The 552,931-nt window shown below is 52.2% G+C and overlaps 29 protein-coding genes, 2 long non-coding RNA genes and 2 other non-coding genes across 76 annotated transcripts in view; 16 read left to right on the top strand and 17 right to left on the bottom strand.

The window, feature by feature from the left end:
• UNC93B1 (unc-93 homolog B1, TLR signaling regulator) overlaps positions 1 to 5,806 on the top strand; it is a 10,759-nt gene extending 4,953 nt beyond the window's left edge. Inside the window, exons 7-11 of the mRNA XM_059932203.1 lie at positions 478 to 602; positions 1,131 to 1,313; positions 1,949 to 2,222; positions 4,087 to 4,205; positions 5,050 to 5,806. Coding sequence (XP_059788186.1) covers positions 478 to 602; positions 1,131 to 1,313; positions 1,949 to 2,222; positions 4,087 to 4,205; positions 5,050 to 5,373 — 1,025 coding nt within the window. The 3' untranslated portion in view covers positions 5,374 to 5,806. The remainder of the gene's footprint in view (positions 1 to 477; positions 603 to 1,130; positions 1,314 to 1,948; positions 2,223 to 4,086; positions 4,206 to 5,049) is intronic.
• An 18,584-nt stretch (positions 5,807 to 24,390) lies between these two features.
• LOC132370248 (aldehyde dehydrogenase family 3 member B1-like) lies at positions 24,391 to 32,202 on the top strand. The gene is given in 13 exon segments (XM_059929974.1): positions 24,391 to 24,452; positions 27,567 to 27,617; positions 27,619 to 27,727; positions 28,116 to 28,226; positions 28,413 to 28,533; positions 28,854 to 28,874; positions 28,877 to 28,938; positions 29,040 to 29,121; positions 29,389 to 29,775; positions 30,479 to 30,645; positions 31,236 to 31,335; positions 31,572 to 31,815; positions 32,175 to 32,202. Coding segments are annotated over 13 exon segments (1,545 nt in total).
• A 2,262-nt stretch (positions 32,203 to 34,464) lies between these two features.
• Positions 34,465 to 34,537, top strand: TRNAG-CCC (transfer RNA glycine (anticodon CCC)). Its single transcript has one exon. It is a non-coding gene; the product is annotated as a tRNA-Gly (tRNA).
• Positions 34,538 to 52,085: 17,548 nt separating this feature from the next.
• Positions 52,086 to 54,199, top strand: NUDT8 (nudix hydrolase 8). 3 transcript variants are annotated; one of them, XM_059932201.1, is made up of 4 exons: positions 52,087 to 52,370; positions 53,012 to 53,144; positions 53,711 to 53,788; positions 53,932 to 54,199. In XM_059932201.1, exons 1-4 carry the CDS (start codon positions 52,177 to 52,179, stop codon positions 54,115 to 54,117), a joined length of 591 nt encoding a protein of 196 aa, XP_059788184.1. In that variant the 5' UTR covers positions 52,087 to 52,176; the 3' UTR covers positions 54,118 to 54,199. The 3 variants fall into 3 exon arrangements, with proteins under 3 accessions (XP_059788185.1, XP_059788184.1, XP_059788183.1); XM_059932200.1 differs by having other exon boundaries at positions 52,090 to 52,370; positions 53,890 to 54,199; XM_059932202.1 differs by lacking the exon at positions 53,711 to 53,788 and having other exon boundaries at positions 52,086 to 52,370; positions 53,890 to 54,199.
• A 39-nt stretch (positions 54,200 to 54,238) lies between these two features.
• LOC132371047 (double C2-like domain-containing protein gamma) lies at positions 54,239 to 60,088 on the top strand. Its single transcript, XM_059932199.1, is given in 14 exon segments — positions 54,239 to 54,327; positions 56,060 to 56,166; positions 56,264 to 56,550; positions 56,553 to 56,642; positions 56,806 to 56,885; positions 56,960 to 57,031; positions 57,249 to 57,350; positions 57,438 to 57,566; positions 57,656 to 57,709; positions 59,077 to 59,164; positions 59,167 to 59,224; positions 59,323 to 59,404; positions 59,586 to 59,682; positions 59,762 to 60,088. Coding segments are annotated over 12 exon segments (1,131 nt in total). The 5' UTR covers positions 54,239 to 54,327; positions 56,060 to 56,166; positions 56,264 to 56,402; the 3' UTR covers positions 59,893 to 60,088.
• Positions 60,089 to 60,426: 338 nt separating this feature from the next.
• Positions 60,427 to 65,851, bottom strand: NDUFV1 (NADH:ubiquinone oxidoreductase core subunit V1). The gene is made up of 10 exons (XM_059932198.1): positions 65,692 to 65,851; positions 64,560 to 64,642; positions 64,316 to 64,486; positions 63,401 to 63,584; positions 62,386 to 62,575; positions 61,736 to 61,948; positions 61,426 to 61,592; positions 61,037 to 61,118; positions 60,682 to 60,827; positions 60,427 to 60,577 (listed from the first exon to the last, which is right to left on the bottom strand). Exons 1-10 carry the CDS (start codon positions 65,761 to 65,763, stop codon positions 60,491 to 60,493), a joined length of 1,395 nt encoding a protein of 464 aa, XP_059788181.1. The 5' UTR covers positions 65,764 to 65,851; the 3' UTR covers positions 60,427 to 60,490.
• A 17,694-nt stretch (positions 65,852 to 83,545) lies between these two features.
• On the bottom strand, positions 83,546 to 86,354 carry LOC132370086 (glutathione S-transferase P). Its single transcript, XM_059929839.1, has 7 exons — positions 86,268 to 86,354; positions 86,039 to 86,074; positions 85,635 to 85,735; positions 85,438 to 85,525; positions 84,951 to 85,054; positions 83,993 to 84,100; positions 83,546 to 83,814 (listed from the first exon to the last, which is right to left on the bottom strand). Coding segments are annotated over exons 1-7 (627 nt in total). The 5' UTR covers positions 86,269 to 86,354; the 3' UTR covers positions 83,546 to 83,625.
• A 32,458-nt stretch (positions 86,355 to 118,812) lies between these two features.
• On the bottom strand, positions 118,813 to 121,752 carry GSTP1 (glutathione S-transferase pi 1). The gene is made up of 7 exons (XM_059929838.1): positions 121,713 to 121,752; positions 121,550 to 121,585; positions 121,036 to 121,142; positions 120,868 to 120,955; positions 119,739 to 119,842; positions 119,537 to 119,644; positions 118,813 to 119,052 (listed from the first exon to the last, which is right to left on the bottom strand). Coding segments are annotated over exons 1-7 (633 nt in total). The 5' UTR covers positions 121,714 to 121,752; the 3' UTR covers positions 118,813 to 118,863.
• Positions 121,753 to 128,656: 6,904 nt separating this feature from the next.
• CABP2 (calcium binding protein 2) lies at positions 128,657 to 132,920 on the top strand. Its single transcript, XM_059932197.1, has 7 exons — positions 128,657 to 128,713; positions 129,267 to 129,440; positions 130,018 to 130,048; positions 130,887 to 131,021; positions 131,728 to 131,837; positions 131,950 to 132,097; positions 132,704 to 132,920. Exons 1-7 carry the CDS (start codon positions 128,657 to 128,659, stop codon positions 132,727 to 132,729), a joined length of 681 nt encoding a protein of 226 aa, XP_059788180.1. The 3' UTR covers positions 132,730 to 132,920.
• Positions 132,921 to 139,117: 6,197 nt separating this feature from the next.
• Positions 139,118 to 141,451, top strand: CDK2AP2 (cyclin dependent kinase 2 associated protein 2). Of its 3 annotated transcripts, none has more exons than XM_059932192.1 (4): positions 139,118 to 139,766; positions 140,072 to 140,172; positions 140,258 to 140,390; positions 140,922 to 141,451. In XM_059932192.1, the coding sequence occupies exons 1-4, from the start codon at positions 139,685 to 139,687 to the stop codon at positions 140,987 to 140,989; spliced, it is 384 nt and encodes a 127-aa protein (XP_059788175.1). In that variant the 5' UTR covers positions 139,118 to 139,684; the 3' UTR covers positions 140,990 to 141,451. The 3 variants fall into 3 exon arrangements, with proteins under 3 accessions (XP_059788175.1, XP_059788176.1, XP_059788174.1); XM_059932193.1 differs by lacking the exon at positions 139,118 to 139,766 and adding an exon at positions 139,783 to 139,908; XM_059932191.1 differs by lacking the exon at positions 139,118 to 139,766 and having other exon boundaries at positions 139,915 to 140,172.
• A 1,164-nt stretch (positions 141,452 to 142,615) lies between these two features.
• Positions 142,616 to 155,924, top strand: PITPNM1 (phosphatidylinositol transfer protein membrane associated 1). 2 transcript variants are annotated; one of them, XM_059932194.1, is made up of 24 exons: positions 142,616 to 142,805; positions 143,746 to 143,864; positions 145,348 to 145,562; positions 145,648 to 145,769; positions 145,974 to 146,198; positions 147,674 to 148,000; positions 148,078 to 148,173; positions 148,257 to 148,364; positions 149,078 to 149,139; positions 149,234 to 149,484; positions 149,801 to 149,990; positions 150,090 to 150,197; positions 150,441 to 150,598; positions 150,685 to 150,890; positions 151,347 to 151,517; positions 152,186 to 152,350; positions 152,583 to 152,731; positions 152,858 to 152,968; positions 153,393 to 153,509; positions 153,723 to 153,871; positions 153,958 to 154,078; positions 154,187 to 154,370; positions 154,665 to 154,793; positions 155,426 to 155,924. In XM_059932194.1, the coding sequence occupies exons 2-24, from the start codon at positions 143,787 to 143,789 to the stop codon at positions 155,809 to 155,811; spliced, it is 3,828 nt and encodes a 1,275-aa protein (XP_059788177.1). In that variant the 5' UTR covers positions 142,616 to 142,805; positions 143,746 to 143,786; the 3' UTR covers positions 155,812 to 155,924. The 2 variants fall into 2 exon arrangements, with proteins under 2 accessions (XP_059788177.1, XP_059788178.1); XM_059932195.1 differs by having other exon boundaries at positions 153,958 to 154,107; positions 155,426 to 155,777.
• Positions 155,925 to 156,493: 569 nt separating this feature from the next.
• Positions 156,494 to 162,975, bottom strand: AIP (aryl hydrocarbon receptor interacting protein). 4 transcript variants are annotated; one of them, XM_059932178.1, is made up of 7 exons: positions 162,763 to 162,974; positions 159,482 to 159,629; positions 158,994 to 159,046; positions 157,959 to 158,147; positions 157,393 to 157,569; positions 157,149 to 157,290; positions 156,494 to 156,816 (listed from the first exon to the last, which is right to left on the bottom strand). In XM_059932178.1, the coding sequence occupies exons 1-7, from the start codon at positions 162,859 to 162,861 to the stop codon at positions 156,611 to 156,613; spliced, it is 1,014 nt and encodes a 337-aa protein (XP_059788161.1). In that variant the 5' UTR covers positions 162,862 to 162,974; the 3' UTR covers positions 156,494 to 156,610. The 4 variants fall into 4 exon arrangements, with proteins under 4 accessions (XP_059788161.1, XP_059788162.1, XP_059788163.1 ...); XM_059932179.1 differs by lacking the exon at positions 158,994 to 159,046 and having other exon boundaries at positions 159,450 to 159,629; positions 162,763 to 162,970; XM_059932180.1 differs by lacking the exon at positions 158,994 to 159,046 and having other exon boundaries at positions 162,763 to 162,856.
• Positions 162,976 to 171,508: 8,533 nt separating this feature from the next.
• TMEM134 (transmembrane protein 134) lies at positions 171,509 to 179,872 on the top strand. Of its 8 annotated transcripts, none has more exons than XM_059932184.1 (7): positions 171,509 to 171,758; positions 172,723 to 172,787; positions 173,171 to 173,260; positions 173,416 to 173,492; positions 175,465 to 175,645; positions 175,861 to 175,914; positions 179,578 to 179,872. In XM_059932184.1, the coding sequence occupies exons 1-7, from the start codon at positions 171,585 to 171,587 to the stop codon at positions 179,681 to 179,683; spliced, it is 747 nt and encodes a 248-aa protein (XP_059788167.1). In that variant the 5' UTR covers positions 171,509 to 171,584; the 3' UTR covers positions 179,684 to 179,872. The 8 variants fall into 8 exon arrangements, with proteins under 8 accessions (XP_059788167.1, XP_059788169.1, XP_059788172.1 ...); XM_059932186.1 differs by having other exon boundaries at positions 171,510 to 171,758; positions 175,502 to 175,645; XM_059932189.1 differs by lacking the exon at positions 179,578 to 179,872 and adding an exon at positions 176,007 to 176,393 and having other exon boundaries at positions 171,510 to 171,758; positions 175,601 to 175,645.
• Positions 179,873 to 183,094: 3,222 nt separating this feature from the next.
• Positions 183,095 to 185,925, bottom strand: CABP4 (calcium binding protein 4). Its single transcript, XM_059929837.1, has 6 exons — positions 185,569 to 185,925; positions 185,145 to 185,175; positions 184,921 to 185,064; positions 183,739 to 183,848; positions 183,236 to 183,383; positions 183,095 to 183,123 (listed from the first exon to the last, which is right to left on the bottom strand). The coding sequence occupies exons 1-6, from the start codon at positions 185,923 to 185,925 to the stop codon at positions 183,095 to 183,097; spliced, it is 819 nt and encodes a 272-aa protein (XP_059785820.1).
• Positions 185,926 to 188,053: 2,128 nt separating this feature from the next.
• Positions 188,054 to 189,439, top strand: GPR152 (G protein-coupled receptor 152). The gene has a single exon (XM_059929836.1). It carries the CDS (start codon positions 188,054 to 188,056, stop codon positions 189,437 to 189,439), a length of 1,386 nt encoding a protein of 461 aa, XP_059785819.1.
• A 1,919-nt stretch (positions 189,440 to 191,358) lies between these two features.
• On the bottom strand, positions 191,359 to 193,746 carry LOC132370081 (uncharacterized). The gene is made up of 3 exons (XR_009504518.1): positions 193,549 to 193,746; positions 192,410 to 192,487; positions 191,359 to 191,386 (listed from the first exon to the last, which is right to left on the bottom strand). It is a non-coding gene; the product is annotated as an uncharacterized LOC132370081 (long non-coding RNA).
• A 241-nt stretch (positions 193,747 to 193,987) lies between these two features.
• CORO1B (coronin 1B) lies at positions 193,988 to 199,423 on the top strand. Of its 5 annotated transcripts, none has more exons than XM_059932174.1 (12): positions 194,009 to 194,077; positions 194,234 to 194,767; positions 194,885 to 195,084; positions 195,484 to 195,606; positions 195,716 to 195,845; positions 196,012 to 196,193; positions 196,281 to 196,400; positions 197,096 to 197,200; positions 197,282 to 197,427; positions 197,609 to 197,666; positions 198,496 to 198,774; positions 198,948 to 199,423. In XM_059932174.1, exons 3-12 carry the CDS (start codon positions 194,887 to 194,889, stop codon positions 199,071 to 199,073), a joined length of 1,467 nt encoding a protein of 488 aa, XP_059788157.1. In that variant the 5' UTR covers positions 194,009 to 194,077; positions 194,234 to 194,767; positions 194,885 to 194,886; the 3' UTR covers positions 199,074 to 199,423. The 5 variants fall into 5 exon arrangements, with proteins under 5 accessions (XP_059788156.1, XP_059788157.1, XP_059788158.1 ...); XM_059932175.1 differs by having other exon boundaries at positions 194,234 to 194,771; XM_059932177.1 differs by having other exon boundaries at positions 194,021 to 194,077; positions 194,696 to 194,767.
• Positions 199,424 to 200,023: 600 nt separating this feature from the next.
• PTPRCAP (protein tyrosine phosphatase receptor type C associated protein) lies at positions 200,024 to 202,186 on the top strand. The gene is made up of 2 exons (XM_059932172.1): positions 200,024 to 200,132; positions 201,335 to 202,186. The coding sequence occupies exons 1-2, from the start codon at positions 200,130 to 200,132 to the stop codon at positions 201,947 to 201,949; spliced, it is 618 nt and encodes a 205-aa protein (XP_059788155.1). The 5' UTR covers positions 200,024 to 200,129; the 3' UTR covers positions 201,950 to 202,186.
• Positions 202,187 to 202,293: 107 nt separating this feature from the next.
• On the bottom strand, positions 202,294 to 208,460 carry RPS6KB2 (ribosomal protein S6 kinase B2). Of its 5 annotated transcripts, none has more exons than XM_059932169.1 (15): positions 207,787 to 207,943; positions 207,378 to 207,592; positions 207,161 to 207,281; positions 206,744 to 206,812; positions 206,073 to 206,220; positions 204,943 to 205,000; positions 204,718 to 204,818; positions 204,549 to 204,639; positions 204,374 to 204,464; positions 204,149 to 204,256; positions 203,542 to 203,604; positions 203,321 to 203,398; positions 203,130 to 203,237; positions 202,918 to 203,030; positions 202,294 to 202,717 (listed from the first exon to the last, which is right to left on the bottom strand). In XM_059932169.1, exons 1-15 carry the CDS (start codon positions 207,862 to 207,864, stop codon positions 202,525 to 202,527), a joined length of 1,635 nt encoding a protein of 544 aa, XP_059788152.1. In that variant the 5' UTR covers positions 207,865 to 207,943; the 3' UTR covers positions 202,294 to 202,524. The 5 variants fall into 5 exon arrangements, 4 of the variants coding, with proteins under 4 accessions (XP_059788152.1, XP_059788153.1, XP_059788150.1 ...); XM_059932170.1 differs by having other exon boundaries at positions 207,378 to 207,418; XM_059932167.1 differs by lacking the exon at positions 207,378 to 207,592 and having other exon boundaries at positions 207,787 to 208,395.
• Positions 208,461 to 208,979: 519 nt separating this feature from the next.
• CARNS1 (carnosine synthase 1) lies at positions 208,980 to 217,644 on the bottom strand. The gene is made up of 10 exons (XM_059932155.1): positions 217,571 to 217,644; positions 217,081 to 217,120; positions 215,470 to 215,743; positions 214,578 to 214,667; positions 213,842 to 214,329; positions 213,435 to 213,609; positions 213,264 to 213,349; positions 212,296 to 212,527; positions 211,922 to 212,202; positions 208,980 to 211,234 (listed from the first exon to the last, which is right to left on the bottom strand). Exons 2-10 carry the CDS (start codon positions 217,081 to 217,083, stop codon positions 210,008 to 210,010), a joined length of 2,856 nt encoding a protein of 951 aa, XP_059788138.1. The 5' UTR covers positions 217,084 to 217,120; positions 217,571 to 217,644; the 3' UTR covers positions 208,980 to 210,007.
• A 5,354-nt stretch (positions 217,645 to 222,998) lies between these two features.
• TBC1D10C (TBC1 domain family member 10C) lies at positions 222,999 to 229,381 on the bottom strand. 2 transcript variants are annotated; one of them, XM_059932156.1, is made up of 10 exons: positions 228,858 to 229,381; positions 228,447 to 228,625; positions 227,599 to 227,698; positions 227,266 to 227,373; positions 227,072 to 227,178; positions 226,754 to 226,868; positions 225,996 to 226,061; positions 225,681 to 225,870; positions 223,964 to 224,118; positions 222,999 to 223,664 (listed from the first exon to the last, which is right to left on the bottom strand). In XM_059932156.1, the coding sequence occupies exons 2-10, from the start codon at positions 228,596 to 228,598 to the stop codon at positions 223,317 to 223,319; spliced, it is 1,341 nt and encodes a 446-aa protein (XP_059788139.1). In that variant the 5' UTR covers positions 228,599 to 228,625; positions 228,858 to 229,381; the 3' UTR covers positions 222,999 to 223,316. The 2 variants fall into 2 exon arrangements, with proteins under 2 accessions (XP_059788139.1, XP_059788140.1); XM_059932157.1 differs by lacking the exon at positions 228,858 to 229,381 and having other exon boundaries at positions 225,996 to 226,203; positions 227,025 to 227,178; positions 228,447 to 228,712.
• Positions 229,382 to 229,853: 472 nt separating this feature from the next.
• On the top strand, positions 229,854 to 233,199 carry PPP1CA (protein phosphatase 1 catalytic subunit alpha). Its single transcript, XM_059932166.1, has 7 exons — positions 229,854 to 230,002; positions 230,532 to 230,663; positions 230,815 to 231,045; positions 231,684 to 231,788; positions 232,233 to 232,456; positions 232,539 to 232,673; positions 232,753 to 233,199. The coding sequence occupies exons 1-7, from the start codon at positions 229,948 to 229,950 to the stop codon at positions 232,861 to 232,863; spliced, it is 993 nt and encodes a 330-aa protein (XP_059788149.1). The 5' UTR covers positions 229,854 to 229,947; the 3' UTR covers positions 232,864 to 233,199.
• On the bottom strand, positions 232,978 to 239,567 carry RAD9A (RAD9 checkpoint clamp component A). Of its 7 annotated transcripts, XM_059932163.1 has the most exons (11): positions 239,424 to 239,567; positions 239,268 to 239,338; positions 238,688 to 238,816; positions 238,133 to 238,247; positions 237,946 to 238,045; positions 235,568 to 235,674; positions 235,368 to 235,477; positions 235,214 to 235,278; positions 234,985 to 235,122; positions 234,011 to 234,218; positions 232,978 to 233,922 (listed from the first exon to the last, which is right to left on the bottom strand). In XM_059932163.1, exons 1-11 carry the CDS (start codon positions 239,455 to 239,457, stop codon positions 233,827 to 233,829), a joined length of 1,173 nt encoding a protein of 390 aa, XP_059788146.1. In that variant the 5' UTR covers positions 239,458 to 239,567; the 3' UTR covers positions 232,978 to 233,826. The 7 variants fall into 7 exon arrangements, with proteins under 7 accessions (XP_059788146.1, XP_059788144.1, XP_059788145.1 ...); XM_059932161.1 differs by having other exon boundaries at positions 235,368 to 235,674; XM_059932162.1 differs by lacking the exon at positions 239,424 to 239,567 and having other exon boundaries at positions 238,688 to 239,022.
• A 10,733-nt stretch (positions 239,568 to 250,300) lies between these two features.
• On the bottom strand, positions 250,301 to 297,647 carry LOC132371030 (uncharacterized). 3 transcript variants are annotated; one of them, XR_009504738.1, is made up of 3 exons: positions 297,308 to 297,647; positions 294,476 to 294,644; positions 250,301 to 250,812 (listed from the first exon to the last, which is right to left on the bottom strand). It is a non-coding gene; the product is annotated as an uncharacterized LOC132371030 (long non-coding RNA). The 3 variants fall into 3 exon arrangements; XR_009504737.1 differs by lacking the exon at positions 250,301 to 250,812 and adding an exon at positions 261,272 to 262,096; XR_009504736.1 differs by lacking the exon at positions 250,301 to 250,812 and adding an exon at positions 262,815 to 263,867.
• Positions 251,514 to 261,153, top strand: CLCF1 (cardiotrophin like cytokine factor 1). Of its 3 annotated transcripts, XM_059932154.1 has the most exons (4): positions 251,514 to 251,681; positions 254,886 to 255,025; positions 257,709 to 257,875; positions 259,712 to 261,153. In XM_059932154.1, the coding sequence occupies exons 3-4, from the start codon at positions 257,723 to 257,725 to the stop codon at positions 260,204 to 260,206; spliced, it is 648 nt and encodes a 215-aa protein (XP_059788137.1). In that variant the 5' UTR covers positions 251,514 to 251,681; positions 254,886 to 255,025; positions 257,709 to 257,722; the 3' UTR covers positions 260,207 to 261,153. The 3 variants fall into 3 exon arrangements, with proteins under 3 accessions (XP_059788137.1, XP_059788136.1, XP_059788135.1); XM_059932153.1 differs by lacking the exon at positions 254,886 to 255,025; XM_059932152.1 differs by lacking the exons at positions 251,514 to 251,681; positions 254,886 to 255,025 and adding an exon at positions 252,222 to 252,339.
• POLD4 (DNA polymerase delta 4, accessory subunit) lies at positions 269,011 to 270,824 on the top strand. The gene is made up of 4 exons (XM_059929835.1): positions 269,011 to 269,309; positions 269,547 to 269,636; positions 269,850 to 269,961; positions 270,321 to 270,824. The coding sequence occupies exons 1-4, from the start codon at positions 269,213 to 269,215 to the stop codon at positions 270,343 to 270,345; spliced, it is 324 nt and encodes a 107-aa protein (XP_059785818.1). The 5' UTR covers positions 269,011 to 269,212; the 3' UTR covers positions 270,346 to 270,824.
• Positions 297,648 to 299,604: 1,957 nt separating the features above from the next.
• On the bottom strand, positions 299,605 to 308,500 carry SSH3 (slingshot protein phosphatase 3). Of its 2 annotated transcripts, none has more exons than XM_059932150.1 (14): positions 308,312 to 308,500; positions 307,716 to 307,756; positions 306,913 to 307,144; positions 305,836 to 305,954; positions 305,685 to 305,756; positions 305,259 to 305,324; positions 304,984 to 305,172; positions 304,806 to 304,899; positions 304,422 to 304,550; positions 304,293 to 304,339; positions 303,452 to 303,598; positions 303,024 to 303,224; positions 302,652 to 302,925; positions 299,605 to 301,520 (listed from the first exon to the last, which is right to left on the bottom strand). In XM_059932150.1, the coding sequence occupies exons 1-14, from the start codon at positions 308,375 to 308,377 to the stop codon at positions 301,248 to 301,250; spliced, it is 1,950 nt and encodes a 649-aa protein (XP_059788133.1). In that variant the 5' UTR covers positions 308,378 to 308,500; the 3' UTR covers positions 299,605 to 301,247. The 2 variants fall into 2 exon arrangements, with proteins under 2 accessions (XP_059788133.1, XP_059788134.1); XM_059932151.1 differs by having other exon boundaries at positions 307,716 to 307,753.
• Positions 308,501 to 309,540: 1,040 nt separating this feature from the next.
• On the bottom strand, positions 309,541 to 321,633 carry ANKRD13D (ankyrin repeat domain 13D). 6 transcript variants are annotated; one of them, XM_059932143.1, is made up of 15 exons: positions 321,391 to 321,633; positions 320,681 to 320,816; positions 320,438 to 320,571; positions 319,522 to 319,567; positions 319,296 to 319,439; positions 318,856 to 319,045; positions 312,970 to 313,036; positions 312,487 to 312,568; positions 312,223 to 312,284; positions 311,985 to 312,115; positions 310,876 to 311,033; positions 310,670 to 310,786; positions 310,421 to 310,584; positions 310,253 to 310,341; positions 309,541 to 309,985 (listed from the first exon to the last, which is right to left on the bottom strand). In XM_059932143.1, exons 1-15 carry the CDS (start codon positions 321,478 to 321,480, stop codon positions 309,700 to 309,702), a joined length of 1,896 nt encoding a protein of 631 aa, XP_059788126.1. In that variant the 5' UTR covers positions 321,481 to 321,633; the 3' UTR covers positions 309,541 to 309,699. The 6 variants fall into 6 exon arrangements, with proteins under 6 accessions (XP_059788126.1, XP_059788129.1, XP_059788128.1 ...); XM_059932146.1 differs by having other exon boundaries at positions 309,541 to 309,907; XM_059932145.1 differs by having other exon boundaries at positions 310,253 to 310,287.
• Positions 321,634 to 324,427: 2,794 nt separating this feature from the next.
• GRK2 (G protein-coupled receptor kinase 2) lies at positions 324,428 to 343,564 on the bottom strand. 2 transcript variants are annotated; one of them, XM_059932142.1, is made up of 21 exons: positions 343,361 to 343,564; positions 333,227 to 333,303; positions 331,262 to 331,335; positions 331,029 to 331,130; positions 330,867 to 330,941; positions 330,680 to 330,741; positions 329,842 to 329,893; positions 329,503 to 329,594; positions 329,092 to 329,191; positions 328,928 to 329,006; positions 328,709 to 328,839; positions 328,406 to 328,500; positions 328,226 to 328,333; positions 327,953 to 328,019; positions 327,537 to 327,637; positions 326,871 to 326,937; positions 326,693 to 326,788; positions 326,294 to 326,456; positions 325,996 to 326,132; positions 325,787 to 325,897; positions 324,428 to 325,707 (listed from the first exon to the last, which is right to left on the bottom strand). In XM_059932142.1, the coding sequence occupies exons 1-21, from the start codon at positions 343,471 to 343,473 to the stop codon at positions 325,543 to 325,545; spliced, it is 2,067 nt and encodes a 688-aa protein (XP_059788125.1). In that variant the 5' UTR covers positions 343,474 to 343,564; the 3' UTR covers positions 324,428 to 325,542. The 2 variants fall into 2 exon arrangements, with proteins under 2 accessions (XP_059788125.1, XP_059788124.1); XM_059932141.1 differs by having other exon boundaries at positions 325,787 to 325,900; positions 343,361 to 343,563.
• Positions 343,565 to 354,267: 10,703 nt separating this feature from the next.
• KDM2A (lysine demethylase 2A) lies at positions 354,268 to 459,344 on the bottom strand. Of its 2 annotated transcripts, none has more exons than XM_059932140.1 (21): positions 459,247 to 459,344; positions 457,005 to 457,128; positions 398,009 to 398,147; positions 397,167 to 397,245; positions 396,726 to 396,772; positions 391,846 to 392,024; positions 386,460 to 386,566; positions 385,998 to 386,091; positions 384,635 to 384,788; positions 383,660 to 383,775; positions 379,597 to 379,723; positions 376,771 to 377,165; positions 367,814 to 367,897; positions 366,097 to 366,366; positions 365,421 to 365,552; positions 363,756 to 363,845; positions 361,121 to 361,833; positions 359,061 to 359,224; positions 358,308 to 358,466; positions 357,512 to 357,727; positions 354,268 to 357,075 (listed from the first exon to the last, which is right to left on the bottom strand). In XM_059932140.1, the coding sequence occupies exons 2-21, from the start codon at positions 457,044 to 457,046 to the stop codon at positions 356,894 to 356,896; spliced, it is 3,489 nt and encodes a 1,162-aa protein (XP_059788123.1). In that variant the 5' UTR covers positions 457,047 to 457,128; positions 459,247 to 459,344; the 3' UTR covers positions 354,268 to 356,893. The 2 variants fall into 2 exon arrangements, with proteins under 2 accessions (XP_059788123.1, XP_059788122.1); XM_059932139.1 differs by lacking the exon at positions 459,247 to 459,344 and adding an exon at positions 458,350 to 458,719.
• A 27,460-nt stretch (positions 459,345 to 486,804) lies between these two features.
• Positions 486,805 to 486,877, top strand: TRNAG-CCC (transfer RNA glycine (anticodon CCC)). Its single transcript has one exon. It is a non-coding gene; the product is annotated as a tRNA-Gly (tRNA).
• Positions 486,878 to 487,504: 627 nt separating this feature from the next.
• Positions 487,505 to 494,992, bottom strand: RHOD (ras homolog family member D). Of its 2 annotated transcripts, none has more exons than XM_059929833.1 (5): positions 494,818 to 494,992; positions 491,571 to 491,658; positions 490,694 to 490,803; positions 488,666 to 488,800; positions 487,505 to 488,137 (listed from the first exon to the last, which is right to left on the bottom strand). In XM_059929833.1, exons 1-5 carry the CDS (start codon positions 494,947 to 494,949, stop codon positions 487,970 to 487,972), a joined length of 633 nt encoding a protein of 210 aa, XP_059785816.1. In that variant the 5' UTR covers positions 494,950 to 494,992; the 3' UTR covers positions 487,505 to 487,969. The 2 variants fall into 2 exon arrangements, with proteins under 2 accessions (XP_059785816.1, XP_059785817.1); XM_059929834.1 differs by having other exon boundaries at positions 488,691 to 488,800.
• A 6,398-nt stretch (positions 494,993 to 501,390) lies between these two features.
• SYT12 (synaptotagmin 12) lies at positions 501,391 to 521,663 on the bottom strand. The gene is made up of 8 exons (XM_059932138.1): positions 521,587 to 521,663; positions 515,994 to 516,050; positions 511,088 to 511,281; positions 508,596 to 508,988; positions 505,786 to 506,001; positions 504,972 to 505,092; positions 503,971 to 504,104; positions 501,391 to 502,597 (listed from the first exon to the last, which is right to left on the bottom strand). The coding sequence occupies exons 2-8, from the start codon at positions 516,025 to 516,027 to the stop codon at positions 502,424 to 502,426; spliced, it is 1,266 nt and encodes a 421-aa protein (XP_059788121.1). The 5' UTR covers positions 516,028 to 516,050; positions 521,587 to 521,663; the 3' UTR covers positions 501,391 to 502,423.
• Between the last annotated feature and the right edge of the window lie 31,268 nt (positions 521,664 to 552,931).

Below are 552,931 nucleotides of genomic sequence, written 5' to 3'. Positions count from 1 at the left end.
CAAAAGAACCCTGCCTTTGCCGGCAGGGTCCTTGCCCACCCCCTCTAATCTTCCCCTCACCCGCCTGCTTTGCTGCATTTCTTTTTTTTTTTTAACTAATTAATTTTATTTTTGGCTGCATTGGGTCTTCATTGCTGCGTGAAGGCTTTTCTCTGGTTGCGGTGAGCTGGGGCTACTCTTCGTTGTGGTGCGCGGGCTTCTCATTGGGGTGGCTTCCCTTGTTGAGGAGCATGGGCTCTAGGCGTTCAGGCTTCAATAGTTGTGGCATGCGGGCTCAGTAGTTGTGGCACACGGGCTTAGTTGCCTGCGGCATGTGGGATCTTCCTGGACCAGAGCTCGAACCCGTGTCCCCTGCATTGGCAGGCGGATTCTTAACCACTGTGCCACCAGGGAAGCCCTGCTGCATTTCTTTGTGGCTCAGCTGAGAGTGTGCCCTGCTCCCTGCCTCACGATGCCCCCCACCCTCCCCTTTCTCAGGCACTAACAGCCAGGGCATCCTCATCGGCTTCAACAAGACGGTTCTGCGGACGTTGCCGCGGAGCCGAAACCTCATCGTGGTGGAGAGCGTGCTCATGGCGGTGGCTTTCCTGGCCATGCTGCTGGTGCGGCCCGGGATGGGGGTGTGACAGGGTCAGATCTGGGGACCGTGGCGGGGAGAGAGGAATGCGAGCTGGGCGCGCGGAGGGCGGCCGGAGGCTTGTTCTGAGTCCAGAGTTAGGGCTGAGTCCTGGGGAGGGGGCCTGAGCCTAGGAGCTGGGCTTGAGGCTCGGAGGTGTGGCTGATGCCTGCGGACTGAGAGAGGAATTGGAATCCCAGAGGCCTGTGAGAGGGGGTCCAGGCCTGGTCCGGGGTCGAGCTGAAGACAGGGTCCTAGAGGATTGGCTGTGACACGGGCTGAACCTAGGGCGGAGGGTCAGAAGGTGGGGCTCCAACCTGGGGGTGGGACCAGGAGGCAGCGCTGAGGCGTTGGGGGCGTGACTACGTTGTGTTCTAGGGCTGGAGGCGGGGCTGGGAGGCTCATCTGTGGATTTGCCTGCGGGCGGGGCTGGGGCTGAGGGGCGGGGCTGGGTCCCAGGGGCGGGGCCAGGATGCCCGGCTGCCCGCCCCCACCCTCACCTCCTTGCCTGCAGGTGCTGGGCCTTTGCGGCGCGGCGTACAGGCCCACGGAGGAGATCGACCTGCGCAGCGTCGGCTGGGGCAACATTTTCCAGCTGCCCTTCAAGCACGTGCGCGACTTCCGCCTGCGCCACCTCGTGCCCTTCTTTATCTACAGCGGCTTCGAGGTGCTCTTTGCCTGCACTGGTCTCGCCCTGGTAAGTGCAGCCTGAAGAGCGTTGCCAGATAAAATTACACGACGTCCGTTAAATTTGAATCACAGAATAACAACGAATAAGTTTTGAATATATATGTATAAGTATGTACAAGTACAGTGGGCCCTCTGCATTCGCGGATCCGGAGGGCCCACTGTACTACCCCATATTATATAAGGGACTTGAGCATCCGCAGGTTTTAGTATCCGTGAAGCGTCCTGGAACCAATCCCCTGCAGACGCCAAGGGACAATTGTAGGCCCAGATATTTCTCTCCTTCTTTTCCCTCTCTCCCCCCATCCCGCCCCTACCTTGGGAAAGTTACTTTCACCTCTCTTGAGCCTGTTTCCTCATCTGTGAAGTCTCTAATGACCATGCTCACTTCCAGAGGAGTTACACTGTTGAGATGGGATAACAGTCGTAAAGTGTTTGGCTCCATGCGGGTTTCAGCCTTGGTGTCTGGGGACACTGTCCAAGCGTCTTCTCACTGTCTGTCCCCGAGGAACCGTCCCACAAGCCTCGGAGGAAGCTGGCCCTGCGGTGGCCTAGAGAGGGCAGGACGTGGCCTGAAGTGAGACCTCGTGGGGAGGACCAGAGCCCGGGCCGGCTGACCTCCAACCCTCACCCCTGTTCCCGCAGGGCTATGGCGTGTGCTCGGTGGGGCTGGAACACCTGGCGTACCTCCTCGTGGCTTATAGCCTGGGCGCCTCGGCCTCCTCGGCCCTGGGCCTGCTGGGGCTGTGGCTGCCGCGCCCGGTGCCCCTGGTGGCCGGGGCGGGACTGCATCTGCTGCTCACTCTCAGCCTCTTTTTCTGGGCCCCCGTGCCCCGGGTCCTGCAGCACATCTGGATCCTGTATGCAGCAGCCGTGCTCTGGGGTGTGGGCAGTGCCCTCAACAAGACGGGGCTTAGCAGTGAGTATAGCCGTGGGCCCTGGATGGCTGGGCAGGGGACCCTGTGGCTACCTCAGGGCGGTTGCGGGGAGCACAGACATCCCAGCGACAGACACGGGGTTGCTGGGCACAGTGGCGGGCTGTTACGGGGTCCTGTGCACTTGGTGGAGGTAGGTGGGGATCCCTGTGCACACTCTAGGGGTGGAAGGAAGTCCCGTGGACACTGCAGGGACAGATGAGGAGGGCTGTGAACACCCTCGAGGCAGGTATGGAGTTGCACGCCATGGACATCCTGTGGACCCCCAGGGCGGGCATGGGAGTCAGGGTGAGACCTTGTGGCTCCATGGGCTGGATATGGGGCTCTGTGGACACCTCTTAGGGACAGTGTAAAAAAACACATTGGGGATGCCTCATTTCATACCAGGGGACAGGGCGCAGCCTGGCATAGTTTTCATGACACTGGAAGCAGATGTCAGGGTCTGTGCCCCAGGGAGCATGGGACGCAGCAGGTGGCCCTGTCCACACCCCAAGGGGTAAGTGCAGATACGGCATTTTTATGGAGAGGAGCTGGAAGCAGGCTGTAAAATCCCAACAGCAATCTGCAGAGTAGCGGAGTCCAGGCCCCAAGTCTGGGCTGCTAGGGTGGAGGCACTGGGGCCTGGGGCCCTGCTTGCAGAAAGGAGGGGGTGGGACAGAGTTCATCTGTGTGATGCTCTGGGCCCACAGGTGAGCTTTTGCCAGTGACATGCGGCTGGTACACATGGGTGCAGCCATTTGGGTCTCCCACGTTGGCATCTGTTCTGGTGGGCCGGTGCCGTTAGCAGTTTTGACCATCACCCCTGTATGGCGTGGTGGAGGTCATGCCTGCTGCGGGCCGGGCAGGGGATGGTTCAGGCAACCCCAGCGCCCAACATCTGAGAGAGAGAGTCAGACACTGTATCTGCCATAGGGGATGGAGCCCCACACCCTGGACCACACTGTCTTGGCTGTTTTGCCTCTGGACCTTGAGCCCATGATATGTCTGGACTTGGGCCAGATCCCAGCGTCCTCTTCTGCCCAGCTCCACATCCTCCCTCCTCTTATGCCCCACCCCCGGGAGGGGCCCTCCGTGTCCCTTCACAGCACCCCCATGGGGTACAGTCGCACTGCAGGACCTCAGGATGGGAGTGTCAATGTCCTGAGTGGCTGGCGAGGGTACAAATCGCCAGGTGCTGTGCAGGCTTTCTCCCATTAAAACCTCACGGCACAGCATATACGTGCCATCGCATTTTACAGATGAGAAAAGTGGCTCTAGGGAGTTCATTGACCCCGAGTCACCCACAGACCCAACATCTGAATCCACATCTCTGTGCCAACTCTCTCCACCTTTCAGTCCTGAGAGTGGAATCTGAGTCTCCTGATTCCCTGTCCGATGCTCTTTCTGCCCCACCCAGGGGAGGATGCTTTGGGAAACAAATTCCTCCCTCCCAGCTTCAGGTTGGATTTGCAGAAAGCTTGTTGCTACAGCGATTTGCTCTCCCTGAGCCCTGGGTGAGGAAAAACAGCCCCTGCAGGCCTGGCACCGCGTGCCTGGGGTTCGGAAGAAGGCAGGATGTGACTGCTCACGGAACTTCCCACTTTTGAGGCCACAGATGGGTCCCAGAGCAGGCCCATTGCATCCCAGCAGGGGGGCCCACTGTTCCAGCCTCTGCTCAGCTCCCAGGCAGCGTGGTAACCAGTGTGTACACTAGGGGGCCGGCCAGGACCGGTTTACAGCGGCTTTCTAGGCGCTCCTGCCAAGGGCTGGGACCAGCGCAGGGCATCGGGGGGTCACCAGTGGGAGAACAGCAGCTCTGGGCCCCAGCTGGCACCTCTCCCCTTTCTGCCCTGTCCTGCCCACCTGCAGCACTCCTGGGAATCCTGTACGAGGACAAGGAGAGGCAAGACTTCATCTTCACCATCTACCACTGGTGGCAGGCCATGGCCATCTTCACAGTCTACTTGGGCTCAAGCCTGCCCATGAAGGTGAGTCCCCTCCCCCACTCGACCCCCTAGACAACAGAAACTTCCTGAGTGCCCGCCCTGGCCTCACAGCCCCTGAAGGGCACCACTGCCCCAGGGCCCGGCCCTGGGCCAAGTCCACTGGGCGGCCCCACACCCATCACTGGCTTATTACTTACCGCTTCACCTCCTGCAGGCCTCAGTTTACCCATCTCTGAAAGGGTTCACAGTTCGCTCTGTACTTGTGGGCACATCCCAGCAGCCTTGTGGGTAGTTTGGTAACCTGTTCTCTAGACGTTGGGCTCTGAGCTGGATGCCGAGGGTCTGTCTCCCTTCTTGGCTCTCAGGGGTCCTCGTCCTCTGCTCTTACCTACTGGTGGGTCAGTTTAGCAGGTCCCGGCCAACTTTTTAAAAAATGAAATAGAATAGGGAATAGCAGGGAGTATGCCTGTGAACATGTGTGTACGTACTGAGTTATGATTTAAAATTATTTCTGACTGCCTGTTACAGTCAAGACCTCTAAGAAGCATTACTTATGATCCCATATGTAAGGGACAGAGTAATCTAAGCTCTGGTAAGGGAAGGCCAGGCCTCCCTTCACATCTACCCTGTGAGGCAAAGGGATTATCATTACAGTTAGGGAAACCGAGGCCCAGATGGATAGGGTGACCATAAGGGACAGAGCTGGGCAGGAGGGTGCCCAGGAAGCGTGGGTGGCGGGGCGGCTCCCAGGAGGAGGGAGGGACAGCAGAGGAGCTGCGGGGTTCGAGTCCCAGATGGGAGTGGGCCTATCGGGGCGAGGGGCTGGGCGGGGCGGGCGCAGGACCGGCCGCCCGCGTGTCCCCCGCATCCCTCCCTGTGTGCCCAGGCTAAGCTGACGGTGCTGCTGGTGACGCTGCTGGCGGCCGCGGCCTCGTACCTGTGGATGGAGCAGAAGCTGCGGCGGGGCGTGGTCCCGCGCCAGCCCCGCATCCCGCGGCCCCAGCACAAGGTGCGCGGCTACCGCTACCTGGAGGAGGACAACTCCGACGAGAGCGACGCGGAGGGCGAGCGCGGCGGCGGCCGGGGGGACTGCGCGGAGGAGGAAGCGCCGCTCGCGGGGCCAGGGCCGGGCCCCACACCAGCCGGTCTCTGCCGCCGGCCCTGCCCCTACGAACAGGCGCTGGCAGGCGATGGGCCTGAGGAGCAGTGAGGGGCCAGGCCTGATCACCGGCCTCGGTTTAACGCGTCTCAGGTCGGGGCCCCTATGATTCCGCGCCAATTTCTGGAAGGACCCTTGGCGCACCCCGGGTTCAGGAACGGCCCTCCCAGAGCCCTGGGCCACCGGGAGCTTGGGATCCTCCCCGCAGCCCCCTCCAAGGGAGGGTAGGGCCTTGAGACCTCTTGGCCAGGCCCAGGGTGCGAGGGACCGCACAGCCGAAACCCTCCGACCCCAGGGGCCGCTCTCCACGACCGCCTACCGGGCCCAGCCCCAGGGCTGGGACCCCGCCGTCCCGTCGTCCCAGCTCTCGGCTACAGGCCTGGGCCGTGCGCGTCGTCCGCTTTGCACATCCTATCCCCATGGACTGCCAAGAGGTACGACTTTAAGAAAATGAGCAATAAAGAGATTTGTGTATTGTCCTGATTGGGAAGTCTCCTGCCGTGGGAGGACATTGATCGCCCGGGGTGTGTGCCTGGCTGATCCTGCCCATTGGGCACTGTGGCCGTCTGCCTTGATCCGGGGTTGGGGAGGGGGTGGGGGGGCGGGGTGGTCGCTTAAGCCCCGCCCACCAGGCTGTCCTGGCTCCTGGAGGCACCGCCCTTCCACACACCCGCCGGCTTTTGCCAGTCGCACCCGATCCGCTCAGACAAAGAAGCGCCCTGGGTGGTCTGCAGGGACCTCAGCGGAGTGTGATGGGGCTGCCAGCCCCTCGTCTGTCTAGAGGATGGGACGAAGTCAAGAAACCCAGGTCCCGCTGCCCCCTCCTCAGGCGTCCCCAGCCCTCCTAACCACTCTCATCCTTTTTTTTTTTTTTTTTAAATCCCTTGGGATGCTTCTGCCCACAGCTCCCCAAGGGACTCCTTTGGGGGCCAAGTCCACTTCTGAGCCGAGTGCAGGTCACCCCGTGTCCAGTGTAGGCCTGGGGCATAGATGTCTGAGCCCAGGTAAACTTGGCTACTGATGTCTCTGGGCTACAGCCTCAGCTGTGACGCCCCTGAGGGATGCAGAGGCTGGTGGGAGGGGCAGACCCCCTACAGCCCGAGGGCGCCCCCCACCGTGGGGAGAGGGAACTGAGATCCCACTGCGAAGAGCTTTGAACAGCGGGGTGAGGACAGGCAAGGGGGCCACAGGAGGGTCCTGGAGCCCCCAACTGCGCCCCAGATCCGCACCACCAAAGCTGGGGGCCACACCATTCCTCACTCCTCACACGCCCTCCACCCCTGGCTGACTGCCGGACCCTGGTCTACACCCACTTCAGCGTCAGGTCTCCTAGATTCTTCCACCTGTAAACGGCAGCCCCCTCTCTCCTCTGCCTCATACAGTCCTCACTTGAGTTTGGTTCCAGCAGCCTCAGCGGGGGCCCCGGAGCCAGGCTCTGCGACCTCAGGCAGGGGGTCAACCCGTCTGAGCCACAGTTTCCTCCTCTGTAAAGTGTATCTGTGGTGGCACCAAGGTCCCCAGGCCCTGCAGGAAACTCACAAGGGCACAGAGGATATTTGAAATTTTCTAAAATTTGGACATCTACCCACTCTGAGCAAATTAATAGGCTCAGGTGGTTCACAGTTTCAATGTTAGATCACACCACGATCCTTTCATGTCATATCTTTGAGAAGCTGGGTTTCCTGTGGTTTGGGGATAAAAAGTGAAAATCTCTGTGTAATAGGAAGTGAGGCCGGGGGTCTCCAGTCTGATTCCAAGGTTTGAGAAGCTGGCCAGTGCACACAGCCAATTAGTAAGTCATAGTGGTTATTAAAGAATGAAGTAAACACCGTTTTTCTTTCTCTTGGTGTGTGTTATATTTTCTAAGTGACTACTAAGTTATTAGAACCTAAGTACTTATTGGTTGGACCTAAAATATCTCACAAATAGAACTATTAGATATTTCTTTTGGCCTAGGAGCACCATGAAAAAATTCCTGAGACACTGAGGGTTCCATGAACAGGGCAAGTTTGGCTCTGTGTTAGCCCAGGGCTGGCACGGAGTAACTTAGAGTGAGTCCCTCGTTGGACCCCGTGCCTCCACCCCCAACCTTGTCCAGAGAACCGGCGGGATCCTTTCTGGACCCAGCCTAGGGAAGGTGATTAAACCTATGGTCTGTGATGCCTGGGAAGGGAACCCCCAGGGTCTGCTGTGAACCAACATGAACTAGTTGCCAAGTTGTTTTTGGCAGATTCGGGGGTCTTGCAGTCATGGGCGACGGTGAGGGACACAAGGCTCCTCTCCCCAGCTTCCCTACCCAGTGGTCGCTAGACCCAGACAGATGAAGGGCTGAAAACTGCCTGCCTCATACACAGACTTTCAGTGACAAGCAGACCAAGACCGGTCATGCGGTGTGACCAGCACTCCGTCCTTCCCATTCCCCACCAGCCTCTGGCATGGAACGGAACTTCTCTGACGGCAGATGTGGCAATATCCTCCTGGCAGGATTCCAGCTAAGTTCCAGTCAGAGATGGGCAACCAGATGCTTGGGTAATAGGCCTCTGAATGCAGGGCAGGGTGCCATTTGGAAGCGTGTGGGCCCCTGGGCAGGCCGGGCAAGGTGGGGGAGGGGATGAGGATGGTTCTACAACTGGTCTCATTTCAAAGTCATTTCCGGTGATGAGCAAATGAGAGGGTGGCCCAGGCACACGGAGGGAGCACGGCTTCTGATCGCATGCCTCACACCAAGGTAAGTTCCCCATCAGAAGACTCCACACCTCCTCTCGCTGCTCCTGGCACACGGACAAGACCCACAGACAGACACACGTAACAGGCCACACCCATGACAAGCAACACACACACACACCCCCAGGACAAGCAGGGTAACTGTCACCGCAGCAAGCCCCTGCAGGCTGGTTCTTTTGGAAAGCCTAATTAAGCCATCAGATGTGAATGATGGAGCCCCTTGGCAGCTCCAGGCCTGGTTGTAAAGTATGACATTGATGTCTCTGTATCAATAAGGTGGATAAGGTGACCTCTGGATAAGGTGACCGGGCAGAGGTCTGGACTCTGAAGTGGAAGGTCAGATTCTGTGTCATGGTCTCAGCTTCTGTGATTTTGTCAATCTTCCCCAGGGTAATTTTATTTTATCTATTTTTTTTTTTTTAATAGCTACTTTATTTATTTATTTATTTATTTATTTATTTAGCTGTGTTGGGTCTTTGTTTCGTGCGAGGGCTTTCTCTAGTTGCGGCAAGCGGGGGCCACTCTTCATCGCGGTGTGCGGGCCTCTCGCTATTGCGGCCCCTCCCATTGCGGGGCACAGGCTCCAGACGCGCAGGCTCAGCAGTTGTGGCTCACGGGCCCAGCCGCTCCGCGGCATGCGGGATCCTCCCAGACCAGGGCTCGAACCCGTGTCCCCTGCATTAGCAGGCAGATTCTCAACCACTGCGCCACCAGGGAAGCCCTATTTTTTTTTAAGTGAACACTTTTGTGATAGTACATTCACAATGTTGGTATTGAATGATTTTTTTAAAATATTTATTTATTTATTTATTTGGTTGTGCCAGGTCTTAGTTGCAGCAGGCAGACTCCTTAGTTGTGGCATGAGAACTCTTAGTTGCGGCATGCATGTGGGATCTAGTTCCCTGACCAGAGATTGAACCCAGGCCCCCTGCATTGGGAGCGTGGGGTCTTAACCACTGCGCCACTAGGGAAGTCCTTGCCCCAGGGTAATTTAAAAATTATCTGATTCCAAGACTCTACAGTGTAAGATTTTAACTATCTTTAACTTCTCAATAGCGTGTTAGAGAGCCTGAAATTTCTCCTGCTAGAAACACCTAGAGATCCTGGATCAGAAACAAACTGATTTTCAAATACATAGCTGAGCTCTCAAGAAAATAAGCAGTACCCCAGGGGGAGGGGCTGGGCTCTGAGACCGAAAGATGGCCCACTGAGTATTTCAGACCTGAGCAGGATCCCCCGATGCATGGCAGCGTCCCAGACCCAAGACGTACTGAAGGAATAGCCAGAAGGCTGAGCAGCGGTTCTTGTGTAACCGCCTGGGTTTAAAGATCTGCGGAAGTGGAAGGCCTGGACTTGGAATAGGCATTGTTTGGGGTGTGGGTGGGGGCTTGCTTAATATCTGCATGTTCAGGACTCGGGAGCACCTCCTACTGGAAGACACTTTATGATGTGCTGATTTTGATTCTCACCTGTACTGTGAGAAATTTTCGTTAGAATTGTTAATTATGCATTTTATATTTTTGATTTTTTTTTTTTTTTTTTTGCCACACCGCACAGCTTGTGGGGTCTTAGTTCCCCGACCAGGGATCGAACCCGTGCCCCTGCAATGGAAGCTTGAACTCCTAACCACTGGACCGCCAGGGAAGTCCATATTTTTGATAAATTATGCAACTTAGGTTGATCTACATCAGCAGGATACCAAAAGTAAAAGTCGATATTTAGAGGGTCTTAGGGTTTGTATTTAGAGGGTCAGTCTGGTCTCCATCCCTTACAGGATGCGGAGCAAGCTTGTAAACGTGGACATTTTCCTGAGTGTCTTGTTCAGGCTATGAGCCTTTTATGAGAAGATGAGACCTTCTGATAGTTGTTGAAGTTTCAAAATTTGGCACACAGGCAAATCATTCTGTGTTGTATGTTACGGCTTATGAGGCAACAGATGTTGTGGTTTTGCTTTTATAGACAGCCAACCCATCAGCACAGCCCAGGAGTCAGGAAAAGTGCGCATGAGGCCCCGGCTGGTCAGGGTCCTGCTCTGGTGCTAACAGTAGCACCCGCTTTGTCCAGCTGAGCTGCCCCGTGTTGATCAGGGAAGGCCCACGAGAGAGGGAACCACTGCTATCAGTGAGCCCCTGCCTTGTTTACTCACTTATTCCTAGGGGACCCCAAAGTGGCTAATGTCTCTGGGACAGGGGTGGCCTCCCCCAGCATCACAGTCTCGTGCAAGGGACCAAGGGCAGGGGTGGGGATGGGGAAGGCGTGGGGAGAGACTATGCCAGATGACCCAGGTCTGGCTTTACCCTAAAGATGTCGTCTTTACTGTAGCAAGGAAGCTTCTGTGGTCCACCTTCCTGACCCAAGGCATATGCGCAACTGTCTGAAAGGTAATCAGGTAAGAATCAGCGAGCTGTTATGTAAACAGAAGTTTTATATGCGCTGGGGAACCAAAAAAATTTCTTGTGAGACTTGCTCTATTACGATACTTGCTTCCTTGTGGGGTCTGGAACAGAACCTGCAGGGTCTCCGAGGTCTGCCTGTAGGTGATGGTACGGCTGGTCAAGCTCATACCCAAGACAAGGCCAAGCCAAGTTCAACCCGACTGGTTTGGCTGGTAAAGGCACAATGAGCCACTTTTAGATTTAAGGCGTATTATTTCCATAGACAGTGAAAAGGAGAATAAGCCCAAGGTGCCAGCCCCTGGAGGTCCTTGTCACTTACTCCGAGCTCAAGGGTCCCAGACTGCAAGGCCGCTGTGCGAGACCCTGGAGCTGGGGAGCTGATTCTAGACCGCTGCTGAGTGCCTTTTTATCCTGTGCTTTCTTCTGAGGAGGGCAGCAGAAAGACTCAGACCTCATCAGACTGGAGGTGATAAGAAGCTCTCAGGACAGCCTCCAAGGTGGGTAGGTGGGCGAGAGGCAGATGGCCTCACAGCAGCTCCCACAGGCCTCCCACCCTCCTGTGTCCTGGTGGATTATAGCTTCCTGCCAAGACTCAGATGAGCTGCGGTCCAGGCCTCTGCCTGCGTGGCCTGTGTGGACACGTGCGGGTCACTTGGGCACAATGGAACCTTGAGGGCTTGTGCCCAGGTGGGCTCCATTTATGACGAGCAGACTTCTGAGAACTTGTATAATTAGGTTTCTTTTTTCTCTTTTTTTTTAAATTGAAGTATAGTTGATTTATGATATTGTATTAGTTTCAGGTGAACAAGCACAGTGATTCAGTATTTTTTGCAGATTATATTCCATTATAGGTCATTACAGGGTAATGGGTATAATTCCCTGTGCTATACAATAAATCCTTGTTGCTCATCTACTTTGTATATAGTAGTTTGTATCTATTAATCCCATATCCTTAATTTGTCCCCCCCGCCTTCCCTCTTTGGTAACCCCAAGTTTGTTTTCTATGTCTGTGAGTCTGTTTCTGTTTTGCATGCACATTCGTTTGTATTATTTTTTAGATTCCACATGTAAGTGATATCATATAGTATTTGACTTATTTCACTAAGCATAATACTAAGTCCATCCATGTTGCTGCAAATGGCAGTATTTCATTCTTTTTTATGGCCGAGTCATATTCTATTGTATGTATATATATATATATACACCACATCTTTTTTTTTTTTTAAGTTATTTATTTTTGGCTGCATTGGGTCTTTGTTGCTGCGTGCGGGCTTTCTCCAGTTGTGGCGAGCAGGGGCTACTCTTGGTTGCAGTGCGTGGGCTTCTCATTGCAGTGGCTTCCCTTGTTGTGGAGCATGGGTTCTAGGCGTGAGGGCTTCAGCAGTTGCGGAACGTGGGCCCAGTAGTTGTGGCTCACGGTAGCTGTGGCTCACGGGCTCTAGAGCTCAGGCTCAGTAGTGTGGCGCACAGGCCTAGTTGCTCTGCGGCATGTGGGATCTTCCCTGACCAGGGCTCGAACCCGTGTCCCCTGCATTGGCAGGCGGATTCTTAACCACTGCGCCACCAGGGAAGCCCTGTTTTTTTTTTTAAATAAATTTATTTATTTATTTATTTATGGCTGCATTTGGTCTTCGTCGCGGTGCGTGGGCTTCTCATTGCGGTGGCTTCTCTTGTTGTGGAGCACAGGCCCTAGGCGCACAGGCTTCAGTAGTTGTGGCATGCGGTCTCAGTAGTTGTGGCTCACGGGCTCTAGAGCACTGGTTCAGTAGTTGTGGCACACAGGCTTAGTTGCTCCGCGGCATGTGGGATCTTCCCAGGCCAGGGATCGAACCCGTGTCCCTTGCATTGGCAGGCGAATTCTTAACCACTGCGCCACCAGGGAAGTCCCTATACCACATCTTCTTAACCCAATCATCTGTTGATGGGCATTTGGGTTGCTTCCACGTCTTGGCTATTGTAAGTAGTGCTGCTATGAACACTGGGGTGCATGTATGTTTTCGAATTAGTCTTTTCATTTTTTCCTGATATGTACCCAGGAATGGAATTGCTGAATCATATGGTAGTTCTAATTTTAGTTTTTTAAGGAACCTCCATACTGTTTTCCATAGTGGCTGAACCAATTTACATTCCCACCAACAGTGTACAAGGGTTCCCTTTTTCCCACACCCTCTCCAACATTTGTTATTTGTAGATTTTTTTATGATAGTCATTCTGACAGATGTGAGGTGATACCTCATTGTGGTTTTGATTTGCATTTCTCTAATAATTAGTGACGTTGAGCATCTTTTCATGTACCTGTTAGCCCTCTGTATGTCTTCTTTGGAAAAATGTCTATTCAAGTCTTCAGCCCATTTTTTGATTGGGTTGTTTGTTTTCTTGATATTGAGTTGTCTGAGCTGTTTGTATATTTTGGATATTAAACCTTTGTATGTCTCATCATTTGCAAATATTTTCTCCTATTCCCTAGGTTGTCTTTTAGTTTTGTTGATGGTTTCCTTTGCTGTGCAAATGCTTTTAAGTTTAATTAGGTCTCATTTGCTTAGTTGTGCTTTTATTTCTTTCGCCTTGGGAGACTGATCCAAGAAAATATTTATGATTTATGTCAAAGAGTGTTTCACCTACGTTCTCTTCTAGTTTTATGGTTTCAAGTCTTAGATTTAGGTCTTTAAACCATTTTGAGTTTACTTTCGTATATCATGTGAGGGAATGTTCTAATTTCATTGTTTTACATGTGGCTGTCCAGCTTTCCCAGCATCACTTGAAGAGACTGTCTTTTCTCCATTGTATATTCTTGCCTCCTTTGTTGTAGATTAGTTGACCATAGGTGCGTGAGTTTATTTCTGGGCTCTCTATTCTGTTCCATTGATCTATGTGCCTGTTTTTGTGCCAAATCATGCTGTTTTTTGTTTTTTTTAATTAATTTATTTATTTTTGACTGCGTTTGGTCTTTGTTGGTGCACCCAGGCTTTCTCTAGTTGCGGTGAGCGGGGGCTACTCTTCGGTGCGGAGCACAGGCTCTAGGCACACAGGCTTCAGTAGTTGCGGCACGTGAGCCGTTGTGACTCATGGGCTCTAGAGTGCAGGCTCAGTAGTTGTGACGCACAGGCTTAGTTGCTCTGTGGCATGTGGGATCTTCCTGGACCAGGGCTCGAAACTGTGTCTCCTGCATTGGCAGGTGGATTCTTAACCTCTGCGCCACCAGGGAAGTCCCACCATGCTGTTTTGATTTCTGTCACTTTGTAGTATAGTCTGAAGCCTGGGTGGGTTATACCTTCAGCTGTGTTCTTTTTTCTCAGGATTGCTTTGGCAACTCATGGTGTTTTGTGGTTCCATATAAATGTTAGGATTATTTGTTCTAGTTCTGTGAAAAATGTCTTGGGTATTTTGATAGGGATTACATTAAGTCTGTAGATTGCTTTGGGTAGTACGGCCATTTTAATAATATTGATTCTTCCAATCCAAGAGCAAGGGATGGCTTTCCATTTCTTTGAGTCATCTTCAGTTTCCTTCATCAATGCTTTATAGTTTTCAGTGTACAGTTCTTTCACTTCCTTGGTTAAGTTTTTTCTTGGGTATTTTATTCTCTTTGATGCGATTTTACATGGGATGTTTTTTTAACTTTCTCTTTCTGATGTTTCATTATTAGTGTGTAGAAAAGCAACAAATTTCTGGGTATGAATCTTGTATCCTGCTTGTATAGTTTTCATAAAATTTGTAAATGGGAATATGTCACCTCAAAAATCCAAGTAGGCCCAAGAAATATTATTAGAAAACTCTTTAATAAGCATTTGGGGGAACTCCCTGGTGGTCCAGTGGTTAAGACTCCACGCTTTCACTGCTGAGGGCTTCGGTTCAATCTCTGGTCAGGGAACTAAGATCCTGCAAGCCACACAGCACAGCCAGAAAAAAAAAAGCATTTGGACACTTCTGTGGAAATTGTAGTCAATAAAATGTCACACTTGGATTCTGGGGACAACTACATGTGACCGAGGGTCTGTCTGCATGGATTTCATGCCACAGCTGGGCTGTTCAGGTATCCTGGGGAGTGGAACACAGGTGTACTGTGCCTGGTCCAAGGTGAATGCAAATTGATGAGAGTGACGGTGTGCCACACGGGAGAGCCCCGATTGAACAGTGGGGCCTCCAGGAAGGTTAACAGGGTAATCCCTCAGCCCTCTCTGCTGGAACTCAAGAGAGAGAAGGACTTACCTCAGAAAGAACTGTGGATGTACCTTTCATCACATGGAATGAACTTCAGTGAGAGTCACAGAATTCCCACAAAGTTTTTGAGAAATTTTGCCAGCTTGGACTGAAAGGACGCAGACAATACAAAACAAAAAGAGGCCGTCAGGACCCTCCCCAGTCCATCAAATTCTACCGCAGGAAGTAGGCTGAGAACACCACTCAGCTGCAAACACATGCTTCCTTTCATGAAAAAGGAAGGACTCAGACGACCAGGACCCAGAGAGCAGAGCCAAGAGCCATGGAGAATTCTTCCCAAACCTTGGAAGCTGATCAAAGAACTTCCAGCATGTTCCTGGCTGGATTGCAGAATTGCTTTGGACCATGGGACTTCCTGGTGGTCTAGTGAGTAAGACTCCATGATCCCAATGCAGGGGGCCCAGGTTCAATTCCTGGTGGGGGAACTACATTCTGCATGCATGCCACAACTAAGAAGTCTGCACGCCTCAACTAAATATCCTGCATGCCACAACTAAGACCCGGCACAGCCAAAATAAATAAATAAAAATAAATAATAAATAAATTTTAGAAAAAAAAAGAATTGCTTTGGACCAGTCTGGTCCACTGTGCCTCACATTTTCTCCCTCTTTTAACAGGAATGTCTATGGCAGTTATCCTGCACTGAGGTTATAAGACTGCAGTCAAGGCATCAGCCAGAATTCCAGTCATCTCAGGGCTCAGATGGGAGTAAACAAGAGAAGAAGCAGAAAGAGCATGAGCGATGGAACAATAGTCTTTTATTTTCGTGGAAACAAAATTCAAATAACACGCAACTCACCATTTTAAAGTTGCAATTCAGTGGCATTTTCTGCATTTGTGATATTACGCAATCCATACCCCTCTCTAGTTTCAAAACTTTTTCGTCACCACTAGATGAACACCCTGTACCCATTCAGCAATCACTCCCCATTTTTCCTGTCCCCAGACCTTGGCAGCCAACAGTCTGCTTTCTGTCTCTATGGATTTGCCTATTCTAGACATTTCATGTAAAAGGAATCATGCAGTATGTTTGGTGTCTGTTTTTTTTCCACTTAACATAATGTTTTCAAGTTTCGTCCATATCGTAGCACATGTATCACTACTTCATTTAAAAAAAATATAGACTTTATTTTTTATCGCAGTTTTAAGTTCACAGCAAAACTTCATTCCTTTCTATGGCAGAATAATATTCTATTGTATGACTATACCATATTTGGTTTATCCATTCATCCACTGATGGACATTTGGGTTGTTTCCACATTTTGGCTGTTGTGAATAATGCTTCCATGAACATTTATGAACAAATATTTGTTTGAACACCTGTTTTCAGTTTTGGGGGGTATACACCTAGGAATGGAATTGCTTAGTCATGTGGTATCTTTGTTAAACTTTTTGAGAAACTGCCAAATTGTTTTCCAAAGCAGATGCACCATTTTATATTCTCACCAGCAATGTATGAAGATTCTAATGTCTCCACATCCTTACCAAGACTTGTTATTTTCTGTTTTTATGGGGTTTTATTGTTGTCATTTCATTATAGCTATCCTAATGGGTGTGAAGTGGTATCTTATTGTGGTTTTGATTTGCATTTCCATAATGATCAATGAGGTTAGACGTCTTTCCATATGCTTTTTGGTCATTTGTACATCTTCTTTGGAGAAATGTCTATTCAAGTACTTTGTCCATATTTAAATTGGGTTGTTTGCCTTCTTGTTGCTGACTTTTGAGAGTCTTTATGTATTCTAGATATAGAACCCTTACCAGATATAGGAATTGCAAATATTTTCTCCCATTCTGTAGGTTGTCTTTTCCCTTTCTTAATAATGTCCTTTGATGCACAAAAGTTTTAAATTTTGGTGAAGCCCAATTTATCTATTTGCTCTTTTGTTATTCGTGCCTTTGGTGTCAAATTTAAGAATCCATTGTCAAATCCAAGGTCATGAAGATTCACCCCTATGTTTTCTTTTTTTAAGTAGAATGCAATATATTTCCCTCTGTATTCTCTCTCTCTTTTTTAGAAGTTTTATTTTCTTTTATTATTTTATTAATTTATTTATTTATGTATTTATTATTTTTATTTTTGGCTGCGTTGGGTCTTCGTTGCAGCACCCGAGATCTTCTTTGCAGTGTGCGGGCTTCTCTCTAGTTGTGGTGTGGGGGGTTTTCTTTCTCTAGCTGAGGCGCGTGGGCTCAGCAGCTGCGGAGTGCAGGCTTAGTTGCCCTGCGACATGTGGGATCTTAGTTCCCCGACCAGGGAACCCACGTCCCCTGCACTGGAAGGCAGACTCTTTACCACTGGACCACCAGGGAAGTCCCCCACCCCTATGTTTTCTTCTAAGAGTTTTATTGTTTTAGCTCTAATACTAGCTTGTTGATACATTTTGAGTTAATTTTTATATGTGTAGTGAGGTAGGTACTCAACTTCTTTGGCATGTGGTTGTCCTGGTATCCCAACACCATTTGTTGAAGAGACTATTCTTTCCCTACTGAATGCTCTTGCCACCTTGTTGGCAATCGATTGCTCATAGATGTTTGGGTTTATTTTTAGTCTCTCAGTGCTATTCTATTGGTCTATATGTCTGTCCTTAAGCCAGAACCGAACTGTTTTTGATTACTGTAACTTGAAGTAAGTTTAGAAATCAGGAAATGTAAGTCCTCTAACTTTGCTTTTCTTTTTAAATATATTTTTGGCTATTTAGAGCCCCTTGCAATTATGTATGAGGATTGGCTTTTCCATTTCTGCAAAACATTGGAGTTTTGATAGAGATTACATTGTATCATAGATCGCTTTGGGGTATATTGCCATATTAAAAATTATTCAGTTTTCCTGCTCTCAGGTCCTGCTTCCAAGATGACCAAGAAAAGAAGGAACAATAGTCATGCCTAAAAGGGCTGTGGCAACATGCAGCCTACTCATTCACCAGCTGTGCCCAGTGTGTGCCCAAGGGCAAATCTGTTAAGAAGTTCATCATTCAGGGACTTCCCTGGTGGCGCAGTGGTTAAGAATCCGCCTGCCAATGCAGGGGACATGGGTTCAAGCCCTGGTCCGGGAAGACCCCACATGCCGTGGAGCAACTCAGCCCGTGCGCCACAACTACTGAGTCTGCGCTCTAGAGCCCCCGTGCCACAACTACTGAGCCCGTGAGCCACAACTACTGAAGCCTGCACTCAAGAGCCCGTGCTCCACAACAAGAGAAGCCACTGCAAAGAGAAGGCTGCACACCACAACGAAGAGTAGCCCCCACTCACCACAACTAGAGAAAGCCTGCGCACAGCAATGAAGACCCAACACAGCCAAAAAATAAATAAATAAAAATTAAAAAAAAAAAGTTCATCATTCAAAACACAGTAGAGGCTGCAGCCATCAGGGATATTTCTTTTTTTAAATAAAATATTTATTTTATTTATTATTATTTATTTTTGGTTGCGTTGGGTCTTTGTTGCTGTGCGCGGGCTTTCTCTGGTTGCAGCGAGCAGGGGCCACTCCTCGTTATGGTGCGCGGGCTTCTCATTGCGGTGGCTTCTCTTGTTGCGGAGCACAGGCTCTAGGCCCGCGGGCTTCAGTAGTTGTAGCACGTGGGCTTCAGTAGTTGTGGCTCGTGGGCTCTAGAGTGCAGGCTCAGTAGCTGTGGCGCACAGGCTTAGTTGCTCCGCGGCATGTGGGATCTTCCCGGACCAGGGCTCGAACCCGTGTCCCCTGCATTGACAGGCGGATTCTTAACCACTGCACCACCAGGGAAGTCTACAACTGGGTATCTTGATGGGAAAAACATTAAATTGGAACTCTACTTCACACCACTTACACAGTGCATAAATTCTAGCAGAACTTATTGTGAAAAGCCAACTTTTGGAAGAAAACACCAAAAAAAAATTTTTTTTTGTAACTTAGGGTAGAAAAGGATTTCTTAAACAAAGTATAAAAAACACAAATCTTAAAGAAAAAATTAATTGGACTATATTGTTGATGTCCTCCAGCCAAAGACCACTGAGAACACACTTATCTTTGAACAAGTTGGACATATTGCTCGTGAGACCGTGGAGAGCCGTGAGGCATCTCAGTAGGAGGGTGTTAGAGAGGACTTGTAAGACTCATGTTTATGTCAGGTGACTGGGAGGATTTGAGGAAGTTGGACTTTTCTCTGGATTGGGTGTTATCAGAAGCAGGGCTGGGACTTCCCTGGTGGCGCAGTGGTTGAGAATCCGCCTGCCAATGCAGGGGACACGGGTTCGAGCCCTGGTCCGGGAAGATCCCACATGCCGTGGAGCAACAAAGCCAGTGCGCCATAACTACTGAGCCTGAGCTCTAGAGCCTGCGAGCCACAGATACAGAGCCCGTGAGCCACAACTACTGAGCCCGCGTGCCACAACTACTGGTGCCCACGCGCCTAGAGCCCGTGCTCCGCAATAAGAGAAGCCACCACAGTGAGAAGCCTGCGCACCACAATGAAGATGGTCCCCACTCACCGCAACTAGAGAAAGTCTGCATGCAGCAACGAAGACCCAACGCAGCCAAAAATAAATAAATAAATTAATTAATTAAAAAAATACAAGAAGCAGGGCTATTTCTATGGTTGGGTATCTGAATAAATCTTATCTGTAGGGAGTATAGACTAGAATGAGGGTAAAGCTGTAATTGGTCCAGCAGTTACTCATATTAGCCAGGATAGTGGAACGTTTAGTCACTTTTGTGGTCTGGACAACGTTCATGTTTGGGTGATGATGGTGTGTCAGTGGAGGTTTGTTGGTTGTAACAAATGTACCCCTCTGGTGGAGGGTGTTGACGGGGTGTGTGTGGAGGGGGGACAAAGGGAACTCTCTTTCTTTTTTGCTCAATTTTGCTGTAAACCTAAAACTACTCTAGAAAATAAAGTTAATTAATTTAAAAAAGATGCTTGGCAAAGGATTACTGTTGCGAATATATAGAGAGTTCCTACAAACCAATAAGACAAAAGAAAAATTCCTACAAACCAATAAGACAAAAGAAAAAAAGACAAACCAATAAGACAATAGAAAACTGAGCAAAAAACTGAACTGACCAGAAGCCTGAATGGCCCACAAGCCAATGACAATATGGTCAACCTCGATAGCAACTGGGAAAATGTAAAATAAAACAATTGTAAATGCCTTTGCACATCTATTAGATCAATTTCCTAGGACGGCCGTAACAAATTACACAAACTTGGTGGCTTAAAAACCAGATATTTATTCTTTCACAGTTTTGGAGGGCAGAAATCTGAAATCAAGGTGTCACAGGGCCGTGCTCCTTCTGAAGCCTCTAGGGGAGGATCCTTCCCACCTCTTCCAGCTTCTGAGGGTTCCAGGCGTTCCTTGGCGTGTGGCGGCATCACTCCAATCTCCGCCTCGTGTTCATATGGCCTTCTCCTCTTCTGTCTCAAATCTCTCTCTTCCGTTTTCTTATGAGGACCGTTGTCATTGGATTTAGGGCTTTCCTGAACAATCCAGGATGATCTCATCTCAAGATCCTTAACTTGATTACATCTTTTTTTTTTTTTTTTTTGGCCACGCTGCATAGCTTGCAGGATCTCAGTTCCCCAACCAGGGATTGAACCTGGGCCACGGCAGTGAAAGCACCAGATCCTAACCACTAGACCACCAGGGAACTCCCTTGATTACATCTTGAAAGACCACTTTTCCAAATAAGATCGTATTCCGAGGTTCCACGAAATAAGATCTTCGTGGGGAAGGGTGGCACCGTTCAACCTGCTACAGTCATTGGCAAAAAGTAAAAAGTCCAACAATACCAAGTGTTGGAGACCATATGCAGCAAGGGGAACTGTCATACAATTGTCAAGAGGACTTTTAATTAGTCTCTTTGGAGACAGCATCCCCAATCCTGGGAAAGTTGAAGATGTACGAACCGCATCACCTAACTGTTTCACTCCCAGATACACAGCAAGAGACGTGACCCAATGTTACTCGCAGCAATGTTTGTAATCCTCAAAAAGGAAGCACTTCCACCAGCAGCGGAACGGGTAAGTAAACTGTGGTGTGTTTATTCAACCACCGTGTGAGTAAGTACGGACCAGGGTGGGAAAACCTCAGAAACAGAATGTTGAGGAACAAAGCAAATTGCAGAAAGATAAGTAGAATATGACACTAGTGGTCTAAAGTTTAAGCTATGCAAAGCAATCCTATGTAATGTTCAATGATAGCAGATATACACCAAGAGCATAATGACACTCACAGGGTGATAAACATAAGGCAAACGTCAAGATCTGACAAAGCTGGGTGGTGTGTACATGGATGATTATATGTTATCCTGTGTATTTTTTGTATGCTTGAAACATCGCTTAAGGCATAAAGAAAAAAAGAGGATTCTGTGTGTCCCAGATCCTAGTGTTCTCCCTATTCTGAAGTTTAGAGCGGCTAAGAAGAGCTTGAGCTCTCAAGACTACACGTTTCCCTGGGCCCACGGTGCTAAAACAGAGTGATTCTGGGGTCTTCGCACAATACGATTCAAGCCCGTCCTGGGACCACAGCTCCGCAGCTGCCCCTCCACCCCATGGCGTGAGGGGCATGCAGGCTCCTCTGGCCCTGCCTCTGCTCCTTGCCACACCCTCACCTGGCTGGGTCCTTGGGGCTGGAGAGGACACATCGACCTTTGTCCCTCCCACCACCCCTTAGGCTTCTCACTGCCTGCAGTGCTTTGAAGTTTCTCAAAGCATCCCACCTGGTCCTGTAACTACCTCCCAGCAAACTTGTCAGATGGATGTCACATTTTTGCTTCTTTTTCCCCATTCTATGGATGGGGAGACTGAGGCTCTGGGCATTCTGGACAGGGTTGGTTCCTGGCTGAAGAGCTTCCACGTGGAAGAGGCCCGGAGGGATGCTGCCAGGGGCCCCCAGATCTGTCACAAACCTATTGGGTAGCTTTTCCCAGGAATGACCAGGGAGCAACTACCTGCTCTGTCCAGGGAATCCAGTGGCAGTTTCTAAATCCATCTGAACCTCGAGATCATTTGGGAGCTGGTTAAAACCGCTGATGCCAGGGCCCATCCCACACTTGCTGGGGCAGAAACACAGAGTGGGCCCTGGAATCTTCAGGTCCCCAGGGAGGTTTGAGGGTCTCTGAATTAACCTGTTGAGTCCCACTGAGGAGCCCGGGGTCCTGGAGTCCTGGGCACTGCTGTTTTTTTCCCCCCAAGAAGGATCTCCCTCACAGGGCACCCAGCAACTTGGCTCTCTCCCCGCTCCTACCTGAGGGAATAGAGGGTCCCTTTCTCCAGGCCCCACCCACCAGGTGGAGAATCATGCCAGGTCCGTATCTTAGGCAGCTTGGGCTGTTCTAACAAAATACCACAAATATTTCTTTCTTGCAGTTCTGGAGGCTGGAAGTCCAAGACCAAGGTACCAGCTGATTCAGTTTCTCATGGGGGCTCTTTTCCTGGCTTGCAGATGGCTGTCTTCTCCCTGTATCCTCACGTGGCAGAGAGAGCCAGCAATCTCCCTAGTGTCTTTTCTTATTAGGGCACCGATCCCATCACAGGAGCCCCACCTCCTGACCGCATCTAACCTTAATCACCTCCCAAAGACCCCAGCTCTAAATACCACACATTGGGGGTTTGGGCTTCAACATATGAATTTGAGGAGACACCATTCAGACCACAGGAGTCTGTCAGATCTCACTGAAAGGTCATGGCCTAGACCAGAGTCTGCTGCTCTGCCCTCAGATTTGTCACAGCAAATCCCTCACTCCCCTACCCTGGCTGGTGGTTACTTCCTGGAAAACAAAGAAACCCCCAGAGGAAATTGCCCCTCGTTCTCCCACCCCCAACTCTGCAACGCCCCACCCCACATCCACACGCGCCACCCCCGCTGACATCCCCATCAAGGGGATCATCCTGTAAGCACCCAGCGTGTCCCTGGATCACCCCTCTCTACCCCACCCCGCCCGTCAGCCGTCACCCTTTCTCTGCTTCCCTAGAGCAGCAGAACTTCTTGAAAGAATCATCTAGGGCGGTGGCTCTCAACCGGGGCCGATGTCGTTGCCCTGGGGACACTTGGCAGTGTCTGGAGACCTTTCGGGTTTTTGAGGAGGTGTGTCCCAGTAAGAGAGAGGCAGAAGGAGATTCGACACACACGGCGGCGAAGGCCATGTGAGGACAGAGGCAGAGCTGGGAGCGGTGTGGTAGGAGCTGAGGAGTGCCTGCAGCCTGCAGAGGGGGCGCAGCCCTGGCAGACCTGGACTTCGGGCTTCTGTCCTCCGGGACTGGGAGACAGTCGCCCCGCTGTTGCGGCCGTTTGTGAGGGCTGCAGGAAGCTGATCCAATGGGTTTGCAGAGCAGCTTACAATTGTTTTATTTTGCATTTCACAATTGCTCTGGAGGTTGGACATATTTTCATTTGCTTGCGGGCTATTCAGGCTGCTTACCGGTTCCGGTTCCGCTCAGTTTAGTTTGTTTGTTTGTTTGTTTTTTGGCCTCGAGGTGCGGCTTTCGGAATCTTAGTTCCCCGACCAGGGACTGAACCCGCGCCCTTGGCAGTGAAAGCGTGGAGTCCTAACCACTGGACCGCCAGGGGATTCCCTAGTTTGTTTTAACAGCTTTACTGAGATACAATTCACCCGTTTGAAGCGCAAAATCCGATGGTTCCAGGGAGGTGGGCCTCCTCAGTCACCAGCCTCTGCGCCCTGCTCTTAGACTGGTCTTGCCAGCCCTGTCTTCCCTTCTGGTGTCTTGTGCGGCTCCTGCTGGCCTGGTTCCAGTCGCAGCCAGGGATGACCTCAGACACCCCACCTGCCCACGACGCAAGAGGGTTCTCACGCTCTGCCTGGAACGGCTCTCCACAGCCCTTGGCCGTGGGTGTTCTTGGTCCCTTGGGACAGGCTGGGGGTTGGTGGGGGGACAGGGTCAGACCATACATGAGGGATAGCGGTGGGGCCTGAGCGCATTCTTCTGCTTCCCAGAACCTAGCAGGTGCTCAAGAAAGACTCGTGGAAACATTAGTAGCCAACACTTAAGAGCACCGATTTTGCGCCAGGAGTTATGAAATGTCTTGTCTATTCTTTCATCTTCTCATGTGATCCTCTCAAGAACCATGACAATTAAGTGCAAATGTTACCCCAGGGAGGCTCAGGGAGGTTAAGTAACTTGCCTAGGGTCACACAGTAAACAGGAGAATAAGGGAAAAAAGCAACAAGGTGTGCCGCCCTGCAGCTACAGGTTCCCCGGCCCGTCCAGGCTCTCTCTGCAGCTGCCAGGGCCCCTCCCTCTGCCCCAAGGATGCCAGTCGGGCACATTAGGAGAGTGCAAATGAAGGAGTCCTGCAGGGTGGAGATGGGGGCATAGACATGAGGACCTGGTGCGGGGGCCTCGGTGGGCCGAAGAGCCCTGCAGGCTGAGGGCGTCCTGGAGGAGGCTGCCAGGGTCCCACTGATATTTTCATCCTGTAACCTTATCTTTCTCCTTATCAGGTAACTTTCTGCCAGGCCCTCCCAGCGATCACAGAGCAGCCTGGAGTTGCCAGACCTATTCCCAGGCCAGCTGTGCCAGGTCGGGTGAGGCAGCTGCCGGAGGTGCCGATGTGTAAACCAGGAGGAGGCCAGACTAGCTGGAGCTTCAGTTAGGTCAGCCTGGGTGCCACTCCACTGCCAGACGTGGGCCCGCGGCATCCGGTGGGGGGCTGCGCAGACTCCTGGGAGGACTGGCCGTCAGCAGAGGCAGCGGTGAGACGGGCCAGGAGCAGAGTCGGCACATCTGGAGGCAGCATGTCAGGCAAAGAGGGCAAAGGCTCGGCAAAGGATCCAGGGTCGGAGCACACACCTGCGGGGTACCTGGGGTCCCGGGGTGAGGGCCGGCAGCACGAGGTGTGTGGAGAGGAATGGGCTGTGAGGCCACAGGGTGGGGGGTCGTGGTCCCGGGGCCTGGCTCAGCGCAGGGAGGTGGGTGCTGCCCTGCCCCAGCCATGCACGTGACCTCCGGCCCGTCGTGCAGTCTAAGCCTCACTCCCCCCGCCACCCAAACCCCTGTGACACCCAGGAGTACCCTCGGAGGAACCCTCCATCCCTGGCCTCTGCTGGCCTGGCCCCGGGGGTAGAGGCAGACCCGGTCCTCCCTCGAGAGGCTCCCCAGGCTGGGGGAGGAGGTGGCGTGTGGACAGAGGGGGGCCAGCCAGGTGTGGCCCGGGCTGTGATTGGGATATGCCGGGGAGCTGGGACGAGGGAAGCTTCTTGGGAGGTTGTGGAAGCAACACTCACTGTTCATTTCTGATTCTGGAAGCATCGGATGCTCACTGTAGAAAATTTGGAAGCTGCAGAAGGATGCTGAAAAGTCAAAAAAAGTGCAGGGCACACATTGATGCTGGTGAGGGAGGTGCTGCAGGGCCACAAGGACTGGGACTGAAGCCACCATGTAGCAGCTGTGAGGAGGGCAAATCGGATCACCTCTCAGAGCCTCGGGTTGCTCGTCCTTACAACGAGGTAACAAAAAGACCTTTGAGGCTTAAATGAGACGATGCACGCTGAGCGCTGGGCCCCAGGTGCCAGCTCTGCTTCCCCTCCAGCCTGTGTTCTTATGCCCGCAGAATAGATCCCAAATCCCTATGTGAAGGTCCTGTCAGGCTGCTGACCTGCCCAGTTGCATCTTGTTTCTCTAAATCTGCCCCCACAGGGCCTTTGCTTGTGCCGGCCCCTCTGTCCCGACGCCTGCCCTCCGAGGGCCCTCCCCTGCCCCTTTCCCACTGCGGTCGGGGCCTCTGCTGGGTCTCCAGCCGGCCTCTCCCAGGGCCTGCGGCACCAATTCACGTTTTTGTTTTTGTTTTGTTTTGTTCTTAATATTTATTTATTTGGCTGCGCCAGGTCTTAGTTGCTGCACGAGGAATCTTTTAGTGGCAGCATGCGGGATCTAGTTCCCTGACCAAGGATCGAACCCGGCCCCCTGTACTGGTAGCACGGAGTCTTAACCACTGGACCAACAAGGAAATCCCACCAGCTCATGTTTATAATTATCTTGTTTTCAGTGTCATTATTGTTCCACGTCTAGACCGTGAGCTCTGCGCAGGCTGGCTAGGTCTGCCGTGGTCACCTCTGTGGCCCAGGTCCAGCCAGGGCCTGCCTGGTCAGCAGCCAGGGTCCTTAGTCAGCCCCACCTCAACAAGCACCTGGGAGGAGAAGGAGCCAGCCGTCCAGCTCCAGGGCCCCTGGGGACACGGCCGACCTCAGCCCCATTCAGCCGTCTGCCTCCTCATTTGACTGGGCAATGCTGGGGCTGGGATTTGGCCATGCACAAGCTAAGCCTGAGGCTGTCCCCGGGCTCTCCAGGTGTGCACAGTGAGGACACAGACAGTGACAGTGGAGAAAGTCAGGGAACCCCTGCCCTGCTTGCCTCACCTGGGAAACGTATGACTGAGCTGGGGCCAGGGTCCCTCGACAGACCTCAGGACACCTGGGTGCCATAGCTCACCCCAGACTCCTCCACTCTGGGCCTTGATTCAGCCCTAGAGAGTCTCTAGGGAGCCATGGACAAAGTTGGAGCAGGGCTGATCGGACCACGAGCCACTTGAACCCAGGCAGGGAAAGCCGGGTGAGACAGGTGATGCTGGCACCGCAGGCAGAGCTCTGGGGCAGCCCTGGAACGGGAAGGCCTGAAGGGGCTCCAGGCAACCCTGGACTGAGGGTGGGCGCTGCCAGTGGCCAGAGTTGGGCCCAAAGCAGCCCCAGCCAGGCCCAGCTCCTCCAGGATGCACTGGGGAGGAAACGGCCCCCTGCCCCTCTTGGCCCGGAGCCTGGGCCTAGGACTGACTTCCCTCTGCCCCTCTGCAATCTGGGGCAGGGGTCTAGGTGGGACCACCCCTGGGCCCGGCTGTGGGTGGGCACAGCTTTGGGCCCGTTCCAGCCCAAGACATGGTGGACAAGTCCTTACTGAACACCTACTGTGGGCCACGTCCTCCCCCAGGCCGTGGGATGGGGGGAGGGGATGGACAGTGCCGGGAATGAGGGCCTCACTGCCAGGCGGAGGGAGGTCGTCCTGCAGGTGTTGCCCAGGAACGTGCCCAGCCTCTGTTCCTATCTCCCCATACTCCTCAGCGTGGGTGGCCCCCTGAGCCGGGCACCAGTGCTTTCCCCGTCTTATGGCTCCTAAGAATAATAACGTCAGTGGCCAGGCCTGTGCTGCACACGCCCATGGAGGAGCGCTGTCCCCACTTCCCAGATGAGGAGACTGAGGTCCAGAGAGGAGGAGGGGGAGGTGCCGACGGGGCCCCGGCCTGCAGGTGCCCAGGGGGACGTGGAGGCCCAGCTCACTCCACGGCCAGCGCTCTGAGGCAGAGGTCCTGGGCTCAGGCCTGTGGGATGCTGAGGACGACTCACGTCCACACACAGAGAAAGAGAGACAGAGAGACAGAGACACAGAGAGACAGACAGACAGACAGACAGAGACGTGGAGGCACAGGCAATGGTATGGTTTTGTGGCCCCAGCTGGGGTGCTCAGAGCGCTTTCTTGCTCAAGGTCCAGGCAGATCCCCCCCAGAGGCCCTGCTGGGCTCCTTCTTCCCACCCCCATGCCCCATCCCTCTCCACTCTCAGCCCCACTGGGGTTCCCTTGGGCGTCAGGCCAAAGCCCGGATGGGCTCCAGGCCGCAGTCAGCCGTGCCGCAGGCCTTCCCATGGACGCCCCGCCTGCTCCAGCACCCCCTCTGCCCCTTGCTTTGAGACCCTATTCCAGGACCACCTCCCAAGAGCACACTGAGCCGTCCCCATGCTCCAAGGACCTGTGGCACACCCCGCCTCAGTTTCCCCATCTGCCACCACGAAAGCTCTGTGGCCTCTGAGGCAAGGAACCCTCCGGGTCCCCATGGGGCTGCCCGTGGGCCCACGCAGATGTAGGCAGGGGCGGTGGAGGGCGCCTGGACGTGGGGTGCCCCGGCCCACACTGCCCCGCCCGGCAGGATGGACCCCTTCGCGGACACGCTGCAGCGGCTGCAGGAGGCCTTCGGCTCGGTGCACGCGGCCGGCCGAGTTCCGGGCTGCCCAGCTGAAGGGCCTGAGCCGCTTCCTGCAAGAGAACAAGCAGCTTCTGCAGGAGGCGCTGGCGCAGGACCTGCACAGGGTGGGTTGGGGGGAGGGGGCGGGAGCTGGCTGCGTCCCCAGTTCAGTCTTGTGTATTTAGCAGACCCTTCCCTGGCCTGCCGTGCGTGGCAGGCGCTCTGCATCAGCTCAGCAAAACTGCGAGGCAGCTTTGACTGCTGTCCCATGTCACTGATGGGGAAAGTGAGGCACGTGGGAGTTAAGTCACTTGCCCAAGGTCCCACAGCCAGGAAGTGGCAGAGCTGGGGTGGGACCCCAGGACCCACGCTCCTCACGGCAGTTCCCAGGGGTCCAGCTGTGCTGCCCCTGGAGATTGTCCCCATACCCACCCTGGGGACTCCTGGGGACCTCAAGCACTAGATTCCCTCCCCATCCCGCCCAGGTCTGACCCCCGAATCCCACCACCGCAGTCGGCCTTTGGCGGGGACATTTCAGAGCTCATCCTCTGCCAGAACGAGGTCGACCTGGCTCTCAAGAACCTGCACATGTGGATGAAGGACGAGCCAGTGGCCAAGAACACGGTGAGCCCGCGGGCCAGGCGGGGGCAACTCCAGGGCGGCTCGGCCCAGGCCCAGGGAGAGTCGCTGACTTTCTCGGGACCTCTGTCTCCCTGTGGGGACTCCACTGCACAGGCAGCCCGAGGACTCTGGGGGGGTGGGCTTTGGGGTGATGCTCGGTGGGGCCTCACTGTCCGTCCCACACCCCAGCTCCCGCAGCTGGACTCGGCCTTCCTCCGGAAGGAGCCCTTGGGCCTGGTGCTCATCACCGCCCCCTGGAACTACCCCCTGAACCTAACCCTGGTGCCCCTGGTGGGCGCCCTAGCGGCAGGTGAAAGAGAGCCTCCTCCTTCCTGCCCCCTGCCAGTGCCCCCAGCCTCGTGGCCTCACAGCCGCCCACAGAGCCAGGAAAGCGGGGCACCAGGTGGCTAAGATGGCCTGGTTCCCATCTGGCCCACCATCCCCAGGCTGTGTGGCCTTGGGGCCGGCACGGCACCTCTCTGAGCCATGTTCTTCACCTGAAGGTGGAGTGAGGCCGGCACCTGCCCTGCAGGTGTGAGGACTGAATGGAGACGGGGAGTGGCTACAACTGGCCCCCTCCTCTCCCCGCCCCGCCCTGCCCCACCCCCCTCTCCCCGCCCCGCCCCTCAGGAAACTGCACGCTGCTGAAGCCCTCGAGATCAGCAAGAGCACTGAGAAGGTCCTGGCCGTGGTGCTGCCCCCATACCTGGACCAGGTGAGGGTGGGCCTGCTCCTTCAGCACCTGCGTCCCACACCCGCACCCCTGCCGGTAGGAGCTCCTGCAGTGTCCCCTGAGCCGTCTGTCCCCCCTTGCAGAGCTGCTCTGCTGTGGTGCTGGGCGGGCCCGAGGAGACGGGGCAGCTGCTGGAGCACAAGTTCGACTACATCCTCTTCACGAGTGAGGGTGGCCCCGGCCAGTGTCCTGGGGGAGAGGGACATTGAGAACGGGATGGAGAAGGCCGTGGAAGGAGGAAGTGGTGGCCAGTGGGCTGGAGCATCCCAGGTGGCAATCAAGCCAGGCAGGCGGGCCTGGCACGGTGGGATCCTGGGGCAGCAGGGCAGGGGGCATAACCCAGTGGGTGAGCCAGGATGGGCTGGGAAGGTGGTGCCTGAACCATCTGGCCAAGGGCAGTTGAGGCTTGGAGGTCAACGCTCATGTCCCCAGGGAGCCCCCGAGTCGGCAAGATCGTCATGGCTGCTGCCGCCAAGCACCTGACGCCCGTCACGCTGGAGCTGGGGGGCAAGAACCCCTGCTACGTGGACGACAACTGCGACCCCCAGACCGTGGCCAACCGCGTGGCCTTCTTCCGCTATTTCAACTCCGGCCAGACCTGCGTGGCCCCCGACTATATCCTGTGCAGCCCCAAAATGCAGGCTCGACTGCTGCCCGCCCTGCAGAGTGCCATCACCCGTTTCTATGGCGAAGACCCCCAGAGCTCCCCAGACCTGGGCCGCATCGTCAGTGAGAAGAATTTCCAGCGGCTCCGGGGCCTGCTGAGCTGTGGCCGAGTGGCCATCGGGGGCCAGAGTGATGAAAGCGATCGCTACATCGGTGAGTCCCGCCCTCCCTGCCACTGTGCCCCACTCCCAGCCCACCCCAGCTACGGCCCCTCCACGCTGGGGGCCACAGCTGGGCCCTGAGTCTGGGCCCAGCCTGTAACCTGGGGCCCTGAGGCTCCCCGACCCCACTGCTAGAGCCCAGCCTGGTCCACGGCTCTGGTGCCACGATTCTGTGTCACTAGTGTTCCGCCTTGCCGTGTCTGAGCCTGTGACCCCACGACTCAGCACTCTGGCCCAGGCTCTGGTTTCTCCAAGCTCAGACCCCAGAGTTCTAAGGCCCAGGCTCCAAACTTCAGCCCCAAGCTCTGCTGCTCCAGGGGGTCATGACCCCAGGTCCTATGAGCCCACGGTTCCTGGTTCTGAACTTCAACAGCCCGTGCTGAGCATCCCCTATGCTGTGAACAGAGCAGCCCCAGTTTCCTGGGCCGAACGGCTCAGAGGGTGGCGCTGCTCCCCAACAGGCTGGGACCTGGGACCTCGGGTCCGGTCACCCTCTGACTGTAAGACCAAGGCTCAGGGGCTCTCTGGGCCCCACGGGCTCTGGTCAGGCTGGGGAGCCCCTCAAGGTCACTTCCTGGGGGCTGTGGGGAGATCACCTTCCCCAGAACGTCCCTGAGCCTGGAGCCCTGGGTCCCTGGGCCCTGCCTGCCCGAGGCCCCACCCCTAGGGTCGAGCCGTGCCCTGTGCCCGGGCAGCTCCCACGGTGCTGGTGGATGTGCAGGAGATGGAGCCGGTGATGCGGGAGGAGATCTTCGGGCCCATCCTGCCCATCATGAACGTGAGGAGCCTGGACGAGGCCATCGACTTCATCAACCGTCGGGAGAAGCCCCTGGCCCTGTACACCTTCTCCAACAGCAACCAGGTGGGGCTGGACAGAGGTGGGGGCAGCAGAGGGGCCCAAAAGAGTGAGACTGGTCACCTCCCCTTTCCCGGCCCACTTGTGAGGGTTAGGGCAGCAGGTGCCTCCAGTGTGACTATAATCCAGGCCACTGGACAACGGCTCCCTGCACGCAGGTGCCTGGCAGGGACGGGGAGCAGCGTCAAGAAGCTGCCAACACGTGGCTGGCCAACTGTCTGCCCTGGCGCCGGGGTAGCTCCCGTCCGGACAAGGAGGTGCTCCTTCTATCTGGCCTGCCCCGGGGCAGCCCTCTTTTCCTCAATCGTGCAAAAGTTCTGTATGGGCGAGCAGAGCCCCTGAAGGGGGATGGGGCAGAGCAAAGGTGGGGCCCGGCAGGCAGGGCCAGGCTGGCCGCCATGAGGCCTGTGACCTGCAGCTGCTTGTGACCCTCGCTGCCGCTTCTCAGGGCCACGGACTCCCCTCTGTGAGCTCAGAGGGGCGACACTCACTCAGTAGAGGATGGAGACAGGGGAGGCTCCTCTGCTCCCTGTGGAATGACGAGCCTACCCCCCACCCACCCCCACCCCTGCCCCCCGCCTCCCTCCTCCCACCAGGTAGTGAACCAGGTGCTGCACCAGATCAGCAGCAGCCCCTTTGGAGGCAAGGAGGGCTTCATCTACCTGACTCTGCCGTCCCTGCCACTAGGGGGAGTTGGTGAGCCCTGCCCTCCTTCACCCTCCAGCCCCAACTCCCAGGGAAGCTCGGGTTGGCACCCCAGACCCAGGAAGGCCCAGTTTTGCCTTCCCTCACTGTTGATCCAGGCCCCAGGCCTCTCAAGGCCTCAGTTTCCTTATCTGCAAAATGGCTCTTAGAATGGCCTGGCTTTCCCTGAGCTCCCTGCTGGGTGGTGGGCTGCTGCTGAGCGGGCCCTCACTTCCGTGCCCATGCAGACAACAGCGGAATGGGCAGTTACCACGGCAAGTTCTCCTTCGACACCTTCTCCCACCACCGCGCCTGCCTGCTCTCCCCCTCGGGCCTGGAGGAGCTCAAGGACATCTGCTACCCGCCCTTTTCTGCCTGCAAACAGAAGTTGCTCAGCTGGGCCTTGGGCAACCAGCACTGCATCCTTCTGGGAGCACCCTGTCCATCTCCAGGGCCCCATCCCCACGACCCCCTTGCCCTGCTGCTGCCCAGGTGCTCAGTGGCCCCCCAAAGGCAGGTGTCCTGTCCAGTAACACAAAGGTCCTGCTCCTGGGGCTTTGTCTGAACAGACCCCTGGCTGGGCAGGACCTCTGGGACACTGGTCCAGCCCCTTTCAGGGCCAAAGTCCCCTCTGCAGCCTCCTGACAGATTTGTTGACCCTCTGCTTGAACATATCTGGTGACAGAGAACTCACCCCCAAGGTGGGGCAGCTCTGGTGGTTAGAAAAGACTCCCTCACGTCAGATCTATAAATAAGCTCCCAAAATACAGAGTGATTTCTAACAGCTCCAGTCACACCTGGTTTGGGGAGCTGGGTTTGTCTGACCTGAAGTGATCTGATCTTGAACTCAGATCTGGCCAGTCGGTGGTGTCGGCCTGAAGTGCGTTATTTACAAGGACGCTGATGGTGTGTGTGGAATCTATAGGAAGGAGTGCAATGGTTGATTAGTGATGTCTGCTATGGGCACAGGAGGGGGTTGTGCACATGCTGGCCACATCCATCATTCCTGCTCTAATCTCCCAGAAGGAGGTCAGGGCGGGCAGAATCTAAATCTGGTCTCTTCATCTGACACATGGGAAAACAGATTTAGAGCCAGGATAGGGCTGAACTGAGTTTATACGGTAAAGCAGGGCAGAGCTGAGTGACAGTGGGATTTATGGTCTCGTGGCCCTCATCTGGCTCACACAGAACCCTACCCATCCCTGCAGTAGCTCCGTCACCTAGAAAGCTCGGGTTTGCGTCAGTCCATGGCCATATTGTTACTGAGTGCCTTTGGGCATGTCCCTTAACTTCTCTGAGCCTTATCTTGTAGAATGGGGTTCCCACCTACCTCTTACAGTTGGTGTGAGTGTTAAATGGGATCATATGTGTCTGGGGCCCAGGGGCCCCCACCCCGGACATAGTAGAGTCCAGACTCTGATGTACGTTAAGCCAGCATTGGGCAGAGGCCGTGGCTGCAGAGGTGCCCCTGGCCACACACCTCCCAGTGCTTCCCAGGGCTCTGTCACAGTCACAGGTTCTGTGACAGCAGCCTCTGCTTGTCCAGCAATCATGGCATGCTGCTGTCCCAAGGCTTGGGGGTGGTCCCAGGCTCCCTTAGGGCTCAGAGGTCAGCTTCAGCCATAGATGCTGGTTCCACTCTGGGAACAGGCCACAGTCCCGAGTGGGTCATTAAGAAAAACAACAATATGGGGTGAGTCCTCCTCCCACCCCCACCCCAGGACACTAGGCCAGCAAGAAGGAGTGAGCAGGGTGGTCCTGGGGGGCATAAAGGAGCACCTGATATGAGGGCGCTGTGAAAGGCTGACAGGAGGGGGTGAGCAGAGGCCAAAGGGGGACTCAGAGCCTGGTCAGGATGGTAGAGGGTCAGGCAGGGGCTCCAAAGCCACTGGACAGGGCGTTCCCTGGCAGTCCAGTGGTTAAGACTCCGTGCTTCCACTGCAAGGGGCGTGGGTTTGATCCCTGGTTGGGGAACTAAGATTCCGCATGTCGCGGCGTGGCCAAAAACAACAACAGCAGCAACAAAAAAAAACAAAGCCACTGGACAGTGGCCCTTGGGTGTGGCTCCCAAGTCACGTGGCTCTCCTGAGCCAAGACTTACAATTTTGTGGGATGGTTCAGGTTCTGACCCCTCTCTGGGCCTCAGTTTCCTCAACTGCAGTGAAGAAGTTGGACCTTTGGATACTCACGATGCCTCTGCCCTCCATCAGGCCAGGGTCTGCCGTGCATGTGTCCGTTCTCCAAGCTTGCACCTGCCTCTTTGCTCCCTCACTCCTCACAGCTGCCCGGACCCAGGAGGGAGCCTCATTCCCATTTCACAGGCAGGAGCCAAGGCCCAGAGAGGGCACTGACTCCCCAAGTCACACAGCTTGTCAGGGAGGGGTGTCAGAGCCAGTGGGGGCTGGGGGCCCCCTCTACTTCCTGGGGCTCAGAGGTGTGACTCAGCAGGCCCACCTCCAGACTGTTCTCACTGCTATGGCTTGCACACACGTTGATACACGCAACACAGACGTGAATACACAGATCCTCAGACACACAGACACCAGTGTACACACGCACGAGCTTGCACACTTAGTTGGGATTGGGGGCTGCTGTTCCTGGGAGCTCTTGCCCTGGCTCCCAGATGCCCTTCCATTCTATAAACACTTTCTGAGGGTGTGGAGAAAAGGGGAGCCTCCTATACTTTTTGTGGGAATATAAATCAGTGCAGCCACTATGGAGAACAGTATGGAGATTACTTAAAGAAACTAAAAATAGAGTTACCATATGATGTAGCAATCCCACTCCTGGGCATATATCTGGAGAAAACTTTAATTCAAACAAATATATGCACCCCAATGTTCGTAGTGGTATTATTTACAATAGTCAAGACACGGAAGCAACCTAAATGTCCCATGACAGATGAATGGATAAGGAATGTACAATGTACAATGGAATATTACTCAGCCATAAAAAGAATGAAATAATGCCATTTGCAGCAACATGGATGGACCTAGAGATTATCACACGAAGTGAAGTAAGTCAGAGAAAGACAAATATTATATGATATCACTTATGCGTGGAATCTAAAAATTAGTACAAATGAACTTACTTACAAAACAGAAGCAGATTCACAGACATAGAAAACAAATTTATGGGACTTCCCTGGTGGTCCAGTGGTTAAGACTCTGTGCTCCCAACGCAGAGGGCCCAGGTTCGATCCCTGGTTGGGAAACTAAATCTTGCATGCATGCTGCAACTAAGAGTTCTCATGCCGCAACTAAGACCCGCACAGCCTAAATAAATAAATAAATTTAAAACAAAAACTAAAAAAACACACAACTTTATGGTCACCAAAGAGGAAGTGGGGGAGGGATAAATTAGGAGTATGGGATTAACATATACATACTACCATACATAAAATAAAAAACAAGGTCCTATTGTATAGCACAGGGAACTATATTGAATATCTTGTAATAACCTATAATGAAGAATTAATTTAAAAAATTAAAAGAATTTTAAAAAGAATATATATATATAACACAATATTGTAAATCAACTATACTTCAATTTAAAAAATAAATAAATTAAAAAAAAAAAATATATATATATATATATATACCTTCTAAGACGGGGACGCTGGACCCCAGCCAGGGGAAGTGAAACTTTCCAGGACCCCCTAAGGCTGTCCTCCCCAGAGCTGGGGGCCCACCACCTCCGGGCAGGAAGCATTCTGGTCTCCAGCAACCCCCCAAATAGCCAGGGCTGCTGCTCAGGCCCTTCCTTCCTTCCCAAGAGGCCCAGCACCGAGAGAATCAGCAGAACCCCGCCAGCCTGGGCGGGCCTCTCAAAGACTGCGGCTTCTGCCTTAGAAAGCGGGGCCTCGAGGTCCCCACCCTGAGCGAAGAGGGGAGCAGGGACCCGGAGGGAGGCAGACACCCCACTGACTCGCTCCGCCACCACTGGCCAGGGGGTCGGCCGAGTCGCTCAACCTCCCAGAGCCCAGGTCCAGCCCCACGAACAGAGCGAATTACAGCTGCCTTCCTTGCGGCCACCAGGGCCATCGCCCATGAAAATTCAGTGACCCCACCCCCCCCAGCTACCCTACTGAGGTGCCAGCAGGCCTGACAGGTCCCACAGCTCCACCTATGGGGGTGAGCAGGAGAGCAGGAGAGTGCGGGGTGAGCCCAGCCCTTGCGTGTGATCTGAGCAGCTGCAAAGAGGGCTGGCCTGGAGGGAGCCCCAGCTGCTGGGCCTGGTTCTGGAGCAGGGCTGACACCTCCTGGGAGGACTCAGCCTGGTCGTGAAGAAGGCCTGGGACCAGGCGCCTGGGGGAGGCCCAGCTTCAGGGCCCCAGTGCTGGCACACAGTAGGCACTGGTGACCTGACGGTCACTGCCCAGCAGTGCCTCTCTCCTCAGGGACCACTGGACCGCCCTCGGCTCCTGGGGAAAGGACAGGACTTGGGGCCACGTGCAGGGGACTTTTAGTCTTCATCCTTTCCCCCTTGTCCCTTGAGAGCAGCAAGAGGAGAGTGGGCTCAGATTGGACCCCCCCACCCCCAGGTTCCAATTCCAGTTCTGCCTCTAGTGCCCTGGGTACCCTTGGGCATCCTGTCTGAGCCTCAGTTTCCACATCTATAAAATGGATCTGAGGGTCATTTCCAAAACAAAGCAAGTTGAATCATTTGAGTCATACTTGTCCCTGAAAACGATCAAAAACAATGAAATATTTTGAAATTGTTTAAAGCATCAAAGAGCTGTAAAGCTGGGACCCCACAGCTCATAGTCCTTTAGGGTAAAGGGTGACCCAGGAGTGACCCTAGCCCTCTGAGGGCTGCAGGGACAGAAGCATGTTGCGGAAGGGATAGAGGGAGGGGGATATTCCTCATCTGGGTGGCCACCAAGGTGCCGCCTCAACAGGCAACTTGTAGCGGCCTGGCCTGGTGGTGGCCCATGGCTCAGCTAGTGGTGGATTCCAGGCCTGCCCTCCCTTGGCTGGACACCTGGGCAATGAACAGCCTGCACTTGGCAGCCCTCCAGGGCTCTCTCTGGGGGAGTAGTCTTCATCCCAGGCTTTAAAGAGTCCTTGCAAGCAATTTCCCAAAGCCTTGTGCAGCTCCCCAGCAGGAGCTCCAGCTGGCCCCAGGAGGCGGGGACGTTGAGATTCCCAGAGGAGGGACCAAGGGCAAGGGCAGGGGCCTGGCCGCAGGACCTGGACTCAATGGACCATGGCAGCAGCAAGCAACAGTGTGAGGTAGAGGCAGGCAGGGAGACTACGGACCTCTGGGTGTACCTCAGCCCATCACCCACTCCTGCCCCCTGCTCTCCACCAACTCAGCACAGACACTTCCTGCCCAGGGATCTCCTGGCCCGTAAATACCCATCGTTCCAGGAGGTGCACACCCCAGCCTTGGTGGCCCAGGAAGCTGAGACCTGCATTGACAGGTAACCACCCCTTCCCTAAGGCCCCTGCACCAGCTCAGAGGAGCATGGGGGAGGCGCAGGAAGGAGCAGGAGTCGCCTGGAACCCGACACTCCACAGCCAGCTCCTGTGACACCGTCCCCTTCCCGTGCTGGGCCCGGTTTCCCCATCTGTAAAATGGGAGCACAGCCCTCTTGCTATAGGGAGTGTGCCTTGGTGAATCCATCTTCCCAAGTCTGGGCCCCTTTTCTCAACTTGGGAGAAAGAAACTCCTTCTCTCCAAAGGGAGCAGAGAAATGATCTCCTCAGAGGAAGGCAGGGGAGGGCAATGCTTACCCTCGAGGGAAGGGTGCCAAGGGAGGGACTGCAGGCACCAGGAGGGACCAACCTGGGCCACTGGAGGTGCAGGTGGGACACCGCTGAGCTAACATCCAGCCACGGCTTTGGACAAGCAACCGCCCCGCCTGGCTTGGGCTCCTCAGGCCTCAGGGAGCTCACCACCACCAGCCCAGCGCTAAGCACTGGGGGTTGTGCTGGTGCCAGGGTTGCCTAAGCAGGTCCACCCACCAGGTGCGCCACCCCACACGGCGATGTGCTGGCTGCTGGTGCCCTGAGAGGCCCTGCACCACGTGGCAGTGACCAGGGCCACTCACGGCAATGAGACAGCTAGCGCCTACCTGGCCCGGCACTGGCTGCGGGTCCCAGGGGAGGTGCAGAGACTCAGCTTCTCCACCGTGCCTGTGCTGCTGGCCAGCCCGGTGGCCTCAGCCGCCTGCTGCCGCTACGTGGGCCATGACCTCAGTCATGCCTTCACCGGGTCCTTCCTCAGGTGAGCCTCCTGCCCCGCTGCTGTAGGGCCCCCACCTGCTAAGCTGGTCCAGTCCCTCCACCCGGCAGGAGGCACCCTTCTGCCTGTGATGCCCATTCCCCCCTTTTCAGTTTAGAGAAATTCAGATTGATGTCACCTCCTCCAGGAAGCCCTTCCTGATCCCAGGCTGAGACGGGGCCTCTTCTGGGTTCCCCAGACCCCGGGCTTGCCTCACATCAGCACCCCACAGGCTGCGTTTAAGCAACCACTGTTTATACCTTCCTTCAGTGGATACTGGCCGAGCCCCATCTCTGAGCCCCATCTCAGGCCAGCTCTGCTGAGAGAATGGGGAATAGGACTGAGGCGCTGTCCTCAGCTTACTGAGGACAGAGAAAGGACAGAGACAGAGAAAGGACTCAACGACCACAAACCAGGAGGCTAAATGCAGGTGTGGGGGCTACACGAAGCATCTAACTTGGTCAAGGGCAGTCAGGGAAGGCTTCCGGAAGGAGGCGGGATCTCAGCCAAGCCCCAAAGGGTGAGTATAAGTTAACCGGGTGGAGAGGAGAGAAGGAGTTCCAGGGAAGGGCCCAGCAGGTACGAGGCCTGAAGGCAAGACCAGCACAGTGCTTGGAGGTGTGGCCGCCGTGAGAGCTGATGAGGCAGGTGGGCAGGGCCAGGCCGAGGGTTTGGGGCCGTGCGAGGGGGCAGGCATCCACATGAGCCCTTGAGCTGCTCTGTCCCTCCTGCAGGGTCTCAGGGGCTTCACTCCTGTCGGCACAAGGCTGCCCTCCCCCGCACCACCCACACACTCTGACCCTCTGATCTCTGACTGAGACTGTCAGGGGCTGACACTACATTTTCGCCCCTCAAATGCCAGGGCCAACCCAGATGACCCACACGAGTTGTCAAGGGCCAGATATCTGAACCACCTGCTGGGGCCCAAGGCCTCGGGCTGGCCTTCTACTTATCCCAGACCTTCACAACACCACGGCCTCACCTGGAAGGCACCTACAACGTTTATGCCATGTACCTTTGCCACCACCTACAGGTGGCCCTAGCCTCCCAGAGTACACAGGAGGGGAGGGAGAGTAGGGGACAGAGGCCCTGACCGGCCACCTCTTCTGGGCTTCAGTCCCCGGGGCCTGCGGTGCTCCGGACCCTGTGGTCCCTCTCTCCCCTCCCCACAGGAGGGCACAGGGAGGCGAGTGCTCCCTCCAGGCTCTCCCCCCTCACCCCACTCCCGCCTCATCTTCCACCCCCCGAGCAGCCTGGGGCCCTGACCCGCCCCCCCCAACCCCCGGCTGCAGAGCCCTGAGCTCCCGGCCGGTCATCCCGCACCAGTGGCGGGGGGAGGAGAGTCAGGGCGAGCACACTGCGAACAAGAAGGGAAAGGGTAGGTGGTGACCTCAGAAGTGGACGGGCCCTGGAAGGGCGGGGCCAGACGATGGGCGGGGGCGGGGCCTGAGGTCTGGAGCGCCCCCTCTTCTCGGGCGTGGCCTGACCCCTCCCTTCTCGGTCCTCAGCCCTGGAGCTGCGCCCCGGCCTCAAGGGTGCTGCGGGCCAACCTTTTCACCAGGATGAGGGTCCTGGTGGCCGCAGCTATAGACTTCATCGAGCTGTTCAAGAGACCCCCGGGGTCTTGCTGGGAAACTAAGGCCCAGAGAGGAGAGGGCCTTGCCCCGGCGGGACCAAGGAACCAGGCTCCCCACCGCCCATTCGGCCCTGAGCCTGGAGGGAGGGACGGGCTCACAGACCCAGCCTCCTGCACAGGCATGGAGATGGAGGCATACGGAACCGTGAGCAGCGTGGACTTCCCACGCACCGAGGCCGGGGACCTGGCCGGCACCGTGCACCCTCAGCTGCGGGTGTGTGAGACTCCAGGGTCACAGCCTTGGGGTGTCAGGGGAGCCTGAGGCCCAGAGGGAGGGATCACAGGTGCCTCCCACAGGGTGTGTCATCAGCACCTCAAAATCAGGAGCAGGACAGGAGGCTGGGCCCCCCATGCCCGCCCCTACTGCCCCCCGGGGAACCCCACACGCAGGCCTGGCACTCGGGGCCACAGTGATCCTCACAGCGCCTGCGGAGAGCAGGGGGGGCTCCTCAACAGCCTGGACACGCCTCCCTTGCCTCCGAAGGCGGAGGAAGGGAGGGGATGTGGAGCAGGCAGGACCCAATTCACCTGCTTAGAGGTGCAAATACAGAACCCTCTCTTTAATTAAACCCTTCCAATTAATTCCGCGAGCATCCCTCTGCACGTTAGCAGGGAGTCCAGCATCTCCATCTCCAGGCCTCCCTTTCCTCGTTGTCACAGGAATGGGGTAATCCTGCTTCCACACCTAGCGAAAAAGGAGGTGGGGAAGAATGGGCAGCCCACCAGCTGCTGCTCTACTTGCTGCCACATGGGGTCGCTGTTGAGCAGTGCCCATGCCCTCCAGTGGCCTTTTATGTCCTGCAGTCCCAGGCGGCAGGGTCCTAGCCTGCTTAGTACCTGTTCCCCAAGCCCCCCAACTGGCCTTCAGAGGTGGGAGGAGCTTCAGAGAGAGCCACCTGCTCTGTTGGCACCGGCCCTCCCCCACCCACCGCAAAGCCCTGCTCCTGAGCCCGGTGACCATCCAGAGCCCCCTCCTTCATAATGAGTCTTTGTGGGCCAGCAGGGTTCTCTCCTGCCAGAGCTGACCAGGTAATGCTGAACCTCTGCAAGGATAGGGTTCCAGCTCAGGGGCCTTGCTTCGTCAGCCCTGCCCATCCCTGAGAGGGGCAGCTGTGGTCTGGCTCCCAAGGCAAGCAGAACCCCAGCCGAGGGCACAGCAAAGCATGGGCACAAAAGAGAGATAAATATTAGGAAGAATTTGACATTTCAAAAATGTGGTCCTTTTAAAAGGACCAAATAACAACGGTAGGAAAAATCAGAACTTGGCTGGACTTTTTTGCTCTTATTACAGCTTCATGTTTTATTTTGAGGTGTTATTTTACTTGTAACAGCATTATGGTGGAGGGGGCACCATCCTTTCAGTGTTTAGGGCTAGAGGCCCATCTTCCTTGTGGATGCTGAATAATAGTCATTTTGAGTGATTTCTCCCACAATTTAAAAATTTATTTAATAAACTTTTATATTATATTCACTATGTGTCAGGCACTGTCTTAAGCACTATTAGCTGTTTAATTTAGACTTCAGGATAATAGGAGGAGATAGAATAATCCCTATTTTACAGATGGGGAAGCTGAGGAACAGAGAGGTTAAGTAACTTGCTCAAGGTCACACAGCTAGCAAGGCTTTGAACGCAGCCTTCACTATCTGTGCCCGTAACCACTGGGGTACACTTCCACAATGACAAGCGTCTTTCTAAGGTGACCTGTGTCTCCATTTCTAGACACAGAGCCAGTTGGCATCTCAGCAGACACCCTGTTGCATTGATCGAGGAAGTGAAGGAGCAAGTGGGCAGGGCCATAAGTGAGGGGCATCTCTTAGGCAGTCCCTGCTGGGGTCGCTCGCACTGGGGCCAGGGCAGAGGTCGGCCCCAGCAACCTTGGCCCTTGGCTCTTCTCCCAGGACTGAGACTTCGAGCCACTGCGGCCTGGTGCACCCATCTTCCAGATATTCAGCGGTGAGGACGTGCTCTGTGAGGGGGAGTCCGCCATGGACCCTGTGTTCATCAACGAGGTTGCCTACTATGAGGAGGGCATTGCCTTCCTCCAGACTGAGAAGCTCACGTTCTCCGTGCCTGCCCTGCCCGCACTGGCCTCCACCCCGCCAGGGTCCCTAATCCAGGCCACACCTGCCCGGCCTCAGCCCGCCCTTCTGAACAGTGGGTCCTGAGGCACAATCTCGAGCCCAGGGCCCCCCCTTTGCCACCCACTGTGTACCATGTTTCTTGCCATATCCCCACACCTCCCTGCCTCAGTTTCCCATTCTATAAAATAGAAGATGTCCAGGGGTCCATAGTTCACGTCCTCTCACCTGCATGGCCCCTCTCTGTGACCTCAGGATCTGGGGCAGGTCTGGCTCAGGGTGCTCTTGGACATTCTGTGTGTACTGGGGCCAGGGGTGTCTGTCTCTGTGCCCATGCTTTTTCATCAGTGCCCAGGGGGAAGATCCCATAGCCATAGTGTGTGTGTGTGTGTGTGTGTGTGTGTGTGTGTGTGTGTGTGTTGGGGGAGGACTTGGAGAAATACTGTCCTGGGGCCAGCAGAGGGGCTTCCAGAGGAGGCCATGACCCAGAGGAGGGCTCCAACCCCTCTGCTTTCCCAGGGCCAGAAGGTCGATCTCTGTGTGCCCGTGTGTGTGTGTGTCCAGGCGTGTGCCTGCCCCAGGTGCTCCGTGGTTGTGTGTGTGTGTGTGTGTGTGTGTGTGTGTGTGTGTGTGTCTGCACACACATGTGTTTCTGAGAGCCTCAGTATCTTGGGCATTCTTCCGGAGGGATCCATATGTGGCTGATGGCACAGCCCAGATGTGCATTTCCAGGTATGTAATGAGCTCAGGGCTCATGGGGGCTCAGGGGGCATCAAGGCTGGGGAAGGGGTGCAGCTCGACAAGGCTCTCCCCACCCAGGACAGCCGTCCAGGCACAGGGATGCAGGGAGGAGGTGCAGGTAGGGCAGGCGGAAGTCTGCACCACCCAGGACAAGAAGTCAGCGTCGGGGAGGGAGCGGGCACAGGGTCTGCGGCGGGGTCCCCTCAGTCCTGCCCAGACACTCTCTGCACGGTGTCCGCAGCAGGGCTGAACTGGATGGGGTGGGATGGGGCCTGGACACAGCCTCACCCTTTCCATGCTCCACCCCCCGGGCCCGCACCCCACCCCACCCCTGTGTTGAGAGCATCGCTCCTGCCTGACGGTGGGGCTGGTGGAGCCCAGAGCTCCATCCTCTCCAGGCATCACTCCCTGGCCCCTCTACACCCCAGCCGCCTGGCCCATCCATCTTCCCGCGGGCACAGCTGCCACGCTGACTTCTGCTATTGAGCAGCGAGATGAGAAGGTGTGAAGGATATGGGGGCACCAGGGACAGGCTGGCAGGCAAGATGGATGAGGGGGCAGGGGGCCAGCAGGCGCCTCCGGCAGGAAGGGCAGACTGGCCGGGGAGGAGGCTGTAAAGGGAAGCGTGCCTGTGTGCATGGTGTGTATGTGTTTGTGTGCGTGTGTGTAAGAGGAGCTTGTGCACATGTGCACAGGAGTGGTGGCAGGTCATCAGGTCTTGAGTTCGTTTATGCATTTGGGCTGACATGTGAGTGTGCCCATGTACGCATGAGCATGTGTGTGTGTGGGGGGGTGTCCCATCACACAGACCAAAGGCGTGTGCAAGCACACACACATATCAGGAGCCAGTAGAACCCCGGGGCCCTGGGAATCCGGGCTGAGGGGGAGCCACTAGGACTGGTGCAGATCCCCCAAACCCCTCCATCACCTGCCTATTTCTCACCTGCCCCACTGTGCATCTTGGGACAGGGTCGCACCTGGGAGCCGCTGGTACCCTCCATCACAGGCGCAGAGAACTCTCCCCCATCTTGCCCAGCAGCAGACCCCAGTGCTGGTGCAGCCTTCCTCCCAAAGCTGGCCGTGGGTCTATGCCAGGGGTCGGCCCATGCTCTCCCCGAGGGCTTGCTCCCAGCCTGGCAGGCAGGGACCGGGGGCACAGGGGGTGGAAGCAGCAGGCCTCCCTGAGCTGAAGGGAGGAGAGGTCTGCCCCCAACATGCGACATGTGGCTCTGGGAGGGGCCAGGGTGTCACACTCGAGAGGAGCAGCCCCTCTCTGCCCCCTGTTAGGTATGGCCTCTGCCAACCCCTTGTTCCCATGCCAGACTCTGGAGGAGGTGTGGGGGTCCAGCCGCCTTTGGGGACCCCAGTCGAGCATGCCCAGCTCGGTGTGCTCTCACCTAGTGCCCCGGCCTGGGGGCTAGCCTGCGATGCTCCCCCCTGGAGTGGGCTAACCGGGGTCTAGCCCGATGACCCTCCTCGCACCACATGGCAGACACCAGCTTCGGGGAACCCCCCTCCTCTGCCTTCCTGACTGGAGATCTGTGTGTTCCCTGAAGGCCCAGCCCCAGACGGGCAGGGGCCACCTGGGGAGGGTGTCTGGTCAGGACATGCCCCAGAGACCTCTGACCTGGGCCAGCGTCCCCCCCTGTGGGGACTGTGTAGGCACCGTCAACCAGGATGGGGACAGCTTACTGCCCCCCAGGCTGGGCCAGCCCATCCCAGGCAGAAGGGATTATGCACTTAGTTCAGTTGGGGAAACCGAGGCACGGGGATGTCAGGGTCCTGCCAGCATTGCATAGCTCATCGGGCCGAGCAGTCAGGAGGACCTGGCTTCCTGCCATCCCCAGTCCTGGGGCTCTGCCTCTGCTAGTACTTGCGGCTGCTGCCCCCTTGCCTTTCCTGCTCAAGCTCCCTGGTGATTCCACACCAGCAGCCCCCGGTCAGGTGTCTGGGTCCTCGGGAGAGAGCTTCGCCTCTGCCATTCAGCCCTCCATGCTCCTGTCACCACCGCAGCCCCCTGACCTCCCCGAGGCCCTGTCAGCCCCGGCCCCTCCAGTCAACCAAGTGTGGCCCCCTGCAGATCACCCAGCCTGTCCTCGAGATGGGCCCCTGCCCTGCGTCTGGGCCCATTGATCAGGAATGGCTGGGGGGCTCCTAGCTGGGGAAGGAGGAAGCCGGGAGGGGAGACCGGGAGAGGGAGAGGAGGCTTTGCCACGTCAGAGCCTTCCCACCTGCCCTCCTCCCGCACGGCATCACACCTGGAGCTGGACGAGCCCATCCAGGGGCCTTGCGCAGTCCAGTGAGAGGGCGGCTTGGAGAAGGGGAGCTGCACACCCCAGAGCCAGGGTCCTGCCTGCAGAGACCAGGTGCCTGGCTTCGGTGGAGAACCAAGACCTGGGCGATTGAGGAGGGAAGGACAGTCCTGCCAGGAGACTGGGGACTGAGGGCCCGAGAGCTGAGCCGTGCTGCTGAATGGACCGGGAGACCGGGAGACACTGACCACAGGCGGGGCAGGCAGGGACCCCAGCTGAGCCGCCCTTCTCCTGGAGCCGGAAGTCCGGGCTGTCCCCATGGCAGGTAAGGGGCGGGCAGCCAAGGGAGCCCCATGGGTGGGCTCAGGCCCTGGGGTGAGTGGGGTGGGGGGCAGGCACTGGGCGTGGGGACCAAGGAAACCCCACTGGACCCAGGGCCTGGGCAAGGGCATGGGGCAGGGGCACCCCAGGCTGAGACCTCAGATTCCCCAGGGCGGGGTCGATGGGCTCACAGCCACCCAAGTGCAAATATAGGGGTGCTGACAGGCAGGGAGACACAGCCATTTCTGGGAGGTGAAAGCCTTATCAGACGTGGGTGACCTTGGGCCTGGCCCCGCCCCTCTCTGGGCCTCACCCCTTGAGGATCAAGGTTGTGGGGGGCTGGACAAGGAGCCTCTAACTTCCCCTCCAAACCTGACTTCATGCCGGTGGGAAACTGTCAACTCCTGACCCCAAGAGGTGCTGGCTTTTAGAGGAACTGGGCAGGCGCCTGCCCAGAGTTACTGAGGGTGCTCAGGGGTGGCACATTGACTGGGATGGGCAGGGTGTAGGCTTGTAGACTTGGAAGCCAGTAACCAGCCTGTGAAGCCCCCAGGCCCAGCAAAGCCATGAGCCTCCCCCACTTGGGACGCATCACCACGGACCCTGGGGGCTGGCATCGGTTACCTGGGTGATGTACATGTTCCAGCAGGACAGCTGGGTGACGGGCAGTTGCCCATGTGACGGCCTGGTCTAGGTGGTGGGGGACGTTAGCCCAGCCACCCTTCATGCCCCTCTGGGGGATTTGGACCCGATATGGCCCAGCCCCTCTCAGTGAGACCCACCCACCTCCAGACTACAGAACTGCCAGGGGCTTTAGTGAGGTGCCACTTCTCACACGTGGCTCTCAGGGCTGCTAAGGGCTGCCATGGGCCCGGAGCCCAACACTCTCACCAGGCACCTACTGTGCACTGACTCTGGCCAGCACATCACACGCTATACCATCCCAGGAACCTCCCTCTACCCGTCTATCTCTCCGTCCATGCATCCATCCATCCAACACCAAAATTCTACCTCTGCCCAGAGGATCTCATGGTTTTACCAGGTCCTCAGCCCCTTATGGGGCTGCTAGAAACTAACAGTTTGTTTTTCAGGATATTTTTCCTAGTTTTAAAATTGTAATTGTGTTAAAATATACGTAACATAAAAATTATCATTTTAACCACCTTTAAGTGTTCAGTGGCATTAAGTACATTCATACTGTTGTGCAACCATCACCACCACCCATCTCCAGAACTTTTTGCATCTTGCAAAACTGAAACTCTGTCCCCATTAAACATTAACTCCCCTTCCCCTCCCCCTGTCCCTAGCAACCACCATCCTACTTTCTGTCTATGAATTTGACTACTTTAGGCACCTCTCATGAGTGGAATCACACAGTATTTTTGTGACTGACTTGTTTCACTTAGCATAACATCCTCAAGGCTCATCCACGTTGTAGCCTGCAGCACAATTTCCTTCCTTTTAAAGGCTGAATAATATTCCATTGTCTGTATAGACACATTCTGCTTATCCATTCATCCATCGATGGACACCAGGGTTTCTTCCACATTTTAGCTATTGTGAACAACGCTGCTATGAACACCAATGTACACATATCTGTTCGGGTCCCTGCTCTGGATTCTTTTGGGTTTATACCTAGAAGTGAAACTGCTGGATCGTATGGTAATTCTATCTTTAATATTTTGAAGGACTGTCAGCAGTTTTCCACAGGGTTTACACCATTTTTAGATTCCACCAGCAATGCACAAGAGTTCCAATTTCTCCACATCCTCGCCAACACTTGTAATGTTTCATTTCTTCTTTTTGTTATTGTTTTGGATTTTGGTAATAGCCATCCCTGTGGGTGTAAAGTAGTATCTCGTTGTATCAATAGTTAGGATTTTTTTTTTTTAATCAGAAGGGTGGAGCTGTGGCAAAGCTTTTGGCCAAGCCTTGTGCCAGGACTGCAGATCAAAAGGTGGGCTCCTTAGAAAAAAGTGAGGAGGCCAGAGCAGAAAGATGTTAGAACCAGCTTCTGGAGGCAGGATTTGGGCCAGTTTTCGGGGTCAGAGATGGGTAAGAGTCATTCGTGGTAATTCGGGGATCTCCTTCAGCTCAGTATTCCTTAAGCAGCACGAGGCAGCCAGGTCTCCCCAGAGCTGAGAAAGACCCCCCACCCCCATGACCCCACGTGTCACATCATCCATAACAGATGTCCTTTATGAAGGGCCTACTGTGTGCCAGGCTTGTGCGTGTCCTCACAAATCCTCACATCAGCCCTATAAGGCAGATATTAAGAACCCCTTGTGACAAGTGTGGAAACTGAGGCTCCGGGAGGTGAAACAATTTGCTCAAGGCCACTCGGCCTCCTGATGGCTCAAAGATTCCCTGGGGAGCCTGACAGGTCCTGTCTCTGGTCTCCAGGAGCTTTAAGTGAGCATTTACCTCATGAAGTGATGCCGAGTTGGGGATCCTGTGGGAAAACAGGCCTGGCAGTCAGGGAGAGCTTCCTGGAAGAAGAGGCATCTAGGTGCAGCCCGAAAGATGAAGGCTGTCTGGGTGGAGTGGGGGTGGGTGAGGTGAACAGGGGCCCACACTCCGTCCTCTCTCCCCAGCTTTCCTCTCTGCTGGCCTCGGGGTATTTGCCCCCTCAGAGACCTACCCTTTGCCCATGACGAGCTCCAGCTGGGACCCCCAGCTGGACTCCCTGTTACCATCAGGCCCTTCCACCAGCTCCACAGGGGCCCAAGCCATGGCTGAGCCCACAGAGCAGGGCCCCAAGAACCCATGTGTTTCTGGTGTGACGGTTCAGCTGGAGATGAAGGCTCTGTGGGAGGAATTCAACCAGCTGGGCACAGAGATGATTGTCACCAAGGCGGGCAGGTATGAGCAGTGGCGGGCGGCGGCGGGTCGGTGGCGAGAGTTGGGGGCAGGCCGGAACCACATTCGGGCTGCTGAGCACCCCCTCCCGCAGGAGGATGTTCCCCACCTTCCAGGTGAAGATCCTGGGCATGGACACGCTGGCTGACTACGCCCTGCTCATGGACTTCGTGCCTTTGGATGACAAGAGATACAGGTCCGGGCCTGGCTGGGGGTCGCAGCTCAGACCTCAGGCACTTGGTCAGGGAAGTAGACCCCCACCAGCACCCTGGGGGAGGCAGGGGCCAGTCGGAGCAGTGTCGGGGGGGGGGGCCTATCCTGGGTAGCAGTGGGCGCACCTGGGCAGGTAGGGTGGGCTAGCCCAGGGCAGCAGATGCAGCCACGGTGAACCCAGGCCAGACAGCGCTCTGGAGCCTCCGGATCCTCATGTGCAGATGGGGCCAGTGCATGGGCAGTAGGAGAGGTGCCGCGTCAGTCTTGGCTCCGGGTGGGGGCAACAGATGAGGTGCCGTGGGCTGCAGTCAGGGCGCCCTCGCCACCTCACTCTGTCCCCAGATATGCCTTCCATAGCTCAGCCTGGCTGGTGGCGGGCAAGGTGGACCCAACCACGCCTGGCCGTGTGCACTTCCACCCCGACTCGCCGGCCAAGGGCGCACAGTGGATGCGCCAGATTGTGTCCTTCGACAAGCTCAAGCTGACCAACAACCTGTTGGACGACAACGGCCACGTGAGGCCCGGGCCACAGTGGGGAGGGGTTCGGCCAGGGCAGGGGACGCTGGGGCCTGATTGTGATGAAGCCCGAGCCAGGGCTGGCTGGGCCTTTGGTGCCCGAGTTCACCTGGCCGGGGGTTGGACAGCAGAGACTGCCAGGCGGGTGGGGCGAGGCCCACGTAGGTGCAGGAACCCAGCACCACTGACACTGTGTCAAACAGACAAAGATCCCTGCCCTCACGGGGGCTTACCTCCTGGGGTACCGGGCAGATGGTAAGCAAAGAATCCAGATGGCAGAAGGGTGATAAATGTCAGGAGAAAAAGGAAGCAGGGAGGGGGGCTGAGACGGAGGTGGCCGTTGAGTTCAGGGGGCTCAGGAAGCAGCTGAGGCGCTATTTGAAGAGGGGTCTGATGGAAGTGGAGGAGGGAGCCTGTGCATATAGAAGGGGGAGCCGTTGCAGGCAGAGGGAACAGCAAGTGCAAAGGCCCTGAGGCTGGAGAATGCTGGGGAGTTGGGGAAGCTGTGAGGAGACTCCCGTTTGGCTGGGGTGGAGCTCAGAGGGGCAGTGGGAGGGGAAGGGATCCTAGGGGTGTCCAGCGCTGCTCTGCAGGGCCAGTTGGCTGTGGAGAGGATTCTGGTCTTTACTCTGTGTAGCTTGGGAGCCACAGGAGGGATCTGAGCTGACTCACTGGGGCTGCTGTGTGAAGGGAGTGCAGCCAGGAAGCAGCTGCGGAAATCCAGGAGAAAGATGACGGTGGCCGGGCGGAGTGGTGCCAGTGGGGTGGGAGAGGTGGTCAGATAGTTCCGTGACAGCTGGGACGTGGGAGTGAGAGACACCAAGCAGCCTGGATGCTCAGACAAAGGGGCCTTTGATACAGAACTGCAGACTCTCAAGTTCAGACCCAGCACCGCCGCTATCAGATGGGGGCAGCGGGCCCTGGAAGAAGGGCTTCGGCCTCAGAGAGGGTTTGCTGCTGCCCCACCCCTTCCGCACCCCCCGCAGATCATTCTCAGCTCCATGCACCGCTACCAGCCACGCTTCCACGTGGTCTTCGTGGACCCACGCAAAGACAGCGAGCGCTACACGCAGGAGAACTTCAAGTCCTTCATCTTCACGGAGACCCAGTTCACGGCCGTGACGGCGTATCGGAACCACCGGGTGGGTCAGGCCACAGCTCGTGAGGCAGCTGCCAGCCGACCTCACAGGGGGGAAACTGAGGCGCCAGGCTCTTAGGCCCCACAGGCACACAGACCCCTGCCCTTCTCTCCTTCCCGGACTCAGTGGGCATCTACCCACAGTCCTTCCCCTGCCTTCATGCCCACTGGCTCTGTGGTTCCTGGGCTGGGGGGCCCAGGTCCCAGGGCCTCCAGATTGGGGATGGGGGTGTCCAGGGAGGAGAGGGTGGCTGAGCCTGGGGCCCACAGCCTTTCCCCAGCTCAGGGCTGGCCCATAACTACCCTTTCTCCTCTGCACACCCAGCTGAAAATCGCCAGCAACCCTTTTGCCAAGGGCTTTAGGGAGAGTGACCCGGACTCCTGGTACCGTCTGGCCCCTGACAGTCCCGCCCAGCTGCCCTAACCCACCCCCTCACCCCATCCCTATCCCCAGGCATCTCCTAAGGCCTCTGACCCTTCTTTCAGAGTCACGCCCACTGGCTTGTCCTGGGGTCCCACTGTCTGACTCTGACCATGACCCTTGGCCTGGGTTCTCCATCTTGACCCCCTGCCCCATTCCTGCTTGCCCCACCTTCAGGCCTATATCTCCACGGCCCCTGCTCAGCGTCCCGACCCGGAGTCGCAGCAGCCTCCGCCCCTGCGTGCTGAAGGGCTCCACAGAGCAGGAGAAAGGTCAGCCCCCAGGCTCACAGACACAGTGGGACCAGAGCCTGCATAGTGGACAGGGCCACGGGGCCCCCAGGAAGGGGCTTCAGCATGCTCAGCAAGCTCCCCGGGCATCTGTGTGGACAGAGAGGGGGAGGCAGAGATTTCTGAGACAATTTGGGACCCACGGCAGAGAGACCAGGGCCGGGACAAGGTGCTGAGAGCAGGGGCAGGGGGGTCGGGGAGACTTCCTGGAGGAGGTGGTTCCCGAGCTGGGCCTTGGAGGACTGGGAAGGGTTTGGACAGAGGAAGAAGGTGGGGAAGAAATTCCAGGCAGAGGGAAGAGCAAGAGCAAAGGCTAAGCGGTGGGCAACTTGGGATGCGAGGAGCAGGGAAGGGGACAGGAAGGCTGAAGGTGTGAGGGGAGGTCTGGGGTCCACTCAGACCATTTCCTCTCTCAGACCCCAACAAAGCTCCAGCCTTCACCTCCAGGACCCCTGCCAGGCTCCACCATCAGCTGCTGGCTCCCCCTGAGGCTCTGCTGGCCCCAGCCACCTACCGGCCCCTCACCTACCAGGGCCTGTACCCTGGAGCCTCAAGCCCCCTCCGAATCCCAAGGGCCTGACCGACACCATACCCCCTACCCAATATCCAGGCTGACAGGGATCAGGGGAGCCTCCGCTTCCCAGCTGGGCTGGGGCTCCTCTCCCCCACTGCAGTGCGCCTGGGGCCTGGCCAGGACCCGCAGTGACGGTAAGGCCCTGTGGACAGAGTGCTCTTACCCTGGAGCCCACCCTCGTCAGCCTCACCTCTGCAGAGACATCCTCACAAGGAGAGCAGGGCAGGTGGAAGCCAGAGAGGAAAGCTACCTGCCCAGAGTTCCAGCAAAGCTGGGGTGGTGTCAGGCTTGGAACCAGAGCCCCTACCTCCCAACCTGCCCCCTTCTGCCTTGGAGGTGACTCCTCCAAACCCTGCTTTACCTCTCTCTTCCCTGCAACACTAAACTGTTTGGAATGGGTGGTCAGCTGCACTTCTGTCCTTGGAGGCCAAGGTGGAGGACCTCAGGAGTGCCCACACCCCCGAGTCTGGGCTGCAGACATCGCAAAGCTCTGCCCAGTGCTGCTGGCATCCCTGGGAGCACAGAGTGATGGTAAAGGTGGCGACACATGCTGAGTGGCAGGGCTGTGAAGGAGGCTGCGTTCCTGCCCTCTGCCTCGTGCGCCCAGATGAGGACTGAAACTGCAGCTCAGGGAAGCACCTGCTCAAAGTCGAAGCAAAACATGGGACATCTGCCATTCCACGTTTAGGTGCTAAGTGCGAGGCTGGGGTGTGTGGTCCTCGAGGGGCCAGAGTCTGGCCGAGGGGTGCACAACACCACAGGCAGTGACCACAGGGATCAAGGTGAGGGTGGCGGGAGGAGTTTGGGAATCCGATCAACACTCCAGGTAGAAGAGCTTCTAGAGAAAGTGACATTTAAACCAACACCTCTAAGAGTAGAAATTGCGGAGGACGGGGGACGGGAGAAGACACGAGCTCCCCGGCGGCGGGAAAAGCAGGGAGAAAGCCGGGGGCTGGAGTGGGACCCTTGGAGCGAGAGGGCGCGGCGCGTGCCACCCAGTGGAACCAGGAGAGAGGGCCCGGAGGGTAGGGAGGGCCGGGCACTCCTCCCGCGGTCCCAGGCGTCTCTGCCTCGTAGACCCCCTAAACGTCGACCCCGAACATCCTGGAGCACTTCCTCTGAGGTCCCGGATCCCCGCGGGCGCGGAGAAACGCGGGACCCGGCGGGGCCTCAACAGCCAGACACCCCGACTCGAGAACCCCGCGGTCAGCACGGTCGAGCCCCGTCGCCGGGCCAGGCGCGACCCCAGCTGCTCTAGGCGCTCGGAAGGGACACTCTCCAGACCTTCCACTCCAGCTCCGCCCCGCCCCAGGCCCGCCCCTCTAACGGAAGTCCAGGCTATCTGGAGACGCCCCTTCTGGCCGCGCCCCACAACTCGCGGAGAGGCCCCTTCCCGGCATGGGCCCCGCCCCTTAATCGGGCCCCGCCCCATGGGCGAGGCCGGTGCCGCTACGGAGCCCCACCCTGTGGGCAGACTCCTCCCACGGCCCGCCCCCCAGATTCCCGGGACACCCCGGAGTGTGCGCTCTGCCCTTTCCCTCTCGCCGCCCGGTGACCTCGGTGTCCCGGCCGCGCTGGACCGGACATGCTGCCCGACTGCCTGTCGGCGGAGGGCGAGCGGCGCTGCCGGCGGTTGCTGGCGGGGGCCACGGCCCGGCTCCGCGTGCGACCTGCTGCGGCCGCGGTTCTCGTGCCGCTGTGCTCGGTGCGCGGGGTCCCGGCGCTGCTCTACACGCTGCGGTCCAGCCGCCTGGCCGGGAGGCACAAGGGTGACGTAAGGTACACCGGCCGAGAACTCCTCTCCCTTCTAGGAAGTGGCCGCTGAACCCGGAGACTGCAGGGTCGTGGGCAAGGCACTTAGCCTTTCCGAGCCTCGGTTTCCGCCTCTGTAGAATGGGTTCTGGGTCTGAGAGCCCGTCCGGCAGAGGGCTATGGCGGGAGTCAGCAACCCACGTCCCTCCGCCCCGAATCTGGCGCCGCAGGTGGTCCTGCCCGGGCGCCGCGCGGATCGCTCGACACCTCGCTCAGATCTGTGTCCCCCTCCAGAAAGGCAGGACTCCGCCCCCTTCCGGCGACTACTGGGAGATTCGTGTCCCCGAGCCGAGGAAGCGCGCGGGGCGGGGCTACCTGGCTTCCCGCCTGGCCCCGCCCCCGGCGGGAACTGGGGACGTCTTAGGGTCAATGTCAGCGCCTCTGGGGCCACCATAAGCAGAGTTTGCATGTCTGAGCCCCAGAGCCTCTCTCCCTTACTCCCGTTGTTCAGGGAAGTAAACCGGGCCTGGAGAGGTCGTGTGGCTTGCCTAGCCCTCTCTGCAAACTAGGGGCAGAGACGTTATTTAGGTGGGTCACTGCCACAGCCTCCACCCCCACCCCTCCACGGCCCCAGCAGCCCAAGAACCAGGCTCCCTGTGCCTGTTCAGTTTCCCAGGTGGCAAGTGTGACCCCGCTGACCGGGACGTGGTGCACACGGCCCTGAGGGAGACCCGTGAGGAGGTGGGCCTGGTTGTGCCTGAGGAGCACGTGTGGGGTGTCCTGAGGCCCGTGCACGACCAGGTAAGCCCGCCAGGCCCTGAAACCACCAGCGGCCCTTGCCCCTTTCAGCCCCTCTGCTTGCCCTGGGCTAGGAGCAGGGACCCAGGGACGAGGAGGGTGGTCATGGACTGTGGCAGTCACGGAGTGCGGTGGGGACACCCGCCTGGCAGTTGCGTTCCAGCCTCACACAGCCCGTCAGGAAGGGGCCAGGGGTATTTATCCCCTTTCACGAGGGATACTGAGGCTCAGGTCCTGGGGTGGAGGTGGCTCCAGGGTGAATCAGCTCTGCTCGGTGGACAAAGGTTGGGGAGGGCTTCGCAGGGTAGGCAGGGACTGAATGACCATTGGGAGATTTTAGGGTAGTAAAAGTAAGGAAAAGCGAAGGCCCAGAGGCCTGAATGGGTCTGGTGTGTTTGGGGGGCCTGAGTCAGTCAGTGTGGCTGGAGCAAGTCCAAGGGCAGGGGCCGGGTGGACCTGGCCTGCACTGCTTAAGGCCCCTGGAGTCTTCCTCTCAGTCTCCCTGCCCCAGCCCCAAAGCCCCGTCCAGGGCATGCCTCCCCTGACTGCCTGCCCTCCTCCTGCCTCAGCAAAAGGCCACTGTGGTGCCGGTGCTGGCCGGCGTGGGCCCACTGGATCCCCAGAGCCTCAGGCCCAACCCCAATGAGGTGAGTGGGGAGGTGCTAGGGGTGGAGTCTGGGTCGTCCGGATGGGCAGAGGCTGCGGTGGCCAGTGCTCTGTCTGCCCTCTCGCTGCCTCCTGCCCACAGGTGGATGAAGTGTTTGCACTGCCCCTGGCCCATCTGCTGCAGGAACAGAACCAGGGCTATACCCACTTCTGCCATGGTGGCCACTTCCGCTACACACTGCCTGTCTTCCTGCACGGGCCACACCGGATCTGGGGGCTCACGGCCGTCATCACTGAGTTCACCCTGCAGCTGCTGGCACCTGGCATCTACCAGCCCTGCCTGGCCAGCCCTGAACTGCCCAGGGGCTGATGACCTGGCCCTGAGCAGCCCCTGCCTTTGCCCTGCCACGCCAGCTCCACTCCAGGACTGAATAAAGAGCCTTTGCCAACTCCGCGGCGACTGCACCGTCTGCACTGGAGCCTTGACCTTGGGCAGACCCCATGGGACAGCTGGCCTCCTGGCTGGGGTGCCTCTGGATAATCACACTGTTACTTGCTGTGCCCACTCACTGTGTGCCAGGTGCCTGGAGTCTTTTTTCTCATTTCACTCTCACCACAACCCTGTGAGGTGGGGCCAACGCTGTCCCTGGCTGGTGAGACTGAGGCTCAGGGAGGGTAGACACCTTGCCCAAGGTCACCCCAGTTTGGGATTTGAACCAGGCCCTCTCTGACTCCAGAGACCAAACTCCTAGCCACTACACTGTACGAGCTCCTGTTCCATCTTCTGTGCCTGGCTGAACATGTGCTGGGCGGTAGGCATCCAGAAAGGAGCCCTGCATGCTACTGCAAACCTCTAACGTGCCAAGCTCCCACCATGTGCCAGGTGCTATGCTGGGGTCCCATCTGTGCACCAGCCAGATGCCACTCTGCCCTCTGGGGGTTCTCAGTCTGTGGGAGATCTTAGACCAGGTCACACAGATAATCATGTGATTGTACATTAATTACTCACAGATATGTAATGGAATTATGTATCAATTATGTAAATCTCTGTGAGAGAGTTGAAGGGGTGGGCAGTCTAACCTTGACACGGTGGACTGGGCAGTATTAGGCAGGACTAGTGATAGAAAACCCCACCCACTAGCTGACTTTGCCAAAGGAGGAATGGTGATTACAAACTCCAGAGATAGACCAGCTTCAGGCATAGCTGGATCCAGGAGCTCAGGAACTCTCTTCTTTCTGTGCTTTCCACTGTATTGGCCTCACTCTCAGGAGCATTCTCTACTCCACAGGGGTGAGAGGTGAGGAGAGGGCAACAGCTCTAGGATGGCACGGTACCAGCATCCCATCAACAGAAAACAGCTTCTCTTTCTGGGCCAGTCTATCCCAGAATTGTACTTTATTGGCCTGCTTCAGGTCACATGCCCTTCCCTGAGCCTGTCACGTGGCTGCTGGATTTGGAATTCATTGATTGGCAGGGTCTGGGGCACAGGCTTTGGGAGCAGGGTGAGTCTCCTAGAGTGAGAGTAGCAAAGGGGTGGCCCCCAAAAGACCCCTGGGAAAATACAGGGAAGGTTGAGCAGGTAAAGGCAGCCACGTTCCCCTGCAGAGAGTGACCCTGAGGCCATAGGTAAGCAGGAGCAGGCCAGGTCAAAGGGCAAGGGAGGAAAGTCGGGGCAGAGGGAGCAGCATGTGCACACAGCTTGGGGTGTTCTAGGAAACGGAGAGGAGCCATGGGGACGTGGGGGGAAGGGGTCCAGCACTCAGGGGGCCCCAGTGAGCGGCCAAGGGGGCAATCCTCAGTGATGGGTTAGGATTTTATTCCAGGCTGGGAGAGGGGGAGAGAGGTGCCGAAGTGATCGGATTCAGGTGTTAAGAAGCTTGAGCTCCAAGGGGACCAGGTTGCGGCGCCACCCCCGCCGCCTCCACAGAGCCCTCCCCGCCCGCCCATCTCCCCTCCCCCCCAGCCTGCCCTCCACACCTCTCCCCCTTCCCACACGCCTCCCCACAGGCTCTCCGCCGACCCCTCTGTCTCACCTACCCCTTCCTCCCCACACTCCCCTCCCATTGCCCCTCACACCCCTTGTGTCACCTCTGGCCCTCCAGCCTCCTCACCTGGGAGCAGGGCCACGTGATGGCGGTAAAAATAACTCTCCCCGGCTGTGTGTGAATTGGGGAGGGGTTGGGGGAGGAGAGAGGCTGGGCCCCAGCACTAGGGAAGGAGCCCTTGGGGTGGAGGGCAGGGAGCTGCTGGTCTCCTGGGCCCCAGAGAATTGTTCTGAGTCCTGAGTCCCGCCCCTTCCCGCTCCCCCCAGGGCCACACTCTGGCTCTCCAGGTCACCTCCGCCAGGCGCGTCACCTCCGCCAGGCGCACACCCAGCACCGGCAGCGACCCAAACCAGGTGGAGGAGCTCTCAGAGCGGTAAGTAGCCCAGCCGGCCTACCTGCCAGCCCACGGGGTCCCCCTCCAGGCTGGAGGCCCCCACCCCGCCGGCCTTGACCTTGCGCTCTGTCCTCAGGTCCCAGCTGCTGCCCAGGACCGCCCCCCGCCAACACCCTCAGTGATGCCTCCTCGCCCTGTTTGGTTGGCCTGTTGCGGTCCCCTCATCTCTGGTCCTCGGGGGCTCCTCTGAGTCCCCCCTCCATGTCCGGGCCCCCATGGCGGGCACGGCGGTGGCGGGCCGGGGGCGGGTGAGCGTGCAGGAACACATGGCTATTGACGTGAGCCCGGGCCCCATCCGGCCCATCCACCTCATTTCTGACTACTTCCCGCACTTCTACCCCTTCGCTGAGCCACCCTGCGCACCCGAGACCTACGCCCTCCAGTGACCCCCACCATCCGCTCTGCATCCCAGTCCCAGCCGGACCCAGAGCCAGAGGGAGACTCAGACGACAGCAGTGAGTGGGCGCGGGGGACAAGGGGGACCCTCTGGGCCCAGCCCAGCCAGGATGGGGTCTGGGGCCCATCCCAGGCTTCCGACCAGGGGAGGGGCAGGGCAGGAGGCGTCGTGCCGGGGCGGGGGTTGATGTAGAAGCTGACCTGCCGGCCACCTGCCCTTAGCCACCCTCGGCACCCTCGAGTTCACGCTTCTTTTTGACACGGACAATAGCACCCTGCACTGCACAGCTCACCGTGCCAAGGTGAGGATGGGGCAGCATCCCTGGGTCCCAGGCGTGGGCCCTGGGCCTGTCCCACATCCACTGTCTCTTCCCAGGGCCTCAAGCCACCGGCCTTGGGCTCTGTGGACACCTATGTCAAAGCCAACCTGCCGCCCGGGGCCAGCAAGGTGAGGGCGAGACACAGGGCCCTACTGCTGCCCCTTGGCCGCACACCCAGCCTGCAGCACCCACCTGGCCTGCCATGCCCCTCTTCCCCAAGGCCTCGACCTCAGACAGGGAGCCCCCCGTTGCTGGGATGTGCAACTAGAGGCCATATGAGGGAGGGGGACCAGGCTGGGGCCCTGGGGCCCGATGAGGCTCTGACCCTCCCTGCTCGGCCCCCAGGCCAGCCAGCCGCAACACGCACGGTTCGGGGCACAAGGGGGCCTGTCTGGGAGGAGACACTCATGGCTTCACCCTCCAGGACGCCTGGCGCAAGACCCTGCGGTGAGGATAGGGCCTGGGCCACAAGGGGGCAGGGCCGAGGCAGGTGTGAGGGCTTGCCTGGCCAGGTCTGACCTGGGTGGCCACCAGGCTGTGCATCTGGGAGAACCCACGGCAACGGCGGCGGCACCTCCCCTGGGGGAGCTGCGGGTGCCCCTGGGGAAGCTGGTGCCCAACGGAGCCAGGAGCTTCGATGTGTGTCTGGAGAGGCGGAGGCTGGTGAGTGGGCTGGTGCACAGGGTGCGGCAGGCAGGGAGGGAGACCTGGGCAGTGTCCAGCCAAGGGGACCGGGCTCTCTGCTCTTTCAGACCAAGAGGCCCGAGAGCCTGGACACAGCACGTGGCATGTCTCTGTATGAGGAGGTGGGTAGGACGGTGGGGCCCAGCGAGGATCGGGGGGGCAGGTCTGGGGTGGCCCAGGCTGAAGTGTGTCAGGCAGGGATTGATGTGGGCTGGACAGGGGTCCAGGCCCAGGCAGGCTTGGAGAAACCGAGGCCATCTCGCTCAGCGGCCCTGTGAGCGGTCATAGGCCCAGGGAACAGCCAGGCCCCAGGGGCTGGGCAGAGGGTGACTTCCCCTGCCAGGGCAGCCCAGGGGAGCTGTGGGGCGCTGGCACAAGCCCTCAGGGGGCAGAGACACAGGCCAGCTTGAGGCAGAGGCTGGAGCCGGTGGGATTTGTCCATGGCCTGAGCTGGGAGGGCAGGTCAAGGTCCCGGAGGGAATGGATATGGTGGGTCTCCACGGCTGCTAGGTCTGCCCGAGGCAGTGTGTGTACCACACTCCTGGGGCTGGTAGTCACAGACAGGCCCTTGGCAGGAGGCAGTGATGGTGATCGCAGGGGATTTGCAATAGGAAACCAAAGACCTGGGCAGAACCCCTGCAGCCCAGCAGGCCCCCGGGCACCTGCAAGGCTGAGGCAGGGCCCTCCGCAGCTCCTCCGGGGCCGGAGGGCCAGGTGCTGCTGCCCCGCCGCCTAGTGGAGCCGCTTGTTGCTGCGACTGTCAGTCAGTCAAGGCGAAGCTGCGGAGCCCTACCGGGTGGGGCAGGGACCCGCCACAAGCACTTCCTGGCCCAGCCCCGCACAGCAGCCCCTTGGCTCGTGGAGCACTCCCTTACTGAGAGCTGAACGCCAGCAAGGTGGCTGGGCTCTCGGCAAATCAAATCCCTCGTTAAGTGTGGGAGAAGCACATTCTCTCCAAGGCATCCTCCCAAGTCCTTTGGAAGCTCCGGGGGCCGAGTGTGGCAAAGGACATTCAGAATCTGGCCGCTTGGGCTGCAGGGTGTGAGGAGGGTGGGCTTTGTAGCTGAACAGACCTGCATGTCCTTGGGTAGCGAACAGCCTCTTGGAGCTGCTTCTGTGGCAGCAGGCTTACCCTGCGGGAGGGTGGTGATGGGTACCTAATGGAAGGCCACCTAGGCAGCTCCTAGCATGTTTGTGGCCCTTAGGGACATCAGTTCCCTTCCCCTCCACGACAAAGATGCCCCGAACTGGCCAGTCACATGGCCTGGGCAAGCCCGTCCCCTTCTCAGGCCCTGGAGGATAGAGCTGACCTGGAAGTTTCCTTCCAGGGCACTAAGCCAGTGACTGTTTTTGTAAATTGAATCATGAAATCAAACCACTGGCCCCTGACTTCTCTGCAGCCAGTTTGCGTTCTCACGTCCAGGCCAGCACGGGTGGGTGGCTGGGCTGCGGGCCACACGGGAGCTGACCCCAAGCCCACCCCCTGCAGGAGGCGGTGGGGGCTGAGGTGGCCGGGGAGGAGCGTGGGCGCATCCTGCAGTCGCTGTGCTACAGCTCTCAGCGGGGCGGCCTGCTGGTGGGTGTGCCCACCTCGCCCCCACGGACACCAACGGCTACTCGGACCCCTTCGTCCGCCGGTGAGTGACCAGGGGCGGACAGTGAGGGTTCCTCAGAGCCCCTCTGGGGCTCACCTCTCCAGGGCCGCACCTGAGCTGACCCCGTTCTTCCCCATCAGTTACCTGCATCCAAATGGGGGGAAGAAATCGAAATATGAGACCAGTGTTCGGAAGAAGACCCCGAACTCCGGGTTCAACGAGGTAGGCCAGGGCTGGGGGGAGGCAGTCCTGGCTGCGGGGGGTGGGAGGAGGGGGGTCAACATCCCGCCTCCGAGAGCACAGGCCCCAGCTACCCTGAGCCATTCACCTGTCTGAGTCTGTTTCTGAGGCTGTGAAGGACCCAAGGCCGCCTCCCTCCTGCCTTTCTGCCCCTTCCCTGCAGGAGTTCCTCTGCGCAGGCCCGCGGGAGGAGCTGGCGCAGAAGACACTGCTGGTGTCTGTGTGGGATGATGACCCGGGCACAGCTGACGACTTCACTGGTGAGTGGGAATGTCGGGGAGCTTGGTGGGGGGTGCCCAGTGGACTCCCACACAGCTCCTGACCTGTCCCCCAACCCAGGTGGGGTGCAGCTGAGTAGCTGGGCCCGTGGGGAGCGCCAGCAGTACTGGTGTGAATGCCTGGGCCGCAGTGACCACCAGCTGGAGCTGTGGCACCCGCTGGACGGCGTGCCCCTCCAGCTCAGCGGCTAGCGGGGGCCCCCGGCCTGGCCTTGCTCACTGCGCATCCCCCAGACTGACCCGCGGCCGCCTCCATGGAGCTCGGAGGACCTGGGGCTGCCTCACCCACTGTGTCCACCCCTAGTCAATTGCTTCCTTCCTTCCCCCCTTTCAAATTCACCCCACTGCCAAATCATGAAGCAAGAATAAACCTCTCCTCCAAACCAGACCGGACAGCTGGTTCTTTCCCTGCCCATCGCCTCACAGGGCAGACTGGGCCCTGTCCTCCTTGCTCCCACCCTCCAGAGGCCTGCACTGGGCCAGGCCCAGGTCTGCACCCCAGGCCACAGTTTCCCCCTCCCCACCCCTGCTTCTTGCACTGAGGGGTCAATGCTCAGGATGGTCTACGACAGACTGACGCACAGGAGGCCAAGTGTAAATTCACAACAAGACCTTGTGCTGACCTATCCCTCCCAAACCTCCACCTCCGTCTGGGAAATAAGCCTCCAGGAATAATGGGCCGCAGAGGCAGAGTGAAGAGCAAGGCCACAGAGAAGACGCGACGAGTGGGCAGCACTTGCTTTATTGTCCAGCCGTCCAGGCAGACGGATGCCAGCCCAGCGCCGCGGGCTCAGGAAGCGGCTCGCCTGGCCTGGTGCTGCTGGGCGAACCGCTGCATCCGCTCCTCGAGCTCCGGCCGGAAGTGTCGGATCAGGCCCTGGGGGTGAGGGTCGGGGTGTTGGGTGCAGCAGGGCCTGAAAGTCCCCCAACGCCCCAGCTCTCAGCACCGCCCCCAGCAGCACGCAGCAGGGCAGCGAGTACCTGCACGGGCCAGGCAGCTCCGTCGCCCAGGGCGCAAATGGTGTGGCCCTCTATCTGCTTGCTGATCTCCCACAGGGAGTCGATCTCAGCCGGCCGGGCGTCCCCCTTCACAAAGCGGGCCATCACCTTGTTCATCCAGTCCACACCTGAGCCGTGGCGGCAAGAGAGGGCCTGACGAGCTCCCTAGGCCGGCGTGGGGGGGATGGGACCCGAGGGGCGCGGGCCACAGGGAGGGGGGGTTCTCAGAGCAGCCACAGCAGGCTGGGAGGCAGCAGCTGTTTATTCAGGGTCCAGTGCCCGGCCCAGGCCCGGCGTGAGCCACCGAGAAAGCCCCCAGCCTGCCCAGCGCGCTTACCCTCGCGGCATGGGGTGCACTGGCCACAGCTCTCGTGCTTGTAGAACTCGGTGAGGCGGGCGATGGCTTTCACAATATCCGTCTGGGGGGACAAGGGACAGTGAGGAGGCACCCAAGGCCTGAGCCTCAGCGCCCCCCGGCGGCACACCCTCCTGATTCCAGCGGCGCTCTGGCTGTCTCCTCCACCCGCCCTGGGCATCCCGCCCTGCCCAGGCTCCACAGGCTTGTCGCTCAGAGAAGCCTTGCTCCCCGCCTCTCCCACCTCACTGTACCTCAGGTGACAGGAACCGGGACCCAAGAGCTGGCAGTTCTCCGAGAGGCCCCGGAAGGGTTACTAACCAGGCTGGCCTAAGGCAGGGACTGGGTGGGGAGCATGGGCCAGCCCTTACCGAGCGGTCCATGACGATCACGGCAGCCGTGCCCAGGCCCGTCTGCGCCTGCACCAGCGCGTCGAAGTCCATCAGCACCGTCTCACACACGGACTTGGGGATCAGTGGGGTGGACGAGCCGCCAGGAATCACAGCAAGGAGGTTGTCCCAGCCACCCGTGACACCCCCTGGGGCCCCAGTCAGTCCCCAAAAGGATGGATGGTCAGGGCTGGGGCCGGCACACCTGCCTAGCCCTGAGGCCAGGACCTCTGCTAGCCCCAGCCCCAGCTCCTGAGGCTCTCCCACCCTGCTGGCTGGCCCCAGGCCTCACCGGCGTGCTTTTCAATCAGTTCCTTCAGCGGTATAGACATCTCCTCCTCCACGGTGCAAGGGTGGTTGACATGGCCAGAGATGTTGAACAGCTTGGTGCCTGAGTTGCGTTCGCGGCCAAAGCTGGCAAACCACACACCCCCTCGGCGGCAGATGGTAGGGGACACGGCCACTGTCTCCACGTTGGCCACGGTTGTAGGGCAGCCGAACACTCCTGTGGGGGAATGGGATGAGAAATCGGTGGCTTCTTGTGGACGGGGAGAGGTTGGGGCGGGTTTCCTGGCAATGGGGTACATCCAGGGTCCTGCTCCGGTGGCAGAGAGCCCTGCTTTCACCCCTTTGTTATTCTCGTCCCCCACTGGACCCCAGATTCCAGCAGGAGATGCGCTGCCTTTTCACCATCCTGCCCCGAGTTCCCGGAAGGTTGGAGAGGACTTGGGTATCTGACGTGGGCGCTGAGGCAGGATGAGGGACTGCAGGTGGCACCGGTGAAGCCTCTATGTTGTTCCCACCCTGCTCTCTGTGTCAGACGCCCAGTGCAGAAGGGACTCAGAAATTCCCTAAGAATGACCAGTGGGGACCTGAAACCAGATCCCGGACTCCATAGGACACAGGACAAGGCCCAGGATCGGGCCAGGCGCCAGGTCTTACCCACGTCTGCAGGGAAGGGAGGCTTTAGGCGGGGCTTGCCCTGTTTGCCCTCGATGGACTCGATGAGCGCTGTCTCCTCCCCGCAGATGTAGGCCCCAGCCCCGCGCACCACAAACACGTCCAAATCGTAGCCGGAGCCGCAGGCATTCTTGCCAATCAGACCAGCCTCATAGGCCTCTCGGACGGCTACCTGTGGGACAGGGGTGTGAGGGCACGGTCCCCAAGAGCCCAGGAACACTGTGCGTGGGAGGGAGGGGCACTGGCCCAGTGAGCCCATCACCAAAGTCCAGAGCAAAAGCTCCCTTTGGACACAAGCAGAGGACGCTCTGGGAGGGGGAGGGGATTTTTACGATGCATGTGCTACTTCTGTAATAACATTTAACAAATTCTCCAACTATATGTATTTTTAAAGACTTTAAGGAAATAATGAAAATTTCAGCAAGTAGTTTCTCCAGGTGGTGGATCTGTGGGAGAGTTTTCTTTCGTGTGTGTGTGGTTTCCTATCTTCATAATGAGTGAGTACTGCTTCTGAGTAGAGGAAAAGACCCTGGAGGCTTATTTTTAAATATGTAATAATAATAATAATAACACTTACACATAATGCTACCATGTGCCAGGTTATTATTCCCACATCCTTCATCACTGTTGTGTAGGAGCCTAATAGAAAGGTGAGGCTTTGGCCCTGGACCAATTACTACAGGCGTCACTGAGCTGAGAATTACTGAAATGACCCCTTGACCCTTCAGGAAAAATGCCCATATGGGAGTTCCCCAGCCTACCCCTGCCCCAGGAGTCATGGAGCCCAAGTTGACGCTCTGGAACATACAGAAAGAGACAGAGGCATTGGGGGCCATGTCCCATTCAGGACACAAGGCATGCAGGAGTGATCGCCACTCTCCTAGTGCGACCCCAGACAGATCAGGAACTAAAATCTAAGAACAACTCTGCCTAGGATTGGGGCACGTAAGTGCACACTGAGCACCTTCTCCTCTGTTGACGCCCCGCCCCTGCCCACCTGCAGATTGGAGGCCTCATTGTAGAATTCCCCGCGGACGTAGATGTAGGCGGCACGGGCACCCATGGCCCGGCCCCCCACTAGGCAGCCTTCCACCAGCTTGTGGGGATCGTGGCGCATGATCTCCCGGTCCTTGCAGGTGCCAGGCTCCCCCTCATCTGCGTTCACCACCAGATACTTGGGCCTGTGGGGGCCAGCAGGTCAGTCGGGCTACAGGGCCACCAGGGTTGGGCCTTCAACCACATGCCACCCCACTCCACCCAGGGAAGCCTCCTCTGACAGCCAATCCCTCTTTGTCCTCCTGACATGTTCCCAGGGGCTCTGCTTGCTCACCACCGATGACAGGGAGCTCACTGCCTATTCCGTATTTGGGTGGCTATGACCACAGGAAAAGTCTTTGTTCTGTCCAAATGTCTCTCCTAGTGCTTTCCCAAGAGCCCAAATCTGCTTTTGGTCACAAAGAGCATTCCGTGAACTTCCACCATATCTCTGGAGCCAAAAGGAGGCAAAATAGCCGACATTTAGCCTTTGCTTTCTATGTGCCAACCAAAGGGCAGGCCAAAAGCTGTAAGAACATTATTTCTTTCATCCCTGCACAATATAATATCCATTTACAGAATAGAAAACTGAGGTTCGGTAAGGCCAGGAGACTGCCCAAAGCTATATGATTAAAAGGCAGAGCTAGGAATTGATCAGTTAAGTCTGACTGAGTCAAAATTTTGTGTTGATTCTGCTACCCCTCAAGTCTCCCCTGAGGAAGACCAGAGAGAACTGAGTCCCACCTACTTGAGCTCTGGCTATGTTTTCCCACTTCATTCACTTTCAGTTTCCAAGGAAACAGCCCAAAGGCCCAGGTAAGCCACAGCCACCCCCAAGGTCTCTCCTGCAACCCCATTTCTGCCTGCCTACACACACCTGCCATCTGAGGGCTTATTCATGAAGCTCCATTTAAGGCCAGTTGGGAAGCCAGCACCTCCACGGCCCCGCAAGCCCGACGTCTTGACCTCACCCAGGATCCAGTCAGGCCCCTTCAGCAGAATCTCCTTTGTCTTGTACCAGTCACCTCGACTCTGGGCACCTTTCAGCCTGGACAGAGTGGGGAAGGCAGTGAGGGGGAGGCCCTGCCTCGGGAACCACCGGCCTAAGGGCACCAATTTACCTCCAGTCATGGCGGCCATACAGGTTGGTGAAGATCCGGTCTTCATCCTTCAGCGAGCCAAATGAGGTTTTCTTGGGCGCTGTCTGGGGACACAGAGGGTCAGCAGGCCCAGCAGAGCTCTGGGGTCATGAGGGGCCAGGCCAGAAGGTACAGAGTTTTGAGTCCCCCTGATTAGAGAGGGCTGGGCTGGGAGGAGGGCAGGGGCCTAAGCTTAAGAACCCTTCGTAGTATCATAGCTGCCATCACCACTTAGTAAGCACTTCCTATTAGCAGGCACGAAGCTAAGCTTTCTATATCTAAGACCCCATTTTATCCTCATAACCTTGAGACAGGAATGATTGCCTCCATTTTACAGAAGAGGAAACTGAGGCTCAGAGCAAAATGAGCTTATGAAAGGCACACAGCCCACACCTGAGCCACAGCACATACTACCCCCGAACCCCGTGTGATGCTATGTCCATTTACTTGTCTGGCTGTGCTGCTGGATCAAAACTTGGTTAGGCCAAAGCCTTGTGTTACTAAACTCTGCTGGCGACAAAATGCACTTTCTGAAGGAAAAGAAATGCCTCACTGCGGCTGGGACACAAGATGACGGAGGGAGGCCCGCTCGGGATAAAACTGTTGAGGAGAGATGGGTCTGGAATTCCACGTGACCCAGTGAGGAGCACCCCAGCTGAGGGCTAAGGGGACCTGGTTTCCAGACACCCAACCCCTTAAAAGTCAATATGGGGATCGGAGCACTGAACGAAGAATGAGCAGGCGCACGGCCCTCTCCAAAACTATTGTCTGCATCTGTAAAGTGGGTCAGTGGTCCCTTCACGCCCTACCAAGCTGTGGCGGGAAAGGAATGAGACAAGGACGCTTTGCCACCTGCAAAATTTTCCGCTAAGTCGCGCGGCTGTTAAATAAGGAAAGCCAAGGTGCCGGAGGGCTGGGGGCAGGGGTGAGTCAGCCTCCCGTTTGGACCCGTTCCCCTTCTACACCCAGGCCGGATCGGCAACCTTCCTGCCGGGCTGCGGAGATGAGAATGTTCTCCAGAAGGCACTACAGACCCAAGGGATGGTGCGCGCACAGGCGCGGCAGCGAGAGCTGGCCCGCGAGCACCCCTGGCCCGAGCCAGGTCAGGCCTCACCGTATCGCCGCTGAATCGCACAGATACGCGTGCGGGGAGCGACCCGCCCAGCAGCCGCCGTGCCGCCAGCATCGCGGGGGCCAACCCGGTCACTTCCCGCTGTCACCTTCACGGCTCTGAGGCTGAGGAACCGGCGCGACCTAGACGCTAGGCGGCGCACAGGAATAACGTCACGCGCCCTGGCGCCGACGGCGCGCCCAAACTCCCCTGCACCGCTCCCGCCCCGCCCTTGGCCCCGCCTCCTCGTGGGGGGGGGCGGAAAGGCCGGAAGTGCCCTGTCTGGCGCTGAGGCTGCTGGGAGACGCAGTCCTGCGGGCTTTCGGACCTCCTTTCTCCCTTCGCGCGATTGGTATTTACTCTCTTGCTCCCCCGCGCTGCTCCATCGCATTAGCCCGTGGACCCTCAGCCTTTCAATCCCCAAGTAAACAAACCTCGCATGTCACCTTCTGCTGGTTCTGGTGTTTTCTGCAAGTTCCGCATTTCGCGTGCTCCTGTTGTATGCACAAATGTATGGGGGAAGGAGGAGAAATCAGATCGGTGACAGCCCGACCCTCATGACCGCCTTGTAATTATTCCGTCCCCGTCCAAAACCCTCCCAGACTATGATTTTCCCCTCACCCACTACGGGCACCCCTGGGCTCAGAGAAGGATTGCTCATTAGCCGCAGGGAGCCGGGGCAGACTGGGGGTTGTTGGCGGAGGTCTCCCCAGAGGAGGTGTGTCTAGAGTCCTAGGTTGGGGTGAGGCCAGGAGGGTGGAGATAGTCAGTGGGTGGCACATCCTCTTGCTAGTGCTGCTAAACTCTCCCAGCCATTCCTTCCTCAGCCCCCGTCAGGAGAGTTTGGCACTTGGTGCTCCTGCACAAAATCCTGGAGCCGCTCCTACTGCCTCGGCAACCTGGCATTTAAGGACTCAGCACTATCATGCAGGTCATCAGGCCCAGGCCACATCATGCCCACTCTCCCCAGGACCTCTTCCTCTTGGGGCTTTAGGGCATTTCTGCCCACTCCCTCCCCACCCCGCAATGCTCCCGTGACCTGAGGAGGGCCTCTGTTCTTTGCCTTCTCTTGAAGTCTTGGAAGCCTGATTAACTCTTGTTAATCAGTTTGTCAGTTCTCTGGAACCCTTTGGCTCTGAGTCCCATGATAAGCATGTCGGTTTTGGTCTGCCCTCCCCAGCTCCTCTATTCTCTTGTCCTGTAACCATCCTTTCCTATCTCTCAAGAGATGTGCCATTTACAAAGTAATATGCCCTTTTTTTCTCATATATTCCCCACAGTAGCCCTGGATAGTGTTAACTCCATTTTCTACATGAAAAAAATTGAGGCCCATGGAGGTTTCATCTCTTGTCCATGGGTATGAAGCTGCTGAGTGGTAGAGCTAGAATCAACCCCAGGCCTTTCTTCCTTCCCAAAGTGCCCCAGACACGGCACACATGGGACAGTCATTGCAGGATGTCAGTGGTGTTTCCAAAAGAGGCGGCAAGAGCCTGGGCACCTTGTCTGAGGGCTCACAGATGGGTAGGGCAGTACCAGGCCCAGGGCCCAGCAGTCCTGACTACCAGCCCCAGGCCCCCTCTCCTGGGCAGGGAAAGAGACTGCCCAGACAGAGCTGGGGATTACACGGCTAATCCGGAGCTCAGACCCGAGTCCATGGATCCCTCCCTCTGGGGTGGCAGAAGGGGGGCAAGATGGAGCCAGAGGGTGGATTCTTTCCTCATCCCTATCTAACAGGGTCAAGGGAACACAAGGCCATGGGGAGAAGGCAGCCGGGGGATGCTGTGGACGGGAGATGCTGGGCATGGGCCCGTGGGAAACTAAGAGTGAGGGGCAGGAGCTCCAGTTCGTCCAGCGCCAGGCTCTGTGCCAAGCACTTGCCATGTGTTATCTCCTTAACCCTCCCACAACCCAGGGCATGGGAGTGATAAGCCCCCGTTTTCAGAAGAGGACAGAGTATATTAGGCACGCTGAGTTGCCTGCCCAAGTCGGCACAGCTGCCAGAACTCGGCCTGAGGTCTCCTGACCCTCAGTCCCCCACTTAGTCCCCACCCATCTAGAGCACCCACTTGCCAGGCTCCACTCAGTATCACCTCCTCCAGGAAGCCCTCTTCCAAGGCATCCCAGACCCTGTCTCTCACCTGTCTCATCCTATGCCACTGTCCATGTCTGTCTCCCCTACCAGCCTCCAGGCCAGAAGCTGGGAGGCATCCAGGATGCCTCCCTGTCCCCATATCCACTGCATCCTGCCAACTCTGCCTTCTGAACACACCCTGTTCCCGTGCCTTCAGGCCCCGCCCCATGGCAGTGACCCATCAGCTTTTACCTGGAATTTTGCAAAGCCTCCTTGAGGTCCCCCAGCCTCAAGTCTCGGCCCCCGCAATCACTTCTTTGCACCATGGAACGAGCAGGATTGTTGTAAACCTTGGATCCATTTTGCCCCTCTCCTGCCTGAGACCCTTCGTGGTTCCCTCGTGTCTTCAGGACAAAGCCCAAGTCCCTGGCCCTGGCACTCAAGGCCCGTGCTGACCTCTCCAGATCCAGCTCAGATTTTCTCCAGGAGATCTCTTCCAGTTTTGTTAAAATGTGGTGTGCCCCTTTCCACCTTTTCCTATACATTGCAGGAGTTTTCTGAAGGTAAAAGTTATCATCTCCTGAAGTGTCACTAGAACTCACCGTAAGGCCATCTGAAACTGGGGACTCTGCTTAGGAGTGATCTGATCACCATTTCCATTTCTTTTATGGCTATTTGTTTATTTCCTTGAGCCAATTTTGGACACCTATACTTAATTTTATTTTAGTTTATTAAATATTATTTATTTATTTGGCTGCGTCGGGTCTTAGTGGTGGCACGCGGGATCTTTGTTGTGGAATACGGGATCTTTTGTTGCAGCACGTGGGCTTCTCTCTAGCTGTGGCGCGCAGGCTCAGTAGTTGCAGCATGCGGGCTTAGTTGCCCCAAGGCATGTGGGATCTTAGTTCCCCAACCAGGGATCGAACCCACATCCCCTGCATTGGAAGGTGGATTTTTAACCACTGGACCACCAGGGAAGTCCCTGAACACCTATATTTTAAAGAGTGTTTTCTTGATGGATCTTTCCTTTTTCTAATATAAAATATTTCTCTGCATCTCTTTTAACAATTTTGCCTTGAGGTCTATGATCTCTGATATTACTATTGCTACACAAGCTTTCTTTTTATTAGTATTTGGGGGTTTTTTTCATTTTATTTTCAATCATTCTCTTGTTTTAGGGATGGTTTTTAAAACAACATCTAATTAAATTTCATTTTGTTTTATTTTAACTCAATAAATCTCTGTCTTTTAAAAAGAGAGTCTGGCCTGTTTACATTTATTGGTATTGCCATTGGAACATATATCTGCCATATTATATTGTGTTTTCTATTTAGCATTCTTTCTCTTTATTTCTTTTTCCTCTATTTTCCAGACTCCTACTGAATTAATTGAGTTTTCTTTGTGCTATTCCCTTCTTCCCCAGTATTGGTTTGAAAGTTATACATTTTATTTCTATTTTTAGTGGTTTCCCTTACATTTTTTTCCTTCCTTTTTTTTAAAATTAATTAATTTATTTATTTTTGGCTGCGTTGGGTCTTCGTTGCTGCGCGCGGGCTTTCTCTAGTTGTGGTGAGCAGGGGCTACTCTTCATTGCAGTGCGCAGGCTTCTCATTGTGGTGGCTTCTCTTGTTGTGGAGCACAGGCTCTGGGCGTGCGGGCTTCAGTAGTTGTGGCGCACAGGCTTAGTTGCTCCGCAGCATGTGGGATCTTCCTGGACCAGGGCTTGAACCTGTGTCCCCTGCAGTGGCAGGCGGATTCTTTTTTTTTTTTTTTTTTTTTTTTTTAATGTCTGAAACATTTATATTAACATATTTCCATACATATTTCCATACAAATACAAATATAAGATTTTTAGAAATTTCATGTAATGTCTGAAACATTTATATTAACATATTTCCATACAAATAACCCAATGAAAGTTTAGTATTAGTTGTTTTGTTTGTTTTTTTATACTGCAGGTTCTTATTAGGCATCAGTTTTATACACATCAGTGTATACATGTCAATCCCAATCGCCCAATTCAGCACACCACCATCCCCACCCCACCGCAGTTTTCCCCCCTTGGTGTCCATATGTCCATTCTCTACATCTGTGTCTCAACTTCTGCCCTGCAAACTGGCTCATCTGTACCATTTTTCTAGGTTCCGCATACATGCATTAATATACGATATTTGTTTTTCTCTTTCTGACTTACTTCACTCTGTATGACAGTCTCTAGATCCATCCACGTCTCAACGAATGACTCAATTTCGTTCCTTTTTATGGCTGAGTAATATTCCATTGTATATATGTACCACATCTTCTTTATCCATTCGTCTGTTGATGGGCATTTAGGTTGCTTCCATGACCTGGCTATTGTAAATAGTGCTGCAATGAACATTCGGGTGCATGTGTCTTTTTGAATTACGGTTTTCTCTGGGTATATGCCCAGTAGTGGGATTGCTGGGTCATATGGTAATTCTATTTTTAGTTTTTTAAGGAACCTCCATATTGTTCTCCATAGTGGCTGTATCAATTTACATTCCCACCAACAGTGCAAGAGGGTTCCCTTTTCACCACACCCTCTCCAGCATTTGTTGTTTGTAGATTTTCTGATGATGCCCATTCTAACAGGAGTGAGGTGATACCTCATTGTAGTTTTGATTTGCATTTCTCTAATAATTAGTGATGTTGAGCATCTTTTCATGTGCTTCGTGGCCATCTGTATGTCTTCTTTGGAGAAATGTCTATTTAGGTCTTCTGCCCATTTTTGAATTGGGGTGTTTGTTTCTTTGATATCGAGCTGAATGAGCTGTTTATATATTTTGGAGATTAATCCTTTGTCCGTTGATTCATTTGCAAATATTTTCTCCCATTCTGAGGGTTGTCTTTTCGTCTTGTTTATGGTTTCCTTTACTGTGCAAAAGCTTTGAAGTTTCATTAGGTCCCACTTGTTTATTTTTGTTTTTATTTCCATTACTCTAGGAGGTGGATCAAAAAAGATCTTGCTGTGATTTATGTCAAAGAGTGTTCTTCCTATGTTTTCCTCTAAGAGTTTTATAGTGTCCAGTCTTATATTTAGGTCTCTAATCCATTTTGAGTTTATTTTTGTGTATGGTGTTAGGGAGTATTCTAATTTCATTCTTTTACATGTAGCTGTCCAGTTTTCCCAGCACCACTTATTGAAGAGACTGTCTTTTCTCCATTGTATATCTTTGCCTCCTTTGTCATAGATTAGTTGACCATAGGTGCGTGGGTTAATGTCTGGGCTTTCTATCTTGTTCCATTGATCTATGTTTCTGTTTTTGTGCCAGTACCATATTGTCTTGATTACTGTAGCTTTGTAGTATAGTCTGAAGTCAGGGAGTCTGATTCCTCCAGCTCCATTTTTTTGCCTCAAGACTGCTTTGCCTATTCGGGGTCTTTTGTGTCTCCATACAAATTTTAAGATGATTTGTTCTAGCTCCGTAAAAAATGCCATTGGTAATTTGATAGGGATTGCGTTGAATCTGTAGATTGCTTTGGGTAGTATACTCATTTTCACAATGTTGATTCTTCCAATCCAAGAACATGGTATATCTCTCCATCTGTTGGTATCATCTTTAATTTCTTTCATCAGTGTCTTATAGTTTTCTGCATACAGGTCTTTTGTCTCCCTAGGTAGGTTTATTCCTAGGTATTTTATTCTTTTTGTTGCAGTGGTAAATGGGAGTGTTTCCTTAATTTCTCTTTCAGATTTTTCATCATTAGTGTATAGGAATGCAAGAGATTTCTGTGCATTAATTTTGTATCCTGCAACTTTACCATATTCATTAATTAGCTCTAGCAGTTTTCTGGTGGCAGTTTTAGGATTCTCTATGTATAGTATCATGTCATCCGCAAACAGTGACAGTTTTACTTCTTCTTTTCCAATTTGTATTCCTTTTATTTCTTTTTCTTCTCTGATTGCCGTGGCTAGGACTTCCAAAACTATGTTGAATAATAGTGGTGAGAGTGGACATCCTTGTCTTGTTCCTGATCTTAGAGGAAATGCTTTCAGTTTTTCACCATTGAGAATGATGTTTGCTGTGGGTTTGTCATATATGGCCTTTATTATGTTGAGGTAGGTTCCCTCTATGCCCACTTTCTGGAGAGTTTTTATCAGAAATGGGTGTTGAATTTTGTCAAAAGCTTTTTCTGCATCTATTGAGATGATCATATGGTTTTTATTCTTCAATTTGTTAATATGGTGTATCACATTGATTGATTTGCGTATATTGAAGAATCCTTGCATCCCTGGGATAAATCCCACTTGATCGTGGTGTATGATCCTTTTAATGTGTTGTTGGATTCTGTTTGCTAGTATTTTGTTGAGGATTTTTGCATCTATATTCATCAGTGATATTGGTCTGTAATTTTCTTTTTTTGTAGTGTCTTTGTCTGGTTTTGGTATCAGGGTGATGGTGGCCTCATAGAATGAGTTTGGGAGTGTTCCTTCCTCTGCAATTTTTTGGAAGAGTTTGAGAAGGATGGGTGTTAGCTCTTCTCTAAATGTTTGATAGAATTCACCTGTGAAGCCATCTGGTCCTGGACTTTTGTTTGTTGGAAGATTTTTAATCACAGTTTCAATTTCATTACTTGTGATTGGTCTGTTCATATTTTCTATTTCTTCCTGGTTCAGTCTTGGAAGGTTATACCTTTCTAAGAATTTGTCCATTTCTTCCAGGTTGTCCATTTTATTGGCATAAAGTTGCTTGTAGTAGTCTCTTAGGATGCTTTGTATTTCTGCAGTGTCTGTTGTAACTTCTCCTTTTTCATTTCTGATTTTATTGATTTGAGTCCTCTCCCTCTTTTTCTTGATGAGTCTGGCTAATGGCTTATCAATTTTGTTTATCTTCTCAAAGAACCAACTTTTAGTTTTATTGATCTTTGCTATTGTTTTCTTTGTTTCTATTTCATTTATTTCTGCTCTGATCTTTATGATTTCTTTCCTTCTGCTAACTTTGGGTTTTGTTTGTTCTTCTTTCTCTAGTTTCTTTAAGTGTAAGGTTAGATTGTTTACTTGAGCTTTTTCTTGTTTCTTTAGGTAGGCTTGTATAGCTATAAACTTCCCTCTTAGAACTGCTTTTGCTGCATCCCATAGGTTTTGGGTCGTCGTGTTTTCATTGTCATTTGTCTCTAGGTATTTTTTGATTTCCTGTTTGATTTCTTCAGTGATCTCTTGGTTATTTAGTAACGTATTGTTTAGCCTCCATGTGTTTGTCCTTTTTACGTTTTTTTCCCTGTAATTCATTTCTAATCTCATAGCGTTGTGGTCAGAAAAGATGCTTGATATGATTTCAATTTTCTTAAATTTACTGAGGCTTGATTTGTGACCCAAGATGTGATCTATCTTGGAGAATGTTCCGTGCGCACTTGAGAAGAACGTGTAATCTGCTGTTTTTGGATGGAATGTCCGATATATATCAATTAAATCTATCTGGTCTATTGTGTCATTTAAAGCTTCTGTTTCCTTATTTATTTTCATTTTGGATGATCTGTCCATTGGTGTAAGTGAGGTGTTAAAGTCCCCCACTATTATTGTGTTACTGTCGATTTCCTCTTTTATAGCTGTTAGCAGTTGCCTTATGTATTGAGGTGCTCCTATGTTGGGTGCATATATATTTATAATTGTTATATCTTCTTCTTGGATTGATCCCTGGATCATTATGTAGTGTCCTTCCTTGTCTCTTGTAACATTCTTTATTTTAAAGTCTATTTTATCTGATATGAGTATAGCTACTCCAGCTTTCTTTTGATTTCCATTTGCATGGAATATCTTTTTCCATCCCCTCACTTTCAGTCTGTATGTGTCCCTAGGTCTAAAGTGGGTCTCTTGTAGACAGCATATATATGGGTCTTGTTTTTGTATCCATTCAGCCAGTCTATGTCTTTTGGTTGGGGCATTTAATCCATTCACGTTTAAGGTAATAATCGATATGTATGTTCCTATGACCATTTTCTTAATTGTTTTGGGTTTGTTTTTGTAGGTCCTTTTCTTCTCTTGTGTTTCCCACTTAGAGAAGTTCCTTTAGCATTTGTTGTAGAGCTGGTTTGGTGGTGCTGAATTCTCTTAGCTTTTGCTTGTCTGTAAAGCTTTTGATTTCTCCATCAAATCTAAATGAGATCCTTGCCGGGTAGAGTAATCTTGGTTGTAGGTTCTTCCCTTTCATCACTTTAAGTATATCATGCCACTCCCTTCTGGCTTGCAGAGTTTCTGCTGAGAAATCAGCTGTTAACCTTATGGGAGTTCCCTTGTATGTTATTTGTCGTCTTTCCCTTGCTGCTTTCAATAATTTTTCTTTGTCTTTAATTTTTGCCACTTTGATTACTATGTGTCTCGGCGTGTTTCTCCTTGGGTTTATCCTGTATGGGACTCTCTGCGCTTCCTGGACTTGGGTGGCTATTTCCTTTCCCATGTTAGGGAAGTTTTCGACTATAATCTCTTCAAATATTTTCTCTGGTCCTTTCTCTCTCTCTTCTCCTTCTGGGACCCCTATAATGCGAATGTTGTTGCGTTTAATGTTGTCCCAGAGGTCTCTTAGGCTGTCTTCATTTCTTTTCATTCTTTTTTCTTTAGTCTGTTCCGCAGCAGTGAATTCCATCATTCTGTCTTCCAGGTCACTTATCCGTTCTTCTGCCTCAGTTATTCTGCTATTGATTCCTTCTAGTGTAGTTTTCATTTCAGTTATTGTATTGGTCATCTCTGTTTGTTTGTTCTTTAATTCTTCTAGGTCTTTGTTAATCATTTCTTGCATCTTCTCAATCTTTGCCTCCATTCTTATTCCGAGGTCCTGGATCATCTTCACTATCATTATTCTGAATTCTTTTTCTGGAAGGTTGCCTATCTCCACTTCATTTAGTTGTTTTTCTGGGGTTTTTTCTTGTTCCTTCATCTGGTACATAGCCCTCTGCCTTTTCATCTTCTCTATCTTTCTGTAACTGTGGTTTTTGGTCCACAGGCTGCAGGATTATAGTTTTTCTTGCTTCTGTTGTTTGCCCTCTCGGCAGGCGGATTCTTAACCACTGCGCCACCAGGGAAGTCCCCTCCCTTACATTTTTAACAGTCATGACAAAATTTCTTTTTCCAGCAAAAGCTAGTTCATACATCTATCCTCCTGCTGAATATGAAACAAAAACAGGTATACTGCTTCCCTCTGTACTTACTTCCATCCCAAATTCTGCACTCCTGTTTTCTGGGTTGGCCCTGTTTGTGACCTGGCAGGGAGGGCATTTCTGGCCCCCTGCCTCATGCTCCTGGTGGAGACCTGGCCTCAGTCACGGGAGGCTCTCAGCCTTGCTCTCCAGCACTGGGTACAGACTGAGGACTTGGCCCCAAGCCTGTGCATTTGGCTTGGCTGTGTTCCTGCTTCCTGGCTAAGTCACAAGGCTTCAGCTCCCGCCCCAGGCTGTGGGTTTCTTCCTATTTCTTTCCTTCAAAGAGAGCCTTATGTCAAGTCTACACAGAATTCCCCTTTTCATTTCTATGTGGTTGGAATATCGTTATTAACGCTTTTTTTCCTTCTCTGATTTTGATGTGTTTGAGAAGGACAGGGTGCATTTCAGGTTCTACTCTAATATCTTGAACTGGAAATCTATCTTTTTTTCCATTAATTTAAATCGGAGAAAGTAAAGTCGATCAGTCATGGCTGGTGAGGTACACACAGGACAATGTGAGTGCATTTGGGGCAAGCAACACAATTAACGATGCATGTGACCCAGCCTCCTTCCCTGCTCTCCAGGGCAGGGTGCCCTCACATGCTCTGCAGACTCTCGTCCTGGCGTGAGAACCACTCCCTGTCAGGCTGCCAGTGTCTCAGGGTCCCTCTTTGGCTCATACTGGTCCTGAAGCACTGGGCACCATCATGCAGTCTCCAACAGGGAGGACCTGTGAAGTTTCAGTTGGGCACAGGTCCCAGGGACCGGTACAGTCCGCTCAGCCCACCCACCCTGGCACCTCCCTGGCAGCAGATCCACACTCAGACACCCAGTAGATCAGGTCTAGGTATCTGGAGTGTCTCCATGTTGGTCCTTTTCCCATCCTCAAGTTGTTCCTTGGCGTTCTGCCTACACCCCCTTTGTCCCTTAACACAAAAACTGTAGTCTCTTCTTTGCCCCGTGTAGCCCTTGACGGCTATTTGGGAGGACAGATACCAGGAAGAGCTTACACACCCCTTGACTAATCCCAAGCTGTTAGAAATGTGAGGCTCAAGGTTCAGTTTTTAGAAACGCCAGGCCCTACCTTATAAATCAGCAAAAAGAAAAACCAGTTGAGTGTTTATTAGAGACAGGTTGAGCTATTCATCTTCTGGTACATGTTCTTCTTCCCGTGACCACTTTGCACCTTCCAAAGACAATTTCCTCCCAACACACAAAACTCAGAGCCACAAAGGACACATGGAGGGGCGCCACTTCTGCAATGGGTCATGACACCATAGCCAGTGTTTACGGCTGCCTTCGTCCTTCAAGAATCCCACATTCCCTTTGCCTCTAGCCAGTACTGCAGCTGCTGAGGGGACTTTAACAGGTGGGTGACAATATCATAAAGATACCACATCTTTCCAAGTTAATTTACAAACTCTTTGCAATTCCAATCAAAATCCCATCAAGGCTTTTCATGGAACTGGGAAAACTGATTCTAAAATGGATATAGAAGAACAAAGGGCCAAGAAGGGCCAAACCAATTTTGAAGAGGAACAAGAGGGTTGGGGGGATCTGCCCTGCCAGATAGCAAGATTAATGATAAAGCTAGAGTAATCGAGACAAGCAGACCAACACTTCCGATTTATGGTGCTTCTTTATCATAATTTGCTAGAAGTTCTGCAATTCTGGTTTTGATTTCTTTTTTGACATGCCATTCTTTTTCGTTTTTTTTTTTGCCTCACACACCACGGCATGTGGGATCTTAATTCCCCAACCAGGGATCGAACCCATGTCCCCTGCAGTGGAAGCGTGGAGTCCTAACCATTGGACTGCCAGGGAAGTCCCATGCCATTTTAAGAGAGATTTATAAATATACTTATAAATATAAATATTATAACTGTAAACATTAGTCTTTTTGTTCCCTGGGTTTTACTATTTTTCATTTTATTGCCTTATAATGAGAGACTGTTGTCTGTACTGTTCCTCTCTTTCCCTCTGGAATGTTCTAAAACTTTCTCTGCACCATGACATATGGTTACTATGGTAAATGTCCCATGAGCAATTGAAAGGACAGTGCCTTCTCTGTTTTCTTATTTCAGAGTTGGACATTTGTTGTTTCCAGTTGCCTAAGTCCCCGTCTTCCCATCAGCTTTTGCTTTATGAACGTCAGGGTATGTTATTTGATGCATAGAAGCTCATAACTGTAATCACTTCAGATGTCTCCTACATACGTGAGAGATGGAGTGTGTGTTTGGTTTTTTATGGTCTTTGTGGCTTTGGGGTTTTGTGTTTTGTTTTGTTTTTTTTATGGCTGTGTCGGGTCTTTGTTGCTGCGCGGGTTTTCTCTAGTTGTGGCGAGCAGGGGCTACTCTATGTTGCAGTGCACAGGCTTCTCATCACGGTGGCTTCTCTCGTTGTGGAGCACGGGCTCTAGGCGCGCAGGCTTCAGTAGTTGCCGCACGCAGGCTCAGTAGTTGCGGCGCACGGGCTTAGTTGCTCCGCGGCATGTGGGATCTTCCCGGACCAGGGCTGGAACCCGTGTCCCCTGCACTGGCAGGCGGATTCTTAACCACTGTGCCACCAGGAAGGCCCCCTTTGGGGGGATTCTGAAAGATTAGTGGGAACACCATCTCCAACATTGTAAACCACTGGTCCTCCCTCCCCCGTCAGATGTGGCAAATATATTTCCTTTGAGTTGATCATTTATCTGATAATCTGATAAATAGTAATCATCATTGTACAAGAGAAATCCTCAGTTTTGATGTAGTCAAGTTCATTCATTTGGGGGCCTTGTTTAAGGAATTCATCCCCAGTCCAAGGTCATAAAGAAATCTCTTACTTTTTTCCTGTTATTATTTTATTTTTCTCGTTCACATATAGGTGAACCCTATGGCAGGGTTTCTCAATCTTGACACTGTGGACATTCGGGCCTATACAGTTCTTTGCTGTGAGTGGCTGTCCTGTGCATTGTGAGAAGCTTAGCAGCATCCCTAAGTGCCAGCAGCACCCCATAAGTTGTGACAACAGAAATATCTCCAGACGTGGCCAAGCATAATCTGGGGGACAAAATCACCCCCAGCTGAGAACAACTGATCTATCTGGAGTTTATTGTTGTAAATGGCGTGAGATAAGAATCCAGTCATTTTTCTCAATATGGTGAATCAGTTTTACTAATACTAAATAACTCTTCAAACTTATTCAGTATTTGTGATGGCACTGCTATCACACATCAAGTTCCTGTATATGTATAGATCTGATGTTGTATGTGGTAGGGACTGACTAGATATGACAAACTTATTTCCTCCTCCTGGGCACAGAGCCCCCTTGTATCTGGATGGGGCAGAAGTGAAGAGTGTCACTTCCAGGGCTGGGCAGCTGGGAGCAGGTGTGTCTTCATCACTGCTCCTTCCCTCCCTTTTTCTCCCCATCTCTGGTCTCTCCACATGGGCTCTCTGTGTGGCAGCCTCAGGGTGGCTGGACCTTTTGCACAATGACTGAAGCAAGTGTCTCGAGAGAAACTGCAAAGCTGTGTGACCTTCTCAAACTTAGCCTGGGAAGCCCCATCGTGTGGCTTCCACTGTTTTCTCTTCACTGAGGCAGCAGCAAAGTCCTGCCCAGCTTCCACGGGAGAGCATAGAGATGCCGGAGCGTCGAAGTATTTGTGGACATGTTTCATCACCACCACAAGATATCTGACGCGATTTCAAATTCTTTATCCCTCGTGTGTGGTGTTTTTCTCTCTCTGGAAGGTTGCAGGGTCTTCATTTGCCTTCTGGGGCTCTGGAATCTCATGATCTGCTTTTGTATCAGTCTTTGGTCCTTCTTCATTCAATGTGCTGGGCACTCATTGTGCCTTTCAACGTGAAAGCTCACCTTCTTCAGTCCTGAGAAAATGTATTATTCATTTGATAATCTGCTCCATCCGATTTTTTTCTACCCTCTTCTCTCCCTCTCTCTAGACTCCCTCGAATAATACTCTGTTTTTCTCATCTTTCCATGCTTTTATCTTTTTGTTCTATTTTCATATGTATTTTTCAACTTTACCATCTGAGATTTTTTTTTTCTTTTTTGATAAATTTATTTATTTTATTTCTTTATTTTTGGCTGCGTGGGGTCTTCGTTGCTGCACGCAGACTTTCTCTAGTTGCGGCGAACAGGGGCTACTCTTTGTTGCGGAGCCCGGGCTCTAGGCTGGCGGGCTTCAGTAGTTGTGGCACGTGGGCTCAGTAGTTGTGGCTCACGTGTTCTAGAGCACAGGCTCAGTAGTTGTGGCACACTGGCTTAGTTGCTTCTCAGCATGTGGGATCTTCCCGGACCAGGGCTAGAACCCGTGTCCTCTGCAATGGCAGGCAGATTCTTAACCACTGCACCACCAGGGAAGCCCCTGAGATTTTTCATTTCTGCTATTATATTTTTAATTTTTCCGGGAAACGCTCTTTTTAATAGCCTCCTTTTATCCTCCAGATGTAATAACTTTTCTTATCTCCCTGAAGATACTGATTAAAGTTTATTTGAAGTTTTCTCATGCACAGCCTGCACAGTATCTTCTCTGAGTTCCTTTTCCCCCTCCTGTTTATTATTGTTCCTCTCTTTTATGTTAGAGATTTCCCTCAAATATCTGGCAATTGTTTGTTGTCCGTTGATATTTGTCGTGTTAGGAGCGAGCAGGAAGTTTGACGTAAGTTCTGGGTGACAGAGGGGACTGTAAACTTCGTGGCAGGTTTGCTGGCTACAGATCCTGTCATTGGATCAGTTTCCACTTCTCGCAGGGGCCTCCGCTGCTCTCCCAGCCGGGTACGGACCTCTCTGCGCATGCTCTGGGCGGGGGTACGGCGGAGGCGCGAGTGGAGCTTGGGGACCCGCCCGCGGCTCGCAGGCTGCTAGCCCCGCCCACTGCATGTAGCCAAGGGCGGTAGGCCAGACCAGGCCTGTGCAGCATCAGGCCTACGGCGGCCGGCCTGGATTCCTGATAGAGAGTGATGCCACCAAGTTTGTTCTGCAGCAATAGGTGCCTGGAAACCCACCGAGTAGGCACTGGGTCGGCTGGGGTAGGAGGAAGCAGCGAGCCTTCTAGAGGTCAGCGCCCCCGATTGTTTGGAGCCTTGTTCTGCAGCAGGGTCATCCCACTGGCCACCCTAAGGCCCTCCCTTAATCCTTTATGCCAACAACCTCAACGCCAGCTCCTACCTCCCCCGCTTCCCCCCACCCCCATTTTGCCCCTTCCAAGTTCCTGAGCACTGGCCTCTCTCTGCCCAGGACTTTGGATGCTGACCTTGGCCTTCTCTCTTTCCTGGCAAAGTGGGCAGTGAGAGGTGCCACTCAAAGTTCTTCCCTGGGGAGAGCTTCCTTCTCCAGGGCCCTTCAGGGCTGCCCACCTTGGCCAGAGCCAGCAGCCCTGCTGCACGGAGCCCTGGGGAAGCCCAGCTCCTGGTTAGCCCCCAGGGCCCTCCAGGCCAGGTGTGGCAGGTGCAGGCACATTGGCAACGTGAACCACGAACTCCTGCAGTTTCCCGAGTCCCTCACATGTCCTGGAAGCAGTGCTGTTTGGCACACCATCTCTGACTCGCTGTTCTCATGGGCAACTCAGACTGATCCTCTGGTGCCCCCTGAGTGTTCAGTCTCCTCTAGGGCCCAGAAATGAGCCAGGGACTGTTCCTCAAAGGAGAATGTGTGGGCTCCTGCTTTCCCCCTACAGGATTTCTCCACTCAAGGTAAATGCCTGAGGAAAAGGCTTCCAGTTGCTGTAGCTGGGGTCACCTCTCTGCAGAGGAACTGAACACATAATGGACAATGGCCAGACCGTGTATGGAAAAAGATCTGACCCACAACCTGCAGCAACCTGCCTGGAAACCGACCTCTTATCTACAATAACCGGACAGGAAGCCAGCCCATTATAGGTCAGACTTGTAGGAAGTCAGAGTGCTATCTCTAGGAACAATCCGGAAAGCCAACGATAACCCTTTTAAATAATCATCACCCCAAATGTCCAGGACTTAATAAGTGACAGCTTCCTTAATTTTTATCCCCTTGTCCAACTTAGGACCAACCAGAGGAAGCCAAATCTGCTCCCCTAAGCAGTGACATAGGATGCCCCAACTTCCAGTCAGCCCACCTACAGCTCCCCAGGCCGACAGCCTCCATTCAGGGCACAGCTGAAGTCTCCCTTTTCCCCCATAAAGCTTCTTCACTCCTCTGCCTGCCTTTGAGCCAGCCTTTGGCAGTGGCCGATTCCCTTGCTGGAGCCAGCTCTGAGTATACAGCTTGCTGTCATTTGCTGGTCTTTATTTTCACAGAGGGCAGCTAGAACCAGCTAGGAGGGAAGTGGAGTTTCCAAAAGAGAGGTGAGGGAGGTGCTGAGGTCAGGAGATAGTGGAGTGCAGAAGGTCTCCATCAGTCCGTGGGGGCAGGCCTTTGGGATGCAGTGGATGAGGTGTGCAAGTGCAGTGTGCTCCCAGGCAGGAGTAGGCCCGGCCCGGCTCTGAAACCATCCTTTGCTCTCCCCAGTGGCCAAAGTCACCTAGCCATGGTCTCCAGGTCCAGGTGCTGTCTCCAGGAGAATCTGTCCCACTTTGGCCCTGCAGCCAAATGTCCAGGCCAAGGAGAGGGCTGAGCCCTTTAGTCTCTCTCCGATCACCTCCCTCAGCTTGCGTGTCTTCCTCCACTCCCAGATGAAGACATTTTCTCAGTTCCCCATCACTGACAGCTCTCAGGGGCTGGTCTGGGAGAGCCAGAGGGGCCTACTGTTGGAGTGGGGAGAATACCCCAGAGTCATAGCCCCCTCCCCTTCCCTGATCACCTTCAGAGGCAGGACAAAGTTGGGAGGTGACTGGATTCCGTTAGCCTGAGCTGAGAAAAAAGGATAGATCAGACAGGATGGGTCAGGTTATGCTGCAATAACAAATAACTGTAAAATGCCAGCAGTGTAAAACCACAAGGCCACTGCTCAACCGCACCACGTGTCCTGCTCCATGGTGTCCTTGGAAGTGATTCACCCACTCTGCCCACAGTCCAACATGGCCAGAACATGTTATATGGCCCCTCCCAACTGCAGAGGGGTCAGGGAAGTGTCATTTTCCCAAATATCATCTGTGAGCAATAGAAAAAAGTCTCTTGCAAAGAGGGCTGCACTCTGTTGGCTCAGCCCCATGCTCCCAAAAGGCCTGATCCAGGCCTCCTTGCTCTTTTTCACAGTAGCAAAATCCATTGTGTGTGCACCTAATGTACTTAGGCAGTCTCCTGCTGATGGACACCTGTTCTATTTTCAACCTGTTGTGATCACAAGCAATAATGTAATGATAACCCTGCTGGTGCCTCTATTCACTCTTCAGCAAGTTAAACGTTCTGTGACTCAGTTACCTCATTCATAAATAGGGATAAGAGTACCTACTCAAGGGTGGTGAGGACTAAGGAAGGTAATATACTAAGGCATTTAGTATAATGCCTGGCATCGAAGGTACTCCATTAGCTTTAGCAATTATTATCCTTATTTGCAAGGGCAGCTATAGATGGTTCAGGGATACATGCCTCTTAGTTTTGATCCACACTTCCTGAAGCCAATGTCCCCCACGGGCAATGTCTGTTCCAGCCTCTAACCCATTTCCCCAGCCACCTGCCCAATGGCACTGCTCTCAGCTGTTCTGTGCTCCTGGGGTGCTCCGAGGGTGTTTAGGCATGAACTGAATCATGGCTGCCCTGATGCTGGAGCCGTGATTGCTCTGACACCATGAATGGCCCCTCAACTGGGGCTCTGTATGTGGGATGGGTGCAGGTACCCCTCTGCCAACCCACCACCCCTGCAGCGTGCAGGCAGGACACTTTAGTCACTGCAGAGCTGCTTCCCTCTGGGCCCTTAAATAACATTTCCTGGAAGTCGCACCTACTTTGAGTTCTCTCAGCAATAAGAGAGGTTGACTTACTGAGAGGTTCCCTGCTTTGGGCAGGAGGCTCTGATGCTGGGCAAGGCTCCCCAGAGAAGGGTCTGCTCCTCCAGGCTGCACCAAGGGGGCCTCCCACAGGCCCTCCCCTCCAGCCATCCGTGGGAGCCCCGAGAGCCACAACCTGTTTGCACCCCAGTGCCTCCCCACTGTGGACAACCCACAGCCAGCTCACCCAGGCTGGGTCATTCTCTTTGCCCAGCTGACAAAGATGGTGAGAGAAGGCAGGAGGCGAGCCGCCTGGATCGCCCAGTGTGGCTCCCATGCCCACGACGCACAAGGAAGAAAGGAGAGCCCCATCTGAGCAGAAGTGACTGACCCTCCCACCGACCCAGCCCGGGGCTGCTCTGAGCGGCTCAGCTCCTCCCCACGCCCCTCCTCGGCCAAGGGCCCCTCAGCTCCTGCAGTCCTGGATGGAGGCCCTCTGGCAGGTGGCCTGCTGAGAGCAGAAAGCATGTTTATTTAAGTGAGCCTGTCCTCTGTAGACTGTGGGGATCTCCAGAGCGGGGACCATGGTTGATTTCTCTTCCTGTTTCTTTCTTTTTTTTTCTCTTTGTTTCTGGAGTTCAGTAAACACAGAGCTGGTTGAGGGCTCCAGGAGGACACTCTGTGTTTCAGGATTCAAGTATCCTGTCCAGCTGCCTGTCCCTCCCCCAAGCCTGAGAGGATCAGGGAGCCCCCTCCCCAGAAAACTCAATGCTCACAGCACTGCTTCTCTCTTGGAAACTTTATTGGTCCTGGGGAAAGGGAAGCAGGCAGCTCCCTGCCTCTTGCTGAGGGTGCCACAAGCCCTCACTGTTTCCTGTTGCCATTGATGGGGCGGTTCACGTGCTCCGGGGAGGCCAGGAAGGCCTGGAGCTTGGGCCGGGCGCTGAGGCGGGCCACGTAGGCCGAGAGCAGGGGGAAGGAGTCCAGGCAGCTGGAGGCCAGGACCTGGTGACTCCGCAGCAAGTCCAGCAGATTGTAGTCAGCAAAGGAGATCTGCAGGGCAGAGTGGGGCAGGGACTCAGTGGGTGTGGGAGGTGTGAGGCAGGGAGCCTGAGCCGGTCCCTTGGTCTGCCCAGCTTTGCTGAACCAATGGCTCACGTGCTCTCTCCGCACCGGTTTGCCATCTGTAAGAAGAGGGTGGTGGGGAAGGGGCGGGACAGGGTCAGCTCACCTGGTTGCCCACGATGAAGGCCTGGCCGCCGTGGTTCTGGGACAGCAGGGTCTCGAAAGGCTTCAGGTGCTGGGGCAGTGCCTTCACATAGTCCTCCTTGCCCGCCTCCTGCCAGAAAGATGCCACTGTGTACCATCCTCCTGACGCTCACGCTGCTGCACGCCCTGCCTCTGCCCCTGCCCCGAGACGTCCCCTCCTGTCTGCCCCATCTCAGTGAATCGCCGCTCACCCAGCCCCCGCCCCCGCCCCTCCTCTCCTCACCCCCCACCCCAGGCCATTGCCACATCCTGTCCATTTCAGCTGCCGATTCTTCGCTAGTTCACTCTTGCCACGATCGCTCACCAGACTGTTGCAAAAGCCTTGTAGGGTCTTTCCAGATCTCACAGATACCGCCCTGCTTAGACTCCCCAAAGACAGCATCCAAGCCAGCTGGTTCAAGGCCTTCAGGACCTGGGCCTGCTGCCCCCTCCAGCTCCATCTCCTGACACTCTCCCTCCCTCCCTCTCTCTCTCTCACACACACACAGGCACACACGCCTTGCCTCTGCTAAACTGGTCCCAAGTCCCTGAATGTGCTCCGTGCCTGATACCTCGTGCACCTGAAAGTGCCAGCACCCCTTCTAGAAGCTGACTGTAGGTGCTCCTCCTCCTGCACCTGGCTCCAGGAAGTGCTCCTGACCTCCCCCAGCTGCGGATCGGGGACCACCTGTGGCTGGATGTCTCCTGTCCTCACGCTGTTCTGCCATTGCCTGCTACTTGACTGGGTCCCTCCCCCAGGCAGGGAGGCCGAGTCTTGTGTCCAATCCATAATGGCTCTTGACCCCCCACCCCCCGCACAGCCAGAAGCAGCCCAAGGGAAGGATCAGTCAGAGCTGCGTGAGGGGTGTTGTGTAGGGTGAGAAGGAAGCCAGCCCCTTTCTTTCTTTGTCCTCAGTGACCGTCCCCGTGTCTGTGCTTACGTAGTTTGTGTAGATGAGGGTGCCGTATTTGCAGCGAAGGTCCTCCACGCCGTCATTCACCATGTCCACCAGGGCCGCCTCCCGCTGGTCCTTCCCATACAGCCCTGGGGTGGCGGGAGAGCAGACAGCATGACGGGGCGCCTGACCAGCCACTACAGCCTGACCCACCAGACAGGCCACGTGGCTGCCTGTGAGCCTCCGCCAGGGCAGAGGGAGGAGGATGTGGATGAAGAAAAGGACCATCTGAGTCCATGCTCAGAATTCAGCGGGAGGTGGCCTGCTACAGGGCAGGGATTGCTCGACAGACCCGGGCCTGACCCTAGGCGAGTGAGAGAACCTCCACTTGCCTCCGCTCCACAGGGCTGCAGGACAATTTGATTTAAATGGAAGAGGCTCGGGGGCCAACACTGAGCAGATGCTCAGGAACTCTGACTGATGCCCGCCGACCCCTGCCCCGGACTGGGCCCCCTGCAGCCTCAGGACTCACCGAGGGAGCGGCCCAGGTGACGCAAGATGGCATTGGACTGGTACAGGGTCAGGTCTCCATCCTGGAACTTGGGGAGCTGCCCGTACAGCTGGGGGGAATGCACAGCTCTGTCAGAGGTGCTGAGCTTGGCTGCCCCCCACCCTAGTTTTGCCCCCCAGTGCCCAGCCCCTGACCCGGGATACGACAGAAGTACTCACACAGGAGGCCTTGAGTGATGGCCAGGTCTCCATGGTCACCACCTCCTCCTTCCAGCTCTGGTCCTGGTCGGCCAGCAGCATGCGCATGGCCTCGCAGCGCCCTGGGGGAGGGGAGGACGGGGTAGTGGGGATGGGCAGGGACCCCAGCCTCGCAGCGCCCTGGGAAAGAGCCAAGGAGGTAAGGACTCCTCCGATGATCTCCCAGCACATTGCGGAGGGACGGGCCAGGGCCAGGAAGTTGCTTACTCCAGTAAGGCGCAGCTCTGGGGCACAGGGAAGGCGGAGCTAGTCGCCACGTGATGGAGGGAAAAGGGAGGTTGGGGACTCCCTCAGGTGGGTGAGGGGCGTGAGCTGCTGCAGCCTCCAACCTCTGCCTCCCCTCCCTCCCCGTCACAGGCCCCTACCTCGAACAGGGAAGTAGACGATGGTGTAGGGCGGCACTGCAGGATGCAGAGAGAAGTCTGTTAGCATCTGGGAGAGGCGTGTTACGGGGGACAGGGCGCCCGCCCGTCCTCCCTGGGGTCGCATCCCCTGTTCTGGGCGCTGTAGGCCCCCCGAGAGCCCCAACTGCTCCCCAAAACCCTGGGAGCCCCCTCGGAATCCCCCTGGGAGCCGCAGGCGGCGGGGACTCACTGATGGCGACGCGGACCTCAGCAACAGCGGCGGCGGCAGAACTCCAGCGCCCGCGACGGCGGCCCCGAGCCTTATACGGGTGGGCGCGCCCCGCTCCGGCCCGCCCCACCGTGCTGAGTCACCGCGCTGGCTGTGAGCCGCTCCCCCGCCCCTCAACCCCGCCGCGCAGCCAGTCCCAGCCGGTTGCATCTGATTGCCGGACTTCCGGCCGAGGCTGATGGGCTCACTGCTAGGGCTGGGTTCCAGAACCTTACAGAGTCCTGAGAGAGCGCGCAGTCCAGCCCCTTCCCCTCCTGGGGTCGCAGACCCCAGAGACACAAACCCTTGCGTGTAGACACTCGTTCCCAAGATGCTGTACAAAGACGGACACACCCCCTGTGCACCTACGCGCGCACACTCAACTCACACCCCAAGCTGGATTTTCAGACCCATCCGCCGTTTGGAGTATCCCGCTGCTTCCTTCTTACTTTTTTTCTCTAAATTACCTCATTTCTTCAACTCAGATACGCTTACCTTCACAGGAAACCTGTTTCACTCCCCTACGTGGAAGCGGGCACCACTTGTGATAAGTAGGCATGGTAAAAATCACGACAGGAGAACGATACGGTTTTTGAAATCTATCTAGGCAATGGGACACTGGACCCTCCCTTTTCAAAAGTATCCCTGGCAAGGTTACACATTTCTGGCACGGTAACACCAAGCTGGTCACCAAGCTGGTCACCGTCCTTCAGTCCCATCAGGATTGAGGGCAAATTTAAAGGATTCCAGGACGAGCACCAACGCTGCTGAATCCCCATCTGTCCACTGGGCAACCCCTTTCTGGGGGTTCAGGCCCTACTCTGGGTCCCCCCCATGGCAGTGATGGAGAAAGCTTCAGTGAGGGTTGTCCAGGCGGTATTTCATCAAGACCCCTCTCCCTCCCCCAGAGCTGGCTGAGAGGGCTGAGACGGCAGGGAAGACAGGCCCCACGTGGGGCCTGGGCTGGGCCCCGGGCAAGTTCTCCAAACACATCCAGGTGGAAGCTTCTGGACTTGGTGACTGTGTGGGGAAGGAGGCCTCCAGGGAGACCGAGATGGGGACCCGGGAGGAGAGGCAGGCACTGGGAGGACATCGTATGTCCCGTGTTGGACCTAGTGAGTCCAGACGTCTGTGGGATTGGCAGGGAGGAGGGGGCGTCTAGAGGCAGAAAGAAAACCCAGGCAGGAGTTCGGCGGAGTCAGGAGAACCACGCTCCTGCTCAAGGACCACTGCTCTTCTCCTTTCTTCACTATTGACATCTCCTACACCACCCAGCCCTCTCCACCCCAGCAGTGATTCTTCAGGGGCGATGCAAAGCTTGAAAAACACCGTCAATTTATTACTTTCTAAGTGGATAATGAAACGGTCATTTCCTGACTGCACCCTCTGGGACTGGTGCAGGCAAAGGTGGTGCAGGAAAAGGTCGTACAGGCAGTGTTCTGAGGCAGACAGTTCTGGACCCAGGGAGGGCTGGGCCAAGCCAGCAGCAAGTGCCTGGGCCTTAGAACAGGCTCCAGATTCCCGCCCAGGGGGCCAGGACTTAGGGTCTCCGCCCCTCCCCCATTCACAACCCTCTTCCCTCAGGTCCCGCCAACACCCTTTTTATCCCTTAACACACAAAACCCTTTTCCTCTTTTTCTTCCAGAAGAGCTTCCTTTGCTCCTTTGACCTGAGCAAAAAGCAACCTGAAATTTGCCTTCCCCAGTTCTGAACGTCTGGTATTCAATGAGCTACAAAGAGCAAAGAAAAAAAATAAAAGAAAGAAACAGTTGCAATGTTATATCAAAAAATAACCTGAACAGTTCCCTTCCTGCTACATTCTCTCTTTGCAGCAAATTCCACAGCCCTGACAAAGACAACACGCCCCCATCTCCAAAGACACACTCACACAACCCTTTCACACACTGTCACACACATTCAAACACACCTGCACACACACACGCAAAATGATAGGAACTGAAGTCTCACCAGGCAGCACTGAGGCCTCCCCTCTGAGCTCTCCAGGGCCTAACAGGGACAGCCAGACCTCAGGGTCTTCCTGTGTAGGCAGGGTGCTAGGTCTGGGCAATTGAAGGGGAGGGGAGGGGAGGGGGGGAAGTGGAGGAGGGGGGTGGCCCTGGCTGGTGTTCCCCTCCCCCACCCGTCCTGCTGTGGCCCCAGCTCCAGGTCTCTGTCCCTTTCCCATCGCTCTGAGTAGACATTAGCCCAACTCAACCTCCCTGATGGCCCTGGGGTGTGCAGGAGCATTTACCTACTCCCAACCTCCATCCCTGTGCCCTGTGGACCATCAGAGACCTCCAGGGTTCATTTTAGCTTGTCTTGTCCCTCTCTCCTCCCACAGCAAGGTTGCAGGGCAGTTCTGGACTGTTCCTGCATGCTGGACCACGGCACAGGGTGTGTGTGTGTGTGTGTGTGTGTGTGTGTGTGTGTGTAGCACGCATGCTTCTCAGATTCTAGTCCATTGTCATTGCTAGTCCGTGCTGGTCCTGCCCACGCCATTTGTTTAGTTAGTTAGTTAGTTCTATGTTCCCTTTATCCCCACATTCCATTCTCACTTCCTGTGGGAATAGTGGGACTGCTGCGTCCCAGGTATGTGAACACTTGAGTTGCATAAGTAGCGCCAGGTTGCCTTCCCCAACGGCTGCACCAGCCCACCCCACAGCCCAGCTACTCTTCCAACCTACTCCAGCCCCACGTGCCCCCAAGACGTGGCATTAGCAGCTTTGGAATGTTCGCCAGTCGAATTGGTATAAAGTTGTTCTAAATGGCGTCTCTCATTACTAAGATTTTGCATCAGCTCTTCATGTGCTCCTTGGATTTTGTTTTCCTCTTCTGGGAATTGCCTCTTCATACCTTGACCATTTTCTAGTTGATTTGCTGCCTACTTCCTGTTGATTTGCAGGAGTTCTTTGTTTATTCGAGATTTTAATGTTTTGGCTTCAAACATTACAAATACCTTCTCCGATTCTGTCCACCCTCTCTCTTTACTTTGTCCTGGGTGTCTTTCATTAAACAGTGTCGTCAAATTCATCAGGAGGTTTTTTGGGGGGAGGGGGGCGGTGGAGTGGTTGTGTTTTATGCTTTCGAAACTTTGTTTAAAAGTCTTTTATTACTGGGGACTTCCCTGGTGGCGCAGTGGTTAAGAATCCGCCTGCCAATGCAGGGGACACAGGTTCAAGCCCTGGTCCGGGAAGATCCCACATGCCGTGGAGCAACTAAGCCCGTGCACCACAGCTAGTGAGCCTGCACCCTAGAGCCCGCAAGCCACAACTACTGAGCCCACGTGTCACAGCTACTGAAGCCCACGCACCTAGAGCCTGTGCTCCACAACAAGAGAAGCCACCACAATGAGAAGCCCATGCACCGCGAGGAGTAGCCCCTGCTCACCGCAACTAGAGAAAAGCCCATGCGCAGCAATGAAGACCCAACGCAGCCAAAAATAAATTTTAAAAAAAAGTCTTTGATTACTGCATGTTTTAATGATAGGAGAGAATATATGGAACATTTATACCTACGTAACTGACAAGAGGCAATATTTTCTAGTTAGGTAGCATAGCTTGGGGATTAATAATAAAAACAAAGTCTTTAATTACTGCCCTGAATCACAACAATATGCTCCTACGTTGTCTTTTATTAACTTTATCAAGTTACTTTCACATTCACACCATTAATCCATCTAGAGCCACCTTGCACGTGCTGTCAGGTAGGAATCCACCTCCCCAACACCATCTACTGAACGTTTTGACCTACATGTTAAGCTCCTGAAGGTATTGGGTCTGCCTGTCAGTTCTCTGTTCTCTTCTGTGTCTGTCTGTTCCTGCGCCAGTACCATAATTTTTTTTATTACTACGGTCTTATAAATGTGGTAGGAAAAAATCACACCCTCCTTCCTCCTCCCGCCTCCCCTTCCCCCTTCCCCTCTCCCTCCTCCTCCTCCTCCTCCTCCTTCTTTGAAGTTTTTCTTAGCTCTTTATGGATCTTTATTCATCGCTAAAAATGCTACCGTGAATTTATCAAATTTCTCCAAAAACTCCAACTGGAATTTTGATTAGGACTGCATCACATTTCGAGATGAATTTGGAGAGAACTCACATCTTTATAACTTTGTCATCTTACACTACATTATGATCTATTTGTCTACTTATTCAGATTCTCTTCTATATCCTTTATTAAAATTTTCTACCAAGAGGTTTTACATATTCTTATATGTTACAGATACTTTGTATCTAGCAACGTATCTAAGATCCGTTTTTTAATTGGGTATTAGAGATGCAGAGAAATTCTAGAAATACTATTGATTTTGTAGGTTTCTATCTAGCAATGTTGCTGAAATCTTATTGATTCTGATAGTCTGTTGATTCCAAAGGGCCTTCTAAATGAATGCTCACATCATATGCAAATAATGAGAATTCTGCTTCTGATCTTAAAGAGATACGTGGGCATGAATGAAGAAGGGAATGCCTTAACCAAACTCCCATTTCTCTCATGGCTTGGGGTGGCCTCTCCCCTGGTCAGGGTGTCTGCGCTGTGGGTTAAGGGCCATTATGTATAATGTTTGCTGTGAATTTTTGGCATGGAAGCTGCATGAGTTCAAGAAGTTCCGTTCTATCCCTAGTTTAGTAAGAATTTGTATCATAAATAAATAAAAATCTTTTTTTTAAAAGAGGCATTATTATTATTATTTGGCTGTATCGGGTCTTAGTTGCAGCACGTGGGATCTTCTTTGACGCGTGTGGGCTTCTCTCTAGTTGCTCAGTAGTTGCCCCATGGCACGTGGGATCTTAGTTCCCTGACCAGGGTTGAACCCGCATCCCCTGCACTGGAAGGCAGATTTTTCAGCCACTGGACCACCAGGGAAGTCCCAATAACAAATCTTATTAAATGCTTTTCCTACATTGCTTGATGTTATCACATTGTGTTTCTCCTTTATTTTTATTAGTGTAGAGAATTATAGTGATGCGTTTTCTAATGAATTCCTAGAATACTTGATCATGATGTATTATTTTTAATACAATATTGTGTATTTCATTTGGGACTTTTAACATCTATGTTCACAAATGAAATGAGCATGTAATTTTCTTGTTTTGTCCATATCTGGTTTTAGGAATTAAAACATCACTAGCCTCATAACATTTTCTGGGAAACTTTCCCTGGTTTTCTATTATCTGGAATAACTTGTAAAAAAAAAAAATAGAAATTATTCACATCTTCTCTTTATCCTTGATTAGTTTTGTAAAAAAAAAAAAAAATCTGCTATCTTATGCAGAAACGGCTTTTGTTTTTATTAATGTTCTCTATTTTCCTTCGGGTTTTGTTTGCTATTTTTCTCTTTATTATTTCTGTGATTTAATATTTTCTTTTGTTATGCTTTCCCAACTTTGTGAGTTCAATGATTTGCTCATTTATTCTCAGCTTTTTTTATTTCCTGATAAATATATTTGAAGTTATATTTTTTCCTTAATGTACTCTTTAGCTGTGTTCCACCACTTTCAACATGTAATGTTTCTGTTCATTCAATGATACATATTTCTTCATTCTTGCCATGATTTCCTAATTAGCTCAAGGATTATTTAATGATATATTATTTAATTTCTAAACATAAAGAACTTTTAAGCTATCTTTGAGTACTAATTCTTAGATAATTTTTATCAATTTCAGTTGGGAGAAGCTCCTCTCCATTTTGTTTTTAATTTCTAATTTTATTACATTATGGTCAGAGAATACAATGAGCCTCATGTTTATCCACTGTAACTTACTGAAGTTTTATTTATGGTCTAGACCATAGCTTGTTTTTGTATATGTTCAGAGGTACTCCCCCCAAAATCCATTTTCTGTTGGGTGTAGATAATTGTTCATCCCTTTGACGTTCGTGTTTATTCTTTTTATATGTTCTATCAATACATGAGAGACATACAGTATTATTGTTGTTTTATCTATAGCTTCCTGCAGTTCTATCAGTTTTCACTTGATATCATGTGAAGCTTTATTGTTAAGTGTTATATCTTCTTTGTCTATTGTACCTTTTATGAGTTTATAACATCCGTGTTTGTCCATTGTGATTTTCAGCCTTGAATTAAATTTTTTCACATATTAAGATTCCCACCCTGGCTTTCTTTTTAGGTATGTTCATGTGGTAGATCTTTTTCTATCCTTTTACTTTTTAATATTTCTGTACCTAGAAATTAACACAACATTGTAAATCAACTATACTTCAATTTTTTAAAATAAATAAATATAATGGAATGTTATTCAGCCTTAAAAAATTTTTCTGTACCTTTAAAAAAATTGAAGCAATTTATATTCAGTAAAATGCTCAGATTTTTAAGTGTACAATATGATGCATTTTGATAAATACATATACTCATGTAACCACCAGCCAATCAAGTTACAGAACATGCCCACCACCTTGGGAGTCCCCGGGTCCCTTCCACTTCACCCTCACACTCTGTAGACAATGGTGCTTTGTTTTCTGTCACCATAGGTAGTTTTGGCTCTTCTTGAACTTCACCTAAATGCAGTCAATCAGTAAGTATCTAGTTTCTTTCACACAACATAACATTTAAAATTTTTTTATATGAAGGGATGCTTTACACTTAGTTAAGTTTGTCCTTTTGAGTACACAGTTTTATGAATTGGACAAAAGCCATCATTTCAATGAAGATATAGAACATTTTTATCATCCAGAAAGTTCCCTTGTGTTCCTTTGTAGTCAGCCCCTCCTACCTTTAGCCCCTGGCAACCACTGATCTGCTTTCTTTCCCTATAGTTTTGTCCTTTTTCAGAGCGTCATAGAACTGGAATCATACAGTATATAGCATTTTGAGTCTGGCTTTTTTCACATGGCATGACACATTTGAGATTCATTCATGCTCTGTGTGTATCCGTGGTTCTCTTCTTTTTATTGCTGAAGAGTATTTCGTTGTATGGCTGTACCGTAGTTTATCCAGTCGCCACTCAAAGGGCACTGGGTTCTTGATGATTAAGAATAAAGCTGCTTTAAACACTTGCTTGCAGGCTGTTATATGAACATAAGTTTTCATTTGTCTTGGGTAAATATCTAGGAGAAGGATTGCTGAGTCATATGATAAGTGTATGTTTAACCTTGTAACACATTGCCAAAGCATTTTCCAGCATGGCTGTGCCATTTACACTCCCACCAACAGAGTATGTAAGATATCCGATTGCTCTCAATCCTCACTAGCACTTAGCGTTGTCAGCTTTTCGCCAAGATGTTCTAATAGGTTTGTAATGTTAATTCATTGTGGTTTTTAATTTGCATTCTTCTAATGACTAATGATGTTGAATGTATTTTCATGTACTTATTTGCCATCCATACATCTTTGTTGAAGTGTCTGTTCAAATCTTTTGCTCATTTTTACTTGGATTGTTTGTTTTCTTATTACTGAGTTTTGAGAATTCTCATATACTCTGGATATGAGTCCTTATCAGGTATAGGTTTGCAGATATTTTCTCCCCATTTATGGTTTGTCTTTTCATTTTCTTAACAGAGGCTTTTTTTTAATTTTGCAGTTTTTTATTTTGATGAAGTAAAATTTAGCAATTTTTTTCTTTTATGGATCATGTTTTTTGGTGTTTTATCTTAGGAATCTTTGCCTAACACAAAAAGATTTACGTTATGCTTTCTTCAAGAAATTTTATAGTTTGAGGTTTTATACTTATGTCTGTGATCCATTTTGAATTTTATAAATGATGTAAAGTATAGGTTGAAGTTCATTTTTTTGCATATGTACAATTGTTGATGTCCAGTTGTTCCAGCACCATTTGTTGAAAAGACTATCCTTTCTTCACTGACTTGCCTTTGTAACTTTATCAAAAATCACTTGACCAAAAAAAAAAAAAAAAAAAAAATCACTTGACCATATATGTGTGGGTCCACTTCTGGACCCTCTATTCTGTTCTGTTAATCTATATATCAATCCTTTCACCAATACCTCACTATATTTATTTCTGTAGTTTTATAACTGCTTGAAATCAGGTAATGTGAGTCCTCTAACTTTGTTCTTTTTCAAAATTGTTCAGGCTATTCTAGTTCCTTTGCTTTTCCATATAAATTTTAGAATCAGTTTGGGATTATTATTGAGATTATGTTTAATCTCTAATTCAATTTAGGGAAAGTTGACATTTTAACAATATTGGTACATCACTTCATTTATTTAGATCTTGTTTAATTTCTCTCAGCAATGTTTTGTAGTTTCATAGCACATGTCCTGCATAAAATTTGTTAAATTTATCTCTATTTAATGTTTTTGGATGCTACTGTGGATGTTATATTTCAAATTTTATTTTCCAATTTTTTTGCTAGTATATACAAACACAATAAATTTTTTTATATTGACTTTGTATTATGTTACCTTGTAAAATTCACTTTTAAAATTAGTAGCTTTTTAAAAAAATAAATTTATTTATTTTATTTATTTTTATTTTTGGCTGCGTTGGGTCTTCGTTGCTGCGCGCACGCTTTCTCTAGTTGTAGTGAGTGGGGGTTACTCTTTATTGCGGTGTGCAAGCTTCTCATTGTTGCGGAGCACGGGCTCTAGGTGCACGGGCTTCAGTAGTTATGGCACACGGGCTCAGTAGTTGTGGCTCACAGGCTCTAGAGCACAGGCTCCGTAGTTGTGGCACACGGGCTTAGTTGCTCTGTGGCATGTGGGATCTTCCCGGATCAGGGCTCAAACTCATGTCCCCTGCACTGGCAGGTGGATTCTTAACCACTCCACCACCAGGGAAGCCCTAAAATTAGTAGCTTTCTTAAGCATTTTTAAAATTTGGAATTTTTAAAATTTCCTTTTATAATCTTAGTTACTAGCATATAGACTTACAATTGGTTTTTGTATATAGACCCTATACTCTGTGATCTTGCTATACTCATTTATTAGTTCAGGTTGTTTTATAGATTCTGTAGGGTTTTCCATATTGTGTCATCTGTGAATGAAGACAGCTTTACTTTTTATTTTAAATGTGTATAGAATAAACTACATATATATACACCAATCTCCTTTCATTTTCCTGGGTATTCTGAAAAACTACATTTCCCAGACTCCATTGCAGTTAGGTTGAGGCCATGTGACTGAGTTCTGGATAATAGAATGTGGGCAGAAGTGATGTATGCCACTTTAGGCATGGCTATAAATTGTCCCACACAATCATTCTTTTTTTTTCCCACACAGTCATTCTTGTTACTGGTCACTTTCTTTATTCTTTAGTTTGGTGATTGATAGGACCCCAAGAAAGCCCCCAAAAAACAGTAGAACCACAGATGGAAAAAGCTTGGATCCCTGAGTCACTGCCTGGAGTAGAACACCCCAGATTTGCAGCTCAATCTACATTAGACTGTGATGTGAGGGAGAAAGAAACGTTTATTTTGTTAAGCCAAAGAGATTTGCGTGTTTGTTTGTTACCATCGATTAGCTTACCTTGACAAATACTGAGAGTATCTTTAGACAACTATTATTAAATATTTAAAAGAAAATATAACTTGACATTATGTTTCAATTGGTGAATATAACCTATTTACATTTATTGTAATTCCTGTTGAGTTAGGATTTAGTTTTGCCATCTTATTTTCTTTTCCTTGATATTTTTAAACACATTTTCCTCTTGTTCTTATGATAGTTGCTCTTAACCTAAGAGACTTGGTAGGAGGAAGATATAAATATTGATAAGTTTAGGAAATCAATAAGGGTATATAAAAGTATCAACATCTATACCTTCCCTACACCAAGACTCTTAGTCCTCCTTTCCCCCATAATGTTGATATTACCTAGAACTTTAATTCTGGGTTATAATGGATAGATGGCCTCTTTTTCTTTTCTTTGTCCCTAGCTTTTTAAAAAGATGACAAAAAAACTTTATAAAGTTATTCAGTCATCTTTGGTTCCACATGCCCTGCAACATCTCTTGTATGTTTCTTTTCTTACTTGAGCACTTCCTCCCAAAGCATTTTCACTATGAATCTTCATGTAGCAAACCCTCTGAGGCCTTGCATGCCTGAGCATGTTGCCATTACACCCTCATATTTACATACTAATTTGGCTGGATATAAAACTCCAAGTTCAATTTTTTTCCTTTAACATTTAAAAAATATTGTTATTTAGTCTACCTGCATCCATTGTTTCTACTGAGAAGTCTATGTCAAATGGAATAACGTTCTTTTGCAAATGATCTCTTTCTTCTCTCTGGAAGCTTTTATAATTTTCTTTTTTCACCTCAGATATCCTTTAATTTCACTCTAATTGTCTAGGTTTGGCACTCTTGGTTTCCAAACTAGCTCTCTGGTTTGGCGTACTCAGCTCTTTTAGCCTGAGGTTGATCAGCTTTCTTTTCTTTAATTCTGAGAAATGTATCTTCATTATTTCTTCCAAGATTTCCTCCTCTCCATCTGTTTTTTTTTTTCTTGGCTGTGCTGTGTGGCATGAAGGATCTTAGTTCCCCAACCAGGGATCGAACCCTCAAACCCATGCCCCCTGCAGTGGGAGTGTGAAGTCTTAACCACTGGACCACCAGGGAAGTCCCTCCTCCTCCTCATCTTTATTTTTCTCTCCTTCTGGGACTTGTATTTTCTGGATAATTGTCCTTCTATTCTATCCTCTGTATTCCTTCACTGTCATTTATATTTTTTCCTTTTTAGCTTTCCAGAGAGAATGCTCTACCTGATCTCTCCCTCATCATTTCATCCTTCATCATATGATTCACCCCATCTTTTATGGCTTTTCTCAATGATTGTTTTTATATATAATAATATTTCTCTTTGTTTCTTTTTGCCATTTCCTGTTTTGTAATGCCAGTAACTTTTCTTATATTCTTGTATATTTTTATTACGTGTATTCTCTGTCTGTGTGGTCCACTAATTCTGCTTCAGATGATCTATTTGTCTTCTGAGATGTCTCCTCCAGGGCCTGTGAGATCATGTCCCCTGGTGGAATTTGTCATTTTGTCTGGTAATATGCCAGCCTATGGTTTCAAGGAGAGCAAAGGAGATGAGCCCCAGGCACCACCAGACCACAGCCAACTTCCCTTCCTTTGCTATCATCTGAGGTCAGAGCTTCCCTTCAGATCCTTGGGGAAGCACATTGATAGGGGTGGCTTCCAGGTTCTCATGAGCCCCCTCCAGGGGCTTGTGGGGAAGCATGGAAGGGAGAAAGTCCAAGGCCGGAGGGGTCCACTCTTCTCCCCAAAGCCTCACCCAGCAAGAGTTTTGTAGCCCTGATATAACCCTGGTGAAGCCTGCACTAAAGTTGGGGTAGAGCACTGACAGCCCTGACAACTCCAGGAGTGGTGAGAACCAAGTGCACACTGCTCCCCTTGGATATCTTTTTATTGCCCCTCCAGCCACACTCAGCCCCTGCCCCCACCCCACACATGCACACACACTTACACACATGCACACACATGAATACACACCCACACACATGCATCTATATGAACACACACCTGCACACACGCACAGGCACACATGCACACACACGCCCTGTACACAGATACACACAAGTTCAAAACAGCTATCATTCTCCTGAAGGGGGTATGGCTCACTTGTTTTGTTTAATTTTGCTTTTTCCTGAAATTCTCATTCCTCTTTGAAGTTTCTTCAGGATTCGTATCAGAGGGGGAGCCCACAGCATGTGTTCCTTCACCATCTAAACCAAAGTTTGGCCCACTATGGACCTCAGGTCATCACCTGCTTTTATGAATACACGTTCTACTGGAAGCCAGTCACTCATTCATTTACATAGTATCTACGTCTGCTTTTGTGCTACAAGGACAGAAACAGATAATTGCAGCAGAGACTATGTGGTCCTCAAAGCTCAAGATACTTGCTATTTGCCCTTTGCAGAAAAGTCTTGCCAACCCCTGACGTAGACCAAGGTCCCAAGCCCCAGCTTCCTGGAGCAGCTAGACTTCCAGTGTCATCAATTTTACCTTCACCAAGAGAGTTGCCATGGAGCCCACCATAGCAACGCCCTATCATCCCCTTTCAACACCCAGCACCTCCCTGCCATCCTGGCACTATCGGTGATTCCAGTCCAGGGTGGGAGCCGCTGAGAGCTCCTGGAACATCTCCCAAGGCTGAGCTGGGCACCCCTCGCAGTTCTCTCACCACCTCAGAGCATATGCCCGGTTTCTGAGCTAGCTGCACACCTCTGGGTGCCAGCAGACAGAGCTTTCTTTCTTCCCACCCTTATTGAACGCGTTCCATTGAAGGAGTCTTTCTCTCTCCCTGGAAGAAATCAAGGGCACATCCATAGCTTAACTCTGAAGTCATAAAAGCTCTTCCAGGCACCTTGGGGTCATTGAACGGTCTGGTCCAGTGTCACCTTCAAAGTCCTGAACTCATCCAACTTGGAGCTTCACTGAACCCCAGCTTGGGTCAGACCCTGGCTTGGAAGCTGGAGGTGGGAGGGAGTAGCCTCCTCTACCGTATTCTAGCTGCTCTTCGCTCACCACCTCCAAGAGTAAGGTTTAGGGGTCGGGGATATACTCCAAAGAATTTCTCGCTCTCTGTCTCTTTCCCCTCAACAATTTTATGGGCTTGAGATGAGTGATGAGCTAACGGTGGCCAAATAGGTTAGTTGGTCTCTTAGCATGCCCTGTGTGGGTGGTCCAGCACGTCACGCATATGTGAGGATACTTGGCAAGCATCCTATCATTCCCAACATTTGGACCAGCCACAGCTTAGACAAGAAATTGGTTTTACTGTCTTGTAATTCAGAACTCCAAGAACAGCCAGGGCTCCTCCTAAAAATCAAGGATTCCTTGCTGTGTTCCAAATGCCTGGGTGGGTCCCCCTGAAGGTTCCACTCAGGAACTGGGGGTTGGCTCTGCCCTTCATCAGTGAATCTGGGTCTGAAAACTGGTTCAGGTCTGCAAACTGGACAAGGGGTGTGACCTTTTTGGGGCCAACCGTCCACAGCCCCAATCACCTACCCTTGATTTCTTCGGGTGGTCCAGACTGGGCAATGATCATGTTGGCTGACCATTTGTTTTGCCCCTAGAAGCACTGAGTACTAATAACCATCAAAATATCTCTCTATATAGAAAACAAACTTATGGTTACCAAAGGAGAAGGGGGGTAGGAGGGATACTGGAAAATAATCTGGAAAAGGACATATATTTTGGGTTGGCCAAAAAGTTCGTTCAGTCTCAAGTAAAAATAAAAGACACATTTTTCATTTTCACCAAGAACTTTATTTTATTTTATTTTTATTTTGGCTGCTTTGGGTCTTCGTTGCTGCGTGCGGGCTTTCTCTAGTGGCGGAGAGCAGGGTCTACTCTTCGTTGCGGTGTGCCGGCTTCTCATTGCTTTTGTTGCGGAGCACGGGCTCTTGGCTCGCAGGCTCAGTAGTTGTGGCTTGCGGGCTCTAGAGCGCAGGTTCAGTAGTTGTGGTGCACAGCCTTAGTTGCTCCGTGGCATGTGTGATCTTCCCAGAGCAGGGATCGAACCCGTGTCCCCTGCATTGGCAGGCAGATTCTTTTTTTTTTTTTTTTTTAATTAATTTATTTATTTATTTATTTTTGGCTGTGTTGGGTCTTCGTTTCTGTGCGAGGGCTTTCTCCAGTTGCGGCGAGCGGGGGCCACTCTTCATCGCAGTGTGCGGGCCTCTCACTGTTGCGGCCTCTTCCGTTGCGGAGCACAGGCTCCAGACGCGCAGGCTCAGTGGTTGTGGCTCACGGGCCTAGTTGCTCCGTGGCATGTGGGATCTTCCCACACCAGGGCTCGGACCCAGTTCCCCTGCATTGGCAGGCAGATTCTTAACCACTGCGCCACCAGGGAAGTCCCTTACCAAGAACTTTATTGAACGATGTATTCACTAACTGAACGAACTTTTTGGCCAACCCTATCTATCTATCTATCTATCTATCTATATATATATATAAAATTTGCTGTACACCTGAAACTAACGCAATATTGTAAATCAACTATAGTTCAATTTAAAAAAAAAGAAATAATAAGAGATCAGATGTTACCAAAAAATAAAATAAAATCAGACCACTTTGGTTTTTGTTTCTTGGTCATTTTTTTTCTTCCACAGAAGGAAAGCAATGAGATTTAACATTTCCATGGAAGGAAATTAGTGATCATGTTGGTAGATTCCTGGATTCCTGTAAGAACTATGTGTTTCCTGCAGTTTAGATCCAATAGTTTGATTGTAAGACTTGTTCGGAGCATAACCTATTGTGTACGTGAGGCAGGGAGGGAAAATTCCACTTCTTTCCAGACTTCTGAGACCCTGGGCCTTAGATTCATCATATGTAAAATGAGAGGGCTGGTCTAAAATGGAGCTCCTCGAATGTGACTATGGACATCGTGGGCTGGATAATCCTTTGTTGTGAAGGACTGCCCTGCATATTGCAGTTTGCGTATCAGCATCCCTGTCTTCTACCCATGACGAGACAGTAGCCTCCCTGGGATAATCAAGTGTGTCTCCAGACAGCGCCAAATGTCCCCTGGGGGCGCACTATCTCCAACAATTGAAAACCACAGGTCCAGAAGGACTTTTTCATTCTCTCCTTGCACTTAAATTTGAAATGCATCAGAGGCTCCAGCAATAGTCAGAGCCATGGTTGCACTTTTGATATTTTATGTTTATTTAGGGAGACATTGTCTACTGAGAAATGCTAAGATATTTTCCCTCTTCTCCCTCTTTATCACCGTGACACCAAATTACTGCTCTGAAGTGAAAAAACAAACAAACAAACATATCTCTCTATGGTTAGGACCTGGGCTGCCATTCTGATTCTGCCCTTTTTTACAATTGCTCCCACTTTCTTCTGGTGGGTAAGCGCCCACCTGGCTACATTGTTTCAGGGTCCTGGCATCCCCATTGCCACAGAGAGTCCAGGTCTGTACAGCTTCTCCTACCGTCAGCCCTGGCCTGCAGAGAGTCATTGCCATTGAGCTTCTCAGGGATGGTGAGGCCCTCTTGACAGCGTATGCCTTACAGCTTTGGTAAATGTGGGGTTTCCAGCCTTACATAGAATATCCAGGCTTGCGTGCCTATTTCTTTTTTTTTTTTTTTTTGGCCGCACCATGCGGCATGAGGGATCTTAGTCCCCCAAGCCAGGGATGGAACCCACACCCCTTGCAGTGGAAGAGGGGAGTCTTAACCACTGGACCACCAGGGAAGTCCTGTGTGCCTACTTTTTTGAGCCTTATACCTGTACCTCCCTCTGTCTACCATGGCAATCCTGGCATTTCTACCTCACTTACTGTGGACATTGCTACTAAGAGCCACACTAACAGCTTAATTGCCCCATTTCCTGGGGTCCTTGCCAGAAATTAAGTCCTATAACCCTGGGAACTGTTCCCAGGTCAATAAACTCTCCTTGGTCCAACAGTGTGTTCTGCCCTCCTTTGGTCACCGTCCAGTCCCTGGCACGTTCTCCTGGTACATGCTGGCTGGGTCCCCAGCTCCTTTCAGTGTGGTCTCTTTCCTCCCTTCTCGGCCCAGCCTGTCCCCTCCAGGTCGTATGGTGACTTAGCCTAGTTATTTGCACAGTGGTCAGGAGAGGCTGGGGGGCTGCACGTTGTCTTGCTTGCAGCTTCCTCAAGCAAGTGGGGTAGGGGTGGGGGTGAGCATTAGCCCTTAACAGGGAGGGGTGGGCCACTTCTGGCTTGAGGGTTCGGGGGAAGCTGGGGATTCAAGAGTTTGCGGGGCAGGGGGTGTCAGCCCAGATGTTGCCATGCCGTATGGCAGAGTCTCCTGACCTGGGCACGGCAGATCTGCCTCATTGGAAACTGTACCCTCTTTAGAGCTGAGCTGCTCTCAGGATTAAGTCCCAGGCCTGGCACCCTGCCCTCCAGCTCTGCAGGGAGGTGGAAGCCTACCTATCTTCCTTCACACCCCTTAGCCTTTCATGCCAATTCATCATTCTCAGCCTCTCACTGTCTTTCTCCCAAAGCGTCGATCAAGCTTAGCAATGGACACCTAATTCCGCCGTCCTTGTAGGTACAATTGCCTTCCTATTTCTCACATGCCTGATCCACCTCACCAGTCTGTGCCTTCCTTTCCTTTCCACTGCTTCCCTCTTCCCCCAGTTAAAGTGTAGCAGTCATTCTGCTACCTGGGCCAGGTTCTCTCTGCCACCAGTGTGATGCATCTTCATTGCCAGCTGGGTGATGGGTGACCCTGCTCCAAACTCCCCTGAGTGTCTGCTTTCTCGGGCCACTTTTGGTACCAGCTGTTATAGGTTGGGATCCCCAGGAAGCAGAGCTTGGCATAGGGGAGGATTATTAGGGAGAGTTCTTGGCGTCAACACCCACGAGAGAGAGAGGAAGGAAACAGGATTGGGTGGAGGGATAAATTGGGCGGCAGTGGGGTATCAATGAAGGTCTGAGCCAATCCCATGGGAAGCATGGAAGCTGGGTGGTTCTGGAAGATTGTCCTGAGTTGGGACAAAGGTTGGGTGTTTATACTCGTTTGTCAGCCAGTCACTGGATGTGGGCAGGGAAGGAGGTGTGAACTCAGGCAGGCGAATGTGTTCCTAAGCAATTCCAAAGAGGGCTGACGCCCAGGGCTATTCGCCACAAGCCTGCACAGGGCTGGGGAGTAAGCCCTTCGGTTCAGAAGGGGACACTTCTCGGCAGGGCAGCACAGCATCTCCCCAGAGAGGAAAACTGAAAACCAGAGCTAGAAAGAATTCTTGGAAGTTCAAAATGATTGCCAAAACCAAAGTCTAACTGAAGGGTTGCAATATAAAGAGATATTTTATGACATTTTAAAAAGAGGTAAAAGTAAGAAAAAGATGAGACCTGGAAAATGAAACCAAGCGTTTTGACATCCAACCAACAGAGAGAAGAGAGAAAATGACATCATCGCACAAGTGAGATGAAAGAATTTTGTGAGCTAATGGACACGCCTCTCTAGATTGAAAGACCTCAAGGATCCAGGAAAATGAAGAGAAAAAAGACCCACGCCTACAACCATGGTTGAGGAGTTTTACAACACCCAGAATGAAAAGAAGATCTAAAAGCTTCCCTGGAGACAAAAAGAAAAAAAACAGGCTGCCCACAAAAGAGTGAAATCAGACTGGCCTTGGGCTTCCCCCGCCTCTTGAGGGTGGAGGTGAGAAGACCACACAGCCATGGCCTTCCAGGTAGGGGTGGGGAAGATTCCCAGTTGTGAATGTACGCTCGGCCAACCACCAGTGATGGGTCAAGTGGGAAGGTAGACTTTTTAGATAGGAAGGTCTCAGAAAAGCTACCTTCCACACCTTTCTTAGGAATCCATGTGAAGTTTCGCTCCAGCCAAACCAGGGAATAAAGCAAGAAAGTAGAAGGTCTGGGACCCAGGAGCATCTCTCTGCTCCCACAACCCTGGCAGCACCTAGCACCCTGGGCTGACACCGCCGTGGGCCAGGCCCCAGGAGGAAGCTCAGGATGGGAGTGGCAGCCCCAGACGGCCCTGGACCCCTCCCTCGGTGGGTTCAGCCACCCCCGCATGGGGAAAGGAGGCCAGTGGCCTGGCTGAGCACTGGCCTGTCACTGTGACTGCCTAGCATCTGGTGGGCCTCGGGTGCGAGCTTCGCTGAAAGTGGCCAACAAGGCCCGTTTCAGGGCTGGGAGCTCCACTTCGCATGGGGGTGCCGGGTCCCAGGAGCAGGCTGATGCTGGGGAAAGCCCTTGACCTCTTTCCCCGTCTTGGGCTGATCCAGTGCCACTCTGTGCCTACCAACCTGCCGTGTGAGGCATGACCAAGGGCTCAGGCCAGCAAAGACCAAGCCAGGGACTTGACCCCCCACTCACCAGGGCATGAAGGGAAGGCGGCTCTACCCCAATGCTCCCCAGAGGGTTGAGAGGGGCTGGGACTGGATTCCTGGTGCTCCGGGGCCCTGCTCACATCATTTGTAGCGTCCCAGCACAACCTGATAACCGGGGTGAGCTCCTTTAGCGGTTTCGCGTTCAGAATACTCCCCTCCAGGAGCAACTGGAAACCCCAGAAGGGCTTTCACCTCTAGCCTTGCGGGAGCAGGGCCAATTGGTGGCAGCGAGGCTCTTCCAGGGTCTGTGTCCCCTCAGCGCCAGGATGCTGGCATCCACCGTGCTCCGAGGCAGGTGAGGGCCGAAGGCACATTCCTTTAGAAAGCAGCAAAAATAGCCCTGGGACTTGCCTGGTGGTCCAGTGGTTAGGACTCCGTGCTTCCACTGCAGGGGGCATGGGTTTGATCCCTGGTCGGGGAACTAAGATCCCACATGCTGAGTGGCATGGCCAAAAAATAAATAAATATTAAAAAATAATAATAGCCCTGGGGCTTCCCTGGTGGCGCAGTGGTTAAGAATCCGCCTGCCCATCCAAGGGACACGGGTTCGAGCCCTGGTCTGGGAAGATCCCACATGCCGCAGAGCAACTAAGCCCGCGAGCCACAACTACTGAGCCCGCGCACCACAACTACTGAAGCCTATGAGCCTAGAGCCCGTGCTCTGCAACAAGAGAAGCCACTGCAATGAGAAGCCCATGCACTGCAACGAAGAGTAGCCCCCGCTCGTCGCAACTAGAGAAAGCCCACGCACAGCAACGAAGACCCAACGCAGCCAAAAATAAATAAATTAAATAAATAAATTTATTTAAAAAATTAATAATAATAGCCCTGCCACCAGATAGACCACGCCTCGCTTCTGCGCGGCTCTCCAGGGCCGGCCCGTGCCCGGCCTGCTTTGCTAAAAGCCTGGAGAGACACAGTTAGGGTCCAGAGCCGAATAGGCCTCCACAAACTGAACAATCAAGAAGACAAGTCCCCTGCCCTCGTGGCACTCACATTAGAGTTCCCCATCTGGGGCTTCAGGGGCAAGAGCGCAGTGTTGGGGCCAGGCGGCCTGCGTTCAAGTCCTAGCTCCCCGGCACACTCAGGGACCTTGGCCTTGTTCCTTAGAACTTCGTGCCTCATTTTGCTCACTTGCAAAGCGAGGATAAGCTGTGGGGATTAAATGAGATGACACTTGGCACATAGCAAGCCCTCAGTCCAGGCCAGCGGTCCTTCATACTTGGCCTGTGTAGTCCTGGGGCTGCGGAGGACCCCGAGCCCTTCCCAACACGCCCCTCCACCCCGGGCAGAGCCGTAGCCTCTTCTCGCCGCATCTGACCAGCTTAGCAGAGGAAAGGTGGTCAGAGCCCACTGGGCCAGCTCAGGATCCAGACCTCTGTCCCTCCCCATCTATCCTGGGATATTCCCAGATGCCTTTTCTGCTCCCAGGATCTCTGCTCCCTGAGGCTGACTCCAGGGAGTGCACACCACCCAAGAGCCGTCCCTACACCTGCCAGGGACCGATGAGCTCCATCCCAGTGTGGGAGGAGCTGGGGTCAGGACTCAGGCTCAAGCAAGGTTTTTCCCTGCCCCTTCCTGACACACACCCTGAGACCCCCAGCCAGGGACCGTCAGGTGCGGGTCCTGGGCAGTGGGGAGCACCTTTCCTCTCTAGACGCCAAGGTTCTGGCACCCTCCTGAGGCACAACCAGGGAGTGCAGTGGCCAGGAGGAAGGCTCGCCCCAGGAAGAAACTCAGCTCAGAGCCACAGGACCGCCCTCCCCCCACTTCTTCAACAGCTACTTCTTGAGCATCTACTAAGTGCCAGGCACTGTTCAAGGCACTGAGAACTCAGCAGGGGATGAGACAGAGTCCCTAAGCCCATGGAACCTGCCTGATACCTTCCTCCCTGTGCAATGAAAGATTGTGTCAATAAATGCCCACAGGAGTAAACATATCAGTCACCCCCAACACTGGAAAAACTCACAAAAACTATTACTATAACTAGCCCCTGCTGTCTTAGGCTGGGTCTCCCCAGAAGGCAGAGCCCGAGACCAGGACATGTACGTGGCAGCTGATTTGGGGGCGTGGTCCAGGGAGGAGGAGTGGGGGGCCAGGGAGAGTGGGACAGATCTGGAGATGAGCCAGCATGCCTAAAGTCAGAAGCATCCATCCTCCCAGCGGGCTGAGTCAAGACATTCGCTTTTGTTTGAGTGGGGTTTCTGTGGCTTGCAGTCAAAATCGTCCTAACACAAATGGGAGGAGACAGTATTAGGAGTGAGCCCTCCACCCTTGTGGTGGGTGGCACATTGGCGGGCTTCACGAGATGCTTGGTAGAGTGTAGGAGAAACTCTGCTGTCAAACCAGGGACTTGTCACCACAGTCAGAGCAGGGCTTAGGCGGAGGCCACCAGGAGTTTCCCCGAGGGCCATTATATAAAACAGAACTGGAATAAACCAGTTACAGAGCAGCCAGTATACTCCCCACCTTGATTCCTTAAATAACTGGTTAAATATGAATTGGCCCACCCCCTGAAGTGCTGAAAAAGGAGAAAAAAAGAACTTCTTGATAATATTGCCTCTCTTTGCTGAGTATTTTTGCAAGGCATATTCACTAGAAGTCATTGTCAATTGAAAGTCAGAAATTCCAAACCAAATGCTGCGTGGGGTCGTGCTGGGTGTTGGCCGCAAGTAACTTATTTTATCATCTACACTGTAAACCCTAGAACGTGCCTCCCCAGTAAGTGTGGTTCAGAGAACTCCCTTCCCCTGGCTGGAACTCAGAGGAGACAGGACAGCAGCCTTAGCATGACAGAGTCAGCTGGAAGGAGCCTGGGTCCCCAACATCACAGACAGCAGATACCAGGCCCGTCCAGATGACTCTGGACTTTTAGTTGAGTGAGAAAAAACTTCTAGCCTGTTTCAGCTGCTGTTATTTGAAGGCTTTGTAACTTCAGTTGAACTTATATCCAATTAATACACAACCTGAAGCAAGAATGAGAACTACAGAGAAGTAGGAAATGGTTATGAGGGGTTTTTTTCAGCCCCTGAAAGTGAATCTGTTTCTATAAACAATGTTGTTGTCGTTTTTTTTTTTAAGCAGCTTCTATATGGCCAAACTAAATACATGATGACTAAATATTTAAAGACTGGTTTGAAGGGGGAGCAAATTACTAGCCACCTGTGTCCATATTTCACAGTCCAACCCTCAACGTTAAAAAAAAACAGTTTTTGCTGTATATATAGGATGGATAAACAACAAGGTCCTACTGTGTAGCACAGGGAACTGTAATCAATATCCTGTGATAAACCATAAGGGAAAAGAATATATGTATGTATAACTGAATCACTTTGTTGTACAGCAGAAATTAACACAACATTGTAAATCAACTATTCTTCAATAAAATTAAGGAAAAAAAGTGTTTGCTGTCTTGAGATATTCCATGTGGCAATATTACACAACCCTCAAGCATAAGAAAAGGTGTGTGACATCATTAGTCATCAGGGAAATGAAAACTAAAACCACCATACCTTTTTCTTTTTGTTTTTTTAAAAAAATTTTTTATTTATTTTTGGCTGCGTTGGGTCTTTGTTGCTGTGCACGGGCTTTCTCTAGTTGCAGCAAGCGGGGGCTACTCTTCGTTGCGGTGCGCGGGCTTCTCATTGTGGTGGCTTCTCTTGTTGCAGAGCACGGGCTCTAGGCACGCGGGCTTCAGTAGCTGCAGCACGTGGGCTCAGAAGGTGCAGTTCACAGGCTCTAGAGCGCAGGCTCAGTAGTTGTGGCGCACGGGCTTAGTTGCTCCGCGGCATGTGGGATCTTCCCGGACCAGGGCTCGAACCCGTGTCCCCTGCATTGGCAGGCGGATTCTTAACCACTGCTCCACCAGAGAAGTCCTGTCCTCCATTTCTATAATTTGGTCACAACAAGAATGTTATGTAAATGGAATCAAACAGTACACAAGCTTTTGGGATTAGCTTTCTTTTTCATTCAGCACAATTCTCTAGATTCCAGTTGTCCTGTGTATCCGTGGTTCATTCCTTTTTATTGCTGAGTCGTATTCCTTGGTATGTTTAACCACTCACCCATTGAAGGATATCTGGGTTAGTTCCACTTTGGGACTGTTATCAATAAGGCTGCTATAAACATTCATATACAGGTGTTTTGTGTGTGACAGCAAATTTCCATTTCTTTGGGATAAAAGCGTAATGGCTAGGCTGTACGATAATTTGCATGTTTAGATTTACGCAAAACTGCCAAACTGTTTCCAGTTTGTAAACGTACCAATTTACATTCCCACTAGCAATATATGAGTAATCCAGCTTCATCAAGTCCTTGACAGGACTTGGTGTTGTCACTATTTTTTTAGCCACTCTGATAAATGTGTAGTGATTTCTTTTTTTTTTTTTTTTTTTGGAGTTAAGCCAGCATTTTTATTTATTTATTTGTTTGTTTGTTTGTTTGTTTATTTATTTGGCTGTGTTGGGTCTTTGTTTCTGTGCGAGGGCTTTCTCCAGTTGCGGCAAGCGGGGCCACTCTTCATCGTGGTGCGCGGGCCTTTCACCGTCGCGGCCTCTCTTGCTGTGGGGCACAGGCTCCAGACGCGCAGGCTCAGTAGTTGTGGCTCACGGGCCCAGTTGCTCCGCGGCATATGGGATCCTCCCAGACCAGGGCGCGAACCCACGTCCCCTGCATTGGCAGGCAGACTCTCAACCACTGCGCCACCAGGGAAGCCCTCTTTTTTTTTTTTTGATATTTATTTATCTTTTGGCTGCGTCGGGTTTTAGTTGCAGCATGCATAGACACAGGCTCTATGCTCACTGCGGTGCTCAGGCTTCTCTCTAGTCGTGGCGCTGGGGCTTAGTTGCCCCGCGGCATGTGGGATCTTAGTTCCCCAACCAGAGATGGAACCAGCGTCCCCTGCATTACAAGATGGATTCTTAACCACTGGACCACCAGGGAAGTGCCTGTAGTGATATCTCATTGAGGCTTTAATTTGCATTTGTTTAGTGGCTGATGAAGTTGAACATATTTTCATGTGCTTATTTTCCATCTGTATCATCTTCAGTGAACTGTCTCTTCATGTCTTTTACCCATTTTCAAGTAGAATTGCTTGGGTTTTTTTTACCTGTTGAGTTTTAAGAGTTTTTTACGTATTCTAGATACTAGTCTTTAGTTGCATATATGGTTTGCAAATATTTTCTCCCACTTATAATTAGTCTTTTCATCCTCTTAATAGGGCATTGTGCAGAGCAAACTTTTTCATTTTTATGAGGTCCAATTTATCGATTTTTCCTTTTGTGGGTCACGTTTTTAGTGTCAAGTCTAAGAACTCTTTGCCTGGCCCTAGACCCTGAACATTTTCTCCCATTTTTTGGCCTATGGCAGTCTAATTGCTTCAGCACCATTTGTTGAAAAGGCTATCTTTCCTCCATTGAATTGTTTTTGCCTCTTTGTAAAAAATCAGTTGGGCATATTTGTGTGGATAGTCTATTTACATTCAGTTTAATTGCTAATATATATTCGTGTTTCAACCTGTCTTATTTTGTGCTATTTGCCCTGCCTGTTCTGTTCTCTTTCATTTCTTTCTTGCCTTCTTTTGGATTGGTTGAGTATTTTTTTTCCATTTTTCTTTACTCCTAGTTTATATGACATACACTCTGTTTCTATTCATTTAGGGTTACCCTGAAAACTACTCACATGGTCACCTCTTGGCTTGCTTGCTTTCTTGTATCTCTGTTCTTCCTCTGATCATTCACCTTCTGCCTGAAAGCATTGGTGGCTGATAGCAAACTGACCCCAAGTTCTTCCCATTGTCCTGCACAAGCCCCTCTGCAAGACGAATTTGCCCCTTGTCCCATCAAGAGCTAAAGAATGTCTCTACCTCCTGTGATCTGGACTTGGCAGTGTGGTTTACTGTGGTCAATGGAATATTAACAAAAGTGACACCAGCAGGGGTCTGAAAAGCACTTAGGCATTGAGGCTTGCTCTCTCTTAGTGCTGGAAAACTTCCACATTATCCAGTTCTGGGCAGGCCTCTGAGAGAATGAAGGGTCATGTGGATGGAGGTCCCAGGCATCTCACTGAGGCCCAGGTGGTGACCATGAGGGCAACCTGGACCATCCAGCCCCAGGTGACTTGGCCCAGACCAGAAGAGATATCTGACCAAGCCACAGAACTGGGAGAAATAAGACATGAGAGTTATTTCAAACCACTACGTGTTGGGGTGGTTTGTTACGTAGCAAACAACGAATCTGGTTACATCCATTGCTATATATAAAATAGATAAACAACAGGACCTACTGTATAGCACAGGGAACTATATTCAATATCTTGTAATAACCTAAATGGGAAAGAATCTGAAAAAGAATATATATGTACGTATAACTGAATCACTTTGCTGTACACCTGAAATTAACACAACATTGTAAATCTACTAAACTTCAACAAATAAATAAATAAATAAATATTTTTAAAAAGAATAACAACAACAACAAACGTGGGAAAAGAAGAAGATAGTAATAATAATAATGCAGCCCCTTCTCTCCAAAGGCTCTTCATCATAGAATAGGGAAGCAGATACGTAAATGAGCATTCTAACACAAAATAAAATGTGCACTTGAAAGCTGGAGGCCCAGACGGTGCTTTGGATGCGTAGAGGTGGAACAGCAGGGGTCACCTTGAGAGCTGGTACAAACTGCTGGTTTACAAAGTGACACTGTCAATCCCTGCATCTCACACCTTGACCAGAGTGAATGCTGAGCAGCTGCATTGGTCACTTGAAAACAGCTCAGGCCAGTGACAGGCTGCTGGGATCAGCCCTTGTAGGAAGACGAAGTGGTGTTCTAGGTCAGAGGGCATCGGGGCCATCATGGAAGAACTTCGTTACGTGGGAAAAGATGTACAGGTGTAGGAATGCCATTTGTGGGGAAGGACAGATGTTCCAGCACATGGTTCTCCCCAAAGTGGGTGGGCTTCATCTAATCTATTGAGGGCCTCCATAGTACAAAAAGTCAGAGGAAGGTTGAATTCACTTCCTGCCTGACTGCTTCAGCTGGACATTGATCTCCTGCCCTCAGCACTCCTGGTTCTCACGCCTTCTGACCTGGACTGGAATCTATAATATTGGGGTTGGGCAAAAAGTTAACATATTACGGAAAACCCCAAATGAACTTTTTGGCCAACGCAATGCATCGGCCCTCAGCTCTCAAACCTTCAAACCACACCACTGGCTTTCCTGGGTTTCAGCCTGCAGATGACAGATTGTGGGACTTCTCAGCCTCCATAGTCATGTAATAAATCTTATCTATGTATATCTCCCCTACTGGTTCTGTTTCTCTGGAGAACACTGACTACTACACTATTTAAACAGAAGAATCACCTACCGAGGGCTGTCTATGAGAAGATAGCTTTTCAACCTGTTGTGATTAGAACAATCCATTTGGTTTTCATTCTTAAATAACGTGTTGATCTTAAAAACTGAATAATAAAAAACTCGATTTAAAAATCTTTACTTGCAGAGAAAATCGCAACGGAGTAATATTTCTTTGTTTCGTTCTATACACAAGTGCAGAACGATGACTGGCTGAAAATGTCAAACTTCAAGTTTTGCTAGAGGTCAACTGACCATCAGCTTTTTTTTTCCTCTTGCTCAGTTGCTTATTTGTACAAAATATATGGTGAAAGAAGACATGCCGCTTTCTCAAGATGTTGAGATAGCCCTGAAGCTAAGGGTAGCAATAATATCTGCAGAGCTGGGTTCTTACAAAAATTGTGTTCAGCCATTTACTGAGCACTTATTATGGGCCAGGCACTGAGCTAAATGTTTTAGATGTATTTTCTTGTTGGGGTATCAAGATCTGGATGACACAGCAAGTAAGGGGCAAGTCGAGCTCATCAGCTTCTCTTCAACATGAATGAGCTCTGTGGAAAAACTAATCATTGGAACGTACATGGGGGTGTTTGGCCACGCTGGGTTTGCAATCAGGAATTGGGATCATCAAAGGAAAGATTCCTGTTTGAAGGATGTGCCTTTGTCCCAAGCACTAATCAACACTTCTGCCAAGTTGCCTCAGAGAAGACACCAAACCTCAACCAAAGGAACCAGAAAACCTCTGGAAAGTAGCTCATTAAACCTCAGAGCACCTGCCTTGCTTTGTGAAGCTAAAAATCTGCTCCATGTTCATCCCACGCTGGGGCTGGATGGTGCTGGCCTGGTACCAACTCTGTATTAGTTATCTATTGCTGCCTAACAAATGACCTCAAAATTTAGCTACTTAAAACAATAAGCGTTTATTATCTCCATTTCTGAGTCCGAAATTTGGGAGTGGTTTGGCTGGGCGGTTGCTGCCCAGGGTCTCTGTTTTTTTTTTTTTTTTTTTTTTAGTTCAAGGGTGGGGTTGCTGACAAGATGAGGGTGTGTGCAGGGCCTCAGGTGGTTGTTCTCCTAATCTTTTTTTTTTTTTTTTAATGATATTCTTCTCTGCTTACATTCTTTTTTATGTATGTATGTATGTATGTATGTATGGCTGTGTTGGGTCTTCGTTCCTGTGCGAGGGCTTTCTCTAGTTGTGGCAAGCGGGGGCCACTCTTCATCGCGGTGCGCGGGCCTCTCACTGTCGCGGCCTCTCTTGTTGCGGAGCACAGGCTCCAGACGCGCAGGCTCAGTAGTTGTGGCTCACGGGCTTAGTTGCTCTGCGGCATGTGGGATCTTCCCAGACCAGGGCTCGAACCCACGTCCCCTGCATTGGCAGGCAGATTCTCAACCACTGCGCCACCAGGGAAGCCCGGGTCTCTGTTTTAAATATAGGTTTTATTATTATTTAGGTATGGCAAAGCCAACAGATCAAGAGGCAACTGCCATCGAAATGATAGTTTGTTTCTCACAGATCCCAAGAGAACGAGGCATGCCATGCCGGGGGGGTGGGGGCAGGGTTTGGGGGGGGGTTGGCCCGAAGATGCACCAGGGTCGGTCAAGAGGCAGAGAAAGATGGGGAACTGTGGGCAGAAGTCTTTATTGTGGTTTCCACGGAGAGAAATGCGCAAGGCAGGGTAAGGAGTCCTTTCTAGGCAGCTTGCTCACATGGATGGTGATTTAGTGCTGGCTTTGGCAGGAAGCCTCAGTTCCTTATTACCAGGGCTGCTTGAGTGTCTTCATGATGGGTGGCTGGTGGCCCAACAGCGGGAGTCAGGAGCAAGCCACAGAGCTTCCATGACCTGGTCCTACACGTCCTGCAGCCGTCTCTTCCACACGTGATTAGAAACAAGTCACTAAGTCCAGTCACACTCAAGGGGTAGGAGATTGGTTCCAAATTCTGAGGGGAAAATTGTCAAAGGGTTTGTGGACATATTTGGAAACTATCATAGTCTCTTTCAGCTGAAGTCACAGGAACTCAACTCCAAAAGAGAGCCATGTCTGGGGCCACATAAACAAACCAGGGGAAGGACAGAGTGGATCTGACCTCTCGGGGACTGGAATTGTGGCCTAAAAAAACTCATTCTCTCTCTCTCGCTCTCTCTCTCACACACACACACACACACACACAGGCTCCACTCTCTCAGCTGTAACCAACCCCACAGTCTGCTCCGAAGTCACATCCTCACAGACTCTTGTACAGAAAAGAAAGCTCTGGTCGCAGAGGGAGTTCCTGGGGCCTGGCCAGCGCTGTCCGGGCTGGGTCAGCGGGCACTCTGATGGGCCCAGCTCCCTGCGAGGGCTCACACCTCGGACCACGCACTGTGCCTGGGGCTGGGGCTTGGTGACTAGCTGGGCGTGGGTCACATGTGTCTGGAGGACAGGGCCTGGTACCGGCAGGGGATGATGGGGGCTGGCAGGGTTGGAGGAGGAGATGCACACAGACATTGCCAGGTCAGAGCTGAGAGGCCAGCCCAGTTGTGTGTCTAACTCTGCCTTGGCCGGATTTATGAGCCAAAGTCCCAGTTGTCCTATTTTTGGAATAACAGGAAAAAGCCACTGCTTCAAACTCTCAAAATGGTAATTTTCCATAGGTGTGGCCTAATCCGTAGGTCTATCTGAAGACTTAAACGTACTGAGCCTGAATCTTTGAGAAGCCATCACTTTCTCATTGTTGACACCCTTTTGAGCCAGAACCCAGTCAAGGATGCAGCCAACGGGTAAGCCAAAAGCCTTCGTTTTATTTTCTCCCCTGGGTGTTTCTCTTAAGAACAAGGCTCATGCAAATAAGTTGAAGGGACAGCAAGCAAAGCTCGCGGGATCCTGGGCTATCTTCCTGACCTTGTGGAAAATCCCATCTGGAGATGCAAAGGCACCCCCGGTCCAAACAAAGTCTTCCAATGGGAAGATTTGGAGTTCAAGTTTTGTTGCCAAAAGCACTTCCTGGACAAACACTCAGCAGTTCTTGGGGGTAAACGTCTCCATAGGGTCGGTGAGTGGAGCCTCCTAGCTATTCATGCTCACCCCGGTTTCATCTCCACATGTTTGCAGAGCTGGTTTCCAGCCTCTCAGCCATGAAAGCAAACAACAAAGCAGGCCAGTGGTTGGACGTGACCTGTACTCTTGCTTCTAAAATTCCTGTGGCTTTGACTTGATTGCAATCAGGATATTTAACATTGTACTAACATTAACATTTTAAATAACCACTTCGTTGATGACTAGATTCGTCCAAAGCACGTTTGAGAGCATTTTCTGGGGCTCTTAGGGAAAAACGTAGGCTTGGCAGGCAGTCTGCCTGGGTGCAAATTCCAGCTCTGACCTCAGTTTTCTCACCTGTAAAATGGAAGTTTTAAGAGCCACTAAGTGTCTGGCACATAGAAGGTGCTTGGTAAACAGCGTGGCACTTTGTGACTGCCCAGAATGTCAGAAGAGGAAACGGGCCCAGAGAGGTTGTACATCTGGGGGAGGGCAGCCAGGGGTCCCGACCTCCAGGGTAGGGAAGAGAGCCCACCAGCAGCTCACCAAGTGGGCTGGAGAGGGGGAATGGAGCCCAAACCAGAGCCAGTCGGGACCTTGACAGAGCCAGGAGAAGGTGGTGGAGGCCAGAGGCAAGGCTAAGAAGGACTGAGCTAACATTCCCGCAGCTTCTGGCGTGGCTGGGGAGCGAGGCCCACAGGCCAAGACCTGGACTCGAGGCCTCAAAGCAGCCCCGGTTCTACCCCTGAGGTCTGGGGTGACTCCCTGCACCCCTCTTCCCCACCCTCCCCAGGCTGGTACCCCAGGGGAGACTCTTGAGTCCCAGGGCTGCCACCAAAGGGCAAACCCTTGCAGGAACTGATGCCAGCACCCTAGATTCCACCTCTTCTGACCCAGCAGCAGCCAGTTAAGGACCAGGAGCTCCCAGGACGACTGGCCTTTTGAGTCTGTAACCGCCACGTCCCTCCTCCCAAGCTGGGGAGCAAACCCAGTCACCAGTCTTTAAATGTTCCAGCCTTTATACTGGAACCTGTCCCACTTCCACCCTGAGAGGGTGGAAGCCTAACCTTTCTCTTAGGGTTCCTGTCCCCCTATAATTAGGGTGGGGTCACCAGAGTTACCAGCTGCCTGCTGGTAACTGCAGCCACTCTGGACCAGGATATAAAAAAATAGTAGTTCAAGCTGGGAGAGTTGTTACAAGCACAGGCTCTGAGGCCAGAGAGCCTGGGTTTGAAACCTGGCTTGGCCTCCTAACCAGCTGCATGTCCTTGAGGAGGTTACTTCACCTCTCCGTGCCTCGATTTCCTCATCTGTAAAATGGGGATATTAAGAGCATCCACTAGGTGGATTCTTTTGTGAGGGTTAAATGAGTAAATATATGTAAAATGCTTGGGGCATCGCTTGGAGGAAGCTCAGTCCCGGGGTCACTTGTCACCTCTCCAGCTGGAGGGGCTCCCAGTCTCTCCCCCACCTGGTGATCTCATCACCCCAATCCTCGCTGCACCAGCTCACACCAGACGCCCAAACTGGGGCCCTGCCAGTACCCGGAGTCCCTCCTCTCAGCGGCAGGGGCCTCTTCTAGCCACCTTCTTGGGGTCACGGAGCCACACAATCAAAAACACTCAGCCCAGTCACCCCAAAGAATGTGGAAGCAGTTGGTTGCAGAAAGTTGTTTTTCTTTCTTTTTTTTTAAATTTATTTTTGGGCCGCACTGCACGGCACGTGGGACTTTAGTTCTTTGGCCAAAGAGCGAACCCATGCCCCCTGCAGTGGAAGCGTGGAGTCCTAACCACTGGACCACCAGGGAAGCCCCAGGAAGTTTTCAAAAGAGTAACTTTCCTCCCACTGTCCCAAGACCTGCAGGACGCCCGCGTGTCCCCCAGGCCTGCTCTGTGGCCTCCCTTGGCCACTGTCCCCTCTACCTGTGCCGTGAACCCCTGTGGCCCAATCTCTGCCTCCAGGGCAATGGGGGTTCAGGTTCTACGCTGTCCTCTCCGAGACCAGTGGGCCTTCCTGGGGGGTTCCCACCCAAAGAAACCAAAACTGCCCACCAGCCCCCAAAATCCAATGCACAAAAGACCCTCTTCTTTGGGCTTCCCTGGTGGCACAGTGGTTGAGAATCTGCCTGCTAATGCAGGGGACACGGGTTTGAGCCCTGGTCTGGGAAGATCCCACATGCCGCGGAGCAACTAGGCCCGTGAGCCACAACTACTGAGCCTGCGCGTCTGGAGCCTGTGCTCCGCAACGGGAGAGGCCGCGACAGTGAGAGGCCCGCGCACCGCGATGAGGATTAGCCCCCGCTCACCACAACTAGAGAAAGCCCTCGCACAGAAACGAAGACCCAACACAGGCAAAAATAAATAAATAAATTAATTAATTAAAAAAAAAACAAGATCCTCTTCACCGGGCCTCTGCTGGAGTCTATCAGGCAGAGGCTCCTTTAAGGTGCAGCCAGGCCTCCAGACCAGGAGCATCAGGCCCAGGACATCCCCACGGCCCACCCACCCACTTGCCCATGAACCTGGGAAGTCATTCCGCTCTCCAGGCCTCTGTTTCCCTGTCTGTAAGGTGAGTGTGTAGACTTAGGTGATGCCTGAGGCTCCCTGAGCACTTACAGGCTCAGATTTCTAAAAGTCCTCCTTTCTGCTCAAAAGCCTGCGGTGACCCCTGTGCCCCGAGGTCAACTCCAAGTCCTTGGCCTGGCAGGCAAGGCCTCCACAGTGGCCACCAGTGCCCCTGCCCACCCGCCAGAGCCTCTGGCACCTGCCTGGGTCTAAGTCACTCCTGCTCCTGAAACTGGCCTTCTGCCCACTCCTTTGGCCCCAGCCCCCTCCCTTCTTCCCTTTCCGAGGACCACCTGGGAGTTCCTCAGCCCTGGGTTTGAATTCCAGCTCTTCCGTTGATAAGCTGTGTGGCCTTGGACAAGTTGCCTTCCCTCTCTGAGCTTGGGTTTCCTCCCTTGAGCGGGTTAAGTGAGAGAAGTCCCCAGTATGGGGCCAGAATGGAGCGGGGCCACCAGGTCTGTGAACTGGGACAGGCCTGTGATAGGAGACCCTTATGAAACAGGCTCAGTTGATGGGGGTGAGGGGGGCACTACTGAGGCCCTGCGGCCTCCCCCATGGAGGTAGAGTGTCCCAGACACAAAGAGGCAGCTCTTGCTGGTGTTTGCACACCCATTTCCTGACGGGTAAAGGTGAGTCAGCACCTCACCTGGGGGCAGGGGAGACAGAAATTAACCTGATCTGCTCTCTGACCTCAAAGGAGGAGGGTTGGAGCCGAGACCACTGGGCAGGCCAGACCGCACAGAGTGAAGCTACAGGAGAGGGGGAAGTGCCCAGGGCACCTGGCCACAGCAGAGGGGCAGCGAGCTGAGGGCTGAAGGGGCGTGGCCATGGGGGGTGGTGGAGAGAGTGGGGGGCCGGAGGAGGCCACAGGAACAAAGGCTGGGAGGGGCGGGCGGGCTGGGCTGTCTGGAGAGCTGAGAGCAGCTCTAAGGGTGAACCAGGCAGGGGCGTGGCGAATGTTCTGGAGACCGAAGAGTTCAGATCTAGGAGGGCCTGGCAGGCTCCTCAGGCTGCGGACTTTGCCTGAAGGGCAGCAAGAAGCCATGAGAGCTCTGCACTGGGAGTGCCAGGCATTCTGGAATTATCTGACTCCACGTTGTCCAAGGAGCCAGCGGGAGGGGCCGGACAGGCTGAGGGTGCCACAGGAGGCAGGAGGTGGTCACAGTCTTTCGGGAGGGGAGAGATGGGCTGGGACTGGGCAGGTGGCAGAGTGCTCCCGCCGAGGCCTGACAGAGGCTCCGGGAGCTGGAGGAGACCCTTGACCAGGCCCCACCCCCAGCTTCCCAAGCAGCATGATGCACCCAGAGCTCCCAGGTCTGCCTTCAGCCACACACCTGGGCCCTGCCTGGGGGTGACTGTGGGGGACACAAGAAAATGGACAACATCAACACTCACTCAGGTGAAATACCCAAGCGTGCGTGTCACTCCCAAGCGGCGTGTGTGCACAGCACCTGAGTGTGCAGAGACCAACCGCCCTGCCTGTGCCGGACGACAGAACTCATCACACAGACATCAGGGACTGTCTGTTCCCTACACGGCGGCCCTTCTCTCAGATGGAGATGGTTCCCAGGTGGCCATAACCATGAGTACCCCTGGGGAGGTCAACCCCCTCCTGCAGGAAGTTGTCCAGGGTAGATCTTTGAGGTTTGGGATCTCATCTTCCCCGCTGGACTTGGAACACTCCTCTTTGTCTCCCGGCAGCTCTGGGGACCTACGGCTTTTCCAGGGCCCAGCCCAGCCCTCATCCTCCGAGAGGCAGCCTGGGAAGGGGCAGAGGGCCCCCTGTGGCCACCCGGTCCCTCAGTGACCACAGCACAGCTTTCCTCTCACCATGTTTATTGGTCCCAAGGGCAGGGGAGGCCGAGTGGGCTCATATCTTGCGGCTTGCAAAGACGGGGCGGTTCACGTGCTCCGGGGAGGCCAGGAAGGCCTGGAGCTTGGGCCGGGCGCTGAGGCGGGCCACGTAGGCCGAGAGCAGGGGGAAGGAGTCCAGGCAGCCGGGGACCAGGACCTGGTGACTCCGCAGCAGGTCCAGCAGGTTGTAGTCTGCGAAGGAGATCTGCAGGGCAGGGGGCGGGAGGGGGGTTGAATGGGGTCAAGAGAGAGGGGGCTCGGGGCTTCCCTGGTGGCGCAGTGGTTGAGAGTCTGCCTGCCAATGCAGGGGACATGGGTTCGAGCCCTGGTCTGGGAGGACCCCAGATGCCGCGGAGCGACTAGGCCCGTGAACCACAATTGCTGAACCTGCATGCCTGGAGCCTGTGCTCCGCAACAAGAGAGGCCGCGATGGTGAGAGGCCCGCGCACGGCGATGAAGAGTGGCCCCCGCTTGCCGCAACTGGAGAAAGCCCTCGCACAGAAACGAAGACCCAACACAGCCAAAAATAAATAAATAAATAAATAAAATTAAAAAAAAAAAAAAGAGAGAGAGGGGGGCTACTGGGGGCCAGAACTTTGGTTACTCCAGTGAACCAGTCATGGCCCTGCTCTGCTCTCAGTTTGCCCTTCTGAGAAATGGACCTACAATGGGCTGGACCCAGCACTCACCTGGTCGCCCACGATGAAGGCCTGGCCCCCTTGGTTCTGGGACAGCAGGGTCTCAAAAGGCTTCAGGTGCCCCGGCAGCTCCTGAACGTACTGGGCCTCGTCCTCCTCCTGTGAAAGGGAGCGATGCCCGTGGCGGCCTGTGGCACGTCGGGCCCGGGCGGCCTCCCAGCCCCGGCCCTGAGTGCCAGCCCGGCCTGCTCACATGGCGGTGGTGGATGAGGTGGCCGCAGTGCCTGCGGAGGTCCTCCACACCGTCGTTCACCATGTCCACCAGCGCCGCCTCTCGCTGGTCTTTGCCGTAGAGCCCTGGGTCAGCGGCCAGGCAGAGGGTCAGGTTCTGTCCGGGCTGGTGCCCCGCTGCTCCCCTCTCCCCCAGAAGCCTGCAGGCCTCAGGGCTGGGAAACCAGGTCCCCTGCGTTGGAGGATCCTCTTTGCCCAACTCTGCGGCTCCCACCTCCACGAGCCCAAGGAACATACCCAGCAGAAGCCCATGCTTGTCTTTGAGACCACACCCTGCGTCCCTGGGAGCCAGACATTCCCTGCCCAAATCACCCCAAGCCCTTCCTCCAGGTTGGCCCCCTGCAAGTGTGGGCCAAGCCTCCGATCATGTGTCCCTAGGCCAGAGGAGTGGCCGTTTGCAGGGCCTGGACAGAACTTGGCTCTGCAGACTGGTGTGTCCCTCTGAGTGCAGGAGAGCGTGGGGCGGGAGACGGGGAAGCAGGCCGCGGCTGGAGGCCTCTGTCCTCTCACCCTGGGGCTGCAGAAGTTAGGGTGGGCCTGGGCCTGGCTGCTCGCACTGCTCTTCTGTCCTCCTGGGACCCCCCCCTCCCCCCCACCCCCGCCAAGATAGCCAACAAAGAGGCAGCCACCTCCCTAAGCCACATTCCCGCCACCCCTGAAACAAGGCCACAGGCCTGCTCACTGTATGCATGGGTTTTCCAGATTCAGGTGAGGCCAGAGCAGGAAGAAACGGGCAGGAGGTCTACTCTGAAGCTCCCGGGCACACCCACAGTGGCTCTAGCCTATAGCAGCACACATGTGGCGGCTGGTGATTGCCTCTGAGCTGCCATCCGGGAAACAGGCACGGTGAGCCCATGTGCTGCTGACTGGCTGGAGGCCAGCCAGACCTGTACGGCCCCTGCCCGGGGGGACCGGCAGCCCCAGCCCTATACCCCAGAACCCTCCTAACCCAGGCCCTGCCCCTTCCTCTAGGGCCATGTGGCCTGCCCTCCAGCCACAGGACCCGTGGCGGCAACTCAGGCCCCAGGACATCTTGGCGGGAGCCTTCAGGTGCTTCTCTGGACTGGGCTGCCTTCGACCTCAGGACTCACCAAAGGAGCGGCCCAGGTGTCGCAGGATGGCATTGGACTGGTACAGGGTCAGGTCTCCATCCTGGAACTTGGGGAGCTGCCCGTACAGCTGGGAGGGGGAAGGGCTCGGTGAGGGATGCAGAGCTCAGCTGCCCCGCACCCTCGTGCTGCCCCAGCACAGTCACTCACACAGGAGGCCTTGAGTGGGCCCTGCAACCAGGACTCCTTGGTCACCACCTCCTCCTTCCAGCTCTGGCCCTGGTCGGCCAGCAGCATGCGCATGGCCTCGCAGCGCCCTGGGGGAGGGGAGGACGGGGCGTGGGGATGGGCAGGGACCCCAACCTCGCAGCGCCCTGGGGAAGTCAGGAGTATGGGAACTGGACTTGGGGACAGGACAAACTCTAGCTTCTGAGCCTGCTGCAGAGCAGATGGGCCGTGGAGAAAGAGTGGAGCCCCCGGCGTGTCTTGCGGGGGGCGGGATGGGGGGGGACAGGGAGGCAGACCCAGCCCACAGCGCCCCAGGAAGGGACCAGAGACAGATGGATAGAGCGCACCGCCCTTGGCCCCAGAGAGGATGAGGAGATCCCGGCCCCGCCCCCCGGGGGGGTCCCGCCTCCGCCTCCGCCTCGGGCTGTCCAGACTGGGAGTCCTGCTGGGGCCCCTGTCTGTGCCCTTCGCCCTCCTAAAGGAGCAGGGGCCGCACCTCGGGTCGGGAAGTAGACGATGGTGTAGGGCGGCACTAGGAGAGGCAGACAGACAGGACGATGAAGGAGGACCCCCGCGGGCAGGCAGGCTGGGGGTCAGACTGCTAGGAGAGGGGGTGGCTCAGCCGGCCCCTCCCCCCACCCGGTCCAGACCGTACTCACTGACGACGGCGGAGTGCAAGTGCGGCAGGAAGTGGGGAGGAGGACCCGCAGGCCTTATATTTAAGGTCCTGCTCCACCCCGCGCCCCACCCCAGGAATCCGCCAAGTCAACGAGCGGATCTTGGTCGGGGTGAGGTGTGGGTGTGGTGAAGCAGGGCCGGAGGGGCGCACTTGCCCTCTGCAGCGGTGCACCCTGCCTGATGCGCAGTGGCTTTACAAGAGGCACCCACAATTAGCAGCACACAGTCGCTACACCTGCTCACCGCCCCCGAACACACTGCATCCTCAGGGCCCCCAGAGGGCCAGGACTGAGCACACCAGCACCAACACACAGTAGGTGCTCCATAAATGCTTTTTGCTTGAATGGATGCTATTTCAATAAACACCCATTTCCGCATCCTCTCTCCTTGATAATAATAGCAAACCCTTAGGGACTGAGGGCTGCCTTGAGAACTTTACACATATTACAACCCTAAGACTTGGTCCTGTTCAGATCCCATTCTACAGAGGAGGGAACTGTAGCACAGAGTGACTTTCCCAAGGTCACACAGCTAGTAAACAGGTCTGGTCGGCTTCAGGGGCCTCACTTTTAACTCTCATTCTTTCTTCTGCAAGGCCTTGTAGTCTCCAAACCGTTTTTTGACTGGGTCGAAGTGCTCTGTACTCTTCAAATACAGACTGAGCCTGGGGATACGGCGGATGGAAAGACAGACAGGCTGGCATGAGCAGGGCCTCCTGGACCTGGGAGGGCTGCGTCCTTCCAGACAGAGCCCGTTCCTGTCTCCCTGCGGGCCCCTCTGCACCCACAGCCCTGTTCTCCTGGCTGGCCCTTCCTGGTACTGGGCGGGCGGGGCGGGGGTGGTCCTCCTTGGGAACTGGGACCTGACTGAGCCTGGCCCGTCTCAGTCTGGTTTTCCCGTCAGAGCCACGATGAAAGAGGAAGGTGTCCTTCCCAGGTGCAGAAGCATCCACCCCAATCATGGGAAAACACCAAACGCAGTTTATCAGGAGCACCTCTGAGCCTCGTTGGAGCCCACAGCTGCCTGGGGCTGGGAGGGGATGGGGGAGGTGGCCCAAGAGCCGGGATCTATCCCTGACTCACAGCTGGAGTAACATCTGCCCAGCACTTAGCAGCTTACAAAGAGCTTTTGTATAAATGGTTTCATGTCCTCTCCATCACACCCTGGGAGGGGGGAAGGAAGGGAGGGAGGGAGTCCTGTTCCCATTATGCAGAAGAGGACACCAAGGTTCAGAAAGTTTCCGTCACTTGCTCTGGCCTGGAGCACGCATGCGCTCCTTTTGTGCACAAGCATCACAGACCTGGGAGCGTGGGAGACACCCTGCCATCCAGCGGGCCGGCCTCCTGCCAGCCCACACACCCTCCAGCCATCATGCTCGGGTCCCCTGGGCAAGCTGTCCCCCAGGCTGGCTGGACACTCTGCTGTGGTGTTTCAGTGGCTGCTTTTACCCACAGCCCTCTGGCTCCACCGGGCCAGCCTGTGGTCTAGCTCTGTGGCCACCCTACGGCCTCCTCCTCAGGGGCCCAGAAGCACAGCTTGAGAAACCAAAGGGGGCAGGCACCTCCCTGTGGCCAACCCCCACCTCCAGTCCATGGACATATCAGCACCTGTCTTTGGTGGGTTTTAAAATATATATAAGTGCTTTATTGCTACATAAAATTCACCCTTATAAAGGGTACATTCTGTGGGTTTTAGTATATTCAGTGTTGTGCAATCATCACCACTAATTCCAGAACGTTTTCATCACCCCGAAAAGAAACCCTGTACCCATTAGCCATCACTCCTCATCCCCACTCCCCCATCCCTTGACAACCACTAACCTATTCTGTCACTATGGATTTGCCTCTTCTGGACATTTCATGTAAATGGAATCATACACTATGTGGCCTTTCGTGTCTGGCTGCTTTCACTTAGTAGAGTGTCTGCAAGCTTCATCTGTGTTGCAGCACGTGTCAGTACATCATTCGTTTTTATGGCCAAATAATATTCCATTGGTTGGATATACACATTTTGCTTACCCATTTATACATTGATGAACATTTGGATTGTTTCATTTTTTGACTATGAGCAACACTGCTATATACATTTGCTACAAATTTTCGTGTGAACTGATGTTTTCACTTCCCTTGGGTATATACCGAGGACTGAAGTTGCTGAGTCATATGGTAACTCATTCTGAGGAACTGCCAAACTCTTTTCCAAAGTGGCTGCACCATTTTATAAACCCAACAGCAGCATATGAAGGTTCCAACTTCTCCACATCCTCACCAACAACTGTTATTGTCTGTCTTTTTTCACTTTAGCTGTCCTAGTGAGTGTGAAGTGGTGTCTCAATATGGATCTGTGTATGGTGCTTACCAGGTGCCAAGCCTGGGTTTGGCTTGTAGGGAATGGGGTAGAGAAGGAGATGTCATTTGCCATCAGAGGAATCACGGCTCAGCTCAGAGTAGGAGGAGATAAATAGACACTTTTTTTTTTTAGAAATTCTTATTGGGTTTTGTTTTTATTTTTATTTATTTATTTTTTTGGCTGTGCTGTGCAGCGTGTGGGATCTTAGTTCCCCGACCAGGGATTGAACCCGAGCCCCCTGCATTGGAAGCACAGAGTCCTAACCACTGGACCGCCAGGGAAGTCCCCACTTCCTGGGTGGATAGGTGAATAAAGAAAAAGTCTTTATTCACACCTCAATTAGTGTGTCTCAGCAATGAGTGGGCTGGACATCACAGGAGACACTGAAATAAATAAGATATGGTCTCCACCCTAATGGACTCTTTGAATGAAGACTATAAAGGCCTACACCAGCAGTCCATCTACCCAGCCATCTATCCACCTCCACCTATCTATCTGTCCAACCATACACCCATCTACCCTATCATTCAGCCATCCAACAACCAAATATTAGACCAGCAGTCCATCAAAACATCCACCTCTCGGGACTTCCCTGGTGGCGCAATGGTTAAGAATCCGCCTGCCAGTGCAGGGGACACGGGTTCGAGCCCTGGTCCGGGAAGATCCCACATGCCGCGGAGCAACAAAGCCCGTGCGCCACAACTACTGAGCCTGCGCTCTAGAGCCCGCAAGCCACAAATACTGAAGCCCGCGTGCCACAACTACTGAAGCCCACGCGCCTAGAGCCCATGCTCTGCAGCAAGAGAAGCCACCGCAAGGAGAAGCCCGCGCACTGCAACGAAGACTAGCCCCCGCTCACCGCAACTAGAGAAAGCCCGTGAGCAGCAATGAAGACCCAACGCAGCCATAAATAAATAAAAATTTTAAAAAAAAACGAACAAAAGACATCCACCTTTCCATTTACTCACCTACTGCTCATTTACCTACCCAATCATCCTCTACTTGTCTATCCATCCATCTTTTCATTCACCCACCTATCCATCCAGCCAACTGTCCATCTGTCTATGCAACCGTTTAACCACTAGCCTGTCAAATCACCTATCCATCCATCCATCCATCCATCTGTCCATCTATCCATCCAGCTACTCAATCGTCCATCCTTCCAAGCACCAATCATTCAAACACCAATCCATCAAGTCATCCTCCCACCCATCCAACCACCCATCTATCCACCCAACCGTCCATCCACCCAACCATCCATCCACTCATTTGTCCACCACTGATCCCCCTGGTCATCCTGGACACTGGAGCTGGACACGAAGGCTTTGCTCCTTCACTGAAAATACTTCTACCCACTATACCCTGACCAATTATAGTCCCCACTCCTTTGGCTTATACTTTGGGACACACATTTCTCAACACTTCCCACCTTCTTAGATGGTTATTTAGACGTGGAATCTTTCATCACATGTGACATCCACCATTTTTTGAACGCTTCTTATGTGCTGGGAACCTGCTAGGACTTTTATCATTTAATTTTCACAAAGGCACCATGAGACAGATACTAGGTCCACCTCCACTTTCCAGATAAGGAAACTAAGGCTCAGAGAGGTGAAATACCTTGCCTAGGGTCACACAGCAAATGCATGGGGGAACCCAGGCCTGCAGGCCCTTTCTATGACCTTGCAGAAAACAGGAGCATTCCTGTCTCTGAGGGATGTTTGCAGTGTTTCCGGGAATGCAGTGCACTCCTGGCCTCCGGGAGGAGACGTGACCCGGGGCGCAGAGGGGCTGAAGGATGCTGAAGCGGAGCCTCCAAATGATCAATGTGAATGCTCACAATGAGCCCTTCCCACCCTAGACCACCGGCCGGCGTCCCCTCGCCTCTCAACCCTGGCCTTTCCTTAGATCCTCAGACCTGCCCAGGGCTTTGTGGAGGACGTTCCCTCTGCCTGCATGGCCACCCGTCTTCATGTGGTCACTCCCTTCATCCCTCTGACCTTGGCTCACAGGTCACTTCCTCAGCCCCCGGTCACCGCAGGGTCCCCACGCTCCTCCTCTCGACTGCCTGTCGGGCCCTTCCCTGCCCTTGCTCCTCCACGGCCAGTCTGAGGCAGGGACTGGTTCCCAGCACCCAGGAAGGCACACAGCAGGGGCTTCACCAACGTTTGCTGAAGACTGAGTCTCTGAAGTTTCCTCCAGCCTCTTGCCACCATCACCCTTTCCAGGGACTACCACCCCTGCCTCTCTCCTGAGGGCCTCCACCCACAGACCCTGCTGGATGCCGGCGCCCAGAACACTCCACGTTCACAGCTGATCCCTGCCGGGGCTGCTGGCACTTGCCCAGGGCCAAGTTAAACATTGGTGGGCAACGCCTAGAGTGCCACCCCATCCCCCCTTCTCCCCCATGAAGCCTTCCTGATGCCTGGGTCTGTGCCCCCAAGCACTTGGAGGCTGTCTCTTGGCCCTTTTCTGAATTAGATGTGCCTGAGAGCAGGGCCTTCAGGGCAGACGGGGTCTGTGATGTGGCCCAGCAGCCGGCCCGGGGCTGGATCCCAGCAGACCTCGGATGTTTGCAAAAGAAATACGTGAATGGATGGCCATGAGTGGCCGAAAGAGGCCAGAGCCACCAGCTCAGGTGGCAGGTGCCTGGTGGGATCTGGTTCCCTTGGACAAAGGTTGATGCAGGGGGCAGGTGAATAAATCATGAGGGGCCTGGAGCAGGGCCGGGGCAGGACAACTGACCTCATTCGGGGAGGTGAGGAGCAGGCAGCTGCGCGGTGAGTGGGCCAGGGGCACAACAAGGGGCACAGGAGGCCACTGCGGGCTGCTTGGCCTAAGAGGTTGGCACAAGCTAGGTGGGAGGTGCTGGCAGGAGGTGGGGAGGTGCAGAGGTACCCCGGGGCTCTGGGTGGGGAGAAGGGGGGAGGTCTGGGGCAGGGCTTGGGTGGGATGGTCTTTCCAGGATCCAGGAGCCATCCTGGGAAGGGGAATGGTGGGGAGAATAGGAAGGGCAAGGATGGACAGACAGAAAGACAGACCAATGTGAGAAATAGTCTCACACAACAGAGGGAGGGAAGTGACAAAGAGATGGGCATGAGTGGGCAGAGAGACCCACAGAGACACAGCTGGACAGATTGTCAGCAGAGGGCAGGGGGTGGAGAGGGGAGTGCAGGTGAGACGGACACAGAGAGACACCCACGGAGCAGAGCGGGCAGAGAACAACACAGAATCAGAGGTGGAAGAGGATGTGGGGAGATGCAGAGCCCGTGAACCAGAGAGGCCGGTGTGATGTGGAGGAGCCCCGGGGCGCAGTCTGTGGCCAGCGTGAGGGTGGCAGCTCAGGGGAAGGCTAGGATTTCAGGGAGGGGCTGTGTGAGGGGCCTGGGGAGCTAGGAAAGACAGGAGCCTTGGAGGACCTGGGGGCCAGCAGCCCGCGGAGCGAGGAACTGGGAGAAGAGTAGCAGGGACCCTGTGGGGACCACAACCACAGCTGCCCACTAAGCTGTCCTTCCACAGGACCCTGGAGAGCGGAGTGGGGCGGTGCCCCGCAGCCGGCAGGAGGTGCCAAGCCCTTGTCTCCATGGCCTCTCCCCAGGGCCCGGCAGATGGCAGCCTCCCCACGGGGGACCCCAGCCCCTCCGAGGGCACTCCAGGGCCTAGCCGGGCCCCTGCCAGCCCAGCAGCCACCAGACGGCGGGCACTCCTCCAGGAGCTGGAGATCCAGGTGCAGGCCGCCTACGGGCAGGTAAAGGGGGCCGGGGTATGGGGCCATCCTCAACTGGGGGACCGTGAGGGGACAGTGGGGACGCCACACCCCAACCGGGGCCCTCTGGACCAACCCAGGGCTGAGCCCAGGGAGGGGACCTCAGACGTGCACAGTGATGGAGGGGTCAGCAGTCACTCAGCTGCCCAGGAGGGAGGCTGGCATCCCTCCCCACCTCTGCCCTCACTGAGGCCTGCTTCCAGCCCACAGAGCCCAGAGTCAGCTGCCCTCGGCTCCTTGCCCAAGTACAAGGGGCCGGGGGCAGGTCCAGGCAGGTGTGCCGAGGGCAGGCTGGCTGGGTGGATGGTCTGAGGTGAGAGCAAGGGTCCGGCAGGGAGGGCCAGGGGCTTCCTGGGTCTGCTATTCTGGAGAGAGCTGACCCAGCCCTCTCTAGCAGAGAAGCCACCTGGTTTCCTCCTCGCAGGTCCGGGCCCCGCTTCTGAAGACATTAAATCTCTCCTGATTGGAAGAGATTAGGGGTAGTGGTTGGGGGGAGATGGTCCTGGAGAGGGGGTGTCTGGAAGACCCTCGGGAGTAAGCATGGGGAGGCTGTGCCTTCCAGGGGGGCCTTACGCCCCGAGTGGCCCCGCTCACCAGCAGAGATGCTCAGAGATAATCCCAGATTAGGACCCAAGCCCCTGTGCCCAGGGCTCCCCGCCTGCCCACCCGCCCCCGATCTCCCCCACAAAACCCTAGGAAAATCCCCTGCAGAGCTCCCAGACTCTCACTGGGAGCAGCTGGGGGCTGGTGGGAGCCCACAGCACCCGCTGAGGCCCAGCCCTGGGCTACCCCCGGGACTCCAGGCCTGGCATGGTTCAAGGGCCCATGGGAAACTGTGCCAAGCGGCCCCGACACCGGGGGCCTAAGGTAGGAGGGTCAAGGGGGAAAGCCAAGGCCAGGAGGCTGGCTGGACCCTGAAAGGTTCTGGGCGGGGGGACAGAGCCCTGTCTGAGGCTGAGCTGGGGTTACAGCGTAGCTGGAGGATAGAGGGGTGGGTTCCCACCACCCTAGACCAAGATTTTCCCTGGCAGCGCCCAGAGTCTGGCCCATCCTGGCCTTGGCTCCTGCAGGCCACTGGGCCTCCCCTGCCAAAGCTCGTCAGGCCCCCCAGCTGCCCACTCAACTGCCCCATCCCTGCTGCTACCCTTGCCCTCTGCTAGTCAGTCCTGGCCTGGGAGACTCAGCACATGAGCTCAGGGTCTCACTCTGCCATTGGCTTTCTGAGTGACCGTGGCCAAGTCTCTTGCCTTTTCTGGGCCTCGGTTTGCCCACCTGAACAGTGAGGCGTGGACCCTTCCAGCCTAGAGTGTTGTTGATGGTGAGGGTCCACTGTTCTGTGCTGGGTTCTAACGACGGGAGAGGCTGGTGAGGGAGTGGGGAGAGGGGTCAGTGTCCCAGCTCATGGCCGGCTCTGCTGCAGGACTGCTGGCAGTCGCCTGGCTCTCCGCCAAGGGGGTCCCGCCATGGCCTGGGCCCCAGCCCCGAGGAGCAGGGGAGCCCTGGGTCGGGTGTCCAGGGCTGCTACTCCGTGCTCAGCAGCCTGGTGGGGCCTGCCTGCGTCTTCCTGCGGCCCAGCATCGCCGCCACCCAGCTCGTATGTACGGCCACCACCTGCCTGCCGCCCGTGCCCACCTTCTCCTTGAGTGGAGGGAGAGGATTGAGTGGGGATCTCAGAGCAAAGCACACAGATCCAGGGGTGTAAGGGGCAGAGAGGAGTGGAGAAACAGACACGGGGTCAAACACGGGGGAGACCCAGGGAAACATGCCAGGAAAGAAAGAAGAGGGGGCAGAGAGCAATCCAGAGAAATGGCAGAGACAGCCACCAAGAGGATGGGCAGGGAGGGGACAGGGATCCCAGGAGAGGGACAGAGAGAACAAGAGAGACATATGCTGACACTGAGGCCCCCATGGCCAAGCCCAAGGTTCTGCCCAACCCCAGATCCATCTCTGGCTAATGGAGCTCCGGCCCTAGAGGAGGGTGGGCATGGGGGACAGGGAAGAGGGGCCAGGTGCCCAGGCCCATCACCAGGAATGGTGGGAGGAGTGGGTCGGAGCAGTGTCACTGCTGGCCCTGTGCCTGCGTGCTGTAGGGGGCCCCAAAGGACAAGAAGGAAGGGATGCAGGTGCCTGGGGGGGTCCAGGGAATTCTTAACCCCTCTGTGTCCCCTCAGGACCGGGAGCTGCGGCCAGAGGAGATTGAAGGTAAAGGGTTGGGGAAAGAACTGGAATTTCCGGAGTGCGGGGCATTGGGTGGGGGCCTGAGCAGGCTCCAGGAGGAACTAGGAGCAAGAAGGCCACAGGGGATCCGTGCGAGAATATGGGGACAAGACTGAGCTGGGAGGGGTTGAGAGAACCCCCAGCTGTCAGTTCCCTGGTCCCACTTGCCAGGTGGGTCACAGTCCCCTGTTCATTCAGCGAACACTTCCTGGCGCCCACTGTGTGCCTGGCCCAGTGCTGAGCACTGGGAAACGTGGCAAACCGGACAGATATGGCCTGTGTCCTCTGGAGACAGACGTCAATAAGTCAACTACAAGTACAAATGGTGCTAAGTGCTCTCAAGGAAGTGAACAAATGGGCCAGAGGGGACTGAACTGAGAGGGAAGACCTCCTTGAGTAGGTTACTTAAGGACCAAAGAGGAGGGGAGAGTGTTCCAGAATGTGAGCTCCATGAGGTCAAGGATTTGTTTCTCCCTCTCTTCCTTCCTTCCTTCCTTTCCTTCCTTCCTTCCTTTCCTTCCTTCCTTCCTCTTTCCTTCCTTCCTTCCTTTTTCTTTCTTCCTTTCTTTCTTTTTCTTTCTTTCTTTCTTTTTCTTTCTTCATTGCCATATTCCCAGTACCTAGAGCAGAACTTGGCACATAGCAGATGTTCCTTAAGTATTTGCAGAATGAATTAAAGGAATAGCATGTACAAAGGCCCTGAGGCAGCAAAGAGAAATGGGTGTTTAGAAAGAGGAAATGATTGGACCAAGGGGAGAAGGTCCAATCCAGGATGGGGTCCAGGGGCACGTTGGGGAAGGACTGACTCTGCCCTGCCTGGCAGAGCTGCAGGCCGCCTTCCAGGAGTTTGACCGAGACCGGGACGGCTACATCGGCTACCGGGAGCTGGGAGCCTGCATGCGGACACTGGGCTACATGCCCACGGAGATGGAGCTCATCGAGATTTCACAGCAAATCAGTATGTGCCTGAGACCTGCCCCACCCCCAGTTCTCCAGAGGCCATGCCCATGGCCAGGGCAGCTGGGCAGCCCAGGGAACAGAGGTGTCTACACAGGTTGGCCCCCAGAGCTCGGGACCTTGGTCATTCTCAAGGCAAGCTCTCTGCCGCCAGAGAATCTCACCATCCCCTAGGATGTGGGTGAGTCAAGGACCATCATGCCCACTTTTTAGATGAGGACAGAACTCTTATTATCCCCATAAGAAGGAGAAGAAAGTCAGTTCTTAGGGAAGCGTGGTTGCTTAGCAAAGGAAGTGGATGGAGCCAAGATCTGAATGCGGGCAGCCTACCCAGAACCCAGCTCTTTCTCTATGCTTCATTCCCAATAGAGGGAAAACAGGATTAAATAAGAATAGAAAGCCAAGGAAAATCAGTGTGTAGAAATTCTCCACACTGAGTGTCTGAAAGGTTAAGTGACTTGCTTAAGGTCACAGAGTCAGATCATGGGAGCCAGGACTTGAACCCAACTGAACTCTTCAGAAAAATTAAGGAAAGCCCTCAGGAGACACAGATGACCCAGCCTGTGAGACCCAGAGGGAGGGAAAGGCCCATTTAGGGGGGCAGGGGAGAGGGACACAGGCCAGAAGGGGAGGACAGAAGGCAGAGGACGCCAGGGCTGGGCAGGGGTCTCTAATGGTCCCAGGTCTCTGATGGGCGTGGCCCCCAGGTGGCGGGAAGGTGGACTTTGACGACTTTGTGGAGCTGATGGGCCCCAAGCTGCTGGCGGAGACCGCGGACATGATTGGCGTCCGGGAGCTGCGGGACGCCTTCCGGGAGGTGGGGTCACCGGGGCTGGAGGGGGCGGGGCCTGCTTGTCTGCTGTGAGTGAGGGGCTGCGCGAATGAATGATTCGGTCTGTGACCTGATGCCGCCACCAACGCCGCCACAGTTCGACACCAACGGGGATGGCTGCATCAGCTTGGGTGAACTCCGGGCGGCCCTGAAGGCCCTGCTGGGGGAGCGGCTCAGCCAGCGGGAGGTGGACGAGATCCTCCGTGACATTGACCTCAACGGGGACGGTCTGGTCGACTTTGAAGGTACCGTCTACCGCTCACCAAGCTCAGCACCGCTCGCCCTGGGAGGGTTGGAACGGAGGAAGAGCCTTAATCCGTGTGTGCCAGGCCCTGTGCTAAGCACGCCTATGTCCTCTCCCAGGTAATCATCACGAGAACCCAGGAGGAAGGAACTCTTATTATCCCCAAAAGCAGGAGAAGAAAGTCGGTTCTTAGGGAAGCGTGAGTGCTTAGCAAAAGAAGTGGATGGAGCCAAGATCTGAATGCAGGCAGCCTACCCAGAACCCAGCTCTTTCTCTATGCTTCATTCCCAAAAGAGGGAAAACAGGATTAAATAAGAATAGGAAGCCAAGGAAAATCAGTGTGTAGCAATTCTCCAAGGTGGGCCCCAAAGTGTTCCTGAGCTTCCTAGCAGCCAAAGCAAAGAGGAAAATAGGTTCAGTTACAAGATTTGGTTTTTTTCCCTGTAAGACGAAGCCCCTCTTCCTGGCCTATTCCCTACCAGATTCAGGGGACTCCCTTGCACGTCCTGCCTTGACCACACTCCCTCCCACCTCAAGGCCAGTATATTAGCCTCACTCCTGGGGAGTCCAGAGAGCAGACCAGAAAACGTTGGCTTTGTCCTGGCAGAGTTTGTGCGAATGATGTCTCGCTGAGCCTGTACAGAAGCTGGAGGCAGCAGACAGGACTTGGCACCAGAGCCACTGCCTGCCAGTGTGTTCCTGGAGCCCCTCGCCTCCAGCTGGGACCCTCATCCTCTCCTCCCTGCCCCCGCCTGTGTGCAACGCCCTTGCCTGCCCTCACCCCCACCCCCACTCGTCCACTAAGCCCCCTTGCCCGTCTCTGTTTCTCTGACAATAAAGCATCTTTGAGCAGCTTTCACCACTCACTTGTTCACCCTGCAGGTATTTGGCCCCCAAAAGTGAAGTCCCCTCGACTGTGAACTTTGGGTGGGTAGGGGCCCTCCCCGGATCCTGCACCCAGCCCAGAGCAAGTGTTGGGAAACGTCCCCGGATGAGTAAACCCAACCTGCTTCTCCCAGAGCTGGGTGCGCGGTAGCCCCTCATCCTGTGAAGGGCTCCTGCCGGATCCAGGATGATGTGAGAGGAGCACGGGCCTGAGAGCTTTTCCCAAGCTCCATCCCATTTCCTCTTAGAGGGGTGCTTCTCGGTGCTCCCTCCGAAAAAGAACTTGCTGGCCGGCTGGGAGGAGTGAGTGAGCTGACAGGCCTCTTCAGGGCACGCGTCAGCTTTAGGGCTGATGCCTCGCTCTTCCCGGGAGCCCCCAGCCACTGACCAGCCCCCAGCACAGAGGTGGTCTCTGCTCCGAGCTCCCCTCCAGGTTAGCCGAGGTGTGGTCAGGTCAGCCTCGAATCAGAAGCTATCTGCCCAATCCTGCTTCACCGTGCGTCCTCTTTTTTGCATCCCTAACTTCAGCTTAGTGTCTGCCTCCCGGGGAGACCAAATGACACATCTCCTCACTCCAACCCTGCCACGATCTTCGTAACCCCATGTGCCATATTGAGGAACCCCAGAGGCCGGGTGTCAGCGACTTGCTAGAGGTCACGCAGCTCCACTGCCATCTGTCCCCTCCAGACCATGCAGCGCGTGCTGTCAGATTTTTCTTTCTGAAATGCCATTTGCGTGTTGTCACACTCTATACAGAAATTGGCCACGATCCCTCATTGCCCCCAGGCTGATCTGGCCCCTTTGCCTGGCACCAGAAGGCTCCTGGAGGATGAGGAACTGGCATACAGTCACACAGGTTAGGATGAAGCAGAGGTGGGACTTCACCCAGGCCTGGGGACTCTAAAATCACAGTGCCAACAAGAAAGGGCACCTCCAGGTCAGAGTAGACCCAGGACAGGCCTCAGCCTCCTCAAGCACTGCCTGACCAGACGCCGTTCCCACCTGCTGGGAGGGATGATGGGCTTGACGTCCAGGTCAAGAAGGGGGAGGAGCTTTCCGTGCCCGTGCCTGGTCCTCACCATTGCTGCTGCCAACAAGATGGCCTTGAGACAGAGCAGGCAGGCAACCACCAGCACTCAGCTCAGCCTGGAGCTTGGACCCCGAGGTGCCAGGGCTGGCTGCCGCAGCCTCAGCACCACTTGCCTGGCAGATCACAATTAATGCTTAATCCTCAGTTGGGTGATCTCTCCTGCCAGTCTGGCAGGCTTGGGGCTGAGGAGGAGTTGCCCCAGCCCCGCAGCTTGTCTGGGAGCCATGGCCCACACTCCCTCCCACCACCCTCCACTGGCTGGCACAGATGGCATTGCTGCCTGAGAGGTCTGTCCCCTCTGCAGGGGCTGGGGAGAGTGATGGACAGGTGCCAGGGAAAGACCAGAGCCGGCTCAAGGTCACCCTCCCACTGGCCCCAGCTTGTCAGGCCCTGTGCCTGGAGCAAGGGAGGGGGGAAGGTTGGGGGGATGGCCGGGGGGATGGCCTAAATTGGCTGCCATGTGTCTGTTGGCATCAGAAGTGCCCACAGCTCCCCCAAATCTCACACGTGCCCTCCCACCCCAAAAAGGCTGTTAGCTCAGAAGTTCCAAACAGACACAGCTGGAGCAGGCACCAGAGCTGGGAGGAACAGGAAGCAGGCAGCGACTGTGCAAGCCAAGAGCCCCTTCCCCGCCTAAAGGGGGCACCTGCCACCCAACTCCACTGACTGTTGCCAGCTGGAGCAGGCCAGAGCTACGGGATCTTCTGGTTTTCCAAGAGAAGCTGTCAATTGAGATTTTAACCTTATGTACACTTTAAATAGTTGGAGTATAATATATATTCAGTAACGTGTACGAATGTACAGCTCAGTGGATTTTTACATGTGTATGCACCCGGGTAACCATCACCCAGATAAAGATATTACATCCAGGGCTTCCCTGGTGGCGCAGTGGTTGAGAATCTGCCTGCCAATGCAGGGGACACGGGTTCGAGCCCTGGTCTGGGAAGATCCCACATGCCATGGAGCAACTAGGCCCGTGAGCCACAACTACTGAGCCTGCGCGTCTGGAGCCTGTGCTCCGCAACAAGAGAGGCCGCGATAGTGAGAGGCCCGCGCACAGCGATGAAGAGTGGCCCCCGCTTGCCACAACTAGAGAAAGCCCTCGCACAGAAATGAAGACCCAACGCAACCAAAAATAAATAATAAATAAATAAGTATATATATTAAAAAAATACAATTTAAAAAAAAATAGAAAAACTCAGCTCGACGGCCATACAAAAATAGGCCACTGTCTAGATTTGAAAAAAAAAAAAAAAAAGATATTACATCCACTTATTTTATTTTAGAGTAGTTCTAGGTTTACAGAAGTATTTTGAAGATTGGACAGGGAGCTCCTAAATACCCCACACCGAGCTTCTCCTATGTGTTAGTCAAGGTTCTCCAGAGAAACAGAACCAATAGGAGGGGTGTGTGTGTGTGCGTGTGTGTGTGTGTGTGTGTGGGTGTGTGTGTGAAGATATTTATTGTAAGGAATTGGCTTGGGTAATTATGGGCACAGAGCAGTCCCCAGATCTGCGTTCAGCAAGCTGGTGACACAGGAGACCTAGTGATACAGTTCCAGCCCAAGCCCGAAGGCCCAAGAATCAGAAAAGTCAAGGTTGTAAGTTCCAGTCTGAGAGCAGAAGAAGACTGATGACCCCGCTCAAAGGTCAGACAGGAAAAATTCCCTCTCACTCAGCCTTTTTTTTTTCCATTCAGATCTTCAACTCACATTGGGAAGAGCCGTCTGCTTTACTTAGTTCACAGATCCAATGGATGTTACTCTCATCCAGATACACCCTCACAGACACACCCAGAATAATGTTTGACTGAAGGTCTGGGCACCGCATGACTCAGTCAGGTTGACACACAAAATTAACCACGACACTCTATTAACATCTTACGTCAGAATGGTACCTTTGTCACTGCTGATGAACTAATACTGGCACATTAACTGAAGTCCACATTTTATGCAGATTTTGTCACTTTTTCCCTTGTTCTGTTCCAGAGTGCCATCCAGGACACCATGTTACATTAGGCATCACGTCTCCTTAGGCTTCTCTTGGTCATGATGGTTTTACAGAATTTCCTTGTTTTTTAAAATTATCTTCACAGTTTTAAAAAAATTTTTATGTATTTGTTTATTTGTTTATTTATTTATGGCTGCGTTAGGTCTTCGTTACTGCGCACGGGCTTTTTCTACTTGCGGCGAGTGGGGGCTACTCTTCGATGCGGTGCGCAGGCTTCTAATTGCCGTGGCTTCTCTTGTTGCAGAGCATGGGCTCTAGGTGCGCGGGTTTCAGTAGTTGTGGCACGCGGGCTCGGTAGTTGTGGTTCGCAGGCTCTAGAGAGTAGGCTCAGTAGTTGTGGCACACGGGCTTAGTTGCTCTGCGGCATGTGGGATCTTCCTGGACCAGGGCTCAAACTTGTGTCCCCTACACTGGCAGGCGGATTCTTAACCACTGCGCCACCAGGGATGTCCCTCTTGACAGTTTTGAGGGGGACCAGTCAGGCATTTTATAGAATGTCCCTAAATTGGGAGTTTTCTGATGTTTTTCTCACGATTAGAATGGGGTTCTCATCCCAACATATGAAGGGTGCATGCTATCAACATGACATCACTGATGATGTTGACCTTGATCACCTGGCTTAAGGTAGTGTTTGTCAGGTTTCTGTACTGTAAGATGACTATTTTTCTTTCTCCTGTTACATACTATACTCTGGAAGGAAGTCACTATACACAGCCCGCGCTTAAGGGGGGGTGGAGCATTATAATTCACCTCATTAAGGGCTGAGTTTCTACATAAATTACTTGAAATTCTTCTGTCCAGGAAGTTTGTCTCTTCTCCATTTATTTATTTGCACAATCATTTTTACATCAATATGGACTCATAGATATTTATTTTATACAAGTTATAATCCAGTACTATTTTTTTTATTTTCTTGCTCAAATTGCTCTACCTTTGGCCATTGGGAGCTCTTTCAGTTGGCTCCTGTGTCCCTCTGACATACCGTCATTATAGTGGGGGGTTTTGTTTCATTTTAGCATTTTCTTACTTTCTGGCACTACTAGATGCTCCAGAATCATCTTGTACATTTCCTGCCCCAGTCCTAGAATCTGCCATTTCTCCAAGGAACCTGCTTCATTTTATTGGAGAATGGTATTCAAAACCAAGATCTGGGTGCAAGCTTGCTTCTAGACCCTCTCAGCTGATAGAGTGATGAGATATGTATGTACACTAACCTGTGAACATAGAAATTTTAAAATATTTCTGTATGTAAACAACTGTATTTATATCAAGCTAAACATGAGTTCCTATTGATACCTCCAACTCCAATCCATTACCACATGGCTCATTCTAGCCTCCTCCTCCTCCTACTCACTTACCTGTAACTTCTCATTCCAACAGTGAGAAATCACCCATTCTACACTGACATAATTTTTGATTCCAGTGTACATGTGTAGTGGTTTCCGAATTGTTAACCCATACTCCCATGGGAAACCACGTCATCAGCTAGGGTCCAGTGCCTATGTGCAGTGCTTTTTGCCTTTTTCTTACAGACACCACTCATTTTCAGACTAGCACCTTATTCCCCCACTCCCTTCACTGAAGCTGTTTCATACATTTGTGATACAGTTTGATTCTTTTGTCATATTCTGCATTCCATCTTGGGATCCCCTGACCTCCTAAATGATTTTTTAAATCATTAAAAAATGTTCGTGATTGAAGCTCACTCTTTGACAAATGCTTAACGTCTTGTATTTACCATAACAGTATAATACAGAACCGTTTTACTGCCCTAAAAAAATCCCCTATGCTTCACCTATCCAATTTTACCCCTCACCAGCCCCCGGCAACCAGTACTTTGTTTACCTTCTGTATAAGTTTTCCTTTTCCAGGATGTCGTACCATTGGAATCATACAGTATGTGGCTTTTTCAGATTGGCTTCTTTCACTTAGCAATATGCCTGTGTCTTTTCATGGCTAAATATTTCCTTTTATTGCTGAATAATAGTGCATTGTATGGAAACATCACAGTTTATTTGTCCATTCACCTATTGAATGCCACCTCCTCTGGGAAAATTTCTGTGATGTCACAAGGAAGGCCCCTTCCTCTAAATTCCAATGCGCCCTGTCCCAGTCTCCACATTGTCTTACTCTCTTGTGTGGCTTTGCTTCCCTGCCTGCCTCTCCTTGAGACTAGGAGCTCCTTGAGGACAGAAGCCACGGCCAGTTCATTTCCATATCAGTGTCCAGCACAAGGCCTGAGATGGAGGATGGAGTCAGAAAATGTTTGTTGGGTGAATGAATAAATAAATGTCCTGGGGATGAGGAAAATCTACCGACCTGGGGGCATGATAGATACACAAGGCCAGAGAGGTTTTGAGAAGTAGCTTGGGAAAAAGGATTAGTGTTTGGAGGACAGTCTAAGGTCTAGAGTTGTGAGGAATGAGATTTGAGGTGAGGGGTCTGGGTGGAGAAATGGATAGGAAAGAGGAGAATGAAACAGTAAGCATTTTATGAATATTCACTTAATCCACATAACAACCCTAAGAGATAGTTATTATTAGCGTCTCCATTTTACAGACGGGGAAGCTGAGGCCTATTGAGGTAACTTGCCCAAGGGCAAATCGCTAGCTGAGGTGGTGTGACATTCGAACAGTCAGTCTGACTCCAGATGGTGCTGTAGTCCATGAGCCAGGACGGCGCATGGTACAGGGCCCGGCATGCAGTTAAGTATTCAAGGTTAGCTGTTCCTGCTATTGTCATTATGAGGCACCGGCGTGAGGCCTTGGGGGGTGGGGGGTGGGGTGCAGGTTGAGGAGTCTTTGAGGTCGCCCTTGGACCTCACACCAGCCTAGACCCGAGGTCCAGGCAATTGGGAGGAAAAGGCGCATCAACGGCGTTGGTGACGGACCCGTTGCCATGGGAACAAACGGAGGCCTCATGAGGGCGCATGCGCCGATCGAGGACAGGTTGCTGAACCGGTGAAAGGTGACGTAAAAGCGCACGGGGTGGGGCGCAGGGTTGGGAACGTCAAAGCCCTGCGTCCTCCGGCACCCAGAGCTGAGGGAAGGCGCGCGCGCGCGCGCGCGGCGGCGACGGCGGCGGCGCCGGCGACAGCAGCCCAGCTGGACCGGGACCGGGCAGCGGGAAGCTGACGTACGAAGCAACGTGAGTGAGGCGCGAGGGCGGCACCCGAGCCCGGGAAGCCCGGCTCGGCGCAAACCGCGGCGTACCAGACCCAGGTCCAGGCTTCCGAGGCCCCGCCTCTCGGGCTTTGGGACTAATCGGATTGAGAGCGCGCCGGCCCGGGCCGCGAACTCGCCAATTGCGGAGGGCGTCGGCCACCGCCCAATCCGAAGCAGACAGGTGCGAGGTCCGGAAGGCGGACACCAATCAGCAGCGGTTGCGGCCTGTTGGGGCCGGTCTCGGCCAATGAGAAGGCCCGAGTGACATCTCCGCACGCCAATCGGGAGTGAAGGAGCGTTCGTGCCCGCCCGCCCTTCCGGCCTGAGCTCTATTTACCAGGGGCGTGCTGCCGGCTTGCCAATCAGAGGGCGGCTGAGCGGCCAGGCAGCCAACCGGGGAGGAGCGGCCGGCCGGCGTCTGCCGCACCCAGGAGTTGGGGATGTCCTACAAACCCATCGCCCCCGCCCCCAGCAGCACCCCCGGCTCCAGCACCCCTGGGCCCGGCACCCCGGTCCCTACAGGTGAGGATCCAGCTCCACCCCTGCTTGCCTGCCCGGGCGGTCGAGGTCTCGAAGAGAAGACGGCCTGAGTTCTGCAATACTGGGCCTGCCGCCTACCCTCGCTGAGCCTCAGTTCGCTGGCCTGTGAAGTGGGCGTGGTCACGTAAGGGCTTGTTGGTGAAGCGCAGGGGGAGGGGTTTGTCCTGAAGTTTAGCAGCCTGGAATGAAGCCCTTTGGAGGGAATCGGGCGAATCTGGTCCAGGGCTTGGAACGTCGGGGCGAGGCGTCCCTGCCCCGCGCTGACCTCTTACTGGCGCATGTTGCAGCCGGAAGTGTCCCATCGCCGTCGGGCTCGGTGCCAGGAGCCGCTGCCCCTTTCAGACCACTGTTTAACGACTTTGGACCGCCCTCCATGGGCTATGTGCAGGTGAGTGGAGCCGAGGGATTGCCTATGGATGGGGACTGGGAGCCCCTTCTTGGCCTGAGCTCACTGCCCTGTTCTCTTGACATAGGCAATGAAACCACCTGGCGCCCAGGGCTCCCAGAGCACTTACACCGACCTGCTGTCGGTCATAGAGGAGATGGGCAAAGAGATCCGGCCCACCTATGCTGGTAGCAAGAGCGCCATGGAGCGCCTGAAGAGAGGTAAGTGAGGCCAGGCCCACCACCCCTGCCCGGAGACAAACACTGGACAATCCTTCTCTAGGTAGGGAAGGAAAGACATCTGGAGGCCACCTGAGCCAAGCCTAGACTAGGGCCAGGATCACTATCCAGAGAGGCGGGGTTTTTTGGTTTGTTTTTTGTGTTTTCTTGGCCACACCATGCAGCATGCGGGATCTCTTAGTTCCCCGACCAGAGATCGAACCCATGCCCCCTGCATTTGGAGCGTGGAGTCTTAACCACTGGACCACCAGGGAAGTCCCCCAGAGAGGCGTTTTAAATTGAATTGACATTGAGTTAATTTCCAGGGAAGGACCAGGGAGTTTGTATTTCAACAGGGCAAATTTGAGGATTAACCTCTAAACCTCTAATCTCATCCAGCCCCTCATTAGACTGTAGTTCCTTTTACTGAAAGGAAAGGGGGTGGAGAGGGAGGGTGTTTTCCACTGGCGGGTGAACTTGGGACTGTGGAGGGTCGCTGAGATCCTGTATGTTACTTCCGCATCCACACCCCAGGCATCATCCATGCCCGGGCCCTAGTCAGAGAGTGCCTGGCAGAGACAGAGCGGAACGCCCGCACGTAACAGGACTCGACTCCGCCTCAGCATCTGGACCTTTCCTGGCCACTGCAGAGCACCTGCTTCTCCCTGGCCTTCACCCCGAGTTGCACTTCCCATCCTGGGCTTCCTGTCCTGTGTCCTTTGGTGGGTGCCCTCCAGGAACCAGTGGGCGGCTCTCACTCCAGTCGGCAGCACTAACTGGAAACCCCCTAAAGAGTTAGCAGCGAGGTCACTGTGAATCCCATCCGTGACCTGCCAACAGTGTTGATCCGACTGGAACTTTCTCCTTTCTGTGGCCCCCACCACTCAGCACTTACCCAGGACTTCTCACCACTTTTCCCAGACCCCTTCTCCCCAGCAGGGCCTCAGAAGGCCTGTCGCCTCCCTGCCCTGTCTCCTGGGCCATGGCGACTCTTTTCTCAGTGTGTCTTTTGCTAAATATGCCCTTTTTGTATAAATAAAAGATAATTTGGAGTTGTTCTCTCAGCTCGTAGTTTTTCTGAGTCTGGTGCTTTTGCTAAGCCTGGATGGGCAGAAGGTGGGGTGCAGTGGGTGGGAGAGAGGCCCACGGAGCCTGGCTTTGCCTTGCCTCCACTGTCCATTGACCTTGGGTGGAACCCTGTCCTTCTCTGGCCCTCAGCCTTCCAGCTGTAAGTAGTGGAAAGGGTTGAGCTCCAGTAGCTGAGCACCCTGCCCTCCTTCACGTGATGCCACCAGGGGGCAGCGCAGGGCCTTGGCTGCCTCCACAGCTGGAGGGCACTGTCTCCAGCCTGAGCCTAGAGGGTTCTTTCTCTGGACTAGCAGTGCCTCGCTGGTGGAAATGCCAGTTCACTTAAGCCACACCCTCACATGCCTTAATGCCCTAACGTCCTAAGCTCGGAATCAGCCCTGGAGGCTCTGAATACACCCCATCTCTGAGTCCTCAGAGAGGAAAGAAAGGGAGCATTGCTGCTTCCCTCCCCACGGGACCTGAAAAACAGTCAAGGAGAGAGAACTGGTTTCCAACATGGGTGAGACCCAGCTCGGTGCTGCCATACGCTGTCCCAGTGCCTTGTAGCTGACGGGGTGCGGTCCCACGAGCCCAGCCCTAGGCTGTCTCAGCCTTCGCGCAGGATCTGGTGGCCATTGACCAGACTTGTGGACCCAGAAGATATAGGTGGGAAAAGCCATGGGGCCCCATTCAGGGACTAGCGCAAAGATTTGGAGTGACTGCAGGCCTCTGCCTGTGTGTGTGGCTGAATGACCCTAGAGGTCTGGGGCACTGGAACCCCACCAGCTAGGTAGAGGCAAGTCAGAGACCAGCTTCTGGCTGCACTTTGGACGGCTAGGCATTTACCCCACCCTGGGCCCCAGGATCCAAGGGCCTGGAAAGTTGGGGATGGGACTCTGTCATATTTCCATAGCACACAGGAGGGCTGGGCCAGGGTGGAGGTGGGAACCCAGAGTGCTTTGGGGATCCCAAAGAATACAGCGGGACTAAGAAGCGCCAGCCTTTGGAGAAGGGATTCTTCTTCCCCCGCCGCCTAGGGGAAGGAAGAATGGGGCCGCCCTCCTCCGCCGCGGGCGGGGCTGCCCGGACCCGGCCCGGGTGGGGGGAGGGCCGCCGGGCCCAGGAAGGGGGCGGGGCGGCCGCAGTGACGCGGCGGGCGACGGAGAGGGACAGCAGGGGCACCGGCGGGCAGACCTGGAGGAAGGTCGGGGCCATGGGCCCGCGCTTCGCCTCCAGAGGGTCCGGCCACCGCTGGAATCCGAGGCCGCGGCTCGGGGCGCTGGGGGCTCTGACCCGCCGCCCGTCCGCCCCCGCCCGTACCGGGGGAGGGGCGCCCGCCCTAAACTAGAGGTGAGCCGGGACGTTGGCGGGCGGGCCAAGAGCACGGCGGGGGACGGGGACGCCGGGGAGCAGAGGGAAGTGGAGACAACGGGGGCCTCTCGCCTGCTCAGTGGGTGCGAGGTGTGGGTAGGGGCTGCAGCGAAACCGGGGCGCAGGTGGACGGAGGGGGGTCTCTCAGCGCGGCGGCCCGTGGGATACTTCTGCCTCAGCCCGAAGAGGGGTCAACCCTCGGGAAGGATGATGGGGCGGCTGCGTAGACAAGTGCCGGGGGTCCAGAAGGGATGCTGGGAAGGCGAGAGTTGGGGACTGGGCTGCCGGCCAGGGTGGGGAAGGCAGGTCTAGGGGGCGGAGGTGTTAGTTATCTGGTCTTTGAAGGTAGGTTCGGGGTGGGGGGGAACACTGACAGAGATGCTGAGAGGAGGGGTGCACGGGGCTGCTCCGCGTAGAGACACCCCGAGGGACAAGGTTCTAAGTGGACGTCCAAGAGTGGGGGACACGGGACCGACTCGGGGAAAGGGATGCAGGGGGCGGGCCCCGAGGGGCCGGTTGTGGAAGGCGGGCCCGGAAGGAGGGGCCCGGGGGTTCCTGGGGGCGGGTCCCCGAGGGATGCCGTTCCGAGGGGCTTGGACGCGGACGCGGCCGAAGAGGCAAGGCTAGCCCGCCAGCCCGCCGGCCTGAGCCCGCGGCTCCGGGGGGCCAGCGTCAGCGCGCGGTTGCCGTGGCGATGGGCGGGAGGGGGGCGGGGGCTGCGCGGAAAAGAGGTCAGCGCTCAGCCTCGCCGAGGCTCCCGGCCCCCCGCGGCGCTGGCTGCAGAGCTGGGCTCGCCTCTGCCTCCCCTGCGGCGAGCCCGGGCATGGGGTCGCCGGGTCCGAGCCCCTCGGCCCTCGCGCAGGGCTCGGGGCCGCGCGCCGCCGCCCCGCACTGACGGCCGCGCGGTGTCCTGCGCCAGCGGGAGCGGAGGCCGCGCACCGCCGGCCGAGCGCCTTCAGGATGCTCATCAAGGAGTACCACATTGTGCTGCCCATGAGCCTGGACGAGTACCAGGTGGCCCAGCTCTACATGATCCAGGTGAGGGCGGTGGGAAGTAGGCGACCAGGGCGCGGGGTGGGGGGAGGTATTCTTCATGTTGGGTATCCGGAGGAGCGCGCAGGCCGCACCTGGGACCAGGGGCCGGGCCCAGCTCAATCCCCCTCCAGTCCCGCTCTGGGGCTTGGAAGGGCTCAGGCCAGAGGAGGAGAGAGAGCTTCCCCGGTCGGATGTGGGGGAGGGGTGATGGTGGTTAAAGTCTGCGGGAAGAGTGGCAGAAGGGCCTAGCGGTGCCTCCCCACCCCAAGTGCCCAGCCCCTCCTATGCGCTCAGCCCCCATCTGACCTCCTTTAATCCTACTTAGAATGTGTAATCCTTTGGGGGTAAGCAAAGGAGCGCATGAGGATGCAAAAGAGCGGGAGGCAGAAAGCGAGGAGCGGTCCCAGGGGGTAGGGAAAGACTGGGAGGGGTTCCCGGAGGGTGAAGGACCTTGGCAGCCCCAGGCGGTCAGGGAGATGGGCTGAGGACCAGGCCCCAAACCTGTCATAGAGAGGAGCAGGCAGGGACCCCAGATGCTGAGGTCTGGGCTAAGAGGAAGGGGGTAGAGGTCTGGTCCTGGATGTCGGGAAGAATGAGCCAGAGCAGGCTCTCAGGGAGGGGAGAGGGTTGGTGCCCGTTCCAGATGTGCTCCCCAGAAATGTGGGACCAGAGTCTGAGCAGGCAAGGGGATCTGGCCTCAGAGGGTTAAGTGGGCCAAGTTCAAACTCCAGAGCTATGTAAGGACGGGATCTGAGTGCTCTCCAACTATGAGGGGTGTGGCAAGAGCTGGTGTTGGGGTCCTAGAAAGGTGGGGGCGCCTTTTACTCCCCTTGATTCTTCCAGCCTACCCACCCTGGCCCCTTGCCGGCAGCACAAGCAGCATGCGCCCACCTCAGGAGCTTACACTGGCTTTCCCTCTGCCTCGAATAGTGCCCCCACCTCACACCCGCTCAGCACCCTCCCTTCCCCCAGGTCATCTTCAGATCAAGGTCATGTTATCTTCTCAATGAGGCCTTCCCTGACCATCCTATCAAAATTGCAACCCCCAGCCCTATCCCCCTTACCCTATTCTGTGCTTTCTTTTTACCACAGCACTTAGCACCTTCTAATTTGCTTTTTTTTGTTTTCTGTCTGTTATCTGTCTCCCTCCACTGGAACGTAAGTTGCACAGGGGCAGGCAGGGGTCTTTGTTCTGTACATCAGCAGATCCCAATTAATATAAGCCCAAACAATGCCTGGAATAGAGCAGACGACAAATACTTGAATGACTGGATGAGTCCTGGCTTGCAGAACCCCATAGGGGACTGGACAGCGGCTGTAATCCTGACCCCAGGAGCTACAGGGGACCAGGGTCGGGTTTCAGAGAGTTAGAACGGCTGGGACGAGGGCCTCAGAGCTGCGCAGGGGACCAGGCCTAGCTGGGGATCCCATCCCAGGAGCTGATCCGGGGCTGAGCTACCCATTCTACTCTTGCCCTGGGCTGCAGAAAAAGAGCCGAGAAGAGTCAAGTGGTGAGGGCAGTGGCGTGGAGATCCTGGCCAACCGGCCCTACACGGATGGGCCCGGTGGCAGTGGGCAGTACACACACAAGGTGTACCACGTGGGCTCCCACATCCCAGGCTGGTTCCGGGCACTGCTGCCCAAGGCCGCCCTGCAGGTGGAGGAGGAGTCTTGGAATGCCTATCCCTACACCCGCACCCGGTGAGTGGGTGGGGCAGGTCTGGGGCCAGGAGGGGAACAGCCCTGGTGGGCACAGCCGTGACCCTCACCCCCACCCTCTGCCCAGGTACACCTGCCCCTTTGTGGAGAAATTCTCCATTGAAATAGAGACCTATTACCTGCCTGATGGGGGGCAGCAGCCGAATGTCTTCAACCTGAGTGGGGCTGAGCGGAGACAGCGCATCCTGGGTGAGGCCTGGAGCCAGCGGGGGGACCGTGGAGCCCCTCTCAGGACACCTGCCACCTCCACAGGCGGCCTCTGACAAGTCCCAGGCTCTCTCCCGGTCTAGGCTTCCTGTGCATGGAAAGCTGCCCTCCCAGTCCCGAGGTGGGGGAGGAGTGGCCGGGGCCGGAGGGGGCTGGTGTTGCTCAGTGCTGCCGGAACCCCCCCAGATACCATCGACATCGTGCGGGACGCAGTGGCCCCAGGCGAGTACAAAGCGGAAGAGGACCCCCGGCTGTACCGCTCGGCCAAGACAGGCCGAGGACCGCTGGCTGACGACTGGGCACGCACAGCAGCCCAGACGGGGCCCCTCATGTGCGCCTATAAGCTGTGCAAGGTTGAGTTCCGCTACTGGGGCATGCAGGCCAAGATTGAGCAGTTCATCCACGATGTCGGTGAGCGCCCAGCCTCGGGAGGTTCTATTTACTCAGCGTGCACCAGGCCGCGCGTTTGAGCCAGGGATGCTCCCAGTCTGCTGGGGACACAGAAACATAAAGCCGTCATTTCCATTTGATGTGGTGGGCACTGAGGCAGAGGGGAGCAGCACAGCCTAGCTGGGGGTTGGGGGAGCCTAGCCTTGAGGTCCGGGTGAGAGTCAGGAGGGCAAGAAGCTGACAATGTGATCTCTGAGGTCCGTGCTGGTTCTGACATTCAGAGATGCTGCTTCTCATCCATTAAAATTCTAAGACTCTCCAGTGTTCTGTGGGTCAAGCGAGACTTAGAGACTCTCAGGAGGGTCACCAGCTCTAACCTGCAACACGCTAAGGAGTGCAGGCCAAAGCTGCGACTCTGTCGTCCTCTCCGAGTCCCATCCTTTGGCCCTGGTATCCAGGAAGCCCTGTTTCATGCCCCCCCTAAAACTAACCCCACAGTTCCTGTGGCTCAGCCCTGCCCCACCTCCCAGGTCTGAGGGTCGACTACCTGCAGGTAGAAGGATGGGGGTGTCCAGGGACCTGGGTTCCATTCCACCACAGACCCTCATGGAACCTCTCCTCCAGGGAGCTACTTCCCATCTTTGCGCCTTAATTTTCCCTTCTGTAAATGAGGAAGAGGTTGGGCCAGATAGTAAAAAGCTAATATTGATCACCACATGCCCAATTCTCTGCTAATCACTTCCCATGCAAGATCTCCTTTAACACCCCCAACACCCCTCAAGGTAAGGACAATTATTATTCCGATTTTACAGATGAGGAAATTTAGCTCAGAGAGTAATACAGGCACCTTATCTTAAATTTGGAAAAATGCCAAAAAGCACAAATTAAAAAAATGAAACTCACCCACATATAACCACTATTAAGATTCTGATGTATTTCCTTCCAGAAGTTTATAACAATAATTCAATCATTATGACTTTATTTCCTAGATATTGAAGTCTCTAACTTTATTCCTCTGCTTAGGATGAGACTATCCCAGAATGGGTATCATGTTTTGCTTCATTAAGTGCCAACACTTCCATTAACTCTTAACACCTTCATTAACCATCAACAATTTCATTAACTATCAACGCCTTAATTGTTAACTCCTCTGAAGAAGTCAGCAGGAAGCCAGCTGAAAGAAGCAAAAACAAACATTGCTCCCAGCTTCCCAGGGTGTCGGGGTGGGCTCAGCGCTCAGAGTTGGGGTGTCCAGAGGGACAAAAGAGGCAGTGGGCAGGGAGGGAGGTGGGGCAGGAAGACAAATGCCCCAGTTTCCACTCCCGTCTCCCAGACCGTGCCCACCGTGCCCTACTTTGTGGCCCTGAGTGGGTGGTGTGCCCAGGGGAGCCATTACCTAAACTCATGGGCTGGGCATGTGGCTGCAGTGGCAGGGGAACTCGGGGCTGGGGCGTGTGGGTGGGGAGGGCATGGCTTTGATGCCTGGGCGCCTACAGGTCTGCGTCGGGTGATGCTGCGGGCCCACCGCCAGGCCTGGTGCTGGCAGGACGAGTGGACAGAGCTGAGCATGGCTGACATCCGGGCACTGGAGGAAGAGACCGCCCGCATGCTGGCACAGCGCATGGCCAAGTGCAACTCAGGCAGTGAGGGGCCCGAGGCCCAGCCCCCCGGGAAGCCTAGCACTGAGGCCCGGGCTGGGGCCAGCCGTGCTGGCACCCCCGACGGGCCCGAGGCCCCCCCAGGCCCCGATGCCTCGCCCGATGCCAGCTTCGGCAAGCAGTGGTCCTCATCCTCCCGTTCCTCCTACTCGTCGCAGCACGGAGGTGAGGCTGAGGTGCGGGGACAGGAGGGGGCGGCCCTCAGGCTGGACTCCCAGGCTGAGGCCGATGTGGCCCTGCAGGGGGCGTGTCTCCCCAGACTTTGTCCGAGTGGCGCATGCAGAACATCGCCCGAGACTCTGAGAACAGCTCTGAGGAGGAGTTCTTTGATGCCCACGGTCAGCACCCCAGACCTGTTGGGGGAGGGGGGGGTCCCTGAGCAGCGCCCGCCAGCCCATGACGCAGCCCCTGGTCCCTTCAGAAGGTTTCTCGGACAGTGACGAGGTTTTCCCCAAGGAAATGACCAAGTGGAACTCCAATGACTTCATCGACACCTTTGCCTGCCCCATGGAGGCAGAAGGGGCGCCAGGTAAAGATCCCGCACCCAGCTGCCAGCCAGCAGCACTCCGTTTGCGGTGGGGACTTGGAGAACAACTCGTTCCTAAGTTTAATGGGGTCCTAAGAGGAATGTCAGTCCAGAAAGGGTGCTCATTAAATACACAGATGAATAACGAGCAGATAATGGGTGGATGGATGGATGTGTGGCGTGTATTCAGGGTTCAGACACAGCACAAAGAATGGAGGAATTCATTTGGAGTCCAGGAAGGCTTCATGTGGGAGGTGCTGTCTAAGCTGGATTTTGAAGGATTGGACGAGCTCTGTCCAAAAGAACTTTCCGAGATGATGGAAATGTTCTAGCCAGTAGCCACATGTGGCTAGCAAGTACGTGAAATGTGGCGAGTGGGACTGAGGAACTGAATTTTGTATTTTAATTCATTTCAGTTTAAATAGGCACATGTGACTAGTGGCTACCATATTGGACAGGGCAGGATTAGAAGGAATTTTCCAGGCAAACAGGCCTTGTGCGGAGAAGCATGCCTGTCAGCAGCAGGGCTGGCCACGTGCAAAGACCAGAAACGTGAAATGACCTGGGAGAGTCGGGTGAGAGGAGAAAGTCAAAGATGGGGGGGGGGGGGGGGGCGGGTGCTCAGGCAGACAGCAGAGCAGGGGTACCAGAAGTACCAGATGGGGGGATCCCCACAGACCCCTCAGTCTCCTTCACTGGCTTTCCCCATCCTGCAGACCCTGGAACCGAGTCCACCAAAGATATCGGGGACGGGGCCCGAGCACCCAGGGACCCAGAAGTGAGTATGGTCGGCCACCCCGCGTCTAAGTTCTGCCCACCCACCGGCCAGGCCACTGCTCTGACATCCCTGGCACCCCCCCTGTGCCCCGCAGGGCCTGGATGGAGCAGGGGAACTGGGGGCGGAGACATGCGCAGTCCACGCCCTCTTCCTCATCCTGCACAGCGGCAACATCCTAGACTCAGGCCCTGGAGACACCAACTCCAAGCAGGCGGATGTGCAGACGCTGAGCCTGGCCTTCGAGGCCATCACCCGCGTCCACTTCCCCGAGGCCCTGGGCCACGTGGCACTGCGCCTGGTGCCCTGCCCACCCATCTGCGCCGCTGCCTATGCCCTTGTTTCCAAGTACTGGTCAGGGGTGGGAGGGTGGGGGACACACAGGGTCCCCAAGGTGTGGACAGCCACTTGGGGGCTCCTGGGACCAGAGAGGCCCCATGGGGGGAGGGGGAGGAGGCCAGGAAGCCAAACACCTGGGCTAGTCACCTACCCAGCTGGACTTCAGTTTCTAGTCAATGGCTCCATCACAAGGCCTCTGGGATACTGATGGTCCCCACAAAGGCCCTCCAGTGCTAGGACTTGCCAACAGGTCAAGGGGACTTAGAGGGGGCAGTGGAGGGCCTGGAGGCCCCCCACCCATCCATTACACCCCCTCCTCCTACAGCCTGAGCCCCTACAGCCATGACGGTGACAGCCTGTCCCGCTCCCAGGACCACATCCCACTGGCTGCCCTGCCGCTGCTGGCCACCTCATCCTCCCGATACCAGGGCGCTGTGGCCACGGTCATTGCCCGCACTAACCAGGCCTACGCCGCCTTCCTGCGCTCGTCTGAGGGTGTCGGCTTCTGCGGGCAGGTCAGGAGTTAGGGATGTCCCCGGGGAACTTGCCGCCGGAGCCCCCCATCCTCCTGCCTCTGCTGCAGCCCCTCCTGATGGCACTGCCCTCCCACCCAGGTGGTGCTGATTGGGGACGGCGTCGGTGGAATCCTGGGCTTCGACGCCCTCTGCCACAGTGCCAGCGCGGGCTCTGGGAGCCGAAGCAGCAGCCGCCGAGGAAGCGTGGTCAGTGTGGCTGGACCCGCCTCCCCAGGAGGCACGTGTCTCCCCGGCTCTCGGCTCTCGTTCTCTGCCCCTGGAATATGCTCTCTCTCCGGCCTGCCCCCTGCTGCCTCATTCCACCTCCTCTGGGGCTCTACTCTTTGTTTAAGTCCCTGCCCAACCCCCAAGCCTCTTTCCTCACTTCCAAATAAGTAGAAATCGACTGTCTCCAATCCTAAGGCTGTTTCTGTCCCCTATTCCGTCTAGAACAATGAGCTGCTCTCCCCGGAGGTTGGCCCAGTGCGGGATCCCCTGGCAGATGGGGTGGAGGGACTGGGCCGGGCCAGCCCAGAGCCCTCAGTGCTGCCTGCCCAGCACACCTACAGCGACATGGCCAGTCCTGAGCCCGAGGGCTCTCAAAACAGGTGACGTTCCTGCCCCATCAACCCCAAACTGGGCTTGTGCTGGGCTGCGGAAGCAGCAGCACTGAGCACCCCTCCCCCTCCCCCAGCCTGCAGACGGCGCCCCCAGCCACCTCCTCTGGGGAGCCCAGGCGGGCAAGCACAGCCTGCTGCCCACCCGCTGCTGCCTCTGAGGCTCCTGATGGTCTCACCACTGCCACCCGCCTTGACTTCAAGGTCTCCGGCTTCTTCCTCTTTGGCTCCCCTCTGGGCCTGGTGCTGGCTCTGCGGAAAACCGTGATGCCCACGTTGGAGGGTGAGCCCTCAGGGTGGGGGTGGGCTTCACCTGCCCCTCCCCCATCTCCTCTTTGTTTCACCTGAAACGGGAGTGTTTATACCATTCCCCACTGTACAAACAAATGGCTTGGCTAGAGAGGGGAAACCTGAGGCCCAGAAAGAAGGGACTTGCCAAGGCCAAGTGTCCCAAAGTGCACCAGGAGGAACTCATACCCACAGGTGCTCTTCATGAGAAGCGGTCCAACAGGCATGGGGAACACTTCATCTTGAACATCAGCAAATCGAAGGCTCTGATCTCTTTTTAGCCGAGAGACCTGTCTCACTTTTAAGCAGGACCCTGGTGACCTCCCAGGGAGTAGAGTCTGGGAAGTGCTGGTTCAGGGTCACACAGCATGTCAGGGTGCTGCTTCCCACAACCCCTACCTCCCAGTATGCCCAGCTGAATCCCCTCCCCCGTTTATCTTCTGGGTACCAGTGGCCCAGATGCGGCCAGCCTGTGAGCAGATCTACAACCTCTTCCACGCGGCCGACCCCTGCGCCTCCCGCCTTGAGCCCCTGCTGGCCCCCAAGTTCCAGGCCATCGCCCCACTGGCTGTGCCGCGCTACCAGAAGTTCCCCCTGGGAGACGGCTCATCCCTGCTGCTGGGTATGCCGCCAACCAAAATAAAGGGGAGCAAGAGGAGGGCACCAACAGTGAGGGATGGGTGTGGGCCCCCCTCACCCAAGAAGACATGAGGTAGTTCCCACATCATTGGTACTCTCTCATGTCACCGCTCCCAAGACCAGGGAGCCCTCCCCTGGCCCGTTGGGCAGTCTGGATCCCCAAGACCCTCTAACATTCTCTGCCCAGAAGTCGGGGGCAGTGGTGACAACTGGGCTGAAGGGAGGAGGTGGTGACACTGAGAGCAGCCGCCCACCACCGGGGGGGGAGAGGGGCTGCTGTGTCTGTGTGTAGGGATGCATTGTGTCTCTGCATGCACTTGTGTTCGTGTATTGGTTTGGGGTGTGTACTCATATGCATGCAAGTGAGTAGCTATTTGGCCCCATGAGACAAGTGGGCCTGGGTCCAGGTGGTGACGGCAGTCATGCTGGCAGGAATGCAGCTGGCTGTTGGGGTGAGCTAACAGGAGAGGATGCCCCCACCCTTCACCTCCACCCAGATGTGGGGCAGTTCAGCCTCAGCCAAGACCCGACCAGGGAGGGCTGGCAGGGGAGATGGTGGAGGGATGGGGGCCGGGCTGTCCTGGAAATGGGTGGGAAGACAGGAGGGCGGCCTGGCCCAGCCCGCCACTGAGGTCGCCCCTCCACCCACAGCTGACACTCTGCAGACCCACTCAGGCCTCTTTCTGGAGGAGCTGGAGATGTTGGTGCCCTCAACACCCACCTCTGCCAGCGGTGCCTTCTGGAAGGGCAGTGAGCTAGGCAATGATCTGCCAGCCCAGCCAGCTGCCCCCAGCACCACCAGTGAGGTGGTTAAGAGTAAGTCAGCCAGCCAGCTACCCAGCCTGGGGAGGGAATACTTATTCCACCTTCAAAGCCCAGCTGAAACATCCTTGCCCCCAGCATTTGCTCTGGAATGAGGGTGCCCTAGCACCCAACTCCAGACTCAGCAGGGTTGGCAGAAAAGAGGGAGGAAAGAGCATTAGGGGCCAGACGGGTGGGCATGGGGTGGGAGGCCACCCCTGACTCACTGCCCACCGTGGCCGTACAGTCCTGGAGCGCTGGTGGGGGACCAAGCGGATTGACTACTCGCTGTACTGCCCTGAGGCGCTCACCGCCTTCCCCACCGTCTCGCTGCCCCACCTCTTCCACGCCAGCTACTGGGAGTCGGCGGATGTGGTGGCCTTCATCCTGCGCCAGGTGGGCCCAGGGACGCGGGGTGGGAGAGGGAACCGGACAATGATGGGGAGCCTTGGGCTGGGGGAGGGGCAACCCCAGGCACCCTTCCCCCCTTCACGTGGCCTTGCTGGGTCCGATTCTTCGCAGGTGATCGAGAAGGAGCGGCCACAGCTGACCGAGTGCGAGGAGCCGTCCATCTACAGCCCGGCCTTCCCCAGGGAGAAGTGGCAGCGCAAACGCACCCAAGTCAAGATCCGGGTACGTGCCCTGCCCCTCGAGCCCTCAAGAGCGAGGCCCTGCCTACTCTCCCCAGGATCCCCGCCCCTCAAGACCTTCCGGGGTCCAATCCCGCCCGCTGTGGTCCTGGCCCCACCTCCTCATGCCTCGGCCCCGCCCCTGGGTACCACTGGTCTCCTCCCCTAACCATCCCCCCACCTCCTCATCCTCTGCACCCCATCCTGTCATGCCTCCGCCCCCTCGGAACCGCCCTCCACACAGAGGCCCTCATGACCTCAGATCGGGGTCAGCAGAAGCGCCCACCCCTCGGGCCTCGCCCCTCTCTCGCAGCGGCCCCGCTTCCTCCAGGCCGAGCACCCCAGTCTGGGCGCGGGTCCCCCTCACCAGCACCTCCCGCATCCCTGTCACGTCTTTGCTGCGGGCTCATGCCGTCTCCTCCCGCCAGAACGTCACTTCCAACCACCGGGCGAGCGACACGGTGGTGTGCGAGGGCCGCCCCCAGGTGCTGAACGGGCGCTTCATGTACGGGCCCTTGGACGTGGTCACGCTCACCGGAGAGAAGGTCAGGACACAGAGGCCTCAGTCCCGGGTAGACCGGCCGCCCTCGGGCCGACCTCCCCCGAAGCGGGAGGTCCGGGTGCTGCCTCCTGTCCCACGGATAGCTCCCAGTCCCACCAGGTTGAGCCCCCAACCCCGTCCACCCCCGACGACAGGCCCGCCTCGGCCCTCCTCCGCTCAGCGTCAGGGGGACCCTCTCGCCCCCTCTCCCTGCTAGGTGGACATCTACATCATGACGCAGCCGCTGTCAGGCAAGTGGATTCACTTTGGCACCGAGGTCACCAACAGCTCGGGCCGCCTCACCTTCCCGGTGCCTGTGGAGCGTGCGCTGGGCATCGGCGTTTACCCGGTGCGCATGGTGGTCAGGTGAGCGCGGGGCGGGCCGGGCCTCTGCGGGGCGGGGCTCCTCTGGGCCCCGCCCCTATGTCGCTCAAGCAGCCCTTGGGCCGTAGGGGCGACCACACATACGCTGAGTGCTGCCTGACGGTCGTGGCCCGCAACACCGAGGCCGTGGTGTTCAGCATCGACGGCTCCTTCACCGCCAGCGTCTCCATCATGGGCAGCGACCCCAAGGTGCGCGCCGGCGCCGTGGACGTGGTCAGGTAGGAGCGGCCGCCCCGCTCGCCGTGGTGACTCGTCTCCACCCCGGCGCGTGGAGCTGACCGCCGCCACCCCCTGCAGGCACTGGCAGGACGCGGGCTACCTGATCGTGTACGTAACGGGCCGGCCCGACATGCAGAAGCACCGCGTGGTGGCCTGGCTGTCACAGCACAACTTCCCCCACGGAGTAGTCTCCTTCTGCGATGGCCTCACCCACGACCCGCTGCGCCAGAAGGCGGTGTTTCTGCAGAGCCTAGTGCAGGAGGTGCGGCGACTGGGGAGGGTCCCTTCCCCGCCGTCGCCCCGGGAGGAGGCCCATCTGGTCTCACCCCCATCGGCCCCCGAAACCTAACAGACCGCCAAGGCCCTCGTGGTCCCAGGGGCCCCTTGTCCTTGGGGCTAACTAGAGAGATACGGCCGGTCCCGACCCCAGCCGGAACTGGTGAGGTAGACCATATGGCCTCGACCCGAAACATTCTGAACTGGATGCCCACCAGACCCCACCCCCTGCCTCATGACTCCGCCCCCCGGGGCTGCTGATTGGCCTCTCTGGCCACAGGTGGAATTGAACATCGTGGCCGGCTACGGGTCCCCCAAAGACGTGGCCGTATATGCGGCGCTGGGCCTACCCCCGGGCCAGACCTACATCGTGGGCCGCGCCGTGCGGAAGCTCCAGGCGCAGTGCCAGGTGAGGACCGATGAAGGTGGGGACTGCGAGCCAGCTGGGGAGTGGGAGCCTGGGTCTGGGCCGGAAGGACCAGCCGTGTGTTAGGAAGCACCTAGGGCGGGCGGCTGTGAGAGGGATGGCTGGCATCAGGGAACCTGGGCTCCTCCGAGGACGGGGGTCACAAGCAGCTTGGAGGTGCCGGGCAGGCCAGGATTGATAATACGCTCAAGACCTTGAGTACTGGTTCCACTTTGGCACGGTTCTGGGCATAGGCCTTGACCTTTCTGAGCCTCAGTTTCTCGTCTGCAAAATGGAAATGATAAGATGGACCAGACCTCAACAGCTCTCATGAAGAGCACGTGATTTACTGCCTATCAGCATGCACGCGGCTGGGCACAAAGCAAGTGCTGGCTAAACGTTAGCTGCTGTTATTTCCTTCCAAAATCCCATTCTACAGATGAGGAAACTCAAGATGAGGTCCAGAGAGGGGCAGAGCCAGGAGTAAAGGTGCCCTGGCTCAGCCTGGGGTTGGTCAGGCTGTGCCAGGCCTATAATGCAGCCAGCACTGCCCAGGACCCTGGGGAGGACAGGTGAGGGCAGCGTGTGGGCCTGAGACCAGCCATCCCCTCATCCCTGCCCACCTCTGCCCGCAGTTCCTGTCAGATGGGTATGTGGCCCACTTGGGCCAACTGGAGGCCAGCTCCCACCCTCATGCCCCCGTGGGACCCTCGAGGGCCGCCCTGGCCAAGAGCAGCTATGGCGGGGCTGCCCCTGTGGACTTCCTCCGAAAACAGAGCCAGCTGCTTCGCTCGAGGGGCCCCAGCCAGGCAGAGCGGGAGGGCCCAGGGACGCCGCCCACCACCCTGGCGCGAGGCAAGGCCCGAAGCATCAGCCTCAAGCTAGACAGCGAAGAGTGAGGCCCAAACTGTGGCTGGACTTGGGTTATTTACTCACACACTTGAGAGGCCCAAGTGGCCACATGTGGAAGGCTGGGCCCCCAGCCCCACATCCTGCACCTCTGTTTGCCCCTCGGTGTTAGTTCCCTTTCACGTTGGGAGACCCAGCCCTGGGGGTGGGAGGAGGGAGCAGCAAGGGCCCAGAGGCTTTTCCAGTGTGTGTAAATCCATGAAAATAAACACCACCTGCATACCACCTGATTGCCCACCTGCTTGGCATCACAGGGCAGCCCAGCCCACAGTTGCCGGTTCAAGAGAGATGCTGAAGGGCAAAGAGGGGCCAGGATGTGCCCAGGGTCACGCAATGGGTCAGAGGCCAGGGCCAGGATTGGGGCCTGGAGAGTCAGCCCACCCCCGCCCTCCCCTCACCACCTGGGCTGGCCTTTCAGTTCCCAGGGGCCCACACTTGGCTTCTCACTGGAACCTCTGCCTGCATTAGCTGAGGCCATGGGATCGGAGGGGAGAGGGCTGCACTGGGAGCCCACCTCACCCGGACACTAGGCCTCCTGGCTTGCACTTGCTTCGTCTCCCCCTTAAGACTGAAAGCTCCCAGGCACCTTAGCCCTAGCCAGCAAGAAACACTTCGTGACAGAGACCACCCTGACTTCTCTGTCAGGGACACTGAGGCCCAAAGAGATCTCAGAGTTGGTGAATGGGGAGCTGGGATTAGAACCCCAATTCTTTGCCTCCCCAAACCACCCAAGGACCAGGAAATGAGGGGTGATGACCCCAGCTCTCCCAATGGATCAGCTCGGCAGGCCCAGAGAGAGAGAGAGAGATAAATAAGGCCTTTATATACAGAGAAGCATGATACAGCGGGGGCGGGTGGGCTGGGAGCAGCAGCAGTGAGCTGGGCAGGGTGGCCGGGCCAGCAGGGCCCTGTCAGTGGGAGAAGATGCCCCGGAAGCGGGCCTTGTCTTCCTCGTCCTTCTGCCGGATTCTTGCCTCGAGGGCCCGCAGCTCGCGGCTCACGACGGGAGCCAGGGCGGGGTCCAGCTCCAGCACCTTGGCAAAGTCAGCCTGGGCCTCCTGGGCATTCCACACTGCCGCGTGCGCCTTGCCCCGCTTGAAGTAGGCCTTGACGTTGTCTGCAGGGGGTGCCAGTGGGCAGCAGGCACACAAGGGCATGAAGGGGGGACCAGCCAGCTCCCTGGCTTGACTTCTGGCACCAGGGGCCCATCATGGGACGGAGCCCATGAGGATGCCAACCCCACCCCGAACCCCCATTCATAGCTCACTGGCACAACAGGGCCCATGGCCCTGCCTGGGTGGACGATATTTGGTTGGGTTCCCACGGGACTTCAGAATGGGGGTGATATTAAAGGCTCAGTTTCGTGCCCCGGTGCCCAGTGGTTACGGAAGAGGCTGCTCTACTGACCGCCCGCTGGCCCACCCTGGCAGCCCAGTGCCCGGTGCTCACCGTCATACTTATTGAGGATGGAGGAGCAGTGGTCCAGCACTTCGTAATACTCCTGGGCCGCCAGCTTGCACTGACAGTAGTTGAGCAGCAGTGGTGTGATTTGCTGATCCAGCTGGATCCAGTCAGGGGACCCAGGCTGTTCCTGGGGGCATGGGGGGAGGGAGAGGGCAAACGATGCTGAAACCTGGGCCCCCTGGCCCCACCTCACCCCCTCCACCCACCCACTGCAGCCTCCAGGCGGCACCTTCATCTGAAGGTTCTTGAGGCAGGCGATGGCGTCGTAGTACTTGGCGGCAGCCTCCTTCACGCGGCCCTCGCGGTACAACCGGTTGCCCTCCTGGTGTATGACCGGCACTGCCTTTGCCTTCTCCTCATCCGTCATCGCCCATGGGTCCTGCTGGTACGTGCCAGGGTTCTCCACCTGCCGGGGTGTAGGCCAAGTCAGGGCCCAGGGCCAGCCTCTGGGCTGGCCGGGCCTGGGACGTTGGATACCGGAAACAGAATCACTTGTTCATTCACTGATCATTCAACAAACGTTTATGTAGCATCTCCTACGTGCCCAGCACTGTGCGGGGTTCTAGAAATAGAGCAGTGAACAAGATGGTGAAAATCTCTGCCCTTGCAGAGACCTGAAGGAGGGGGAGGGCACTGCCAGGGGTTCCACAAAGGTGTCCTTGTACCTGCCCCACCCCAAGCCCAACCAACAGTCAGTAAGCCCACCAACTCTGGGCAGGCAGGTGGGACCAGCAGCCGCTCGGAAGCTGGGCAGTGGGAGTTTGGCGAGGTGCCTGGGGCTTGGTGGCCCCTCACCTTAAGCATCTCGATGTCGAAGACGAGAGGCTGGGGGTTCTGCTGCAGGGCGTCCAGATCGGCGTGGCCCAGGGAATTGTGCTCGTGCATCTGGGCGATGCCGCAGCAGTGCCGCTGGCCCTCCAGGGGGTCTTTGCCAGCTGCAATGTTGCGTAGACTCTTGGCCACCAACGGATACAGGACCACATGCTGCCGGAGGGTGAGTGGGCACCAATGGGCTGGCTGGTCACCGGCCCAAGAGGCCCAGCCCCCTGCCCCATCACCATCTGAGAAAGGACACTGAGGCCCAGAGAGGGGCAGGAACTGGTTCAGGAGAAACACAGGAGGGCATTTCCCTCGGGACTCCTCCAGCCTCCCAGCCCTCCAGCCCGGTGCGGGCCTCAGCTCCTGCCACACTTTCTGGCCACCAAACCAAGCCAAGCACCTACCCCCGCCAACCTCCACACAAACACACACTCCCGCTGTCAACCGGTCTCCCCTGTCCTTACAAGCCCAGTGGAATTCTTACCTCTTCCTCCTCCTCCCAGGCTTGCAGCCCACAAGCTGGGCTCCCTCCACATTCTGTTCCCAGCGTCTCTTCTGTCCTGCCCCATCTCCACCCCTTTCAGGGCCTATCTCCAAAGTGGGTTTAGGGCAGCAACCTCAAAACCCTCAGGGGAGACCCTCAGGCATAGAGGACCTAGCTTTTCTTTTTTTTTTTTTTTGGCCACTAGGCTTGTGGGATTTTAGTTCCCCGACCAGGGATTGAACCCGGGGCCACGGCAGTGAAAGTGCTGAGTCCTAACCTCTGGAGCGCCAGGGAATTCCTGGGGACCTAGCTTTTGACCTTTTACTAGGAACATCTGCTGGGATGGGGGGGAGCCAGACCACCCTCCCCTCAGTCTAACCAGCTCCTCTCACTGACCCTGCACAGGGCAGACTGCTTGGCTAACATTCATCCAGCCAGCAGATATGTTCTGAGTCTTGGCTCTGGGCTGGCCCACTATGTGCATTTTGAAGGTAAACAGGCCCAATCCCTGCCCTGAAGTAGCTTACATGCAGACAGAGGACCAGATCCTGGCCATGCAGAGCATGAGGGGCTGGAGAACCTAGAGAAGGGGTTCAAGTCAACCACCAGTAGTCAGGGAAGGCTTCCTGGGGGTGGTGACCCAGGAATTCAGTTTGCAGTGGGAGGGAGGATCTTGGCCAAGAAAGGGATGGAAACACAGGGAGGTGAGTGGGAGGGAGACCCTGCAGGGCCATGTGAGCATCTATGGCTTACACTTTAGCTCGACAGTGACCAGGAGCCAGAGGGGTTTGAAGCAAGGAGTTGTGTGGGTCATTGCATTTGAGAGCCAGTCCCTGGCTGCAGTCCGGCTAAGGGAGAGGAAAAAGTGGAATAGGGGCCAGGATGCCAGTGTCCTGGTGGTGTGGTGCCCTGGAGGGAGTCGGTGGTGGCCTAGCCATTGGGCGCGGCCAGACAGATGCAGGCAGGCACGGGGCATCGGGTACCTTGACGTCGCAGCAGAACTGGGCAATCTCACCCTCCCGCATGGTGCACACGATGGTCTCCCACACGGGCAGCTTGAACTTCTTGCCGATGATGAGCTCCATGGGCTTGCCGCGCACCCGGCTGTCGTCCAGCACGGTGCCCTCCTCGTCACTGCGCAGAGTCCGGTAGTGGAACGTGGCCTGCGGGCCGCAAATGGGATCAGACAAGGGCACAGCCTTCCCCCATCCCCCAAGGACAAGCCCAGCTCGCAGCCTGCAGATGGCACAAGGGACAGGGCTCTCCCAGGGGTCACCGCCCAACCTTACACCTGGCTTTACCGCACCACCCAGGTGAGGATGCTGTCACCGAGAGGGAAGGGGTCCAAATCACATGGCTAGTGGGTGGACGGGCTGGGACAGGAGCCCAAGCAGCCTGGCACTAATCATTCTTTCAACAAATATTTACTGAGCACCTACTACATGCCTGAGCTCTGTGCTAGGCCCAGCAGTGAACAAAACAGACAAAAGTCCCTGCCCCCGTGGAGCTCACATGGAACTTCTAGAGGAAAGAGATGGGCCTCAAAATGTGCTGTGTGAGGTCGAGCTAAGTGCTATGGATCAGAAAACAAAATGCAGCAGGGTAAGGCAGGGTGAGTTTAGGTGACAGGAGTCTCTGCGAGGACAACATTTAAGCAGAGATCTGAGGAAGTTCCCTGGCGGTCCAGTAGCTAGGACTCAGTGCTTTCACTGCCGGGACCCGGGTTCAATCCCTGGTCGGGAAACTAAGATCCCGCAAGCTGTGCTATGTGGCCAAAAAAAAAACCCAGAGATCTGAAGGGAGAAGCAAGCCAGGCAGATGCTGGGGTAGGAAGGGGTGGGAACTCTAGGTCAAGAGAATAGCAGGTGCAAAAGCTTTGCAGAGGGACAGCGTGTGGTGTGCTCACAAAACGGGAAGCCAGTGTAGCAGAAGCAGAGTGAACAAGGGCGAGGAGTTGTGCATCACGGGGTCACCAGGTCAGCAAGGATGGACCCCACAGCGCCTGCACGCAGTGGCGAGGAGTTTGTTTTTTCACTCTGAGTTGGGAGCCACTGGGTGGCTCCAAGCAGAGGAGGGACATGATCTGACGTGGGTTCTGCTGCTGCTGGGAGAACAGGCTGGAGCGGGGGGAGGACAGAAGCAGGAAGGTGGTTATTGCAATAACGCAGGAGAGAGACGATGGCGGCCTGGACCAGGGTGGTAGTGGCAGAAGTGGTGAGAAGTGGTCAGATCCCCGGTGTATTCTGAGGATCTTCTGTGGGAAGTGAGAGAACAGGAGGAGCCACGGAGACTGGGGGGGTTTGGGCCTGAGCAACCAAAAGTCTGGAGGTGCCCTTAACTTAGATGGGAAGGCTTGGGGGGAGCAGGTGAAGTTTGAGGTGCCAACCAGACATCCAGGTGGAGATGGTGAGTAGGGAACCGGATATCAACTTTAAAGGAGAGGGAAGGCTAGAGATAGACATTTGGGAGTGGCCCAGGCATGGAGAGTTTTTTAAAAGAGATGAGCCTGGGCTTCTCTGGTGGCGCAGTGGTTGAGAATCTGCCTGCCAATGCAGGGGACACGGGTTCGAGCCCTGGTCTGGGAAGATCCCACATGCCGCGGAGCAACTAGGCCCGTGAGCCACAACTACTGAGCCTGTGCGTCTGGAGCCTGTGCTCCGCAACAAGAGAGGCCGCGACAGTGAGAGGCCCGCGCACCGCGATGAAGAGTGGCCCCCGCTTGCCGCAACTAGAGAAAGCCCTCGCACAGGAACGAAGACCCAACACAGCCAATAAATAAATAAATAAAAGTCATTTGTGAGACAAATATTTTAAATTAAAAAAAAAAAAAAAAAAGAGATGAGCCTGGATGAGATCATCTCAGGGCGAGTGAAGAGAGAAGAGGTCTAAAGACTGAACCCTCCACAGGATATGGTTAGAGGAACCCACACTCTTTACCACCACCCCTAGCCACTCCCCTGAGCTCTGTTTCCACATCAGTAAGATGGGGTCAACAATAGTACCCATCCCTCTTGTGAGAATGAAAGAAAATAAATTTGTGAAGCTTAGCACGGTGCTCATGTGAGCCCTCAATCAATGCCGGTGATTGGTTTTTTAATCTACCTGTACCTGTTCCTTCAGGGTCATTGTTCACAGATCTTCACTATTTTTACAGTGTTCTCTCCAGCTGGTGTCTGTTCCATCCAGGATCTCCCTTGCCAGGACCTTCTTCAAGGCCACCAACCCCCCAGCCCATGGGGGAATCCACCCACATCCACGTCCCTTCTCTCATCTGGGAAAGGATCCCTCTTGGTATCACTGATCACTAGGGCTATGCAGCTCTGCCTCAAAGCACTCACACTGAGCGACGCTAGGATCTTTACCTGCTGGATCTCAGCACAGTAGCTCTTACTTTTGGTGGCCCCAGTATGTTTTAAATGTTAAACTGTTGTAGTCATCAACAAGGTATGTCACTTCAGTTATTTTGGGGGCCAGGATCTTTACTCATTCGCTCAAGATGCGTGTCCTATGTGACTGCTCTGCTGGGCACGGGGGCTGCCCCCAGGAGGCTCCTTGCTCTACAGGCAAGTGGCAACAGGGAAAGGCCCTCCAGGAGGAGGGAACTGCATGAGCAGAAGCAGGTAAGCCTGGAGATGTACATTGTTTGGGGGAAGGGGCCGGAGAGGCTGGAGGTGGGGGCCTGGATGTGCAAAGGAGGAAGATAGGAGGCTCTTTATTTCCCAGCCCTTATCTGTCCCGAGCAATGCCACGAAGAGCACTCGGAAAGCTGCCAAAAGGATTCTGGTCTGGCAGACCCAACCTCTTAGGGTGGTGCATCCCAGGGCCTCAACAGGTTCTGGGCCTGTTTGTTCTCTCGGTTGGTGCATCCCAGGGCCCCAATTTTCCCATCTAAGAAATGGGAGCTGGTCTGTGTTTTCAGAAGGCCCTTCCGTCTATAGATTTTGAACCTTGCAAACCAGGGACCCCTCCCAGAGCCCAGGTTTCCGGTTAGGGTCTTCTCCAGCGCTGGGTCTGTGCAAGCAATAGGGTCAACCCTCCCACCTCCCGCAACCTGTTTATAATGACTGACGGCCTCCCCAACCAACTTGGCCACCCGGCCAAGCCAGGGGGCGGGGCAGACGCATCCGAATTCACCCTCTACTTAAATCCAGACCAATCAGCGTCGAGCTCGGCATGTGAGAGGTAGGGTCACCGACCACTGCTATCTGGGCATGCGCAATCTCTCGCCTACGGCCTCCTCCCGCCTCGCATGCGCACCGCGCCACGGACGGTTAAGGGAAGGGGATAAACACGAACCTTGGTTCCATCCTGAAAGTCAGGGAGCTCTCCTCGGCCCTCCTTTATCACACGCTTTTGGATCCCGTCCTCCCGGAGTCTTGCGATGATATCCGCCATCCTCCTTCCCCGCTGCTCTCTTTCGGCAACTTCCGGACTCGCTCGGCAGCTTCCGGACCTGCTTCGTCAACTTCGGCAACTTCCGAGCTGGCGCCATTTTGGCTAAGGGCAGACGTCGTAAAGGGCCTGAACGTGGAAACGGACAGTGATTGGTTCTCTGCGCTGCGGCTGAGCGCGCGGGTCTGACCAGGGGCGGGGCCTGAGACTGTCTAGGGGAGGTGAGAGAGGCGGGGCCAGAGTCGGCCGGGCGGGGCGGGGGTGTCCCTAGCAATTGTGTCATTGAACTGATATAGACTGGGCCCTCCCAAGAGGCCGTGTGCCACTCTATTTTAAGTTGTAGGAGCAGTATAACAGCGTTACAGAACTAGGATGGAGCGGGGGCTGGGCGTCCGTCGGTAACGCCACCCCCTAAAACTACTATTTTTGTGTATTCCTTTCTGGGTTTTTTTCTTTTAGCATACCTAGCACCATAGTCGTGACTTTTGCATCCTGGATTTTAATCTTTAAATATAAATAAATAAATAAGTAAAACTAGGAGTAAGAAAGAGAGGATGGAGGGTTTCTTTGTTCCTGTGGGAACCGTAAACTCCCCAAGAGACTGAGAGTCCCTTGTGGGGTCCTGGCTGGGTGTGTCACCATGGAATCCTCCGCGGTGTCTGGCACATAGTAGTTGCCCAGTGAGTATTAGGAAATATAGGAATGATAGAAGTGAGGCACTTCGGGGGTAGTACAACATTTCTCTCCGCCTCTGGAAACCAGCTGTGAAGAATAGCTGTAAGAGTTTTCTGCTCCCACTTTCGAGGTTTAGGTAACTGAATAAAGGGAATGTCTTGGGACCTGTGCACTGTCTTCATTCCATCCTCATAACTGCGAAGAATTATTGTCTGTCCCCTTTGTCCCACGTGCTAAGGGCTTCAGATATTTATGCTAGTTCATTTCCCCCCCAAAAGTCCCCTGAGAGAGGTGGAACCTCTGGGGTGAAAGGGAAACATGCTTTGTTTGTTTTCAGCTTTTTTTTTTTTTTTTTTACCCACACAGGAAGTTTTTCAGGCAACTTCTGCCAAATTCTGAAGCAACAAGTAGTCTGTATCTTATACAGATTGCTCCAGAAAATGGAAAAAGAGGGAAAGCCAACCAACATATTTTATGAGGCTATTTTAATCTTGATTCTGAACCAGATAGTTATACCATAAGGCAAGAAAAATATACACCCATTTTACTAATAAATATAGGTATGAAAAATCCTAAATGAATGTTCAGCTAATTAAATCCACTAGTATATATAAAAGTACCTCAATATGCTAAATGAATGTCATTCACAAAAAGACAAATACTACATGATTCCATTTATATGAGGTACCTGGAGTAGTCAGATTTATAGAGACAAAGTTGAATGATAGGTGAGTGGGGAGAGGGAGGGAAATGAAGAGTTGTTGTTTAATGGGTGTAGAATTTTAGTTTTGCAAGATGAAAAAGTCCTGGAGATTGGTTGTACAACAATGTGAATATAGTTTGGTTTTGTTTTTTTTGGGGGGGGTGGGGTTTACCACGTGGCTTGTAGGATCTCCGTTCCCCAACCAGGGACTGAACCCAGGCCACGGCAGTGAAAGCCCGGAATCCTAACCACTAGGCCACCAGGGAATTCCCGTAAATATAGTTAATACTATATTATGCACTGTGAACTATGCACTTAAAAATGTTTAAGATAGTAAATTTTACATGTTATGTGTATTTAAGCACAATTAAAATTTTTAATTGTTTTCTCAAAAAAAAAAAAGCATCAAGATCAAGTAGGGCTCATTCCAAGAATTATGAATGGTTTAACATTAGAAACATCCATTACTGGACTTCCCTGGTGGTCCAGTGGTTAAGACTCCGGACTTCCAATGCAGGGGGCGTGGATTTGATCCCTGGTCCAGGAACTAATATCCCACATGCCACACCACACGGCCAAAAAAAAAAAGAAAGAAAGAAATATCCATTACTGTAATTCATCACATCAGTGAATTAAAGGAGAAAACTCATATGATTATCTCAAAATATGCAGAAAAAGCATTTGATGAAGTTTGCTTTGAGGACTATTTATGATAAAAACTCACAGTTAGGAAAAAGAGGAACTTTCTCAGGATGACACAAGCCATATGCAATTAAGTATGATGGAATAAGTATTCACATTCCCTTCAACATCAGGAACAAAGTAAGGAATGCTCTCTATAAATGATGCTGTTTAGCAAAGTATTAGAAGTCTTGGCCAAAGCAATAAACCAAGAAAAAGAAATGTGAGTGATTATATCTATATAGAAAATCCAATAGAACCTACAGACAATTTTAATAAATTAGAGAGTCAGCAATGTTACAGGGATATAAAATAAGCTACCCCAAGTTAATAACACTCTTAATGCTAACAATAACCCACCCCAAAATATAGAAAATAAGTTTCCATTCACAACAGCAATAAAAATCAGAAAGTATTTAGGAAATAAGAACACAGCCCAGGACTTCCCTGGTGGCACAGTGGTTAAGAATCCGCCTGCCAATGCAGGGGACACAGGTTTGAGCCCTGGTCTGGGAAGATCCCACATGCTGCGGAGCAACTAAGCCCGTGCGCCACAACTACTGAGCCCACACGCCACAACTACTGAAGTCCGCGCACCTAGAGCCCATGCTCTGCAACAAGAGAAGCCACCACAATAAGAGGCACACACACCACAACAAAGAGCAGCCCCCGTGCACCACAACTACAGAAAACCTGCGCACAACAACAAAGACACAATGCAGCCGAAAATAAATAAATTAATTAACTAAATAAATTTTAAAAGTTCCCAGTCTCAACAATCCTGGGCATATTTAAAAAACAAAACAAAACAAAAAAACATTGATCTAGTACTTACATGTGCCAGGCACTGTGTTATGCTCCTTACTGTGTACTAACTCATTTAATCCTAAATTAATGTTATGAGGGAAGCATTGTTATCACCTCCATCTGACAACTGAGGAAACTGAGGCACACAGAGGTTATGTAACTTGCTCAAAGCAAGGCCAGGACCAGGGTGAAGTGAGTCATGCAAGATAGAATCCTGCTTTTATTTAAAATTTTGATATTTTGTTCACCATGGATTTTGATTTGATTTGATTTTTTTTAATTTAAAATTTAAAAATAATGCATTAAAATATTATTGATCTTGCTTAAATCGTTTTTGACCCACCTCCTAGAGAAATGGAAATAAAAACAAAAATAAACAAATGGGACCTAATGAAGCTTAAAAGCTTTTGCACAGCAAAGGAAACCATTAAAAAGACAACCCTCAGAATGGGAGAAAATATTTGCAAATGAAACAACTGACAAAGGATTAATCTCCAAAATATACAGGCAGCTCATGCAGCTCAATATCAAAAAAACAAACAACCCAATCCAAAAATGGGCAGAAGATCTAAATAGACATTTCTCCAAAGAAGATATACAGATTCAACAAACACATGAAAGGATGCTCAACATCACTAATCATTAGAGAAATGCAAATCAAAACTACAATGAGGTATCACCTCACACCGGTCAGAATGGCTATCATCAAAAAATCTACAAACAATAAATGCTGGAGAGGGTGTGGAGAAAAGGGAACCCTCTTGCACTGTTGGTGGGAATGTAAATTGATACAGCCACTATGGAGAACAGTATGGAGGTTCCTTAAAGAACTAAAAGTAGAACTACCATACGACCCAGCAATCCCACTACTGGGCATATACCCTGAGAAAACCATAATTCAAAAAGCATCATGTGGGGCTTCCCTGGTGGAGCAGTGGTTAAGAATCTGCCTGCCAATGCAGGGGACACAGGTTCGAGCCCTGGTCCGGGAAGATCCCACATGCCGCGGAGCAACTAAGCCCGTGCGCCACAACTACCGAGCCTGCGCTCTAGAGTCCGTGTGCCGCAACTACTGAGCCCGCGTGCCGCAACTACTGAGCCCGCGTGCCACGACTACTGAAGCCCGCGCACCTAGAGCCCGTGCTCCGCAACAAGAGAAGCCACCACAATGAGAAACCCGCGCACCACAATGAAGAGTAGCCCCCACTCGCCACAACTAGAGAAAGCCCGCATGCAGCGACGAAGACCCAATGCGCCAACAATAAATAAATAAATTAATTAATTAATTAAAAAAAAAAAAAGCATCATGTACCACAATGTTCATTGCAGCTCTTTTTACAATAGCCAGGACATGGAAGCAACCTAAGTGTCCATCGACAGATGAATGGATAAAGAAGATGTGGCACATATATATAATGGAATATTACTCAGCCATAAAAAGAAACAAAATTGAGTTATTTGTAGTGAGGTGGATTGACCTAGAGACTGTCATACAGAGTGAAGTAAGTCAGAAAGAGAAAAACAAATACCGTATGCTAACACATACATATGGAATCTTAAAAAAAAAAACCCAAAAAATGGTCCTGAAGAACCTAGGGGCAGGACAGGAATAAAGACGCAGATGTAGAGAATGGACTTGAGGACACAGGGAGGGGGAAGGGTAAGCTGGGACGAAGTGAGAGAGTAGCATTTACATACATACACTACCAAATGTAAAATAGATAGCTAGTGGGAAGCAGCCACGTAGCACAGGGAGATCAGCTCGGTGCTTTGTGTCCACCTAGAGGGTTGGGATAGGGAGAGTGGGAGGGAGATGCAAGAGGGAGGAGATATGGGGATATATGTTTATGTATAGCTGATTCATTTTGTTATACAGCAGAAACTAACACACCACTGTAAAGCAATTATACTCCAATAAAGATGTTAAGAAAATTTTTTTGAGCTCATAATTTTCACTGGATATTAAAGTTTATGCCATACAAAAAATATATATTATATTATTGATCTTGCTTACTGAGTTTTTTGGTGTCCCCTTAAATTTTTCACCCCAGGGGAGTGCCTCAATCCCCTCAGTCTAGTCCTGGCCCTCCAAGATCCCAAAGCTAGTGAGAAGACTGGAATTCCAGTGCAGGAAGTTTGGCTCCAGTCAGTGAACTATCTTGTTGCAACAATTTCCCAGACAGTAAAACTATCAGGCCCCTGGAATACAATGTTGGAGACTATTTTTGTAATCTCAGGGTGAGGAAATACTGCAAACAAGACTCAAAGAAGAAGACTTCCCTGGTGGCTCAGTGGTTAAGAATCCACCTGCCAATGCAGGGGACACGGATTCGAGCCCTGGCCCTGAAAGATCCCACATGCCGCGGAGCGACTAAGCTGGTGCACCACAACTACTGGAGCCTGCGTGCCCGCGGCACTGCAACGATGAGTAGCCCCTGCTCGCCGCAGCTAGAGAAATCCTGCGCACAGCAACGAAGACCCAACACAGCCAAAAATTTTTTTAAAGAAGACTCAAAGAGCACACACCTGGTAGACTATATAAAAATGAGGATTGTTCTTGAACTAAGGGCACCTTAGACAAATAAGGAGACAAAGACAAACAGGGAGGAGATATATGCAACAACAAAACCCAGCAGCAGGAAAAAGGTTAGAAACCCAATAGAAAAAAAATGGACAAAGGATAGGAACACACAATTCGCAGAAGAGGAACCACCGTGAACTGACAAGTGTATGAAGAGCTGTTCAAATTCTCCCATCGTCAGAGACCCCAGATGAAAACAAGGCACAACTTTAGATTCATCAGCCATTACAAGGCCAGAATACCGAGTGCCTAGGGAAAACTGGAACCTGCGTGGTGGGTGTACAAATTTGTACAGCCACTCAAGAGACCATCCACGGTACTTTGTGAAGTCAAGTGTGCATGTACCCTATGGCCTGGGAGTCCTACTTCAAGGGGGATTTTCTCACACTTCATAAGGGGACGGTGTGAAGATGTTCGTAACAGCGACTTATGTGATAGGGGCATTGAGGCCAAGCTAAGTGTGTATCACTGAGGGGCGTGGTGGAGAATAAAAGGGCTGGACACTTAACACGGTATGCCACATGTAGCCTGTAGAAGCAAAAATGAGATGCAGGGCTTCCCTGGTGGCGCAGTGGTTGGGAGTCTGCCTGCCAATGCAGGGCACACGGGTTCGAGCCCTGGTCCGGGAAGATCCCACATGCCGCGGAGCAACTAGGCCCGTGAGCTACAATTACTGAGCCTGCGCGTCTGGAGCCTGCGCTCCACAACAAGAGAGGCCGCGATAATGAGAGGCCCGCGCACCGCGATGAAGAGTGGTCCCCACTTGCCGCAACTAGAGAAAGCCCTCGCACAGAAACTAAGACCCAACACACCCATAAATAAAATAAATAAATAAATAATTTAAAAAAAAAAAATGAGATGCAGGTTGGAAGAGACAAAGGACACTAGAAGGAAAACCAGCAAAATCCAAATAGAATCTGGTTTAGTTAATAATAATGTGCCAATGTTAATTTCTTAGTTTTAACAAACGTATCATGATTATAAAAAATGTGCATAGTAGAGGAAACTGGGCAAAGGATATATGAGAATTCTCCGTACTATCTTTGAATGTTTTCTGTAAATCTAAAATTATGCCAAAATAGTTTATTTTATTATTTTTTAAATAAATTTATTTATTTATTTATATTTTATTTTTGGCTGCGTTAGGTCTTTGTTAGTGCGCGCAGACCTTCTCTTGCGGTGAGCGGGGGCTACTCTTCATTGCGGTGTGCAGGTTTCTCATTGCGGTGGCTTCTCTTGTTGCGGAGCATGGGCTCTAGGCGCACGGGCTTCAGTAGTTGTGGCATGCAAGCTCAGTAGTTGTGGCTCGTGGGCTTAGTTGCTCCGCGGCATGTGGGATCTTCCCAGGCCAGGGATCGAACCTGTGTTCCCTGCATTGGCAGGTGGATTCTTAACCACTGCATCACCAGGGAAGTCCAAAATAAAGTTTATTAGATGTAAAAACCAACCAAACAAACAAACAAAAAAACGGGGCTTCTCTGCTGGCGCAGTGGTTGAGAATCTGCCTGCCAATGCAGGGGACACGGGTTTGAGCCCTGGTCTGGGAAGATCCCACATGCCGCGGAGCAGCTAAGCCCGTGAGCCACAATTACTGAGCTTGCGCGTCTGGAGCCTGTGCTCCGCAACAAGAGAGGCCGCGATAGTGAGAGGCCCGCGCACCGTGATGAAGAGTGGTCCCCGCTTGCCACAACTAGAGAAAGCCCTCGCACAGAAACGAAGACCCAACACAGCCATAAATAAATTAATTAATTAATTTTTAAAATTATTTAAAAAAAAAAAAACGAGACGCGGGTGGCAAAGTGTTGAGTGTAAAAATGTAAAAATGTAAATAGAATGAGTTTTATACATGATACCATGTTTGTAAATTGCAAACACATCCACATACGAGCCAATGCCATGTGGAGTAGGGGGCCAGACAGAATTCAAGGCAGCTGAGCACACTGATGTGGGATCTGATGAAAGGGAGGAGGAAAATGGTGAAGAGAAGGAGGGAAAATAAATTAACGTTACTCAAGAGGGGCCTTGTTCATAGTGATGATGTGTCATAAACTGAGAAGCAGGACTGACTCAGCTCTGTACACGAGGTCATAAAATGGAGTGGGTTGGGTGAGTGGAGGAGGAGGAGCACCCCTAGAGCTAGGTGGACCCGAGTTCAAATCCCAGTTCTCACTTGAAAGCATTTGGGGTTTGGGCAAAGCACTCATTCATGTGGTCCACAGATACTTACTGAGGATCTACTTAGTGCCAGACACTGTTCTGGGCACAGTGGACACAGTGGTGAATGAGACAGTGTAAAATAAGGTAATTTCAGGTAAGCGCTGTGTGATGTGAAACTGACTTTAGATTGCATAGTCAGGGACGGCTTCTCTGAGAGGTGACACTGGAGCAGGGACACCGATGATGAAAAGATCCCCCTGTGAAAGAGCAAGGTTAAATGCTTTCCAGGCATAGAAAAAAGCACGCACGTGCAAAGACCCTGAGATGGGAACGAGCTTGGCCTGTGTGGCTGAGTGAGATGAAAGAGGGGCAGAGAGGGACTTGATGCGATTGGAAGAGGTAGGCAGGGACCAGAGCTTTGTGGGCCTTAGTCAAGAGTTCACATATTATTCTAACCACAGTGGAAAACCAAGGGATGGTTTTATGCAGAGGAGTGACTTGACAGCATACTTTAATAAAAAAAAAAAAAGTTTTATTTAAGACTAACACACAGAGGAAAAGGATCAGATGTTTTAAAAGACCACTTTGCCTGCTGCGTGGAGACAGAATTGGAGGAGAATGCAAGCCACATAAGCTCTCTGAGCCTTTTTCCACATTTGCACGGTGGCGACAATCCCCCTCCCGTGCAGGGCCGTGGTGAGTAAGGGTAGGGAAACGGTCCCCAGGAGTCTCCTCAGCACTCGAGGAGCGGGCTGGGATGCAGACGGCTCCAACTCGGGCCTGAAAGGTTGGCGAGTGGCAGCCCCTCCAAGCCCCTTGTACAGACCCAGGGATTGCTTCCGAGAGGCACCCGCTGTCGCTCGCCGAGGCGGCCGCTGGGCGGCGCGGCGAGCCCAGCTCGGTCCGGACGAGACAAGGCGCGGTCACTAGTCTGCTCGGCGCTCGGCAGCTCTGGCCTGCTGAAGGCGGGGGGGGCGGGGCCGTTATGTAAGGGCGGGGCCTCGGCCAGGGCGCCAGACCGTCGAGCAACCTAGACGACGGCACGGGGCGGGGCTTGCGCGCGGGGGTGGGATCGGCGGGCGCGGATGGCGACGGTGCGGGGCCTCTGAGCGGGCCGGGGCCATGAGTGCCGCCCGGCCCCAGTTCAGCATCGATGACGCTTTCGAGCTGTCCCTGGAGGACGCGGGCCCTGGACCCGAGTCCAGCGGGGTCGCCCGCTTCGGGCCGCTGCACTTCGAGCGCCGGGCCCGGTTCGAGGTGGCCGACGAGGACAAGCAGTCCCGGCTGCGCTACCAGGTGAACCGCCCGGCCCACCTCACCCCCCGCCTGGGTCTGGGCAGACCCCAGGCCGGACCCTGGAGAACCCCAACTCGGGAGAATCTGACTAGAGGCCTCAGCCGGAGCGGGAGGCCGCCCCCGGAGGTGGCCACTGAGCCAAATCACTGCCCAGACCCTCTCAGCTCGGATTTCGGTCCCCAGCCACTACTGGAGAGCCCAGAGCCCAGACCTGGCAGCTCGTCCCTCACCCCCAGCTGGAGATCCCAACCTGGAGTCCCCACTGATCCTGGGTACTGACCCTCCCTCCCCTTAGCACGCAGGGACGGGGAACTCTTCTGTACCTGAACCAGACTTTGTCCATATTCAGAAGGAGTCCCCTGAGCCCCAGGCCAGATAATCCAACGGGAACCAGCACCCCCTCTTCTGTTCTACGTTCCCACCCCATCCTTCCCTCCAGAGCTGGAGGTCCCCGCTCACATGATGAGTCCTTGCCCATGCCTTGGCTCCCACTAAACTGGAAATCCCCCTTTCCAGAAGACCTCCACCAACTCTGGAATCCTTTTCTTGGAAACCTGAACTAGATTCCTATGCGCCAAACCTGGAAACCATTGGCCTGCCCTTCCCTGGCACCGCAAATCCAGGGCCTCCACACTGGGCCCCTTAAATACCATCCTGACAACTCCACCCTGATTCCCAAGCTTGGGAGATCTCCTGGCCCTGGGAGCCCTCAACCAGCCCCTGCTGGCTCCTCCCTGCCAAAGCCCCCAGCACCCACCTCCTACCTGGGTTTCAGTTTCTGTGAATCATCAAACCCGTTCTACGGGGAGGGCGGAGGGCAGAGGGAGCAGCTGTCAAGCGGCCAGTCAAACAGCTGTGTGTCCAGGCAAACAGCGGTGTGGGCTCGCTTTCTTCCTCTGCACCAGAGGGGAGGGAGGAAGGGCTTGAGCCCAGTCACCCTTCTGAGGCCTGTGTTCTGGAATAGAACCTGGAGAACGATGAGGATGGAGCCCAGGCCTCTCCGGAGCCGGATGGGGGAGCCAGCACCAGGTCAGGGCCAGGTGGGGACCCACCCCATACTCCTAGCCCCATGCTTCTGTCTCCTGTCCCCTGGCCCCTGCTCAGTCCTCCACCTCACCTCACTCAGCTCTCTCACATCGTGTCCTACAAGAGACTCCTACACGGGGTCCCCTGTCCTGCACCCTACCCTAGTGCCAGCCTCACCCACCCACCCCACCAGGCTCTTTATCTTGCAGAAACCCCCAGCCCTTGAATTCCTCTTCACCCCATCCCTTCTCAGTGCCCCCTATCCTGCAGGGAACACCCAGTTCCAGTCTCTGCACCATCCCCCAGGACGTCATCATGACTCCTGTCCCAAAGGGTCCCCTTGCTCACCTCCCCTTGCCCCCTCACCGGGCCCATTTGTCCTGCAGGGATTCTGGCCGAACATCCATCCGCAGCTCCCAGTGGTCCTTTAGCAACATCAGCACCAGCACTCAGCGCTCCTACAATGCCTGCTGCAGGTGAGACCCTGCCCCGCTCCTGCCACCTGGGGCCCCTGCCCCAGTACAGGCAGCCCTGACTATTTCCCCTTGGCTCTCTGGGCGGGGGATGATGACGGGAGGGGGTGGGCCTCCTGTCGCCTCTTTCACACCCCTCCTGCTCTGCTGCCATCCAGCTGGACTCAACACCCTTTGATCCAGAAGAACCACAGGGTAGTGCTGGCCTCCTTCCTGCTCCTCCTGCTGGGGCTGGGTGAGTGCCCCCGAGGGCCCCCTGCATACCCTGCCTACCCCCATGAGGGGGGTCCACCCTCCTTTCGTTCAGGCTCTGCATCGCACCCCCCTTGGCACACTGAGCCTCCCAGCATCCTGAGGAGGCAGCTGGCTGCCGTGACCCCACCCCCATTTTACAGGTTAGAAAGCTGAGGCCTTGGGAGGGGCAGGTCCAGCCTCCTGGTCACACAGCCAAGAAATCACACATAGTTGAAAATGGAACCTGGTCCCGTGCTCCAAACTTTTCCTTTTTTTTTTTTTTTTTCCAGCCTGTTTAATCCATCAGGGAACAGAGAGTAACAGCTACTATTTATTCTCTGTCTACTTCGAGCCAGGTGCAGGGCAGGCTTATTTTCCTTCCGTACAGAGGTCACACAGCAAGTGAGAGGTAGGGCCACAACCCAGAACCTGTATGTAGGGGCAGTGCTCAGGGATATGCCCAGCCCAGTGGCCAGGACTGCGGAGTGCCCTGCCAGCCCAATCCACAGGGCACCTGTCACTTCCCCTCGTCTGGAGTCTGAGAGCTGACAAGGACCTCTCTCCCACCCCCAAGATACTCAAGATAGGGAAACTGAGGCCCAGAGCAGGCGGAAACCACAGCCAGCTGTTTTCTGACTCCTACGCTCCTCATTCTGTGGGGCTGAGGAGTCAGGGTCTCCAAAAGGGATCTAGGGTTGGGATCAAGGGGAGCCCCTAGGGAGGGCCCAACTGTGGCGCCTGCCTGCCCTCCTCCAGGAGGGTCAGAGTCCCCTAGCTGGAAAGCTGAGCAGCACCCTTGCTTCAGCTCTGGGTGTCTGTGTGCAGGGGAGGGAGCTGCGGCTTCCCCAGCACCTGCGAGTTGCACTGGCCGCCTGCCTTATCTCATTTCATCCTCAGCACCTGACAGGGCAAGCATTATTACTATCCCAGTTCAAAAGTAAGGACACAGACTCTGCAGAAGAGCCACAGCTGGGAAGTAGATGAGCTGGGATTTAAACCCACATCAGTGACGTTGCCAGGCCTGTGGGCCACCATAGCCCATAAAGGCCTTTGGCAGGAATTAGAAAAAGATGCCTCCTCTGAGTGGGCAGAGCCCACAGCCCTAAGCCAGGGTACAGGGAGTGAGTTTCAGCCCCCACTGTACCCTTTTTGAAGTGCTCTGTGCAGGGCACAAACCACACAACAGTCCATGGTGGCCCTTCAAGCCTCTGTGCTGTACGGCCCCCCATCTACCCCCACCATCCCATCCTCTAACTGGGGACCCAGAACTCTCTCTGCGTCTGAAAAAGTGATCCAGCTATGACCACCCCAGCTTCCCCAGTGCCCACTGTCCTTAGCCAAAGTCCACATCCCTCCCCAGGGCCTACAGATCCTGCCAAACTCCTCAAGCCTGGACTCTTGCCTCTCCTGTCTCGCCAAAAACTGGAAGTTCCTAGAAAGCTCCAAGTTCCCTCCAGTCTCTGGGCCTTTGCCAGGCTGTTCCCTCCATCTGGAATACTCCTTTCCCTTTCTGCCTGTGCCATGCCCATAGCAAAGCCTCCGGAGTCAGATCACCTCCACCTTCTAAATGCAGTCCTGGGCAAGTTACTTCCCCTCTCTGTATCTCAGTTTCCTCTGCTGTGAAATGGGGATGGTAATACCTGTCTCAGTCAAGGTGACAATTAAATAAGGCACTGCATGTAACACACTTAGCCCAGTGCCTGGCAGCAGCTGGTAGGTGGTCACTAAAAGGTAACTGCTACTGCTGCTGCCGTCCCTGCTCAGCTTAGATGCTACTGCCTCCAAGAAGCCCTCCCTGATCCCCCAGGCTTCCGAGCTGTCTGATCACCAGGGTTGTAGCTTGGAGGTTCTTGTTGCTTGCTGCACTAGGGAAGGGCCATGGGGGCAGGGACAGACATTTCCCAGGGCCTGCCAGGTGCCCTGCTCTGAAAACACAGAGCCTGGTGAACTTCCCCTGGCGGTTCTCTGCCCAGGGGACCTTCAGCTTAGGTGGGGGACACCATTTCTCAGGCCTAAGCCATGCTGGGGGTTGCGGGCGGAGGTCCCCACCCTGCCACCAGCTCCTGCCCCTGCTCCTGCCCTCACCCTCGTGGCTCCACCTGTGTGCAGTGCTGATCCTGACCGGCGTGGGACTGGAGGTGGCCCCCTCGCCAGGTGAGCGCCCCCCTCCTACCTGCGCAGGCAGCGGTCACGCCCCTCTTGTGCCCGGAGGTCCCCGGCAAGCCCTTCCACCTCCCCCAGCGCTCAGCACCCTCCCGGCAGGAAACGGCCCCTTTTACCTCGGAGAGTGAGACTTGCCCAGGCAGTGACCCCGCAGTCCCGCCCGGGATCCTCCCTGCCCTGACCCGGCCCCTCCTCCCCTCTCGTAGGTGTCTCCAGCGCCATCTTCTTCGTGCCCGGCTTCCTGTTGCTGGTCCCGGGAGGTGCGAGTGGGCGCCGGGCGGGGGCGGGACGCCGGGCGGGGCGGGGGCGGGCCCTGGGCGGGGCCCCGGCGCTGACAGACCCCGCCCTGCAGTCTACCACGTGATCTTCATCTACTGCGCGGTCAAGGGCCACCGGGGCTTCCAGTTCTTCTACCTGCCCTACTTCGAGAAGTGAGCAGGCGGCGGCGGACGGCGGGATCCATCGTCGGCGCCGAGAGGCCCCGCGCGGCCTCCTCGCGTCCCTAGGGGGCGCTCCTGGGGCCCGCGCCCCGCTTCGGTACCCTCATCTCAAGGGAAAAGCCCCTGCGGGACCCTCGAGGCCCCAGTCCCCTCAGGAGTTTGCTCCGGAAGTTTGGGGCAGTGGGCCTCGGGCCACTACCTGGGAAAGTCGCCCCTTCCCTGCTCCGTGCCTTAACTTATTCTTGGGGGACTGCTGGGTTGGTGGTGTTTTGTGCTAATAAAAGGGGTGCTTAATTCCAGCCCACAATTGCTTTTTACTTCCCACTTGCCCTGACCAGCCCATCAGCCTGGCCACAGCCCCCTTCCGAAAAGGCTGAGGAAAGGACCGACCCTGGGGCTGAAGGGCTCTAGGACTGTCCATCTCCCCATGGTACACATGGCAGTCCTGATGCTCCACGACTTGCCCAAGGTCACACAGCATGTCAGGGGCAGAGCTGGGCCTGGGGCTCTTCTACCCTGCAAGCCTGGAGAAGACTCCCAGCCCTTGACAGAGTCAGTCCTGCCCCTGTCTCCACTCAGAGAGGCAGCATTGGTGCCTCCCCTGGCGGCCCTGGCCAAGGGCACTCAGATGACACAGGCCTGGGGCCTGGAGGCTGGTATCCTGGTTCCAGCCTGGCTCTGGGGCCCTGGGCTGCCACAGCCGGCTCCGAATGTGGGCCACCAGGACAAAGCAGCCCAGCCTCCTCCACCCACTGCCCTACTTCCCAGGCCCAGAGGTTGGGAGAAGTAGGGGTCAAAGGACATAGGAAGCAGGGCATGTATAACAGAAAACCTCAGTGATCAAAGACTCTTAGAACCACAGAACATTGGAAACAGACCACTACAGAATTTTGGAAGGTCCAAGCATCTCAGGATCTCAACAACCAGGAAACAGAATCTTTGAGAACCCTGAAATCTGAGGTCATAATAGCTACCATGTATCAGATTCTTAGAAGGCGCCGCGTCATGTGCCAGGCACTTGACACAGGTTCTTTCTGGTCACCCTCCTTAGAAACTGAGGCCCAGAGAGACTGGCTTGGCCGAGGGCAGAGTGAGGAACACAACCCAGGGCTTCTGTGACTCAGAGTGGGGTGGGGCTCAGCAAGCTGGCCTGGTCCCCAGCTGACCAACTGAGGGGCTGGCCGAATGAATGTGGGCCTCGGAGACCCTGTTCATGTACTTCGTGTTTACAGTCTGCCGCCCCCAGTGAAACGCGAGTGCCATTAAGGTATTTGGCCTCCACTGTAACTGCAGCGGCCAGGACAGTGCCTTTAGATTTCTGTGATTTTGTTGAAAGAATGAGCACCCAGACCCCTGCTCTCGCTCCTGATCTCCTGGCCCACGCAGACTTCCCACCCTCAGCCACCAATCAAGGCACTTTTGGGGGTACCAGTTAGATGCAGGAACTCCTAAATGAGTGATTCTCAAATTAGCTGGGGGTAAAGGACCAGTTTTCATTTCTAATGCAACATGGACCAATACTTTTGTAAGGTAAAATGAAAACTAAAAAAGTGAAATAAAAGAACAAAGATACAGAATATAAGCCCACAGTTTGTATTATCAGATTAATCAGACATAAAATTACATTTCAATAGATAAAATCAGAACAAACATGGAAAAAAGAAAAATTATGAACACCATTCATTGAAAGTGGGCAAATTAGCAATTAACATAGAGTTGCTACTACACTCATAACTTTCTGTCACTTCACAATCTTAGCCAAACAGCAAGTGATCCCAGAAGTGGTGATTCTCCATATTATAAGACTATCTCAGGGGTCAGCAAGCTATACCCCACAGGCCCAATATAGCCACCAAGCTAAGAATGGTTTTCACATTTTAGTAATGGTTGGGATAAAAGTCAAAGGATAATAAGCTTCTGTGACACAAAAAAAGTTTATAGAATTCAAATTTTGATGTCAGTAAGTCAAGTTTAATTATTATTTATCGAATTTCCAACACAGCCACACTCTGTATTGACTTTGGCTGCTCAGCCATACAAACTACTACAGCAGAGCAACAGAAACCATATGGTCCCCAAAGCCTAAAATCTTTACTATCTGGTCCTTCAGAGAAAAAGTTTGCCAACCCTTGGTCCATATGAACATGTGGACAGAACACTGAATCGCAACGTTTACAGTTTTAATGTGACCAATGTGCTTGATTTTTGCTGGTTAATTTATGTAATCCAAGTTGGATTGACAGCAACGCCATCCTCAGGAAATGATGAATACCCAAATTCTAAATATGATTTATTTTTAGTTGGAAAAGGCATTAATAGTTGCGCACAGATTAAGAACATTAGATTTCCTTAGTGAATTGTGACTCAGTTTATCCCTGATGCTCTTTGCCCCATAGCCCAATTTGTCTGATATGCCTGTAGTTATACTAGCTTTCTTTTGGTTAATTCTCTCCTAGTTAGTCTTTTTTTTCCAAGCCATCACTTTCAGCCCTTCAGTTGTCATTATGCTTTGAATGTGTTCTTTTTTTTTTTTTTAATTTATATTTTATTTTTAGCTGCGTTTTGCTGCACGCAGGCTTCCTCTAGTTGCGGCGAGCGGGGGCTACTCTTCGTTGCGGTGCGCGGGCTTCTCATTGCGGTGGCTTCTCTTGTTGCGGAGCATAGGCTCTAGGTACGCGGGCTTCAGCAGTTGTGGCTCGCAGGCTCAGTAGTTGTGGCCCGTGGGCTCTAGACCGCAGGCTCAGTAGTTGTGGCACACAGGCTTAGTTGCTCCGTGGCATGTGAGATCTTCCTGGACCAGGGCTCGAACCTGTGTCCCCTGCATTGGCAGGCGGATTCTTAACCACTACGCCACCAGGGAAGTCCTGAATGTGTCTCTTATATGTGCACTTAGCTGTGGGGAAGAGCCTGGTATCTGCCTTTTTTTAAATATACATAGATTATTTATTTATTTATTTATTGGCTGCGTTGGGTCTTCGTTGCTGTGCGCGGGCTTTTCTCTAGTTGCAGTGAGCGGGGGCTGCTCTTCATTGCAGTGCGCAGGCTTCTCATTGCGGTGGCTTCTCTTGTTGCGAAGCACAGGCTCTACGCAGGCAGGCTTCAGTAGTTGTGGCACGTGGGCTCAGTAGTTGTGGCTCACGGGCTCTAGAGTGCAGGCTCAGTAGTTGTGGCGCACGGGCTTAGTTGCTCCGCGGCGTGTGAGATCTTCCCGGACCAGGGCTCAAACCCGTGTCCCCTGCGTTGGCAGGCGGATTCTTAAACACTGTGCCACCAGGGAAGTCCTGGTATCTGCCTTTTGAAATCTGCTCTCTGCCCTTGTAGTAAAAGAACCTCTAGTTTCTAGCTGGGCACAAGGTCACCCAAAATAAAGACTGCATTTCCCAGCATCCTTTGCAACTATGCGTACCAGGTGGGGAGCCCTGCCTAATGGGGTATAAGTGGTTCATGCTCTTTGCCCCCTTTCTTCTTTGTTCCTGCCTCCAGCCTGCCAGCTGGGAAACAAACAAACATGGCTACACCCTCGGAATGGCAGAGCAGCCAGCAGAAGGAGCCTGAGTCCCTGAAGACCATACAGCTGGATTTCACCTAAGACTCTTTCTTCCTGTGGGGGAAATAAACTTCCATCCAGTTTAAAGCATTGTTATTTGGGGTCTCCATCACTTACAGGGAGCCCAATCTAATACTGATATTTTCTTCTGGGACTGAAACTCTGACTTTTAACCAAAAAACTTAATCTGCCTATATTTATTGTAATTTTTAAAATAAATTTATTTACTTATTTTTGGCTGCGTTGGGTCTTCATTGCTGCGCTGGAGCTTTTCTCTAGTTGCGGTGAGCAGGGGCTACTCTTCGTTGTGGTGCGCAGGCTTCTCATTACAGTGGCTTCTCTTGTGCGGAGCACGGGCTCTAGGCATGCGGGCTTCAGTGGTTGCAGCACACAGCCTCAGTAGTTGTGGCTCGCAGGCTCTAGAGCACAGGCTCAGTAGTTATGGCTCATGGGCTTAGTTGCTCCGTGGTATGTGGGAGCTTCCCAGACCAGGCCTCAAACCTGTGTCCCCTGCATTGGCAGGTGGATTCTTAACCACTGAGCCACCAGGGAAGCACTGTTTTGTTTTGTTTTAAGGATTATTTCTACCTTGTGTTTTAATGTTTTCTGTAGACTTTGTTTTTCTTTGCTTTTTTTCCTCTTTCCCAGCCTTCTGCTAGCTTAATCAGGAATTCTTCACTTTCTCCCTTTTCCTCCTCTGTTGATTTGACTATCGAGAATGGAACATTCTATCTCTATTTCTGTTATATTAATGGTTACTCTTACATGATTAACAAAATCTAAACTTAATCAATGAATCTGTCCTCCTCTAGGAAAAACAAGCATGTCTAGAGTATCCCTTCCCATCTTCCATTTTATTTTTGTCTATTATTTTTTTTAGTCCCTCCTGGTTTTTAAAATCCCCCAAATTATTTTTTTATGGTTAATGCTTCTTTAGATCTACCAATATGTTTACTGATTTCTCTCCTATTATTTAGTACATACTCTGCCTTCAATTTCCTTCCCACTGAAGCCATACCTTCAACAAGAGTTTGTGGGTGGGAAACACTTTCAGCCTTTGTTTACTGAAAAAAGTTTATATTTCATCTTCATTCTTGAATAAGATGAGCTAAGTACAGGCTTCTCAGTTGGCATTATTTTTCCTCTGCACGTTGAACAAATTATTCCATTTTCCTCTTGCATCTGTTGTTGTCAATGAAAAAAGTCTTTGGAGAGTCTAATTGCTAATCCTTCGTAAGTAATCTGATTTCTCTCTCGAGCTGTTTACAAGATTTTCCTTTTGTATTCTGCAGTTTCACTGGCATGCATCTAGGTATACATTTACTTTTTTAAAAAAATTTATTTATTTATTTATTTATTTTTGGCTGCGTTGGTCTTTGTTGCTGCGCTCGGGCTTTCTCTAGCTGCGGTGAGCGGGGGCTGCTCTTCGTTGCGGTGCGCGGGCTTCTCATTGCAGTGACTTCTCTTGTTGCGAAGCACGGGCTCTAGGCACGCAGGCTTCAGTAGTTGTGGCGCACGGGCTTAGCTGCTCTGTGGCGTGTGGGATCTTCCTGGACCAGGGATCGAACCCTTGTCCCCCACATCGGCAGGCGGATTCTTAACCACTGCACCACCAGGGAAGTCCCTATACATTTACTTTTATATATCCTTCTCTGGCTCCAATGTGCTCCTTCAATCTGGATTCTTGCCTTTGTGGAATTCTTTTTATTTATTTATTTATTTTGGGCTGTGTTGGGTCTTTGTTGCTGCACGCGGGCTTTCTCTAGTTGCGGAGAGTGGGGACTATTCTTTGTTGTGGTTCGCGGGCTTCTCATCATGGTGGCTTCTCTTGTTGCGGGCACGGGCTCTAGGCGTGGGGGCTTCAGTAGTTGCGGCACGCAGGCTCAGTAGTTGCGGCATGCAGGCTCTAGAGCGCAGGCTCAGTAGTTGTGGTGCACGGGCTTAGTTGCTCCACAGCATGTGGGATCTTCCCGGACCAGGGATCGAACCCGTGTCCCCTACATTGGCAGGCAGATTCTTAACCACTGTGCCACCAGGGAAGTCCCTCTTTGTGGAAGTCTTTATGGAAGTTTTTCAATCATCATCTCTTTAAATATTGCCTCATGCCTGTTCTCTACATTTTCTTCTTCTGAGACTCCTAATGACTTTTAACTACTCTTTAATATTTTCTGTCTTTCATTCCTCAGTGCTACCTTATGGGTGATTTCTCATATATAGCTTCCAGTTCATTAATCTTTTGTTAAATTGTGTCCGATATGCTGTTTACTTTACCCCTTGATTTTTTTTCATTCCAATGGCTATATCCTCTAGTTTTAGAAGTTCTTTTGGGTTATTTTTTAAAATCTTTCTGTTCTGTTTTCGTACCATCCTGTTACTGATAACGGTCTCCTTTCTTTCACCTCAGTTTTTTCTGTTTGTTTGTTTGTTTTTGCGTTTCCCTAATGGCCTCTTTTACATTGTTTTATGATTTACACTTTGGGTGCTGACTCTTCTGTTTACTGCATCTGCCTGGTCTCCCTCGTGGTGATTTGTTTCCTTATGTGATTTGTAATTTTTTGTCATGAGTTCATCTTCAGAAGTGACGGGGTTGTTTGGGGTTTTTTTAAGTCCTATGTGCCCTGGGTTGAAAGAGTGCCTTTCTCCGCAGTTTTTTCCTATTTCTTCTGCTTTGCACACCACAGAGATAGACTGCACTCCTGCTTGACATGCAGACCTGAGTTGCAGGTTCACTGGGGTAACTTTTTCCACTCAAGGTCCTGAACATCTGTACCTCGTCACTTTCTCAGGCTGGTGGGTGGAGGTATATTTTGGTCGCCTTTTCAAGAACAGGGTAGCCCGTTGAGACGCTGGATTGTACTGACGTCATGTCCTGCTCCCCAGCCTCTTACAGGTCTTTTGTCCCTCCTGGGTGTCAGAGCCCCGGCTCCTGAACCTCTCCACCTCTGAAGCCCCCATGGCATCTGCTCCTTCCCACCACCCAGCTTTGGGTTCTCTTTGTCTTTGGTACCCGGGGTCATCCCTCTCTTTCACGTTCAGCTTTAAATAAAAACAAAACCCAAAACATTTCCACATATAAAGAGTGGGAGGTGTGTCCAGCCACCTTCTCAATTCACCATGTTACCAGAACCAACCCCTACGCTGCCCCGTCTTTGAATGCTGCCGGTGCCGGGGAGCTCCCTACCTCCCAAGGGGCTGGAGAGATTCAAATCTTGCTCACACCGGGGAATGATGGGCGGTTGAGGGCAGGTTTCCTCCAGGCAGCTCGGGTGGAAGGGAGGTGAGGATGAGGGTGGGCAGGTGACATCACAAGCCAACTCTCCAGCCAGAGGTTATCAGGAGCAGAAGCCTGGGGCTGCTGGGTTTCTTTCATCCTGGGGCCTTGTAGGGCGGGTGTGCAGCGTGAACCTTGCTGGCGTCTGGGGCCAGAGGGGCAGCAGTCTCCCTCCTGCAGCCTCAGTGGGTAGAAAGCATCATCACAAACTCTGCGGGGGAGAAGGGGCGGGACTTGGGCCAGTCCAGGTCAGCCACGCCAGGAGGCACTGAGCTCAGCCTGGGAGCCGGAGGGATGGGCATTTGTCTCGGTAGGAGACTCACCATCGAAGTCTACGGTGCCGTCCCCATTGAGGTCCACTTCTCGGAGCATCTCGTCCAGCTCAGGACCCACCAGTGGCTCCCCCAGCAGAGCCGGTGCTGCCTGTCGCAGCTCTGCCACCGTGATTCGCCCATCCCTGTCCCTGTCAAACTGGTATTCCAGCAGGGCTCAGCCCTTCCTACCCAAAGCTGCCTCTGCCTGTACCCGCCTCCACCTTGCCACATCCTGTGCCTGGACGCCCACACCTTCGTCCGTCCACACGCTCCTCCGCCTCCCAGGCTGAGGCCGTGAGCTCCCTGCCCCAGGAGGTCTCCCTCCCTGGGTGGACCCCCAGCTGGGAGTGAGCCAAACCCTCTCTGACCCCTCCCCAGCCCTAGTCCCACCAGCTGCAGGGCTTGGGGCCTCCAGAGGCTGAGGCTCCCAGTCTCCCCTGGCCTCCTGTGGGGAGAGGCCAGTAAGGATGCCGCCCAGCCGCCCCCCCACCGCCCACCTGGACGCTCCACACCTCGCGGAAGGCGATGCGCAGCTCCCGCATCCCCAGCATGTGCGCCGTCTCCTCCCTCAGCTTCGGGCCCATCATCTCCACAAACTCCTCGAAGTCCACGCGGCCACCCACTGTGGACCCAGGCAGAGGGTCACAGTGGTGAGGGCTGGGGTCCGAGGAGGGGCGTCACAAGGGCCAGCCCCTCCCCGGCTCTGCATCCAGGAAGGACACCGGTGTCCACGTCCCTGGGCGGGGGTGGGGGCGGGGGGTAGGGGGCTACAGCCTGGGTCTCCGATGAGGGCAAAGTGCTCAGGTGCTCTCAGTGAAGCACCGGGTGTGGGGGAAAGAGACCAGGCTGTGCAACCAGACAGGCCCAGGTTCAAAGCCTCCTGGCTCTGCCACTGATGGTGTGGCCTTGGGGGACTTACTGAGCCTCCCTCCTCATCCGGGGACAGGGTGCTGATGGGGCTGGGGTTCATGACTGTAAAGTGCCAGAACCCCATAGGCGGCAGCAAAGACCCCTAAGAAGCATCCCCAGGTTGTCCCTGGATTCTAAGATGCCGTCAATCATAAAAAGCACCAATGGTCAACTGACAGCTTTGGGGAAAAGAAAGAAGCATGACACGAAAATATTCACATCAATTGTAAATCACATCCCATTTTGGAAACTGTAAAGAAAAAGCAAATGCAGGAGTCCTGGGATGAAAGGAATCTGATATTTGACAAATCGGCTAATGATAATCACACAAGGGCAGCCCATCAGACATTTAATCGCAAGGAATGGCCAGGGTTCTGTCACGCTCGGCCTCACAGAACCTCAGGAGGCTCTCTTCAGGAGCCTCGGGAGGGTCAGAGAGAGAGAGACAGAGACAGCCCTGGTGGCTGGTACCAGCACGGACCACTTTACCTCAGTCAGAGACGGGGGTCCTCGACCTGAGCCCCAAGGGGCTCTCTTGGGTCACCCGGTGCCTTCCTTGTCACCCTCGACCCCTGTGCCCCGGCGCCAGTGTCAAACTGTCCTGGAAACTGTCACCCCCTCACGCCACCGTCACCGGGGCCTCACCCCACAGCCACCTCCCACCACCTCTCGTTCCCCTGAACCACGAGGCCGGGAGAGGACCCGGGCTGCAAAGCCAGATGGCTCGGCCGTCCCGCCCCTCCCCGCCCCTCCCCGCCCCCAGGCAGGTGTGGTCAAGCACTGACTTCGCATCTTGACATGCTGGGAGACCTCGATGAGCTCCATCTCCGTGGGCATGTAGCCCAGTGTCCGCATGCACTCGCCCAGGTCCCGGTAGCCGATGTAGCCATCGCTGTCCGTGTCAAACTCCTCGAAGGCAGCCTGAAGCTCTGCAGGGGAGGGAGGTCAGGCGCAGGCAGCCAGGCTCTGGGACACCTCCCACCCGCCGCTGCCAGCAAGGGCCACTCACCATCCAGCTCCTCGGGGCCCAGCTCGCGGTCCTGCAGGGGCATAGTCCGGCATGTCCCTGGGGCCAGCCAGGGCTCTGGCCGTCCTTCCTCCTCCAGCCCCAGCCCACGCTGGCCTGGGCAGGGCCCATCCCACAAGGGCAGGAGAAGGCAGCTGGAGTCCCGCGGGCCCCAGGAGAAGAGATGACCCCCTTCCTGCTCCTGGGGGCCCCATGCTGCCACAGATCTCTGGGTTTGGGGTCTAGCTCCACCCACTGCCCAGGCCACCCCCAAACTGCAGAAACTCTACCCCCTCAGCCCAAGCTCCTGAGTCTGGAGCAGAAACTGGAGGAGGCCTGAGTATAAGGGGCAGGGTGGGCTGAGCCTGAGCCCATGAGCCCCAACCTCACCCCCAGGCCCCCCAGCCCTGCCCCAGCCCCACCTGACCTTCCCAAAGATGCGGTTGAGCAGGGGCCCGTATGTCCTCTGAGCAGGATCGTGCTGGGGGGCAGGACGATGCCGGTGGGACTGGCGACGAGAGGCTGGCCCCTCCTGCCCATCTCCAGTCCCGGAGGGGTTCTTGCTGCTCCCCAGGGCCTTGGGGCCCTGCGTGAGGGTCTGCTCCCCAGAGCTGCCAGTGCCCTTCCGGGACCCTCGGAGTCCCTTCGCCCTCTTGCTGCTCCTCCTCCTGGTCAAGGGGAGCCCCTCAGCACCGCTACTGGAAGCCATGACCCCCACAGGGGGCTTCCGGGGTCCGGGGGGCGGGTCTGGGCCATGCTGCCCCCTCACCTGCTCTGTGGCCATGCAGAGAGGGGTGACAGGGCTCAGAGGTGCAGCACCAGCGTGCACTCCTGCCTCTCCGGACCCATAAAGCTGCTTATGCACCCCCAGCCTGAGAGCTGATGGCCAGGGATCGGGCCCTGAGGGGGATTAGGGTAAGTGAGGCAGGCAGCCCAGGCCCTAATCCCAGCCCTCTGCCTGGGGGTGGCCAAGGCAGAGCCAGATGGGTCAGGGGAATCATCCTCAGCAGCACAGCGTGCCAGGACATGTTGGCTGCAGTGAGCTTTGAGCGCCAGCCCTGCCGCTTATGAGCTGGGAGATCCAGCAAATTCACTTCTCTAAGCCTCAGTCGCCTCATCTATAAAACGGAGGCAATATTGCTGAAGCGTCAAAGTCAGCCCAGTTGTATGAGATAGGCAGGATTTAGCTAAGAGAGGACACAGAGAGGCATCTCAAGCAGGAGGAAGAGTGTGGGCAAAGGCTGGGAGGTGGGAAAGGAGAGGATGAGTTGCCCACTGCGGCCCCCACGTGGGCGACATCCTGGCCGGAGCAGAGGGTATGTGAAATTCAGGAAGAGAGGCCAGACCATAGAGGCCTTGAATCACAGATGATTGAGGGTCATGGGGGTGACCTCTGAGGAGGTGGACCCTGGGGGAACCCAGAGCCTGCCCTGAGCTGGAGGAGCCTAGGGCAAGGGGTTTCAGCCATCTGGCCCTGTCAGGAATAGGGGGGCCTGGCTGGTCACTTGGCCTTACTGGGCTGGGGTTAGGGTTTCCCGGCGAGCAGCCCCATGAATGATTGATGTCCTCCCAGCTTGGGTTTCACACCGGCCGCCTTAGTGCCGCCGGGCGCCATGCATCAGGCCCCGGCGTGGGGCCGTGCGGACGGCCGGACCTCTGGGGAGGCAGGCACGCCCTGCTCCTTCCAGCCAGCAGCCTGCACCTTACAGGTAAGCCAGGCCTCACCAGCCGGGCCCAAGGGGAGCCCAGGGCTCTGATCCAGTAGGGGCTGGAGCTTGCAGAGTGGGGTCTGCCTGAGTAAGGGCCCTGGAGGTGGGGAGACAAGCAGGCTAAAAGATCAAGTGGCTGGAGCCATGGGCCACGTGGCAGGATCCAGTCTTTCCTGGACATCTAGTTTCTCCACCCTCAGAGGGAACCACCTTCCCCCATCTAGGGAAGGTGGGGTGAGGGCAGCGAGCCTCTTGGGACCCAGCCACCTGCATCCTCATCACACGGCTGAGTCCCCTGCCCCCTTTTCTATTTAGTAGCCCCAGGGGACAAGTGGGGGCCACTCTCTGCCCCAGACTCCCTGTCCACCCTTGGATTCCCATGGGCCCAGGGGACCTGAGCCCTTCCTTCTTGGAATCTTTTTTCTTTTTTTGGCCGCACCACATGGCATGCGGGATCTTAGTTCCCCGACCAGGGATCGAACCCGTTGCCCCCTGCAGTGGAAGTGTGGATTCTTAACCACTGGACCACCAGGGAAGTCAGAATGTTAAACATTTGAACCCTGGATACCGACTAAAAGGAGGCTGTGATGCTCTGACCAAGTGGGTTTTTTTGTTTTGTTTTGGTTTGGTTTTTGGGCCACGCCACACAGCTTGAGGGATCTTAATTTCCCAACCAGGGATGAAAACGGGGCCCATGGCAGTGAAAGTGCGGAGTCCTAACCACTGGACTGCCAGAGAATTCCCAAGTGGTTTTTAGACTGTGTTCTCTGGAGCCCTAAGAGTGCTCTCCCTCCGTTATCCTGAGCACACAGTTTTAGTCCACATAGGGGTCCTGCTATAATATTTTAGTTGAAATATATTTGAAAGCCTCTGGTTTGCTTGGGCGCAGCGAGAACCCGGTGTAGCAGAACAGTTAGAGCCCTGGTGCCCACATTCCTGCCTCTGACCTTGGGCAAGTCACTGATCCTCTGAACCTTCCTCTCCTTACACGTAGAATGGATTGTATGAGGACTAGGTGAGGTCATCTGTTTCGAGTCCTTGGCAAAGGTTAACTACCCCAAAGGTGATGATGATGATGGCCCAGAGAGGGACAGCGACTTGCATGGAGATGCACAGCATCCTCTCTCTTCTTTTCAGTCATTCGTGCCTTCATTGATTCACCAGGCACCCACTCCACGTCCAGTGGGACACTGGGGACCTCAGATGGACACTGCTATGGAAGTCCACCTGGGTGCCGCTGGCCACGGGCCCCGCACAGAGCTCGACGATGAGGACTACCCCCAGGGTGGCTGGGACACGGTCTTCCTGGTGGCCCTCCTGCTCCTGGGGCTGCCAGCCAACGGGCTCATGGCATGGCTGGCCGGCTCGCAGGCCCGGCAGGGAGCGGGCACGCGGCTCGCCCTGCTCCTGCTCAGCCTGGCCCTCTCTGACTTTTTGTTCCTGGCGGCAGCCGCCTTCCAGATCCTGGAGATCCAGCATGGAGGGCACTGGCCACTGGGGACGGCCGCCTGCCGCTTCTACTACTTCCTGTGGGGTGTGTCCTACTCCTCCGGCCTCTTCCTGCTGACAGCCCTCAGCCTGGACCGCTGCCTGCTTGCGCTGTGCCCTCGCTGGTACCCCGGGCACCGCCCAGCCCGCCTGCCCCTCTGGGTCTGTGCCGGGGTCTGGGTGCTGGCCACCCTCTTCAGTGCGCCCTGGCTGGTCTTCCCCGAGGCCACCGTCTGGTGGTACGATCTGGTCATCTGCCTGGATTTCTGGGACAGTGAGGAGCTCCCGCTGCGGATGCTTGAGATCCTGGGGGGGTTCCTGCCTTTCCTCCTGCTGCTCGTCTGCCACGTGCTCACCCAGGCTGCCTCCTGCAGAACCTGCCGCCACCAGCCCGGGTCCACGGCCTGCCGAGGCTTTGCCCGCGTGGCCAAGACCATCTTGTCAGCCTATGTGGTCCTGAGGTTGCCCTACCAGCTGGCGCAGCTGCTGTACCTGGCCTTCCTGTGGGACATCTACCCCGGCTACCTGCTCTGGGAGGCCCTGGTCTACTCTGACTACCTGATCCTGCTCGACAGCTGCCTCAGTCCCTTCCTCTGCCTCCTGGCCAGTGCCGACCTCCGGGCCCTGCTGCACGCCGTGCTCTCCTCCTTCGCCGCAGCTCTCTGTGAGGAGCGGCCAGGCAGCTTCACTCCAGCTGAGCCGCAGACCCAAGCGGACTCCGGGGATCAGACTCTACCAGGGCCAGTGGCTGAGGCCCAGCCGCAGGTGAACCCCACAGCCCGGCCGCTGTTGGAGTTCGTGGCCCAGCCACAGTCAGACTCTCTGGTCCAGCCTCAGCTGAACCCCGGGGCCCAGCCCCAGGAGAACCACGGGGCCCAGCGCCAGCTGGATGCTGGGGCCCAGCCACAGGCAAGCCCTGAGGCCCAGCCCCCTGGACCCCCGGCCAGCTCAGCCCCCAGCCCCTGTGACGAAGCCTCCTCTGCCCCCTCCACGGATTCTACCCCAGAGGCCCCTGTGAACCCGGCCGAACCTGCTGCCTCTGAGGGAGAAAGCCCCAGCAGCGCCCCCCGAGAGGACGCCCTGGGTGCAGGCCCCACGTGACAGTCTGGGAAAGCCAGGGCCGCCAGGGCAGCAGAAGAGCTGGGGAGACAGAGGAACCAGCCGGTCAGAGGACGACGGCTGCCGTGGAGGAAGTCCTCATGGAAAACCCCAGCGAGGCCCTTGGCCTGGCAGACGGACTTGGGCGACGTGAACACAAAGCAGCCAAAAGTCCCAGACAGTCTGTTGTGAGCGTCATGTCCCTGCCCGGATCCCAGCAAGCTCCTCCGTGCTTGGCCCACACACGGTGGTCCAACAGTCCCCTGAGCTACCACAGCTGATGGTGCCCTGCCGGCCTCTGCCCTCCGATGCCCCCCAGACCCCACTGACAGTCTCCCCTTAGCCTCCGTCCTGCAGGAGAAAGACTGGCAGGGTGACTTCTCTGGGCTTGATCTGACCTCCCTGATCCTTCCCTCCCTGCCCTCCTTCCCGTCCCAACCTCTAACCTGGATACGAGGAGCCGAAGAGGAAGTCCCTGCAGAGAAGGGAGCCATTCTTCAGGAGCCCAGGGTCTTAGGAGCCCACAAGCTGGCCTGGCATGGCCAAGCCCTCTCTGCCAGCCCCCTGCACCCAACAGGCAGTGGGGCTGGGGCAGGACTTCCCTCAGCAAGGTGGTGGGCGCAGAGGCGAGAGCTAGCAAGTCTGGATTCAAATCCGGCGCTGGGTGACTCTGGACAAGCTGATTCACCCTCTGAGCTCCTGTTTCATCTGGCATTGTGAGGATTAAATGAGAAAGTGTGCAAGGTGCCTGGCAGGAACTGGCACACAGTAGGGGCTCAGTGAACAGGTGCTCTTTCTTCATGGACATCCAAGGATGTCCCTGCAGGGGCTGGGGATGGATTGGAGGAAGTGCCACCTGGCCTGAGCATCTGGGATCCTGTGAACTTCGGGGCAGATCATGGTGCCCATGACCAGCTCTGGGCTGCAGACACCCAGGTGGCCTGAGAGAGCATGGGCCCACCTCCGTGCCTCGGGCAGCTCCAGGGGACTTCAAGGTCTGCTACGTTTAAGGGTTCGAGTGTTCACCTGCCCATCCCCCACCATGGAGGAGGTGCAGAGTGCCCTGGTCCTGCCTCAGCCTGAGCCCCTTCTATACACTCAGCCCAGATGCAGAGATGGGAAGATGTCCAAGCAGAGAACTCTGGGGACCAGTGGCTCCAGAGATAGCACAGGCTCCTTGGAGGTCACACGGTGTCTCTAGGGCAGAGCCAACCTCCTCCCTCTTAAGTTGCAGACACTGCTAGAAAAACTAGGAAGTGCTGAAGGTCTATTTTCAGACCCCCCACGCCACTTCCTTTTCATACCCATCACTCTCTACTGGCACTCACCCCACCCAATTCCCAGGGTTCCAAAATCATGAACCCTTTCCCCTTTCACCCCCCGCCCCCCAACCCTTTCCCATTAGCTCAGCGTTGTGACCTTTAGAAGCTGAGAGATGCCCTTACCAGTAGGTGTAAATGACAATGACATTTTACGTGCTACCCTTCCCAGGGGTCTTGCTGTATAGGCAGACTGAAGTGGTGCAGTCAGATTTGGATTCTGGTTCCCAGGTCTCTCTTTGCCTCAGTTTTCTCCTCTGTAAAATGGGGTGATAACATTCCCTTTGCAAGTGTGGCTGTTGTGATCATTAACCAAACCCGGGGATGGAAGCATGCTGGGTGGTGGTGTTGCTGATATCAGCAGCATAATCATAGCATTTCCTGCAATTGTGGGCACCGAGGCTGGTGGGAGAGATTTCTGGACAGGCACAAATTTGTTGAATTCATTCATTCAGCAAATATTTATTGAGCACTTGTTAGGTGCTTTTTCAGCCAGCCTTCCATTTTGGGTGGGGTTAGCACATGGCCTCTAGTGCCCCTCAGAGGTTGTTTGAATCCTGGTTCTCCACAGCTCACCAGCTGTGTGATCTTCAGCAAGGCTCTTGGCCTCTTTGAGACTCAGTTTCCTCATCTGTAAAATGGGGATCATAATAATGGTTCCATTTTCTAAGAGTGTTAATCCCTGTGAAGGGCTCGGATCCTTGCCTGGCACACAGTGCTTAATAATTGTTAGCCACTAATTCAATTATGCCAGTGGACACCCCCAGGTCTCACTCAGGCCTGGGACAGCACTGACCCCCCAGAGCCCAAGTGGCAGCATCTTGCCCACCAGGCATTGCCTCCCCACCCCGCCCCACCACACAGCCTCCTCCTCCACTTTCCAAATGCTTTCACACTCCCCACCCCATTGGACTGTACACTTCCTGAGGGCAGGGTCTGGACTGATGTCCCCCTTGCAGAGTGCCCCTCTTCCTTCTCCCAGGTAGGGATCCCGAAGCTTTTTCACATGGCAGGCAGATCAGGGACTAAATCCTCAGTGCCAGCCACCTGCCTTCAACTCTGGTCCATACTCCTAACCCCACCTCTTGGGGGACCTCCCTGGCGGTCCAGTGGTTAAGACTCCGCGCTTCCACGGCAGGGGGTGTGGGTTCGATCCCTGGTTGGGGAACTAAGATCCCACATGCCACGCGGTGTGCGGCCAAAAGAAAAAAAAGATGCTCCTAACCCTACCTCTGGGAGAGTGGGCCAGCCCCACCTCCAAGGTCCCAGAAAGGAACCCCACTCATAATGGGTACTTGCCATCCAGGAGAAAGAGCAGTGCCATGAAGGGTTTTGTGAGATAAAGAGGAGTTCTCCTCCCGGCCCACAGAGGAGGGTTTTGTATCGGAGGAAACATGCACACCCAAGGCCAGAGAGGATGAAGGGAGGGCTTACCCCCCACATTCCACAGCCCCTCCCCTCACCCCTAACACATTCCATGGGGCTGGGCTCCTGTTGCCCTCTGGAAGATTCATCCCTTCTACAGGTGAGAGACACACTTCCCTCTCCTTCATAGGCACCAGACATTGAGAGCTGTGAATATGAACATTTTTCAATTCCACATTCAGGGCTGCCGTTCATTTATTCATTCAGTATACATTAATTGAACACATACCGTATGCTAGGTCTTGTTCTAGGAACTGGGGATATGGTGGGAAACAAGGCAAAGTGCAATCCTCAATTTGCGGACGTCCTAGCGGGACAAGGCAGACAAAAAGCAAATACACAAATAATTAGGGAATTCCCTGGTGGTCCAGTGGTTAGGACTCTGAGCTGTCACTCCTGAGGGCACAGGTTCGATCCCTGGTAAGATCCCACAAGCTGTGCAGTGCAGCCAAAAATAAAAAATAAAGCAAATACACAAAATAATTATACAATATAACATAAGGTAGTGATTAAGAACGTACAGGGGGAACAAGGAAGGGCCAGAGAGTGATGGGTGAGGGGGTTGGTCAGGGAGGGCCCCCAGAGGAGGTGACATTTGAGCAGAGACCTGGAGGAAGTGAGGGATGGAGCCTTTTCAAGATCTGGGGGAAGAGCTTCCAGATGGAGGGAACAGGATGTGCCAAAGCCCTGGGGTGGGAAGGGAGGTGGTGTATTTCAGGGATAAGGAGGGTCAGTGTCACTGGGCCACATGCAGAGAGGATGGAGGAAGGTAACAGGTGGGGGAGGGGGCAATGACGGTGGGTCATTGATGTGATGAAGGGCAAAGGGAGAGGGTTCAGGGTAGGGGATCTGGTGTGGGCTTCAGACAGACCCCTGGGTGTTGCCTGGGAGACACAACAGAGAGGGAAGCTTTGTGGCTGCATTTCCTCTTCCAAACCACCCATATTCTGGTCCTGGGCTGGAAGGACTGGCCTGTCCTAGGGGTTATGGAGCAGTGGGAAAAGCAAGGACTTTGGAGTCAAACAGAATGCCAGATTAGAGGGGGCAGATTCTGCCTGTGGGGCCTACAGGGACGCCTAAGCCTGCCAGGGTGGGATGGGGATGGGGTAGATCCAGGAGGCCAGCCTGTCTCAGGAGCTGGCCAGGAGGAGGGAGACATCTATGGACAGACCTCCAGGCCTCGGTGGGAGATGGTTGAGGAAAGAAAGGAAGGTTTGAGGGGTCTGGAGGTCATGGCCCTATTTCTCTTTCTAATAAGGAGGCCAGGCAGGATCCAAAGGTGTTCACCGGGGAGAATGAGAGGGCGGGGCCTTCCACTCGCCCCCTAAAACACCACTGTTTTATTTACATTGTACCAAGAGCACATACCTTTGTAACTTGAGGCACGTGAATATATCGCCTGTCCGAGTACTTACTATATTTCAGAGTCGAGGTGGACTCGACCGGGAAGTATGCATTGAGGTGGGGGATTGGGAGGGTGGGCTCCACCCAACCCTGGCGACTCCTGAGGACGCCGACAGGAGGAGCAAGATGGGGAAGGGGTCCGGGTCTGCCGCACTACGGCCCTACCCCAGTCCCGACCCCTGCCCCTGCCCCTTTGCCCCAGAGGGACAGGGGGCTGTGGGGCGGAGCTCTCTCAGGCCCCGCCCAGGCCCCGCCCCCGCGCCCCCTGAGGCCCCGGCCCGCGCACTCCTCAGGCTCCGGCCTGCCAGGCAACAGCTCACAGCCTCCCGCCCCGCCCCGCGCGTGACCTCGGCCCCGCCCCCTTGAGCCCCCGCCCCGCCCCCTGCCCCCCGCCCCTCTCTCCTCTGTCACTTCCTGATTCCCGCTTCCTGCTTCCCAGAGACTGGGATACGGAGCCACCCGAGGACGGTGCTGCAGCCTCCCGGCGTCCCTGGTGAGCGCGACGGGCCGGGGCTGGGGGCGCAGGCGGGGGGTTGGGCAGGACTTCGGGGGCAGAGCCGCAGGGGGCTGGGGTGGGGGTCGCGAGTCCGAGGAGCCCTTCCCCTCTGCGGCGCCCCACCCTCAGTCCCAACTCCCCCTGGCCGCTCAGCGTCTCCCCTGCCAGACCGGGATCCTTGAAGTTGGGCTCCTGCTTCACCTTGGACCCCGCTCTGAGGTCGCTCTGGGATGCTCTGTGGCTGGGAGCGGCGTCCCGACCCCCGCCCAGTCCTGCCAGGCCCCCTGGACCGGCTTGGGGCTCCCTGCACATTCCTGCAGGCACTGCACATTCCGTGGGACCCAGAACTGTGACCTAGCGCGGACGCACAACGGAGATCATTCCGGCCTCCTCTGTCTGTCCTCCCCATCACCCTGCTTCCAAATCCTGGGCAGGAAGGAGCCTGCTGGGAACTGACTAGGACCCACCAAGCAGCTAAGCTTGCACTGGCTCGGGCACCTCCCCCCTCCCCCACACGCATACCAGAGGCCGGGGAGAGGCCCTGGGTAGCGTCCAGCAGAGCCCCTCAGGACTCAGCAGTGGTTCTGCAGGAGGTCAATGCACTTCTGCCTTCAGATCCCGCCTTGGGGAGAGGCAGCCAGGTCTGCCCTGTGACCCTATCCTGTAACTTGGGAAACCGAGAGCCAGGCAGGTGATAAGGCCCAGGCGCCCTGTTGCATCCTCCCCACTCCCTTCGTGCAGCCCTGGGAGGCTTGGGGGTTGTTGGGATGGGCAGAGGCTGACCTATGCTTCTCAATCCTGCAGTCATGTTCCGCAAAGTGGTTCGGCAGAGCAAATTCCGACATGTGTTCGGGCAGCCTGTCAAGAATGACCAGTGCTATGAGGACATTCGAGTGTCCCGTGTCACCTGGGACAGCACCTTCTGCGCTGTCAACCCCAAGTTCCTGGCAGTGATTGTGGAGGCCAGCGGTGGAGGCGCCTTCCTGGTGCTCCCGCTAAGCAAGGTGGGCCCCAGCGGGGCTGGGAGGACACTGGAGCCAGCTTGGTCGCATCTGCCAGGTCTCTCTGCGCACTTCACAACCCATAATTTGCCCACCCCCACACTGCCGGGCAGGTGTCGTAATCCACATTTACTGCCTGGGAGGTGTTAGCCCAGATAGAGAAAGTCTGTTTTTTATTGCCATGGAGTCAGGGTCAGAGGCAACAAACATCTCCTGCTCACCTGGTGACACCTGTGAGGAAGAGGTGGGTCAGGAGGAGGCAGGGTGAGAGTCACATCTGGGCCACCTGTGGGCCCGGCCAACCGCGTCATTCCTCGTCCACAGAGGGGAGGGCTGAAGTTCTGGGAGGGATGGAGCCTGGGCATCTTGGGTCCCCCTTGACTGCCCCCCTCATGCCTGCAGACCGGCCGCATTGACAAGGCCTACCCGACAGTGTGCGGACACACAGGACCTGTCCTGGACATTGACTGGTGTCCCCACAATGACGAAGTCATCGCCAGCGGCTCGGAGGACTGCACGGTCATGGTGAGGCATGGGGCTGTGATGGGGCGGGGATCGCAGATGTGGCTCAAGGCTCGTGGCAGCGGGGCCAAGCAGGGGCCTCAGCTGCCCTCCCCTCCCCTCCCCTCCCCAGGTGTGGCAGATCCCGGAGAACGGGCTGGTCTCCCCGCTGACAGAGCCCGTGGTGGCGCTAGAGGGGCACACCAAGCGAGTGGGCATCATCACCTGGCACCCGACGGCCCGCAACGTGCTGCTCAGCGCAGGTCTGCACCGCCGCCCCCGCCCTGCCCCTCGATGCGCACAGCTCCGCAGCATCCCACACTCTCTCCCAGGCCCGTCTGACACCCAGGAAGGCTGAGGCCCACAGAGGTCGAGTGCCGGGTCGGGTCCCAGGGGGGTGGTCAGAGCTGACGGCGCCCCGCCCGGCAGGCTGCGACAACGTGGTGCTCATCTGGAACGTGGGCACGGCGGAGGAGCTGTACCGCCTGGACAGCCTGCACCCCGACCTCATCTACAACGTCAGCTGGAACCGCAACGGCAGTCTCTTCTGCACCGCGTGCAAGGACAAGAGCGTGCGCATCATTGACCCCCGCCGGGGAACTCTGGTGGCGGTACGTGGCCCTGGAGGGTGAGATGGCCGCAGACTGGCCGAGGGGCTCTCTTGGGGCTCCACACTGACCGCTCCATCTCCCCGGCAGGAGCGGGAGAAGGCTCACGAGGGGGCCCGGCCCATGCGGGCCATCTTCCTGGCAGACGGCAAGGTGTTCACCACGGGCTTCAGCCGCATGAGCGAGCGGCAGCTGGCGCTCTGGGACCCAGTGAGTGGCCCGGCCGGCCCGAGCGGGCAGCCTCAAGACGGGCTCCACCCTGGGCGAGGAGGGCGGGGGTCACCTGGAGAGGCCTGTCATTCCCAGGTTCTCAGCCTGGCACCTGAGGCACCCAGGACCTGGAGCCCTGCCAGCCTCTCCTCTCCCTGCCCCCTGCTCTCTGGCCTCCCCCACCGCCTCCACCTGCCTCCGTGTCTGCCCACAGTGTTCTTGCCCCCTGAAAGGCCCTTCCCTCCTTTGCTTGTCTGTTTCCACTCGGCTGTCCTTCGAGGCCCAGTGCAGAAGTCCCCTTCTCCAGGGAGGCTTCCAGCCTTTCCTGTGAAGTGCTCTGTCCCACAGGCTTAACCTTCTGTCTAGTGACCTCCAGGGGCCCCTCTGAGACAGCAGCTAGTGCTGCCCGGCACCCCTGGCCCCCGCGTGGTGGGGACTTTCTCAGTACTTGCTTGGTGGCCTGGGGGTAGTCTGAAGGCCTGGAGTAGGCGGGGACAATGGGATCGTGGGAGTGGAGGGAGGGGAGCCAGGAGGGCCTGGCGGAGCTACGCCGTGTGGGCAAAGGGTGACAGTGGTAGGGGCAGTGCCAGCCGGCTTGTGAGGCTCACTGGGGCCAGTCCCAGTGAAGGGTTAGGACAGTGAGGGGAGAGGGGAGGTTCTGACCTGGCCTGACTGCCCCTCAACCCATGTGCCAGGAAGACTTCGGGGAGCCCATGGCCCTGCAGGAGCTGGACTCTAGCAACGGGGCTCTGTTGCCCTTCTACGACCCTGACACCAGCGTGGTCTACGTCTGCGGCAAGGTAGGGCTGGGCAGGGCTGGTGGGGACAGGGAAGAGACAGGCAGGCCCGGGTGCTGACCCCTGCCCCCTCCCGCCCTGCAGGGTGACTCCAGCATCCGGTACTTCGAGATCACAGACGAGCCCCCCTACATCCACTTCCTGAACACGTTCACCAGCAGAGAGCCCCAGAGGGGCATGGGCAGCATGCCCAAGAGGGGCTTGGAGGTCAGCAAGTGCGAGATTGCCCGGTAAGAAGGTGGATGTAGGGGGCTGCTCAGGAGCAGGAACCGGCCCAGAGGGGCCCCGGGGTCAGGGGTCAGCCCGTGGGAGGGGCCAGGGTAAGGACTGGAAGGGGAGGGCAGAGGGAGCTGGGAGAGCTGGTAGGGGGCAGGTTCCACCCATGGGTCCTCCCTCCCCGCCCTTTCCCAGGTTCTACAAACTGCATGAGCGCAAGTGTGAGCCCATTGTCATGACTGTGCCACGAAAGGTAAGGCCACCTGGTTCCCTGCCCACCCACTCCCTTTCTAGCAGACAGACCACACAGGGGTGACCAAGGTGAGGCTTGTGAATGGGACATGGCCGAGTGTGGGTGTAGTCAGTGGGCTGGATAGATGCCAGCGTGCCCAGCCAGGGGCAGGCGGGGATGAGACACAGGGTGAACTGAGGCCTCGCTCTGCATGAGCCGCAGGAGACAGATACTGGGCAGCCTTGGAGGTCTCCCTGTAGGAGGCAAGGCAGGACCAACAGCATGGCTGGGGCAGGGCCTCCAATGAGGGGTGGGTAGTAAGCCAGGCGAAGGCACAGAGGTGGGAATGGAAAGAGGAGCGGGGAGTCCGGCTGCAGTGGAGGCTCCCGTGAGGTGGGGATTCGGCCACATGTGGCTCGGCCTCTGCGCCCCAGCTGAGAGCCTTGAACGTGCTTCATTTCTCTCCAGCCAGCGTTTACTGAGGGCACAGGGTAGCGTGCCAGGCACGTCCAGGGAGCAGAGCTGAGGATGAGTTTGACGGGGCCAGCCCCAGGAACTAACTGTCCACAGGGCACAGACGTGGATCCCAGCGTCCCACAAAGCCACGTAGCTGGCCCCTGCTTGGGAAGGTGGGGGGAATCTTCAGAGGGAGCTGTTGGTGGTGTCCAGAGGGAAGTGAAAGAACAGATTTGAGCTTTAGAAAGGTCACTAGGGGTCAGACCATGGGAAGATGGGTTGACAGGGTGCAAGCCTGGAGGCCAGGAGAGTGTTGAGGAGGTGGCCATTCAGGGTCCAGACGAGAGGACCCTGCAGGTGGGCCCCAGCTGACCCAGACCTCCCCCCCGCCCAGTCGGACCTCTTCCAGGATGATCTGTACCCCGACACGGCTGGGCCTGAGGCGGCCCTGGAGGCAGAGGAGTGGGTGAGCGGGCGGGATGCCAACCCCATCCTCATCTCCCTGCGGGAAGCCTACGTGCCCAGCAAACAGCGGGACCTCAAGGTCAACCGGCGCAACGTGTTATCAGACAGCCGGCCCGCCGCGGCCCCTGGCTCCCCCCGCCCGGGGGCCTCCACGCCTGCTGCCTTCACCAGTATTGCCGCCCCTGGCGGCAGCCTTGCCGGAGCCGGGGTAGGTGCCCCTCAGCTCAGGGTGGTGTTGGGAAGCCCAGGTGTTGCCCAGGTCTGCTGTGCCTGCCTGAACCACTCACTGCCCCTCTCTGGGCCTCAGGCCCCTCTGCCTGATAGTAGATTTGGGGAGGGCTGCAGCTCCGAAACCCCTGCCCCCCGCTCATGTCCCTGCAGGAGGCTGGGAAGCTGGAGGAGGTGATGCAGGAGCTGCGAGCACTGAGAGCGCTGGTCAAGGAGCAGGGGGAACGCATCTGCCGCCTGGAGGAGCAGCTCGGCCGCATGGAAAATGGAGACGCCTAGACCTCAGGCCCAGTGGACGCCACTCCCCATTCACCTCCTCCTCCCACCCCTTTCTCACTCAGCCTCCGCTGGCAGGTCACACTGACTCCGGCTGGCTGCCCCTGCCCCCACTGACGGTGTCTGGGGCAGGTTCAGGGACCAGTCCACACCCGGACCCATCCTGTGGGCCTAGGCTGGAGCCACTGCCTGGCTTTGGTCATTATTACTGGGGAGGATTTTTGTACCCAGGAGAGCTTCTACTCTGAGGGACCATCTCCCTCACCCCCACCCAGCCCCCCTACTCCCTCCCCTGAGGAAGCAGGAGGGATGGGCTCTATATTTTCATTCCAAATAAAATTCTCTTTCTAAAAGCCAGGTTTGCCCTTCTGCTGCAAGGGTGGGACTGGGAAAGGAAGTCTGGACCCCTGGGGACATAGGGCGCCCCCATGGATCATAAATGTGGGAAAGGGCTTCCCTGGTGGTGCAGTGGTTAAGAATCCGCCTGCCAATGCAGGGGACACGGGTTCGAGCCCTGGTCTGGGAAGATCCCACATGCCGCGGAGCAACTAGGCCCATGAGCCACAACTACTGAGCCTGCGCGTCTGGAGCCTGTGCTCCGCAACAAGAGAGGCCATGATAGTGAGAGGCCCGCGCACTGCGATGAAGAGTGGGCCCCTCGCGCCGCAACTGGAGAAAGCCCTCGCGCAGAAACGAAGACCCAACGCAGCCAAAAATAAATAAATAAAATAAAGATTTATTTTAAAAAATAATAATAATAAATAAATAAATAAGTGTGGGAAAGGTCTGGGGGACCGTGAGCATCCCCCACCCCGCCCCCCATAGCCCCAGCCTGGCCCGGGGAGAGGCCGGTGAGGATCTGGTGTGGATCAAGGTGGTTCTGAGAGGGGCGGGGGGGGGCGACGAGGGTCCTGTCGCAGGGAGGGCTGAGCGGGGTGTCGTGGGCAGGAAGCGGAAGCGCCGAGTAAACCCCAGGTGCGTCGAGAGCGCAAGCTCATTTCTAGCTCCACACGGCCAGGGCTGGAGGTGGGCGCCCGGCGCTGGGAGGCCAGCAGACCGATGGTGAGCGTGGAGCCTGCTGGGTCCTTGGGGTGGGGGCCACAGGAGGTCAGGGCTGGAATGTCTAGGCTCCGGGAGCTAAGGAAGGACCCCCCGCGGGCCCGGGGGCAGGAGCAGCCGGGCAGGGGGCAGAGGCTGGGCCTTCCTCTCACCTCACGTCAGACCTGGGCCTCCCTCAAGATTCAGGGGGTGGCCCCCCAGTGCCCCACTCCGTGCCCGACCCCCCTTCAAGACCCCCAGGCGGACTCTTACCTACTCTGCTCGGGAGCTGGGGCTCGGCACAGCCTCTACTCGCATCCCTGGAGCCTGGGCAGACAGTGTGGGGTGGGGGAAGGCTTGCTTGCATCTCGGCACCCCTCCCCCTGCACACCCCCCCCACCTGCCTTGTTCCGACCGCAGGCTTCCTCTGGCAGCTGCACCCGCCTCCCCCAGCCCCTGGCCCTGCGAGGCCCGAGGCCCCAGGGACGGAGAGTTGAACGGAAATGCTGCAGGAAACGCTGCAGCTGGGGCAGTCCCCGTGGCTGGGAGGGAGGTAGAGGGGTCTCAGTGACCCCCATCCTGGGACCTGGCCAAATGGAGGCTACACGGTTGCCTCGGGCTCGGTCCCCCCATCCTGGGCCTCAGGAAGAGCCAGCTCCAACACCAGCCTTGCAGGTGCCTTCCTTCCCTTCCATCCCCTCCTCCCGGGGGCAGAGTCTTTACAGATATTTCTTGAGCACCTACTCTGCGCTAGAAATTGTTTAGGTGCTGAAGGCAAAAAGATCCCCGTCTTCCTGGGGGGAAGATAAAAGAATAAGCATACTAAACAGGCAGAGTTATCTCCTGTGTCGGGGAGGGGGTAGGAGGGTAAAGCAGGGCTGGGCTGCGGGGATGAATGTCAGGGTAGTAATCCAGGCCAGCTTAGGCCGCGCTGAGGTGCCTTGAGCCAGGGTGAGCAGGGAGCCCTGTGGCTCTCGGGGGGGATGGAGCATTCCAGACAGAAGGAACAGCCGGTGCACAGGCCCCAGGCAGGAGCCGGCTTACGCGGTGCAGTGGGAGAGAGGGAGAGAGGGAGGCGAGAGGGAGGAGGACGCATCGCTGGTGGACATCACAGAGCCAGGAGAGGCCTTACTGACTAAGGACTTGGGCTTTTCTGCTTGACTGTCCCCGTCTTACCCAAGAGGCAACCAACCCCAGGCAGTGAGCCCCTTCCTGTCTCCCCACAGGACCTGCCCTGCGTCCTAGGGCTCTGGGCACTGCTGGCCCTGCCAGGGGTCCTGGGCTCAGGCAGCGGTGCCAAGGACAGCCCGGGCTCCAGCTCCTCGGTCACTGTTGTCCTGCTGCTGCTGCTGCTGCTGCTGCTGGCCGCTGGCCTGGCGCTGGCCTGGCGTCGCCTGAGCCGGGACTCGGGGGGCTACTACCACCCGGCCCGCCTGGGCGCCGCGCTGTGGGGCCGCACTCGCCGCCTGCTCTGGGCCAGCCCGCCAGGCCGCTGGCTCCGGGCTGAGCTGGGGTCGCCAGAGGAGGACCCGGAGCGGCAGGAGGACGAGCAGGACGCGGAAGATGACTACGACCTGGGTGGTGGCCACGGGGAGCGTGAAGCCCAGGAAGGGGCGCAGCGTGGAGAGGGGCCCAGCCCACAGCAGACCCCGGAGCCGGCCGAGGAAGCCTATGACGAGGACGCCGAAGGGGGCCTGGGCCTCGGCTCCCAGGGGCCGGTGGGCTCAAGGGGCAGCGCCGAGGCCCTGCTGAGTGACCTGCACGCCTTCGCTGGCAGCGCGGCCTGGGACGACAGCAGTAGGGCAGCTGGGGGCCAGGGCCTCCATGTCACCGCACTGTAGGAGCCAGCCCTGGTGCCACATCCCAGCCACTGCGCCTCTGCTTCCCGAGCTGCCATGGCTGGACACAGCCTGCCCTGGGCTCGTGTCACCCACACCCCCGCTTGGAGAGCCTCAGGCAGTCACTCCCCGCCACGAGTTCTAGTCCCCAAGTCTGTGTATCCCTGGCCCCTCCAGGAAGGCCATCCGTCCCCAGGGGCACTGGGCAGCCATCTGAAATAAAACCCCTCCGGCCCCACCGTTCTGTGGTCCTGTCACGGCCCCTCCCATCCCTTAGCAGGGATTCCTCCCGGCACGACCCCACCCGCCCCTGCCCCAGAAGTCCAAAGGAGAAGCCAGGTCAGAGCCATGATTGAATACTTTAATAATCCAAGGGCACAGCTCAACTGCGGGAGGCCAGGGGGGCAGCCCCCCTCGACTGGCAGCCGTAGTCTGCAGTCCTTCGTGTTCATGATTCAGGGGCACGGCCGCCTCCAGCAGAGACACACTCACACACACTCGCTCCTGTACCCCTAGGCACAGCCCCAGGTCTCTGGAACTGGCCCGGGGTCCCGCTGCCCTCATCTCCACCCACCCTCTTAGCGCCCGGGGCGCCCACGGCCTTTCTTGGACTTCTTGGTCCCTGAGGGGGGTCGGATGGGGAGGGGGGCAGTGCTCGAGGGTGGTGGTGGTGGCAGCGGCGGCAGCAGGAGAGGGGGTAGAGGGGGCTCCGGGGGCTCTGGTGGGCCGGGGCTGGGCCGGAATCCCTCAAAGGGCGAGAACTTCAGGGGGCTGCAGGGGAAACCAAGGCAGAGTCAGCATTTACTGGCACGGGGCCAGGATGCAGTCAGGTGCCCACCCAGGCAGCCCCTGCCATAGAGGTCCCCATGGTAGACAGAGAAACAGAGGCTGAAGCTGGTTCAGAGATGGCCAAGGCAGCCCTGGGGTTGACGGCAGAGCCAAAGCTAGAATGGGCCCCCACCCCACGGTACCTGATGGGGGTCCAGGGGCTGCTGTTGAGGCGCCTGGGGGAGCGCAGCTTGGGCTGGAAGGAGAAGCCCTCCTTGATGCTGTCCAGGACGGAGGGCGCCACGTACGTGAAGCCCTAGGGGGCAGAGGCGGGGCCAGGCGATGCTCAGGGTCCACCGCTCCTTGGCCACACCCCTGCCCGTGTCCCCCTAACCCTCAGGCCCCCAGACCTCACCAGGAAGGCCTGGTTGGCGCTCTCACTGAGGGCCGTGTCGTCTGGACTGTCCACCGGCGTCTGCCTCGTGAAGTGGGAGTCAAACTGGCTCACGTCCTCCTCCGACTGCTGTGGGCACCCCGGGGGGAGAGTCAGGGGTGTCCAGGACAGGGCCCTCCACCCGCCCACAGGCCAGTGGGACCTCCACTCACCAGGGAGGGCCGGAAAGGGGGGTCCACGCGGCGGGCCAGGAGGTCGTCCCAATTAACGTGCCGGAAGAAGGGGTGCCTCTGTGGGCAGAGTGCCCCCAAACGTGCCAACATTTCACCCTCCGTGGCTCCCTCAGAGACTCTCCCTGCCCTAGAGCCCTGCCCCCTGCACCCAGACACCCTTGGGGTCTCAGCCCTGCCCCTCGTAATGGTCCCAGACCCACCTGCACATCAGCGGCGTCCCCGGGGCCACCCCCGATACGTTGGCTGGGATTCCGCTTCAGAAACTGCAGGACAAGGGCAGGGGGTGAGGGTCTCAGGCAGAGGTACCAATTGTTTCCGAGTGGCCCCAGGAGGTGGGGAAAGGTGAGAAAGGGGTCGTGGCTCGCGGTGGGGGCCCTGGAGTGTGGTCTCCACCTACTGACACCCTCAGGATTTCCAAGGTTTGGTGCCATGGCCCCTTCTCCACAAAGCCTTTGCTGGCATCACCCCAGGGCACATTCGTGGGGATCCAACTCACAATCTGGGTGGGGTGCCTCGCCTCCCACTTTGATCCCCAGTGACCGACTTTTTGAGGAGAGCGGCCAGTGCGTGGCTCAGGTCTCGCTGATGAGGACTCGGACTAGGGACCTGTCCACGGTCGGCAGCCGGTCTGCGTCAGAGCTGACGTCTCACACCTCACAGCCGGTGCTCCTCATCCCAAAGGCACATCGTACAGGTGGGGGAAGGGGAGAGGGGAGCTCCAGCAGCCCTGGCCCAGGGAGACTCAGGAGCCCATGTGGGGCCTGGGAGAAGAGACAGGGGCCGGACCAAGGGCAGGAGGGAGCCCACCTTCTTGACGAGGTCCCGGGCATCCGGGGTGAGGTAGGCGGGCAGCTCCAGCTTCCCTCTGATGATCTTGTCCATGGTTTTCTTCCGGTTCTCTGCAGTGAAGGGTGGCTGGAGAAGGCAGAGGGTGAGAGGAGCCTTGCGGGCCTCCCACTGGGCCCGCCCCTGCCCCGGGAGGGGGCCCTCCTCCCGCCCCCATGCCCACCCTCCCGAGGAGGCTGGACTTGCCGATCCAGTGAGCATGTCGTACATCAGGGCCCCCAAGCTCCACCAGTCCACCGCCCGGTTGTGGCCACTGCGCACCAGAATCTCAGGGGCCCTGGGGGCCAGGTGGAACCATCAGTCAGGCCGAGCCCTGCCTGGCTGTCCGCCCGACCCCTGGGCCCAGCCGGCTGCCGCTTACATGTACTCGATGGTGCCGCAGAAGGTGTGGGTGACGGCACCCTCGTGAATCGACTCCTTGCAGAGGCCGAAGTCCGTCAGTTTGATGTGACCTGAGGAAGAATGTTAGGGTGGGTCGGTCAGGACCCCAGGCCACCCCACAGGGCTCAGCCCTCCCTACACATGCGCACCCTGGCTGTTGAGCATGATGTTCTCAGGTTTGAGATCCCGGTAGATGATGCCTTGGGAGTGGAGATGGCCCAGGGCCAGTGTGATCTCTGACAGGTAGAAACTGCAGAGACAGGACAGGGTGAAGGCAAGGGCGGGGGGTGGGGGGTGGGGGGGCGGTGGAGCCAGGCCCTGGCGGGGAGGGGTCCCTGGACCCCCTCAGGAGAGAGGCTGGAGGTAACACCCACCAGGCCGTGTCTTCCAGGAAGATGCCCTCTCGCTCCAGATGTGTGAAGAGCTCGCCGCCTGCGACACAAACATGTCAGCAGCTGTGTGCTGGGACCAAGCTCTTCTGCTCGCCGAGCCTTGGTTTCTTCTCGGGGAGAGTGGGGCTCGTAATTCCCGCCCTACCTGCCTCCCAGAGCTGCCGTGGGGACTCAATTCAATTCAGCAAACGTCTACCGACGCCTACTCGGTGCCTGGCCCTGTGCTGGGTGAAGCTGGGGACAGAGGTGAAGAGACCCAGCCACTGCCCGCAGGACGCTCAGTCTAATGGGGAGACAGACACGCACACAGCTGCTCCAATGTGCCAGACTGAGGCCACGGCTCTGAGAGCCCAACCCAAAAAACTTCACAGAGGAGACAGGAGGACACAACTAACCCCAACGTGAGGGGACAGAGAAAGTCCCTGGCAGCGGTGAGACTTAAAGGGGATGCAGAGATGGAGCGCAGGAAATGAAGCTCCCAGGGCTCATCGGGACAGATGGGGTCAGTGGGAAAAGCAGGCCCGGATCGCTTCGTGGCGAGTAGGGGACACCAGGCCACGGAGGCCAGGCTTGATCCGGGCAGTTGCAGGGAGCCATGGAATTCTGAGTAGGAGTGTTGGGGGCAATCCCGTGCTCTGAGACGATGACCCTGGAAGTTGGTGGAGGAGACACTAGGAAGAGGGTGAGCTGGAGGCTTCGAGGCCAGTTAAGAAACAACTGCGACACCTCCCCTCCACCCAAGAGAGTAGAGAGGATAGAGGCCACTGCAGAGAATTGACCACCTGGATTGGGATCTGACTGGATGCAGGGCACACAGGAGGGAGGACCAGGACATGAAGGGCTACTGGAAATGGACAAAACAACCCTCTGGATATCTATACAAACTCCCACCATTCCCATCCACCCCCAACACCGGTGAGGGATACAAGAGGCACTGGACAGACGTTTGCTGAATGAATGAATGAATGAATGAATGAACAAACGGACAGAGGGATGGATGAGGTGGGGCCCCCCTGGCCATTCTACATACCACATCTCTCCCAGCTCCCCCCAGAGCTCCCTGTGCTGGTTCCCTGGCCTTGCCCACACCCCGGATGGGCCCGCACTCATACCACTGAGGCACTCCAGGATGAGGTAGAGTTTGCCGCCAGTCTGGAAGGCATAGGCCAGTTCGACAATGAAGGGGTGCTTCACTGACTCTAGAATGTTCCGCTCAGCCCGCGTGTGCGCCGTGTCCTTGGCGTTGCGCACAATTTTGGCCTGCAGAGGCAGGGGTCGGTTAGAAGGTGGGCCCCCAGGACTCCCTCAGTCCCTCCAGCCATTCTCTATCACCCCATTGTATTTCTCCATAATTCTTCGGCTATCAGCAACCATCCTTTCCAGGGACTGGTTTATCCTAGTAGCATGGTGTTTCTCGCCTCCACACTCATGACATTTGGGGCAGATAATTCTTTGCTGTGGGGGGCTGTCTTTTGCATTGTAAGACCTTTAGCAGAATCCCTGGGCTCGACCCACTGGATGCCTGTGGCAGCCCCTCTCTACTCGTGACTCAGAAATGTACACCGACATTGCCAACATTGCCAGACGTTGCCTGGGAGGCAATACTGCCCGTGGTTGAGAATTACTGCAAAACAATATAATTGCTACTGACAATAAACAATTAAGTGCCCAAGATAGTGACCATCTCCTCCACCACGTTCACTGCTGTCTCCCAAAGGCCGGTGGAGTACATGGGGAATGGCAGCCACTGGGTGAGGATCTGTCGGCTGAACAAATGACTCACCTTCCTCAGGACTTTCATGGCATATATTCTGCCCACATTGGTGCCCTGCACCTTTCGCACCTGGAACACCTGCAGGGCAGGGGAGACAGGATCAACCTCCCTCTCCATATCCTATCTTCAAAAAGCCCTACCCTGAAGCTCTGGCACTGGGACCAAGAGGCCCACCCAAGAGTGGGGCGGTAAAGATTTCAAGTCCGATTCTAAGAGGATTTACAAGTCGAACTTTTTTTTCTTTTAACTTTTTGGCGGCGCGGCATGTGCGATCTTAGTTCCCCGAACCAGGGATCGAATCCCCGCCCCCTGCATTGGAAGCACTGGACCGCCACAGAAGTCTCTATAAGTCTAATTTGTTTTGAGACCCTTTGGTGCAGCAAGACTGAGGCTGTGAGGCCAGTGAGGAAGGAGGAGGGCCGGTACCTTGCCATAGTTCCCCTTGCCCAGCACACGCAGCAGCTCAAAGCAGTGGGGCCCGATGCGCTCAGGGCCCGGGTTCACACTGCTCTCAGTCAGCTCCACCTCCTCATAGCGTCCCACAGGCCTGTGGACACAAGAAGTTAACGGGCGCAAGCTCCAGTGCTCCTCAGGTCCCCTTCCCCAGCCCATTCCCTCCTCCCCCAACACGACCCTCACTCACTCCAGGCCAGCCGCCCTCAACTCGGCAAGGGGACACACGTCCTGTGAGAAACCGAGGGGTAAGAGGCAAGGGAGGTGCCAGGCTCCCTCCCCGCAAGCTGGACTGCTTGGCCCAGGCGTGCAGATGGTGAGGAACGGGAGCTGGCAGGCGATGGGCCAGGACTGGGGAGGAGAGGCGAGGGCAGGAAAGGGAGACGCAAGGGAAGGGCTGGGGGCCTGCAAGACAGGTGGGGGTGAAGGTAGGGTCAGAGCCTAATAGTGGCCGGGATCTTAGACCGGGGTCTGCAGGAGAGGAGCCCACTCTGGGGGCAGGGGGGTGGCGGCGGGCGCACGGGCCATCCCACCGCCTGGATGATGGGATCGAGCCGGGATCGAGCCGGGATCGAGCCGCGCCCGGGCGGACCACTCACCGCGGGGCTGAACTCTGGCTCGCCCTCGCCCTCGCTGCCTTCCTCCGTCTCCAGGTCCAGGTCAAACACCGCCGCCATGGCTGCGCCGGCCCCGCGGGCCCCCAGGCGCTTACCCAGCCGCGCTCTGACTGACAGGCCGGCCCGGGCCTTACGTCATCACTCCGCGACGGCGGCCTCGCGCACCGATGACGCAAGAGGCTGCCCCTCCCGCGAGCCGGCGGCGAGAAAAGTTGGCGTCCGTCACAAGGCATCTCGGGAATGGTAGTTCCTGAGTGCAGGGGTGCTAAAGCCCGCCGAACCTTCTTCCGCGGGCCCCTCAGTCTTCCCAGCACAGCTTCCCCCGGGGCGGCACAGGACAAGGGCCTCCTGGAAGCCGACCATTTTGGTTCTGGGGCGACTTTGACTTTGGACGGGGCAGAGTCCAAGTGCATGCAGGTGTGAGTGTAAATGCAATTCCCAGCCCCGTTGGAGCCCTACGCTGCCAGGTTGGGTGGTGGCGAGAGGCGGGTCGAGTATATCTCTCTGTTCGCCTCTGAAAGGGAGCCGGCTGCTGCATCACGGTCTCTAACGTGCCTCCCGTTCGAGGACCCGCAAGTCAGCATTTACTGCTCCGTGCTCAGCTCACTGCTGGGCTTTGTTGCCAGATTCCTGCCGGAAAGGGTTTGAGTCTCACTGATCCACCCGTAATTATGGGCTTGTGCTGTGCGTCAGACACACGAACTTGTGTTTGGTGACACTACAATAATGAACACACCAAACCTACTCTGTGAGTTTAGATTTGGGGATGGATTCTTGTTGGATGGGACTCTGGGAGTGTGAACTGGGCCAGACCAGGCCTTGGATGAGTTCTGATTTTTGGAAGCTGTCTGGGTGTGCATTCCAGTTGGACAGGGGAGGCTAGATATGAGCTCAAATGGACAGAATTCAGGGTCTCCAGGCTGGAGGAGGGTTATCTGGTTGGGTGTGGCCCTCGTTGTAATTCCACCCTTGGGTTTGGGTCCTGGTGTAGGTGCCGCTGGCAGGCCCCTCGCCAAAGGTCAACCCAGAGGCCTGGTCAGTGTGGCGGTTTATCCTTAGCTCTAGACGCTATGGGTATCCCCTAACTACCTCTCCCTCCCCCTTCCCCATCCCCTGTCTACCTGAGCTTGAGAAGTGTTGGCCAAGTCGCAAGAACCTATCCCAGACTCTGCACGTTTCACTAGCCCATAAGCCTTTATTTGGAGAGGGACGCTTATGGAGCTGTCCACAGCTTCTGTGCAGCACAGAGGCAGAGTTCTTAAAGCAGCCTCCCCTGAATGAGGAAGGGAGTGTAGAGTCTCCTCTGCCAATGCTAGTTAGGTGTGCCTGAGGCCAAAGCACCAAAGCTTGGTGGATAAGGTGCATAGTGCACGGGAGGGGTGTTCACATGTCTCAGGGCCACATATAGGAGGTGAGTGGGGCCTGGAAGCTGAGTGGGCAGGTACAACTTAGTAAAAGCAGAAACCTGGACCTTGCATCTTGTCCCTCGACTCTTCATCCACTGTGGTATGACATCGAGGCAGTGGCTTTTCCTCTCTGAGCCTGTTTCCTTTTCTGTAGAATGGGGCAATAGTGTCTGCCTGGAGGGGAGATGGTTACTGCTGACCCCAGGTCACCTGCTTCTACTGCTCAGGCCAAATGAGGCAGGTGGGGCACTGCCAAACATTGTCAGCAGGCTCCAGAACTATCTAGAATTTGTTAAATGAGGGGGTGAGAGTAGGAGGACCAGGGGTTTAGTCTCAGGTTTTCTTGGGATTTGTCCAAAGCCAGAGGCCAGGTTCTCTCCTGTAGGCAGCAGGAAGAGACAGACCTGGAGGGGTGGGAAGGATGGGCTGGGTTTGGGCCCACTCGCACTAACCTGGGGGCGGGGTGTGTGTGTGTGTGTGTGTGTGTGTGTGTGTGTGTGTGTGTGCAGCTGTTGTTGCTTCTCCATGACTAGAGTCCTGGGAAGCTATGGGCTGGACTGGGGCCTTCGGGAGGGCAAGCAGCCCACCAGCTACTTCTTTTGTGGCCCCTCAAGTCCAGGAGGCCGTGGTGTCAAAATAGCCCTGCCGCTCTGGAACAGACCTGGGGCCTTGGAGGGGACCAGACCTCTCCAACGGTTGGGGCAGGGCCATGGGAAGAGAAGCAGGGAGAGCACCAGGGAGCAGAGAGCACCACCGCGTCCCCTCCAGCACTTTGCCCCTGCCCTCTGGCCCCAGCACTATTTGAAGTGGGACAAGAAGTAGGCAACGGGGTAGTGGGGCCCGTCGATGCCCAGGCCCTGGCAGAGGCCCAACAGGCGGAGACGGGCCTCGGCCGGGCTGGACCCAGCACAGGCCACACTGCAGTAGGGCTCCTCGTATTCTCCAGGCACCAGGGCCTCCTCCAGCAGATTGAGACGCAGCAGGCCCTGGTCGTGAAGAGCCTGCAGGGTCTCGCGGCTGGCGGTGGAACTCAGCGCCTGCAGGTGCTGGGACACCAGGCACATGACACCCACCAGGTGGCCACGGGCGCGTGGGTGGGCAGGCAAGGCAGGCCGCAGGCCGCAGGCCACCATAGCAGCAGCGAGCAGCAGGTCCACACCATAAAGCTCCTGGATCCAGTCTCGCAGGTAGAAGCCACCCATGCGGGGGTTGATCTCGATGAGCCGCGGCCCAGCCCTAGTCAGCTTGAGCTCCACGTTGAAGACCCCATCCAGCAGCCCGCAGCCCAGGCAACAGCGGAAGGCTGCCTGCACCAGCTGTGCCTCCTGCTCCGGTGCCAGCCCAGTGGGCATGCAGGCCGCCGTCTCAGTGAAGCCAGGCAGCCGTGTGGGGCCATTGTCGGAGACGAAGGCAGCCAGCAGTCTCCCTCCAAACAACACCAGATCCACGTCGTGTTCGGTGCCCTCGATGAACTCCATCAGCAGCATGGCATTGCCCCAGCCCAGCCCGATGCCGGGGTGGTCGGCCTCGCCCTGCAGGTCTCGGGAGATCCGGGAAAAGTGCTCATGGCACTGCGACGCGTCCTCCACCAGCCGTACACCCACTGCACCCGCCCCAAACTCCAGCTTCATGACACCTGGCAGGGGCACCTGGCGGACAGCACTGTCCACGTCGGCCTCGCTCTCCAGTGGGCAGCAGGGCACAGCATAGAGGGAGGGTGCGGGCCAGGGTGGGCCATGGCGGCACAACAAGTGCAGCTGGGTGTGGCTCTTCTGCTTAGCCAGGTGCATGGCGGCTGGCGGGTTGCAGGGCAGGCCCAGCTCCTGGCAGAGCAAGGCCGTGAGCACCAGGCAGTCATCCCAGTAGGAAAAGCAGCCGTCTAGCTGCAGGCCGCGTGCCCGCACCAGCTCCGCCAGCACCCGTGCGTTCTCCTCATCCCTCCGGTGCTCTGTTATATCGAAGTGGATGAAGGTCTGCACCAGCTGGGACGCAAAGTGGTTGGGGTCCGACTCCACCAGGTGCAGCTGCAGAAACCACAGGGCGGCAACACACCGAGATCAGCTTGTGCTGGGCGCTGGGCAATAGGATGGGGCCTAGAACATGGTCCTGGCCCTCGGGGGAGACAGCTTCACCAGTGCTACGCGCTCAAAACATATTTGTTGATGACTGAGTAGAAGGTACAGAGGTGGGACACCTAATCCAGCCAAGAGGGTAGGGAAGGCAACCTAGAGGAGGCAGTGCTTAAGCTGGGAGCTGAGTAAGGTTTAGCCAGAGGAAAGATGGCTGCAGGAGGGCGTGTGTCATCTAGATGGGAGGGGTGGCAGAGAGGGCTGGTGGACTCTTTCCCACTGTCAGGCTCAGTCTGGCCAGGGTTTGTAGGGAACCACCAGGGTTCGTAAGGAAACCACCAGGGTTCGTAGGGAAACCACCAGGGTTCGTAGGGAAACCACCAGGGTTAGGGCTTGGGACTGCTGGTCTGGTGTCCCGAGTGGCCTTTTACTCCTAGCAGGGACAAAATTCAGCTAGGAGCGGGAAAAAGTTGAGACTCCTAACCTGCACGGGGAACCCCTACGCTTGGGCTCTAGGCCCCCGGCTAGATCGCCCCGCGCAGGCCCCGCCCCAAGGCCAACACCGCCCCTGGCCCCGCCCCGGGCCCTGCCTCCACCACTCAGGCCGGAACTTCGAGCCCCGCCCCGCCCCGCCCCGCCCACCTTGAGCCCGTAGTCGCGCGCCGCGTCCCACACGAATTTCTTGCTGACACGGCCCGCGCCGAGCACCAGCAGCTGCTTCCCCTCCATGAGGTAGCGGGCCGAGCGCCGCAGCATCGTCTCCACCAGCGGCGCGGCCGCCGCCTCCTCGGCCGCCAGCCCCGGGCGCGGCGCGGCCCACAGCCCTTCGAGCGCGCCGCACGCCTCCAGACACAGGCCTCCGTTCAGCTCCAGGGCCACGGGGGTCAGCGCGCGGCCGGCCACTGACAGGGCGAAGTCCACCCCTGGGCCGGGCAGGGGGCGCGGGCTGAGTGCGGGCCGCCTTCGGGCCTCGGGCCCCCCTCCTCCCGTCCCCGTCCCGGGCGGCCCGCACTCACCGAGGAAGTCAGTGCGGACCTGGCGCCCGCCGCGCTGCTCAGCGCTCAGGCCGGCCTCCAGGGTCAGCACGGCGGCTAGCGCGGCCTCGGCCGCCGCCTTGACGCGCTGCCGCACGACTGCCACCTGCGAGGCCTCACCCAGGCCGCACTGGACCAGCGCCGCCTCCAGCGTCCGTGGCAAGGAGCTCTGGTGCCGCAGAGGCCGGTCCCCACGGCCCACGCTGCACACCACCTGGGCAAGGTGAGGCTCAGGGGGCCGGTCCAGGAGGAGTCCGCCCGGGACTATCCCCGGTCCCAGCACACCTTCCCCTATGCCACGATCCAGGCCACACCCCTCACTGGACATTCAAGTCCTGTGCTCCAATGTGACTTACACTGCACAAACCACCTTCCCTGCCACTGCTCGTCTGGTCCCCCTGGGGGGACTCTACCCAGGCTTCCAGGCCCAGCTGGGGTCTCTGCTGCCTAAGGGCTCTAAGCATGCTTGCTCCTACTCACTACAGCCCTGGGGGCCTGTTCCACCCTGGTGGGCTTAGCCCTAGAGCTCCCTGAGGGCAAGGTTGAGTCTCTCCCTCTCAGCTTGGCCCAGAGCTGTGTACCTAGGAGGGTCCCTAAGCCTCCCTCCTAAAGGGCTCCAGGCCCTGGAGGTTTGTCAGGGACCCTGGGTCAGCCTCTTCTGTGGGGAAGAGCTCCCTGGGAAGAGGTTTCAGCCCTGGGCCCCTGGTACCCAGAATGGGATACCAGGTAAGGCTCCGGATGTGGGAGGAGCACAGGAAGGGTTGGAGAGGAGGGAAAGTGTCAGACCCAGGAGTCCTCCCAGAGGCAACAAAAATCCTCCGCCCCCACCCCTGCCCCCGCCCCCGCCCCGCAAGATTTTTGTCCTCTCTGCCCAGGGGTCCTCATCAGCTCAGTGGAACTGGGCTGGGGTGTGGCAGCAGGGGCATGACCTGAACCTGAGCCATGCTCACCTTGCTCAGCAGGGGCCTGTCACCCTGTGTCCGACAGACCACAGCACAGATACGCAGAGCCAGCTCAGGGCCAGGCGGGGGGCTGCCTGGGGGAAGACGGTGAGGCCTGAGCACAGAGCGGCCAGGAGGCCAAGCCAGGCTCCACCTCTGGCTGGCACAGGTGGCTCTCACCTGGGAAGGGCAGCCGGGCAGGTGGGCATACAGCCTCCACCAGGACACTCTCCTCCTCCTCCAGTTTCTCCAGCAGTGCCAGCACTGTGTCCACCACTGGGCCCAGCTCAGCTCGGGGGTACAGACGCATTGCCTGCCGCCCCCTCCAGCGCCAGCCGCTGAGCTTCACGGCTACCTGCAACAGGCAGGGGAAGGGGGCCTCCTCACCACCCCACGGACCTGCAGGGTGGGACGCTCATACCACAGGAGCTAATGAGTAAACTGAGGTAAGAAGGCAGGGGATTACCACAGAGATGGGGCAGTGGTAGGGCTCAAAGTTGGGGACCGCTTCCCAGCAGGACCCGGTAACCCTCCACGGGTCCCCTCCTGCTGGCCTCTGCACATCCTCGGGGGCAGGAGCCCGTTACCTGCAGGGCATCACCCAGGGCCTCGGAGTGCAGAAAAGCCCCTACTTCCTCCTTCACCAGTGTCTCCTGGCCCTCTTTGCCATTCAGCTCCACCAGCCGTAGTCCCGGGCTGGCATCCCCTCCCCGCAGCAGTGCCGGCGGCTTGTAGGTGAAAGCCAAGGTAGCTGGTACAACCACGTCACCCTGCTGAGCTAGCAGTCGCCTCGTCAGCAGCCGGTCCTCCAGCAGCCGGGCCAGCTCGGCTGAGGCTCCTGTGGGGCAGGTCAGGTCGCGAGCGAGCTCAGCTGCCTCTCGACCCCAGCCAGGCCCCAGCCCCAGGCCCGCCAGGAAGTAGGTGGCGCGGCGAGGGGGGACAAAATCATCCAGGAATGTCAGGCCCCCCGGGTGGAAGCTCACGGCCTTGGAGACCAGCAGGGCTGCTTCGCCCGGCTGCCCTGGTGCTGGCACCTTTGTCAGCCAAGCAGGGGACAGGCAAAGGAGCATGTTTCCTGTGGGCAGAAGGAGGAGGGTTGCTGGCCAGGGAAGACTTAATGCCCCCATGCCCTCCACCTCCAGCCTGGGCCCCTGGGTAGTCGGGACAGCTGCTCCCAGAACCCACCCCCACTCGGAGTAGGGCAGCTGGCCCGGTGGAATGCAGGCAGTTGCCAGGGTTGGCGGGTATTTTGGGATGTGGCTGGGCCAGGGCAGGGCTGCCCTTTCTGTAGGAGGGGGTGGGGGAACTTGGGCACACACTCACCCGGGCTCTGGACCCCGCCCTCCAGCAGCAGAGACAGAAAGGTGCTGGGGGATCCCAGAATGCACAAGGTCACCTCCGCTCCAGGGCAGCCTTGAGGAGGAGAACATTGCCAAGCTCACCAGGGGCTCCCCTTGCTCTCTTTCCGCCCACCTTTCCCCACCCCCATAGCCCTGCCCTCACCCTTGGACCCCCAGGTCCTCCCCGGGTATCGGACGAGAAAAGTAAAGGGGACAGAGGAAGCTGGAGAGCGAAGGGGAAGCTGCCTGCCCACCTTGCCCTCTGAGGCTAGCTCCCTTCCCTCTGCAGCTGGCCCAGAAGGCACTGGAGGCTGGGTGACTGGAGACGTGTGTTCTAGCCTGAGCTCTGCCACTGACTTTCTGTGTGACCCTTGGTCCCTGTGCGGTGAGGGGAGGAGTCTCTGCACCTCAGTTTCCCAGTCTGTACAATGGGGCCCAGTCTGTGATGTTCACGCACTCTAGCTGTAAGCCCTCTGTCCACACAAAATCTTTTGTGGCTGCCTGATACATGAAACAGATAAAGCAGAGGAGGAGTCCTGGGTCCCAGCTGCTAGCTGCCTCCACAGCAGCTCCCAAGACACTTCTGTAGAAGCTTTGGGTCCACAGAACATGGATTGCAAATCCCAGGGCTGGATTTTCTGGGGGTGGGAGGGAAGCCTTGATCTCTGACTTTACTGGTGCCAGATGCCCTTTGAAATGCCTGCCTTCCGGAGGTTGACTGGCCTTGTCTCCCTGGCTTCAGACCAAGCCAGAGCCTAGGGGAAGGGGCCGACCTTGACAGAGGTGGGAAGCAGGCTGGGCTGAGGGTGCCTCCCTCCTCTAGGGGTGCCCCCTCCCCCCAGGGGTCCCCCCTCCTCCGTGGAGCCCTCGGGCACCTGTGCGGGGCACCTGGGTGCGGTCCTGGGTCTCTGGAAGGCCAGCTTGCTGCAGACAGCTCTGCAGGAGACTGTAGTAGTAGACAGTCCAGGCCCGGGCCTCCGCCCCCTCGGGGGAGCCCTTGCAGTCCAGGGCCACGTCATGGCGCCAGGAACCATGGAAGCAGCCTGGGGGTGGCAGGCCAGAGCCCCCGCCCCATGGGCCCTCCTCTTCTTCCAGGTCCTTGGAGCCCAGCGGGGAGTCACACTCGGGACCCAGCGGATCCAGGGACAGCTGAGGGAGGGAGAAGTGGTGGGTCTTGGGCAGGGTGGGCAAGGGGCATATTAAGTCACCCAAGGGTATAAGCCCCCCACTCTCCTAACCTTGGGCAGACACTGTCCTAGGAACAAAAGAGGATGGGTTGGGTTGGGTTGGGGGATGAAGGCCTGTCACCAGGAACATGTAAGCGGGAGTGCTTTGTAAACTGTATGTGCAGTGCCCCAGCGGGTGGAGGCAGAAAGCAATGCACTGCTGGCTGGACCACTGCCCCCTCACCCCACGTCCAGGTCTGCCCCAGCTTGGTTCAGAGGGGCAGAGGTTTTTTGCCGGTTTTGTTTATCGAGGCAGCCCTGGGACCTAAAACAGCCCTGGCACGCTGTAGCTGCTCAAGATTTGATGACTGAAGGATAAGTGAACGAATGAACCAAGCAATCACTCTTGGGCTGCTCTCTTCTCCCTGGCCTCAGTGACCCATGTACCATCGTGGAGTTCTGCTGAGACCTAAATATGTGGGTGAATCTGGTCCACGGTCATCTCCAAGTAGGCTGGAGAATCTACCATACACCCAGTCCTGGGCCAGGCATTAGTAAGGAAAAAGCTGGTGCCCTTCTTTTCAGATGTTCTGAGTCATGGAAATGCTCACTTTAGATGAAATCTTACACCCTGCCCCTCTCTGAGGCTGGCTGACTCCCAAATGAGGCTGCTCAGAGGCTCACTGTGAACACACGTGCAGACACAGGTGGGCCTGTCCTCCGGGGGACAGGCTGGGCGTCCTTGGACAAATCGTGAGGTTTCTTTGGGACTTGTGGGTGCCTGGTGCCTGCCCTGTCACTCCCCCCCACCCCCCGCCGGGGTGCTGATGAGGCTTGGACCTAGAGAATCACCGTGGTCATTGCGAGACGGCATACTGCAGGCAGCCGGGAGGGCAGAGGTCTGGGCCTCAGACCTGGCCTGGAATCCCGGTTCGCCGGTGCCAAATTCTGAGGCTTGGTGCCCTTTCTTAGGAGCTGAGTCCCCTGAGAGCCCAGAATGGGTTCACTGCTATGTTCCCAAACTTAGAATGGGGCAGGGCGCATGGTAATAATAAGTTGCAGGATGAATGAATGCCAAAGGGGACCAAGAGTGCCCGCCTCCCAGAGCTGATGGGGGAGAGAGGCAGTGCCTGGCACACAGCAGCTGCTTGTCCCATGGCACACAGAGTGGGCGGTCAAGGGGTGTGTGCGCAGCTGGTCACGGGTCTGTCTGCACAGGCAGCCCCAGGGCTAGGCTTTTACGTGCCCGATGCTGCCCTCTGGGCCCTCCCTCTGATTAGGGGCTTGGGCTTTGGTGGGGAGGGACCAGGGGAGACTCACCATCTCACAGGTGGAGAGGATGAGAGACGGATGGAAGAGACTGACAGAGAGAGACAGAGGAGGGAGTCAGGGCAGCCGGATCTCTTCCGCAGAGCCCAGCCCCTAAGACTCTGGGGCAGAGAAGTGGCCGCGACCGCGCCGCTCTCCTGTCTCAGCCAGGAGGTGTCCAAGGCTGCCCCACCCCCACCCCCACCCCCACCCCCACCCCAAGGAAGCAGAGGGATTTCTGACGCCCGGACCCCATGGGGCCCGCACCCCGAGCTCACACATCCCAAGCTGTGCGGGGCAGGGCCGGGGGTCCTGGCGCTCAGCCCTTCCAGCGGGGGGCGCGCCGGGTCCCCGCGCGTGTGTGCGCGCGTCTGGGAGGGGTGTGCAGGCGGTGTCGCAGGTCCCGCTGGGGGGCGCGGGCGCTCAAGGTCCCGTCCCCGCGGCCCCTGCCCCGCAGCCCCCTCCCTGGCTCTCCCCGGGGCGCGGGCAGCAGCCGGGGTACCTGGCGGTTGGCAGCGGCTCGGCGGGGCTCTGCCGGGCTCGGCGGGAGGCGCGGACCCGGCGGGACTCGGCGGCGGCGGCACAGCGCCCGGCCGAGGCGGCGCCGCTTTATATAGAAGCGCCCGGGGCATGCCCAGTGCCAGGCGGGGGGCGGCGCGGGGCGAATTGGCCCGGCCCCACCGTCCTCCAGCCGGGGGACCCGGCAAAACCTCCGCCACCCATCCTGAACCTGGGGTCCTGGGGGTGGGCGGGCCCGGCCCTGCCAGAGGCAAGGCGCCCGGGGGGCCAGGGAGAGACAGAGGGACAGGCAGAGGGACAGACAGGAGACCTTCGGAGACACAGTAAGTCGAACAGAGGGCCAGGTTCTAACGGATAGCGATCGTCAGAGAGGGTCACAGACTTAGGGGCCGCGGTAAAGAAAAGACAGAGGACAGAGGGGGATAAATAAAGAGAGAGAGAGAGAGACCCATAATGGAAGAGAGATGGAAAGAGGATATAGGGGGAGGGGAAAGCTGGAGCCGGCAGAGACTGTTACCAGGGCTTGCCCTCAGGGGTGGGGTGGCCAGGAGAGCGGCTGGAGCACACAGTCCGGAGCCCTGACCTTGGATGGAGTCCTGAGCTCCCCAGCACCCTGGCGCGCAGCTGTCTGCCAAGGAGCACTGTGCTGTATGGCAGCAAGCAGTCCCAGAAAGGCCTTCTTGAACAGGGGTCCCTGTACATCTGCGGGGTCCCCTCCTCAGCTCTCCCAGCCCCTACAGTGTAGTGGCCACTAGGTAAGACGCCCCCCACAAGGGCAGTCCCAGTTCCCTGGGACACCCTCTGCCCTGCTGGGGGCCAAGAGGGAAGAGGGTGGCCAGGCTGAGAGCTCCAGTGGGTCTGAGCACAGCAAAGGAAGGGGCTTGTCTACACGATCTGCCCTGCCCATCAACACCCAGGTCAGCTGGACATCCACAGTTATACCCACAATCTCCCCAAAACGCACATCCTTACCCCCAGGTGCACCCATCCAAACACCCACAAAAGCACACCTCAAGAGACCTGGATCACAGCCACACATGCACCCCAAGAAACACACCCAGAGATTCATACCCTCACAAGTGTTGTCCCACTAGGTGGATTCCGATCCTAGATCCAGCTGTGGGGCCTGGGCACCTCCCCTTCCTGGTCTGAACCTCCCTCTACTCCTGACTTAAATGGGTCTAGTTACCATCTCATAGGACTGCGGTGAAGATTATCACAGCATCCTGAGCCCAGCACACGTAGGCTATTGTTGCAATTCTCCCACCTCACCCCCGCAAACTCAGACCCTCTCTCCAGAGACACCCCCCCCCCACCCCCGACTGTTCCCTAGAGCCTCCTGGGCTGGGGGAGGGTACTGACGGCCCCGCAGCACTTGTGGAGGCAAAGGTGGCTGCTTTGGCCCCTTTCTACAACCGTACACAGAGCAGCCTGTGAGGAACCACCCTGTCTACCAGTGGAGGGACTCAGAGATGAGAAGTGACTTACCTGGGGCCCCCCAGCCCAGCCCACATTCCCCACACAGCTTTCCAGGGCTGCTCTGGGCTCCCCAGCACCAGATCCACACTCCACTCCTCCCTGTGGCCAGCTCAGGCTCCTGGAATGAGGTGCGGCCACCCAAGAAGATCCATCCTCTTGCTGAGGGGGTAGCCTGAGCTCCAGGGAGATCCACGGGAGGGAGCAGGGTTGGGGCATGGATGTCACCAAAGAGCATGAGATCTGACACTTAACAAATATTAAAAACCAAAATCCAACAGAGTAAATTTTAAAGATCTTATCGGCTTTATCCAGCAGTTCATGAATCTGGCAGCATCCCGTCTAGCAGACAGAAAGGAGCTGCAAGAAGTTGTGTAAAATGCAAGACTTTTATAGGCAGAAGGGAGCAGACACAAAGAAGTTATACTTAGGCAAAAAAGTGGGTTGGTTATTGCAAGATCACTTTCTTTTAGGCAACAGCAGGGGTCTATCAGGCAGATGAACTCGCTAGTGCTGGTCAGGCAATCCCTGATTGACTGAAAGTTTAAGATACAATTTCCAGGAGAGCTGAAACTGTAATCAAGTTATCCCGGTTTGGTGACATGGGGCTTAGCATAAGCGACTCCACCTTGGGCCTGCTGTCTTGTTTTTTGCTTTTTTTTTTTTTTTTAACTCTTTTTAAAATTATTTATTTATTTATTTATTTATTTATTTATTTATTTATTTATTTATGTTGGCTGCACTGGACCTTAGTTGTGGCATGCAGGATCTTTAGTTGCGGCATGCATTCGGAATCTATTTCCCCAACCAGGGATTGAACCCGGGCCCCTGCATTGGGAGTGCAGAGTCTTACCCACTGGACCTCCAGGGAAGTCCCTGCTGTCTTGTTTTTAACACAAGCAGTGTAGCATCTGTGGACTCAGTTTTCTCATCCTCAAATGGGGATTATACTGCATACTTTAGCCCAGGCTTGGCTGGACAGGGGGCACCTGGCAGAAGGTAGCAGTGCCAGCAAACGTTTTTTGACTTGTCCCAGGCACTGTACAGAGGGCTTTATGTGCCATATCTCACTTAACCCTGTTGGGTAGCAGTTATGAGTCTCTGCCTTTTGCAGATGAGGCAATGGAGGCTCAGAGAGGTGATGCGATTTGCCCAAGGTCACACGGCTGGTGAGAGGCAGGGCTGGGGTCTTCCCTCTGCCAGAGTGTGTGCATACATGCACACAGAGCAGTGTGGTTCTGTGCCCACTCCCAGACTGCCCTGGCTGGGCACCGGCTGTGATGGCATTTGCCTTGTGGATGCAGGGAGGGAAATCAGGGTTGGGCAACTGCAGCTCAGCCCAGGGCCCTGGGACTTGGGGCAAGCAGGCTGGCAGGGCAGTCTTGCCCTGTTTGTGCCAGGAGAGCCTGGAGGTCACCTGAGGCTGAGCTGAGCCAGGTAGGCGTGGGGTGACGAGAGGCAATCCCTGGGTGACTGCCCAGCTTGACTAAACAATAACCATCATAGAAATGAGACAGGTAGAGTGGTCTTGGGACTAGGGTGGGAGCTGTTATTACCCTATTATCTGTAGGAGGAGACTGAGGCTCAGAGACAGTGAGAAGGCCTTTCCCATGCAGGGACTTTGCAGGGAGTCCAAGCCTGGCCTCCGGACAGTGTGGGGATGGGGGGACTTATGGGGGGCGGGGTGGCAGTCGCGATGGAGACCATGGTCCCCCACACGGGGGTCCATTTGCCCTTCCACTTCTTTGCTTGCTCCCCACTCCTGTCCCCTGGGCTGACCCAGGCCGATGGACATCGCTGGGTGCCATCCCAGCTTTGGTCCCCACAGGCTGAGTACTCTCAGATGCGTGCCTTGCCTTCTCTGAGCCCCTTTCCAGGCAGGTTTGTAGGGAGCTGGGGCTGCTAGGTTCACTGAGTGTGGTTGTGCAGGTTGCTCACTGCACAAAGGTACCCTGCTGAGTGGTCACGTCCCTTCTGTCCTGCAAGGGATGCATGTACCTGGGGGAGGGGCATCTTTTCCCAACTAGTGCACAGGAGCCATCGGGGGCTAGCGCAGCCCTGTGGGAACAGCGTGTGTAAAAAAGCGTTCCGACAAGGAGGGAGCTGGTCCTCTTTTGGTCTGACCCCTTGGCTCAGGCTTCCCAGATGGATGGTTGATAACGGGACCTGCAGAAGGACTGCCCAGAAAATGCTTCCCACAGTAGACAAGGCAGTGACTCAGCCCCAGCTCGAGAGGCCCGTGCCGGAGACCACCTGCCCCAGGGTCTATATCCAGGGGGAACGCCTACCACGTGGCCTCTCCTCCAGACTCAGCAGCCCTGGTGCCAAGGCTGCTGCTTTCCTGCTCCTCTACCTTCCCAGCAGAAGAGCTGAGCGCACCCCCCACCTACCTGCTCGCAGCCGAGAGTCCATGAGACACCCGCCCTAAGCCTAAGGCGAGGTCTAGCTGGCTCTGCCCCCACTGTGATCCTGGGCTGGGCGCTCAACCTGCCCATCTCCCCCTTCTCTAAAGAGGCTCTCAGTGCCACCTGCAGAGAGAGGGTGTGGGGGTCTGAGAAAGGGGTCTGTGAGCTGCAGGGGGCTGTGTTATTATTAAGCTCCAAGTACCCTAGTGGAGTGGGGAGGGGGGAGGGAGGGCTCAGGAAGCTCTCTTTAACTCACAGGAGCCCAGCCCCTGGCCCACACTCAGAACCCAGGCTGGGGCGAGACTGGGGGAGTGGGTGGGAGCAGGAGAGAGAGCAGCCCCAGGATGGCAGACGGAGGTGGGTGTCAGGTTCATGGCTGTTGATGCGGGGGTAGTGGTGAACCTTGGGTCTGCCCTGGGCAGCAAAGCTTTGGCCCGGTTGCCTCCCCTCCTGAGCCTTAGTTTCCCCCCCAGGTAAACTTCAGCTCTGGGTCTGGACCTCCGTGAGTCCCTCCTTCAGGGGGTGGGATGGTCTGCCCAGGACCCAGGGCCTGGCCAGTCACACAGTCAGCGCCACAAGAGTACAGGCGGAGGGAGCGTGTTCCTGCAGCCGTGGCCCTGTCACTGGATCTGAGGGTGCCAACACTGCAGCTCGGCCACTGAGAAGCATGGATCAAACACTCCACCACTGCGACTTCCCTGGCGGTCCAGTGGTTAAGACTCCGCGCTTCCACTGCAGGGGGCTCGGGTTGGATCCCTGGTCAGGGAACTAAGATGCGCAGCGTGGCCAAAAAAAACCACTCCACCATTTAAGCGGGACTGCAGACACTTTCTCCGGGTACCCCCCTCCCCCTCCCCCCTTCAGGGGAGGGCACCCAAGGAAGCAGGGAGGTAGGGCACCACCGGGAATGGGCCCTGCGGGAACATAAGCCTACGTCAGAACCAGCCCCGTTGTCCTGGCGATGGCTCCTGTCCCAGGCACCTCAGGCACCCACGGGGGCAATTAGCAAGTGTGGGAGGGGTTTCCACAGTGGCAGTCCCCAGGGGGTGCGGCTGGGGCTTAGGCAGGGGGCAAGGGCTGGCGGGCCCTTTCTCCTTTGTCCAGGCACACTAGGCCTTTGTTCTCAGCTGGCTCTCTCTGAGGACGGGACCAGGACCATGGGTCGGGGGCGGACTTGGCTTAGAGTGCCCACACCCCTGGGGGGGATCCCGAACCAGCAGGGAGAGGGAGCAGAAGAGGGGATAGAGTCCCACTTCTGGGCCCAGCATCCACTTGGGGAGCCCTCTTCCCCCAGGTACAGAGGCCTTACCTGACCCCAAGAGGCTGGGCACTGCAGCTTACCATTGGCTCCTGTTGCTGGTAAACACCTTCCAGCAGCCAATGGGCAGCCTCAGTGTGCCCTGAGGAGCCAGGGCTGGACTAGGAGGGGCGGGGCTGTGAGGGGAGTGAGGGCCGGAGGGGAAGGAGCAGCTGGTCCAGGGTTGAGGCTGGAAGGCATTCCATCTGACTGCATACGGGCTTCTGCTCAGACTTTATTCCAGGCCTCCCCAGGAGCCTTGGGGTCCCCTAAGCCCAGCCCGTGCCCCTAACCTCACCCTCCTTCAGCGCCAGCTTGATGCTTGCAGGGGCCCAGGCACCAGGGCAGCTCCATGGGCGGATGATGGGCCTGGGTCCCCAAAACCTCACTCTCTGACCTTCCTTCATCCTCAAGCCTCACACAGTCCACGGGAAAGCTGAGGCATCCATCCCGGCTGTAAAGTGCGGTGCCTACTTTGAGGCTGGCATCCACCGTTCAGGCAGTTGGGGTTGGGGGACCCTGAGTCTCGGGTACCCTCAGAAGTGGGACCTTCAGAATCGGGTGTCCAGAGAGGAGGTGGAGCCTCGATGGGACCTGGCGGGGCTCTCGATACGGGGGGCCCTGGACCGAGTCAGCAGCCCATGGAAAGTCTTGCCTCGGGTCTGGGGCTTGCGCCGTGGAGGCCTGGGCTCCTCCGGGGGCTGCACCACGATGCGGGGCACCTCGGGCCTGGTGGCTCCCCGGGTTCCTGCCAGCTGCTGGGCCTCAAAGATGGCTTGGGCCCCAGGCAGGCGGGCCTGCGGCCTCGGGGGTGGCCCAGATGCCGACGCGGGCAGCTGGGCCAGCTGGGTCTTGATCTCCCGCTGCAAGTCCTGTTCGGACAGGGCCACGCTGTGCACCTATGGGGAGCAGTTGATACTGAATCTGCCTGGCCTGGGGGAGGGCAGGAAGCGATGAGATCCCTGTGGGGCGGGCAGGACACAGCCGCAGGAAGTGGCTGAGGGCTGAGGGGCTGACAGACAAAGAGACTAAAGGAGCCACAGAAAGCCACTTGGGGCCTGGGGTTTCCACATTCTCTGCTGCTCAGAGGACAAGAACTGAGCCCCGGTTCTTACTCTGACTTCCCCCTCTGGGACTCAGTTTCCGCAACTGTGCAGGGGGGCTGGGCCATTGCAGAGGGCGGGCAAGGGGCACCCACCTGGGGCATGAAGGCCTCCTCCTGCAGCTGGGTGGGTGGGATGGCTCGAAGGGCGCCGAGTGTCTCCAGGAGCCCCGGGCAGGCCAGGCGCTGCTCAGTGGTGCCCAGTGCCAGGCGTACCAGTGTCAGCCCCACACGGAACAGCACCTTCACACCTGCAGGCCGGGGGCTCACTCAGTTGGGGGGCCAGCCCTGGGCTTCCTCAGTCTACACCTGAACCTGCCCTCAGCCAGACTCCTTCCACCCTCGTGCAGCTCTGCTGCCGGGAGCCAATGACTGAGAGCAGGGTGGCAATCTGAGAGCACTGGCCAGCATGTCTCAGCGGCCACAGACACTTCTGGGCAGAGCAGCCTGCCAGGAGCCAGGGGCTACTGAACGCCTCACGCCAAGCCTTCTCATTCTGGGCCTCAGTTCCTCGTCCCTCCAAGGAAGGGCTGGGTGGTGACGTGAAGGCCTTTCCAGCTCAGACCTGTGACCTTCTGGTTCTAGAAAGATTCTAGCCAGAACTCCTCACCTCTAAGCCAAGAGCATAGGACACACATGCACATAAACACGCACACACGCACATGGGTGTGACCTTGGGCCTGTTCCTGGAGCCTCAGAATTCCTTCCTGGTAGCCTCGGGTCTGCTGAGAACAGCAGTCAGGGGACCAGTGAGGTCTGGTGACAACTGTGACTTGTAAAGGGACAGCAGCGACTACTAACGGCGTCACCGTTATGAAAGTGAGCCTGAGGCAGAGAGCAAGGGTAGCTCAGCCACCCTAACGGGGGACCCTGCCCTGCCCCGCCCTCGAGGTCTGAGTCTGCAGGGGAGGACATGTAGATGGCGACTTGGACACCCGTGGCCAGAGCTCTAAGCCAGCCTGAAGCCAACTGGGCATACAGCAGGTGCTCAATAGAGGTACTGATTGATTTCTACCATTTTTTTGGTCCAACCACCCCGCTCTTGGCCTGGCACCTCTCCCACATCCGCACCCCCAAGTCAGTCGTCTGTAACCTGGCCTCTCTGCCTCCACACTGGCCGTGCAAGTTTGCCTCTTCCACAGAGCAGCCGCGAGCACCTTTAAACGGCACTCTCCTCCTGCCACCCCCCTACACTTGGGCACATCCTTTGTTTTATTTTCTTCACAGAACTTATGACAATCTATAAATATCTTGTTAATTTGGTACCGTCACCTCCCATCCCCACCTCCACCAGAATGTAGGTCTCACTCACTCAAGTGGCCCTGGCTTCCACCAGAATGTAGGTCTCACTCATTCAAGTGGCCCTGGCTTCCAGGGCAGCGCTGGCCTCCGAGAGCGCTCACCAAGGGCCCGTGGGGCTCCATCGGCCATGCCCTCACTGTGCCCAGTCCCTGAGCTGTCTCACTGCTGTGATCTCTGCAGCTCCTGCCCTATCTACCTTGCGGAAGCGCCCCCCGACTCCAGCCCTCCCCCAAGGAGATGGTGCCCTCCCTGTGGTGGTCTCACTGCTGGGGGTGAGGGCTATCATTCATTGCATTGGTGATCCGTGGCCAAGGGCTGGGCCGTTTCCCCAGAGCCACAGGGCGCTGTCACCCTCAGCACACCCCAGCACCCAGACCCCAGGCCAGGACTGGCAGTGGCGGTGGGGCAGAGCAGAGCTGGCACCCTCATCCCCTCTGCACACCAGGCACCCGAGGCTCCCGGCCCCAGTCCCCACGCCTGCCCCTGCCCACCTGGCCAGCCACCCACTCACCCTCGCTAAGGAAAGCGTCCCAGACACGCAGCACCGTGGGGAAGGGCAAGGAGCGGGCGAAGAGGCACAGGAACCACTCGGGCAGGTAGAGCAGGGGCCCGACGCCCACCTGCTGCAGGTGCTTGTGCACACGCGGGAGCAGCCGCCGCAGCAGGGCCGTGAACACCTCGGCGTCCAGCCGTACAGCCTCCTGTGGCCACGTCCATCAGCACCTCCACGCCCGGTCCCCAGGTCCCCACCCAGTCCCCAGGCCCCTCCCCACCCCCCCGCCCAGCCCCTCCCCCTGTGCCCTCTGGCCCCATCCCAGCCTCTCACCATATGGGGCCCGTAGTAGCCAGGGAGGTAAAGCTCGCAGATCTGTACCAGGCACCAGAAGGCCTCCTGGGGGCGGGCACAGGCCTTGAGTGCCCACCGCAGAGGGCACCACGGAGGGGACCGCAGGGCGGGGGAAAGGGGCGCAGGGGAGGGTTCGGACACCATCTGGGGTGACTCTGGAGCCAGGAGCCTGGACTCAGTGCTGGGGCTGGTGGGGAGGGGCAGGTCTTACCAAAAAGCTTCCCGTTGCCCAGATAGAAGCCTACCAAGGGGTGTAGGGAGTTGGAAGTCACAGGGCTCAGGGGGTTGAATTTGAGGGTCACAGGGTAGGGGCTCACTGGTCAAGGCTAGGGAGGGTCCCAAAGTTCAAGTCTTGGGTTCTTGGGGTCACTGGGGTCAGGGATCATGGTCACAGGGTTCAGAATCAGAAGTCATGAGGTCAAGGTAATAACATCCAGACTCCTAGATCATTAGGGCAAAGGTCAGGGCTCAGGGTTCCATGTTCCTGCAGTCAAGGTCGTTGGGTTTGAAGGTCGCTGAGGTTGGTGGTCATGAGGCCCTGGGTCACTCACTAGGACAGGTTTGGGTAGGAGTCAAGGATCCCAGGTCCCTGAGGCCAGAGTTCCTGGGGATGGAGGGGTCATGGGTCCAGGGCACAGGATTACTAGGTCCCTAGGTCACCAGCGTTGGGGGTCATGGATCACTGGGGTTAGGGGGTCAGGGTCTTGGGTCCCCGTAGCAGGGTTGAGGGCACTCACCTCTGGGGGCAGATACATGAGCAGCACGGCAGCCACAGGGCCCTGGGCCTGGCAGTAGCCCTGTTCCGGCCGATACAGGGTGTAGGCCTTGAGTACCTGGAGGAGCCCCTGCTGCCTGTGCCAGAAGACCCCATTAGGGGCCGGTCCTCCGGGCATCCCTTCCCCACCCTCTGGCGGCCCTTGCCCAGGCCTCAGCCCCCCGAGGGCCTTGATGGGTCCTCTGAGATGCAAAGATATAAAGCCGGGGCGGGGCGGCACTAGGCCAAAGCACCTGGGGGTTGTGGGGCTGGGGGTCCCTGGGCATCACTGGCCTCATACCCGTGACCCTGGGGTGACACAAACATCTCATGGAGAGGGAACTGGCGGTGCAGGTCCCTGCCGATGGTCTCCATCCACTGTGGGTCCCCAGGGGCCTCAGCCAGTTCCTGTGTGTGGACAAAAAGGTGGATGTGAAGGCCCAGAGTGGTGAAGGGCCAGGGGAGGGGAGGTGGGACCCCTGCCAGTTCCCTCACCTGATAAGTGCCACGGCTGTTCTTCTGACACACATGGGCCCCGCACAACAGGGGCCAGCACCGGGCCCGCAGGGCCGAGGGGATGCCTTTCCGGCACTGCATCTTTACCTGTGGGTGAGGCCAAGGGACCCCGTTAGGCCAGCCACGCCAGCTTCCCCTGCTCCTGTCGGCAGGCCCCAAGCACAACCTGTCATCAGGCAAGAGCCACTTTGGGTAGCAGGGAGAAAAGGCAGGAGGTACTGGGACACGGGAGGGGTGAATTTTGCCAGGGCATGGGCCGAGGCAAAGGGGGCTGAGCCATGGAGGCCTGGGTGGGACCACTCTCCCTCTCACCTTCTTGTACCTCCGAGACATGGTTTTCTCCCAGTGTGAGGTCATCTCCACCCACTTCATCTCCCGCTGGCGGATAAGGTCTGCAGGAGGGTGACCTGGCCTGGGGACACATGGCACAGGCATCCAGGCGCTGGGCAGCTGTTACCCAGAGCCCGCGTCCGCCACCCTTCATGCTACCTGGGTGAGCCTAACTCCTGGCCCTGGAGATCTCTGGGAGTCTCTGGGGCGGGGTGGTGACCTGTCACCCAGGAGTTGCCAGTGGTTGTCATGGGGACAGGAAAGGATGTGGCTCCGATGTGGGTGGAAGCAGGAGAGACTGAAGGGGGTGTGTAGGTGTGTGTTGAGGGAGGGGCTTGTTGATTGTCCCCCAGGATAGGGACACAGACAAGTCATCAGGGAAGCTGGGTAGACAGAGTCCTGGACTAGAAGCCAGGAGTTGTGAGTTTGAGTCTGATTCTGTCTCTGATCTGCTGTGTGACCTTCCTATCTGTCTCTGGACTTGTCTTCCTGTCTGTGCATTGGGAATGGAGAGGATTGGTGGGGGAAGAAGTGTGGGTTCTGTGATCTGGATCTGGGATTCCTGGGCCAGATTAAAAGGGGCAGAATGTTTGGCCCCAGAGGTGGGTGGAAACCCTCAGAGACTGGGAGTAGAAGAGACATACAGGGACCACCCCCCACAGCCTTGCTAACCTTAGAATTTCATCTGGAACCTGAGAAGGGATGATACTGGCTGAGTCCCCAGACCCTCCCAGGACCCTCGAGGTTGGACCTCACTCTAGAATTCAGCCCTCAGCTCCCACCCTTATTCCCAGCACCCCACCGCCCCACCCCATCCCTTCCCTACTTACCCTGGCTCTGCTGAGCTGCCTCCAATGAAGCCATAGCGGTCAGCCTGGCGATATGGGCCGGGCCCACTCAGCTCTGAGTCAGACCCCAAAGAGCTGGAGTCATCCTGCAGCTCACCAGGCTGCACCAGGTCCTCCCCCAGGGCCTGGGCCATAGTGCTGCAGACCCCTGATGCCACAGGCTGCAGGATGTGGGGAAAGCCAATATGAGAGGCAGCTCCTAGCCAGCCTGGGGCCTGGGCTCCTATCCAGCCAGGCCCCAGCCCCAGGACCTGACTGCGTGGTCAGAGGGAGCAGATTTCAGGGTATCTCTCCAAGCCCCTTCTGTCCCCTCTTCTCTTGTGGGGTGGGGGTGGAGCATGGGCCCAGAAGTGGCAGAAAGGCCAGGCCCCTATCCCCTGCAGCCCAGCTTACCTCCTTGCTGCACCTCACCTCCTCCTCTCACTTCCTCCTCAGCCACAGCTTCGGCAACCAGCCGGGGGGCCCCTCCTAAGTGCGTGGGGGTGGGTAGTTACCCCTTCCTGTCCCGGGCTCTTCCGGCCTGCCCCAGTGGCCCTGGGCCATGGGCTCCTCCCACCATCCCGGTGGGCTGGGTGGGTGCAGGCTTGGGTTCCTGTGCTGGGTGTGATGCGGCCAGGGCCTGCCAGAGGTAGAGAGGGCAGGCTGCCTCCAGATTTGAGGTCACTGGCACGTAAAACACTCGATTCAGGGTCCAAGGAGTATCATGGTGTATTTAGTGTTTGCTCTTTACAAAGTAATACTTTCAACATGCACACAATGTAGCATTACTATGCTACTCAAAAGGCAAGGATGAGACATTACAAAAAATAATAATTTAGCATGCACCACAGGCAGTGTGGACCAAAATGAGCTCGGAGTTCAGCAACAGGTGTCTGGATCTACCTAGCCAGTCGCCCGAGGGCCCCAGACTCAGGAGGTAGAGGTCCTCTGTGAATTTGAGGCTCTTACTATCTCTGAGCCTCAGTTTCCTTTCCTGCACTTCAAGGGCTTAATCTGAACTGTTTGGGGAGACCCAGTGAGTAACCAATGAAGTCACACCACCTTCCCGACCAGGACAGAAGTGGGAAGGACTGCTCAGCCCTTGAAAGAGAAAAACAACTTCCACAGTACTTCCGACCGCACCTCCTCCTTACAGCGGAGGGTAACTCCTCAAGGGCGGAGCTAGGCTTGACCTCACCCCATGAAGCCCCGCCCACCGAGCAGGCTCCGCCCCAGACACACGAGTCAGTCCAAGTCCCGCCCCCTGACCGAGGCCCCGCCTCCCGGGCTGCCGCGACCCCTGCGCCTGGCGTCCGGCGGAGGCGCTAGAGCGCTGGGGGAGCGGGCGGGGCGGGGAGGGGCGGGGCGGGGCGGGGCGGGCGGCCTAGGAGGCGGGGCGGCGAGCCGGGGCGGGCGGAAGGAGCGCGAGGCCGGAAGGAGGCAGCGGGAGGGCGGGAGGCAGGAGCGGGCCCGGAGCTGCTGGGGCCAGAGCGGCGGCGCCGCCATGTCCGACAGCGAGAAGCTCAACCTGGACTCTATCATCGGGCGCCTGCTGGAAGGTTGGCCGGGGCAGGGGAGGTGGGCGCCGGCCGCGCCCTGGTCCCCTGCCCGGCCCGGAAGTGGCGCGCGGGTGGACTTGCCCCTCCCAGGGCCAGCTTAGACTGGGCGGGGACGGGCCGCGAGGTCCCGTGGCCGCAGGTGCCCCCCCTTCCCAATCGCGGCGCGCCTGGGAGGTCTGGGGTTGCTCCCCTTGCCAGAGCAGGGCGGGGGGCGCACGGGTTGGCCAGGGCTCTTGGGGTGAGAGAGAAATCCGAGAAGCCTAGCCCACCCCAAGCAAGGGGTCCCGTGTTCTGAGGTTTTGGCAGGCCTCCGCGCACAGCAGTCCCCTCTCGAGTGTCTTGAGGGTCGCTGGGGGTCTCGTCCCTTGAGGCTTGAGGCGGGGGTCCCAGGAGGCTCAGCAGCAGCAGCTGCCCCTGGGCGAGGCGGGGCCCGGGAGGCCCAGGCGCCCCCCCAGAAGTGCCTATGGGGCCACCCATGTCACCCACCCTCTTCTTGCCTGAGGGTCCTGATGCCTCATTCCACTCCCAGTGCAGGGCTCGCGGCCTGGAAAGAATGTACAGCTGACAGAGAACGAGATCCGTGGTCTGTGCCTCAAATCCAGGGAGATTTTCCTGAGCCAGCCCATTCTTCTGGAGCTGGAGGCACCCCTCAAGATCTGCGGTGAGCCCCCTGCCCAGGCCCCTTTGCTTCCTGAAAGTGGGTACCCCCTCACCAGCCAAAGTCCCTGGATCTCTCCTCCCTTGAGCCCAACCCTGGCCCTGGGTTCAAGTTTAGACTGCACCTAGTGCTGACCTGGTTCTCTGGGTCACAGGCGACATCCATGGCCAGTACTACGACCTTCTGCGGCTGTTCGAGTACGGCGGCTTCCCTCCAGAGAGCAACTACCTGTTTCTGGGGGACTACGTGGACAGGGGCAAGCAGTCTTTGGAGACCATCTGCTTGCTGCTGGCCTATAAGATCAAGTACCCCGAGAACTTCTTCCTGCTCCGTGGGAACCACGAGTGTGCCAGCATCAACCGCATCTACGGCTTCTACGATGAGTGTGAGTGGGATGAGCATCTGGGGCTGAGCGGGTCCTGAAGGGCTCTCCCGGCCATTCAGTGCGACCCTCGTGTTGACCTGGTGGCTGGGGTAGCAGTGTCTGACGAACACCTGCTAGACTGAGCTCCGTGAAGGCAGGGCCGGGCCAGTTCACGTCTCTCCTCCCTGCCCTCCTGGCATGGGTCCTGGTGCTCAGGAGGGACGTGGTGAATGGCTGCTGACTGAAGGGCTGCCAGCATTCTAATGCAGGGCCTTGCCTGCCGGCACTCCCCTCCAGTGCATCCGTTACTTAAGCACTTAGGATGCCTGTCTGGACTGGGCTCTGTTGGCCAGAAGCTGAGAGAGACCAAACCCGGTCTTGGCCTGGCTCTGCTCATGTGCAGGGGCATGGGTGCCAACCCTGAGGTTGTTCCAGAACTGGAACTCTGGGGTTCCTGTGGACTCGGCTGCTTTAGAATTCCTCCTGCGAGGCAGTGGGGTGAGGGTTGGCGGGGCGGGGTGGGGGTTCCCTTCTTGCCTTCCATTCTCTTCTCCCAGCTGTGTCTGAACAACACACAATGTGCCCTGGAAGGCCCAGAGACCCACACTGAGGGTGGGGCAGACAGGCCTTCTCGTGAGCTCTCTCCTTCCTCTGGGCAGGCAAGAGACGCTACAACATCAAACTATGGAAAACCTTCACCGATTGCTTCAACTGCCTGCCTATTGCTGCCATTGTGGATGAAAAGATCTTCTGCTGTCACGGGGGTGAGGGCGGCTCTGGGCCGCATGGCAAGGGAATGCTTGGGCAGGACGAGCCTGGCCACATCCCTGGGGCATTTGGGACAGAAGTGTTAGCTGGAGGACACGTTCTCAGCCACCTGGAACACCTCTCCCTGAAGTCCCGGTTTGGATGTCACTTCTTCCACAAAGTCCCCCCGCACCCCAGCGTTAGGCTGCACTCACTGTCATGTCGTGGCCTCGGCTTCTTGCGTGGAGTTTGCTTGTCTTTCTCCAGGGAGCGCTGTGCTCCTTGAAGGGACAGGGACTTGAAGAGGCAGAAGGCGATGAGCTCCGCCTGTCTAGGCTCCCAGGAATCCAGGAGAGGGCGGAGGGTTGGGGGAACAGAGGCTGATTGGCAAAGGCTTCCTGGAGGAGGGAGGGCCCTTGTTTTGAGGCTTGAGGAAGTGACCTGCCCCCGGTGCCCCCCAGGCCTGTCCCCGGACCTACAGTCCATGGAGCAGATCCGGCGTATCATGCGGCCCACAGACGTGCCAGACCAGGGCCTGCTGTGTGACCTGCTGTGGTCTGACCCTGACAAGGACGTGCAGGGCTGGGGCGAGAATGACCGTGGCGTCTCCTTTACCTTCGGAGCTGAGGTCGTGGCCAAGTTCCTGCACAAGCACGACCTGGATCTCATCTGCCGGGCACACCAGGTGGGCTGGCAGCTCTGGTCTGGGTGGCAGCGGGGGACGGGCAGCAACACCTGCTGGACTAACTGCCCCCACCCCCGTCCAGGTGGTAGAAGATGGCTATGAGTTCTTTGCCAAGCGGCAGCTGGTGACACTCTTCTCAGCTCCTAACTACTGTGGCGAGTTTGACAACGCAGGCGCCATGATGAGCGTGGATGAGACGCTCATGTGCTCCTTCCAGGTGGGGTTGGAGATGGGGACGGAAGGGGCGGGGGGCCCATGGCTCAGCCCCATGAGCCTGACCAGCTTGCCTCTTTTAGATCCTCAAGCCCGCCGACAAGAACAAGGGGAAATATGGGCAGTTCAGCGGCCTGAACCCTGGAGGCCGGCCCATCACCCCACCCCGCAACTCCGCCAAAGCCAAGAAATAGCCTCCGTGTGCCCGCCCTCTGCCCCAGATGGTGGATTGTACAGAAATCACGTGCTGTGAGGGTTCGTGCTGGCCCCCTAGGGCCGCCTGTCACAGGCAACACGGAGCCTTGGTGTATTTTTCTTTTTTTTATGAATCAATAGCAGCGTCCAAACCCCCAGGGCTCCTTCCACCTGCACCTGCAGTGGCTGCAGGCAGGATCCTGGGGCTGAGGCTGCAGCTCAGGGCAGAGCAGGGCCAGAATGTGGGTCTCCAGCCTTGCTTGGCCTCAGGGCTGGCAGCCGGATCCTGGGGCGACCCATCTGGTCTCTCGAATAAAGGTCAAAGCTGGATTCTCGCCATGGCGTCTGTCTCCCTTGTCCCAAATGCCGTGCCTGGCGACCCTTCCGCCTAGGGCCACTTGGGAGGCTTGCTGGGCATGGGGCCCCAGCCAGGGAAACACCAGCCACATGCTCAGGTCACAGGGGCCCTTGGAATTTCCAAGCCAGGGCCAGAGAGTTTTGGAAAAGCAAGCAAAACTGTGTGTACCGGCCACAGGGGATCCCCGAGGTGTGCCCAGGATTTGAGGGAGGGACAGGTCCTGATTGGCAGAGAAGGTGAATCAGTAGGGGCCAGCAGCCCCACCGTGGTTTTTCCTTAGGGAGGTGGGCTTAGAGAAGGCAGGCCCCCGACCCTGGCCACACAGTGGAATTAAGAGGTGAGGGACCTCCCAGCAGATGGCAGCGCAGCACCAACACTGGGAACAGACATGACGGACTGGGGGCTGAAGGGAGACGACAGGACCCAGGCCAGTCACATATAGTCGAGCAGGGCCTGGGGGAGGCGGCAGGACCAGCCAGCTGAGCTCCAGCACAGCCCACCTCTACCACCCACCCTGGAGGAGAGCTGGCCCCGCCCCTGGTTGGCGCTGGGAGATGGGGAGGCTGGGGCTTCCTCTGGTCCAGTCCTCCAAGGACTTCTCGGCTCAGCCTTCCCCCTCACTGTCTTCAGCCAGCACGGGGCTGGGGCCCTGGGGAGAGTGTGCAGGGGCCAGGATGGAGCCAAAGAACAGCGAGCGGAACTGGCGAGAAAACAGAGGAAGCCGAGTGAGCTCTGGAGGCTGCTCCCTCCGCCTCCCATCCCTGCCTCCGTCTCCAGCCAGCCCCTACCTTCTTGGGTGGGGGAGTCCCAGGCACGGTGCTGGGCTCGGTGTCATCTTCCTCCTCTGAGTGGGAGCCGGGGCTACAGGGGGGCTGGAGGCCAGGTGAAAGGGAGGTGGAGGGCAGTGTCCGTGAGCCCTCACTGCCCACGGTGGTTTCCATGGCGATCATGTACGAGTCAATGTCGTCAAGGGCAAAGTCGTCCAGCTGGGGTGTGCTGTAAGCAGAGACGGTGTTAGCAAGGACAGGGAGAGAAGAGGGAACAGAGGCAGGGCCCCACCTTGGAGGGCTCAGCGGGGGGCTGCAAAAGCCCTGTGACCGTTGGTGACCTCTTGGTTTTATTACTTCCTGATTTGGTGGGAGGGGAGAGGATGCCTGGGGTTAAGTGGCTGCTTCCTGGAGGGGGTGGACCTGGAATCCTTTCATCAGAGTTGAGGTAGAGGCCTGAGGGAGGCATCTTGGGGGCCAGTTTAGCTCAGCTGGGGGAGGGGAGCAGCAAGTCCTGTAAGCTGGGCCACATGGGGCCCAAGCCCGCACCTTCCCAGGGGACAGGAACTGGAGAGCACTGGGGCCCAGGGACATGCTGGGCGGAGGGCCAGGCCAAACTTCCTCTGCTTAAACTACACTGGGCCCAACCTCCCCAACCCACCTGCCCTTTCAGCCGCCGGCTTCCCCAGTCCCAGGCAGCCCCCGGCTTCCCGGCAGCCCTTTCCCTCCTCTGGCCTGGGAGGAGGCTTGGAGGGGAGGCCTCAGCCAGAGAAGGAAGCCAGCCCGACCCTGGGGACACTTCCCTGGGTGGGGGGGAGTCTCTGAGTACAGCTGCCCGGTAAGGTTGAGCCTGCAGGGCTGGACGCTGTGAGCACTGCAGGGGCTGGGGCCCAACAGGAAGTGGGGGGAGGGGGAGGCGCAGACGCTGGAAGCAGCAGGCTCCCCAGGGTGCACAGAGGTGGGGAGGGGGAGGAGTGGGTGGGCAGCGCTCTTACCTGTGAGCCTGAAGCTGAGGCGCTGGCCGCTGGAGCTCCGGGCCACGTAGGTCCTGGGGGTGCGGGTCCGGCTCTGAGAGCGTGGCCAGGACAAAGTGGCCGTCTAGCAGAGAGTCCTTGATGGCAAAGATGGCTGGCCTGGGCAGGTGACGGGTCCAGGCAAGGTCAAGGCCCTTTGGCTCCTGGCATCCCAGAGCCCTCCCCTCCCTGTCCTGAGGCTGGGAATTACCTGCCCGGGCCATCGAAGTAAATGCTGAGAGACAAGTTCGCTGAGTCAGCGAAGCTCAGGAGCCCCTGGGGAGGGAGAGGCAGAGCAGTGAGGCCCCGGGCGGGGCAGGGAGGAGCGGGTAGACGGGCGGTGAGCGCGTGGGGGGCAACCTCACCCGGAATTCCTTGAGGCAGAAAGTGATGGCCACCCCTTCTTGGGCCTGCAGCTGCTGGAAATCCTCCCCCCCGATGCTCATCTCGGTCACCATGGCTTTGACGGTGCTGTCTGTGGGGACAGCAACAGGAGGAAACCTGGGCCCTGCCCCATCCCAGCCCATCTCTGCCCCCTGCCCCAGGCCATGTCTGGCTCCCTCACCTGCCTCCTCCTGGTAGCTACGCAGGATGACCCTGTGGCCACGGCCAATCCCCAGCGTCACTTCGGCCAGCGCAGGGGGGAAGGGCAGAACAGCCTCCCCCAGGACCCTGTGAGGAGGGCACAGCATCACCCCAAGACTCAGCCCCACCCAGTGGCTTCGCTCTCAGGACCTGAGGCGGGACGGTGACACACACCAATGTCCAAACGGAACCAGGCCAGGCCTAGCATGCCCCCAGGGAGGACAGGAGCGGGACATGGTCCCTGCCCCGCCCAAGGCTCCCAGGCTGTCGTGGGAGGAGAAGTCCGCTTGCAAGAGACGGGGCAGACAAGAGCAGAGCCCGCAGAAGACAGCAGGAAGCACGGGCTGTTTGCGCTGAACCAAACCGGGCAGGCGCCACCTGGCCACCCACGGGTGGGAGACCATCCCCACACTGTCTGCATAAATGCGGCCTTCAGAGAGAGCCCTCAGATCCTTGTCTAGTAAAGACACACGCCGATAAACAGTTACAGGTGAAATAACATCTGGAATTTGCCTCAAAACACTTGGGACAGGAACTGGCGTCTGCTTTTATATGAATTCAAAATTGTCCATAAGAAAAAGAGAAACGGGGGCTTCCCTGGTGGCGCAGTGGTTAAGAATCCGCCTGCCAATGCGGGGGACATGGGTTCGAGCCCTGGTCTGGGAAGATCCCACATGCCGCGGAGCTACTAAGCCCATGAGCCACAACTACTGAGCCTGCGCTCTAGAGGCCACGAGCCACAACTACTGAAGCCCGTGCGCCTACAGCCCATGCTCCGCAACAAGAGAAGCCGCCGCAATGAGAAGCCCACACACTGCAACGAAGAGTAGCCTCCACTCACTGCAACTAGAGAGCCCGCGCGCAGCAGCGAAGACCCAACGCAGCCAAAAATAAATAAATAAATAAAATAAATTTAAAAAAAGAGAAACAATTGCTTTTTTTTTAAAGGTTTTTTTTTTTTTTTTTGTATTATGTGTAACAGAGACAAAACTATTTAAGTCAATAAACTTTTAAGGAATTTCACATGTTCTGATTCTTTCCACTGCCAATCACCTCAGTTCCTCCAAACTCATAATCTTCAAGATAAAATAGCCCTTTCAGAAATAAGCTGTCATGTGAGTCAGCCCCCAATTCTCTTAGTTGGGCTTCTTTGATCTCCAATGGAATATGGACACACGTCAGAATTCCCCACCTGTAATCTCTGGGATCCAATTTCCTCAAGCAATTTACTTTAGGACCATGTTTAGGGTCAGGAGGTGGATCTGCCTGGTCCTGAATTTGACACCCTCTAAAAATGTACTAGGTTCAAATCATATTCACTCCTAAGCCATCACACCCTAGAACAGTGCAGATCGCTGGGATAGGCCAATACCTAAGATAAAAGAAGTCTGACTGTTTTTCCAATGATGTAGGTTTACGGAAAAAGCCCCATCAGGATAGATCTCAACACAACTGCTCTTTTCAAAGAAGAAAGAGAAAGAAAAATCTTCAAAATACAGACCACAGATTGATTCCCTCTTTCTCTACCCAAAGGGATCCTGGGCAGTGCTGTTTCAACAGAACTCAGAAAAACAGAAAGTCAGGACCCAAAGGGACCTTGAAGTTACCATGTCCTGCGGCTACAAAAAGAAAAGAAACACAAGACCTTGGGTTACTTGGATGCAAGTGGCACCCAGCGTGTGGGCGAGTGGGAGGGGAGCCACTCCTCTCTGCTCTGGTCTTCACCAGGGACCTTTGCATCTGCTGGAGTCTCCTGGGCCCTGCACAGCCCCTCTGATTCCCCAAAACAGCTCCATCTCTACAGCTGCTTATTCAGGCAGCCCTCCTGGACCATGACTTCCCCGCCTAGCCTCCTTCCTTGGCCTCCTGCTGGGACCCCTCAAGGCTAGAGCCCAGCCAGGTAGGAAGAGAGGCTGCCCTTGAATGGGGATCATCCCAGAAGGATGACGAAGCCAGAGAAGGATCATGAGTCCCTGAGCCACAAAAATTAAGGGACCTTCAAAGGTGTTCAGGCCAGAGAAGACTCGTGGGCAGGCCAGAGACCTGTTCTCTGACAGAGGAGTCAGAATGGGTCTGAGTGGTCAGAAAACCAAGTCAGACCTTTGAAGTAGAGAATACAGACTCCAGAAGACAGTGAGGAACATGGAACAAGGGAGCACCCAGCCCCTCCTCACTCCAGCCTCTGCCCTTAAAGAGCCAGGCAAGGACCTGAAAGCAAGCCAGGTTGGATGAACTCCTTGAGGTCTACAGAAACCCTGTAGGGCAAATGGAAGCGGTGCCTTCTTAAACTGACCGTTGAGGCCCAAAGAAGGAAGAGAGAAACCTAGGCCTCAGCTTGCAACCAGGGAGCGTGCTCACCTTGCTGGGGCACGGAGCACGTGGGGGCACACGGCTGGGTCGAAGACAGCCTGCAGGGACTCGCAGTCCTGGAAGGACAGGTTGTGAGTCTTCCTCACCCCTGGATGGGCAGACAGGGTCTCAGTGGGCCTCGCCAACCTCCACCCCACACCGCAAGGACGACCTGGCCAGCCAGCTGCTCACTCACCGTATTTGCAGTACAGCTGAACTACCAGGCGGCTGCTCCTGCCATTCAGGGAGATGCAGCATTTCTCCACGGTCTTCTCCAGCATCGCCAGCGAGCGGAAGACTGAGAGGAACGACTAGGCGATGGAAACACATCAGCCCAGGCCTGCGCCCCCACCAGCCAGCTCTCACGTCCCCTTAGGCTCTGGCCCACCACGGGCTCAGCACTGTCACACCGGGAAAGGACTTCCCCCACACACAGACATTTACACCCTTCCAGGCCTTCGTTCATGCTGTTCCCCTTGTCTGGAATGCCTTGAAAGACCTGCTTACCTTTCAAGGACCAACCTGAATGTCACCACTCTCTGCAGGTCCCTGGCAGAATCAATTAGCCTCTCCATATCTCCCATTACTCCCTGTGGATGTCCGTACTATGCCCCTGCGCTGCATTTTGCACTGGATTGCTCCTGCATACGTTTCTCTCCCCAGCTGGCACCTACTGTGTGCCTCAGAGCAAACGCACTGTGGTAGCGGTTCCTGGGGGAGTGCACTGCCACTGCTGAGGGAGGAGCCTCACCTTCATCAGGATCTTACAGCGCAGCGGGTCCTGACCAGGGGTGGCCGCCTGGTACTGCTGGAAGAAGAGCGGGGCAAAGAGGAAGCAGGCATAGGCTGAGCGGGAGGAGTTCACGGTCCGGAGGGAGAGCTGGGCCAGGAAAAGCAGGGAGAGGGATGCAGTCACCAGCAATGTCAGGCCCAGCCCTCTGGCCGGCTTTTGCTCACACACTTGCCCTAATGTCCTCCACTTCCACCATCGTCTGCTGAATCCCTCCCTCTCCTTCCAGTCAGCGGGTATCTTCTCCATGAAGCCTTCCCGGAGGGCCCCTCAGCACCGCTCCTGCAGCAAGGGCCCTACACAGCCTTCAGCGCCGACCCCACCCGCCCCCGGGCACTTCAGGGAGGGCAAATGCTCTCAATTCACACACTGGTCTGCGAAGATGACAGGGCTCAAGGTGACGTCCCAGCAACAGGGGAGGAAACTAACTCAGCAGACAAATCTGCCCACCGGCATCCTATCTGATGGGGGCGAGACTCGAGCCCAGGTTAGGGCTCCCTGTGGGAATCTCACACCCCCCCCCAATACCGTGGCTCCTCACCCCGTCTTCCAGGGGCTCCAGGTAGAGTTCGTCCCCGATACGGGACAGAGAGTGGACGGCCTTGCCGAGCACTGCGGGGAGGAGAGGAGAAACACTGGTTTGCTGGCGCCTTGGGCCGTCCCACGTGCCCCCAGCCGCCGTCTGGCCCCAACTCACCCTTCACGTTGCTGCCCGTGACCAGACACTTCATGCTGCTCCCCGCGGCCGGGCTGTGACAGGCGGCGGGCCCCGGCCTGGACCCCAGATCTCTGCTCCCCGCCGGGTCTCCCCTGCCGCCGCGGATGCCCTGGGTTCTCTTCCCGCGCACCGCCCCCCGGAAGCCCCGCCCCCGCCTCCTCATTGGGCCACACGCCTGCACCTCCGTCACGTGAGAAAAACGCTCGCCGGCTACGCCGTCACGTGACAGAGTCCGTGCCCCGGGGGGGGCGGTCACGTGATTCGGGAGCGCCGGGCGCCTTTCTGGCTTGTCTCTTCGCGGGGTCCAGGGCCTCCCTCGGCCCTTCAGCGCCCCGGGTGAGCCGGGCCTGTCAGCGGGGCCCACCGCGGCTGCGCGCCCGAACGCAATGCGCTCAAAGGGTGTGGGGGAGCGAATCCGGAGATGTGCGGGCGAGCCCGCCTGGGTCACTAATTTAGAACGGATTTTCTGGGCGTCTGTCGGGGGTATGGGGTCGAAGGCAGACCGTCGCACCCAATCCGAGCCGGGGACACGCACAGAAGCAGCAACCACCGGCTCTAAAAAGAAATTAAAGCACGTTGCAGCAGGATCCCGGGGTGGGAAGTGGCTGTTCGCTCTGGCTTCGAGGATCCTGCGTTGATCCCGAAGAAGAGAAGATTCTCCGGACAGAAAGGGGTAGAAGGGTGTGGCTGGCAGGGGAAGGCGAGAGTAAAGACTCAGCGGTGCATGGGGCTTTGCCCCCGTTGGGAGGGAAGTGAGTCTGAGAGGAGGGGTGAGCGCTGCCAAATGATGAGGGTCACTAACGGGAAGCGCTGGAAACGTTTTCTGAGGGTAGACGCATGCGTATGTGGCCCTTTGAAAAACGACCAAGGGACTGTGCCAAAGGAGGGGCTTCATCGGCGAGCAGGTCTTCCCCTAGTCCTGGGCCTCAGTCCTCCGCTGCGTGAACTGGAAGGGAAGTCCTGGAGGGGCTCCCTGACCTCTAGTTCCCTGCAGCACCCAGTGTGTTTTGAAGGGCCCTGGGCACCACTGCGTTCCTTTAGTGCCCATCTGGACTTGCCCCTCTGGTACTGTCCCCAGTGAGGAGGCCGTGTTTGTCTGTGGGCCCCTTGCCCTCCTGCGCCTGGCCTGCAGTTCTGGACCCCACTTTGTTTCTTCCTCTCCTTGCCCTCAGCTCTGCTACCTCAAGAGCACTGGGGGAGGTTATTCTTGCCTTTTAGGGGGGTCCGTGTAAATGGTACCACCTCTACCCAGACATTTAGGTCAGTAAACCTGGAGTCATCCTTGACCCCATGCTGTCCCGCACCCTACATACTACAAGCCTCCAGCAAGCCCTGACTGCTCTGCCTCTCACACAGATGGCAACTTCGTCCTCCTCTCCCATGTCCACGGCCATCGTCCTGGCTCAGGCCACCATCATCTCTCACCCGAATGACTGTGGGAGCTCCCTGGGTGGTTCCCTGCCTCCTCCAGTCCTCTCTCCAAGCAGCATCAATGTGACCTTCCTAAAATATCAATTGTGTCATGCCTCTCCCTGGTGTAAACCCTGCAGTGGTTCCCAATTACTATACTTGCCATCAAATCTAAACCCCTTGGGGATTCCCTGGCAGTCCGGTGGTTAAGACACCACGCTTTTCACTGCTGAGGGCATGGGTTCAATCCCTGGTGGGGGAACTAAGATCCAGCAAGCCGTGAGTCCTGGCCGCCCCCCCAAAAATTCTAAACCCCTTACCCCAAACCTGCAGGAAGGAGCTGGCCCCACCCATCTCTCCACCTGTCTGTGGCATTCCTGTGCAGCAGAACTGGCCCCATCAGTTCCCTGAACCAACCACATCCTTTTCCACCTTGGGATCTCTGCAAAGCTGTTCCCACCACTTGGAATGCTCTTTCCCCTTCTCCCATGCTGGCGCCTTCTCTTCCTAGGGCTCAGCTTCAGTTGCCCATCCTCAGGCCTTCTCTGCTTCCCCCTCCACCCCCACCCACCCGCATTGTCTAGCCAAGCCCTTGCTCTGGGTTATCCACAGCACTTATCCCAACTCAACATTATTTCATAGTGTCTACTTCTTTAATGCCCCTAGTATGTCAGCCCCATGAGGGCAGGGACCTAGTCTGTTTTGTTTGTTACTGTATCCCTCTGCCTCCCACAGGGCCTGGCCCTCAGCAGGTGATCAGTAAGTATGCGTTCAGTGAATAGGTGTGTGACCCAAGTGTAGCTGAGTTGCCTCTGGTTCCCTCGTAGCACGTAGCACGGTGCTGTGATGAAAGGAACAAAACTTCCAACCTCTGCCCACAGTCCCACAGTCCAACCCTTCCGTGGACGATAGCTGTCTCCCCACATTATGTGCAAACCCTCCCACCCAAGGAACCTAGCATTCGTTATTCTCTTCCTTACTTTCCTCCTTCTCTCTGGATCTCGCCCTCTCTCTTTTTATTCCAGTGAAAATCAGCAGAGCCTTCACGGCTTCTCCACCTCTTCCCCACAGCCATTGCCGGAGCAGCCCAACTGGAACAGAAGATAGATGCCAAAACTCCTTGGAAGGCAGGGAGGGGAAGGTGTGACTAATCGCACACCCGTGCCTCTGCCCCTGACACCTATGGGACCAGTAGGGTCCTGTGGCCTCAAGGTCTTTGGAGCAAGGCCCCGGGGGGAGGGAGAGGGAGACATAAATGCTTTAGGACTTTCTTTTCTTTTTTAAAAAAATATTTATTTATTTGGTTGTGCTGGGTCTTAGTTGCAGCAGGCGGACTCCTTAGTTGAGGCATGTGAACTCTTAGTTACGGCGTGCATGTGGGATCTAGTTCCCTGACCAGGGATCGAACCCGGGCCCCCTGCATTGGGAGCACACGGAGTCTAATCCACTGCACCACCAGGGAATTCCCAGCGCTTTAGGACTTTTGATGAGTCTTTCTTACGCTGCACACACACACCTGCTAAAAGCTGGGAATCACCTGACCCTTCTGAAGGGTTCAGACATGAGAAAAGAGCCTAGAGCTGGGACTCGGGAGTTCTGGGTCTCTGGTCTGTGCTTCAGCGCTGACTTGCTGTGTGACTTTGGGCGAGTCCCTCCTGTCTCTGCGGCTGTACTTTGTGGTTGGTGGCACGAGATACTCATTGAGGTCCCTTCCCACCTTGATGTACTGTGATCCTGAGGGGGCCCTTCGGCTTCCCTGAGCCCATCACCTAGCCACAGCTCTGGAGAGGAGCTGGAATTGGCAGGCCTGCTTCCCCCAGGCTGTGGGGCTGGAAGGGAGCTCTCCAATTGGAGGCCAAGCAGCCTCTCCAGGCTTGCAGTTGGCATAGCCAAAAAGGCCTTTCAGGTCCAGAAGGGAGAACACACAACGGGGAACGAGGACCTTGTGACTCCAGCCCTGCTACAGACAGCCTCAAGCAAGTTGAGGCCCTTCTCTGAGCCTGTTTCCTCCTTGATAAAATGAGGGGGTTGGATGAGATGCTCTCTCAAGATCCTTTCAAATCCCACATTCTTACGGTCTTCACCATACCCCACAGTAGAGGTGGTCTCCTGCAAGTACACAAGTATGTGATTGTGTGGGAGTGTGTGTGTGTGTGTGTGTGTGTGTGTGTGTGAATGTCAGAGGTGGATATGGAATGGATGAAGGTGGTTACCATTTCAAACTTTTAAACTAATTTTCTGTCTGGAAATTTCTTCCGTTCAACCACCGCTTCTCACTCAACTGGTTACGTTTGAAATCGCAGAATCCTCAGAGCTCAGTAATTCGTTCATTTAACACGTGTTAGACATGCTTTCCTAAGTGTAGGAAAGAAAGCACACGATGAAAATCCCTGCCCTCGTCGGCTTCCACTCGACTAGAGAGAGACAAACCAGAGGGCCTGACTGTGCCAAAGCCTCTGGCAGAGTCTGCTGGGCTGCGCACACGGGAGACGGGATTTGCCTGGTGACTCTGGGGTTGCCGAGTGGGCAAGGGAGCTCTGAGCTGCTGGGGGCACTGAGCTGGTGGGGCTCTACTTGCCCACCTATCATGCCTTTGTGGCACACCAGGTGCCTCGAGCCCCCAGAGGCAAGCCCTGCCTGGGCCTTTCTTGTTCACTGGCATTTCTCCCAGCAACCAGAACAAGCCTGGCACATAGCAGTGGTTTAATAAACATAGGGCAGATGCCCCAAGAGTATAGGGTTCAGAGAGGTTACAAGACTTGAAGCCAGGGACTTCCCTGGTGGCGCAGTGGTTAAGAATCCACCTGCCAATGCAGGGGACACGGGTACGAGCCCTGGTCCGGGAAGAGCCCACATGCCGCGGAGCAGCTAAGACCGTGCGCCACAACTACGGAGCCTGCGCTCTAGAGCCCGTGCTCCGTAACAAGAGAAGCCACCCCAAGGAGAAGCCCGCACACCACAACCAAGAGTAGCCCCCGCTTGCCGCAACTAGAGAAAGCCTACGTGCAGCAACAAAGACCCGACACAGCCAAAAAATAAATAAATAAAGCCCTTAGTTCACACGGTCAGTGTTGCTGTTACTGTGATTGCTGTGTCCTAGCACCTCCATCTCTGGCGTGACCCCCTCATGGTATTCTGGGGTCAGGACCAGGGACAAAATACATCATCAGCACGGACAAAGCCAGGATGAATCCATACTAGGAACTGAGAGGGAAATCCCCCCACAGAAACATTACAGAGGAAAGTTCTGGAGGCCACGAACTGGAAAATACTCAGAGAATTGGGGTTGGGGTAAAAGTCAGCCCCAAGAAGAGGTGTGGGTGTAGGCGGGGCTGCGTGCCGCCCCTTGATTCTACGCCCCTTGATTCTGGGCCCTTGGTGTGCCCTCTGCCCCACCAGCTGCTGGAGGCTGGCATGAGGTAATGGCTGTGCCCACACTGCCAGGCTCCAGGCACAGGTCAGAGACCAGGTCCCTTCAGACTGCAGGGCTGAAGGTGGAGGGAGATGGGATGGAATTTTTAAACCCGCTGATGGGAAGGGGAAGCTCAGGCTTGTTCACCAAAACCTGGCATGCTGGAGTTACAGGGCCCCCTTGGAGCACAAGTGAGGTAAGTTTAGGACAAATCAAAGGCAGCGTGCTTCACCCAGCAGGGGAGGACTCCGATGGAACTCATTACCCCAAGATGTGGTCTCGGCTGGAAGTATAAATAGCTTCACAAAAGGTTTAGATAAATCTGTGGATGACAGCTCCATTCATGGGTTAGAAGGGAAGGAAGCTGTTTGTGGCCTGTGGGCCCGTGGGGAAAGCATCAGGGAGGCGACCTGGCCTCCCTGAGACCACCCCTCGGGGCCCCTGTTGGAGGCCGGCTTTGGGCCGAGGGGACCCGGGCAGCAGTGTCGGTGTTCCTACAGCCTGGAGCCCAGCCTGAGCCCCCGGCCCTTTCCTCAGTGCCCCCATCCCTCGCCATCTGCTGTTTCGGGAGCCATGGGACCACCCGCTCTGGGGAAAGCGCCCTGTCCTGGCTGTCCCCTAAGGGACCAGCAGAGGGAGACAGACACCGTGTCCAGTCCCAGCTTCCAGCACAGAGACCAGGTTGGTCTGCCCTGGGGAGGGCAAGCAGGCACCCGAGGGTCCCAGCTCGGTGTCCAACACAGGGCTAGGCGCCCAAGGAGGGAGGGGCCCAGAAGGCATCCTCCCTGGCCAAGGGGGGCTTCCTACGGTGCCGGGGGGGTGCGGGGAGGAGAGACTTCAGAGAACTGGGGGCAGGGCGGGGATGAGGCCACTAAGAGCAGGGCGGCTCTGGAGCCATCTTCCCTCTGTCCCTGCAGACCCCCAGCCCCTGGTGGGCAGGGTGCGGTCTCCGTAGGACCACGCTGTTCCGCGGGCACATACAGGAGGTGCTTCAGAAAGCCTTGAGGGGGGCGACTGAGCCCCACAGGCCCGAGTGCCAGCTCCTCCCGGCCCAGGAACCGGTTCCAGGCCAGGTGTGGTTCCCCAACTTTGGCTGCTCGGCTTCTCCCCAGCCACCCTCAAAGTCTCCCTTGACATCCCCCTGACCTCTGACCTCTCCCTTCTTGGCACTACAGCCGTTCTCACACCTGTCCGAGCTCTTGAGTCCCTGTTTCATTTAACAATGAAATTTTCATTTTGCAGCCGTCAGCGGCTGAAACTGACACATGCTCAGGGTGCTCTGCTGAGGATCACGAGGTGGACCTCCCTGTGTCCATCCTTCCCGCTCCGGCCGGCCCTCCTCCAAGACACTGACCCCCTGTGAGGAGGCTGTCTGGGATGCCGGAAGCAGATGCTCAGGATCATTTATCGTTGGAGGAAAGCTGAGCAGCGGCCCAACTCCAGAACTCTCTAGAGTTCTGTGTCTGTGCCCAGTGTGGGGAGTCAGCCTGGGGGTGCTGGGGACAGGCCTCAGGAAGAAGGCAGAATGGAAAGAACAGAGTAGGTACAGACAGACAGACTTGTAGACATGGAGGCTTGCAGGGGTCAGGGCACATCATTAGCAGAGGTGGGAGGATAGGGCATGAAGGGCAGATAATAATAATATTTAACCTTGTCGCGTGTTAAGTGCCAGAGATTTGACTTGTGTTAACTCTATCATCCCTTATTCTGAGGAAGGCACCATTATCATCTCCCCTGTCTTATGCAAGAGAAAACTGAGGTGTAGAGGGGTCAAGTGGCTCACCCAAGGTCACACAGCTGGTGAAGACGGAGCGGCACCCTCAAGTGCTGTCAAGCTCCCAGCGGTGCTGGGACAGCCCCCCAGAGGTGCCAAGTGCAGTCTGTCCTCTGAGCCCCTGCCCCCACCCCCGGGGCCCCTGTGGAACCCCGACAGTCTGGAGAAAGCCTGAGAAGGCTGAAGGAGGAAGGCTGGTGGGAAGGAGGGGACAGAGCGGGAGGAGCCGGCAGTGACTCAGCAGGGCAGGATAAGGATCTTCCTGCAGGATAAGGGAGAGGTAACCCCACTCCTCTGCCGGGTGCCGGAGTCACAGAGCCTGAGGCATGGGTTGTCCAGGGCAATGGAACATCCCGGAGAATGGCGGGGGAGCTCCTGGCGGACGACGGGGGTGGTGGTGGAGCCCCTGGGGGTATCCCTCCTGCCACTGTCCTCCTCACACACCCATCACCCTGACATCCTTGCAGACGGGGAGCGAGCCCAGGTAGGGCAGGGGAGAGGCAGGCAGCAGGACCTGGTTCCTCTCCTCGGCTGGGAGGCAGGGGCTGTGGGCGCCGTTTATCTCGGGAGGCCTGAGCTGGGCCAGGTGTAGGTGGGGGACGCAGGGCTATTGCTAAGGTAGGAGGAGGCCTTTGGCCCCGGGGTTTCCGCTGACATCACAGCCAGCTCAGGGTGAGGCAGGGCCCTCTGGGCTCCTGCCCCTGGAAGAAAGGGGAAAGTGCACTCCCCGCCGCCTTTCCTCCCCCTGCTGCCCTCGGTGGCCCCTGCGCCTGCACAGTCACGCTGGAGCATGCGCCGCAACGGTGGAGGGGCGCCCCTCCTGGGGTGCAAGTCCCTGGCGGCGGCTCGCTTTGCAGGCCACACGGCCGGTCTGGCCCTCAGGAGGTACAGCCTTGTACGCCTTGCCTGCGTACGCTCTGTGCGCAGGCAGCCGTCTGCCTTCCAGCTCAGTGCTCATTCCATGATTCAAACTCACTGCTCTGCTCGCGGAATCTACAATTCCAGCTGAGGGGACTGGAGTGGTCCTGGGCTGGCACCTCTCACCGACCCAGGAGGGCCACGTGGCATGGCTGGCCCAGTCAGTCGTGTGTGGCGGGTCGCGGGCAGGAGAGCCCAGGTCTCCTGCTCCAGGCACATGGGGACTCTCTGTCCCAGAGAACGTGCTCGTGTCCTGAAGAGAGAGACCAGGCGTGCCCCAGGTTAGATGCCTCACAGCCAGGGGTGCTCAGCACGTGCTGCTGTCTCCGCGTCCAGCCTCTTCTCCTTTCAAGAGTCCCTGCGCGCCTGCGCCGTGGGGGCAGTTAAGAGGGCGAGGTGCTGAAGGCAAATGGTCCTCAGTTCCAGCCCTGGTTCTACCTCCTGGTGTGACCTTAGACAAGTGACTTCATCTTACCAAGCCTCAGTCCCCTCGTGTGTAAAATGGGGAAACAACAGTTCTTATTTTCTAGGGTTATTGTAAGAATGGAGTGAAATCATTCACATAAAGCCTTAGCACAGACGCTGACTCGTGGTGACAGCTCGGTACGTTTCAACGCTCGTCATGAGTTAAGCCTGAGAGGCGCAAAGGAGCAGCGTGTCACCAAGGAATGCCAGGCGTTGCAGCAGCCTGGCGGAGTCTGTGGGGCGGGCCGCTGCCTCTCGACCCCAGGGCCTCCTAGGCCTCCTCTCTGTGTCCCTGGCACCTGGCACAGAGTTGGAACTCAAGGAATGTTTGGTGAACAAATGAATGAACGAGTGAATGTCCTTACTCATCTCTGTGGGCTTCTCCAATACCACACTCCTGCTCACCTACCAGGAGGGGACTGGACCAGAGGCTTCCCCAGACACCCGAGGGGTCAGGGCCCCTTTATTGCCAGTTCTGCATCTGTGTGGGACATGGGGCCTTTGGGGCATATAGAGAGCCTTCCCTGGGGATGCCAGTTATGGGGGGAGGAGGGGAGGCAGGAGGGAGGGGTGGAACCCTAGCCTGTCCCTGAGCCAACACTGACTCACCCCCAGCCCCTTGGAGGGCAGCTCAGTCGTCTCTGGGTGCCAGCCCTGCCCCCTACCCAGACACACGCTTTGAGGCCTGACCTCTACCCCCTGCGGAGGGTAAGGACTGAAGCCTGGAAGGCCAGAGAGGACATCAAAACAGCATCCTCCTCAGCAGCTCGCTGATACTCCCACCATCCCGTGGGAAGGGAGGCAGAGGTGGTCATAGCGCATTCTGCTGAGAGGTGGTGGGCTTGTCCCCAGGCCCGCCGCCCAATTGGAAGCCCGGCATCCTGACTCCCAGTCCTGCCCTGTGCCCTCTGCCCACTGCAGGCAGCCCCGTGAGCTACGCCCAGTGCGACCCACCGTGGGGCTTCGGCCTGTGGTTGGTTGCCGCTGCCCTTCCTGCCATCCAGCCACATTTCCACCCAGAAGCTCCACCTCCTCCCAGAGCTCTCCTTCCCTCCTCATCCTCTGATCTCAGTTTAATGAGTGTCCCTTGTCACAAGACTGTGAGATTCTTGAAGGCAGGGGTGGGTTTTCCTTGTCTCTCTGTCCTTTACAGGACCTGGCACCCAGCAGGGGCTCAGGAAATACCTGTGCAACGCTTCGTGGGACAGATGGATCTGGAGCTCAGGGGGCCAGTGTCTCCTCTAACCTCTGCCCTGCCCCCAGCAGCAATCCCAGATCGTGAGAGCTGGCAGGGCCCCGAACAAACATCCCTTTCTGAGAGCCACAGGGGTGCAGGAACTTCCCCAAGGTCCCCAGCTGGAAATCAGAGGGCAGCCACCTGTGCCCACCACCCCACAGAAAGCCTGGAGGGGTTCTCGCTGCTCTGCTTCTCCCTTCTCCCCGCAACTCCCTCAGCCCAGCCCCCTTTGGGATTTGGCAGAATAAAGGCACAGTCTTTATTCTAGCCCCTACCCCAAACCAACTGGCAGCTCTTAGCCTGCTGCCTTTGCCCAGACATGGCAGAGGGGCACTGGCAGCTTGGAGACGGAGTTGATTTTCCCTTTGGCAGTAGGGAAGATGGGGGAGGGGAGAGGCTTGCCCCCCCAACTCCCCGCCAGCCAGGTGAGGGGAGAGGGCAGGGATGCGAGTCCAGACAAGAGGCAGAGGGAGAACACGACTTCCCCAGCTTGTAGGGTCACGGCATCAAGCCCGGGGCTGTGTGGAAAGCCAGTTGTCCCTGCACCCAGCTGGCCTGGGTCCTGCAGACCGAGGCTTTCTCTCTCGACTCCCGAGGTGAACATTTGCTGGCGGGGGTGAGGGCATGGGAAACTTTCCTCCCCTTCCACTGCAGTCCGCTCCTCTTTGTGTCCCCTGCCCCGTCCCTTCTTTTCTCCCTCCTCTTCCCTCAGCACCCCCCTTCCTTCGGCTCCCCTCTCCCTCTTTCCCCTTTCTCCCCTGGCCCCTCCTCCTCTCCCTTGTTGGGGTTGCTTTCTCCCTGACTCAGCAAGGTGCTTTATAAGGTGCTGAGGGGCTCAGCCAAATCCAAACCACATTGTCTGTGCAGACACTCGGGGCAGGCTGCACACCAGGGGAGAAGGACTTGAGAGGCTCCCATCTCCCCCTCCCGCTCCCCTCCCTTCTGTGGCTCCCTCCCTCTGAAAGGGTGGCTGCTAGGGGACCTCCTGGCCAGCCTCAGTGCCAGTCACCCACTGGGCATCTGCCTCCTTGACCTTGGCCTGGGCATCAGAAGATCTTCGGGCTCACTGGCCAAGAATGTCATTCACACTCCACGGCGTTCTGGCTGGGGGAGGGGCGGGAGGGAGGCCCCCCACCCAGCACTTTTGCAAAGGGCCCCTCCAAGGCAGGTTTCATCAGAGCTGCTCCTGACGCCCCAGAAAATCTCCTGTCCCCAACCCCCCACCAGCTCCCCTTTCTCAGCTCATTTTCTCCTCGTTTAGGAAATAAAAGAAAGAAAGCGGAAAAAAAAACCCCAAAACAAACCCAACAACAAAGTCTGTCCCACTCCAGTGAGGTAATTGAAAACAAACTTCTTCCCCACCCCCCCAACCCCCCCATCCCAGTTCTCGAAGTGCAGAAAAGGGAAGAGCTGCCCTGGGAACCCAGCGCTGGTCATGCCCACGCTGCCTGCTCTGACCCACAGGCTGGAGGGGCTATGGCAGGGTGGGCACGGTGCCCTTCCTTCTCGGGGCAGGGGGGCGGGGGCCCAGGGCAGGAGTGGTGAGCGCAGGCTCTGATGCTATTCCAGAGAGGAATCACCTCTCAGGTCTGGCCCACCACCTCTCCCTCCTTGAAACAGCAAATAAACAACAACAAAAGCAACTTATTACCAAGTGATTTAATTGGCGGTCCCGTTCTAGAGCACTCAAGCCTTGGAGACCAAATGACCGTCCCCCAAGAAAAGTCACGGAGTGGGGATGTCTGCAGGCCCCCAGATGAGAGCTGTTTCCTTTCCACGGTCCTTGGCAGCCCTCTGTACAGGGAGGAAGGGAGACCCTCCAGGGAGGGTCTAGGCTATGGGTCCCCTAGGGATCCCGCCCGGCAAGTCCCAACCCAGGCCTGAGGGAAGGACGGAGGGAGAGCACTCCACACTCAAACCACCCCCACCCCAGCACCGGAAAAAACCTACAACCCAAGCCCCAAAGGCAGGAGAAAGCCGAATGGCTTCTTGGGGAAGCATTTCACAAGTGGGGACTCTTGGTCTGTCCATCGCCTTGAATTCGAACGGTCCCGCTGAGTCACCCCTGAAGCCTCTGGTGTTGAAACTGGTCCGGTGCCTCGTGCTGATTAATGAATTACAAATCCCCCACCCATGAGCACTCTCCTGGTGGCTGGGAAGAAGAATGAAGAACCCTGTGAACTTGAGAGAAAAACCCTCAGCCAAGTGCCCTCTTCTCTCCTCCACGCTGGGCAGTGGGCCTGTGTTGCCCTCTTCCTGCCCCCCACGGGGCATTGTGAGCCGGTTAGTGACCTGCCCCAGCCCCGGAGCCTCGCTTAGCCTCAGCTTTTGGAAATGGGACAGGCGGCGGGACAATAGGCAAGGGGGGCGGTCAGCCCAGACAAAGGGCAGCAGGAAAAACACCATCACTTGCTTCGAAGCCAGCTCGCTGGCATTTGGGAGGATGTGTCATTGCATTTACTCAGGGGGAGGGGGAGGGGGGGAGGGGAGGGAAGGTTAGAGACGTGGAGGCAGAGGTAGGGTGAGAGCTGGGACCCCGCCGGGCAGGGGGCAGGCGCCCCGGGCCGACACCGAGGGAGAAGAAAAGGAGCGGCCGGCTCACTCCCCTGGCTCTTGGGAGTTTGCAGAAGCACTGATGCCCTCCCGCCCCCTCCCCCAGGAGGCCCAGGGTGGTACCGCCGCAGCCTCGCCTCACCTCACCCCCCCTCGGTGTTGTGGGAGGGAGAGGAGACCCAGAAGCCCTCCCTTCCCTCCTCCCCCCTCCTCCCCCCACCCCGGGGAGGGCCGCTACAATTTGTGGTTACAGCTTTACACGTCAGAAAAAAAAAGTTTGCAGAATGTCCCACACCGAAAAAAAAAAAAAAAATCCGAAACCGAGCGAAAAAAACCTGCGAGTGGGCCTGGCGGATGGGATTATTAAAGCTTCGCCGGAGCCGAGGCTCGCCCTCCCACTCCGCCAGCCTCCGGGAGAGGAGCCGCGCCCGGCCCGCCCGGCCCCCAGCCCCATGGACCTCCGAGCAGGTAGGAGCCAGGCGTCCGAGGCCCCGGCCCCCCCCCACCCCGCCCAGGAGCCGCGAGATCCGGTTCCCGTCCTTCCCCCCGGGAGTCCCGAGCCGGGGCCCGGCCGGGGAGCCTGGCGCTGCCCCCGCCAGCGGGGCTCGGGCCAGGGGAGGCACGGCCGGGCGCCTTCGAGAGGGGCCGGGCGGGAACGCGGCATTCCTTGAGTCCGCTCGGCGGGGAGCCCCAGCGACCCGCAGACCTGGGAGGCGACCACCTGGAGCCCGGCGAGGCGGGGTCGCGGGATCCCGGAGGAGAGAGCCCCGCGCAGAAGTCGGGGAGAGCGAGTCCGAGGCGGGAGCGGGGCTGCGGGAGGGAGACGCGGCGCGCGGGGAGGAGGGGGCCGGGAGAGGAAGAGGGAGGGAGGGAGGGAGGCACGGGGAGCCCGAGGCCGGGCCGGCGGGAGGCGAGGAGAGGCCGACACCTCGGGCCGCGCCGCTCTCCCTCCCCGGCCCGCCGGGAGGGGAGGGCGGGAAGGAGGGCGGGCGAGAGGAGAGAGGAGGGCGGAGGGCAGAGCGAAGCCTGGCTGGTCCGGGCCGGGCCGCGGGAGTCGCGGCTTCCTCGCTGCGCGCCGCGCGGCCGGAGCCCACCATGCTGCCCGCAGCGGGGGAGCCGGCGGCAGGTAGGGGCCGGGCGGCGGGGCGGGAGGCGGCAGCGAGCCCCCCGGGCCGGCCCGCCGTGGCCTGGGAGTGATTAGTGCGGGGGGCGGGCGCAGCCCGGCCGGACCGGGCAGGAAAGTCTGTCACCGGCCGGGGAGCGGAGGCAGCGGCCGCTCGGTCCCGGCGGCCCGCGGGAGGGCGGGCGGGCAGGGCAGGGAATTGACGCGCGGGAAAGGGCAGCGGCCCGGCCGAGCCGGGAGCCCGGCGCCCCGGACCCCGCCCCCGCCCCCGCCGCCGGGAAGGGAGAGACCGGGCGGGAGCGGGCCGGGGGCGGGGCCGGGGGCGCCGGGGCCACACAGGGGGAAGGCGCCGCCGCTTCGGGGAGGGGGCCGGGAGCGAGAGGTCACCGCCGAGGGGGGAGGGCCGGCCGGGTTCTCGGGCCGAGCCCCTCGAGGGAAACCCCAAGTCCCCGGGCCTCGCCAGAGTCCCCTCATCCCTGCTCTCCCTACCTTCCTTCCCAGCAACTCCACACTGCGCTCCAGAAGCCCTCCCCAGACTCCCAATCCCAGAGGACGCGTCCCTGTTTCCTCCTGCGCCTGGCCTGGCCCTACCCCCTGGGGTAGGAGGGGGCTGCCAGGAGGGGAGGGGGCTGGAGGCTCGGCTCGGCAGGAGCGGTCCGAGCCTCGGAGAGAGGCTGTGGTTGGAGGCACTGGACCCACTCCTCTGTCAGGCGCTCTCTGACCCTGACCCATTACAGGCTGACACCTCTGAGCTTTCACTGTCCCCACGGACCCCCTCCCGCTCCAGGAGCACACAACTGTCGCCCCCCCGCCCCCGTAGGACACAGGGATACATCCCCCTGACAGATCAGACCCGTTCCCCCCACGGGCTCAGACACCCTCGCTGCCCTGGAGCCGGGCACTCCACCAGGGGAGGAAACGGGCACCAGGCAGAGGTGGCAGCAACTGTCACCCAGCAGCCCCAGAAGTCTCTCCTCCCAACTGATGTAGTGGCTCCCTCTCCCCCTGGCAGAGGCCTGCGCTGGGCCCGTTCACACTTCTGCACACCACCCCTCCGCACCAGCTACTCCGTTAGTGACACTTCACATTCCTCCCCACAATCCCACCTGCCTGTTCACACCCTGGCTCCTGCACGCTCCCTCTGAGCCCCTCCCATAGCCGCTGGATAACAACACCCTTTCAAGCACACCCACACAGTGGCCGGACTATTTCCTTCATTTTGCCCCCGTGCCTGCCTTCTGCTGGCTGCCTAGCTCCCCGGCTCCACCCAGCGTCCTCTTGCAGCACGATCCGGACCCTCTTGCTCCAACAAAAGCCCAACTCCTGGGTGGGAATGGACTCCACAAGGCTGGGAGGCTGGCCCGCCCATCTGTTTCTTTCCCTGGGCCTCAGTTTCTTCTTCTGTCATTTAGGCTGGACGAGAAGGGCAGGGAGGGGGCTGCTGAAGAGCACGGCAGAGATGGAGCGTCACGTGGTTTGGAATTTCGCATGCACAGTGCAACCCCTTCACACAAGCCCAGTTACCTGATGGGCTGGTGACAAAGTGAGGTCTCCTGACTTCTGGGCCCACGTGTACCCACTCACTAAGCCGATTCTCAGTTGCCTGGGGGATAGGGAACCAAGGAGAGGATGGAAGGGAGAGAAGGAACAGAGGGGAGGGCAGCCAGCCTAGAGGACAAGGAAAGATGGGCTGTTTCTTTGGGCCCTTCCCTTAGAAGGGGGGCTGGGAGGTGACCCCCAGGGCCGTTCCCTGGATCTCACACCACAGTGGACCCACCACCCCCTAAACCGCTCGTCCCCTCAGCGCACCTCAACAGATCCCTCCAAGGTCACCAGGATGCCGGTCCTGGTCTGGCCTGAGGGTGGGGCCTCTCCTCTGGCTCCCACATTCAGCCCAACACCTCTGGAGCTCTGCGATGCCTCCTTGGCTCCTACCTGTTGGGCTGATGGCTCTTAGCCACCAATCCCAGGTGCATGGTCTCCTGGCTGACCTGTCCTGCCCACCCTGACTACCCTGGCGCATTTGCACTGCTGAGCCCCCTACCTCCATTGCGTGAGGTCAAACTGGGGGAGACAGGCTGAGGGGGCAGCTGCCTAAACACACGCGTACACGGGTATGCCTGCCTGTGTAGCGGTGTCAGGGTGGCCATGCGCTTGCGTGGGCTGAGCGTGTGTGTGTGTGTGTGTGTGTGTGTGTGTTCATGAGGGGGGGCCTCGGTTCCCAGGGCCCAGGGATCTGGATGGAATTAGGGGCTGGCCCGGGCGGGGGCCAGGATGGGGGGTGGGGGGGCCGCAGCAGGAAACGTGAGCTGCTCTCATTAGCTCCTCACGTGCTCAGCTGGATTTATAAACACAGGGGAAGACGGGATGTAAACAATCAGTGGGCAGCAGCCAGAAGCAGAGCTGGGGCGGGGGCTGGGTGGGGGGCCAGGACTCGGGGAGGGGGCCCAGGACACAGCCCCCGGTGGCCGGTCCACCTGCACACCATGAGCCTGGAGAGGAGGATGGATGTGAGGGCTCCAGGATGCCCACTGTGCTTGCCCTCCTAGGAACGTAGGCAGGCGGCGAGCTGTGCTGAGTTCCGGTGCTCACGACTAAACCACAGGTGTTCTCTGCCCCAGACGGCTTTCAGTTTTGCTGCCTAAGATATGGGACATCTTGCCCAGAGTGGAGGCTGTCCTAATAGAGGGTAGAGCCCTGTCACCTTACTCCTCTCCTGGCCTCTTCTCCCTCTGGATTTCTGAGGCTCCTTCCCTCTTTCTGGCTCTCTCCATGGGTCGATCCCGCAGCTTCTTCAGCTTCCCCCCCCCCGCCCCCCCCCCCAGCCTTCAGTGACACAGTTACCTCAGAACTGAAATATTCCTGGAAACACCGGCCTTGTCTGGTTAATTTCACGAGCCGTTTTTCTGCCCAGATGACTTCGCTCTTGTTTTTCCAAAGGCTTCTCCCCCTGCTGTCCCTGTATAGGGAGCCAGTCCTCCCTAGGGATGTCCCGCAGGGCCCAGAAGGGGAGGGGGCAAACAAGGCCCAGAGCTGGGTTCCTGACCCCCACCCCTACCCACCCCCTCCCACCGTGGGCCAGGCAGAGCCCAGTTCCAGAACTCTGGCTAGCAGGGCTGCCTGGAGCAGGGTGGGGTAAAGAGGCGAGCCTAGTTCTCCACTGCTGCTTCAGCTGGGACCCTCGGCCTTGCCACTAACCGCGGAAAGAGACCAGACTCAATCCTGAAAGCTACCTCAAGGCTGCAAGGACCGCTGCCCACATCAGCAGGTCTCCAGCCTCTGAAACTAACCCCACATTGTACCCAGAGGATCCTGGAGGTGACTCAGCCAGATAGCCAGGCTGAAGGCAGCAGAGGAGAAGGGCCTGGAATTGTGTTGGGATGTGAAGAACGGAGAATAAGAAGGAACTCAGAGAGTCAGCAAGAGCTAGGGGTGGAAAGGAAGAATGAGGAAAGGACCATTTGGGAGGGAAGCCACAGGCTGCAGGTGGGGAAGAGGAAAAGGGGAGCCTGTCTCCCCAGGGAGCAGTTATGAGGCTGATCCTGCTTTCTGTCCTAAAACACACGTGGGTGGCACACACACACTCACACAGACACACACACCCTCGAACCAAGAGCCCTCCACCCGAGAGGGCAGGGTTCCTGAGACTAGTGGCAGCCCTGCTACTGCATTCTATCCGTGAAGCCAGCCAGTAAAGCATCTGAAAGAGTCAGGACTGACCAGCTGCGCCATTGCAAAAGTTCCCACCTGAGCCCTGCGCTCTGTAAGAGACATTCCATAGAGTGTGAATCCTAAACCCCTCCTCGTTTGTAACCCTCTCTAAAGCCCTGACCCAGCGTTATGACTAAGTCTAAACCTACCTAGTCTTAGTCCTTTCTTAACTCCACACTTATCTTAAGTACAGTCAAATTGTTAAACCCCCATCCAACTTATTTCTATCAAAGCAACGTATGTCATTGTAGAAAATTTGACAGTATATAATATAAACTAGAAGAAAGAAACCACTCGTGATCTCACACCTACCCAAGCTCAAAGCCCAAACTAGCCCTCCTCTTGCTGGCAGGCCATGCATCACGCCATCTGACAGCTAAATCAACAAATTCACAAACCTTAGCCCCAGCCAACCCTCTGCCTGCCCAGACCTAACCACATCCCCCAGCTGAACTCAAGCCTCAACCACACTCAGTCAGCCAAATCCCAATAAACTAACCTGAAGCTTTGAAAGGAACCCAGTCCTTAAACCTAACCTAGCTCAATGCCAATTACAGCCTTACTCTACCCTAACCCTCATTGCCACTGCCAGTCCCAATGCCCACTGAATCCTGGCCTAGTGCTCTTGACCTTGGACCTCACCTAAAAGCTGGGAAAATCATGTTTCCCAACTGCCTAGTCTGTCCTCACAGCATTGACCCCTGGCCTCTGGTATCCTGCGGGGCCCAAACCCTCCAGCACCGTCAGCAGACAAGCCCTCCTCAGCAGATACATCATATTCTCTCTCTCTCTCTCCCCTCCCCCTCTCCCTCCCCCTCTCCCTCCCCCTGCCCCCTCTCTTCGCTGCAGGCTGATCACCAAGTCTCATTCAGGTCACACTTTTCCCCATCCAGTACCCTAGAGGAGAATGGGGCAGATCTCCACGCTGCAGCCAGCCTCTCAGAGTGACACTAAATCTCCTTCAATCTAAGTCTATCCTACACTTTCCACACCTGGGAATCAAATCCCAGAATGTACCCACCACCGCCTGCCCGAGCCAGCCCCGTGTCCTTCAGCCCGCCCCTGGTGGTCCACAGCTCCACCTTGCCTCTGACCCCGGTGGTTTGACCCTACGTCCTGCCTCTGGCTCAACTCCCACTCGTGGCCGCCTCTGGGGCGCCCCTCTCAGGGCCGACTTCTCTCAGCTTGAAGCTCTGACACGTGCTGTTTCCCAACCCCTTGGCTCCCCCTAAACTGCAGTGGGACCCGGAGGGTGGGAGAGGAGGCCGAGGTACACCTGGAACCCGGGAATACTGATTCTGATCCGCAGTCCCTTGGCCTGGCCCCCCATGTACACACACACACACACACACACGCACGCACGTGCGCACACACACACACGCACGTCGGCACACATAGTGACTTAGCTGACACACAAATACTCTCCAGTACCTCCTGGTAGACACACAGGCCAAGTCCTCTTCCTCAGACACAAACATGCCTCCATGCACACACTTTCTCAGGCCAGGAACACTCCCCTCCTCCACTCCCCCCACCTCCCATCTGGTGGTCCACCCTCACCCCCCTCCCAGCCTATGGTGGGGACAGACACCTGCGGGGCTGCTAGCTGCTTCCTGGACCGGGCCGGGCCACCCTCATGCCTCTCGCCGTCTCGTCCACAGGGGACTCGTGGGGGATGCTCGCGTGCCTGTGTGCTGTGCTCTGGCACCTCCCTGCAGTGCCAGCCCTCAACCGCACAGGGGACCCGGGGCCTGGCCCCTCCATCCAAAAAACCTATGACCTCACCCGCTACCTGGAGCACCAGCTCCGCAGCTTGGCCGGGACCTATGTGAGTATCCAGGGCAGCTCAGGGGCTGGGCGTTGGGTGAAGAATGGGAGTGGGGGAAGAGAGGCCAACCGGTGGGGGTCCTGGTGAATGATGGGGTGATGGGGAGGGGCTTTGGCTCCAAGCAGTCTCCCTGTCTGGCCTATCTCCCGCCCTTCCCTCTTAGGGAGGGTGCCCCCTCCTCCCCATCCCTGGCCCCAGGACTAGGCATGTGGGCAGGCCTCGCACCCGCCTTGGCCCATCGCCCCGCTGGCTGCCGGCCCAGCCGCCCGCCTCCCCCTGGGGGCCGGGGAAGTCTCCTCTGTTTACACCGTGTTGTGGTGTCTCTCGCACACGGGTGGGGCTGGGTGGGGATGGAGGGGCCCCACCTCCCGTGCCTGTGTTCCAGCTCGTCTCTGCCCCAGACCTGGGGCCCTGCTGCTCTGGACCCATGGGCCTCCCTTCTGTCTGCCTCTCCCATCCTAGCTGGGCCTCCTAGGGGGGACTTGGGGGAAGGGGGCTGCAGGGAACCCAGGCCAGGAGTGGCAGGGGGTTCAGGGTGCGGATGGAAGCCGTGCCATAAGGATCTGGGGGCGGTCCAGAGGTGCTCAGAGAGCCCAGGAGAGGAGGAAGGAGGGTCAGGGTTCCAAGGACCGTGGGGAACTGGCCCCTCTTCCCGTGTTCCTCTTCCACATCCCAGACCCTACTTTGGAGCCAGGGAAAGAAAGGGGAGGAGGGTGGCGGGGGAGCTGGCTCCGGCCCCAGGATACACCGAGGAAATGAGTTTGTCTCTGTGCTTGTCAGCGTGGGAACCTCCCCCGGGCCCTTGCCTATCCCAGGCCTCGCCCCTCGCTTCTCCCTTTCTCTCCCAGCTGAACCGTCTCCCTCACCCTTTCCCTGGGCCCCAGGCCTCTCCCCGGAGGGTTGGCAAGGCTCTCTCCTCTTCCCTAGACTGTCTTCGATACCCTTCCTCCTGCCCAACTCTTGAGATGGCCTCAGTTTCTTCCTTCTGCAGCCTTGCGCCTATGAGTGCTTCTTTGGGGGCCTTAGTGAGTACCTTGTCCCCGGCCCTTCAGCTGGTGGACCATGCGTGCCAAGGGGCAAAGGCAGCTCAGATGGTCATGAGCCCCTCTGCCTTTCCACCCGCTCTTCCCTCTCTGGTTTCCCGTCCAGAAAACCTGTGCTTGACTGCTACCCCCCTAGCTCCCGACCCTTTTTCTCCCCGGGCTGCCAAATCTCTTGAAGGAGTGGTCTGCAGCCTCTGCCTCCACTTCCTCTCCACCCACTCACTCCTTAACCCCCTGCAATCTGGCTTCCAGGCCACTGGAACGGTTCTCTCCAAGGTCGTCAGGCACCTCCTTCTTGCCAAACCCAATGGCATTTCTAAGGTTCATTCTCCTTGCTCTCTGTTTTGCAGCCCCACTGCTGAGCGTTGCTGCCTTCTCGAACTCCTCACCTTGGCTCTGACTCTCCTGGTCCACCTTCACCTCTGCGGCCTGGCCTCCTGGGTCCTTGTGGCTCCTCTTCCTCTCTGTCCCGCCCCCACGGTGGGCGCTCTCCCAAGGCTGGTACTCTCAGCCAATCAGCACGTCCTTCCTGAGTTTCTCCTGCGTGTTATTCTCTTTCTGCACTTCTCCATAGGAGATCTCATCACCCCCATTGCTTCAGCTGTCACCTCCATGCAAATGACATCGCTGGAGAAACTTAGGGGAGGCCCACAAACAGAGAGGCCTAGTGCGGAGGTGGGGCCGGTGTCAGGGGACACAGGAAATAGCAGCTTTGGGGGCAGGTATCTCCGGGCAGGCAGGCGAGCTGGCTTCTCCGCCCCCCTCCCTCCCCATCGCCCTCTCCTTTTCACAGCTGAACTACCTGGGCCCCCCTTTCAACGAGCCTGACTTCAACCCACCTCGGCTGGGGGCGGAGACTCTGCCCAGGGCCACTGTCAACCTGGAGGTGTGGCGAAGCCTCAACGACAGACTGCGGCTGACCCAGAACTACGAGGCCTACAGCCACCTCCTGTGCTACTTGCGTGGCCTCAACCGCCAGGCCGCCACGGCCGAGCTGCGCCGCAGCCTGGCCCACTTCTGCACCAGCCTCCAGGGCCTGCTGGGCAGCATCGCGGGCGTCATGGCAGCTCTGGGCTACCCGCTGCCCCAGCCTCTGCCCGGGACTGAGCCCACCTGGACCCCTGGCCCTGCCCACAGTGACTTCCTCCAGAAGATGGATGACTTCTGGCTGCTGAAGGAGCTGCAGACCTGGCTGTGGCGCTCGGCCAAGGACTTCAACCGGCTCAAGAAGAAGATGCAGCCTCCGGCAGCCGCGGTCACCCTGCACCTGGAGGCCCATGGCTTCTGATCCCTGACCTTTACCACCGTCTCTTTCCCCTCCCCCTTCAAGCCCTGCTCCCACTCTGGGAGGGAGAAACGCGTACACCAACACTTGTTGAGCCAGGAGACAGAAGCCATGAGCCTCTAGCCCTCCCTGGACTGGGAGGAGGGTGTGATGCAATAAGGCCCATCCCCTCCCCGCTTCCCTAAGTCCTACGGGTCTGGGGAAGAGGTGCAATAGGCCCCATCCCATTTCCACAGGACGTGATGCTCAAGGGAGCCCACAATGGTTCAAGTTGGTGCAAGGCTCTCACAGCTTCCTGTTCCCTGCCCACCACTTGCCAGTGCCCACCCAGCCCCTCAAGTGGCACTGCCAGGAAGCGTGCCTGGAGGGCAGGGAGGGGGCCACCATCGCACGTGCCTTTCTGGGGTGAAGCCCTTTGGCTGCCCTGCTCTCCTTAGATGGGTGTTGCTCCCCTACCCCCAAATAACTCAACACATCCAATTCAGGAAACAAACACAGTGGCAAGTCCAAACAGGAAGAGATGGGATCAAAAATGGAAGAGGTGGGATCTGCATTGGAGGTAATACTGAAAGCAGAGGGGCAGGGACAGACTGGACCCAGGGGTCCCCAAGGCAGTTGGTGGCACAAGGTGGCAACCAAAAGGACATTGCCTTGAATTTTCTTGCCAGCCCCAGGGTGCCTCCTCTCCGCCCCCTTTCCCAGGGTATCTATCTGTGGGTTGCCCAGGCTGGGGAGGGCAGCCATAGCCACAGCCACAGAACTTCCTGAAAGTTTACATTGCAGTAGCATTTCGGGGTGCGGGGGGCAGCTCCCCCAGGCCCTGCCCCCCAGCCCCACCCACTCATGACTCTAAGTTTGTTGTATTAATATTTATTTATTTGGAGATGTTATTTATTAGATGATATTTATTGCAGAATTTCTATTCTTGTATTAACAAATAAAATGCTTGCCCCAGAACTTCATCTCTTTGCTCGGCCTTGCCCCGCCCCCTTGGCTCTCCTCCTTGCTCTCCGGGCCTTCCCGCCTCCACCCACCACCCCCACCCCCCACCCCGCCACACCTGCTGGTGGAGGGCCGGAAGCCCAAGGGTTAGCTCAGGAGATGCCAAGAGCTGGGGAAGAGGCTCTCTCCCCTGTGTCCACCGGGAAGACATGCGCACAGCAGACTCCGCTCCTGCCCCTCCACCTACCCCCTCCTCTAGTTCTCCCAAATATCTGTCGCTTACCTTCCTCCTCCCAGCCTTTGCTCGTCTACCTCACTCCTCCGGCTGACTTTAGTGGTCTTACGGGTCTGTCCCCCTGCACAGCTGTCTGTCTGCCCTCCGGTGCTCTCTCCGAGCCCCGCGCATTTAGCCCTCAGCTTCCCCAGGACCCCCACCTGTGGCCGGCTGCCGGATTCCCTCAGCAGTGACCCTCACCTTCTCAATACCCTTCATCTCCCGGGGAGGGCGACAGACTGAGGCCAAGTATCAAGTCTCAGCTGTGACTCTACACTTTTCTCTCCAACATAAAACAGCCGATTAGGGGGAGAGAGAAACTCATATTGGACTGCAAGCAAATGGGACAGATGCTGTTTGAGGGATGACCTAAGATCAAATCCCAGGTCCATAACCTACGAGCTGAGTGACCTTGAACAAATGATTTAAAGCTCTCTATTCTCCAGTTTCCCCATCTGTAAAATGGGAATAATCAATACCTTTATAAGAATGTTGGAAAGGATAAGAGAAACAATGAAGGTAAGATGCTTGGCTGAGGCAGCGGCGATCAGTAATCACAGATGACTGATGTCTGGCGTGTCAGGACGCTGTAGTGAAGAGCCACTGGGTAGATCAATGGGCTAATTGCTCCCAGGTAATATGGGGATATTTTACCAGGACCTCCTGGAGACAGTGCCCTAAGCGAAGGAAGTAACAAACGATGGTGATCTCAATCAGTTGACAAATATTTTAAAGACCTAATTACCTGCCCAGCACCGTGCTAACTGGTGTCGGAGAGCCTAAGGAAAGAAGTCCAAGGCCTGACTTGGCTTCTGCCCTTACAGAGCCTGCAATCTCTCTGGGAAGAGAGCGAGCTTACCTGAGCCGATAAGAAACAAAAGCATGCTCACGTGATGTGCACTGGGAGATAGTGACAAGTGCAGAGCCACCAGAAGAGGGGGAGCTGGGAGTGTAGGTGCAGGAGCGACAGGACCTGCTTGTGGGCGGGGCGAGCCAGGCTCTGCCGAAAGTCCCTGAGTCACCTGACCCAAGTTGGGGGGAACACATCCACCCTGAGGGGTCCAGACTCTTCTGGCAGAGACAGCTGCCCAGGTGTGGCCAGGGGCAGCTGCAGGCCCCACCGCCAGCCTAACTAGATAGAAAGGAGAGGGCCTCTGGGCTGTCTCCATCCAGAGGCTGTACTGTGAGGCACCTAGCAAGGGGCTAAACGGGATACAGGGAGAAGGAAGGTATGTCCCGCGCTACGTACTGTGAGCTTCCTGGGGGCAGATTCTGAGCCTTCCCCATCTCCCTGTCCAGCACCCAGCTCAGGCTCAAGCTTAAGTCCAAACAAGGTGTTCAATTAGTGTGTTGAACAAAATCCAGGAAGAGGGACCAGCCCCCCCATCCCCCCATCTCCACCCCCTGCCAAATGCTAGAATCCAAAGCAGAATTTGATTAAGTGCAGAAAGACGCAGGCAAAATACTATTTAAGTCAAGAAGGAGGGAGTGATCACATCCAGTTGGGCGAGGGCCCTGCTGGTCTGCTGGGCCGTGGGCCCCATAGGGCAGGAAGTGGCATCTGAAGACCACGCTGTACTCCCAGCGCCTAGGACACAGTAAGTGCTTCCGCGTGGGACCTGACGCCGTTCTTGGAGGATGGGCAGGACAAGGGCTGCTGTGTCTGCCTCCCTTTTAAGCAGGTAGCATCGTGAGGGCAGCCTCCGCCATGTATTCATCTTTGCATCCCTGCAGCATTTTAGCACAATGCTGGGCACAGGACAATGTACTCGATAATTTGATTTAAACAGATTTAAAGAGTGTCAAGACAATAGTGCGTGAAAAGCCAAGAGAAGAGAGTCTCAAGGAGGCAGCTGACCCGCAGTGTCAGGTGTCCCAGGAGAGCAGAGAGGAGACTGGGGTGGGGGTCTCCTCCCTGATTACCACCTCTCTGGTAATCAGGGAGTCACAGGCCACCTTGGTGAGAGCAGTTGAGAGACGCCGAATTGTGAGATTAAAGATGGAGATGGTGAGAAGAAAGTCGGAAGGGTAAATCTATTCCCTCCGGAGTTTGGTGGCAAAGCCAATATCTAGAGGCAGCAGCAGGATCACGGAAGGTTTTTTGTTTGGTTGGTTTGTTGTTGCTGTTTTTATAAATTTATATTTATTTATTTATTTATTTTTGCCTGCATTGGGTCTTCATTGCTGTGCGCGGGCTTTCTCTAGTTGCAGAGATCGGGGGCTACTCTTCGTTGTGGTGCACGGGCTTCTCATTGCGGTGGCTTCTCTTGTTGCGGAGCACGGGCGCTAGGTGTGCGGGCTTCAGCAGTTGTGGCTTGCGGGCTCAGTAGTTGTGGCACATGGGCTTAGTTGCTCCGCGGCATGTGGGATCTTCCCAGACCAGGACTCGAACCCGTGTCCTCTGCATTGGCAGGCGATTCTTAACCACTGCGCCACCAGGGAAGTCCCCTGTTGTTGTTTTTAAATGGAAGAGATCAGAACATGGTGTTGCTGTGTGAGGGGTGGTGGCTGGAGAAGGACCGAGAGGTTAGGGGAATGGAATCAGGGACAAACAGAGGAGCATCAAAAGGGTTGCTGGGTAGCCATGTGGCACCAGTGATATCAGCAAACACATCTCTGTCATGGACTCATTGGCATGACTGTGACATTCCCTGACATTTCCTAGCAAGCCAGAGGTGGGGACAGAGTGAAGAGAGGCTATTGCCCGAGGCTGAGGACAGGCAAGCAGGGATGGCAGTGAATCAAAGGGCGAGAGACTCTAGAGGGCTAGAGATTGCCCACTGAGTGGCTGCGAGACGGGCACTGCGTATGCTTACAGGGCGGGGAGTAGAGGGAACCGGTGGCAGGGGTGGGGGGCAGGGGGTGGACGCAGAGGGGAGCCCGGCCAGAAAGGGCATTTCAGGGGTTGAGCTCTTGAACTCTCCCCCAACAGCTCCCTACTGATGAGGTCAGGGGTGTGAGTCCTTCCTGTGGGTTTTGGTGCTGTGGACCACGAGGCATGTAGCTCCTGATGAATGGCAGCTCATCAGCTTTTCTGTGAATGGGTTTGTCATTTGTTCTCCATCCACAGCTGCTTCAGGAGAGGTGATGAGTTTTCATTGGTTATCTTAGGTTCCACCTCTTAAGTATGGTCTTATAGTCTGGGGCCCACGTACACAGAGGTCAATTTAAGAACCTGCAACACCTAGGGCCCTGCAGAGGCACCGGGGGAAGGGCGTTATCTCTAGAACGCCTTCTGTTCCCAGGAAGGTTAGGGAGAGTGGGAGGGAAGGAGAGAAGACCCTCCTCCCTGTCACCCCCAGATAGCGTGCTGTGGAGGAGAAATCTCATCCTCATCTTGGGTGCCTGGAAACACACCTGTGTTTGAGAGGATGTATACAAGATGGAGAACTGTCACTTGGGCGAGGTAACTTTTGGGGTGGGGGAGTGGATAGAGTAGAGGCTCTGCTGCGGGGTGGCAAGAGGGTAGTCATGCCTTGCCAGCTTCCTGCTTTTGCAAAGACTACCCATATCCAGGACTTAGGTCCCCCTTGGTATGTGGGAGACTCATTGAAGCACGCATCACACACACACACACACACACACACACACACACACACACACATTCCCCACTTGCCATAGCCACCCCAAGTGGGGAAGGGCCAAGGGAGGCCCTTGTTCCCCTTAACCTACAGGGCAAGGGCTAGTGATCCAGGCCTGGCTGAGCGCTCTGATGGGTGGCTCCCTCTTAGCTCCCCCTTATTCTCTGGAACCACAACTGTCCCTGCCTTTGTTCCTTCAATTCTTGAGCTCCCTGACTCAGCCTGGTTCCCCAATTTCCCAGCAGCGGACAAAGCCGTTGTCAGTAGGCTGGGGGTAGGGGCATTGAGGGAGTAACTGTGAGCTTTAGAACCAGAGCTCTGGCCCTTTCCCCAATCTTCAGCATCCCTCAGCCTTCCTAGTTCAGAGGTCACCTCTCTGCCCCTCTCCAATTTGTCCCGATCGCCAAGGCTAGCCTGATGGGGTGGAAACCGAGTAGGACCTTCCTCCCAGCTGGACAAAGTCTGACACCTGGTGGCCAAGGTTAGGAATGGCCAGAAGGGCCCCTTTTCAAATCTCCCTAGGATTTCCCTAGAGCCAGGAAGGCCAAGGTGAAAGGGGAGGTGATGGGAGGAGGTTTGGGTGGGGTGTTTGGGACAGAGCAGAAGAGACATCCAGCGGCAAAAACCCCAGACTAGGGGAACTTTTGCCTTCCACCAGGCTCCCGCCCCTTAAGCCCATGAGGCCAGAGAACCTGGAACAGGAGGAAGGAGCGTGTCTGGGAGGGTCAGGAGGGACCAGGAGGAGCTGCCTGAAAGAATTTTGGCCCACAGGGTGGAGAATGGGGCCCAGGGTGTGTGAGTGTGTGGAGGCCAAGGGTGTGAGTCTGGTGCCCAGAATCTCCAGCTCAGGCTGGGTGGCAGGGCCTGAGGAAGGGGGATGCAGGGAGAGGGAAGGAGAGCGGGCTATGCCCCGCAGCCCGCTGGGCCCCAGGCAGCTGCTTCCCTCCCTCCACCTGCCCCCACCTTCCTAGCTCTAGCTGGCTCTCCCCACGGGCCCCACTGTGAGCTGGGGGAAGGGAAGGGACTCTTAGGGCGCGTGCGCAGTGCTGAGGCCCCCCCATCCTGCCACATTGTCTGAGCTAAGCCAGGTCTAATCCCCCTTCCCCTTGGAGCAGTCAGTGGTGGGCCTCAGCCCTAAAGAAGGTGCTGGGATCCTGTTCCAGTTCTTTTCTCTCCTTTTCTCTTGCGTTTCCCCAAGACTTTGGCCTTGGCCGTGAGGCAAGGGCCTTGAGTGTTCCCAGGCCAAGGTGCAAAGGTCACTCCTGCCCATCTCATCACCAGCCTCTGGGGATCGGGGCTGACAAGGAACCTACGCCTGGGTCTCGGGAAGTTTCCTGAGAGAGAGAGAACTTAATCGCCAGGTCAGACCTCTGGCCTGGGCTTCCAGCCTGACGCCTGAACTGACAGGCAGGCCCCAGGACAGCAGTTCCGGGGACAGGCCCGGAGATTGCCTGAATAGGGATAGGGGTTCCGGGAAGGAAGGTTAACAGCGGCAGACAGGGTTGGGGGAGTAAAGAGGGAGAAGACCTGAGGGTGGGCAGGCCAAGGTCTGGCCTAGTTGTGCCAGCACAGCTTAGGACTCCAGATGCCATGTCAGGGAAGGATACCAACTGGACAGAGATGGCTCCAAAACCCCTGGGTGCCTACTCCTTCGAGCCTTGGGGCTTGATCCCACTGCTGTCCGACCAGGCGAGGGGGGCGATGCTGCCTGCGGAGAGTTCCCTCAACTCCAGGCCAGAAAGCCAGTCCTAGGGTGCCTGCGCTTGAGCTGATGACCTGAACTGGGACAAGCTGAAGGCCAAGGGAGACATCTTCCAGGCTGGGTGGGAGAGGCTAGCAGGGCCTGGGCCAGGCAGGGCTGTGGGCAGCTGGCAGGGATGGCCCGGACAGTGCCCAGAGAGCAAGCCAGGGTGCCAGAGAGGAGAGGGACTAGCTCAGGCGGCAGTAGGAGCCGCTGTGGCCGCCCAGCGGCATACCCCATTTCACGCTCCCTGGGCGGTGGCAGGGCCCCACGGCTATCAGCTTTCAGGGGTGGGAGGGACCAGGAATGAGGAGGGGTCTGCCCCACCCATGGCTCCCTACTCCCTCAGGGCTTTGTGGGCGCAGGAGCTGGGTGCCACACACCTCCAGACACGCCCTCTGGGGAGGGGTGGTCAGTCCCACAGAGGCTGGGCACCATCCCTCCCTGGAGCGCTCTGTGCCTGACTGGACCCCACACGGAAGCCCTTCCCAGGCCTGGTGGAGAGGGCCTCCCTGCTTCCCTCCCCACGGCAGCAGGGCCCCTGTCTCCCTCAGCGTGGGCCCCACTTAGTCCAGAAGGCAGAAGCGGGGATTAGACCAGGCCCAGCCCAAACAATAAGGCAGGGAAGGGCCCTCCAGCTCCGCGCAGTGCGCCCACGAGCTCTCACTCCTCCACTCCGCCCTCCTTCAGGAAGGGATGGGGAGAGCCGGGCGGGAGGAGGCCCCTGAAGACACGGCCGGCTCCCGCTCCTCCTGCTTCTCCTCTTCGGTGGTCTACTCTCCAGGCCGTTCTCCTCCCATGTGCCCACAGTCCTCCTAAGGCAGAGCGCCCAGACCCCAGAGCAGTGCGAGAGGGGGAAGGCAGAAGCCTCTGAGCAGACCCTTGCACCCCTGGAAGGAAGAACTGCATGGGATATCTGGAGGGCGCTCAGAGCTGGGCTGGGCCTCACACTGATTCCCAGACTCCCCCTGGCCAGGGCTTTCGCCTGCCGCCAGGAAGTTGGTGAGGAGGAGGCGGGTATAGGGGTGACTCAGCGATGACAGGAGCCCAAGGGACAAAGGTCATGGGTGGAGAATTGAGAGACGCTGTTTACAGCAGCCCACCTCCTCCAGGAGGTCTTCCAGTGCTAAGCCAGCCTCAAGGTCCAGCCCACTTCTGACCCTCTCTTCCCCCTTTTCCTGTTTGTTAGGAATTTTATCCTTGCGCTGACAATTTGTGTGTCCGTCTGCTTGCCCTTTAGCCTGTGAGCTCCTGGGGAGCACGGAGGGACAGTGGTTTTCTGGGGCCCCACCATTGCCTGTGACTATCAGTACTTCCTACTTCCTCATTTTATCTTGTACCGCACAGCTTGCGGGATCTTAATTCCCGGAACCAGGGATCAAACCCTCGCCCCCTTCAGTGGAAGCACCGAGTCCTAACCACTGGACCGCCAGGGAAGTCTCCAGTACTTCCTACTTTCAAGAACCATTTCTGTCTATTTCAGTTGAGTGAATATGTGGGAAAGTGCTTAGAACAGTACTCGGCACACTGTAAGTGCCATATATGGGTTAGGTTTATTGTTGGTATTTTTTGCTCATACTCTCACATTGGGGCGGATTTTACTGATGAAGGACTGGGGATCCAAACGCACTCTGTCTGGCCTCCTGCGCGGTGTGGAACCTTCCTGACTAGAGGACGGGCAGGGGCAGGCTGTAGGACCCCAGGAGAGCCAAGGAGGCAAGCACTCGTCTGGACTCAGAGTGGGCAGTGTCTCTGGGCGCAGCTTTCAGAACCCATGGGCTTCTCCGGGCAGGTCTCCTGGGGCCGGTGTGGGGGGCGTGGGAGCCGGGAAGGGGTCGGGATGAGCCCAAACTCTCTCCGGACCTCCAGACCTGCCCACACAACGCTCGGCGGGCCAAGGGGCGGGATTGGAAGTCTCCGGCTGGGCTCTGGGGAGTTACACACCGGCCACGGGGATTAGTGAGGCTGAAAAGAACATTTGCCTAGGAAGGGAAAACGGGAAGTGAGAGGCTGAGGATAACACTCTGCAAGTCCCCCGAGACCCACTGCAGACCAGTGGGGGGGGGGGCCGGAGGAGGTGGTGCAGTCTGGGGATATCATGACAGGTCCCCCACCCCAGCCTCACCCCCTTCTCCCCCAGAACGCAGCTGCATCAGCTGCCCCGCCCCCTCCGTCTGCACCACCTGCCATTGGCTGGGGCTAAGCCCCGCCCCGCAGAGGAGGCCTCCCATTGGCTTAGGTCTTTGCTGTTTGCATGTTTGTGGGGGTTGGGGAGAGGCGTCATTCCCTGGAACCCTCGGACTTCCTTTCTGTTTGTCTGGGTCATCCGTCTGCCCATCGCTGGCCCCAGGCTCGCTCTCTGGCCCCAGCCCTCTCTCACTCTCTCTCTCTCTGCAGCTGTCTCTCGTGCCCGCTGGCCTGTCTCTCCTTCCCGGCAGTCGCCTCCTTCTCCGCCTGCCTGGGTGGCCGCCATGGGCCGGAAACGGCTCATCACTGACTCCTACCCTGTAGTGAAGAGGAGGGAGGGCTCCGCTGGGCACAGCAAGGGGGAGCTGGCACCAGAGCTAGGTCTCTGAGGTGTGGGAGGGCGGGAGGAGTGGATGTGAGGGACAAGAGAGGACGTGGGCAATGGAAGGGGAAGTGAAGTATGTCCTCTACTTCCTACACCAGACCTGGCAGTGGACAGCAGAGGCAAAGGGGCGGTGAGGGCTGGGGAACAGTGGGTCAGCTGTGAGGCGAGGGGCAGGGGACCAGCCCGGCAGGGCACAGGCTTGGGCAGGCCTGAGGAACGGCATGTCATTGCAGGGGAAGAGCCCCAGCCCCTGAGCGTGGATGAAGCGGAGATGGAGCTGCTGAGGCAGTTTGACCTGGCCTGGCAGTATGGGCCCTGCACAGGTGAGAGCCCCCTCAGGCCCCGAGAGCACATCCCGGAGCCAGTCCTGCCACCCACTCGGCGCCCAACAGCCCCAGCCCCTACCTGACCCTCTCAGCACTGTCTCTGGAGACCAGGGGTGTGGAGGTCCTGACACACCCCTCCACCCACACTCTGTAGCCTGGACGCTTCCCTGCCCCCCACGAGGCCCCACTGTCTTCTTTCCACCCACGCAGGGATCACACGGCTGCAGCGCTGGCATCGGGCAGAGCAGATGGGCTTGAAGCCTCCCCAAGAAGTGCGGCAGGTGCTGCAGACCCACCCCGGTGATCCCCGCTTCCAGTGCAGGTCAGAGGCCGGCGGGGGCTCTCAGGGGAGCCAGGGACTTCCCCAGGCACCACCAGCCTGCTGACCCTGGATGGGGGCCGTCCTGACCTGAGGAAGAAATAGGTGCAGCCTTGGGGGGTTCCTCGCTGAGCAGGCAAGAAGGTTCTACAAGGTGCTTGGCTCAGGAGGCAGAAGCTTGCCTTAATACTTATCTCGGAGCTAATGGTGGAGGAAGGGTACACTAGGGCCCAAGGGACTATTTAATACTGAGAGGTTGGCCAAGGACCATAGGCCGTGGCCAAGAGCTGGGGCTGGTGAGAGCGGATCAAGGGACTTAACTGACGCGGGTTTTTCCCTCCATCCTACACCCCCTCGCACAGCCTCTGGCATCTCTATCCCCTCTGAAGCACCACCTAAGACCTCCCGCCCGCTACTTGAGAACCTCCAGACACAAGCTAGAACCAGTTGCTGCCCCTCGGCTCGGCTCAGCTCTGCTGTGGAGAACATTTGGCAGGAAAGAGGTTCACAGGGAAGGGAAGAGGCTGAATCTGGAGGTCCAACCAGCAGGCTCCCAGTGCCCCCTCTGAGAACCGACACAGCCGAAGCCAAGCACCTCCTACATGGAGAGTGGTCTCTGAGGACGAGGACCTGGCCATGACCCTTCTGAAGCCTGCCACATGCCTGACCTGAACACTGTGGTCCTTGGGATGATGTGGCAAGTTAGGCACCGCTTTGGGAAGAACCAGACTCGGGCAGAAGGCAGATGACCGAAGAGGCAAAGATGCACTCCGCACCTCAGGCTGGGAATCTGAGGGCAGAACTGGCTGAGCTCACGGGGCAAGGGGTTCACTAGTGCTTATCAATAAAGAACTCTGAGCCTGGAAGCCTGACCTCCAGTCTCTTAATGTGCCCTGCTTGGACGGGCAGCACCCAGCAAGTTGATAGGTGGGAGAGAACTAGCACCATGCTTTCCTGCAAGGTGCGTGTGCCTCTTCCACTGCCTAACCCTAGACCTGAGAGGAAGGAAAGAGAGACACCTTTAAAAAAAAAACCAACGGTCAGTCCTCACAAGCGCTGAGCAACCTCTGGCGCCCCCTGGTGGTGCACACTATTCTAGCCACCTTCCCTTACCAGCCAGGAAAACCCCACTGGACCCACCACCTAGCCTGCCCAGGGCTGCCCACCTCACAAAAATGGATTCTTTGTCAGAGCAGGATCCATGGGGCCCATGACTCATAAGGTCCAGACAGACATACATTCCCAGCAAGCACCTCTACTTCCCACATGGGGGCCACCTGGATCCAAAGCAGGGTTGGGGGAGCGTTTCAACTTGCAGGACCTGCTCAAAGATGGCCATCATCTGAGGAGCTTTGGTAGGGAACTGGAAAGTCCTGGAGATGGAGGAGAACTGGCCGTATTCAGAAACAGCGCTTAGGGGACCCTGGGACATATGACGTGGAGAACGGAATCAGTACTCCTTTTAATGGTGTTACTTCATTTGATGCATCAGCCCTCCATCCTGGGGCAGATAGAGACAGAACTATTAACTCCTTGGGAAGAGGCCTAGAGGGCAATCAAGTGGCCTTTTTAGTCCCCATTTTATTGAGCACTGACCATGCCTCAAGTACTTTAAATGTATTATCCCTAAATTTCCTAAAAATCCTTCATGGTAGATTTTACAGAGAGGGAAACTGAAGCCTAGACGGTTGTCCAAAGTTGCCCAGAAGCGCCAGCAGCAGGTATGTGGTGGCGCAGAGACTGGGGCCGTGTGCACTGGGCTCTTCCCGTCTCCGCCGTGCGCCCTGCCCAGCTGCTGAGCACCTGCTGTGTGCTGGGCTCTAGAGCTCCTCTGGGCTGTTAGTGGTGAGGAGATGGACGACAACAGACACGTAAATATTATGTCAGGCGGTGGTAAGCACTGGGCAAAACTAGGGTGAGAGGTCAGAGCATGCCAAGCGTGCTGAAGAGGTTGGTCAGGGGAGGCTCTCCGACAGGGTGGCATCGGGCAGGCCGAAGGGACAAGAAGCACACCCTCCCCAAGGCAGGAGTGTTTCCAGCCCGGTCCAGGGGCAGCACGGAGGCCAGGGGCCGGGCAGAGGGAGCGAGGAAGTGGGGGGGGGGGGCAAATGAGGCCAGAGAGGTAGCAGGTTGGTCCCACAGGGCTTTGCGGACCGGGACGAGGAACCTGGATTTTATCCTGAGTGAGAGAGGAAGACACTGGTGGTCTTAAGCCAATAAATGACAATCAATCTTACGTCTTGAAAGCATTACTTTGGCTGTTGGTAGAAAACAGATTGTGGGTTTGGGGAAAGAAGAGGCAATGAAACCACTCAAGAGGCTACTGGAGTTGGCCTCGTGAGAGGTGATGGTGATTTAGCTCCACGTGGGAGATGGAGGTGGTAAGAAGTGGCCAGATTCTTTTCTTTCTGTATTTTGAAGGGAGAACTAACTGACAGGACTTGCTGATCAGTTGGCTGTGGGGTTTCAGAGAGAGAGGAGCCAAGGATAACTCCAAAGGTTTGGCTTGAGCAACTGGAAGAGCAGAGTTCCCATTACTAAGACGGGAAAGATTGCGGGAAGGGGAGGGTGGGGCGGGGAATTAAGAGTTCAGATTTGAGGTCTGTGACACATCCAAGCTGGGGAGTAGGCAGTGGACATGCAAGTCTGGAATTCTAGGGAGAGCTCTGGGTTTGAGATATAAATTGGGGCATCTTTTACGTGGCATTTAAACCCGTGTGTGGGGATGAGATTACCTGAGTGAGTACAGTTAGAGGCAAGGAGTGGTCCGAGGACAGCCCTGAGGCTTCTATGCTTAGAGGCAAGGGAGGAGAAGGCCTGAGCAAGGAGACTGAGGAGGGGCCAGACTGGAGAGAAGTCAGGAGAGGGTAGGGCCTGGGAAGCCTGGGCAGAGGGTCAAAGTCTCAGATGCTTCTGAGAGGCTGGTAAAATGAAGCCTGAGAAGAAGAGCACACTGGACTCGGCAACGTGGCGGTCACAGGAGACGAGCAGCTCCCACGGGGTGATGGGGATGGGAGCGGGCCTGGAGCGGGCTCAGAGGGAGGGCAGGGCAAGTGGAAACGGGGAGCATGCTGATCCTTCCAGAGACCTTTCACTGTAAAGGGAGCAGAGAAACGAGTGGCCACTAGAGAGGGTGTGGGATCAAGGAACCGTTTTGATTTGTTGTTCTGTCTCGTCTTTTGTTTTAGGTAGAGTGATAGTACAGCTTAATGACCCGGTGAGGAGGGTGATCCGACAGGGAGTCTTTGTGGAGGTGAGAAGGGCCAGGACTGGGACACAAGGAAGAGTGTGGACTTAGACCGGAGCATCCACTGTGACAGGAAGGAAGGCAGAGGAAATGGGAGTAGATGCAGGTAGGAGGACACAGTTGGGGGTGGCAACATTGGAGAATCAGATGTCTGCTGACAGCCTGGTACACTGGGAGGGATCTGATGTTTACTGAGCGCCAACCCATGCCATCTGCTGCACTTCACGCTGTCTAGTTGACTGCTCAGAACAATCTCATTAGGTGAGTATTATCCACTCTCACAGATAAGGAAACCGAGGCTGAGAGGGAAAGTGCCCTGCTTCATCCGTGAGCACCGGGGCCCACCTGGGTCTGTCTTCCCACTGTGTTACCCCACACCTGCATTCCCACCCACACCTGCGCTCCAGGTGTTTAGGGTGGCATCGAAGAGATAAGACTCACCCATGTGGAAAGTTAAAAAGCAATGTACTACAAGTGCCTTGGGGCAAGTAGGAAGGTATAGACACGGAGTTCTCAGGAAGGAGAGAGTGTTAAAGGGACCCTCACTGCAAGGGCCCTGAGCACAGGACTGCTACGCTGGCATGGCCCTCGCCTTACCTCATCACGCCTGGCCCCTCAACCCACCAGGCCCCTGCTTCTTAGACCTTTCCACTGCAGAATGAATGCACACTCGCCACCAGGGCCACTCTGAATATTCTTAGTAGTTGTGTGTTTTCTTTTTAGCCAATTTTGCATTCTACTCCATGACGTGTGTGGAGTAGTTGCTGTAATGTAAAAATGGCTGAACTTATTTACCAAGTAAAATGAACCCCAGTAAGATGCGTTCCTGTGTGGCCTATGGCTGGTTTCATATACCGCGACACGCCCACTACCACCCAGCCGAGGCTGAGCTGCACTGCAGAAAGCACCAAACAAGCGTGTGTTGGGAGGAAATGGGAGGTCAGTGGCCCTTGAAGGGTGAGTAAGAGTCAGCAGACAGAGAAAAACATTCTAGACTGAGGGGCTGAGCAAAGGCAGTGAGGAGAGGTGGGTGTGTGTGCCCAGGGGAGATGTGTGCAGACTGCAGCACTTGCTCTACAAAAACCAGCGCAGCCCAAAGCTAGCGTTTCGGTGCTTGCTATGTACCCAGCACTGGCCTAAGTGCCTTTTATCCTCACAGCAATCCTAGAAACGATTATAAACATTTTATAAAGCAATTTAGAGAGGAAATTCAGGCACAGAGAGGTTAAGTACTTGCCCAGGATCACGTAGCATGTGACTGAGGAGAATAAATAGGATTTGATCCCAGGGTCCCGCTCCAGAGCCTGCACTCATATCATGTGGGATAACACGAGTGAGGTGGCTGGAACAAACACAGGTTTTTGAGCCTGAGACAAAGGAGTTTGGACTCATCGCTGGTGATGAGAGTGCCTGAAGGTTTTTGAGCAGGAGAGAGACAGGATAAAAATAATCATTCTGGAGAATCTGTCTGACCAGACTAGACGGGGAAGAAACTGCAGGCAGGAAGGCCAAGTAGGAAGCTATAAAATATTCAAAACATGGGTGCTGAGACCTAGATTAGCAGACAATGCAAAGGACAAAGAGCTATACGAGAGGTTGCAAAGGAAGTTGGCAAGACTTGCGTTTGGGAAGGAAGGATGGGGAGGAGCCGTCCAATATGACTCAGGTTTTGAGCTTGGGTGGGTGAGAGAATGCTGGTGCCATGGGCAGAAAAAAATGGAAACTGGGAGGGGAAGACAGGCTTGATTTCATGCATGTTTAGTTTGAGATGACGACAGGACATCCAAATGGAAACATCTAGTAGGCAATGGAAACCCAGAGGTGAAGTCCAGCAGCAAGGTCAGAGAAGAGCGTGGAATCCAGGGGACAGAGGGGAATCACCCGCCAGGAGCAGACATTTGAGCCCATGACCATGGATGAGTTCTCTGAGAGAGGAAAGGGAGACAGGGAGAGGGTGTAAAGATAGGACCAAAGATGGCACTTGGGAAAATTCTCTCTAGAAGAAGGTGGAAGAAGACCAGCAAAGAAGAGGGGAGAGTGTCAGAGTGGCAGGAGAGTCGATGTAGTGTCCGGGAGGTTCCTGAGAGCTTCACAAGTGGTAGTGGCTGGTGTGATGGTGCCGAGACGTCAAGGAAGATCTCATTAGGAGGAGGTGGAAAGGTACAGGATGGCTCACCCTAATTCAGTCCCCACATTTCCTGCTTCCCTCTGTCCTTGTTTTGTAATTCTCGCTGGCATCTCAGCTGTCATAGTATCTACCATGCCACACCCATCAAAGAGGGGCACACTGATTCATTCTTTATTGACTCAGGTGTGGCAACATTTATCCACCCTCAAACTCTGACAAACTCACTAGTAGCGTGAGGGCTTAAGGAGCTAATTTACCAAGAAACTCGAGTAAACAGGGAAAGGAAGACATTTCTGAATTAGTCTAGAAGTAGATGGAAGCCACAGCAGTGCCAGCTTGAGCGAATTTGGGTTAACACCACCTCCAGGACTTAGGGGATCCTCAACATGATTGCTAGCTTTCTCGGCATGTAGGTCTCCAGTTCATCCACCTGAGTCCTAATCTAGAAAACAACTTTGTGCCGGTCACAGCACAGGCAAATCAGAACCCTGGTCCCTAAGTTTCAAGAGCTTACTGTAGTGCGAGAGAGAGACAGAAAAGATGTATAAGAGAATTTTAAACACTGCCACAAGACGGGTGTAAGATGGACTCTGGGAACTCAGACTTCCTGAAAACGGCCCTTTAGCTCAGTATTTAAGGATGAGTAGCGGCTTCCACAAGGTGGACAAGGTCCTTGGTAACTCTTGAGTCCTACTTCAGTCCTTTGTCTCTTGAAGGAAAAGGAATTTCCTAGAGACCTCCTACGGGGCGGAAGCCTCCCTCACCTCGCCAAGAGGTTCCGACGGCTCCTGTCCTGTGAGTCCCACCTGGATGGCATGCTGTTCTCTCCTTGCAGCTTTCCCTAAGAAGAGCTTAGGGACTCCTCCTCTGCATCCTGTGGTAACCTGGTTATATTTTGTTATAGCATGTCACATTGCTGCAACAATACATTTCATTGTCTCCACTGCTGGAGAGTGTTTTATCCTTGTCACCAGTGCAACTAGCACAGGGGTTGCTACGTAGGAAGCACTCAAAGCTGAAAGAACCTTCCCACTTCACTCACACCTACTGTTGGATTGGTCGGTCCTGTCCAGCCTGTGAGAATCATTTATGTACCAGTTGTGAAGGTCAGTCCTAAACTCCAGTGAAATCTGGTCTCCATCTAAGTCACTTCTGGGGGTTGTGTGGCCTTGACGGCAGGAGCCATCTTTTCCTAGAGCCTTCTCGTCAAGGAAGGCATCAAGGCTGTCTGTCAACTTCAGAAGCAGGATCCTGTTCCATTCCTATCTTGAAGCCTGTGCCGCCACTGGGCCAGCCTGCCGAGCGTTTATCTGAGGTCCTCTCACATGAGAGTGGAGACAGTCATCCTATCCAGAGTGTGGAGGAGAATCCAGCCAACTTTTCTACATGCTCTCAAGAGCATGGCCGCCCAGGATTCTACATTACCTCCCACAATACTGGCGTGTAAACTGGTACAATCCCAAAGACACCAATTTGGCATTATTTATCAAAATTACAAATGCACATATCCCTTTCAGTTCCTACGTAGAAATGTATCCTACAGGTACCCTTGTATGTATAAAATAACATTATAGCACTGTTTGTAATAGCAAAGACTATAAATAGCCTAAATGTCTCTCAGTAAGGCAACCAGAATGTAAGTTGTAGTAAATGATGGATGCTGTGCTGTGAAAAAGTTTGAGGAAGCTCTTTATGTATTGGCGCAGAATGGGATGATCTGTGAAATACACAGTTAAGTGGGAAAAAAAGGATTTACAGAACACTGTGCACTCTCTGCTATAATTTAGGTTAAAAGGTGTGTATTCACTTGTTTCATGCATACAGTATCTCTGAAAGGACACCCAAGAACTTGATACCACCAGTTGCCTTTGAGAGGAAGGTAACTTGGTGGCTTGGAAATAGGAATGAGGGGAAATTTTTCATTGACTAAGACTTTTAAACTTTGAACTATGTAACTATATTACCTATTTAATCAATTAATAAGAAAAAAAGTCTCACCGTATCCATGTTGATGCACTTATTTAACAAGTATTAAAAATAATAGAAACAATACCACTAGGGTAAAAGGGTTATTGTATCATGCACTGCGATGGCTTTGTGCATATCTCTGCACTCATGATGCTGCACTCTTTTTACTATATTCCACTGGGAGAAAAGGGTCTTCTACCTGTCTGTAGGGTGGAGTCCTGGCAGTGGGAAGGTCCAGGACTCACTCCCTCTAGAAGGCCCATCTCCTCTTCTACTAGACCTCTGCCAGGCACCTGGCACTGCCCTACACTGGGACAAGAGTCAACTTGTCACAGGGACAGGTTTCACAAGAGTGCAAACATGATGAGTCCAGTATAAGTCCAACCAGTTCATTCATTTATTCATCTAACAAATGCAGATGGGGCATCTGTTACTGTGAGTAGTATGTGGAATATATGGCTTGGGTCCCAAACCTTAAAAGAGTTTCCAGTCTACCCTTAAATACATGAAAAGATGCGCAACTTCACTCCAAATAAGATTGGCAAATGCTAAAACATTTGGACAGTACACTCTGTTGGCAAGGCTTGGGGGAAACATGCAGGAGTACAGAATGGCACAGCCTCTATGGAGGGGAATTGGTGGCACTGATAAGATGACAGCATTTACTTTTGACCCAGCAATCCCACTGCTAGGAATTTACCCTGAAAATTCACTTCCACAAACATAAAACAACATATGCATAAGTGTATTCACTGTGGCATTATTTGTAAAAGCAGAATATTGGAAACACCCTAAATTCTTGTCCACGGATTAAATAAACCCACCCAAGGGAATACTGTGTAGCCATTTTTTAAAATGAGGAAGATTTCCATTAGTTGATATGGAGTGATTACCAGGACAAATTGTTAAGTATGTAGTATACTACCTTTGTGTAAGAAAGAAGGGGAAATGAGATATATATTTGAAAAAGGGAACACTGGGAAGAGTAAACTAGAAACGAATAAAATGGTTACTATTGGGGGTAGGTAAGAATGGAGTGGATGAGACAGGATAGGAAGGATATTTCTCTAAGCATATTTTCTTATATAGTTTCAGCTCTTGAACCACATAAACATTTTACATATTCAAAAATATATAGAAAGAGATTTTCAAAAATCCTAAAATTGAATATAAATGGTAACAAATCAATCCAACTGTATGTCAAATTAATAATATAACCTCACAGAAAAAGAATATAAGGATTCAAGTAAATTTTGAACACAATTCATGGACTTCGTAAGAACAAAAGAACCACACACACAAAAAAACTTGAACTTTACTTAGTAGGTTTGTTGTTGATGATAGTATTGGTGTACTAATTCTAAAACTGTTTTGCTGTTTTTGTATTAAAAATAGAAAATAATGAATAAACATAAATGTTGGGAACCAGAGATTGCACTGTGAAAAAAGGGAGATAAAATATGGAATGGGGGAATTCCCTGGCAGTCCAGTGGTTAGGACCCCACGCTTCCACTGCAGGGTACATGGGTTCGATCCCTGGTCGGGGAACTAAGATCCCACAAGCCGCGAGGAGGGGCCAAAAAAAAAAAAGGAATGGGGGAAGGTGAGGAAGAGTCCTGAAGTGCTGGATTTGAATTGGAGGTATCAGTATGCTGATTTCTTTTAATATTAACTTTTTGAAGTATCATTTATCTACAACAAAACTACAGATCTTATTTTATTTATTTATTCTGGCCATGCCACCAAAATAATAGTTATACATCAGTGTAACTACCAACCCAATTAAGATCTAGAACATTTCCATCAGCTCAGAAAGTTCCCTCACTCTCCTTTGCATCCAATCTCTCCCTCCTCTCCCATCCTAGGCGATTTGATTCCTATAATCAAAGATTTGTTTTGCCTGTTCTAGAACTCATACAAATGCCACCATTCAGCATATCTGACTTATTTCACTCAGTATAGCGTCTATGAGATCCATTCATGTTGTTGTATATCAGCACTTCACTCATCTTTGTTGCTGAGTAATATTCCATTGTATGAATATACTAAAATGTAGTTATCCATTTATCAGTTGATGAATATTTGGGTTATTTCTAGTTTTGGACTCTAATGAATCAAGCTGTTATGAATATTTAGGTACAAGTCTTTGTGTAGGCATTTATTTTCATTTATCTTGTGTAGATGCCAGGGAGTTGAATTGCTGGAAGGTGTAACATAATATACATTCAATTTTACAAGAAACTGCTTATCTGTTTTCCAAAGTGGTTCTACTTTTTTTTTTTTTTGATTATTTAAAGATCTTTTTATTGAGGACTGACAACTATGCCATCATCAAAGTGGTTCTACCATTTTACATTCCCATCAGCAATGCATGAAAGTTTTTGTTGCCCCATATCCTACCAGCACTTGTTATTGAATTCTAACCATTTAATGAGTGTAAAGTGGTACGTCATTGTGGGTTTTTTTTCTCACATCTTTAATGGAGTATAAATGCTTTACAATGTTGTGTTAGTTTCTGCTGTACAACAAAGTGAATCAGCTATATGTATACATATATCCCTATATCCCCTCCCTCTTGAGCCTCCCTCCCACCCTCCCAATCCCACCCTTCTAGGTCATCACAAAGCACCGAGCTGATCTCCCTGTGCTATGCAGCAGCTTCCCACTAGCCATCCATTGTGGTTTTAATTTGCATTTTCCTAATGTTGAGCATCTTTCATGGATTTATTTGCCATTTGTATATTTCCTTTGGTGAAGTGTCCTTTCAAATATTTTGTCCATTTTAACATCAGGTTATTTGGCTTCTTATTATTGAGTGGTAAAACTTGTTTATATATTCTGGATACATGACTTTTGTTAAATATATGTATTGTGAATATTTTCTCCCAGTCTGTAGCTTGCTTTTTCATTTTCTTAATAGCGTCTTTTGAAGAACCAAAGTTTTTAATTTGATGAAATTTGATTTATCAATATTTTCTTTTATGGTTAGTGCTTTTTATATCTTAAGAAATATTTACTTACCCCAAAGTAATAAATATCTTCTCCTATGCTTTTTTCTAGATGTTTTATTGTTTTAGTTTTTACTTTAGATCTAAGATCTATTTTGAATTAATTTTCACTCTTTTGTCCCTGATAATTGGTAATTTGTATCTTCCTTCTTTTTTTCCTTAATCAGTCTTACTAGGGGTTTATCACTTTATTAACATTTTCAAAGAACCAACTTTTGGCTTTGCTAACTTTCTCTGTTCTTTGTATATTTTCTATACAAAAGCATGAGTGAAGAGCATTAATTTCTGCTCTTCACTATCTCTTCCTTCCTTTGGGTTTAACTTGGTCTTTTACTAATTTATTTTATTTTATTTTTGAGATAGTATTCACAGAACATAAAATCCACCATTTAAAAGTGTACAATTCAATGGTTTTTAGTATATTCACTATGTTGTGCAATCACTGCCACCATCTAATTCCAGAACATTTCCATTACTCTATTATCCGTCAGTCCCAGTTTCCCCCGCCAACCACTAGTCTACTTTCTGTCTCCATGGATTTGCCTTTCTGAATATTTCATGTAAATGGAATCACACAATATGTGGACTTTTGTGTCTGGCTTCTTTCACTTAGCATAAGGTTTTCAAGAATCATACATGTTGTAATTACTTCATTCCTTTTTATGGCTGAATAGTATTCCATTGTGTGGATATATCATATCTTGTTTATCCATTCATTAGTTGGTGGACATTTGAGTTGTTTCTACTTTTCGGCTATATGACTAATGTTGCTATGAACATCCATGTATAACTTTTTATATGAACATATGTGGGGTATATATTTAGGAGTAGGATTGATGGATCATATGGTAATTCTGTTTAACTTTTTGAGACACCACCAAACTTTTTCTAGCTTTTTTTTTTTTTTAATTTATCTATTTTGGCTGCGTTGGGTCTTCGTTGCTGCATGCGAACTTTCTCTAGTTGTGGCGAGCGGGGGCTACTCTTCATTGCAGTGCACTGGCTTCTCATTGCAGTGGCTTCTCTTGTTGCGGAGCATGGGATCTAGGCGCGTGGGCTTCAGTAGTTGTGGCACGCAGGCTCAGTAGTTGTGGCTCGCGGGCTGTAGAGCGCAGGCTCAGTAATTGTGGCGCACGGGCTTAGCTGCTCCTTGGCATGTGGGATCTTCCCAGACCAGGGATCGAACCGTGTCCCCTGCATTGGCAGGTGGGTTCTTAACCACTGTACCACCAGGGAAGTCCCTTTTTCTGGCTTCTTAAGGTAGAAATGTAGAATATTGATTTTAAACCTTTGTTTTTTTTCTGATATGGGCATTTAGAGTTATACATTTTCCTCTAAGTACCTTTTGAAAATTAATTATTTATTTATTTTTGGCTATGTTGGGTCTTTGTTGCTGCGCGCGGGCTTTCTCTAGTTGCGGAGAGCAGGGGCTACTCTTCGTTGCAGTGTGTGGGCTTCTCACTGCGTTGTCTTCTCTTGTTGCGGAGCACGGGCTCTAGGCATGCGGGCTTCAGTAGTTGTGGCACAGGGGCTCTAGAGCGCAGGCTCAGTAGTTGTGGCGCACGGGCTTAGCTGCTCCTTGGCATGTGGGATCTTCCCAGCCCAGGGCTCGAACCCGTGTCCCCTGCATTGGCAGGCGGATTCTTAACCTCTGTGCCACCAGGGAAGTCCCTCTCTAAGTACTTCTTTAGCTGCACTACACAAATTTTGATATGCTGTGCTTCCATTATTGTTCAGTTTAAAATAGTATCTAATTTCATTTGTTTTCTACTTTGACTCATTAGTTATACAGAAATACGTTCTTTAATTTCTAAACATCTGTGGATTTTCTAGAATTTTTTTTTCTAATTTAATTCCATTGTGATTAGAGAGCATAGTCTATGAGATTTTCATCTTTTGAAATTTATTGAGATTTATCTTATGGCCCAGGATATAATCTAGCTTAGTGAATATTCCATGTGTACTTGAAAAAAAAAAAGTTCTGCATTTATTCTGCAATTATGGGGTGGAGTTTCTTTAATGTCAATTATATCAAGTTGGTTGATTGAATTGTTCTGATTTTCTAAATCCTATTGCTTTTTTGCCTAGATGTTCTATCAATTATCAGTAGAGGAGTTTTCAAATCCCTGACTGTAAGTGTGCATTTGTCTGTTTTTTCCCTTTAGTTCTGTCAGCTTTTTATTTTATTTTATTTTATTTTATTTATTTTTTATACAGCAGGTTCTCATTAGTCATCCATTTTATACACATCAGTGTATACATGTCAATCCCAATCTCCCAATTCATCCCCCCACCCCCCCACCCCCTGCCACTTTCCCCCCTTGGTGTCCATATATTTGTTCTCTACATCTGTATCTCTATTTCTGCCCTGCAAACCGGTTCATCTGTACCATTTTTCTAGGTTCCACATATATGCGTTAATATACGATATTTGTTTTTCTCTCTCTGACTTACTTCACTCTGTGTGACAGTCTCTAGATCCACCCACGTCTCTACAAATGACCCAATTTCATTCCTTTTTATGGCTGAGTAATACTCCATTGTATATATGTACCACATCTTCTTTATCCATTCGTCTGTCGACGGGCATTTAGGTTGCTTCCATGACCAGGCTATTGTAAACAGTGCTGCAATGAACATTGGGGTGCATGTGTCTTTTTGAATTATGGTTTTCTCTGGGTATATGCCCAGTAGTGGGATTGCTGGGTCATATGGTAATTATATTTTTAGTGTTTTGTTTTTTTTTTAAACACTTTTTTTTTTTTTATTTTATTGATTGATTGCTATGTTGGGTCTTCGTTTCTGTGCTAGGGCTTTCTCTAGTTGTGGCAAACGGGGGCCACTCTTCATCGCGGTGCACAGGCCTCTCACTATCGTGGCCTCTCTTGTTGCGGAGCACAGGCTCCAGACGCGCAGGCTCAGCAGCTGTGGCTCACGGGCCCAGTTGCTCCACGGCATGTGGGATCTTCCCAGACCAGGGCTCGAACCCGTGTCCCCTGCACTAGCAGGCAGATTCTCAACCACTGTGCCACCAGGGAAGCCCTATTTTTAGTTTTTTAAGGAACCTCCATACTGTTCTCCATAGTGGCTGTATCAATTTACATTCCCACCAACAGTGCAAGAGGGCTCCCTTTTCCCCACACCCTCTCCAGCATTTGTTGTTTGTAGATTTTCTGATGATGCCCATTCTAACCGGTGTGAGGTGATACCTCACTGTAGTTTTGATTTCCGTTTCTCTAATAATTAGTGATGTTGAGCAGCTTTTCATGTGCTTCTTGGCCATCTGTATGTCTTCTTTGGAGAAATGTCTATTTAGGTTTTCTGCCCATTTATTTTTTTTAGTAAATTTATTTTATTTATTTATTATTTTTGCCTGCGTTGGGTCTTCGTTGCTGCATGAGGGCTTTCTCTAGTTGCGGCGAGCAGGGGCTACTCTTTGTTGCTTCTCATTGTGGTGGCTTCTCTTGTTGTGGAGCATGGGCTCTAGGCACACGGGCTTCAGTAGTTGTGGCACGCAGGCTCGGTAGTTGTGGCTCACGGGTTCTAGAGCGCAGGCTCAGTAGTTGTGGCGCATGGGCTTAGTTGCTCTGCGGCATGTGGGATCTTCCTGGACCAGGGCTTGAACCCGTGTCCCCTGCATTGGCAGGTGGATTCCTAACCACTGCGCCACCAGGGAAGCCCTTCTGCCCATTTTTTGATTGGGTTGTTTGTTTTTTTAATATTGAGCTCCATGAGCAGTTTATATATTTTGGAGATTAATCCTTTGTCCGTTGATTCGTTTGCAAATATTTTCTCCCATTCTGACCGCTGTCTTTTCGTCTTGTTTGTAGTTTCCTTTGCTTTGCAAAAGCTTTGGAGTTTCATTAGGTCCCATTTGTTTATTTTTGTTTTTATTTCCATTACTCTAGGAGGTGGATCAAAAAAGATCTTGCTGTGATTTATGTCAAGGAGTGTTCTTCCTATGTTTTCCTCTAAGCGTTTTATAGTGTCTGGTCTTACATTTAGGTCTCTAATCTATTTTGAGTTTATTTTTGTGTATGGTGTTAGGGATTGTTCTAATTTCATTCTTCTACATGTAGCTGTCCAGTTTTCCCAGCACCACTTATTGAAGAGACTGTCTTTTCTCCATTGTATATCCTTGCCTCTTTTGTCATAGATTAGTTGACCATAGGTGCGTGGGTTTATCTCTGGGCATTCTATCCTGTTCCATTGATCTATATTTCTGTTTTTGTGCCAGTACCATATTGTCTTGATTACTGTACTTTGTAGTATAGTCTGAAGTCAGGGAGTCTGATTCCTCCAGCTCCGTTTTTTCCCCCTCAAGACTGCTTTGGCTATTTGGGGTCTTTTGTGTCTCCATACAAATTTTAAGATTTTTTTGTTCTAGTTCTGTAAAAAATGCCACTGGTAATTTGATAGGGATTGCACTGAATCTGTAGATTGCTTTGGGCAGTATAGTCATTTTCACACTATTGATTCTTCCAATCCAAGAACATGGTATATCTCTCCATCTGTGTGTGTCATCTTTGATTTCTTTCATCAGTGTCTTATAGTTTTCTGAGTACAGGTCTTTTGCCTCCTTAGGTAGGTTTATTCCTAGGTATTTTATTCTTTTTGTTGCAAGGGTGAATGGGATTGTTTCCTTAATTTCTCTTTCTGATCTTTTGTTGTTAGTGTATAGGAATGCAAGAGATTTCTATGCATTAATTTTGTATCCTGCAACTTTACCAAATTCATTGATTAGCTCTAGTAGTTTCCTGGTGGCATCTTTAGGATTCTCTAGGTATGGTATCATGTCATCTGCAAACAGTGACAGTTTTACTTCTTCTTTTCCAATTTGTATTCCTTTTATCTCTTTTTCTTTTCTGATTGCCGTGGCTAGGACTTCCAAAACCAAGCTGAATAATAGTGGTGAGAGTGGACATCCTTGCCTTGTTCCTGATCTTAGAGGAAATGCTTTCAGTTTTTCACCATTGAGAATGATGTTTGCTGTGGGTTTGTCACATATGGCCTTTATTATGTTGAGGTAGGTTCCCTCTATGCCCACTTTCTGGAGAGATTTTTTTATCATAAATGGGTGTTGAATTTTGTCAAAAGCTTTCTCTGCATCTATGGAGATGATCATATGGTTTTTATTCTTCAATTTGTTAATATGGTGTATCCCATTGATTGATTTGCATATATTGAAGAATCCTTGCATCCCTGGGATAAATCCCACTTGATCATGGTGTATGATCCTTTTAATGTGTTGTTGGATTCTGTTTGCTAGTATTTTGTTGAGGATTTGTGCATCTATATTCATCAGTGATATTGGTCTGTAATTTTCTTTTTTTGTAGTATCTTTGGTTTTGGTATCAGGGTGATGGTGGCTTCATAGAATGAGTTTGGAGTGTTCCTTCCTCTGCAATACTTTGGAAGAGTTTGAGAAGGATGGGTGTTAGCTCTTCTCTAAATGTTTGATAGAATTCACCTGTGAAGCTATCTCATCCTGGACTTTTGTTTGTTGGAAGATTTTTAATCACAGTTTCAATTTCATTACTTGTGATTGGTCTGTTCATATTTTCTATTTCTTCCTGGTTCAGTCTTGGAAGGTTATACCTTTCTAAGAATTTGTCCATTTCTTCCAGGTTGTCCATTTTAGTGGCATAGAGTTGCTTGTAGTAGTCTCTTAGGATGCTTTGTATTTCTGCGGTGTCCGTTGTAACTTCTCCTTTTCCATTTCTAATTTTATTGATTTGAGTCCTCTCCCTCTTCTTCTTGATGAGTCTGGCTAAAGGTTTATCAATTTTGTTTATCTTCTCAAAGAACCAGCTTTTAGTTTTATTGATCTTTGCTATTGTTTTCTTTGTTTCTATTTCATTTATTTCTGCTCTGATCTTTATGATTTCTTTCCTTCTACTAACTTTGGGTTTTCTTTGTTCTTCTTTCTCTAGTTCCTTTAGGTGTAAGGTTAGGTTGTTTATTTCAGATTTTTCTTGTTTCTTGAGGTAGGCTTGTATAGCTATAAACTTCCTTCTTAGAACTGCTTTTGCTGCATCCCATAGGTTTTGGATCGTCATGTTTTCATTGTCATTTGCCTCTAGGTATTTTTTGATTTCCTCTTTGATCTCTTCAGTGATCTCTTGGTTATTTAGTAACGTGTTGTTTAGCCTCCATGTGTTTGTGTTTTTTACGTTTTTTTCCCCTGTAATTGATTTCTAATCTCATGGCGTTGTGGTTGGAAAAGATGCTTGATATGATTTCAATTTTCTTAAATTTACCGAGGCTTGATTTGTGACCCAAGATGTGATCTATCCTGGAGAATGTTCCTTGTGCACTTGAGAAGAAAGTGTAATCTGCTGTTTTTGGATGGAATGTCTTATAAATAGCAATTAAATCTATCTGGTCTACTGTGTCATTTAAAGCTTGTGTTTCCTTATTAATTTTCTGCCTGGATGATCTGTCCATTGGTGTAAGTGAGGTGTTAAAGTCCCCCAGTATTATTGTGTTACTGTCGATTTCCTCTTTTATAGCTGTTAACAGTTGCCTTATGTATTGAGGTGCTCCTATGTTGGGTGCATATATATTTATAATTGTTATATCTTCTTCTTGGATTGATCCCTTGATCATTATGTAGTGTCCTTCCTTGTCTCTTGTAACGTTCTTTATTTTAAAGTCTATTTTATCTGATATGAGTATTGCTACTCCACCTTTCTTTTGATTTCCTTTTGCATGGAATATCTTTTTCCATCCCCTCACTTTCAGTCTGTATGTGTCCCTGGGTCTGAAGTGGGTCTCTTGTAGACAGCATATATATGGGTCTTGTTTTTGTATCCATTCAGTGAGACTGTGTCTTTTGGTTGGAGTATTTAATCCATTCACGTTTAAGGAAATTATCGATATGTATGTTCCTATTACCTTTTTCTTAACTGTTATGGGTTTGTTTTTGTAGGTCTTTTTCTTCTCTTGTGTTTCCCACTTAGAGAAATTCCTTTAGCATTTGTTGTAGAGCTGGTTTGGTGGTGCTGAATTCTCTTAGCTTTTGATTATCTGTAAAGTTTTTGATTTCTCCATCGAATCTGAATGAGATCCTTGTTGGGTAGAGTAATCTTGGTTGTAGGTTCTTCCCTTTCATCACTTTAATTATATCATGCCACTCCCTTCTGGCTTGTAGAGTTCCTGCTGAGAAATCAGCTGTTAACCTTATGGGAGTTCCCTTGTATGTTATTTGTCGTTTTTCCCTTGCTGCTTTCAATAATTTTTCTTTGTCTTTAATTTTTGTCAGTTTGATTACTGTGTGTCTCGGCGTGTTTCTCCTTGGGTTTATCCTGCCTGGGACTCTCTGCGCTTCCTGGACTTGGTGGCTATTTCCTTTCCCATGTTAGGGAAGTTTTCGACTATAATCTCTTCAAATATTTTCTCGGGTCCTTTCTCTCTCTCTTCTCCTTCTGCGACCCCTATACTGTGAATGTTGTTGCATTTAATGTTGTCCCAGAGGTCTCTTAGGCTGTCTTCATTCTTTTCATTCTTTTTTCTTTATTCTGTTCCACAGCAGTAGATTCCACCATTCTGTCTTCCAGGTCACTTATCCATTCTTCTGCCTCAGTTATTCTGCTATTGATTCCTTCTAGTGTATTTTTCATTTCATTTCAGTTATTGTATTGTTCATCTCTGTTTGTTTGTTCTTTAATTCTTCTAGGTCTTTGTTAAACATTTCTTGCATCTTCTCAATCTTTGCCTCCATTCTTTTTCCGAGGTCCTGGATCATCTTCACTATCATTATTCTGAATTCTTTTTCTGGAAGGTTGCCTATCTCCACGTCATTTAGTTGTTTTCCTGGGGTTTTATCTTGTTCCTTCATCTGGTACAAAGTCCTCTGCCTTTTCATTTTGTTTATCTTTCTGTGAATGTGGTTTTCCTTCCACAGGCTGCAGAATTGTAGTTCTTCTTGCTTCTGCTGTCTGCCCTCTGGTGGATGAGGCTATCTAAGAGGTTTGTCAGTTCTGTCAGCTTTTATTTCATTTTTTGTAGCTCTGTTACTGGGTGCATATACATTTAGGATTATATCTTCCCTCTTCAATTGACCCTTTTTTGATTATGAAATGTCTCTCCTTTTCTCTGCTAATTCTCCTTGTCGTGACATTTCTTTGTCCAATATTAATAGAGCCGTATCAGCTTTCTATGTGCATAGGATATCTTTTTTCATCCTTTTACATTGTGTCTGTATATTAAGATTATACCTCTTTTAGATATATACAGGTTGAACAACACAGGTTTGAACTGCAGGGTCCATTTATACACGGATTTTTTTTCAGTAAATATGTACTACAGTACTAAACGATCATCGGTTGGTTGATTCCGTTGATGCAGAACTGAGGATAGGGAGGGCCAGCTGTAAAGTTATACTCACATTTTCCACTGCAGGGAGGGTTGGTGCCCCTTACCCCTGCATTGTTCAAGGGTCAACTATAGTTGGGTTTTGACTTTTTATTCTGACTAGCTCTGTTTTTTAATTGGAGCATTTCTATTTAATGGAATTATTAATACAGTTGGGTTTAAGTCTGTGTTAGTTTGCAAGGGCTGCCATAACAAAGTACCATGGATTGGGTGGCTTAAACAACAGAAATTTATTTACTCATAGTTCTGGAAGCAGGAAGTCTGAGATTACGGTGTTGGCAGAGTTGGTTCCTTCTGAGGGCTGTGAGGAAAGGATCTATTCCAGGCCTCAGTCTCTGGCTTGCAGACAACCATCTTCTCCCTGTGCCTTCACATCATTTTCTCTCTGTACATGTCTGTGTCCCAATTTCCTCTTCTTATAAGGACACCAGTCATATTGGATTAGGGTCTACCCTAATGACCACATTTTAACATAATACTTCTATAAAGACTCTATCTCCTTGGAAAAGTAGGATATAATAACCAAGGACAGGGTTTATTAAAATAAAGCTGTAATTAGTATTTAAAAAAAATTGTTATAACAGCAGAGATTGGCACAACACTGTAAATCAACTATACTTCAATAAAAAGAAAATAAAATCAGAAAAAAGATTATATATCTATCTATATGTATATGTATCTGCATATCTGCATGAAATAAAGGAGTTTATCTTTAATGAAGCTTAAAAAAACCCAAAACAACAAAGACTCTATCTCCAAAAAAATAAAATAAAATAAATTTTTAAAGACAAAAAAAACAAGACTCTGTCTCCAAATAAGTCACATTTGGAGGTGCAGGATTTCAATATATGCTTTGGTGGGGGACACAATTCAACCCATAACAAAGTCTATCATCTTGCTATTTGTTTTCTATTTGCCCCATATGTTCTTTTTTTATTATTGTATTTTAAAAATTAATTAATTTATTTATTTTTGGCTGCGTTGGGTCTTCGTTGCTGCACGCAGGCTTTCTCTAGTTGTCGCGAGTGGGGGCTACTCTTTGTTGCGGTGCGCGGGCTTCTCATTGCAGTGGCTTCTCTCGTAGTGGAGCACGGGCTCTAGGCGCACAGGCTTCAGTAGGTGTAGCACACGGGCTCAGTTGTTGTGGCTCGCGGGCTCTAGAGCACAGGCTCAGTAGTGGTGGAGCACGGGCTTAGTTGCTCCGCGGCATGTGGGATCTTCCCGGACCAGGGATTGAATCCATGTCCCCTGCATTGGCAGGCGGATTCTTAACCACTGTGCCACCAGGGAAGGTCTGCCCTATATGTTCTTTTGTTCCTCAGTTCTTTTCCTGACTTCTTTTGAGGAATTGAATATTATTTTTATATTAATATCATGCATAATTAATATTATAAATGTAATAGTATTAATTATTAATATAGATATAATTGTCACACATTATAATTCAATATTAAATATAATTAATATTATACTTTATTTCATCTCTTTGCATTTTAGCTATACCTTTTTATTATTTTTAATGATTGCTCTAGAAATTATAAATATGTATCACTAATTTCTCACAGTGTAATTGAACTCCACATTTCACAAAAGAAGAAACTATAATATAATCTACTCTCCCATTTTTTGTACTATTATCATATATTTTATTCCTACATATGTCATAAACTGCATCTTACAATTGTATTACTTTTGCTGTAAACAGTCATTTGTCTTTTATGGAAATTAAGAGAAGAAAAAAGCCATTCTTTTATAATTACCCAGAATTATCAATTCTGTGCTCTTCATTCCTTCCTATAGATCCAAGTTTGCAAATTTCCTTTCAGCCTAAATAACTTCATTTAGCATTTCTCACAGTGCAAGTCTGCTGGCAGTAAATTCTCTTATCTTTCATTTTTCTGAAAAAGTCTTTATTCCTCTTTCATTTTGAAGGATATTTTCATTGGCTATAGAATTCTAGACTGAAACTCTCCCTTTGTCAGCAATTTAAAGGTGTGATTCCATTGTCTTCTATCCCCCTTTTCTTCCTATCATTGTACCCCTATATGTAAGTTGTCTTAGTGGTTCAGCATCAACACTAATGAGATAAAGCAATATTAAATGATTGAAAACGCAAGAGAGAGCATGTCCCTTATGTGGTATTCTTGCAAAAAGGTTTAACCTGAATCTAATTGTGAGGAAGCATTCAAAGAAATTCAAATTGAGATATTTTACCAGAAAACGAGCTTCGATTCTTCAAAAATATCAATGTCATGAAAAACAAAAAGGCAAGAAGACTAGTCTAGATTTTAGGGCTATGTGGAGAAATGTAATTATGGCCTAATTAGTCTAAATAATAATACTGCACTGGGAAATTTCTTGGTCGCCATGGAAAATAGTTTGCCAGTTCCTCATAAAGTTAAACACAGACTTAGCATATGACCCAGCAATTCCACTTCTAGGTATATACCTGAAAGAATTGAAAGCAGGGACTCAAACAGATACTTGCACACCCGTGCTCCTGGCAGCATTGTTCACAACAGCCAAAAGGTGGAAACAACCCAAGTGTCCATCAACAGATGAGTAGCTAAACAAAGTATGATATACACATACAATAGAATATTACTCAACCTTTAAAAGGAATGAAATTCTGACAATGCTACAACATGGATGAACCTTGAAGACATTATGCTAAGTGAAATAAGCCAGACACAAAAGGACAAATATTGCATGATTCCACTTACATTAACTACCTAGAACAGGAAACTTCATAGAGACAGAAAGTAGAACAGAGGTTACCAGGGGAGGATGGGATATTTACTGGGTACAGTTTCTTTTCAGGATGATGAAAAAGTTCTGGAAGTGGATAGTGGTGATGGTTGCATAACACTGTGAATGTACTTAATGCCACAATTGTATACATGGTTTTTTTTAACATCTTTATTGGAGTATAATTGCTTTACAATGTTGTGTTAGTTTCTGCTGTATAACAAAGTGAATCAGCTATATGCAACACAACTGTATACTTAAAATGGTTAAAATAGTAAATTTCATGTTATGTATATTTTACCACAAATTTTTAAAAAGGATATTGTGGTTACATGAGAAAATGTCCTCATTTTTAGGAGATATGGGCCAAAATATTTAGGGGTGAAGTGTCTTAATGCCTGCAACTTATTTTTAGTGGATCTAGGGAAAAAAGAGAGAGAAAAGAGAAAGAAACGTGGCAAAAGGTTAACAACTGGTGAATCTATATGCATGTTCATTGTACTACTCTTTCAACTTTTCTGTAAGACTGAAGATGTTCAAAATACAAAGAAGGTGCTCAATAAATATTTTAAAATGAATAAATGAATGTGAGAGAGGACCCTCCCAGACAGAGAGAAAAGCAGGAGCAAAGGTTAAGAGGAAGAAAAAGTGCTTTCAAGAAACACTGAGTAATCTAGTTTGATTTGAGTCAAAGGTGCATGCTAGGACGTTCTGGAAGATAAAGCCAGAAAGGTAGGTAGGCTGTGTGCCAAACTGGGAAAGGCCCTGAGCTAAAGAACAGAGAGCCTGTACTGTTCCTGGCTAGCAACAGGGAGCACCACGGAAGGCAATAAACATGGCAGTAACATGTGAAGTGATGCAATTCTTCTGCAAGATTAATCTAGTCATGATGCCCTGGACAGACCAAAGGGCATCACAGCTAGGAGGCTATTACATTAGTCTAGGCATGGGAGCAGGTACTTGGGCTAGGTGGAGGAAGTGGGAATAAAAGGCAACTGTTTTGTGAAGGACCTTCAGAATTTGATAACTGAGTAAACGTCGGGTTATCACCCTGAGGTTTACACCTGGGTGTCGGAGAACACAGGAAATGGGAAAGTCAGCAGGAGAGGCTAGTTTGCAGCTCAAGGCTCAAAGACATGAACTATAAGAAAAAGGAGTAGGTTTGGTTTTATCCCTGCTTTCCTGTCAAATGGATCCTTCACAGGCCCTCAGGCTGTCAGACAGGGTCCAATCAGAACCAGAATTCTCCACTGGACCCGCCTCACCTGGCCCCACAACCCATCCCCGGGACCAGCAGGCCCTTAGAGCTGACTGGTACCCTGAGTCCTTCTCTGGTAGTGTCTCTTCAGCATCTCCCCTGGTTCCTTTCTACTTAGCCCGCACATAGTTCGGTCTTCTTGCCCTAACTTCCCCTCTTTTCAGAGTCCTTTTTCCTTAGTAAGAGGAGAGGAATCAAGTGTCTGCCCAAGAGCACCAGTCCTGCAGCATGCAGGCCAAGATCGGCACTCCTAAGCAGCTCAGGTGTGGGTGGGCCAGGGGTGGAGGGAGAGAGGGAAGAGATGACAGAGCTGGGCTGAGGGGGAGGCCAGCACAGGGTGGTGGGTGGGGCAGCAGGGACCGCCTGCAGCATATTTGGCTGCAGGGAGACCCAGGAGGCCTTGCTCCATCCAGACCCACCTGCCATACAGGACACCCAGCAGTACTGGGGTTGGTGGAGGGGGTCTCTGCTTACCAGCTCAGTCATCCCACCGATCCTCAGATAATTCCATTTGTTGCCCCTAAACCACTTACTCTATCCCCATGGCACTCAGCCCTCCTCTCCCAGTTTCCCATTTCTGTGTAGAAAATAAAAGCTCGAGGTCGGCAGGAGTGTGGACATTCTGATGAGGCAGAGCTCAGCCTAGCACAGGAACATTTAGGACACGGAGACAATCAGACTGTGGACAGGGCTGGAGGAGGCAGCTAGCTGAGCCACCAGTGAGGGTGGAAGCTGTGGAGAAAGTCAGAGGCCTTGGAGTCAGTCCACCAAACCAAGAGGTGAGCTGCACAGCAGAGCGCGGCCTGCAGGGGCAGGTGGCTGCTGCCCTGGGCACAGCTGCCCAGCTCCACGCCTTCTCAGGCCGCATGAAGATCAATTATGTGGGGTGCATATAATCAGCTCCTTCTCCTCGCCCCAGCCTCCAGGGAGGGGCAGCCTCCTTCACCCAACCTGTCGCCTGCCACCACAGTTATGTCTGGCCTGGGTTAGGCTGGCACGTGGGGTCTTGCTCTAGCCCGGGCTTGCTCTGGGTGACCCTCCCTGCCACACCTGCCTCCCCAGCTCTACCTCCCAGGCTCACTGATCTGCCATCAGGGGTGCCGGGGGCTGGGGGTTGGTGTCACGACCCAGGCCAGGGAATCCCACTGGGCAGCCTTTGAAAACTTGCCTCCCTACCCACTGGGAAAACAGCTTTTGTATTCTTGGTCCTCAAGCCCAGATACAGAATCCCCTAAAGTGTGCCAGCTCTCCAGGGCGTCTGCCTGGGAACGAGCAAACCTGGCAGAGTAAGGGGAGAAGTACCAGCTCTGGTGTGACCTGTTGCCATGGAAACAAGTCAGTGACTAGCAAGGGCGTGAGAGTGAGAGGCTCTGGTCAAATATGTCCAGCGACAGAGAAGCTGGGCTGGAAAACTGAGGGAAATGGGCAGGGAAATCTGGCTGAAATGGGAAGGAAGGAAAGTCCCGGTTTAACTGCAGGTTAGCCTTACTGGGAGGCAGATGGCACACCTTTAGTGACAGCCAAGGCAGTGGAAAGATGACTGGTCTCAGTGCCACCACTGGCTCTCTGACCTAAACCGAAAAATTCACATCCCTCAGAAGGGAAAGTTAAAGTCGCAACATAAGACTTCCCAGCTGTTGTAAACTGCAGTGGGTCATCGCGCCCCTGAGGTAGGCTGATGTAGGCCTCCACGGCAGTCCCTGAGCTGCACCAGGTCTGCAGTAATTACGGCTTCCCGGGGCACTTCGCTACACAGGAATCCTGACACACCCACAGGCACTTACCTGCAGCCAGTGGAGTAGAAGCAAACTGGAGAGGCAGGACGGAGAAGAAGCGCAGGATTCCGGGGTGGGAGCACAGGCTGCCAGGAAGAGGCTGTAACAGCTCACCTTGGGTCACATCTCCAGGAAAAGGAGCACTTGTGGCCCCCAGAAGTCCTGCACCAACCTACATCTAGGGACAAAACAGACAGTCAGTTGTGTCCCATCCCTTCCTTCGTTGTACTCTTAACCTCTCCCCAGCTTCCTTGTTCTGAGGATGACTGCACCCTCTGTGAGCAACAGAGGGTCCGAGGGGACGTCTAAACAGGACTTGGGAGGCTTTGCCCTGTCCTCAAGCCATTCTCCCTTCAATCTTCTCTGCTCTGCCTTCCTCAAGTCACAGCTCCGTCCCAGCTCCTAAGGAAGTTCTCCACCCCCCAGGTCATGGGACAACTGCTCTGAGTGGTCTGCTTCAGCGCTAGCTCCTGGCGCAAGTTCAGCCCTAGGCAGGCCTGTGGAAGGGCAGGGCCTCGAAGTCAGCCTGAAGATGGTGCTGCAAGCCAGCTTCATTCCTTTGCAGCAGCTGCAGGCCTCGGCAGTCTGTTGGTGTGGTGCACACGGTTTCCCACTCCCAGGTGGGTCACAGCTGGGAGAGAAATGTCTCGGGGGAAGAGTGGGCCATTGAAAAAGAAAAGCCAAGAACAGACACAAATGCCACAACAGCCAAAGGAGTGTCCATCATTGGTCCTCAAGATTGCTTCATGATCCTGTGCTGTACTTTCCTCCCCTTGCAGCTGTTCAGCTCAGTTCCAGGGAAGGAGACTCACAAACCCTCCTACCCATTCACGAGACCCTGTTCACTCTGCTACCAATTGGCTGGTCCTGCACCAAATATGCCAAAGGTATGGCCCTTGCCCCATGATCATCTGCCTCTTCACATTCTTCCCCTGGAAGAGTGGCTGTAAGAAGCATGTGAGCCTAATAAAAGGGCCTCAGGGCAATAGACCACATCTCACTTCCCCTCTGCAGGAAACTCACAGCTCCCGTTCATTCACTATTATTTACTGTGTGCCATCCATGTGCCAAGCTGGGAATAAAAACACTGACCAAAACCCAGTCCCTGTCTTCTGAGAGCTCAGTATCTACAGACATTTCTCCCCCATGTCTCAGGACTGTGGGGAGGGTGCCCAGAATATCTTTTCCCTAATTCTTAGCATATCCACATTCTCCACATCCTTCACAGCCCAGCACAAATGCTGTCTGCTCCTTGGCTCTCATCATATAGCCACTTCGCAGTGGTGTCTCCTGTCTCTGAATGTTCACAGCACACTTACCTGCACCTCTCTCAAGACATGTCACTTTCTACTTATATGTGTTTTGTATGCATAGTTGATCTTCTCTACTAGACTCCATGTTTCTTGAGGGCAAATATCATCTTATACATCTTTGTATCCTTTGGAGTTCCCCCCAAAATACCACGTGCATAACAGGTGCTCAAATAATACTCATGGAATACGGCTTCCACATAAAGATGGCTGTTGGATGAGTGAAGTCTTGTTTGTGAAGCTACTGGGAGTTCTCAGATTTAAAAATAATACATTTTCATCACTAATTAAAAACTCCTTATTAGAATTTTCCCAATTAATACAAAGCTTGAACTCAGTGTAGGTAACATAGGATTCTTATGTATCCCTTATAACTGTATATATATCCAGTTTTATGTAAATGGTATATTATGTAAATATTATAATTCAATAGTCAGCTGTTTCTGCACTATAACATGTAAGTGCTCACATCCTGTGTGTATCTTATGCAAGGAAAGTATCTTCTGCACTACGTGGTGTCCAGCTTTGCACTCTTTCTAATGCTGTGTGGTAATGATATAACCCAGACTACAGCTGAACGGAAGAGATACCCTGGCCATGAGCACCCAGCCTTGGGTAAGCAGGCTCAGGTTTCCCCATCAGAATCAGCCTATAAAACCATCCTTCCTAGGAGGACAGATTTGCCCATCAACAGAGGAAGTGGGGACTTCCCTGGTGGTCCAGTGGGTAAGACTCTGCGCTCCCAATGCAGGGGGCCCCGGTTCTATCCCTGGTCGGGGAACTAGATCTTGCCTGCCTGTCGCAACTAAGTTCGCATGCCACAACTAAAGACGCTGCATGCCACAACTAAGACACGGTGCAGCCTAAATTAATTAATTAATTAAATAGAGGACGTGACTCCAAAAGTTAAGAAAAGTTCTCACAGTGGCTAAGGGATGTTTTTGAAAATATCAGAACTGATGGCTGGGACTGGGATAGCACTTATTACGGGAAGGCTAAAAACTTACTCCATTTAACCATCAAAAACCTGAGGTGGTTCTATCATTACCCCCAGCTTTGCAAATGAGGAAACTGAGGCTCAAGAGATGTAATCACTTTGCCCAAAGTCACATACCCAAGTGTCTCTGACTCTAGATCTTGAGCTGGGATTCTTGCTCAAACCATCCAGGTCCCTTTTTTTCTTTTTGCACTTGGTGTGCTATGAGGGGCAACGACCCCATATCCACTAGAAGAGACCTTAGGGATCATCTGCTTCAACCTCCTTACTTTACGGACAGGAAACTTGGGCTCAGAGAGATAAAGGGACATGTCCCTTAGGTCACACAGAGCCAGGGGCTGCTCTGCAACGGAATCGCAAGGTGCACAAGAGTACCAGTCCAAACTCCATTTTACAGAGGGGGAAATGAAGCCCAGAGCGCTGAGCGCAGGTCCCGGGTCCATCACAGGCAGAGCCGTATCCAACCCTGGGCGCGCTCGTTATCCTGCCCGGCGCTACCAGCACCTTCACCTGGGGCGCCAACCATCAACTCACCGGCCCGCGCCTCGGGAGTACTTGTCGGCGGCGCGCAGGCCTTCGGCCGGGAGTGACAAAACGCTGACGTGGAACGAGCGGGGCCGGGCAGGCCAGAGCCGGACATGGCCTCGCTAACCCGGGCCTCCCCTGGCCCCTTCGCCTCAGAAGGCCGAGGCCCCAGGAGGGCGCGGACGCCCGGACGCCGAGCAGAATTCGGAAGCGCTGGCCCCGGAGGGAGGCAGGGTCGCCTGGCCTCCTCTCCTCAGGCTCCTACTTTGCCCCCTCAACAGTCTGTAGACCCGGTCCTGGCGCCGGGGCACCGGACGGGGAGCAACGGCTCGACCCTCAGCAGAGTCTAGCCACCTGGAGCGAGCAGAGCGAGGTTGCCCTGGAAACGGAAAAAAAAAAAAAAAGGCTCTTCGCGCCTGCGCGGACGCGCTAGGCACAATGGGAAATGTGGTTTCCGGGCTGTCACCTGGTGGCCAGAGGAACGGACGCAAGATGGCGCTCCAGCGTCGCGGTCCGTTCAGAGCCGCAGGGTTCCCCGGCCGCCCTGGGCCCTTTCTGGGCGCTGCCGGCGTAGGAGAGGCCGCGGAGGCCGGAAAGGTAGTTTCTCTTGAGGGGACGCCCTGGCTCGTGACTCGTCTCAGGCCGGGTCGAGCCGGCCCCGACGGAGGGAGAACGTTGTGGAGGTGGGAGCTGGCCCAGGAGGGACCAGCTGCCCGAGGGACCCGAGCTCCTCGTCGCGCAAGTGTTCCAGTCGGTCCGGGCGACCACTCCGGCCCCTAAGAGGCTCCTATATGGGGTGGGAGTTAAATTGGGACCCCGTGAGCAGGGCCTGTCCTGACCATCCCTCCGGCTTCCCTGCCCAGTGCGTTGACTGCCCTGGAACCACCTTCTCCATTCCCGAGTTAGGCCTCTGGACTGAGATCTAGAAACCTAATTCAGGCTCTGTCAGAGACCCAGTTACTTCTCTGAGCCTCAGTTTCCTTATTTCTAAAACGGTGGTAATTGTAATGGCTCCCCTTTCTCCTCTGAGAGTGTTGCAAGGCTCATATGAGATGACTGATGTGCAGGTTGGACAGTCCTTTAAGAACATAAACAGGCATTCCCATTCGTTGTAAATTAGTGCAACTTCTTACAAGGAAATTAGGCAGTGCCCTTCAGAATTAAAAACGAAGAATGAATTTGCTTCGGCAATTCTAGCAATATGTCCTATGGAATTAGTGGCCACGTGTGCACAAGGAAGTATATACAAGGGTACTTAAGCATTACTTGAAATGGAAAAAAAAAAAAACACCCCAGAACAATATAAATGGCCATCAGTAGATGACCACTTAAATCATGATGGATTCCATAAAAGAGAATATGTGTGCTTATCTTAAAAATTAGGCAGAGCTTTCTGTACTGATGTACAGCTCTTCTGTGATATGAAAAAATTTTTCAAAATGCAGAATAGTATGTTAATATGCTTTAATTTATATTTTAAAAAGAATACACAAATGTATTTGATGACTTAAGCATGGAATGTCTTTGGAGGGCCTTAGAAGCTGGTAACAATGGTTGCCTGTGAAGGATTGGAGGACAAGATCGGAGGGAGACACTCTTTTCATTTTATATCTTTTTTTTTAAACTGTGTTTTTTGCCCCTTTACCAATTTGTATGAGCTTTGTCTATACATACAGTTCTTTCTCTTTTCTTTTTTTTTTTTTGGCCATGCCACGCCTTGAGGGACCTCAGTTCCCCAACCAGGGATTGAACCCAGGGCCACAGCAGTGAAAGCCCGGAATCCTAACCACTAGGCCACCAGGGAACTCCCAGTGTACATATAGTTCTTAATCATTTGTCTGTATTTTTGATGCAGATAATTTCCCCTCCAATTTTTGTTTCTCCTCGTGCTGAATTCTTACTTCTCAGAATCTTCCATAGATTCTAGTGGGCCCCACAGCTCTGAGTTCATGATTGGATCCTGCCTTCCCAGCTGTACAGAATGCAGGAGGGCAGGGCCCGACCTTGGCTTCCCTCCTGACATTGTCACCCCCACTGTCCCTGAGCCCCGGCCCAGAACTGCTGAAAGGGCAGTGTGGGTGGGACTCATGGGTGGCTGTAGATGGCAGGCAGCCCCCTCCCTGCTCAGCAGGGTGGACCAGCCAAATGGATCAAGAATCACATCTAGCTTCTCTGTACCCCACCTTGTGACCCTGGGGCTGCTACCCACAGACAGGTACAAATGATTCCTCTTCTAGAGAGCACGTTGAGGCTGAATTCTGTCGGAGTACAGAGGACGCGTATTGTTAAAATATCAAAGCAGGAGGTGGGGTCTAGGGATTTCCTGGTTTAATCCTTTTGTCTTACAGAAAGAAACAGAGACTTAAGATGAAGTAACTTGTAAGTGATACAGCTGGGGCTAGAACCCAAGTCTCCTGCTCCTCCGTCCACTAGGGTTAGAGCAGTGCTGGGGGTCCCACCAGGGTCTGGGTGAGAGATTCATTCCTAAAACTGGGCATGAGATCTCAATCGACAAGAACATTTGCTGCCAGCTCCTATCTGAGGCCTGCTTTGAGGGAAGGAGCTGCACCCACCCACTCCCAACCCCCAACCAAACTAGAGTGTTATAGGGCAGAGCATATGATCTTGGCAAGAGGGGAGAGAAGTGACAAAGATGGACCCACTTACTCTTCTTGAACATTGTAATTGGGCAGAAGGAACCCCTAGGCAGAGGGGAGGGCCCACCGAGGGTCCTTCTTCCCTGGCAGTGATAGTCTGGCTTGGAAAGTCAGGCTCTCTTGCATTGTAACAAGAAGAAGATTCTTGGGACCCAAAGTGTGCTCAAGAACTAGCATCAAGTGCCCAAAAGGAGCCTTAGCTTCTGGGACGGGCTTGGTCCTGTCCACATAGGCATCGACAGCTTCCATTTCCTCATGGGTAACTCCCTTCCGCTGCCCCGGCAGAGCCCAGCACCTGCTGTCCAGTGTAGACTTGTTCCCCTGCCGACCTGCCTGAGGGGGGCGGGGCAGCTAGCATTTACCCAGGCCCTGCCCCGGGAGATGAGGGAGATAGCGCCGACCTCCCCTCTTCTCTTCCCCATTCTTCCTCCCACCGCACCCCAAACACACCACTCCCCAAACCGGCCTGTCGCAAGATACCTGGGAGGTATGAAGAGACTGGAAGGGGTAAGGAGAGGCCACACTCCTTGTGCAACCAGAGAAAGAGTGGACTGACAAGCTTTATCATAAAATTGAAAACAATATGAAAATGTTTTTTCTTTCTAAGTACAAAGCCAGACACTATGAAGACTATGAAAAACTGGCCAGAGGCCATGAAGCTCAGAAAGAAGACTCTCTCTTTGGTGTAGTGCCCTGTGCTCCAGTGCAGTGCTGGTGGAGGGTGCTGGGGGCAGCAGCAGAAGATTCAGGCTGCTTATGGGGGGTGTGAGGGAGGCTGACCGGCCAGCCCCGTCAGAGGGGTCTGGCTCCCCACTCCTCAGAACCTCCCAGGTTTGGGGACTGAGGTTACTCTTGGCCTTTGGGGGCCACTGGTTCTCTGCAGAGCCCCAGGAGTGAAATGGGGTCGGGGGAATGAGGCAGACAGGAGCAGGGGAGGGAGGGAGCATGAGCCTTTCTGCACTGAGAAACTCTGTTTTTTATTCCATGGCTGCAAGTGTGTGTTTCAGGCAGCAGTTGAGAATGAAGCTAGGGTACTGTTGCCCCCAAAGGCACCTTCAGTCTCTCTACCACATCCCCAAATGTGGAGGAAATCTTGAGCCCTTGGACAGGTGGACATGGGTCTGAGACTTAAGGCTGTAGGTGCTGAGGCTGTAGTGACGGGAGTCTGGGGCCTCCTGGGGAGGAGCTAAGAGGAACGTGGACAGGCCGACAGGAGTGAGGGGTGCTCATCCCAGGAGCTGTGTTCCGGCACCTCTGTTTGTGTCTAGGGGGGCGTGGGAATGTGTGTGGGCTCACACCTCGCCCTCCTCGCCACTGTCATCCACGCTGGCCTGCCTCACCACCTGCTGGTGCCTGGGTGTGGACGGACAGCCAGCCTTCCGCTGCTCCTGGAAGGCCTGGGTCCGGCTGGCCACCAGGGCGGCGTTGTTGAGGGCAACCACAGACTGGCGGGACTTCAGGGCAGGCCAAGGCCCCTTGCGGGCCTGCTGGCCTCCCTTGGCGCTTGAGAGCTGAGGGAAGGGCTGTGGAGGGTCTTCATCTGAAAACTCCTCTGGAGAGAAAACCTGGAAGGATGAGAGTATAAAGAAGAGTCACGGGGAAGTCGTTCCAGGGCAGGGGCACGGAGCACAGAGCCTAGAAAAGGGTAGATGCAGAGCATCTGTTGAGTGAATACAGAAAAACTGAGCTACTCACAGGTCAGATTTCCCTCGAAGGGAAGGCAGCACCCCAGCCCTACTGCCACTGCTCCTCAGCCCTCACCTGTTTGGCCCCCAGAAGCCCTCCTTAGCTCCCCTGCGCCCGCCGCGTCCTTGGGGTCCTCTCCTCCTCCTCTTGCCCCCCACTGCTTTGTACAGTCAGTCCCATGAGCCACAAGGGAAACATCTTCCGGGCGCTGGGCCCTGGGCTGGGTGCCGAGTGAGGACACCCTGCCTTTAGGAACACACACGCCCACCCATCAACCATCTGTTCCTCCCCCCAGCCTTCCACACCCAGTGCCACCTCCTCCAGGAAGCCTTTCCCAAATGTTCCCGTCCTCTGTGAGGTGAGCTCTCCTTCCTCCAAGGGTCAGCCACCTTGGCCTCAAGTCACATGGGGGGGCCTGACTTCCTAAGGCAAGGGCCAGGTCTTACACTTGTGCCCTGCAGCGCTTAGCACAGAGAGGCTGCTTAGCTACCCAGCCAGCACTTTGGCTGTGTGAGTGCTATGACCCCTCTGCACGCCATCCTTCGATGGGTTGCCCTTCCGATTTGGGAGGGGGTGCTGAGATCATCTTATCCACACCCATCTGGGGTCAACAGCTGGTTGTGCAGCTCCTGGCCTGGGGAGGACGCTCCTTCCAAGGCTGGGCAGCCCTGCCGCTCAGGAAGCAAGTCCTTTTGTCAGGCTGAGAGCTGCCTGCAGCCGCCAGCCTAGGGCTGGTTTGGCCGTGGAGCCCACCAGATGGCCCTGTCCCGTGACTGCTCTCCAGCTCCCGTGGAAGGCAGAGCTCGCCTGTCCTCATCGGGTCTCCTCGGCTACTCTGAGGGGATGAAAAGGAGCTGCCCAGGGTGTGGTCCCCCTGCTCAGGTGCCCCCCGCTCAGGGCCAAGCCGAGCCCCAGTCCTGGACTTTCTCCATCCTCCGGCCATCTGCCCCCTCCTCCTTTTGGCCCCCACTCTGCCTCAACCTGGGCTCCTTCCTTAGTCCCAGCCTCACCTCTGGCAGGTCACCGTCCCCTGAGGTGCTTTCCAGCTCTGAGGATGGCTCCAGGAGGCTGATGGATCTCATAACCCCGCGGAGGTTGATACGGGGCCGTGACCCAGGCTCTTCTTCTGGGGCTGCCCGGCTCTCCTCCAACCCCACCACATTCAGCTCCCCACTGCCCCCGGGTTCTGGCTGAAGAGGTGGGAACGGTGTAGAGACCTCGGGGGCCAGGGGCTCCTCTGGGGAGGCCCCACCCACTTTCTGCTCCCAGACATGGCTCTGCCGGCTGCGAGGGGGTGGCCCTGAGTCAGCTTCCAGTGACCCAGACGCAACCTCCAGCACCCACACCCACCCACCCCCTTCCCCTTGCCCCCCACTCCGTACCTAGCAGTCAGGATGCCCTGGTAGGTCTGCAGCTGGCGCAGGAAGCCGGGGTTGGGGCGGGCGATGGGCCGCAGCTCCTGCACGTGGCGCAGAGCTTGCTCCAGGCTCCAGCCGTACTGCTTCATGGCGTAGGCAATCACCGTGGCGGCCGAGCGGCTGACGCCCATCTTGCAGTGGACCAGCACCCGGGTGCCCTGCGCTCTGTGGAGGCCGAACCGGGTCAGCTTCCCCCTCCCCCGCCCCCTTGCTGTGCCGTCAGTGTCGGGGAAAGGCAGGTAGGTGGTGGGCTCACCGCCCAGAGCAGAAGGAAAAGGAGATAAGGACCCTGAGGGCCAGAAAAGCCGAGGGCAGAGCAGGCAGGAGGAGGGCACGGGCCCCGGACAGCAGGAAGCGGGGATGGGGCGGGCGGAGGGGTGGGACGGCCCGACCTTGCAGCCTCCACGAAGCAGTGCGTCTCCTTCCAGTGGGACAGCAGCTGGGCCGACTCCTCATCCCAGAGGCGCACGTTGTGGTAGGTGAAGCGCTCGGGGTAGAAGTTGTCAATCTCGCGGGCCATGTTCAAGATGTGGCTCACCCTGCAGCACGGGGCACAAGGCCAGGCTGACGTGGCCACGGGCACCAGGCCCGTTGGCCAGCGGAGCCGGCGGACGCTGGGTGTTAGTTTTCTTGGTTCTGAGGGTCCGGTGGGGGAGGCACAGTTGCGGTGGGAGGAGGAGATGACGGTGACCTTGAGCAAATCGGTTCACCCCACTGGGCTTGAGTACTGTCCCCCCGCCCCGTCCCCACCCCGCTTCCAGGTAGCTGCTGGGCGGCCTGCAACACACGCCCTTCTGTTACTGTCAGAAGTCAGCTGGAGAAGGGCTTCTGAGTTCAACCGAGATGGGATGGGTCTGCAGCAGCTGGATGCCAAGGGTCTCAGCAGGTTTCCCGAAAGCCCGTGGTGGACAAGTGACAGGAACTGATGGGAGCGGGCAGCCAGGTCTCCCGTGGGAGAGGGGCCCTCCCTCCTCCCAGACACGTGCTCAGGCCAAGAGGGGCTTTTCTGCTTTCCAGCTGGGGGAGGTGAAGAGGGGGCCAGGGAGCTGCCAGCAGACCAGCAGGGTAGCTTGTTCCCCTGTCTCCACCTGAGCCCATGCGAGGGGAACGGCCCCAGGAGCGGAGCTGGAAGCAGAGCTAGCTGCTGCTGAGAGGGTTCTGGGGGTTTCTGGCCAGGTCTCCCCACGGGGGAAGACAGAGGGCGGGCAGTCCTGGGAGGGCTCGAAACCCTACCTGTTTCTCTGCAGCTCCTCCAGGTTCGCTGCGTTCCACTCTGAGCCCTGTGAACACAGAGAGAGCGTCATTGGCCCTCTCCCCTAGCTGCAGCAGGCCCCATCTCCCAGCCCTCAGCCTGCAGCTCACCAGGTAGAGGTGGGGGAAGATGCGGGACGCCCGGTCTTGCTGGGCCATGAGGAGCAGCATCTGGTTGTCGATGAAATCGCGGTACTGTTGGAGAGGGCATCCCAGGCGCAGCTCCAGGGCCTGGCGGATCTGCAGGCAGGAGGCTAAGGAGAGGCTGGGGGCGCCTTGCGAGGTTCCTGATGCCCCAGCCTTCCCTCTGGGGCCTCTGAGGACAATACTCTGTCCCATCAAGGCAGAGAAGCTGAGGCCAGGCATGTGGGAACAGCTCAGACAGGAGGAAAGCTAAAGTGGGAAGGCTCCAAGGAGAGGACCACTCTGGGGCCCAGCCGGAGGCCCCCGCAACCAGGGCCCAGCTCTCCCCCTGGTCCCCGGCACCCTGCCCACCTCTTTGGAAGTGATGCTCTCCAGGTCACTGGAGTCCAACACCTCCCACAGCTCAGCCCGGATCGCCTCCTCCATCTGCTCCTGTCCCGAGGTCCTGGGAACCGAGCCCGTCAGTCCAGGGGCCCCTTCCCTGCTCTGCCATGGCACAACCCCCCCCTCCTCCCCTCCCTGTACTGACCGGCCGGGGTCGATGCTGGGAGGCCGCAGAGACTCCAGGTCAGCCATGGCCATCCACTCATTGAGGCAGCTCTGATCAGAGCTCAGTCTGTCCTGGTAGTGGCTGGCCCAGGCAAGGGCACTGCCCCCTGGCACAAGACCACTGCCTAGAGCCGCCTCACATGCCTGGTGCAACACCTGGAGCGTGGCCCTGGGACAGAAGAGAGGCTGGGTCACGCTGTCCTCCCTGCTGCCCCTACCCAGACCCTGAGCCATCTTCAGGACCCAGCCCCTTACCACATGGTCTGGATGCATACTGGCTTGAAGATTCGACTCTGCCCACCAGATGTCACACTGAAGCCCCTGTGGGAGACCAGGTGGGGGTGGAACCCAGCTCCTGGCTCTGGGACAGGGCCCCCTGAGAGGCCTACCCACTAGCCACCTCATAAGGCTGGTCCTCAAAATATATACACATCATCTAAACTTCAAAATAAGCCCTGTTTGCCAGATATAGGGCAGCTGAGGCCCAGAGCAGTTAGGTGACTTGCCCAGGATCACACAGTGAATCTCAAGTGGAGCTGAGAATAGGCCCAGCCTAGAGTTCTGCAGTTGCTCCCCAGTACCCACCACACCCCTGCACCCCTCCCCCCCCCATACATCACACTTAGTTATTCCACCCTCTGGCCCCTGTCCTTTCCCTTCCCTCCAGTTGCCACCTCTTACCCATCTCCATCTAGGTACACCTGGGTGTCGCTCCAGAGAGGCAAGACCAGGCCTAAGGTGCAGCTGGGGGAGCTGGCAGGGACAGAGGGAAAGCTGTTGTCGCCCAGCATCTCACTTCCTTGCCCTCCTCCCTTCCTCTCCCTGCTCCCACCTGTTATCAGGGAAATCCACACCCAGAAGGACTGTCTCATCCTGGCTCAGACGTTCTCTTGTGGAAACTACCAGCAGGTAGCGGAGCCTGGCGGGCCGGGCCGCCTCCAGCTGGGCTGCCTGGGGAAGATGGGAAAGGAAAAGCGCGGGGTCACAGTGGCCCAGAGGACCCTGCTCCTCCGCCCCGCACCTGACACACATCCGGGTCTAGAACAGACCTGCCACCTGCTCCCTCCGCATCCATCCCTCTCTTCCCAGATACCAGATCAGTGGTTACAATCTAGTGGTTCCCAACTTTGGGACCTCATGGTCCAATAAAATGTTTAAAAAGATTTTTCTCAGAGAGGGTGTGTGTGAAAAAAAGGGGAGAATGGGCATGACAGATTGCCCTTTTTTTTTTCTGTCTAGGAAGGAGGTTTAAGAAACACCTTTCCACTTGCCATTACCATAATTTGATTCAAGGAATGTTTTTCACCAAAGAAGTATTAAGGACACAGTTTCACAATAAAGGATGGTGCGTCTGTGGAATTAATTCTGCCTTACAAAAAACTGACTGCATCTTGATTTTCCCATTTTGCTGCAGACAGTGAGATTGTTCCACAGGCATCTGGGAACTGGTCCTCACTTTCCCGCTTGTGTCCCATTCCTGCACGGGGCCCTCCAGCACACCAGCCCACGGTGGGTGCTCAGCAGGCCCCCCTGAGCACCAGTTCATTTGTGGGCAACTCACATAGTCAGGAAGGTCTTGTGCTGGTTGAACAGAAACCCGGCTCTGGGTAATTCCCAGCTCTTGGACCTAATCTGACCCTACAGGCTCACATCGGACAAACCTCCCCATCCTTTCCAAGCTCTCCAGAGACCCGAAGACATGACCGGATCGCCCTGTTAAGACAACTCTAGCCGAAACAGCAGAGTCATCGGGGTTTGGGTAACCGCTACGCTCCCCAGGGGGCCCCCTGCTCTCACACCACTGCTCCCCAAACACACACACACTGGTCCCATTCCACCCTCTCCTCCCACCTGGGGAGTGGCTCTCTGCCCTTTCAGAGGGCCAGAGGGCTCTGGACGGGGCCCTCACCAGGCGGATGTCGTCTTGTGGCCGTAGCAGCCCCACCATGAGGCACAGGTGCTGACTCTGTTCCTGCTTCCTGGGACTGTGGGGCCCATGCCCGTCGTCTGTCTGGTCCCCGTGGGGCTGCTCCTCCCCAGGGGGTTCCTCCACTGGCTCAGAGCTGGCCTTGGCTGCATCTCCATCATCGCCTCCATCCTGCAGTCCCAGGACAGCCCCGCGGAGTACTGCAAAGCTCTGCCTGGCAGGGGAGCAGGGAAACCATTATGGCCCATCGTAACCCTTAGGACAGGGGTGTGTCAGAATCATCTGGAGGGTTTGTTAAAACAGGTGTTGGGCCCCATCCCCAGAGACTCAGTGGGCCTGGAGTGGAGGCCTAAGAATGTGCATTTCTAACCAGTACCCGGGTAATGCTGCCCCAACACTTTGGGAAGCACTGCCTTGGAGGCTCTCAAGCCTCCAGCCCACCTATTCTTGTCTGAGGAGGGGTGGAGGTTGCTTCCTTTTCCTTCCCACCTGCCTAACTCAGTAGATACTGTGAACCTGGTGGGAGTCCTCAGGCCCTGCCGTCCCATGCTGCCCACTGGCTCGTGACCACTGGCCAGAGCCAGGTCCAGGACAGTGGGTGAAGGAGCTCCAACTGACCAGGGGGAAGATGAAAGCAAAGGTAGCCAGCTGTGCCCACCAGCTGTGCCTACTGGCAACACTGCCCCACATAGTACGTAGTGGGCTTTGGCTGCAAGTCCTCCAGGATGGCGGTGGCCAAGGCTGGCGGCTGGACGGAGGTGCATGTGTTGGGAAGAGGTGCTCACCTTCGCTGGAGCCGGCTTCTGCGCTGGGACACCTGGTCCTGCTGAGAAAGCAGCCCCCAGGGCAGAATGAAGTGGCAGGGAAGGATTCTCCTCTCCCCTGTCTCAGGGCTGCTGTGGTGGACGGTGGAGGGATCGCACCCCCTCCGCGCACACCGCCCACCCCCGCAGTGGGCAATGGAACCAGAAAGGGGGTCAGATCCCCTTCGCGCTCCAGTTCTCTCTCCACATGGAGGCACTGGGGGAGCCCGGGCCCGGGTTCAGGTCCAGAGGCCGGAGGTAAGGGGGCGGAGGGGGGGGCGGGGGTGGGGACGGCCGCCCGCGGCTGGAGACGCCTGAGGCCTGAGGCTTTGGCCCCCGTCTGGGCCCAGAGCGGGGTAGGGCCTCCGCAGGCGGTCACGGCTCCGGATCTCGCCTTGGTCCGAGTTCCTGATTGCCTCAAGATTCCCCCCAACCCCTCCCCACCCCAGCCTGAGACTTGAAGTCCCCCTCCGCACACCCCCAGGCTTCAGGGGAGGCTGCCCGTAGACAGCAAGCACTCCCCCAGGCCCAAGTGGCAGCCAGCTGCGTGGGCACGACCACAGCAAAGCCAGACTCACCGTGGGCCCCACAGGCGTGGAGTCGCCGCCGGCCGGGGGCGAGCGGCTTACTGTGACCAGGGCCATGGAACCAGGCCGGGGGCACCTTGGCCGGCAGGGCCACTGCACCCTCCCGCAACCCCACGGACAGTCCCTGCCCCGCAGGACCAGGAAGGAAAGTCCGGAGCCACCAGGGCCTGGCACCTCCTCGAGGGCGGACCTTAAAGGGCCAGACACCCGTCCAGCCCGGCCTCAGGAGCCCGCAAGCGGTGGCCACCGCCCCTCCCTTCGCGTCTCCACAGGTTCGGTCCGCCTCGTCCCCGCCCCCCGAAACACGTTGGGGGCGGGGCGCAGGTGCGGATCCCGGCAACGGCGGCGGCAGCGGGAAGGGGCGGGAAGGGGCGGGAAGGGGCAGCCTACGTTGGGTTCAGGGTTCGGTCCCTCCTCACAGGAGGCGCCCCTGCCCCTGTCCTCCCTGCTCCGCCCAGTTAGGTCACCTGAGCTGTGCTCTGGGCCTCAACCGTTCTGCTACCAGCCAGAGATGGGACCTAGGGAGGAAGGACTGAGGACCCGGGGCTTGGAGAGGACCAGAAACCGTGGGTCTTCAGTGGGGAGCACCTCAAACTTCTTTCTCCCTGCTGGTCGGCCCTGGCGCTTCCACTCAGCATGAATCACCGAGAGACAATCGAAGCTTCAGGGGATATCAGGGTGGGTTTAGAACTAACCCATGAGGCTCACAGCAGGTTCTCAGGGCCACCTCGGAGGTGAGCAGGGCAGGGCTGAGCAGGTTCACGGCGGTGGCAGAGGGAAGTGACTTGTCTAACGTCACTGCAGTAGAACCTGCCGGAGTCAGGTCAGGAACCCAGGCCTGGGGTGCAGGGCCTCCTCTGACCTGGCAGGGTCTGGAGAACCAGCCTCTCCCCGTCCCTGACACGAGCAGGGGTGGGTTCCCGTAAAGCCAGGCTGTGTGGCCGGAAGAACCGGGGTCTCCAGTAGGTGGGACAGGGCTTGGGGGAACTGACGTTCACGGAGCACCTACTAGGGCACCTGACACCTGTTGGCTCATTTTACCCTCCCAGAAGCCCTGGGGGTGGGAGGTGGTCTCGTTTACAGCTGAGGAAACTGAGGCTCAGAGAGGCTAAGGGGACCACGGTCAAGATTCAAACCCAAGTCTAAGGCCACTTCCCACAGCGTCTCCCCTCGGTGCCCCCCAGCACTCCCCCCCCACCACAATGAGCGGAGCAAGCCTGCTGCTGAGGGTCTCTTTATTTCCATCTCTGTCTCCAATGCAAGCCCACCCCCAGGGCTCCAGGCCCCAAGCTCCGCAGCAGAGTGTTTATAAATAAATAAGTTACAAAAGTGGGTGGAGGCGCAGCCCCGGCCGGGCCGGCCCCCCGAGGGCCGGGGGCTCAGTGCTCCGTGAGCGAGAGCTGCAGGACGCGCTGGAAGTCCTCCTCCTCCTGCCGCCCCCGCCGCTCCCGCTCCTCCTCCTCCCGCGAGGACAGCTCCAGGGCCAGGCGAAGCTGCTCCTCAAAGCTCGGGGGGGCCGGGGGCGTCCCGTGAGGGGATCCCGGACCCCCGGGCTCTATGGACATCTGCAGGCTCTCCTGGAGGGCCCTTCCAGGCGAGGCATGGGAGGGGAGAGCAGACCCGTGAGCGCTAAGGCTGGGGAGGAGGCCAAGGGCTGGGACATGGCTGTGGAGGCCGAAGATAAGGACAGGGAGGCTGGGACCCAAAGACCGGAGAGCAGAGACAAGGCCGGGCCCCGTCTCCCCATCCCTCACGCCGCCCTCGCTGGTGGGCAGCACAGAAGATGGAGGGTGGCCTCAAAGAGGATGTGGGGTCCTGGGGCCAGCACCTCCCTGCTACTTAACCCCACCAGCCAAGAACCCCCCGGCCGGCAGGGTCCTCGAGGCAGGGCAGGGCTGAGACATGGACCTGGCAGGTCCTGGAGGGCCTCACCGCTCCAGCTGAAGCTGCTCCTCGTAAGCCGTGACCTGGGGAAGGTGGGCACCAGGCCGGGTGTTGGTCAGGGCTTCCCAGACAGTCACCTGCAGCAGCCAGAGCCCAGAGCTGTCACCTCTGCCACCCCTGCCCACGCCCGGGGCCCAGCTCCTGCCCGCACCCCACCTGCTCCGCCTCTGTGCCCGCCTCCAGCAGGCTCTGCTGGATGGCAAACTGCAGCAGGTCGTCGTCCTCGTCGCGAAGGGGCTCGCTACGCTCTGCGCCCAGCACGCTGTACCCGTCGGGCACCTCAAACACGGCGGGGTCCACCTCACAGGGGAAGGGGCTCGCTGGGTGCGGCAGAGGGGTCGTGCTCAGCCCCTGGTGCGCAGAGACCAGCGAACCTCACAGCCCCGCGCCCGCCCACGGCGGTACCTGAAGCTGCAATGGCAGAGCCAGGCGCTGGCACCCACACCGAGCTCAGGGGCTCGTCACAGCCACACAGGTTGCTGAAGGTGATGCGGGCGTTGAGCACGTGGAAAAGGGGGATCTCTGTGAGGAGACGTCGAGCCTGAGCCAGCCCTGCAGCCCGTGCCCACCCCACTCCTGGGGCCCTCCTGCCGCCCGGCCCACCCTCTCACCAATCTTGACCGGGAAGCCGGGCGGGAGGCGCAGGTTGATGAAGTCGCGCAGCTTGGCAAAGTGAGCGTTGCTGATGGCCATCAGGTCGATGATGGGCATCACCTGGTCACCCAGGGAGAGCGGGTGCTCCTCGCTCAGCCACAGTGTTGCCTTGAACCTGCCCGGCCAACCGCAGGACATGGGTCAAGGAACCTCTGGTGGCCCCTCTGCTAAGGCCCACCTACTCTGGACATCTGCCTCTACTCCTGCTCTCCACCTGGCCTGGGGGACCCTCTTCTCTGCTCAGCTGCTCCTGCCTGCCTCCCCCAGGAGCTTATGTCCTTCTGGCCCCAGAGCCTGAGCTGCCCCCAGGCTCTGGGCTCAGGCTGGGTCCCGGGTGCTTTGTGCCAGCTCAGCTCTCCTGGATGAGGAGGGCAGGGCTGAGCTCCTGGCTTCAGTCCTGCCTCGTCCACGGCCCTGTCGTCCTCCTCGGCCCACAGCCAGCCAGCACGTCGCACTTCGCCGTACTCTGGGGTCCAGCACAGCCCGACAGTTCAGGACCGCACTGCTGGGGTCGCATCCCAGCCCCGCCGTTGCGTGGCGGAGGGAGTCCATGTGAGGTTTCTGGCACAGTGCTGGGCCCACCAGACGCGCTAGAAGTCACGGCTCATCAGAGCCTCACAGCACCCTTGTAAGCAGGTGGCCAAAGGCAACTGTTCTCATTTTACTGAGGGGGAGACTAGACTCTCAGAGGGGAAGGTGATTCCTTGGGCCACGAAACCAGGAGGTGTTAGAGCCGCGTGCCCTTCCTGTCTGCCACAAGCTGACCCCCCACAGGTGCTCGTTCAGTTGAACAGAATACCATACATGGGTGGTGCTGCCCATTCATTCGTTCACCAAGAAGAGCGACCAGTCCTCTGAGCCAAGCCCCGAGCTGGGTGCCAAGGACCATGGCTAAAGCAGACCTGGCCCCGGCCCCCAGAGAGTGCAGTCGAGAAGGCAGCCAGCTGGGTGAGTGAGTCCCCCACTCCAGGGGGCCCTGTGTGTGACAGGGTCTGCAAGGGCTCGGGGGCACCAGGCAGGGGCCCCTGGCCCAGAGGGAAGCCCCCCGCCAGCCCCCAGACCTCACCTCTGTACTTTGCTGGACATCTCAATGGGGCGGCCGATGTTCCTCGACTCCAGGCTGAAGTTGGGGTCAAAGTACTCGTCGGGGGAAATGGCGGTGGGGTTTGTGGGGCTGGCTGCCTGCTGCACAGGAGCCTGGGTGGCCCCGGGACCAGGCTTAGCGCTCGGGAGGCGCCGGCCCGGCCCCGCCCAGTGGGCCCTGCTAGTCGGCCCCCAGCCCCCGCCCCCCAGCCCCGGCTCACCCCATTGTGGGAGGAGTGCTGCTGGGCCATCCCCAGGAAGGACTGGAATGGAGTCTTCCCCCCTAAGGAGAAGGGGTGGAGCCCATGAGGGGACCTGGGGCCACTGCCCCCCAGACTGCCCACACCTCCTCTCCACCCTGGGAGCCTCCCCTGTGGTGGAAGCCTTCCAGCTGGTCCCAGATACTCTCTCTGGCCCTGACCCCAGACCAGGGTGACCACCCCGTACGGTGTGACTGGGCAGCAGGCAGGCGCACCTGGGTTTACCTTTGCTCCTCGACTTGTCCTGATCGGAGAGGTGCTCCGTGCGTGTGCGTGTCACCAGCTCCACATTGGTGGCGCTGTACACCTGGGGAGCAGGGGGGACACAGGGGGAGCTGGGGGCTCAGAGCCTGCTCCCCACACTCAGCCTCACCAGCACAGGACCCAAGTCCTCCTGTCCCCAGGGACAGACAGGATCCCGCTCCCCACAGTGGAGGGGGCGGGGTCTGAACCCCGGGGAGTCACTAATGAGGGTAAAATGCTCCTGGCTTCATCTCGGTGATCCGGGTGTGGGCCCGTGCTGTGGGTAACCCCTGCGTGCTCAGCAGGGGCTGGGCACTCGGGCCCCACTGAGTTCCCATGGCCACACAGGGCATCCGGAGCCCACGGGCTGCTGGGTCTCTCCCTCCACACAGGGTGGATGCGGAGAAGGGGCAGAGCTCCTGGGCCTCGTCTCCTACCCCAGCTCCCACCACTAGCCTCTCCTGCCTTGGCCTCGTAGCCGCTAACGGTTTCCATCTTCTCAGACCGCCAGCCCCAGATACCACATTTGTTCCTGAAACAGACCAAACAGGAGCTCATGAGGACCCACACCCCCCAACTCTGGCCAAAGTCGTCCCTTCCAAAGACCCCCTCCAATTAGCCTTCCCGCTGTGAAACACACAGGGGCCTTGAAGAGGCTGCCTGGACAGCTGGGGACAAATGAACAGAGGACTGAGAACTAGAAAGTACTGGGGAATTATTAATTTTTGCTACGTGTGATAATGGCGTTGGGGCTCGGTTTAAAAACATCCTTATCTGTTAGAGTCACACCGCAGAAGCATTTACTATTGAAATGATACGACATCTGGGATGTGCTTTAAAATAGTTGGGGGAAAAAGAAAACAGGAAAAAAGTGAGGAAGGGTAGATTCAACAAGATTGGCAAAATGCTGGGAACTCCCTGGCGGTCAAGTGATTAGGACTCAGCACTTTCACTGCTGAGAGCCCGGGTTCGATCCCTGGTTGGGGAACTAAGATCCCACAAGCCACGCAGCGTGGCCAAAAAATTTTTTTAAAAAGATGGGCAAAATGTTGATAAATGCTGAAGTTGGGTGATGAGAACATTATACTAGTCTCTGTTCTTTCATATGTGCTTGAAATTTTCCATAATAAAAATTTAAAAATAAAAGTATGTCTGATTCAACAATAATAGTTGGAGACTTCAGTACACCACTTTCAATAATGGATAGAACAAGTAGACAGAAGATCAACAAGGAAACAGAAGACTTGAACACACTATGAACTAGACTTGATGGACGTCCTTAGATCACTCCACCCAACAACAACAGAATACTTATTCTGCTCAAGGGCATGTGAAACATTCTTCAGGATAGACCATAGGCTCGGCCATAAAAGAAACCTCAATACAACTGAAAGGACAGAAATCATACACAGCGTGTTCTCCAATCACAACTGAATGAGGGCTTCCCTGGTGGCGCAGTGGTTGGGAATCCGCCTGCCACTGCAGGGGACACGGGTTCAAGCCCTGGTCCGGGAGGATCCCACGTGCCGCAGAGCATCTGGACCCGTGAGTCACAACTACTGAGCCCACGTGCCACAACTACTGAGGCCTGCGTGCCTGGAGCCCGTGCTCAGCAACAAGAGAAGCCACCGCAATGAGAAGCCCGCTCACTGCAGTGAGGAACGGCCCCTGCTCACCGCAACTAGAGAGGGCCCGAGCGCAGCAGCGAAGACACAACGAGACTAAAAATAAATAAATAAAATAAATAAATAACAACAACACCAAAAAGCAACCTTAATTTAAAAAAAAAAACTGAGTGAAATCAGAATCAGTAACAGAAAAAAGATGACTTGGGAAATTCATGAATATGGGAAGAGTAAACAACATACTCCTAAATAACCAATGGATCAAAGAATAAATCAAAAGCAAAATCAGAAAATACTTTGAGATGAATGGAAACGAAGATACAACATACCAAAACTTATGGGACACAACTAAAGCAATGTTTAGAGGGAAACTTATAGCTGTAAATAACTATATTAAGAAAGAAGATCTTGGGCTTCCCTGGTGGTGCAGTGGTTAAGAATCCGCCTGCCAATGCAGGGGACACGGGTTCGATCCCTGGTCCGGGAAGATCCCACGTGCCACGGAGCAACTAAGCCCGTGTGCCACAACTACTGAGCCTGCGCTCTAGAGCCTGCAAGCCACAACTACTGAGCCTGCGCTCTAGAGCCTGCAAGCCACAACTACTGAGCCCATGTGCTGCAACTACTGAAGTCCCGCGCCTAGAGCCTGTGCTCCGCAACAAGAGAAGCCACCGCAATGAGAAGCCCCTGCTCGCCGCAACTAGAGAAAGCCCGCGCGCAGCAACAAAGACCCAACACAGCTAAAAATAAATAAATAAATTAATTAATTAATTAAAAAAAAAAAAAAGAAAGAAGATCTTAAATCAATAAGCTAACCTTCCATATTAAGACACTGGGAAAAGAGCAAACTAAACCCACAGCAAGCAGAAGGAAGGCAATAATAAATATTAGAGTGAAAATTAATGAAATGGAGAATAGAAAAACAATAGAGAAAATCAATTCAACCAAAAGCTGGTTCTTTGAAAAGATCAATGGAATTGACAAAGAGGGAAGACTCAAACTACCAGAATCAGAAATGAAAGAGGGGGCATTACTACTGACATTACAGAAATAAAAAGGATTATAAATAAAAGAATATGATGAACAATTGTACCCCAACAAATTAGATAATTTAGATGAAGTAAACAAATCCTAGAGAGACATAAACTACCAATACTAACTAAAGAAGAAGTAGATAATCTAACAGACTTGTAACAAGTAAAGGGACTGAAGGAGTAAAAACAAAAACAAACCAAAAAGAACCCACAAAGAAAAGCCCAGGCCCAGATGGCTTCACCAAAGAATCCCACCAAACTTTTAAAGAAGAATTAATACCAATTATTCACAAACTCTTGCAAAAAAATAGACAAGGAGGTGACACTGCCTAACTCATTCAATGAGGCATTGCCCAGATACTAAAACCAGGCAAAGACATTACAAGAAAACTATAAACCATTACCTCTTAGGAATATGGACACAAAATAGTAGCCGACCAAATCTAGCAAGATATGAAAAGAATTATACACCATGACAAAGTGAAATTCATCCCAGGGATACGGGGTTGGTTCAACATCTGAAAATTAACTGAGCGCAACACATATCAATAGAATAAAAATAAAAGTCACATGATCATATCGATAGACAAAGAAAAAGCATTTGACAAAACCCAAACCCTTTCACGATAAAAACACTCAACAAACTAGGAACAGAAGGCAACTTCCTCAGCCTGATAAAGCATACCCACAACTAATGTCACACTTAATGATGAAAGACTGAATGCTTTCCCCCTTGTTTCTTTATCAGAAACAAGATAAAGATGTCTGTCCTTGCCACTCCTATTCAACATTCTACTGGAGGTTCCAGACAAAGCATTTAGACAAAAAAAAAAAAAAAAAGAAATAAAAGGCATTCGGATTAGAAAGGAAGAAGTAAAACTATGAACAGATGACACGATCTTACATATAAAAAATATGAGGAATCCACTAAAAACCCATTAGAACTAAAAAATGAGTTTGACAAGATTGCAGGATGTAAGATCAATATATAAAAATCAATTGTATTTTTATAGATTTGCAATGAACAGTTCAAAAATGTAATCAAGAAAACAATTCAATTTATAATAGCATCAAAAAGAATAAAATACTTAGAATAAATTTATTTACTGTAAGTGTAAAACTTATACTCTGAAAACTACAAAACATCACTGAAAAAAAATTAAAGATCTAAAATGGAAAAATATCCAACGTTCGTGGCAGAAGACTTACCATTATTAAAATGGCAATACTCCCCAAACTGTTTTACAGATTCAACACAAACACTATCAGAATCCCACCTGAATTCTTTGTAGAAATTGACAAGCTGAATCTGGAATTCATATGAAATTTCAAGGGACCCACCCAGAATACGTAAAATAATCCTGAGAAAGAAGAACAAAGTCGGAAGACTTATACTTTCCAATATCAAAAACTTACTACAAAGCAACATGTGATTAAGACAGTGCACAAAGAGAGTCATACAGATCAGTGGAATAGAATTGAGAGTCTAGAAATAAACCCATACATCTCTGGTCAACTGATTTTTCCACAAGGGTGCCAAGACAGTTCAATGGGAATTAATAGTCTTTTTAACAAACAGTGCTGGAACAAGTGGATAGTCACATGCAAAAGAATGAAGTTGAATCCTTACCTCCCACCATATACAAATATTAACTCAAAATAAATCAAAGAGCTAAGTGTAAGAACTAAAACTACAAAACTTTCAGAACAAAACATAGGGGAAAATCTTCATGACTTTGGATTTGGCAAAGTATTGTTAGATACGACACTAAAAGCACGAGCAACAAAAGGAAAAATAGATAAACTGGACTTCATGAAAATTAAAAACTTTTGTGCTTCAAAGGACACCATCAAGAAAGTGAAAAGACAACCCACAGAATGGGAGAAAATATTTGCAAATCATGTAGCTGATAAGGGATTTCTACCTAGAACATACAAAGAACTCTTGTAACTCAATAATAAAAAGATAACCCAATTTTTAAAATGGGCAAAGGGGGACTTCCCTGGTGGTGCAGTGGTTGGGAATCCGCCTGCCAATGCGGGGGACACGGGTTTGATCCCTGGTCCGGGAGGATCCCACATGCCGCGGAGCAGCTTATCCCGTGCGCCACAACTACTGAGTCTGCGCTCTGGAGCCCGCGAGCTGCGACTACTGGGCCTGCGGGCCACGGCCCTCAGCGTGCACCTAGAGCCCGTGCTCCGCAGCAAGAGAAGCCGCCGCAATGATAAGCCCGCGTGCCGTGGTGAAGAGTGGCCCACGCTCGCTGCGGCTGCAGGGGGCCCGTGGGCGGCAACAAAGACCCAGTGCAGCCAAATTAATTTAATTAATTTAAAAAAAAGGATGAAATGGGCAAAGGATCTGAATAGACACTTCTCCAAAGAAGATATACAAATGGCCAATAAGCACATGAAAAGATGCTCAACATCATTAGTCATTAAGGAAATGTAAATCAAAACCACAATGAATACCACTTCACACCTGCTAGGATGGTTATAACCCCAAAATAAATAAATAAATGAGCGGTAAGGTTGGTGAGGATGTGGAGAAATTAGAACCCTTATATACCGCTGATGGGAATGTAAAATGCTGCAGCCCCTTTGGTAAATAGTCTGGCAGCTCTTCAAACAATTAAACATCTGTGTTTAATTACCACATGTCACCACAGGACCTAGCAATTCCACTCGCAGGTAAATACCCAAGAGAAAGAAAACGTATGTCCACACTAAAACTTGTACACTAATGTTCAGAGCAGCATTCTTCATAGTCAAATAGTCAACAGTCAAAAGGTGGAAATAATCCTTATGTCCGTCAATGGACGAATGAATAAACAAAATGTGGGATACTCGTGCAACGAACCTGGCCTTAAAAAGGAACGCAGCAGTTACATGCTACAACTTGGATGAACCTTGAAAACATTACGCTAAGCAGAAGAGGCCAGTCACAAAAGACCACACATATTGTATTATTCTATTCATATAAAAATCCAGAACAGGAAAGCCTATAGAGACAGAAAGTAGATTAGCTGGGGGGGAGGGGATTGTTGATTGTTAAAGGGAGTTGATTGGGAGATGATTGTTAAAGGGTACAGGGTTTCTTTCTGAGGTGACGAAAATGTTCTAAAATTGGACGGTGGTACCGGTTACATATCTGTGAAAATACTAAAAACCACTGAATTGCATACTTTAAATAGGTGAACGGTACAGTATACAAAATTATATCTCAAGAAAGCTGTTTTTAAAAAAAAAGTGTTTCTGAAGTCTGTTATTGGAACTGGGGCACATGTTGTCAGAGAAATAACACCCTGCCGGAAGGGTGGGCTCCTAGGCTACCCACAAAGGACTCTGGCCCAGACGCAGCTGCACCGCTGAGAAGCCGGCGCTGCTGCAATCAGCTGCCCTGCACGGCAGCCTCAATCCTTGTTTTTATGGGAAAACACGTGAGGTCAGAAGTCAGGAAACTGGGGACTCCCTGACCCAGCCTCCTCCCAGGGAGACAGCTGCCAGCACAGACAGGTGTGCAGGAGCTGGAAGGTGCCACAGGACCCAGGACCAGCAGGTGGTCCAGAAGAGACACTGGGCCTGCAGGAACCCACTCCCCCTCCACAGCAGCCTCTGCGAGGGGCTCAGCCTCCCAGAAGCCTGAACTAGAGGCTCGAGGGCACTGCCCACGGTGTGGCCAGGCCCCAACTAACCTCTCGAAGGCCACATTGCGAGTGTCCAGGTGGGTGGAGACGATGGGAGAGGTGAGGCGACTGGCCACATGCTCCTCACTGGGCCGCATGGTGGCCAGCAGCGCTTCAGGCTCGTGCAGCGTGAGCCCCAGTGTCTCCGTGTGCACCAGCTGCCGGTCGTGGTCAACTTCCATCACCAAGGCTCCTGCCTCTGCCAGCCGGCGTGGGGGTGTGAGGGGGACAAATAAGTGCCAGGCCCAGACAGTGGCCAGAGGGCTATCGTGCTGCCCTCAGCTGCCTCCTGCTACGGAGTGTGGCCTCAGCCTCTGGACGCCCTCCACCCCTGCCTCCATTTCCACATCTGGAGATAGAGACAGAGGACAGCACTGTCCTCACAAGCCACGGGAGAACCTGGGGGCGCTGGTCTGCTGTGTGCCTGCGGGGAGCCCCCCAGAGCTCACCCTGGCCCTTGAAGATGAAGCTCCTCCGGCCGCGCTGCCAGGTCATGTGCTCAAAGCCCAGGAGGCTGGTGTCCACCCGCAGGTTCTCACCCCGCTTCCACACGCGATACACATCACTCGGGCACATCTTGGACACGAGGGGCACTGCAGGAGGCACAGAGGTCACCGAGGTTCTTTCCCAACGGCCCCAGCCCAGGCCCCTGAGAGCCAAGAGGTCCCCACTCACCCCAGCTGGTGAACTCCCACTTCATCTCCACGTAGAAATCGGGGGCCTGAGATAGACCAAAGCGCCGATCAGGGCCCTGCCTGCAGCGGGGCCCAGCGGGCCTGGGAAGCCCCTTGTCCACAGGCCCCCTTCTGGGAGCCCAGCCCTTCCCCAACCAGGGATCAAACCCAGCCCCCCACAGTGGAAGCACAGAGTGCCAACCAGGGAATTCCCTCAGCGAGGCGCGATGTGCCGGCGTGGTCCAGCTTTGCCCCCAACCCAGCCAAACCCCACCCAGGAAAGGGTGGGCCAAGTGGGGCCTGAAAGGTCTGCAAGTCATCAGGCTATAAGCGTCTGCAAGCTTGGGGCCAGGCTCAACCTGGCCACTAGCCCGCTGGGGGTCCCTGGGGGAGCTTCTGCCCCCTCTGGATCCCAGAGTCCTCATCTGCAAAGGGGGCACAATGACCCCCTGGGGGCCTGCCCCTGGGGTGGAGGGCACAAGGTAGTGTGCTCTCCCAGTGGGGGCCCCCCTGCCCACCCACTGTGTGCTTTGAGAAGGGTGGACAGGAGTCCAGGCCGCATCCGCTAAGTTGGATGAAATCCTCCTTCCAGGAAATCTGCATTAACCAGGAGACCCATGATCTAAAGCTCTGTTGAGATTTCTAGCACCAGAGGACCCTCTATGCTGGCAAAAGGCTTTCTCCCCAAAGGGCCCACTCTCATCCATGTGGGCCCGGTTGCTTCTCATTCCTACATGACCCTGGGCTGGGGTCAAGAGAGAGGGAAGTCACTGACAGTGTCAGGAAAGCATGCTGCACAGGCTGGGTGCCCTTCCAAGGCCAGGCCCGGCAGGGTTACCCCACATAGTCTGTCATGGTCCCCTCCATGGCGCCCCACACCCCCCCCTTACTGGCCACACCTCTACGTCCTGCTGTACCTGGCGGAGTTTGTTGAGCAATTCCGGAATGCCAGCCAGCCTCTGCGTGGCCCTCTGGTAGTCCCGATACTGGAGTACCAGCTGCACCATCTCAGGGTCCCCAGTGCTGACTGCCTCCTGCAGGACTGGGGGCACTGGGCTGCTGAGGGGAGCTCTCTAGATGGCTCCAGGCCTGGCCATTCACCCCCACACACCACCCCCCCGCTGCCAGCCTCAGGGGAGCCCCTTTGCCCTCTGCAGTACCTGCCCAGCCCTGGCAGCTCTCTTTGCCCACGTTGGCATTGTGTCGAAGGAGGACTCTCACGGACTCCAGGTTCCCCAGGGACACGGCCAGCTCCAGGGGGGTGCGCCCCCGGGGGTCTTCCTGTTCAATGTCGTGCTGGGGGAGATGAGACACTCAGCACAGGGCAAGTAAGGAGAGGCCAAGGCAAGAAGGCCACTGGGATGAACAGGGTTGGGAGTCACTGCAGGAAATAAGGATAGCACACAGGTGGTGGAAATGGCAAAGGGTGGCCTGAGTGTCCTGGCAAAGGAGGAGAGGGGTTAGGTGGGAAGGGCCTGCCCACCTCTCCTGCCCTCTGCGAGGGACAGAGCTGGGGGCCCGGTGGTGGTGGGCAGGGGCGGGGGTGGGGTGCGGGGAGGGCCTGGTCAGGTAGAGGTGCAGCTGCCGATGTCAAGAGTTTGGACTGACTTGGGGATCAGGACCGGGCTGCTTTTCTCAGCCTGGCTTAGGGGTGGTGCGGCGCGAGTTCGGAGGCTGGATGCAGTGTGAAGCGGGGAGACCGACAGGGCAAGGCCCAGTGCCGGGAGCCGAGGCCAGAAGCCCAAGATCGAGGGGCAGGTGACCTCTCTTCTGGGCCAGGGAGAGGGAGCCAGGCAGGCGGCCTCCCGAGGCAGACCACAGATTTGGGTGGGGGACCAGGAGGACGGCCCGGGCGCCCGATGGGCCTCACCTGGCGGCTGTTTAGCGCGGCCTCCAGTTCGCGGTGCCGGTTCGCCCAGACGAGCCGATGCAGCGGGAAGGTGGGGCCCGGGCCTGCCATGCTGGGCCTCAGCGCCTCATCCCGAGCGGGCCGGCGGGCGCGGCGGGGGCGGCCCGGCTCCGCCTCGGCTTCGGGCCTGGCGCGGCCCCCTCGCCTCCCGTCCGCGCCGAGCCGGAGCAGCGCCCACCGCAGCCCCCGCGCCCCCGCGGCAGTGGCGGCAGCAGCGGCGGCGCAGGCAGAGGGGAGGGCGGGTTCGGCGGGCCCGGCGGGCGGGGCTGCGCCGAGGCGGGGCGGGGCGTCGGGCCTGGCGCACCCTTGCTTCGCCGCCACGGAAACCTCAGCCGGGCCGGCGCTCGCCGGGGGCGGGCGAGGGGTGCTGCCCAGCAGCCCTGGTGACCACGTGCGCCAGGGCAGAAGCCAGGACCCGGGTCTCAGCCCGGGTCTCAGCCGGGAAGGGTCTGCGGAGGGCGTTCCGGAGGGCGGGGCCTGGATGCAGCTCCGCCAGCGCCCTGCAGGGGGCGCCTCAGACACGGCGCAGACCCATCCTGGCGGGTCCGGAAGGGGAAGGAGGGAGTCCGGAGACTGGGCGGTTCGGCGAGGGGCGGGGCCGGGGTCCCCGGGACGTGCGCGCGGGTGTGCGCGTGCGTGCTCAGCGGGCCGCGGTCCGGTGGCTGTTGGGTTACGCGCGTTTGCCCGGCAGTTCCTTGTCTGTGCCCCCGTCTTCTTACCCCAGACTCCGCGGGTACCGACCAGGCCTGTGTGTGCGGGTGGGATGCGAGGTGCTGGCTTGCCTCCCCATCACCTCTGAGATGCCCCTAAATGCTGACCAGCTTAGCCTGAAGCACCTTCCTCAGGGACCTGGGCCAGTGTATGCTGGTGGCACACCGTGGGCTGGACCTTGCCCTGGGGTGGGGGGTGCACTGGAGTCAGGAATGGGGGTACGGGGGGGTTGGGGAGCAGGCCTGGCTAGCTCTAGATCTTCTGGAGGGCTGTTCACCGTGAGTGGCTGCTTTCATCCACCGCGTGCATCCCTTTTGCAGAGGCTGCACTTTGCTGCCAGTGTCAGGAGAGGAAGGAGAGTTTCGAAATCAGGGCCAGCCCCTCCACCCACACCGGAACCAGGGCGCAGGCCTCCGCTGGCTGAGCTCTGGTGTCCTTACCCTGGCCTTAGCCTGGGTTTTGGTCCTGGACTTGGTGAGGCAGCCAAGGCTGACCTTCTAGTTTCAGTCTCCCTATTTAAAAAATGACCAGATAGTTTGATGTAGGTGTTTGAGCTGCGTCTCTGGGCTGGGAGGCCCTAGTTGCCATTTTCACCCTGCCCTCTCACTGTGGCCATGTGGCTCCTGTGCTCTCTGGGATCACTTTGCTACCCTACGCTGTGGTGTCATCAGGTCACTGTAATGTCCTTGGGTCTAGGACAGCTTAAAGGCCTCTGAACGTCCAGAACTCTAAAATCAGTCCCTGCCGGCTGCCACTGCTGCAGCCTGCTCTAGCCTCCACCTTCCTTAAAAGGGGCTACCCTGTCTCCAAGCCCTCTTCACCCCAAATCTAAAGGGACTGTCTCAGGCCCAGCCTCTCCTGGTTTCTGCGGCCTTGGACACGACTCCCCCCACCCAGCCCTTGACTCCTAATTCCACTGTCTTCTCAACCCTTTCCCGGGGCCCCTGTTGTCCCTCCCCGACTCCCAGTCGGTCTTCTCTCAGCTGAAAGCCTGTCTGTTCCCACTGTCACCCTGATGCCACCTCCAGGACCACATTTCAGCTCCCTCTGGGACACCTCCGTGCCCGATGTCCCATGCAATCCATCAGCAGGTTCCAAACCAGATGCAGCCACGTTCACCCTCTTCCCTTCCGGCCAGCTCTGCTCCCTGGCTGTCGTGACTCTGAGTGATAGCACGGGCCTCCTGCTGTGCCATTTTGGACTCCCACCTCTGTCTCGTCCCCAGGTCCCGCCCATTCCCACTGGGCCACGTTCTTCCCATCTGACCCCTTTGCATCTCTTCCTTTACCACCACCATCATTATGACATCTCTTCCCTGGACAGAATCAGTGCCTTCACCAGTCTCCCTGCCTCCTGTCCTTCACCTCCTTCCACACATCCTGCACGTGGTAACAAGCAACTTGTTCTACAGCCAGCTCTCATCACCCAGCCCCTGTCCAGAGCCTTCAAGGACTCCCCAGAGCCTATCCAGGCTCAGACTCCATCTCCATTCCCATCTTCGTCGTGCAGTCACTAAGTGCCCCTGGGCTCTGGGGTGGGTTCAGCCTGGCCTTCAGGGCCTCCCAGGCCTAGCTCCTTCCCATAGTGCTCCCGCCAACCTGAGCCACTCCTGACTGCCGGGCCCTTCCCTGCATCGGAAATGCATCCCCACCTCCTCCACCCCAATGCTGGAGGCCCAGCTCAAAAGCCATTTCCTCAGAGACTCCGTGGAGCCGAGTCCTTGCCAGCAGAGTCCTGCATGGAGCAGGCAGCAGCGACATCACCCATGGGGGCCCGGATGGCAGGGACTTGGGGAAAAGAAAGTTGAACAGAGCCTCTGGGTACATGAGGCCTGGTGCTGGGCTATCCCTCAGGCTTCAGGGACCTCTACTGGAGGCTGCACAGCAAGGCCAGAGGTGAAACCAAAGCCAGAGAAGACTACGGCCAGAGCCTGCGGTGTGGCCCCAAGGGCAGAGGTGCTCATCTGTCCACAGGGGTGTCCTCAGCATGGGTCCTGGAGGGCCAGGTGGGCTCGGTCGGTCCAAACATGACACCAAGCACCAAACGGCAGGCACCTCCTCCTGCTTCCCTGGCGGTGGGCGGAAGACCCTCTCTGCTCCCGCAGGGTGGGAGGGGTGGAGTGGGAGCCCCTCCCCACCCCGGGGTGCTTGGGCCTGGGCTGGCTGTGGATGCCTGCCGTGGAGGTGGAGGGGATCTGGCACCACCAAGACCCTCTCTCCTCAGGCCCCAGCCCCGTGGAGACTGAAAATGACCGTCGGGCACAAAAGAGTCTGACACAGCCAAGGAGTCAGGCACCATTTTTTATAAAAACGCGTATATCATTTTTCACTCTTTAAAATCACATTCAAAAATCGGCAAAGAAACGCCCCGGGGGGTGAGTAGATGGGAGGGGAGGGCCCGCTGACCCAGCCCCAGGGGAGAGGGCGCGACACCACACACGGCAGCGACTGGCATGAGGGGGCATGCTGCGGGCGAGGTGGCGCCCTGTGGGCAGTGGCACTGACGGGACACGGGGCTCGGGGGCTGGACGGCCGGGGGCGCGCACGGAGCGGCCTGGCGTGGGGAGGGCTGCCCCACCCGGCCCCCTCTCACTGTGCTGCCCGGCCAGCCCAGGCCGGCCCCCTGTGGTCCTGGGCAGAAGAGGCCCTGCCCAGCCCAGGGAAAGGGGGCTCGGGGCCAGGCGAGGCCAGTGCGGCACAATCCACAGGTGCCTTTCTGTGGTCCCTGAGCCTGGGCGCTTGGGGTGGGAAGAAGAGGGGGCTTCGGTGAGGGCAGCAGCAGCCGCTGCCAACGCCACCTCCTGGCCAAGCCCCGTGGTGTCCAGGGAAGGTGGGAACGGGGGACTCTTCCCAAGAAAGGGTGCAGGAGCCTAAGTCACGTGGGAGGCCCTGGGGTCAGGGAGACAACGGGCTCCCTTGTCTACCGACTAGCTGGAGGGCACGTCAGTGCAGGGCTGTGTCCCTGTGACAGGAGGGGCCGCGGTGGGAAAATTCAAGTAGCATCCCTGCCCTGTGGCCTCCCCTGGGCTGGGGAACGCCGGGCCACCCAGCTGGGCTGTGGGCACAGAGCTGGAGGTGGCCCAACTCCACGTGGCACCATCCCTGGGGAAGGGGCAGGAGGGCCGCTGGGGGCGGCTGCTCTCCCTGCACGGCAGGACACCGGGGGTGGGTGGCCCCTGGGGGCGGGGCCGAGGGTGGCTGGGTGGGCGGCAGCGGGAGCCAAGGCAAGCGGGCCCCTCCCTGGGGGCTGGGCCAGGCTGGGGCCACAGGAAATCACAATAATTACAAAATAAAACCTTTTCCGCTTGGCGGGAAAACAAATAATAAAAATTCAACAAAATAAATTAGAGGTTTATAAAAGGCGGGCGGGCAGGAGGGCGGCCGGGCGGGTGGCGGCAGCAGGTCAGAGGCCGTTGGCGCTGCCGCGCTGCACCAGCGGCACCTTGCTCAGCTCCACGACGGGCGAGCGCGGCTTGTTCTTCATCTTGGGCACCCGCTGCACCAGCTGCTGGGCCTCGCGGTAGGCGTCACGCAGCTCCTTCTTCCACTGCACCAGCTCGGGGTCGCTCTGCACACACCCCGAGGTCTGTCAGGGGGGGCCCCCGAAGGCCGCTCTGTCCCCGCCCACCGCCCGGGCCCCCACTCACGTCGCACTGCAGGACGAACTGCTTGCCGCCGCGGATCTTGAGAAGGAGGCACTTTCGCTCCTTGATCTGTGTCTCCTCCACCGACTGGATCTCCTCCATGGTCAGCAGGCTCTGCTGCAGGGCGGGGAGCGGGCGGTGAGGGCGCGGGACAGGCCCCGCCAGCCGCCAACCCCAGGGGCTCCCGGCCCCGGCCCCGGCCCGCTCCTTACCGGGGCCTCGCCCTCGCCCCGCCACTCGAGCCGGTTGGGGAACAGGTAGAAGTACCGCCGCTGCCACTGGGTCAGGAAGGGGTTGCCCATCTTGGACATGTAGCCGTGCATGATGCAGTCCTTGCCCAGGGCGTAGTCTGATGCAAGAGAGTAAGAGAGGGGGACTCAGCCGAGCCCGCTCCGCCCGGGTTTGAATCCTGGGTCGGCTGCTCTCTGGCTGTGACCTTGGCTGAAACCTGAGCCTGTTTCCGATCTTTAAAGCAGGCACTGGGCGCCCACGGCAGCCGCCGACCCTCACCTTCCTCGTGGCCCAGCTGCTTGTTTTTGGTTTTCTTGCGGGCCTCCAGCCGGTCCGTCTCAACGTTGATGGTGTCGAAGACAGTCTCTGCCACCTCCTGCTGCCACCGCTCCGAGATGGTGAGGGGGAAGTTGCGGTAGAGCTCCTGGTCGCTGTCCAGTAACTTCACCGCAGGGACAGGGAAGAGACATCCATCAGCCACAGGCCTGCCTGGCCGCAGGGCCCCAGGGCAGGGGGGTCTGGTGCCACCGCCGCCCCCAAGGATGTTTGGGGAGGAGAAGCCTGAGGCCCAACAGGCAGACGGGGCTGGCGTGGGGTCTCACGGGGCAGAGGAGGGAGGAGGATGCCAGCGGGCTGGGCTCAGAGCTCAGGGCTGAGAGGCCAGGCAAGGCCCAGTACCTTGATTCCTTTTGTGTCCTCCTCATCAAAGGAGCCAATGTCGAAGGCATCTGCCGCATTCACCTCCCCTCGTGGGGGCATTAGCGGGGGAGGGTACTGCAGCAGAACAGGGGCTGACCATCAGCACGGGGCGGGGGCTACAGAGGGCCCCACCCGGCCCCGGCCTCCAGGCTGTTACCTTCTGCAGGAAGACCATCTGCCAGTCCAGGGAACGGAAGAAGGGGCTCTCCTTCACTTCCTGGGCCCTGCAGGGAGAGCGGGTCATCGGGGCTCGGCACCACCCAGGCCGGGGGGCGAAGCCTGGGCTGTGGGGCAGGTGGCCCAGGTTAACTCCTGGTTCAGCCACTCTCTGGCTCTGCGACCTTGGGCAAGTTCCTTAAACCTCAGCCGGTTTCCCCATCTCTAAAATGGGGAGAACAGCAGTTCCCACATCGTAGGGCTGGCGTGAGTTTTAATATTGTGAATCTTGCAACATCATGCCCAGCGCTTAGTAAATGTTTAATAAACATAGAAAGCTGCTGTCCTCATCATCTGTGTTACAAGGCCCCTCGGGAAGCTGGTCCACACCCACCTCCAGCAGCTGCACGGCAGGCAGCCCTCCCCCTGAGAACACTGGGCAGGGCTGGCCACGCCTCAGCTTGTGAACTCTTCAAAGGAGGCTGGGACCATGGAGGAGGCTCCAGTGATAGGACACAGGCCTTGTCTTCTTAGGGGCACAGGCAGAGGCTCGGGCAGACTGGCCCAGCAGCCCACTGCAGAGGCCTGGACACAACAGTGTGGACACCACCCAGGGCCCAGCAGGGAGGGAAGGCCTGGGACAATGGCCCTGGTCTCAGGCACTCACCCTCGGCCCAGGCAGCCTAGCCTCCTGTTGACGTCCCTCTGTAGCAGCCCCTCCAGCAAGGAGCGGAGCTCGGGGGAGAAGGAGTCGGGCAGCTCCACAGCCTGCAGGGAGGAGGTGGGGGACGTTGGCAGAGGCCCGGGCCCCATCCCAGCTCTGGGGCTCCTGAGGCTGCTTGGGGCAGGGGCGGGAGGGTCCAGGGCCCCAGCAGAGGGAGAGCTTCCTAATTGGCCCCTAGCAGGCATGTCTGCTCTGACGACAGAGAGAGGAGAGCCTACAGGGAAGGAGGCCAGAGTGGGGTTAAGCAGCTGGAGATGGCTGCTGGCCGGTGAGACCCTGATGCCCGCAGGAGACCCCAGCCTCACTGTGGCCACCCATGGACTCCGCCCAGCCTCCCCGGGCTGGGACCCTCCACGCACCATGGTCAACGTCATTCTGTCGATCTCATGCTTGTCTTTGGTCTTGTGCTGCCGGAAAGGGCTATGCCTGGGCAAGAAAGGCCGAAGTCCAAGGTCAGAGGACGGGAATGGGGAAACTGAGGCAGGCAGCATGAACGATCCTTGCCAAAGCCAGGGATGGTGCCACCCCTAACGCCCGGGCAGCAGTGGGCCCCCTACCCCCCCGCCTCCTTCCTGGCCTGGGGAAGAGCCTGTCTCTGTCCTGTCCCACCCGCCCTGGGATGGCCCACTCACCCTCGCAGCAGCTTGAAGAGCATGCAGCCCAGCGAGAACCAGTCGGCGCTGCTGTCGTAGGCCACGCCCTTCTGCAGAACCTCGGGGGCCATGTACCCGTGGGTGCCCCTGTGGGAGCGAGGAGGCCGTGAGTGGGTCCGGTGGAGGGGGCGGGAAGGGAGAGGGGGCTGGGGCACTCACACGCTGGCGTGGGGCTTCTTCTTGGAAAAGTCGCAGGCCAGGCCCAGGTCTGAGATGCGCACGTGGCCATGCTCGTCCAGCAGGATGTTGGCCGGCTGTGGAGGAAGCCCAGTGAGCCGTCCCCCGAGCAGCTCAGGACAGGGCCCGGCCAGGCAAGACGCCAGCTGGGGCGCTGTCTTTGCTCTAGAGGGTATGGGTGTCCAGGGACAGGGCCCTGGGTCGGGGGCACGGAGGCGAGGAGCCGGGCCGGGCCTGTCTTGGGAACAGGGGCAGCCGTGCTGGGAGGAGGGCGGGGCGCCTCACCTTCAGGTCCCGGTAGACGACAAAGCGGTTGTGCATGTGCTCCAGGCCCAGGATGATCTCGGCCGCGTAGAAGCGCATGTCGGCCTCGGAGAAGACCCCGTGCTGGGACAGGTGGTAGTGCAGGTCCCCGCCTGAGGGAAGCAGCCGATCAGGGGGGTGCTCAGCTCCCACCCCGGCCCCCAGCCCCAAGATCCACCTGGGGCCAGGCCGGGCACCCACCGTTCATGAGATCCAGGATGAAGCTGAGCTTGTCTGGCGTGTGGAACGCGTACGACATGCAGACGATGAACGGGCAGTCCTAGGAAGGGGTGGAAGAGGAGGTCAGCAGAGGCTGTGCCAGGTTCGGAGCCAGAGGCTGAGCTGGAGGCCAGCTGCCCGCTCACCCCGGTGCTGACGAGGGAGAGCATGATGCGCTCGTTCAGGGCCAGCGTCTCCCCTTGCTTCATCTTGATGCGCTTCTTGTCCAGACACTTCATGGCATACCTGCGGGGGAGGGGCTGGTTGGTCAGGCGGTCCGCTGGTACCTGCAGTGCAGGGCCCCAGGGGCGAGGTGGGGCGGGCAGTCCTCAGGGCCCTTGTGGGGAAGACTAGACACCACGACAAGCGTATGACACACAGAGACAGAGAGAGGGCAGAAGTGCTGGCGGGCCGGGGCTCCAGGGGCCATGGCGGGTACCAGAGCAAGAACCGTGTGTGGCCCTCTGCGGACACCTGCCCATTCAGGGCCCCGCCACCTGCCTTCAGGGCACCCCCCGTGGCCCTCCTCTCCCTCAGGCATGCCACCAAGTGCTCACATCTTGCCCGTGTCGGCCTTCCGGCACCCGTAGACCTCGCCGAAGCCCCCTCGCCCGATGATGCGGTGCACGCTGAAGTCGTTCATGGTCAGCTGCGGGGACGGCGGCAGCAACGGGGTCACTGCAGGCTGCCTGGGCCCCGCCCTGGGGCCACCGTCGCCATGTGCTTCCCTGCCTTGAGCTGTCCCCGCTGGGCTCCTGCACCAACCCCACAGCCACCCCCTGGGGGTTGAAGGGTCGACTCCCCTGGCCTCCCCAGCCCTGGCCCAGCCCTGGGGCCCGGGTCCCTGGGGAGGAGCAGCAGGGAGAGGGCTCTCCACGCCCACCCAGCCCACTCACATGGATGTTGAGCTCCACATTCTTCCACTGGCAAAATCGTGTGAATTTATCGCTGCGAGAGAAGAAACCAGGCTCAGTTGAGCCTTAGGAAGTGAGTGAAATGATGCTGGGGTGAGCCGGCCTCACCCACTACCATTCCCTGGGCTCCCGAGCCTCAGTGTCCTCTTCTGGGGTTGCCCAGGAAGACTGCCAGCCCGAGCTGCCCCCAGCCCCACCAATGCTGGCGCTGCTGTCTGTCTGCAGGTTCCTGCTGGGATGAGATAAGCTTAGGGGTGAGGTCTTCCAGTCTGACCCCGACTTCCTGCTACCACATCCACAACAGCGCTCAGCCTGTCCCTGCTTGCATACTTCCAGTGACACACCACTCACTCCCTGTGGAGCCCCCACTCCATGACGAGGCAGCTGGGACATTGAGAAAGCTGTTCCTTGCACGGAGCTGAAATCTCCCTACAACTCCCACGCACCGTGAAGGCCACAGTGGGCACCGGGGTGGGCAGTGTGTCCTCTCGTGCCCATCCCTACCACCAGCCTGATGCTTCTCAACCCCAACGGGCCCAGCGAGGGGCTAGACAGTCCATGGGAGGGAAGACGCATGGGTGGTCCCTCGCTCCCTTTCGACCCTCCCTGGACAGGCTTGGAGGTGCCTGGTGCCGAGAAGGATGGGGCGGGAGTGTCGGAGAGGTGACCTCTTAGGATTGCCCGCGCTGGCGTGTAGACAGCCCCAGGGGCCCGCGCGCTGGGGACTCAAGCAGGCTGGCTTCTCTCCTCCGCGCCATCCACACCCCTTCTCAGAGCGCCTCTTCCCCACTTTCTGCTGCCGCTCACACCCCACTCTCACCTCTCAATGAATTTCTGGAACACATCTCCTCGGAGGTTCTGACAGATCTCTTCGATGTATGGCTAAAGGAGGAAGCGGGAGGTTGGTGGCTGAGCCAGAGCGGGAGCCGACCAGGCTCCGGGACGTGTGCTGCCCAAGGGGGACTCCGGCTGGGCTGGGCGGCAGCGGGGAAAAGCCCAGCACACACCTGGAAGAGATCCGGAGGCACCTGCTTCCTCACCAGATGGCCCTGGACGTGCTCGATGGCACTTTTCGAGAAGGGCTGGGGAAGAGAGAGGTGTATTCATTCTCCACGGGTCCGCCCCTCCCGTCCCCACGCCTGCGCTGGCACACGGGCCCGGGCACTCACGTGTGAGCAGGCCAGCAGCTCCTTCATGATGTAGGTGTCAAAGATCTCCCGGCTGCAGGCCAGGCGCTCCTCCTCTGTCTCCAGCTTCTCGTATTTCTTGATCTAGAGGACAAGATCCCCGCAGGTGAGCTTTGGCCCAGCGGGGTGCGGGGGTGTCTTACAGATTCAGCGAAAGCAGCCCAAGCCCTGCCCCTTTCTCCACGCACAGCATGGCCAGGCTAGCCCAGCCTCACCCCCTCGTAGAACTCCACCAAGGGCTTGGCCTCCTCCAGGTGCTTCAGGCAGAAGTCTCGGAAGAGCAGGTACCCTGAAAGCAAACATTGTGCATCACGCCGAGCCACACACCCCGCAGAGGCCTGCCCATCATGGAGGGTGGGGTGGGCTTGGGGCTTCCTGGGCAGAACTGGCCAAGGAGGTGGCAGAGGTGATCTCTGCCCCAGGCAGAGGCTGGCCAAGGTGGCCTCGGAGGCTGACGCCAACCGAAGATTCTTGGATTCGGGGTCGGGGCGCCTGCATCTCTACCCCTCTCAGAATCTGCTTCCTCAGATGGTGGCCGGAAAGTGACAGGTGCCCTGGTGAGGCAGAGGTGGGGAGTAGACTCTGGCGCCCAGGTCCCCCACCCTCTCACTGCAGTCTGGGGCCTGTAGCTCCTCAAGGAGGGCGACACACCCACCGGTCAGGCTGTGCAGGGGCAGTGAGATCCACCCGGCCCAGGCCAGGGCTGCTGCGTGGGGGCAGGAAGGCAGCTTCCGGGCGGGGGGCGGGGGGGGGTGTCCCTCTCCCTGGGCCTTACACCCCCCTCCGACATCTGGCTGATTCTCACAGCAGCCACGAGAAACAGGCAGACAGGGAGGGCAGGTCCAGCTGGGGAAACCGAGGCTCAGGGAGACCTGTCAGGCAGGCGGTGTGTGGCAGCATGAGTAGAACTCAGGGCCCTTCTGTCCAGTGGCAGGTCCTGGGAAGGACAGGCCAGAGAGTGTGGCCTTGGTGCAGGGGGCCTCAAAGGGCATGGGCCTCTGGGCAAGGGAAGAGGTGAGACGGGCTGCAGGAAGGGCTCACAGGAGGCCTTGCGTGGGCTAGGCCTCATCCTCCCCAGGGGTGGGGGCCGGAAGCCTGGCCCCAGAGCAGCCCTGGAGGGCAAAGCAGAAGGAAGGGTGGTCTCTACTCCCTCCAGCCCAACATGGGTGACCAGGCTCGAGCTGGGTGGCTTTCCACACCTCTTGGGGGCACTGTCCCCACTGCCTGGGCACCTCTGCCACAGCTCACGGCCAGCACTTCTGGTAAGGGCAGACTGGCCTTTCGATAGTGTGACTTTAGTAACTTGTGACCAGGCCTTCCCAGTGGGCCAGGGGCTTTCACTGCCACCGCCTCACCCGGCCCTCCAACAGTCTTGGGCAGCGGGGCTCCTGAGTCCTAGCTCCCAGGTGAGACTCATAGAGAGGTGAAGCAAGGTGCCAGGTCACAGAGCACAGGCAGGGGACCCACACTGCGTGCTTCCCGACACACTGACTCGCTAAGCCTGACCTCCAACGCCCGATCCTGCCAGGCCGGGCCACTCCCATTTCAAAGCCGAGATCCCGTTCTCCGTTCTCCGGAGCTGTGTGTGGCCGGAGCCTGCTTCCCTGAGCCCCGCCTCACCCTTCCCTGTGTGCCAGGTCCGTGGGGTGGACCCACGATGCCTGTTAAGACACGGGCACTGAGGACGAGGAACGGAGGGGCCGGCCAAAGCAGGCTGCTCACAAAGAGGGCCCGTGGGGGCGGGGTGGGGGCGACCACAGCCCGGCGGGCGCCACAGGAAGGGCCCCGCCCCTTCCTGTCAGTTCTACCAACGGCCCCGAGCAGCTGTGCCTGCACCAAGGGGAAGCTGCAACTCTCAAAAACAAACCCCAAAGGAGGAACTTCTCTGGCGGCCCTGGGAGACTGCTGGCCCCGCCCCTTCAGGGGGCTCCGGGGCCGACGGCCAGGGGCTGGGAGGGCACTACGTCACCGCCCTGCTGCCACCGGGGGGCTGGCTGGCTGCCCTGCCCCCTGCCCCGGTGGCTGGGAGGCCAAACCTCCTGGGAGAGGGGAGCACAGCCCAGTCGGCTGGGGTGGGGCCAGGAAGGTGGCCCCGGCGTCCTCCTGCCCCCATCCCCCGGCCTGGGCAGCTGGACAAGTGGCAGAAGCCCCAGGGCCGGCAGAGTCCCCACCGTACTCACCCAGCTTCTGGGAGAAGATCTTCTCGAAGGTCACCTCGCCCCGGTCCTCCAGGTACTTCTGCATGACGCTGCGGATGCTGAAAGACACAGGGGCCGCGGTGACCTGGGGCCCCCAAGGCTCCTGGAAGGCCTGCTGGCCCTGCTTCCCTGGAAGGTCGCTGCTTCCTCTCCCAGAATCCAGAGTGGAGGGCACTGCTGGTGGGTGTCATCGCTCCCTCCAAGAAGGCAGCCACCCCTGTTGGACCTGACCGTGGCCACACCAGAGGGACCTGAGCAGTCCTGTGCCTGCCTACCAAGGCTCTGTCCCCCAAAGCTAGGGTGACCAGCAGGTGGGTGCTCAGAAGCCTGGTCCCAGCGCTGCCTCGTCTGGCTTTAGGAACTTGGCCAAACCTCAAAAGCCAGGACTCACCCATCAGCTAATGATGGGTCACGAAAATATGGCCCATCCTGACAATGGGATACTACTTGGCCAGGAAATGGAGTGAAGTGCTGGTGTACGTGTGCGTCACGGTATAGATAAACCTAAGAGTATTCTGCTAAGTGAACAGAAAGTCACAAAAGGCCACATATTATATGATTCCATTTATACCACCCTTCCAGAACAGGCAAATCTACAGACAGAAAGCAGATTAGTGAGTGTCAGGCTGGAGAAGAAAAGGGGAATAACTTCTAACGGGCACAGTGTTTCTTTATAAGGTGATGGAAATGTTCTGGAATCAGGTAGTGGTGAAGGTTGCACAACACAGTAAATGTACTAAAATCCACTGAATTGTACACTTTAACATAATGAATTTTATGTTATGTGAATTATATCCCAACATTGAAAAAAAAAGCCAAGCCTCAGTTCCCGTGTCCCTGATACCCGAAGTAAAAACCCCTGCCCCTGGGTCGCCTGGGAGGGCAGCGGAGCAGAGGCCGCTGTTGTGACCACGGAAGCCCAAGCCCACACTCCCCGCCCCTGGCTACCTCCCCCCACCGCCGAGCGCTGTCTGGGAAAGCCACACCTGGCCACGCTTCACGCCTCAGTCACCTCTTGCTGTCCCTTCCTCTCCTTTCCTGGGCCACCTGCAGTCCCGCCCTGCCAACCGGCTGTGGTCCCATTTGGACCTCACTAGCCTGGGCTCCTCAGTGCTCTCAGCTGCCCATGCTGAGGGCCGTGCTGGGCGGTCACACCTGAGCCCGTGCGATGCCCACAGACCTCAGGATACGTGGGGCTGCCAGCAGGCCACGGATGAAGAGGACTCTGTGTGCCCACCTCTCTGTATCCCCGCACCCCTGTTGGAGCCCAGCACAGGGTCCTGCTGCCCATCACCTACTGGAAGGTGCCATACAACCCTGACCCCCCAGGCAGGCCCTCCCAGTCCTGCACCGGTGGTTCTGTGACATTAGACAGCATGAGACAAAGCCTGAGTGGGGCCCCGTCATCTGGAGGAGACTCAGGCAGGAAAGAATGTTCCGGGTCATTGGCAGAGGCCGTGTGGAGAAGGCAGAACCTCACTGGGTTCCTCAAATGCAAACAGTATGTCACCAGGTGACAAAGCCCAGGGCAGGTGGGTGGGCATGGGGGCAGGCAGGGAAGACCCAGCCAGGGATGAGCCACGGGGCAGGGAGGAGGCTCAGCGGACAACACCTGGGAAGCTCGGTCCAGGGCGGCGGGGGAGCGGACAGACTCTGCTGGGGGCACGCACAGGAGGAAGCCCAGGTGGCTGATGACACTGGGCCGGGAAGGAGGGGAAGAAACAAGGTGGGGCAGGAGCAGGCTCGCCTGTTGGATGGATGGATGGAAGGACAGAAGAAGAGCTGACGAGCCCAGCTGGGGGTCTTGAGGCCCTGGGCCCCATCAGAGAGGGGGCCTGAGGAGAGAAGGCTCCAGGCAGGGCCAGTGCAGCCAGCAGACGCCGCCCAACCCCTGGCCTGGGCTCGCAGGCGGGGCGACTCCTGCCCTGTCCTGCTCAGCACTTTCCTTCTCAGGTGGTCTGGGTGGAGGCCCAGACCCTGGCCCTCCCGGGCCCTTGTCCGCATTCGGGCCACGCAAGACAACATGGAAGCAGGCAGAGCCGGTGTGAGCAGTCCTGGAGCTGTGACCCCTCCCCCCAGACGCTCGGAGATGCCGTGACCTCCTCCGAAAACTGTCTCCACAGGAAGAAGGGTGCCGATGACCTGGACAGCCCTACTGTGTCCCCATCCTGTGACTCCAGCCGACAAGAGAAGAGCGCCAGCTGAGGGCCAGCGGCCCAGTGGCCCTGCACTACCACGGCAGAGCCGGTTCCCTCCCGGAAAGTGAGGACGCCCTCCACAACCGCAGGGACCCCAAGGCCGCGACGTGGCCCTCAGCCACGCTGGCACACCCTCCCCTCCTGGGGGCCACACACCTGCTCACGTCCACCAGCCACCGTCAAGGACACATCTCCCTGGCCCCGTGGGACTCCCAGGGACTCAGGAGAGGAGACCAGACCCCAAGTCCCTCATGCACTTCACACACAACAGAAGCTAAAAAATCTTTGACACTGAGCAAGACACAGCCCCCGCCCTGGGGCCTGCGGACTGGAGACAGGGAGCCCAGGGAGCCTGTGGGGCGCAGTCTGTGCCGACCTCTCAGGGCTCCCAGCTCTGCGAGGGACAGCTTGGGGCCTCCCGTTCGGATAGGGAAACAGGCCGGGGGGTGTGCCGGGTCGAGCACAGCAGGGTGGGCCCAGTCCAAGGTAGTGAAGGCTCAGCAGGGTCAGGAGACCAGGCAGCTGGGAGGTAGGGGTGTGGAGCCCGGGGACCCTGCGAGGGCCAGATTTCTCCTGGGAGGTGGACAAAGCAATAAAGAGGGAAGAAATATCACAAAATGTCGATCTTCCATGGAGCTGGATGGTCAGAGGGAACGCCCAGACAGGTAGACGCAGGTGACAGGCAGGGTGACTCCGGTCTGTCAGATGACCCCATGGGGCAGCTGGGCGTGGCCCCTGCAAGAGTCACTGGGAAGCCCCCTGCCCCTGAACCAGCAAGACTGGCGCCAGCTCAGCCAAGGCGGCGCGATGGGAATGCCCAGCCCAGAGCAGTACCGCCACTTCCCGCCGCGGGGCTCGGGGGCTGGACGTGCAAAGGCCGGGAAACGCGCTCGCAGAGGGCCTGCCCGCGAGAGAGCAGAGCCGGTGTCTCCTCTCCAGGCTCCGCAGCCGGCGCGGGCCTCCTCCCCTCCTGGGGGCTCTGCCACCGCTCGGCCCAGGGTGCGGAGGAAAGGCCCGGGCTCCGCGCTGCTCAGCGGCCAGACCCTGCCTCCCTCGGAAGGCTGCACAGGGTGGATGGCCACAGCATTCTTCCCAGCCCGCAGCACTTCCACTTTCTTCCTTAAAAAGAAAAAAATGTTTTCTAAATAAAATAAACACCTCCCCCCCCAACCAACATGAGGTCAGACTCAGCGGAGTCCTTGAAGGAGAGGCCCCCAAGGCTGCAACGTTAGGGTTTCCTGTCCATTCCCACGGGGCTGGGGCCCAGGGAGCTGGCAGGTTAGAGAAGTGAGTTATGGGGGATGTTCCCGCCAGGGTGGCAAATACAGGCTGGCACGGGAGGCGGTGGCGGCCTCCTGGGCTGGGTCACCTTCATCTCCCGCTCCCCTCTCCCTGATGCTGGCGGAGTCTGAGTGGCGGCGGGCCCAGAGCAGCATTCCTGTCCCCGCCCAGGTCAACGATTCTGATATCCAGGAGCACGTGGTCCCCAGATGGACTCCAGGTTGTCCGGAGAGCCCAGTATCTGCACCCTCCCCGCCCCAGCCCCACCCCCGGCCCCCGAAGGACCCAGCCCCTCCGGGGAACGGCCTCAGTGGCCTTTGTTGCTGCAGTCGGACGGGTACCCAGGCCTGGGCTCCAAATGGCCCTCCCCACCTCCCTCCCTGAGGCCAGGCCAAGTCACAGACTTTAAATGTCCAGTTTCCCCACTTGTAAAATGAGGATGTCAACAAATGCTGAATGGCCAACACTGAGCTGGCCACTGAAAAAGGTGGAGAGGACACAGCAAGAGGAGAACGCAGCCCTGCTGCGAGGGCCATCAGCTCCCTCCCTCTCCTGAAGGGAGCCCTCCTGCTGGAACCCCCAGCATGCGCCTCCTCCTGGAACGTGATCAGAAGCTCCCCAGTCTTGCTCGGGTCTCAGCCCCACACCTGCCGCGTCCTCAGAGGGTGGGGCTCTGACTGGCGAGCCCGCCCCGCGGCTGGGCCCACGAGCACCCCCGAGCCTGAGCGGCCGCCACTCCACTCTGCTCACAGACCAGCCTCACGCACTCGTGCCGCACAGCCTGGGGGCCCCAGTGGGCAGAGCCCGATACCTGCCCTGCCAAAGGAGCAAGGGCCCCCTGGCAGGAGCTGCCCGGCCCCGTTGCCCGACAGCCAGTGCTGCTCACTCTGGCTCCAGCTGCTCCGAGGAGCAGGCCCAGCCTGACACCAGGGGAGAGAGCACTTCCGCCCTCCCAGCCTAGAGCGCGGGCTGGGGTGATGGGACGGCAGGGAGGGGGTAAGGGCTGAGGGGGAGGACTTCCGGCACCTTCCGGCACCACATGGTTCAAAGGGAAAGCTAAGTCCTTCACTCTGTGGCACACGGGCCTCACATATGACACCCACTCAGGGTCACAGACCGTAGCTTGTATGGACCGGGCGGGACCGCAGGGTCAGAAGCAAACACTCATCTTGATGGTGAGGAAATCGAGGCCAGAAGAAGCTGAGTAGCTCACCCTGAGTCCCAACCAAGTTAGTGGCCAGAAAATGTCCAGCCCTCCCCGAGAAAGGGCCTCCCACCAGGCAAGGGCCTACCCCAGCCTCTGCCGGAGAGCTGGGTGCAGAGTCCCAGGGGACCCCGGACTCGTGCCCTGCCTGCCTTGCCCTCCACCCACTGCCAGTGGCTGTGGGAGCCCATCAGGCTGGGGGCAGCCTTGGCCGGCACCTGGCTGGCCAAGGGCCATGGTCCCTGTGCTCCCGTGTGACAGGAATGCCAGAGCCACGAAACCTCAGGACGGTGCAAGCTGGCCCGGGGACTCTGGGCCTGGCGGGTCTGGTGCAGCCACGCCGGGAACCGTCACGCTCTGGGAGACGACGACGGTTAAGCCAGCAGATCAGAGGCTGCAGCCGCGGCGGGGGCGCTCCTCCGTGGCATTTCCAGGAAACCTGGCACCGAGGTGGCAGCAGCACAAGGAAGTCCCCTGGGGCTTCTTATTAATATTTCTCAATGACTCTCCTTGGGGCTGACAACATCCTCTGAGCTCGAACACAGGGCCACACACCAAATGGGAAAGACCAACCCAAACGGCCAACTCTGGAGCAAGTCCCGGGCCAGGGAAGAGAAAATGACAGCACGGCGCACCACACACGTGAGCCCACCACGAATGTCCGCAGCGACCCAGGTTCCCCAGGGCACGGTGGCCACAAAGTGACAGCTTGCAGGATGTGCGGGAAAAGGCACTCCGGCGGCCTTGTCACACATCACGCCTTCTACCCCCCACAATTCACTGCTGCCATCACCTCAGAACAAACCCAGAACAACTTCCAGGGCTCCGTGCCCTGCAGCTCCCAGAAAGGGGGCTATCCCCGACCCCAAACCCAGAATGGCCTCCAGAGTCAGAGAACTCCCCACTCAGAGAACAGAGCCGCTAACACGTTCACACCTGAAAACCCACTTCTGAAACCCCGCTCTTTGGCCCGCGGAGACGCTACCCTCCCTGTTAGCAGCGATGCAGAGAGGGCAGGTTATTGTTTCAGAAAAGGCTGCAGCCAAACGCCTCATTTTTAGTACCTCCTGTTTGAAACAGATTAGTGAGAACTCGAGTGTGACTCTGTCTTATGTGTCCAGCAGAGGACACTGGCCCCTCGGGGCCACAGGAACAAAGGGCAGGTGTGCTGGAGGCTGTGCGTTCCTCAAAGACTCTCACGTGCTCGTGGCTTCTGCTGTCTGTTCTGAGGCGGGAGCGTAGTATCCTGGAAGCACCAGCCGTGTGCACGCAGCCTGACCCCACCGGCTCCCAAGCGCTCGGCCCCCCTGCAGAGCCTCCCTGGGTGCCCGGGGCAGGCAGGAAACATCGCTGCAGAGCCTGCCTACACCTGATGTCACCGGGAGTTTACTACTAGGAATTAATCGTGCATTAATAGGACACATTTTTCCTGGGTTGACAGAGCCCAGATTCCCCGACACGGATTCCAACCTGTCATGCTCACGCGCCCTTCAAATCCTTTTACTGAGGGAACGGCAGGCGGGCGAGCAACTTAATGGCAAAAATGTGAAACCCCATGATCTGGAAAGGAGAACAGATGGGAAAAGATGTCCCGGAGACCCATTCCTGGGGAACGCGGGGGCTTCAAAGGCCCAGAGGGAATGACTGCCCAAAAGAGGATCTTGTTTTGTGGGGGGAGGCGGGGGCGGAGAACGCTGCTACTGGAGTGGAAAGTTCTGGGTAAGGGATAAAGGCTGAAAACAGCAGGGTTTCTCCTGGTGATGCAGAACTGGAAGGAGAAGGAAGGGAGAAAACCACTCCTTGCACCTCTTCCCTCTCCACAAATCAAGGGCAGGAAGTCCTGGGAGCAAAGAGTTAACAGGAACGAAGAAGCAGCGGAGGAAGAGCTGCGGGTCTGGGAGACGGGGAAGCCAGAAAAGGGCAGGAAGGAGGAAATCCACGGTGGGGGAGGGACCAGGAAAGGAAGAGCCGAGAGAATGGGAGGCTGCAAGAGGCACCCGGCTCTGACATCTGCCGCTGGGGCTGCCACTGTCACCAGGGAGGGCAGGGACATCTCCTGGGACCGCCCAGGCCGGTCTCCTCCGCCAGGAGCCCAGAGATTAATTACACGAGGCCTCCGTGGTCACATGAAGCAAATGACGCTAATTGCAGGACTGCTGCCGCTGCTGGGAAAGCGAGACAGCGGCTCCTTCAGGGAGAGGCCCAGACCACAGACCCCGAGGGCCGAAGGAGCGGAGAGCTCACCGGTGAAGGGCAGCCCCTCATTTTACCGAGGTGGAAACGGAGGCAGGCTGGGCCAGCATAAGGGACGTGCTGGGGCCCATGTGAGCTGGGACTGCGGTGGGATTAGAAGCCGGTCTCCTGATTCCAGCTGCACAGCTGCCTCTCTCCATGAGAAGCGCGAGAAATGGGTCTGTTTCCTCGGGTTCTATAGGGTGACAGAAGGGAAGGCCCCCGTGCCAACTCAGAGTGGCACTGTGCCCAACAGCTCCTGTTCTGCAGCGCTCAGAAGTCAGAGCTGTGATGCCAGCCCCAGCTCCCGGCCAAGCCACAACCTGGGCACCAGCCGCAGGGAGGCTGCCAAGAGGGACCACCCCAAGGTGGGAACGACTCCAAATGGCACCTTGTCATAGACAAACCGCGGCCTTCGTCCCTGGCCGTGACCTCGCGGGTGAGGGGAAGACGTGACCCCAGGCGTGGAGCCGTCTCCTCCGTGCACTAGCTTTACCAGAGCAGCCCAGCTCTGTCCCAGCCGACGGCGAGGGGCTGGGCCTTGATGGTGCCGGGGGCTGCCCTTGTGCTTCCGGGCCAGGGGTGCCAGCTGGCACATTCCACAAAACAAGGACCGGGCTGAGAGCAGAGGTACAGAGGGGTGTGTGGAAGAAATGATGTATAGCAGGGACAGAGCACTTGGGAGTCCAGAGACCCCAAGTTCAAGTGCCACCTCGCCTCCGTGACCAAGTCTCTTCCCCTCTCCCAGCCTCAGTTGCTTCAACTATTAAGTGGGAAAATACCACCTGCCATGCCTGTTTCCCACAGTCGTGAAAAGGATAAAATGGAGTAAAAAGCACTTTGCAAACTGGGAAGTGCCAGGCAGACGTAAGATACAGTCATAATGATCTTCAGGGCAGGAGACATCTGACCCAGGGGGTGGGCGAAGCATCAAACAAAGGGTGGCATATCCTCCGAGGTGGGAGGCCTGGATTCCTAGGCCCCTCCCCGGCCTTAGCTCACTAACAGTCACTGCTAGGGCCTCTGGTCCATCTCACAGGTGTGGGCAATCTGCCCAATGCGGCGCCGCCAGACGGTGACCCTACCTGAGAACCCATGACACCTGGCTCCTGGTCTCCTGCTGTGTTCCCCTAAAACTCACAGCTCACCTGGTTTCAGACACTATACACAGTCCTGATGTTTCTTGAGCAACTACTACATGCAAGGCATGGCCTTGCCAACCTCAGGTTGGTTTTTGGATCGACTGAGATGACAAAGGTCAAAAATAAATAATTATAAGTTCCACCATTATTCCTATCACCACCATCAATATCACGGATGTAAAGGGGACAGGAAAAGAGGAACATCTTGTTGCTCACGGTTCTAACACCTGCAGCGCCAACCCAAGGCGGGGCCCCATCAGGAGCAATGCATTCTGGGGCGAGATTACCCAAACGCAGAGAGTTCCAGAAAAGGCCCCGCCTCATACTTTGCAGAAGTCCAAACTGCCAGAGGGTCTCGAGGCCACAGCCACCAAGGAGAGCCGCTGTGAGCCCCAGAGGGTGACTCCCCCATTTCCTCCCTCGTGGCTTTGTCATTTCTGAACTCATTTTTGTTCTAACTGTCGTCGCCGCTCCCTGGACAGCCCGCAGCTGACAGTCAGTCTGGTTCCCGTTTTGAGAAATCTGATTGCAAATCTCTTAGAAAAAAAGGGCCCTAACGGCCTTTTCAAAACACAGGCCAATTTTCCTCTCCCAGGCCTGGTGTTCAGTCAATCTGAAACCCAGAGAACAGGTCACAGAGGAGGGCACCAGAGACGTGGGCACCGCACCCCATCCCCACCGCCGCAGCCTTGGGTCCCGCTTCAAACACTCAGGGTGCCACAGAGTCACGGTCCTCATTTCACACCATCCACATTTCACAGATGAGAAAACCGAGGCCCAGAAATGGGAAGGGACTTGCCCAAAGTCACATGATTAGACCAAGAGAGCTAGGACGGGCCTAGGCTCCTGGGCTGGCAGGGAACCAGCATGGCAACTCTCAGGCAGGGATGGAGGAGCTTCTGGGGCTGGCCTCACTACTCAGCATGAGAGATCGTGGTGGGCACATGGCTCCTGTAGATGCAGAACGGCCAGGGCCCCCTGGCTCAGACCACAGTGGTGGACACAGTGTGAAACCAGAAGCCGGAAGCCCCAATCTGGTGGCCAGCCACCACCCTGGATGCCGGTGACACTGGGCAGGCCACTCACCTCTGGGCCTTCAGCTTCCCCACCTGTTCCACGGGGACAAAACCACACCTGACCTACCCGCCCATGGGCTGCTGTGAGGCTCAGGCAATGGGAAAATACTCTAGAAGCCGTAAAACGCTGGACAGCCTCAGCTATTGTCCGTATCCAGTCCACTCCTGTGCCCAAATCCTGAACAGCTGAAACTTGGATATCAGGTGCAATGATATCAGTTACCTCACAGAGAGGTGGCAGCTGTGGTCCAGCTGCTGCAGGGGTACTGGGACGTCCCCTGGCAAACAGCACCCACGGGGCACCACAGGCGGGCCTCAGCAGAGGAGGGCTTCGAGGGGAGAGGGACGGAGGGATGTGGCGCACACCATACCCTGCTCCCCACGCTACCCCGGCCCCCAAAGCACTCTCAATCCCCACCCCAGGCCAGTGACCCGCCAGAAGAATGGGGAAGATCCGGGAAGACTTGTCTGCCCCAAACCTCACAGAAGTGTCCACCCGAGGGGAGCCAGGGGCGGGGGTGGTGGAACCCCAAGGCGGGGATGCTGAGAGTAGGGGCAGCGAAAGGATGGGCGATATAGTCAGGCCAGGTAGATGGGCAGGCAGAGGAGGGGACTCCACGGGACCCGGGGACACCCGGAGGAGGAGGAAGGGGAGCACAGCGGCCCTGGGGAAGAAGGCAAGAGCGACGGGCTGACGGAGAAGGGGGCCAGGCAGAGTGTGTGAAGGGAAAGGCGGCAGAGTAGGGCAGGGGCACTGAGCGGGTCGGGGAGCCAGTGCAACTGGAAAGCCCCGGCGTTGGGGCGCTCCGGGTTCAGGTGCACAGGGCCTGGGGCGCAGGGGTCCGGTCAGGGCTGCGGGACGCGGAGAGCTGGCGGGGCAGAGGGGGTCTCGGGGCCAGTGCCCGGGTGGTCTGGGGCTGCGGGGTCGGGGCTCGGGGAGCGGGGCCGAGGGGCCGGAGGGCCGGGGCCGGCGCCCGCCTCACCTGGGCTCGGGCAGCAGGATCTTCTTGCTGGCGCGCGCGGCCGGCGTGGCCTTGCTCTTCTCCATGGCCATCAGGTAGCTCACATCGGCCAGCACCGCCTCCAGGTCCGCCATCTTGGCGGCGGCGGCGGCCTCTCCCGCCGCTCGGCTCCGCTCCGCTCGGCGCGCTCGGCCCGGCCCGGCCGCTCCGTCGGCCTCGGGCGCCGCCGCCTGCCTGGCCCCGCTGGGCGCCCGCGGCTCCGCTCGCCGCGGCTCACAGGCGGCGCCGCCCCATGGCGCCGGCTCAGGCCCGGCCCCGGCTCGCTCGGCTCCCGCCGGGACTGCAGTCGGGCCGCCGCCGCCGCCGCCGCCGCCGCCGCCGCCGCCCGCGCCCCGGAGCCGCCGCCGCCGCCGCCGCCGCCGCCGCCGCCTCCGACCCCGCCTGCCGCGCACAGCGCCAGCGAGCCCGCGAGGGGCCGGGCGGGCGGGCGGGCGGGCGGCGGCGCCCCCTGGAGGCCGCGCGGGCTGGACCGAGCCTGACCCCCGCGGCACCCAGACCCCGCCTCAGCCCCAACCAGGTCCTCGGCTCTCTGACCCTGACCCCCAGCCATGACTCTGACCCCAGACTTAGAACACGACAGGGACCCTGGACAGAAGACCCTAGACCCAGACCTTGACCACAACTCAGATCACAACTCGGATCCCAGACTCCACGACAGACCATGGCTGTGACCCCAGACTGCCATTGCAGAACGTGATCCCAGGGACTTGGATCTCAGACTCTAGCTCTAACCCCTGACCCCTGACCTTGGACAGAGTCAGAAACCTGACTCCAGACCCGGATAACATTCCTGACCCCAGACTCTAAACAGGACCCCAGACCTAGACCTTGGACCACAACCTCAGACTCTGACCATGACCTCAGATCACCACCCTGGGCCCAACCCCCTTCAAACCCAGATCCTGACACTGACCCCCGACCCGCAACAGGACCCCAGATCCAGATTTTGGACCATGACTTCAAACACTGATCCCAACCACAGACCACCACCTTGATCCCATCTTGGTTACTGACCCCAACCTTGATTCCACCCCCAGACTCAGACCCCTACCATGACTCTAAACCCTGGACTTAGGGGCAGGACCCAGACCTGGGCTTGGACCATCAATCCCAGACCAGGGTTCTAGACCCAACACCAAAAACTCTGGACGCGGACCCAGGACCAGGACATCAACCAGGACCCAGACTGGACCTAGAACCCTTAACAGGCCGCCATGGACCCGGGACCTGACAACTGCAGTCAGACTCCAGGCTTACCCCAGTCCCAATCCCCATTCCTGCTGCTCCAGACCCAATCCAGGCCCCCAGGACTCCCACTCAGGACCAAGGACCCTGCACCAACACCACTCCCCGCCCCGGACAAGAATCATCATGATTCCACAAAGTAGGCTCAAACCTCTCTCAGCCTGGGAGGGCACCCGGGTCACTGTACTGCCTGGCAAGGGAAACATACTCTGCTGAGAGCCCACAGTGGGGGGGATCCATGTATCTCAAATCGGCACCCCTTACTCAACACGCCCTCGAGAGCCTCTCTCTGCTTTCCAAGGTGACAAGATCCCCTCCCAGTCCTGGACACATGGAGCCAAAGCCTCATGCCAGTTGGTGGGCCAGTAATCAGAACCCTTTTGCAAAGCATAGGATCCCCACGCCCCACCCCCGCCCTTTGCACTTCTCAGGCTACCTTCTGAGATCAGCCTCGGCAGAGCCTGGAACCAGAGCACATCAGGATGGTGAGGTCTCCTCGTCAGTGGGCGACACCACCATCCACCCAGATACTCATGCTGGAACTCCAGGCATCATCCTTGGCTCTCCAACTCCCCCTTCCCTAATCTGTCACCACACCGTCTTATCTGGCCTCCAGATAAGAATCTTCTTAAACCTGTCTGCTTCTGAGGATCCCCACAGCTGCTGCCTTGATGCAGGCCCTGACCAGAAATGCCTCTCCCAAATCTAGATCTGATAGGGTTACTGCCTGCTTAGCACTGAGAAGCAGTGCTCCCGGCCTTCTGGGGCTGCTGAGAGTGGGAAATCAGAGGGGGCCCACTCTGCCCAAAGCAGATCAGGTGAGCAAGTTCCTTAACCTGGAAGTCAAGGTCTTGGATGACTGGGTCCTGCTCCCCTCTCAGGCCTGTGTTGCCACCATCCCCTATGCCTGGGGTCCCCCCACCTGCCTACCCATCAGTTTTTACCTCTGTGCCTTTGTTCTTCCGCCCTGTGTCTGGAAGCACTCTGTGTGCCCTCTTCCCTGGCTAACTCTTGCTCATCCATTAAGACCCACCTCCTCCAGGTAGCCTTCCCCAATCCCCTGCCTCCAATTCTGTTCATCTCCAGTTCTGCACTTACTGTCTACTTCCTTGATTTGAAAACATCATCAACTGCAAGATGCATCATTTCAGGTTTTTGACAGAGGGGTGGGATGTGTGTGTGTGAAGCTGTATTAAATGTTTGCATCCATTGGAAAATGCGTCCTGATGTTAGAAATGCTAACGTATAGAAAAAGGGTTCCTACCTCCTCCCACTGTAACTGAAGCTCCCAGTTCACCTCTTGCCCCCAGTGCCCACCATGGGACTTGGCACAGAAAGGTATAGTCAGTGTTTGATGAATGAATGAGTGACTGAGTGAATGAGCTCCACAGCCCAAGGTGGCACATGGAGTTTGGGGCAGAAGACGGCCAGAGGCACAGAAGGATGCGCCAGAAGGCCTCTAACTTCCTCTCCTCCCACCTCTCCCTAACTCTTCGGCACTCTAACTACGGCCACCTGGGGTTTCTGGAACCACTCCTATTTAAAACATCCTGTCCAAAGAACTCATCAGACCAGAGTCCCCATGAATTCTGAAAAGCCAGCCATCCTGCTCCCGGAGGTGGCCCTACCTCCCCGACACCACCTGAAAGCCCAGAAGGCCCTTCCCAGCCACTGCCCAACCGGCAACCCAGGCAGGCCTGAAGCTGGGGTTGAGGGAGGGAGAGAGAGAGGGAGGGAGGGAGGGAGGGAGAGAGACAGAGAGACAGAGAGACGGGGGGTGGGGGGAGAGAGAGTCTCCAAGGCACCCCTCACTGATTCCTGGGACCCTGGAAAGCAGCTCTTGGAAGCCCTGGGCTGGGGAGAGGTTGGTCCCAGCGCGGGCCTAGGGAGGCTTTTTTTGGGTAGTGCTGCCCTCTGGTGGTTGAGGGAGGGTCGATTGTCAACTTGCCTTTTCAGGCTGGCTTCAGTCGTTCTCAACCAACTTTGGTGCCTAGACCGTGCCAGCCTCTGGCTGGAATGCTGGGAGTGAATGAGGAGTGGAACCCCATCTCTGCCTAGCTGGCAGGACTGCAGATACATCATTACCTAGCATCTCGCCCAGATGACTAATAGGTGTTGCAAATTTAACGCGTCCCACACTGAGCTCTGGCTTCGCACCCAGCCTGGTCCCACCTGCTCCTCTCTCGCTTCCCCATCTCAGTAGTGGCTCCTTCGTCCTCCGAAAAAACCCAGGAGTCATCCTCCATTCCTCTCTTCCCTCACTTGCCTCTGCCGCCCCCCCCCCCCCACCCCCACATACACATGCTGTCATCTAGCCTGTCCTGTCGACTACCTGGTGTGTCACCCCAAATCCTTCCACTGTGCCCTGCTAAACCCGATCTGAGTCCCATCACCTGGCGCTGCCTGGCGCTGATGCCTGCACCAGCCTCCTCCCTGCCTCTCCTCTAGCCAGAGTTTTTTTGTTTATTTATTTATTTATTATTATTATTAAATAAATAAATTTACTTATTTATTTATTTTTGGCTGCACTGATCTTCGTTGCTGCGCGGGCTTTCTCTAGTTGTGGTGAGCGGGGGCTACTCTTCGTTGTGGTGCACGGGCTTCTCATTATGGTGGCTTCTCTTGTTGCAGAGCACGGGCTCTAGGAGCGCGGGCTCAGTAGTTGTGGCTCGCGGGCTCTAGAGCACCGGCTCAGTAGTTGCGCTGTGGCATGTGGGATTTTCCCGGACCAGGGCTCGAACCCATGTCTCCTGCATTGGCAGGTGGATTCTTAACCACTGCGCCACCAGGGAAGTCCCTATTTATTTGTTTATTTATTTATTTATTTATTTATTTTATTTATTTTGGCTGCGATGGGTCTTAGCTGCGGCGGGTCTTAGCTGCGGCACGCGGAGATCTTTAGCTGCAACATGCGGGAACTAGTTCCCTGACCAGGGATCGAACCCGGGCCCCCTGAAGTGGGAGTGTGGAGTCTTAACCACTGGACCACCAGGGAAGTCTCTAGCCAGAATTTTTACAGGCCTAAATCTAACCCCGTCTCCAGTGACCACCCCTGCACTTAGGAGAAAACCCACCCCTCTCTGTGGCCTGTGAGACCTGCAGTCTGGCTCCTGCGCATCTATCTAACTCAGTCCACTTGCCTTTCCCTGTGCCCTTTATTCTCCAGTCTCTCTGGTCTTCCTTCTGTCACTACAACAAGCCAGGTTCATTTCCACCTCTGGGTGTTGACTTTAGAATTCCCCTTGCCTGGAATGACCTTCCTTTCCCTCCTTTCCGGCAAGAAAGACTCCTGCTCACCCTGCATCCCGAGGGCTGAAAACTTCCTGTTCATTCTTAGTGAAAAAAAAATAGTTCCTGTTCAGGGGGCTCTCCCCGGGTGCCCCCGTTTGTTGTGGTCACTGGTGCACTCTTCAACCCCCACCATGGCGCTGGGCACAAAGTTAGGGCCACAAGGAGAAACAGTATTCAGTGGTGGCCCAGTCTGGTGAGGAAGAAGACCCCTAAATGAATGCCTCTAATTAACCTGGCAAGAGCTATAATGTGAGGAGATGGGGCGCTCAGGAGAAGAGAGTCAGGGGAAGAGTTGGGGAAGGTCTTGAACTTGACATTGTATGCATGTGAGCATGAGTGAGTTTGGGGGTGAGGACTGGCATGTGCCAAGGCCCAGGGGTCCAAGTTTCCTCCTGCTGGGGCTTCACCTCTTCGTCTCCATCCTGGGGTTTGCAGATCCAGGAGGATGAGCTTGAGGGCTTCCCAATCTGTACACCTCACCAGAGGTGTGCAGATTGACCGGGAGAAACTCCTGCCTAAAGTGGACAGCCACCTCTTTGATGTCCGGGGCTCAGACAGTGCCAGGCTCTGGCTAGGCTGCTGGGACTTCACCTCATTTACTCACTCACTTATCCAACAATATTTGTTGAGCTCCTACTACATGCCAGGCACTGGTGCTTGGCCTTGGGGATCCAACGTAGAGAGAGACAGTGAATCTGTGGGCAAACCATACATAATAATAAACACTGACACTTACTGGGTTCTCCCCACGTGCAGGGCACTGTTCCTAGAACCCAGATGATCTCATTTAATGCTCAAAACATCCTTATGAGGCAAGTGACAAGTTATTGTAAGAGCCAGCAGCCTCCTCAGGTGAAGTCGGGGAAACCTCTGCGGACTGGCACTTTTGCCAGAGCTAGGCTAGGAGGGAAGCAGCTTTGTTAGGGGCAGGGAAAAGAGCTTTCCAAGCATGTGGAACAGCAAGTGCACAGGCCCTGAGGGAGCAAAGAGCCTGGTTATCCAGGAGGTTCCTACATCTCCAGGAGACAGGCTCTTTGCTCCCTCCCGCACAGTCCAAGGACCTCTGATGGCCCACAACTCTGGGCCAGGCTTCCAGACCGCTGGCTCCGCCCGACGCACTTCCCTGGAGCAGCGGCTCTCCTCGGAACCCTCCGTAAGGTCACTAGCCCCAGGGCTGCCCCGGGCCCCAGTCTCCTTTTCCGCCTTGAAGCTTCAGCACAACGTGGCCCCGCCCCTGAATCCGGCCCCGCCCCTGAATCCGGCCCCGCCCCGCCCCCCAGCGCCCGCCCGGGGGCCAGTCCCAGCGCGCATGCGCCTCGACGTCCGAGGCTCAGCCTAGCGCTAGGTCTTGCTGCGTTCCCGCCGTGGGTGTCTGTGCCTTGACCCTCTCAGGCCGCCTGTGAGTGTCCCAGTCAGGGTCTCGTAGCCCCCACCGGCCCCACTGTGGCGACTGGTACTTGCCGTGTCAGGGGCAGGGAGGGAGGATGTGTGCGGAAAAGACTTGGGGTCAAATGCTAGTGCCACTTCCTGCTGCCGCTCTGGGTGCCTTAGGCAAGTTACTGAACCTCTCTGAGCACTGCCTTTCTCATCTGTACCCGGGGCGCCTCCCTCCTGGCCTCACTGGATTGTTTTGAGGATAAACGGAGATGATGTGTGTGCAGTGTTGAGCCGAGGGAGATGGCTTGCTGAGTGGCCACTGTCCTGAGTACCTTGGGCCTCACTTGTGCCTCTCTCTCAGCGTCCTCCATGGTCTCTTTTCTCTCATTTCTCTTCTCCCCTCCTCCTTTCTCTACCTCTTTCTCTGCCTTTCCTTTTCTGGGTCTTTCAGGGTGTTTCTCTCTGGGTCTGGGTCTCTTTCTGCTTCTCTCCCTCTGTCTTGCCATCCTAGCACTGTCATGGCACAGTCTGGGGGCATAGCAGCTGGACTTCCTGCCCCCCTTGTAGCTCTCTGGAGTGGGGCGGGTGGGGAGGCAGAAGCGCCAGGCTGAGGGCAAAACAGGTCCTCTCCGACGTTGGGTGTCTGCTCTCACTGTTTCCTGCCCGTACATGGGTGTCAGCGCTGAGGTTTCCTTTCCGGCCTGGCACCTGGAAAGGTGGTGGTAGGGCGAGTCTCCCCAGCCAGCAAGTGCCAGGCCTGCTCTGCTGCTGGCCACCCAAATGGCACTTAGCACAGAGGTGGCCTGGTAGGGTGGGGGGAGCTGGTATTGGCCCTCTCCCCAGGTCTAGCTACATCATTTGTGGGGTCCACTGCAAATAAAATGCATGTCCTCTTGCTCAAAAATTAAGAATTTCAAGATGGTGACAACAGTGCATTAAACTAAGTGTGGGGTCCATCTGAGGGCAGGGCCCCGTGTGACTGCGTGGGTCACTCACCCATGAAATTGGTCCTGCTTCCCTCTCCTATAAATCCACTTTTCATTATGCTCAGTAAATTTCCTTACCCTCCACTCCCAGGGCAGATGAAGGGGGGAAGCAGAGCTAGCTAAGTCTAGCCCCACCCTTAAGAAGTTCAAAGTGCCATGGGAGGGCTTCCCTGGTGGCGCAGTGGTTAAGAATCCGCCTGCCAATGCAGGGGACACGGGTTCAAGCCCTGGTCCGGGAAGATCCCACATGCCACGGAGCAACTAAGCCCGTGCGCCGCAACTACTGAGCCTGTGCTCTAGAGCCTGTGAGCCACAACTACTGAACCCACGTGCCACAGCTACTGAAGCCTGTGCGCCTAGAGCCCGTGCTCCGCAACAAGAGAAGCCACCGCGATGAGAAGCACGTGCACCTCAACAAAGAGTAGCCCCCACTCACCGCAACTGGAGAGGGCCCGCGCGCAGCAACGAAGACCCAACAGAGCCAAAAATAAATAAATGGAAAAAAAAAAAAAAGTGCCATGGGAGGGGGTGTGGACAAACACCCAGCCTGATTGCTCAGCAGGCACGAGGGAGCTGGGGTAAAGGCTCAAGCTCCAGAGTCCCAGGCCCAGAATTCACGTGTGTCCCAGCCCTGCCACTGACCCTTCACTCTACCTCTCTGAGCCTTGGCTTTATAGAATGAAGGCACCTGCCCACCACCCCCTTCCCCAGGTGGGGTATGGGCGTGAAATGCCATTGCTTGTACACAGAGGCTAGGGAGCAGGGCGGATAGGACCAACTCTGCAGCCAGTCTCCAGGTTTTACTAGCAAAGACACTTTAGGCAAATGTCTATAACTCAGTTTCTCATCTTTAAAATGAAGATAATAATAGACTTGCTATGTATTTACAGTAGCCAAGACATGGAAGCAACCTAAATGTCCATCGACAGATGAATGGGTAAAGAAGATGTGGTACATACATACACAATGGAATACTACTCAGCCATAAGAAAGAATGAAATAATGCCACTTGCAGCAACATGGATGGACCTAGAGATTATCATACTAAGTGAATTAAGTCAGAAAGAGAAAGACAAATACTATATGATATCACTTATATGTGGTATCTAAAATATAATACAAGGGACTTCCCTGGTGGTCCAGTGGTTAAGACTCAGTGCTTTCATTGCCATGGCCCCGGGTTCAATCCCTGGTCAGTGAACTAAGACCCCACAAGCCACGCAGCACAGCCTAAATAAATAAATAAATAAATAAAATATGACATGAACTTATTTATGAAACAGAAACAGACTCACATAGAAAAGAAACTTATGGTTATCAAAGGGGAAAGGGGGTGGGGGAGGGATAAATTAGGAGCTTGGTTAGCAGATAGAAACTACTATATATAAAATAAACAACACGTCCTACTGTATAGTACGGGGAACTATATTCAATATCTTGTAATAAACCATAATGGAAAGCAATATGAAAAAGAATATGTATATATACATGTATAACTGAATCACTTTGCTGTACACCAGAAACTAACACAACATTGTAAATCAACTATCCTTAAAAAAAAAAAGTAGAGTTGCCGCGAGGATTAGGAGTTATTCATGTAGGTGCTTAGAACCGTGGTCAACACATAGTAAGGCTCAGTAGATGCCAGCTGTTTTTACTATGTTGTTGCCTGTGAAAGGTACAGTATGTCCAGGTTAATCCCTTCTGGTTGGTGGGGAAACAGGAAGGGCTTCTGGAGGAAGAGGTGTTTTGAAGGAAGGATAGATTTTCATAGTTGTGAGGGTGACACACCCTGAACACAGCAAGCCTGGTGACTACAGAGGTGTCCAGTTTGAGGCCTCTTAGGAGCACCTACCACCAAGCTGGTGCTTCTCATTTTACAGATGCCAATGGCAGGATGAGTTTACACATGACTCTGGAGCGTTACACATGAAGACTGAAGATTTTTGTGCGTGCTTTAGGAAGATTAATTCATAGCTGAATACAGGTTAGATTGGAAACAGGCCAAAAAAAATAAAAAGCTGGTAGCATTAACACAAGAAAGGAGGGGAAAGACGTATGAGGTAGTGAATTTGGAGAACATGGCAACAAACTGGCTGTACTGCGGAGGCACGGGCCTCTGGGTATCCAAGCTACTGGGAACACTCAGCACTGTTGCTTGGGCATCTATTATGTGCCAAGCTCTGCGCCAGCTGTGGGGGATGACATGGTGAGCGACAGTCTGACCCCTGTCCTGGTGGAGCTTCCCAGCTAGCTGGGGTGACTGATTTTAAAGGAGTCCTAAAAACCAGTAGGGTGCTATTGCAGCATATGATCCAGTCTTGAGCAGGGTGGGAGATGGCTTCCCAGAGGAAGTAACATGTAGACTGCGGAAGGTGTACCAACAGAGGGAACAGCAAAGGCCCAGAGATGGTGGAACTGAAGTTAGCTATGAGGGTGGAGGGGAGTAGGAGGGGCAAATGGTGAGTGAGGAAGCTTGGACTTCATCCTGAGACAAACACAGTAATGGGTTTTAAATAGAGAAGTAGTCAAATCTAAGAGAAATGTTCTACCTGCCAACATGGAGGACAGGGGGCTGGCCTAGAGGCTGGGAAGCCTCAGGGCTCCTGCTGGGGTCAAGGTTCTGGACAATGCTGGCTTCACCTAGGGTGGTAGGCATGAGGTCATCGAGAGGTGGACGATGGGGCTCTTGTGATATTTAGATGGCAGAATTGACACTCCGCCTTCCCCCTGCAACATGGAACATGGCCACATCCACATCCAACCTCAGGAAGTGGCCTGGGAACCAGCTCACCGTCCAGGATTCCGTGCTTTTCCAGAACGTGCAGCAGAATTGGAGATGGTCCTTAACAGCTTGGTGAGTAGGATGGGCAGGGATCCCCAGATGCCCTGAAGGTAGTGATGAGAGCCTCCTCAGGACCTCCCGGGTGGGATTTCAGCTCTCCTGAGATGGTGCAGTCAGGGCTGAGGGCAGCACGTCGGACAGTCGTCTAAAGGCTGGAAGCCTGTACTCAATAAGAAGCAAGACACTGTGGGACAAATGCCGAATGGAGCCTGTCTGGCACACACCTTGTGCGGTGACCGCGAACAGCATTGTCCTTGAGAGGCCTGTTCTACAGTTGTAGTGGTTGGAGGTTGGCCTTGGCTAATGGCTGTCCAGGATGGCAAGATTAGAAACCCCCAGGCCCACTCTCAGGAGAGCATCACAGGGGTCCTTCCCAGCTCTCCTTGAGGACTCTGTAGGGCCACTCCAAGCACTGCTTTGTGGGGAAAGGGTGGGGGTCCAGTAACCTCATACTTGAATTTTCACATCTATTAAGAAGTTCCCCTTCATGAAGTAAAATGTTTTGGTGTTTCCATAAGCAAGTGCTGCTTTTTGACATTCAAAAAAAGAAGGCAAGACAAGTAGTAGAGGCACATAGATAGCAGTTCTGCTGCTAACTCAGGGATGAAGCAGGAACTGCGGGCCTGGGGTGGGGGAGGGGGGGGGGAGTGGGAGGCGAGAGCCTGCAGGACCTTCTGACTCTTCCTCTTTCACATGGGCGCACACACACACACCAAGGCAGAAAAGGTGTTGTTGTTGTTGTTGTTGTTGTTTTTAAAACCTTTTTATTTAAAAAAAAAAAAAAAAACCAAATCAAAATATTTCCCATTGGAGGCTATTTCATTTTTTGTCTTTTAAAAATTTTATTACACAAATACCTCCCATTCCCACATGTCAGAGGAAAGATGTCCTTGCTCTTTCTAAAACCAATAGTGGAGAACGTTTAGAAAACAAAAGTCCAACTAGCTTCCCTCCTTCCCTGGCCCAAAATAACCCCAATGTGTCAACTGAGATAGCATGACTTGTCCCCTTAATGCTTACATTTAATTTAATTTTTTAGCACAACATTGGAGATTGACTCTAAATCAGCAACAAAAAATATATATTTACAATATTTCTCCGAAAACAAAAACACAACCAAACCCTTTAAACATAGTGACTTTAGGAGTTTTATTTATGGAGCAGTTATTTTTTAATCACCAAGTGATTTTATATTATATATATATATAAATTTTCTTCCTTTCCTTGTGGTCTTTCGCCCCGGTGCTCGGAAAGATGGAGGCAGGGTGTCTGGTCCCGCGGTCTGAGGAAGGCAGGCTCTCCTGGCAAGGCCGTGTCTAAGAGCAGATTGCAGGAAATTCGGCAGAACTCCCAGGTTCCTCTGTCTCCAAAGACAGACATTTCTTTCCTCCACATGGACCAACCCTCACCTCTAAAAACCATTTTCCCCCTCACAGTCCCAGAGAAAAGGAAAACCCAGCAAGGGCACAGGTCCATTGGCTGCCACTCGTGAGCTCCCTTTTCTGCTGACCAATTTACGTGCGCGGTAAAAATGCTTGTTTTTCCAAACCAAAAACAACAAAAATAGAAACCAAAACCCAAAACAAACCATCAGCTTGGAAATTTCTGTAGATGAAATGTCCCAAAGTCAGAGGCACTCTCCCGGCACAATCCCTGCTCTGAAGGGGTCTCTCCACCTCCCCTTTTATAAAAAGACAAGAAAACAAAACAAAGTAATCTTTTCAGTATTTTCCACAGGAGCAACCAAAAAAAGGCAGGAAGCTTCCAATTATAGGTCATTAACAATAATATTAATAAGGTTTTTGCTCAATACCCAGGGTTCTTTACAGAGAAGTTCCCCTAACTGAGGCACTCTGGAATAAGTCACTGGCATTTCCTCAAAGTTTCAGCCCCAGTTGGCTGGGACCCGGAGACCAATGGAAGGGGCAGAGGGTCACGGGAGCAGACTGCTGCTTTTAAGGTGCAGCCAAGAGAAATCAGCAGATTGGAAGAAACAGACACAATGCCACCCCCTCCCAAGACCCAGTTTTCTCTTCGGAGGCCTGTCAATGCCAGGGTCAAAGCTGGGCTAGGTGGCAAAGAGGGAGCCCCTCTGCCTCTATTGCTTTGGAAGTGGCAAGGGTGCATGTGGCGTCTCTCCTTGGGGTGGCTCACACTTCAGACCCCTGGTGCCTGGGCTCCTTCCCCTCGCCCCGAGGGCTTCAGGAGGAGGAGAGCCTGAGACTGGGCTGCAGGAAAGGGGCCAGGAAGGGATGGGCTGGAGGACGAGAAGGTGGGGCAAGGTTGTGCTATCGCTATCCTTACAGATGGGGAGCAGAGTGCAAATCCGCGTCTATCATTTATAAGCTCTTGCCACAGGCTGCTGCTACTGAGCATCTCCTCACACACTTAAATATTGACCCAAAAGAAATTCCGACCTTTCTTTCCATTTTTTTTTTTTTTTTAAAGTGCAAAAAGCTCTCTGCTGCCCTAGAGAGAGGATCTTTGGACAGGCCGTTCAATGCAAAGTAAGAGGGGGCAGCTGATGGGGCTCGACACAGGGCGGTGGAGTGGGAGATACCACGCTCCCCTCCTTCCCTCCATACACACGCTTAATACACTCAGCCACACACACAGAGGCACATGCACACCCCCTTCCATGGCTGCAGGCAGAGGGCAGGTGACTGGCTTCTAAGCAGGACCTCCCACCCCTCCAAAGGTGCCACATCAGTGAGCCACTGGGGCTAGACACAGGCCAGGGCTCTGGTGGCTACGGGACACCTGAGGCCCGGAGCCTGCTGGGAGGCAGGTGGGGACTTGGCCTAGTTCTCTGATCCCCCCCAGCTGGGGGAGATAGGCTGCTCCCTCTGAGGACACGCATCCTGGGAAAGCCCTATTCAGGCGGGAATAAGGTAAGTGTGGAAAAGGGCAGGGCAGGGCAGGCTGAAGAAGGAGGGGAACGGGGAGATGGTGCCTGTCTCAGAATCTGCCTGGGAAGCAATAAAATGGGGGTGTCCCTGGGGTAGACAGTTCCAGCTCCTCTGAAGAGCCTCAACCCCAATAAGTGCAACAAGGACTTCACAGAAACTAGCAGGCAAGTCTGGGCTGGGGGAACCTCATTATGTGAACTACCACGAGCATCGGACAGGATCAAGCTAAAGGAGAGGAGAGGAGGGAGAGCACAGACACAACAAGAGGTTTTAGACACCTCAACAGCACCAGTGTGATCTGCATGGGGCTGGCGTTCCTGGGGCTGCTGGCCCCTCCTGCATAAGCCGGGAGAGTGTGACGGAGGAGAGACACGCACTGGACACCATAAGGAGAACCTGGCCACGGAGACAGGGCCACTTTCTTCCCTGGGAGTTTGCTCAGAACCAGGCACTGCTGGGGACCATGGATGGGGAGGAGGACCCCAGGGCCCAGTGCAGATGATGGTTGCACAGACACCCCAAACTGAGAGCCCAGCCTCCAGGCAGGCGTGTGAGCGAGTGGGTGAGCAAGCGAGCAGGCACTGTGACAGCACACAGCCTGTGCTTTCCCCTCAGATCAATTTGCTACCCCCTTCTCCTTAGGAGGGAGAGAAACAGGCAGGTAAGCCTGGTGTCCACCACCCTCTCTGCCCCGCCTGTAAGGGAAGGGCTCAAGGGACAGGAGAGCAGAGAGGGAGTGTGACACTGGCCTCAGAGCCCGTGCAGGGTCGGGGAGAGAGGCTCTCCTGGCTGGGGAGTCAGGGGAAGATCGGTTTCCTGTTCAGTCTGGGCTGGGTGTGTCTTAGCTGATCTTCTGTATCAGCTTCTCGTCAGACAGGCAGTAGAGACTGTTGATGGACAAGTCTGAGATGAAGTGCTCGCAGGCTTTTCGGGTGATCTGCTTGCATCCTCGAAGGTCGATCAAGGTGACGTTGGCGATGCGCCGTAGGTAGATCAGGGTCTGGTCTGTCAATTTATTGCAACCTGTGGGGAAAGTGACCACAAGGACAATGCTATGTACACACAGCCATAGGAGCCTCAATTTCCCAGCTTTCCCTCAAAATGCTAAACAAAAGCCCCCTTTTTCCCATAACTACCTGGCTCAGAGACCAGAAGTGCCATCAGCACGGTGGCCTCTGAAGGCCCCCTGCCACCGCACTCCCTGCGCTGCAAGGCTCACCAAACTGCAGCTGGGTGGTGTCCGTGCTCTTAGGCACCTGACAACTGCTCGAGGCCTTAGTTCCCATCAGCTAGCTACACAAGGAACAGAGTTCCATGTCCTTGTCCAGATGTCAGGAAACAAATTATCATGGTTTAGTCAACAGACCATGTTCTTTCTGTTCTACTGGTCAAGCTCCAAGGAGGGCTGGGCTTCTGGGAGGCAGGGGGCAGTTTGTCACAAAACATCACAGCGCCATACCTGCCATGTTGAGCTCTGTGAGGGAGTAACGAGTGGAAGACCCAACAGCGGTGAGTAGATTGGAGGACTGATCTGTCAGGTGGCTGCAGTGACTGAGGTCGAGTCGAGACAGGAGGGGCATGTGGCGAATGATGAGGCGAAGCGTGGCATCTGTGATGTCAAGGCCCGCCAGCCGGAAGTCGGTCATGTTCCGGAGCTTGCTGCGATTGTCCTGACCTGCACAGGCAAGAGAAGGGCCTAGATCAAAATTCTCAACTCTAGTCCAGCTCCAAAGCTGCAGGCAGCTTCAGCTACTTGCTGGCCAGGCTCCCCCTGCAGGGGTTAATAAGCAGAACTGCCCACACGCTTCCCTTCAGGGAGTGAGCAGTGCGTGGGGGCCGTTTCTAGGAAACCAGACACGTTTTCTTTCTTCCCAGCTGCTGGACTGTGCCTCACTTACACAGCAAAGGGGTATGTGTGGAATGCTCCTCTCCTTCCCACACTCCGCACTTTTCTAGACTATCACGGAAACAGCTTTCAATGTTCCACCTCAACCGTGAAGCCTTCCTGGACTTCCTCGGGCTTATACTCTCTAAGCCCCAAGCTCCACTAACCCACAAAATGGACTTACTCCTTTCTTTGTTGGTAGTTATCTATAAACAGGTAACCTGTACTTGTACGCAGTCCATCATTCTGTTTTCAATTTGCATTTTTCTACTCTTCAACAGCATCAGAACCTTAGCTTCTGGGAATGAAGTTCAGCTGAAAGACAAAGTTACCCCAAGAGGAGCACAGAGAAGTCAGGCCCAGAGCATACCTGGTTTATCAGCCGGTGGAGTCAGCAAGTCCCGAATTTGAGGGTCCTTGATTCCTACTGCCCACCGAAGATCAAGGGTCCTGAGAAGGGGGCAGCTGGAGGTGCTGAGGGCAGAGACTGCAGACCAGGAGCAGCCTGCCAGGAGGAGGTCTTTCAGTCCTGCAATGGAAGGAAACAGACACGCAATAATACACTCTACCGGCCCATCCAAAGCCTCAACTACCAGCTGATCAGACCAAGGTAAACAGATCCCCAGTCTAATGGAGAGAGGGACCACGTCCTAATCTTACTCTAGTAATCCAGCTCAAAGACTCCTATGCTTTCCGAAATTACATCTAACTCTGGTGGTAAAATGGATTGCTTAGTTCCTACCAGAGTCATGTAAGTGTGAGTGACTTCCTCTTTATCCAAGACCTCAAAATGCTTAAGGGAACAAGGCCTTACAAGGGGCTGACTGAGGCAACATCTTACTCACATTTCCTCTTCAGTGGCTACGCTGAGCAGGCCCGCAGGGCTGGCAGCAGCACCTGACCCCGTTCCCTTCATCGTCTACCGCAGTGACTGGCCCGCCAGTCCAGAGTGGCACCGTGGGGACTGGCAGTTAAGGTGGCCCAGGCTACGTCTCTTGCTAAGCAGAAAGGCAACAATGGCACAGACTGCTGCCCTAAATTGCCCTAAAGCAATTCTAAGAAGCGCTGCCAACAACGCAGCTTTCCCTGCCTGCCCTTGGAAGGACAGCGCAGGGCTGCTCACCTGGCAGCCTATTGACGAGCCACGTCAGTTGTTTTTTGGAGATGTTGGTCCAACTGAGGTCGAGGCTAACTGGCTGCCTCTTGATGATGCCACTGAGAGCCTGGGGTACAATAGCCTTACACCTACTCAAGTCAATTTTTGTCCAAAGTCTCTTGTCGCAGCACCTGTGACAGAAGGAAAGAGAACTAGCTGTCGATACCTGATGTCCCTTGTCAGAGGAACTTCACCACAGGCTGCTGGAGGCTTCTGGGAAAAGCAGAGCACCTGGAGGATTCACCTTCCCTAGATTCTTCTACATGCATACAAGGATCATGCCCTGTCATTTTTTTGCCTCAGAGAATAGGGATTACTTGACCAGTTCACCCTGATTTACTCTGGATGGGCTGAGAACACAGCACAATTGTTAGGGACACACAATAAAACAATATACTATAACCCCTCATTTGCATTAAAATGGTATGGCTCCCATCAAAGTATATATAAGGGAACATTAAAAAATTTCTTGACTTCTCACTGCTGGAAGCTACTAGGCTTCCCTCTACTCTCTCCCTCATCACAGTCTCTCCCAGCTGCCTGAGACGCAGGGCGCTACGTGGCACATCCACAGTTCATTTTGCCTTGAGCTCCACAAAGAGCCATTACTGTATCAGGTCGAAAGAGGCTCTTTATTAAAATCAGGCCTGGAGAGTCCTCTACCACCCTTGGGTTTCAGTACTATCTTTACATTTTCTAGCCAGTCCAGACCAGAACTGAAAGGGAGAGGCCTGCCCTTCCACTGCAATCTACAAGTCCATAGGCCACAAATAGCACTGCAACATGCAGGCTTCTGTTTCATATTTTACAGTTCCTGCTCCCCAGCCTGGCTCAGAGTCTGGCTGGCAGGGGAAGAGGAGACGGCACATAATGCGAGTCTTATGTGGCTTGGCCTGGAAACTGAGGAATAGAGCCAGGCAGGCCCACTAGCCCTATGAAGAGAAATATTAGGAGAATTTGGGTAGATCACATATTAATTCAGATTTGGGAAAGAAAAAGTTTGCAAAGAATGGAGTCTTTATTTAAAGACTGAAAAAACTTCACCAATGGCACATGAAACTTCTATGGCAGAAACAGGCTGCTTACAATAGAGCAGGGGATCTCAAACTTTAATGTGTATCAGAATCCCCTGGTGGAGAATTTATTAAAAACAGATTGCCTGGCCCTGCCCCCGAGGTTCTGATTCAGTAGGTCTGAGATGGGCCCTGAAAACCTGACTTCTAACAAGGTCCCAGGTGATGTCACTGGTCCAGGCATCACACTCTGAAAACTACTGCAATGGGATTTGACCCAGATATAAAGGATATGTCCTAGGGTCCAGGAGCTTAAGGGAAAACAATGCCCAGTGGAAATCTTTATCACCTCTAGGGCTCCCCCCCCTCCCTTGTCTTAACGTTTAACTTGAGAAGAAATGGCAGGTCTCATTAAGAAGGACAACTAAGTCTCAGGAAGCTTCAAAACTGAACTGCTTGCTGGAGAAAGGAATTCCGATCCAGGTTTAGAGGATGAGAATTAAAACTATGGAAAATTGTGAGCCTGTGAGCACCTTCAGAGTTTTTTAAAAGCATGTATACCTCTCTCGTTAGATGGAGACATAACTGAGGCAGGGGCTTAACAGCAGTCATCTGTGTCACCAGCACCAGGAGAGTGACTGGCGTATCACAGGCTCTCAGCAAATGCATAACAAGTTCAGTTGACTGTGGGGTAGGGGGATTATGACTCTGAAGTTTTAGCACAAACTACAAATCCATCCCACAGGCCCAAATGTACAAATCCATTCTTAAGTCCAGTAAAGAGAGATGGGAAAGTAGCAGGGAGAGCAGGCAAAGGGCCAAATTTCCCTGATGACACCTGTAGGCACAACTGGCCACATCTTTAACAGGACCCACCGTCTGGGGGACAGACTGGGTTGATTTAATCCTTTAGGACCCGACAAGCCTCCAGATGCCAAGACACATGCTGTTCTCATATGGAAACCTGCCACCTACTCCCGTACCCCTATTCCTGATCCCTGTATCCCTGCTCACCATTTATACCACGTCTTGCACACTCGCATACATTCACAAAGTTCTCTGCGGCTGAGGTAGCGGAAGACAGACATCCAGACCTCCCGCTGCATCCAGCTTTCGTCTCCATCCTGAGCCCAACTGCCCCGGCCATTCAGCCTGGCTGCACCCCCCTCCTCTGCACTGTCATCTTCCTCCTCCTCCTCCTCCTCTTCCTCCTCCTCTCCCCCCAGCCCCTCCTCATCCCCACGCTGGGGGGTTCGGGCTGGGCAGTGCTGCACTAGCACACGGGGGGAATGGCGAAGGTTGGCAGAGGAGGCCGTGATGGCCTGCAGCTTGGGCACAATGGATGTCCCGTGGAGCTCTTTGGTGGGCCTCTGTAGCGTGACAGTGAGGTACGATCCCCGGATCTTGGCTTTCTCAACTTCAGACAGCTCCTTTTTGCCGCTGGGATTGTTCTCCTTTTCCCGTACCATGGTGCGCTCTGTGGCCTGCAGCCGCAGCAACTGCCGCCGTTTGAAGCGCTCATCGCGGCTGGCACTGTGGTGGTCGCTGGGGCCGGCCCCAGGGGATGAACGAGTCACCACGCCCCGGGGGGAGGCCGGGTCGTGGATGAGCTGCAGCATGGAGGTGGGCGAGTGAGGTGGGGGCGTGAGGGGCTCGTCGCAGCTCCGCAGGGGCCGCAGAACTTTGGCTTGCACGGCTTCTTCGTCGCTCTCTTCCATTTTCCGCTTCTGCAAAACAGGCCCCCAAACACCACGTCAGTGCCTCATTTCTTCAAAACCCTCTACACTTACAGGGTCAACCTCACTGTTGCTCTCAGAAGCCTAGCGAGAAGGCAGGCCACTGCTTTTCTATGGGGAAAGGGATCTCTGCATGCTGCACGGTGGTCATCTCCTCCGTCTGCAATCTAGACTCTGCCAGGATCAGCAACTGAGCTCACATCTGTGCTGGAGAAAGCTGATTACAGAGCAAAACCCTCGAAATAGGTCACTTGGGAAATCTACCTGTGACAGAAAGGTCTGTGTCCAAGTATAGAGGAGTGGGATCCAAATTTGGGCTGCATGATTCCATAGCCTGCCCTATTCATCTCTTGTCCCAATTTTTTGGTTATAATTCCCTGGGTAAAGAAATCCTTTAAGGAGGCCACAACTCTACCCCTATGCCATCTGACCATTTTAAACACCCAAGAGATGCTTCTGTCGGAAGAAAAGCAGCCTACATATATATGTGAACTAGGATGCTGATTGTGATAGCAGTAAACACTACTGACTTTTAGCTCTACCAGGGTCTAAGCTCGACCCTACCAGGCTGCTTCTTCCACTCAGCGCCCCACGCTGTCCCGGGAGACCAACCACAGGTGAGAGATTAAGCCGAGAACGAGAAACTGCACTGCTCCCAGAGGAATCTCCTCAGGATGAAAATGAGGAATTCAAGTTTGGTGAAGCCAACATCTCACAAAAAAAGCACAACCTCACCCTCTGCCACTTGTGCTCACCGGTCACTTGTCCCTTCCTGGAGCCCACCTTGGCTGTGCTGCAATGAAGCCTAACCAATGTGTTCCACTAGGTATCGTAGCAGTAGTTCAGATTTTCCTTAAGGAGACATTTTGTGTCCCTATGCAAGAATTCTGCTCCCTTTTCTCCTTATATTCTTAGATCACTATGGTTGGAAGAGAATGACCAACTTTTGGGTGGTGGCTTTTACAATGCATTAGAAGGTAACACTAAACACAGTCTCTGCCAATCCATCTGCTACAGCAAGTGCCCACCACCACCACCACCACCACCACCACCAGTGAAGACACATGTAAAAGCTATTACTAAAAGAACTTGCTGCTAGTATAAGAACTTGGAATAAGGAGAACTTTAGCACTAGTCAACTCCAGAAATCCTTGCCCTCAAAGATATTTAGACTGAAAATTCAATGACCTCAGTGCCTAAGTGGGAAGAAATAGAAAGAAAACAAGGAAACGTGTCCTGACTCCTGCGCAGGGTACCTGGAATCATCCACCAGGGCATGGATGACTGACATGAGGCCAACGGCCTCCTCTGTATGTGCCCTTAACAGGTCTTGCCTTCCTGGCTGGAGTAACCAGCGTCTTTTTGGTCCTTTGACATGACTGGTGACCACTGGACCAGCAACAGTAGTAGCCTGGGGCCAAGGTCATGGCACTGATCCCCTCCAGAGAAGGGACGGCCTCTGTAGGACACAATTGGGCACGAGGGCAGGGCTTTCTGCCACAAAGGTGAAGATGACAAAAATGTAACCTGCCTAACTGGAAACTCCAGTATACCACCGTATTTACCAGCTGACTCAGGTCACTGCCTCCCCTCAAGTTTCATTCCTCATGAGCAGCCCAAGTTCACCTCATTTCCCTCCTCAAACAGCCCAGCTGTGGCTCCTCTTTTTCAAGGGCCCCAAACTGTAAAAGAACCTCAGGAATTTGCAGACCCCCAAGGGGGACAATATTCAATAATACAAAAAAACAAAATTTAAAATTCAAAAGAAATATAATTAACCAAAGGAAAAAAAAAGATAGCAAGCAAAACAGAATAAAAAATAATCTTGCAAATAAAGATGCAAAGGCAAACGTTATCCTGAGCTTGATGCTTCCTTCCTTCTCACAGTGCAAGTTTGGAGAAAGTTCCCTTACCTGGGTTTTCTCTGAGCTGTCTTCCTGGTAGCACTTTGGACACTCCCAGCAATTTGGCAATTCCTCGTTAAGCAAACCCTCTCCATCCATCTGTAGGCAGATAACGATGTTAAAAATCTGTCTCATTTAAAAAACAGACAAAACCCAACCTGTCTCTTAAGCTTCCTTTATCAAACAATAACACAGCCACATGGTTGGGAAGAGTTACCCACTCTTTAACACACTGGTCCACAGGGGAGAAAGATAGAGAACCATCTGGCCTCACTCCCAGACAGTGGGAAACTGGCCATCCTCACTCTTGGTTACCTGATCAAGTTTAGACTCCAAGAGAAGATTCCGAAGAGTCTGGGTCAATCTGGGGTCTCTTCCCCTGACACATACATTCTCCTGAGGGTCTCATGCCACTTTGTAAAAGGAACTGGACACACAGGAACAGTGCCAGTGTGATCTTGACAGTGGGGCATAATGGTTATGACTTAGTTATGGTTTGGGGTCTCTGTGACTCAACTGTTCAGTGAGGATAAATAACAATACCCATTTTACAGGGTAGTGGTAAGGATTAAATGAATTACATACTATGTAAAATGTTTAGAAAAATGCCTGGCATGTAGTAAACACTTTGTATTAACCATTGTCATCATCATGAAGATAATACCTTATTTTATCAAATCTAAGATGCATATTTTCACATTGGAATCTTCTGAAATTGGGCTGCTTCTCACAATTAACAGTGTCTTATAATCACTGTCAGCCAGGTGGCAGTCATAACATAGTTGACACCTTCAGGAAGACCAAGAAAGTACCAGCACCAATGCACTTTAGATTTAAAGAAAACTTAAAGAAGAAACAGGTCAGACCCAACTTCACAGCGTTGTCTTAAAGATTAAACAAGGGAGTGCATGTAAAAGAGTGCTTCTTCACTCCGGCTGCACATTAGAATCACTCGGGAGCTTTTGAACATGCCTGGGCCCAGAGTCCATGACAGAAGAGTTGACTCAACCTCTGAGGTTGAGGTCTGAACCTATTTTTTTTTTTTTGAACCTTCTAACTACTTTTTTTTGGCTGTGCTGTGCGGCTTGCAGGATCTTAGTTAGTTCCTTGACGAGGGATTGAACCCAGACCCTCGGCAGTGAAAGTGCGGAGTCCTAACCACTGGACCATCAGGAAATTCCTGTTACTAATTTTTTTTTTTTTTTAAAGCTCTCCAGGTGTGCACCAAGCCTGATACAGACTGAGCACACATTAAATGTTAGCTGACAGTATTACTCTCACCATCTTTCAGGAACTAATGTCCAGAGATACAATGAAGTATGTAACAGAGGTGCTTAAAGGCATGAGGCATTCCAAAACAGACTAGGCTATTCCATGATGGCCTGGGGACTCCAAACATACCCACCAGAGGCCAGACTGTAAGCTCCATGAGGGTAGGAACCAGGACTATTTTGTGTACCGGTTTATCCTCAGGGTCTAGCACAGTGCCTGACATTGAATACAGACACTAAATCAAGAGCAGATGTCAGACCACTACATGACCCACAGCTGGTGGCCCACAGTAGGGATGCTGGCAGCCTCTCATGACAGATATTCCACTTTCCCCTGCTCCACTCAGTATCTTTAGACATTCTATCAGCCGAGACCTCATGGGCCCCTTAGGCCTCTCCTCACCTGGAGGCAGCCAGGATGAACAATCTCGTTGCAGACACAGCATTCCATGAGTTTCTTCTCAAAGTCCTGTGTCTCCTCATTTTGATCCACCTCTCCACAGAGGGAACACGTGACTGAGTGAGGCAGTCTGGGCTACAAGAGGACAAAGACAGAAACCAAGAAAAGAGCAGGCTTAGATCCTTATCATTTCAGCTTCCCTTTAACCGAAGATGGGACGATTTGGTTCCTGTAATTCTCTAGTAAACACTTGGAGAGCACAGAGACCGGGTGGTGAGAAGAGAGGTTTTGGCAGGAAAAAAGGCTAAGGAAGAAAATGGGGAGCGTCAACTAGCTGAGGACAAGAGACCAAAAGAGATCAGTTTATTTTCAGTTGGCCTGTCCTTGGCCTCTCAGGTCCTTCCTTTCTAATCCACTTAAAGAGGGGACAGACAGCAGTGATTTGCCCTTCAAATGCTGGTCCCTCATTTGAAAATTGGCTAAGGCTGAAAGATTAAATTAGATTATTTTAAATATTAGATACCTTCCTTCTAAACCCAGAGAAAAAAGGGACAAAATGAAGAAAGCCATAAAGAGAGCAAAACCTTGTCTTCCCAACTCTGAAGTCTACACTATGTGTATTTCGGTCCCCTGGTACCACCCCCCCTCCCCCATATTCTTTACCCAGCAGATCACTCACTGCCAAGCACTGCCGGAGAACACAGGACTGCTTCATGCGACCAGGGCCCCCAAACTTCTTCATGTCCCTGCAGTAGTGGCAGACACCACACTCTCCTTGCACACAGGCTTTGCATTTTCGACATCGCACTCGTCTCCGCCTGGCTCCTGACACTATGGGGGAGGCAGCAGCTGGCCTCACAGGTGTTAAGCGTGGAGCTGGTTTCATAGTGTGAGGCTTTGTGATGGGGATGGTAGGAACCCGCACCTTTGGCCGGGTCGGGAATTTAAGCTAGAAAGAGAAAGCAGTGAGGTCAAACATATCAGGTAGCTTTAAGGACTGGAGAGGGTAGAACATTACACGGCTTGGCAAACTATGGCCGGAGGGCAAACCGCCCATTGCCTGTTTTTGTAAATAAAATTTTATTGGAACAAAACCATGCTCCTTTGTTTATGTTTTGTCCATGGGTGCTTTCAACCGCAGTGGCAGAACTGAGAAGCTGCAACAGACTGTATGGCCTGCAAAACCTAAAAAAATTATCTTTATTTATTATATTTATTACCTACATATTATCTTTACGGAAAAAGTTTGCCAATCCCTTCAGACTACTTCAGCCCCATCCCTCACACTCTGCTGAGCTGCCCTTCCCTGAAGCTTTCTATGTACCAAAGTCATTCCAGGGGCACTCTAATATTTCCTTATCCTGAATATTACTACTCAGAATACATTCCTGAAGAAGACAGTAAACTACCTGAGGGTGAGACGAGTCTTGTTCTTTATTATTCCAAATCCAAGCTTACAACCTGGTACACAGGAGACACTCCAATAATAGTTAAGGGTGGAATAAATCTCTAAGGTATATGTTTATAATTTTAGCACTTGTATTTTACCCCGCTGGTTATCTTTTCAAGAACAAGGACTATGTCTTCCACTTCTTTAATTTCCCACTGTGCCTTAAGTACTTTTCTGACACAGAACACTCAACAGCCAGGGCCAGAAATGCTGTTTTGAGGCAGTCCCATGTGGCCATGCATGAGCCAAGTGGGACGACACTACTTAGGAAGGAGGAAGTGGTTCTTCAAAGACATCTTTTAGCTCCACACCTTTATATTCTGCCTAAACGTTCCTGGAATGTGATGGCTCTGCAAGTTTTAGCTGGGGAACCAAAGAAGGGCCTAATTTATTTGCCGGACTCACGACCAGGATCAGAATGCTATCACTGACCTTGACAAAGAACAATATGGGAAAAAACTATACAGGACCTGACTGAAGAGGCATGAAAATTCATAACTGACAATTTATTAACTAATGGGTAACTGTTTTCCTCTCTTTTCAATTCAATACTTAAAAGTCCAAATTAAGGGGAACCTTGAGAGTGTGGTCTCACTCCAATATAGACACATTCTAGCCTTTTAAATGTGTATGCAATTATTTTAACTAGTTTTACATCAGATGTATGAAAATAATTGAGTCACTGGGCCAGAAGGATAGGAACTGATCCATTCTTGGCATCTGAACCTGGAGGCAGGTCTCCTAGTTTGACAGTTCTGTTAAGAGAGTCACCTCCAAAGATAGCCAATTATCCTGACTTAAGAGGCAAAACAGAACTGAGTAATGATTTTCTGTCAGTTTACACTAATGCAACCAAAGCTGTCTGCCTCTAGTTGTTCTTTTTCTTCCAGGAACAGTAATGGTTAGCCAGCAAAATGTTTCAGCAGCCTGAAGAATAATGTCTTACCTTATCCCTTTTCGGCCACTGTACAATAGGGACTCCAGTGAGGGCTAACCTGGGATCACTGTTGGCAAGCTCCTCCAGCAAAATCTAAGGGTAAGATAGGAGAGAAGAGGGGAAAAAAGGACACAGTGAACAAAGAGCCAACCACTCCTAACAGCATCCAGACTTAGCCTCAGTCCCCCTAAGCACCAAGGTGAAGGGCAGGCTGGCAACTGTCTACATTTTCCCTTCATATAGAGAGAGACTCACTGCAAAACAAATCGAAGATGGAAAAGAACTCAAACGAGTGCAGTACTATCAAGACTTCAAATTTACTTTTGTTTCCAACCCCATACTTGTGTACTTACTGTAACCACTTACGCTACCGCTGCGAAAAGTGTTGTCACACAGTTCTATATATGACAGTAAAACTTTACCTCACCCCATTACTCTTCTACACCAGTTAACGAGTATTATCATGTATTTAAATATTGCCTTCATTTTGCAGATGTTATTGGCAAAGTGGCAAAAAAAAAGGATTGGCTAATACTGAATTAATAATATGAACAGCAGGGTCTTAATGTCTTGATTCAACCCCGGGCTCTGTTCTTCTAAGGCTGATTACAGAAATCTCAATCTCAAATCTCTCTCTCTCTCTCTCTCTCTCTCTCTCTCTCTCTCTCACACACACACACACACACACACACACACACACACACAGAGTTATTTGCCTTTATTCCCATAAAGGGGGGCAGGAACAACCTTAGGGGCAATAGTTCCCATGACTTTAGCCAATCTAGTTTGAATGACTTCAGGTACAATTCTACAGTAAGAAACTGCCACTCAAGTGAGTCACACTGGTTGAGTGTTATTTTGAAACAAATCTTTTATGTTTTAGACAGAAATTTCTGAGTCCCAAACCTTCTAGCAGAACGAACAAAATCCCTCCTCATCTGACCGCATGAGCCCTAAAGCAATGGCAACTGCAAAAAAAACACAAATCCAGAAGACAAGTTACACAATTTCTTTCTGGTTGCTTTAGGTGTATACAGGATATTAACTGTTTCAGGGAAAAGTAAACTTTGATCCTGGACAGGCCAGCATGCCTGGGCCATTTTTAATAATAATTCTCATAATCCTGTGGGGTCTGTGCCTAGAGACCAGGACTTTTTGAAGCATGAGGCATTTCTCTACCAAGTTTTTTCATCCTTAACCTAAGGATCATGCTCCAAATCCAGAGTTGGGACTCAGAAAGACCCTTTAACTCATACCCATGAAGCTCCTCCACGATGATCCCCTTTGCCAAATCTCCAGATGCCTCTCACACTCCCCCAAACTGATTTCATTTGCAGACGTTTTATTTACTTCGAGTTGCTATGGCACCCTGTTCTGGAGCCTCCTCTTAGCACCACACTGCGTGGGGGTGAAGAGGCGGGATGCAGTGCCACGTGGGACCAGGCTCTGGTACGGGCTCCTAATCTCCCCAGGGTGAAAAATTCAGGTCCATTCAAAATGTGTGCTAGGGAGTGCACGGCTCCCCTCCCCCGCTTCGCACTGCCGAGGAGGAGGACTCTGCCCATTTCCTCTGCCTGCAAGCACTGAGCTGTCCACAAACAGGGACTTTCCACTCTCAGCAGAACAGACTACACAGAAAGATCCGCAATTGTTTAAGAGTAGAAAAGGAACCTAACTATTCACCAAAAGCAGTCTACCTGCAAGACTTCTGTGGGGGACAGGGAAGGGTAGGTGGAGGAACTGTGTCTGTGTTGGGGTGCGGGGCGGGTGGAGGGGGGCAGCTGTTCACACATACACGACTCAGTTACTAGGGTCTGTGTGGGTGTGGAGGGAAATGCAGATTTCCTTCCAAGCCTTATTTCACCGGGGCCATACGACCAAGCACGTCCTGCCTTCATCAAAAAAGGCAGACTCCAGCTGAGGCCCTTCAAGAAACCATATAAAGAAGCCACCACCCTTCACCAGAGGGGGTTTGGGACAGGGAGCGGGGGTGGAGTGCGGAAAGGCTGACGCCTATCTAGGCTCCTGGCATTCGAGAGAATGTTCAAGCACAAGCCCACACCCGACACAGCCCAGGAAGGGGAAGAGAACCGCGGGCGCCTAAGTAGAGAAGGGGAAAAGATTCCCAAAAGCCAAACGACCCAATTTGAAAGCACATCCCACCAGGAGAGGGAACAAGTGCAGTGACGGCACAACCAACACCTAAGCATTGTCCCGGACTCGCTCGGCAGGCAGTTCTTCTGCCTCTTCACCGAGACAAAGTCCCTACAGTTACATACACCCCGAACCAGAAAGGGTTTGCCGCCCGCCTGCCTGACCTTGCGTTTCTCGTCGCTCTGGAGCTGCCGAAGCTCTTGGTTGAAGTTTCCCCAGCGTCTTTGTTTTGCTTTCTGTATTGGAAGTTGTGCTGAAGGACTTAGGTTTTCTGCCTCTAGGAAAAATCCCAATTTACTTGAAAATTCTGAAATCTCCCAGAGCAGCTAAGGCAGGACAGTCGGGCTAACCCCTTCAGGTTACCCAGAGGGAGCGGCGTGCAGTGCTCTCAGCTCCTTCTCGAGCCCTTCAGCTCAGCCGCGGCTTCCTGTGACTGCGAACAATGCTGCTGCGTCACCCACATGCAGCTCCCAGAAATGCTTTGCAACGGAAGATGGCAGGAGGGGAGCCGAGCTCGAGTGAGTGAGCCAGCAGAGGGCCCAGCGTCCTGCGGCAGAGTCAGGAGGGGGTGTGCTGGGCAGGCGCTCTCTGCCCTGCGATTGGAGGAGAGCCTGCCGGGGAGGTGAGCCGGCCACGCCCCGCCTTCTCCCTCCCACCATCACCACAAGAGGAGAACCCAGGGCCGGCCCCCAGGGCTCTGGCTGGCTGACTTCGGAAGGCGCCAGCAAAGGCAAGGCTTTAACCCATTCCAAGTCTGGTCCCGCGTTTGTCCTTGCCTCGGTCCACACCCTTCCCCTCAGGGTCACCTCTTATGGTCACGGCTGGTGCTCTCACTGGCTGCACACACCGATCTCTCCCCACTCTCAGGCAGACAGCGAGTCGCCCGAAGTTCAGCCTCTGCAGCTGAGCCAGGCCCCGGAGCTGAGCTCCTCTGGAGTTACCTTCACTCCCTGAACAACCGGCCTGCTTCACCTGCCCCTCCCCCAGCCCAGAATCCAGAACCAGCACACGTTCCCAGAAAAACCTTCAGAATGACACATTTCAACCAATACTGAGGCATTCAATACAGTACGTCTGTTTAATATCAGCTACTTCCACAACAGATCCCGGTCTCTGCTCACCACCCGGGGAGCCTCCCACAGCGAGAGAACCGCCTGGGCAGCTCTGCTGGCAGTTCCCTCGTGACCAAGTCAGACCAGCTGAGGCTCAATCTCAGGTCAAGGAGCTTTACTCTCCTACCTCGGAACCAGGCACAGGGAACCAGGGGAAGCGCAGCTGCCAACTCCACACCTGCCAGTCTCCTGGGACCCTGCCCCTTGGACTACCCCGCCCTCAGGACACCAGCCCTCCCGCACATCTCCTATGCCTATGCCAGTCGTCTGTTCTGCCTGCCTCTATATTCCCTGGATGAAGCAGTCAGCCTCACATCCTGTCAGACACCTTCATGCCACTTCTGACAGCCACTCGAGTGACACGTGTCACCCACTCTCCACGCACCGATCCATGGTCAGGGTTAAGCTCAGACGGAATGAGCACTCTCTCAGGCTACAGTGTCCATATATTGGGGCCAGATTTATGTAATTTTTAGACTCTAATAAATGTAACTTGGCTTTTTTGGAAATGACAGAAGCTGCTTTGAAATAAACATCTCAGGCCACTGAGAACCTAGCTCTTAACCACTGGAAACATGCTTATTTATTCTAGCTTATTCCAGGACAGCTGTTTCAGTGAGTTTCTGGTGCAGTCAATGGCCTAATAGGCTCTCTAGGGCCTGGGGCTTTTGGATGCCGGGCACTGCATATTTTAATTTTTACAGTAGTTTACCAAGGAAAAGGAGGGACTTTCGTGCTCTTCTGTGGAGCTCTTCCTGGAAATGTTTGAATGGTCATTCTAATCCTAAACCTCATTTGCACTTTATCTTAAGACTCAGAGACCCTGTGTAATTAGTCTTAATCAGTGGACTGCCTGGGAAGTCCCTAGCCTATTATGTTAGAAAAACCTTCCTTAACAGTGTGAGAGGTCTTCTTGGAAAATGCCTGTTTTGGTCTTAGTGTTATCTAACCTAGAGGGATGATGAAGTATGCACAAATACTTGAGAAACAAGTTACTCCAAAACAAAACAAAACACAAGTTCAAGTTGTAGCAAGCAGAAATTCTAAAGGCCACCGGAAAAGGACAAAAACCAGACAGGGCACTAGGAAACTCACTCCCGGTAAGTTTTCAAATCACACATTAAATAAGACCTAATTTTTTTCTATTAATTCAGAATAAAAGATAGGCAACAAAGATGAGAATAAGAATATAACGTTATATAATACAGGAATATAATGAAAATATTTTTAAAGAATTGTATCTATTTTAACGTAACCTATATGCCTTAGAGCTGAGTTAAATTATTTAAAACTTTTTAGTCAGTAAGACTATGTGAATTATTACAAATATCTTGTCAGTAAAAATTGCAAATGAAGTTTTATTTATACAAGTTCTTTTTTTTCCTCCTCATCTGGCTTAATGGACTAAGTTCTAATTACACTGGGTCCTCTATCAGCTCTTCTCTTTATTAGTGGCAGAATCACTCCCGAAGTGTCAGATGAAGGAAATTTCTGATTAGTGTTTCTGTATTTATTCACAACCGTAACTCTCTGCTTCAGTCCCATCATACTCCTGGGATGGAGCTTAGTGTAAATTTTTACATCACAGTTACAAAATAAAATGTTAGAATCTTAGATCAGAGCAGCAGTAGCCAATTGTACCACAAAGAAAAAATTTCAAATTTATAAATTGAGAGCTTTCATCATTTAGATGATGTTGTAGTAATCAATCTGTATCATCTAACAGGAAAGTTTATTAACTGGTAAATTAAAAAGACTGGCACCTCCTTCCCTTAGAACAGAATCGACCACCTGTAAACCTAGAAGGCACTTACTTTCTTAGCCCACTTAAAATGCCTGCTCCACCACTGGACTGTAAGCCCCCTGAGGGTTTGGTCCACAGTATGTTCGCATATTTATACCAACTCTAAGCCTGGTTCCTGGCAGAGAGTAGGCAAGCATTATTCACATTAGTGGAGTAAGTGAATTTCATAGATTTCTAACAGTTAATTTTTTTCTGTAATAATGATACTGTTTATTAAGTACTTTACTAACATTATCATTAATTTTCACAACATCCCCACTGAGGTAGATGTTATTTTACAGAGGAGAAAACATGCTTTTATAGATCTAGTATCCTGCCCAAAAGTCACATGTTTGCCAAGCTTATCAAAATGTTTTAGAGAAAATAGGAAAGTAGACAAATATTCAATAACCCTGAAATTGTTTCATTAAGTGAGCTGGGCAGCCAAATGTATTGATATATTAAAAGCTTCTTTTTATATATATATATATATATATATATATATATATATATATATATATATATATATATATACACACACACACACACACACATTAAGAGCTCCTTTATTACCAAAATAAACACAAACAGAACAGTAAAGTCTGATTAAAACTTCAGTCTTCCAGCCGACTCCCACCATCTTGCTATGACGCACTGTTAGCAGCTGATAGGCCCCCCTCCAGCCCCGCTGTAATGCACATACAAACAAAGACACTTTTTCTTACATTAATGGGATTGCACTATACATACTGCTCCAGGTCCTGCCTCTTTATTCAACATTTCTCAAGGACATGGCCTCTCAATTTTAGATTAGGAGCCAAGGTTACTCACACCCCTCCCAAATAGGACTTTACACATGCTCATTACTTTCCCCTGAACTCTGCCAATAAATCAACACTTTTTAATGCCGCATTTTTCATCTAATTCCCTTCAAACTCTATACTCTATGATCTTTCTTCAACACTGTAGAACATTTTAGAATCTTCAAAGCCCTTTTACCACATCAGTAAAATTGACTTTTCTCCCAGGGAATAGGTAATTACGGATGTCTCGAGATATCCACCAATTGTCCTCTCATCTCTTCTCCTAGTTATTTGTGAGAGTCATATAGGCTACAACAAGAAACAATCCCTCTCTCTGCAGGAAGGGTAAACTCTGGGCTTGCTTTTGTCCTTTGCTGCAGTGTAGTCTTCTGTGCTACCACAGCACCAAGTTCTCTAGCACTGCAGTCTCCAGCTGTGCAGTGATTCGGCACCCACCCAATCCAATGCTTTTTTTTCTTTTTGGTGATGCTTAGATTCTTGAAGTATTTAAGCCATAAACTCAGTGTTATCTAAAGCTCAGATTAAATATAACTGGTCAAATGTAGGAATAATCCATTTGATCTTAAGTGAAACTACCTGCAGAACTGGGTTCTAAATCTTTTGTCTTCTGTTGTCAGCTACATTTTGACTATGGTATTGGGTAAACAAGAGAAGGAAGAATTCAAACACTGTCAGTCTACGCAGTCATCCTACTGGGCCACTCGTTCCTCATGCTCTGGTCTCTATGCCACTCTGTCTTAGTGAGCAATGGCAGCCATATTTTCCATGATTCCTGATAAACAGGAAGCTCTCTCTAGACACTTTTCACAGTGTTAACAGTTCTCTTTAGATGGCTCTTCTTAACTCATTCCCTTTCTTGCTGCCTCCTTTTACTCTGCTTAATATTTGACACAAATCTTTCTACATTTTCCCCTACCACTCTGCCTCTGCAAATATCCTTATTCAACTACATTAGTTAAGGGAGTTTATTTCTATCATGACATTGGACCTGTACAACTGGTTAGTGAATTATAATATGACTTCCTACAACTGAATTCAATGAAATCAAATCCATCTATAGACATCCTTTAGGATTAAAAAGATATTTTTCAAAAAAAAAAAAAAGATATTTTTCTTTTTCATGAATTAAGAGATACAGATTCCCCAGGCCACAAGAACGTTAGTGAGAGATAAACTTACAAATCTTTCTTCTTAGGGTTCCTAAAGGCAATTATACAAGTTAATAAGTCGGCAAAGTCACGATTTAATGTTTCCTACATGCATCCATGATGGAATAGCTACATGAAAAAAGAAACTTCTGGGGAGTTCCCTGGTGGCCTAGTGGTTACGATTCCAGGCTTCCACTGCCGTGACCTGGGGTCAATCCCTGGTCAGGGAACTGAGATCGTGCAAGCCACGCGGCGCGGCCAAAAAAAGGAGAAACTTCTGCAGAAAAAAAGATGATGTTACACTCAAAGTCTCAGGGAAACATAATTATATACGTCCCATCACAATGGAAAAGAAAAAATGTAAGTGCCCTTTGTTCACTCAGGGGTGGGAAGTGAGTTTGGGAACTGGTTTGTGAGTCTGGAAAAGTAGGCTAAGTTTGTTTTGCTGCACATTAATCATTACAGATATAGGACCACACCCACCTGGAACTTTGTTATTTCCTCCCATAAATACAAGCCACAATGATAACTACCTGCCTTGTCTAGAACAGCTTTATAAAACCAAACTATAAAACCAACTGTCCAGCTTCTATCACTATGGAGAGGACCAACCTCACTAGGGTACCACCCCTTTTAGTCTCTTAAAGTTTTTACCATTTCACTGATGCATAAACAGTAAGATATAATTAAAATGTCAATCGAAGAAAGAAAAAATTAAAAAAATTAAAAGTCTAGGTCCTATCCCAGTCTTTGGAATTCTTTCCTGAGGTATCTGGCAGAAGGTAGGGAGCACCTCAGCTGGTTGGATAGTGGTGGCCAAGGGAAAACTTGAATCAGGAATCAGGAATGGAAAAGATGTACTATGAGATATTTCGCCCATCTTCCTTAAGGTCACTAAAATTATTCCTTATAAATTCTTCTGTGGCTTAAAACAATCTATATGACAGGTTTGAAAAACAACACTTACTACAAACGGTGAACTAGCTTTCTAATACACATACCCATGCCCTGTGTCCAAGACATAATTCCAAACAGTGATTTAAAGACTTTTTGGTGTTCATATTAAAGGTTACTTTTGTGTGTGTGTGTGTGTGTGTGTGTGTGGCCGCACCGGGTGGCATGTGGGTTCTAAGTTCTCTGACGAGGGATCGAACCCATGTCCCCCTGCAGTGGCAGCGTGGAGTCTTAACCACTAGACCACCAGGGAAGTCCCCAATGTTTATGTATAACGAAAGATTTAATAGAACTCTCTCCAGTTCAGACAGCTCAAATCTGGATTCCTTAAAAATAAGCTCATTTCTTTGAGACCAATACATGAGGGGTGGGCTGGGCTTTGAAGATTACTAATGCTTGGAGACTTATTGAGAAAGAAGAAAAATATACAACAAGAAGAAACTTGATATAGCAATAGGATGAATTATGTTTAAAATGACACTTTTCTCAAAAGTTGCCCCAATGTATTTAAGTCTTAATACTAGATAAATTTGAAGCTAAATATGTTAAACATGCTCAACATAACCCAACATTTCTATTTCTTTCCTCTAAATCTGCTTGCGGTAAGACTGCTAGAGATTGTTATTGGCCACTTTTGTTCTGCAATAGGCCTCTTTATCTTAGTGTAACTTAAGTTCAAAGTAACATTTCTTAATACAAACATTTTCTCGGGCTCTTCTTTTTTTTAGGGTCAGCCTGAAATCAGCATTTTTAGGACTAGATTTAAGTCCTAACTGAACGTACAAATGTTAGTATTTTCGTAACAGGGAACTACCTCATTCTAGGAACTGAAACACTGCACAGCCCAAACACACACACACACACACACACACAATTAACTTCTTTCTCGCTGAACCAAGACTACCCAAAACTCCCAAATTTTCTCTCAGAATCCAGAAACTGAATGCCCTAGCCAGATCAATAGCTGTCATGCAAAATAACCAACCCTTACCTTTACATCAGCAATGAGAGCATCTTCGTCTTCTATCCCTGTAGGGACACATTTCTTGTGCAGTGGCAGAGACTCCAATTTATCTACAAGGCAACGAAGGCCTTCAAGCTCAAAATGGGTCAGATGCACCTGTCGGTCCTTTCTGGGGCTACACTGGGGATCCCATACTTGGCCATTGTGGGAGCCCCGGCTAGAGTCAGAGGATGAGTCCCCAGACAAAGTTTTCTTCAGACTTGGAAGACTTCGGCAGGTTTTGCCCAGTCCATCATAATCCAGGTTAACCCCATTGGCTACAGGGCTAGTGAGGACAGAACGCCTGCTGCTCAAGCGCCGGGGTTCTCGATCTACTGCTTCCTCATCCCCATTTCCAGACTCCAACCCATTTAACTCCAAATCTGCCAGTATGAAGAGAAAATGCAGTAAGAACATGACACATGGCCATGTGATCAACAAGATAAATAGGTAGTATGGGAGGGGCCCTGAGGTTATAAATGACAAAGCTGTCACATTTTAAAAATGGTCTTCCCTATTCCAACCCATTTGTCCACTGTTGAAAACCATTTACAGGTAAAAAATAGGATCCTGAGCTAGCAGGACAACTGAGGTAACAGTCAACTAGATTTTTAAAAGATTGGGAAGGGTGCAGTCTTTAAACTGTGTGCTAGAAATAAGTTACCTATGAAAACAGCTGTAAATTAGTTTCAAGTTCAAACTTAATTTGGCTATTATGGGATTTCATTATCTTTTAAAAAAATAGTATGAAGCATATTTAAAAAGTAGTTTTGTTCAAAGTTTTCACCATAAAATTAAGCTTTGGAATTGAAATCTTAGCAACATGGCTAATAAAACAAAGTGAATATTTTTTAAAAGAAAGATTTTGATAATCAAAACAAAGTGAAAATAAAAGTTTTAATGAAAGAAGAATTTTAAAATGTTAACTGATCTTTTATTATGAAAGTAACACATGTTGACTATTAATAATTTTTTAGAAAATACAGGAAGGTGCAAAGAAGTAAATAAGTCAGCCCATATCTCTCCACCCTTGGATAACAACTCAGTGTGATGTATCTTCTTTCCATCTTTTCCTCTACATATGTGTATGACTAAGACTTGATGTATTTTTTTTTTGTAAACCTTATAATTTTATTTATTTATTTATTTATTTTTGGCTGCGTTGGGTCTTCATTGCTGCGTGCGGGTTTTTCTCTAGTTGTGGCGAGCGGGGGCTGCTCTTCGTTGCGGTGCGTGGGCGTCTCATTGCAGTGGCTTCTCTTGTTGCCGAGCACGGCTCTAGGGGCGCAGGCTTCAGTAGTTGTGGCACCTGGGCTCAGTAGTTGTGGCTCGTGGGCTCTAGAGCGCAGGCTCGGTAGTTGTGGCGCACGGGCTTAGTTGTTCCGTGGCATGTGGGATCTTCCCGGACCAGGGCTCGAACCCGTGTCCCCTGCACTGGCAGGCGGATTCTTAACCACTGTGCCACCAGGGAAGCCCGACTTGATGTATTTTTAAACAAAATTAGGATCATGCTGTATGTACAATTCTGTATCTTGCTTTCATGTATTGGTGAGCATGTTTCCGAAATGCTAAGGCAAAAAGTATCTTGCTTGGATTGAAGACTCTCCATTAAATATATGACCACAGGATACTACAGTGTGGCTCCTCTTTATTTTTAAGGCATGGAATAGCCTAAAAATGTATAACTGAAACTATCTTGACATCCAATAAAATATTTCTCTTGACAGAAGTTGGGGAAACATTAAAGCACAGATGTTAAGAAAATACATTTTAGAATCTTACCAACATGGTTTAAGCTGTAGCTTTCCCACTTATTAACTCTTAGATCATGAACAAGTTTTTTAATCTCCTTGAACCTTAATGTCCCCATTTGTAAAATATGCACAATAATACCTATACCTCACAGGTAATAATAATAACTTAATGTATATAAGCTGCTTAGTTTGGTGCCTGGAATATAGTAAGAGTAATTATGATGATACGATCCTAGTTTTTATTGTGCCAAAGACCATTCTTTATACAATAAAACATTTTAGACAACTGATTACTCTTTTTTTTTTGGCTGCGCTGTGTGGCTTGCAGGGTCTTAGTTCCCCCACCAGGGACTGAACCTGGGCCACGGCAGTGAACGTGCGGAGTCCTAATCACTGGACCACCAGGGAATTTCCAACTGATTACTTTCGTGAGGAGCTAAGTACTAACAACTCACACAAAGATGAGATCCAGAATATTTCATTTAGCCCTAGTAATTCACATCTGGGTAGGAGGATCAGCTGTAACCAGTGTTCAGCTTCAGTGAATGGATTTGGTACTTCTAAGTAGATAAGTAAAAAAGACAAACTATAAAAACAGAACTACTGGACTTCCCTGGTGGTGCAGTGGTTAAGAATCTGCCTGCCAATGCAGGGGACACGGGTTCGAGCCCTGGTCTGGGAAGATCCCACATGCTGCGGAGCAACTAAGCCTGTGTGCCACAACTACTGAGCCTGCGCTCTAGAGCCCGCAAGCCACAACTACTGAGCCCACGTGCCACAACTACTGAAGCCCGAGTGCCTAGAACCCGTGCTCCACAACAAGACAAGCCACCGCAATGAGAAGCCCGTGCACCGCAACGAAGAGTAGCCCCTGCTCGCCGCAACTAGAGAAAGCCTGCACGCAGCAGTGAAGACCCAACGCAGCCATAAATAAGTAAATTAATTAATTAATTAAAAACAAAGCAAAACAAAACTACTGAGCAACAGCCTACGGAATAGTCCCAGTCTCACCCTCAGTCCTGCAGAGTATCTTGAAAGTTCATGTAGGTGGAACACTTACCCATGCTAAGGGACTCTTTCTGAAATTCCTTAGTTAAGTGAGAACGGTTGGTTATGCAGTACACATAGCGCTCTAACACGTACCAACACATCTCATAGTAGAATGGATAGCGGAACTTATTTGGAACCTATACAGGAAAAAAATAATGAAAAAATCAAGCTGATAACAATTTTCAAGGAAAGAGAGTAACAAACAATCACTGCAATAATTAGCCCAGGAAAAACACTCTCCAGTTAACCTGTAAACCTAAGTTGTCATGTGGAGCAAGAACTTAAGTGGATCTGTCAACTTAGAAAATGTTGGTCTTGGGAAATAATCACTGAAGATAAAAGGTACTTGGAAAGACCATTTAGAACTATCAAGAAGCTGTCTTGTTGAGTGGGAAAGCATCAAAAACAAGTTTCGAGACAGAGAGTAAAATGTTAGTAAGACACAATATACTTAATTGAGAAAATTGTTTTAGGGTTCTTAGGATACAAAGGCATACCAACCACTCTTGCCTTTACTATGGTTTTACCCTGAACCAGAAGGCCATGAAACACAGAATATAATGGAAAATCAGGACACGAGATAAAGTTATATGTTTTTATTATGTCCTTACATATATGAAAGTATGATTAGAGATGCATTCTCAAGCTATATCTAGTCTAGGACATGAGACTGAGTACTTCCCCCACTATTAACTCTCAGCTTGCCTGTCTCATACATTGTAGTCTACCAAGATGGTGTGTCCACAAATCAGGTTACTACTCCACGTGGCCTAATCAGTTGCTATCTTTAGTCTTCTTTCCAATTCTCCCCAAAAGTAGCATGAAATTATTCCAGCTGAATTATAATAAAAATAATTGCCCTTTAGATCTACCATAGTCAAGGAAATGGCAAATCAGCATGGATCAACGAGTGAGGAAGATCAACCATGGGGACTATCCTAAATACAGGCATAACTCATTTTATTGTGCTTTTGCTTTACTGAGTTTTACAAATTAGAGGTTTGTAGCAACGCTGCACTGTCAAATGACGGTTAGCATTTTTTTAGCAATAAAGTATACTTTAATTAAGGTATCTACTTTTTTTTAAGACATAATGCTACTGTACACTAACAGACTACATATAATGTAAACATAACTTTTATATGCACTGGGAAACCAAAAAAATTCATGTGACAGTTTACTGCAATATTTGCTTTATTGCAGTGGTCTGGAACCAACTCTGCCATATCTCTGAGGTATGTCTGTATATTCTGCCCGCCTTCTTTTAGAGAGGCCATCTCTCAAAAGGATAAGGCAAACAATACTCTTAGGATTGTTTTGAATATGTAACTCCTGAAAATGTTCCCACCTTCTTTCAAAGCTCCATGTCAGGCAGTCTTCCCCAGTCAAGGAGACCCAGATGGGAGTCCCTTTTCAAAACCCTTCACTAGGTCACAGGGCATCACTGTGGAATGAGGAGATCACTTTCCTCATTGCAAGGCAGGAGACACATGTACTTTTCATTAGCTTTAAAACGCAGAGGCTTCAGGCTCTGAATCTCGGTCTCTTATTGCCACTACATCTTTAACAACTATAAGAGGTTTATCCACCCTTATTTGAAAATCAAATTAATTTACTTCTGGTACAGTAGGAGGGAACACAAGAATTAATAGATACTTGATCCCCCCCAAATTAAACATAATATACTGGGCTTCTCTGCTCGCCTTTTAAGTCTTATTAACACTTTTCTGAAAGGTCTTTATTAAAAGTTCAGGACAACCCAAAATTCTAAAACCTCTGGGACTCTGTTGAGAGTGGAGTAATACTGACAGAAAATAAATAAATAAATAAAATATAAAATGGGCATTAAACTTTTGATTTTTCACTTGGAACTCAAGAGACTGTACTAATAATAGCCAAGACATCACACACCCAAACTGTGCCATTACATTTTACCTACGCTGCTAGACACCACAGGGCACAGCAACTTCTAAGACTGGGTTAGAATGTTTTTGGAAGAAAAAATTTTAATACTCATTATAAAATTACTGAGCCTTTAAGAGCTATCAATAGAATAATTACCAACAATCAAGTTCAAATAGTATATTTCTACACTGGCATGGCAAAAGTAACCAGAACATTGTCTTAAATTTACAACACTTTATATTTCTTTCCTAAAGCATTCTCTACACATTCTCTTTTAAGTTAAATTCTGTAAGTTTATAGAAGTTAGTAACATAATAAACATATGTCAAGTTGGTATTGGCAATGTAAAAGCTTGATGTAGAAAGTTAAAAAAAAAAAAAAAAAAAGCTCTGTGTGTACATATGTAGAGGACCCAATGAAATGTTATAGAAACACGGAAGGGTTCCTATTTGGAATGAAAGAATTAAGCCCTTCTTAGGAAAAATGGAATAATATAGCAGTTAGATACTGAAATTTGACATTTTCTGATAAACAAAGTCCAGGAAAATTAGACAGATAAATCAACATCAGTTATTACCAGTTTAACTGTCTGAAGGAAATTTTTCACGCAGAGATAAGGTGCTCATTTTACCTACGCCATTGAATATATATTCTCCCTTTCTTCCCTCAAACTGAGCAAACAATTAAGCTATGGGTATAATAGCTATTTTTAGCCAAAAAAGGGAATGTTTTTTAAAAACATTTTCAGATTGAATCTTACAGCAGTGTAGGTGGTATTACCTCTTAGAATGATTTTGAGTTAAATAAGAGTATTTTACTATGAAATTATGTAATTTTTCTCTTTTGAAACATTTAAACTATTTTTACTGTTACTATAACTTAAAACTTACTAAACTACTTACTGTTTTCTGTAGTTTCATTACTTTTAACAAACAAGCAGAAGTTCACTTCTATAAAATTTATTTAAAAAGCACTGCATCGGGCTTCCCTGGTGGCGCAGTGGTTGGGAGTCTGCCTGCCAATGCAGGGGACACGGGTTCGAGCCCTGGTCTGGGAAGATCCCACATGCCGCGGAGCAACTAAGCCCGTGAGCCACAATTACTGAGCCTGCGTGTCTGGAACCTGTGCCCCGCAACAAGAGAGAGGCCGCGATAGTGAGAGGCCCGCGCACCGTGATGAAGAGTGGCCCCCGCTTGCCACAACTAGAGAAAGCCCTCGCACAGAAATGAAGACCCAACACAGCCATAAGTAAATAAATAAATAAATAAAATTAAAAAAAAAAAAAAAAAAAAAAGAGATGGTTCTCTTTAAAAAAAAAAAAAAAAGCAAAAAAAAAAAGCACTGCATCCTCTCAATTCTAACAGGGCAATCCCTATAACTCCAACAATACCAATCTTATATCTAACGTATAGTATAATAGCTCCAACCAGAATAAATGTTTCAAAATAGGCACCAAAATGGTTAACTGATCATGTTCACAGTAAATTGGTCAGTGACTACTCCTTCTAAAAGTTGTGAATTCTTCATTAATTGTTATTTTCTGATTTTTGATTTTGAAAACTTTCAAATCCACCAAAAAGTTTAAAGAGCAGTACCACTAAGACTTCCACAGCGTCTCCGAGATTCATCAGTTGTTAACATATCACATTCTCAATGGCTGGGGTTGGGGTGGGAAGAAAACCTAACTAAGAGAGGGTTTTGTGACATGAGAAACTTATATGAAATCAAATTTCAGTGTCCATAAATAAAATGTTATTTTATTTGAGCCATCCTCACTTATTTAAGTATTTCATTCTACAAGGCAGAGTTAAGTGCTTGTGACAGATACTGTATGGCCCACAAAGCCTAAAATATTTACTATCTGATCCTTTACAAAAAAAGTTTGCCAACTCTTGCCTTAAGGTATCCTAAGGCATCCACTGCATGTAACTTTCCCCCTATATATCCAGAATGGTTTATCAGCTATGTAACATCCTATGGAAAACTGACAAAACAAGACACACAAATCATTTTCTATAGGGCTTAATTCTCTCACAGAACCCCAGTTGAGAAAGGCAGTATACACATTTATATATTAAAGTATAACAGTTTGAGTGTTACATAGTAAGCAGAGTAAAGAAAGATATAAGAAACCTCTTCAAATCCAATTATTACATAGAGTTACTTACCCGTGTCCGATCTTCAATGTTGTATATTTTTAACTGCATGGGGATATTGAAGCTATGCAAAAAATTGCCTCCAAACACTAATGTGTCTGTAGGAGTATACACAGCATGAATCCAGCCTAGAAGAAAGGGAATGGAGGGCAGTGGCTATAAGCACACGTTGTAACATGGCTCTCTCAGAGCATTAGTACAAGACTTCTGGATCACACTTTTTACTCTAATTCTGCCTCTTCATGGCTGGTCAAGTTACTTAATCTCTTGCAGCCCCAATATCCTCTATAAAACCAGGATAAATTATACTTTATATGTGTGGTTGGTAAGCACTGAATGAGAAAGTACATGTAAAGTGTTTATAACAAACTTTCAATAAACGGTGCTTGCATTTTTTGGAGCACCTAATATGAACCAGGCTCAGTACAAGAGAATTTACATGTATTGTCATTTACTCCTCACAACAAAATAAGATAGGGATTTAAATATTTGACCAAAGTAGTATTAGCAGGTAAATGCATAGTCAGAATTCTAATACAGGTCTGTGACTCCTAAATCTATGCTCCCTCTAAGTACTTATTTTGGAACTTAGTTACCTGATAAAAACTGTTACTGATTTAGCACTCTAGCCTTCACAGCTATCCCTTAGCAGAGTAGGTAGTTCTTAAGAGGAGGCTGTTTATCACCTGCAAAACAGGTCTTATCCCTAGGATTCTGAAGAGCTGGGGCTAATGTGGGGCTCAAACATGTAGATCTGAAAAGCCGCCACTGGCAATTCTGATACATACTCTTAGTGGAAAATCATAGACTTTAAAAAAGAAGATAAATTCTTAGCATCTACTCAGTAATGACAAGAAAGAACACGCCACTGTTTTCTGCCCATTCCAGCATCATAACCATTCTTGGTGTTGGTGGTAATCTATCAATTTATTTTTAAGAAAAGAAAGTGGCTAGAGTAGACAACCCACTTTTTTGCATCGTGCTTACCTGAGGGAATGACGAAGGTATAGCCCTGCTTGAGCTCAATGCGCTGGCAATCTGACACCCGGTCACCCAGAAAGATGTCTCCCTGTTTCCCTGACAGCAGCCAATTCTCGTACAGCTCCAGGTTGTGGGCTGTAGGGGGGATGAGCCAGAAGACCTGTGAGTTAAAAAACTTCAGTCTGTTAAAAGCCATTGACATGACCCAGTCGTCTCCCTCAACTGATAAACAGGTACAAACTTAAGACCAACAGGTAGAAGAGAAACAAGCAATCCTCCCAGCCTACAGAACTTGACCATTTGGGAAATTCTAGAGGCCTCAAGGAAGTAAACCTTTTTTGTCCTCCACTTGATCAAACAGCATTAGGGCTTCCCTGGGGTTTGATTGTAGAACCCGGAACCTATACAGGACTCAGAGAGAAGGAGGGCATTTAGCTTGTCACCTAGGCAGTCCCTTATTTGCCCCTGGCTGGCTGGCCTAAATGGTCCTAAGAAGCATAGTTAGTTAGGTACACTACCTCCAAAACACAGGCCTGAGTTGCTTTATTCCAAGGTAGTAACCAAGACTGAAAGGACAGAACTTAAGATACCACTTAAATGGATCCAAAGTAAACAAAATGACTCTGGATTTGGAGGTACAGCTGTTCTAGACTCGGCCCTCATATTTTAAAAGCATCATCTGTTTTCATTCCAGTTCTACTTTTCTCTCACAAATGCTTTCACTTCTTACGAGAAAAAGGGGTAACGATAAGAGTAATACTATAATAACAGTAATATAGTAATACTATAAACCTCTGATATTAATTCTACATTTCCATTCTTGCACAGCATTCAGAAGCATTCTGAGAAGCTGGAACAAAGGTCTCTATGAATGAGGATAATCTTTCAAAATCTATTTATATCCTCTGACAGGACTTAAAGGCTTCCTATGGCTACATTTCAGACCAATGCCTCTATATAGGGAAAAGTGGTTTGGATCCCAATTTGCTGATTTCATTGTGAATCTACCCACAATTTGTGTTCCCTTCTACTACTTTATTACACTTTCATGTAGAGAAATTATCTTGTCCTCCTAAAACCAGTTCCTTGCCTTCATTTGGAGAATTCTGTTTTGGGAATCTAGAAACAGGACCATTGAGGTTTACTAAGTAGTGGTGTCAATACTGGTAAAATAAGAATGGACTAGATGAATACTAATTCCTACTGGACTCTAGCCAAGAAGGTCAACTTAATCTACAATTCTCTCCAGATACGAGTGGGGACAATCCCCTAATAGACTCATTTCCAGGGTATATGAAGCATGCAGGAACTGAAGGAAACTCATATAACCAGCTTCAGATTCCAACCCCCATCACAACTATGACCGTACCTTTCCCCCTTGATGGATGTGATACCAAACAGAGGTACCACCAAAGTCCACATGGAAGTCAGTATAGCAGCCTCGAACACTCATCAGACAGTACCTGACCCAAAAAAAGCAGTAGCATTAGTGCACTGATGAGAAAAAGAGGACTTTTCCCACCACAATGCCACACTCTCCCCTTGTGTACTCCACTCCCTCTATTTTCCACCTAATAAACTCCAGTCGGTGAGAGGAATGCAATCTCAAGCCATCATATTATCAGAAGATACTTTTTTTTGTCTTTATGTCATCATGGGCTATGGTACTCTTACATACACTCTTCCCTTTGGAACTAAAGTCTACTCTTTAAATAATTCACCTTTTTGATCACTTGGGACCCAGAGCAAGGTTCCGAAGGGAGGAACCATTTCTTGCTATCACTTTGGTCTCCCACAGCACACTGAGGAAAATGCAGGGTAAGCCACTTACTTCTGCACTTTAGGGTACTGCATCTCCAAGATGGCATTTGTTGACTCAGTCTGACTTTCTTTCAAATGCCTTGGCCACATATTGTCTACCCAGTCAATGAAATCCACCTTTAAAAAGGAGGAGGAACATTTAGGCTTCAAAGGAAGGGTTGGGATTAAAGAGAATTCTAAAGTCAAGAAAAATAGAAATTCTCAAAACACACACTGAAAGACTACAATTTAATTTTAAGCAAACAAATAATATGTTGGTGAATCTTAGGATCAATAGGCAAACGTTCTAGAAATAATTATTAAGTGAAAATAAAGACTAATGGTTCCATCAGCATGATCATAAAAGTAGCACTAATCAAAACAAAGTCATTAAATGATGCAGTAGTATCCAACCAAGCCCTCTCTTCTGTGTCAGTACTGGTATAATCAACTGTAATGTTTTTTGTTTTTTTTTTGGTCCAATAAAAGGCACTGTCTGGAAGGTACCTATAAACTTACCAAAAGATATAAATACTGTTAGAGCAGCTAAGATATCATTTAAGAAAGAAAGAGAAGAGAAAAGAAAAAAGAAGAGGAGAGAAGTATAATCAGCTGTATTTTTTTGAATCTGCCTTACAATGCAGGGGACGCGGGTTCGATCCCTGGTCAGGAAACTAAGATCCCACATGCCGTGGGGCAACTAAGCCCGTGTGCCACAACTACTGAGCTCCTGCGCCTCAACTAGAGAGCCCGCGTGCCGCAAACAACAGAGCCCACACGCTCTGGAGGCCATGTGCCACAACTAGAAAGAGAAAACCCGCACACCACAATTAGAGAGAAGCCCGCACACCACAACGAAGAGCCCACATGCTGCAACGAATGATCCTGCGTGCCTCAACAAAGACCTGATGCAGCCAAAAATTAATAAATAATAAATAAATCTAAAAAAATAAAATCATTAAAAAAAATGGTTAAGATAATAAATTTAAAAGAAAAAGAAAGAAAAAGGGAGGGGAGGGGAGGGGAGGGGAGGAGAAAAGAATTCCAGTAGGGGTTTGTAGCTTGCATGAGCAATGTGCTATAGAATCTACTGGGTTAGGAATCAGAAGTTCCAGGTCTATCTTGTTTTCTGAAGATCATATGTGAGCCTCTGGAACTTATCTGTAAAATAAGGATAATTACCACAAAGGAATATTGTGAGGATTACATGTAAATACATGTTAAAATTTTTTTGAAATAATGTCATCAGAGTTTAGGAATCTGTTTGGCCGCACCATGCGGCATGGGGAACTTCCCTGACCAGGGATCGAACCCGTGCCCCCTGCAGTAGAAGTGCGGAGTCTTAATCACTGGACCTCCAAGGGAAGTCCAGGAATCTGTTTTAAATATTGAGTTGGCCAAAAAGTCCGTTTAGGTTTTCCAGAACATCATACAGAAAAACCCGAACGAACTTTTTGGCCAATCCAATATGTGCTGAAAGAAATGAGAAATGAAAACAGTATGAACTTATTTAAACACTTTACACAGAATTGTAACGTGCCCCGTACCTTCAAATGACTGCACCCAACCACTGAACTCCAAGAAACAGTCTTAGGTAGATAAAGTGTGAGTCAAATAACCATGGATTCAGCATAGCACTGGTGTTCCAATTATCTAACTTATGGCTATAAAAAACATGTACCTGGTAAGCTTTACAACTTATGTATGTATATATTTGGTCATTTATTTCCTTACAACATAGATCTAGATAAATGCATACAATCTGTGCGTAACGATATGAGGCAAATGTCCAGTGGACACTCAGATGTAAACTGTGGGAGAGTGTTTGGAAGGGGTCACCGATGATATGCAAGGTTGTTGTTTTTTTTTTTAATATTTATTTATTTATTTGGCTGCGCTGGGTCTTAGTCGCAGCATGCAGGATCTTCAGTTGCAGCATGTGGGACTAGTTCCCTGACCAGGGATCAAACCCAGGCCCCCTGCATAGGGAGCACGGTGTCTTGACCGCTGGACCACCAGGGAAGTCCCAATATGCAAGTTTAAATAAGCAAGATGAGGAACAACTATGAAGGTTAACTTGCTGCCCCATTTCAAAGAATTTCCACTCAGGGATCCAACAGTTTTAACCAAGCAGCCACTGGGCCTAAGAACACTGAATGAGCCCCAGATTCTTCTTTCAATCAAACAAAATCTACTTTCTGCTCTCTTAATGTGGGGGCTAGTTTTCTTCCATCTCCTGGTACTGTCCTTTGGAAAGCCTTTAACAGAATAAAGAAAAACTGTGACTCACTCAATATACTCACTATAAGTTCTTATATCTGGATAGGGAGAGGAAAAGTTAGGAACACATGAGTATTTTTTGTCAAGTGTTCACTCAGAGATAGATGAACTTCTCTGGCTAGAATTTCTCACCTGCAGCAATTAAGTCACTCTCTGGCCTCCCTTTATTTGATATTATTGGGTATTATCTGACTATCAAGAGAATATTATGGTAAGCTGTTCATACTTTTTTCTTAGGTTAATCTTTAGGCTCTGGATAGGCCTTTTGCTAAATGGCCTCATCCATATGATAGCAAGTCTCTAGCAGGGATAATCACAGTTTCTACCTGTCCCATACTAATACAGGGCCAAACTGGCAAGAAGTGCAATACCTAAGACATAATCTATTCATACACTGTGCAAAAACAGCTCATGGCCTTCCACGAACTAATTTCCCCATCACCAAACAAATCTGCACATTACATCTGCTGCTATTTTTCATCTACTTCTCAGTTACTGCTGGGATGACAGCAGAAATCACCTCTCTCTTCACTAGAGAATCCCACTTTATGCTACCACCCACAATGGGCACTTAAAAGTTGCCCACCTTGGGCTCCCCTGGTGGTGCAGTGGTTGAGAATCCGCCTGCCAATGCAGGCGACATGGGTTCGAGCCCTGGTCCGGGAAGATCCCACATGCCGCGGAGCAACTAAGCCCATGTGCCACAACTACTGATCCTGTGTTCTAGAGCCTGCGAGCCACAACTACTGAGACCGCGTGCTGCAACTACTGAAGCCTGTGTGCCTAGAGCCCATGCTCTGCAACAAGAGAAGCCACCACAACGAGAAGCCCGCGCGCCACAAGGAAGAGTAGCCCTCGCTTGCCGCAATTAGAGAAAGCCTGTGCACAGCAACAAAGACCCAACACAGCCAAAAATAAATAAATAAAATAAATAAATTTATTTAAAAAAAAGTTGCCCACCTTACTTTCCCTGCACCTACTTTTGCACATATTATTCTTCCTGCCTGGGATTCTGGTCTTCCTTCTCTTTGCCTCATTTTTTCTTTCATGTCAAGCCTAGGTACCACTTCCTCCAAAAAACTTCGCCCAATTCTCCTCCAGTTTAGGTTAGGTGGGTCCTTCCTACTGGCTCCCACAACATTCCGTACTTATTCACTTTTGAAGCACTTACCACACTGTAGTTTCTATAAATGCCAGTTCTCTGGTCTTTCTTCCCCATGAGACTCTAAGCATTTTGAGGACAAGAATGATCTTGTTCTCCACTGTACCTCTAGCACCTAAGCACAGCACTTAGCATGTAACAGGCACTTAAACCAATAAGCTCACTCTGAAGGTGTGAAGATCATAGTAAACAAGAAATTATGTAATTTATGTAAAAGATTACTACATGAATGAATACATTTGTCAAAACTCACTGAAATGTACCCTTAAAATGGGTACACTTTATTGTATATCAATTGTACCTCAATAAAGTTGGTTTTTTATTAAGCATTATTGAGATATATTAGAAAAGACCTAGATAAATGGAGGGATATACCTTGGGGGAAAATACCCCAGTAAATAAATAACACCCTAGTAGATTAAGAATGTTGCTGCTTACATAGCAAGGTCATAAAAAGCTTGCTTCCTTTGAGGAGGTGACTTTGGTAATAATAGCTCACTCAATCTTTCTGGACTTGTTTTAGGTCTCTAGAAGATGCTGGTGCACTGTTCTCTGCCCTCTAGAAAATTTTCTATTTCTGAGCTCTTCCATGGGTTCTATTCCTCCATTTAATGGTGGAGTACTTTTCTAATTTTTATAAAATGATGTAGCATTTTTATCATTAAAACTAGGGGCAAAATGAATAAATTAAGGATGTTACAAAGAAGGCTTCATGTGTGAATAACACATTTCTAAATTTTAAGAATGGAAAAGTATGATCCAGGCCAAGTTTTACTTTCACAGCTACAATCTTACTACTCTTAAATTGAAATTCTAAAAATATTAAGGAACACATTTATAAACAATGTTATTATGATTCTTACTATCTCTCTTATTGAATTCTTTATTTATTAAGTTCACCTTGTTAGGCTAATAACAAGGCTAAATTCTAACCACCTGTCTTCCTGTATTTCCACATGACCAAACAAATGACAATTAATATAAAAAGGATTTTTGTCATTTTAGGGGGGAAAAGTTTTCTTGAGAAATTCTGTATTTGTTGTAGCACCTCCAATAACAAGAAACAATGACAAAAGTTATACTGTCTCTTCACATAACACTGACAACATTTTCCCTTTGGTCTGTACATACCAATGTGTTAGTGATAAAAACAATGCAACTAACTAGTAAGTTGAAGGTTATGTATGTATATAAATGTATATATAAAACAGTATTATAACCAATTAATACCACATTTCAACTTTGAACGTCAAAGGGTACAATTAGGATAATTTAAATGGAGATAGGATAAAACACTGATTACTTGACTTCGAAAAAAATGTACATTTTTTCCATTAGTACGTTCCAAATTCCACCGTTCCAGGTGGAATACTTGACTCAAGTGAGTTCTGAGACAGGAACAAAAGTGGTCGAAAAATAACTAGGTATATTTTAAAAGTGAAACCAATCCCACTTAGGGAAATGAGTGTTCTCAGCATCCTGTAGACAGCCACTTTCATAAGAGATGGGTTAAATCAGTATCTACCTCAGGAAAGTTAAGCATCAAAAACTAACTTCCCCTCGGGATGGGTTGTCAATTTATTGCTACTAGTCATCCAACAGAATCTACTCAAGAAACCATCTCATACAATCACCTGGCTCTAAATCAGTTTTCTCCCAAGCATCTCTGCAAGTATAAACCTATAGGATAGAAATTTATTAGGCAAACTTCCTATTCACAGTTTTTATCAGAATGAATTTAAGACTTTTCTCCATTACATGCAAAGGCCAATGTTCTTAAATTATCAGAATGGCCTCTCCCTATCAAAAACTAAGTGATGTTGGAAAATGATGAACCTTCTAAAAATACAAGTTATTCTTATCAAATTGTCTTGTTCATCCTTATCCTGGTATGTTTAAGAAGTTATAAATTCTCCCAGTGTATAATCAACCCTCTTGGTGACAAAGACAATGTGGAGAAAATGATTAGACCAACCGTGGAGGGCCGCTGCACCATGTTCTCCAGCCTGGTGTGGCTAAACTCTAGGCTGATGACATTATAGAGTTTTTCTCGCTCCTCCTCTGGGGTCTCATAGTAGCGTGTCCACTGAGCCATGGTCATTTCAATGCCTTTCTGTGTGTTCACATCCATGACATCCACCATCCGACGACTCCCTGCCATGAAAGATGCATTGATCATCTCTACTGAGCCACTAATATCCTTAAATATATTAAGAATATAGACACAAGTGAAAGTAAACAAACTATCCTTTCTTCTTTACAGTGTTCACTAATAGACAGGCTATAGCTATCACTTTCAAGGAAATCAACAGAAAATCAAATCATAAAGAATGACAAAGACAATGGTTAATATTAAAAACAACAATCACTCCCTATGGCATGTTTACTATATGGTCAGGCATTGAATCTTATATTCAATATCTCACTCAATCCTAACAATTCTAAATACTAAGTACCATTCATAGATGAGAAATTTCATTCATTCCATAAATATTTACTGAATGATAAAGACATCTTAATGGATACAAAGATGTGCATCAGATTCTCAACCAACTATAACAACCACAACAAAAAGCAGAATGTCACAGAGGCAGCATAAAATAGCAGGGGGGAGAAAACAATAGCCTCAGAGCCAGAGACCCAAGTTTAAACCTCAGCTCTAATATTACTTAGGCAAGTTATTTAACTTCTCTGAACCTTAATATCTTCTTCTGTAACTTGGGAATAATATCACCTTGTGGGCCACTGTGAGGATTTAGTCAATGAGGTAAAATGTCTGACACAAAAAAGGTGCTCAGTTAAACAGCAGTAAAAATAAAAGAAAAATTAAAAAAAAATTTTTTTAAACTAGACTGACCAGAGAAGGATTTTAGAAAAAGGGGCGGGGGGGACTTCCCTGGTGGTCCAGTGGTTAAGAATCTGCCTTCCAATGCAGGGGACACAGGTTCGATCCCTGGTCGGAGAAGTAAGATCCCACATGCCGCAGGGCAACTAAGCCCGCGTGCCGCAACTACTGAGCCTGCGCACTCTAGAGCCCACGCGCCACAACTAGAGAGAAGCCTGCGCTCCGTAATGAAGAGCCTGAGCGCTGCAATGAAGATCTCGCATGCCACAACTAAGACCTGATGCAGCCAAATAAATAAATTAAAAAAAAGAAAAAAAGGAAGGGGAAGAAGAAACATTTGAGTTGAGCCTGGAGGAATAAATAGAATTTCAACAAGATTCAACAGAGAGAATTCCGAGCAGAAGCAACAGCATAAGAGAAGATATGGAGAGGCAGTACACCAAAAAAGTTAAGAAAATGGTGGTCAAGGAGGGGAGAGAGAGAATAAAAAGTTGCCCCTGAAATATTAAGAATACTGTTCAATTTGTAAGAAACTAACAAACACCTACTATATATACCTGGCTTGGTGGATATACCAAGTAGTGTTAGGACCTGGTCCCCTGCCTCAAGGAGTTTATAGTCTAGTTAGAGATAAGACATAATAGGCAAGAGGACAAGAATATGGCCATAATGAAGCAGATATGGCAGAATACACATAAAAAGATAACTGATAATGTAAGACAATGGATTGAACCTACTCTTCATTATTTGGAAGAAAAGGCAAACACTAAATCAAAACTGTCTTGAAATACCACTTCACACCCACTAGGATGGCCACAATTTAAATTTTTTGAAAAAAGGGAAAATAACAAGGGCTGGCAAGGGTGCAGAGAAATCAGACTGTGCTGGCAGGAATGTACAATGGTGCAGGTGCTATGGGAACACTTTGGTAGCTCCTCCATAAATTACGCAGAGAATGACCACATGATCCAGCAATTCTACTCCTAGGTATATATCCAAAGGAATCAAATGCAAGTGTTCCAACAAAAACTTACATATGAATGTTCTTAGCTGCTCTAAATCACAACAGCAAAAAGGTGGAAATAACCCAAGTGTCCATCAACAGATGAATCGATTAACAAAGTGTGGTGGGACTGCCCTGGTGGCGCAGTGGTTAAGACTCTGTGCTCCCAATGCAGGGGGCCCGGGTTTGATCCCTGGTCAGGGAACTAGATCCCACATGCATGCCACAACTAAGGAGCCTGCATGCTGCAACTAAGACCTGGTGCAACCAAATAAATAAATGAAAAACTAAGGAATTAAAAACAAAACCAAAAACAAAGTGTGGTATACCCATACAATGAATGGATTATTCAACCATAAAAAGGAATGAAGTACTGTTATACGCTACAACATAGATAAACCTAAAAAACATTATGCTAAGTGAAAGAAGCCATACACAAAAGGCTGCATATTTTATCATTCCATTTACATGAAATATCCAAAATAGGCAAATCTACAGAGACAGAAAGTAGATTAGTGGTTGCCAGGGCCTGAGGGAAGGAGAGAACAGGGAATGACTACTTAATGGGTATGGAGTTTCTGTTAGGGGTGATGAAAAAGTTCTGGAAGTAGGTATTAGTGATGGTTGCACACTGTGAATATACTTAATGCCACTGAGTTGGATACTTTAAAATTATTACAATGATAAATTTTAGGTTATTTGTATTTTACCATAATTAAAAAAAAATTAAAAGTGAATGCTTTCCTTTAGAAATGTAGATAAGGCAAACACAGTTCCACTCTGCCAATGCTACCAGAGCACTCAGATAAAATAATGACAGTCATAGTAATAGCTAACTTTTACTGAGCACATACTATGTGCCAGACACTGTTCTTCACATTTAAGTAACTTGCTCAAGGTTACACAGGTAGTAATTAGTGGAGCTGGGATTTGAAACCAGCCAGTTTTGTTTGAGTCCACACTTTAAAATCAATATATCCCATTATATAAAGTTTACACAATAGAACACGTGTACTATCTTTTGGGGACATGAACTGACACTGGAGATGTAACATTCTACTTTAGGTAGAAAAGAAGAATGGATCAGCCAAAGTACATTTAGTAATAATGGGTTATTGTAATCACCAATATGTTGTTCACTGCATTTTAACAATCATCATTTGAAATTTCTGATAAGTCTGTCAGTTTAAATATAATCACTGCTTTATTTTAAATCACAACAAAGATATCTGAGACCATCCACAGGTCTATTTGGAAAATATAAGGTTAGGAAGGGCTCTAAAGACCATTATTAGCAGAAAACATATTGAGGACATGAGAAAGTGATAAGTGAGAAGGAATGCAAAAGAAGGCTAGTGAGTGAATCAGTCCTTATAGCTGTATAGCTCAGAAATTTGGATACTGTAAGTCTATGACAGGATCTAGAAGTCTATATTTTTAACAAGTATCACAGATGCTGCAGGTCATCTGTGGACCACAAACCCCTAAGAATGCCTGACCAATAGAGAAAAGCTGTGGTGGTCCATTAACTTGTGGATCCAAGGAATTACTTCCTGGAGGTCCATTAGGAAAAAAAAGTCAAGCGATGGACCGATAAGAACTCAAGTACTAGGTTTTCTGAGGCCCCCTGAGAACCCTGCCTTGTGAAGAGTAGGAAAGCATTTTAATTACTAAACAGATTTACTGAGTATCTACTATACTCCAGAGACTGTGCTAAGTAATAGGAAATACATAGTGACAGGCAGATAGCTGGAATCTAACATAGAAACAGGTAGGGGAGTGAAAAATACAGGGAATTAGAGAAACTTCCTCTACCTAGGACATTTATCTCTTGGATAAACGGAAGTTATCCAGCTGTCTAAAAAGAGCCCTCAAGTGGCCAAGAGACAGTACTGCAATACTTAATTTCAAAGGGAGAGACTGAACTGGAGCTTCAGCATAGAGGACAAAACATAATAGAAGTTGTAGTGTTAGGCGGAAAGCATCTGAAAACTTCTTTTGTTTCATGTCCTGCCAGAAACATTTCTAAAATATTTTAATCCACTTTACTGCCTTATCATGTATAGGAGAATAACCATCTCTGAATTCCTAAGGATCCTGGCACGTCTCAGGGCCGCACTGAACACCAATGATCTGCAAAAAACTGACCTAACCCTTACTGACCCCAGGAAGTTTTCTTCTTTAATTAGACTGTTCTAATTTGCTTTTTCTCTCTAAACTTTCAATATAATGAAATACAAATCTGGGACTTCCCTGGTGGTCCGGTGGTTAAGAATCTGCCTTCCAATGCAGGGGATGAGGGTTCGATCCCTGGTCGGGGAACTAGGATCCCACATGCCATGGGGCAACTAAGCCTGCACACTGCAACTACAGAGCCCACGTGCCACAGCTAGAGAAGCCCGCACACCGCAACGAAGACCCAGTGCAGCCAAAAAAAAAAAAAAAAAGAAGAAAGAAAAGAAATACAATTCTGATTAAGACTCAAGTTAACCAATCACTGATGAAGAGAAATTTTAATGAATCTACTTCTCAGCTTACAAAGTTTCAAACCTTAGCCAAGTTACCAAATGTAGCATTGGTGAAAATTTCCTGGAAATTTCTCCATGGCTTTTAGGGAAAGGAAGAGAATTATAAATGAAGTTTCATTCTTGGCTCAGAGATATAAAATTTCACTTTTGAAATTTTGCCCTGGAAGGTAGGCTCTTCATGGAGAGAAGGAAGGATGCACAATGATAAAAATAGTAGGTAGGAAAGAAGCAGATGTTCAGATGTTGTATGTCTAATGAGTAGTACTAAATGAAGCAACTTCTATAACTGCCTTTGAGAAAATCCTCAGTTGCTAAACAGTAGTTTCTAATCAAGAAACTATTTCAAGTAGTATATACTTCAATCAAATATATAGTTCAATGTTCCTAAGCCTTAAATCTCAGTAAGAGATTTAAGACTCAGTTGTAAATCTTAGATCTTTGCCTCAAAGACACTCAAAGGCCTCAAGTTTAATACTTACCCACACACATTTTGACATCATTCACAGTGAAGTCTGGATCTGGCATCCTATGAAACAAACACTAATAAGTATAATGGGAAGCACAACTACTCTAGTCAGGTGAGTTTTTTCTTAAAGAACTAAGAACTCCCCAGTCAAGACATATCAATCTTCATATTGAGGATTAAAATATATTTTAAATATAAATGTATATATATGTACATATATACATAAGAAAAAAGAATATATGAGAAAAGGTTAATAGGGATTATCTCAGGGTGGTAGATTTTAGGAAATTTATTTTCTTTATAGCTCATCTATATTTTCTCACTTACCTATAACAACACACTTCTAGATATTTTCAATGATCTATGCCTTGGATTATCAATACTGCATTGTCTATAGCCCTGGGTGTAACGTGGCCATTTTGCAACCACATCCAATCAAACAGCAAACACTTACTTTATTCCAAGTCCATCGGAGTTCTTGAAAATCAGAGGGTCTCTTAAGCCACCCCGCTGGATATACTCTACATTAAAATCTGTCACCATAGGAAAACAATTGTTAGAAAGGCAAAAGGTTTAGCTGGAAAAAGACAAAAGGACCATAAAAAGGATCCTAAGTAATAAAGTAGAGATGGTATTTGCTATTTCTGTGTATACAGTTTTGCTGTTAGATAATACATGCTTGTTATGAAGAAGCATCTCCTAAGGTATAGGGAGAGCACACTGAGAAGTAGGGCTCAAGGGGTTTGCTAAATCTTTACTTCCACAGTAATCCAGAATTTAACCAACAGGGGATAGTACTATTGAGTCATCTCATAAATCCTAAGCAGAAATCATCACCCTGTCACTTAATAGCCTAAATATGTAACTCTGTCCACTACAATACATACCATGACATCCTTGTCAGTTTGCCAAGGAACAAAGCTGCATGATACACGTGGAGCTCAGTTTTGGTGGGGCAGGTACATGCATAAAAGGATTTTTATTATACTATTCTTAATTAAACCCAAACCAAGGGATGGGAGAAGAAGGAAGAGGCCTTTAGGGGAAAATTCCAACATTCTTGCCCTAATAAACGCTTGCTTTTTCCAATATAGCAGAGAATGACTCACAGGGTGGGAGGACTGGGGTGGGGCGTGTGTGCATGAGTGGCATTGAGTAGTAAGAGAAAATACAGATAAATAGCATCACAGCATCAACAGGCAGTATTCTGGCTGCAGAGATGCTGAGCCCACAGCTTCCAGAGTCTACAACTTCCTACATCAAGGGGCTGCAGGTCTAAACCCAAATGATACTGACCTTTTCCTTCCATAAAAGTAACAAAATTTGCATTATATTTGTTGGTGTGGAGTTTCTCTTCCAAGTCAAAAGTTCTTTTTCCTTCAATTTCATCATCTGAAATGCCATCATCTTCATAGCGTCGTCGCATGGTACCACGCTGGGGAGAGAGGAACATAAGGATGAAATCACGTACTTTTTCATGCCTTTCAGTTGCTATGTTAAGCATCAATTTTCCTTGCCTTATAGATCTTTTTCTCAACTAAAGTTGAGCTAATATTCTCAGAATGTACAAAATTTTAAATGAGTCACTAGGTTTCCTACTTGTAAATTTTACCACTGCTAACTCTTTGAGCCTAGAGATATAAATTTACAACGAAAATATGACCAAATCGGGCCTACTAAACATTTTATTCGTCTATCATTGCTTAAACTGTCTTCATAGACATTACAGGCCAGGATACAAAACATAATTTTTTCATGGGGAAGGCTCTTTCTAGATTAGCTTTCTAAAACAACCTTCAAGAATAGACTAAAACATTTGAATTAATGAAACAGAAACTGTTTTACAGCAGATAAAGAAAGTTAATCTAAACAATAGTATTCCAAACAGCAGACCATCAATACTTAGCATTAAGGATAATGTCTTGCCAAAGAAAGATATACAAATGGCCAAAAAGCACATGAAAAATGCTCGGGATCATTAGTCATTAGGGGAAATACAAATTAACACCACAACGATACACCACTTCACACCCACTAGGATGGCTATTATCAAAAAGGTAGACGATAACAAGTGTTGGAGGGCATGTGGAGAAACTGGAACCCTTATACAGTGCTGATGTGAATGTAAAATGTTGCAGCCATTTTGGAAAACAGTTTCGCAGTTCCTCAAAAAGTTAAACACAGAGTAAGTTATCATATGACCCAGCAATTTTAATCTTAGGTATATATCCAAAAGAATTAAAAACACACGTCCATACAAAAACTTGTACACAGATGTTCATAGCAGAACATTATTTATAATAGCCAAAAGGCAGCAACAACCCAAATGTCAATCAACTGATGAATGGATTAACAAAATGTGGTATATTTACACAATGGAATAGTATCTGGCCATAAAAAAGAATGAAGTACTGATATGTGCTACAATATGGAAGAATCTTAAAAACATGCTAAGTGAAAGATGCCAAACACAAAAGACCACAATCACATTTTTATTTTTTTACTGTACGAACGCCCTTTATTGTTTGCAACAGGAAGTGGAAGAGAGAGGATACGACAGATCCGGCTCCTGGGGCAGCTCCAGACTCGGTCACCGCCCTCAAAAAGTCATAATTTTATTTACATGAAATGTCCAGAAGAGGCAAATCCACAGAGATAGAAAGTAGATTAATGTTTGCAATGGGCTGGGGAGAGGGAGAGATAGAAAGTAACTGTTAACAGTATGGGTTTCTTTTGGGAGCAATTAAAAATGTTCTAGAATTAGATAGTGGTGATGCTTGCACAACTCTGTGAATATACTAAAAACCACTGAGTTGTACGCTTTAAACAGGTGAATTTTATGGGATGTGAATAATCTTGTAAGCTTTTTTTTTTTTTTTTTTTTAAAGATAACACGTTGCTTATGCTGCAAATTTACCTTTTGGTATATTTTACTTTAGCCAGTGTTAAAATTTGTCGAAGTTTCTTGAATACATACACGTAGGACAATTCACGTGGGAGGCAATGAATGGTAAAGTAGCCCTACTCCAGTATGTGCTAAGAACAACCAAACCTGGAATTTAAAGTTATTGATGATCTAGAACTGATTACATGGCACCTGAATTTATATAAACACATAAGAAAATGAGACACTGTAGAAAGGTCTCTTAGGGAATGGGATCAGGGAAAGGGCAGAAATAAGTCATAAGAAATAAAAACTACAGGAAATAAAATTGACTGTTACACACCAGAGGAGAGCAAGATTCAATTTACCAGTTTTAGGTAGAAACACTGATAGATACCTGATATCTTTTCCATATTTGGCAAAAAACCAAATAACACTCTTGGGCTTCCCTGGTGGCACAGTGCTTAAGAATCCGCCTGCCAATGCAGGGGACACGGTTCAAGCCCTGGTCCGGGAAGATCCCACATGCCGCGGAGTAACTAAGCCCGTGCGCCACAACTACCGAGCCTGCGCTTTAGAGCCCGCGCGCCACAACTACTGAAGCCTGCACACCTAGAGCCCGTGCTCCGCAACAAGAGAAGCCACTGCAATGAGAAGCCTGCGCACCGCAACGAAGAATAGCCCCCGCTTGGGGCGACTAGAGAAAGCCCACGTGCAGCAACGAAGACCCAACAGCCAAAAAGAATAAATAAATTAAATAAATATTTTTTAAAAAAACCACAAAAAACTTTATAACACTCTTACCTAGCACTTTGTTGCCACAAATCACAGCTCAAAGGCCAAAAGACCTAATTTTAGTAGACCTCTCACTCTAAAAATGCCATCACTGCTCAAAATATTTTTAGTTACCTTTATATTTGAAAGGGGGAGTGGTATTTTCACTGACAATTTTTTAAATGGGTTTGTTTTTTAGAAGACACCACCCCGTTCTCTTCCTCACCTTATTTCATATATGTGTGTTTGAAGAGAACTCCAAAAGATGAGTTCCAAGTATGTCAAAAAGCAGGAACAATACCATCGGAATAAATGTAGTTTCCCACAATAATCACTTTTAGAAAGCATTCATTTGTGCCCAGAAATAAACCCACACATACATGGTCAATTAATTTATGACAAAGGAGGCAAGAATATACAACGGGGAAAGGATAGTCTCTTCAACAAATGGTGCTGGGAAAACTGGACAGCTACATGCAAAAGAATGAAACTGGAGCACTATCTTATACCATATATAAAAATTAACTCAAAATGGGTTAAAGACTTAAATGTAAGACCTGAAACCATAAAACTCCTAGAAGAAAACATAGGCAATAAGCTCCTCGACATTGGTCTTAGCAATTTTTTTTTGGATCTGACTCCAAAGGCAAGGGAAAACAAAAACAAAAATAAACAAATGAGGCTACATCAAACTAAAAAGCTTCTGCACAGCAAAGGAAACTACCACCAAAATAAAAAGGAAACCTACTGAATGGGAGAAGCTACTTGCAAATCATTTATCTGAAAAAGGGTTAACATCCAACATATATAAAGAACTCATACAACTCAATAACAAACAAACAAACAAACTGATTAAAAAATGGGCAGAGGATGTGAATAAACATTTTTCCAAAAAAGACACACAGGTGGCCAAGAGGCACATGAAAAGATGCTCAATAACACTAATCATCAGGGAAATGCAAACCAAAACCACAGTAAGGTATCATCTTACACCTGTCAGGATGGCTATTATCAAAAAGATAACAGGGACTTCCCTGGCCGGCCAGTGGTTAAGACTCCATGCTTCCACTGCAGGAGGTGTGGGTTTGATCCCTGGTTGCGGAACTAAGATCCCTCATGCTACACAGCATGGCAAAAAAAAAAAAAAAAAAAAAAAAAATTGGGACTTCCCTGGTGGTGCAGCGGTTAAGAATCCGCCTGCCAATGCAGGGGACACAGGTTTGAGCCCTGGTCCGGGAAGATCCCACATGCCGCAGAGCAACTAAGCCCGTGCGCCACAACTAGTGAGCCCGCGTACCACAACTACTGAAGCCTGCGTGCCTAGAGCCCATGCTCCACAAGAGAAGCCAGTGCAATGAGAAGCCCGCGCACCGCAACGAAGAGTAGCCCCCGAAAGCCCACACGCAGCAATGAAGACCCAACGCAGCAATCAATCAATCAATCAATCAAGCTACCATATCATCTAGCAATTCTACTACTGGGTATCTAACCGAAGAAAACGAAAATATGAATTTGAAAAGATATATGTGAGACTTCCCTGGTGGTCCAGTGGGTAAGACTCTGTGTTCGCAATGTAGGGGGCCTGGGTTCGATCCCTGGTCAGGGAACTAGATCCCGCATGCATGCCGCAACTAAGAGTTCGCATGCCGCAACTAAGAAGCCCGCATACGCAACTAAGAGTCTGCATGACACCACTAAGAAGTCCACATGCTGCAACTAAATTTCCCGCGTGCCGCAAGGAAGACCTGGTGCAGCCAAAAATAAATAATAAATAAATAATTTTTAAAAAGAAAAGATATATGCATCCTTATGCTCACTGCAGCATTATTTATAATAGCCAAAATATGGAAGCAATCTAAGTGTCGATTTGACTGATGGATGAATGAATAAAGATGTGGTACATGTGTGTACACACACACACACACACACACACACACACACACACACACACGATGGAATACTACTCAGCCATAAAAAGGAATGAAATCTTGCCATCTGCAGCAACATGAGGGTTGAGAGTATGATGCTAAGTGAAATAAATCAGGTGGAGAAAGACATACACTGCATGTATGTGGAATCTAAAAAACAAAACAAACAAAACAAAATCCAGAGTCATAAACAGAATAGATTGGTGGTTGCCAGAGGGGTGGGGCGTGGTGTGAAACAGGTGAATGGGATTATGAAGTACAAACTTCCAGCTATAAAATAAACAAGCCATGGGGATGTAATGTACAGCATGGGGGAATATAGTCAATAATACTGTATTAGCTTTGTAAGGTGACAGATGGTAACAAACCATTGTGGTAACCATTTTGCAATGTATACAAATGTTGAATGTTGTACACCTGAAACTAATATAATATTGTATGTCAATTATACCTCAATTTAAAAGAGAAAAGAAAGCATTCTTTTGCATAAATTCTAATATGCACATCAAAAAAATCCCAGTCATATTTTCAAACTTTAACGTTTCCTAGGTCAACTATTACTCTTTTTCAGTCAAGAAATCATCATCTTGATTATCCCAACATTTCTAACATGGTAGCCAGTTCTCTGTCTCTTCTTTCTTTTTACATGCTTTTATTCTTCCTATATTCAAGAAGAATTATTCTTCCATTTGTACTTTCAATATGGAAAGTGTAAGGATATAAGGAATACTCCTGCCCCAGCCAAGCTATGCCCATTTCTTAAGGACTACAGAAAAATTAAATTCTTGTTTTCTTTTGATTGTTGCAATTGGGAGGTCAACAGTAATGTGAAATTATTTGTGTTGGTTTTAACACTGTCAAGGATAAGGGTTCCCCGCCTCCATTCTCCTATCTATATGTAAACCCTGGTGAAAGTAAACATCTGCGGCAAATCTCTAAGTGCTTAAAAAACATATTCAATCCTCAAAATAACCCTGGAAATCAGCAGTCAATGACACAATCTGCTACAGGTGAAACTCAAGGCAATGCCACTTTAACACTAAGGAAAGCATCCACCAATCTCCTCCAGCCTACCAACATTACCAAATAATTCTAAATGGTTTAACTAGCATGCTGTGCTTTTTTAAATTCTAGGTGCTTTTTGACAACCTAAAGGATGTTTTTGGCCTCCCATAGACACCAGCCCTTGCTGAACCCAGTGTCACAGTAAATAGCAGGCACAAACTGAACTATGAAATCCATTCCAACCACATTTTCACTCAAAAGCAATTTGTACTTTCCAGGGTTAACAGTGAGTTTTACTCCTGAATAACCAATTATCATTTATTCTATTTAGATTACCAAACTATATAGCAAACTCATGTTTTCCAGAATTCAAATAATAAAAAGAATTTTAGGGGCTTCCCTGGTGGCGCAGTGGTTAAGAATCCGCCTGCCAATGCAGGGGACACGGGTTCGAGCCCTGGTCCGGGAGGATCCCACATGCCACAGAGCAACTAAGCCCGTGTGCCACAACTACTGAGCCTGCACTCTAGAGCCCATGAGCCACAACTACCGAGCCTGCGTGCTGCAACTACTGAAGCCCACACGCCTAGAGCCCGTGCTCCGCAACAAGTGAAGCCACTGCAATGAGAGGCCCGCACACCGCAACGAAGAGTAGCCCCTGCTCGCCGCAACTAGAGAAACCCCGCACGCAGCAACAAACACCCAACACAGCCAAAAAAAAAAAATTTTAAAACTGCCTTAAAAAAATATTTACCACTCCTGGTCAGGTGGTAATTAACTATATTAAATGGTAAAAACGGCCACATAAATGGAATATTTAGACTAACTCAAGTACTGACAGATAAGATGAAGGGCTACAGATACTATACTATACTATACTATACTCTACTCTACTCTACTCTACTCTACTATACTATACTATACTCTCCTAGATGGTTAGCTGTAGAAAAGACAATGGTGGGAATTCCTTGGCGGTCCAGTGGTTAGGACTCCACGCTTTCACTTCTGAGGGTTCGGGTTCAATCTCTGGTGGAGGAACTAAGATCCCACAAGCTGCAGCGTGGCCAAAAAAAAAAAAGACAATGGTGCAAGAGTAGATGCAAACAGGTATCCACTATTACACAGAAACATCTGGCATTCTCTTTTCTAAACATGTGTAAATGGAAAGCAACCTTTAAAACTATAAAAATTTTAAAAATTAAAAAAAATTTTAAAATGGTGCTGGGACAACTGGATATCCACATGTAAAAGAATGAAGCTGGACCTCTACCTCACACCTTATACAAAAAAACTAACTTAAAATGGATCAGACTTAAATGTAAAGGCTAAGACTATGCAATTCTTAGAAGAAATTGTGGTGTAAATATTCATGACTGTGGATTAGGCAACAGTTTCTTAGATAAGACACCAAAAGTACAAGTAACAACAACAAAATAGATTAACTAGATTTTTTCAAAATTAAAACTTTTTGTGCTTCAAAAACACTATCAAGAAAGGTAAAAGGCAATTTATAAAATGAGAGAAAATATTTGCAAATTATATATCTCATAAGGGTCTAATATCTAGGATATATAAAGAACTCTTACAACTGAAAAATGAAAAGACAAAATATAAAATTAAAGTGGGCAAAGGTTTGAAAGAGTATTTTTCAAAGATATATAACTGGCCAATAAGCACATGAAACATCATTAGTCTTTAGAGCTCATCAGTCATTAAGGAAATGCAAATCAAAACCACAATGAGATACTACTTCACACCTACTAGGTAATAAGTGCTGGTGAGGATGTGAAAAAAGCAAAACCCTCATACACAGTTAGTGGAAATGGAGAACAGAACAACTCTTTTGGAAAACAGTCTGGCAGTTCCTCAAATTGGTTAGAGTTACCATATGACCCAGAAATTCCATTCCTAGGTATTTATCCAAGAGAATGAAAACATGCCACACAAAAACATGTACACCAACATTCATAGCAACATTATTCATTATAACCAGAGTAGATGGACACCCCGAGGGTCCATCAACTGACAAATGGCTAATATAGTATATATCCATACAATGGAATACAGTTGAGCAAAAAAAGGGAGTGAAGTACTGATAAATGCTACAAACACAGATGAACTTTGAAAAACACACTAAGTGAAAAAAGCCAATCACAAAGGACTACATATTTTATGATTACCTTTATCTGAAATGTACAGAATAGGCAAATCTATAAAGACAGAAAACACAGTAGTGGTTGCCAGGGGCTGGAAGGAAGAGAGATGGGGAATAACTGCTAATGTGTATTGGGTTTCTCTGGGGTAATGAAAATGTTCTAGAATTAGATACTGGTATGTTTTCACAACTTTGTGGATTTACTAAAAACTACTGAATTACGCACTTTAAAAGGGTGAATTGCCTAGCATATGAATTCTATCTCAATACAAAATAATGATGGGCAAGCTGTAAAAGAATAAAGGTAATACAACGTACATGTTTAAGTAAAGCAATGTATTTTTATGATATAAGAATAAAGTTTGATGTAGACCAATAGAAGACACATTGCCTGATATCATTTTTTTGAGAAAGCAAAATCTTTTTCTAAACAATTTCCAGACATTTCAGTTGATTTTATATGAAAGGACACACAGACAAGTGACTAAAAAAAGTTATTAAGTATTTAATGAACTACCATGATGTGCCAAAAATGCAGAAGCAGTTTGTTAGTTCTGAGAATTTCCATTCCATCTACTGATATAATTCACCACATTAACAGATTAAAGGAGAAAAATTACATGATCAGCTAGATCTGAGCTATCCAAAATGTTAGTTACATGTGACTATGAGACTTAAATTAATTAAGATTAAATACATTTTCAACAAATGATGCAGGGAAAACTGGGTATCTGCAGGCAGGAGAATCAAGTTGGACCCTTACTGACACCATACAGTACAAAAATTAACTCAAAACAGATCAAAGACGTAAACATAACTGCTAAAACTATAATAAAATTCTTAGAAGAAAACATGGGAAAATCTTCACAGCATTGGCTTTAACGAGGATTTCTTAAACGACATCAAAAGCAAAAGCAAAAAAAACAGACAAAATGGACTTCATCAAAATTTTAAAAATTTGGGGACTTCCCTGGTGATCCAGCGGTTAAGACTCCGTGCTCCCAACGCAGGGGGCCTGCGTTTGATCCCTGGTTAGGGAACTAGATCCTGCATGCCGCAACTAAAGATCCTGCACGTGGCAAAGAAGATCCAGCGTGCACAACTAAGACCCGGCACAGCCAAATAAATTAAATAAATAAATAAATATTAAAAAAAAAAAAAATTTGTGCAAAGGACACTAATGACAGAGTGAAAAGAAACCATAGGGAGAAAATATTTGCAAATCATATATCTGATATGGGATTAGTATCTAGAGTATATAAAGAACTCTTACAACTCAACAACAGAATAAACCCACTTCAAAAATGGGCAAAGGACTTAAACAGAAATTTCTCCGAAGAAGATACACAAATGGCCAATATGCACTTGAAAAGATGTCTAACAGCACTAGAAATCAAACCCACAGTGAGATACCACTTCACATCCATTAAGATTCCTATCATCAAAAAACCACAAAATAACAAGTGTTAGCCAGGAAGTAGGGAAATTGGAACCCTATGCATTGCTGTTTGCAACCTGTATAAAAAAACAGTCTAGCAATTCCTCAAAAAAGTAAACACAGAATTGCCATATGATCCAATAATTCCACTTCTAGGTATATGCCCAAAAGAACTGAAAGCAGGGACTCAGACACCTTGACACCAACGTTCATATTAGCATTATCCACAATGGTCAAAAAAAAAAAAAGGTGGAAATAGTCCCAAATTTCCATTGACAGATAAACAAAATGTGGTGTTTATATATACAATGAAATATTATTCAGCTATAAAATGAAATGGAGGTCTGATACACGCAGCAACATGGATAAACCTGGAAGACATCATGCTAAGTGAAACAGGTCAGACATAAAAAGATAAAATATTGTATGATTCCACTTATGAAGTACCTAGAATAGACAAATTCATAGAGAAAGTAGATTAGAGGTTACCAGGGGCTGGGTGGAGGAGGAATGGGAAGTTACTGCTTTATGATTACAGAATTTCTATTTGGGGTAATGAAAAAAAGTTTTGGAAACAGTAATGATGGTAGTACACTGAATTAATACACTTAAAAATGGTTAGAATGGCAAGTTTTGTTATAAATATTTTACAATTTCTAAAAATTAGTAATGTATCAAAAATCTCCCTTTGAGAATCACTGTACAGGAACTTCCTTGGTGGTGCACTGCTTGAGAATTCGCCTGTCAATGCAGGTGACACGGGTTCTATCCCTGGTCCGGGAAGATCCCACATGCTGCAGAGCAACTAAGCCCGTGTGCCACAACTACTGAGCCTGCATGCCACAAATACTGAAGCCTGCGCGCCTAGAGCCCACGCTCCACAACAAGAGAAGCCCCCGCTTGCCGCAACTAGAGAAAGCCCATGCACAGCAACGAAGATCCAACACAGCCAAAAAAAAAAAAAAAAAAAAAAGAATCACTGTACAATTCTATCATTTTATGTCAAATAGTTTTTCTTGCTATGATAATCAACCTGTGAGAATCAGGAAATATGACGGCATTATTTTACAAAGAAAAAGAAAGGTAAAACTGACCTAAGTCTAGAAACAATAAATGCTGGAAAGGGTGTGGAGAAAAGGGAACACTCTTGCACTGTTGGTGGGAATGTAAATTGATACAGCCACTATGGAGAACAGTATGGAAGTTCCTTAAAAAACTAAAAATAGAACTACCATACGACCCAGCAATCCCACTACTGGGCATATACCCTGAGAAAACCATAATTCAAAAAGAGTCATGTACCAAAATGTTCATTGCAGCTCTATTTACAATAGCCAGGACATGGAAGCAACCTAAATGTCCATCATCGGATGAATAGATAAAGAAGATGTGGCACATACATACAATGGAATATTACTCAGCCATAAAAAGAAACGAAATTGAGTTATTTGTAGTGAGTTGGATGGACCTAGAGTCTGTCATACAGAGTGAAGTAAGTCAGAAAGAGAAAAATAAATACAGTATGCTAACACATATATATGGAATCTAAGGGGAAAAAAAAAGGTCATGAAGAACCTAGGGGCAAGATGGGAATAAAGACACAGACCTACTAGAGAATGGACTTGAGGATATGGGGAGGGGGAAGGGTAAGATGTGATAAAGTGAGAGAGTGGCATGGACATATATACACTACCAAACGTAAAATAGATAGTTAGTGGGAAGCAACCGCATAGCACAGGGAGATCAGCTCTGTGCTTTGTGACCACCTACAGGGGTGGGATAGGGAGGGTGGGAGGGAGGGAGATGCAAGAGGGAAGAGATATGGGAACATATGTATATGTATAACTGATTCACTTTGTTATAAAGCAGAAACTTACACACCACTGTAAAGCAATTATACTCCAATAAAGATGTTTAAAAAAAAAAAAACTGACCTAAGTTAACCCTCTTAGAAAACAGCAGAAAAACAAGAAAGCAAAAGTGTCTAAAGGGAGAACTTATCTAGTGTCAATTCTACTATTGCTACTTTGCTGTGTGATCTTAGGCACTTAAGTAAATCATTTAACCTCTCTAGATCCTAGTTTTCCCCTGGAGGTAAATAATTCAAGGTCCCTTTGTGTTCTAAAATAAAGTCCTCAACAATCTGATTCCATCTAAGATATCAGCCTTGCTCCCTTTTACATTATACCATGTTGAAATTTTGCTACATACCGGTCCCCCAAGTCTGTCTGCCCTTATTCATAGACTATCTAAATTCCAGACCTAGCCCTCTCTGTCCTGACCAGGGACACTGAGAGAGACCAGTGGTGGGTTGGCAGGGTAGCCCTCCTAGGGACTTCCACATCATCCTGCTGTCTGCCTACCCCCCCATATTAAACAAACCTCCGTGTATCTCAATCAACCAGATGTTAGAGGCAGTTCTTTCTGGAGAGCTTAGGCAATTCCCACTCCCCTAGGGATACAAAGGAGTCAGAGAATGAAGAAATTGTATAAAGTATGAAAAGGCAGTTAGTTTTTTATTAATGACACCCACAAGGGCTACTGCTCTGAAGGTGAACTATGATGCCAGGGCAAAATAACAGTAGTAATAGCAGTTAACATTTGAGTGCTTACCACATACCGAGTACTGTAATAAGCACTATGCATGTATTAACACATATAAGAATATTATCCTCTCTACTTTATAAGAATAAAAAAGGCAAATGTAGGATAGAAGTAACTTGCCCAAGTTACAAAGTTAGTAATTGGTGCAGCTGAGATTGGAACCCAGGCACTTTGGTTTTAGAACCAATGGTCTAACCACCCTATACTACTGAAATCATTTTGGAATGAAACTTCAGCCAGACCAGTAGCTTGAGACAGCTGGAAGTAACTGTCAAAGGAAGGAGACACCCAGACAGCTGAAATGGCTCTGTCAGCGAGAGGAGGTAAAGTGGTGGGACCTACTGGCAACAAAGGAGACTATAAATCAGAAAACCATGCTTGGTAGAAAGAAGATGAGCAAAAGATCTTCTCTAAGGTTGGAGGTTTCTGATATTTGCTAAGGGATACTACATTTCTAGCTATGCCACTATTTATTTAACATTCCACCATTCCTGACTTCTAATTCTAGCTTTTACTTGACAAATTATCTTACTGGACATTCAGCTATTCTGGCTGAAATAAAAATATTGCTATTCCTAACCAGAGACCATTTTATATCAGAGTGCTTTGAACTTAGTACATTTATTGTGTATGGTATTAAAATTTGTTCTCATTCTCTGTATTTGTAGTCAGTGACATTTATTACACACCTTCTGTAAAGATGAAATTGCCAACATTTTTTTTTTTTAACCAAGATTCATTTCTATGTCTCCTATTTTCGCTAAGATTCTGATCTATCTGGGATAGATCTACCCCACTACCTGATAGAAAAGTTTTTATTTACACAGCCTCTTTGCTGGTGATGGTATAAGAAGCCAAGTAATAACTAGATTTTCATGCCCACATCATGATACTGCTTTAAAAAAAAGTTTGGGGGCATCTTTTTATAAATTTATAAAGCTATGTGGATTAAATCTGAATCTTTCCAACATATACCAAAACCCCTATTTGATAAGTGCTTAATAAGCTCTTATACATCTTTAAAGAAAGAAGTTGAGGTTCTCAACTAGCCTCTATCACAAAAGTATGAACGTATACATATCCTAAAAATCAACTGAACTTTAAAGTGTTGTTCTCATTTTCTTTCTTTCCATATTTTTGAAAACCCATCATTACTGTAAGATCACACACTGGGACAGGTACATATGTAGATGGATCGTTGCCTACCACCTTCCTATGTGTGTATGTGTGGTTTGTGCTATAAAAATTATTTGAGGGGACTTCCCTGGCAGTCCAGTGGTTAAGACTTCGCCTCCCAATGCAGGGGGTGGGGGTTCGATCCCTGGTCAGGGAGCTAAGATCCTACATGCCTCGTGGCCAGAAAACCAAAACATAAAAAGAACAGAACAAATCAATAAAGACTTTAAAAATGGTCCACATCCAAAAAAAAAAAATCTTAAGAAAAAAAAAGAATGAGAAAAATAAGTTCTTAAAAAAAAATTATTTGAACACTTACTCATTCATAAAACAGGACACTGAACATGGAGTAACAGCCAGATGCTCTGCATACAAAGATAAAAGGCACAGTCCTAGCCCTGAAGGAGACTGCTGGCCAGTAGGGGGAGACAGATATGTAAATAAATTACAGTATTACAATTCAATGTGATATGTATTGTATTAAGATAGGTAGATACAAATGTTATTAAAGTCCAAGAGGAAGAAGTAACAGAATGGTTGGTGAAGGCTCCACATAAGAGAAGAAATGTCTGTTCATTCATAATAACTTTACTGAACACCTCCTAACTGCCAAGGACTATAGATACAGACTCTATATTGCTCCTCTATAGCAGTGACCTCTTCAAACATTTTTGGGTTTCCCCCTCACCCTACTGGATTACTCAGGACCTCCTTATTAACTGAGAGGGTGTGGATAACATTTTTCAAAAATAAAAGCTTATAATCTTTGTTTAGAAAATGTGATAATTTCATCACACCTCATGAGGGATTTTAATGGGAACACCCTAAGGTAGTACAAAAACAGTAGGAACCACTGCCTTACAGTGACTGAACCTTGGGCCCAAGTTTTTACCTTTTGATTTAACACTTACTGGCCTTAAAATAAGAGGCCTGACCACAAAGATAAAGGAAGGCACATGCTTAGTTTTAACACCACTGCTTTAATGTATTACAAAGAATGTGTACTGATCAACTGACATGGCTGAAAAGCTTGCATTTCTTTTGTTGACAGTTCAGCCTTCAAATATTTTCTGGGCTAACTGAAGATCACCTTCTGCAGAGATCAACAGTACACAGAGCACTCTCTATATATGAAAAACGTTAGCAGATCACAGTAATTCCAACAAGGCAGAGTAATCCATAAATAGAATTTGGCAAGAAGCTTATTCACACCTAAGTCTCTTTGATTTAAAAAAAAAAAAAGATAGCTGAGAAGGCACAATGCTCCAAAGAAGAGAGATACATAACACAAAGTGAACTTTTCCCCTAAAAGTTCCCTCAGAACTAATGTCAAATACCTACTATATACAGAATGATCCTAAAATTCTGAGTCAGGATACAGTTACTCAACCACAAACATGTCCTCCAAAAAACCAACTGGCTGAGAAATGAGTTAAAGTGCTGGATCTCTTCCACCAACATTCCCTGCTTTTCTGCATACTATGTGGTATAATCAACTGTTCAGTGTGCTTGCTGCACAAGTAACCATGATATCGCCACAATTCTGTAAAGAAAAAAACTGTGGCTACAAGTAGCAAAATCATTCTCTGAAATTCAGGATGAAGACAAGCATCTCAACACCATCTTTAAGAGAAATAATCTGAGTTCAGACATTATAGAAAAAGCACATTTTTATTTCCCTAAAGGTTTTTACTAGAATATACATACATTCTTCTTCTTGGATACTGGCAAAAGTAGTAATCAGCAATATTACACTATCAACATGCAAATGTTCAATCCGTTTATCCTCCCAAAGTAGCCTAGTCAAGCCATCAGAGAAACTGGAAATAAGTTACAACATTTGTCAATGTCCAAGTCATGTTGGGGGTTTTACTTCTTTTTAAAATTTATTTATTTATTTATTTATTTTTGGCTGTGTTGGGTTTTTGTTGCTGCCCGTGGGCTTTCTGTAGTTGCAGCGAGCAGTGGCTACTCTTCGTTGTGGTGTGTGGGCTTCTCATTGCGGTGGCTTCTCGTTTTGGAGCACAGGCTCTAGGCACGCGGGCTTCAGTAGTTGCAGCAAGTGGGCTCAGTAGTTGTGGCGCACGGGCTTAGTTGCTCCGCGGCATGTGCGATCTTCCCGGACCAGGGATCAAACCCGTGTCCACTGCACTGGCAAGCAGATTCTTAACCACTGCGCCACCAGGGAAGTCCCAAGGGGGATTTATTTCTTAAATAACTGGGAAATAAAGATGTGTAATTCCCCACTCTACCTTCTATCCCGCTTTCAAATCTTCACCTCCTTTTAGTAACCATAGAATGATTTTTAAACTCAGCACTCTTACTATATGACACTCAAAAATTAATCTACTCATTGCCAAACCCCCCCCACAAAATTAATCTGAATTAAGGGAAATCATTACCCAAAAGGAATATAAAAATGTTTGCTTTTTCTAATTGTCCACCTCCTAGATCAGAAAAGGGAATTTTGGAAGGCCTAATCACTAGGAAATAATCTTCAAATGACCTGCACACAACCAAAATGGATAATACCACCCACCAAAAATGGAAACAATAATGAACTCAGAAATATTCAGCTTCTCCCTCAACTCAACAAATTTCTTAACTTCATTTTCATTAGCCAATGAACATCCACTGAGATTCAAATACTCCCTAAACACTCATGTTTACTGCCTGGTTTGTTTCTATACAACAGACACCCAGAATCCAGAAACAAAGATAATGCCTAGTTTTTTCACCATCTTCTGTAACTGATGCAACCGTAAGTCATTAGTATGATACATGGCACAAGCCATGCCATTTCAGTTCCTAGAAGATAAAGACTAGTGTATTTGTTAGGCAAAACAATTTGCAGAAAAAGAAAAAGCCCCTAGAAGTTTACCTTAAATCTAATGGGGAAGTAAGAGTGTGACCTTTCTGCCAGTCACTGAGAAAGGTACTGCAAACCTAAAAGGACAGCTTGTTCTGGAAAACACTAACTCTAGACATTTACTCAGTAAATGATATGAACCATTAAATGTGTCCCACATGCTGCTTCTCCTAAATTTTAGGTGAGTTTGGGGAGACAGCAAGCAGTCACTTGAAGCCAGATGATATTACATAAATGTACCTATCTCCAGCCTGGCTATATTCCTCTGATCAGGATGCTTTTCTCTATGGCCCTCCTCTCTGGAGCTATGATTAATGTTTTGATTCACAGACAAAGGTCAATCTCTTCACCAACACATGACCTCTTTCAAACTGTCAAACTTGAGATTTAGAGGAGTCATGAAATTTCATGTTTAGGAATAGAAGCTCTGGAAGGAACTGGCAAAAGATGAAGAGCTGGTATTTTAAACTGTCCCCCACAAACACATATACTCCTCCCCTTTCCCACTACCATGATTTTTTTTTAAAATTTATTTATTTTTATTTTTGGTTGCATTGGGTCTCTGTTGCTGCACAGGGACTTCCTCTAGTTGCGGCGAGTGGGGGCTACTCTTCATTGCGGTGCGCGGGCTTCTCATTGCGGGGGCTTCTCTCGTGTAGCACGGGCTCTAGGCACACGGGCTCAGCAGTTGTGGCTTGCAGACTCTAGAGCACAGGCTCAGTAGTTGTGGCGCACAGGCTTAGTTGCTCCGAGGCATGTGGGATCTTCCCGGACCAGGCCTCGAACCTGTGTCCCCTGCATTGGCAGGCAGATTCTTAACCAGTGTGCCACCAGGGAAGCCCACCCACTACCATGATTATATTATAATCCTGGCAAGACCTTTTTCCTTCTCATCTTTCAGTCACTCATTTGTGCCAACTAAGGTTAAAGCACAGAAAACTATGTCTTCACTTCTGAATTTACCTAGAAATGTTAGTATACGAGTGGTAAACTGACCCATAGCATTGAGAAGCCCAAGAGCAAAAGGAATACTTAGATAAAGCAGTTATACTCAAGCTATGAGAGAAACCAATAATGCAAGTTAATGACCACATATTTGCTAACTTCTCCAGACATCTAAAACATTACCAATCACCTTCAACCAAGTGAACAATCTTAGAAAATTCACCTTCAGATATGACCCTGTTTATTACTTATTATTTTTAGCAAAACTACATAATGAGAACAAAGGAACTGGAGTCAGAGTGGGTGTGGGCCTGGTCTAGGTACTGGTACTTTGAGCTTCAAATTCCCGAAGCTTCCATTTTCTTGTGTGAAAATGTCAAGAATTTCACTTAATGCACAGGATTGTGGTGAGGTTTAAATGAGAACATACGCATAAGTACTCTTCAAACTGTAAAGCATCCCATACATAAAAAGAGGCTGAATGTAGTAGTGGCAGAGTCCAGGGTTCAAATAATGGTTCTGCCTCTCACTGTACATGAGCTACATTAATAATTAAAATAGAAGCCATCACACAGGACTGTATGAGGATTAAGTGAGATAAAAGACGTGAAGTAGCCAGCACATGTCCAAAAAATATTAGCAATTATGGTTTTGAACAGGAATCAACACTGGACTGGGAAACAAACTATCTTTCCCAAAAAGAGCAGTTTATGCGGCTAGAGACAAGTCATACCTCACATGCCTTTTCTCAAACAGCATTAAACATCAGATAAGATTTTTTCCTCCCTTATCATCCCAAGTGGCAAAGCTTCTAATAAGTTTCCTAAGTCTATCCCTTTCAGGAGCTCTTTTATGGTTTCACCATCTCTATCTCCTTACATCAAATATCTAATCCTAGGGATGAAATTTCAGGAAATGCAGCAACTGTACCCTCTCCATCCCCACACTGTCAGCAATTTAATATGAAGTGGTCATTTCTGGAAGGTGTTATTTGGGAGAAGCCTAAAAGCCTAAGCGGTAGAGCTGGCTCTACTGTTGTTGATTTCTGGGTAGCAGGAACTTAAAGGAATGGTCATATGTGAACAGGGGAAGTGCAGAGCCAGAAGACAGAGGAGCTACGTGCTTATATAAGAACAAGTTTTTGGACATTAAGACAGACAGAAGGCTGAAGACAGACTAAAGGAGAAAAGAGAACTGACCAACAAAACTAGAAGGTTTAGAACACAGTTCAATTCTTGACGTAAAATAAATTTCACACCTGCCTGCCTGTGTTGCTCTAAAATCTCAGAAAGTGCTATAGAAGTAATCATGTACATTTACAGAAAACAAGAATTAAATAATCTATTGCTATGATTCTCTTGTATTGTTGGGATGTAATGAAAGAAAACCCTGGTGAAAAGCATACAATTATGTTAGAATTTAATACTGCCAAGAGAAAGGGGAATAACCAAATAAACTGAAATGATTTAATAAATTGTAATTCATCCTTCACTATACTTGTTAGGAAGCTTGTTTAGTAGTGGAAGGAAGTTCCTGAGAGAGACAGAGTAAAGAATCAGAACAGGGACCTAAAAAGCTCTTTTCCCACCATCATCCTCATAGAGATTCTAAGCCTGTGTGTCCCACAGCCTTTGTACTAGGACTTACAGGACTTACATATCCTGAGTACTTACTATAGGCTGAGTTCTGTCCAAGACAGAACAGAAATAAATAGAAGAGAGCGGCTATTTTCAAGAAGCTCATAATTTGTTTGGAAACAGAACCCACTTAATTAAGAAAAGACTAGAGACATAGGCAAGAGCAGAATGAGAACGAGAACTTAAGAGTAGGTTTAGACAATCCAATTTCACACAGGTGAGTGTTGCTATGAAATGCTACAGCTAAATATCAATGTGACTAGATGTTACTACATTTTCTATCATAATAATAGCTAACATATGAACGCTTCCTTGTGCTAAGCATTTTCGAGCCCATTTTTCTAGCTCATTTATAATCCTCACAACAACCCTATGAAGACAGTAAAATGTCAATTTTAGTTATGAAGAAAGAATTAAAAAGGTTGGGTAACAAGCCAGGATTACTCAACATGTAGCTAAGCTGGGACTCAAATCTAGCCAACTATTATAAAAAAAAGCCTATATTCTAAGTCAAACTCACAGAAGCAGAAAGTAAAATGGTGGCTGCTAGGGACTGGGGGAAGGAAGAAACAGGGAGTTGCTGTTCAGTGTGTATAAAGTTTCAGTTATGCAAGATGATCTGTTGTACAACACTGTGCTTATAATTAACAATATTGCACATTTAAAAACTTGTTGAGAGGGCTTCCCTGGTGGTGCAGTGGTTAAGAATCTGCCTGCCAATGCAGGGGACACGAGTTCAAGCCCTGGTCTAGGAAGATCCCACATGCCTCGGAGCAACTAAGCCCGTGCGCCACAACTACCGAGCCCATGTACCACAACTACTGAAGCCCGTGTGCCTAGAGCCCATGCTCCGCAACAAGAGAAGCCACTGCAGTGAGAAGCCCGCGCACCGCAAGGAAGAGTAGTCCCCGCTCGCCGCAACTAGAGAAAGCCCGCGCGGCAGCAACGAAGACCCAATGCAGCCATAAATAAATAAATAAATAAATAACAATAAAAAAATAAAAAATAAAAACTTGTTGAGTACAGATCTCAGGTTTTTTATATATACATACATACATACATACATACATACATACATATATATATATATATATACACACACATTTTTTTTTTAAACCACACAAAAAAAGTGTGACTCCCCTTCTGCAAAAAAAAACACAGACAAAAAATAAAACGAAACCAAAAAAACAAGCCTACATTCTTACCCCTATGCCAGAAGTTCTCGAACTTTTTGGTTTCAGGAATCCCTTACACTCTTAAAAATTACTGAGGACCCCAAATAGCTTTTGTATATGTGGATTACATAGGTCAATATTTAGTGATTACAAATTAAAATGGAAGAATTTTCTAAATATATAATTGCAAAACAAGACAATGTCTTGTATTTCCACAAAGGCTCAAGGAAAACTTCAGGATTTCACTGGACCACAATGAAGTTACAGAGATTACAGCATGTATAATCAAAAAGTAGCTAGTAAGAGCACAATATGAGTACTGAAAACTGAGTTAATCTCTGAAAAAACACATTTAAATCCTACTACTTTACAAAATTTTAGAAAACACAAGAATACACAAATACACATTCTATTAACCCTGAGAGTGATGTCATCACACATCATGTAAGTTCTGGAAAACTCCACTGTATTTCTGGAAAATCTCCACTTATTAGTGAATGAGACAGAAAAAGGCAAATAACAACTTAGTATTACTATGAAAATAGTTTTGACTTCACAGATCCCTATACATAAAAGAATCCTGAGTATATATCATACTGTGGGAACCACTGTTCCACACCAATCTTCTTTAAATCATGGGTCATAAAAATCAATGTAGGTCAGATATGCATTTTTAAAATGAAATAATAGAATAGAATGAAATGGAGAGTATCAGAAAACACAGTATGGCTAAGTACCATTTCCTGAAACTGTTGTTAAAATTATGTACACCCATGTGTATGAGTGCACTAGGTCCTAACAGAAAATGTATTTCCTGGACTTCCCTGGTGGCGCAGTAGTTAAGAATCCACCTACTGGGGCTTCCCTGGTGGCGCAGTGGTTGAGAATCTGCCTGCCAATGCAGGGGACACGGGTTCGAGCCCTGGTCTGGGAAGATCCCACATGCCGCGGAGCAACTGGGCCCGTGAGCCACAACTACTGAGCCTGTGCGTCTGGAGCCTGTGCTCCGCAACAAGAGAGGCCGCGATAGTGAAGCGGCCCGCGCACCGCGATGAAGAGTGGCCCCCGCTTGCCGCAACTAGAGAAAGCCCTCGCACAGAAACGAAGACCCAACACAGCCAAAAATAAATAAATAAATTTATTTAAAAAAAAAAAAAAAAAAAAAGAATCCACCTACTAAAGCAGGGGACATGGGTTCGAGCCCTGGTCTGGGAAGTTCCCACATGCCGCAGAGCAAGGAAGCCCGTGCGCCACAACTACTGAGCCTGCGCTCTAGAGCCCACGAGCCACAACTACTGAGCCCGTGTGCCACAACTACTGAAGCCCGTGCGCCTAGAGCCCGTGCTCAACGAGAGAAGCCACCGCAATGAGAAGCCCGTGCACCACAACGAAGAGTGGCCCCTGCTCACCGCAACTAGAGAAAGCCCGCGTACAGCAACAAAGACCCAACGTAGCCAAAAATAAAATAAATTTAAAAAAAAGAAAATGTATTTCCTACTGCAGCTCAGTCAAAATCTGAAAAACACTGTACAACATACTAATTTCCCTATACTACTGCCAAAGCAGAGGCTATACACACATAACCTACAATCTGTATACTAAAAACTGAGAATTTGTGATAAGCTAGATATTCTCCAACATGAAGGCAAATAAAGGTTTCAGGTGGATACAATGTCTGTAAATTGAAGAGTCACAGGTCACCTCACCACGCTATCACGCTGTTGCCACAGCCACCACTAAAGCCTTCCTACCACCTTTGCTTCCACAGTCAGTTCAGGTAAATAGGAACGCAAGAGTTATCCAAGCTCCATCAGCCACAAATAAAGGTGCTCTTCCCTTCCCTCTACACAGAGCTCTTGCTCTTAATCACAGGTTGACTTCCTAAACGAAGGGCCTGCCTTCACAGCAAACTGGTCAACAATCACTTCGCTGCTGGCATTATGGTTACTGCTCTCATCCTGAATCTATAGGATTTCCTGGGTCAAAACAGCAGCATTCAGACAATGGTTCAAGTTGTAGATCTCTCTCTGTATCCTGGCAAAGGCAGGCCTGCATCTGGCAAACTGCAACAAATGGAAACAGCAGATAGTGAAAGGCAGAGCCTGTCTGCACCAACAGCTGAAGCTCCACCCACAGCCTGGGCACAATCCAGGACACCCAGAGATCTCAACAATGGTCTCCCTGAGAGGCTACAAAGACAAACTCTACTGGAGGCAGTGAATGAAACATAACATCACTGCCTCTTCCTCTCTACCAGAACTGAACTGCAGAATTTTATCTCAGAAACAGTTTCTCTCTCAATTAGTCCAAATAGACTAACAAAAGCCTGATGAAAATTATCAGAGAAAAGGCAGTGAGGCAGGGCTGAGTTCAGTGATGCATCATAACGGCATATACTTTTAAAAAATTTTAGTAACGTACACATAATGCAAGATTTATCATTTTAACCATTTTTAAATGTACAGTTCAGTGGCATTAAGTACATTCACATTATTATGCAACCAACACCACTATCCTTCTCCAGCCAGAAGTTTTACATCATCCCATACTGCAACTCTATACTTACTGGCATATACTTTTTCAATGATCCTATTTTTCTGATATCAGCCTACCCTAAGTTCCAAGTGCACCCCGTCCAAGAATAGATCCAATCCCACTACTGTCTTCAAACTTGGGAGGGGAAAAGGCAAATTCTGTGAGAGCAGAAATCTTTCTTTTTACTGCTGCCTCCCAAGAATCTAGCACATGCCTGACAAATATAGATTCAAATATTCATCTGTTACATGGCCAAAGTTATCCCTAGAGTACTTACTAATTGCAAAGGGAAAAATATACCTTTACAATGGAAAGATCTGCTGGTTACCACCTTAACCAGTCTTAACCATCACTACCAGTGGGACAATCTAGCACTGTGCACCTTCTGACTTGATACAATTTGAAGTGCTCAATCATCCAGGAAGCATCCTTGCCCAAATGTTTAACATAAATCTAATCCTCTAGACTCAAGTTCTAGTTGACGAGGAATACAGTTTAGGAAAACAAATTAAAGTATACAATGAGGAAAGAGACAAATCCAGAATGTAGGGCTTTTTAAAAGACAATGTCACTCACATGAGTACAGTCAACTGATCTTTGACAAAGGACCAAGGGCAATTCAACGTTTTCCTGTGGAACAGACAGTCTTTTCAACAATTGGGGCTAAAACAACTAGACAGTCAACGTACAAAAAAAGATACAATCACTGACCTTATACCTTTCACAAAAATAAACTCAAAATGGATCATAGACCTAGATGTAAAACACAAAACTATAAAACTTCTAAAAGATAATATGAAAACACCGAGGTGACCTTGGGTTTGGCAATGAGTTTTTAGATACGGTACCAAAAGCAAAACCCATGAAATAAAAATTTGTTATGTTGGGCTTCATTAAAATCAAAAACTTCTGCTCTGTGAAAGACACTCTTTTAAGAGAATGAAAAGAGAAATCACAGACTGGGAAATAACATCCACAAAAAGAGTTGAAGACTTATGTCCACACACAAAAACCTGCACACAAACATTTACAGCAGTTTTACTCAGAACTGTCAAAACCTGGAAGCAACTAAGATGTCCTTCAACAGGTGAATGGATAAACTAATTATGGTACAGCCATACAATGGAGTATTATTCAGCAATAAAAAGAACTATCAAGACACAGAGACATGGAGGAACCTTAAATGCTTATTACTAAGTGAGGGAAGCCAGTCTGAAAAGGCTGCAATACTGTATTTGGATTCCAACTACATGACATTCTAGAAAAGGCAAAACTATGGAGATAATAAAAACATCAGTAGCTGCTGGTGTGAGAGGGAGGAGGAGAGATGACTAAGTGGAGCACAGTAGATTTTCAGGGCAGTGAAAACCATTCTGTATGATACTGTAATGGTGGACGCATGACATTATGCATTTGTCAAAACCCACAGAACTATAAACACAAAGGGTGAATCCTAATATAAACTATGGACTTTGGGTGATAATGTTGTGTCAGTGTAGTTTCATCAATTGTAACAAATGTAACACACTGATGGGGACTTCCCTGGTGGCGCAGTGGTTAAGAATCTGCCTGCCAATGCAGGGGACACAGGTTCGAGCCCTGGTCCGGGAAGATCCCACATGCCGCGGAGCAACTAAGCCTGAGCGCCGCAACTACTGAGCCCGTGTGCCACAACTACTGAGCCCACACGCCTAGAGCCCGTGCTCTGCAACAAGAGAAGCCACTGCACTGAGAAGCCCACTCACCGCAACTACTGAGCTCACACGCCACAACTACTGAAGCCCGCGTGCTCTAGCGCCCACGTGCCACAGCTACGGAGCTCGCATGCTGCAACTACTGAAGCCTGAGAGCCTAGAGTCCGTACTCCGCAACAAGAGAAGCCACTGCGATGAGAAGCCTACGCACTGCAACAAAGAGTACCCCCTGCTCGCTGCAACTAGAGAGAGCCCCAGCAACGAAGACCCAACGCAGGCAAAAAAAAAAAAAAAAAAAAAAACCCGAAAACATGCTGAGTAGAGAAGCCTGACACTAAAGGTCACATATTATATTATTCCGTCCATATGAAACATCCAGAATAGGTTAATCTACAGGAACAGACAGTGAACTAGTACTTACCAGGAGCTGAAAGGAGGGGTTGATGGGGACACTGCTTAACAGTATGGGGTCTCCTTTTTGGATGTTTAAAATGTCTTGCAACTAGATAGAATGTACTGAATGTACTAAACGTCAATGCAGTGAATACTTTAAAATGGTTAATGGTTAATTTTATGTTATGAGAATTTACCTCAATTAAAAAAAAAAATGATATGGGAAAAAAATGTAAAAACTATTCTTACCTAGAGGGCTGTACAAAAACAGGTGGCTAGCCAGACTTGACACAGGGTTGTAGTATGTCAACCTCTATCCTAGATAAAAAGAGACTAAAGAGTCATAATTAAATGCAAATCATAAACTTGGACTGAATCCAGAGTTTTAAAAAGTCAGAAAAAAGCTATTTAGGAAAATATGAATATTAGATATCAGGGAACTATTGTTATTTTCTTAGGTTATGACAATAGATTTGTGATAAGGTCATACCCTTATTCTTAGGAAAGACATGCTGAAATATTTAAGGGTGATAAATATGTGTCATGATGTGCAAATTACTTTCAAATAATTCTGCCTCAAAAAACTATATATAGAAACAACGTGGCAATTTTCAAAAAGCATTTGGGGACTCTAGGGGAAGAATATACAGATGTTCATTATACTACTCTTTCAACTTTTCTGTATTAGAGCTTTTTCAAACTAAAAAAGTTTGGGAGCAACTTTATTTTGTGAAGGTAGAAAACTGGCTCTAGACAGCTGAATACAAAGGTTGACAACATATTAAGCCTAATGTCCCAAATTCCTTGGGAGTAAGGACTTATGAGAACTGCACTGAGGAATATACCTGGTTCCAGGATCCTTTTCTGGGACAGAAAAGCATCGCTTTTCCAAGGACAGGCTTAATCAGGTAGGAAGATTGGTAGGACCCATTCCTTGTGGACATGGGTATAAGATGCACCACAAGCACTGCAAGAGGAATTCCTGAAAAATAACACATGCACACGTGCATGCACGTAACACACACACACACACAATTTGGCACTGCAATCCTATATTCTCATTGACTTACAAAATTAAATTTCAAATGCTGTTTCCCCAGCCAAGGGGAAAACTCTGACTATAAAAGTTAAATGATGGCTTAAATGTTCTTACTGAACTAAAATCACTCAATGTCTATGGAATGACCCACATGAAATTCTACAGCAAGAATGACCCACGTGAAATTCTACAGCAAGTACTCATCACTGGTGCAGGTTGTTCTAGACCAGCGGGCTCCAACAGAAAGTAATGTGAGCCACATATGTAAATTTTTTCTAGTAGCCATATTTTTAAGGTGAAATTAATTTTTTTTTTAAATAGAAATCTCTTATTTATTTATTTATTTATTTTTATATTTATTTTTGGCTGTGTTGGGTCTTCGTTTCTGTGCGAGGGCTTTCTCTAGTTGCGGCAAGTGGGGGCCACTCTTCATCGCGGTGCGCGGGCCGCTTCACTATCGCGGCCTCTCTTGTTGCGGAGCACAGGCTCCAGACGCGCAGGCTCAGTAGTTGTGGCTCACAGGCCCAGTTGCTCCGCGGCATGTGGGATCTTCCCAGACCAGGGCTCGAACCCGTGTCCCCTGCATTGGCAGGCGGATTCTCAACCACTGCGCCACCAAGGAAGCCCAAGGTGAAATTAATTTTAATAATATATTTTATTTAATCCAATAAATCATTTCATATGTAATCAATAATATCATTTCACTGTTATCATTATAAAAAATTACTGAGATCTTTATTTTTTCATATTAAGTCTTCAGGGTTCATTGTGTATTTTACACTCACATCTCAAATTACACTAGCCACATTTCATGTGCTCAATAGCCACATGTGGCTAGTGGCTTACTATGCTGAACAAAACAATCTAGCTCTTGGAAGAAGCGACAGAAGCAAAGCTTAGAAAGTGAGCTACCAAGAAAGGGATTTAATGTATGTATATGAATCTCCAAAAGCAACAAATGCTGGAATTGTTCTATATTTACATATGATAATCAGCCAAACAACCATTTACCAAGGTTTAATTTACAAACTAAACTCAATCCTGCTCTGGTACCCTCCACGATATCCTCTAAGCAAAGGGGGTTATCACATCTCTATGTGGGCAGGGGAGGCTTTACTCCACATCCTCTACACACATACTGGGTGGGCCTGGGAGTTCTGTCCTTTGGCTTTCATTACTAGGTTCAGTCTGAAGACTCGGATGAAAAAAGAAAAAGGTGCTAATGGTTAGAATTAGCACCATTTTACCTTGGCATTTGTCTTTGTCTACTAACCCCTTCCCCCATTGTTTTGTCCAACTGACCTCCAATTCCCCAGAGAAGAGAGATCATGTCAAATCCATATTCTCCAACTCTTAGATTCCTGCTGCCGAAGTAACTGTGGCCTCTTCCTCTTGACATTCCCTTACTTAAAAAGAAAATTCTGCCAGAAAGTGGCTTTAGGAGAGGAACTAACATCACTTCAAGATCAATCTCCTTCCATAAGTGGCCTGGAATCCACTTCCCAATGTCTATCTATTTCAAAAATACCACAGGCAACAAAATATAATTTAAATATACTTAGGATCAATTATATACAAATAGTAGTTTCAATTACTCTTCCCTACTATCCCCCCTCAAATGTCTCCCTTGCCCCACAAAGATGAGAGCAAATTTTTCACATTTTTGAAAAAAGGAAACATCATTTCTTACTTGTCAGACTAACAAACAGTATCTTTGACCCCCAATTGTAGAGCTTCAGGTAAACTGAGAGACAGTGAATTTCTTAAGTTCTGATCTTTTATTGGCCTTTTAGCAAATGTGTATTTTTGAGCTAAATGACTGAAACTATATTTCTTATTTCTTCCAGCTTCTTCCCTTTGAATAAACCTTTCCAGGGTTGTAAGAATTCTAGGACTTCCCTGGTGGCGCAGTGGTTAAGAATCTGTCTGCCAATGCAGGGGACACGGGTTTGAGCCCTGGTCCAGGAAGATCCCACATGCTGCGGAGCAACTAAGCCCATGCGCCACAACTACTGAAGCCTGCGAGCCTAGACCCCCTGCTCTGCAACAAGAGAAGCCACCACAATGAGAAGCCCGCGTACCGCAACGAAGAGTAGCCCCCGCTCGCCACAACTAGAGAAAGCCCATGTGCAGCAACGAAGACCCAATGCAGCCAAAAAGTAAATAAATTAATAATAATAATAATAAAAAAGAATTCTATAATTTGGCCTAAGATCTGACACTACATTAAAAATTGTTGAATTTTGCTATCCTTTGCTTACTGAGCTTATAAAATAGATTCTAATAACTAGTACTTGTAATATATACAAAATTACTAACTCACTATCTTTTTATAGATCTATGAAGTAGAAAATATATATACCTGTGTATTATTTGTGTACACGTGTGCGCATGTGCATGTGTATGTGTGTTTAAAGGCAAAGAAGATGACATGGAAGGATACATGACCTGATAAAATAGTTACTTCTGGGGAAGGGATTGGGACTAGAGCCATTTAAGGGGCTCTTTAGCCTTATCTATAATACTTTAACTTTATATAATAATGTGTTCCTATTCTATTTGTATAATTAAAAACCGGTCAGGGGGCTTCCCTGGTGGCGCAGTGGTTAAGAATCCGCCTGCCAATGCAAGGGACATGGGTTTGAGCCCTGTTCCGGGAAGATCCCACATGCCTCGGAGCAACTAAGCCCATGCGCCACAACTACCGAGCCCACGTACCACAACTACTGAAGCCCGTGTGCCTAGAGCCCATGCTCCGCAACAAGAGAAGCCACTGCAATGAGAAGCCCGCACACTGCAACGAAGAGTAGCTCCCGCTCGCCCCAACTAGAGAAAGCCTGTGTGCAGCAACGAAGACCCAACGCAGCCAAAAATAAAATAAAATAAATAAAGTTTAAAAAGAAAAAAAAAAGTCAGATTTGAAATATGTAGAACTAGCTGGTTATATAACTTAAGTTCTGAAAATTATAACAGATACCATTTATTCAAAGTTCATTGTTTGCAAAGCAGTCTATATTCATTATCCCATTAAATCCTCAAACAACTCTAAAAAGGCAAGTATCATTATTACCCCCAATTTAGAAATGAGTAAACTGAGACTCAGAGAGGTTAAGAAGTGCCCTGTTTAAGGTCACACAAATGCCAGGGTCTGGAAGGGACCCCAAAACCACACTAAAGCAAATCCACAGGGAATTTGACAGATTAGTTATAGCCTTGCTAAGGGAATATTCAGTTAATTCAGGAGTAAAGAAAAACACTTTTTAACTTTTGCTATTGTTAAAGAAAAAGATTTGCTTATTTATCTGCCAGACTGAGTTAAAAGAAGCCATAAGACTACTTTGCGGTATCTCCTGACTGGCTTACTAACTCCGCTGAACGTGGCCGCAGCGTCCTGAACCTATTGAAAGCTTGAGAGATGTAAGTAGAGCTGTAGTGACAAGCCATGTACCACCAGCCCCCACCTCAGCTCTTTTGGTTAATTCTAAGCAAAGTACAGCAGATAAATTCAGCTGGATTGCACTTTAGGTTGTGGATTATTTGTTTCTGACAAAGGAAAAACCCTATGATTTGAGTTTTAACTACCAAAACCCCCATAATTTTCTTAAAGGACAGCAACAATGACAAGTATTTGTACCAACTATAACTGATCTAGTAAAAATTAACTTAATCAATTGATATGTGTGTATTCAGTCAATTTACATTACCACTAGGAGATCAGCTAGAAGTCTTGCTACAAGAATCTCTAATGTAAGGGAAATATATACAGTGTCTCCGAAGCTCATGATCCTTGAAATTCTCTTTCCTTCTCACTTTAATCAAGTTTAGCTAGGTTCACTGACTCCTGAAATCCAGTGAAGGGCATCTCTTTTAACCTGACCTTTCCCAGGATGGAACAAGAGCTGTGGTTAAGCCTGGATGAAATATAAGCAAGATTTATCTCTACTCCCATATGCCAAGTCTTCCACACAACATTGTTTTTAAGTTGATTACATACTCTGGACTTATATGTCAGACACTTTCACAAATCTTAGTTCTATTTCAAGTTCCGTATCTGGTTCAGGAAATTTTTACTGCCAGTGCTACAAATTAACTTTAGTCCTGGGCCAGATTCTGAGGGAGTTTCAAACATATTAACCTAATTCCAAATGAAATAAAAAAGCTATGTACCTTTAAAAGCTTTTATAAAACATTTTTGTACTCATGTTAAGAAATCAATAGATAAAACCCACTAAAATGAGGGGGGAAAGCATGGTATTATAGTTTATAACCAATTTTTTTTATAACCAATATTAAACTGAAGAGTTTTCTACAGCAAAAAAAAAAAAAAAAGAGAGAGAGAGAATAAATGGTTATTTTCCATCCACCATTTCAATATTGCTCATTCTGTATTCAGTGGCTTCGGTTTATATTACACATGCTGTTTCAAGTTCCTTTCCTAAACTCTGTTCCCAGTTCTACCACCTTTCCTTACAAATGATGACCTCGTGACTTACTTTATAAAGAACATCAAAACTTTAAAACCTAGCAATTATAGTTTTTCTTCGCCACAATGTTGGGCCAACCCTTGCCTCTTTCATCCTACCCCCATTATCAAGGTACCTTCTCACCCTCTCACTGAGTCTCAGTAAATTCACTCAAATTTCAAGACAACTAAGTTCTAAGATGTGCCTTTTGTGCTTTACTTTCTAAAATTATTTCTCTGGCTCTCTGTCCTCACCAGTTTAAGATCCACTATTTCCAGAGAAGCCATTATTTAATTCTGATTCTTGAATACCTATCATCACAATCACCCAGCTCTATCTATTTATAACCATAAAATAACTCTTCTCTTTTCTTTGCCACTACATCAGTAGATCTTAAATTCTGTCTTCTCCTGAAAGTTTCTGCAATTGAGTGCTATATTCTGATTATTGATTATTTATTATTTAAAAAGAAAACTCAGAAAGGTTAAACAGGCCAAATGTGTGTGTGTGTTGTGCTGTGTTCTACTAGAGAACAATTAGAATACAGAAGTGTCTTTGACATACTTCAGAGTACACAGTTCAAAAATAATTTAGGAATTGCAAAGGTATCATAAAAGAATAAAAGCTCAACGGTGCCTTTGAACTTTTTCTCTTCTTTGGAGATCACCTATTATCTCCTACAATGAAAAATACATTATTTGTTTAATTTTCTAAATTTTTGGTAATAAACTTTTAAAGATATCAATAAAAGTATACCACAGCGGCTGCTTTGGACAATAGTTGGCAATTCCTCAAAATATTAAAGTTACCATATGATCCAGCAATTCCACTCTAGGTATATACCCAAGAGAACTGAAAGCATACATTTACATAAAAACTTGCATGTGAATGTTTATAGTTGCGTTATTCATAATAACTAAAAAGTGGAAACAACCCAAATATCCATCAACTGATGAGTGGATAAATAAAATGGTGTATATCTATACAATGAGGTATTATTCATCAATAAAAAGGAATGACATACTGATCCATGCTACCAAAAAAAAAAAAAAAGTATACCACAGCAAGGACAATAAACGGATGATTAGTAAAAAGTTGTTGGGAATCTCAAAGTACCATCTCACAAATTATTTTCTAATTACAAAGGAGAAGACACATTTTTAAAGGAAAGATATGACAGTCGCACCTGTAACAAAGTGATCAAACACAGCAATGCCAAAAATGAGACAACCTGAAACTGTCTCCTGGTATGATGCAATAAATAAACACAGGCGGTGCCCTATGTAGTATTTTTGCCAATGTGTTTAACCTGAAGCTAATCATCTAAAGCTCCATAAACTTGAAATATATCTAAAGTGCTCCTTTCTCAGTTTAGTCACGATCAAAGTCACTCTGGTGGAGCGCCAACAACCACCATGAAAAACGGGGTAGTAGAATGAGTGGGTTTGGGGCCAGGCAGACCTAAGTTTGAATCCTGGAACTGTTACTTACTAAGCCTACGTAAGCCTTGAGCCTCAGTTTCCTCCTCTATAAAATGAGGTTATATAAAATACCACCAATTTCAGAGATTGTTACAAGGATTAAATGGTATATCTAATAATGTAAAATATCTAAAATACTGCTTGGCATATTAGAGCGATTCAGCAAATGTTGGTTGCCCTATCATACCATATATTGTTCTCTATAATATGTCACGATTAACAAAAAACTTTTATATACATACAGTGTCTCATCATCTGATGCTCCCTGTAAATAACAGCTACAAGTCACTAAAAGTGAATACAATGACATAAATCTTCCTGCAAGGAGTTATTAATCTTTTAACATTATAAAAATGGAAGGATTTGCACTCATTCACACATGCTCTTTTTACTGGTAGTACTTGTTTTCCACAATCCCATATGCCCAAATTTCAGTAGCCACACTTTAGTTAAATAACATCAGTCTCCCAACAACATAGTTCAAATTTCAGTTACCATGGTATATGAACCACAAGTAGCTGCATAAAGTACAAATTTGTTTTAACATCTTTATTGGAGTATAACTCCTTTACAATGGTGGGTTAGTTTCTGCTTTATAACAAAATGAGTCAGCTATACATATACATATATCCCCATATCGCCTCTCTCTTGCGTCTCCCTCTCACCCTCCCTATCCCACCCCTCTAGGTGGTCACAAAGCACAGAGCTGATCTCCCTTCGCTATGCGGCTGCTTCCCACTAGCTATCTATTTTACATTTGGTAGTATATGTAAGTGCATGCCACTCTCTCACTTCGTCCCAGCTTACCCTTCCCCCTCCCTGTGTCCTCAAGTCCATTCTCTACATCTGCGTCTTTATTCCTGTCCTGCCCCTAGGTTCAAGTACAAATTTTACTGCTAGTTCTTCACTCCAGAAATGGCTATGTAAGTGAAGATGTGCATTGTGACCAGTGACCAATCACATCACTTCTTTCAAAGTCTGTTAGTGATGAGTCACTGGGCATGCTATTCAGTTCACACACAGACAGCACAGCGTGTAGCTGTGTTGACTCCTGGTCTCCAGTAATAAACCCATGTGACATTTTATAAAAATGGATAACCAAAAAAGGGAACTGGCCTACAGAGATAAAAATGAAGCAAAGAGGTAAAAAGTGGTAATGCTGAAAGTAAAATCTGAATAGAAAATAAACAGAGTTAACATGCATCAGAGGAGCTTAGTACAGGCAAACTTATCAACATACACATAAGGAAAGTGATGACGATGATGATGAAAAGGATGAGGATGTCCCAGAGGAACTGACACCAGCAAAAAAAAAAAAGGAACTCTCAATGATATTTCATGACATTGAAAGTACAAAGGATAGGGGGCACAAATGTATGGACACCAAGCGGGGAAAGTGGCGGGGGTGGGGTGGGGTGTGGTGGTGGTGTGATGAATTGGGAGACTGGGATTGACATATGTACACTTATATGTACAAAATAGATAATAAGACCCTGTTGTAAAAAATAAATAAATAAAATTAAATTTAAAAAAAAAACAACAAAGGATAGGGGCTTCCCTGGTGGTGCAGTGGTTGAGACTCCGCCTGCCAATGCAGGGGACGCGGGTTCGATCCCTGGTCCAGGAAATCCCACATGCCGCGGAGCAACTAAGCCCGTGCGCCACAACTGCTGAGCCTGCGCTCTACAGCCCATGAGCCACAACTACTGAGCCTGCGCTCTAGAGCCCGTGAGCCACAACTACTAAGGCCCGCACGCCTAGGGCCCGTGCTCTGCAACAAGAGAAGCCACCACAATGAGAAGCCCGCGCACCACAACAAAGAGTAGCCCCCGCTCGCCACAACTAGAGAAAGCCCACACGCTGCAACGAAGACCCAACACAGCCAAAAATAAATAAGATAAATTTATTAAAAAGAAAAAAAAAAGAAAGTACAAAGGATAAAATGCTGGAAACCAAGGCATCCAAAAGATGTTTGCTCCATATCTTAAGTTATAGGACAAGAAGCAGGCAAACGCTGCTCAAACTACTCTTGATAAATTTTAACAAAGATATAGCACACTTTAATATTCAATGTTTCTAATGCTTTAGATTACAGTGTATCAAATAAATACTAGTTTTACTTTTTCATTTCCTCATACCAACAATGAAATCGTTTTTAATATTTTGACAAAAATTTTAAAGGGCACATCATAACTTTTCCCATTGGTCATCTTGCATGGCCTTAGTCTTCATGGTCGTTTTTATAGTCCCACACTACCATGCAAAGTGGGGACTGCTTGAGGACATACACAAGAGTGTGTGTGTGTGTATACAGGTGTGGAATTTTTGTTTATTTCTTTATTGAAGTATGGTTGATTTACAATGTTGTGTTAGTTTCTGGTATATAGCAAAGTGATTCACTTATACATATATATACATATTCTTTTTCATATTCTTTTCCATTATGGTGTTATTATAGGATATTGAATATAGCTCCCAATGCTATACAGTAGGACCTTTTTGTTTATCTCTTTTATATATAACAGGTTGTATCTGCCTAATTTATCCCTCCCCCACCTTCTTTCCCTTTTGGTAACCATAAGTTTGTTTTCTGTGTCCATGAGTCTGTTTCTGTTTCACAGATAAGTTCATTTGTGTCATTCTTTAGATCCCACATATAAGTGATATCATATGGTATTTGTCTTTCTCTTTCTAACTTACTTCACTTAATATGATAATCTCTAGGTCCATCCACGTTGCTGCAAATGGCATTATTTCATTCTTTTTTGGGGGGGCACGCCATGCAGCTTGCAGGACCTCAGTTCCCCGACCAGGGATTGAACCCAGGCCATGGCAGTGAAAGAGCTGAATCCTCACCACTAGGCCATCAGAGAACTCCCCATTAGTTCATTCTTTTTTATGGCTGAGTAGTATTCCACTGTGCCTACACACCACATCTTCTTTAGCCATTCATCTGTTGATGGACATTTAGGTTGCTTCCATGTCTTGGCTATTGTAAATAGTGCTGCTGTGAACACTGGGGTGCATTTATTTTTTCTAATTATAGTTTTCTCCAGATATATGCCCAGTAGTGAGATTGCTGGATCATATGTCAACTCTATTTTTAGTTTTTTAAGGAACTGCCATACTGTTTTCCACAGTGGCTGCACCAATTTACATTCCACAGCTGTGTATTTTTTTCCCCACTTACTCCCAAACCATCTGAGAGTAAATTGTATATACGATGGCCCTTTACTCCTAAATACTTAAGTGTGCATTTCCTAAGAATAAGGATTTTTTTTTTAACCACACCACAGACCAGTTGTCAGTAAATTCTGTAAGTTACTTTTTAAGAACCTATCTACTCTTTAGGAATAAAAGATGGAGTCTATGCCTGCTGTTCAGTGTCAAAGATAGCAGCTGTGAAATGTATAAATTAGTTTTTCAGATGTAATATCTTTCAGGCAATTATATAGTTTAAATATGCAGTTTAAGACATTGTCAATAGTAAAAGTAAATGAATAAAAATAAAGTAAATGGATAAAGAAAACTTCCTAAAGCTAGTCAAATATTCAATTCAATAAGTTTTAATGCTCCTTAGGTATATAGGGAATAAAAAATAAATTTTTATCATCTTCACTTTAAAATATGTTACAATCCTTTCAGGAATTCAGCAATCGCAAGTGAAACATCATGACACTACACAAAAATGCTAAATTAAGTACACAATAGGGTTTAAGTATACGGTACAAAAAAATCTGTCACTAGTAGATAAAGAGAGAATTATATTCAATCGAATTCATTATATTTTAATCATCTCCCATGTGCCAGACATTGTCAATTTTCTGGTAAATAAGACGGTAATGGTTCCTGCCCTCAGAATCTAGAGAGAGTAAGTAGAAAGACAATCAGGGTATTATTTGTTATGACAGCAGAAAAATCTAATGTTAAAGAAACGGAGAAGAGGTACCTTATCTAGCAGGAAAAGAAAGAAATGTCAAAATTTTCCCAAAGGATGTAACATCTAAGCTGAAATCTGAAGGATAAATCAAATTCGAGAGAGGAAGGAAAGTGTTCAACTCAGAACTGCATACGCAAAGGCCCCAAAGTAAAATAGGACAGAGGACTTCAAGAAAAAGAAAGTAGCTGAGTACAGTATCATTTTCAGGTAATGGGAAAAGAGAAAGGGAGAATAAGGTGTAATGGAAAGAAATTCAACCCGAAGTAAAAAGACCTGGTTTCCAAGCTTTGCTCTACCACTTATTAGTTGTATAACTTTAGGACAAGTCTTTTTACCTCTCTGGGCCTCTATTTCCTAATGAGCAAAATGAGGACACTACCATATTTCCCCTCAAAGGGTTATCTCAAAGATCAAGTTTTAAAAAGCATGTAACAAACCATAAAACAAAAAAAAAATTATTTAAAAAATTCTGTTCACCAAAATACACCATTAAAAAAATAAAATAAGTCACAGACTGGATAAAAATATTTGCAGCACATAAGTCTAACAAAGGACTTGTATCCAAATATATAAAGAACTACAAATCAACAATTAAAAGATGAACCAATAAAAAAGGGGGCAAAAGACTTGAACAGATACTTCATCAAAGATATACAAATGCTCAGTAAGCACATGAAAAGGTGCTCAACATTATTAGTTATCAGAGAAATACAAATTATAATCATGAGATACTATTTCACACTCACTAGAATCGCTAATGTCACAAATGTTGGTTAAGGGGACTTCCCTGGCGGTCCAGTGGTTAAGACTCCGTGCTCCCAATGCAGGGGGCATGGGTTCCATCCCTGGTCAGGGAACTAAGATCCCGCTTTCCCGCTTGCCACATGGCGCGGCCAAAAAAAAAAAAAAAAAAAAAGGTTGACAAGCATATGGAGCAAGTGCAGATCTCATACACTGCTGGGGGAGTATAAAATGGAACAGCACTTTAAATAGTTTGGCAATTTCTTATAAAGTTATACATATATTTACCATATAACCCAGCAACCACTCTTTTGTATTTTCTCAAAAAAAAAAATGAAAACATGTCCACATCAAGACTTATACGAGAATATTTATCACAGCCTTATTCATAATAGCCAAAAACTGAAAACCACCAAAGTGTCCATCAAAAGGAGAATAAACAAATTATGGTATATATACACAATGGAATATATTCAGCAATAAAAAGGAAAAAACTCTGGAAACACATGGACATATCTCAAAAACGTAATGTTAAGTGAAAGAAGCCCCTCACAGAAGAGCACATGCTGTGATTCTATATTTATGAAAACTGGCAAGTTTAGTCTATGGTGATAGAAGTCAGATATAGGGATGGAAGAGGACACTAAATACAAAGGGACACAAAGGAAATTTCCATGAAGATGGAAATGTTCTCTATGTATATCTTATTTTGAATAGTGATTATTCTGTCAAAACTCACCAAACGGAACACAAGACCTGTATATTTCATTATATGTTACATATATCTCAATTTAAAAAAAAACAACAACATGGATATGCAATCAGCAAAATCCAGGAAGTGGGAAATTCTACAGGACAAGTGACCAGCTCTTTCCACAATACAAGAAAAAGAAAAGGGGGGAATAGTGACTTATAGGTTAAGAGAGTTTTCAGACACATATCAACCATACACAACATGTGGATGGACCTTGTCTGACTCATGATTCAAACAAACCAATCATTAAAATTAAAAAAAAAAAAAAAAAAGAAAAACCATTAGGGAAATTTGAACAATGAAGGTATTAAGAAGTTGTGCATTTACTGTGATACTAGTAATGTTGTTTCTCATCCATTTTTTTTTTGGCTGCGCTGGGTCTTCGTTGCTGCGTGTGGGCTTTCTCCAGTTGTGGCGAGCGGGGGCTACTCTTCATTGCGGTGCGCGGGCTTCTCATTGCGGTGGCTTCTCTTGTTGCAGAGCACAGGCTCTAGGCACACAGGCTTCAGTAGTTCTGGCGTGTGGGCTCAGTGGTTGTGGCTCACCGGCTCAGTTGCTCCGCAGCATGTGGGATCTTCCCGGACCAGGGAAGAAAACTGGCAAATTTAGTCAAACCTGTGTCCTCTGCACTGGCAGGCAGATTCTTAACCACTATGCCACCAGGGAAGCCCAGTAATGCTGTTATGCTTTTTAAAAGTCTATATTACAGAGCAACAATGGATAAATCTCAAAATGTTGGGTAAAACAAGCCAGTCACAAAATACGCACTGTATTATTCCAATTTTAAAAGTTCAAAATCAACTAAAATTAAATTATAATGCTAGAAGTTTCCATTGGGAAAGAAAAATGAACTAGTGACTGGGAGAGGCATGAGGAAGCTCCTGAGGTAGTGGCAATTCCAAATCTTGATGAGTGGTAGTTACAAGGGCATTTTCTGTGATCATGCACTGAACTAGAAATTTATGTTTTACATTCTTTTTTGTATGTGCTTTATATTTCACAAACAGGTAAGTTTTACTAAAAACTCAGATATACATAACTGAAGGATGTTACAGATGAAATAAATTACTTAAATAAAAGTATCTGTGATTTAATTTAAAATAATTGAGAGGGAGCGGAGGATACAGATGAAAGAGTTCCATATGTTGATAATCGTTACAGCTGGTGATGGAGCTCATTACACTATTATTTATTTTGTGTATGTTTAAATTTTCAACAGTAAGTTTTTTTAATGTTCATAACCTTAATTACTGTACTTGTAGGAATGATAAGGATATACTCAGAAACATAAAAAAAATATAAGTTCACTGTATTTTTATTTTTAACGCTCCCCAAAAGTAGATACAACCTAATGTTCGATAACAGAAATGGGCAAATAAACTACAGGAAATCACAGCATACCTTTAGTCACTAAAAACTCTTGTAAGATTTTTTAGTGACTGGAAATGATTATGATAAATTTAGAAAGCAAGATATAAAATGATATCAAGCATTATCCCAGCTACATAAAAATACTTTTATGCATGGGAAAAAAAACTGGAAGGAGATATGCTAAAATGCTAATGATGGTTAAGTTTAAGATTATGAGTGATTGTCTTGTATTTTTCACAACCAGCATGTGTACCTTTTATCACTAGACAGGGTAAAATCCTTTAAACTTCTTCCTCATTCGCTCACCCAAAATATCGATTCTATCAAAGTTGAGGGAAGAAAGCAAAAACACTAATAAATTGTGGAAGAGTCATCAGTATTACATTCCAAAAGACTGATCAGTATGGGAAAAGGTAAACAAAATCTTACCCATGGGAAAATCCTATTTGAATTTTTCTCCATTCCTTTGTATTATTCCTGTATTTAATTACAATTTCAATAGGAGTCACATTAATCCCATAGTACAACTAACCAACAGACTATTTTTAGGATTTAATAGCATATAAAGAAGCATTATACCCAAAGGAACTCCTCCTTTTCAGAAACCGAATAGAGCCTATTTCACACGTAAGCCAGTGTGCCTAGTTTAAAGTCCTGTGGTAATGAACCTATCAGACACTTGTGAAATGAACAGACAGGTTTTGATTCAAATGGACATGTGTCAGCTTGCCATTCTATTCCCATTAGAGCTTTAGCAGAAGCCAATGAATTTGATTAATATGGGTGGGCAAACATAAGTCATTCAAATGATTATTAACATAGAACAAGATTGAGAGATTTTAGCCAATAGTTTTCAGTTTTCAAATGGGTCTTAAAAACCCATCAAAAAAGTCATCAAGGGGGCTTCCCTGGTGGCGCAGTGGTTGAGAATCTGCCTGCTAATGCAGGGGACACGGGTTCGAGCCCTGGTCTGGGAAGATCCCACATGCCACGGAGCAGCTGGGCCCGTGAGCCACAACTACTGAGCCTGCGCGTCTGGAGCCTGTGCCCCGCGACGGGAGGGGCCGCGATAGTGAAAGGCCCGCGCACCGCGATGAAGAGCGGTCCCCGCACCGCGGTGAAGAGTGGCCCCCACTTGCCTCAACTAGAGAAAGCCCTCGCATGAACCGAAGACCCAACACAGCCAAAAATAAAAAAAATAAATAAATAAATAAATAAAGTAGCTATAAAAAAGAAAAAAGTGCTTTAAAAAAAAAAAAAAAAAAAAAAAAGTCATCAAATTAAGGAGCTGTATCCAGGTGATTAGAAAACTCTCAATCTATAAAAAATGAGAAAGAAGCCTGTTCTCACACAGGAAAGGCTGAGAGGCCTAGAGATGTGATGCATTCCCAGATCTAAAACTACCACCACCGCCCACTTGACACTTGACCATGGCACTATAAACTCCTATTCTACTTTTACCCAGTGAAAGCAGAGTTCGTTGGCTCATGGCTGGTAACTGAGAGTTCCTCACAGTTCCAACTTGACTTAGGATGGCAAAGTATCAACAGGGGCTTTCCCAAATGTGCTGTTAGAATGGCCACATGGATTCCATGAAGGGAGAAACTCAAGAGAAATATAATTTATTTAGAATTATAAAAATTCTTAACAAACAAAGTTTCTCTATAGAATTTTTAAAACATAGAATCTGGAAGAATTTTGTATCATATATGAAGAACTGGTAAAAAAAACTTAAAAAGAAGGAACAGAAGTAAATGAATGTTTCCAGATGTTTATGTTTCCCACAATATAATGTTTGGGACAGTTCCGAATATTTTCATAAATGATATAGCAGACAACATGGAGTAATATTCCAAACAGAGGGAGATGAACTGAGAAAGGGCTAAAAAGCCACATGAATCAGTATTATACGATTTGCCCTTGATTTGGGCAAGTTTAAAGTAAAAGGCCTAGAGAAAAAATAATTAATCCATGTAGTAATTAAAATACAATGGTTTCTGGGACTTCCCTGGTGGTCCAATGGGTAAGACTCTGCGCTCCCAGTGCAGGGGGCCCAGGTTTGATCCCTGGTCAGGGAACTAGATCCTGCAGGCATGCCGCAACTAAGAGTCTGCATGCCGCAACTAAAGATCCCAAGTGTTGCAGCTAAGACCCAGCGCAGCCAAAATACATAAGTAAATAATTAATTAATTAATTAATTAATTTAAAAATACAATGGTTTCTGAACTAGTTTTACCTAATAAAAAGTCATCCAAATCTATGTTGATACCTCGTGACATTAGCCCAGAATCTCTAGTAAGGTTCTTCATAGAGCAGACCCAAAAAATAATTGGTGATTTAAATACGCTAATGTAGGGCTTCCCTGGTGGTGCAGTGGTTAAGAAGCCGCCTGCCAATGCAGGGGACACGGGTTTGAGCCCTGGTCCAGGACGATCTCACATGCCGCGGAGCAACTAAGCCCATGAGCCACAACTACTGAGCCTGCGCTCTAGAGCCTGCAAGCCACAACTACTGAGCCCACGTGCCACAACTACTGAAGCCCATGCGCCTAGAGCCCGTGCTCTGCAACAAAGAAAGAAGCCACCGCAAGGAAAAGCCTGCACACTGCAACAAAGAGTAGCCCCCGCGTAGCCCCTCCTGCTCGCCGCAACTAGAGAAAGCCCACGTGCAGCAACGAAGACCCAACGCAGAAAAAAAATTTTTTAAATAAATAAATTAAAGAAATAAATAAATACGCTAATGTAGACATAAAGATCAATATAAATATATCAAAATTACATTCTTGCCTTTGCATAGAACCATGGTATTCTCTCTCAGTGAGTGACACCACCCATCAACCGGGAACACAAGCCAAGAACTCAGGAGTCATCTTCCTCTCCAAGGGCATCTAACAGGATCACCAAGTCCCATCAACTCTGTCCTAAAGCACCTCGACTCAGTCTCTTCTCCAGCTCCATTCTTGGTACCAAGGTTTGGTTATCATTTCTTTCTAAAATACTATCATAAATTCTTATCTGATTTCCTTACCGCTGCAATTCTTCCCTCACTAGTCTATCCACCACAACACCCTTCCAGGGCGATCTTTCTAAAACAGATACCATCAAGTATCCCCATGTTTCTAGTTCCGATAATGTCTCCTCACTACCTACTGCATAAGGTACAAACAACTTAACAGGAGTCTTCAGATCTCAGATCCTCTCCCATTTGTATGTGCTAGTAACACTGAACTACTGGCAATGCTGTTTTGAGCTTGTAGTGCTGTTTCATATTTCTTTGCCTCTGGACATGCTGGTTCCTCTGCTTGGAATTTTCCCCCTCACCCTCTGTCCTCTTGGACAACCCTTAATGTTCCAATATCGAACTTAGTAAATAGTTTACCTTCTCTTTGAAGACCTTCTTTCCTCAGTCATACCCTCCTTTCTCTTGCCTCTTGTACTTTATACCTCCTAAATTTCATTTATCACAGTAGAGCATAATTATTTGTTTATATGGCTCTTACCAGACTATGAAGACGGGGTAGAGATATTCATTTCTGTATACCCAGCACATGCATTAAACATCAACAGTACACCCAACAATGTTTGCTGAATAAATAAATAAATGAGCAAAAAACCAAAAACAACAAAACTTCTGAACCTATGACAATTCTTACAGTTTTGGTAACCACACTAAGAAATAGTTAATAGGTAGAAAAGACTTGGAGAAAGGCCATTACAGTAATTAAAGAAAAAAAGAAGAAGCAACTTCCATGTAAGGAAAGATGAAAGAAAACAGGCTTCTTCAATTTAGAAAGTATGAGATGGGTAATAAACTAAAGGTACAAGCTACTATGTATAAAATAAATAAGCAACAAGGATATATTGTAAAGCACAGGGAAATATAGCTACTGTTCTGTAATAACTTTACATGGAGTATAATCTATAAAAATAACGAATCACACACACACAAAAAAGGTACAAGAGGTAAATGAAGCAAACATGATACTGTTTACTAAATCCTGAAACTGTTCAACTAGGTATCTTAAAAGGAGTTCTTGGGCTTCCCTGGTGGCACAGTGGTTAAGAATCCGCCTGCCAACGCAGGGGACACGGGTTTGAGCCCTGGTCTGGGAAGATACCACGTGCCACAGAGCAACTAAGCCCGTGCGCCACAACTGCTGAGCCCGTGTGCCACAACTACTGAAGTCCGCACGCCTAGATTCCGTGCTCCGCAAGAAGAGAAGCCACCGCAATGAGAAGCCCATGCACCGCAATGAAGAGTAGCCCCCACTCACCGCAACTAGAGAAAGCCCGCTCGCAGCAAAGAAAACCCAACACAGCCAAAAATAAATAAATAAAAATAAATAAATCTATTTAAAAAAAAAAAAAAAAAAAAGGAGTTCTTTTTAGGAACTCTATTTCCAAAAGGTTCCCTTTTATTTAACGGAGAGTAAATTTAAACTCAAGGTATTAAGCCAAAACAACAGTGGTGGAAGTGGGCCACATATAAAAGCACTTAGCATAGTGCCAAACACAAAATATGCATCTGAGATATGCCATTATTATGGTTTCCAATAGTAAAGTGTGCAACTCCCTCTACAGGAAGTAAATGAACATCAACAATAATCAGTACCTTTCAGTCCACAACAACAACCCGTTGCAGGTAGCACGGAGGTAAACATCTGTTGCTAAGAGAGCTCCTTGGTATAGGAGGTAAATATAGTTGTCCCTAAGCATCCACATGGGATTTGTTCCAGGAACTCCCCTTAACCCCCACCTCCCACCATGGGATACCAAAAACCACAAATGTTCAAGGCCCTTACATAAAATGGTGTGGTATTTGCATATAACCTATGCACATCCTCCCGTATGCTGTAAACCATCTCTAGATTACTTATAATACCTAATACAATACTATATAAATGATTGTAAATACAACGTAAGTGCTATGTAAGTAGTTGCCACCGCGGCAAATTCAAGTTTTGCTCTTTGAAACTTTCTGGAATTTTTCCCCTGAGTATTTTCAACCCATGGTTGGCTGAATCCATGGATGCAGGATACAAGAACACAGAGGGCCGACTATATGTGTATCTGCTACTGTAAAAAAGCAACTTCTACTTTTTGATACTTCTTATTCTGCCATACCACTCATTCAAGTCTGCCTAATAGAGGCCTGTACTGTACCCTTTCCTTCCTTTAACCACTCATCATGGAGAATTTTCCAGTGATAGAGAGAAAAACATGTATGTATGCTAGATGCATATATACAGATATAAATACAAGCACATACACACACTCATACTTTGTGCAAGCAGCAGTCTTCAAATACTTCTGAATCTACTGCCTCTGATTCAAAGATACCTTGATATTTAGCTACAACTAGTTTAGAAGAATGTCCTCAAATTCAACCGGTACGAAACACATATAAAGAAAAGTTTTAAAAATAACTTTAAGCTATGAAGTTTAAATTAAGGTCGTTAACTCTATTTTTTTTTTTTTTAATGCACAGAAAAACTAACTGTTAAAATAATTTCAGTGGTTCTGTTTACCATCTACCAGAATCACCTGGTGGACTTGTTGAAACAAGTCCAGGTCCCGCTCCCAGAGTTTCTGATTCAGTAAGTTTGGGGTAGGACCTGTGAATCTGCATTTCTAACAAGTTCCCAGATGACGTGGTCTGGGTCACACTTTGAAAACAACTGGTTTAAACTATTAGAACTGAGAAGGACCTTGCAGGTAAATAAAATAAAGCTGAGATAACTAATACAGGCTTCCTGATTACCAAGCTAAGGTTTTTTTAATTGTTAGGGTTATTATGTTATATATGATGGTCCATGTACTTTCAAGGAAGTGCACAACACATTTCTGTTCATTTCAATAGACATACAAGCATACCTCGGAGATACATAAAAGTTACGTTTATACTACACTATAATCTATTAAGTGTGCAAAAGTATTGTCTAAAAACATATATATATACCTTAATTTAAAAATATTTTATTGCTAAAAAATGCTAACCATCATCTGACAATGCAGGGTTGCCACAAACCTTCAATTTGTAAAACCTGCAATATTTGCTAAGCACAATAAAGCTAAGCACAATAAAATGCACTTGAGCACTTGAAAAAGACATGGTTCTTGCCTTAAAGAAGTCTACTCTAGAGCTTACCAGAGATGAGGTGCGGGGGGAGGGGAAACTGGAGGAAGGTGGTCAAAAGGTACAAACTTACAGTTAGAAGATAAGTAAGTGCTAGGGATGTTACAAAAAAAAAAAAGTACTAGGGATGTAATGTGCAACATGATGTCTACAGCTAACACTGCTGTATGCTATGCAGGAAAGTTGTTAGAAGAGAAATTCCTAAGAGTTCTCATCACGAGAAAAAATTTTTTTTCCTTTCTTCTCTTTTTCTTTTTTGCCACACCGCACAGCATGTGGGATCTTAGTTCCCTAACCAGGGATTGAACCCGGGCCCCCTGCACTGGAAGTGCAGAGTCTGAACCACTGGACCGGCAGGGAAGTCCCCTTCTCTTCTTTTTATTGTATCTGTATGAGAAGATGGATATTAGCTGAACTTACTGCGGTAATCATTTCACAATATATGTAAATCACACCATCATGCTGTATGCCTTAAACTTACACAGTGATGTATGTCAATTATTTCTCAATACAACTGGAAAAGAGTCTACTCTAGCTGGGTGAAAAGAGACTCGTGGTCAAATAATTACAACACAAAGTGACTAGTCCCAGAGCAAAAATGCATAAGAAGTGTCTTGGGAGTGTAACTGAGGAGAACTCAAGAGAAGAGCAACATCTGGGGGTCTTAGAGGACAATTAAGAGCTTACTAAGAGCTTACCCAAGAAGACAGAATAGGGTGGGAGGGAAAGCATTTTAGATATGCACATTCACAGAAAAAAAATCCATCAAGAACCTACTGTGGACCAGGACCTGTACCAAGCACGGGGATAAAATGGTGAGAAAAGGCACTGTAGCAGCCTTTAATGATGCTTATATTCTAAAAGGGAAACAGACAAGCAAATAATAACCCAAGCAAAGTGGCAATTTTGAGAAGTGCTACGCGTAAGAGGTATTCTATACTATGAGAATAACTGGAAGATCTGACCTAGTCAAAGAAATGCTCCCCGGAGAAAAGGGTCTGAGCTAAGGTATGATGGTACCTTAGCATTCTACACACCGTGTTCAAACCTTTGTACATAAGAAGAGTGTAGACACTACTACTGTTAAGTGGACATTTTTGTCTCCTTTAAGGTTCAGAGGAGAGATCTTGGTAGGCTAGTACTCAACTCTGCAAGATAAAAGGACTGTCAGTTAACTTCTTCACAATGCCTAGCACTATGAATACTCATGCCCATTATCCAGGGAACCCATTTCCCAATATCAAGGAACAGGGGAACCAAACTAATTATGAAAGTAGCCTGGTGAGCACAGTATAAGAAATAAGGTAACTGGATGCTCTCAAGAACAGGAGCAGTCTGTTCCACCTTTCTCTACTGATCAGAACAAGTGGGGCAACCAGACGTGGCAAATTCTTGTTCCTTGGCTCCCTTCTCTTTTATCTGACCACCACCCTCCTGATAATTACAGCGGTACCGTCAGCACTTAACAAGAGAATGCAGTAAATTAATTTGATTACATTCTACCTTGTGTTCATGACGAAGTTAACCAACTCATAATGTCAGAGTCTCAGTGATGTAAATAGTTCTGTGCTATCTATGTGCCATGCTCTATCCTCAAGGAGCATATAATCTAGACATAATTAAACTTTCTATCTTGTATCCAGTTAGATATCACAAGAGATAGTGAGAAAAAACTATGAGTGTTAAGAAAAGAGGTTTCCTTCAACATATAGGATTAAGAAAACAATACTGCAAATGGGTTTTAGAGGATGAGAACTAGGGTAGGGACAGGGGACAGGATATCACAAGTGTGCAGGAAAGCCTGAATACCAGGCTAAGGAGTTTGCACCTATAGTGGCAAACCTTTAAAGTTAACCAAGCACTAATAAGCTATTTCCAAAATGTAAGTTTTATTTTTACTAATTCCACACATGAAAAATGAAAGTTCATCAAGGTTAAGTAACTTGCTCAAGATTACACAGTTTATAAGCTGAAATTCAAAGCCAAGTTTCATGAACCAAGGTCCAGTGTCTGTCCCATGCCACCAGTGACTTTATAGAATGGAAATGTCACAGAGGATGGGAATAACATTATCAGAACCTTAGAAGCACAATATAAGAAATAATGGAGGGACTTCCTTGGTGACGCACTGGTTAAGAAGCCGCCTGCCAATGCAGGGGACACGTGTTCGAGCCCTGGTCTGGGAAGATCCCACATGCTGCGGGGTAACTAAGTCCGTGCGCCACAGCTACTGAGCCCGCGCCCTAGAGCCCGCGAGCCGCAAATACTGATCCTGCGTGCCACAACTACTGAAGCCCGTGCGCCTAGAGCCCATGCTCTGCAACAAGAGAAGCCCACGCACCACAATGAGAAGCCCGTGCACCACGACGAAGAGTAGCCCCCACTCTCCGCAACTAGAGGAAACCCACACGCAGCAATGAAGACCCAACGCAGCCAAAATAAATTAATAAATAAATAAACTTAAAAAAAAAAAAAGAATACTTAAAAAAAAAAAAAAAATCTAAGAAAGAGGCTACTACAATAGTCCAGGCTAAGAGTAAGAACTATAAGTGGCAGTAGGAACTACAAAGAGATGAATATCAGAAATCCAGCAGGCCTTAGCAACTGATTAAATATGGAGAGTAACAGAAGAAGGAGTAATAGTTGATAACACCATTAACAAAACAATGCAGTGGTCTCTTCTATCTTAAAACAAAACATAGCAAACAAATAAACATTGAAGAGAACATTCTCTGCATCCTACACTTGTAGCTAACGACTTGCTCCACTTCTCTGTTCACAGCCAAACTTCCCTAAACTTCTCTTCATTCACTGTCTCTGTTTAATCTCACATTTATTTTGAAGAATGTCTTTTGCCCCCAAATGCCACCAAAACTCCTGTTTAAAGTCACCAATAACCTCTATGTTGCCAAATCCAATGGAAATCTGTCTTCAGTATACTCAGCCCGTAAGCAGCATCCACCTCAGCTGACCACTCCCTCCTCTTTGAAACACTATTAGTGTAAAGTGGTGTTTAAGAATATAAACTGGGGACTTCCCTGGTGGCGCAGTGCTTAAGAATCTGCCTGCCAATGCAGGGGACACGGGTTCAAGCCCTGGTCCAGGAAGAAACCACATGCCACAGAGCAACTAAGCCCGTGAGCCACAACTATGAACCTGCGCTCTAGAGCCCGTGAGCCACAACTACTGAGCCCACGTGCCACAACTACTGAAGCCTGTGCGCCTAGAGCCCATGCTCCACAACAAGAGAAGCCACCGCAATGAGAAGCCTACGCACCACAATGAAGAGTATCCCCTGCTCGCTGCAACTAGAGAAAGCCCGCGCACAGCAACGAAGACCCAACGCGGCCAAAAAAAAAAAAAAAAAAAAAACCTAAATAAACAAATTTATAAAAAAAAAAAAGAATGCAAACTGGAGCCAGACAAACCTGGGTTCGAAAACCAACTTCTCCAGTTACTACCCAGTGGTCTTGAGCAAATTATACAGTCCCTTCTTGTATCATTTTCCTGATCTATAAAATAGAGATAATAAAAGCACCTACTTCATAGAGTTACAAGCTTTAAATGAGTAAAAATACACTGATGGTTAGAACAGTGCCTGATAAACACTGTTTATCCTTTTTTTTTTTAAAAAAAATCTTTTGGCCCCACCGCATGGCATGTGGGATCTTAGTTCCCCGACCAGGGATTGAACCCATGCCCCTGTTTGGAAGCGTGGAGTCTTAACCACTGGACCGCAAGGGAAGTCCCCAAGGCACCACTACTCTTTTTTTTTTTAAAGAATTTATTTATTTATTTATTTAGGCCACACCGGGCCTTAGTTGTGGCATGCAGGATCTTCGTTGCGGCATGTGAACTCTTAGTTGCGGCCTGCATGTGGGATCTAGTGCCCCGAACAGGGATTAAACCTGGGCCCCCTGCATTGGGAGTGAGGAGTCTTACCCACTGGACCACCAGGGAAGTCCCAGCACCACTACTCCTGATTTTCCTCATATCCCTCTGGTCCCTCCTTCTCACCCCCTTTGTAAGTCACTCCCTGTCTACCCAACTTCAACTACCACACGTATGCCAGTAAGATCCAGCTATATGCCAATAAGCCCTTCCTGAAGCCCAGAACCGCAGCCAGTTACCTACTCAACAGTTCTACCAGGATGTCTCACAGGCACTTCACACTCAACCTGTCCAAACTTAACTTGAAACTGAACGTAAGCTCTTCCCCTCATCTCCAAACCTGCTCTTCCTTCAGTGCGCCCTGTATCTCAATAAAAGGATTGCATCACAAACCACTCACATGAGAAAAACGTGGGAGTCATGCTTATATGCACCCCTTAACCTCACCCTCCACACAACCAATGAACCAAAGTCCTTTGATTCCATTTCCTAAATATTCCTGAAGACCTCTATAATTCTGTCAGCACTCTCAACCATACTACCATCTTATCTTACCAGAACCGCAGTAGCCTCCTAATTGTTCTCACCAAATCCATTCTTGCTCTCTCCCTGATCCCTTCTCTACACTGCAGCTACTGATATTAGTCCAAGCATGTTATACTCCTCTGCTGAACTTGCATTCCCACTGCCTTCAGAATAAAGCTCTACCCTTTGAGCCCTGGTCCAGGAAGATCCCACATGCCATGGAGCAACTAAGCCTGTGCGCCACAACTACTGAGCCTGTGCTCTAGAGCCCACGAGCCACAACTACTGAGCCAGCGTGCTGCAACTACTGAAGCCCGTGCACCTAGAGCCCGTGCTCAGCAACAAGAGAAGCCATCGCAGTGAGAAGCCTGCGCATCGCAACAAAGAGTACCCCCGTTAGCTGCAACTAGAGAAAGCCCGCGTCCAGCAACAAGGACCCAACGCAATCAAACATAAATAAATAAATTTATTTATTTAAAAAGAAAAGAATAAAGCCCTACTTGACCTGACCCCTGATTACCTTTGTCAGGATTTTAACTGTCTCCACCACTTACTTCCTCTCTCCAGTTACACTGTCCTTTTTGGTTTTGTTTGGTTGGTAGGCTCCTCAAACATGTCAGATTCCTTCCAACCTCGGAGGTTTTGCATATGATAATCACTTCTCCTTTTTGCCTGGTTACCTCTTACTCACCCTTCAGGTCTCAGCTTTAAAGGTTTTCTCAGGAAAAGTGTTCCCTGATGCCTCTTCCCACTCCTGAAGTTTAGATTAGGTCACTCTATTATACACTTTCATTACCTCCTATATTTATCTTTGTAGTGCTTTGCATAACTATAATTAACATTGTTAAGTATTTAATGTCTGACTTCCCTAACAGACCGTAATCTTGATGACAGAGGGACCATGCCTATCTTGCTCATCACTGTATCCGTATCCCAAGTGCCCTGCATGGTGTCTGACATGTGGTTAAGTGCTTGTAATATTTTCTCATTCCTACCATAGGGCTTTGCATTAACTGGTCCCTCAACCTAGAGCTCTGCTGACCCAGATCTGGTCCCCCAAGGCCTTGACCTTCACAAGACTGGCTCCTCATCACTCAGGTCTCAGTTACAAACACCATCTTCTCAGGGAGCCTTTACCGATGACCCAACTCAAGGAGTGATCCCCACCCTACAAGTATTTCATCCCCCTCTTAATTTCTTCAAAGTATTCAGCACTACCTGAAACCACAGTTATTTGGAAGTTCTAAAAAAGCAAGGCCCATGTTAAGTGCCTGACACAGTGTAAGCACTCAGCAAACATTTAAGTGAATGAATCTCTTGAGTGAGAAAAGATGACTTGGGGAACACCCTAAATTCAACAGCAGAACATTTACAAACTGTGTTCCAACAAAGTTGAAAAAGAGGCAGTATATCTTAGACTGCCTACTATAAATCCTGGCTCTTTCCCTACTTAGCTGAATAACCTGGGACAAGTTACTTAACTGTGCTATGCCTCAGTCTCCAAACCAGAAAATGGGAATCACAGAACCTACCTCAAAGGGCTGCTGAAAATTAAATTAGTTAATATATGTAAAAGGTCAGTACCAAGCACATAGTATACACTCAATTAATGTGTGCTATTATTCATCAGACTGGACTCTTTTCTCCCTTTGTTTCAAATATACAAGGTGGCTTTCCCTGTAGCTTTTTTTTGAAAGAAATTTATTTATTTTATTTATATTTATTTTTGGCTGCATTGGGTCTTCGTTGCTGCACGGGCTTTTCTCTAGTTGCGGAGAGTAGGGGTTACTCTTCGTTGCGGTACGCAGGCTTCTCATTGCCGTGGCTTCTCTTGTTGCAGAGCACGGGCTCTAGGCGCACGGGCTCAGTAGTTGTGGCGCACAGGCTTAGTTGCTCTGCAGCATGTGGGATCTTCCTGGACCGGGGTTCAAACCTGTGTCCCCTGCATTGGCAGGCGGATTCTTAACCACTGCGCCTTGAGGGAAGCCCTTCCTTTATCTCATCCACCCAGAAAGGGTCCCTTTTTTTTTTTTGCACACTGTCCAACTCCAAGAGCATCTTTCACATAGATTAAGAAAAGTGAATGGGTCCCTCAGGAATTGTGCAACATGGTAGCACCATCCCCATGTCCTAGCAACCCCCGCAATGGTGATGATCAAAAGAATAAGATGATCAAAAGACAATAAACACAGAGGTACTTTGGAAATGATTAAAGTACTATATAATACAATCACCATATTTATGAATCTACATTCTCTTGAAGTTACTGTCAGAAACAAGAAAGGGTTGGCTAGATTACTGCCCTGACACAAAAGACTTCATAACTTCTGTGATCTAGGGATATAGAGATAAATTAAGGTTGGGGCTACCTTAAATTCACACTGAGGGCCACAACCAGCTCATGAGGTTGTTTCTCAGGAATGGCCATGGGTTTATTCAGCCACAGGGTAATCAAAAGTATTTCAATATTTGTTCACATCAACACCCACAGCTTTTAGCTCATTTTTTGCTATACTTCAAAGAGAATACCAAAAGATGATTTATTGTTATAACTTAACTATTCATCTCAAGACAGTGAGTACTTACTTTGGTTACCCAAATCAAGGGATCTTAGAATAAATTAAAAGGAATAATAAAGAAATCTGCAACTAGGTTGAGGATTTGCCATGACCATGAAGTTCCTTTTGCAAAAATTCAATGACAAAAAAACCACTTCATGCTTATTTGGGCAAAGCCCTGAGAAACACAATCTGAGATGCTTTCAAGATGTTTTGTGTTGGACTTAAAACTCTAAGATTAACAGCAGATAATCAGGATGGAAACCTAGAACCCATCTACTGGATAGCTCTCTTTAAATCAGAGTTTTCAATCTCACCCAATTAACACTGGATAATTCTTTGTTATGGGCAATTTGTTTTTGTTTTGGGGGTATAGTTGCTTTACAATGTTGTGTTAGTTCCTGCTGTACAACGAAGTGAATCAGCTATATGTATACATATATCCCCTCCCTCTTGGACTTCCCTCCCACCATCACCCCATCCCACCCATCTAGGTCACCACAGAGGACCGAGCTGAGCTCCCTGCGCTATACAGCAGGTTCTGTTGTAGGGAATGTTTAATGGGGTGTTTTAACAGCATCCCTAGCCTCTACTCACTAACATACCAGTAGTCCTCTCCTAGTCTGACAATCAAAAATGTCTCCAGATATTGCCAAATGTCTCCTGAGGGAGGGGGGGGGGGCAAAAATCACCCCCAGCTGAGAACCTCTGCTTTAAACAAATCTGTTCCAAATGTCTAAAACATCCACCCACATTCACTCCTCCCTCTGATCTTCCTGATAATCCAGACTTAATCCCAGAGTCCACCTTAATTCATTTGTCTTTGCTTCCAAAATCCTCAGAAATCACTTAGTACAACTCCCTCAATAACAGGTCAGTTCTCTTGCTCAAAACTATAGTTGGTAATAGAATTGGTACTAGGACTCTGGGCTCATGATCCCCAATCAAGCACTCTTTTCCATCCTAACATGCTGGTATCTATCATTCACCAAGTTTTGTCAGTCCTTCACTGCCAAAGTGTCTTGCTTCTATCTCTTCCTTTCCATTTCTACTATCTATACCCCAGAGCAGTAGTTCTCAAACTTCTGCACACATCAGAATCACCTGGCTTGTTAAAACACAGATCACTGGGTCCCAACTCCAGAGTAATCCAGCAAGTATGGGGCAGGGCCCAAAAATATGCATTTCTAACTAGTTCCCAGACACCCAGATAATGTTTACTTTGCTGGTAAGTGGATCACACTTCAAGAACCACTGCCCTAGAGTTCAGGTAACCTATCACCTCAAGAGGTAATCTATTTCAGTATTCTTCTAGACACCTCCCTGACTTAAAACTACAAAAATATTACTCCTAAAAAACCACTTTGATCAAATTAGTGTTCAATTAAAAACAAACCACAGCTTCTAACGGCTCTCTATTTTCCATACCTGGCTTTCGTAATTGTTTAAAATGTGTTCCCTATATTATCAACACTACCTCCCAAACAAATCTTCTACTTTAGTCCTACTAATCTAACAGCCTATAGGCTTCCCACTCCATAGTAAAGCTTATGCTCTCTTTAGCTCCTACAAGACCACCCTCTTCCCTCTTCCTCTCTACCTACCTGAAGGAGGCCTTCACCACTGTATTTGCCAAAACCACTCATTTGGTCACTATCTGCTGCCTTTTATCTTTATGCTTTAAGTTTTTACCAAGTACTCACAGATAGAGAAAACCCCCAAGAATCTAAAATTTAAAACAGAAAACAATGATATGAGTGACATGCATAAATAAAAGGCTTGACATATACACAAACTGCATGAATATTGCTATTTTAATAGATCAAGTGCAGTAAGTTCAAAGTTCACAAAAAAGAAAGAACGTGCCAATTTTTAAAAAACATAATCAAATGTTAGCTGTCAAATATTTGTAGCTATCTCATTTAGGATATTAAGCAGATATTTGTTAGGAAAGAAATTGTAACAGTAGCCTCAAAAAAAGATGAAGTACTCAGTTTACAACTTCCTACAACAGGAGTACCTATCATTTGTTTTCTGTATGAAATACACTGCAAGAGAGATGATAAGGTGTGAAAGAAGAAACACAGGGTTCAAAGTCTGGTTCCACCCCTTACCAACTTTGTGATCCTGGTCAAGTCAAGGCAGCTCCCTAAGCCTCCATTACCATAATAAAAAAAATTAAGGTTTGAAACTATACCATCTACCTTACAGGGCTGTTTTGAAGATTAAATAAGGTAACACATTTGAAAGAACCTAGCCTAGTATTTGACACGTGATAAATGTTTATTGAATTTTAACCTCTGTTGATGTGAAAGCACAATGCAAAAACACTGTATTATCCCAAAAATGAGATAAAGAGAGCACATTAATAAAACCTGACTAAGGATGTCCATTCCCCAAGAAGAAAAATAAAAAGGAACATAAAATAAGAATGTTATGTCCCTCTGCATGGTATACAGCAAATGTATCCATTCCCTGACTTAATGGTCAAAACCAAGACTTTTTTTTTTAACATCTTTATTGGAGTATAGTTGCTTTATAATGGTGTGTTAGTTTCTGCTTTATAACAAAGTGAACCAGCTATACATATATCCCCATATCTCCTCCCTATCCCACCCCTCTAGGTGGTAACAAAGCACAGAGCTGATCTCCCTGTGCTATGTGGCTGCTTCCCACTAGCTATCTATTTTACATTTGGCAGTGTATATATGTCCATGCCACTCTCTCACTTCGTCCCAGCTTACCCTTCCTCCTCCACATGTCCTCAAGTCCATTCTCTACGTCTGCATCTTTATTCCTGTCCTGCCCCTAGGTTCTTCAGAGCCCTTTTATTTTATTTTTTTTAGATTCCATATGTATATGTTAGCATATGGTATTTGTTTTTCTCTTTGACTTACTTCACTCTATATGACAGACTCTAACTCCATCCACCTCACTACAAATAACTCAATTTTGTTTCTTTTTATGGCTGAGTAATATTCCATTGTATGTATGTGCCACATCTTCTTTATCCATTCATCTGTTGATGAACACTTAGGTTGCTTCCATGTCCTGGCTATTGTAAATAGAGCTGCAATGAACATTGTGGTACATGACTCTTTTTGAATTATGGTTTTCTCAGGGTATATGCCCAGTAGTGGGACTGCTGGGTCGTACGGTAGTTCTATTTTTAGTTTTTAAGGAACCTCCATACAGTTCTCCATAGTGGCTGTATCAGTTTACAAAAACCAAGACTTGAGAGTAACACAAACACCGTCGCTTGCAACTTCACAACTTTAAGGCTGTCTTAAAGTCAGCAAAAACCTTAACATGGAGGGTTTAGGACAGGATTTGAGATAGGAAACTTAAAATTCAGATTGAGCTTTTACAGTTAACTAAATATTTTCTTATTTGTTCTAATGGCTTAAATACTATAAATGTGTTCATGTGGCATGTGTGCTAAGCATAAGTTTTTATTTGTTAGAGCTTAGGCCTTCTGGTTCTTATGTATACTACAGAACCCAATACCCCGATATTTTGTTCATCCCTGTATACCAAACTCTCCTCCATTCTAGTGATCTATTCCTAGCAGTCAAGAAAACTCATAGCAAAGAAAAGTAAATACTTATGAGGGCTTTCAACAATATCAACAAATACTTATTAAGCATTTTCTACATTGCAGACTGAGAGTACTTTCTTCTCTCTTTTCGAGGCTAATTATTGAGCACTTTCTGTGTGTCAGGCACTATTCGAAGCATCCAGTAGACACCATAAACAAAAACAAAGTCCCAACTCTCAAGGAGCTTGTACTCTAATGGAGAGATATGCACAAACAAACTTAAGTATGGTAGTGATTAGTGCTCAGCAAAATAAACAAGAGAAAGTAATGGGGCTTAAATACAGCCCTGTATTCTGGGTCCCCAAAATACGGGTAACTGTGGAAGACTGATGCGTAAGTATAAAGAATTAGCTCCCTCATCACCTGCAGTTTGAATGCCAAAAATGGGCAACAAGTTTTTCCTACATCACCAGGAAGGAGACTGCAACACTCTGAACAATGTACTCCTCCACCAATAGAGACTGACAGTTAAGTCTAATGGAATAATGATAAATAAGCAAATTCAACAATTTAGACCATCTATAATTTTTTTTAACTGTTAACAAACTATGGAAAAAATTGCTTAAAATTAGGTTTTTATTTTGCCTGGTCTATTCCTGGGCAGAAAGACCTTAGAGCAGGGACATTCAAAGTGCGACTGTTTGTAAAAGGGATAATCTGTTCATCGCTCCTGAATCTGGGGAGACAATTTTAAGGATGACCCAAAGAAAGGTGAGACTATCATAAGGACTCAGTGCCCTCAGTTTCTTGCAACAGATAAATGATTTAGCTATTTCAGAGGGAATCATATGTAAGGCACATTAACAGGATTGAGCATCCAGTAGTATAATAACATCCTTTAGAAAATCTCTTAATCTTAGCATCAAGATTGACAAGCAAGCTGAATTCTCAAGTAAATCAGCATCTCTCCCTTCAGATAACAGCACTAGGCTTAGGTGAAGTCAAGGGAAAAAAATACTCAGGTCATATAACTTCTTTTACCCTGAAGTATATTGTCTTCACCTTCTTTTACATTGATTTAGGCATTCATTTGTTTCTACAATTGCCTTTGGCAGGGGTTAGTGAATTTTTTCCATACTAAATGTAACTATACCTTAAGCATTTACTTCAGATGCACATTATTTTGCCCTTGATTTTCTTCTATGCAATAATAAGGATTACTCAGAATTGGTGTGATTTCAAAAACTTAAAAGATCATTGACTACAATTGCTGAGGATTTAACTAACATTTTAGATTAAGAAACTGTAAGATATTATGTTGAACATTCCCTATAAACGAACACTTAAATATACATGGCTGTGACAAACATTCAAAAATACTCCAACACTTTGGCTCCTGAAACCAAATGAAGAAAAAAAAGTTCTAAAATTAGTACCTGTCCATGTTCCTCAGTAAGGTCCTACATCTTAATTTACTAGAAATACAGAAATAAATCATCGTTACCTCAGGATAACCAAATATCCACCCATCACCAAACTGAATCTTCTATCCCTCTCACTTGAATACCTCCTCAACTATGTCAACTTCCCATGGAGATCTATCTGGCTTTCTTCTAGGAATCTATACACAAAACTACTAATCTTTTCATTAAAAACAAAACAAAACAGTGGCTTGTTTAAAAAAGTCAAAACAGCGTTTACCCTCCCTTGTATTCCCTACACTGCAAAATAAGTAAATGTTCTAGTTCCAGAAAGAAGAGCTTATGCCCCAAATCTACACGTACATACCAAATTCAAGGGTATAATTCTCTTCCACATGTAACAGATAAATATTATTTGACAAAAGACAAGCCAATTTTTAAAAACTAGCTATGTCTGATTTTTTTAAAAATGGCTTGTCACAAAGATGATACAAACATATCAAAATTTATCTCATCAAATCTAGTCTGTGAACTTGAAATAGCTATGTCAGTTAAAAGCATTAAAAAGGATCTATTCAATCATGAATAATACATATTCTTATAAGTAAGGATACAACTTTTTTTTTTTTTTAAAGATAGGTAAAAGGTCCTCAATATTAAAAAGTCACTCTTGTTCTGAAACGAGTTTGGCCTCAGACTGTTAATACTGGTATACTACATTTTCTCTCCCAAGAGGCTATTTTGAAAGTATGTCACCGAGGGATAACCATTTAGGTTTTGTCCTCTAAAACAATATGGAAGTAATAGCCAATAACACTATAATCAATGCACTAGGTAATTCAATTCAATCTGACAAACATATAGTATGAGACCACACAAAGTTTAATCACCAAGCCAAATTAGCACACCTGTCATTTTGTCTCTCTTTCAAACTTTATGTTCCATGGCCAGTAACTGCAAAACAAAACTAAATTCTATACTTTGACTTACTTTAAAGAGATACAGTGTTATAGCTACTGTAAAAATTAGCCTTTATGCCTTCATGTTAGTCTTAAAATTCCTCAAATATCTAACTTCATCAATAGAGAATTCTGTAATATAAGCACTTGCCACAGAGACATTAAAATTTTGGTAGGCAGGGCTTCCCTGGTGGCACAGTGGTTAGGAATCTGCCTGCCAATGCGGGGGACACGGGTTTGAGCCCTGGTCCAGGAAGATCCCACATGCTGCAGAGCAACTAAGGCCGTGCACCACAACTACTGAGCCTGCGCTCTAGAGCCCGCGAGCCACAACTACTGAAGCCCATGCACCTAGAGCCCATGCTCCGCAATGAGAAGCCCGCGCACCGCAACGAAGAGTAGCCCCCGCTTGCCGCAACTAGAGAAAGCCCGCACACAGCAACAAGACCTGACACAGCCAAAAATAAATAAAATAAAATAAATAAATTTAAAAGTTTGGTAGGCAGACTGCCATTCAAATTAGCCACCAATATGCTCTCATATCAAAAGTTGTTACGGAAGGGATTTACACTTTGAATATAATTTTGTCATGTAATTTAAAAAAGGAAAACAGACATCAGTCACCCTAAACTCCAAGATTATTGCCCAAAATTCTAAGTGAGAAAGATTCTCCCAAAATATTTGCTGTACCCTCTTACACAACACTGCTACAAAAGCACATAAACCAAAAGAAAAAATATGCTAGATAAGGAAAAGGTTAATGTGTGCAACAGGTAGCAATCATTTTACAATTAAAAAAAAAAAATCTTACCAGGACAAAAATCACAGATTCCTTGGATCTCCTTACCACTACCTCCCTATCTTGTTAAAAAATATGAAAACTTGCTTTGAAAGACTGGATCCCAAGATCTCTCAGATATTTATAAAACAGCTCAGCAACTCTACCAGCCTGACATGATAAAAATGAAAATCCATATAGCAGTAACTAACCGAGAAAAGAGTTTTGCAGCATCTTCTTTCTTTTCCCCCCAAGAAACTGAATTCAAGAAATGTCAAAACAAAAATAAATCCTAAACGTACAAAATTCCACTGATGATATACTTTATTTCTAAAAGTTAAAGAATTATAATGTCAACACACAGATTAGGAGACAAGAAGCAAATCTCTAAAATAAAGCTTGCCAGAACATATTGCCTACTGGATACACTTGCCAATACACACCACACCTTTTCAACAGTCACACTGGGGCATGGGGGGGGTGCAGCGCGCGGGGGAGAACAGCCTTTTCTCAAAGAGTCTGGAGATTATCAGAAAATGAATTAAAGAATCACTCTTTTTTCCTCCAAATTCAGTCTAAAATGCAGCGCCAAATAAAACCAGCATAAATTCCTTTAGTAATTTTCTAGGTCTTTCAGTTCACCAAATTTTACATAATGCATACAGTTCTGTGGCTTTCCTCATTCCCCACTCTACAAACATAAATTCAAATTTCTGAAACGAATATATGGTGAGAATATTAATAAAGCTCTCTTTGACTAGGGAAAACAAAAATCAAATTCTTAAACTCCAGTAGGGAAACCTTGAGAGGAAAGCGGGGGCCTAAAGGACAAAGTATTCATATGCACATACAAGCTAATTCCTTCCAAATCATTACTAAGTAAAAATGTATTTCTATAAGATATATCACATACATCCCTCCCAAAATACAAAATACAGAACTTTACCAGCATCCAGTATTCTACCTTCTCTCAATCAATCCCCTTCAACCCTATCAGTGTTAATTTGTGTTAAAAAAAAAAAAAAAAAAAAATCCACAGTTCCACTCCCCAGCTCAAAGCCAAAAATCTTGGTACACAATAATCTAAAAAAATTATACAGAACTATCCTTCCTCAAACAGTTTTGCCCCTCAAATTTACATTCAAATCTAACTTAATCAATTAGATTTATTACAATGTCAGTATTGCAAAATTAGGAATCCTTGTCACACTGTAATCCACAAAATCCTTTGATTTACAACGGTTTCAGCAGAAGTTAAAAGCTACCTATAAATCCATTTCCAAATAGGATGACTACTAAGACTCTAACTACTTGGCCTAAAATTCAAATGAGATACTAATACACCTTCCCTCCTCTGGTGCAGAGAAAAGCCACCTGAAATTTTTAATCACAGTATGTTCACAAATGGAAACAAAATAGTTATTCTGCTTCAAAATTGGAAAAAAAAAGAAAAGAAAAGAAAAAAAAAAGACAAGAAAATACTAACCAATCTCTGGCTGTAACGAATCCTTTCTTCTTCGGGTTCCATCTCTCACTCTTCTGTTGAAATTACAGAAAGAAACCACTCCAGGGCTGCCTTCCTCTTCCTCCTTAGGAACCAGATTGCAACACTAAAGAATAATGATATGAGCAGAGATGAGAACTCATCCTCGAACTCAACCTTTCTTTCCTCGGAATGAAGTGTTTAGGATATGTGTAAGTTAAAGGCTTCCTGAGAAATCTGGTTCCTCTTCATCAGTTTGGGACCTCTCAGCTCTGGGGTAAGTGGTTCCATGTCAAGATCAACATTAATCACATTACAACTGTCTGAGGCCTACAGGCAAAAGAAGATGTTGGTTTCAGTTCCTTACTGACGGGCTATACCACTTGTTTCTCCCCACAGGATTACAATACGCAAGGCTCCCCTTCATGGCAGCATTAGCAAAAAAAAAAAAAAGAAAGGGGCGGGGGGCGGGGGGTGGACAGGACTTTTCTCTCTTAGAGAGCTGGCCAGGTGAAGCAGCCACTGAACTAATCCAGATCCTAACCAAATTAGTTCTCTCTCACCCGTAATTAGAAACTAAAGAAAAGGACAGACTGACTACATAAGAAGAGAACAAGAAATCAGGATTTAAATAAAGACTCCAAAACAATTTCCCATACACCTCTAGTAAATCCGTATGCAATCGTCGCCTTCCTTCCTAGACTCCCCGGATCTTTTCATTCCCAAACCAACCCTCCACCCCAACACAAGATGTGTACAACTCTGAAACAAATTCAAGGGAGTTGCAAATCAGACACAAAAATTTATCAGATCTTTCTGTGTAAAGTAATAAACGATTTTACCTAGAGACGTAAGTAAAATTCATCTTTTCCAAACATTAAAGACCGGTTTGCGCGACGGCCGATCCCTAATACCAAGAAAGGTTTTTCTTTTTCCTAAATATTCTCAGGGATAATGGCTTCCATAGAGAATGCAGATTTTTTTTTTCTTTTTTGTAACTACATTAAGGCCACGTTAACAGCATCCTTTCAAAACTGCTACGAGACCACTGGACCTAATGACACAGTTTGCAAGAGCAGTTCGTGGCAGAGCCCTCCTGGAGGAAGCCCTCGCCCCAAGTCGGGAGGGAAACCGTGTATGCACCCCCTGGGCGAAGACCGCCCGGGCTTGAGAGCAGCCAGGGCCGGAGAGGAAAAATGGAAAATCTCGCCGGGTTCCCCCAGGAAAAGGCGTTTCAATGGTTCGTTCACCCATCGGAAAAAGAAATAGAAACTTTACATTAAGTCTTTAGATAACACAGCGAACCAAAACTTCCAAGGGGGGGGGGCGACAGGAGGGGGAATCTCACCGGGGATTTTGCTCGTGAGTTCTTGTCCAAGTGAGAAGTAAAAGATTCCAAAAACTGAGAGGAAAAATTAAATCCCAAACGTCGTCTTCGGGTTTTTTCCGTGGATCAACCCAGTATCCAGAGGGTCACAGCGACCCGGAAAAGAGAGGAAACAGTTGCTGAATCAAACCTCCTCTTCTGGCTTTGGAGACCGGGAGTCTGAGGCGTCAGGAGAGGGGAGCGCGACCCCTCGGCGCCGAGCCCGGGGCGCCCCCGCCTCCCCCGGGCCAGCGGTCAGCAGCCCGAGCCCGAGCCCCGGGCCAGCCCTGGCCGCGGGGCCGCCGTGCCCGAGACAAGCAGCCGCTCGGCCACCTCCGGAGCCCGGGAGCGGCGGCCGATCAGCTGAGACCGGCCGACCCGAGGCTGCCCGCGCCGCCCCGGCCCCCCGGAACGCGGGCCCCGGCCCCGGGGGGCGGAGAGGGCGGGAGCGGCGCGGCGCGCCGGGCTGGGGGCCCCGGCTCCCCTCGCGTCTCCCCCTCAGCCCGGGCTCCGCGCTGCGGGACGAGCCCCCGGCTACTCCCCAGTCGCAGAGGAGGGATTCCGGGGGATGGGCCCCCTGGCGTTGCCCCTCCTCCCGGAGCGCCCCCTGCCCAGGATAGACAGAGCGGCGACAGGCCCAGCCGCTGGGAAGGTGCTCTGCGAGCCGCAGCCGCCGCCGCCGCCGCCGCTGCCGGGGAGGGGTGTTGTTTCCCTCACACAGGAGGAGCCGCTGAAGCAGCCGCCGCCATTTTGAACCCGTCAGACTCTCACATACACACAGCTCCTCCGCGGCGCACTGCGCAGGCGCCGCCTCCCCACCCCTCCTTCGGCTAGCCTCTCCAACCCCCACCCCCCTTCAAGCCTCTCTTCGCTTCTTACCGCTCTCCGGGGTGCACGTGAACGCGCACGCGTCACTCCCCTCTAACGCGGACACTTTGCCGGCGCGCGCACGCGCGGATGCGTCGGCCTCGAATCGCCCGCGCCCCCGCGACGCCGACGCGGCTCCCCGCCCCCCCTCGCGTCAGCCTGCCCGCCCTCCCGCCGGCCCACCGCCCCCGCTCCCCGTCGGCCTTCTTCCAGGGCTCGGGCCCGGCCCGCTGCTCGCGCCTGCGCGCAGGCCACAGATCCTCCTCCGCGCGCGCCCTGCCCCCCACACGCCCTCGCTCGAACACACACTTCGCCTCTGTGACCCCGCCCCTCGCCGGCCAGCTGCGCCGGCGGCCCTCCCCCCACCTCTTCTGGGAGGGTGGTGACCCCCGACCCCCCACAAAGCACAACACCCCCCCAAGCAGAGGGGAGAAGCGCCCCATTCCCCTTCAACCGCCCTCTGCGCGAGTCAGCCCGTCACAGTCGCACAACCTGAGGGCCGGGCGGCCTGGGCGAGGGCAGCCGTTGCCCGCCTCAAAGCGGGGTCTCCCGGGGTCAGGCTGCTGGGCCCGGCCGGCCAGACTGCCCAGGGCGCAGGGAAGGGGCGCCTTCCCGCCGGCTGCCCTCCCCTCGCGCGCCCGCCGATAGGCCGAGGCCGGCCTGCCCGCCATCACCGGGCAGGCCCTGGCGCCCCCGCCGCGGGGCCAGCCCGCCCTCAGCTCGGGGGGCTCCTCGGTGCAGCAGCCCGGCCCCGCCTCACCCACTCCTCGCCGCTCCGAAGGGGCAGGAAACGGGAGTAGCATGTCTGTCCTGGGCTCGGCTCCCCCGGGGGAGCTCCGGGCGCTTGACAAGGGCGTCCACAGGTACCAGGCGCGGGAGTGGTCGCCGCGACGGCCCGGGGGCGGTGGCGGCCGGCGCGCCCACCGCGGGCCCGAGGCGCCCGGGGAGGTGGCCCTGCAAGCCCCCGCTCCTCGGCCACGCTCAGGTTTCCGCAGCGCCCGTGCCCCCGGCGGCCCGGGTGGGACGTGACCCCGCCCCCGGCGAGTCGGGGCGCCCCCCATGGAGGGGTGCGCGAGCCGTCCCCAGCCCGCGGGCCGACCCCGCCGCCCCGGGCCGCGGCGGGCGCTGGAGGCCCGGCCGGGAAGATGTCTTCTCTCGGTGCGCGCAGCTTCGCGCGAGGGTCAGCGACGGGGCAGCGGCCGCCGAGCCGCGCCAGCCCTGCCCACGAACGGGCTCCCGCGGCTCGACAGCTGCCCGACGGGCTAGCAGGCTGGGGACGTCGACGGAGCCCGGCCAGAGGTATCTGAGCAACGCCATGCGAGCAGCCCAACCGCGATCAGGGCATTTCCCCAGCCAATCTCGTGCTTTGGGGCCCGTTTAAATTATAAATCCCGTAAAGGACCGTGGCTTGGGCGTTACGCACCCGGGTCAGCTCTGTTGGCTTCACTACACTCTTGCTGAGAGGTGTCACACAGATCTTTTTTCTCCCTGCCTTGGTTTCCTACCTTTTAAACTCTTGATTCCTGGGATCCGGGGATGTAGGAGAGAGGGAGGGCATGGAGTGAATCATACAACTTCCACGAACAACATGGAACTCTTTTAGGAATACGTTAGAGAAAGACAGTAATTGAAATAATGATATCTTCTATTTCTGTCAACGTTTGGACTCTAGGGTAAAGGCAGTATGTAAACCCAAGGTATCATTATTTATTAGCACATGAGGTTTTTCTACATGCAAACTTGGGGAGCTTTGCAGACATTCTCTGCTTTGTCTCACAACATCCGTAGGGGACAAGCTAAAGTGCAGGTAGCATTACACTCATTTCAAAGATAGACACTTGAAGTACAGAAAGGCTAAACAGCTTGCATGACTACTCTAACAGAGAAGAGTTTAGTGCTTTGCCACACCAGACTGCAACTTCTCACAAACAACACAAAAGGTTTGTTAACATGGTATCACCCTCTTGCATTCCAGTCACTGGGAAATATTCTTTATTCTAATACTAGTTTTGTTCAGACTTCTTAGATTTTCAGAGCAAATGAAGAGCTTCACCCAAAATTATCAGGCCTAAAGCCTAAGCCTTTCAGACTATAGTAAAATATATTTAAAAGGCAGCAGCCTTTAACATTGGCACTACCAGATGCGATCCCATAGGCATCTGGCTCTCTGCAGGTATAGAAAAAGGCAGCAGCTTGTTTGTTTTGTCTTTAAGAAGGAGAGAAAGACTTTTGCCATTGTCAGATTGAGTAAGTGTCAGGCCTCATTGCTATTTGCAAAATAAACGGCTTTATTTCCTTCCCACTCATCCCTATAAACCCATGAGATACTTGGGGGCAAAGAGAGAGAGAAGGAGGTCTCTAGCAGAAACTCAACTTGGTCTTAAGATCCAGGACCCCTTAAAGTAATTAACCATCAGTGAACTGAGTTGCTCACCTTCAGATAACAGCTGCCTCCTACAGGTTTAACTCAGGTGGGTATGCTGGGACGAAACCTAAGAAGGCTCCAAGAACAATAATAGTAATACTTACTTTGAACAGGACTGCTAGTAAAGGTTTGTCAGATTGCAGCCAGCTCTTTTCCAGTTGAAAACCATTTGTTAACTAGTCTGTACTGGGCGACATGACGTTTAAACATATACACGGTGGTTTCTTCACAGGCAGGCTTTGTTAATATTCCAAAGCAGATGTGCAGGGTGAGATAAGAGATAGGCAGATGGCCAGTGATTCCCCCCCTCCCCACAAAATCACAATGGCTCTGGTTGGCAAGGGCATATCATGAGGCTCACTGCTTTGCCCTGAAAGAGCCATTTTCAAGGAGAACAGAGATTGGGGATTCCCCAAGAAGGCCGCTAGACCTGTGAACAGCTATTTGACTTCACCTGCAGCTGCAGGGAGAGGGGGAGAGTAGTAGATGGAAAGAAGGAAAGAAAAATTCCTTCTAGAAGCATTGAGAAGAGAATCCCTGACTGGAATAAGCTGGTGCCTTAATAAGATATTAACAAACCTCTGCTTTCTTAAGCAAAGCTAAGACCCATCAAATGCTGAGAGTCAAAATTCAGATCACCCACTTCCTTGGAGAGACTTTAGTGAGAGAAAAGAGAACCCTGTAGTCTGGTCAATTAAGTTAAGCTATTTCTGATTTCTCTGCACTCCCTAAATGTTCAGGAGGAAGTAGGGATGTCCCAAACAGTGTAGGTCTAAACCGAAATAGAAGAATTGGTCTTGAAGAGCCCCTGGGAGGTAGCATAGCCAGTAATTAAAAAGTTTTGGCATCAAAGACAGAAGGTCTACTCTGCTGGCTACCAGCTAGTCAGTCCTAATGAACTCCTCAAAGCCTGGGTTTTTCATCTATACAGTGGGAAAAATACCTAACTCTCAGGATGAAGTGAATAATGTGTTAAAGCCCAGTGTCTGACACATAGTAGCCATGGATTATGAGCATTTACTGTGTTTCTGACCTCCAGTTTCGAGGAAAGTTTTAAGTACAGATGCTTCACTGTTGAAGCAAATTTAGAGTGTAAGGAGTGACTTATTCATAGCTTTTCCTCTTTCCTTTCCTGGATCCTAGTCTCTCCTCTCCAACCCCTGGTGTCTCTGATCTCCAGTTTTCTCTCGTCCCTGACTCTGTCTGCCTCTCCCTGATCATCACCTGATCATCCTGAGGTCTCTTTCTTTTCATCATTCTCTCCATCACTCTGCTGCTCCCCACCTGCTGTGTTCATTCCTCTCTCCAGCCATGCCCATGTCATCCACTCTGTCATCAGCGGAGTAGACCTTGCTTGCCCACTTCCCTTTACCCATGTTTGGTGCACCCTAATCATGTGCTCTCTAGTTTTGTAACTTAATCATTTCCTGAACATCTTCTTCCACCCCCCTTCACTGGACTGTAAGTTCCTTGAAGGCAGGGGCCAGGCCACATCTGAGTCCCTCAAAAGACCTTCCAAAATCAATATCAGATACTTACTGTGTCAACCCTAGGAGGGATAAAAATTAGGTGTTGGGTGATTGTGAGTTTTAAAGGATAGAAAGTTTTCTTTTGAGTCTGAAAGTAAAATCTGAATTGATCAAGAAAAGAAAGGAAGCCAGAAATGCCCTGCAGTTTCTTGTATCGTTGAACATCAGTGGCACGTGAGATTCTTTTAAATTTCATGGAACACGGTTGACCCTTTCCTTGGGACTATGGGACAAAAGCCCTCCCTGGCCCAGTCTCTCCTTGCTGCCATTTTCACCAGGCATTTGGCCTGCTTTAGTGCAGACCCACCTCTCCTGAGTCATGGGGTTGACTGGCTGTGGGGCAGCTGCAGCAGCATCTGGGATCCACCCGCTCTTTTAGCAGCCTTAGCTTTGCCTTGGGGCCAGGCCACCCTCACTTCCACTTCTAAAAGGGAGAGACTTCCTGCCCTTTCCGAGAGTGGGCCTGAAAGATGCTGAGCCCTGTGCCTCATGACACCTGTATTTGGTAGGGGGACGTTTCTGTCACCCTAGAGTTCCAGGGTGTGTTTGCAACCCTGTGCTTGTTTGCTGGCATCTGGTGACGGCTGTTAGCTGTGGGGTGCCCCAGCCACATCCGCAAAGGGCTAGTTGCCTAAACACTTAGGCCTGTTCCTAGATCCTCCCAGAGGGTCTGATCTTTGCCCATCTTCTTCGAAGGCATTCACTGCCTTTTGTCAGCTTCAGTTAAGTCTGGTACTGTTTCAGCTGCTTTGTGAGGGGCCTTACCAGCTGTGTGTTATTAGTCCAGTCCCTTAACCTATAAGGAACTTCTTTAACAAAACAGAGATCACGACTCCTGCCCTGTTTCCTCCTAGGATTATTGTGGAGTCAAATGGACTAATGAACAGCTTCCTATGGAAGCTGGAAGACAATATATTTAGAAAGGATTGGGACTTCCCTGGTGGCGCAGTGGTTAAGAATCCACCTGCCAGTGCAGGGGACTCGGGTTCGAGCCCTGGTCTGGGAAGATCCCACATGCCGTGGAGCAACTAAGCCCGTGCGCCACAACTACTGAGCCTGCACTCTAGAGCCCGCGAGCCACAACTATTGAGCCCGCGTGCCACAACTACTGAAGCCCGCACGCCTAGAGCCCGTGCTCTGCAGCAAGAGAAGCCACCGCAGTGAGAAGCCCGCATACTGCAACGAAGAGTAGCCCCCCGCTTGCCGCAACTAGAGAAAGCCCACGCGCAACAACGAGGACCCAATGCAGCCAAACAATAAATAAATAAATAAATAAATAAATAAATTTATATATATATAAAAAAGAAAGGATTGCTGGTTCTACTATTTCTTTTTATTTATTTATTTTCCTACAGGAAGGATTTGTTTTGTTACTGAGTACTTTGTGCTTAACACTAAATTAAGGGCTTGGATGGAAAAAGGAGATTTGAAAATTTAGAAAGCTTGGCTTTTACCCTTGAAGGCTTTGTATCATGGAGGAGATGCCATGAAGATATGACATACTAAGAGAACGTTGGTCATTACAGTGAATCACTGGAAGATAATGTAGACAATAAGAACTGGGTATAGAATTCCCCTTGGCTGTAGGCCCCATGGGGCAGGAAGTTTTGTTCATTTTGTTCCTGTTCACTGATGCACGCCCAGTGCCTAGAACAGTGCCAGGCAGAGTCGGCACTTACTCACTCATTGGTGTTTATTGAATCAATGAAGAAAGCAGTGATGCTTCTGAGGGACAGAAGAGTGTGAAGGCTGCAGGGCTTTGAACGCTTGCAGAAAAGTTTGATTTTGACAGAGTAAGAGAGGCACATATGTTCTGCAGCAGAGAGTTGGTGTAATAGCAATTGTTCCAGGTAAACTGTTCCTGCAGCTGTCACTTCAGCTGGAATAGAGGTGATAGAAACTAAAACCCCTACTACTGCAAACCGAGCCAGAATGTAAGTTTGCAAATCTTAGGCCAAGTACTTCACCCTCTTTATTCCAGCTTCTCTTGTAATCTGGTCTTTCTGTTCTGCTTATCTCTGCTGTCTCCAGTTTCTGGTGTCCTCTATAGAGTCCATATCAGAGCACAGCTTTTGATGTAATATTATAAACTTAATATCTCCAGCCAACTTTTTTTCAAAACGTTTCTTAATTATACTACTGTTCATTATCTTTGAAGTATGTAATTTTAAAATGACAATCTCCTTTTTTCCCAAAATGCTCACTAAATATTTAAACTATGAAATGTATTCAGTCTTCTTTTTCTTTCTGGCTAAATCTATTTTTACCCTCTCTGGGGGACTGCAAGAAATTATTGACTGCGTTTAAGGTGAGATTTCCACATTATATTTTTTGCAGCTATACTTGATTTGCCACAGCTTAGGGTTCATGTTTTGATTTGGTCGTAATTACTAGATCTGCTGCTACTGTTGATCTAATTCTCTTCTTATTGGTAAGCTGCATATCCTTAGTTAACTTTCTATTCCTGTATAATTTTATTGGTATAAGGAATGTGGGAGATACTAGATCTATACCTTAGTCCTTTATTATTGAAACTGCTTACAAGATTTACACATCAATGTTTTTAATGCATATGTTTATACCGGTGAAGGTTTATGTTTTGTATAAAAGTTAATATTTTTATAATATATTTTAGCATTTTCTATTTCATTTCACTATTAAGTACTTATTTACTATTTCCTATATTTTATGCATTTTTATAGTCAACAAATTCAGAAAAGTGGGCAAATTGAATTCTCAGTTCCGGCTTGCTGGAAGATAAATATAGAATTGGCAGAGGTTTCCTTGTTCTGGATCCACGTTATTCCTCTTGAAGGGACCATATTTCTTTCTATATGCATTTAAGTTGCTCCTTAATACACAGGCATGCAATTTGAATGCTATTGATAGTAGAACAATGCTGCTAATTTCCAGGGCTTTCTCTTCATTCTCTGGTTTATTACTCATTAAATCTGCCACCCAGTGTCTCACACTTGACTGGATCTCTATATGACCATTATCATCAGCAACCACAAAATACATGCCAGTTTCTAACTACCTGCTGGGTCTTCAAGATTTAAAATATAAGACTTAGACCCTGCCCTCAAGGAGCTTACAGTTTAGAGAAGAAAAAAATGACCATTTCAAAAATGCCAACCTGCAGCGACAAGCAACAGCATGGCAGAGCTCAGAAAGGGAGGAGTGAAGAGAGTTCCCGCACAGCCCCAGGAGCTGCAGCAGTACTCCTCTCTCCTCCAGGACTTCATGGTGTGTTTACTCAGGTGCTGCATTAACTTTTTCCCTATGGTGCCTACTAGGTCCTCCTCTATTTAAAGGGGATATTAGCACTGAATTATAGAATCTTAGAGTTGGCATAGAGCTCATAGGTCATTTAATCCAACCTGCTCATTTTAAAAAACTGGCAGTCTGAGGCCCAAAGATGTTAAGCAGCTTGGCCAAGGTCATGCAGCTAGTTTAGTAATGACATTGGAACCATAAACCATGTCTTCTGATAGTTGCTTTTCCTGCTACTCCTCAAATGGATGGCATTTTTCACCATCAGATCAAATATTTGTTCATTCGTTCCTTCCTAAGAAAGAGCACCTGCCTGTTTGAGACAGTGTGTTTGGCACTGGGGTTGCAAGGTGAGTGCGAATGAGACCACGTTGGGGCGGGTCAGGTGACCATATAAATTAACCACCAAGCTGAGACCCTTTGAAACAGTGAAAGGGTCTAATGATAACTATATGCACATCAGGTGTAATCCAAGACAAGTGCCCTGATGGACGCCAGGTCTATGCAAGATATATACACGGCCTGTACAGGATACTGTGAGGGCACAGAGGTGGGAGGGGCCAAGTCTGCTGTGGGGGAGGGGTGTCCAGGCAGGGAAGGCTTCATGGAGGAGGTGATGCTTGAAGTTACTGAGGTTTTGATGTTCACCAAGAAGATGGTGGAGGAAGGGTGCTTCCCATCCGTGGTGTGCTCTAGACACAGCAGAACAGCTGACAAGCACCGAGCCTACAGAGGGAATCCTAGCCTAGAGGACTTCTCCCACCATATTCAGCAAGTGGATGGGGCTTTGTCCTTTGTAGGGGATGGTTATTTGGTTATCCAGGCAGCAAATATTTATTGAGTATCTACTAGGTAGCAGGCACTGCTGTAGGCACTACCATGGGCAAGACAGATACCTGCTCTGAGAGGCAACACAGCGTAGTGGTCCAGCAGGGACCCTTGCAGTGAACACATCACCTTGCTCAAGCTGCACAGCTCCAGGGGTTCGGTTTCCTCATTTATAAAAAGGGTTAAGAATCCCTCTTCAGGGGCTTCCCTGGTGGCGCAGTGGTTGAGAGTCTGCCTGCCAGTGCAGGGGACGCGGGTTCGAGCCCTGGTCTGGGGGGATCCCACATGCCGCGGAGCAGTTGGGCCCGTGAGCCACGGCTACTGAGCCTGCGCGTCTGGAGCCTGTGCTCCGCAAACAAGAGAGGCCGTGATAGAGTCCCGCGCACCGCGATGAGGAGTGGCCCCCGCTTGCCACAACTGGAGAAAGCCCTCGCACGGAGACGAGGACCCAACACAGCCATGAATGGATAAATGAATAAATAAAATTAAAAAAAAAAATTATAAGTGTTTGACTCTAAAAAAAAAAAAAAAAAAAAGAATCCCTCTTCATAGGTCACTGTTGCAGGATCTGAATGAGTTTAACATTCACAATGTTAGAACAGCGCCTGGAACATAGTAGGTGCTCATAAACAAGTTTGTGAAGTAAACTGAGCTTATAGTTAGTTGGGAGAACCACAGCAAATTTATTACATAAAGTCTATAAAGAAAATAGGAAAGCGGGACTTGCCTGCCAGTCCAGTGGTTAAGACTTCCACTGCAGGGGGCATGGGTTCGATCCCTGGTTGGGGAACTAAGATCCCACATGCTGTGTGGTGCGGCTGGGGAAAAAAAAAAAAAGACTATAAAAGAAAAAAAGAAAGAAAATAGGAAAGCTTCTCTTACAGTTGAAGCTGTCATACAGTTGTGACTGTATGACAAAAAGGAACATTCCAGGGAGAGGCAACAACTTGACCAAAGCCCTCTGTGGGACGGGCATTGGTGTGTTCAAAAAGCAGCAGACCAGAGAGGCCAAGGTGGCGAGCCCGGGCATACAAAACTTGCCGTGAGCTGAGAATGTACTCCCACGGTGGGGGTAACCCATGGTGGTCGTGGAAGCAGGGTAATGACAAGGTCAAATTTATATTTCAGAAAGAACTCTGAAGTGGGAAATCCAGGAGAAGCAGGGGAGGCAGGGCCAAAAGATGGGTTCTCACTGGCACTTGAGGCTGAGAGGCTCTGTAAGGACTGCAGTGGAGGGCAGTCTGCATCCAATTTGGAGATTCAAGAATCAGCAGTGACAGCTTAAAACCATGGGGGTGGGGGGAACAAAACGTTCCATGGAAAGTGTAGAAGGAGTCCAGAATCCCAGGGACAGGGCTCCATTGGGGAGGACCATGCCTGGCTCATTTTTGGCGCTCAATTACTGCTTGAAGAATGAATGGATGTAGGAAGTGGCCCACAGAGGAAGAGGAGCCTGTGAAAATAGCTGAGAAGGAAAGACCAGAGAGGTAGGACCCAGAGAATGAAAGCAGCGTAGAGGAGAGTGGAGGAGGGTGTCAAGCAGGAGGGAGGGGTTGAGGGGTGAGATGAAACTGGAAGACCACACCTGGATGGGGAGCCACCATGACATCACTGGCAACTTTTGCCAGCAGTGTCAGTGCAGTTGGGGGTGGCGGAGTTGGAATGCAGTGATTGGGAAGTAAAAAAAGATGGGGTGCCTACACCCTTCTTTCAAGGAGCACAGCTGTGAAGCGAAGAGCAGAAGGAAAGAAACAAGCTTGTGTGTGGCCTACAAGAAGGTGTCAGGGGGCTTCCCTGGTGGCGCAGTGGTTGAGAATCTGCCTGCTAATGCAGGGGACACGGGTTCGAGCCCTGGTCTGGGAAGATCCCACATGCCACAGAGCAACTGGGCCCGTGAGCCACAACTACTGAGCCTGCGCGTCTGGAGCCTGTGCTCCACAACAAGAGAGGCCACGATAGTGAGAGGCCCATGCACCGCGATGAAGAGTGGTCCCCGCTTGCCGCAATTAGAGAAAGCCCTCGCACAGAAACGAAGACCCAATACAGCCAAAAATAAATAAATAAAAATAAATTAAAAAAAAAAAAAAAAAGAAGGTGTCAGGAGAGATGAAGGGCTTGAAAATGGAACCTGGAAATAAGGGATAAGGGATAGAGTAGGAGGTGCTCAGTGTGCGACAGTCAGGGTGGCAGACGGGTCCCAAGATTAGCTCCAGCTGAGAGAAGACATGCCTTCCTCTGACCCCGGAGAGAGGTCGTGAGGGAGAGCATTTGGAGGCTGCGGTGCAAGAGGTCGAGGGAGTTTACACTTGAAAACCCTTGGAATAGTAGTCTCGGGCGGAGAAGACAGTGTAGTTGATGTAGGCTTTGAATTCCAACCACTTTCTCTCTGACAGAAGCCATGTCATACTGCTCCTAACTTCTTTGGAGGGAGAAGCTGTGCCAGTGATAGCAGGAAGCCCACTTCCTGGGACCACTAGTCATGCCAGAGGTCGGTGAGGACCCAGGCAGGTGTGCTACACAGAAAGGAGAGCTGAGAGTCCAAAGCAGGACACAGTGGCCCCAGCTGACAGATACAGGAGTTTCTGTCCTGACCTTCCCGCACCACCTGGCCAGCAACTTCACTGTTAGAGCTTCCGCAGGACTCTCCTGTGAGGAACGCTGTTCCCTACCCGATCCTCCCCTCCAAACAGGGTTTGGCTATGCTCCCTCCTCCCTGTGCCTTCCTCTGCCCCCAAGCCCGTGTGCACCTGGCCTTCCCTGCTGCCCCCTGTGAATTCCCTCAGTGCCCACCCACCTAGTATGGCATTTTTTAAAATAAATTTATTTATTTTATTTGTTTATTTTTGGCTGTGTTGGGTCTTCGTTGCCACGCGCGGGCTTTCTCTAGTTGTGGCGAGCGGGGGCTTCTCTTGTTGCAGAGCACAGACTCTAGGCACACGGGCTTAAGTAGTTGTGGCTCACGGGCTCTAGAGTGCAGCCTCAGTAGTTGTGGTGCACAGGCTTAGTTGCTCTTTGGCATGTGGGATCTTCCCGGACCAGGGTTCGAACCCGTGTCCCCTGCATTGGCAGGCGGATTCTTAACCACTGCGCCACCAGGGAAGCTCCATAGTTTGGCATTCACTGCATGCCCTCTTGCAGTTAAAAACCTCTAGTATGTCTTATTCTCCCTCCAGTGGAGGAAGCCCCCTGAAGGCTTAACATGTGCTTGTTTCCTCCACTGTATCTGGAATCAGGCCTTGAAAATAGCCATTCAGTAAATGCTCGTGAAGATAGTGGGAGAGCAGGCCACCGTGTAATGGCTGAGGACACAGGTCGACGAGAGGGATTGCCAGGAAAGAGGTGGAATTTGTAAAAGTAACTATCAACTATCAGAAGTAATTCAAATGGGATGAAATGGTGGGAGGCGGGGGATGTTGAGTCGCTTTGGCAGGAAGACCCAGCCAGTGGGTGTAGTTGAAAGAGGAAGAGGAAGCAAGAGGGCCTGGGGAGAAGGAGCTGGTGGCGAGTTAAGCCTGGGTGGGAATGGGTTGGTCACTGACAGCCACAGAAGGCTCTAGAGAGACGTGTATCACATGCTCCAGGCAAGAGCTGGAAAAAGCAGCACTAGGTGACCGGCAGGCCATCCATTGCTGGAGGCCGGACACCGGGCAGTGGGGGAGATGGTGATGAGCAGGGTTGATGGTCAGAGACGAGAGTGAGAAGGTAACCGACAGATTGGAAGAGGACTCAAAACGTGGCAGAGAAAGACCAGTGCTCGACAGAGGTCACGGAGTGAGGAGGGTGGCGGAACTCACAGAGCCCAAGCTTCGCCCCGTGAGTGGGAGAGAAGGAATAAAGAAAAGCCAATGAACATTGCATTTTCTGGTGATCACCATCCAACCCTATTCAAAGGTGTTGTTCCTGCGGGTACCCCAGTCTCTCTCTCGGAGATCCCCCGCTCGGTGGTCTTGAGGGAGAGTGCTGGCATCTTCCCTCTGTGGAAGCTGAAGGGGCCAGCCCCTCCTCCCCTCACCTGGTGCAGCTGGGGCTGGCTTGTGACATAGGTTTGACCCAGCAGACCCTCTGTGGCAGGATGTTGACAGCCGAGCAGGAGACCTTAGGATGTGGTGGAAAGTGGAGAGCTTTCCTACCTGGCAGCCTGTTCCTACTAAGTCACTAGCAGTGGGACCACAGAGCTCCCTGGCCTCCCACCAGCCCAAACCTGGTCCCCCAGCCCCCAGTCAATTCTGGGAGCCATCTCTACCACCACCTCCACCTCCACACTTGCACATACACGCTCTCCTTAAATTCCTCTCTGCTTTGGTTAGCTGCAGTCAGTTTCTATTGTTTGCAACCAAGAACCCTGACAATCCGAGAGTTCAATCCTGTTAATTAAAGGTTGAGAACGCCGTCCGATTCCTACGCAGATGTGGAGTCCGTGGAAAAATTTGGAAGGACTGCAGTTTGGTTCATCTCTTTAGTCTCCTAAGTGCCAGATGCTGTGTGCTGAGTACTGAGGATAGAAAGACAAACACAGCAGGCCCTGCTCTTCATGTAAGCAAGTGAGTGTGTCTTAGTTTGAGTTCACCCGGAAGCAAACCCCGAGACAAAGATTCAAGTGTAAGTAGTTTATTTGGGAAGTGGTCTGGGAAGCACAGATAGGGGAGCAGGGAAATAAGACAAGGAAGGGAAGGAGGCCAACAGAGGGCACATCATCAAAACTACTGCAGAGGGCCACTGAGCTCAGCCTGGCTGGGGTCTGTGGGAGACCATGTAGCACAGGCCTCAAAGTGTCATTTATCCACCAGCTGCCATCTGTCATTGGTTGAGGGCTGCCTCCAGAGGCCCTGGGCCCCCTGGCACTTTCACTGCCTGGTCCATGTGCAGTGAGCAGCCTGAGAAGCCCTCGGGCAGAGGCACAGAATGGGGACTGCTGAGGGGCCATGTGTGGGCCATCACATCCAGGGCTGCAGAATGCAGTGAAGAGAAAGTTCTATGGGTTCTTTGAGAGAACTAGGACAGGGACAGTGGGCCCCAGAAGAGAGCTGTCAACTCCTGAAAGAAAGTGTCATCACACTTGAGCAAAGTCCTTCACTAAGGCTTTCTAGGTATGATGGATTTTGAATTCGAAACTGCAGATGTGGTAAAGGAAGGTCTTATGGGGAGAAAACCTTCTGTGCCAAGACCCCACCACAAGAGGAGCCAGCCTAGCTGGAGGAAGACTGTTGGGCAAGAGGAAGGAGACGGGTGAGTGGAGGCCCGAGCCCGGCAGCATCTCCCCAGACCCCCTGCTCCCAGGGGCCACCCGCTGCCACCAGCTGCCAGAGATACCCTCTAAACCATTCACTTTTTCTTTTTTTAATTTATTTATTTTTGGCTGCGTTGGGTCTTCGTTGCTGCGCGCGGGCTTTCTCTAGTTGCAGCGAGCGGGGTCTACTCTTTGCTGCGGTGCGTGGGCTTCTCATTGCGGTGGCTTCTCTTGTTGCAGAGCACAGGCTCTAGGTGCGCAGGCTTCGGTAGTTGCAGCACGTGGGCTCAATAGTTGTGGCTCGCGGGCTCTAGAGTGCAGGCTCAGCAGTTGTGGTTCACGGGCTTAGTTGCTCCGCGGCATGTGGGATCTTCCCGGACCAGGGATTGAACCCGTGTCACCTGCATCGGCAGGCGGATTCTTAACCACTGTACCACCGGGGAAGTCCATAAACCATTCACTTTTATTGAGGGCCCAACCCTGTCCCAGCTCTTCACACTGATCCTTAACTCCCCATGAGGAGGTGTAATGATTACCCCACTTCAGAGACTGAGGGAAAAGCACTGGGAGGATAAGGGTCTTACCCAAGGTCATGTGGCTAGGGTTTGAACCCAGGTAGCCTGGTTCCCAGGCCTGTGTTCCCAGCAGGATTATTTAAACATACAACTGAGCGTGTTCCTGCTCTGTTAACACACAGATGGCTGTGTGTGTTGAATGACAAGTGACATAAAATGCAGTTCTCAGGGGGCAGGTGGCTGCTTGGATGGCTGCAGAAGGATGGCCAGGCATGGGTGGAGTGTAGAGGTATGGTGAGGAGTTTCCCCTGGGTGCCGGGCATGGCTGCAGGCTGGGGGATGAGACACGTCACATGACATGGCTGAGAAACCCAACCTGGGGTCACTGTCAGGCACCAGCAGGCACTTGGTTTGCAAAGGCCGTGGAAGACCCTGCCTGCCCTTTCTCTCAAACAGAACCACAGTTCAGTGGAGGAGATCAAAAAGGCCACAACAAATGGCAGAGAGAGGTGACAGCAGCCTGGGAGTGGAGGAGGACCTAGGAAGTAGGAGGGCAGTGTGATCCGAATCCTCCTTTGTGGGAGGAGGCCCTGCTCCCAAATTCTCCCCCTCCACACACCCCTCCCTCCTGCCTGCCGGCTCCCGTCCACCCAGCGCCCAGGCTAAAGGCTCCTGCCTGCTCCAGGCCCAGCAGTCACAGCTGCACACCCCTCTGCCCCCTCCTCTCTCCGCGCAAGGTTCAGCAGGTTGCAGTTAACACATGTGTGCTGCAGTTTTCAGTTGGAAAATGCCCCATGCCCCACCACCCAGATGTCTACTGTCCTCTTTGATCAATGTTGTGCATGAGGACGTCGAGTTTCAGGCAACGGGCCGGCAGCAATGTGCTCTCCGGGGCCCAGCCGGGGCCTGGGAGCTCATGGGCTTGTGACAAGTCTGAGGACATCAGTCCCTGGGACAAAGCCCTGGGCCTTTGCTGCTTAGCTGTGCCTGGGGTGATGCGGTGGCTCTTTGGGTGCTGGGGTGATGCACCGGATAAAAGGAGCTGAGCCTCACGGGATGCTCTTCTGGAGATACTTTGGACCGCCCGGCTCCAGCTTGCTTTCATCTCGAGATTCTCCAGGGTAGGTAGGCATGAGGCAAGGTTGTTAAATTGAAGTTCTGCTTCCTTCTGAGAGAGAGAGCGAGAGAGTGAGAGCCCAGCCAGGGGCCTAGGTGCCTTTAACTTCTTCAGCAATCGTGCCACGGATGGGCCCTGGGTTTGCAGGGGCTGCAGCTGAGGGGCAGGCAGCAGAGGGTGGCCCGGCTGTGAGAAGGCTGCTCCACGCCCACGGACACACTGCCTCCAGTCTCCCTTGGGTTCCAGCAACCTCCCCCTGCAGTTGGGGGACTGGGGCGGAAGCTGTCCTCTTGGGGAGGAGAGGAAGGAGGTGGGGCAAGGAAGGCAGGCTTGTCTGCAAGGCTCCGGCAGCTTCTGTGACTGGAGCAGAAGTCTCTTCTAAAAAGTGGGGTACATGGCTGTGGGCAGGGTCCCTCCAAAAGGGAGATTTGGCCTGGGTCTTGTCCACAGCTCTGCGTGACCTTGATGTCCTAGGTGTCAGGTGCGCACTTGGCGGGAGCTGGACAGAGCAGCTTTGGGGGAAGAGAGCTGGGGTGGGGGAACAAACTGGGCCTTTGCCCTTAGGTGAAGGGTCTCTGTCCTGGCCCTGACTAGCTCTCAACCTGAACGCGGGCTTGAGCATCCTCTGTCTAGGTGGGTCTGCAGGCCCATCCCGCCTGTGGTTCTCACTTTGCCCTGCTCCACCCTCAGCTCAGCTGCAGAAATTCTTCAGGGTTCCCCCCACCCCGCCTGGCTTAGCCTGACATTCTTCTCTCACCTCCACCACGACCCCCATTCCAGGGCCCAGCCTCATGCACAGGTGGCCACAGACCCCTGCCCTGTGAGGCTGGACTGGATAGAATTTTGGCCAGAGGCATAGGGAGGCTCTGGCCAGGTGGGTTCAGGGGACCAGGGCCTCTTCTGGCCAGTGGACCACTGTGCCTTGTGCCCCAGCAGGTGCCCTGGCCTCCCTGACAGGAGCCCTGCAACTTCTGCCCTGCCCTGGCAGGCTTTTCATACCTGCCTAATCCTTTCTGTTGATGAGGCTGGCTGTGGGGTGGGAAGAAGGGTCAGTGAGCTGAGAGAGGCCCTGGGAGCAGCTCTGCCCGAAGCCCAGAGACCCTGGGAGTGGTGGGCCGGTGTTCTGGGCCCTCAAAACCAGGGTCGCTCAGGCAGGTTGTCAGCCCAGGAGCGGGGCCGTGCCCTGGGGCTCCGAACTGAGTTCGTGAGGACAAAGTACTTAGATATGATTTGAAACTGTGTTTGGATAGTTGACTGTTGGTAAGTGACTTCTGCCGACTCCTGGGCTAAGGAAACTTGGCCTTGGCAGGGCAGACAGGGACGGACACAGTGAGAGTGAAAACGTGTGAGCAAACCCATCAGGGGCTGTTAACATCTCTATTGTCAGCCGCCAGCTTCTGTTTGTTTAAGCTTCAGGAGGTCTTGCCGCTTCATTTGGGTCTCTGCTCCAGGTGGGAACTTGAATTTCACAAGTAGGTGTGAATTGCACCCATCTTATCTGTCTTGCTTGGAAGTAGAGCAGTTCAGGCCTTAGGCAGTCCACATTCATTTAATGAACACTGTCTGCACCGAGGGAGCCCCCGAGGGGGTGTCACTGAGTCTCTGGGACCTGCCCTCAGCCATTTCGCCGTGGAGGTCAGTGAGGCTGTTGCTTGGGCCCTGATAATTAGGGTCTTTAGAGGCTCTCAGCTGAAAGAACCTGGGGCCCCACCCTGGCATAGTTAACAGGACAGCCATCCAACTCCGAAGATTTCTCCGGGTGACTATTTTGACTAATTTTTAAATAACCTTTTTATTTTAGAAGTTTTAGATTTACGTGGAATTCCCTGGTGGTCCAGCTGTAAGGACTTGGTGCTTTCAGTGCTGGGGCCCGGGTTCAATCCCGGCTCGGGGAACTAAGATCCCGCAAGCCGCTCGGAGCGGCCAAAACAAAAAAACCTCCCTAGAAGTTTTAGATACACAGAAAAAGTGAGAAGGTAGTACAGAGAAATTCATATACCCCTGCACCCAGTTTTCCCCCATTAGCACCTTATATATTTTTTTGTTTTTTATTTATTTATTTTTGGCTGTGTTGGGTCTTCGTTTCTGTGCGAGGGCTTTCTCTAGTTGTGGCAAGCGGGGGCCACTCTTCATCACGATGCGCGGGCCTCTCACTATCGCGGCCTCTCTTGTTGCGGAGCACAGGCTCCAGAGGCGCAGGCTCAGTAGTTGTGGCTCACGGACCTAGTTGCTCCGTGGCATGTGGGATCTTCCCAGACCAGGGCTCGAACCCGTGTCCCCTGCATTGGCAGGCAGATTCTCAACCACTGCGCCACCAGGGACGCCCCTAGCACCTTATATTTGCCTGGACAAATATAAGGTACATTTTTTACAAGTAAGGAAGCAACATTGATACATTAGTATCAGCAGATTTCCTTAGTTTTTACCTAATGTCCTTTTCTGTCCCAGGGTCCCATCCGGGACACCACCCATTTGGTTTTCTTCCCTTCCTTCCTTCCTTCCTTCCTTCCTTCCTTCCTTCCCTCCTTCCTTCCTTCTTCCTTCTTCCTTCCTTCCTTCCTTTCTTTCTTTCCACTCCATGTGGGTTGTTGTGGGATCTTAGTTCCCTGACCAGGGATTGAACCTGGGCCCTCAGCAGTGAAAGTGCCGACTCCTAACCACTGGACTGCCAGGGAATTCCCAGTTTTCATATCTTCTTAGGCTCCTCTGTGCTACCGTTTCTCAGACTTTCCTCGTTTTTGATGACCTTGACAGTTTTGAGGAGGACCTGTCAGGTAGCTTATGGAATATCTGTCAATTGTGGGTTTTCTCATGATTAAGTAGGGGTAACGGGTTTTGGGTAGGAAGATCACAGAGGTAAAGTGCTTTGATTAATTTTTGGTATTAAAAATACAGTTATTTCCAAAATTGTTAATTTTCTCTCCCTCCATCCCTTTCTTCCCTGTTTCCTTCCTTCCGTTTGTCTTTTTCTTCTGTGGTGTGCCTGCTTTGCCGGCCCCGAGAGCTTCCTCTGTCTCTCTGTTGGGTAGTGAGCACTGGGCCTGGCATCAGAGCTAAGAAGTCGAGGGGCGGGGCGCTCAGTGGCATCGGAGAGCCTCAGGGAGGCTGCTGGGGGCGGGAAGGTGGTCTGCGTAGTGCAGATCTGCTGCTTGAGATCATGGACTTCCTGGGGGTGTGAATCCCAGGAAACTTTGCACTTCCTGCTTCTCTGTTAAGAGCACCCTTAGGTACTTGCTAGGGTTGTTGGGAGCACAAGGGAGCTGGTAGATTATGACCCCACCAAAGGGGGTGCTTGAGGTGAGCCCTAAACAGTCCTGCATGACTGGAGTGGTGGGAGATGAGGAGAAGCACCCCCTTGCCCTCAAAGGCCCTTCAGTAGCTGCTATAAGCTGTACAGCAGAACTGTCCTCTGGGCTGACTCTTGGGCTGCAGGCCGTCACTAATGACAGAATGGCCTCCCTAGAACACCCACGGGGCTCTCATCTGCTTGGGCGCTCAATAGGCGGGGAGTTATGTTAAGTTGTCCCATACACAGGTTGGACCTCTTCCAACCTGTGAGCATGGTACATCACAGATAAGTGGTATTGTCATTGCCCCCTTACAGAAGAGGAAGCCCAGGCACCACTCACTGAGTTAGCCACTGTATACTGACCTTGATCTGACAATAAATCAATGTATCTGAAACCAAGAGTGTCATAGAGGAATCTAGAATGAGTTTTTCCTTCTCAAAAACCTTTCTCCTCTAGTTTACTGATTCCTGGGTCCCGTTTAACAGTTCTGAATAAAAGCCTCGCTAGCACTTTGATGGAACAGAGTTTCAATTTGAGGACAGTCACTCCAGTCCTGCAGGGAGACCTGTGTGTGCCACGTGTGTGACCAGCAACGTGTGACCTTGGGCAGGGCTGCTAACCCCTGCTTCCTTATTAGTGCACTGGGATGTGTGCATGGGTGTGTGGGGAGTGATCCAGTGCCCTTGACTGACTAATAGATACTGCTGATCTGCAGGGCTACTATTTAAATAGCATTTGTTGTCAGGTAAGTTTTCTTAGTTGCAGAAAAACTAGAAACAATGCAAATAAATTTAAAACAGGCATAATAAATAAAGTTTTAAAACTTTAGAACATTCACTAGATGAAATAATATGTGGCCACTAAGAACGATAGTCACTTAAATGCACCATGGTATCCTGGATTGGATCTTGGAACAGAAAGAGAACATTAGTGAAAAAACTGGTAAAACCTGAATAAAGTCTGGAGTTTAATTAATAGTGTTAAAGTTAATTTCTTAGTTTTGATAAATGAATGTTAACATTAGAGGAAGCCAGGTGAAAGGTATATGGGGACTCTATGTACTATTATTGTAATTCTTGTTTAAATCTAAAATTATTCCAAAAAATTGAATGACATTCACAAGTTGTTTGGAATATAGGAATAGTTTAGGCTAAAACATTCAATGAAAAAGACAGAATTCAAAATTGTGTGACAGTGTGATTACAGCTATGCAAAAGTATTTTTCATAGAAAAAAAGAGGAAAAGAAAATACGCAATTATTGGGACTTCCCTTGTGGTGCAGTTGTTAAGAATCCACCTGTCAACGCAGGGGACACAGTTTCGAGCCCTGGTCCGGGAAGATCCCACATGCCATGGAGCAACTAAGCCTGTGCGCCACAACTACTGAGACTGTGCTCTAGAGCCTGCGAGCATAACTACTGAGCCCATGTGCCACAACTACTGAAGCCGGCACGCCTAGAGCCCGTGCTCCGCAACAAGAGAAGCCACTGCAATGAGAAGACTGTGCACCGCAACAAAAAATAGCCCCCCCTCGCCGCAACTAGAGAAAACCCGAGTGTAGCAATGAAAACCCAACGCAGCCATAAATAAATAAATAAATAAACAAATAAATAAATAAATAGTTGGGTGACTATGAAATTGAGAGTTATTCAAATCCTAGGTTTTGGGTTTTTTTTTTTTTTTTCCCCAATTTTTCCTTAATATGGGATCTCAACCACTTAGAGCTTTTCGGAAGCTGGGAACATCAGAAGGGACTGGTTAATTTCAGCAGGAAAGAGCCGTATGGAAAGGCTGTCTGATCACTCTCCGAGTCAGTAAGAGGGCCAGGGAGCAGGTCTCCACCACTCGGATTACAGCCACTGGCTGCTGTCTCTGGGCCCACCACCCCTACCCATTGCCTGCACAATGCAGGCATCCAGCCTGGGTTCAAATTAAACTTGTCATTTGCTAGCTTGGGACCTTGGACAAAGTTCTTAACCTCTCTGCCCCTCAGTTTCCTGATCTGTAAAATGAGGCTTCTGCTAACTGTGCCTACGTTGTAGGGTGGTTATAAGGATTGAATGGGTCTGGCATGTAGTAAGCTCCATATACTTGTTAAAGAAAAAGAAATATCACCAGTGTCAGTGGAACAAATTTAAACATCCCTTTTTGTCTCTTGCTCAGATTCAAAGTCCTAGATGAAGGGGCTAGCAGGTGACTTGATATTGGTGATGTCCTACCTGCCAGAGTCAGGAGAGAGTGAGCGTCCAGTGGGCGGCTCGGCTTCCATAGAAGAAGGGGTGCTGCTTCCCCACAAGGCTCCACAGAGGACGAGGAAACCAGAGAGGGTCCAGGTACTAAGCTGGGAAGCGGGGATTTTATAGTAAGTGCTCAATAAATAATTACTGAATGTATGAACGGGCAACCAAACAAATGCAACAGTTGCAACAAACAGTAGAGCTCATCTGGGAAGAGATGCCAGGAAGCAGGAGGAAGGAGTGGGAAAAATGGGACTAGAGGTCACCACCAGAGTGACGGGGGCACTTCCATCTGCCCCTACACCCTGTGGTCAAAGTTGTCCTGGGCCTGGGGGAAGGGGCGAGGATGTAGGTGAGGCAAATGGGAAGTTGCAGTTGAGATGGACCTAGGGCACATGACTGGTGATAATAGTGTGAATCTCTCTTTATGAGGCCTTGTTTTTTGAGGGGGGAGGAGTTGGGGTGGGGAAGTGAAAAGAGTTAGAGAGCCCAGGGTGTCTAAAGTGGCAGGGTTGGGCCAGAGAGAAGCCCTGAAGGCTGTCACCTCCTGGTGCAGTGGCAGCAGCCCTTTGTCACATGACTCAGTGCCTTCAGCAGGTGGCAGGACAGGGAGAAGAGGGTCCGCAACTCCGCTAACTTTTCCCAGCACCCTCCTGCCCCCATCACAGGGTCTGGATCTTCTTGTGGGCTGGTTCTCCAGCAAGAAGGACCCCAGGGTTCTCCAGATGCCCCCCTTCTTCCCTTCCCTCCTCCTCCTGCCAGCCCCCCAGGGTCTGGCCACAGCTGGCAGGGTGTGCCCCCAGGTGCTGGCTCATAGCACCTTACTTTCCGGCAGCACTCCCTTGGGGTTCCTTTTTTTAAAAAAAAATTTTTTTAAATGTATTTATTTGGCTGCGCGGGATCTTCATTGCCGCGTGCTGGATCTTCGTTGCAGCATGCGGGATCTTTTTCAGTTGTGGCGTGTGGGATCTAGTTCCCTGACCAGGGATCGAATCTGGGCCCCCTACATTGGGAGCGTGGAGTCTTAACCCCTGGACCACCAGGGAAGTCCCCCCACCTTGGGGTTCCTTGACATTCTGAAGTATTTTGATCATCCCCTGAACTATGTTACAAATTCTGGGGTGGGATCAGGGGAGAGGAGGGCAGGGACCGAGACCCCTCAGTCCCCAGCTGCCTCCCCAGGTGTAGCACAGAGGAAGTTAGATGAGGCTTGGTTACATGGCCCCGTGGAAAACTCTTTGCCGAGCTGTCTCCTTTGATCTCACTCTGGACCACACACTTGACTATGATCCTGTGAGGTGGTGAGCGCAGAATCGGGATTCGAACCCCAGACTCTGACCCTAGAACCATGACAGACTCGGGACAGCATAATTTTCATTCTAGGTCTGCTCAGACCGGCCAAATGGTCAACTCACTTTGGCCACTCTGAGCTTATCTTTTCTTCAGTAAAATGTTGGGACGGGTCCGGGTCAGTGGGTGGTGGCTGGTGGGAGCGGCGTGTCCCCAGGCAGGAGCGATGAGGTCTCTCTCCACAGCTGGCCAGCCTCCCCTTGCTGGGGAAAGTCTCCTCTCTTTGGGCCCTGCTGCCCTCTGCTGGTGGAGGTCCAGCCGCCTGGCCAGTGCCCAGGGGCGGTCAGGAGCTGGGGCTGGGAGTCCCGTCCCGTCCTGTCCCGTGTCCAAGTGCCCAGCTCTGCCACTCACTGCTTTTGGTCCCACTCTTTGGCTTTCTGAAACTGCTTCCTCAGCTGTAAAGTGTGGGGATGGTGAGGGCTGAATGGGGTAGGATGTGCAGAATGTCACGTACAGCGCGTGGCCAGACAGGACTTTGTGATGCTGCTGTGGCGGGCAGACAGGAGCAGGAGTCCTAGAACAACTCTGTCTCAGATGCCTGGGTGTGAGGGGTGAGCTCGATGTGTCTTTGGTTCATTGACTCCCCCGGCCCCCTGGAATCCCCAGGTTCCTTCCCGTTTATCTCAGCGGCAGGAGCAAGCCGCTTAGTGAACATGAGACACTCCCCTCCCCCACTGGTTGTGTCCACATTGGAGCTCCCACAGAGGATGGGGGCTGGGAAGGCAAGGACCACACCCTGCTCACTCCTTCACCCCTGCGCTCCGCCCTGGACCAGGCTTGGTGTCTCCTCAGCAAACATGAGCCCTGGAGGAAATTCCAACCTATCCTCCCAGCTCCCCTCAGAGGGTTCAGCCAGCCTTGCAGAAAGCCATCTGCCTCGTACTCCACGTCCACTCCCCTCTGAGGCTGCCCATCCTTGTCATCAGGAGGGTCTATGCTCCCTGAATAGACCTGGGATCCAGATTGGGAAGAGGGGACCAACACCCGTGAAACACTTCCACGCTTGCCCCTGCTTTGCGGCCCCTGCAAGAACGTTGCATAGCAAATAACCCTCACTTCATAGTTAATAACTACGGACTGAATAAGCCCTAGTTGCATTAACTCATTGAATCCAACTCTGGGAGGTAGGTCCTACCCTTACCCTCATTTTACAGATAAGGAAACTGACACAAAGAGGATCCTAGTGACTCCTCCAAAGTCACAGAGCTGGTAAATTGCAGAACCAGGATTTGAAACTAGGAAAATCCCCTGCTTTCCATAATCTGGCCTATGTATCAGAAGCATTTAGCTTGGAGATCAAGCTCTGGGTAGGGTGGGTGGTCAGCTATTCCACTGTTTTGGATCTCTCTGCCCCTCTGGTCTCAGGCTCTGTTGGATCCCTAGCTAGTGGCTTCAGGATGACTTCCTGGAAGCTGTGAGTTCTCATCCTCCAAAGGAAGGGTCCCCAAGAGCAAAAGGCAAGAGAGAGCAAACAGGGTGGCCTGAAGTGGGTGATCTGCCAGCCACCCACCCCTTCCCACACCCAGATGCGGGGCCCAGGGTGCTGTCTGGGCAGAGGGGAGAGGAAAGCTTCGTGACTCACAGATAGTGTGCCCCACCCTCCCTGCCCGAGGATGCCAGGGAGTGGCCTGTCCTGGGTGAGATGACTTGGGGTCCCCTCCCCTACCCCTTGCCTTCCTGGCAGACACCCCCAAGGCTGGGTGGAGGCAGTGTGAAGAAATGAAGACACTGGTTTGTGGCTCTTGGCCCCAGCTGGCCTCCGGGCTGCACCTTCCCCAGGCTCCCACTCGTCTGGCCATGCCACCCTGCCGGGCCGGTTGTGAGGAATTGAAAGCAGGGCTTGGCGGGCGAGGAGGAGGAAGAGGAGGAGAACAACAGCCCATAATAACCACCCTGGCTCCTCAGCTGGGCATCTCCAAGTGCTGCCACGCACCCTGCCCTCCTGTGACACCTGGGACAGCTGTGTGGTGGCCGGGATGGCTGGGGGCCTGAAGCTGGAAACCAGCCACCCAGTGGTTCCCACCTCTCCCAGAGCAGGTGTCTCGGGAAGGGGCTCGCCTTCTCACGCACGCAGGGGTGAGGCCTGCATTCTTCCCTCACTCTCAGTGTCCCCACCCTTCCCACACGCAGTCCACCCTTCCCACACGCAGTCCACCCTCTCTGCAGCCACCGCTTCCCAGCCCAGAAGTCACCCGGCCTTGACTTGTGGTGGCTTGTTTCTCATGTCTGGGTGTCTGCAGCTGCCCAACTGGTCTCCTGCTCCCACCTCTGCCCTCCTGGCCACCCTGCCTGGTCTCGTCACCAGACGTGTCATCTTAAGGAATCCAACCTGGCCTTTCCCACAGCACGGGAACAAAGGTCCAGTTTCTTAGCCAAGGGGCCCACGCAAAGACAGTAAACGCTCTGGTGTGCAGGCGGGTTCGTGTGTGTGCGGTGATGTAGGAGCGAGGAAGCCAGCAGAGCCACAGGCTTCCTGGACAAGGTGGTGTCTGAGCTGGACCCCGAAGGATCTGGGGGTGGAGGGGGGTTTGAACAAGCAGTGACTGGGAGGAAGGGCAGGCCGAGGTGGGGAAACAGCCACAGCAGAGACTTCGAGGCTGGTCCAGCTACCCTGGGTGTGGCTGGAGTGTCAGGTGTCCTAGGCATAAGATGGGGAGGGTGGGCTTCAGCCAGATGTGAGAGACCTCCCGGGTCTCCACCTGGGGAAGTTAGACCTCCTCTGGACAGGGGGGCTTCAGAAGGCTCAAGGTGACGTGACTGGATCTGTGCTTTGGAAGATTGCTGATGGTGAGGAGGATGAAGGAGGCCGAGAGTCTGGAGGCTGGGAGACTTTTGAGGTGGTCCAGGCAGGAGCGGCTAACAGCCTGAAATGGGGCATTGCCACGCGGCATTCGTCCATTTGTTCATCACATGTTTCTTTAGTGCTTCTTACATGCGAGGCACTGTTTGAGGCACAGGGGATTCCAACAAACCCAGTCCGTGCTCTCAGGGAGCTGGCAATTCAGTGGGAGACAGGATCATGTCAAAAGTTGATGAGCTCTCCAAGAACGTAAAAGAGAGCAGCCAAGGGTGGGGGGCGGGGGGAGGTGTGGCTGGAGAGAAACTAAAGGTGTGAGTTCCTGCCTCAACTGCTCCCCTGCAGGCACTCTCCTCTCCAGCGGCCCCCATCAGAGCAGGCCCCTGCCCACTTGCCCCTCTGTGCAGTGGCTCCAGAAGCCCCTTCTCCACCTCTCACACCTGTGGATCTTCCACCTCCTTGACCCCCATCCTGCTTCCCCGCTGCTCACAGAGAGCAGTTGTTCCCAGACCTTGACCACTCAAACTGTGTCCTGGGTGAAGTGCAGCGATGGCCAGAGTTGAACTTCCGTCCTACTTCTGGCCACGTGACCCTCTTCTTCAGGAAACCTCAGTGCAGTGTTTGAAGGCATTCACCTCATTGGATGAGGCCCACACACATTATACAAAGTAATCTGCTTTACTCAAAGGCTACAGATTTAAAAGTAATTGGGGGCTTCCCTGGTGGCGCAGTGGTTAGGAGTCTGCCTGCCAATGCAGGGGACACGGGTTTGAGCCCTGGTCTGGGAAGATTCCACATGCCGCGGAGCAACTGGGCCCGTGCGCCACAGCTGCTGAGCCTGCGCTCTGGAGCCCCTGCTCCGCAGCGGGAGAGACCACCGCAAGGAGAAGCCCACGTACTGCAAAGAAGAGTAGCCCCTGCTCCCAGCAACTAGAGAAAGCCCACACGCAGCAACAAAGACCCAACGCAGCCAAAAATAAAAATAAAATAAATAAATAAAAATAAAAGTAATCGGGACTTCCTGGGTGGCGCAGTGGATAAGACTCTGCACTCTCAGTGCAGGGGGCCCAGGTTCAATCCGTGGTCAGGGAACTAGATCCCACATGCATGCTGCAACTAAGAGTTCACATGCCACAACTAAGGAGCCCATGTGCTGCAACTAAGGAGCTGGTAAGCTGCAACTAAGACCCGGTGCAGCCAAATAAATAAATATTTTTTAAAAAGTAATCATATCAAAAAAATACCTTCACAACATCTCAACTGGCATTTGACCAAACAGCTGGGCACTGTAGCCTCATCAAGTTGACATTTAAATTTTTTTTTTTTTTTGGCTGCGCTGCACGGCTTGTGGGATCTTAGTTCCCTGACCAGGGATCAAACCTGGGGCCAAGGCAGTGAAAGCACTGAGTCCTAACCACTGGACTACCAGGGAATTCCTGGGAAGTCCCAACATTTAAGTCTGGCCATCACACCTATTTATTTCTCTATCTAATCATCTCATTCTTGATATTCTTAACTCTGCTGAGAGATAAGAGGCAACAAGGCAGAATTTATTCCTCCTGTTTATCAGGTGAGTAGACTGACACTCTCCAGGACCAAGCCCATCACTCCATCACCTTCTAGTTAATACTCTCAGCCCTCCTTGGCCTGAGCCTCTTGTCTCGTCTGCCTGGCAAAACCTCACACAGCATCCGACAGACTCTCAGTGGCACTCATTACCCCCCAGGCTCACCGGGCTGTCTCTCTTTTCAGGGAAGTGCCTTTTCTCTCCTGGTAGCTTCCCAACCACCCCTGCATGCTGGGGTTAGGACCCCTTCTCCGTGGCATTGCAGACAGACCTGGCTTTGAGGGCACAAACTGTGGGTTCCCTGTATAATACCCCTAGTTCTTGTCACGGTGTTTTGGGCACATCAGGGAGCCCCTTGGACACCAGGCTGTTGAAGGCATGGATGATGGAGTCCCTGGGAAGGGAAGGAGTCTGAGCCAGCGCTCAGGTCTCTTGACATCTGGTTCAGTATCTTGCCCTCCCGTATAGGATACACTGTCCAGTACAGCTCTACTCCATGCAATCCAGCCCGTGTTCCCTGCACACCTCCTTTATTCCTGGTACTGTGCTAGGCACCTGACGAGCAGTTTGTCACTTTACCCTCACAGCAACGCTCTGGGACGGGCATGATTACCTACATTTGCCAGATGACTCAAAGAGTGTAACTCTCATAAAATCACATGGCTCTGGAAAATGGCAGGACTAGGATTCGAACCCAGATCTGCTACTGACTCCAGAGACGGAACACTCTGCCTCTCAGCAATGCCAAGAGGCCAAGTCACATCCCCAGCTAGGGTCTGGGAACAAAGAGATGAGGGAGACGAAGAGCCTGACTTCAGGGAAGCCCAGGTCTGGTGCAAGAAGTCAGTGTGAAAAGCTTCCTAGCCAAATAACTATCAAGGGTTCCAGGGACTCACATTTTGGGAAATTAGAGGAGATGTGTGAACTGGGCTTAGCTCACTGGGCTGGGGAGGGCAGGAAGGGGAGAAGAAGGAAGAACATTCTGGGCATGGGGTGTGCTTGGGGAAGGAGCAATCAGGCTAGAAATCTAGGCCAGGAAAAGTTGTTTCCCACCCCTGAGCAACTTATATTAAAACCCTGGAGTGGAGCCTGTAATCCAGGTGGGGTTTTCTGAGCAGGTCCCTAACATCACTTCCTCTGCCTCAGCTCAGCTCTGTAACCTGAGCCAAGAGCCCTCACCTGGAGGAAGTGGTCCCACCCCTGGAGCTGTTTCCTAATGAAACTGAGGGGGTGGGTGTTAGTGGCTGGTTCTGTGTGGGTGGACCTCATCCAGTCAATTGAAGGCCTGAAAAGAAAAGACTGAGGTTTCCCAAGGAAGAAGGAATTCTGCCTCAAGTGAGTAACACGGAAACCCTGTCTGAATTTCCAGCCTGCTGCCCTGCAGAATTCAGACTCAACACTGCAACACTGGGACTTCCCTGGTGGTCCAGTGGGTAAGACTCTGCACTCCCAATGCAGGGGGCCCAGGTTCGATCCCTGGTCGGGGAACTGGATCCCGCACGCATGCTGCTACTAAGAAGTCCACGTGCTGCAACGAAGATCCCACATGCCGCAACTAAGACCCGGCACAGCCAAAATAAATAAATAAATAAATATTAAAAAAAAAAAAAAAGACTGCAACATCGACCTCCAGCCTGCCCTACAGGTTTCGGACTTGCCAGCCTCCACAATCGCGGGAACCAATTCCTTAAAATCTCTCTCTGTATATATAGCCTATTGGCTCTATTTTTCTGGAGAACCCTGACTACCCATTTTATCAATCATATTACATACATTACATCTATAGAATATTGCCTATTGTATTTATCATAAATAAAAGTGATACTTGTGAACCTTTTGTGAGCACTTACTGTGTGCCAGGCACCTGCGAAGTTCTTGGCAGGTGTCTCATGACGCTCTTACTCATCCCAAAGCTCCATGAGGTCATCTGTGATTGGTCCCATTTCACAGACGAGAGGCCCAGAGAGTTCAAGTAAGTTGCCCAGGGTTCTAAAGTGATAAAGCCGGGTTTGGATCCAGGTAGTTACACTGGATCCAGTGCCTACGTGGGGTGTGCTCTTACCCACCATGGAACGTGTGTGTAAAGGCATTTCGAAACAAGAGGCGTGACGCAACTGACAAGTGATGTCATTTTAGTGTTACAGTTACCACTGGGATGGGCAGGGCGAAGGGGGACGGGGGCAGGGTGTGAGTTCTGGCTGGAGGGTCCTAGCACCACCGGGTCCTGAAGGTGCAGCCGCGGGAAGAGCCACGAGGTGGCGCCAGGTTGCACAGGCCGCTCCAGGATGTGTCGTCCAGGGCTGGGAGCTGGGAGTGATTCCAGGGGTCTCCAGGCCTAGCCCTCCACAGGGCTGGTGAGCCCGGGAACCCTCTTCCTCAGGCCTCAGAGGGGTTTCTCTCCAGTCCAGGGATACCAGCACCAGGGTCAGGGGCCCGGCCTCGGTTGTGCCCATCTGTTTGAGGTACAGTTCAGAGGTCACAGCCTGGGGACTAGGTCCAGCCCAGCCAACTGGCCAGAAGGTCCGTGCCCAGCTCCTTCCTGCACTGCTGGTGTGGTCAGGGAAGGAGCGCCCCAGGCCATCAGGTCACCACACAACAGCTCTGGGTAATCCGCCTCCAGAAGTTACGACGGCGGCTGCTGAGGGCCACCTTGGCCGCCTCCTGGAAGATGGTGTGGACGTTCTCCTGGAGCAGAGCCGAGCACTCGAGGTAGGCCACGGCGCCCACGGCCCGTGCCATCTCCTGGCCCTAACAGGGAGAGTGGACCAGGCCGCCGTCAGGTGGGTGCCGCTGGGGTCTCATGTCCAGCCAACCCCCAGCCCCCTTGGCCATCCTAGGTGCGTCTTCCTAGGACACCCACAGCTCCTGTCCCCTGGCCTGACCAAGCCCATCGATGGCTTCATTGGGTTTCCTGCCTCAGTTCCCGGCTGGGTCTCTGCCTCTCGAGGCATCAACTAATTAACTTCCCGGCCTGACCCAGGCATGCTGCAGAGAGGGGCCTGCGGACTGAAGACCTGGGGGTCCCCCCCGGCTGTGAAGCAGGTAGGCAGGACCATCTGATGTGTCCCGCACTCACTCACTCTCCATCCCACAGCTGGAAACTTCCAAGCCCGGCAGTTCTTGACCATGACTGCCTCTAAAACAACCCCTCCCCTGACCCACACCCCGCGGGTGCCAGATGTCTGGCGCTGCTGAGAGGCTGGGCCGGAGCAGCGTTACCCCAGGGGTTTCCTCTCCTGGCACCCCTACCCCCGCGCCCCGGGCTAGGTTTCCTACCCTGTGGTAGGTCACAGGTTCCAACCTATTTTTCCGCAGCTTCTTCACCAGCAACTTGTCCTTGCGCAGGTCAGTCTTGCAGCCCACGACGATGATGGGCACCTCCTTGCAGAAGTGATTCACCTCCGGGTACCACTGTGGGGAGGGAGGTGGTGAGGGGGTGTGTGTGAGCCATCAGGGGAGTGGGCCGCTCTCCTGCCCTCCAGGTAGACTCCCACAGCAATAATCAGCAAAGCCAGTTTAGGGAGAACTACTCTGTGCCAGGCTAAGACTTTACATGTAATGAACACATTAACCCCCCGGGTCCCTATGAAGCAAGTTCTATCATCAATCCCATTGTACCCATGCACTAACTGCAGCTCGGAGAGGTTATATAACTTGGCCTTGGTCACGCAACTGGAAGTGGCAGAATTTGAACCCAGGGGGTGGCACCCAGAGCCCGGTTCCCATCTGCTCTAGAATCCTACCTCTGCAAGGTAAGGGGTCCCATGACCATCTCCCCAACAGGGTAAAATATATAAAGAAATCAGTGAGGCTTTAAAACTAAAGCAGCTCACAAAATGGTCGCAGCAGCTGTTTGCCTGTTGGAGGGGGCACTCCTGTCCCGTGTCAGCTGCTCTTTGGAATGTGAGGCTCCAGGGCCTGGTTATTTCAGTCTCGACTATAACCTGGGAGCCTGGAATCCAGGCTTTAGATCTCCAGCAGCACACGCCTGCTCAGTTTCAGGAAAAATTGACATCAAACCGTCTGGCTTCTGGAGCCAGATGGGGCCGGTGTGCGGTCCCGGCAAATCCTCCCTTCCACAAAACTGCCCTTGAAAAGGGTCTCCTCCCCTGACTCCAGTTTGCTAAATGCAACAGGGAAGCCTCAGACCTCATCCTACCTGAGCCCTGACGTCAGCGATCACTCCCTCCTCTCAGACCTGGTCTGTGCTTCACCCCAGGGCCGCACTCTCCCGGTTGACCTCAGGTCTCCAGGTGACAGCCCCCCTCTCCCCCACGCCCAGCCCACAGCTCTTCCCCACCAGCAACTCCTAAATGGATCTGCCCAGCCCTGCCCCCTCCCGGGAACTGCACCCTCAGACTTCTGCCTGCCTGCCTGACCCTCCGCTGGGATGCCCAACGGGCCTCCATCGCCCACCTCCCTGCCCCCAGCTTGCTCCTTCTCATCTGGGGAAATGGCAAGTCCACCTTCCAGGTGCTCTGATCAAATGTCTCTCTCCCACCCATGTCCAATCCATCTGCAAACGCTGACGGTTCGGTTCTGCCTTCCGAACAGATTCAATATCCGCTGGCCTCTCACCACCCCCTCTGCTGGCACCCCGGTCCCAGCCACCACTTGCCTGGTCCTTGGTGCCTAGAACAGTACCTGGCACACAGTAAGTTCTCAGTAAACGCTGCCATCATCGTTGTGGTTATGGTTACAAATGCTGTCACTGGCTGTGCTCTGCGGAACCCTGGAGCATGCCATTCACACACGCATGGGGGCCCTGGCAGCAGTGGGGGCGGGGCCGTGGCTGCTGGGTAGGAGCAGAGGAACTCAAGGGACCGTTTCCCTGACACCTGTGTGCAGCCTCGGGAACCTCTGAGATAACTGGGGGACATCCTGGGAGGCCGCTGGGAGCCAGCAGTCACACTGATGGAGGCTGAGAGCCGCTGGAAACTGATGGCTCGTGTGACCTTGGGCAGGCCCAGGCTGGGGAGATGCAGGGCCCTCTGGGTTGCCCAGCATCTTCAGGCAGGGTCACGGTAGAAAGAGTCACAGCGTTCTGAGTCTGCAGTATGGGGCAGACAAGGAGCACTGGACCGGGAGTCAGAGGGCCAGTCCAGACCCTGCCACCAAATCCCTGCGGGACCCTGGCTAAGTCTCTCTAGGCCTCAGTTTCCCCATATTTATGCCAAAGGCACTGGACCCGATGTCATCCAGGGCCTGCCGAGCTCTGACAGTCTGCTGGGTCAAGGGTAGGGGTGGAGCAGAGTGGCCCGGCTATGGGGCTGGCCCTCCCTGCCCCCCACCCCCTGTACCCACCCGGTTAGAGATGTTGTCAAAGCTGTATGGGCTGGTGACGTCAAAGCAGAGGAGCAGGACGCTGGCGTCGGGGTAGAACAGGGGCCGCAGGCGGTCGTAGTCGACTTGCCCTGGGTAGAATAGGGGTGGTCACTCCCTCCAGATTTCCTGCCCATTGTCAGCACCTCCCCAGCATCAGGGAGGTCACCCCAACCAAGACCAGGGGCGGGTGTGGGTGGGGAGGATCTGGATCAGGGCCTAGATCTGTGCCTCAGGATCCACGTGAATGTCCCCCTCGGGGCTGTGTTCCCCTGGCTGGCCTGTGGGACGTGCCAGCCCTGGCCTGGGCGAGACCACTGCTGAGAGAGCACTGTTCTGGAAGGAGTGGGGGATGTCTGAGGCCATCACTCAGAAGCCTGCTTTGCCCTGGACTTGGGGCGGGGATGGGGGATGAGGAGAAAGAGGCAGGTGGGACCTGGGCAAAGATATCACAGCCCAACCAAGGTAAGGGGGCTGCTGGGATTCCTGGAGTTTAGCTTTGAGTTCTGATGTAGATTTGACTCTGAACCCTCTGGTGGGCTAGGTCAGGAGGCTAGAGGGCAGAGGTCACGTTCAAACAGATCTTACAGAAGCTAAAGCCAGGGTGGACCGCTCAGGAGGCCAGAAACAGTCCACCCCTTGAGAGCTAAGAGCTCCGATTTGTCTCCAGGACATGGTGGGCTGCTCGTGGGCTGGGGAAGCAGCAGACACAGATGCCGAAGCGAGGAGGGTTCAGGCTCCCGGGGGCCCTAATCCTGGCCAACACCTGTTCCCTGGAGACTAGTTGGCCTCCCCGGTTCGGAAGGAAGGGAGTGGGGCCCTTCCTCCCACTCTGCCCCTCCCCCAGCCTGGCACCCACCTGCTGTGTCCCAGATTTGGAGGCGCACGGGTTTGCCCTTCACGTGCAGATTCATGGTGAGCTGCTCGAATGCCGTGGGGGTGTAGCTCTGAGGAAGAAGGGGTCAAGGGGGCAGCTGAGAAGGCAGCATCTGAAGTGGGTGGTCCCAGTGCCCAGGCCAGAGCCCAGGAGTGCCCGCGGCACTGCCGCTCTTTGGAAGTCAGCAGAGGGGAGTAGTTTCTGGGAGGGAGTTGGCTGGTGGGGTGGAGGCCTAGAGCTGCCACTCCGTAGCTGTGCACCCTCCCAAGGCACTGAACCTCCCTGGCCTCCTCCGCGACTATAAAGTGGGTCTATTAGAGCCCCCAGCGCAGCATGTTGCTGAAAGGATTCAAGGAGGCGCTTCTTGCGGAGCCCTGAGCACAGGGCCTGGTAGAAAATAAGCACTCTACACGTGCCAGGACTGTTATTTTTATCTCTGTCCTCGTCCAGACTGTCCCATTTCTGAGCCTTCCTTCCTGCTGTCCCCTCCTCCTGGAATGACATTAACCTATGTTTGCTCATTCACTCACTCACTCATTCATTCATTCATTCATTCATGAGCACCCTCCCTGGATCCGATTCTGGGCACCCGGGAGCAACTAATAAAGACTCATTGCCTGCCCTGGGGAGCTCCTAGCTTTTGGGGGTCCCTCCTTTGCCTCTCAACCTTTCACAATCCAACCGGGATGCCCCTGTTTCTGTCTCTCTTACCTGCCCTGCCTGGCCCCAGGGGGAGGTCACCCAGGCCAGAGGCCCCTCCACCCCAGGCCTGCTGCACCTGAGCTCATCCCCTCTTCACAAAGGCTAGATGAATGGAAGCAGGACGGGCTTTTACACAAGTGCAGGAATGAAGAGAGGGAGCTTTTACAGACAGGGTCTGAGCAACAGAGGAGAAGGTTTTCAAAACCCTGCCACGACACAAGCCCTTTGCACCAAGGGGCGTGCTGGACCGCCTGCATCTTGGGTGCCCAGGCCTTGCTCCCTTGCTCAGGGCTGGATGGGGGGACCACAGACCGGGGGACACTGTGGGGCCCTGTGCCCTGAGGCAAGACTCTTCTCTCTGGCCTCAGTTTTCCCATCTGTAAAATGAAGGCCTTGCCAGCTCTCAGACCTTGTGTTTCTTTTAAATGAAGAGGTCTCTTGGGAATTCCCTGGCGGTCCAGTGGTTAAGACCCTGTGCTTTCTGTGCTGGGGCCTGGGTTCGAAACCTGGTCGGGGAACTAAGATCCCGCAAGCCAGGCGGTGCCTAGATAGATAGATAGATAGATAAATAGATAGATAAATAGATAGATAGATAGGTAAATAAATAGATAAATAAATAGATAGATAAATAGATAAATAGATAGATAGATAGATAAATGAATGAATGAATGAATGAATGGAGAGGTGTCTCTTGTGCCTGGAGGCAGACAGGTCCCAGGAAATCAGGGTCCCCAAACAGGAGAGGAACCTAGACAAGGCAGGTCTAGCCCTCTGGTGACAGGCATGCTCTCCCTTTCCCTTCAGAGTGTCCTTCACCATGCACTGTCCGGACTTCCCTGGTGGCGCAGTGGTTAAGAATCCGCCTGCCAAGGCAGGTGACACCGGTTCAAGCCCTGGTCCAGGAAAATCCCATATGCCGCGGAGCGACTAAGCCCGTGCGCCACAACTACCGAGCCTGCGCTCTAGAGCCCATGAGCCACAACTACTGAAGCCCGTGCGCCTACAGCCCGTGCTCCGCAACAAGAGAAGCCACCACCAGGAGAAGCCCGCGCACCACAACGAAGAGTAGCCCCCACTCGCTGCAACTAGAGAAAGCCTGCGTGCAGCAACAAAGACCCAATGCAGCCAAAAATAATAATAATAATTAATTAATTTTAAAAAAATTGTGAAAAACACACACTGTCCATCAACTGTGAGATGCCCATTTCCGCACTGTAACCTCTCTGCAATTGGGATGGGTCTCACCCACAAGGCCGTCTCAGAGCCCAGGACAGTGGTGGTGAGGGACCACCCCTCCCAGCACTTCTCCTGGGTCCCGGCTGGCCCAGCCTCTCTGTGGCACTCTGTGGTGCTCCCCGCACTGCCGTAATTGTTGGGTTCTCACAGGCAGCATCTGGGGGGCCTGGAAACACATCCCTCCCCCACAGCTAAAAAAAATGTGACTGGCCAAAGGATGTGACATCAGCTCCAAAAACCACAAAGCAAGAGTCGGCTCGATGCTGCCACAGTGGAAAGAAAGGCTGACTCTGGGTTAGCAGTCCCGGCTGCTCCTGCCTCCCCCATCCAACCCCCCAGTGCTGTACCACCCCAGGGCTTTGGCGGGGGCTGGGATCAGCAGGCGGGGGGAGGTGATGCTGGAAACAGACCCATGCGTGGACTCCCAGGGGAACTGGGCTGAGTGGGGCACGGTAGGTGGGTGTGTCCAGCCCCCATCCTGGTGCCGCTGAGTCCGCCTGGACAGGTGGTAGGCATGCCAGTGAAGGAATGACAGTCCACATGCTCAGGCATCAAGGACATGCCAGGTGCAACTCGGGGCCGTCTCTCAGCCTTACCTTCCTCCTCACCACCACCCCGGCGAGGTCGAGTGAGGGGTGGGAGGCTCACAGAGGCTGAGCAAAGTACTGAGGGCCCCAGAGTTTGTTGGAGGAGACTGAGGTGCTAACCCAGCTGTCTGAGCGGCTGGTGTGCTCTTACCCACCAAGGCTGAGCCCACGGGACATCCACTGTAGGGGCAAGAGCTGGGGGAAGACACGATGTCTCCCAAGAAAAACGCTGGCCACTTTTCAGTGAGTGCTTCCTGTTGCAGCTCAGAGCTGAGCCCCTGACCTGTATGAACGCTCTCATCACTGCGACCCTGGGAGGTGGGCACCACCGTTATTCCTATTATGCAGTTAAGGAAACAGGCACAGAGAGGGTAAGCGGCTTGCCCCAGGGCGCACAGCTGTAAGTCGCAAAGCCGTGATTTGAAGCCAAGGCTGTCCGTCCGCCTTAGCCATGCTGTGCCACCAAGTGCTCTCTTAGGACCCGCTACGTTCCCCAGGCTGCCTAAGTCAGTCCCCGGGACACCTCCCCCAGGTAGGTGGCATTCTTGGCACTTGACAGGCGATGCCACTCCCGCGGGCAAAGTGAGAACTGCCTTCAACCCCACGCTCTGCGGGGAGGCAGGACGGGCGCACGTCCCTCCCGGGGTGGGGAAGGATGCACCCAGGCCGCGGCGCCCCGCTGCGCCCGACGGGCCGGCACTCACCTCGGGGAAGGCGCCCTCGGCGAAGACCATCAGCAGCGACGTCTTCCCGCAGCCGCCGTCGCCCACCAGGACCACCTTGACGGACCGCGCGCCGGGCGGCGCCTCCTGGCCCGCGGCCTGGGCCGCCTTCATCGCGGGGCGGCGGAGGGAAGGCCGGGCGCGAGCGGAGCGGCGGCCTCGGGGCCGGCGGGTCAGGAATGTGGAAGGGGCGGAGCGGGGCGGAGCGAGGAAGTGCGGGAGGCGGCTGGCGGCTCAGGTGAGGGGCCGGGCGGACTCCGTGGCCTGGCGCCGGCTCGGCCCTGCCCCTCCCGTCCCAGGTCCCAAGTCCCAGGCGGCCCGAGAAAGACACACCTCTGTGTGGGGCGCTGAGGCCACAGGAGGGGGCACCGAGACTCGGCCTCCGTCCTCAGGAGCGCACTCTGGTCTGATGGGGAGCAGACACGTAGCTGGGCAGTGACGGTGCGGACGGGGAAAGAGGAGGGTCCTGGCCCACTTCCCCGGGAGAAGGGAGGTGGGAGTCAGCCCTGCTGGCCCACCAGCTTGCTGGGGACAGGGACTGGGTCCCTGGTGCCCAGTCTAGGCGGGGCACCCAGCAGGAGCTGGTGACTTTTGATGGATGAATGAATGAGTGAATGAATGAATGTGCGTTTCCCCAGGGTTCTGGAGAAGCCCTCCACACCACGGCCTCCCTGCAGGTGCTTCAGGGCAGGTGGGAAGGGGGTGATCCGGCAGGCCCTTATGCGTTAGTCACTGGCACTGCCAGCTGGGCCTACCCTCCCCCAGCCAGCACCAGGAAGTCTCACTATGGGCGGGTCTCACCTCTGCCTCGGTCATGGTCTGGAGAAAGCGATGGAACCTTCCATCTGTAAAGTGCTTAGAGTAGGGTCTGGTACGTGGTTGGTGGTGCCATGTGTGAGTGATTCTTATAATTTAACCAACACTGATGGCTCCCTGTGCCCAAGGACCTGGGGACCCTGAACCGTTGAAGTCAAAGTCTCCCACGGCCTAGAATGGGAGACAGGCAGGACGTCACTGTGATAAGAGCTACAACAGTGGGGGAGACAGGCAGTGGATGGGAGTTGGGAAGAGGGGCTCCTCACCCGGGTTGGGGGTGGTCAGGAAACCCGTCTGAGAAGAGGGGCCAGAGTCTGCAGTAAAAAGGGAGACACAGTTAGATGGTGGAAGGAAAAAGTGTTCCAAACGGAGGCAACAGCACGTGCAAGGTATGGAGGTAAGGGGGAGGGGGTATCCTTTGCGGGGGGGTTGGGGGGCGTGGTGTGGTTCTTCCCTGTGATGATGGTAAGGTTGGTTTGGGGAACTGGTGCAGGGGGGGAGGCTGAGGGTTAATTAGGGCCTGGAGAATGGAGCACTTTGGATGCCAGGAATAAAGACAGAATTGAACTGGAAACTCACTGTCACCTGACCTCCCACCCCTGTTAGTAGCCGGAGTCAAAACATGTATTTAAAAAATGGGCACAAGGGCCCCCCAGATCTTGGACTGTTTTCACTGAAGCTCAGACAAACAGAGGGCAGAAGTCTTGGGGTTTCACACCCTTCTCCACACAGGTCATGACATCATTCCTCATGGAGTTCCAAGCCAGGCAGGTGAAAAACCACCCTCAGCCCCCTTTAAACCTCACTGTGGCCCAAAGAGGCAGCCAGGGCAAGAGTCACGGCCCCTACTGCACAGAGGCAGAGCCCAGACCCCTGACTCCCATTCCAGGCTCACCCAAGGCCACAGTCAGCAGGATGAATGAAGCCTCACCTGGATGGAGGGAGTGCCCCAGGACATCCCCACCCTTTAGGCCCCTTCCTCCCCGAAACCACCAAAGGGCTGGGCAGTGACCTGGCACCAGGCTGGGTGTGTAGACACTGATCAGGGCTCCCCGCCCCAAGGAGTGGTGGGGAGGGACCCCATCCCCCAACGATCAGCTGTCAGCCTCGTCATCCCCTAGTCTCTCCACTACTGCTGTCATCAGGCTTTGGGTGGCAAGGCTGGGAGGCAGGTGGGGCCAGACCAGGGGTGGAGGGAGCTGAGAGTCAGACAGAGGCTTTTGGCCTTGGTTGCTATGGGGATAATCACTCTAATGACACTCCTGATGTGCGTCATGCTTTAGAGTCTCACTGAACATTTCCTAATAGTAACAGCGCCCATTAATGGATTGCCAACCGTGTGGAGGCACTGTCCCCTAGCAGGTGGGAAGTGTTAGCCCTGGTTTACAGATGGGACACTTGAGGCCCAGAGAGGTTTAAGCTCTTGTTTAAGATCCACAGCTAGCAAGAGGCAGAGCTCTGAGTTTGAACCCAGGTCTGGCGACAAAGCTGGGCTGTCTCCCAACATCACACCTCCTGTGCATTATTTCATTTAGTGCTCAGACTGTGAGCTGGGCAGAGTGGGTGATCGGGAGCTGAGGCTCAGAGAAAGGCATTGGCTTGTGTCAGGCTAGCACGACCCAGAGCCAGGATTTCAACCCAGGTCTCCTGATGTTAAACCCAGCCTCACTCCCACTCTGTGCTCCTGATTCTGCGAGAGGGAGATTAGTCACTGGGCTGGGGAAATCTGCCCTGGTTAGCAGGGAATTTCTCCAAATCTCAGACATTGCCAGGCCCTGGACGGCACCGTTTTCCTGGAGTTTATTTTGGAGTGGGGAGGCGGCCCAAGTCACAGTCTGCCTGGTCAGGGTACTGTTTACTGTCTTACTGTTTTCTGTGGCTGCTGGTCACTACCAGCTTGTGGGTGACTCATCCCCTTGAGGCCCCACCAGTCCCAGGTCCGGAGTCCTTCAGCACCCTGCTCAGTGGGTCACTGCCCTGCAGACCCCAGGCCCTCGGCCTGAGGTGGAATCCCCTCCTTCAGATGCAGGTGGCCAGGCAGGATCTTCCAGCCCCCAGCCAAGCCTTGAGCACCTCCAGGGCAGGAGCCGAGTCCCACCCATCTCTGTATCCCAGACAGGAGTGCCTGCCCCAGGCTGGCATCCAGCTGTGGCCCAGGATGTTATGTCCAGTTCACTGGCTGGACAAACAAGGAAAAGGAAGGAAAATGAAGGAGCAAGGGAGAGAGAAAGGAAGGAAGATGGGCTGCCTCAAAAGCATTTACAAACTGAAGAAATAAAGGAACAACAGTTGTGTGGATGAGTGAATTCAGCGAATGACCTGAGTGTCGGGTCAGTAGACAGGTGACCACCCTCCGGCCTCCATCTGCTCCAAGGCCCCCCTGGCCTTGGCCCCTCTGCCCCATTTTCTGACCTCCCACCCCCATTCTCCCTGAGGCCGGAATCCCCTGCTGTCGGGGCCGGGTCTCTGCTGCCCCCGTGTGGCCTCTCTGCTCCCTGCACCGTCATCACCCGGCGCTGCCAGCTCTGCTTCGGGTCCCTGGCTTGGGGTGTGGAGTGTTTATGGATGGTTGAAGGAGTGGAGGGACATGCAGGCACCCTGGAGTTGGTGCCAGAGGGGGTAGAACTTCATAGGCCCAGTCCTGCCCCTTGGGATGCCTTGGAAGGGGACACAGACACTTTGCTCCCGATGCCTCCTGGGATGTCCCCTCCCGATGTCCCCTCCCCTCCCTTTCATCCCAAACACCAGATCCCAGAGCTCCAGAACTCCTCCACCCAAAGCCTTGACCTCACGTTTACTGAGCACCCACTGTGTGCCAGTCAGTTGGCATGTGGCATTTAATTCCATCCCATGAAGTACGTATAATTCTTATCCTCCTCTGACAAATGAGGAAACTGAGGCACAAAGGGGATAGATAATTTGCCCAAGATCCCACAGCTGGTAAGTGGGGGTGTGGGTGCTTTTAGAGGCCTTCTTGACTAATACGCTCATTCTTCAGATGGAGAAACAGGCTCTTGAAGGGAAGGAATTGTCACACAGCAAGTAAGCAGCAGACCCAGCCTATGGCAGGTGGAACACAGAAGGGCTTCTTCTCCCAAGTTCCCTTCTGTCTGGCCTCTCCAGACCAACCCAACTCTGGCTGCCATTTAACTGGAGCTCAGGGCTGGGGCCGCAGGCCACTTGTCCCTGCCTCGCCATTGTTGACCCTTCTGGGTGGGATGGGAAGGTTGATAATGGGGTGAAGAGTGAGGGAGCCCCGTGGCCCAGTCTGAGCGTTCATTTAGTTTTTTGGTCTGTCCCTTCAGGTGTCTGCAGGCATAGACAAGGCAGGAGAGAGGAAGTGACGCTTCGAGCTGCTGTCGCCTCTGGATGCTGCTGTGGCTCATCCTGCTCCTCCCACACGCAGGCCTGGACCGCCACTGCCGCTGTCAGGACAGGGACCTCCATACCTGTCCTCTTGGGTGGGACTCGGCTATTCCTGAGGGCTCCCACACAGAGGGGGCTTGGGACCCTTGAAGCAGGCCCACGGGCCTGGGGCTGGAGGAGCGGGGAGAAGAGTGGGGTGGCAGGGGAGGAAGAGGCAGGAAGAGATGGGAGTACCGTGGTTTGGGCCCTGCTAAAGGCAGCTGGGAAGCTCCTCACTGACCAAGAGCAGCCCTTGCTGACGTCCCTCGTCATCACTTCAGAGCAGCTTAGAGTAGCTCCCCCTCCCTGCCCCCCTCCCTCCCGCTGACCTCTCCTGCCCAGGGCCTCACTGCCAGCAGGACCAGGACCTTCAGCCTCACCCTGGACATGAAGCTTCCCCAGCTCAGCCCCACCTGGCCTTTCCAGCTCCAGCTGGCTGCGTGGCTCCCCAGACACCTGTGACACCTTTGCGTAGCCAGTTTCCCTGCCTCGAGGCTGCTCTCCCTCCTCCACCTGCACAGCCCTCGCCACCCAGCGAGGCTGGTGCCTCCATCTCCTCCAGGAAGCCTTCCCTGGTTTCCACCCTTCTTGGGCTCCTGTAGGACCTGTCTCATTCTCCTCCTTCCATGCTTGCTGTGATCTTCCAGAGCAGGGGAGGGGAAAACCAGAGCAGCCTGGGATCCAGAGGGGCTTCTCTGCTGCCCCTCAGCCCCACTGTCGAGAAGCTGGGGAAGGCGGCATTGTGGTCTAGTAGTTAAGTCATGAGCTCAGGAGCCAGACAGCTTGAGCTCAAATCCCAGCTCTGAGATGCTCTGGCTGTGTGATCTTGGGCTAGTTACCTAGCCTCTCTGAGTTTCAGTTTCTACAGCTGCAAAAAAGGAGCCAACAACAGACCTACCTCTAAGCCTGCAGGGTTGCAGGCCAGGCAGCAGTACTCACTGAACTCACACGGCCCGTCTCCCCTCCACCTTTCCCCGGGCTCCCTTCTCCCCATCCTCCCCAACTTTAGCAAAGTTGATGCACTGGCCAAATTTTTGTCCACTCCTGCCCTTTTCTACATGCTGTTCCCACAACCAGGAAGGCTTTTTTGGTCTTACCCCCCTTTTCTGGCCTTATCCCTCTTGCCCTGAAGACAGCTCAGCGACACCACTGGGCAGCCTTCCTTGATATTCCCTTCTGCATTCTCCCTGCCAGGCTGGCAGGCTGGCTCGGGGCCGCTTCTCAGAGCTTCCCCAGCAGCCTCATGGCACTGGTCCTTGTGATGGTCTCCCCAACGAGACAGGGCCCTCCTGCTCCTCCGGGCGCCCAGCAGCAGGGGAAGGCGTGCTCACAGCAACCCGCACCGAGGCCCGAGGCCCTGATTTCTGGAGACAAAGGTGATTTGGGGCGAGCAGGGCTCCCCGGAAGCCCCCTCCCTCCTGCCCCAGCTTTATTTTGGTTCTAGAATTATTCCAGTCGGCATACTCGGTCCCCACCACGCCCATTCGGGTGCACAGTCAGCATTTCATGCATTTAGAGGGAGGAATGGAAGGGGAAGAGAAGGCAGGCGAGTAAATGGCCTGCACAGCAGAGCCACTGGGGTGGAAGAGCGGGGGCTCTCCCAGGCGGCAGGGGCCCGCCAGCTGCGTGTCCCCGGGCCCTGGGCTGGCCTGGGCCGCGCAGACCTCCTGGCACTGGTCACATGGTGGACAGCCTGGCCTCGGGACCGGGCCACAGCTGTGTCAGGTGGAGAGAGCCACCACGCTGCCTCCGGTCCCGTGACCACCCTGGGCTCCCCAACATCACTGGGGGTTACTGGTTGGGCCTGGGTCTCCGTAGCCCACCAGGTCCAGAGGCAGCCAGCCTGAGGACCCACCTCTCACCTCCCCACCTCCCATCCCTGTAACCCGGCGGGGCGCCCACCCCTCAGCTACAAGGGGCGCACAGCTGCCTGCTTCTCTGGGGCTGCCTCAGTGACACCTAGAAGGCCATGCACGCCTTCCCTCCAAGACTCCTGTGGGTGTGTAACAGCCCAGCCCTTGGCTTCTGGGCAGGACTCCTCTGGGGTGCCATTCGCACAAGCCCTCACCGTTGGGACTCCGCTGAAGCCACAACCTGCCGGCTTCTTCGCTTGCCCCAAAGCTCCCTCTCTGCCTTACAGGTTTCTCCTGAGGGCTCTCCCCCAATAAACCCCTTGCCTGCGAATCTCAGGGTCTGCTTCTGGAATCAGCCTTGGGCAGCTGGTGTCCTGGGGGTCTGAACCAGGCTCCAGAGCCACCTCCTCCCCTAGCATTCAAGCCTGCCCCCCCCACTCCATCCTGACCCCCTCAACTTCCCCTCACCGTCACCGCTCAGGCCGCCCCTTCCTGCAAGGCCCAGCCCAAGGCTTCCTGCTCCACTGTGTCCTCCCAGGTGCCTGCTGCCCACAGAGGCCTCTCCCATGCCCCTCGGCAGTGTGTATTCTGCCGCCCCATTGCCCACCAGCCCCCCAAAGGCTGAGGCATCTCTCTTCCCCGCAGGGCCTGGCCTGGAGGGACACCAACAAACGCCGTGGAGCCAATGCCTGAACACAAGGACCTGGGTCTGGGGCTCTTTGGACCCCTGGGCCTTATAAGGGTGACAGTTGTATTTCATAGAGGATGACCCAGCGTCCCAGGTGGCCTGCGGGCCACTGATTGGCCTGGTCCCTCGGTCTCTCCTCCTGCCCAGAGAGAGGCCCTTGTGTCCACGGCAGTAGGGTGAGAACTGCATTTGTGACGGGGATGTTCTTACCCTGCCATGCTGCAGATGGGCCACTGGCCTGGGACACTCAGTTCTTTCCCTGCCCCTCACAGCATAGCTCCCATCTTGTCCCCCAGCTCCCCAGCCCCAGAGCCCTCCCCAGGTCTACGTGGAGGGGCCGCCATCCGCCAAGAGCAGATCACCAGGGCAAGGGGATCTTGTCTTCCCAACTCCTAGGAACTGTGCCTTGTTCGTGTCACCCCAGCCTGTGCCTTGCACAGCACCTGGCCTCCAAGACTCATGGTCCTTGTGCATGGTCTCCCAGCAGGGATGGGATGTGGGGAGCTCTGAGAGGCCAAGGCCCCCCCAAGGCCAAGGGACAGGCCTGTTGGGGAGCTCAAAATGGGAGCACAGTGGGCCAATGCCTGGCTGCCCTCCCCGGGCCCTGGCCAGGCCACGGCTGGTCCTCAGTGGGAGACAACCCTGGGTCCCTAGACATCCAGCCGGGCCTGTTCCTCCACCGCAGCCTGGATAGAGGGACCAAGATGGCTCTTGGGGACTCCACCGGGGGACCCCAGCGTTCATGGTTCCAGCCAGACTACAGAGAAGGGTGTTGGAGCTGAGTTCATGCCGGGCTCCGGTGGCCACCCGGGCCCTGCCCTGGCTGCTAGTTTCGCCGGACAGGGTGCCACATGGACACGGGCCTGCGCAGCGTGGCCAGCATCTGGTTCCAGTGCGTGGTGCCCATGCCACTGGCCGACGGCCCGATGATGACGTGGCCCACGTTGTCCCCACAGCCATCACTGCTGCTCTCAGCTACCGTCACACGGAGAGACAGGTCCTGGGGAGGAAGTGACATGGGTGCTAGGGACCAGGGGCAGTGCCAGAGGTCCCCCATGACCCCCAGGCCCAGCGGGGTGCCAGGCACGGCCCCCTGAATCCTCACCTCTGACCTGTCTAACCTCACAGCCCAGATGCAAATGCTGGCCTCACCACTTCCTTGCTGCATGACCTTGGGCAGTGACTTGGGCTCTTCCTACCTCAGTTTCCCCATCTGTAAAATGGTGATAATCATAGTTCCTACCTGTTCTGGGAACGAAATGAGTTAAAAGGTGTAAAGCACTTAGAACAGTGCCTGCACACAGTCAGAGCATTATAGATATCTGTTGTTAATCCTGAGATAATCATATGTTGGACTCATAACAGGAAGGGAAAGAACTTGCTTGAGATCAAAGTGGTGAAGCTGAAACTGGAACGCAGCCTGACTTCTCTCCTTCCCCTCCCCCCCCCTCCTTCCCCCACCTCCGGTCCCAAGAAGCGTCTCGCCCTAGGAGGCTGTGGAGTAGGAGTAGTGGCACTATGAACACCCAGGGAAGCAGGAGGCAGATGGGTGGACTGTCCCATGAGGGTGGCAAGGCAGGACCAACCAGGGATGCTGCGATGTTTGCCTGGATTACGAACACCCAGAGTGCGGCAGAGGTCTGGGCTTTCAAATTCAGACCGGGTATCCCAAGAGGGGAGATTGGGGCGTTTCTGTACACCCCCAGGGCCAAGGGGCAAGTTTTGGCTCAAGGCACAAAAGGACTTTCTCACGTGGTCAGGAATGCCCAAGGATGGAAGGAGGGAGTGAGGGAAGGTAGTGAGCTCCCCATCCTCTGAGGTATGCAAGCCGGGCCACTTCTGTGGCCCAGGGCACATCCTCTGCAGTCCTCCCACCCTTGGCCTGTGATATCTGTGCTGGGAGAGGGTCTCCCTGGGGCACATCGCCTGCTGAAGGCCAGGGGGGTCTGGGGAGCTCCACAGGGCCTCTGTAGGCAGAACCTCGGGAGATTTAGGGCCAGAGCTCTGGGCGTAGGGTCAGTCCTGGCTCATCCCTAGTCCTTTGCAGGTCCCTCCACCGGGAATTGTCTTCCCCCAGATCTCAGCTTAGCTACCCCCACCTGCAGAGGCCTCCCCTGACTGCCAAGGTCTGGCATGCTCTTAGTGGAGGGGGATTGTCTGGAGACTTTCCTGCCTGTCCCTTGTGAGCGCCAAGGAAGCAGTGCCCGTGTCCCCAGCACCCACCAGAGGGCTGGTACCTAGTAGGTGCTCAATACACGCTTCTCGACTAGAAAGGTGATGCCTTAAGGCAAACCATCACCCCCTGCAGGAGCTCTGAGGAGCTAGATTGGAGGGGATAGAGGGGCCCCCACCCCCTGCGCCATCCCCCCTCACCTGGAGCACAATGGCTGGCACTGAGAAGATCATGGCTTCATTGAACACTGGGTTAGGGTCGTCCCTCTTCACAGCCGTCTTCTTTTTGCTCATCTTCCTCCCATCCTGCAGCAGGTACACCTTGACGAAAGGGTCTGTGGGCCGGGAGGGGGGTGGGGGTGAGAGCCAGTGCTACACTCACTTGGCATAGACCTGCCCAGTCACAGCGGCTCACCGGCCACTCTCTCCTGCAGTCCTGCCATCAGTCCTTTATTGCGTTCCTATTTTACAGATGAGAAAACTGAGGCTCACGCGCGAGTCAGGAGAAGAGCTGGGCTTTGGACTCAGGCAGCCAGCTCCCCAGCCCACACGAGTGCTCCCCTCACGTGAGGCTCTGGGGAGCTCAGCAGACCCACCACTTTTCATTCTATAAATGGCCCAAACGCAGATGTCAGCCCCGAGTCACCCGGTGCCCGCTCAGTGGAGCCTGACTCAAGGACGTGCAGCTCTGGAATAACGAGTCGCTGTCTGCTCGTCACTTACCACCACTGGGTGTCCTTGCTGCACCTGCCTGGACCCGGGTCCCCCAGGCTCCTGCAGCCCTCAGTTTTCAGCCCTCAGTTTTCAGTTACTCAGGGCTGAGGCTCCTGCAGACCTGACGCATCAGGTCCTGCCTGGCACCCACACCATCTCGGTGGCCCTGGTCCCCGTTTGGGATCTGGGATGCAGTCCAGCCTCTGGGAAACGCCTACCTTGTTTTCATACCAGTGCCCCAGCCTCCTGCTCTCAGACTCCCATCCCTCCCCAACAGGGGCTCCCTGCCAGCCTCCGTGGTTCCCATGTTTCCCCAGCTAGATTAATCTTCCCACTGTGCATGGCTCCTGAGCCCAGCCAAAGCCAGGGGCGGGGGGCCTGGCACTGTGCCCTACACCTGCTGATGCCTCCAGGTGCCCAGGGCTTAGCAGCTGGGCCACGGCTCCCACCTGCCACACGGTGGAGCCAGGCAGCCAGGAGGGCCTTACCCGCTGTGGTCTTGTCGTTGGTCCAGATGAGATTCTTGGCTTTCACCACGACCACTGTAAGGCGCTCGGCCGTCGGGAGGTAGCTGAGGGACAGCAGGATCTCGCCCACAGCGTCGGCGGCCTGGAGGACAGGCGGGTGACTCACAGGGCTTCTGCCCCCTGGACTTGAGGGGCCCAGGGAAAGGCAGAAGCTTCCTTCTCCACTGAGAAGTTGCTGCTCTTGGGGCCCCTTACACCAGGGCACCAGGCTGGTGGGATCGAGAAAGGGACCCCTCCCCCACTCCACGGCGCCATCCCTGCCTCGTACCGGGTATGGGTCCTGCCTTGGAAGGAAGGCCAGAGGTTGCCTGTCAAATGCAGCAACAAAATGCAGTTATGTTCCCTCATTCCAGACCAGAGAAAACATTCTCTGGTAGTAGCACTTACAGGTCCAGGTGGACCGGAATTAGTAGATCATTTGCTTAAATATCAGTGATGCTGCCTGAGCCCTGCTACATTTACGACGGTAAACTGCAGCTTGACCTCTGTCTGACATAACTCACTTGAGGGCCAGAGGAGTACTTCCCTAACAGAAGCTCTACAGGCGTAGAGCTTCTAAAGGTTTGGTGGTAGGAGCAGTAGAAGGGCTGTAAACAGTGGTCAGGGTGCCTTTCATTTGCATGCAGTAAACTGAGTTTCCCTGAGTGTGGCTCAGCTCTTTCTCTAATCTCCTAAAGATGTTGGTGTTCAGGCTGTCGCGAGGACAGTGGATTCCCTCCTCTAAAGTGTACACGTATGACGCTGTCCTCAGGCACAGGCAGGTGGGCGGGCTTACCTTGTTCTGGTCCTGTAGGTAGAGCCAGCCGCCGAAGGGCTGCAGCGGGAGGTCAAGCACAGAAAGCTTCAGCTCCACCACCCCTGTGCTCACATTCCGCTCATCTTCATCGATGCCAAACACGGAAAACCGCAGGCTCTTCTCCTCCAGGGCTGCAGGGTCCAGGGGGATGGAGAACTTCTCGTCGAAGAAGATGGAGTAGGCATTCCTCTGGATCTGCAGAGAGAAAGGGCAGTGGAAGGAGGTCCAAAGCTGGGGAGGAGGTGGCAGCCAGATGCCTGCGAGGCCATGGTAGGGAGTGAGCACTGGATGGGGAGTCTGGAGACCTGGGCTAGCGTCCTGGCTCTGTTGTCCCCACACTGCAATGCCAATCCTTCCTTTGGTGGCTCAGCCCTGATGATATAAAAGCCCCTTGTCCTCTTCTCAGTGGTGGCCAATCTAGTGGCCTGGCATTCGAAGCTTCCACAAGCTGACCCCAACTGATTCCCATCCTCAGTGCCCATGGGTCCACAGAACCCTTGCAATGTGCTGGCTGAGCTGGCCATCTTTCTTGCACGTGTTCAAGTCCAGCCCTGGGCCAGGCATGCAGTGAGTAGGGATAACTGTCTGTGAAGTTGAGAGTCGCTGATGTCCCATCCCATGTGGGGCCTGGCCTAGGACTCTCTGAACGTTACGGGGTGGATGGACCGATGGAGTGACGAGGCAAGGCTGGGCAGGCTCTGTTTCTAAGCCTAGTTCTGCCTGGTGGGCGCCACTGGCCTCCTCCCAGGAAGCCGTGGGCAGGCCTTCTGGGAAGGTGCACTTGTGGGCACTGATCCCCCTTCCGTGGGGGGCTGCTTTGGTCACTGCCTGGTGATATTTTAAGAGAGGAGATCTCATCCCTGGCGCCTCGCCTGATGCCGGGGGGCTGCCCAACCTGGGGGCAGCCCCCCACTCACTGGGATTGGCTGGGCTGCGATGTTAAGAAGCCTGCATTCTTGGGGATGAATCTGTCGGCACCTCCAGGTGCCCTGAGCTGCGCTCTTCGGTCACTGTCTGGGCTGGAGAAGCCTCTTCTTACCTTGCGCCCTGGGAGCTACATCCCCTACCCAATCACCTGCTTGAGAACCAAGGGCAACCCTTCCTTCATGGGATAAAGCCCACCTCCTGATCCTGACCCTGACATTCAGGCTTTTCACGATCTTTGGCCCTAAATTCCTTCCTCTGGCCATATCAGCCCCTTGACTGTCCCCTGCCCATAGGAGCACAGGCTCCCTGAAGATCCATTCTCTGCACGTTGCACTTTATGAGCACGTGGAGACCCCGGGGGTCGAGGCCTGGATCTCCTGCTCACTTGCTGGGGTTGTCGTGGGCAAAGCACTTTCCTGAGCCTCAGTTTCCTCATCTGTAAGATGCCCTCAATCCATCCCCCATCACTGGGGCCAATGAGAGGGTCGCGGATGTGTTGGGCTCTGGGAACCAGGTTCTCAGCACACATCAGGCCGTGGTGGCTGCTGTCAACGAGCCGCCTCAAGGGATGTGTCCAGAACCGCCCAGGTCCTCCAGGCAGCTGAGGCCACGGGCAGCGTGGATCTGGGCTCAACAGGAACACTTCATGGTCCTGAGAGACGACAGTCCATTGAGCGCTCACCAAGAACTGGGCTAAGGACTTTGCATTTCCTGAAGCGCTGTGATGCTCACTTGACAGATGGGAAAACTGAGTCACAGAGAGCTTAAGTGACTCACCCAAGGTCACACTTCTAGGAAGGAGGGAACCAGGATCTGAACCCAGGCAGTCAGGCTCCAGGGTCCTGCTCCTAACCACCCACTGGACTGCCTCTCTGAAGCTGGCCTCCCCTTCTCGGCCCTACATACGCCCTGGTGGTTGGTTCTAGACCCTCCTAGAGAGAGGGGGGCAGGGTGGGGCCGGAGAGGAATGACAGTCTCCACCTCTGAGCAGCAGCCACTTTTCAGCACAGGAAACAGGACTGGACACGGGTGGGTCTCTGAGGAGCCAGAGGCACTTGACCTCAGGATCCTCCTGCTCTGGTCAGAGCCCGTGCTGGGCAGCAGGGTGTCTCACGTAGACCTCTCTCTCTCTCAGCAAGGGGAGCGGATCGTGGAGGGGTATCCTGGGGGGGTGTGCTGGGTCCCTCTCCTTGCCCCTCCCGGCTTATTCTGCACCCTGCCCCCTGCTTTCGGCCCCAGGGGCTGACCTCCATGGGCTGCATCAACAGGCTCCCTAGGCCTCTGGCTTCCAGTGGGGTCAGCCAGCAGGGGTCACTGGAGGGAAACCAGAGGTTGGAGGGAGGTCGGGGTGCTTATTCCTCCAGGTCCTTCTCTGCAGGATCGCTACGAGCAGACAGGCACAGCGCCTATCAAGGTGGCCCTCTGCACACACTGGTCTCTAGGTAACCTCGCGTTCCCCTTGTCCCCTCAGGCCAGGGTACCATGCCATCCCTGAGGTCGCCCCACACACAGCATTATAACAGTCCCGTTATTAAGCTCTCCCCAAATTAGCCAACATGAGCTTGTCATCCCTTCCCTGCCAGGACCCCAAGTTGACACAATTGACAACTGACAATTACCACACACTGGATTCACATGGCAGGACTGCTGAGAAATGCACACCACGGGAGCCGGCAGGTGGAGCCCCAAACTCCCAGTTCTGTCCTCCCCATAGCCAGCACCTTCCGCTCTGGGATCAGCATCCAAATCTGCTCTCTAGCGCCCTCCTCAGATTCTGCCTGGCCCTGCACCCCTGCCTGCCTGGGCAGGACTCGTGAGAGTCCGGGGCACACGGCTGCCCCGCCCTCCCAGCCCCCACTTACCCGGGAAATGCCCACGATCTGCTCGTCCGGCAGCAGGCTGACGCGCATGAAGCAGGACTCGAAGCTGGCTTCCTCCCGCTCCAGGAGGTCCTTGCCCTGCAGCACAGCCACGTGGAGGGTGTGGGAGGCGGCATCGTAGTCCATGCTCACCTCCACCTGGCCCAGCGTGAAGTCCTGCCCGAAGGTGTTGCTCACGGAGGAGATGGAGTTCAGGGAGTCGGCCGACTGGGATTTTCGGAGGGCCCCGTAGGGGGCCAGGTCCAGCTCACGGCCCATCAGCTCCAGGGGTCCCAGCTCGCTGATGCTCTCAAAGGTGTCCTCAATGCTGAGGCTGCCTTTGCGACTGGGTGGCCCCCTAGTGCTGGTCCGCTGGGCATTCCAAGCAGGCACTCTCTGGGGGTGAGAAAAAGGGACATGGGAGCATCGGAAGGGCAATAGGCATGGTCTTGAAGAGACAGCAAAGAGATACAGTAAGCCCTGTTCATGCAAGGCACCTCCAAGTTCCCCTTTCGCAAAAACAGGGCATGCCTTAGGAAGGTCCTTCTTTATTGTTATTTCATGTCAGTTTTCTCTCCCTAACCAGGAGGTAAGAGAGCTTTTTCTCAAAATGTTTATTTATATGGACTGAGTTTCATACATAAAGATGTTCACTGCAGTGATGTTTATAAAAAGGAAAAATAGTTAGCAATCTAAGTGTCCAGCAGAAGGGGAATGGGTAAGAAAACTAGAGTACTGATACTCAATACATGACAGAGCAGCCTCAAAGGAAGTTTACAAAAATGTCTACCACATGAGAAAGTTTTCATGTTGGATAACACTAACTCTAATACTCAAATTTTTCTTTTCTCTCAATTGACCTTGGGATTTGAGAAAACAAAAACCTTTGTACAGTAAGCATCTCCCATGTTGGTACATAGTCTTCATTACCATAATTTTTAATGGTTCCCTTAATTTGTCATTGAGTGGATCCCCATAGTTTATTTTACTATTCCCCTACTGTTGGACATTTATATTGTTTTTTTCACAAATATAAACAATGCAGCATAGAATAGCTTTCTTCTTTTTTTTTTTGGCCGCGCTGTGCGGCATGCGGGATCCTAGCTCCTTAACTAGGGAACGAACCTGTGCCCCCTGCAGAAGTGCAGAGTCTTAACCACTGGACCGCCAGGTAAGTCCCTTGAATAGCTTTCTTAAAATCTTGACTTAGAGGACATAGTCCTTTTTTTTTTTTTAATCTATTTTATTTATTTATTTATTTTTGGCTGTGTTGGGTCTTCATTGCTGCACGCGGGCTTTTCTCTAGTTACTGCGAGGGGGGGCTACTCTTCGTTTGCAGTGCGCTGGCTTCTCATTGCGGTGGCTTCTCTTGTTGTGGAGCATGGGCTTTAGGCACGTGGTTTCAGTCGTTGTGGCACGTGGACTCAGTAGTTGTGGCTCTCGGGCTCTAGAGCACAGGAAGTAGTTGCGGCGCACGGGCTTAGATGTTCCGCGGCACGTGTGATCTTCCCAGACCCGGGATCGAACCCGTGTCCCCTGCATTGGCAGGCGGATTCTTAACCACTGTGCCACCAGGGAAGTCCCGAGGACACAGTCCTTTTGAAAGCTTTTGATACATGTTTCCAAAATGCTCTTTGGAAAAGTTGTTCCAATTTACAGTCCCTCGAACTGAGTGAGAGATAATTCCTTCCAAAACCCCAAATGAGCGAGCATGTGGGACCTTTATCTGGTAACAGATTCTGGCTGTGCTCTCTGGAACTCTACATGATGTTAGAAAAATTCTCTGCCAGTGTTAAGTGATGAAGCGTTTAGCAATATATAGAGAGCCCTAAAAATGTTTATACTCCCTGATACAGTAACTTCACATCTGGGCATTCATTCAAAGTATGTAATCCCAAATGAAGACAAAGTTTTACATGTAAACCATTTACTGCATTATTTATAGTGGCATTTAGTAAATCGTGGCACATACATAAAAAGGAATCTTAGGCAGCCATTAAAATAATGTTTACAATCAACAATATGAGAAAGTGCTTCAGTTTTAAGTGAGATGAAAAGGGTAGGGTATAAAATTCTACGTAGAAATGACACCCATTGTGTAAAAACTATGCATGGAAAAAAGACCGGGGGGAGGGGCCTAGATTTAAAATATTGGAAAGAAATAAATCAAAATGTTAATAGTTTGAAGACAATTCACAGTTGCTTGCCTCTGGGTGGTGGCATTTGGGGAGGTTTTTCTTCTTATTTTTATTTTCCTGTATTTTTCACAGGATGGTGTTTTAGCTTGAAAGCATTCATTCATTCGCCAAGTATTCATGGATTACCTAGCACTGGGCTATGCTGGAGATGTGGAGGAGGACAAGGGTCCCTGTTCACAGGATGAAATTATCCAGGAGGGAGTGAGGGGGGGAGGGAGTGGGGGCCAGTCCTGAGAGCGGACGGTTGGGGCGTGGGGTGTACAGTCCACTGTGCACCCACGAGAACAGAAGCCTCACCTTCTGCCGGGCCTCTGCGTAGTTCTCACCATACTTCTGCTGAAGGTACCTGTAGTCGTAGTTTGGGAACGGGGAGGGGCTGGGGAAGCTCCCCGACGTCCAGAGCTTCCACAGGCTCACAGCTGCAATTCCCAGCAGCGCCAGGGCCCCGGCAGCATAGACACCCACTTCCCAGTCCGGGGGGCTCTTGATGACTGCAAGGCAAGAGCAGAGCAGTCTCTCGTTAATGGTCACTAGGAACCCTCAGTTGTTACACATTCCCACCCAGAGAGCCTGCAGTTCAGCACTGACTTGCTTATTCATTGAAAAAATATTTATTGAGTGTCTACGATGTCAGGTTCTGTGCTGGGTGCTGGGGATCCAGTGTTGAACAAGCTATACACCCTCTGATATCTGCTTTTAGCTCCTTTCCACAAAAACATACATTACTATCAGGAGCGACACTTGCGTAGAGCAGATGAAGAGCTGTGAACAATGGTTAAATATTCCTTAGGCTTTAAACAGATAGGGTTTTTTTTTTTAAGTTATTTTATTTTTGGCTGCACTGGGTCTTTGTTGCTGCACGGGGGCTTTTCTCTAGTTGCAGCGAGCAGGGGCTACTCTTCGTTGCGGTGCGCAGGCTTCTCATTGTGGTGGCTTCTCTTGTTGCAGAGCACGGGCTCTAGGCACGCGGGCTCAGTAGTTGTGGCTCACGGGCTTAGTTGCTCTGCGGCATGTGGGATCTTCCCGGACTAGGGCTCGAACCCATCCACCAGGATGGTCCCTTGCTTTGGCAGGCGGATTCTTAACCACTGTGCCACCAGGGAAGCCCCAGATGGGGTTTTTCTTGCCTCTTTGAGTTCTCTCTACCTTCAGAGGACTCTGCTTCCAGATAATCAATGCAGCCTGTTGGGATCTGAGGAAAGTGGAAGGGAACTTGGGGGAGAAAACGAAATGACCCCCTTTTTGCCTCAAACCTCATCTAAAACAATCCAATGTCCATCAATTGATGAATGGGAAAATAAAATGTAGTACATCCATACAACGGAATATTATTCAGCAATAAAAAGGAATGAAATGATACATGTTATAACATGGATGAACCTTGAAAACATCAAGCTAAGTGAAAGAAGCCAGTGCCCCAAGACCATATGTTGTATGATTCTATTTCTATGAAATGTCCAAAAGAGGCAAATCTATACAGACAGAAAGTAGATTAGTGATTGTCAGGGGCTGCCAGGGGTTGGGGGGAGTAGGGGGAAATGTGGAGTATGGGGTTTATTTTTGGGGTGATGAATATATTCTAAAAGTTGATTGTGCTGATGGTTGCACAGTATACTGAAGCCCACTGAATTGTACACTTTAAGTGAGTGAATTTATGGCATGTGAGTTTTATCTTGATAAAGCTGTTACCAAAAAACAAAAAACAAACAAACAAAAAACTCAGCCAGAAGTGAGAGGTGGCTGTAGGCCGGGCAGGGCTTGGGGACAAATCCAGATGCTCAAATGCGTTCTGTCCACTGATGTTTTAATAACCTCACTTATCTGAGCCTCACTGCCCCCAAACAGTAATTAACCACCCCCTCAACTGTGTTGGGTAAGTCCTCACCCAGCACAGAGCTTGGCCCACGGCAGAACCATAAATGTGAAGTCACTCTACTGGGAAACCTGGCCCTGCATTCCCAAAAGAAGCCAATGAGATAGTAGGATTCGTTTTGCAGAAGATCGCACTGTTGGCAAATATAATTCTCTAAACCATTCTCAGTGTTGCCTCTAGACTCGATTCAAATGGGGAAACTGAGACACACAAGAACTTGCCCAAGGTCACAGAGCCAAGAAGGGGTGGCCCTGGGATCCTAACACCGGCAGCCAGACTCCAGAGCAAGCAGGGGTAAAAACCACTGCCCCACCCGGCCTCCACCCAGCACGGTTCCCTAGCAGCAGGGCGGAGAGATGTGGGGAGGGTGTGTCAGGGGCGGAGATTTCTCATCACACAGCCACTGAGCACCTACTGTGTGTGAGCGCCCTGTGGAGCGGGTCAGCCCCAGGCCCAGCCCCTGTCCTTAATAAGTGGCTCATAGTCTAGGGGGTGGGGTGGGCAGATAAATAGACAACAGAGTGATGGGGGTCGTGATGAGAACAGCCCAGGAGGGCTTCCCAAAGAGGGATGCCTAAGCTGGGATATGCAGGAGTAGCAAGAAGTGTGCCGGCCAAGGTGCCAGGGACCAGGAGTTTAGGGAAGGAAGAGGGGGGTGTGCAAAGCTCAGAGCGTTCAGAGCACCCAGTGAGAGAGAGGGAAGGGTGCATTTGGGGATGGAGGGGCCACTGTCCCCGCTCCCCAAAGCCTGCGTAGGGAGGAATCATCCAGCAGTGGGAGGCCCCAGCCGGGCCCTGCTCTGCTGAGCCCAGCCAGCTCCAGCCAGAATCTACAATACTTACTCACCCCAGAGAAGGGCAGGGCCCAGCCTTCAGCCCTGGCATTTACGCAGCACTTAGCGCCCTACGAGTTCCCTACCTCCACTTTCTAGAGGAGAACTGAGGCTGATAGCAGTTAAAGAACACATCTATTGGGTTGGCCAAAAAGTTCGTTCGGGTTTTGGGGCCCAGCTGGTGGACAAACCCGAACGAACTTTTTGGCCAACCCAATATTTATGGGCTCAAGGCCACAGGGGTGAGAAATGGAGAGCGTGGTGCAGGTGCCTTGGCTCCCTGAAGCCGCCTCACCTCCCTGGCTCCAGTCTCCTCATCCAGAAAGAGGAGATGACACCAGAAACATCCCCATCCAGTGGTTCTACCCCAAAGGAATATGATTCTAAGGGAAAAATCCCAACAAGTTTTATGTCTGGAGTGAGTCATCGAGTCTGTATTTATAACAGCAGAAATCTGGAAACAGCCTGAAGGTCCGAGCAAGGGTGCTGGTGGTGCTGTCTCAGGAGGGGCTGTCACTGGGCTTTGAGAATGACAGTTGAGGTCATCAGGATGTCACTGTGGCAATGCAGAGAATCATTTCAGGCATTGTTAAGAGGGAAAAAAAAAAAACAAACCAATCTCCAACATGGTATAAGCACATGATTTTGATGTAAAAATCACGCAGCATATGGGCAAGGGCTGGGCGGACCAGGGAGGGATGGGAAGAGCCAGAGATGCGGATGGAGGGACAGCGAGCAAACCTGTTTACTCCTGACTCTGTTGCGAGAATGTCATTTGTGGGATAAATAAAACCACAACAAAGAGCTACCGGGGCCCAGGGCCAAGACCTGGCCAGGCTCTCAGGAAGCCCTGGGTGTCTGGTGAATAGGGGATGGGATGGGAACGTACCTGGTGCCTGGTGAGTGAAGTGCATGTGCGGGGGGCTCCCACCTAGACACACACACAGCCCCAGCCAGCTTACAGGGCCTTGGGTGCTGCCAGGGGGCGGGCCAGGGCCCGGGCACAGAGTGCACATAGGCGATGGGCACAGCAAAGTGGCAAAGCAGCGCCAGGCTCCCCTGAGAGTGAGGATCCGGGGGCTGAGGGCCTGAAGCCAGCACCCTGGCTGGCATAAAAGGGGGGCAGGGCCAGGGGCACGACAGGAAAAACCCCAGCAAGCTGACATGAAATGATGACAGTTAATGCTCATTTATTTACTCATTTTATTGCGTACCAGCCTCTGGAAGGTATGAGAAGAATTTCCCAGGGAAGTGAGGTCTGAGCTGAGACCAGAAATGAGGAAGGAGGAATCTTAGTAATAATCGTTCCCTTACTATTTTCTATTCGCCAGGCTCTGTTCCAAACACTTCATGTATACTAACCCACTGAGTCCTCAGAACCACCCTGTGAGGAAGGTTCTATTATTATCCCCATTTTACAGACAATGAAGCTGAGAGATAGATAGAGGAGCTATTCACTGCCAGACAATCTGGCTCCAGATCTGTGCTCAAAATCTCCACACCAGTCTCAAGGCCTTAGCCAGGCAGAGGCAGTAAGCACCCCAGGGGAAGGGAACAGCATGTTCAAAGGCCCGGAGGTCGGGGAGAGCTGTGTTCACGCTGTTGGGCACTTCACACACGTTAGCTCGTTGAATCTTCCCAGCAGTCCCTGAGGCAGGCCGCATTGCCCCCATTTTACAGATGAGTAAATGGAGGCTCAGAGAGGTTTCAACATTTACTGATGGCCACGCCAGGGCCTGGACCAAGACCTGTGAGCCTGCAGGTGAAAAGTGAAAATTCCTGGCTGGGAGTTGGGAAAGGTGGTTCCCCCTTGTACGTCCTTCAGCTCAGCCCTGGGCTGGCTGGGGTCTGAGCTAGGGGAGCAGCTGGAGTGATGGGGAGCACCGGCCTGGGAGTCAGGAGACCTGGGTCCATGTCCTGACCCTGTTACTTACTTAGTCACTCTCCCTTTCCTTTGCTGAGCCTGCCTTCTCCCATCTGTAAATGGGTAGGGGAACATAAGGAGAAAAGGTGGCGAGTGTACTTCAGTTCTGACACCATCCATCGTCAGCTGGAGTGTGTCTGGTGTCTTGAGGCCGGTCCCAATCTCAGTGCCTGCAGGGGCACACACGAGGAGAAGGTGGGAGCTGCCATCCCTGGACTGGGTGACCTCTGAGTTTAATGTCCTGTGGATCTAACATCGACCTTCCTGGGTTTCCTCGCCTTTGGCTCCAGGAATGGCCCCAGGGGAGTGGATTCCGCATGACAGTCTCGACCTTAGGGAGCAGCAGCACATGGGCCTCCTGGGGGATCCCCCTCAAGTCCTTCCACTGGAGCAGAAAGACGAAGAGACCTCAGACTGGCCCCAACCTGGCGTCCCCAAGGCTGTGTGATCTTGGGCAACTCACTGACAGTCCTTACCAGTAAAACAGGGCCGTTACTGGTGTCCCACTGACATCCCCCACCCCAGGCCCGGTGGGAGGGTCCTGTGAGATGGCACGTTTGCCGCGGGGACTCACCGCTCAGGTGGTATTCTGCCACGTCCACGGCCATGACGCCCGCCGCAGGGGCTGAGACTGGAAGGGAGAGGAGAGTCAGTGGAGAGGGCTTCAGAGGGTCATCAACCCCCCACTACGGCCCAGGTGCCCATCATCCAGCTCACACTCAGGTGGAGGGGGCCTGGGCAAAAGTAGTGTTTCTTTTATTCTTTCATTTTTATTTTTTGGCCGTGCTGCGTGGCATGCAGGATCTTAGTTCCCCGACCAAGGATCGAACCTGGGCCCTCGGCAGTGGAAGTGTGGAGTCCTAACCACTGGACCGTCAGGGAAGTCCCTAAAATAGCATTTTTAAAAAATGGTGTTTAAAGCTCTTTTCAAGCACTCTGAGACCTCATTTCAGGATTGCCAAATGCAAAAACACAAGACACCCAGTGAAACGTGAAATTTCGGATTAGTTTTTAGTAGAAGTATGTCCAAATATTGCATGGGACACGCTTATATTAAAATATTATTCACTGTTTATCTGAAGCTCAAAAGTTGCTGGCGTCCCGTATTTGTATTTGCTAAATCTGGCAACCCTGCTTCACTTCCGTCCTCCCAACAACAGGCTGACCAGCAGTGACTCTGTTACTCCTTAGAGCGGCCCCTCAGGGTGTTCCCTTAGGCTGACTTCAAATGCTTTCGTTTAAATTGGACCCGAAATGCTGCATTTCTACAATATTCTATTATCAGTTCTTTCTCTGCTTGGGATGGTTTCCTCCCCACCCTCCCCTCCCAAGTTTTATGAACCACTGACGGTTTGAGAGGTTTGAAGGTTTAAGTTGTTCTAGAAAGGTCTAGAGGCTCATACAAGCCATTACCTGCCCAGGCAACTGCTTATGGTTTTATTATTGTTGCTAAGAAGTAAACTGGCTCCCAGACATGTTCTAAATGGGGCGGGGGGTTGAAAAAGGGAGGCTAGGCTGAGCTGTATGGACCTCAGCTCAAGGGACACGGAGGACAGGATGGCCCCCACCCTAACCTCTGCGTTCCCTCGTGGTTCAGAGAGGTGGTTATAAACAGGTAAGATGGGGTACACGGGGCGGTGGTGGGGGGAGACCTGAAGGGTGTCCGTCCACCCAAGGGCAACTGCTTTTCTGTTCCCACGGGAATGCCAATCCAGCCTGGCTGGATCTTCTGAAAAGCCAGATACCGGTATTTTTTAACGTGCAGTTTCTTGATTTTTAAATGTTGCAACCAACTCACAAAAAATGTAAACACCACTGGGTAGAGAGGAAAAGGGTCCTGGGTGGTGGCTAGCCCATTTGCAACTCCTCGAAGGATTGTGTGGGCTCCCTTTGGGACTGGGGTCAAATCAGGGGGTGAGCATTTTCTAGAATCCTGGGGTTCTCCCCAGTTTGTAGCTCTGGAGTCAAGAAGCTGGGGTGCCTTGATCCAGACAGGGTTATCCAGCACATGTGGGAGTGCCGTAGGTCCCAGGATAGGAGGCCTCGAGAAGCAGGGCGGAACAGGTCCCTGGGGCAAAGCCCTGCCAGGTGCACAGACAGCTCCTTGCTCCCAGCTCCCCTGATGATGCCCCCACTCCCACAGTGAGGTGTGGGTTGTCATGGTGATGGGAGGGAGGCGCTAACCTGGAACGGCTTCACCCATGCCAATTCAAGTGGAAGCTCATTGCTGGGACCTGGGCTGGAGATCATGATAAGGACCTTGCTGAGCACCCCTTACACCCAAGCCCTAAGCACTTTGCGTGTATATTACCTCATATATTACCTACCGCTAACAGCCCCTGGAGGTAGGTGGTATTACTATCTCTGGTTTGCAGAAGAGAGTCATGAGGCAAGGAGGTAAAGTCATTTGCCCCAGGCTACACAGCTAAGAAACTGTTCAACCCATGCCATGTGGTTCCACGCTCCCTAACCCCTGTGCCTTACTGCAGGGGGGGCATATGGTTTCAAAAGTTGCCTGAGAACCCACAGGCCAAATTAGGCACTGTGTACAAGCCCAAGGTGGCCCTACTTCGTGGCAGAAGGGAGTCTGGATCCACCAAAACACACATGTTAACATGAACACACATGTCCCAGTCTGCCTCTGCCTTGCTGGGAATCTGATCATGCCATTGGCTTTCTTTCCTGCTTCCCTGGCACAGGCTGACTTCCTGCATGGGGACAGCCCATGCCAGCAGCACACTAGAGTGGGTGGGCTGGGTACACCCCTGCGGCAAGTTCCTGTGGTTGGGGACAGAACCCCGTATCCGCTGTATCAGACCTCTGGCTGTCGAGGGGCCCCCATCTCTCCAAAGCTGGTCCACCTCAGACCCCAGACTCCCACACTGCCCACCTTTCCCCCTCCCCTCATCACAACACCCTGGGAGCTGTGCTTTCAGTGAAGGTGTGAATGACTCTAGGCTCACCCAGGCCAGAAGGTCCCGCAGATGTGCCCTGGGAACGGGAGAAGCCAAAGCACATCTGCCTGAGAGGAGGGAAGAGAGAACCTGGGGGAGACGTCATCGAGGTTCCTGGGATGGGGCGGCAGCCTGAGCATAGCTCTGAACCCCAGATCTGCCCCCTCTGTAAAATGGGGCTTATGATGGGCTTATCAGGGTGTCAGGAGGGAGGAATGAGAAGTAAGTGCAGTGGGGCTTGGCAAATCTTAGCTGCTGTGCTTACTCGCCTGGCAATGGTCCAAAAGGCCCCTGAACCCCTACTTTGAGCAGTGGAATTGTGTGGGCAGCGCTGCCGGCCTGCAGATGTGTTATATTTGTCTTAAAGTGAGTTACCAACATTTAAAAATTGGGAAATTTCCCATTAAAAAATGGATTTCTTAAAAAAAAAAAAAGAATAGATTTCCAGCTTCCTGTTAAAAGTAAGATTTGGGAACAGTGGGTCTGTATACCCTGCCCCCCCCTCCCCCAAATAGCCAGAGCTGGAGCTGAGTAGGCTCCGTCCCTCAGATGGGGCATCTGCTCTTCTGGCCTGGCACCTCCTACCCTTCCATTCACTTCCAGAACCTGCTGGCCCCTGGAAGCATCTCTGTTCATGAGCCTGGTAAGCAGGCTTTTGGATGAGCTAGGGGAGGTTCAGAAAGGTTAAGTGACTTGCCCAAAGCCGCACAGCCAGCAGTGGTGGAGCTGGGCCTGCCACCCCATCCAGCGCCTCTTCTATTAGCAGCCACAGCCCCTGTGCGAAGGACTTCACGTACGTCTTCCCCATGGCCTCGCCCAAGACCCCTAGGGGGCAAATCCTGTTATTATCCCCACTCCACAGAGGAGGAAAGTAAGGCTCAGGGAAGGGCAGTGAATTTGCCCAGGGTCACCCAGCCAGTAAGCGGAGAGCTGAGACCGAGCCAGATGTGGCTCTGCATCAAGCGCCCTTCTTAATGGCTTTACTTACTGTCCCTGAGACCCCCTGACTCCATCTCACCCACTACTGACAACCTCAGCAGACTCCCACTGGCAGCCTGGAGGTGTGCCAGGTAGAGGGGCTGCGGCTTCAGCTGGGAACAGGATGCTGACGAGGCACATCCGAGGCCAGGGCAGCCTCTGACCAGAGCTTCCCTGCATTTCTGACACACAGGAAATGGGGCACAGCAGCGGTGGGTCAGAGCTGCCCCAAACCTTCATCCGAGCCCCTTCCTGGCACCCTTCCTCACTCCATCTATTCATTCTGGCCCCAAACCCCCAAACCCTAAATTGCATGGCGCTTGCTCATTGAAAACAACTCTGGGTTCAGATGCTGGCTTAACCATACCTACCCGGCAATACCTACCTATTGCTGTAAGAATTAGACATAATTCATGCTAAATGCCTAGCGTAGTGCCTGGCTCGTAGTGTGAACACGATACAGACCTGATGACCGAATGGATAAACGGATCCCCCTTTTACAGATTAGGAAGCCGGGGATGGAGTCACTCGGCATATGAGTAGCAACAATGGGATTGACTCCAAGGTACAATGGATCTGGGCCTGGGCTCTTGGCCACCATGCCACCTCCTGACCAGGCCTTTACGGGGTGGAGATGGGTGGGAAGAACTGCCACGGGCCTTACTGGAATCTGACCACAGTCGAGGCCTCCTCCTGGGCTTATCAAGAAATGGCTTTCCAGGAATTTGGTGCCTCTGCGGGGGAGAGGGTCCCCATGTCTCTGCTCCCCCTCACCCCATTTCCTTGCTTAGTGTCCCCATGTCACATCTCTGGCTAGCAAGGTTTTGGCTCCCCCTACCCTCACCCTGAGGCCAGCAGGTAATGGGAAGGATCACGGGGTGGTACAGAGGAGCCCTCGACCTTCCAGGCTAGGAGCCTCTTTAGGAGCTTTAGGTTTGAGATCCTTTTCAAGTGCTCCCACTTTCTGGAATAATCACATCCTGCTACCATCCCCCCAAAAGCCCACAAAAACCACAGTACAGACTGGGGAGGATGGTGGTAGCTGGCATTAACTGGGCACCTACTATGTGCTGAGCACTGTACCACAGGTGTTATTTCGGCAAATCCTCCCTGCTGCCCACTGAGGGGGCTGATACTCTTCCCATTGTCCTGGTAAGAAAACTGAGGTGCAGGAAAACACTTGCCCATAGTCACCAGAGCTGACAGGAGGCAGAGTCCAAGGTTGAACTCCAGGCTGGGAGCCCCCTCTCTCCCAAGCTGTTTGGAAAGGCTTCATATTTCAGGGTGGGGAGGCCAGGGGCTTGGGTCCTGACCCTTCTCCAGACTGGCTGTGTTAATTTGGGTGAGTCTCCTGCCCTCTCTGAGCCTCAGTTTCCCCATTTCTAGTAGGATGCATAGCTCCTGCCGCTCTCCAAACCTGTCACCCACCCCCTGGCTCAGGGAAGAGGCTAACATTCCAGGGTGCAGGTTTCCCAGGCTCTTTGGGGGGGAGGGTGGCCTCACTGGCTGAGGAGGGGGCACCCAGTCCCTCTGCAGCCCATGAAAGAGAGGTCACTAGGAGGGCGTGCTCAGGGCTCCTCCACCCACAGGCCTGGCTCCAGGTCCCCATGTTTGGACCAGTTCCCCCTTCTTCAGCCCAAATCTACAGCCCCAAGGCCCTGAGACGGGCAAGCTTCCTCTCCCAAAGAGCAGTGGCATCAAAGGTTGGCAGGGAGACCCTGGAAAGCTCCCCACCCAGGCTGGTGACACCAGACAGAGGCTGAGGATCCTCTTGGCCTCCCAGGGCTTCCTGGCAATGGGGTGCGACATGGGGCATTTCCTGAAAACCCAGCACCCATGCCGCGGTAACCCCCAGGATACATGGGGACCGGAGTGTGGGGGGCTGACCCGGGAGCCGGAGCCGGGAAGAGGGTGTGAGGCGGCGCCGGGAAAGTGGGGACAATCAGGGCGCTGTGTGTGTGTGTGAGGGGCGTGCGTGCAGCGCGGGCGCCGGGGAGGCGTGTAAATGGCCGGGTGAGCCGCGTGTGTGCACACGCGGGGCGGGCGTGCGGGGCACGATGCGATACGCAGTGCATGGAGTGGCCGAGCCGAGGAAGGGCGCCCGGCGTGCGCTGTGCCGGGCTTGCGTGTGCAAGAGCGGCGCGGGTGTGCAGACGAGCGGGGAGCTTGGAGCCCGGGGGTCCCCGGCGCTGGGAGGGGGCACTGCGTGCATCTGCGCGAAGGGCGCGTACTCACCCCGGCTCCGCGGAGGGACCTCCGCTCCCGCTCCGGCTCCGGCTTGGGCTCCGGCTTGGGCTCCCGGCTCCCGGCCGGCCTCCCGCAGCGCGCACGCACCGGCGCCAAGCCCGGCCGTCGCCGGCGGAGCCACGCCTGCAGTGTGTCCCCGCGCCCGCCTGGGAGGAGCGCGGCGCGGGCCGGGGGCTCGGCCGGGCCGGGGCGGCAGTCGCGAGCCGCGCCGCAGTCCGGGCATGCTCCCAGGAGCCCGCCGCGCGCTCCCTCACGCTCGCCCGCCCGCTCCCTCTTTAAAGTGACAAACCCGAGCGCTCTCTCCGCTCCCGGGAGTTGCGCGGCGCTTCCGGGGTCTGAGCCGAGGATCCCCAAGCGCTCCCCAGATCCCGGGGGGGGGGGTCGTCCGAGGCAGAAGCCAGCCCCTCACTCCCTGGCCCAGGATGAGTGGGGATGGGAGGGTGGGAACGTGCTCACCGCGAGTTTCGAGAGGCTGGCGGAGCATTGGGCACGGAGTCAGCAGGCCCGGGTTCTAGCCCCAGCTGCCGCACCCCGGGTTATCCTGTTCCCCTTCTAGGCCTCAGTTTCTTTTTCTGTAAAACGGGCTGGATACTGTGCACCTCCTAGGAACCGATCAGGAAACAGGAGGCCGGAGGTTTCCCCTTCTCTGAATGGTAGGCCAACATCATCTCAGTTAATCCTCACAGTGACTTAATGGTGTCAGTGGTCACTCCGTTTTTTTTTTTACAGGAGGAAACAGGTTCAGAGAGGTGAAATGACCTTCCCAAGGTCACAGAGCCAAGGGTCAGAGACAAGACTTGAACCTAGGTCTATGTGACTTTAAAGCCCATACTCTTAACCACTTAGGGGTCGTGCTTTCTCTCCAAAGGAATGAATGAATCATTCAGGGGATATATTTATGACGCCCCCGCTGGATGCTAGGCACAGTGCCAGGTGTGGGCGATCTTCCATCTTCCCGGAACAGGGGGACAAGTCCCTCCCTACCCGCGCAGTCTGGCAGGGAGGCACGCACGCATTAAGAGGGGCTGAGGTGTGCGGGGGAAGGTGCCACGTGCTGTGGGCTCAGTTACCAGGAGAGCAGGCTTGGTGGGTACCTGGGGGGGCTTCTCAGGGGATCTGTAGGATTTGGGATGGGGTGGGAAGAGGGGAGAGGATCTCAGGTGGGGAGCAAGTGTGCCAAGGCAGCAGTGGTTTCTGGATCATCTACCCTCTGGGAGTTCGGGGCTGAAAGCAACCCGTGGGCACCGCCCTCTCAGTAGGAGCTGGGTCTGTGCTGGCCTTGTTGGCGGGAGGGGACATCCTTGGTTTAGAAAGTAGGACCCCCTTATAAAGCAGAAGCTAACACACTATTGTAAGGCAATTATACTTCAATAAAGATGTTTAAAAAAAAAAAAAAAAAAGAAAGTAGGACCCTGGGGAGCCAAGGATTCAGTTTCACTCTCATCCACAGGGGACACCCTTTTTTCAGCTCATTTTATGGATTCCGAAGAAAAAGGAGAGAAAGGGCATTAATTATGCCCCTTGGAAGGGGGAGGGGCTGGGCACTGGGCCATGGGCTCTCATTGCCATTTCTCATTTAACTTAATCTTCATAGTCAGCCACCTGCAGTTTGGAATGACCGAGCCCATTTTCCACATGAGGACACTGCGGCATGAAGGGTTCCCGGTTCAGGAGGGAGCATTGAGTTAGACACACCATCAGTACATAAAATGGCACACTGATACTGGCTTCTGTTGGAGCAGTAAAAAGGTGAGGTTGATCAACAACAAAAAACCAAATAATCCAATTGAAAAATGGGTGGAAGACTTTAATAGACATTTCTCTGAAGAAGACATACAGATGGCCAGTAGACACATGAAGAGATACTCAACATCACTAATTATTAAAGAAATGCAAATCAGAACTACAATGAGGTACCAGCTCACACGGGTCAGAATGGCCATCATTAAAAAGTCTACAAATAACAAATGCTGGAGAGGGTGTGGAGAAAAGGGAACCCTCCTACACTGTTGGTGGGAATGTAAGTTGGTGCAGCCACTATGGAGAACAGTATGGAGGTTCCTCAGAAAACTAAAAGTGGAACTACCATATGATCCAGCAATCCCACTCCTGAGCATATACCCCGACAAAACTATAATTCAAAAAGATACATGTACCCCTATGTTCATAGCAGCACTATTTACAATAGCCAAGACATGGAAACAACCTAAATGTCCATCAACAGATGAATGGATAAAGAAGATGTGGTACATATATACAATGGAATACTACTCAGCCATAAAAAAACCGAAATAATGCTATTTGCAGCAACATGGATGCAACTAGAGATTATCATTTTAAGTGAAATAAGTCAGAAAGAGAAAGACAAATACCATATGATATCACTTATATGTGTAATCTGAAATATGGCACAAATGAACCTATCTAAAAAACAGAAACAGACTCACAGACATAGAGAACAGGCTTGTGGTTCCCAAGGGGGAGGGGGGGGGAGAGAGAAGGCGGGACTGGGAGTTTGGGGTTAGCAGATGCAAACTATTACATTTAGAGTGGATAAACAACAAGGTCCTACTGTAAGCACAGGGAACTATATCCAATCTCCTGGGATAAACCATAATAGAAAAGAATATAAAAAAATGTATATATGTGTATAACTGAGTCACTTTGCTGTGCAGCAGAAATTAGCACAACATTGTAAATCAGCTATACTTCAATTAGAAAAAAAAAAAAAAAAGGTGAAGTTGAGGCTGTTCTGCTTCTGGTTTCAGCCCAGTGGGCTGATGTGGGAACTGGAGTCTGGAGTGAGCTTGAAAGGAGATCTTGCCAATTTCATGTAATAACCCTTCAGTGACCAGAAAAGCATATGTATGTGTGCCAAAGACAGGAATTACAAGTGCCTGTCCACAGGAGAGTATGTAAATGCATGGCGGTACAGTCACAATGGCACACCGCGCAACAAAGAGGAGAAAAGAGCTACCACCACCTGCAACAGGTGGATGAATCTTGCTTGTAAAGTTGAATGAAAGAAACCGGCCACAGAAGACCACATGCTGTATGATTCCATTTATAGAAAGTTCAAAAAGCAGGCAGAACTACTCTCTGCTGTTAAAAGTTATCATGGCGGTTACCATGGGGGTGGTGACTGCAAGGGGCCTGAGGGGGATTCTGGGATGCTGCTCATGGTCTGGTTTTGATCCCAGTGCTGAGTCCCCCCCACCCCTCCCCCCGGCTCTGTTTTGTGTGTGCGTGTGTACGAAAATTTGCAGCAGTGCACACTTACGATTTGTATACTTTTCTACATGTGCGATACACTTCAATACCACTTATAGAAACACACAAAAACCTTGTGTGGCTACCCACTGCACTGGAAAAAGCCAAACTCCTTTCTGTGGTTTACAAGGGCCTGCTGGCCTCTCTGACGTGCCATGCCGTCCTCACCCACCAGTCTCCTGCCTGTCAGCCTTCTGGTGTTCCCGACACCTGCCAAGCTATTTTCCTCCTCAGGGATTCTCGCTTGCTGGTCTCTGCCTGGAAGGTGCTTTCCCTGTTCTTGCCGAGACTGCTTCCTTCATCCTCTGCACATCACCCTAAAGAAGTCACCTCTTCAGAGAGACCCTCCTGACGACCCCACCTAGAGTCCTCCACCCACAGCATGCTGTTTGTTTCCTACAGAACACCAGCCATAATCTGCAATTGTTTTATTTGTTTACAGTTCATTTTCTGCCTCTGCCAGGAGACTAATAATCACAAACACACGGCACACTTACTGTGTGCCAAGTGCTCTTCAAACATCGTATTAAGGTATTGAATCTTCACCCCAACTCCATGAGGGGATACTCTTCTTAGCCCTATTTTACTGTTGAGGCAATTGGGGCTCAGAGAGGTTATATAAGTTGCTCACGGTCACACAGCTGGAAAGTAGCAGAGCCAAGGTTTGAACCCAGGTAGCCTGGTTCGAAAGTCCTTTCTTTAAACTCTACACTTTGACAGATCTGTTTTTTTTTTTTTTTTTTTCCCTGTAGTATATCTGGGACAGTATGTGGCACACAGTAGGTACACAATAAATGTTGGGGGAATAAATGAGTGAATGAAGTGCTAAAGAGAGGTGAGGGGGAAGCTTGGACCCCAGAGTGGGTGTTGAGGGGAGGGATTGTGCAATGGTATCTAGAGTCCCAGGAGCAAGGTAACCGACAGCAGATGGAGGTTCCCAGACAGCTGGAATTAACTGCAAGCTGTAGTCAGGGCCAAGGCTTTGCCTGGACCTGGGCCTGGACACATCTTCCCAAGTGGAGCCCACCTTCAGCCTCCCCTACACACCCTACAAGACACATAGCCATTCACAGAGGGGGCTCTGCCTTAAGGGCATACAACCTGTCTGGGGTCCCTTGAAGGATGGAAGCACCCCAGGAGGCGATGCTACCTATCAAGTGCCCAGGGCTGTGGTGGCCCTGGAGAGAGTGACACGAATCTTGTGAATCACCTGCCTCTGGCCAGAAACTTTCTGGACCTTGGAACCTCCTCAGGGATAGGAAGGTCCTATGTGACTTACTTGGAGTCTAAGATGTGGCTACAGTGCTGGTCAGTGAAGACCACAGCCTGTGTCATCATCTCCCCTGAACTTGGCATGAAGTTCCCACCACACCCCGGTAGCTGGAGCCAGCGTATCACCAGTTCCCCACCATCTTCTGCACCAGGCTGTCCTGGTGGGGCTGTCACGGCTGTGAGCCTGCTCAATCCATCTCCCAGCAGGGCCCCTCCTCATTCTTCATCAGCCTCTGGGACAATTGCGACCAGTTCCTGAAGAGCAAGGGGGCCTTAGGTGAGGCATCGCCCTGAGGTGTGGCCCAAAGGATACTCCACCCCTGCGGCTGCTGGGTGTGAAATCAGCCCAGCTACAGATCACGAAACTGAGGCCCAGAGAGAGGAAGGACCAGCCAAGGCTGTGCAGTGGGGGAGTTTTGGAGTCAGTACAGGAACATGGGCCCCGAGGCCGGTGCTCCAGCAGCAGCTCCACGTTGTCAGGGCCCTGGCCGGGAGTTTGTCCGCTCTGCATCTTGAGACCTGAGCCGCCTGCGGGCCCGACTCATTCGTGTTCGGAGAGGCTCAGCCTAATTCCCGTGGGCATGAGCTCTGAGGTCAGGCAGACGTGAACTTGAATTTCCATCCCTGACAAGTGGTTTCACTTCTCTGAGCTCAGTGTCCTCATCAGTAAAATGGGGCTGAAGTTCCTCTCACCTTACAAGCTTGGAGGAGCATTAAAGGGGCTGGTGCCCGGTGTACAGCAAGGCCTCAGTGAATGGGAACTGCCGCTATCACCCGCTCTTTCCTGAGCTCTCTGTTTAGGTTTTCCCAACCCCTGCCCTCAGCCTGCCTCTTTGTGATGATGTTTTTCTCCAGCCATGAGCTCTCTGGCCTCCCTCTGGCCTCTTCAATGCCTTTCCTCCCACTCCCACCTCATAGAGATCCAGAGCCCTCCTTGCCAGCAAGGGGGGCAGGAACCACTGGACACTTCTGTATTCACAGTTTTTTTCTGGTCACGTACAGGAAGGAAATTCATAAAGATCAGAACACTAGACACAAAGGGATGCTAGCCGTGAAGCCACAACTGCTGGGATCTGTCAGATGTGTTTCAAACCCTCTTTATATTCATTATCTCATTTGATCCTGCCAGGCTGATGCTACTCTTCTTTTGCTGATGAGGAACCCAAGTCCAGGAGAGCTGAAATCACTGGCCATGTGGAGCCCACGAGCCCTGGCCTCAAATCCTGAGCTCCCTCTCTCCAAGAAGCCCTTTATGTTCCCTTTGCTCCCAGTTGGGGCTCCCATCAACCCATCACTTGAAGGCACCCACCTTGCCTGATCCCACATGCCTCCCTCACCTATGCCAGGGTAAGGAAGTGGCCCCTTGAGCAGCTGCCACCAACACAGCTCCTTGGAGAGTTGCCCGCTGGGACGCAGAGAGCATGAGGCAAGGGGCCGGGACCCAGGATGGGTGACTGTGGATGAGGGCAGCCCAAGGGAGGCCTGGAGATGCAAATGCTGTGGTGGTAGCAGGGACAGTTCTCCCAGAGGGGGCTTCAGCCTCCCTGCTTCCCTGTTGCAGGGACCATCAGTCTCTGTACGCACAGGACACCTGGGCTGCCTCTGTCATCTGCAACTAAGAGCCCCTCGGGTGGGGACAAAGCTGCCACTGGCATTAGGGCAGAGGAAACCCAAGAGGGAGCTGCAGCTCTGGAGGTAGCGGCCCCCATTCCAGCCACCCAGCACGCGCCCAGGGCGACCTGTCTGCCAGCCCCTTCTCTCCTGCTGGGTATCAATCTGTCCACCTGCCTCTGCGGCTCAGAGGCCCAGGGTTGCTGTGACTCTCCCCACCTCACACCCAGGCCCGTCAGCTCTCTGGGCCCACATTCGCTGGCTGAGATGGTCCTTACATTGCCCCCACCCCACCACTGTCTTTGGCAGTCCCAGCCTCCAGGGAATGTCAATGTTGGGGTCGGGAGGCCACGAGGGTCCCAGCTGCCTGTGGAGGGTCGGAGAGAACAACTACATCCATCTGTGTCCTCAGACTCCCATGCCAAGCCTCCATCCCACCACCCACCCCTCCCCCTCCCCCTCCCCATGCTGTAACCCCTCAGCCCTTTATTCTCCAACCTGGGTTTTGCCCACAAGGCCCCAGGTTTCCACCAGGTCCCAGTTGCTGGGGACCATGCTGTGCTCACAGCCCGGCCTCAGTGCTCAGACAGAGGGCAACCAGGCCCTGTCCCCAGTCCTCTCCAGAGAAGCTGGTATTGGGGGAGGCAGGGATGCTAGCCCGTGGTATCTGTGGTCCCCATTCCATCTACTCCACCCCCCAAGCTCCCCCACCGACCCTGGCATCTGTTCTGGACATGTTACTTGGATACCCAGTCCTTGAGTCCTGTCAACAACACCTCTTTTCTTCCAACGAGCAACATTTTGTGGGGATGTGCGGGTGAGGTTGACACTGTCCCTGACCCCTGATGGGATGCTGGAGTGAGATAAATTGTGCCCCCCTCCAAAAAAAAAAAAGATATGTTCAAGTCCTAATCCCTGGTATCTGTGAATGGAAAAATAAAGAAATATATTTGCTGAGGTAATTAAGGATCTCAAGATGAGATCACCTTGGATATAGGGTGATCAACCCAATGACTGGTGTCCTTCTAAGGAAGATCACAGACACAGAGAGGAGAAGGCCAGGTGAAGACGAGGCAGAGACTGGAGTTAGGAAGCCCCAAGCCAAGGAGCGCCAAGGGTTACCAGTTGCCACCAGAAGCTGGCAGGGAGGCATGCAAGAGGTTCTCCCTCAAGTCTCCAGATGGAACCAACGCTGCTGACACCTTGATTTCAGACTTCTGGCCTCCAGAACTGTGAGAGAATAAAGTTCTGTTGCTTTAAGTTGCCAAGTTTGTGGTCATTTGTTACAGCAGCCCCAAGAACCTCATACAGAGGGCTTGAACCCCGACCTGCACCAAAGGCACTGAGCAGAGGGCCACGGGGTCTGGGGGCAGAGCAGCCCCGACCTGGGGGTCAGACGAGGCTTCTCAGCCATGGCCACACTTGACATGGGTCTGTAACCTCGCCAGGAAGAGACAGGGACATGGGAGAACCTCACAGACAAGGTCCAAGGCAGGACCATTCAGTGTTTTCAATGCTCAGTTAGCTGGCTGGTGGGGCCTCAGCCCAGGGAGGGGGGCTGTAGACCAGGGGCCTGGAATAGTGATTGGGGTGGGCCCAAGGGCTGAGGCCTTGAATGACGGGGTTGGGGCAAAGAGGAGAGAAGTAGGAATCTTGCCTAAAAACCAGAAAGATCTGGATGGCCTGCTCAGCTCCTGGAAGGGCTGCAGGGAGGAAAGGGGGAAGGGGGGATCCAGGTGGGCCTTGAGCACCAGGCCACCTGAGGAATCTTCAGGGAGGCAGATGTCAGCTCAGCGTACATAAGAACTTTCTCATGCTCAGGGCCCCCCAGACTGAGAGCATTTTGGAGGGGCAGCAAGCTCCCCATTAAGGGAGGTGTGTAAACAAGAGTGCCTGGGGGACTTCCCTGGTGGTCCAGTGGTAAAGAGTCCGCCTTTCAATGCAGGGGACGATCCCTGGTCGGGGAACTAAGATCCCACATGCCGCGGTGCAACTAAGCCTGCACGCCACAACTACTGAGCTTGGGTGCCTCAACGAGAGAGCTCGCGTGCCGCAAAACTACAGAGCCCACGTGCCCTGGAGCCCGTGCGCCACAACTAGAGAGAGAAAGCCACATGCCACGACTAGAGAGAAGCCCAAGCGCCGCAACGAAGAGCCCGCGTGCCGCAACTAAGACCCAACGCAGCCAAAAAATAAGTAAATAAATAAATATTAAAGAGAAAAAGAATGTAAAAACTTACTTAATAAAAAAGTGCCTGGGAGAGACCTCAGCCCCATACAAGGCTTGTTACCGGTGGCCCCGAAGGGCCCCTTTCTGTCCTGAGACCCTATACGCTGCCTGACTGGGCCCTCACCCCCAGCAGCCAGTCTCGGACCTCCCCCTCCCCACTCCGGGAGTCCATTTCCCAGAATTACTCTGGCCCAAGCCAGCCATACCCCCTTTCCTGCCAGACTCTGGAGACTGCCACCTGTGAAGACACAGATGCCATTCTTTGAGACCCAGAATTCGGGAACGACAGGCAGATTCTCATCACCCCCAACCTCCCAGAAGAAAGGCTGACCCTCCTGGGCCTCAGAGCCCCAGCTTATCTCCCGGGACTCCCCTCCCCCTGGGGGAGCAACCACTGCCACCCCCTGTTAGTGTGTATTTCCTTCACACTAAACATCTGACATCTGTTAACCTTCTCCACAACCCTCAGAGGCAGTACACAAGATTAAGAGCACCAAAGTTGCTGTGGGACCTTGGATAATTTTATAACCTCTCTAGGCCTCAGTTTCTGCAAATCGCAAAATAGACGTAACTGCCTCCTAGATGGGTTAGAATCTGGAGTGCGGCTCCATAAGTGATGGCTCTTATTATCATTTTGAGCCAATGGGGAAACCAGCCCCAGTGCTGACTGCAAGGCTCTTTTGCCCCATTTACCTGCTGACATTTATAAGCCCCTACGTTTTCAAGTGGATGCTGGTCTGAGGGCCAATGAGTGAGATAGACCCTACCCTCAGGGGGCTCACAGTCTGATAGTGGAGGCCAACTTATGACCAAGTTACAAGGCGATGTGATAAGGGAGTACAGAGCACCGTGGGAGGGCAAAGAAAGGGCAGCCCATCCAATCTGAGGGGGGAGGGCTTCCTGGAGGAGGTGACCTTTAAGACCTGAAAGATGACCAGGTATAGGCCAGGCAAAGGGGGTTGAGGAAGGCATTCCAAGCAGAGGAAACTGCAGATACCAAGGAGCTGCAGTTTGCTGGGCTGTAAACTCCATGAGAGCAGGGAGAGGGTTCCACCTGATCAACCCGGCACGTCCAGCACCTGGGAGGTGCCCATAAGTATTTGTTGAGGGAATGAAATTCACTTGGGGAGGGGAAAGGAGCAAGACGGGGTTGTGGAGGTGGGAAAGGGCTAAGCAGGGTCTTGTGGGCCCCAGGAGTTTGGACTTTATCTTGAGGGCTTAAATGCAAGTCAAAAGGAATCGTTTTGCTGGAACAAGAGGGTTGCGGTGGGGATGGAGGTGGGAGCATATCTGGAGGCTTTGCCACCCACACGGGTACCTGGGCTCCAGTTCCAAGTCCCTAGCCTGCTGACCCGTCCAGCCCTGGGGCCTCCCTCCCTGGGCCCAGGCTTTCCCTCTCCCCCTCTTGTCCCTGAACCCCGGCCTGTGCCCTTCCAGGGACTGCGCCCCACCCCTGAGCATAGCCCCAGACCCTGAGCCTTTGTCCCTACTGTCAGTCCTGCTGTGGAGGTAACAAGCAGCGGGGGCTCCCCCTGTCTTTTGCAATAGGTTTCTTGACACTAGGGTTCCGACCTAAGAACCTCAGTTTTCCCGTTTGTACAATGAGCATTCCTCGTCCTTCCTCTCTCACAGGCTCGCTGTGATGAGCAGCGAGATGGTGCCTCTGAAAGGTAAAGCACACTAAATACACATAGTTTTCTTTTTTTCCTTTCCCCATTATGGTAGTCAGACGTGTTCCTGAGAGAAAAATTGTAAAATACTAGTAAACAGAAAAAGGAAAACAAATGTAATTCCCTGAAGTCCCACTGCCCAAGGGGAACATCTTGGTTTCTGCCTCAAGTGTGTGTTGTGACCATTCCAAAGGGAAACCCAGCCCCAGAGGAAGCGTGGGACAGGTCAGGCTGGCCCTCCAGGCTCCGGCCTTCTTTGAGGAGGAAAGGTTATATGGAAGCCGGTCAAGGCACATTTATTAAGTGCCCACTGTGTGCCCGGGCTGGACGGGGAGACAAGCCCTTCATATTTAGTGAGAATGTTGATTTCCCAGAAGGTTTGTCACTAAGGGGTGGGATTGTGCCGGGGGACACTGGGGGATTCAGAGCGGAGGCTCCTGAGGGCTGAGGGGTTGGGAGCCTCTGTCAGAAGCTCTTCAAAAACAGTCCAGTACCTCCAATCCAGTTTGGCCTACAACGTCTGACACCTGGGAAAATTATTGCCTTCAAAATAAGGAAAGAATATCAAAGTTAATATTTTATCTCACACAAATATTTTGTCAACTAGTAAACCGCACGTCAATATAGTGTGATACAGATTTCTATTTCTGTGAAGTGTGGACCCATTTTGTGTGATGTGTTGTGTTGTGGGATGAGGCCTTCAGGAGAAAGAGGCCCTGGGGCCTAGGAAAGTCTTAAATGTCCCTGGCCTACAAATTCTTTCCCCAGACCTGGAATTGCCTTGGCTCAGCCTCTTCTGGGGGTGAGACTAGAAAAGTGCAGGCACCATCACCAAGAAGTCACTGTTAACGTAGGACAAAAGGGCTTCCCTGGTGGCGCAGGGGTTAAGAATCCGCCTGCCAGTGCAGGGGACACGGGTTTGAGCCCTGGTCCGGGAAGATCCCACATGCCGCGGAGCAACTAAGCCCAAGCACCACAACTACTGAAGCCCGCGCGCCTAGAGCCCGTGCTCCGCAACAAGAGAAGCCACTGCAAGGAGAAACCCGTGCACCGCAACGAAGAGTAGCCCCCGCTCGCCGCAACTAGAGAAAGCCCGCGCGCAGCAACGAAGACCCAACGCAGCCAAAAATAAATAAATAAAATAAATAAATAAAATAAATAAATAAAATAAATAAATAATAATAAAAAATAGGACAAAAGAACCACAGGAATGCATCTCCCAACACCCCCCCACCTCCGGCCCAGGACCCTGAGATGCGGTTGAGGCTATCCTCCCCCAGGATGCCCAGGGAGAGGCGTCAGGGCCTTATGGGAGTAAGCAGGATGTGGGGCAGCTGCAGAAAACATTTGGAGGTGGTGGCAGGTGTCACCAGCAGGCTGCTGGCTGACACAGAGCCGGAACAGTCCTGGCAAGACGAAGGGGCATGAGCTCAGGGTTGGGCATGGAGCCCAGGAAGGGGTCAGGTGGGGCTGGGCACTGCCCACTTCCAGCTCCATCATGAAGCCTACTGTCAGAACACTGACCTCCTCCCCCCGCCACCAACTCTAACCTGTCCTGCCCACCCCTCAGAGCCCAGTGCGTCAGAACTCCAGAAACCCTCCATACCCTCCCCCTCAAGGGAGCCTGGGATAGAGTTGGCATGGATGCTTCTCTGGGGGAGGAACAAATGACTGAAGATTCTTCTTCAGAGTAATTCTTAAGACTCTGCTCTTTCTTTTTTTAGCCTGGGAGGTGGCAGAGTATTTTCTCTAAATGTCTCGGTAAGCCAGAAATCAGGTCAGATATTTTTGTTGTATTTTCTCACCCATCGCTGTGGCCTTTTGTCTAGCCCTTGCCATCCCTCAGGCCACACACTTTAAGCTTCAGTCACGATGCCCTAGTAACTACTCCCCAAACACAACACACTGTTTCTTGCCTCCAAGCTTTTGCCTGGAATGCCCTCTATTTGTTTCTCTCCATGTAAACTCCTCTTCATCCTTCAAAACCCTCTCCTGTAAAGCCTTCCATGATTGCTCTAGCAGGTCAGTCAGGCTCCTCTCCCACAGTACCTGGACCCTCTCTCTAGCACATCACATAGAGTGTCTTTTCTGGAAGTATTTCCTTCTGTGCCTGTCCCTACTGGATGCTGGCCAATTGAAGAGTAGAAGCTGTTTTTTAGTCATCTCTCAATCCTTCAGGCCCAGCATACAACAGGTGCCTTGTCAATATTTAAAAATCAAGAACCCACATTTACGGCTTCTCTGGTGGAGCAGTGGTTAAGGATCCGCCTGCCTATGCAGGGGACACGGGTTCAAGCCCTGGTCCAGGAAGATCTCACATGTCACAGAGCAACTAAGTCCAAGCACCACAACTACTGAGCCTGCGCTCTAGAGCCTGCATGCCACAACTACTGAAGCCCGCGCGCCTAGAGCCCATATTCCACAACAAGAGAAGCCACCGCAATAAGTCCATGCACTGCAATGAAGAGTAGCCCCCACTCGCAGCAACTAGAGAAAGCCCGCGTGCAGCAACAAAGACGCAACACAGACAAAAATAAAAAATAAATAATTTTTTAAAAAAGGTGAATAAAAGAACCCACATTTATGAAGGCCTTCCATGCCAGGCAGAGTTTTCAGTGCATTACATGTACCTAAGACTCCCAACACCCCTACAATGACGATTACTTTATCAGCCCCAACTCTACATATTCAGAAATGGAGGTATAGAGGTTAAGAAATGTGGCCAGCAAGACATGGAAACAACCTAAGTGTTTGCCAATGGATAAATGAATAAAGAAGATGTGGTAGATATTCACAATGGAATATTATTCAGCCATGAGAAGGAAGGAAATCTTGCCATTTGTGACAACGTGGATGAAACATGAGGGCATTATGCTAAATGAAATAAGTCAGACAGAGAAAGACAAATACTGTATGATATCACTATGTGTGGAATTAAATTAGCCAAACTCATAGAAACAGAAAGTAGAGTGGTGATTACCAGTGCCTGGGGGAAGGTGGGGGTGGGTGGGAGATGTTGGTCAAAGGGTACAAATTTCCAGTTATGGATGACTAAGTTCTGGGGATTCTAATGTACAGCATGGTGATTATAGTTAACAATACTCTATTATATACTTGAAAGCTGCCATGAGAATAAATCTTCAATGTTCTCATCACACAAAAGAAATGGTAATTATGTGATGTGATGCAGGTGTTAGTTAACATTGTGGATCATTTTGCAATATATGAGTATATTAAATCAACCCCTTAAACTTACACAATGTTATATGTCAATTATATCTCAATAAAACTGGGGGAAAAGTTATTTTTAAAGAAACAGAGTGGTTTCTGACAAATTATAAATGAGACCTGATGAAAGAGTTCATGTATTTGATGCTCCTACAATCTGATTGTCTTAAGTGTGGCTTCTACTTTTATCTGGTGGGGGATAAGTCAATTAATTTTTCTACTAAAAAGAGAAAGAAAGAAAGAAAGGAAGGTACAACAGACACCGCAGAAATACAAAGGATCCTAAGAGACTACTACAAGCAACTCTATGCTAATAAAATGGACAACCTGGAAGAAATGGACAAATTCTTAGAAAGGTATAATCTTCCAAGACTGAACCAGGAAGGAACAGAAAATATGAACAGACCAATCACAAGTAATGAAATTGAAACTGTGATTCAAAATCTTCCAACAAACAAAAGTCCAGGACCAGATGGCTTCACAGGTGCATTCTATCAAACATTTAGAGAAGAGCTAACACCCATCCTTCTCAAACTCTTCCAAAAAATTGCAGAGGAAGGAACACCCCCAAACTCACTCTATGAGGCCACCATCACCCTGATACCAAAACCAGACAAAGATACTACAAAAAAAGAAAATTACAGACCAATATCACTGATGAACATAGATGCAAAAATCCTCAACAAAATACTAGCAAACAGAATCCAACAACACATTAAACGGATCATACACCATGATCAAGTGGGATTTATCCCAGGGATGCAAGGATTCTTCAATATACACAAATCAATCAATGTGATACACCATATTAACAAATTGAAGTATAAAAACCATATGATCATCTCAATAGATACAGAAAAAGCATTTGACAAAATTCAACACCCATTTATGATAAAAACTCTCCAGAAAGTGGGCACAGAGGGAAGCTACCTCAACATAATAAAGGCCATATACGACAAACCCACAGCAAACATCATTCTCAATGGTGAAAAACTGAAAGCATTTCCTCTAAGATCAGGAACAAGACAAGGATGTCCACTCTCACCACTATTATTCAACATAGTTTTGGAAGTCCTAGCTACGGCAATCAGAGAAGAAAAAGAAATAAAAGGAATACAAATTGGAAAAGAAGAAGTAAAACTGTCACTCTTTGTAGATGACATGATACTATACATAGAGAATCCTAAAAATGCCACCAGAAAACTACTAGAGCTAATCAATGAATTTGGTAAAGTTGCAGGATACAAAATTAATGCACAGAAATCTCTTGCATTCCTATACACTAATGATGAAAAATCTGAAAGAGAAATTAAGGAAACACTCCCATTTACCACTGCAACAAAAAGAATAAAATACCTAGGAATAAACCTACCTAGGGAGACAAAAGACCTGTATGCAGAAAACTATAAGACACTGATGAAAGAAATTAAAGATGATACCAACAGATGGAGAGATATACCATGTTCTTGGATTGGAACAATCAATATTGTGAAAATGACTATACTACCCAAAGCAATCTACAGATTCAGTGCAATCCCTATCAAATTGCCAATGGCATTTTTTACAGAACTAGAACAAAAAATCTTGAAATCTGTATGGAGGCACAAAAGACCCTGAATAGCCAAAGCAGTCTTGAGGGAAAAAAATGGAGCTGGAGGAATCAGACTCCCTGACTTCAGACTATACTACAAAGCTACAGTAATCAAGACAATATGATACTGGCACAAAAACAGAAACATAGATCAATGGAACAAAATAGAAAGCCCAGAGGTAAACCCACGCACCTATGGTCAACTAATCTATGACAAAGGAGGCAAGGATATACAATGGAGAAAAGACAGTCTCTTCAATAAGTGGTGCTGGGAAAACTGGACAGCTACATATAAAGGAATGAAATTAGAACACTCCCTAACACCATACACAAAAATAAACTCAAAATGGATTAGAGACCTAAATGTAAGACCAGACACTATAAAACTCTTAGAGGAAAACATAGGAAGAACACTCTTTGACATAAATCACAGCAAGATCTTTTTTGATCCACCTCCTAGAGTAATGGATATAAAAACAAAAATAAACAAATGGGACCTAACAAAACTTAAAAGCTTTTGCACAGCAAAGGAAACCATAAACAAGACGAAAAGACAACCCTCAGAATGGGAGAAAATATTTGCAAACGAATCAACGGACAAAGGATTAATCTCCAAAATATATAAACAGCTCATGCAGCTCAATATTAAAGAAACAAACAACCCAATCCAAAAATGGGCAGAAGACCTAAATAGACATTTCTCCAAAGAAGACATACAGATGGCCAAGAAGCACATGAAAGGATGCTCAACATCACTAATTATTAGAGAAATGCAAATCAAAACTACAGTGAGGTATCACCTCACACCAGTTACAATGGGCATCATCAGAAAATCTACAAACAACAAATGCTGGAGAGGGTGTGGAGAAAAGGGAACCCTCTTGCACTGTTGGTGGGAATGTAAATTGATACAGCCACTATGGAGAACAGTATGGAGGTTCCTTAAAAAACTAAAAATAGAATTACCACATGATCCAGCAATCCCACTACTGGGCATATACCCAGAGAAAACCATAATTCAAAAAGACACATGCACCCCAGTGTTCATTGCAGCACTATTTACAATAGCCAGGTCATGGAAGCAACCTAAATGCCCAATGACAGATGAATGGATAAAGAAGATATGGTACATATATACAATGGAATATTACTCAGCCATCAAAAGGAACGAAATTGGGTCATTTGTTGAGATGTGGATGGATCTAGAGACTGTCATACAGAGTGAAGTAAGTCAGAAAGAGAAAAACAAATATCGTATATTAACGCATGTATGTGGAACCTAGAAAAATGGTACAGATGAACCAGTTTGCAGGGCAGAAATTGAGACACAGCTGTAGAGAACAAACGTATGGACACCAAGAGGGGAAGCCGCGGGGGGCTGGGAATGGTGGTGTGATGAATTGGGTGATTGGGATTGACATGTATACACTGATGTGTATAAAATTGATGACTAATAAGAACCTGCTGTATAAAAAAAATAAATTAAAATTCAAAAATTTAAAAAAAAAGGAAAGAAAGGAAGGAAGGAAGGGAGAAAGAAAGAGAGAAAGAAGAGAGAAAGAAAGAAAAGACTTCCCTGGTGGCACAGTGGTTAAGAATCTGCCTGCCAATGCAGGGGACACAGGTTTGAGCTCCGGTCCAGGAAGATCCCACATGCTGCAGAGCAACTAAGCCCGTGTGCCACAACTACTGAAGCCTGCACGCCTAGAGCCCGTGCTCCACAACAAGAGAAGCCACCACAATGAGAAGCCGGTGCACTGCAACAAAGAGTAGCTCCCAATCCCCACAACTAGAGAAAGCCCGCACGCAGCAATGAAGACCCAATGCAGCCAAAAATAAATAAAATAAAATAAATTAATTAAAAGATCTCCTTGTTAAAAAAAAAACTTTATGAAAGAAAGAAAGAAAAGAAAAGAAAGAAGAAATGTGGCCAAGAACAAACACTAGCAGGTGGCAGAGGTGGGATTCAAACAAATGAGTAACAAGTGATAATAATAATAAGTAATGAGTTGATGAATGAACAGATGAATAAAAGAACTGAAAGGAGGAGAAAAATCAAATAAAGAGGGATGTCCTCAGGATTGGGGAGGAAGTGCTCCCCCTCACATATGAAGAGACACCTTTGATCCAAATCTTTTAATAAAGAAATATAGTCTTCCTTCTCCCGCTCCCTCTTATTACTGCCTCCCACTCAGGAACTGAGAACTGGCATGTAAAAATAGCAAACCTGAAGGAGTGTGAAGGAAGTGCTCAGCAGAGCACCCCACCAGGAACTCCACTCTCCTACCATGTCATCCACTTCCGATTTCTTGCTCATCCTTCAGGGCCCAGCTCATTTCCCCCTCCTCTGTGAAGCCTTTGCCAACCCCCAGCAAGTAACAGAAACCCAAGGAAACTAGCTGAAGCAAAAGAGGGGGATTTATCCAAAAGATCCAGTGTTTCAAGCCATCCCAGGACATCAATGCAGCCAGATGTCCATGAAGGACAAGGATCAAGGACGGAGAGACTATCAGGAGCCCTAACGGCTCCCTGCCTGTGGCTCAGCTTCCTTCTTCCTTTTCTGCGGTCCCCCGTTACGGGGGAGAACGGCCACCCACACCCACACAGTTAACATCATCTTTAGAATTTCAATCTGTGCCACATTCTCAGGGAAGAGCTCTGATTGGCTGGTGTGGATCAGGTGATCAGCCCTGCTCCAATCCCCTTGGTCAGGAGTGCTGTCACGTGGTACAAATATGGCGACTGGAGGCCTGCCCTCAGAGAATGAGGGGAGAAGCAAGGCACCCAAAAGGTGTCTCTGCTGCCTGCTCATTCATCACCCTCACTCTTCCTGTGGAATTAATCTCTCTCTGCCTGTGCTTACTGCTCTTCCTTCACAATTCCATTTAAGCTCTGATCGCGTTCTTCTGCTTGCTGTCTGAATTGAATTGGTGTGTGTGTGCCTATCCTTGTGCACAAGCCCACAGGAGGGCTCCAGCTTGCAGTATAGACTGACCCTCGACCCCTGTGTTACTTTAAGGCCTCCATCCTCAACCTCTCCTGAAGGCCAGCTTCATGGGTGTACAGCCTGCACATGGTTTAATGCTCTGCTTTTGCCCTCTTGAAATTCTCAATAATTTTTGAATAAAGAGTCCAGCATTTTCATTTTGCACAGGGCCCTGCCAATCATGTAGCTGGTCCTGCCTCTCTCCTTGCCCCACCTCGAGCTCTTCCTCCCAACCTAAGTCTCCTTGGGCTGTCATAATAAAATACCACAGACCGGGTGGCTTACACAACAGAAATTGATTTTGTCATATGTCTGGAGGTTAGAAGTTCAAATCAAAGTGCTGGCAGAGTTGGTTTCTGGTGAGATTCCTCTTTCTGGCTTGTAGAGGGCTGCCTTCTTGCTGTGTCCTTAATGGCCGTTTCCCTCTGTGTGCCTGTGGAGAGAGAGTGCATTCTGGTGTCTTCCTCTTCTTATAAGGATGCCAGCCGATGTGATTTGGGCCCATCCTAGTGACCTCATTTAACCTTAATTACCTCCCCAAAGGCCCTATCTCTAAATACAGTCACACTGGGGGGGAGAGGGGTGGCTTAGGGCTTTGACATAGGACTTGTGGCGGTGGTGGGGGACACAATCCAGTCCATAACACTGACCTTCTTGGATCCTAGCCCCTTTGCTTGCACCCCAAGCACAGCCTCATGCCTGCTCCTTGGATTTGCCTGGTGACACTCTCCCTTGGAGTTGACCTCTAGTTTTCCTCCTTAGTGATGGCCTACTTTGTCTTGGATTCCTCACCCTGGGCAGCACCCTGCCCTACCCAGTCTACTCCTGACCTTGTCTGTTACAGTCCTTTAGGGCCAGGGGACCCCCCACCCCAGGCCTGGAGGAGGGTGGGGCCAGTCTCCTCCATGGCGTGGGAAGCACTCACACCCTTCAGGGACTTTGTCAGCTGCCTGGATGGTGCTTTCTTGCCTGCCTAACTCATACTCAACCTTCAGAATTTGCCAAGAGCCCTCCTCTTCTTGCATGCCATTTCTGCCCACCTTCCACTACCCCCATGGCTGGGGTCTTATTTTACCCCATTAGCGTTCCCACGATACCACATCACAATGGCCAATTTCATACCTATCGGTTCCGCTGGTGCCTTTGTCATCATCTTCACCCTGGTGCCTCACACAGAGTTGGCACAGAGCAGGCACAATAAATGATAAGCCCCTATTGAAGGTGAGGCTTAGGCTTGTCACCTTTGATCCTTTTGCCCAGACCCTTTCTTTTTTTTTTTTTTAATATTTATTTACTTATTTGGCTGTGCTGGGTCTTAGCTGCAGCTCGCAGGGTCTTCGTTGAGGCATGCGGGATCTAGTTCCCTGACCAGGGATCAAACCCAGGCCCCCTGCATTGGGAGCGCGGAGTCTTAGCCACTGGAACACCAGGGAAGTCCCTCCCCAGACCCTTTCTGATTGTACCCAGAAGGTGTGCAGGGAGGATTGTCTGCAGGGACAGAGAGGGAGCTGGCCACTTCTAGGCCAGATGAAAAAATAATCTGTTGGTTTCTTTTTTTTTTTTAAAGACACCAATTGTACTTGAACATTTGTTATTATTATATTTTTATTTATTTATTTATTTTTGGCTGTGTTGGGTCTTCGTTTCTGTGCGAGGGCTTTCTCTAGTTGCGGCAAGTGGGGGCCACTCTTCATCGCGGTGCGCGGGCCTCTCACTACCGCGGCCTCTCTTGTTGCGGAGCACAGGCTCCAGACGCACAGGCTCAGTAGCTGTGGCTCACGGGCCCAGTTGCTCCGCGGCATGTGGGATCTTCCCAAACCAGGTCTCGAACCCGTGTCCCCTGCATTAGCAGGCAGATTCTCAACCACTGTGCCACCAGGGAAGCCCTGTTGGTTTCTTAATCATGTGGCTTTTAAAAACTAGAGCCATCAAAGGCCCCAGATAACCTCACGTACTTTGGTCCTTTTTACTTTCTATTTGCAGTCATGATAGCCCTTAGGAAATATATTCACTAAATTTTTTTTAAATTATGGAAGCCATACAGTTATATCCTCACTGTACAAAAATCAAACAAATGGCTGTAGTTTAAGATTTGAAACACAAAAATTGGTATGGAAAAACTGCAACTCTTTCTAAATCTGTAATAAACATGATGACCCAAAACCTATGGGATGCAGCAAAAGCAGTTCTAAGAGGGAAATTTATAGCAATACAATCAAGAAACAAGGAAACAAGAAAAATACAGGAAACAAAAACTGTAAAAAAACACAAACACATGGAGTCTAAATCTGTAGTAACTGAACTCAGCTCCCTAGCCCACAATTCTGCTCAATAGCAGCAAAATCCCTAATATTGCCAATTTACCACTGGGCACTTTCCATTTACACTTAGACTTTATAATCTTTGAGAAAGTTTTTCTTATATTTTTGACCTTGGCTAACAGTAGGAAATCCACTGCACTTTAAAACCCAGTGCAACATTTAATCAATAATCAGGGAGCAAAAGTTTCATAAAATAAAACTTAATTTGATACTCTCTGATATTTTCTATCCTGTTTCTATTTTCTATTCTATTCTGCGATGCTTTATTTGATATTCTGTGGTGTCCATTCAGTGAATTTCAAGAACCACTGATGGGTCATAAGCCAGTTTCTCTCCCTGCCCCTTTTCTTCTGCTTCTAGTGTTACCTGAAAACTGGATTTGCCTCTTGGTGGGTGTTGAGCCAAAAGACACAACCAAGCCAAAGATCAGGAGAAGGAAGGATTTACCACTTGCAGCAAGTAATGAGAACATGGGGCATCTTTCCCAAAGTAGTGTTGCCCTGAACAGCAAAATTGGGGAAGTTTTAAGCTAAGGTATATGCATATTCATGAAGGGGCTTGAGTGGCATATGCATATTCATGAAAGGGCTTGAATAGAGAATTCAACACAGAATTGGGGCAAAGGTTGACAGAGTCCAAGCTTTAGTGGATTGTTGAAAGGTCAACATCTTCATTCCTTAGGTTCCAACCAGTTTGGTGTCTGGGGTCTTAGCATGTAGTTCCTATAGAACAACTCAGAGATGTCCAGTGTCCTTGAAACACTGGATCTTTTTGATAAATCCCCCTCTTTTGCTTCAGCTAGTTTCCTTGGATTTCTGTTACTTACTGGGGGTTGGCAAAGGCTTCACAGAGGAGGGGGAAATGAGCTGGGCCCTGAAGGATGAGCAAGAAATCGGGAGTGGATGACATGGTAGGAGAGTGGAGTTCCTGGTGGGGTGCTTTGCTGAGCACTTCCTTCACACTCCTTCAGGTTTGCTATTTTTATATGAGAAGATACATGTGTATCAGGTTGTTCTTTTTTTTTTAAATTAAAGTCTAGTTGATTTATAATGTTGTGTTAATTTCTGCTGTACAGCAAAGTGATTCAGTTATACATACATATACACAGAAACCCCCTGCCTCTTTCCACTGAGGAAAACTTTTTGTTCTGAGTGCTCCAAGGCCTGCAGCACTTTATTTCTCAACAAACCTCTTCTTCCTCAGAAAGCCCCACAATAGAAAGCTCCTACGGGGAGAAACTTGTTTTGTTTCTGTTCTGAATTTTGAAAAGTCTAATTTGAAACCCAAAGCTGAGCAATAACTTCTTTGTTCCCCTGCATCCGCCCTCCCAGGAACCAGTGGTGGTGGTGGTGTGGCTGGAGGGCAGAGTAAAATGAAAGAAAAAACAATAACAACTGCAGAATCAAAATAATACTCTTCTACACAGATGGAGTGAAAACCCCCTCCCCCCTTCCCCAAGCTGCCCTCTGAAAGTAAGCACCTCTATCAGGTGTTTGTTTATACATTCCTGTATACATATATGCACACAACTTTGTGTGTGTACATATATATTCTGCTGTTATTTTTGTCATTTAGAACCAGCCTGCCTGGATTCAAATCATCACTCTGCTATTTACTACGTGTGCAACCTTGGGAAAATTACTTAACCTCTCCGTGACTCAGTTTTCTCAACTGTAAAATGGGAACAACAATAGTGATTAACCCAGAGTAGCAAAGACTACATTTATTTTATTATTATTATTTAAAAATTAATTTATTTATTTTTGGCCACATTGGGTCTTCATTGCTGCGCACGGGCTTTCTCTAGTTGTGGCAAGCGGGGGCTCAGTAGTTGTGGTGCACGGGCTTAGTTGCTCCACGGCATGTGGGATCTTCCCGGACCAGGGCTCGAACCCGTGTCCCCTGCATTGGCAGGTGGATTCTTTTTTTTTTTTTTTTTTTTTTTTTTTTTTCACACACACACACACTGTATTTTATTTTTACAAGAGATAAATCGACTGACACCAAGCATTGTACATGGATGACCACAACAAAAGCAACAATGATTGCAATTACCAAACATGAAACACACTCATACTATGTCATAGTATTGACATTCAGTCCAGTAATCCTCCACTGTAACAGCTCCTTTACTTTGCAGTGAAAATTGATTTGTATATTCTTTGCCTCTGAGTCCTTGTGGAATTTTTTTTTTTTTTTAAATTCAGACAGAAAGTCACAAAAATTATACTCATCCTCATCAGTTCACTCAGTCCCATGTAATTAATTTTTTTTTTTTTCATCTTGATCTTTTGTTAGCACTTTTATGAGTTCATGGCAGGTGGATTCTTAACCACTGTGCCACCAGGGAATCCCTAAGATTACATTTAGAGAGAGGCTAACACGTGATGAGCTCTACAGTGTTAGCACTGTGATTTATTGCAGAATATTCCATTGTGTGGGCACATCATAGTCTCCTATTGAAAGACCAAGGTTGTTTTCAGGTTTCATTATTACAAATAATGTTGCAATGAACACACTGGGCATGTGCATTTTTCTTTTAAAAGTTACAACCCAATTGTCTCCTCCAATGATTGTACCAGTTTATGCTCCTGCCAACACTACCTATTTTTCCTACACTGTCATCAATACTGGACACCATCAGTTTGTTAGGTGAGAGGATGACGTGGTATTTAGCAGACTTCTCCACTGTCAGCTTACTTTTTATTCCCCCGTCCCTTGCCTGTGAACTGTGTTTATGGTGCCTATGGTTATATAGCGAGCACTCCTGGAACACTTAGCCTGTGCGAAGAGTTTCTGCGGGTCGTTTCTCCAGTTTCTGAGGACAACCTGTAATGTTGGTCCCCCTCATTGTCTCCATTTCATAGATCAGAAAGCAGAATCCTCCTGCAATGAGCCACACCAGAGCTAGCAAGTGGCAGAGTAAGGATTCCTTTCTGGTCTGTCTGACCCTGCATGTAACTGCTTAGATGTAGAAACTGAGGTCCAGAAAAGGGACGTTTCTCTGAGTGCACCCAGCACGTCCGTGGCTCTGCCCAGGCCCTCGCACGGCCAAGCCACCTCTGACCCCACCAAGTCGGCAGCTGTTTCTCACCCACCATGGCCTGCCCTGGCCCCAGCCCCGCCCCAAGCTGCCCACTCCAGACCATCCTCCAGTTTGTGTTCTTTGGCCACTGTGGCTTCTAGCATGCCTGGGGAAAGGACCCAGACTTCCCAGCAAATAAACACCGCCCACAGATTTCCAAATATACAGATAAGTGTTCCCTCCCGCCTCGGCCAGGACTGTCTGGAACTCCACACATTCGGCCTTTCTTCCGCTCCTGCTGGTGTCGGGTTCTGGGTCTGAGTCCTCAGTGGAACAGCACGTGTCCTCCACTGTATGGGGGAGGGTTAGCCTGCACCGCGGGCCATCACGGTCATCAACAGTAGCAGAGTAACTAACAGCCACATCCCGGTTTGGATACACTTTTCCAGTGTTCACATTTTACGAAACAATTTTGAACAGAGTCTCCCCAAACAACTTGGACAACAGTGTCTTTGTCACCAGACAGAGCCCTTTTGGGAGTCATCTAACAAGGTCGTCACCAGCACCCCACACCCCAGCCTCACATCCAGGGGGGTGAATCAGGGTCCAGAGCTGTTCAGGTATGTTAGCCATCTCCACGTGGTCACCACTTACAGAGAGGATTGCTTTTCAAAAATTTGATTAGGAAGAATTTTGAACATATACAAAATTAGGCAGAATGCCCACCCTCACCCAGTCCCCATCACCCAGCTTTTGCAGTTATCAGCTCAGGACCGATCTTGCTTCATCTTCATTCCTGTCTGTTTCCCTCACCTTTAAAACAAATGTTGTATCATTTCATCCACAAAAGGTAAGAGTAATCTAAAAGATGAAGAGTCTTTTATTAATACAACTATAATAACATTTTCACCCCTAAGAAAGGAATAGATCTCTCATATCATCCAAAATCTGGTCAATATTCAAAGTTCCAGATACTTCATAAATCTTTTCTTTTTTCTTATAGTTTGAATTAGTATCTAAATAGGGTTAATACACTGTGATTGGTTAATATGTCAGGTTTCTTTTACTCTGGAATTTCCCCCTCCATCTCTCTCTTTTTCTTTTTCTTTGCAATTTATTTTGTTGAAAAAACCTTGGCTGTTTTATCTGTAGGGATCACTGCAGTCTAGAACTTGCTGATTGCTGCCCCATGGTGTAGTTCAGCATGATTCTCCATCCCCAGGGGTTCTTATAAATTGGGAGTTGCATCTAGAACTGCAGCTGATAAATGCAGGCTTGACATTTTTGGGCAAGAATATTTCATAAGTGGTACTGTTTCTCCCATCTGGAGGCATATACTGTCTGTTTGCTTCTCCTTTTATGATGCTATCATGTCGCTTAATTTTTTTAAAACTCTTATTTTGAAAAAAAACTTCAAACCTATGGAAAGTCGCAAGGATAGTGCAATGAACTCTCATTGATTTACCAGTTTTTGCCACATTTGCTTTATCATTCACGCTCTTTTCATATATAGATATATTTTTCTAAGTCATTTGAGAATGGGTTTCAAACATCAAGCCCTGGGGCTTCCCTGGTGGCGCAGTGGTTGAGAATCTGCCTGCCAATGCAGGGGGACACGGGTTTGAGCCCTGGTCCGGGAAGATCCCACATGCCGCGGAGCAACTAGGCCCATGAGCCACAACTACTGAGCCTGCGCGTCTGGAGCCTGTGCTCCGCAGCAAGAGAGGCCGCGATAGTGAGAGGCCCGCACACCGCGATGAAGAGTGGCCCCCGCTTGCCGCAACTAGAGAAAGCCCTCGCACAGAAACGAAGACCCAACACAGCAAAAATAAATAAATAAATAAACATCAAGCCCCTTCACCCTTAAATATTTCAGGGTGAACCTGCTAAGAACTCTTTTCCATAACCATCTAAAAGAAAAACCGTTCTTCTATTTTCACAGTACTTCTGACACAATGTGTGGGGTTTTCCCTCACACTAAACAATTCTTCAGTTCTTCAGACATCAACTTGGCATCCTACAATTCACTTCTGACATTAATTTCCCAGAGTTAGCATAAACCCCACAGGTTAAGGGCTCAGTCCCACAAGACTGCTCCCACTTCGGACACCAGTCATAAGTTGCCAGTTGGCACCTGTGCTTTTGGTCAACCAGCTATAAATTAGGGGTTCCCAGACCCTCGCCTCAAGTTTGATAATTTGCTAGCAAGAACTCAGGGAAATATTTATGTTTACCAGTTTATCATAAAGGATACAGATGAATAGCCAAATGGAAGAGATGCATAGGGCAAAGTATACAGAAGGGCCGGAAGCTTCCATGCCCTCTCTGAGAGTGTCGCCGTCCTAGCACCTCTATGTGTTCACCAACCCGGAAATTCTCTGAACCCCATTGTTTAGGGTTTTTGTGAAGGTTCCATTAAGTTGGCATGCCTGATTAAATCACTGGCCTTTGGTGATGGAACTCAATCTCCAGCCCCTGTCGCCTCCCCAGATATCAAGAAGTGGGGTTGAAAGTTCCAACCCTCTAATCACCTGATTGGTTCCTCTGGCAACCAGTCGCCATCCTCCCAGCATCCCTTATTACATAAACTCAGGTATGGTTGAAAGGGGCTTATTACAAATAACAAAAGATGCTCCTATCACCTCTCTCACTAAGGAAATTCCAAGGGTTTTAGGAGCTCTGTGCCAGGAACTAGGGACAGAGACCAAATATATATTTCTTATGCCACACTATCAAATTCAGGAAATGTTACAGTGATGACATTCTATTATCCAATATCTGGATCATACTCCAAATTTGCCAATTATCCTGTGTTGCTTTTTAAAATGACTTTAAAAGACTTATTTCCGGGAATTCCCTGGCAGTCCAGTGGTTAGGACTCCGCACTTTCACTGCCGAGGGCCCGGGTTCAATCCTTGGTCAAAAGAGACTTATTTCCAAATGTCTAATCCTTTCAGCCATGGGGTCGTATCCTCAGAAATAATTTATAAATCTATATTAAATTTATTTTTATTTCATTTTTACTATCAAAGCAATAAATGTACTTCGTTTAAAACACAGAACAGTCTAGGGACTTCCCTGGTGGTGCAGTGGTTAAGAATCCGCCTGCCAATGCAAGGGACACGGGTTCAATCCTTGGTCCGGGAAGATCCCACATGTCGCGTAGCAACTAAGCCCTCGTGCCACAACTCCTGAGACCGCGTGCCACAACTACTGAAGCTTGTGTGCCTAGAGCCCATGCTCCGCAATAAGAGAGGCCACCTCAGTGAGAAGCCCGAGCACCACAACGAAGGGTAGCCCCCGCTCACTGCAACTAGAGAAAGCCTGTGCAGCAACGAAGACCCAACGCAGCCAAAAATAAATAAAATTTAAAAAATAAATAAATAAAATGGTCTAAACTTATGAAGAAACTAACATTCTTTTGCTTTCTCCCACTCCATCCCCATGGCAGCCCCCCCGTGGCTTCAGCCCAGAGGTGTTTCCTCTGGGATTTACCTCCGTGTTTCTAGATAATACGCTTTCATTGCAATTCTTGGTTTTTCAAATGTAGACGTTATCTGTTGGCTTCTACTATGAAAGATCACGATGTAGCCCTCCTTGATCACCCCTCACCCACCCTCCCAATATAGTTATTAATACCTCATGAGTTCTGGTTAGATATTCATTGGTTACATTGTTTTGACTATGTAAATACTATTCACAGCTGAGCCACTCCCTCCCCACACCCCCGATCCTGAGACTCTCACTTGTAACGTGGGAACACAGTGGGTCTGCTCCCCTCCCAGTGGGCACCCCCATCCTCCGTGCTGGAGTGGTCCCAGGGAATCTCTCTAAGCTACCTCTCTCCCTCCTCTACTGAGAAGCCTGTCACGGCTCACTGGCGATCCTTGGGTGAAGTGCCATCCCGGGTCCTTTGAGCCCTGTCCCTTGTCTATCTGTCTGTCCTCACCTCCCCCATGCCCATTTTTTCCCCAGCAAAACTGAGTTATGCCTCGATCTCCAAACGCTCCAGCTGGTCCACGTCTCCATGCCCCAGACGTGCCACTCCCTCTGCCTGGCACGCCCTCCCCAACCCTTCCACGGGGTGAACCACACTCAGCTCTGCTGTCCGCTCCTCAGGAAGCCTTCTGTGATGCCCACCTTCCAAGAGCTAAGCTTGCCCTTCTCTGGGCACTTCTGCTCCCTGGCCAGCTCTGGAGTACTGGCTCATCAACAGGGCTATCACCCCAGGGGGCCTGGAGGGCTATGCACGTCGTCCTTTCTGAAGTTCTCAATGGAGCAGGGCTCTGACTGAGACTTGCTGAGTGTTGGTTGAATTGACTGCTTGTGCCTGGAGCTCAGAGAAGGGAGACAGGGCCTGGCAGCCGGTAGGGGCAGGGAGGGTTCAGTGACAGCCACGGCAGTGGGTGGAGTAGGGTGAGGAGAGAGGTCTTTCTCCCACACCCAATCCACCATTGGCACTAAAAGAGACCACCTCCTGGGAGGCCCCAGGGCAGCTGTCTGGTCTGCGGCTGGGCCCACTTTCCTGGATCCTGATACCTGTGACCCTGCCAAGGTCCAGCTCGGCCAAGGTGAGCTGAGAACATGGCAGGCTCTGAGGGCCAGGCTTCCCGAGTCTCTCATTGATAGGGCGCTTCCATGGGCCGGCCCTGGGCTCAGCGCATGCGTGCTTTGGCCCATCTCATCCTTAAGACACCTAGAGCCAGGTGCTATTATTAACACCCCCATTTCCCAGAGAAAGACTGCTGAGGCTCAGAGAAGGGTCATGCAGGGAGAACGTCCTGGAACTGGCTGCTAAGATCCCAGGGCTAAATGCTCTTAGTGCTTTCCATGCATTAACTTGGGTGAGGAGGGACCGTTATTATTTCGATTGAACAGGTGAGGAAACCAAAGCACAGAGAGGTTAAGCAACTTGTCCAAGGTCACCCAGCAAGTAAGTGGCAGAACCCGGGCATTCGGCCACAGAGTTTTACTCACTTTGCTCTCAGCCTGATGGTGAGGGTGATGAGGAGGGGGGGCGATGCTGGTGCTCCTTCTCAGGACACAGCACACCTCAGTTTGCAAAGATATTGCACACCTGCCACCTCACCTGCCTTTCAGCCCAGAGAAGACACAGAGATCACGGCCCCCATTTTGCAGAGGAGAAAATGAAAACCAGAGGAGGGTAACGACTGGCGCAAGGTCACACAGTAAGTTAGCTGCTGGATAGGGGCTTGGGTCCCAGGTTTGATACCCAGGCCTGGGCCGGCCCTGGCCCCCTGACTGGCTGGACCCACTGAGTTTGGTGACCCTGAGGAAGGGGGTTTGGAGCACACAGGGCAGGTGGGCAGAGAGTTCTGAGCGGGGAAGCAGGAGCTCTGGAGGGAAGCCCAAGTCTTGCCTCCGGCTTGCTGTGGGAGCCTCAGTTTCCTCATCTGTACAATAAATGGCCTGGATCTGGTGGACCCTGAGGGCCCTTCCAGCCTGAATTCACAAGGTGCCTGGGGACACGGTGTTCCCTGCTCGCCCCTTTGCTTTCCCCATTAGTGCAGCCGAGCGGCCCCATTTCCCCTGCAGGATATTTTTTTCCACCTGTTCTCAGCCTCTTCCCATCTGGCATGGCTGCAGGCCTCAGGAAGCTGGGGAAGATGTCCAGCCAAGCCCAAAGCGTCACACTGGTTCGGGAATCGGCACCTCCTGTTCAATCTGCCTCACCACGCTGCCCAGTGAGCACTTACTCGTTCTGTTTTGTAGCAGAGCAGCCTGTCATCTGTCTGTCTGTCTGTGACCCTCTCCAGCAGGACCATGAGCTCCATGAGGGCAGAGGTCACATTGAGATATCAGAGCTTGATAAGCAGTGAGCCTCCCAGCTCTGGAAGCATGCACAGAGAGGCTGCGTGTGGCAGGGACGTGGAGCAGGAGAGAGAATGGAGCTGGGAGTGGGGGTGAAGGGAATCAGGCCCCTCCAGCTCTGGGCTCTGAGACCCCCACGAGCAGTCCTTGAGACCCCACGGCCCAGGAGAGGACTGGGAGGCTCTGCCCTCTGTGGGCAGTGGAAAGAGAACACAGAAGCATGAAACGGACTCATCAAGGATGTCTTTATGGGGACTGTGGCAGACACTGGCCTCAGGGTGGATAGATTCAGAGCCCCCAGGGCTTTTGCTCCGTAGGAGTGCCCTCTGTGCTTGCGCCACACTGACCGCCAACATGAGGAGGCCTCGGTGGGGAGCCACATCCCCCCACAAGTGTTCACGCTACCAGCCGTGTCCTCTGGGGTCTGCTTGCTGATGGGCTACCACACCATGAGAGTGAAGTCTTCCGTGCTGACGAAACCAGGACGGGCAAAGCTTGGAGAGTGCACTTCAGGGGAGGGGGACCGTTTGCTGAGCCAAAGGCATCTGCTGCATTCTCGCCCATTCGAATGGTCTGCACCTCCAGATGCACCGCGTTCCCTCTGGCCTCAAGGCCTTTGCCCAGGCCCCTCCCTCACCTGAAACACTCATCCCTTCCCCTGGCCAGGCTAACTCCTACTCATCCTTGAGGTCTCTGTTTCAGTAATTCAACAACTGCTTCCTGGGCACTTACAATGAGGCAGACACTGTCCCAGGTGAGCTGTTGGCAGTGAGTGAATTGTCCTGCCCTCTCAGAGTTTCCACACGTTGCTGATGTGGGATGAGTTGCAATAGGCTTGTGGCTATAACGAGTAGTCCCCAAATCAATGGCTTAACCCAATGAAGGTCTATTTTGCACCCATATCACAGTCCAAATGGGTGGCAGGGGGGCTCTGCTTCAGTGCCACTGCCATCCCCTAGCCTTGGATAGGGTCCCCGTGGACCCTCTGCATCAGGCCGGCTGGTGAGGGAAGAGGGGGAGCATGGAGGGTTGGGCAGGGAGGCTTCACGCCTTGGCTTGGAGGAGCAGGCATGCCACTTCCACCCACTTTCTCCTGGTGCGAGCTTGGCCGCAAACACACTGTCTGAATGTCCTGGGGCTGCTGTAACCATTCCCGAAACTTGGTAGCTTGAAACAACAGAAGTGTATTCTCTCATGGTTCCGGAGGCCAGAAGTCTGAAATCAAGGTGCTGGCAGGGCCGTGCTCCCTCTGCAGCTTCCAGGGGAGGGTCCTTCCTTCCTCTCCTAGCTTCTAGGTGCTGTCAGCAATCCTTAGCACCCTGGGCTTATGGCCGCATCACTCCAATCTCTGGCTCTGACTTCACATCGCCTTCTCCTCTGTGTCTTTCCCTTTTTGTGTCCCTCTTATCAGGATACTTGTTTTTTTTTTTTTTTTTTTTTTTTTAAGTGAAATGTGATAAGAGTTACGATGATCACTGGAGGGGAATGTAGATTGAGAGAGCATTTCTTTTTTTTAAAATGTATTTATTTATTTTTGGCTGTGTTGGGTCTTCGTTTCTGTGCGAGGGCTTTCTCCAGTTGCGGCGAGTGGGGGCCACTCTTCATCGCGGTGCGTGGGCCTCTCACTGTTGCGGCCTCTCTTGTTGCGGAGCACAGGCTCCAGACGTGCAGGCTCAGTAGTTGTGGCTCACGGGTTTAGTTGTTCCGTGGCATGTGGGATCTTCCCAGACCAGGGCTTGAACCCGTGTCCCCTGCATTGGCAGGCAGATTCTCAACCACTGCACCACCAGGGAAGCCCAGGATACTTGTTATTGGGTTTAGCCCCCTGATCATCCAAGATGATTTTCTCATCTCAAGATCCTTAATAATTATATCTTGCAAAGGCTTTTTTCCAAATAAGGTAAAATTCATAGGTTCTGGGGGTTAGAACATGGACCTATCGGTTTGGGTGCCGCCTTCCAACATTAGCAGGATCACCTGGACTCCTTCACACGGCAGCCGGCTTCCAGAAGGGCAGAAACAGAAGCTATTGGTACAAAGTCTCTGAAGGCCTAGGCCCAGAAGTCCCAGAACATTATTTCTACTGCATTCTATTGGTCAGAGCAGGTTTCAGGGCTTACCCAGATTCAAGGGAAAGTAGAATACATAGAATACCCCTCTTGTTGGGAGGTGTGGCAACGGCAATGCCAAAGGGCACGCTCCCTGGGAGGGATGGTTGCTGCTGTCTTTGGAAACAACCTAACAGAGTGTGTGTGTGTTGGCGATGGCCTCTGCTAGGGGCCCCGGAGACGTGCTCC

The sequence above is a fragment of the Balaenoptera ricei genome, chromosome 8 (assembly GCF_028023285.1).
Source record: "Balaenoptera ricei isolate mBalRic1 chromosome 8, mBalRic1.hap2, whole genome shotgun sequence".
Lineage (NCBI taxonomy): Eukaryota > Metazoa > Chordata > Mammalia > Artiodactyla > Balaenopteridae > Balaenoptera > Balaenoptera ricei.
The sequence above is the reverse complement of the archived record's forward strand: the minus strand, read 5'-3'. Positions and strand labels throughout refer to the sequence as shown.

What these genes read in the sequence shown, in the direction of transcription:
- NUDT8 (XM_059932200.1), top strand. Translation starts at nt 52,177, where the DNA reads ATGCTGCCCGACTGCCTGTCGGCGGAGGGCGAGCGGCGCTGCCGGCGG. An exon ending in TGAGGCCCGTGCACGACCAG is followed by an intron (nt 53,145 to 53,710) that starts GTAAGCCCGCCA and finishes CTCCTGCCTCAG; the next exon opens with CAAAAGGCCACTGTGGTGCC. An exon ending in TCAGGCCCAACCCCAATGAG is followed by an intron (nt 53,789 to 53,889) that starts GTGAGTGGGGAG and finishes TCCTGCCCACAG; the next exon opens with GTGGATGAAGTGTTTGCACT.
- NDUFV1 (XM_059932198.1), bottom strand. Translation starts at nt 65,763, where the DNA reads ATGCTGGCGGCACGGCGGCTGCTGGGCGGGTCGCTCCCCGCACGCGTA. An exon ending in TCCCTTCCCTGCAGACGTGG is followed by an intron (nt 61,949 to 62,385) that starts GTAAGACCTGGC and finishes ATTCCCCCACAG; the next exon opens with GAGTGTTCGGCTGCCCTACA. An exon ending in TGATCGTCATGGACCGCTCG is followed by an intron (nt 61,119 to 61,425) that starts GTAAGGGCTGGC and finishes TTGTCCCCCCAG; the next exon opens with ACGGATATTGTGAAAGCCAT.
- LOC132370086 (XM_059929839.1), bottom strand. An exon ending in CATCACTCAAGGCCTCCTGT is followed by an intron (nt 85,526 to 85,634) that starts GTGAGTACTTCT and finishes CATTCCCCCCAG; the next exon opens with CTGTACGGGCAGCTCCCCAA. An exon ending in CCCTCATCTACACAAACTAC is followed by an intron (nt 84,101 to 84,950) that starts GTAAGCACAGAC and finishes TCTTTCTGGCAG; the next exon opens with GAGGCGGGCAAGGAGGACTA.
- GSTP1 (XM_059929838.1), bottom strand. An exon ending in CGTCTACTTCCCGACCCGAG is followed by an intron (nt 121,143 to 121,549) that starts GTGCGGCCCCTG and finishes CCCCTCCCCCAG; the next exon opens with GGCGCTGCGAGGCCATGCGC. An exon ending in ACACCTGGGCCGCTCCTTTG is followed by an intron (nt 119,843 to 120,867) that starts GTGAGTCCTGAG and finishes CCGCTGACCCAG; the next exon opens with GGCTCTACGGCAAAGACCAG.
- CABP2 (XM_059932197.1), top strand. Translation starts at nt 128,657, where the DNA reads ATGGTTCAAGGGCCCATGGGAAACTGTGCCAAGCGGCCCCGACACCGG. An exon ending in GCATCGCCGCCACCCAGCTC is followed by an intron (nt 129,441 to 130,017) that starts GTATGTACGGCC and finishes GTGTCCCCTCAG; the next exon opens with GACCGGGAGCTGCGGCCAGA. An exon ending in TGCGGGACGCCTTCCGGGAG is followed by an intron (nt 131,838 to 131,949) that starts GTGGGGTCACCG and finishes ACGCCGCCACAG; the next exon opens with TTCGACACCAACGGGGATGG.
- CDK2AP2 (XM_059932191.1), top strand. Translation starts at nt 139,969, where the DNA reads ATGAAGCCCTTTGGAGGGAATCGGGCGAATCTGGTCCAGGGCTTGGAA. An exon ending in CCTCCATGGGCTATGTGCAG is followed by an intron (nt 140,173 to 140,257) that starts GTGAGTGGAGCC and finishes CTCTTGACATAG; the next exon opens with GCAATGAAACCACCTGGCGC. An exon ending in CATGGAGCGCCTGAAGAGAG is followed by an intron (nt 140,391 to 140,921) that starts GTAAGTGAGGCC and finishes TCCACACCCCAG; the next exon opens with GCATCATCCATGCCCGGGCC.
- PITPNM1 (XM_059932194.1), top strand. Translation starts at nt 143,787, where the DNA reads ATGCTCATCAAGGAGTACCACATTGTGCTGCCCATGAGCCTGGACGAG. An exon ending in CCCAGCTCTACATGATCCAG is followed by an intron (nt 143,865 to 145,347) that starts GTGAGGGCGGTG and finishes CCTGGGCTGCAG; the next exon opens with AAAAAGAGCCGAGAAGAGTC. An exon ending in GTGTCGGCTTCTGCGGGCAG is followed by an intron (nt 149,991 to 150,089) that starts GTCAGGAGTTAG and finishes CCTCCCACCCAG; the next exon opens with GTGGTGCTGATTGGGGACGG.
- AIP (XM_059932178.1), bottom strand. Translation starts at nt 162,861, where the DNA reads ATGGCGGATATCATCGCAAGACTCCGGGAGGACGGGATCCAAAAGCGT. An exon ending in CGTGTGCACCATGCGGGAGG is followed by an intron (nt 159,047 to 159,481) that starts GTGAGATTGCCC and finishes CCCCTTCTCTAG; the next exon opens with GTTCTCCAGCCCCTCATGCT. An exon ending in TCAAGAACCTTCAGATGAAG is followed by an intron (nt 157,291 to 157,392) that starts GTGCCGCCTGGA and finishes CCATGCCCCCAG; the next exon opens with GAACAGCCTGGGTCCCCTGA.
- TMEM134 (XM_059932183.1), top strand. Translation starts at nt 171,585, where the DNA reads ATGAGTGCCGCCCGGCCCCAGTTCAGCATCGATGACGCTTTCGAGCTG. An exon ending in GGAGGTGGCCCCCTCGCCAG is followed by an intron (nt 175,646 to 175,860) that starts GTGAGCGCCCCC and finishes CCCCTCTCGTAG; the next exon opens with GTGTCTCCAGCGCCATCTTC. An exon ending in CCTGTTGCTGGTCCCGGGAG is followed by an intron (nt 175,915 to 176,006) that starts GTGCGAGTGGGC and finishes CCCGCCCTGCAG; the next exon opens with TCTACCACGTGATCTTCATC.
- CABP4 (XM_059929837.1), bottom strand. Translation starts at nt 185,925, where the DNA reads ATGGCCACAGAGCAGGTGAGGGGGCAGCATGGCCCAGACCCGCCCCCC. An exon ending in GGGCCCCGAGGAGCTGGATG is followed by an intron (nt 185,065 to 185,144) that starts GTGAGTGGCCCT and finishes CCTCCCCTGCAG; the next exon opens with AGCTTCAGGCTGCCTTCGAG. An exon ending in CCAGCATGTCAAGATGCGAA is followed by an intron (nt 183,849 to 184,920) that starts GTCAGTGCTTGA and finishes CTGGGTCCACAG; the next exon opens with TGGGTGGCCGCGTGGACTTC.
- GPR152 (XM_059929836.1), top strand. Translation starts at nt 188,054, where the DNA reads ATGGACACTGCTATGGAAGTCCACCTGGGTGCCGCTGGCCACGGGCCC.
- CORO1B (XM_059932173.1), top strand. Translation starts at nt 194,887, where the DNA reads ATGTTCCGCAAAGTGGTTCGGCAGAGCAAATTCCGACATGTGTTCGGG. An exon ending in AGCTGGCGCTCTGGGACCCA is followed by an intron (nt 196,401 to 197,095) that starts GTGAGTGGCCCG and finishes CCCATGTGCCAG; the next exon opens with GAAGACTTCGGGGAGCCCAT. An exon ending in TCATGACTGTGCCACGAAAG is followed by an intron (nt 197,667 to 198,495) that starts GTAAGGCCACCT and finishes CCCCCCGCCCAG; the next exon opens with TCGGACCTCTTCCAGGATGA.
- RPS6KB2 (XM_059932167.1), bottom strand. Translation starts at nt 208,217, where the DNA reads ATGCACTTGGACTCTGCCCCGTCCAAAGTCAAAGTCGCCCCAGAACCA. An exon ending in TTCCTGGAAGACACGGCCTG is followed by an intron (nt 204,819 to 204,942) that starts GTGGGTGTTACC and finishes CTGTCTCTGCAG; the next exon opens with TTTCTACCTGTCAGAGATCA. An exon ending in GCGCCAACCAGGCCTTCCTG is followed by an intron (nt 203,031 to 203,129) that starts GTGAGGTCTGGG and finishes TCTGCCCCCTAG; the next exon opens with GGCTTCACGTACGTGGCGCC.
- CARNS1 (XM_059932155.1), bottom strand. An exon ending in GGTCCGCACTGACTTCCTCG is followed by an intron (nt 212,203 to 212,295) that starts GTGAGTGCGGGC and finishes TGCCCGGCCCAG; the next exon opens with GGGTGGACTTCGCCCTGTCA. An exon ending in CGCGCGACTACGGGCTCAAG is followed by an intron (nt 211,235 to 211,921) that starts GTGGGCGGGGCG and finishes TGGTTTCTGCAG; the next exon opens with CTGCACCTGGTGGAGTCGGA.
- TBC1D10C (XM_059932157.1), bottom strand. Translation starts at nt 228,598, where the DNA reads ATGGCCCAGGCCCTGGGGGAGGACCTGGTGCAGCCTGGTGAGCTGCAG. An exon ending in TGTCTCGGAGGTACAAGAAG is followed by an intron (nt 227,374 to 227,598) that starts GTGAGAGGGAGA and finishes CCTCACCCACAG; the next exon opens with GTAAAGATGCAGTGCCGGAA. An exon ending in AGGAGGCCTTCATGCCCCAG is followed by an intron (nt 223,665 to 223,963) that starts GTGGGTGCCCCT and finishes TGCTCCCCATAG; the next exon opens with GTGCACAGCGTGGCCCTGTC.
- PPP1CA (XM_059932166.1), top strand. Translation starts at nt 229,948, where the DNA reads ATGTCCGACAGCGAGAAGCTCAACCTGGACTCTATCATCGGGCGCCTG. An exon ending in CTACGGCTTCTACGATGAGT is followed by an intron (nt 231,046 to 231,683) that starts GTGAGTGGGATG and finishes TCCTCTGGGCAG; the next exon opens with GCAAGAGACGCTACAACATC. An exon ending in TCATCTGCCGGGCACACCAG is followed by an intron (nt 232,457 to 232,538) that starts GTGGGCTGGCAG and finishes ACCCCCGTCCAG; the next exon opens with GTGGTAGAAGATGGCTATGA.
- RAD9A (XM_059932160.1), bottom strand. Translation starts at nt 238,975, where the DNA reads ATGGAGAAGATACCCGCTGACTGGAAGGAGAGGGAGGGATTCAGCAGA. An exon ending in CCTCAGCTTCAGGCTCACAG is followed by an intron (nt 234,219 to 234,984) that starts GTAAGAGCGCTG and finishes CTCTGCTTACAG; the next exon opens with CACACCCCAGCTGGACGACT. An exon ending in GGACTCCCCCACCCAAGAAG is followed by an intron (nt 233,923 to 234,010) that starts GTAGGGGCTGGC and finishes TTTTCTCGCCAG; the next exon opens with TTCCGCTCGCTGTTCTTTGG.
- CLCF1 (XM_059932152.1), top strand. Translation starts at nt 252,309, where the DNA reads ATGCTGCCCGCAGCGGGGGAGCCGGCGGCAG. An exon ending in AGCGGGGGAGCCGGCGGCAG is followed by an intron (nt 252,340 to 257,708) that starts GTAGGGGCCGGG and finishes TCTCGTCCACAG; the next exon opens with GGGACTCGTGGGGGATGCTC. An exon ending in GCAGCTTGGCCGGGACCTAT is followed by an intron (nt 257,876 to 259,711) that starts GTGAGTATCCAG and finishes TCCTTTTCACAG; the next exon opens with CTGAACTACCTGGGCCCCCC.
- POLD4 (XM_059929835.1), top strand. Translation starts at nt 269,213, where the DNA reads ATGGGCCGGAAACGGCTCATCACTGACTCCTACCCTGTAGTGAAGAGG. An exon ending in GGAGCTGGCACCAGAGCTAG is followed by an intron (nt 269,310 to 269,546) that starts GTCTCTGAGGTG and finishes ATGTCATTGCAG; the next exon opens with GGGAAGAGCCCCAGCCCCTG. An exon ending in GCAGTATGGGCCCTGCACAG is followed by an intron (nt 269,637 to 269,849) that starts GTGAGAGCCCCC and finishes CCACCCACGCAG; the next exon opens with GGATCACACGGCTGCAGCGC.
- SSH3 (XM_059932150.1), bottom strand. Translation starts at nt 308,377, where the DNA reads ATGGCCCTGGTCACAGTAAGCCGCTCGCCCCCGGCCGGCGGCGACTCC. An exon ending in GTGTACCTAGATGGAGATGG is followed by an intron (nt 305,325 to 305,684) that starts GTAAGAGGTGGC and finishes GGTCTCCCACAG; the next exon opens with GGGCTTCAGTGTGACATCTG. An exon ending in TCTTCCCCCACCTCTACCTG is followed by an intron (nt 304,340 to 304,421) that starts GTGAGCTGCAGG and finishes CTGTGTTCACAG; the next exon opens with GGCTCAGAGTGGAACGCAGC.
- ANKRD13D (XM_059932143.1), bottom strand. Translation starts at nt 321,480, where the DNA reads ATGGCAGGCCCGGGCCCCACCTTCCCGCTGCATCGGCTCGTCTGGGCG. An exon ending in CTTCATCTTCAAGGGCCAGG is followed by an intron (nt 319,046 to 319,295) that starts GTGAGCTCTGGG and finishes GCCGGCTGGCAG; the next exon opens with AGGCAGGAGCCTTGGTGATG. An exon ending in CGCAATGTGGCCTTCGAGAG is followed by an intron (nt 313,037 to 318,855) that starts GTTAGTTGGGGC and finishes GGTCTGTTTCAG; the next exon opens with GAACAAATGTGGTATCTGGG.
- GRK2 (XM_059932141.1), bottom strand. Translation starts at nt 343,473, where the DNA reads ATGGCGGACCTGGAGGCGGTGCTGGCCGATGTGAGCTACCTGATGGCC. An exon ending in TGCCTCCGGATCTCTTCCAG is followed by an intron (nt 330,742 to 330,866) that starts GTGTGTGCTGGG and finishes TTCCTCCTTTAG; the next exon opens with CCATACATCGAAGAGATCTG. An exon ending in TCTCCCTCGTCAGCACCGGG is followed by an intron (nt 329,007 to 329,091) that starts GTGAGCGGGCAG and finishes ACCCCTTCCTAG; the next exon opens with GACTGCCCGTTCATCGTCTG.
- KDM2A (XM_059932140.1), bottom strand. Translation starts at nt 457,046, where the DNA reads ATGGAACCCGAAGAAGAAAGGATTCGTTACAGCCAGAGATTG. An exon ending in TGGTGCAGCGGCCCTCCACG is followed by an intron (nt 386,567 to 391,845) that starts GTTGGTCTAATC and finishes TCCTTTTTAAAG; the next exon opens with GTGGATTTCATTGACTGGGT. An exon ending in GAAAGAGTCCCTTAGCATGG is followed by an intron (nt 377,166 to 379,596) that starts GTAAGTGTTCCA and finishes TCATACTGGCAG; the next exon opens with ATTTGGAGTTAAATGGGTTG.
- RHOD (XM_059929833.1), bottom strand. Translation starts at nt 494,949, where the DNA reads ATGAAGGCGGCCCAGGCCGCGGGCCAGGAGGCGCCGCCCGGCGCGCGG. An exon ending in CCGAGGGCGCCTTCCCCGAG is followed by an intron (nt 491,659 to 494,817) that starts GTGAGTGCCGGC and finishes CTTCTTCCTCAG; the next exon opens with AGCTACACCCCCACGGCATT. An exon ending in TTGACAACATCTCTAACCGG is followed by an intron (nt 488,801 to 490,693) that starts GTGGGTACAGGG and finishes CCCTCCCCACAG; the next exon opens with TGGTACCCGGAGGTGAATCA.
- SYT12 (XM_059932138.1), bottom strand. Translation starts at nt 516,027, where the DNA reads ATGGCCGTGGACGTGGCAGAATACCACCTGAGCG. An exon ending in GGCAGAATACCACCTGAGCG is followed by an intron (nt 511,282 to 515,993) that starts GTGAGTCCCCGC and finishes CTTGCCTTGCAG; the next exon opens with TCATCAAGAGCCCCCCGGAC. An exon ending in TGCCAGCCATTGTGCTCCAG is followed by an intron (nt 502,598 to 503,970) that starts GTGAGGGGGGAT and finishes CTTCCTCCCCAG; the next exon opens with GACCTGTCTCTCCGTGTGAC.